The 534,208-nt window shown below is 37.6% G+C and overlaps 3 protein-coding genes and 1 long non-coding RNA gene across 4 annotated transcripts; 3 read left to right on the forward strand and 1 right to left on the reverse strand.

The window, feature by feature from the left end:
* The first annotated feature begins 212 nt into the window (after positions 1-212).
* Positions 213-58,693, forward strand: pappa2 (pappalysin 2). The gene is made up of 23 exons (XM_081374036.1): positions 213-1,999; positions 4,744-5,803; positions 15,021-15,169; positions 18,204-18,497; positions 19,199-19,391; positions 19,948-20,069; positions 23,909-24,091; positions 25,444-25,747; positions 29,771-29,899; positions 30,079-30,164; positions 32,101-32,294; positions 32,483-32,596; positions 34,522-34,657; positions 34,754-34,928; positions 35,678-35,840; positions 36,666-36,843; positions 39,632-39,845; positions 42,665-42,833; positions 42,936-43,068; positions 43,717-43,826; positions 45,623-45,694; positions 56,654-56,752; positions 58,082-58,693. The coding sequence occupies exons 1-23, from the start codon at positions 1,159-1,161 to the stop codon at positions 58,187-58,189; spliced, it is 5,226 nt and encodes a 1,741-aa protein (XP_081230162.1). The 5' UTR covers positions 213-1,158; the 3' UTR covers positions 58,190-58,693.
* A 1,118-nt stretch (positions 58,694-59,811) lies between these two features.
* Positions 59,812-285,423, reverse strand: astn1 (astrotactin 1; the record flags this gene model as incomplete). Its single annotated transcript, XM_081373616.1, has 23 exons — positions 59,812-60,049; positions 64,839-65,022; positions 65,119-65,219; positions 70,524-70,656; positions 92,940-93,091; positions 93,223-93,356; positions 94,380-94,648; positions 139,981-140,169; positions 141,918-142,022; positions 158,637-158,764; positions 169,465-169,659; positions 173,220-173,386; positions 180,884-181,034; positions 188,046-188,183; positions 194,717-194,791; positions 196,566-196,650; positions 204,962-205,129; positions 208,411-208,557; positions 210,763-210,912; positions 219,733-219,882; positions 222,161-222,554; positions 243,552-243,739; positions 285,132-285,423. The coding sequence occupies 23 exons, from the start codon at positions 285,421-285,423 to the stop codon at positions 59,812-59,814; spliced, it is 3,933 nt and encodes a 1,310-aa protein (XP_081229742.1).
* Positions 285,424-293,989: 8,566 nt separating this feature from the next.
* On the forward strand, positions 293,990-390,915 carry brinp2 (bone morphogenetic protein/retinoic acid inducible neural-specific 2). Its single transcript, XM_081373336.1, has 8 exons — positions 293,990-294,751; positions 331,421-331,741; positions 343,052-343,242; positions 344,833-345,014; positions 352,585-352,690; positions 356,952-357,188; positions 385,329-385,551; positions 387,344-390,915. The coding sequence occupies exons 2-8, from the start codon at positions 331,470-331,472 to the stop codon at positions 388,461-388,463; spliced, it is 2,331 nt and encodes a 776-aa protein (XP_081229462.1). The 5' UTR covers positions 293,990-294,751; positions 331,421-331,469; the 3' UTR covers positions 388,464-390,915.
* Positions 390,916-476,794: 85,879 nt separating this feature from the next.
* LOC308695752 lies at positions 476,795-478,400 on the forward strand. The gene is made up of 3 exons (XR_014030733.1): positions 476,795-476,900; positions 478,091-478,165; positions 478,266-478,400. It is a non-coding gene; the product is annotated as an uncharacterized lncRNA (long non-coding RNA).
* The last annotated feature ends 55,808 nt before the right edge of the window (positions 478,401-534,208 follow it).

Genomic DNA, 534,208 nt, shown 5'->3' on the forward strand with positions numbered 1-534,208 from the left:
CTTGCATTACTTTACAGAAGTAGGTGTAGCAGCTAGATGTCAATGGCTCTGGGGGAGAAAGTGAGAGTATACAGCATGCATGCGGGGCTGGGTTGGACCTGGGTGAAGTTTTCTCTCCTAATGGTTGGGTAAGGGGCTGGGTTTGTGATGTCAGGCTGCAGGAAACAGATAAAACGTTTAGCGCGTTAGTTTGATCTGATGTGGAGATGTGGAGAGCGCATGCAGCGGGACTCAGCCTAGGAATATAAACACACACGGAGCGCAAGAGGAGTCTGCGCACCATCTCAAGGTGATCCAAAGAGCCGTTTTCACTTGGAACAGCATGACAAAAAAACAAATCTCCATTCAGTACCTTCACATTATTGGATTTTGATCCATATTTGTGAGAAAAATAAATAAATTTTTTTAAGCTTACTTTTACAGCTCCCTGATATCTGAAACACTCCTCTGTTAGATAAACATCGACTTTTTTTGTTTTTATTTGAACATTTTGGCGGTTTATTCGGGGGAAGAAGTGTGACCGCGAGCATTTGGACGCGACCAATTGCGCACCGGTGAAAGGTGGCAACCTCACATAACCTTTTTTCCAGCGTGACATCTCTTCAAACAACCTTACACTGTACAGACAGCAAGCTATGTAAGTCTGCAATCAAACGCGATTTTAACGCTTTAATTCGACCACAATGAGGATACATTATTGCGCGCGTAAATGAACTACAAGTGAATGACAACTAGACCTTTGCGCTGTCAGAGCGCGCTACAGAGACAGGTTTGAGGAGATCCATTAGACACGAGATGTTATTTGTTTGGAGATAAGCACTAAAAAGGGAGGGAGAAAAGACTTAAAGTAGACAGTTTGGTGTCAGTTAGGGTACTCGTTATTAGCGACATCCAGTTGCAGACAGAGGAACAGACTATCTACCTTAATGCACTGACAATTTAGACTTCCCTTGTTATCATTTCTTTTCAAACAATAAAAAACTTTCATTAACACACCTATCTTAACTTAAACACAGTACATGCTATCGTTGATGAGAAAAAAAGGCAGCCAAAACAATTAAAGCGATTTAAATATTAGGCTATCTCCCTTCCCAAGTGCAATTCAAACCAATCAAACAGATGTCCATGCTTTGAAAGCTGCACTATCTCCTCAATAAAATGACGTTTTTTAGACTACTGGCTATTCTTCTCGCAGTATTTTACACATGGCTGCTGAACAGCGCTCAGTCAGATCATATCCAGAAGTATAAGCGGACACTTGCACAGAGAGCGGACCGAGCGCTGGCTGGAGAGCAGTGCGGTTCTATCAGCCGCAAGCGGCCGCCGCGCTCCACTGCGCAACAGTTCCCCCTAGTGGGCGTGATCGGAAAGTACGCTCGCCTGATAGACTTGCACTTATGGAAAACTCAAACGGCGAGGTCATGTTCAGGTGAGTGCAGCTCTAGTGACACAAATGCGGTTGAATTAACTAACTGGGATAGTAATGAGAAGGGAAAATATTATGATCTACAAGAAGAGACTTTCATATTGAAGAAAGAAGGCAAACAATCACGGGGGGCCACTGCGCCTGGATCTACTAAGTCACACAAACCCTTTAAATCCATATCAAAAGGACACCCTTTACAGGCAGAACTGGGTGGTGATCTGATAGACAGCTTGTCCTCACCAAGTAGGGTTGCACGGAGCCTTCCAGAGTTCAACAAAGAAGAAGATGCCCCAAATGATACACAGGACACCAAAATCCACCATATCGCCAACTCTAAAGATAGTGATGAGTACTCTGGGGAGCAAGAAGGGCTGCAGAGCGCTGCTGGGGAGCCGTGGAGGGCCGATGTACGAGATGTGCCTGCAAAGTGGATGACAGCTGTGTATTTCAGAGGTCAGGTGGAGCAACTAAAGGTGAACCCTGCATTTGGCATAGAACTTCCTCGTTCCAGCTTCACTTTAGAGCTGTGGGTCAAGCCGGAAGGGGGCCAGAATAATCCTGCCATCATCGCAGGTGGGTGTTCATTCATACATCATTCTCATATTCTTAAATCACTCTTTTCATGTTGGAAGCAGGGATACAGGTTTTTTTTTTTTTTTTTGGTCCTCAAAATTGTTTTTCTAGGAATTGGAATTGTCAGGCTATTACTTAAAGCAGTAGTTATTACTTGAAGGATACATAATTCACAATTAGCAACTGTCTAATCAGAATAAATTCTGCTGTAAGGCATACAGCCATGCAGACCAAATTGATTATGGGAAGTCAGATTCATTCCTCGAACTCCAATCATTTCATCAAGTGCACCAAATGGTGTGCGGTAGAATCTGTGTTGTGTCACAGCTTTGACACATTGTTGTTTCATTTAAGAGGCCTTTGTTTGAGGATATCAGCTGACAAGCAGATGAAAGGAGAATGGGGAAATGAGGTGCAAACGATGAGTAGTGCTGGGGCGGAGTGTAAGAGGGACAAGTGGCCACCACCTGCTCAGCGTGTCCTGTCTGCTGTATTTAATCACGTTTTGTGCATACTGTATGACACGTTGCATTTCCAAGATTTGATTCATATGCAGCATGGTCTGGACACCATACTCACATTGACAGCTACCTTCCATCCAGCTCAATAGTTTGGCATATTTAAAACATTTCATTTGCTGCAGAAAGTAGGTGGTTTTTCATATGCAAAGCTGATTGCCTGTTAATGCTTTGTAATTTAAGTATATCATTTATTTTTCTTTTATACTACGGGGCTGCTGAATGCTTGAATCTGATTGGTTGATGAACATAAGGCGTGCAATTATTTTCAGGAAAACGCACAGCTAAAGTTGTTCCAGGCAGGTCTTGACCGCATTACATGTCCATATCACTCCGCCAAATTATTTCGGTTATTTCAAAGGTCCTTACAGCCTACAACAGCAAAAGAACCAACACCCACAACGACACTGATAAATAAATGATAGTGAAATAATAGTGAACAATAGGATAAAAAAAAATTATTTCCATGTTTTTTGCCAAAAAATTACATTTTATTATGTACTGACAGCACATACTCTCTTTCTCCCGCTCTCTCGGACACACACTCGCACAGAAACGAATTGTCAGCTCTGATCTGTCGATTTTATCTGTAAAATAGTTTAGCAACTTAAAGCTACATGACATTTCTCACTAGCAAGGTTATAACTGCGCTGTTCTTGAAGCAGATAAACTTACAGTTTTGCTATTAGTTAAGACGCTGCTGCTGAACTCTGTTGAGAGACGCAGGTTTAGGTAATTCACACATACTTAATCTCTCTTAATTTCTTTAGAGGAACGTATTGTGCCTTCTCCTTGTTATAAGGCTTAGGGCAGCATTCCAGGTTTTCCTTAACTGTTATATGATGTATGGTTTTGACAGGCAACTGAGTTGACGTTCGATGCACATATTATGATTAAAAAAAAAAAAAAAAAAAAAAAGGTGTGGAACATCACAGAAGGTGCCGGATCCCTCAAAGGAGCTTTCATAATCAGGTAAATGGGCATTTTCGTATGGCTGCTGAGGAGGGTCAATGTGGAAATGATTATATCTGGAAGTGCTTCTGAGACTAGTTCCCAGTAAGAAGAACAAAGCGCAGAGTTCTGTGGTTGTAACCTGCACAAGGCTTTTCCTCTACCATGGATGCCAAAATACATGCTTTTAGGCAAAAAGGGGTGCAAAATATTATTCATCTGTTTCTAACACTGATGAGTCATCTATCAGACCTCAAAGAGAGCATTAGATATTCCATTTTAAAATTATCCGCCACTTGGATAAAATTAGTATTCCCCAATGACGTCAAATCTCACAAACCTCTTAAATAAATGAGGGTTTCTACCATCTTGCTATTGTTAAGATTGCATTATTTCACTTTGACATATTCGTCATCACTAAAATGATGTGAACATTCACTCTAGCTCCTTCTGAGGTCAATAGCTTTCTTTTAACAATCAGTGGACAAATCTATTGTTATAAAGCCAGTTTTAAAAAAAATCACTCACTCTGCCAAATGAGCGTTCAAAGGCTTTACTGGAAGTGGTCGTTTCAGCGCTAACTTTTCTTTCGCTAATAAGTGATACTATTCAAAAACATTCGCTTTTTCTCTGTCTCTCATAAACACTTATCATATTGAAGCCATCACTCATACAAGGTTACAAAAAAAAGTATTTCTTTAGCACACTTTGTCTCAAGCCAAACTCAGCACTCCGGGCCAGTCTGAGGTGGGAGACGGACACTATAAAAACAGGAAGATAAGAACCTGGGCTTTGAAAGTGTATAGTACGCCATCCAAGTGGATAGTACTCTGGAAAGGTTTGTCTTCAAATTCACGACTTCAGGGCTGGCTGATACACACAGAAATTAGCAGATGCTGTCATACGCGGGAGCTCCGCACACTCACACATCCAATGAATTAAATTTCAGTGTGGTCCACGTCCCTCAGGATATTTTGTTTAAAGCTGCCCATCTCTCGTTCCCCTGTTTGCAGGGAATAATACACCCGAGTGTGTGTGTGCTCGCATGTGCGTGTGTTGTTGGGAGGGTGAAGGGGTTCCCTGACCTCTCTCTGTCCTTCGACGGTAACATCTGTCTGCCAGATGTGACTGCTCCTTACGAAAGACAGCTGGGAATATCAGTGGATTTGTTGAATGGAAATGACTTAAACTCTTAAACTCTTCAGATAATTAAATGACAATTACTCTGTGCTTGATGAAGCTACATTTCTGTTCATTGACTTTTTTTCCTTCTAGGCGTGTTTGACAACTGCTCGTATCCCTTGAGCGAAAAAGGCTGGTCTGTCGGTATTCGAGCGGCAGATCCTACAGGAAGAAAAGATGGCAGGTTTTTCTTCTCCCTTCGCACGGATCGCGCTCTCAAATCCACCACCATTGTCGGACACCAGCGCTACCAGCCCAACAGCTGGACTCATGTGGTGGTCAGTTATGACGGCCACAAGATGGCGCTGTACGTAGACAACTCCAAGGTCAGCGAGAGCAGCGAACAGTCAGGTGACCTGTACAGCCCCTACATCAAGGCCTGTCGGTTGTTTCTGCTTGGCGGGGACCAGTCTGATCATAAGCACAGTTTCCGCGGGCATTTGGGAGGTGTCACGCTATGGGGTTATGCGCGTACTCACCAAGCACTTAAAGGTAACCAACCCCATGCAGAGAGACAATCTCCCCTCCTGTCCCAGTGGGCAGATTTCTCAGAGGTCGAGAATCAGTGGGCGCCCTACAAAGACCGTCACAACCCAGTCATCGTGGCTCTTCCCATCCCTGAAAGACAGCTTGTGTCTCCATTTCTGCCGCCTCGATGCGGCGTGACTGTGTGTGACAATGCCGACGTCGCCCTCAGTTATAACCAGCATTGGCAGCTGCATGCCGCGAAGCGCCTACGTTACCGCATCGTGAATATCTGTAAGGATGATGGCGCTGACCCAACAGTCTCTCTGCAGCAGATCCAGCTACAACACCAAGCCTTGGAAGACGCCTTCCGTCCTTATAATATCACTCTGGAACTCAGCATTCACAGCGTCTACAACTCTTCACTCCAACGGCGCTTCATCCTCAGCAACTGCCACATTGCAAATGTGGGGAACCGCCAATGTGATCCCGAGTGCGACCATCCCTTCACGGGCCACGATGGGGGTGACTGCTTGCGCATGGGGCCTTGCTACAACTGGAAGCGGAGAGATGGAGTCTGCAACCCAGAGTGCAACAGTATTTACTATGATTACGATGATGGTGATTGCTGTGACCCTGAGGTCACAAATGTCGCAAAGACCTGCTTTGATCCAGAGTCTCCTCAGAGGTAAGCTTGTGCTTCAGTATGGTTCCACTTTGGCAACTAACTTGAAACCAGGAATAATTTTAGTTGTATGTGCAAGAGGGTTCATGTTTTGGTCCTAATTCGAGGATTGCAAAATCTTTCTAGCATAAAACCCTCAGGATGATATTTAACTGACTGATACCCTATCATTACATCAACTATGTGCATTTATATATCCTCACTTTATATTCCTACCAAACTGCTTGAATTTAAGTGCAAGGCCTTAAAGGCCAAGACAAAATGTTTTTTTAGTTCAAGAAATTGAAAACAAATTATGTGCTTGTTAAATGTTCTCATAGCAGCATCAGGAAAAGGGAAACCAAAGTGTCTTATTGTGAAATAGTGTTCACTTTTTTCAAGATTGTCAGAGCATTTTGTATTACTCAACATGCAAAGCATACAAATCTGCCTTCTGGAATAGCTTTAAAAAGCATGCAAAACTTGGATGTAGAACTGAGCCAAAGTATACGCTTAATGTGGCTAAACAACAAAACCAGAGGTCTCGGCTCTATTCATTGTGAAAGGCAGGACAGTTTTGCTCCCGTACAGACTGTTTGATGGCTCGTCATAGAGTCTTTCATTTTTCTTGTGCTACAGATATAAAAGTAGATGTTCACAAAGTCGCACTATAGCGTAATCCTAAAAATGTGATTTATTAAGATCTTCTATCTATTCTATGCAAGCATAGAAAATAATTTTTTATACGTGTTTTAAACTTTTTAATACTTAAAATTAAGATTTTGAGCGCACCATTTAGAAGATTATTGGATATCATATATAATGTAAGATATATGGTAATAAATACATCATTTTAACTTCCTACCTTTAATAAGTGCAGACTGCACTTATTATATAAATGTTCACGTTTAATCATTTTCAGTCTGAATCTTGTTGCAGGATAAAGCTGCTATACATCAAAATTTCATATGCAGTCTGGGAAGTGTTGTTCTAGGTTCAGTGTGCATAGAGACCTAGTGTCTCAGCCTCCAGCTGTTGTCATTTTATGGTTGCTTGAGAACAAGCTTTCTTCAAGGTATGCCTTTCTGTTCCTGAAGGGTTCCTATAGAGATAAATAGGGTCCCAATGATACCATTGGATGGTGGTCTGAGATACACTCATTTGGTAGATTTGCCCTGGGACACTTTTAAAGAGGACATCAAGTTTATAGCCAAAATCCACGGGGAAAGAATTTTTTTTGGTTGGTGGATCATAAATCAGTTGAATGCCATCTCAACGCTGTTTCTACAAGGCTTAACTGGTTAGCATGATCTGTTAGATGGTGGTAGATGATGCAGCTACACACTCTGCAGACAAAAAAAGCATCTACTGTATCTTTCAGTCATTCAAAAGCAGTTGAGTAATCTGACTAAATAATATTATAATAAGTTATTATTATTATAATATTAAAGCTTGTTTGTGCCAGAGATTAAAAAATAAAAAAGGTAATTGCAACTTTTTATCAGAATTGCGTGATAAAAAAGTCGCAATTGCGAGTCATAAAGTCAGAATTGCTTGATACAAAGTCGTAATTGTGTGTTATAAAGTCAGAATTGTGAGATATAAAGTCGCAATTGCCAGTTATAAAGTCAGAATGATGTGATATAAAGTCGCAATTGTGTTATAAAGTCAGAATTGCATGATATAAAGTGGCAATTGCGTGTTATAAAGTCAGAATTGCATGATATAAAGTGGCAATTGCGTGTTATAAAGTCAGAATTGTGTGATATAAAATCACAATTGCGTGTTATAAAGTCAGAATTCTGTATAACTCAGAATTGCATGTTTATATCTTGCAATTCTGACTTTATAACACACAATTGGGAGATATAAAGTCAGAACTGCGAGAAATAAACTCACAATTGCGTGTTATAAAGTCAAAATTGTGAAATATAAACTAGCAATTCTGACTTTATAACACGCAATTGTAAGTTTATTTCTCGCAGTTCTGACTTTATATCTCCCAATTGCGTGTTATTACAGTTTTTCTCAGTCGCTTTGGTGCATTTCTCATAACACTATTTACATTTGCACAACAGTTAATGCAGTTCTCAAAACAATTAGTACAAACTGCAAAACCTAGTTGATAACCTGCAAAAGCGTGTCACTTGCTCAAAATGGATAGCTCATTCCTCAAAAGCAAGTATTCATGTCAATGAAAGTGTCAGTGTCATCAAAATGAAAAGTCCTGACACCATCGTTTATGAACAAGATAGTCAAATGGCTTTGTCATGTTTTCATTATGACAGTTTACTCTGTGAATGTTTTCCAATGATAAAAGTCAGATCTTGGTGACACTACCTGAAAATGCTCAATACAGCACTAAATACTATTTGCACAGCCATTTGAAAAAATACAGTAAAATTACACATTACTGTATGTATGAGGTAACTGAGTACAAGACACTGAATATGTATGTTTCACATTTTTACTGCATATGCTCTTTGCAATTCTAATTTGTTCACAGCATTGTGCAAAAGAAAAAATACACCATTATTTTCAACAAACATAAACTCCCTTTGGGTAGAGCTGTGCACAACTGTACACAATATTGCAGTTGGCCTATATACTGTATTGGAACTGAACATACAACATACATAGGACTGTAATCATTCATGCACATCCAGACGTTCCTCTCTGTCTGGTCACATAATTTCATCTACATCCCAGCGAATATCATCTCTTGCTCAATTGCAAATTGTTCAATTTAGGAGACTTTTTCAGGATTTTTTTTTTATTTTTATTTTTTTAAATGACAGATTTTGACAACTAGTTCAACATTTTTGTATGTAATGACTCAAGCAATGAAATGAGGACTATTAGTTTTATATGGAATGACTATTCAGCATTCACAAGTATAGTTAATTTTGACTGACATGACATAAGCAAATGATAATGTTATAAAACAGCAGAGAGTTGTATGAAAGCAATTGATGCATGTCCAAAAGCATTTGCAATTTGTTGGAAGGAATGAGAAACTGCTACTATGATGTGCACAAATGACTAAATGTTGTGGAGGTTGAACTAACTGTTGTGCAAATGTAAATAGTGATGTGAGAAATGCACCAAAGCGACTGAGAAAAACTGTAAGTCAGAATTGCAAGAAACTCGCAATTGCAAGATTTTATTTCTCACAACTGCGAGTTTATATCTCGCAATTCTGACTTTATAACACGCAATTGCGACTTTATATCACGCAATTCTGACTTTATATCTTGCAATTCTGAGAAATATTTAAACTCGGAATTGTGAGATAAAAAGTCACAATTATCTTTAAAAATGTTTTATTCTGTGGAGGAAACAAGTTTTCATATTCTAATAATAAGCAACATACCATTTAAAAGTTTGGAGTCAGTAAGGTTTTTTTTTTTTTTTTTTTTTTAAAGAAATTAATATCAACCATTACTCTAGTCTTGTCCTTGCTGAATAAATGTATTAATTCAGACTGGCCATTACAGAAATAAATAGAATTTCAAATTGTAATAATATTTCTCAATATTACTATTTTCGCTGTATTTTTGATTAAATAAATGGGCATAAGATTTATTTATTTTTTTAAATATACATAAAAAAAACCCAACGTACTAACCCCAAACTTTTGAACTGTATTGATTTATCGCTAATATTTCATTGTTGTAACCATTTCACAGTTTTGTTTTGAAAGGCTCTTACAAGTGTGAAATCCTTTCTCACAGATCAGGATAGTCTCTAGTGAAGGGCTTGGGACATTAACATGATGTAATTTTCCTTCGTTCCTGTGCCAGTCGAGCAACTGCCATTGAGATGAATAGGAATGCTAAAAGATTTCTTCAGGGAATTTAAGACCTCCTTAATACTATCTAAGCCAACATTGTGTAATGGTGGTGACCTGGAGTAGCATGCTGTCCTTGGCACTCCATATTCAAAAAGCAAAGGTTCATTCACTGGACTTATTTTCCTCTAAATATGATGTGTCAATAGGTAGAAATGCTGATAGCCAATGGGACCGTATTAGCCCTTAGATAGGTCTTTCCTTACTATGCTGGAAGCGCGTATCGTTAAGGCAGCGGTCCAGAGTTTGCAGAGAATTAATGCAGGGATGACATTTTGATGGCAATTGTATAGCGTGCTTTTTATGTCGAGGTCTGGGATTTTAATGCTTTGCTGTGTGAGTTATAGCCCAGGTATCTGCTGCTGGGCAGTAAAGCTCGAGTACCTGCCAATGGCTGTCACTACTCAATTTTGTTGTTGAAGCAGAGAAAAACAGCACAGGGGAACCACCAGGTGCTTTTTGGCAAGCTCCAGAAATGGACCGAGAAGAAAGCAAAGACATTTTAGTTCAGACATTTAAGCCAATAGAACTGAACTACCTGATATCTCTTCTCTTTAGTAATTATCTTTGATAGATGTTTAGCAATTTTAGTGATTTATGATGTATTTATTTCTTTAGTCATTCTGCTGCAAGATATGTGGAATGGTGGTTTTGAAACTACCTGTTTCAATAAATGTTTTTTTCTTTCTTTTTTTCTTCTTTTTCTCTGTGTTATTCAAACGGATTGTGTCCACCTTTAAGGTGAAGTGTGTAGTTTTTTTTTCTTCCTTAAAATACTTTATTATATCCAAGTTTTGTGCACAGTAAACCTACTCCTCTGAAGTGTTAACCTCCGGAAACACTCAGAAAGTGTGAACAGCTGCTTTTAAACCTTTGCTTTGTCTGACACGTTGGAGGACATGAAAAATGGAGGGCGGGGCAAGGCGAAGGGGGCAGTATTTTTATTATTTTTGCTTTTCCATTAGTTCTGCTAATAGCACAGAAATTAGGGGAGACTGGGGTTTGTTGGCACAAGTCTCTGGTGAAATGAACATTAACCCAAGATCTTACATAATTTTCAATGTCAAAATATTTCATATATCGTGTTAAAGTATATGTTTTATAAAAATATGTTTTGGAAACTTAAACAATATAAAATGATTATAAAAGTACAATTATGTATATAGTACCATTTATAAAAGTTTGGGGTCAGTGAGATTTAAAAGTAAATAAAAAAATAAAAAAATAAAAAATAATATATCTATCTATCTATATATATATATATATATATATATATATATATATATATATATATATATATATATATATATATATATATATATATATTCAGCAAGTATTTTAATTATATTCATTAATAGTGACAATAAAGACTTTTCTAATGTTACAAAAATATATACATTTTAAATAAAAGCCGTTCTTTAGGTTTCCTCAAAAATATTAAGCGGCACAACTTTTCAAAATTGATAATGATAAATTTATTTTTCTCCAAATCCGCATATTAGAATGATTTCTGAAGGATCACATGACACTGAAGACTGGAGTAATGAAGCTGAAAATACAGCTTTACCATCACAGGAATAAACTTCATTTTAAAATATGTCAAAATAGAAAACAATTACTTTATTGTAATTATATTTGACAATATTACTGATTTCTATTTTTGATCAAATAAATGAAGCCTTGGTAAGCACAAGAGACTTTTTTCAAAAACTTTTGAAAGGTATATCTTCAGAATTATTCTTTATTTAATATTAATACTTTAATATTTTAAAATGATATTTATATTAATATTTATGCATGTGATCTATGCCCACATTTGTTTATTATAGAAACTTTTTTATATACAATATAACATTCAATCATTTAAAAGTTTGTTTTGACTGGAAAAAAATGGACGTGATTGGTCTGATTAGAGGACTGTGCTGACATTTTCATTTTCTGTTGTTTTTGTCATATTATGTTTGTTCCCTGAATAAGCATTTTTGTGGCATCAGTTGGTTTTGTGGTTACTATTAGATTCGCCTGTGCGAAAGCTTAGGGAAAAACGGACAACATGTTTTCTTTGTTTTTTTTGTTGTTTTTTTTGGTAATTGATTCGATTCATCTGTATATAAATATGTTCTTCCTTAAACATACTGAAAGGCTGGACTCACAGCTTACAGTTACCAGTTAACCACTAATCTCCAGGCATGGAGGAAGCATTTGTTTATGTGAGGCTTGAGTCTGAGTGTTGTTTGAAAAAATAAAATAAAATAAAATACTGATTTTTGAAGCCAGTAGAAATAATATTTGCTTTAGCCTCTCACACTGTAAAATGTGATTTGTTGCTTAAAACTACAAAAGTGATGTTCTGACTTGATTTAAATTGTTTGGTAATTTATTAAACCAGTATTATTTGTTGATAAATTACACACTTAACTTGACTCATTGTGACTTTGGATAACTGCAGTGAATTCTGTGTGCATTTTGTTTCCTCTTCTACGCAATTCGTCATCTTTCATCGAGGAATGTCAATTTAACGCATCAAGTCAATGCATCTAGCTTACAAACTTTTGTACTTTTTTAATAGCATTTTTGTCTTAACATCTGATAAGACAGTGTAGGAAGTAAATAGGACGCAGGCCAGACTTAAATCTGTGTCCTTGTGAGTACACAGTTTATATTTGATATGAGTTGTTGTGCCATGTCTCTTATACATATACTTTATTATTTAACCTCTCATAATCCTTTACCAACTTCCTCCTACTGTTGCTTCTTACTTATGTTTCTAGTAGATTTGTTTTTCAAATCCAATCTTTAGGACTGAGTGACCTTACTGCCATACTGCAGTTCAATGATTTCAGATCTGTCATTGTAATGACTTAAGTGTGAGCTAGACGGCTAGAGACATAAGAGAGTCGTTGTCATTTTGGGAAGGGAGGACAGAGAATTGGAAATTCTGCCCATGCTCATGTCTATCCCCCCTCTCCTTTCTTTCTCACCTCTTTCTAGTCACGTGATGTGAATGTTTAACCTGAACCCAGACCATACTCTTCGGGTTTGGAAGTTCAAGTCCATTTACTAACAGTTTTTATATATAGCCTATCACATTATCATAGATTCTGCCATATAAACCATTAAATATTTAGAGCACCATTTTTTTGCCACAAGATGCCACTGTTTTCGACACTCTTGATGCTTCGAATCTTTTCCCGAAACAATCAGAGAAAGGTTCAAAGATTTGGAAAAATCATAATTTTTTCTGTCCCTACTCAATATTGTATGCCTTTTTGCAAATGTTTCAATCAAGTTTAGCTGTTTTAGAGATTGTTTACTCATTTTGAGCCTGGTTTTTAACATTAACTATCTGTAATGTCATTTTTCGTGTGTGGAAAAAGTGCCAATTAAACAAAACTAAAGTAGCCAATCAGATTTATTTTCACCCATTTGACGTTACAACGCACAAACACACACCTTTATTTATTCTCATTCTCTCTTGCTTTCTCAATATGTCATGAGTGTACACAGATAGATTAATAATCAATTAAAAAATAAATTAAATTACTTAGCGCCCTCTCATGGTACGCACAGTGCGTACAGCCGTGCAAGTGCCACTGATTTCCATGATGTTGAATATTTAGTCTAAGCATTCAAATGTAAGTCAGGAAGGTTTTAGAAAAACACTGAAATGCATATAAATTATAAATCACAGAATTTTAACTGCAAAAAAAATTGTTTTTCTTAATCTCAATCTTCTCCTAATCAGTATTTTTGTGCTTTAATGAATAAACAAGATAACATTTCTTGAGAAGATAAATTGCTAATAAAACCAATAACGTAATAATAAAACATAACACAACTTTTCAGAAAATGTATTTCAAATTACATTTATTTTTCTTACCCCTTTGGCAACTATTTTATTTCAGTATAAATATAACAAGTTTATGATTAAAAAAGAAAAACAAAATACTGATTAAGAACATGATTTTTTGCAAAGTGATTGTGACTAATAATAAATTAAAAAAGAGTAAATCACCTGTCATAATGTGCAACCTTCACTTTTGCTAAACGTGTTTTTTTCCAATATTCTGCATCTGATTGACTTTTCTATCAACAATGATTCACTGTACAAAAAATTATGGTCCAAAACATATTTGTAGCACTTATTTTCCAGATCACATTTGGAAAAGATTGTTCGCCTTTAAATCATGTGAAATATAAATAATTAAATCATTTGAATTATTTTGCTGAAATAGCCATATAGGAGAGATTTAGGCAACTGTAGCACTCAAAAAGAATGGCTCTGCCTTTGGTTGTTTAATAAAAAACGATGTCAGAAGTACGATGCTTTGTTTATTCTCGCATGGAACGGGTCCAAGAAACAGTAGGTGGTTCTGCTAATAGGCTCGACCCTTTGGAATGATCCAAAGGGCATTAAGAAACCGGACCTCTTCAAACCAACGGGCCAATGATATGAGGTGCTAAGGCTTAAGCAGCTATGAAAGCAAAAGAGAAAAATGACATGTGACATATTCCAAAGTAAAAATAAGTTAACATCACACATCAAAGCCCCTCTATGGCGATTCATCACAGCTGGGAGTAGAATGAAAAAGACGGTAGTCGTTTCATGCGGCATAACCAGTTCGAATAATTATAATCTCTAATCATTGTGACATAAAGTGATTTTTTAACGACTGTTGTTATTCAAACTGCTAATAAAAGTCAAGAGGCAAATTTAAAAACACGTACCGTGTATCACATCGTACCGCAGTAAATTTTATATTCGTTCTCTTTCAAATTCCAGTTGATTATTCTGATGGCATGTACCATAAGTAAAGGTGTCATTAAAATTTTTAAATTGTCAGTCCCTTTTAAATCTCGATTTGACAGTCTCAATCTTTCACAGAAAATGTGAATAACTTTGATATTTTAATAACTTTAAATAATAATCAATGTTTCAAAAATAATTTAATTCTGCGGTAAAGCAGATCTAAAAAAGACAGTGTCATTATTCGGCAGAAGTCAGTTCAAGACAATGTAGAGTTCGATAACTATGTATCAGTTATCAATTATAAAATTTGTTTTTGAGCAGCTCTGCAGAAAATGGTTGTGTCATCATCTTGCTCAAATGAGATCATGTTTGGTTCTCATCCAATAACGCCAGTGCAATCAAATCAATAATATTACTGAATATGAAGTGCCCCCATAAGCAAGCCAAAGTGCCCAAACTACATCAGGAGAGAGAAATGAAAAAAAAAAAAAAAACTTGGGAGAAGCCAGACTCGGTTGGGGTCCGGTTCTCCTTTGGCCAAGGTCTTTCATGTTGTTCATTTATGTTTATGACACTTCTCTTAAAAATAACTTATTTTCTATGCAAAGTGGTTTGACTGTGTGTCAATATCTCTGCTGCAGGGCTTATCTGAGCATAAAGGAACTGAAGGAGCTGCTTCATCTGAGCAGTTCAGACATGCTCAACGTGTTCTTTGCTAATAATTCAGCACGCGAGGAGCTTGCTGGAGTCGCCACCTGGCCATGGGCAAAAGAAGCCCTTACTCATCAAGGTAAGATGTCCACTCAAATGTAATGCAAGAGCTCATGAACATGACAAAATGAAGAGCCTAAGTCCAGTTTTATTAGAAATAAGGTTAAACAATTTTTTTTTTTAAAGCCCAAAACCCTAATGATGTGAACATGAAGATTTAATGATGAAAACATGACTTAACCATAAGCATAGACATGATTCAGCTAGACTAGAATGAACTAAAATGGACTACACCATTCTAGGTGTAGTCGATTGTACATCTAGACCAGGGGTTCTCATTCCTGCACAACCCTAATTCCAACACACCTGAACAAACTAATCAACGTCTTCAGGATTGCTAGAATGTTACAGGCCGGTGAGTTTTGACCAAGGTTGGAACCAACCTCTGCAGGAAAGAGTTGAGAATCCCTGATCTAGACTAGAATAAAAGACAAACTAATATTTCAAAATAAAAGACCAGGGACTTAACACAACAGATCTACCTCTTGGCCTCCATACCCAACTGGGTTCATTCTACCATGGACAATGTTAAGACCTCGGTTGTTTCCTATCGCTACATTCCCCAAAGCACATGTGGTTTTTTTGTACCTAATGCCATACATCTTGTTCATGACTTGCTTTTTTTCGATCGCCTTAAATCTTTTCTTTAAAGAAACACATTCTTGTCTCTTCCTCCTTGTTGTCTGTATTTGCTTTCACGAGATTAATGGGCCGTAATCTCAAGCATAAAACAAAACACTTGCAGCACGCATTGATTTCCCTGTAGATTGCCCCTTAATCATTAAGGCTGTCCACCGGGAGAGAAGAAAAGGAACTCGACAACAACCAAACAAAAACAACAGAAGGGTATTACCCTGTTGCCATCTCCATCCAACTGCCAGCTGATTTTATAGTACCCGTCGCTGTTGTGTTTTAGAGCTCATTAAAATGGTCTCGGTGAAGTCCAGCTCCTTTAAAAAGGAGATTTCTCTCAAGCAGGAAGGTTTCTTATGTAAGTCCCCCTCCCATTGGTTCAGGATCCATGATCAGACATTTTGGTTTTGGCTTTTTGGGTTATAGCTTTTGTTAATGAGATGATTTTGGCCTGTGTGTAGAATGTGAACTTTTAAACCGACATTAGCATGAGTAATTAGCACCAACCTGTTTTTATGAGCTTGAATTTGTCTACAGTCTGTTTCTAAAGTATAGATATGATAACACTTTACATTAGTGTTTAATTTGTAAACATTTAATTAATTTATTAGGTATCAAACAAATATTTTCACAGCATTTATTAATTCAGAGTAATGCTCCTTTGTTAATATATTATTGTTCATTTTTAATTATTTTTCATTCATAATTGATTAAGTGATTTTAATTCATAGAAGTTGTAGCCTAAATGTACAAATAAAAAGGTATAAGACCAAGATTAATAAATGCTGTAAAAACATTGTTTGTTGGTATGTGGCATATAAACTTATAGTAAAGTGTATGACAGGTGATTCGCATATTAATACAATTAATTTGATTTTATATTTTATTTATGTATTTTATATACAGTACCTTAAATATTTATTTTAATCCCCCAAATGTTATATTGGTATTCTATTATTATTTCATGATTATCTTGATTACTTGACTGGATACTTATTTGTCAAAAACTTGTGACCGTTAAATTGAATAATTGCACTATTATTTTCTTATTGTGGTAGTAGCCATGTAATAAACAGGATTGTCCCGACAGCCTGTTGTAATTACAAAATAAACCTCTTCAGGAAGGGGTCATTGGGGTCCTGATCACCCTGTCATGCTTTAAACAGAGCCACGGTTATTGTATCCCAATAACCATGGTAGGTCATGTTAAGAAGGAAAAATGAATTATGAAATGTTCATAAAAACGATTGACCAGAGTGTTGAGTAAAAATTTTTTAAAAAGTTAGTTTTGTTTTTTATTCATCTTGGATGAATAAAACAGATTCCAGAGGTGGTCTGAGACATGAAAGGTAGCATAAATTCATGAACGACTGACCACGCTGCTTTTAATCACTCAGAGATATGGCTCCATTCTTGCTATTCCCATAATCCACCTCTGCTTTTGATTTACTGTCTTTGGTGCAAGACAATTTTTGTCCACAAATGTTTCGGTGGACTTGCATGGAGGTTAAATGCGAGATTAGTTTCTCATAAATTAGGGGGCTCGGGTTTATGGTATGGGTTTGAGCAACAGCCTGCCCTGGTTTAATTCCACATAAATCATGAGCTTATTTGCGAGAGTACCTTGATGTCTATTGAGGAACAAGGTCAAACTACTGCTCTGAATGCTTTAAGTGAAATCAGACCATAGCATGAACTGCTGATCTTGTGGTATAACTGTAAACGATCTGTGTCTGTCAGACGTGTCTAGCCAAGCTCTGAACGTTTGGCTGAACTCCCATAAAACATGGATATTTCCTAAATAAAAAGGTCATTCTCTCTGATCTTGGATATTCGCTGTAAATGGTCTGTCTGTGGTGGAGCACAAATCTAGAAGAGAAAGCTTTTCTCAGGGCCACATAAACCAACCTCTGTTTTTAATTAGTAAACAAATTCCTTTTTTTTTTTTTTTTTTTTTGCTTTAAAACCTAATAAAATGTATAAAAGTGCTATATAACAAAAAATATGCAAATTATTCTCTCAATGTCATTTCATGTTTGCTCTTAAACAGCTGAACATCTGCATGGATTTTAAGCAGTTATAAATGTCACATTGTTTTAAGATATATATTACATTATTTGGATATAAAAACAGATGCCAATGTGGTACCATTCAGCAGGTGTTGGATCTTAAATACATTGTAATGTTCTGAAAGTGGTTAGAACATTCTACTGTTCTTTCTGGTAATCCTAGCTGCGGTGGTCCTGTTTACAGGTTAGATTACATAATGTTTTATGCAGAACAAGTCAGTTTGATATACTCACAGACTTCTGGCTTTGAGATTAAAGTTAAACTTTAGAATCTACACCTCAATGTTCTTTCAGGTTAAAGTTTATATTGTTTCATCAACTTCAGAGATGTCCATTTGTGTCATTTTTCAGGTGGAATGATTCTTAACCCCTCCTACTTTGGCACCAAAGGACACAACAACACCATGATCCATGAGATGGGTCATATTTTGGGACTGTACCATGTGTTTAAGGGTGTGAGTGAACGCGAGTCATGTGATGACCCCTGTCAAGAGACCACCGCATCCATGGAGACTGGAGATCTGTGTGCCGATACAGCGCCAACGCCAAAATCGAAAGCTTGTCACGACCCTGATCCAGTCAATGACACTTGTGGCCTTACCCAGTACAAAAACACACCGTACAACAACTACATGAGTTACACAGGTAGTCCCGATCAGTTTTCTGCTTCTGTTTGCCCAACAAGAAGAACCAGTTTCACTTTAAAAATATTGATGTTAGTGTTTTACTTAAGTTATACATGTTCGTAGTGTATATACACGTTCAAAAGTTTGGTATCAGTACGAAAAAATAAATAAAAAAGTTCAACAGGGCTGCATTTATTTGATCAAAAATACAGTCAAAAACGATAATATTGTGAAATATTATTCTAATTTAATTAAAAAAAAAATCTATTTAATTATAATTTGTAATGTAAATTATTCTGGTGATGGCAAAAGCTGAATTTTCAGCATCATTACTCCGGTCTTCAGTGTCACATTGTTCTTCTGATTTGCTGTTCAAGAAACATTTCTTACATTCATTATTCAGCACAACCATTTTCAACTGATGTAGTTTAGTGCTGATTAATGAAATGTTTTTTTTTTTTTTCATGATTTTTTGATTAATAGAAAGTTTGAAGACAAGTAGAAGTAGAAGTAAAAATCTTTTTAACACCATAAATGTCTTTCCTGTAATTTTTAAACAATTGAATGCATCTTTGCTGAATAAAAGGAGCAATTTCCCAAACATTTGAACAGTAGTGTATACATGAGGATCAAACATAATTTGATTTTTCTTAATTAATTATCAAATTAATGTGAATAAAACAATGGAAAAATTCAAATGTGAAAGTTTTTTTTTTACAGATGATGACTGTACAAACCATTTTACACCCAATCAAGTAGCTCGAATGCACTGCTATATTGATTTGGTCTACAAAGCCTGGGTCCAAGGCAGAAAGCCCACCCCTGTTCCTCTTGCACCAGTGGTTATTGGTCAAGAATCAGATTCTGTCTCAATTCATTGGCCGTATCCAATCAGTGGGCCACTTGTCCACAGGTAAAGTAAGGCGTGCACATATAGCAAATAACATGCATTCATGTTACATTATTTTTTGGATTCTCAAAGGTTTTTTGTTTACTAACAGCCAGCAATGCAGTTTAACCAGATGTTATATGCTGCAATTCCGCAGCTACTTCAACTTCAACTTTCATTCTATTAAGTGAAAACACATGGAAATAGATGGATATACACTTGCTTTTGTAATGTTTTGTATGTGATTGCATTGCTATCCCAAATGTGTTTTGGAGGCCTTTAAAACTTTTTTTTTTCATCATCAGATAGCTAAATAAAAGCACATAAAGTGATTCATGGCACTACAAAGCAGGGCAAAAATAATATTTTGCGCACCCCTTTTTATATATATATATATATATATATATATATATATATATATATATATATACAGTACATATATATATATATATATATACAGTATATATATATATATATATATATATATATATATATATATATATATATATATATATACAGTATATATCACTGACTTTATATTTCATCCACTGTTTAAAAGATATTCTCTGTGGCTGTGTAGGGAGGGTGACATAAACTGCCATCTCTGTGATGAGAACGGAGCGCTCCATCAGTACGCCCATGAGGCCACTTCTCCTCACGCCTGTGATTCCACTGGATACTGGACACCAGAGGAAGCAGTGGGTTAGTACTCTGTCATTCTTTATTATAATACTAGATACTTTAGTGCTTATGCAAAATACAGGCAAGCTGAATGATACAAACAGTAGAAAAAAAGTCCCATTGCTGTTGGACTGTATATCAGCACCCTTGAAATGCTGTTCAGGCGATCAAATTAGCAGACTGGAACTGCTGTATTATAGCATTATATCAGGATACTACAAAGTTCTTCCACAAGCATATGTCATGAATTGTAAGATGGTGAGCGCATGACTGAATGCTGTCTCTGACATAAATGCTGTTGGACGTGTGCTTGATCCTCAACACACCACTGAATATGTCACGAATGATCGTCAATGTTAAAAGCAATACCTGCACTTTGATTAATGAGGATAGAGAGAATTTAGCCCTGGCTTCTTTCTCTGAGCTTGTGCATTCACATTCAGGTGGATCGTTCAGTCTCATGCAGGCCAGGTGCGTGCGAGTCTGGAAAAATTTAGGGAATAAATCATTAAATCATAATTGCCAGGATAAAGAACACTCTTTTTGCCATCAATGAATAAAAAAAGACCCTTGGCACAGCATCAAGTTTTGGTAATATTGGGTGGCGTCCAGAAGCGGCCCGTCATAAAAAGCGATGTGTATCCTGTGCAGCTTTTCAACTTCATTCCTCACCTAACAGATGTTACTGATTATTCTAATCAGAAATCTCTTAGCATCTGGTCTGCCCACTCACTGACGTGTCACGGATAAGATTGTGCTTTGAAAAGTCCACCCAAAATGTGGAAATGCTCCCCTGGTATGTAGTCGTTTTCATAAAGCACAGTATCATGAGAGAGGTCAAACATAAAATCGTCCAGTTAGGTGGTAGTGGAGAGTGATTTTTGGCCCAGAGACTTGTTTTGAGAAACAGATTGATGAGAAATGAAGCCTTAAATCTGAAAATAAAAATATATATCTCTAAGAAAACAATATCTTTGTGATATTAATGATGAATGATATTTACTACCATTGGTTCAGGTCTGTAATAAATTACGGTAACCTATTGTTTTTGGTTTATTTTTAAAAAACATGATGAAGTGCATGATGACTACCTAATGTGAATTATTTTGTCGGTCAGTTAATCACGTCAGAAAGACTTTAAGAGCAATGTGACGCTGTTTGTGTGGTATGAAATAATGCTTATGGTAATACCACGGTCAATCATTTGATTAGCGCAGGCCAATTCAATACCAACAAATCATACTTGGATCTCAGATCTCACATCTTGTGATACTGGCCCCTGCTTACCTGTACTGTAGCCTCTGTATGTACCACAAGGCAGCTTTTTAAGAAATAAGGGTTGAGTCAGAGCGAACAGAGACCTGGTTAAGGTTGCTGAAAGAAGGAAGGATGACATGCTCACAGATCTTGCCGCATTGCTTCTCCCTGCGGTAGCATTACACCACATCTGATACAGTCATTAATTCTACTGTGTGTGGAGGCCCTCGCTCTGTTTATCTGACCAATTGAGTTTTATGGTTTGCCTCGGCCTGCTGCTGTTTACCCTGTACACATCCACACATGTGAGGCCACGCTGGGTGCAAAGGAGCGCTCTGTGACTCAAAGCTTCTGCCTGTCTATCTGTCTCTCTCTTGACCGGGAGAGCAGTTTAATCGATCATTGTAAAAACTTTTGGAGGCAGGGAGTTCACATGGCCTGATAGTAACATTTGTGCTCTTTCATACAAGCATATAACCTGACATGTGATGTAGTCAAGCATGCTTTTACCTTTCAGCCATTTTTTAAACCTTTGATTTTTACTAATTTTGACCTATTTTACTATGCTTTCTGGTGTGGACTTTCGGTTTTACCTAATAAAGTTTAACATTTATTAATTTATTTATAAAGAGCTGATTATACTACCATTCAAATGTTTAGGTTCAGTAAGTTTTTTATAAAAGAAATTATTCAGCAAGGGTGTCATTGAAGGGTGTCAATACATCGATAACGTTACAAAAGATTTCTATTTCAAATAAATGCTGTTCTTTTGAACATTGTATTCATCAAAGAATCCAGAAATATTATCATTGTTTCCAAAAAAATATTAATCAGCACAACTGTTTTCAACATTGATAATAATAAGAAATGTCTCTTGGACAACTAATCTGCATATTTAGAATCTTTTCTGAAGGATCATGTGACACTGAAGACTGGTGTAATGATGCTGAAAATTCAGCTTTTGCCATCACCAGAATAATTTACATTACAAATTATAATTAAATAGAATTTTTTTTTAAATTAAATTATAATAATATTTCACAATATTATTGTTTTTTGACTGTATTTTGATCAAATAAATGCAGCCCTGTTGAACTTTATTTATTTTTCGTGTAATGATGCTGAAAATTCAGCTTTGCCATCAGAGGAATAAATTGCATTATAAAATATGATAAAGCAGAAATTGTCATAATATTTCACAATTTTACTGTTTTGACTGTATTTTTGATCAAATATATGCAGCCTTGGTGAGCAACAGCTAGTTTGTGTGCTGCTGGGCATCCCTGTGTGTGTAATAAGCAGAGTGTACGCGCGTTGTGGACCCGCCTATAGTTGCACATTACTAACGCGCTCTTTAAATAACAAAAAAAAATATTGCAGTCTATTTCAGTTGCCTCAAAATAGCAACGCGCCAACATTGTGCCCGAACACACCTTGTTTTCAGACCAGCACGCCCATGGGCGCACAAATGCATTTGCTATTAAACAACGTGGTGCAGGACGTGAAAATGATAACTGTGTCAGGCTGAAACTAGCAAAAAACACTTTGCGCCGGGTGTATGATAGGGCTCTATATGCGTTAAACTTATTTTTTGCCTCTAACTCTCTAAAATTGTGAAATTTACTAGCCATTGGCTAATTAAAGACATTTTTTAGTCGCCTAGTGTGAAATATAGTTGCATATGCGAATGATTTACTTGCATTGTAGAAGGTTGGTGAGTGGACATTAACAAATCTTTGAAAAACATACAAAAATCTTACCGACCCCAAACTTTTGAATGATAGGGTAGGTTCCTGGATCACAGTTGTGGTGCGATGCTGCACATTCCCAGAAAACTGTGCCAGATTGCAGTAGTTTACTGCATTCACCATATCTGAACACTGACATACAGTATGAACCACGGTGGCATTGATCGTGTGTGCATTAAAAGTCGCTATCAGTGGGCACAGTAAAGTCCCCAAATGTGTTTTTGTGAGTGCTGCCCCAGGGCTCCTGGGATTACTTTCCCCTTTCTTGCTTCTGTTCTTCATGCCACCGAGGACATTAACTGTCTTGTCTGTCCCAATTAAGGAGCCAATCTGTCTCCTTTGCCAAGTTGCACCTGGGTCTTACGGTCGATTGAGGTCTGGGGAAATGTGCTTCACATCCATTGCCAAGACATGTGGTTTTTCCCAGACACTCTCTCTCTGTTTTCTCTTTCACTTGGTTTCTTCCTCTTTGCCTCCCATCCTGTCTTTTTGTGAAAATTGTCATAACAAGATGGAAGATTCAAGAGATTAAATGGTTGTTCATAATAAACACACAGAATTGCTAGGTTCCAAAACCTAGTGAACTGCCTATGGAGGCAGCATTTAAGTGTGCATGTAAGTGCACTGTGCAAAGCAGTTTTTTGCTGCTAACTATTTTACTATTTTGCTAAGTTTTTGAATGCATTGCTATGGAAATGCTGTTTTAGGGCTAATATGCCAGTTTTATTGCAATGAATTATCTCATCCTTCCAGGTATATGTCCCATTTGCCCAAAATATCCTTAACTTTTGATGGCAAATTAGAGCATTTTCTTTTTTGCTTTGGATGAGGTTTGCATATGTGTTTTTTTTGCAGGGGCCCCTGATGTGTACCAGCCATGTGAGCCCAGCATGCATGCCTGGAGTCCTGAAGTCAACCTGTATGAGCCCAACATGACCACGCCATGCCCCCAGACTGAGGGTTGCGTGTTGGAATTGCACTTCCTTCATCCGGTTGTCCCTGACAGCTTGACCGTCTGGATCACCTACACCTCAGCCAGTTAGTACTGTCTGAACATATAAAACACCTGACATTATGGACATATACAGTAGGGTATAACGGGGCTCAAGGCGCACCGGGGTAAAAGGGGCCTTTGATTTTTTTTTCCTCCAAACCACTAGATGGCACAAAAACTTGCCGCAGCACTTTCCAAAACGTCCACTTTTCAAGATGCACGTGGATTTTTGGCTGATTCTTGATGCATTCGCGGGCAAAAGCACAAAGTTGATTCTGTGCTACTTTAAATCTAATATTTGATGGTTTTTAGATTTAAGATATAATCATCTAAAATGACTGAATATATTTTGAGACCAAGGTCTTCTTAATGATTTTCAGTTTTCTTCAAGCTAACTGTAACAGCAACAGTTTTTCAATAACAGAAGAATATGTAAAAGTATGGTATTTTTGGGGTAAAAGATGCCCCTGCTGTTTGGGCTAAAGGCACAATTATTAACATGATAATAAAAAGCTAGCTGACTTTTCCATTTGTTGACATGCCATGGTTAGATTCAGATGGCAAATATCATATATTAAGTTGGGTGTATAAAAATGAATTATTTTTAAACAGAAAACAGTACAAACTTTGCTAAAGTGGTTATTTTGAACAAGTATTAACTTAGACATTATTAAAACCATATATTTTTAGCTAAAGTATTTATATTACTAATTTGTGCCTATTTTGCCCCATGCTTGTGAGCCTTTTATCGCGTGTGCTAAAAAGCCCACCTTGCCGCCTCATATATATATATATATTTCTGCAATCATACACTGGGAGCAGTGAAAAGCACAATTTTCTTAATGTGTGCCTTTAACCCCGTTGTACCCTATTGTTTGGGGTCAGTAAGATTTTTATTTTTTGGAAAGAAATCAATACTTTTATTCCGATCAATAACCAATTCTACTTCGAAGTGTCAGTTCTATGTTTACATTGGTACAAAACATTTTCTAAAAAATTGTTAAAATCTATTTCAAGTAAAATTTCTATTTCAAGTAAATGTTGTTCTTTTGAAATTTCTATTCATCATCCTAGATCCTATTTTTCCCTTCACAAAAATAGCAACACAACTGTTTTTAACATTTATAGTACTGAGAAATGTTTCTTGTGATTTCTGAAGGATCATGTGACAGTGAAGACTGGAGTAATGGCTACTGAAAATTCAGCTTTGCCATCACAGGAATAAATTGGGAATTTAAAATATATTAATAATTTCACTGTATTTTTGATCAAATGAATGTTGAGCACAGGAAACTTCTTTCAAAAATAGAAGAACAAAAAAATCTTACTGCCTCCAAACTTCTGACCAGCTGTGTATTAATGGTTTATTTGAATCCAATCCTCTGTTTTTCCACAGATCAAAAATCAATTGCTAATATTATGTTCATAATGGAGAACGACGATTCGGTCAACACAGGTCCCCAGCATGCTTTCTGTGATATCCCTTTGACACTCCATTTACACACTAGTAAGAAGGTCAAGGCCATTAAAATCTCCACCTTTGACAAGAAGCTTGAGATTGATGCTGTTTTGCTGACCTCGCGACCCCAAAATCCCCTGTGTTCTGGATGCCATCCCCTTCTCTACAGAGTGCTCAGAGAGCCACCAATCAGAGAGGACCGGAGTCCCGTCACCGTCAGACAGCCCACGTACACTGACAGGTAGGAACGTGTGACTGTGTGATTTATGATAGCACTTTATTTTGTTTGTACACACTATTATAAAGTAAAGACTATATTTTGAAATATTTATTTGAAATTGGTGAGCCATTAGTAATACTGTCAAGCTTTTTCAAATTATGTTTTTATTGTGTTTCTGGTTGATTTACAGTATTTCTGGGAGTATTATTTTTAAGTGTGGCTTAAGTATAAATGCTGATCATGTTGCATTTCTAAAACTGTCATCGAATTGTATCTTCAGTGTATCACTGTTTAAGTATTGTTCAACCATTTTCGAAGCGACTCAAAAAAATCATTAGCCATTTCATTAGCCAGTCAAGTATCAATGCATAGCCAATTTCTGTTCTGTTCCTGTCACAGTTTATTATGCTTGTTCCAATAGAAATTCATCAACTGGGAACTGGATTGTTGTTCAAGTACTTGCAATAGGTCAAAATGTCTAGAGATTAATCATGTGGATCAGAGAATGTAACATATCCAGAAAAGTTTCCTCCACAAGTCCTGTAAGCTCCGAAAGATGCAAACTCTACTGGGAATTGAGCTATGTGGATAGGGAAAGGAAAGAAAGACAGATTGTAACAGAGAGAGAGAGAGAGAGAGAGAGAGAGAGAGAGAGAGAGAGAGAGAGAGAGAGAGAGAGAGAGAGAGAGAGAGAGAGAGAGAGAGAGAGAGAGAGAGAGAGAGAGAGAGAGAGAGAGAGAGAGAGAGAGAGAGAGAGAGAGAGAGAGAGAGAGAGAGAGAGAGAGAGAGAGAGAGAGAGAGAGAGAGAGAGAGATAGATAGATATGGGTACAATGAGAATGGTACAATGAAACCCTAGAATATAAACCAAATGTGACCGCTTTACCCGTAGAAACAGTAAACACCCATGGCCAGGGCCGGTTCTAGACATTTGGAGGCCCTAGGCAAAATTCATGTTGGAGGCCCCCCACCCCCAATAAAAAACACTTGAAACAAATATGATTCCTAACCTTTTTATTTATACAACATTTAATTTTAAATTTAGTATATTTTTACTTACACAGTACACAAGTTTGGACAAATGACTATTTTTAATGTTTTTGAAAGAAGTCTCTTATGCTCATCAAGCCTGGATTTATTTGATCAAAAATACAGAAAAATAATATAGTGAAATATTATTACAATTTAAAATAATGGTTTTCTATTTTACTTTAAAATATATTTCTGTGATGCAAAGCTGAATTTAGTGTCACGTGATCCTTCAGAAAACTTTATAATATTCTGATTTATTATCAAATGTTAGAAATGGTGCTTAATATTTATTTTATAACATGTGATACTTTTTTTCAGGATTTTTTGATTATTAAAAAGTTGTTTTAAAAAAGTCTTCACTATCACTTTTATATATTTAACACATCCTTGCTGAATATTCCTGTTTTTCTGTATTTTTGATCCAATAAATGCAGGCTTGAAGAGCATAATAGGAAACTTCTTTCAGAAACATTAAAAATAGTAATGGGTCCAGACTTTTTACTGGTAGCCTACTACATCAAACTTTATCTAAGGTAATCTCTTTTTTGTTTAATGAAGATGTTATTGTTCTTCTTGTTATTTTGCTGTTTTATTCAGTTTATTCACAGTTCCAGAATAGCACTTCAGTAGATGAACATGAACGTGCTTTTATAAATGTTTTCATAGCTACGTTATGGGCAGGATGTTTCCCTCCCATTTAATCAATATTGACTGCAGATATTGTCATATTATTAATATCAGTAATATGATATTATGTATTGCATTGCTACCTTAAATATGCTATACACAAATCAAGTGGAAGAGAAAGATACGATCGCTACTGAGCAGAAAAAAAATTCTAAACTAATATTCGTATAGGCTAGGATGTCAGGGTATTATCTAATCATCAGCATCAGAATATAGAAGATAGACCCATAGATATGAGATCTTTTATTTGAAACATTTAAAAATGTTGCAGTGTGTTGGTTTTTTAACTTTGAATACAAACGTCTTGTCTTTTACTTTTGTAGCTTTTTTATTAGTCAGCTCCCAACGCGATGTTATTCATTGTACGCGCAAATTCAAAGCGTCGCGTCTGGGCACGTTAATGACGCTCGCGCTCTTTTAAACTCGTAGACTAACAAAGCGATGAATTATTTTTCCAGAAATGACGCTGATCTACAGTAGCCCACAAGTTTATATTTAAAATACATTGCAATCACTCCAAAATCGATGACCTGCATTACGAAAGATGGATGCGTTCGTTGACCGCCCCTGACCGCCGCTGACGTCCCCTCGGACTTAACTGGCTGGCGCCTCGCGTTAATGTGATATAATGTAACAGTCTATGGTTTAGATAAACATCGTCACTATTTTTAGTTATTTAATAAATTTTGAAATAAATTGTAGATAGGACATTTGAACATTTATTTATTTTTATTTATTTATTTTTTTTGTCCCTCTGTCTGGGCCCCATCCCGCCAATCGGGCCCTAGGCACGTGCCTAGTTTGCCTTTGCGTTAATCCGGCTCTGCCCATGGCTGTTTGTAGCTGCTCTAAAATTGTCTCCAATCTCTGGCTGAAGGGAGTAGTGCACTCAGTGTAGTTAGTGTGCAGTAAGTGAGAGACCTGAGAGATTCCTGTCATTTGGCATGGGAGACAAAAAGAGTGACAATGAGAAGAGGGGAAAATGGGAGTGGGATTAAATATGGTGTTGTGGGAAAGTGGGTTGGAAAGGGTCTGTCTGTCTGTCTGTCTGTCTGTCTGTCTGTCTGTCTATCTGAAACTTACAAAGAAAAGCTTTCATTTGAAATATTTTGAATTGTGAAAATAGATTTTTTTTGGAACATTGACATATGTTATTTTTTTAACATTTGATCTTATATATATATATATATATATATATATATATATATATATATATATATATATATATATATATATATATATATATATATATATATATATATATACGTATATATTACAGGTTTACACATTTTTAACACAAATATAAAAGTTAGTTCAAATAGTGGTTTATTATTTTATTTTCCATAAACTAAAAAAAAATAAATCAATATTTCTTACAATAACTTTGGTAACAGGGTTGAATCATAGAGGAATACTTTTGAACTTGTGTACAGACATTTGATGCGTTTAAGCTCAAGTGTGCTAAGTTCTCCTCTCCTTAGTCACAGAGATAAAGGTTTTAAGAGACTAATGGCTATTCTACTGTACAATTGACAAATAAAATGTTATATCTCACCAGCACCAGCACCTTGTGCTTTAGGTAACTGCCTCTCTCTATAACTGTCTGTGCTACGAAGAGAGAAATATGACTTTATCTTATCACTTCACATCCTTCATTGGATCTCCCTTTGCGACTTCAGAACAATAGCTTTAAGTAGTCTCTCTCCCCTTCCCTGTCCCTGGAAGTGATCCATAATTAATAAGGGCAATTTGTTGAGTAATAAGACCCACTGGAGAAAGTAGATAATGCTCAGTTAGCTAGGCATCCTCTTACCACCAGCCGGAAAATGACTGAAATCAAACAAGCCTTGGCAATCATGGCGAGACTCTTTTTATAGGGTCATTGAATCAGATCAGATCAATACCCTGAGGTACATCACAGTGGGACATGCAGTGATACCCTCAACATTAAAAGGTCGTTTCCATTTTTAACAAGGTTAGATTTGAGATCACCCTGAGGATAAATATAGCTTAGATCAAGTATTACTGCTGCATGTTTTAAAACCATACTGTGCGTTCGAGCAATAGCAATATAAACACACACATGTGCGTGCGCGCACACACACACACACACACACACACACACACACACACACACACACACACACACACACACACACACACACACACACACACACACACACACACACACACACACACACACACACACACACACACACACACACACATACTAATTCATTCAACTGTTTAATGTTCTCACCACTTGCTCATTACTTTACTAACTATGTATCTGTTTCTGTATGTGTTTGCATTTGTTTGCTTATAGTGATGTGCAGAGGGATGTTCAGTACCTGTACAGGATCCAGGTGGAGTCGGACGGTTTTTTCAGTGAACTTTCCCCAGGCTTGGTTTATACTCATGGAGAAAATTTCTGTGGTGATGGCACACTACAGGGGTCAGTATAAACTTACTGGGTCTGTCAGAGGCTTTGCATGTTATGTGCTTGAGTCATTTTTAAAGAATGTTTCATATTTTTGAGTATTTGTTTGAGTCTTTCATGTTTTGAAGCATGGCCAAAGAACTTCCACATATTTCATAACTGTAACCCTTGGCTTCAATATCTTTCCCCCACAGGACTGAGGATTGTGATGACGGGAATCTCTTAGATGGAGACGGCTGCTCAAAAAAATGCCATTTTGAACCAGGTTTCAAGTGTCATAGTGAGTCACTCTCGCAAAAGCAAATACTCTCACTGTCCACTGAGAACTCTGGCCCTCAGACTGTAAACACCACAACAGAAGCACCAGAAAAGTCCACACAGGATAATAAACCAATAATCATAACCAGCTCGCAAAACAAAACAAACCAAGCCAAAACAATATGTCTCCTGTAGATTCGGATTCTTCTGCTACTGTTTTTCTCTCTCAGACTGAATTAAGGAGAAAATGTGGAGGTCTTCAAATGAGTCTTTATTTTTGCACCTATTCCAAAAAATCGAAATGCCTCTACATTTGCAGTATTCCTTCTGAAAAGCATTATGAATGAAATGAAAAAGCAATGACAAATTCCTGAATCCATTCTTATAACACTAGACTAACTGTCATCTGATGCACAGAATCGTTATTCTTTTAACATTGCCAAAATCTTCATCTATAATCTGTACGTGTATAATCTGTAGATCAGAAACTGTATAAGCAAATTATATTTAGTTTATTGTTGGATATTATATCGAAAAATACAGAAATCCTTAATGATTTTGTTGATGTTGTTAAGGGACATCATATAATATTCAATATCCTGTATACAGTATGTGTATATGAATATGTGAATAAAAATCTAGGATCAATAAAAAAAAAAACACGTTTCCTCTCATGTTACTGAGGTGTGGATTATCGAGAAATCACTGTTGTTTTTAATTCAAGGCTGACCAAAAAAGAAAAAGTAGAAAAAAACACTGACCAAAAAAGAAAAAGTAGAAAAAAAAACACTTCCCCAATATGAATTATGAGTAATTTCCTTGACAGCAGAATCTGTGATGTCTGATCATTCGGTTTGTATCTTTACGCAATATATTTGGCAAGATATTCAAAGATTAATTCCAGACTTCAAAGTATCCAGTCCAAACTGGATTTTAGGTCATTTACTGCAACACAACTGGTGCTATTTCATATAATGAAGATGTTCTTAGTCAATATTTTCATAGTTTTTTGCCATCACACTATTGGGAACGTTCAAAAGTGGTGCAAGTTCATGTTGTAGGCTGCAACTGATCTTCACAACAATTATATCATCTAACTGTATGCCATTTTTTCATGATGTACTGGAGTGAGAGTGAGAAAATCCAGGAAGACTCAGGAAAAAACAAACAAATTGTTCACCAATTTAGTCAATGTTGTTTTCGTGACTGAAATTGCATTTTCTATGAGCGTGAAGCATGAGAAGTGTCTAATTCAAACATGACCATAGACGCAGCAGCGACTGACTCAATGTCTCAAACATCCCAATGTTTTCATAGTAGCTTGTAACCACATTTTCAGGGCATTCAGGAATGGCTTTTTTTGCGATATTTACTCTTATGCCACATTAAGAGCTCTCATATATTATCTCCACGAGCGTATTTGGGGAGCAAAGATCAAGAAAGCTTAGGAGTAAATCCTTTGGCATTGGCATGTGGGTTAGGTCAGCTGTTCAGCAATGGCGGCCAATCAAATGCTTGTGTTTTTAATTTGTTGTTAGAACCCTTTTGAGCCCCTTGCCTTTGATAAGCTGTTCCCACCAATGAGTCATCTTCCTCTTACCTTGCAGCATTCTCAGACAAGAGCTCATGCAAGACTCTGATGTCATTCACACGTGTCCCTCTCTAACAAATTCACTTTAATGACATGCTAATTCTCCTTTTGCCTCCACATGCACTTCTGTCATAACTCATTCATTTGTAATGACATCATCCACACATTTCAATGCGACGTCTTGATTGTTTATTTAATCGTCTGAGTGGAATCACGTTCCTTTTATTTTCAATTCGCACACAAGTGAAGCCTATTCTCACTGACTTGCTATGAAAACACAATTACAACTTGGCAATGGAATCATTACTTGTTACTTATGATGAGTTTGTGTTCACTCACTCTCTCTTACTTTTTCTGTCTCTTTCAGGTCAGCCGAGCTTGTGCTACGTGTTTGAAGGGGATGGAGTGTGCGAGGAGTTTGAAAGAGGTTCCAGCATCCAAGACTGTGGCTTTTTCACTCCCCAGGGGTTCACTGATCAGTGGGCGTCCACCGCCTCAGGCTCACATCAGGACCAGAGATGCCCTGCCTCTAGGGTCACCGGGGAGCCTGTTCTCACTCAGGTACACAAATATTGCCCTTCGAGCTAAGCCCTTTGTTTAGATGTCATTCGCCGTTTTGAACGATTTATCCATTGACCCTATTGAACAACTTCTCAAATTAACCACTTGTTACAAATTAACCTTATGACTGTTCTGAATGAAATCATATACTGTATATTTTACATTTCTTTTTTTGCTTTCCTTATCAGATGTGCAAGTCACAGTATTTTGACATAAATGAAGTAGTGGCTCATGATGCATGGAGCCCCTGTACTGCCCATCTGAACAGCTATTATACTCAGGATCAGTCTGTCTGGCTAAAGGTACACACACATGCTCAGTGTACGAATGCTAGAGTACAGACTTTTTACTGATTATTGTATCAAAATAATCAGGTCTATATCAGGCCTTTTTTATACCTTGTCCATAAATAATGCATATTTAGTGTTTCCAGTAAATGTTGAATAATGTTTTATAAAATAAAGGAAATCAAATGGTCTTTTAATTTGAGTAGTTTTATGTATGCTACCATTTAAAAGTTTGGGCTCAGTAAGAATAATGTTTTTTTTTTTTCTTCAAATAAATTAGTACTTTTACTCTGCAAGGATGCATTAACACTAGAACCGCCACAGGGTTAAATTTTGCCATGGCTGTTTTTTCAAATGTACATAGATTTTCAACAGAGGTGTAAAGTCCAGGGGTCAGAAAGTAAAAGTCCTACCATTCCACCCATGAACTCAGCCAGCTGATTTCACTAATTAGTTCTATCTCCTGGCTGAAAAACTGTGCTAATTAGCAAATCCATGTGATTGGAACAAAATACTGAGGAGGACTTTTACTTTCTGAACTTGGACATTACACCTCTGATTTTCAATAAAATATCCAAGTCTCCCAGTCATTGACTTTTACTGAAATTGTGTTATTTATAATCCCCTGCTATTTATAACCAGATTAAACGGGGAGTTTATACCTATAAGTGTCAGCAGGTCAAATTTACCTATAAAATGCCTTTACTTTTGCGTTGTCATTTTCACGCCACTTATGTTTTGACATTTTATGTTACTAGGCAACACCTTTCACCCTCTAAGATAGCGGTAATCAGTTTTAGTCACAATGGATAATTTTACACCACCCAAATATGTATTTATTTCCTTCTAATTCTTGTCATCATTGCAGGCTCGTTTAGCCTGTATTCAGTGATTAATATACCCTGCTTAAAATAACAGGACAAAAACATAGTTGATGACTAAAAATAATAATTTCACGACTCTAGAAATTACTTTTTGAAGACAGTGGCATAATACAGTGACATAATACGGTTTTTTTTAACCATATCAAAACAGGTGTAGTGTGCATGGGTAGATTTTACCTGCTGGCGGTTTTTGTGTTAAAATGATTATACAGTAAGTGACAGTAAAGACTTTTATAATGTTACAACAGATTTCTATTACAAATAAATGCTTTTCTTTCTATTTATCAAAGAATCCTAAAAAAATGTACAAGAGTATTGCACTGTTTATTATAAATGATTTATCCATGCACTTATACAGTATATATAACTTTTAATTCATGTGCCCTCGTAATCTTTAATCAAAATAACGTCCCCTCCTCCTTGCAGCAACATCTCTTCTCTTGACACGTGGGTGGGACGACCTGTCACTCACATGAGAAGGCAGCAATATCAAGCAACAACAATCAAATGATCCAATCAGTTCCCAATGCCCTGCCCTACATTTTATCCTGTTCACTCAGATATACATCACAATAGGGAAGAAAAGACAATCACAACTCTGTTTCATGCAGACTTTAAGCAGCACAACTGTTTTAAACATTTTTTGAGCACCAAAATCAGCATATTAGAATGATTTCTGAAGGACCATGTGACATTGAAATTCAGCTTTACCATCATAAGAATAAATTACAATTTAAAATATAGTAAAACAGAAAACAGTTTTAAATTGTAATAATATTTCACAATATAACTGTTTTTACTGTGTTTTGATCAAATAAATGCAGGCTTAGTAACCATAAGAGACTTCTTTCCAAAACATTAAAAAATCTTACCAACCCAAACTTTGAAATGGTAGTGCATGTTCAGAATTATTCTATATTTTATATGAATATTTTAATATTTCTATGTGCCATCCATGCCCACTCACACTGTTAATAAATGATGTTAGCCAAGGAGGCATATATCCACTGAATATATACAGTAAGCATTACTAAAACTGATACATTGTTTTTGCAGGTAGGATTTGAGCGACCGGGTGTAGCAGCCTCTGTTATTATCTACCTCGCCTATGATGGTAGTTGGCATGGGGAAAATTGCAGGAACACAGTGACCATTGAACTGTGTGACACCACCGGAAAAAAACACATGCTTGGTAACACATATAATATATCATTTGTTTGGGAAAGTTTAAAATCTTTGCATTTTAGTGTTTGTGTGACTTTTACATGTTGTCTGTGCTTGTCCACAGGTTCGTACGAGCTGTCATGTCAGCGTAACCCCCTAGTGGTGAATGTGACTCATAACCTGAGTGTGCCGTTCTACCAGACTTCAGCAGTGCAGCTGAACTTCTCCTCCTCTCAAGTGGCGGTGCTGGCGGTTGCATTGCGTACATCTTGTCACTTCAGCGCCTTTGCCCTGACTGGGTGCGCTGAGGGTGGGATCTCCCACGACTTACAAGCACAAATACATACTTGCACGTTTCCACGATATATACTGTTCAAATGTTTGGGTCGGCAAGGTTTTTTTTTATGTTTTTGAATGAAGTCTCTTATGCTTGGGATGCAGGTATAATATCAAAAATATTGTGAAATACTAATATAATTTTAGATAGCTGTTTTCTATTTTAATATTTAGTTTTACATGTTATTTATTCTTGTGATAGCAAAGCTAAATTTTCAGCAGCCATTACTCAAGTAGTCACAAGATCCTTCAGAAATCATTCTTTTTTTTTTTTTTTTTGTGCTCAAGTAGCATTTCTTATTATTGTCAATGTTGAAAACAGTTGTTCTGCTCCATATTTTTTGTTGAAACCAGGATACATTTTTTAAAAGATTATCTTATGAATAGAAAGTTAAAAAATAACAGCATTTATTTGAAATGGAAATCTTTTGTAACATTATAAATGTTTTTACTGTCACTTTTGATCAGTGTAATGCATCATTGCTTAATAAAAGTATTACTCTATTTAAAAATAAAAAAAAAAATCGTACTCGTCCCAAACGTTTGAATGATAGGGTACAAAGTAGAAGATATAATACATCACAGAGACATAAAGACAAATACATCATACACAAGTAAAAATAGAAAAATTCCTTCATGTTTGACAATGGAAATGATTTCTGTCTATGTCTGCCAATAATAATCAAGTTTAATATGTGTTTTTCTCACTCAGATGTGTGCGTAGGCTGTGCAGTACCGAGTCATGCAGCCCTCTGAGCGTTGAACACGCTTCAATCCGCTGTACTCCAGTATTAGACTCTAAACACTGCTCTGTTTCTTGTCATCGTGGCTATACCCTCACTGTTCTCCATGGCCAGGGCCTTCCTTCTTATCAAGTGTGTACAAGAATTGTTAACTGCCTATTTCTCTCTCTCTCTCTCTCTCTCTCAACAAATGAGGTCTCTTTGATGTCTAGTTTCTGCTAAACAGCAGTAAGATTAAATGAGAACAAATTGAGACGTTTTCTGCAGAGAAGAGATCTCAACAATCACTGTTGACATGCACAAGAATATTCTGATATTAGTTGGATTGGTCATTTTCCAGTTAGGTAAGCTTCAGGTAAACATGTTTACATGACCCAAAATTTTGATTAATGCAGCCAAATGCCAGCTGTCTTATTCAGATTTCTAGGAACATTGGCTTAATCGGGTGATGTAAACACCTTATTCAGAAAGTCCACCATAACTGGACGCTCATTTATATCTGTGCATGTCCAAACAAAGATAATTCGGGGTGATATTAGATATAGACAGTGTTTATTAAATAGCTTGACTTTTTTGGATTAAGAAACAGTTTGCAAACATTAAAAGGAAGGTCGTGGCCTACTTTTGTAAGTCTTGTGACCTACATTTTCCAAATCATCATGTTCCTGTTAAGGTGATTAAATTATTGTGGAGAGCAGGAATGCACGGCTTTCAGTTTATTCAGATTATATAGATTTCAAGAATATTTCCGTAGCTGTGGAGAACATAAACGTCTTAAAATCATGTTCACATTGTCATTGTCTCAAATTGTGCTCACATTGCAGAGATTCCAAAGTCTGTGAACTCAACATTTCTCATCAAATGATCTAAGATGCTGTGTCATGTTGTCTAATGAACCTGTCATAAACGACGACTTTACAAGTGGTTGTGTTTCTGTCTGTTTCGTCCTGTCTTCAGACGGAAGCGGAGCTGATATGTGTGCATGGAGTTTGGGACCGTGTAGTGGGCTGTCAGCCAGTAGACTGCGGCCCACCCCCTCAGTCACATGTCTACTTTGCCTCCTTCTCATGTCCCTGGGGCACCACATTCGGCAAGCAGTGCAGCTTTTCCTGTAACGCCCCGGCGATCCTGCAAGGTGAGGATGGGAACTAGGCTACAGTGTGAGACCTGAGGGTTTTTGGACCCACTTACATTCAGTGCATGTGTCTGTTTCTGAGAGACCTTGGGCTTCCTTTCTTTCTAAAATAATAATAAGTGTAAGTCAATAACAGTAGATTTGCGGTAGACATGAACCTTTCTTGTGTGCTTCTTGTACACTGGAAACAAATCCAACTATTAATTGTGCTTATGAGCATTCCTAAGGTCCTTTTAGGCCAGCAAGTCATATCCTATCCTGTCCTGTCCTGTCCTGTCCTGTCATGTCATGTCCTGTCCTGTCCTGTCCTGTCCTATCCTATCCTATCCTATCCTATCCTATCCTATCCTGCCCTGCCCAGCTAACCTAACAGAGTTGCCTGGAAAACTTACATTAAGCGTTGTTGCTGCTTACAGTGTTACTTTCATATTCCCAACATGCATTGCTGCATGTATAAATTACATGTTTACATGGCTCAATATGAAAGTGTTTTCCAGGCAACTCTGTTAAGCTAGTTAGGCATGATGTGATATATTATATGATATTAGTTAACAGTAGTTAACTACATTGGTTAACATGAACTAATAATGAACTGTACTTCTACAGCATTTATTAATCTTTTTGATGTTAATTTCAACATTTACTAATGCATTATTAAAATCAAAAGTTGTATTTGTTAACATTAGTTAATGCACTGTTAACTAACGAACAAACAATGAACAGCTGTATTTTTATTAACTAACGTTAACAATGATTAATAAATATAACAAATGTATAGCTCATTGTTAGTTCGTGTTAGTTAATACATACTATCATTGATTGCATCTCTTTTTTGGCATGATGTGGTATTCAGAGCTTTTTTTACATTATTGATGTGTTTGTTGATTGATGAAATCACAGCTATTATGGTTAATGAGTAAAATGGTATTTATGTATATAGTAAACAAAAATTAAACATCTTTATGCTGCATGATGTTCTCTCATTTAGAGGCAAATAGTGATTTAAAGCTGTGCATGATACAGATCATGAGAAGTCACAATGATAGTCAAAGAAGTGCATGTGTTAAGAAAACCCCAATCAGTCATGTTTCCTAGATTTGTTAACTTCTTTTTTTTTTAAAACACTAAAAAGCTGTAGTGAATAAAACTTATTTTTATTTTTTGTTGTTGTTTGTGTGTGCTTTTGATATATGCATACAGTATACTCATTTGTGTGTCAGTGTTGCTCATTCAGGAACTTTGCATTGGTCTGGCTGTGGTTCCAGCCCTCTTTCCTGGCCGTGTAAATAGGAAAGTAATCCTGAGCTGCAGGAGAACAGCACACAGGTGGAGATAGGAAACATGCAAGTAGGCGAGAATAAGGGTGCATTTCATCCCATACTACTGACCCCCAGAGAGCTCATTTCAGGCAGCGTAGAGCAGGGTGGCACCTGGCCCTCTCGCCCCTTCATGGGTAGCAGGAGCCCTGCTAGGGCAAGGTGGCTCAGGGGTCGAGGTCCTCACACTTTCACTATTTGTTTTAAATGCAGGCCTTTGATGAATCGGTCCAAATTATTTCTTTGGCAAGGAGTGGTGCAGTCTGTGGACAGTGGCTTCACTGGAAGGTCCAGAACATTGCATCACTGAGTAGCTATGCTTATTGGTCTTGATGGCAAGGTTCTTGTACTGTAGTGTGCTACAGTGATGGGCTGTATTTCTCCTTTGGGAGTCGTTTAAAATCTATTCATGACTTGACATTAATTGGAACACACAACAGTAATGCAGTGATTTATGCACTTAGTGAGAGCCTCCATTTTTTTTGGAGTAGCGCAAGCTGGAACTTTTCATGTTGGAAAAACGCAGTTTGCAGCCATTTTTGGTCTATTGCTAAATTTAATCATGGCTACAAAGTAGGTAGACACCTTAAAAGCTTTGCAATGGTATCATTATATTTTATTGACCAATAAAATTGCTTTAGAACTTTAACTTTAAAATATAATTAGATATGTTACTATAATAGTACAATAAGAGAGTCCTATATCACATGGGCCTTAGGTGCCAATGGGCCATGTGTACATAACGCATTTTTGTTTAAATTTAGTGCAATACTTCTCTTCTGAGTTAATAGAAACATAATGCTTTTTAAATATATGACTTTTCATGTAACTGGAAAACATTTAGACCTACACAAGGGTGTAATTCCAAGCCCATTGAAAGTCATTGTGAAGCTAAATTTTTTGTCCTATTTATTTATGCATTATGCATTATAATGCTTTTTATTTTTTTTTTATTTATTTTTTTCATAAAATCATTTTAATACACCTCTTCTATGATAAACATACTTTAATATATGTGTTAAAAAAGATTTTTTGTCTGTGTGCATGAAGTAAAAAATGTCAGGGTGGTACAACTGTCCTCATATAAAGAATAAAGTATTTTTTTTTAAAAAAACGTCAATAAAAGAATGATAAAAAAGCGAAAAAAAAATGATTTAGCATAATCTTTTACAAATATTTTAACAAAACTACTTCACTGCTTATCATTGTTTGTCCACTAAATGAAAGTCATAGGTGTGACCCACAAAATCTATGTGGTGCAACATAATGCAGAAACATACTAAAAAACAAACAAATAAATAAATAATTTTAATTAAAAAAAAATTATGATTAAGCTGTGTACTCCCAGAAATAATGGAACTGACTCTCTCCTAATTTTGAAGAGAGCTCGGCCAATTAGCTACTGATGGTCTTAGAGAAGACAGTGATTGTTCCATTTTAATGCAGTTTTCTCATCAGAATCTGTTTTTCAGGAGAAAGTGACACATTGGTTTGTCTTGAGGATGGACTGTGGTCATACCCAGAGGCTTACTGCAAGATTGAATGCCCGGATCCACCTTCCATACCCAATGCCACACTACTAGTTCCTCAGTGTCGTGGAGGCAGGCATGATGTGGGCACTGTGTGCCGCTACAAATGCAACCCGGGCTATTACATCACTGGCACTCTCAACAAAAAGCCAAGAAAGTGAGTTGCAACCTATACATTTTGATCTGATCTTTAGATCTTTCCTGTGTTGACAAATTTTGAAGGGAAAATATCTGTTTCCAGCGTCTAGGTTGCTCACATGGTTCTAATAAGATCAAAATCTCACTACATGTGTTTCCAAATATCTTTCAGCGATGGAGTCAGCAGTGTACTTTGATGAATGGTCTGATGGCGTGTTGTTTTGGTATTCCATCCAATCAAGCTATAGCATATAGCGTATTTTAGCACATCTGAGGGGACTAGCGTTTGCACCTGCCTCGTCTTTATGAGTTATTAAAATGGCTGGTAAAATACCTTTGTGTCTTTTAACTGCTTTTAATTGGACATTAATACCAGAAGCGATAGCCAACGTGTCTCATAAAGCCATTTAAATGATCCTGTTTATTAAGACCATTGGCGTGTTTGCTCTAAAAGGCATTTCATTATGAAGGTTCAGAAAATGGTTTATGACAGTCTAAAGAGAGGTGTTATGCTATTATCAAGGTAGTTTTAGCCTGTGCTTCCGTATGATCTTTCTCAATGAACACTACACCCCAATTTATTTCTTCAGGATTTATTGGCTATTTAGTCGTACCAGATGGTTTGTCACATGAGTTAGATGTGAATAAATCCTATGTGGCTGGAGGGGAATGTCATTCAAGAAACATAGTAATTGCTGAATTCGTGTTGTGCGAAAATTCACACCAGAAGCAGATCGAGATCCTACAATTTAACGGTTTTATTGGCTGTCTCAAAACACTAGTGAGTAACCTATCTATAAAGCATTTTGAGGCATCGAAGGTGTATTCACAAAATGAAAGCTTTTTGTAAACAACAAAAATATGATTCAGTATTAAGTACTGAAAACGATTACAGTTTTTCTCATTTGCTTTGGTGCATTTCTCGGATCACAACTAAAATTATCAAAACTACTTATTCAACCTCCTAATCACTTGTGCAGATCAATTTCTTTTGAACAAATTGCAAATGCTTTTGTACATTGTCTACTGATTCCTACATTATTAATTGCTTATGTCATGTTGATCAACATATATTATACTGGTTCTCTGATGAATAGTCTTACCCCTCAAAAAATCTAGGCATTAGTTTCTTGCATAACTCATTAAATGCAGAATGGTTGAACTAAACTGTCAAGCATATTTTTTTATACATTTCTAATAGACTTTCTTTTTTTTTTTTTGTAAATGTGTCCTGAATAGAAGTCTTGTGGAATTGTGGAAAAAATTGTAAGGGAAAAGTAAAGGACTAGATCAACCAATGATCATCCAGTTCTCTAAAATAGCTCAGAGGTGCATCTCATAAAGCTTCATTTGGCAAGCATATATAGAGTACAACACAGTGTTACAAATTCTGACAATGGAAGAACAACAAGGAAACAAACAGGGTCAACAGCCAGAAAGAAGAAGAGGAGTAAGGATGTGTGGTGGAAGGGTATGGAGGCAAAACAGTGGAAGAGGTAGAAGATGCCCAGATTGTAGACACGTTTATGATGAAATAAGGGTTTACTATTGTGGACCATGGTCTCAAACATGACCTGTAGCGGGTCGAAAGGTGCAGCCGAATGTTGGGAGAATCATTACTCGGAATCAAGCATTTGTAGAACAGGTATGTAATCAGACAATATTCACTATACTGTAACACTGTATACTTACTGTTACACTATATTACAGTAGTCCACTTGCATTTTACATTATACAGTAAATATACTTTATAGAGACATAATAATACAAACAAACAAAGAAAAAGACAAGACTATACACGCACACATACTGTGTATATGTACGTGTGTGTGTGTGTATAGTCTTGTCTCTTTCTTTAAATAGCAATGACATTATACTTTAATTTGTTAACAGACCAACAGTAAAAGTGCAACTGTGAATCCTGCCCAGTTTCTTGCAATTAATATCCCACATAGAGTAATGCGTAAATTTGTACTGTTTAAATGTATATATGTCATACAGATAAAATGCAGTCTTATCCGTTTTCAATCATTGTCATCAAAATCTTAGCTATAGTTTACATCTGAAAATACTGACAGAGTAAACTGCTTATATTGACTACATGACTATCTTGTGAAAAACGCCAAAAGGACTTGTCATTATGATGGCGCTGATATGTTCATTGACATAAATACTAACTTTTGAGAAATTAACTAAAGATTTTGAGCAAGTTACAGGCTTTTGCAGGTTATCCATTGTGTGGTGCTGTTTGTATGCATTGTTTTGAGAAATGCACTGACTGGTTTCTTAAGGATGATTCAAGAAATGTACCAAAGCGACTGAGAAAATTGTAATATGACAGGTCAGTTTATTTTAAAAGGCCTGATTTTAAACAAATATTTGTGCGTTACCTGCTTAGCGACATGCTAGCATCACATGTAGTTAAGATAGGATAGGATGCTCTTCATAAAGACAGGTGGCATGTAAATTATAATTTTTTTCATTATTCAACAATTGTTCTTTTATTGTGCAAGCATGCATTAAATTGATCGAAAGTGAAAATACAACATATTGCAACATTGATAACAAAAATAAATGTTTCTTGAGCATCAAATCAGCATTCTAGAATGATTTGTGAAAGACCATGTGACACTGAAGACTGGAATAATGGCTGCTGGAAATTCAGCTCTGCCATCACAGGAATAAAAAGAGACTTCTTTCAAAAAACCTTTAGAAATCTAGTAGTGTAAGCCTTGGAAACATAGCCAAAGTAATAATTTTGTACTGCCATTATGCTGTATAGGTGTGTGTGAGAGACTGTTTTACCCCTCCTTCATGCCAGTGACTTGCTTTTCTCAGGAAGTTTCTGAGGTTGGAGTGTTTGGAGGGTGGGATGTGGCAAGAGGGCAGCTGTACACCTGTCACATGCCCTTCTCTTCCACCGATGTTTGAGGGCATGTACACCTGCACCAACAATTTGGACTTTGATAGCATCTGCACCCTACAGTGTCCCGATCCAACAGAAAGGGTATTGTAGCACTTTGTAGGCCAACTCTATACTGTATGTATTCCTAAACTCTACAGTCATGAAACACTGTAGTAAAACACATGAAACATTTTGTCCCCGTAGTCCAGCATTCGATGCATCAAAGATGGCAGATGGACTGAGGACTTCACTATGTGTAAGAAGATAGAAGGATCATGCCAGGCTCCTGTTGACATTAACCTGGTGGAATACACCTGTGAGGAGGGCTTTGACGTGGGTAAGGATCTGGCAAGAAAATATGTTCACTCGCCAAGTTGGTTATCAGATCAAAGTTACCTTTTTAAACTATGGAAATGACTAGTCAGCAGATTTATAAGAAAATATTATTCCTGGCTGTGTAAATAGGAAAGAAATCCTGAGCTGCATGAGAACAGCACACAGGTGAAGATAGGAAACATGCAAGTAGGCTAGAAGAGTGCATTTCATCCCATACTACTGAAGCCCCCAGAGAGCTCATTTCAAGGAGCGTAGACCCTTCATGGGTAGCAGGAACATTTCTTAAATCTAAGATTATTTTTCTAAGAAATCAGATTTCTAAATAATCTGTTATTTGTCTGAACATATATTACAATATGCATCTTCTTTTGCTTTGTATATTGAAATATATGGCTTTTATTTGGTTATATTTGGTTTATTTGGTATATATTTAGGCCACTGCATTTATCCTTTCTAATACGCAGTCTAGACATACCCGAGCCGCTAGACCACAGACAGTTGCACGCAGTAGGATACATTTGAGTGCCAACCTGCCAAGCTGTTCAACTATGGATGACTAGTCTGGAGCTTGGCTATTCATGTGCTCACATGAATAAATTCAACAGATGCAAATGATGGTTAAAGCAAAGCTCGCTTTGTGTCATGACAGGTGCAGTCTGTAACCTAACATGCATTGTGGCCTTGAGTGACCCTGTGGTGTTAGGCAATGGCTCCAGTGCTGATACAGTAGAGCATTGGATGCTTCCCAGCAAGGTTCAGGTGAGGTGGATGGGCCAGTTTATTGTACTGTTCTTGTACTTAAACCAGATTCCAAGTTCAAGACTTAATGCAATCTTTATAAAGTCCAAACCATATTTACTAATTATAATTTATTAATTGAATTGAATTGAATCCAATTTAATTTAATTTCTGCACAATAACTATACACTAATACATGTTTGTATCAATCTATATTAGCTTAACATGAATTAGCAATTAAAGGGTTAGTTCACCCAAAAATGAAAATTCTGTCAGTAATTACTCACCCTCATGTTGTTCCAACCCCGTAAGACCTTCGTTCATCTTCAGAACACAAATGAAAAGACTCGAGGCCCAGAGAGAAGGAAATGAAAAGTGGAATAAAGTCGTTATTTTTGTTTGTTTTTGCGCACAAAAAGTATTCTTGTCGCTTTATAAACTTAAGATTGAGCCACTGGAGTCACTTGGACTATATTAACGATGTCTTTAATACATTTTCTGGGCCAGCAAGTTATAGTGTCTTAGAAGCCTATGGAGGAGTGAGACAGCGCTCAGATTTAATCAAAAATATCTTAAACTGTGTTCCGAAGATGAACGAAGGTCTTACGGGGTTAGAACAACATGAGGGTGAGTAATTACTGACAGAATTTTCATTTTTGGGTGAACTAACCCTTTAACAGTAGTATATTTATACATAAATAAAAATGAAATATTTGTAAATATTTTTAAATATAAATGTATTATGAAAATAAATATTTAAATATTTAACATGAAGTTAGATTGATAAAGGCTTTAAAAATGTTCATTGTTAGTTTGCATTATAATGCATTATTATAATAACGGATTGAACATTATTGTGAAGTGTTAGCCTATTGTTTGAAAGATCTTAGTCTTTATTGTGCTTTTGTAAGCTGATAGATAGATAGAGAGATGGAGAGATGACATGTATCAAATGTAAGAGGGGGACATTATTTGTCTCTAAAAGAGGTAAAAGAAAGAGGTAGAGGAGCTACAAGACTGAATACTTTGGACACAAAATTGGAATTGTGTTATTGGCACATCAGAGTGATAAGATGGATTAGGTTACCTCGTTTCTCGCTCCAAAACCAGGTTCAACTCACCTTACCGTTGAAATCTCTCTGCGAAAGTGTTGATTCTGTCTCTCACTGTCATATCAGCTTGTGTGAGTAATGATTACAGTGTGATGTTTTTATAAGAGACGCTTAAAATGCCACACGTCAAGCATGACGCCTCTGAAGGTGTCAGACTCTCATTGTTTATAAAGATACATCAGCACCCCTAAGAACAGCCTGCTTTCCAGGAATGTTGTCCAAAGTATTGCAGATTGGGTAAGAATGATGGAGGAAAGGTCACAGTAGGAGGGAGATGAATAAGAGATAAGCAAGTTTCTTTCCAGAAATTATGCTGCAGAAACAGGTCAGCTTTCCAATTCTGAGAAAATGTCAAATCAGTGAAATATGTGTTCAAATTGAAAGGACAGGAGGGAAAAAGTAACTCTTTTTGTATGTCATAGTTATTAGATAGTAATTTGCAATATTATTTTTAGGCACCATGGCTGATTTTGTCTTTTAAAATTGAGTTAGATATTATTAGATTTTTGGAAAAGTCAAAATAAAATAGAAATAAATAGAAACTCTCTTTTCAAATGTCCTGTACAAAAATACATGTAACAAGAACTCAATCAATAGTAATAAATCAGTACATTTTTGGTTCAACGCAGTTCAATTACAATGCAGTAAGTTAACTCTGTCCTTGCCCTTCCTTCTCTTACTCCTCTATTTCTCTTCCTTTTAAAGAGTATTGTCTGTACTGGCATGTTGAAGTGGTATCCGAATCCAGCACAGATCCACTGTATTCAGTCCTGTGAGGTGAGTGACAATTATATGACGTGAAGTCTTTCTGTCAGAGGTGTACAAGAACAGTATCACTCAAAAGAGTCAACAGAGTCTGTGAGCTAATGTGATTTTATGCAACATGTAAATTATTCTAGATGCTTTCTATTTTCTAAATGCTTCTGTCACCCTCATATCATAGGCTTTTTTTTCAGTAGAACACAAAAGGAGAGTTTTAACAGATGTTCACGAACAGCTTTTAACAGCTTTTCCATATAGCAACAGTTTATAGTGACCAAAAGCTTCAAAAAAGTTAAAAACAAAAAATACAAGCATCATCAAAGTAGTCTATATGACTTTAGCTCTATGTTTCAAGTCTTCTGTATTCATGCAGTTGTCGTCTAGACAATTATAGAAGTATAGAAGTTCAAATAGTTTTGAAATTAACAGTGGAATGTTTTGGAAAAACTACTTTTTTTTTTTTTAAGTAAAAGGGTGAAGAGGTGTTTAGTAAAGTATACCATTTAAATTAATGAAGTTTGTGACTTGGATACATTTTTAAAAATGTATTCAAACATATTTCTTTCCAAGTGTTTTTTTTAGGGGCCAGTAAGACTTTTTTTGGACAATAAAATGGAAGAACATATTAAATTGATCAAAAGTGACAGTAAAGATATAATGTTACACACAATTTTTACATACATTTTAAATACTTTTTTCTAATGAAATTTTTACAATTTTTAAAATTGACACCTTGCATGATTCATTGATACTCTCCTCCCATTAATATTGCGACTGAAAGGAAAACTCCTACAAATCCATATGCAATAAGGTCAGCCACAAAAGTAAGTGTGTCTACTCCTTTTCAGCGCACAATTTTCACTGCGTGTCTTTAGTAAATCCTGACAGTACATTTTTAACGGTAAAATAAGGTTCGTGCTGGTGCAAGCTGTTATTACATCTTGTCCTAAATGTGTCCTGTGGTATCTGGCACCAAGACATTAGGTGCAGATCCTTCAAGGATATATACAGTATATATCATATACAAATTATTGCTATATAATGACTATTATAGTAATATTATATGTGACCAATGATACTTGGTTAAAAAACAGATAAATGAGAAGAACCAATGACATCCAATGCCATATTTGATGTGCAAGCTACAACATTTTAGTGAAAACATCTTACATTTTGTCCTGCACACAAAACCATGCTGTATATTTTGTGTGGCAAAGAAAATTGAAATACCACTGATTCAAAATTACAGCATATGGGTTTGAAATAATATTAGGGTGAAAAACAATGATGAAAGAATTGTATTCTAATACTGATTTGTAGTGTACACCAGAAGTATGTTGGCATTTAATGGAAGACGTAGAAACAAACAGCAGAGTTCACATCTGTTCCCTGTCAGATCTAGAGAGGAAAGAGCACTCTGACAGATAACCACCAGCAGAGCATTGAGGTGGTCCAGGAGGAGCAGCGAGCACCATAATCAGTGATGAATGATGACGGTGTTGATTGTTTTAGTTTTAGTTTCCAATTATTGTGTCATGGAGGTCCAATGCACTGGGGGAACCTGTTTTGCTATTCACTATCTCTGTTGTCATAACCATATGTACGTCTATTAACAGGGCCGTTTGACCAAAAATGGAACTCGCAAATCAATTCCTGTGATCCATTGAAACATTTTTTTAAAGCATGTATAAATAAAGCATAATAGGTCAAGCTAGTAGTTTGCAATATGTCTCATGAGTGACTTTGGCTGAAGGAATTCAGAGCTAGAGAGCTATACTTGAGGTGGCTTGTGATGAACCTAGTCCAAAGGGTCAAGAAATAGAATAATTTTGTTTTCTATTTTTATTTTGTCTGTGTATTTCTTGGTTTACACATTCCCGAGTTTACATTTACATCAGCAATGAGGCATTTTGCTGTCAGAGATTTCCGACACCATCCACTCTAATGTGGAGACATCTTGAACATTTCCTGTGGCCAAGAGAAACATTTACCGCAATGGTTGATGGACTGCGTGCCACATCTTCCCACAGCATGCTGACAGATTCATTCCTACCGGTGCTCCTTTTATCGCAAAAATAAAACCGAATGAAAATCTCATTGCCACTGTAAAATGTGGTATATACATGATCATAAAACATATTATTCCGGTTTCTGTTCCTCCAGAGTCCTTCCCGCAATTCACAGAATCCTGTTTAAATTCACCCCAAGCACTAACTCATCAGACTTTGTCGACAATCTTAGTGCCAAAGCAAATGAATGATCTTATCGGTGTGTGTGCAGGTCAGTTGGACAGAGGGAATTTAAAGGATGTCATGGAACTGATGGATGCATTAAACCAGTTGTAAAATAATCACAAATGATATGTGACGAAAGTAACATACCAGGCTTCGCTAAAAGTCAACAGAAGTAACGCAGCAGAGTAATGTGAAGCCTGGAAGTGAAAAGAGTGTTGAAATTAACAGTCGTGCATTTTGAAAATAATGGATGACTGTTTACTGTAATTCTCTCTGGATTTTTAGCCCCATGTCTTGAAAGTGAAAGGGTGGGGCGGTGTTTAGAACAGTATGCCATTCAAATGTTAGTGATATACAGTACATATATATCATACATATATATATATATATATATATATATATATATATATATATATATATATATATGAGCAGTATCACTCGTCTGAACGGATTGTAAAATAGGCTCAATGATTATATGATTGTATGTAACATGTTTGAGGTCTAAATAACTATATTCCCGCCTAAAAAACTCCATTTAAAACTCCATTTCGTGACACAACATCAGTAGTATTTAAAAAAAAATATATGGTGGATTTGCTCAACCGACATAACAGTCACTTCAAGGGGAGTGACACAAATGGTGAAACGGTTCCAGTTCTGATAGTGTGTGAATATCGCAATGCTGGATAAGGCTCTCAGCCAATCAGATTCGAGAACCAGAAAGAACTGTTGTGTACTGATTCTATGGCTCTCAATCCTAGTAATGATCAAACTAAATGTTTCAATGTGAGTGAAAAGAAAATCTAAAATGATCCTGCAAATTACCATAAGTCCTGCATCTGAAATATAGCTTTCCAAGCAAACATTTGATTTACAAGTACAATCAGTCCATAAATATTTCTTTTTTTTTAATTATTTAATAATCAGAAGTAGTTTCGTGCATATAACAAATAAATGCCTAACAGTTTAAATTAGAAGGACCTGAAAGATGCAATGCATGAATGTTTAATGACTGTGAATGAGCTGCACTGGGTCTACAACGCCCAGCCTTGTTCAATCTCTTTCAGATCAATGTACTTGTGGATCACACAAACACACAATTCAGCACATAATGAAGGTCTTTCATCAGTCCATCTTAACAGCATATATATATATATGTAAGGGATAATGTAGAGCGAGGCGGTTGTTATAGCAAATACAATTCCGACAGGCTGATCAGGAACCTGACGCGAAGCGGAGGAGGAATCCTGCGTCCATAGCAACACTCTGTTTTTCATGGCAACGGTGTGTCATACTTAGCAGCGGTCTGTTATCAAGAAATAACAGACCGCATTCTACATTAGAATTCAGCCAAGCCATGTAAGTAAGGGATAATGTAGAGCGAGGCAGTTGTTATAGCGTATACAACCCCGACAGGCTGATTAGGACAATGACGCGAAGCGAAGCCTGAAGGGGTTGTATTCGCTATAACAACCGCCTCGCTCTACATTATCCCGCTTATTGCATGGCTACCTACCAAATAAATCAATAATTTGACACAAAATATTGATATAAAAAGGAGTTTATTGATTTAAAAACAATTGTATTGCTTCCACTAAAGAAAATAGTCCGTTCCGTCTCTACGGTTAGAATCCTGCGTCCATAGCAACGCTCTGTTTTTCATGGCAACGATGTACTTAGCAGCGGTCTGTTATCAAGAAATAACAGACCGCATTCTACATTAGAATTCAACCAAGCCATGTAATATATATATATATATATACACTCACCTAAAAGATTATTAGGAACACCATACTAATACTGTGTTTGACCCCCTTTCGCCTTCAGAACTGCCTTAATTCTACATGGCATTGATTCAACAAGGTGCTGAAAGCATTCTTTAGACATGTTGGCCCATATTGATAGGATAGCATCTTGCAGTGAATGGAGATTTGTGGGATGCACATCCAGGGCACGAAGCTCCCGTTCCACCACATCCCAAAGATGCTCTATTGGGTTGAGATCTGGTGACTGTGGGGGCCATTTTAGTACAGTGAACTCATTGTAATGTTCAAGAAACCAATTTGAAATGATTCAAGCTTTGTGACATGGTACATTATCCTGCTGGAAGTAGCCATCAGAGGATGAGAACATGGTGGTCATAAAGGGATGAACATGGTCAGAAACAATGCACAGGTAGGCTGTGGCATTTAAACGATGCCCAATTGGCACTAAGGGGCCTAAAGTGTGCCAAGAAAACATCCCCCACACCATTACACCACCACCACCAGCCTGCACAGTGGTAGCAAGACATGATGGATCCATGTTCTCATTCTGTTTACGCCAAATTCTGACTCTACCATCTGAATGTCTCAACAGAAATCGAGACTCATCAGACCAGGCAACATTTTTCCAGTCTTCAGCTGTCCAATTTTGGTGAGCTCGTGCAAATTGTAGCCTCTTTTTCCTATTTGTAGTGGAGATGAGTGGTACCCGGTGGGGTCTTCTGCTGTTGTAGCCCATCCGCCTCAAGGTTGTGCGTGTTGTGGCTTCACAAATGCTTTGCTGCATACCTCAGTTGTAACGAGTGGTTATTTCAGTCAAAGTTGCTCTTCTATCAGCTTGAATCAGTCGGCCCATTCTCCTCTGACCTCTAGCATCAACAATGCATTTTCGCCCACAGGACTGCCGCATACTGGATGTTTTTCCCTTTTCACACCATTCTTTGTAAACCCTAGAAATGGTTGTGCGTGAAAATCCCAGTAACTGGGCAGATTGTGAAATACTCAGACCGGCCCGTCTGGCACCAACAACCATGCCACGCTCAAAATTGCTTAAATCACCTTTCTTTCCCATTCTGACATTCAGTTTGGAGTTCAGGAGATTGTCTTGACCAGGACCACACCCCTAAATGCATTGAAGCAACTGCCATGTGATTGGTTGATTAGATAATTGCATTAATGAGAAATTGAACAGGTGTTCCTAATAATCCTTTAGGTGAGTGTATATTAGGGCTGTCAATCGATTAAAAAATTGAATCGCGATTAATCGCATGATTGTCATGAGTTAACTCGCGATTAATCGCAATTCATCGCACATTTTTTATTTGTTCTAAATGTACCTTAAATTAAAACTTTTCAAGTTTGTAATACTCTAATCAACATGGGCATGGATAAGTATGGATGCTTTATGCAAATGTATTTTTATTATTGAAACCATAGTCAACATAGAGCATGAAGAGGAGACATGTTTCAAAGGTCATAGATGTTTTTCAAAGAACTTGTTCATGTCTATTAGACACATGTAGAAAGAACAAAGAAATACTAGGTTCCCATTATTCTCTTTCTTTGCACTGAGCAATTTACTAACACAAACATGTTTAGATTTTTGCTAAATGCTAAATGTACAGTTATTTATTATTAGTTTGTCTCTCTCTGTGCCCATTTTAATGAAGCTAAATTCTGAATAAAACTGTTTTCATTGGTATATTTTACTGTTTCATTTGTCAAACAACGGAATGAATATGAAATAGTGACTGAAACGCGACCCATTAACCAGCTCTCCGTCTCCCTTCCAAGATGTTAATCTGCACAAAAATCCTGATAATCGAGCCGTTGTCTGATGAAATCAAATACACATAAGATAAAGACAATATTTGTGTTATGATTTCGGCTATACTTGCATGTAAAATTAGAGAAGCAACATAATATCTGTGTTTAACTGAATTAAAGCGCTGCTCCTCTGTCCAGCGCGAGACGCAGAGAGAGAGAGAGAGAGAGAGAGAGAGAGAGAGAGAGAGAGAGAGAGAGAGAGAGAGAGAGAGAGAGAGAGAGAGAGAGAGAGAGAGAGTAGAGCAGTAGCCTACCGGCGATTCTCAGAAACTAAATAAGGTTTGGGCGCTTTTTTGAAGGGAAAAAATCGCTAAAGGGGTCTGCAATGTCGCTAAATTGGCAACACTGTGTATCTCCATTTCTCCAACTAGGGGTTGGGCCACGGGTCAAACAGAAAATACGTGCTGCGTTAATCGCCCGTTAAAAAAATTAGAGTTAACGCGTTATTAACGCACTAACTTTGACAGCACTAATATATATATAATCTCATTTTATCATCAGCAGCATGTCAAAGTTTTTCTTTTTCCACGGACCTCACAGTTTATCATTTTTAATATAGTTTCAGAGTAAAGTTGACAGGTTTTATGATCTATTCATTCTACTTTGGAACACATCTAGATGTTTTATGATATTCAAATACCCCTCATATCTGCCAGACCCTCTCATCTCCTCTTGCCCTCATTTGTTACCAAGCAAAACAGTTGCTTTTATATTGGAGACTCAATATAAATTATACCACAGCACATGTTCCAGTTGCTCTGCACCACATCCAGAAGGTCTTTCTCATTTTAGGCTGATGATAAGTGAAGAGGTCGGCTCAGGTTATGCTTTAGTTTATGTGTCATGATTAATATTTTATTTTGAACCAACAAGGCCAATCATAGGTAGACATTTAGTCTGCTCTTGTAAGTCATGGTTCTGGAGAACATTTTTTTCCTTTTTTTCTGAGATGAATGAGAATGCTAACAGAAAGTTTTCTTTTCCCTGGTTTCACAGACATGGCTTAAGCCTAGTCTCAGACTAAAATGCATATTTGAGCTGTTTTAACTGAAAGCAACTTGCACTGACATATCTTAAAATATGTCAGTGCCATTGTTTTGTCTCAAGACGCACACCAATAATGTTTCTTTCTAAGGAACGTTTATAAAAGCTACTTGAATGTCCTAATTGAACTAATGCCTAATCCTGGCTTAATCTAAGTCTTGTCTGTTTGTGTGTAGTTGCTTGGTCTTGATTTGACCCTTGTATTTCGCATGAAACCAGCATTGGAGTCAGCATTTTCCCATTTTTGTGTGGCTCCACTTGAGAAACTTTACAGATGATGCCACAGGTTTATGAAGAACCAATGTTCACATTCCTTGCTGCAAATATGGTTAAAAGAATGGCCATCTGATTCCTCTCAGGGCATGCACTGGGTTTCTTCATCTTAATTTTTTAAGAAAATTTGACAACACACACACACACACACACACACACACACACACACACACACACACACACACACACACACACACACACACACACACACACACACACACACACACACACACACACACACACACACACACACACACACACACACACACACACACACACACACACACACACACACACACACACACACACACACACACACACACACACACACACACACACACACACACACACACACAAAACACTTCATTCACCCTTTCACTGTTGTGATGTGTTACCTAAAATTTGTTTTTCAGCATGCATTTAAAAACAAAAAGGAAAAGTTTACATTAGAAATGAAATGGAGGGGAACATAATTAGTAGTCTTTTGGGAACTCTGGAGAGAGCCAATCAAGGGGTGCATACTTCAGTAAAGTGAGATGCCAGCACTAACATGGGGCCTCAAAACATTGTTGTCCATGAAAACATGTTGTTGCCATGGAGTTTTTGTTTATTCTATCTTTCTCTAAGCATTAAATGTGGTCAGTCAGTCAGGCAACCTGTGGAGTGTGTCATCCTTTGCTCCCGTGGGATGTTTAGGGATTTCATGTAAGGTGAAAATACACCTTTATTGTTTGCTTCAGATAAGATTTTGTTTCGTTGTTCTCCGGTGTCTCAGAAACTGTTGCTAGGGGTTAATTGTGTTTTTTGAAAATACATCTTTTTAAGTGACTCATAGAGGTTTTCATTTTCAATAAATTTCTCTAATCTAAATCAAGCTTTGGATACTGCCCAAAAACATAGCAGGGTTGCCTCCAAAAAAAAAACCCTCTTTGAGAGGAGGCCAGGAAAAAGAATTTTAGGACAGATACCTCAAAGTAGACAGCTTGAACTTACACTGAGCAGTAGGCTATCTGAGATAAATATATATTCATCATCGGATTACAGTAGGGTCATGGTATCTTTACTGTTAAGTCTCGGAACATTGAGGAAAACACCTAACAAATTGCACCGCAGGTCCTTATGCCTAAAATAAAACTAGGTAACACTTTATTTTACAGTGTCCTTGTTACACATCTTACATGTAGTTAATGTAATAATAAATACCAAGTTCTGGCACGAAACTCTAGATGGCACAGGCTGATAGGTCCTTAACTCATTTGGTTGCAATCGCGTCGCCATCTGCATAGCGCAGCGGTTTGGTTGCTGTTGCATTAGCGGCCAGTGAGCTGCGGCTCAACGTTCAAATACCGCTAGTGTTGCTGTTAGCAGTCCGCAGCGCGCTTTCAGAAACCCTCCACCTTCCCCAGCTCCACCTGTATAGATCTGCTATACCGGGGTTATTTCATGTATGTGTCTTACATGCTTACAGCAGTGTCTGTGAATGTATTGGCAGGAGCAAGTCTCTGTACTCGGAGCGTAGCAGATCTATTACACCAAGACCAAAAACATTACCATTACCATGCCAATCTCTCCGAGAGATGTCATGATGCATAATTGCGTGTAACTAACCCTTAACCAAACCCTAATCCTAACCCTACAATAAGTGGATGTAGTTACTTATTATTACTCAGATACTTATGTGTAATTACACTGTATTAAGGACACCATAAAATAAAGGGTAACCCAAAACCATCAAACCAAAACAGAAAGAATGATTATTTTGGCTGTCAGTTTAAATGTAATAATTTCAGCAAGATTAGTTATGATGAAAAAAAGTCAACATGAGGCTTAAATGTGATTTATATTAGATTGTCTATTGTTGTGGTCAACGACAACGGCATGTCACGATTTGGACATTTCCTGACTATTGTTTTGTCTTGTGCCAGATATACACGAGGTCTAGGTCAGATGATTTTGTGTTGCGCTTCAGATGGTTGAGTACAGCGTTGTTTAACATTCACTGGCAGTTTTCCTCTTGCTGGCCGGGGCAGATGCATTCCACACATCCTTCCCATTTACTGTTACACGATTCTTTAGTTTAGGCATTAGGTCATGTTTCTTTTTCCAGCCAATAACAACTTGAAACTTATCTTACAACCTTGTGTTTAAATGAACGTGCTACATATTACACGTGCGTTATTAATGTTGTTTTAGATTCAGATATTTAACTTGTAATATGTAGCACGTTCATTTAAACACAAGGTTGTATGATAAGTTTCAAATTGTTATTGCCAATAAATGTGTAATGTGCTTAAGGTAATAAAATGGATGGAGAACAAGAATAAAGAACTAAATGAAGTGTACACAAGCTTGAAACTGAAGAATGAAAAATGCTATTGCTTATGACTTGGAGAATTGGACCACGGCAGGAAAAACATTTTGGATTGGGTGTAGGTTTAGCAGGGATAAATTCTACAGAGATCTCCTTGCCAGCTGCTCTTGCACAGGGATGTGGAATCAGGTAGAAGCCGGACTCTATGAAAGGACTCCACAAGCACAAGAGAGCCAAAAGTATATTTGGCAGACTGCTCTTTTTTTTTCCAGTTATTGGCATCAGATCCTTTAGGTTAGGTAAATTCCGTTAGGAAGGCCTTGTTACACATTTAAAAGTGTTTATGCATGTTAAATTTGATAATTGTAGTCCACTCCAGAAGGTTGGACTTCGCTCCCTTGGGCATTGCAAATCAGGTATCCATGCTCTCGCACAGGTGAAGTAATGACATTGAAGGAAGCACAAGGAAGTTAGGAGGTTTTGTCTGGAATAACAGATGCAGTTTTATTTTATTTGAAAGGAATAAATGAGAAATGCCACCTACCATAAAATATACAGAACTCCCTTTGGCATGATTCATGCATTTCATTCCTCTGAGATTCAAGGAACATCCGTGCAGCCTCATGTTCAGAGAAAACTGTTAATTGAACATTGTAAAATGAAGTAACTCATGCATGAACCTTTAAAGGGCACATTTACTAGTTCAGTCTGTTTAGGTTTTTTGGACACGTAAACGGTTTCGTAGGATGGAAGGCTATAGTTTGCCTGTTAGAATAAGCTTAATTCTATTTAAACTATGATTCATTCTTAAATTAATTGTGTATAATGTGAGCATGATTTTAGAATTTTTATAAATATTTTCTATTCTATTATTTTCATGTTATGACTGATAACTGACAAATGACCCATATCAATATTTGTTTTATAAATAAATCAAATAAAACAGAAAATCAATGATTTTAAATGCTACAAGTGAATTTAGGCATTAAAAAAATTATATTTGATTACATTTAACAGTGTTATTGGCAACACTTTACAATAAGGTCCCATTAGTTAACGTTAGTCAATGCATTTACTAATATTAAGTAAAAATGAGCAACACATTTGTTTTTCTTAATTTCTTAAATATTTCTTAATATTTCTTAATGTTATAAAAGATAAGTGTTCATTGTTAGTTAATACTGTAATATTAACAGATACAAAGTTTGATTTTAATAATATATTAGTAAATCTTTAAATTAACATTAACTAAGTATTATTCATTGTTGGTTCATGTGATTAACTAATATTAACAAGTGGAACCTTATTATAAAGTGTTACCCGAAATTATTAGTGTTTTTCTAAAATGAAGTGAGTGAGATGACGGCAAAGATCATTTAAATGAGCATGCACAATTAAATATCCAATATCGCGCGATACTGATAAATGAATCTTTAATATAGTAATCTCGACAAAAAAAATTCTTTGTAAATGTACATTAAATAAACACATTCCTTTTTTCGCTTTCTTTTCTGTTTTGCAGCCGTTCGGAGGAGATGGTTGGTGCGACACCATTAATAACCGAGCGTACTGCCAGTATGACGGAGGAGACTGCTGTCCATCCACTCTCTCATCTAGAAAGGTAAATCAAACCCTCTAAAGCTCATTTGAAGGGCTATTCCTCTCATCCTCATTCCATCCTATGCTGCTTAGTCATTTTCTCATTCCTCTCCCAGAGTGCCAATCTCGGTCTCATATCGTGCCGTCACATTGTCAACCCTTTCCATGAACGTCGCCCACATCATTAGGCACTCAGGTGGCGTGTTCTCCCATAGAGAGAATGAGCTCGGGGAAAGTGTCTGTCATAAATAAATGACTGGATAGAGCAGCTTTTATTAGCAGATGGCCAGGTGTCAGCGGTCACGGGCAACTGTAAAACAAGCAGGGTCTGAGAAAGTGAAATAAACCGTGAGGAACAGCATCCTGCCACTGTTGGTCCGACGGAGCTGCCATGCTTCTGTTTACGCAGGCCATGGAAAAGTCCGAGTACGTTGGTGGGGCAGTCTGGTTTAAGAGCGTCTAGGACGAGAGCCAGAAAGAAGGTTGGACAATAAAGAACAAATTCCTCTCATCCCTCCTTCTGTGGCTCTTTTCTAGCATCCAAATACCTGCCAAATGCACGGGAAACAAAATGATATACTCAGATACTCTTGCACTTTTTTGTGTGGGTGATCCAAAAGCAAATATTTGGGTATTTTTAAAATGCGTCTGTCATGATTATTTAGCATGAAACTAAAGCTAAACTTCAGCGATCCAAAGAAATGCATCACAAATGAGTGAATGGTCTCGATTGGACTACGAATGGACAACTGCATCCCATAAACATCAGGTGAAATCAACGCTTATCCTCTAGTTTCACGTTTACTTTTCCTGCAGTGGGCCGCTTAGCTGGGAATTTGGGTTTATTTTGTAACCTGTGGTGATGGCACGAATTCTGGACAAGAACCTCCTCCTGTTGATTCTTAACATGTGTTCTCCTCTCCTCTCCTCATCTGCTCACAGTCGGGGTTTCTCTCTCTCTCTTTTTTTGATCTCTGCAGCCCTGAACGTGACCATCCCGTCCTAATCAATCCTAGAAATCCTTCTAGTGTAAAAACCCCAATCCTTGATTTTCTAGTTATGAAAATAAACACCCGACCAGGCCATTCTCCAAGTTTTTGTACATATTTCTTCAATAAACAGTTTGGTCATTTTGAGTAATTTGGTCAACAGTTGATATCGATCAGACATCTGGAAAAAGGTAACGCTCATTGTTTTGATCCACTGCGATGTATTTTCGAGCCGAATTATCCGAACCACACTTTGATCTCTCGTTCAAAGACTGCGTGTGGCTCCCACATACCGTATAAGATGTTTGTGGCCGAATATTTTTTGGACGCTGTTTGTAAAAATGTGTCTGATTGATTGACAGGTCATTCAGTTCGGGGTGGACTGCGATCACGATGAGTGCACCTGCCGTGACCCCGAAGCCGAAGAGAACAAGGGCACAGCCAAGCGAAAGGAGCCAGGACCGCTGTGAATGATAGCAAGGCGGAGAGCGCGCAGACAGCTCTCAGACTGGCTTGAAAAGAAAATGTCAAATAACCTGAATGTTGTTTCTCGTGCCACATGAGAGAGAGGCTGATCAAAGGCAGTAATTCAAACCATAGCATTGCATAAAAACAATCCTCTTCAACACTAATCTATAAAATACTACCAAATATATTTTCAAAAACTCTAACATAGGTGTAGATGTAGATGTGACCAATATTTTAGCCCACAGTCTTTAAACTATCTTCACCTATATGTCATTAATACAGGTATATAAACAAGTGCTTATCTTCAGAACTCTGGATTTATTTTATACCCTCTACATTTACATGCAAAACCTGTGAAATGCATGTGTGCTTTGGGAAAAGACAGTTCATTTATAGCAATTGTAATGGAAATATATGATACTATTTTTGTATGCTCTTCAGTCTGTTAAAGTGTAGTGTCACTGTCATATCAATAAAGAATAAATACACAATATTAAAGACAAGTTCGGTGGGATTTAAAAAGTCTATTGTCCGTTATTGAGCGCAATATCATTTTTTTTTTAAATATAAGATATTTAATTTTAAGATTCAAATCATTTTTAACTATCAAATGGTGCAAAATGAAGACAGAAATACAATATGAAATCAAGAATATTAAGGTTGAAAATTAAATATATGAAAGATAAAAATAATAATAATATAAGGAAATGAAATGGTAAAGAAAATGTTGTTTTTTTACTTTCAGACTCTCTGTTGACATGTCAGACTTCTCCAATCATTTAGTCCTCTTAAATCCCACCCCTTTTCTTACAATCAACTGCAAGCTCACATTTAGATCTGGCTCCAACCAATCAATAGAACCAAGTCCCCGCCCTTTTTCCATCGATAATTCATTTTACTCGGATGTACGTCACAATATAGAAGAAAAGATCTGCCACTATACTTCCACTTTGACTTGAAAGAACTGTGTAACTCTCATTACTTTTGTTAAAATTTCAGTTGAAAAATGAAATTATCATTGATTTAATTTGGCCAATTTTATTTGGAATAGGAAATAAAACATAAACAAGACATGTTATTGTACACAACTTTTAAAATGATTATTTTCATAATACTGCTTATACTTTAAAAAACGTCTGTACAGTTGCTTGACTTCGCATACCTTAGTTTGAATACTACATTCAGCACATTAGTAATAGATTTAATATCTAATTAACATTTACATTTGCTATAGCTCTTTCCATATCTATATGCACTACAAAGACAGACGTTTTCATCACATGAAGAAGAGACAGTTTTAGTTCTTGTGAAAAAGTCTTACCTATACAAGCTGGTGTATGCACTATTTGATCAAATACACCACTAGTTCTAAATGACACTTTAATGCAACTTTCCTTTGCCTGTACACTGTACATTTGTATGTTCAAGGCCAAAGACACATCACTTGAATGCTTCTTGAAAAATCAGGATGGATTGCTCACGTTCCCACCAAATACTTTCCCCTTCATCATTAAATGGCCAATTAATGTTAAAACTGATGGAGCAGATTCTCTAGAGAGAAGCCCTAAAGGGGAGGCCAAGTTTAGGTACAACCCCTGACTAGTCCTCTAGTTGTCCAAATCGTTTAAAGTTCCTTGGGTTCTCCATAATCATTGTACATAACGGAGAGCATCTGATCTTCACATGCCTTACGCAAGTCTTGGCTGAGATTCACCCAGCTGAGCCCGAATGCTTTGGTATCTGTATAACGACAAGACAGATATTTAAGGGATGCTCTGCGCAAGCCAATTTTTGGTTCCTGGAGGAGACCCCGGCACCAACCACTGAGTTCATCCAGCTGAGACAGGATCAATCCAGCTTTCCTGCAGAAGCAAACACAAAGATGATATTGAATTAGTAATATATGTTCATTTAGATACAGATTTTCTGAATTATATGCATATGCAACACAAAATCAATCAACTATACTATATTATTATTATTATTAGGGACCAAACACCAAAGGTGTTGTACCTATTATTTCCGTTAGTTTTCTCATTATTCTTCTTTTTGGAGTCTCTAACTCAATCCCTCTAGCGCCACCAACTGTCCAAATATGCAATTACGTTTATGCCAATAAACATAACAAATGTCTTTTTTAAACCAATTCCTTGCCTCAAGATGATTCGAATGCACCCATGTGATTATATTTTTGAAGATGTTTAAGCCATTTTTGACTAAAATAATCTAAAATGTCTTTAATTAGATGGTCTGATGCTCCCAGCCATGCTTGCATAATTCATTGTGGCTTTTTTTGTGCATGGCCCCTTAGTCGCTGCTTGCAGCTATATTTATTATTACTGTTGTTATGATTATTATTACGAAAAAACAACAACACTTTAATTGAGCAACGATTCATTTAAATTGAACAAAAGTGACTATAAAGACATAATGTCACAAAATATTTTTATGTGAAATAAATGCTGTTATTTGAACTTTTTATTCATCAAAGAATACTGAAAAAAAGTTAAGCAGCACAACTGTTTTCAACACTGATAATAAGAAAAGTTTTTTTGAGCTACAAATCAACATATTAAAATTATTTCTGAAGTATCATGTGACACTGAAGACTGGGGTGATGACTTCTAAAAATTCAGCTTTGCCATCAAAGGAATATATTGCATTTTATATCAAATACAAAATAGTTTAGATACGTGTAATAATATTTCACAATTTTCAACAAAAGTTTTATGAAGTATTTTTTCTTTGAAATATATTATTATAATTTATTCATCTTTTGGACGATTAGTCAACAAATCCTCAGTAAAATAAAAACTCACTCACATACTTTTCATTTAGGCTCAAATCTAATTTGATTCCTTTATAGTAATATTTGTTTTATTTTTGTACCATCTAATTACAACAAGGTCTCAGTATGGACGCACACAGCACATTTCTTGTTCCGCAAGTGATGTGCAAGTTGGTATTTTCTGCTAACAGCTATTGTGATATTCATACCGCATAGTTTTTATAATATTGCTGTTACGCAATGCTCTTGACACTGGCTTGAAATTTTTCTTCCTTCAGTGGTTTAAACATTGAGCATTCCATTCCGTTTATCCATTCTGAGAATGCCCACCTCACAAGCTGCTCCGGAGCATGAGACTGAAAGATTGATGGGAGACTCCAATATAATAAATAGAAACTGCAGGAGATGGCCATATTCAGCTAAAACACAGGTCTTCTTGTCTGCACCCCTTAAATTACGCTCTTCAAAATCTGGACTGAAGAGATTGATCATAAATCAAGCCTGTGGTGTACTCTAATGGCAAAGACTTTAAAAATGAAAATTTTTCCCATCAAGAATCTTTTGAGGTAACAGGACCGATTAGGTGAACGGCAGTTAAGGTTAAGTACCTGTGAATTCTATTAGCGACAGTGACTTGAGAGGACGTTTATTGAGTATGTGTGAATGCGATGAAGCGCCAATGTCCTTCGCAAAAGACAAAAAGCTGAAATGTGATACCAAGAGTACGGAAAGAGCGCCTCATTCCTAAGTCATAGCTTCACTTCAAACCCCTGCCAAACCAGAAGCTCAACACTCTACTGTATAAATACCAAAAACCAAATCTGTGTGGACCAACCAGGCTTTTGGGGTAGCTAAGTGCATTTTTAAGTTTACGATTAAAATGTGGCTTAAATCGATTAAACTGATCGCACAGTGTTTCGATTGGTTGTTTTTGAAATTATTGAACTGAAGTATAAAATCATTATTTTCTTTGGCTTGCGCTTAATTCACAACGTATAATAATGGAATTTTAACGATGTCAGAAATCACTAGCATATTAAATGAAAAATATTCCCATCTGCAGTAGAGATGCTGTCATTTATATCATTCTTTTGAATGTATTTGTGTTTTTAATATCTTGCCACATTTCAGTGGTTGTAGGAATTTGGATGTTTATTTGCTTAAAACAAAACCCTGTGGTTTGTTATCCTTTAATTTTTCAAGAAAGTCCGTTTTGGTCTCCAAATAGCAACGGTTGTCACCATAAATTCCAGCATGTATGGAAGTGGAAAGTGGCCTCTAATTTCCAAGGTACGTTTTCAACCTCTTGGCCTCTGCCAGTGCCTCTCTCACTCTCGCTTTTCCGAAATCTCTTGCACTAGTCTGAGAGGAAACAATCAGCTGCATTCCACCGACACCCACAGTAACACACCAACCACATTTCATAACATCCATTTGAAATAGCCTCATGAGAGAGTGACACCGCTCCTTATAGTAACGGTATAGCATTAATCTCCTATGAAAACAAAGCAAGAACTTTGACCGAACACACTGAATTCCACCAATTATAGCGTGAGTCAGTCCAACCAATAGGCCCACCAATTAAGAGTGAGTCACAAGACAACCTTTATGATATCTCAAAAAGAAAGAAAACATAGGAAATTTATTTGTCTTTTTAATCCATTTTGTTCCAGGTCAGGACCTGAGTGGGACCAGTTTAGTGACAATTATCTTGTATTATGACTAGTTGAAGAAAATTGCATTTAAATGAGGAAACCCCAGTGAACTGCATTCCGTTTGTATCAAAGACTTAGAAACAAATTCTCTTTGTTTATACTATCCTATGCCTTAAAAAATGCCGTACGGGCGTAATGAGATTGGAAATGACGCATACGAGTTGTTTGGAAGGCAGATGCTGTGGAGATAATGGCCCATCTCCCCAGACCTCCACTTGAACGGCCTAAAAACTTGCGCAACATTTCATGAAACTGGGTCGATCACAGGAGCATGATCACACGCTCCCGTCACTGTGCGAATATATGGATGAATTCATATGACTGAATGTTGTTTTTGAGTTATCTTGATGCATTCGTCGTAGGAGACAGCTTTAGGGGCTCAATTAATACTAACTGATCTACTATCATTTAAACTCAAAGTTCTCAAATCTGAATGATGGCCAGTGACAGTATTATGGCATCACTTGACTCAATATGGGGGTCAACAGACCATTTGCCCTTTAGCAGTCACAGGGTCCTCCTTATGGAAAGGTTAATGATAAACAGTAACTTTATAAATAATGCAATGTATAAATGAAATTTAGTTAAACTTAGCTAACTCACTTCAAATAAATTTAAATAGAAATATAATGAAATTATTAAATACATCATAAAATGGTGCAATAAATAAACAAAATAATAAGTGCACATTAAAATGAAAAACAAACTGAAATATACAACTTGAAATAAAACGTAGCAGACAGCATGAAGAAAATCAATATATAATGAAATTGAATACATTATGAACTGTTGAAATAAATAAATAAAAATAAGCATAGTGAAAAGAGAATACAAAGAAGTAATAGCACATTAAATGTATGTACAATTAAAAGTGATGGTATTGTTATTTATTGATTCCATGATGGCATCGATTGAACATTTTTTGCAATATAAATGTTTCTTTGAAAAAAACAAAACAATCATTGCATCAGGATATTCAGCTACTTGTGAAAGTCTGTCAAAGGAGAAAGAGAGGTATAGTAAAGGGAAGAGCAAACTGGAACATGCTAAATCATGTATGACTGAGAAAATATCCAAGGCCTGAATTTGATTAAACTACCATGAATCCATGATCTTGGTTTGAAAGCAGCACTGGTTAAGTCCTCACAGCGGTTAACTCTCATCAGTCACACTGGGTGGGATAGAGTTTGATATAAGTGTGTTTTAGAGCAGTAACTCGGGAGCAAGAAAGGAAAACCTTGCAACATGGAGACGATTAAATACAACCTTTTAATTTGAACCGAGGCCTCAGGTACGGTCGTCCAAACGGCCTTAATTAAATTCACCTGCCTCTACTGTGCATCAGCGAGGAAGCGTTCAAGTTTTATATCGAACACATGGCTACGTTTAGAAAGCGTTTCAGTGCAATTCTAAAATCCAGACCTTATTTGTCTTTGGTTTGTTTTGGAGGGTGTATAAAGATTGCCACCCTGTTCTGTGGTCAGCGTGATGCCTTAGTGATCCCTTTAAATGTACTGTAATCAGTTTGATTGCAATTTAAACCTAATTAGCACAAATTCCCTAATCACGTCTGACGTTAGAATCCATAATAGAATAATCTGCGTTTACTATGTAATTTAAAAAGCGCATAAAAGCTTGTGAAACAAGATATTAGGTTTAATTGCAATCAATAAAAACGAACGTGTCCCCCTAACATACCCACATCCATTCCAAGGTAACATCCCATAATGCACTGTGCTGAGCTCAGTGAAAATATAAATCCAAGATTGCTTAAAAAGCGAAACAAATGTGGATTATAAATATATTTAATTCTATAAATAGCTTATAAAATAGTTCATAGAATTAAATCAAATATATAATCATTTAAATTCACGCACATAAATGAAAAATAAATAATACTAATTTATCATTTTATGTCTGTGTTTGTTTTTAACAGCATTGCGCTGTTAGCTTAGCAACATGCAAACATCAAGCACAATTGTATCCAGTGTGGAGTGCAATTTGGAATCAATTTGGGACACTCAACTATAGAGCATCCCAAACTGTCCTTATAAACTTCCATAATGGTTGCAATGCTGTCTAAAAAGTTAGCTGCCTATAAGAATTTAACTAGCTTTTGTAACAGAGCTTGAGAATCGTTTTACAAACCTGGGCCCCAGTTCATCTTCACAGCGCCAAGTGAACTCTCCAAAGCTCTCATAGCGCTGGTTGTAGTGGTAAAGTACTCGGTGGAGGGTTGGTGAGCCCAGGTCCATAAGCGTGTTGTAGGCCGTCTGCTGTTCCTTCCCACTGGTGTAGCCATTGAACAGGTTGTAAATCTTGTCTGCTATTTCTGAGGGGATATTCAACCAAATCAAATCACTTCTGATCTTCTGAATATTGCCCTAACCTAAGAAGTTCATTCTACAATATGCAAGCAGTTCTCTACCTTGAGCCTTGACGTCATCCACGGCAGGACAGGGAGTTTTCATCGTCACCTCACTCGGACTGGAACGCCGACCCGTGTTGTCCACCGCCCACAGCCGAAACCTGACATTGCACAAGAAGACATTTGTCACATTCTCAATTCTCAAGTTCCACTTTATTTTGATAGTCAACTTCAGACATTCTATTAACTATAAGTAACTTTGCAACTACATGTCAACTAACTCTCAGAGTATTAGTAGACCGTTAGCTTAGGGTTAGAATTAATAGAATAAGTTGAAAAGTTTTATCAACGTTACTGTAGTATGAAGAAAAGCTGGTCGAGAGCCTGGGACATTTTACACTACTGTTTTTATAATGCTTATATGCCGCAGTCAGCCTCTGCTGCTCCTTTCGTTTGACGTTTTTTCGTTTTTTTTTGACAATTAAAGTTACGATTAAAGTTGCATCCTCCTCCTTCTTCCCTAAACTTTGTTAGTTACATTTGATCACTTAATTTAACATTACTTTATTTAATCCTAATGAAAAAGCCACAAGTGCTGAATTACTACGTCACTTTATTTGACTAATTAAAATTGAGGGGTAATGCAGCGCTGTTTTACTTGGTAAAAAAAATCTTATTAAAAATAAGTGTTGATAGTTATGTTAACGACGTCACTGACAGGCGACGCAATGACACCGGCCGTGCCACTGGTTAAAATAGCTGATTTCTCTGGATTTAAACATTGTTGGAAACATTTGCGATAATGTAAGTACACAAGTCAACAAAATATATAAAACTGTTGGTAACACTTTATTTTACAGTGTCCTTGTTACATATGTTACATGAACTTACCATAGTAATAACAGTAAATTATGCATAATTACATGCAACTAACCCTCAACCAAATCCTAATCCTACCCTAACCCTATAGTAAGTACATGTAGTCGCTTAATATTACTCAGTACTTAAATATATAATTACACTGTAACAATGACACCTTAAAATATAGTGTAACCAAATTGGTCTAGTAGTTATTGGATATTTTAATACAAAAATCTTACATATTGTGCCCTAAAGCAGAAAGTCTAGTCGACGTGAAAGTGGACCAAAAAATAAAGTGTTACCGTTTTTTTTTTTTTTGAGCCTTTTACAATATGATTGGGACATATGTTGCAGGCCAGATTTTAACCACATTTTCCAAAATAAGCACCACAGCTCAACATGTTCAGAGCATGTTCATTAAACAAAAGGCGATGATTCCCAATAAAATATATCTATCTAACTACTACTACTACTACTACTACTAATAGCAATAATAATAATAATAATATAAGATGCATGTCTCAAACAATAACATTTATCAAAATAAACTCAGGGTTAAGGTTAAATGAATAAATAAGTGTATTTGGATTCATTAGATTTGGTTGGAAATAACACTTCCAAATAGATCTGGGATATTATGAACCATTACCTTTTTAGGAGTCCTTTGAAGTTCACAGTCAACAAATTGTTTCAGTGTGTGAATTATGTAATCATATAACAGCATATACCTCCATTAAAATCAAAATGCATGACTGCACCACTCCCATTACATAAGCATGAGTTTACGTCCGGCTCATGGCTTTGATTTGAGAATCCATTTAGTGCAGACAACTCAACTTGAACAATAGCAACCAGCTGTGGTGGTGTACCCACTCACTCCGAGAAGATCGCTGCAATGACTCTATCACTGATGATATGTGCTGCAGGCTGTGGGAGGCAGGTTGTAAAGATTACGTTGAACTACATCCCCATCTAGTGGAAGATATCATAAACAACTACCACCTGCAGTTTCACAGCAGTGAGATCCTCAAAGTGCCAGGAAGAGATTAAATTTATGAACATCGGCTCTCTGTAGTCTTTTCACATCAAGTAGAATACAATATGAAGCAGGAGTAGAAAAAAAACCCTCTATTAAAACCTTGATTATTAATATTAATAACTATATTTAAATTTCACACACCTGTTTTGGTGATAGTAGTGAAAATAAAGTCTAAGACCACTGATGTATATCAATGACTGGATTGCTCATTGCGTTCTAAATTGCCAGCAAGCGGTGAAGCCACCGGAAGTGTTCGAAGAGCGGCCATCTTACGATTCCCTACCAACAGAAGGCGTCATTGACTAACAGCCAAAACACTGACATTAAATCACCCGATTTGCAGCCTATCAGTCGCACGTGAATAGTTTTTAAGATGCGGGAAATATTAAGCATGAACAATGAACATATATCTGTCACAATCTGTGTGTTTAGTTTCGTTTTCATGGACTTATAGTTTGCATTCATCAGTTACCTGTTTCCTGTGTTTCCTTTGTTCCTAATTTTCCCGCCAGTCATCAGTTGTCATGGACACTCATCTAATCATCACATCTGTCCATTATGTTGTCATTATCACTGTGTATTTAAGTTCCTCTTTGTGCTCCTTTCAGTTGTCCGGTATTGTTTGTGTATTGCGTGCTACACCCTGTCTCGTTGCTTTTGGATTACCTGAGTCTACTTTGGTTTACTTTATTTAACTAAAATAACTTAGATTTGATCTTCTCTGCCTTTCATCATCTGCGGACTGACAACACTACGATATCTGGGATTATTATCAGAAATTGATTTGAATATATATTAACAATACATACAATCCCCTATTACTAAATTGCACTATATTACAATCAAAAGGGTTACCATGCATCATCTTGCAGCAATAGTAAAAATGCTTGTAAATAAAGCTTAATGTCTTTAAACCATATGCAGTCAGCGCCATTTCTCTGAATAAGTTGAGAAGTGTGTATATTATTTCCTGATGTCTTTTATTGGCCAACATCCACTTCAGACTGGAGATCTTGGAAACCATTAGTAAGCCACAGGTCAGCTCAAATTATATGGCTTTTTACTAGCATGTTTGTATATGAATTAAGTGTTATTTGTAGGGGTGTAACGATTCGTTTTAATAACGATTCGATTTGTATTGGATTCGTGGTTGTCGATACGATTCAAGGACGATATTGGTTCATTTAGAACGATACAATCCGAAACGATTCAGTGACTTGAAATCGATTCAGTGACTTTTTAGCCAAAAATTCTTGTAAGGGAATCAGGTATCAATTAATTATGGATATAAACAAACAAGTAAACACAGATCGATGTAGTTGGATAATAGGAATATAAATCGATACATCAATGTAGTTGATGAATCTTTACACCCCTAGTTATTTGTATATTGCTGAGCTAATTATTAATTTGACCAACATTTAAGTCATCTTTACTGCTTCTAAATACAAGCTGTTGTTACTAAAAACACTGTTGAGTCATTTACAGTTACTGTACAAATAAAAAACAGTACTATACTGTTCACAGCGAATAACTGTACATGATGGATTAAGCTGTATACACATGCCTAACAAAGCATAAATCTGTATTCAGATTTCAGAAGAATCACTGTGACATTTGCAATACAAATGCTGAGGTGTCTCGTCCGTCAGCTGATCTGATATTCGCTATTTTAATGAAGGTGAACGTAACTTTTAATAAGCAGGGGAAATTTCCGCCTTTTTAACAGATTAACATTTAAGTGTTTAGGACGTTTGCGTTGTAAGAATGTAAAGGGAGACTTCAGATATAAAAACGTTGACTCGTTAGGTAAAATTCTCTCTTTTTTCAACTAATATTTACATTTTATTTTAGCTTTATTTCAATGAATAGAAATGATTTTAGTTTTAGTTTTTAGTTAACGATAATAAACCTGCTAAGACCACGTTGAACATCTTGAAATTAGTTTTTAGTGGAAAAATACATCCAAATAAGAAATTAACTGTTAATTTTGCTGATATAATTTTTAATTAAAGAAATGATTAAAATTGAAAAATAAAAATGAAGCATATTCCCTAGCAGTCTCAGATTTTTGTACTGTGTTTTTCTTGAAACTTAAACCTCTGAGGTGAACCAGACAATAACACTGAACATGTCCATAGATAATATCAAGACAATCTGTGCTTCTTTGAACAATGGTCAAATATCGAAAACATTTGGAAAGAAGTATACTAAGAAGGACTCAATCCTCCCTCTGGGCTGGTGTAATATCTCCAGCATGCCCTGCATGTCCACTGTGTGTGTGTGTGTGTGTGTGTGTGTGTGTGTGTGTGTGTGTGCGCTAACTGTCAACATATGTGCAGGACGTGTAACACAGGAAATCAGGAGGAAAGGTAGCAGGGCGTTTAAATTCAAGCACCTACATGTTGGAATACCCACATGAAAATTGCACCAACACAGACCATCGCAAGTAATGCTCAAATGTGTTAAACTGCAAAGACAGATGTTTGCAGACTTCAGAGGTTATTTTAGAGTAGGAATATATAGCAATATTAAATGCTATATATTGCAGTTCCTGTTTTTTTACAATATATGGCTAATGTCAAGTGTTTACGAAAACCTTTTCATGTTTTTGCAGCACTGTTTAACACATCAATCTTTCTATTGCTGTTTCTGCTATTACCGCAAAATGCACCCCTTGACGCACTTTAAAACCATTCCAAAGTATGAAATGTTTCCCCATGCTGTATCTGAAGCATGTAAAACTCGCCCAAATTGAATAGGCCCACTGGGCGAGCAAACCATGTTCTTCCCTGTGGCACAAAATTGAACGTTCCTGAGAAAAGGATGTAATACATCACAAAACTATCCATGGGAGTCTAAACAGACAGGGGCCCACCACGCAATTACCACTTCCAAGAGAAGACGTCAGGCTGATGTCACCAGCTTTTATACAAAAGCGATGATTGGGCCAATTATACTTTCCAAAAAGACTCCTTACCTGCTACAGTGACTGCCAAGCTATTTAGTGAAAAGCACATGCTAAATCAACTACTGATATTGGACAATTGACATAGATAGGAAGTGCTCCAGACATATTTTACACAAATCGTTATCGGATTTTCACAGCCTTAGCTGGATATAATTGCTTAGACTCACGCAGATATTAAAACCCTCATCTGACTAAAGACATGCAACAACTTTTGTTTCTCACTAAGCGCTCAATGACGATGCCTCTTGCAAAAGCAAAGGAAACAGGTGTTCCATGCTGAAAAAACCTGGCGTTACACTTAGGTTAAGAAACTGGAGATGACCCCTTTGATTTATATTATTATGATGGTCCCACTTTATATCATGTGTCTTTAACTACTATGTAATAATATTTGAATTAATAATTTGATACAATGCACTTATTGCTTATGAAATATTATCTTGATAGCATTAAGAGAAAATCAAATAAATCGACACTTTTGTGTTGAGAACATTCTAGTGTTCATCTCTAATTAATTTCAAAGTGGAAATGCTGATATTTTAATACAAAGACTCAAATAAAGTCATGCGTCATTACATAGCAGCAGAAACTCACATGTATGTGGTGTCTGGCTCCAGGCAGCGTATGATCAGCGAGATAGATGAGAGAGGATCAGGGATGTCCCCGAGCATCACACATGGAGATTTGGCCCCGGACATGATGTCATCCACAAAACTTAACATAGTCTCTGCGAAGAGGAGAAAACTTTGTTTAGCACACACACACACACACACACACACACACACACACACACACACACACACACACACACACACACACACACACACACACACACACACACACACACACACACACACACACACACACACACACACACACACACACACACACACACACACACACACACACACACACACACACACACACACACACACACACACACACGTTTACAGGACCTAAAAACCCATTTTGATCTCCCATGATCACCAAACCATTTAAAACATTATGTATGTTTGTTTTGTGCAAGTGTTTCTAATGAAATATGATTAATATGTCATAAGGAGACAAGCATGCATGTGCAAGGAAAATAAACATCAGCCAAAACATCTTCTCAGAAAAGCCTCGGCACCATGAACACTGGATGCTGTTTTGCATTAGGATTTCCCTGAAAAGCCCTGCCTGACTCTGACCCAGTGCTATGAAAACAAGTGTTTCCCCAATTCCCCTTCTCGCTGGAACACGCTAGAACCTTCCAGAGACGGAGACCCTGTGGTTTGGACATTTCGAGCGGAGGAGATGTTAGTGGTTTGATTTCACACGAGACACGTGACTCAGATCGAGCTGCGAGTGTCAGCCATCTAAAAACCCAAATAAAGAGCCCATACAGAAGTCACCTGTGCTTTGCCTTTCTTATTACAAAGTGGACAGGAAGACTGTTTGCCCAGCTGGCCTGCATGCGTCACAGGACATAAGCACGGGGGCCTCGTGCGCCTTTAATAGCAAAGAGAAACCTCCCGTCCGTGGATGGGGAACCTTTTAAAACGGTGGTCACCCTGCCTGTCTTCCTGGAGGCCTCCTCTTTGAAAATACCAGGCTTCTGAGAACATGATGCCAGGATAAACGTGGAGGGTGTGTGTGTGATTATGTGCTTGCTGTCACCAGCAAGTATTTACAGTGCTTGTGGAGACGACGGTCAATGAACACATGCTCTGACGTTAATGAAAAGTGACATTGTGAGAGACTGCAGCACTTCGGGTCATATTTATCCAGTTCCAGTGACAAAAAGCTCTAACATCTCTGTTTTATGTCGAAAAAAGGTGAAATGTAAAAGGCAATAAAATGTTGATGTGTGTGGAAAATTTTGCAAGTGTGTTTTTATGAGATATTTAATTGTGTGCCATTTATGAATTGAGGAAGACGTGATGTTTTAAGATTATTTATGGAGAATTTTTCAACAGGAATACAGAATGGAAAAAAGTGATGTAGGAAGAGCCTAGCTGTTCACTGTTTTTTTAACCAGAAAATAATAAATTATTAAATGTTTTAAATTATATATATATATATATATATTTAATTGATCCAAAAATAAAATATTATGCTTATGATTTTAAACATATGATTTTAAATGTTCACCGACTCAATATGACCTTGGCAAAGACTGACCAGCACCCTGGCAAACCTGTTGGTGTAGTTCTCAGAAAGCAACACAGACGGGGGAAATTTAGGACTTGAAATTTATGATTTGACTTTTCTATGAAAGATTATAAAGAACATTTCTTTGGAAAGGAAGGTAAATCTGATACATTCAAAGATTTACATTATGGCCGCACTATATTATCAGTATAATTATAGAGCTGGTTTCTTAAGCTTAAAACATATTTGCTCATGCTCATTCCCTCCATTTTAAGTGTCATCATCATGCGTTGGCAATGGCATGCAAAATTAGTCCAGTTCCCTACAGCAACAGGTCAGCAGGAAAAAGGCTTCTAATAAAACGTCCACATAAAAAACATAGGCATCAGTATCAAGTGTGCACAGTGTTTCCATAAGGCACTTCAACAAATGTGTTCCCTGACACTTTAAATCTCTTTGACAAATGGTGATATGAAAATAAGAATAAACTGAAGCTTTGTCTGACAATAGTTACAAATACAGGTGGCTGGCAAATACGGCTACATTTATGCTCTTTCATCATGTTCCATCCTCTTACCTCAGTCTCATTTTTCAACGGGAAAGACCTGGGTTGACATGACCACACTACGATTTCTGGCTGCCCTCTGTTAAACGTTCATGGGTTTTGACCAAAAACCCTCTCTGATTCTCATTACTTTGTTAAAACATCAAGGCCCAGCCAGGTATAAGGATCGCAGCCTATCCAAGAGAAGTTGCATGACATTTCGGAGAAGAATCTCCCACAATGCTGAAGAACAATACACATAACTGAAAAACTGAAGAAAACAAAAACATTTAGACAATCTATCAATCGCCTGCCAAACCATCACGCTCTTTAACGTGACAAAACCCTGGGCTTCTGGTAGTACCTAGTCCACTAAAGGAGAGAGAGCGTTTTCACATTTGGCTCCTAAACTCTGGAATAGCCTTCTTGATAATGTTAGGGGCTCTCTCTCCCAGTTTAAATCTAGATTAAACATGCATCTCTTTAGCCTAGCATTCATATAATGCATCTCCTAACCTAATACAGTTATATCAGATCAAATGCACATTATTATTCTTGCTTAACAGCAGCTACGCTGATTATTTTCTATTTGCTTCTCTGTTTAATCTTGAGATGCTCGTCCTGAGGTAACTAGAGAGTATGTCAGCTCCAGTTTGGATCCAGCCTATTATGAAGACTTCAGCTGCCCAACACCTATGAAGAGACGGCGCCAACTCCTGCGAAGACTTCAGATGACGCAAACTCTGAATCAACATGCACCAATGCTACATTTTCTAAATGTCATAATCATTTGTTAACAAACAAGTATTCATTACTTCAATGAGCTCATTGTTTCTGCATTAAATCATTACATTGTTTAAATTAATCAAGTTTTCGCTAACTGTGATTTTGTATATGTACATTTCTGAAATGCATTCCCGAAATGCAAAACTTAGACAGTTACCTCTGATAACGTACTCGGTTACTTATGTAACCTCGGTTCTCTCTAGAAGAGGGAACGAGTACTGCGTAATAGCTTACGCTATGGGGAAAACACTCTTTTCCTCGAGATACTGAAGCCAAAAAATTATCCTTAATTTTTGTATTAATGTAAAACGCGTTGCGGCAGCACGCAGACATGGGCGAGACAGCTCGTGCACCCATTGGCTGCTCTGCGGCAACTGCAGCAGCCTATTGAGAGAGGCCCCTCGTGACGATTGATCCAATGAGGGCGCTTCGCGCCCACTACGTCACGTCCCGCCGAAACGGGTGGAGCCTTGGGCTTTAAAATATAGCCTCGGAAGGCTGGTTAGCTGGTTTTTCATCGCTGAAGCGAACCAGAATTTGATGCATGCACGGCAGGATACGCAGTACTCGTTCCCTCTTCTAGAGAGAACCGAGGTTACGTTAGTAACCGAGTACGTTCTCTTACGAGAGGTTCTCTCATACTGCGTAATAGCTTACGCTATGGGGAACACAATGCAAAACGCCGTGCGTGCTGAGATCCCACACTAAAGTCCCACGGGTAGGTGCCCGGGGCTCATACAGTGCATAATCATCAGAGACTCACAGAGAGTCCGGAAAAGAGAGGCTGATTAGCATCATTCCCTAAAATATAGTGCTCTATAGGGAGCAGGTTATATGAAGTGTTCCATACAGCCAGGGTGAACTCAGCCTGGGCTGATATAATATCAGGGGGACTTACACACTGCCCACAGAAAATATAGTCGCTCAGTGAACGACACTGTAACAGTTTCAGTATTCTGAGCCGGTAGTGATGGGCAGATAATACTGGTTTATTAGACCGAGAGCAGTTTGGCCTGCAAAGCGGGAACTTCTAGGTTGTAGAACCTTATAAATGTAGACGGGGAGGCCCAGCCTGCCGCCATACAGATATCTTGTAAAGCAATCCCACTAGACCAAGCCCATGACGAGGCCATGCCTCTCGTGGAGTGCGCTTTGACACCTAACGGGCATTGTAAGCCCTTTGATGCATAAGCCAGCGCTATAGCATCAACTATCCATCTGGATAGGCTCTGTTTCGATGCGGCCAGTCCCTTAGAACGTCCGCTGAACAAAACAAAGAGCTGCTCCGTCTGTCTAAAGACAGCTGAACGAGACACATAAGCTCTTAATGCCCTGACTGGGCAAAGGCAGCTTGTGTCTCCCTCCTCGTCAGAGACCGGTAGGGCTGACAGGGAAATGATCTGCGCCCTAAACGGGGTGTTGAGGGATTTAGGAACGTACCCGTGCCTCGGTTTGAGTATGACTCTAGAGTCGTTAGGCCCAAACTCCATACACGTCGCGCTCACTGAGAGCGCCTGCAAGTCCCCTATGCGCTTCACTGAAGCGAGAGCCAGACGAAACACTGTTTTGAAAGACAAATGTTTCAGGTCTATTGACTGAATAGGCTCGAATGGGGCGCCTTTCATGGCCTCTAGGACCGTGGAAAGGTCCCAAATGGGAACTGAGGGGGGTCTGGGAGGATTCATTCTCTTAACTCCTCGAAGAAAGCGAATGATCAAATCGTTTCTTCCCAGTGACTGACCCAGCGTTGGCTCAGCAAACGCTGCTATGGCCGCCACATAAACTTTGAGTGTGGATGGGGCTCTGCCCTTATCCAGTAGCTCTTGTAGGAAGGAAAGAACCTCCGACACTCCACAGTGTGAGGGTGATATGTCACTAGCTGCACACCAGTTAGAGAACACTGACCATTTTGAGGCATAGAGCCACCTTGTAAAAACGTCTGAGCGCGTTGATGACTGCCAGCATTTCCAGGCAGTTTATGTGCAAAAGCTTTTCCCGTTCTGACCACTGGCCAAAGAACGGTCTGCCCTCGAGCAGCGCTCCCCATCCCGAGGTTGAGGCGTCCGTGGACACTACCTTCACGCTCGAGGAAATCCCCAGGTTTACACCTGACCGGTACCAATCGGTCACCTTCCAAGGTTTCAGCGCTAAAACGCATTCGTGATCGACCTTGAGGCGAAAGAGATATAGAGATTAAAGAGATTTATTTTTATTTGTATCTGGGTCGCCGTAAAAACAGCGTTTGTGTGCAGGCAAGCGGGCTGCTTCACCGACTTGTTTACTGCAAAATACGCTGGAACAGTCGCAATTACTGGAACTGAGCGAGCGGGGATTTTCGGTGGGAGTCTACCGCAGCGGGACTCGAAGACCGTCGTTTTCCTAGGCTGGCTAGGAAGACTTTGAGGCCTCGGGCTTCAACTCAACCTTCGGCCGGGGCCCGCGTTGAGGGGGGCGGCGGCTGGTAGAGCGAGAGCGAGAACCCTGGCCCTGGGTTTGACGGCGCTGTGGAGCGGCTGCAGCGGGCTGGGGTTGCGGCTGAGAGCTGCGAGCAGACGGCTTTTTAGGGCGACCTGCTACGGAGCTGGAGCGCTTTGGCAGAAAATGCTTCATGGCCTGCGATGTTTTCTGCACTTCTGCGAATCTGTCTGCGAAGTCTTTGACAGACGATCCGAATAGGCCGGCGGGAGAGACGGGGGCGTCGAGGAACGCGGAGCGCTCCGAGTCCGACATCTCCGAGAGCGTGAGCCAGAGGTGTCTCTCAGCCACGGTGAGAGAGGCCATGCTCCGCCCTATGGCCTGTGCAGCGGATTTGGTGGCGCGAAGGGCAAGGTCCGTTGCGCTTCTCAAATCTGGCAGGCTGAAGGCTTCCGGGCCCTCCTCGTCCATTTTGTGGAGAAGGTTGGCCTGGAATATCTGCAAGATGGCCATGGAGTGAAGTGCAGAGACTGCCTGTCCGGCGGCGGTGTAAGTGCGACCGTGCAGGGATGACGTCATGCGGCAGGCTTTAGAAGGTGCGCCGTCTTAGCGCCGTCCAGCGGAGGGCGGGCAAAGATGGGCGGCTACAGCCTCCTCCACGGGGGGAAGAGAGTGGTACCCCTTGTCCTTAGCACCGTCAACCACAGAGAATGCTGCAGACACAGGGGCACGCACTCTGGCTGAAAAGGGGGCGCCCCAGGACTTAGCGACTTCCTCGTGAAGCTCAGGAAGGAAAGGCGCTGGTCTAGAGGTCGGAGAAACACGGTCCCCTTGAAGAAAACAGCCGTCGAGATGGTTGTGTGCAGGCTGCTGGGGTGTCGTCCAATCAAGGCCGAGGCTCTGAACGGCCTGCTCGAGCAGACGCATGAGCTCTGCCTCAATGCTGGCCCTTTTCCCCAATGGCCGGTGAGAGGAGGGAGCGAGATCCGCAGAGCTCGACCAGTCCTCACTACCCGACGCTAGGAGAGAGCAGCTGTCATCCTCCACAGACGCAGCTTCCTCGAAGTCTCCCGTGGCGGAAGCGGCGGCAGACGGCGGCCGCTGTCCGGCGGTGAGGGACTCGACGGAAGCAGGCGAAGCTGGCGGGCACACCGGCGAGCATTCGCGGGATGGAGGGGGTTCCGGGACCCGTTGGGCACGGCGCTTTTTACGGCGCGGCACTGCAGCGGGCGAAGGTGCAGCCTCGTTGAAGAATGCCATGCGAGTCCGCAGACTCACCATGGGCATTAGCTCGCAGTGAGGGCAGCCGCCATCAGCGAGCGCGAGAGCTGCGTGATCCTCACCCAGGCAGGAAACACAGATGACGTGGTGGTCCCCGTCGCTGAGTGGAGCTCGGCATGAGCCACAGGATGAACGAGGCATCTTGAAAAAGACTCTCGACTCTTTTAGGAAGATAGTGTGTGTCGCGGCGGCGAACACACACAGCAGTAAAAAGGATATATACGCCGGATAGCGTGAGCAGGAACGTCGACTGAAGGCGGCGAGATGTCGACCAGAAGCTTCAGGTAAGGGCTCGTCCCGCAGAAGTCTTTTTCAACGGCGCGGCTTCTTCCTCTCGGGATCCAGCGATGCGTGAGCTTCGCTGAAGAGATGAAAAATCAGCTAACCAGCCTTCCGAGGCTATATTTATAGCCCAAGGCTCCACCCGTTTCGGCGGGACGTGACGTAGTGGGCGCGAAGCGCCCTCATTGGATCAATCGTCATGAGGGGCCTCTCTCGATAGGCTGCTGCAGTTGCCGCAGAGCAGCCAATGGGCGCGCGAGTTGTCTCGCCCATGTCTGCGTGCTGCCGCAACGCGTTTTACATTAATACAAAAATTAAGGATAATTTTTTGGCTTCAGTATCTTGAGGAAAAGAGTGTTTTCCCCATAGCGTAAGCTATTACACAGTAAGAGAGAACCTCTCGTAAGAGAACAGATCACTCTAAATTGTAATGTGGACTCATGCATTTTCTGTAAAGCTGCTTTGAAAAGCGCTATACACATAATTGTGAATTGAATGGAAACAGGTCTGTCTATAGTTGTAAATCAAAACTTGAAAATGGCATGTGACTTCCTCAAATATTTGGCAGAAAGGAAACAGTTTGCAGTTCAGTTCAAACATGTGAAGGCACTTTAATTTGGTCTTATGCTGCCTGCTTCTCAGAAATATTACTTACAGTACATGTGGAGGGTGACCATCTATTTGGGAATAACCTGTCCTGGTATGACCTCATACAGGGACTGAACAACAAGTCATTTATTATCCCTCTGATTTATCCAGAATCAAAAAAAATAAATGGGAAGGTCAAATTTATGGAAAAACGCTCAACTAAAAAGCACTTATTGTTTTAAACAGATGTTGGTAGTGAAAGAAAAACAACAACAATATATTTTCTTAAAAGATCTGGCATCTTATATATAATAACCAGCCAACCAATGGGACAATCTTAGACCAAAAGATGATGTCTTACAGAGAGTAACATCTTCAGCAGTTCAAGGCAAGACCACTCTCAACATCTGAGCCAAAGATAACATTCCTCAAACGACTCCTACATACAGCCTGAGAAACATCAATACCTTGACGCAAGTATCAGATTTGTGCATTACTGAAACAAGATAAATCCACTGCAAAAAAAAGAGAACATAAACCTTGACTGAAATACACGTGTCTATGGTAAATATTGAGCCATCGTGTACAAAAATATTTATTTCTCCAATGAAATACTGAGGATTCCATTAAAAACATACAGAGGCAACAGCTGTGGAGTGGATTCATGTGAGCTGCTAGTGTTTTGAGCCTAAAGCTTTTCCACAATGTTTGCCATATGTTTCCCCTAAACTAATTTGTTGCTACTTAGACACATATACCTTACTGTTTCTGCCCTGCGGTCAACCAGGAAGCTGAAATGTGTATAACTTAAATAAAGAGAAAGACAGAGACAGACAGGTAGAAAGAAAGGAAGGAAAGAAAGACATGAGAAAAGATAAGGTTACTATTAGAGATTTAAGGAAAGAAAGAAGGAAGAAAAATAAGAAATAATGGATGCAAGGGAAAGAAAGAAAGAAAGAAAGAAAGAAAGAAAGAAAGAAAGAAAGAAAGAAAGAAAGAAAGAAAGAAAGAAAGAAAGAAAGAAAGAAAGAACTGGAAAAAGGGAGGAAGGAAAGAGGTGAGAAAAGCAAGCAAGAAAAGAAATAGGGAAGCGAGAAAAGGAAGGAAGGAAGGAAGGAAGGAAGACAGGAAAGAAAAAAAGGAAAGAAGGCAGAAAGGAAGACAGAAAGGAAACAAAAAAGGAAAGAAGAAGGCAGAAAAAAAGGAAGTTTCTGAGGTCCTAGGATGCATGGGGACTTTGTTTCCACCAACTCAGGTAACATTTAGAAAGAAAGAAAGAAAGAAAGAAAGAAAGAAAGAAAGAAAGAAAGAAAGAAAGAAAGAAAGAAAGAAAGAAAGAAAGAGAAAGAAAGAAATAACTGGAAAAAGGAGGAAGGAAAGAAGTGAGAAAAGGAAGCAAGAAAATAAATAGGGATGTGAGAAAAGGAAGGAAGCAATAAAAGGAAAGAAGGCGGCAAAAAGGAAGGAAGTTTCTGAGGCTCTTGGACGCATGGGGACTTTGTTTCTACCAACTTAGGTAAAATTTACAATTAAAAACTCCAAAATCAAAAAGAAAGAAAGAAAGAACTGGAAGAAGAGAGGAAGGAAATAAGTGAGAAAAGGCAGCAAGAAAAGAAATAGGGAAGCGGGAGAAGGAAGGAAAGAAGGAAGGAAGGAAGGCAGGCAGAAAAGGAAGTTTCTAAGGCCCTTGGACGCATGGGGACTTTATTTCTACCAACTCAGGTAAACTTTACAATGAAAAACTCAATGAAAAAAAGAATGCAAGAGAAAACAAATAATCTATTAGTCTTGTGGGAACAGCCTGAGCCTGACCACACATAACGAGGATCTTTTGTTTCTGTTAAACAGGTAAACATATTAATTAAACATCTCCAAATCCATCACAGGAGCAACTCCATATCCAAAGCGCTGGAAGTTTTACCAGTTCCATTAAACAGCAACGTTCTGGTATCAAACACATGTGGCAGCTCCGCAAAATACTCCACAAACAACATCTGGCCTTCGTTGTCTACTTTGATGAACAGAGAGCGAGTGATGGATAAGAACGGTTTGTAATGTATCAATTCTTGGCATTTCTTCCCCAAAAATGATTAACAGACTCGATTTCTCACGTGGAACATATTGTCTTTTTCAAACGAAAAGAGGAAATAAAAGGTTAATTGCAGCAGAGGAAAGGTGGGTGTTAGTGCTATGCAGAGTTGAAGTGGATGGGAGTGAAACAAAAACTCTTTAATCTGCATTCATTTTCGTGCAAATATCTTTTGATATAGACGTTACACTTGCCATCTACGTCATAGCGCTGCTAAGAGCTTAGCTGCCGCTCAACTTCGATTAAATTGAGAAACATGCTCTTTCCTACAATTTGATATAATCCTACACTTGACAGAAACCAACAGGTGATAACACTTAGACTCCATGTGCTGTGAAGGTAAGAAAATTGCCTGGAAGACAGATTTATATAATGAACGTGACTAAAGACCGACCACACCAAAGAAAGCCCAGAATGAGAAAATATAATGGAAAGCACTCACACAGAACACATTTGAAAAAAGAAGAATATAAGCAGTTCCAAAACCACAGCAAACATTCCTCCTAAAAGGATTATAAAACATAAAACAAACAAAAACTACAATTAATAAAACAGCAAACCTCTTAATAATAATATAATAATACGTTTATTTATATACCGCCTTTCCAGTGCTCAAGGACACTTTTGTATATGTAATAAGGAAATGATAACACCAATTAGGTAGACTTAAGTAATCATAAAACACAACACGATCAAAAACGTAACCAAAATTAAAGGGGAACCAAATGTAAGTTTGAGTCTGGTATTGAAAAACTAACTAACTAACTAACTACAAAACTGCATCTGACCAATTAGAGTCAAGTAGAAAGCATGGGGATAAGGTGAATATGTATTTGTTGTGATACATAGTGATGTATAGTTTGATATTAATGATAAACAAAGGCAGTATTGTCGGGTGGAGACATGCTCTGCAGAACGTTGATTGCTCCTGGTCAAATGGGCATTTGACATCTGGGCAGGAAATACATGAAGGAGGGCCTTTATAGCACAACTCAAGCAACCTTCATTTCTGTTATATCTGTAGATCAGCAACTGTACATCCTAACATCATCTGCCTGGACAGAAACCCTGAGGCCCTTGAGTTCCAATAACGGGTGGAGACAACATGTTTTTATGATGAGGAACTCCAAGTATTGCTGGACTTTAATACGATCCTGTTGTTGTTCACTGGATATTATGTCTAGCAATTTGCACAGGTGCAAATGATCACGCACACAGTGGGGTCCATAAATCTGAGTGTCCACAAATTGAAAGTGTGGGATTCTAAATGCAATTAAAACAAGAAATAAATACAGTAGTCAACATTTTAAGTGGATCAAAAAAGTTAATCAAAGTTGTCCTAAGACAAGAATGGGTTTTGTTCAAAATTCATGTATAACTTTGAGGAAAGGTTTTGATCTACTGTTGAATGTTTTAGGATGTTTGGGGTGGGTAAAATTTGTATTTATTATTATCAAAAAAATTTAAATAAAGAAACAAATGCTTTTATTCCACAAGGATGCATTAAATTGACAAAAAATTACAATAAAGACATTTATAATGTTACAAAAGATAAACGCTGTTCTTTTGACATTTCTAGTCGTTTCCCAGAAAGAAAGAAAAAAAGCAGCACAACTGTTTTCAACATCAATTTGATATTAATGTTCAATGTTTCAATACGGTATATATTTAAAATATTTTTGGTAAAGCATTTTCACTAGTGGATCCTGGTGCATATACCAAAAAACGAACACATAAATTCAAACTTCTATATAAAAATACATATAAAGGCACAGACACACATACATGTGCACAAACTTATATAAAAGCACCCACCCAAAAGAAAACAACTCATAACACAGAGTTAGATGCCTGTTCAAAAGTATGTGCACACACAGACACATGGATTTGTGTGAGTATGAGTGAATCAGTGTGAGCTGTGCCAGCTTCCGCAGTGCACCTGCTCGGGCTCCAGAACCTGACCCCTCTCACAGACACCAAGAGTGAGATCATCCTCCAGGAGCAGGGCTACGGAAACATTCCTCAGGAGTGAAACTGTGTCTTCCACCTATTCAAGGGAAAAACAACCCCCTTTATTTTTTTTTTGAAGCCCTTGTTTTGCCTGCTGCATGGAGGATAGGTCCCTCTATTTGACTTTGGGAAGTGTGGCACCCGGTTCTTTATGCCAACCGTCTGTTTATGGGTAGGATGTTATGTCCCTCTGACCCTTGAGTAAACCCGGCTATTATGTGATCAAAATCCTGACATCAGTCTGGTGAGGAAAGCTGTTTGTTTTCACATTGTTTCTGGTCAGGGTGATATGACTGAAGGCAGACTTCCCATTTACTTGGTTCCCACACCACGAGAGAAAAGCAAGAGCTGATGATGTCACGTTGTGTGCCTGATTCCTATTAAGGGCTCTATTAGCATGCAAAGCTGGCAGTCTCACTGTGTGTGTTATTTTATAGCAGACCGGTTTTGTAGTTTTTAGTTTTTAGACTCCTAACACAGTATGTCCAGTAAACACTTTAAAATCCACATAAAGTCCTTTTTTTTTTTTTTACAGGAATAGTTTGGCCAAAATGAAAATTGTCATTATTTGCTCATCCACAGACAAAAGTAAAATGAGACACAAGGTAAGATGAGCCACACCTCGTTTCTAGGCAGCCGTACACAAAATAAAGCACTCTACACCATTTTCAGGAAGAGACAATCATTTCATTATATACATAGTAAAGGAAAGCATATGTCAAATGTGGTTTGCTTAATTTATTGCCAGGAATGTGATTTTTCCCTTTCCAAGTGAATTCCCAGCATGTCCAATGATTTAGAGAAAACTGAAGTAGGAGCATTTTCAAACACATTTGAGTTTAGTTTTTACTCTAAAAATTACAAACTATGAATAGCATGGTGACTGCACTGTATTCCAAGTCTCCTGAAGTCAGATGAGAAACAGACAACAATTTAAGCTGTTGTTCACTGACAATCTTCAACAGTCAAGCACCGTATCGAGTTAAACTTAAGAACCAGATCAATAGAATAAATCATTCTTTTGAACCGAATCTTTTCACCCAATTGATCCATTTCACAAATTAAACTGTAATGGAAGATTATAAGTGAATAATGATGGATATTTGACAGTCATGATTTTGAACTGCCTTTGGAAATGATCTGTGTGAAGATTCTTCTAACTTATCCTTGTGTGTTCCACGGGGGAAAAATATATATAACAAAATACAAGTTTATAATAACATTTTCATTTCTGTTCACCCCCCAAAAATCTGTCATCATTAAATCATCTTCATTTAATTCCAAACCTGTATGAATTTATTTATTCTCACAACAGAAGACATTTTGAACAATTATGAAAACCAAACCTTTTTGGTTGGGATTATGTGCTTAATTTAATATTAAAAGAATTTAATGTGAGTTTGAATATCATTTTGCATGACCTTTATAGCCACACTGAAAGCAACAATGGATGATTCACCTCAAAATAAAAAATAAAAACACATTCAGGGCCCTATTTTAACGATCTAAGAGCATGGTCTAAAGTGCAGGGCGCAAGTTAATTTAGGGCGTGTAATTTTAGGGTTGTCCCTGTTCTCTTAATGAGTAATGGGTGTGTTTGAGATCCACGTGTGTTAAACCAATCAGAGTCTCAACTCCCATTCCCTTTAAATGCCAGTTGCGCTCGCGCCATGGCAGATTCGCTATTTACATGATGGAATTTGATAGTGGAAGACCGAAGCCGTCTCCAGAGCACAAAGGGAACTGCTCATGCGCGAGGTAAAAGTGCGCAAGCAGACCATCTACGGGACAAGCCGGATACCACCATATCTTTATGTACACAATAATAATCTTTTACATTGTAATCCTTTTATTTTAAATATTTGGCATGATTGTGTGCTACTCTACTTGCGTCCCTGTGTGTTTAATAAGCAGAGTGTACACACGTTGCGGACCCGCCCATAGGCGCACATTACTAACGGTCTTTAAATAACAACAAAAAAAAACAGTTTATTTCTGTTGCCTCAAAATAGCAACGTGCCAACAATGCGCCAGAACACACCTCGTTTTCAGACCAGCACGCCCATGGGCGCACAAATGGGTGCAAATGCATCTGCTATTTAAACAACTTGGCGCAGGACGTGAAAATGATAACTGCATCGGACTGAAACTAGCAAAAAACACTTGCATCACGCTTGCCGCTGCATTGCGCTGGGTGTAAGATAGGGCCCTCAAACTGTGAACTCAATGTGAACAAATAAAGTGCATTCTATGACAATGATTGTTTCAGTCACTCAGTATGTATATTTAATCGTCTTAAAATATTATGTATTATGTATTTTTCCAATTTGTTGCGCTTGCAGTGCGCTTGCAGAGAGACTCTACCCCCACAAGGTCTTCTGATTGGCTGTGATTGATTTTGTCTTTACTCATAGTCGTGTCGCATCTGGTGTAGACAGACAAATGGCTTGTCATTGTAATCTTATTGCATCGCATCTGGTTAGGCCGTTGTGTGAGACATCGCAAAAAATCTTCTTTTCAGAGTAACAGAAGACTCTGTACATTCACATATTTGGAACGACAGTAAATGAGTTCAGGTAATAATCAACCAATCAGCACACGAGGAAGCCGGTATAAATATAGCCTTCCCTCACCTATGTCCCATGACAGTTTTACAGCATCCCTCCACAACCCCATCACCTCACTCTTGGCTGGTTCTATCCCAGTCAAAAGTCCAAATTCCGAGCTCGGAGCCCTCTCCCGGACAGCACGCCAAATATGCATAAATTACAACATCTGATTTCATGTACGTGTGAACTCGTGAAACATGGGTTTGCAATGACTTACAAGTTACAGCCTCTTTTTTTTTAAGCAAATGAAGGACAACCATGTATGAGATGAGAAAATCCCTCATGTTACTTATGAGACCTTACAAATCAAAAGAGGTTTTATAATCAGTTTTCTGTCAGCCTGTGGAGTACATTCAGAACCTTCCAGGCTGAAAAGTTGCTGGTTCTGGCCAACTTTAATTCCAGGGCTCGTAAAGAACAAGACGTTACCTCTACGCATAAAGAGGAAAATGCAGAAACACTTATACATATCTGGATTGCAGCACGACCTCTACGATCATCTCCTCATCAATCTCATTTTCACTATAGCACATTTGGACTTCATTTAACATGGCGTTCTTTTCTGCTTTAATAGCCACAACGTGTCTGAAGTCCAACTTGGACAGGGCAACGACAAAGGTGGGGAAAGACAGTAAATGGGCATGTCTTTAAAGCGAATGAGGGGAACGAACGGAGATAGAGGAAGATATAACAGGTAAGCCAAATGTTGTCATGGTTATTTATTTTATTTTTGTTTTTGAGCTAATGATACAGGTGTAAGCCTGACATAATTTACAAACAGTACAAACAAGGATGTAGCAACTAAGGGGAAATTATCATCATATTTTTTTGGGGGACCTCTTTTGGGAAGATATCATATCTTTGAAGGGGACCTCTTCAATGTGACGTCACATTGGAACAAGCCCTGCCCACGACTGGCAACGGAATCTGCCCTATTAGCTTAGCACCTCCCCTGAATGAGCTGTACACAGTCCCCATGTTTATCTCCTCACCAGAGCATTTAACAGCAGCATTCAAATAAAACATTTATTCTCATTAAAGCTACTAAAATTATTCAATCAAGAGCAGTGAGTGATTTTATGTTTTTCTTTTGTTGTCTGATTCATATTAACAGCATATACAGCAGTAGGTACAGTATATTACGCTGTTTACACAGACAATATATTTATTTTCCTGCTGTTTACATTCACAGACATAACTGACTGTTTATGTAAACTTTGTATGTTTTTAAAGAACGAAAAACTGAAAAAAAATCATGTGAGCGTGACTGCAATAGAGACGATAATCAAAACTAAACAGATGTTTTAGTTTTGGCAGGAAGGGGAGCAGCAGCTCATTTGCATTTAAAGAAACGTCCGAAAACAGCATGTTTTTGCTTCAACAAAAAATGGGCATTTACAACATGGTATAATAAATTATCTGTGGGGTATTTTGAGCTGAAACTTCAAAGAGACATTCCAGGGACACCTGAGACTTATATTACATATTGTGAAAGGGGCCATAATATGTATCATTTCATTAAAATAAGTAATATTGTGTAATAATAATTCAATTTAAAATAACCGTTTTCTATTTTAATATTATTTTAAAATGTTATCCCTGTGGTGGTGGAATTTTCAGCAGTCATTACTCCAATCTACAGTCACATGATCTTTAAGAAATCATTCTAATATGATAATTTGGTGCTCAATAAACATTTCTTTCTATTATCAATGCTGAAAAGAGTTGACCTGTATAATATGTGGAAACTGTGATTTTATCAAATGATGAGTTCAAAAGAACAGCATTAGTTGGAAATATAAATATTTTGTAATACTGTAAATGTCTTTATTGTCACTTAAAAACTTAAAGTATAATAATAATAATAACCCTCCACATCCTCATGTTTACCATAAGACAAGTTGAATTATAATTGTTAGATACCCAAGTCCAAGTGCCATTATTGCATCAGATATAAAGTAGTTACTAGTTATCTACACTTATAATACAGTCTTGTACTAGCAGTAGTTGTCCCTCTGTGTTGACCAAGGATCACAATTCTTGTTAGGAAGGAAACTGGTAGCAAAGGGGAAGTGCCCTGGATTCAAATATTCTGGTGCATTTTTGCTTCATCCTGAAAGGCTTAAATCCTAATCATTACCAGAATCAACTCTTGCCATGGTTCTGCCCTTCCCTTGCTTCAAGGTGGTCTTTCTCATTGTTTTTAAAACACTTCACAGTTTAAGCTGTGAGCAGATCAATCAATCATTGAATATGTCTGACGCATACAAAACAGCATTTTCTGGGAGCCACATGTGTCTCACGTCCTTATGAAGAACAGCAAGTCCAGTATCAAGACCTGTTTTCAAGGCCTTCTAAAGAACCATTGATAATCTATGTGAAAAATCGATTTCAATTCTTGCCTAAAGTGGAATAAAATCTCTGGGGCTGGTATAGAGCACAGTAAGTACCAAAGTACGAAGACCAGTGGGACTCGAGGGGTGAAAAGCGCAACTTTTGAGTAGGACGCACAGGGCAGAGTGAGGTGGGCTTCTATTTGGCATGCCAGGCAAAGAGGAAAGGAGGCCTACTCAGCAATCCCTGGCAGAACAATAACATGGTCTTCATCTAGCACCATGATAAATATGGCTTAGAATGAACATACATTCACCCTGATTGGGGTGAGTGTTTTTGATGTTCATGGATAAATCCCATGTGATGTCCATTTTGCCAAGGATAGAGATGTGAGACACATATTGACTTAATATTCACCTCAAGGTGTTTCATTCTTTCAAAATTACACAAATACATCACTGTCTATAACCTAAAAAAGGGCGAAAGCACAACATGGTGGGTATTTCAGATCATGTTGCAGGGTTATTTCAGATTATTCAAGTCAAGTCAAGTCAAGTCAAGTCAAGTCAACTTTATTTATATAGCGCTTTTCACAATACAGATTGTATCAAAGCAGCTTCACAGTATTAAATAAAATAGTACATCAGTGTTTGTTTCTAGTAAAAAACGTCCACGTTTGGTAATGCTGATCAATAGTATTGTTGATTGATTAATTAAATTAAGTATCCCCAACTGAGCAAGCCAAAGGCAACAGCGGCAAGGAACCGAAAAACTCCATCAAGTGACCTAATGGAGAAAAAAAAACCTTGGGAGAACCCAGGCTTAGTCGGGGGCCAGTTCTTCTCTGGCGTTTATGAACTAGAGACCGGATTTAACTGTAAGATTAAAATATTATATAAATGCCTGGCTGAAGAGATGCGTCTTTAATCTAGTTTTAAACTGGGAGAGCAAGTCTGAGCAACGAACAGTATCAGGAAGGCTATTCCAGAGTTTTGGAGCTAAATGTGCAAATGCTCTCCCTCCTTTGGTTGATCTGGATATCCTAGGTATGACCAAAAGCCTCGAATTTAGTGATCTTAAAGAGCACGATGGATTATAGGGCGATAGAAGATCCGTTAAATAAACTGGAGCTAAGCCGTTTAGGGCTTTATAAGTCAGTAGCAATACCTTGTAATTAATACGGAACTTTATAGGTAACCAATGTAGTGATGATAAAATCGGTGTTATATGGTCAAATTTTCTTGATCTAGTAAGAACTCTAGCGGCGGAATTTTGGACTAACTGTAGTTTGTTTATTGAGGATGCAGGACAACCAGCTAATAAAGCATTACAGTAATCTAGTCTATTTCCAAGTGGCAGCATATATATTGAGAATAATAGAGGGCCCAACACAGATCCCTGCGGCACTCCATAGTTTACTGGAGTTATGATCGATTTTTCTCCATTTAAATAGACAAAATGGTATCGGTCAGATAGGTATGATCTGAACCAGCTTAATGCTTGTCCTTGAACACCAGTATAATTTTGTAGTCGATCTAAGAGTATTGTGTGATCTTTAGTATCGAACGCAGCACTAAGATCAAGTAAAACTAGTATTGAGATACAGCCTTGGTCAGAAGCTAAGAGTAAATCATTTGTGATTTTAACGAGCACAGTTTCAGTGCTATGGTGCGGCCTGAAACCAGACTGAAACTTTTCATAGATGTCATTTTCTTGTAAGAAAGAGCCTAGTTGGGCAGACACAACTTTTTCTAGTATTTTAGACATAAATGGAAGATTTGAAATGGGTCTATAATTTGCTAGATTATTATGATCTAATTGTGGTTTCTTAATGAGAGGTTTTATAACTGCCAGTTTAAATGTTCTTGGAACATGACCTAAAGATAAAGATGAGTTAATAATATTGAGGAGAGGCTCTTCCACTATAGGTAACACTTCTTTCAGTAGTTTAGTTGGTATGGGATCTAATAAACATGTTGTTGTTTTAGAGGAAGTGATAAGTTTATTTAATTATTTTTGTTCTATAGTTGTAAAGCACTGTAATTGTTCTTGCGGGGTGATAATCAAGGCTGGGTTATAAGGCGTGATTGAGGATTGAACGTTTACAATTGTGGTTCTGATGTTTTCTATTTTCTCAGTGAAAAAATTCATGAAATCATTACAACTAAACTGTAACGGAATATTTTGTTCAGGTGACGCTTGTTTATTTGTTAGTCTAGCCAAGGTGTTAAATAAAAACCTAGGATTGTTTTGGTTATTTTCTATTAGTTTGCGTAGGTGCTCAGCCCTGGCTACTTTTAGGGCCTTTTTATAACGTGACGTACTGTCTTTCCAAGCGATTCTAAAAACCTCTAAATTAGTTTGTTTCCATTTACGCTCTAAATTACGTGTTTCTCTCTTTAGAACACGCGTAGTATTGTTGTACCATGGTGCTTTAATTTTCTCTCTGACCTTTTTTAGTCTAATAGTTGCAACAATATCCAATTTTCCAGAGAGAATGGTGCTCATAGTGCTAGTTAATTCCTCTAGTTCATCTGTTTGTTCAGGTTCACTAAGCAGCTGAGACAGATCCGATAAGCAATTTGAAAAATTATCTATGGTGGATGGAAGGATTGTTCTGCCTAATCGATAACGCGGCGCAGCATGACATATTACAGGGATACGTAATATGCAAGTTACCATGTAAAGTGATGATGTAATCAGTTACATCATCACTTTGTGGAATGATATCTATATCGGTTGGATCGGTTCCATGTGATATAATTAAATCGAGTGTATGATTAAAACGATAAGTTGGTCCGGTAACGTTTTGCTTAACCCCAAAGGAGTTTAATAAATCTATAAACGCAGCCCCTAACGCGTCATTTTGATTATCTACGTGTATGTTAAAATCTCCAACAATTAATGCTTTATCGACATTGACCAATACTGTAGGTCTGAGAGAAAATCTGCAAATTCTTTTAGGAAATCAGCGTAAGGCCCTGGCGGTCTATATACGGTAGCTAAGGCTAAAGAAAATAGGGATGTTTTTCTAGCATCTAAGAGCGTAACATTTAGTACAAGTACTTCAAATGAAATAAACTTATAACCCGTTTTCTGAGTAACACTAAGAAAATCTCTATAGATTGTTGCAATACCGCCGCCACGACCAATCAGACGGGGCTCATGCTTATAGGAGTATCCAGATGGAGTAGACTCATTTAGACCGAAATAATCATTTGGTTTAAGCCAGGTTTCAGTAAGGCAAAGTACATCGATGCTATTATCTGTGACTATTTCATTTACAATAACTGCCTTAGGTGTGAGTGATCTAATGTTTAAAAGACCTAGCTTTAGAAATTGTTTTTGTTTACTAATAGCAACATTTTCTGTTTTAATAACAATTAGATTTTTCCTAGATCCTGCAGTAGATTTATTATTTGATCGCACTAAACGGGGAATAGACACAATTTCTATGCAATGTTCTACACTAGTATTTATATCAGTTAATTTGGTGCAGCAGAGACTATGATTTGGACTTTTGGTTACTAGTCAAAAGGTATTTAACATTTTGGAGATGTTATCTGACAGAAGATCCGATCCGAATCTGTTTGGGTGTAAGCCATCAGCACGGTATAGCCTAGGACGCTCCCAAAACAGATTCCAATTATTTACAAAGAGCAGTTTCTGCTCATTGCACCATGACGTTAAACATTCATTTATCGCGAATAATCTACTAAACTTGTCATGTCCTAGACGGTACGTGGGAAGCGGTCCTGACACAATGATCGTTATATCAGGCGATGTGCTGCGTACCGTATCGATCAGATTCCTGAAGTCTTTCTTCAAAACCTCCGTCTGGCGCAGGTTTTGTCGTTTACTCCCGCGTGCAAGACCACAATTCCGACGCGCACGTCACCGTTCAGAATTTCGGGTACGTGAGCAGCGATTTCAGAAACACGAGCACCAGGAAAGCAGTGACTGTGCACCTTACTTTTACCTAATGTAGCGTGGACGTGCCGAACGATGGAATCGCCGATGATCATAGCATCGCGTTCTGTTTCGCGAAGAGGGGAGAAGCGGTTTTGTGCGGTTTTGCGAAAACCGGGAGGGTCGGGTCTTGGTCTAGACCTGACTCGCGTCTTCCGCTGCAGAAATATCCAGGCTTCGTGGTGGCGTGTTGGAGCCGGAGTGAACGAGACCATGGCTGATCGCGACCTCGGCGCACGGGACCGATGCTGAGTAACGCATGGAGTAGACGAGGTCGGAATCAGCGGGTTAGTAACGTTAATCTCTGATTTGTGTGCATCGGCGCGCGATGTTTCAAGAGCTAACCGCCGGTCTATCAGCTCGGCTTGTCTCACTAAAAGGTCGTGGATCTGTTTCTCAACAGCTTCCAGCTCAGACTGCACCGCGTGCAGCTCAAATGTGTCCTCACCTGCACCAAAAGGTAGACTACTTACATCTGATATATTCGCCATTTTAACAGATGGACAGTAAGTTAGCAACGACGCTACCAGTGATGCTATCAATATTGATACTAATTTATGACTGAAGTCTTAGATATAATCCGTCTTTTTAGTGGTACGGGTGTAGGGTAGACGCACGATAGGCGAAAAATGTTTGTAAGTGAGTGTTGAGAAGACGCGTTCAGCCGTGATCCACGGACGTAACCTATAGGAGTTTCCAGCGTTGGATCACTAATAGGCTTGAGACGTGTCTGCTCAACAGTCCGCGTTGTAACTATGAGGTTTGAGCAGTAGTGCTTTTCAGTGAGGAAAAGTAGAAAATGTTTGTTGTAAGTAAGTTTAAAGAGTAAAATCAAGAATTATAAATCAAATTGATGGAGCTCCAAAGACAACAACGCGTTCAGACGACGCATGCGACGCATGCGCATTCGACAACAGGAAGCCAAGCCAATTATTCTTTATTTAAAGGTCAAATGGGATACTTTATACAGACCTCATAGTGGTTAAAGCAGAAAATATAGACAATATGTCACAATTATCAAGCCACAGTGAATGAAATCAACTGTATATAGTGAGAGGTGGGCAGTTTACATTGAATTCAGACTAAAATGCTCCATCTTGGTTTCATCTGACCACAAAAATCTGGTTCCATGACACAAATGGCAAACTCTCGATGTGCCTTCACTTGTTCATTTTAGTAATGGCGTCTTGCAAGCTTCCCTCCCTCATGATCCGGCTGACTAGTCCACTTTTATCTGCTTTCTGTTACTGAACTCTGAAGTTACTGTAAATCAAAGTGACCATTGGCTTCTCTCATGGTTTTGTCTTAAATGATCACCCTGTCTAGGGAGTTTCTTTGCCTTCTGATGTGGCTTCCATTCCCCGATAATAGGACCAACAGCGCCAACTGAAACATCCAGAGACTTGGGTAATTCTCTAAATTAATGGTATTTAATCTTAATTTTAACAGCCATCCCTCAGATTTTTTAACACTTAACTGTAGGGCTTTTCTCGATAAATTGTGGTGGTTATTTTAATCTACAGGTAAATTTTAAGGCAACTGTGTGAGAGGTTTTATTGTACAATCAAAGCCTACATAAGAGGAACTGAATATCTTTAGAAAATATGAATGCATTTTTATCCCATTAAATGTTTGTCACAATTTTGTGGTTCAGTCTTTCAAATTCAATTAAAATTAATTTATATTTCAAATATTCATGAGCAGTCAGTTGTCATTATCTCACATAAACCTTGGCAGAGTAATCAGGACCCCAGCATGAGGCAAAGGGATCTTGTATCACCCCGAAGGGGTTTAATTTGTGGTAATGACTGGCTGAATGTACATTATCCCGCTTATTACACAGCTACTTCCCAAATAAATGGGTATTGTTTCTCTTTTTGGGTCTTTTAGCCTTTATTGAGGCAGACAGGAATATGAGGATTTTATATATCCCAAATGTTTTGTATAAGCTTATATTATAATTGATTTACCTGTCTCAACTTTGGAGTGATCAGTCCGCTCTGTCACCTTCTCTTGACTGATGAGGTAATCAACAATTCTCACTCCGATTGGTGGCTCTGCATGATTCCATTCTATGATAATCAGTGAACTGCTGGGTTCATATGAATGGGATAGCTTGAGCCTGACAAGAGTACAAAATAAACATAGAACATTTATGACTTAAAGTTTGACCAGGATCTGAAATTTTACTTTGAAACCTCATTTTAGCCATTTATGCTAAGGATATTCAAACTGTAAATTCCAAGAACTCACATAGGTTGAGGCAGAGGAGCACAGGTCGGGAGTCCATCTGTGCCAAAGGCACTGGAATCACAGCGACACCAGTCATCAATAACATCACCTTTAGCAGAGCACCACAGTACACTCATCATGGCCTCCTGCAGAGCCTGCATGATAAGGCAAAGATGCAGAACATGTTAAAAGTTTGAATTTAATAACCTATTAATCTTCCTCCACTAGAGTGCAGCATCTACCTGGATGACGCATTAGCATTTAAACTGTATATTTTCCCTAACCTTAATCATAGAACAATTTCTGCATTTTTTACATTTTCAAAAAACATCACGTACACTTAGTATGATTTATAAGCTGTTTTCCTCATGGGAACAAAAAATGTCCTCAAAAGGACAAGGATGTTGTAATTCACCATCTTTGTAGGGACATTTTGTCCACATAATGTTTACCTGAACCACACACTCACAATATATGTATATGTATATATCTTTGCAGCCTAATCTTTAATCAAACTGCATTAACTTGCCATTCCTCTTAAACAACGTTGCCTTTCCCTTACAATGTATGAAGAGAAAGAAAATAAAATTAGATAAACTCTTAAATTATATTATAAAATACAATAAAATAGAAAACAATTACATTATAATAATATTTGACAATTACAAGCATTTTTGATTAAACAAATGCAGCCTTGGTGAGTATTAGAGACTTCTTTCAAAAAATCTTTAAAAAGTGAAATTTTCTTTATTATTATTATAACCTTTCCAAACAATGTATATGTGTTTTTATTTAAATGCTTTTAAAATAATTGTAAATATTTGAAAAAAAAAAACAACAAAAAAAAAACTATATAGGCTACACATATATGATCATTTATTTTACTATGATGAGATAATGTATTGCTGATAAATTGGACATGGATACATTTAATTGACATTTTTTTCTTTTCTTTTCTGAACACCTTGCTGTTTTTAATGAGCAGGACAGAATCATATCCTCATCACTATACTGGTGCAATTGGACTGCTGGCTTCACTAACACTGTCCAGCTGCAACCTTTGCTTTCCCCAGGAGGTCTCCCATCCTGGTACTGGCCAGGCTTTTCGCTGCTTAGCTTCAGTGGGTAACCTGGCAAGAGCTGCAGGGTGAGAGTACAGCATAATAACTTACAGATACCTGGTAGGTGTCATTGCCGTTGACCAGATCGTAGATTGGCGTGGCTTTCGTGATGTTGAGCAGCACAGGCTCTGCAGGACGTGCAGGCCCAGGGCTCATGTGGCAGAGGTGACAGGACAAAGGGCACTGGCCCTGACTGCTGCAGTCCATGCGCACCCCTGCCGCCATGCGCTTGGCACCCGAGTCCAGCAGGCTGGCAATGTATGCTGGGTAAGTGAGCGTGCGTGGTTCTTTGTCCCGCTCCTCCGACTCGTCTGACGGAGAGTTTCCTGAAAAAGACAATTCCACATGATTTTCATTTTAAAGTTAGAAAGTTAGAGTTAGAAAATAATATTACAAAACAACTAATGACATTTTTTTTATCATATTAATATAAACAAGACATGTTTATTAATAAACAATAATATACAAGTACAAAAATATGAAACATGTATTTAAATGTATAAAATCTAAATAATTCAATCATTTTAAAAAGGAATATGCAAAACAAGCTGAATGATTAAAATAAAAAAGCATATAAAATGTGTGCTCTATCAGCACTGTTTCAAGCACTAAATCATAATTTGAACTGTACATTTATTCCGTAAAGCCTTGCTTCTATTTTAAGCCCATCCCAAATTAAAATATAACATTACAATGCTATTATACATTTATGTAAGTGATCGAACTTAAATTAATTTAATTAAACATCTAGTTCAGTCATGAAACTCTAGAGGGTGCATGCTGAACAGGTACTTTACATGCAATATGCAAGCAATCCCATTACCGCATGACACAAGCTGATTGGCCTCTGCTGATCCTGCAGCTAATGAGAATGCTTGCTTAGCATTTAAATAGTTTGGTTCATTGTTTGATTTAAGCAAGTCTTAATTCCTCTCAATCCCTCCACCATCCCCAGATTCACCTGCCTAGATCTGCTACAGGATTTGTGTATGTCTTTTTATGTAGCAGCAGCAGCAGCATGTCTTACATGCTCACAGCAGTGTGTCTGTGCATCTATTAGCAGTAGCAAGCCCATACTTGCTCTGCAGCAGCAGCAGTGTAGCACATCTAGTCCACCAATACCAAATACATTAACATTGCCATATTAAATAACATGCTAAAAGTATTCAGAGAATGGTCATGACCAACAAACTAAACTGCATATCAATTTTTGCTTTATCACTCCCATTTCAGACACTGAATCATCATTTAAGCATAAAATGAAACTGTATATTTATTCTGTAAAGCTTTGCTACTACTGTATTTTAAGCCCATCCCAAAAGTATATGAACTCATAGTTGCTTACTCTGCAGACCTCCACACATACACAAAGCAATCTGCAAGCTCAACTGCCAATTAGGGAATACCCTTTCACTGCAGCACACTTTAATAAAAGACACACACTCTCAAGATTTTAAAGACGCACACACAAAACAAACCACACAGAGATTTTATGAGTCAACAGTGTGAGAAGAAAATGCACTGTGAGAACACGTTATTCCTTCAGCCTTTCACAATATCAGATGGGCCACGTTTAGCCCACCGTTTTGCATGAGGGACACACGAGGAAATGAAAATGCAGTCTCCCATAGTACACTTAATAATAAGGCAAAAACTGCAATCAGTCCACCCAAACATGGTTTTGCTTTCATTTCAGAAAGCTTCCAGTCAAAAATGTTACTTATTTACTTTTTTATTATTTCGGGGGAATCGGAGTTATTCTATATCCAAGAATAGTCTGGTCTGCAGGAGTAGTGCAAAAGGTCATATAGTTGACCTTTTCGGAGCAAACCAGCCCTCAAGCCCTCCTTCCCACTCTCAAGCTCTTTACAAAATATGGTACTTTCTTAATTACTCATATAATTCTAAATCATCTAAATTGTATCTTCCATTGTATTTCTTTGATGAAAAGCATTGTAGCTGTGCCAAGAAAACAGCTCTTGAAAAGAAAAGATCCTCAAAGTTAATGGATTAAAAGGCCTGGAAATTGCAAATTTTGGATGCCAATCAGAAAGCTCGAGCTCCTCTGAAAATACTAATGTGTTAAAAGTGTTTCATCAAATTCCACGCCAGCTGTAGATTAAGAAGGCATTACCAATATTACTTTTAGCCGGTGCTTTAATTAGACAGAGAGAGAGAATGAAAAAAAATCAAGAAGAAGTGAGGAAGAAGAAATAGAGAAGGCTGGAAAAAGAGAGCAACATAAACAGTGGGAGAGCAGCACACAGTGTGCCAATTTGCTTTGACATATTTTCTCTACAGCTCTGGGTTTTGACAGTTATGAAACCGGCATGATGTATTGCAGGCCAAATTAAAACAGGAGAGTGAAGGAAAACATCTCATTAGATAACTTTCATTTTAGGTGGGTGATTTGCATGAAAAAGCCCAGAAAATCTTGTCATCTGTAGTGTCTCTTTAAGCTCAGAGCTTTTCACGGTGCAGAAAAAGCCTTTGATATTCTCAGTGGTTTGAAGGATTGCCATTTATGACATGCAAATTGTCAGCTGTGACAAAGGTGAGCATTTGGAAATTCCTCGGTTTTTTCACCACTGAGTATAGAAATTCCCTAATATGAGACCTACACCTAACACTAGATGGTGCAAGAACTCTGTAGGAGGGGATGCCAACCGTACATGAAACCAGAAGGGAGGGGGTGACCTAACAAATTGCATTATGTCTGCACAGATCCGAAAACACAATCTACACGATAAAGTACGAAGATAATGAACATTGCCTCCTCTTCTCATGTTCTTTGACAAGTAGGAAAAAGGATGAAACATCAAAATCGAAAGTAAAAAATTGCTCTGCGTGTATCCTAAATCCAAGGACTCACCGGAGCTTTCATTCAATAATCAAGCAATTTAGTCAAGCCACAGTCAAGCAATTTAAATGTGCTGCAATGTGTCGTCTGGGCTCAGGATATATTTGAACACTTGAAAATCCTTGACAAGATAATCTTGCAGGAAAGATGCATGATGATTATCACACAGTCCTTATTCAAGCACCTACTCAGTTCAGATTGTGGTGTTAGTTTATGTCTGATAAAAGGGAGCAGAATGCTAGTCCACGATGGCATGTAAATACTCTTCCAGACAGTCCCTTTCCATCTCACTTCTCTCGCCTCTCCCGACCAGGCTTTCAATCTTCCTTGTGTTCGTTTTATTCCACCGGTTTAAGCATGCGGCCAGCTGCTGGTCTTAACTGGCATTCCCCTCTGTCTCTTAATAAAACCTGCCGGTGTGGTAAAGGTGAGAGTGACTGAGTTTATTTACCTGTGATTGGGCCTGCCTGCAGACACAAAGAGCAGTGACATCTTGTTTGTGAGGTGCGAAGGCTAAACTAATTCATGTGTTGGCACGGTGGAGCTAGTTACGCTCCCCGAGACCTCACTGTGCAATCTGACATGAACTGCTAGGCTGAGGGGCTTGAATCTGAAGCAATTTGCAACAGATCCTGACCTGCCTTACATACAACCGGCTGAGGGCTTTTTTTGTATTCTCAAACAAGAATGATAAGGCTTATATTTAAGCCATATTGCACAGTAATTGTCACAATGTACAACACAGGGCACTGTTTTGAGTCGGAAGGAGAGGCTGACAGGCAACAATTTTGGATGTTTTGGACAGAGAAAACTAGGTGAAATCAAAGCAGGTGGTGACCATACAAACATTGCTAATGGGAACTACCACAAATGCAATTTGTGCTGTGCACTACACTATATAAACAGTTTTTGTGCAGTGTTTTGTTTTAGTTATCTTTGGATAGTTTGTCCTGTCATATTTATTTTAGTCATAAAGGCCCCGTTTCACAGACAGGGCTTAGATTAAGCCGGGATTAGGCCTAAATTCAATTAGGATATTTAAGTAGCTTTTATAAATGTGCCTAGAAAAAAAATAAAATAATACTGTTGTGCATCTTGAGGCAAAACAATGACAGTGACATTTTAATTTATGTCAGTGCAAGTTGCTTTCAGTTAAAACAGCTCAAACATGAATTTTAGTCTGAGACTAGGCTCAAGCATTGTCTGTGAAACCGGGAGAAAGTATTTTTAGCCAGCATAAAATTTTAGTTGACCAAAAATTTGTTAGCATTTTAGGGGATGAGAAAGTGCAACATTTAAAAAACGTTAAAATTTGTCCTTAATGTGATAATATCCTTTCTAGACTTTTCTTCAAAAACAAAAGTGCATAGATAATATCTAGTTTTGCAGTTTTGTTTCGAATCATATTTTCATTAACAGTATATTTAATTTAAAATCTACAATAATAATAATTATTTCATTACAACTCTCTTAAGATTTTTCACATGGTAATGGATATGACATATTTAAAGGGACTATGTGTAGCTTTTTAGGTATTTTATTATCTAAAATCAATATTTTTATTAATAAATATGCCCTCAATGGTGTACAAATACCTGTGCCAATGATCAGACTAATTCTCGTAAACGAAGAATTTATTATCTTTATATACATGGGACGGGTAGGTCCACGGAGGCTTCCATGTAGTTCCGCCATCTTGAAAAACTATAATAGCAGAGAGGGACAAAAAGTACTAGGCCAACGCGTTTCCACAACGCGTTTTCGTTCAGAACCAGCGTCACGTGACTGAAGTCAGCAGAAGTGGAGGAGCAGAGCAGTGAGAGGCGCTTGTCACTGCCGCAGCAAGTTTAAAAGGATGCACTGCACGGTTATTTATACACCGTTCATTCATACATTATGCTGAGTCACACGATGAGTCCTCGTCGTCGAAAAAGTCTAAAATAGACCGTAAAAGGAAACGTGACCGGAGATTACAAAAACAAGGGTTAATGTCGGGATAGCTAATGCAGGAGAAAGCTTTCAAAAGAGACCCTGAAGTTGCCTGCTTTCTTCTCGACAGGCAAGTCAATGTTACGGTCTTAATTACAAGCTTTTTTTTCATTGCTTGGTTGTGTACTTTATTATATAGACAGTAGAACATATATAGTTAAAAGTTAAACAGGCTCTTTGATGAATAGCAGCTATTGAGTAAAGTAACGTTAGAGAAGGCTCTGATGATGATGATGATGATATCTAACAATGCACGTACTTCAAAAAATATAACGAGTAAAGAAGGCATTACTACTAATTACCATAGTTAATGTTTTTCACAGTCAGTAATTCATACTGTAACATTCTTCGTTTCAAGTTTCAGTTTGTTTTAAATAACAAACCTGTTCACCCGAAGAAAAACTCGAAGTGCTATTATAAGACATCCTGTCATAGCTTTTTGGTACATAACGCCTACCATAGATGCAACACGCATTTGAAAAAGTGAGGCGCTGGAGAGCATTATTCGTTTGAATGCAAAATACAATTTCACCACTAGATGGGAGAAATTCCTACACACAGTCCCTTTAATGTATTTAGTTTTAGCAGAATAGATCTGCTACGCTGCTGCTGCTGGATTGCTGCTGCTGTTATTGCTGTTGTTGTATATTATTGCTGGTGCTTCTGTAGATTATTGCTGCTGCTGCAGTGAAAGTACAGGAACTTGCTACTGCCAATACATGCGCCGAAACACTGCTGTGAGTATGTAAGACATACTGCTGCTGCACAAATAGAATATATCAATTACCCATAGCAGATCTATACAGGTGGAGCTGGGGAGGTGGAGGGTTTTAGACGAACTCTGAAAGTGCGCTGCAAACTGATATAGTGAATGGTAACCAGCAATATAAATGTTGAACAGGAAGCTCAACCAATAAGCTTGTGCCAAGCAGTTAACGCTGTAAATATCATAAGTCTGCGCCATCTCGAGTTTCATAACAGAACTTGGCATTAATAATAATAATAACAATAAATGCTGATTTTTTTATAAGCAAGTATTTTAGCAGGCATCTAATTTTAGTTGGCAAAATTATTTTATTCATTTCGACATGTATTAAAATCCAACAACATGTGAAAATTGTCCTTGACCACCTAATAATATTCTAAATGCATTATTAATATCTTGCGTTTATTTCTCTAATCACATTTTAGTCCACAGTGTTTTTCTTAAAATCGAATAAATAAATAAATAAAATAATAATAATATGCATCCGTCTTCAATAACACTGAAGTCGTAATATTAATAAACATTCATTACCAAACATTTTTGCCAGTAATTTCATTAAAGAGATTAACCCTTCTAGTTGTAGCTGCAGGTTTAAGTGAGCAGTCCGCTGCATCCCCTACAGCAACAGTGCCGTAATCAAATATTTGCAGTCTGCTGCAAGTATCCCTTGGAGTTAGAGGACGATCTCAGGAACAGGGATTCTGTGCCAGCCAGGTGCGGTTTCCCGGTGCCTTATCTGTCTACGCACGGCAAGCAGCTGGCATGCCTTTCACGAGCGGATTACACGCTAACAGTGCTGTTCGCTCGTACTATCATTTCCGCTTTCCGAGGAACATGCTGACCTTCAAACGCAGCTCAAAACTTTCACCCTTTTTAACTGATGGATGACTTAGAGTGTGTGAAAGACTTCTGAAAGACGCCAAAGAAACAAGATGAAATGTAAAATGACAGATGCATTAATCTGAGATTAGAGTATGGCGAGTTATTAGCCTGAGGAACAGTGGATTCTTATTTCATTTCTTTGTCCAATGCTGAACTATTTTGAGTCTTAATACAAAAAAGAAGAAGAACAAAAAAATGCTAGGAGTGCTGAAATATGCATTAAACCCCTTATCCTCACAGTGAGAGATGATTCAACCTATCTGTGGTAAAGAAAAGGTGAAAAAATATTTTGAATGTGGAAGAAAAACTAATTTCATAGAAAGATACAATTTTGCGGTTCAGATAAAAAACAGACCGGTTTCCTCTAAGCGTTTGTTACAGACACTGTTTGCAAGACTGGCCGTTTCCAGAGTTTTTGTTATACTTTTAAATATATTATAACTGATATATCTCTGTTTAAAGGGACACTTTCCTCTAAAATGAAAATTCTGTCACCATTTACTCAAGTCAATGGGGTCCAACAACATAAAAAAAAAAGGCATACAGGTTTCGGAACAAAATGATGGCGAGTCGATTTAAAAATAAAAATAAAATTAGGTTAGCTCTCTCTTTAAGAAGAGTTGAACATGCAAATAAACAGCAACACAATGTGGGAACTAATTGGTTTGCAGAATACTGATAAAGTCGGAGATATAAGTTGAAACGTCTACTAGCAACCAACAGCACAGACTATGGCGACCTCCAAAAATGAACAGGTCTTACTTTTAGCACGTTTCCTGTCAACTAGACTGATGAATTGCTAAATTTCCCAAATATTTTCCTCAATACGTGTAAAATTCCCTTGGTGCTTCTATCAAAAATGAAGCATGCCCTAACCCAGCACACATAGCGCAGCAGAGGCCAGCATTATTCAAGCGTGCCTGTGTTGCCAGTATGAGGTGATGGGTTCCACAGTGACCGGTTGAAAGATTAATTAAGAGGATAAGTCACTGGGGTCCGGTTTGTCCTGACCTCTAAAATGAGTAATCAGGGCCAGGAGATGACTGCTCCATCAGGTTCTTGTCTCAAGCCCTCATTCTGTCACACAAGCACATATACACACAGGTCACCCCGTGTTGACATGGCAACTGGCCTGCTCATTTTTAATCTTTTCTCTCCATTGTAATGGCTACATTCAGCTCTCTTGGCTTCACCTGTTTGAGGCAGAGGCCATCTGTGAATGCTGTAAAGGAATAAAAAAAAACTTTGTATCACTAAAAACCTATACAATTAGAACAAAATACATGGATAATAGAAATAACCTTATGCTTTGCAAAGCAAAGAGTTGGAAAAAAAGACCTTTTGCTGAACATTTTTGCTGAAGTACTGCAGTGATCTGACACAGATGACCCGAACTCATATATAATATACACAGGTTCTACAGTATGCTGGAAGTGTACACATACTTTAACAATGGCAAAGTCTTTTTAATGTGGAATATGTCAGTGATATAAAGTCAGCATGTCTTTTTACTTTCTTAATGCACATAATCCTGGTCATATTGTGAATAATTTAGTTGCATGTTATTCACAACACTATACCTTTCAGAATAAGTACGAAAGAAATTCAACAAGGTATAAGACTGACAGTAAAGACATTTACAATGTTAAAAATATTTATATTTGAAATAAATGCAGTTTATATATTCAAATATACAAAAATCTATATAAATATATTCAAATATACAAAACAGTTATGTTAAATTACTATAATATTTGAGCTTAGTAAAATGTAGTAAAAAGTAAAATGAGCTTCAAATGACCAAAAATAACACTTTAATTGCTGTCCAGCAAGTGCTTTGTTAAGCTGTGAAGGAGAACACTACAGCAACGCAGATTAATGTGTTTCAGCAGAAAGTGAGGGCGTGCTAAATGAAGTGGCACAGTAACTGTGAAGCTGGAATGATACATCCATCATGGAATCCACCAATGAATCCTGCATATGGTTTGGGTTCTACACCAGTGGTCTTTGAGTGGAAGAACAAGACAAATGGCTTGTATTATCAGGTTTTAATTGTCATTACTGAACAAAGATTAACCAAGTTGTTAAGTGTCCAGCCAGGTATAATTAAGAAATTAGTCACCAACCAAATAAGCAATGCTTATCAAATCCTATAATATTATTGAGCGTGCTACTCAAGCTTTGAAGTGTGATTTGACAGGACTAACCAGATCACAGCAGCATATATGCAAATTTGAACACAGAAATCATTTCTGTGAGTATACTGATTGAATCAAAGTAACAAAGCCAAGGACATGTGTTCAATTATTATGGTGCACAATTACTGATAAAATAGGGCTTTTCACACTGCATAGGTTAAGCAAAGTTTCACACTTGTACTTTTGTGGTGCTAACTACGAATTGCAGTGCTAAAGTTATACAGTGTGAAATAATGCAGTGCTAGAATGTAAAGCAACTTGTTTAGCAATGGACAACCAATCAGTGTGAGAGAGAGAGATGAATGGCAATAACAGTGTTAATCTTTATAAAACTACAGTGTCAAATCACGAAATCAGGGTATGCACTCACTGCAAGTCAGTTTGGATAACTTCGGCATTTACACTTTGGATGCTTTCATTATACATTATATAAATTATATATATATACATTTTTTTTTAACATAGTAGCATGTACTGTATGCAAGCAAGACTCTTAATGTGGAGATAATTTGAACATATTTTTATCATAACTCAGATGTTCCAAACTCTCCCTAAACAACCACTCATTTGCGCTGAGAATAAATGATGCTGGTGTACTTTAATTTTTCACCATCACCCACCATAAATCAGTCTCTCTGCAGCGTATGTACAGTAACTAATCAAGCTGAAAAATATCACTGACATGCAACATTTTTATTTGCTTTGTATCAGTTAGGGATGTTACAGTACTGTATTTCACTTTTTATTTCAGGGTTACAGTAGCTATTTTTTATTTTTTTTTACTAAAGTACATTGTTTAGAATAGATTGATGTGCATTTTATATGAATGCTTAATGAGAGAGTGTTAACAGGCTAGATTTTAAAAGCAGCCAAATCATAATTTACTTTTATATATTTGGTAGATGATTTTATGCAAAACATCCTTGTCACTGTTTTTTTTTGCGACCAATAATAGCAATATTAAACTATTTAAAAATATAACTTATAATAATAATAATATATAATAATGCAATATGTAATGTAATAATTTACTATTTAAAATCCCCGTAGCTAAAACAATAGCACATGGCACAAGCAACACCAAGGTCATGGGTTCGATTCCCAGGCAATGCATGAACTGAAAAAAATGTATAACCTGAATGCACTGCTTTGAGTTAATGAAAATGCGACAATTATGAGTACATAAAAACAAATACATATAACAAATACACAAGGACAACACAGTCAATAGCTGTCATCAGAGAGCTCAGCATCTGTTTAGGAGTAGCATGGTGATTTTGCCATTTAATTTGTAGTCCTACGGGAGGCAAACTGAAGGGGAAAAAAATACTGAAGCTTCCTGATGAGTCAGGCAACAGTGCCGGTTATGCTGCACAATTTTAAAAGCAAATCGATCAGCACGGGATAGCAGTCTGAACAGCTCAAACACAGACATCTTACTTGAACCTAAAATACTTATTCTGGATTCCTCCTGCGGTCTCCCGCAATGAGAGTTGGATCATGCCGGTTGCTGTCTGATTTCTATGATCAGTCTCTGCACTCATCTCCCACACATCAGATCACTGCCTATTGTGTGTCTGTCCTTCATGGGGATGCCATTACTTTCTGATGGCATGCATCATATTATGTCCTTTTAAGCATTCATGTACTGTATCTCCCAGGAATGAACTGATGAAATATATACCTGCAATGTAATGCAAGTCGCTTTGGATAAATGTGTAAATGTAAAAATGCTTGACCAACAGTTTCCTCCATACTGACTAGCCCATAAAAGTCTTTATGCATAGATATGCGAGTTGCCAAGATAATGGAGAATAGAACTGAGACTCTCAATAAAGTGTCCCAGCAGCAGTTAAGTTTCAAGATGTGTCATTACGTGGAGTTATAATGGAGGGTTCTGTTTAATGAGATATTTAATGTCTTCACTGACCTGCTGCATTCCCACTAAATTAAGTTTCAGTCTTGATCACACCTGCCTGATGATATTGAAAGAAATATGCAATTGCATGTGTCTTTGAAAAAAAAAAAAAAAAAAGTCAGGGTAAAATATCTAATTTACAGGCAGTACCTTGAATACCACTACGCATTTTACCATATTCAGAAAAGATTCAATACATGAATCAAAAATGACAGTTTGACAGTACAAAAAAGTATTTAGAACACAGTTTCCACAAAAATATGAAAGCAAAATGGTTTTCAACATTGATAACAATGCTTATATATACACAATATTATGGTTTTAGAGTATTTTTCATCAAATATATGCAGCCCTATAAGCATAAGAAACAAAAAACATAAACAAAAAAACGTTTGAAGGTAGTGGATGGATGGATGGATTATGATTTTCCCTGGTAAATCTTAGTTAATAAAGCTAGAAACTGGTGAAAATCACAGCCCTCCATATTTCTCCTGAACTAGAGTAGCTCTCAGCGTAACAGGTTTTCAACACATCTCGAGCTGGTGTGTGGTGCGCTGTTGTGCCGTGTTGTTGCTGCAGTCAAAGTGCCCTGAGTTGATGTGAGAGGAATGTGTTGGTGGTCATGCAGAAAAGCAGCCCAGAGGGTTCAGTCATGGGTCGGTGCACCCCTGAAACGTCCAGGTCTCTGGCCCTGTCCGATACCAGCCAGGTCTTGATGTCAGATAAAACACATTGTCTTTCTCTCGCTCTTTCCCTATTTACTGCAACAATGGCAGTGACCCCATCTTCAAATTGAAATCTCTCCCAAATTATGCATGCATGCGCTGAAACTCCCTTTAGTAACACAGTCCAACAGTTTCAGACCACAGTCATTTTTTTATGTAAATTTAGAAATAAACAGAAATGTAAAATTCCTGATTTTCAAGCAACAAAACATTTTGACATGAAATGAATAAAAGTTGCATCTTTTGAAACACTTAGCCATGCAAAAAAGCAATTACAATACAATGTTTGCTTTCTTGACTCCCCGATTCTGATATCAGCATCTCTAATCTTTCATTCCCTCTAACCTCAAAGTGAGGACCACTTGGCTGATGATCCATAACACCACACATCTCTTCTCATTTCTTTTAAATGATATACAATAAACTCCTAGCACTCCCACTGCCACTATAAAGAAGTTGAGTGTTTACAGATTACCAATTTATTCAATTCAAATGTCAATTCAATCAGAGAGGAGATTATTTGCCATGATGAGCCTGATAAGTGAGTGAGTGTGTCCTCAAAAGTGGGGCAAAGGAATGAGGAATCACAGCATGGAGGATGGCTGCAGGATATATGAGTGGCACGAAGGGGGAGCTTGTTACTGAGGAGACTCACACCGTCTGCACCGAAAGCAGACTAGTGTGTAAGTGTGCCAGTTTAGCAATCGTAACCCCCCCCCTTCCTCCGTTAAACACACACGAATGCACTAGCACACACACTGCCCTCAGCGTTTGCGAGCCAATTTCCTCCACCCGCTCCTCCCATGAGATGTAATTAACAAAGAAATTACAGTGAAACACACTGCCGACGGGTCTCTCTGTCTCCAGCAAGGCTAAAATGTGACAGAGAAAATGAGTGAAAGAGAAAACCAGGGACATCGCCAAAGTGTGTGACATTTCTCCCCTAAAATGAAGCGACAATTAGATTTGCATTAATTGTATTGTTAACGAAAGTCTGCAGCGTGCACAGGTAGTTCCTCATTCCCACCACAACACACACCCTCGGAAGTCCTCATTAGTCTTAATTAAAATGCATTTTTCATTTAGCAAAACCCATTTCACTAATGCATTTCAATGACAAATATAATTTTGAAAGATGACAGCCAGGGATACTGGCTTTGGCTTGTCTGTTGGACAAAACTAATATATGAAAACCACTGTGATATGCAGGCACATCATGCACGCGTTTTTTTTTTTTTTTTTTTTTTGAGGGGGCTGGCAGTCCTGGCTCCCTTTGTGTCCAAGGTACAAAGAGTATATAATATATAAATGTGATGGAAATAAAGAAATATAAAGACAATTATTGCACTTCCATTTAATTGTTGATTAAATGTTTTAAAATACAAAGCATATCAAAGTTACATTTTATTCTTGATAAAATATTTATTAGTCACTGTTCTCAAGTGTTATAATCTGGTAGAAACTAAATTGATATGTGTGTAATGTTGTGTAACACCAGTAAGACATTAAAATGAATTTATTTTAATAACAGATGTCATGGAGCTGTACATCAGTATGTCAAAATCAAAGTGATTACATCCCAAATGCATTTTAGCACTTAAGTCAGTCAAGCAGTCAAGTCAGTCAATCTTTTTTATGCTTCAGGCTTACACTGTGACTTTCTAGCTTGTTTCTCTTCTTTAAACCATGCAGTCAATTGTCACCTACACCAATGGTTTACGGAAATCTCAAATGACTGGTATTAAGGAATGGAGAGTGCCTCTTATTTTCTTTAAGTTGGCAACCACATACTTATACACACACACAGTTCATCCAGACAGCTCATGAGATGGTGGGGTGGATATCGCACATCCCTAGGTTTTCTTTTATCAGAGCACAGTTGAAATCCACATCTCTCCAGCATAAAGATGTGCTGCTGGCAGATGGGCGCTGGGGCTACGTGATAGAATGTGCGTTGAGGCAATAGAGTCTGACTGAACTCCTGAGGGAGGAAAAGCAGGGCAGAAATCTCTCTCTGCACACAATGAGATTTGGTTTCCAACCTAGGACGAACTAACCCTGCCCTCTGGCAAGAGGCTGTCCTTGACCGTGCCGGCACTGGACGGCGAGAGCATAAAAACCGCAAGCCTAGCCTGAGAGGAGTGAGTGATGTTTACTAAGCAGTTCTGCTTTCCTCAAACTCATCTCTCGATTTCAATGTGCTCATACTGGGTCTTTGCTGCCTATTGCTCATTCAATGTCAATTCATCTTCACTTCTGTTGCTGTTAATTTGGATTGACTTTTCAGTACAAAGAATCGGCGACATCAATTATGGCCGGGGTGAAATTTCTAATTAATATGCGGCGCCTAACAAACTGTAGGGTACAAAAATGTCAAATGACAAACAGTTAAAGCAGCCAGAGGGAAAATCTTTTAATGCCTCTGCTTAGCAGCTGATACCCACTGCACCAGCCACGAGTGCTTTCCGAGGAGATAAGCAATGGCATGGAATTAGTATAGCATGGTGGTTTAAAAAATGTTTTAATGCAAACATTTTAGATGCTGGTATATTCACCCCTGCAACCTATTTCAGGTGTGTTGGCATGGAAAACTGCTGAAGCTGATGAGAAGTTTACAGCCAGGAAATACAGTTGAGCCAAAGTTATAGTCAAAGTTCAGATTTTTTTTTTTTTATGGATGGTTTCCAAGCCTGTTCATGTGTTCAAGAAGAAAAATTGGAATGGCAAAGATGGAGTCTGGGCATTTAGTAAGGCCTTACAGTACTAATACTGTGATCAAACATTAAAGAACAGTTACACTCTCAGCTGGAGACTTTGTAGAACAATCTGTATAGCAAGAAAGCAAAACACCAGACAGATATAAGGAAGAAAAAAAATATGTGTGAACAACTGTTATTTGAAGTGTAAAAAGACCTGGAGCCTCGTGTATAAACAGAATGAATGAACAGTTTGAAAAGCTTGAAAGCTTGTTTGTAAATTGTTACGTATACATCAGATTTTTTTCATTATGTTCTATTTATATTGACCCAGAGTTACCAGTGATGTACATTAAAGTAATTGTTTAATATCTGGAGTCTTTGAGACTCCAAACATAAAGTAAGGGATGCAACTTTTAATGGAGGACACTTACACAAATATACACACTCTGCCAAATCTGGGCTACACATGCATGCGTTTAGAACAAAACCAACACAAAGTTTTACACACAAGGCCTCTGATCTTTATTATGAACCTCTTGCATCATGTTCTAACCATATATCAATGTTAAAAAATGCTTGTACATTACACACACACACGCACGCACGCACGCACGTACACACACACACACACACGTTGGTACTCCTATCATTGGCATAATGTTTGTTATAGCCTAATGACATTTTCTAGCCCCTAACACTACACTACACACACACATCCTATTAGAAGTATAAAAATATCAGTATACTTCCACACAAACATTCCTTTTCCTTTCGTTTCCCTTTTCACTTATTTCATCTCCAATCTGTTTCTTTATTGTCTTGGCTGATCTTCATCAAAGTAGCTAATGAGTTCCATTGGAACTCATTTGAAGTGGTGAGTATATTGCAGCAATAAAATATGTGTGTACACAGCAGGATATTATCCACCAATGGCTGTTCTCACTGGAGCAACACTACTGAGCTCTCAGGATGTCATCTTCATTAGCAGGCCTGGATTTCCCTGGCCTGGTCTGTCTCTATCTCTCTCTCACTCTCACTCTCCTTCTTTTCTTTTTTGTCCCTTTTATTTCAAAATGAATTTTCTGCCTTGACTCCTACACCTGCTTGAGAAAAATGAAAACACCCTTTTGTTTATTTTATTTATCTTATTTAATTCTTAGCAGAACACTTGATAATGTGTATCAATGACTCAGTTTAATAAATCTGAAATAAATTCAGCACGGTAATATGGAAATCTTCAGGAAACCACAACAAGGAAATAAAGAACTCACACATAGAACTCTCTCTCTCTCTCTCTCTCTCTCTCTCTCTCTCTCTCTCTCTCTCTCTCTCTCTCTCTCTCTCTCTCTCTCTCTCTCTCTCTCTCTCTCTCTCTCTCTCTCTCTCTCTCTCTCTCTCTCTCTCTCTCTCTCTCTCTCTCTCTCTCTCTCTCTCTCTCTCTCTCTCTCTCTCTCTCTCTCTCTCTCTCTCTCTCTCTCTCTCTCTCTCTCTCTCTCTCTCTCTCTCTCTCTCTCTCTCTCTCTCTCACACACACACACACACACACACATATATATATATAAATTATTTTTGTATCCTGTATCCCCTCCTACACACAGACATACTGTTCCAAAGGTTGGTCAGTAAGATTTTTGTTCTGAAATGAATACTACTATTTTAAGTAAAGACTGGCTCTATTACAGTAAACAATGAATCTATTTCAATGAAAAGCTGTTCTTTTGAACTTTCTAGTAATCAAAGTATCTTGAAACAATGTACCACAGTTTCCACAAAAATGTTTAGCAGTACAACTGTTTTTAACTGATAATAATAAGAAACGTTTCTTAAGCACCAAATCAAGGATTTCTGAAAGATCATGTGGTACTGAATACTGAAGTAATGACTTCTGTAAATTCAGCTTTCCCCAACTGTGAACGTGATTTCACCGAGCGCAACATGTTCTTGGATCAACATCCCTGTATCAACCAATCAGATTTGAGGGACGTTTACAGTTTATGTCAAGTTTAGGCTTACAGCCAGGGTTAGGTACTTCTACATCAGTGTTATTCACATATCAGTTCCTTCTGATTTTAGGGCTAAGTTATTGTAGTAAAGGTATTTTATTGTGGGAAGGAGGAGGCAGGAACCAGCGAACATTTAACAAACTTTAATAATAAAATAAATAAATACAAATAAAAAATTGGGCGGCAGCCCCTAGCGGACGACTGCCGCACACATATAATAGATAATAAATAACAAAACATAACATAAATAGTCCAGGCCTGGTCCTCTCTCGTCCTTCACTGTCGTCACTCCTCCTTTTATGCTTCCGTAGCTCCTCCATGAGAGATACGAGACCGGTGCAGCATGCAGGTGTCGCTCATCACCAATCACGCCACCGGCCTTGCGCTATTCTCTCACAGCTCTCTGCCTCGTCCTGCTTGCTACAGTTATGAGTAGGGTAGGTTTAGGGGTAGGGATAAGGTTAGGACTAAATTTTGGGACGGGAATGTTGTTCCAGGATCAATAAAATATGTCTTGGCAAAATCTTAGTGACCCTTTGCCAACACAAGAGGAAATTACATTTTGAAATATAGTTAAATAGAAATCTTTTTAATTTTAATTTGTAACAATATTTCATTTTTTTATTTAAATATTACAAAAACAACACTAACTAGTATACTCTGAATTGTTTTGAAAAAACAAAACACGAAACCATTCACTTGAGGAATAGATGATCGCAGTGAGTGTCTCATTTTAATACCATTGCAGTCCCTCCGTGCCCTTCTCTCATTCCCCAGCATTAGCGCTTTTCTATCGTTAAGCTAATCTGATGCCCTTGACAGAAGCAGCTGGGTGGTGTGTGCACCCCTGCAGTCTGGTATGGACCGGCACAGTTTGAGTTCGTTTGACAGCAAGAAATGGGCTACTGAGCGGTGGGACGCGTCGTTACATAGCACACTTCCCAATTCCTGCTCATTACCTCGCCATAATTTCCTCACACGCTGCCCATCCTACTGAATACTGTGTGTAATCCATGTAATATCCATTACAAAAGGAAACACTCTGGATGATGTGCTATAATATCATGATGACCTCATGTAGCCCTGGATCATGTGCAAAAAGCCTAAATTTCCAATTTCCTTTACTTGAAAAAAGGCAAGACAAGGAGGACTTCCAACTTGGAAAACTTGTGCGAAGTTGCTTTGGAAGCAAAATGCCAATGTATTGCATATCTTTGCATGACTTTTAATGGAACGCAACATAATTCATAGACAGGTACTACTGAAAAATCAGATTGACTTGTTTGTTTGATGCCCCTTGTGTGGAGGAATGGGAGAACAAAACCATAATTAGAGGAGATTGACAGTTTCCTTGAGGCAATTAGGCATAAATTGATGGGAATCCCAGGTGAAAATGAGAGATAGGAGTGGCAACATGTGTGCTTGTTGAAAAAATGATTATCTTGTGGAGAGCGTAAACAGGGAGAAGTGTCTTCCTTGCTTGTTTGCGAATCTGTTTGTCTCTGCGTTGCTGCTTGTAATGTGACCTTACAGGCAATTTTGCACTAATGGGCTTCTGTATATGATCCAGTAATTGTTAGGACTGACAATATGCATCCAATTACTGTTGTTATGCCATTAGGAAGTCATGCATTCATCTTGCCAACCTCGATTCATTACCCTGTAGCTCTGTAAGGACATTTATATACATCTAATCACCCTTTTCATTACCTTTAAATGCAGGTCTGTTTTTCATAATGACAGTCCTTTCCAAAGTCCTAATGACCCACATATCCTTTAAAAGACACGATTATAACTTAGATTAGGGTTTCAATGAAGCATCATTAGTTCCCTTATATGAATGAAGCACATTTCCTAAATGTATCATTTCAATGCATCATCAACTTTCTGCATGATCATTAAGCTGAAAACATGGGAAAAGAAAACACAACAAATGGGAAGGGAAATGGAAAAATTAGCACACTGAAAAAAACAAAAACATTTACGTATTTTTGTATTCCACCCCCCCCTGTATCTAATATCTAAACATCCTTCTCCTTTTGCTTTTCTTCATTTAATTGAAAAGCAAAAGCAGAATATAAAGGAGAATAAGGATACATAGAATAAGAATAAAATGACAATGGTGTAACAATATTAGCTCAAAGGGGAAATATTAATAATAATCCATAATTATGATTAATTATTAATATTTGGGTCAGTTAATTAGATAAACTTTGGGGTAAGCTAAATTAATATTACAATCAATTAATCAGTTCCAACGAACTCTTTGATTATTCATTATGCAATAATATGTATTATTACATATTATGCAAGCAGATAATCAGAAACCAAATACATAATTGTGTAAAAGTTGTATTAACTAACTCACAAACATAACTAAACTAAACAAACAAATCCATACAGTACATACATGCATAGGTAAAGTGGTGAGTGTTATGGAACCGGAAGCAGGTAATAGAACTATGAAAAGAACCATCAGCTTATAATTTTCAGAGCACCTCATTAAATTGATACTTGCATAGTTTGTGTGCGCGGACATTTCTTGAAGTGGTTGAAAATTGAGTTCGTTGATGAGTCCGTGAGTGTCAAAAGTCATGGTGCAAGTTGCCATCGTTTTCTTCTCTGCTTGATGAAGGAGATGATGATGAACTTGCATGGTGGTTTCGACGAGCACATGGCTGTTGTGAGTCGAAGCCTGCGACCCTGGCATGCTGAGGGTTCGCTGGACGGCACGGCATCCTGAAGTGCCGAGAAGGCCCGGAATTGATCGTTGTCCATTCAGTGATGGTAAAGTTGCAGTTTTCTGGATTGGAGACACGTGTTCTGGCCTGCTGGGCCCAGGGCCCTGGGCCCCAGTGGGGGGAGGGGTTCCCCCTAGTATCAGCAGAAGCAGTGTTGTAGTCGGATGAGACGAGCTAAGAAAAAGGGGGCGGTCACTGTGGACTGTCTCTAATAAAGCCTGAGAATGGCCACACCTCTCTGGGTTTGCTTGACCAATGAGAAGGGTGGACTTTCTGGCGGGGGTTTCCTCTGTGGAGAAGATTTATGACGCTATGTTCTAAGCATGCTCATTTGCAATGGCACGCTTGATTGGTTTCTGAAGGCGAAACTAAGAAAGATTCTTGTAATACTAATATGTTGCACAGCTATCGGAATATCATGTACACAATCATTTCGATCTTCAAAGTACCAATTTATAGAGACCAAACATGGTATAAGTGGGGTACATTGACCGTTGGTTCTATAATAAAATACATAGTATCAAAAGATCATAGTATCAACAGATAATAGTATTAAAAGACACAACACACGACAGTAAATCATTCACAAAATGTTCTGGAATGCATGTTAATTTCATGTTAGTCAGTTCATCAATAAATTAATGCAGGAGAGTCTGTTCTAGTATTGCAGCAGAGGCTCTGCCCACATTGCTAAAAGTCATAAAACTCCTTATCTGATCGTTGCCGGGGTGACTGAAATCTTCTTGCCCTGTTTTGGGGGGATGGGGTAACATATTCCCAGAGTGAGTTCAAAATATCAGTTGTTAAACTATAACAAATACTTGTGTCTGACTTGTCTCAGTCGTTACAATGGTTACAATTATATGTATTAAAATATGCTTAACTTTGGTGTAGGTATAAAAAATAATTCAATAAATGTCAAAGCAAACGCATTTATTAATTTTCTAAATTTATCATCCTCTAGACTAGAGGATCCAGGAGTCAATGGCTTGCACAATGGTGAAACTTTACAGAACACAGGTGAGATTTGAGTGTACAATGAGATTTGAGCGTACAATATCTTAGTTACCAGCCCAGATTTTCAATGACTACACTACCTCCACAACCTGACTACAGATGTGGAGCATTAAAAATTCAGAGGTGGATATTAATAATGAGATAAGCTTCTGATGAGATGCTGGAGTACGTTCTTCAACTGTATTGCACGCAGGTCATCTAATCAATGCATGAACAGTCCCTGGGGATGGGGAGGGGGGAGGAGGGAGAGGAGGGAGAGGAGGGAGAGGAGGGAGGGGAGGGGAGGGGAGGGGAGGGGAGGGGAGGGGGGGGAAGAAACATCTCAGGGCAAGGTCAGCATGTTCTTGCCCAGTGGAAAGCCTGGTATCCCAGCGTGGTAAAGCCTCATGAACACTGCCCCTGGAGGAGCTGCTAGATGTGTTAGCGCTGACCCTTCACTACTGTTCCCCAAAGGACTTGAATTACCATCCACAATACAGCATAAACAACCAACTGCTAAATATTCATTTATCTCTCTGCCTGTCTCCTCAGATACCAATCAATTTCTGAAATTGCTCAAGCTATGTATTTCCTCCATGACTATGTACTCTTTTACACCCCCCCTCTCTCTCTTTCTCTCTCTCTCTCTCCTTTGGTGCAGATCACACCAGGCTTAGTGTTTGGATTGCTATCCAGAGAACGATCCCTAATGGTTATCTGACTAAAGTGGAGAGCAAAGAAGGTAGAGGAATTCAGAGTAAGATCAATACTCTTGGATAGTGAGTTTTCTTATGTTAAAGGCCAACTCCTTCTCAGCCTCCTGAGGGTCAGATATGAGATGTTTACAAGGACAGAACATCATATGTATCTTCAAAGCAAGCATGAGGGGAAAAAATAATGCTTTGACTGAATCAAGTGTACCTTAACACAGTCAAACCCAGACTAAACTCAATGTAAACTCAATAATATGTACAAATCATATCGTACATTACAATTCTGTGATGCCTAAATTCACTTGTAGCATACAAAATCATTGATTTGAGTTTTTCCCTTCTATTTATTGTAAAATGGTATATAATTTTTAATATTGGCCATTATAATAAAATAGATTTTGAGCATTGCTAGTCATTATCTAATTATTTAAGTTACTACATAAATGAGTAAAAGCTACATCTTCTGAAACATTTGAGAGTTGAATTTCCAGCCCAAAAAACTATTAAGTGATATACACCATTACTGAGATATCAAATTTCGTTCATAGCACCCACAACAATTCAGATTTAATTTAAATGTAAGAGTTTGGAAAGAATCCGACTCCCTTTCACTGCTGTGGCGTTGACAATCTCAAATGGTTCTCTTTATCTGGTTTAAAAATCAGTCCCAATAACATCCAATCCTTGTATTGTCCAATAGAGAAATTAATCATAATTTTAAGCTATCTTGTGACTGACACAGTGTCAAACCAATGAAACATTTTCGTTTGACATGCACCTTTATAAGACAATGCAGGGCACTGCCTTAGTTCTCACAAACCCCACCGAGTAAAATCAGCAATTACAGAGAACAAGATGCACCTATAGCATACAAATAGCAAAACAAAGACGCAACAACTCTCTGAGGTATTAGCATAGAAAATAATTTCCCCAGCAGGTTCACATCTTCTGCAACAATGGAGTTCAAACAATCTTTTTCACCAGCTCTGATGTTTTCTTTTCGTCTTAACAAGACAGCACCGTTATCTTCTCTGCCAAACACTGACCTGGACACTCAATCCAACACTTTGCCTTTGTTTATGTTTTTTTTGGTGTTAAAATTCATTACATTCATTGAATCTTAAGTTAAATCAATGGGCAACATTTTGATACTGATTCAAAGTTATGCAGTTTCTTATTCTATTGATAGACTCTAAAACTATCAATCCAATTTACTGGTTGTTTTCCCCAGTGATCTTCTCTTAAAGAGTTATTTCTCCTAAGTGCTCTAGAGAACCAGAGAATGGGAAGATCTATCACTTTTAACTGTCAACTTTCAAACCAAGTCAAATCTACATAGTTTCAGCCTCCCTCAAGCGGATTGCCCACCAACTGATGCAAATTACTCATAATACTGGAAAGAACTTTCTGGCAAGCTCTGATTAGCTGACATTACACAACTTTCTATGATGACTTGGGTTTATTCTCGGTGTAAACTTCAAGATGTTTAATTACATGAAAACAACACTCTGTGATTTCTATATCTATAACGTTGATATTCTGGGAAATGAACCAAGACAATAGGTTTCACACTATAGACAATAGACAAATGTAATGGCAATACAGTCATTGTCTGGAATGTCAACATTGGTGTATGAAGTGCTATATGTCAGCAAAGTTTATTCTACAAGCAGCTACTTGAAGTATGAAGAGGTGTCAGGAAGCTGGAAATTCATCCTGCGGTGCTGAGCTCATGTAGCGCATCAGATAGAGTAGTATGTCTTTTATTTTCATGCTGCATACTGTGCAGTGTAGGGTATAGAATTGGAGGAGAATATATGAGTGGCTGTCACATGTAGTTCTTCGAGCATTTGATGACAGCAGTTCTCTCGCCAACGCCTTTTTATTGTCCTATTTCTACCAACTATGGCATGAGATGTGCGTGTCATTGAAATGGCAAACATGTCACATTCTGAATGAAAAAAAAAAAAAAAAAAACTCCCACAAGAATTCAAATCTGACAGAAACATTGCCAGAAATCTGTTATTTGGATTGGGTTCTAAAATGAATTTGTTTATTATTTTGCCTGTTTTTATTTATGAGAAATATATTCTGTGCGGTTCCATCATTATTATTTCATAATTCTGAAATTATGATCTTGAACGAATGATAACTAGTTAACTGTGATTGACTAACTAAATCCTATGGGGAAAAAAGACATAGATATTTATGAGGACCAACCAGTCTTTTTCTTGGGAAGATTTATCACAACATAAATGCAGGTGTGTGTGAAAAAAAAAAAAAAAAAAAAAAAAGAAGTAAACAAAATTACCCACAACTACACAAATCTTAGCCAGAATAGATGATGTATTTACAACCATAATTTTATATAGTAGTGGGTAGATTACAAATTGCAGTTTGTAACTGATTACAAATTACATGAAAACAATTGTAGTTAGTAATGTAATCTAGATGAATCATTTTTAGGTAATGTAATTGGACTACTTTTTAGGTTGCTTTTGACCTAACTCATTAATCACACTGATCTGAATAGGATAATCTTGTACCATATTGATATAAAAATATAAAGAGAAAGAAAATATATTCCATTCTTTGTTATCAACAACGTGCATTAGATATCACATTACGTCAGGGTTTTCCAGAATTAGTAGAAAGACAAAAGCCTTCCAAAGACAGTAGGTTAAAGAGTGATAATTAAAATAATAACTATAATGTGTATGTCAGAAGCCAATTAATTTTGCAGTTGCAATGTTGAGAAAACACTACTTAAAAGTGAAATGATTTCTGTAAATCCAGTGAGTCTCAGTTTTCAGTAGCTGGTCTGTGTGTGCAAATGGATATAAGCAGTAGGATAAATTCATGAATAATGAATAATTATGAATAATTTACTGCCATGTTGAGAATAACATGTAATCATGCAATCAATAGAAAAATAGCTGTGTTTAATTCACAATAAAACATGGCTATGCTATGACCGCTTCACCCAACGGTTCTGTGTATCACTACAACACCACACTAGAGTGCGGATCGGGCCAAATTTTTCTGTCCGAGCCCGGCCCACGTCCGACAGAGCAGTACTGAACCCGACCCGAGCCCGGCATAAAGATATTTATGTCCGAGACCGACAGTTAAAATCCCATTTTTTTCTCATACTAATAACACATGTACGTTTGTTTGTGTGGAAAGCCCGCTTTTATTAAGCAAGATATTAATAAAAATGATGTTATTTCAGCCAGCGCACATACCTGTATTTACATCCTGTTTTCGGTCAAAGTCCATAGTAATCGACTGTTGAGTTCAAGCGCATACTGCAGGTTTAGTTACCTATGATCACGCGCGTGAACTCGACAATCGATTACTATGGACTTCGACCGAAAACAGGAAGAAAATACAGGTATGTGCGCTGGCTGAAATAACATCATTTTTATTAATATCTTTCACATCTACTGCAGTCAGATTCACCCGTGATCACTCTGAAGGAATCACTCACATTAGCTGTGCACTTGTAATGACACATCAAGGATGTTAAGAGGCTAAAAGCTGGTTTAAAACTTGCCCCATTGAAGTCAACAGGGTGCAAATTTTAAAAAGAGGATAACATGGTGTAGGCAACACCGATTTTTGTCGTTGTTTTCTGTACTGACAGCACTTCAAATTTACAAAAAAATGAGCTCAATGTTAAAATTGACCGGAGTTCTCCTTTAACACAGGCGCGCATGCACATGTTTCGGTGTCATGGCTACATAAACAAATTTCCGCACACAGGAAGACAGATGTTATGGTAATATTTTACATGTATTTTAATCACAAAAACGAACGTTTGCATCAAGTGAAAGCATCAGGCACATTGGCTACCTACATTAAATTTAAAATGTTCAATGCCTTATCGCGCTGATGTGACCGAACCAGACCCGAACCATAACATAATCTCTAAATATCTGTCGGGTATCCATCCTCTACACCACACCCATAGCAACCACTCTAAGCAACGTAAACATATTTTCCCATGCACTGACACTGACAGGGTTAGTCAAAGGCAAGCATTTGTCAGTTGCGTCTTTTTCCCGTGTTCACAGTCCTTTCAAAATAAAAGGTTTCGCTACTGAGTGACTCACTCATAAAGACAGTGTTTGCTGCCATCTAAGGGCGTAATAATGTAACTTCAGGGACTATTTTTTCCAGCGGAAGGAGTACTTTTTAGTGATTTTACTTCATGAAAGTTGCATTGATTCTTATTTTTTGGCTTTAATATTTGTATTGTGTGGTAACCGTTTTATAAAAGCAATAAGGTACTCGAGGCTATTGCTGTACCGTGAATAAGTCACGGCTGAAAGTGTGCACCTTACATATAATCTAATTACAAGTACTTCTTTTTTGGAATCTGATTACGTAATCCAGATTACATGTATCAGTTACTACCCAGCACTGATGATCAGCGGTTCTGTAAAAGGAAAATGTATTTGGGGGTGAAACCATAGTGCTGGGTTGCTAAATCAGTGATACTCTCAGTTTGCCCTAGAGGAAAAACAGCATGATTTTCACATTTTGACACATCTGAGACGTGCTAACCGAATTCAGAGCCAAATCCCTTGACTGTTTGAGACATTACAGGCGGTCCGATGCTTACAGCAACACCTGCTGTTCTCTCTGCTTACACAGGGAAAACATAGCTATAGCTTGCAGTAAGTAAGCGTACAGCAAAATGACTACCTACTTTACTTAATCATCATCCCAAAGTACTCTGCGGAGTGTAATAATACTGAAGAAGACGTTATATATCTCATATCACGCCTGCCGGAGACTTTGACAGCATGTGTTTTCCATCCCACCCACAGGCTCTGCACTATTAAACTCACGAGGTGGATGAAAAGATTGAGCGGGCAAATATACATTATTTAACAGTCCCTTTCCAATAGTCCCTCCGCTATAATAATGCCAAAGTATATCCACGAGTGTCTTTACCTCAATGGATACCAGATCCCAGCTGAACCGACACCCACTCGTGTATACAGGGGAAAAAACACATTAATTATTAATGCTATGAAGAGTGACGCACACACAAATCCTCTGGGAGAAAAAAAAAAAACACCTATGGCTCAGGGCCGAAACTGAAGATTCCACAGCTCAGATGAGGCTGCAGTATGTTGTATTTGTAGTGCGGTAACCCATTCACAATATCAATAGGATGATTGAATGCGACAAGGCATAAAGAAGCAACAAAATCCTCACTGGACCCAATAGCAGAGAGATAAGGTCACATTGTGAGACAGCATGTTATCCCATGAAATTACATAATGAAAATAGTGATTCTCAAGCAGAATGCAATGCTGATATCCATTAGCTATTCTCAAATCGATATGCAAAAGAAGTCATTCACAGAAATGATGAATACCTTTAATACCTTTTTATAATCATTGCAAAACATCTTTTCCTTTTAGAATACCCTATTTACATGTTTTCTTCATCAGTTTCAGTTATTTTCATAGGCGGGAAGGATGTTTAAAAATGTAAGATACTTTCTTTTGGCCAAATTCTAAGGAGGCATGTACCAATAGGCAGCTTGGGAAGTTTGGGAAAAATATGTAACTGAAAAAGAAGAAAAAAGAGGAAGAAGAAGAAGAAAAAGAAGAAGAAGAAAAAGAAGAAGAAGAAGAGGAGGAGGAGGAAGAAGAAGAAGAAAATAACTACTCAAATCTGAATAAGGGTGACCTTTATGTACAATTATGCTTCAAAAGCAGATGATTAATAATGCCAAAACCATGTTTTTAAAGTCTAGACATATTAATACACACTACTTTTCAAAAGTTTGGGGTTGTTAAGATTTTTTAAGTCCCTCAGCTCACCAAGGCTGCATTTATTCGATCAAAAATACAGTAAAACAGTTATATTGCAAAATATTATTACAATTTAAAAATAACTTTTTTATTTCAGTGTCACTGAGTTTCAAAATGTAGTTTATTTCTGTAGTGGAAAAGCTGAATTTTCAGCTTTTTTTATAATAAAAATTTTACAATATCTTACTATTATTATTATTATTACTATCAATGCTGTTTCAAATAATAATAAAAAAATATATTTTGAAGCTATAAATTTTAAATGTTTTTCTTGTCACTGTTGATCAATTTAATGTGTCTGCTGAATAAAAGTAGGCCTCTTCATTGCTTTAAAAAAATCTAACTGTATTGTATACTTCAGGTGATTTTATATGCAACAACAGTTTGTGCTATCCATTGAATGTCTAGTTCTCTTGAGAATGCTTGCCAATTATGTATGACAACACTGGGTATGAAATGATCCTCAACACTTCTATTGAAGTTCAACAGTCTATTATGTTGTAAAACTGTAAAACTTCAATTCAAATAGCAATTTAGCTATATTTTAATTGCTGCCTTGCATAGATGAAATTGCTGTTTACAAAAACACACCCGACGACGATACTTCTAGGATCTTCTAGCACCCTGGAAAAGTACTGTTTTAGATTAGTGCTTCACAAAAATTGGACTAAAAATTTGCAATAAGCACCGTGTGAGTGGTTGAAACAGCACATATACTGTATCTAAAAGACAGAACTGTTTCAAAGGCAAGTCCATTCTGATGTTTTTCATCTCCAAAGTGCAATTGCTTTGACAAACAAAAGGCCAAATGTGATCTAAGGATGATCATATATGTATAAACCCACTACCAACTGATTTTTTCCCTGAAATAAACCTATAAATATGTAATTTCAATATAAACCAATTCAGTTTGAATGATTATTATAAAATGCTTAAAGGGATGGTTCGGAGTAAAATCAACCTAGGGTCCTTTGCACCATGACCTCGAGCCAAACAAACAAACAAACTTATACAGTAGTACAAATAGGTTCTGTACTCATAAAACGAGGCATTGGAAAGTTTGTAAGTACATCAGGAGTTTATTTAAATAACACTTGCCTGGTGGCTCAAGCTACTGCTAATCTGGACATCGAAGTCACTTCAGTGGTTTGAATAAAGCACATAAAAGTCCTGGCAGAAAGCGATGCATAAGAGTGTGTATGTGAAGTTTTAGCTCAAAAAACCCCACAGATATTTTTATTTAGCATGTTAAAGTTGTCACTTTTTGAGGGCAAGCAAAAACACACCATTTTTGTATCTGTCCCTTTAAATGCAAATGAGCTCCTGCTTCCAGCACAAGGGGCGGAACTTCAAGGGCTCTTGTCCTTTTATCTCACACAGACATGCACTGAAAATGTAAAAACTTTTAGCCTTTTATGTTCAAACCGAAGTCAGAAAGATGGAGAGACTTAAGAAGAAGTGACAACATGTAGACAACATTTCTGAATGGTTAGTTGGTGAATTTATGTAGCTTATGTGTTAAAATGGGTTATAAGTTTATAAGTTTGGTACCATTCTGGCCATTATTAGTGGGGTAATTTACGAGATACATCCTTGGATTCGTTAGCGCCTGCACTAAGCCATCCGGCTGATTTCTCTAAATAAGCTCTAACTTTAATAATGTTCAATCAAGGGAAAAAAGGCTTCTGGGGGGGTGTTTGGCTCGATGTCATGGTGCAAAGGACCCTAGGTTAATTTTACTCCGAACCATCTCTTTAACAGATTTAATCTATGAAAGTCTGCAAGGCAAAAGACAGCCCTCTGTTTAATCTACAATTATGTTGACTCTTAAGTGAAAAACTCCCCTTGAGTCACCAACTTACTTTCAGAAAAAGTTTATGACAAGACAACAAAATCACTGCAATAGGATTTTGACAAACTGATCAATCAGAGTAAATAGCTTCAGACTCACTGTAATGTTTATTTGTGCCCTTCAAAGGAAAGCCCAGCAGACTAACTTTCAGCAAGACACTTTTCAAAATATCGTTCAAAGAACAGAGCTTAAAATAGACAAAGACTGACTGATCATGATGTCAGAAACAATAACAAGTCACAACAAGACAACACTCTGAACAGCGCACAGAGGACAGGAACCATTATAGCATTAGTATTGCTGTGAATCTACAGGACTAGACTATTTTGATTTAAGCAATGTAGGAATGGCACAGAGAACATTTGAAATTCAAAACTGTAGATGTCAAATGTTTCCATCAGTTAATTATGTTGCCTTTTGAATATCAAATTATGCTGTAAATAAATAAAGAACACTGAAAGTAGTTCAATTGTTAATGTTAACTAACATAGTCAAAGACGCTAAAATTCCGATTTGTCATCAAAGGAATGAATTATATTTTAGTGTCCAGTTTCATGGCCCCCAGAATATTTTGTATGAATATTTGAACATGCAATATCAAAAGAAAGAACAAACCCTCTGCTTTTAAGCAAACAAAAAACTATTTTATTCTAGCCTCATGCTTTATAATTATTATTATTTTTTATCAACAATTAAAATGTGGGTAAGTTTAAAAGCAACATTTTGAGCAAAAAGCGTTTTTGTCAAAGACTAAAGGCCCGTTCACACCAAGGACGATAACTATAAAGATAACGATAAAGATATAATTCTAAAAATCGTTCTCCATATTAAAGAATAACAGAGTTCACACCACAACTATAACGATAAAGATATGAGGAACGATATCGTTGGGATCACTTTCAGAACGATTTTTTTCCAGCTGTCGAATGATAAAACACTGACAGCCAATCAGAATCCATTCTAATTTAAAGGTCTCGCGCATTTAAAATGGATCTGGATCATCCGGGCGCGCGCGTGCTTAGAATAAAAAGACCGTTATCGGTCGCTTGTGTGGACACATATATAGTTATCTTTATCGTTATCTTTATAGTTATCGTGCTTGGTGTGAACGGGCCTTAAGTCTGGATCAGATTCATTACCGTTTGGTAACATTAGGAAGTTTCTATTTATATGCTGTTTAATGTTGATATGTCAGCTATTTTACATATGCATCTGCTAGTGCTTGTTTCTGCTGCTTCTTCACGTGTCTTTTGGTCTGGAGATACTGTACTCTTTCAGAAGATACCTAATAGCGCCCCCTACCATATAACAGTGAAACACGAAAATGCAGAAAATTCCATCAATGGCAGGGAAACGTTGTCTCATAAATAATGGAAAATTCCGTCAATGGTGGGGAAAGAGTTCAAATAAAAAACAGCAGTGAACATAAGATACTTCTTTTTAAAACATTTAAGTCCCCAAGAAGTCAAAATTGAAGTTTTTTGGCTTTAAGTATAAATATGTTAGCCTTACTGTTACCTACATGTATAAACTAGTGTGCTCCAAAACAATTTTAAATTCACATTTAGAAGATATAAACATTCAAAACTTACAGTCTCTCACCTCCGCCAATATGGATCATTGATTTTGATGAGACATCACTCTGCACTTAAGCTTCTCATCAGATTTTTTATCCAATCAAATGCTCTCTAGAATCTAAAGTGTCCTGCCTCCAACATTATAAATAGACGCTAAAGCTACGGCTAAAATCGGTCACTTGTTCACACATTTGCTACTTTCTACATGGTGAATGGCACATAGTGCACAATAGAAGGGATAGGGAACGATTCAGAACGCGTAAATATGCTTTCCATCGGGGCGAATGAAGTCTAGTTTCACATCAGTGTCAAGTGAACTGCACACACAGTCTGCTCCGGTCCAGAGACACAATAGCAAAGAGTGGAACATATACACGAGTCAGCGCATACCAGAAAATGGATCAGACCCATCAAAATTCTGCATTGAATGCTATATTTTAAAGCGATATGAAGGAGATTAGGAGGAGAAACGGTTAGAGATTAGAAGGAAACTGCATCTTTAGTGAGCTCAACAGCTCTGGCCAATCTGTGATAAAAACTAAATGCTATTGGCTATTTTAAAAGATGGGAGGAGCTGTTCGATATGTCCTGCCCTGTCTTCCTGTTTCAGTGGAAATTACATCAACACATTGAATAATGCTGCGTGTTTCAAGGCACATCAGTGGGGCTTTAAAACATCTTATCAACATTGAAAAAGAGCAGCATAAACATTCAGCTAAGCATCTTCTTTTTTGTTCCACAAATGAAAGTCTTACAGTTTTGCAACAACCTAAGGGTGAGTAAATGATGACAGAAGTTGTATTTCGGGTTGAACTATCCCTTTAAGCACATGACAAATGCACATCACATCCTTCAAACATCAGATTTGCATGAGCGCAATTTACATTCTTGCATAACGCATAATTAGGTAATCAGCTGAGTCACGGTGTCATTCAAGATTCCAGTTTTTCGCAGCTGATGGCTATCTGTCAGAAATCAAAGATTGGCAGAAAAAGCAATGGGCGCGCTCTATCACTAGATCTAATGAAGTCAGTTGGCACCACCATGAGCTCTGAAATATGACACCCACTCTCGCCCGGGCATTAACACCAGCTGTGTGTTGGCTCGTACTGCAGCTGATCAATGCTGTGATGCACATCCCACACAAACAACAATGCTCAAACATGTATGCAAATGCAGGAGTTATTGGGATGGAGAAACATAGTCTGCAGGGAATGGTGGACTAGTGCAATTATTAAATTGTGGGAAAGAATGCTGTTTTTCAAACACACTGATTTCTACACGTGTCACCTCTTAATAAATGTGTTCTACTTACAATAATCTTGTGTATCTTCATCTCAGATTACCATTTGAGTGATAGTTTAAGCATATTTTGACACCACTAAGTCAACAGACCCTGAATATGAGGGTCATCATATAATAAAAAAATGGGACGTTGGGATTGGACAGACACCTGAAGCTCAATCCTTTCACTAACTGAGGCTGCAGTACCGACAGCGACCAGCAGAGGGCAATTTAGCTGCATCCAAGCACACAATGGAGGTTAGGGAGTGAAGAGCAAAATATATATATATAGGCTATATATATATATATTTACTGATCATTCATTTCTTCCACTTTTTTCTCCCCGCTTTTCTCTGCGGCTTTTCTTTTTTTCTCCGCAGCAACTACCACTCTCTGCCAGTTGCAGTCCTGTTTTTATTGCTCTGTATTAATTAGGACATCCATTAGGTGGCTTAAGTCATACACAAAGATATAAATCCCCTTGTTAATTTGGAAAGAAGAATCAGCGGCGCTCATTATGATTAAATTAGCAGAGATCTGCCGGGTGGCTGGACCTTTATGACATTGATTGTGATCATCAGCTCCAAACATCGGACGGCAGTTTCCCTTTAACCTCAATTATCATTCTGTACCTAATCTCCAATTTATTACTGTTTAAAAGGTCTTCCTTGAAATAATCAGCTATTTAATCATAAAAATGATGCTATATAATGTACAAAATATTTTTTATACAGTAGCCTATTTCAAATCTTTTGCACCGTGGAAACACCCTACATTACATTGTCATATTTCGAACAGCTTGTAGGTGTTTGAAAGCAACCGGACATTGATTAAACCACTACTGAACTTATATTGGGACATATTTCCTGGAATATGGGGCCACCAAGATGGGAAAGGCGTTTTCAGCTTGCACATTGTTCCGTGATATGGCCTTATATGACTATTGCCGTTATACTGTACAAACATGCAAACCAATTACTGGACCAAAGGACTCCCATGAGTTGGGTGGCAATACCATTATAGATCCCCCATCGTCGTGTAACCGTTGGTAATTGTGGCCATCTTTTGGTTTCCTCAACACATAAACCACTCCAGATGTTGGAAAGTGTGTGAAAGATGACCTATCAGACCATATTATGTTTTCCATTTTGGTCCAGGTTAGGTTCTGAGACACGTTATGAGATTTTGCAACTCGGCCTCAGAGTCAAGAGGTTTCTGAATGGCAGCACTGCCATAAATTCTAGATCACAATGTAGTTTTTGTTTAGACAAGGTCACAAAGTTTGCTGATTGAATTCTGAGAAATTCGTTGAGGCTACAGTGACATTTAGCAACTATGCTAGGTAGTGTCTTTTTTTTTTTTAACTCAGTAAGATTAATCTTGCAACCACAGTTTGCTTCCTGATGCACTTTGTACTTTCGGCATATGACGTAATTATTTTTGAGACTGTTCCTCTCAACACATTTAACTCTGTTGAACTCAAATAGGGCTGCTCGCCTCTTTAAATCTGCTGATTACCAATCAACCCAATATGACCCGCCTTTGCAGCTGCATTTGTGATTGTAAATTAGCTTCTTCAAGTTATTTTTGTCAGCCCATAATTGCAACATCAAAAAAAGTTTGACATACTGAGTCATAAGTCAAAATGATGACAAAAAAGTCACATTTATAACAGCAGAAGTTAAACATTATCGCATTAAAATTCAATTATGACATAAAAAGTCAAAATTATGAGAAAGTCAACATTATAACATTATTAGACAATTATGACAAAAATGTGACACATAATTATGCTTTTTAATCTAATGATTTTGACTGTCATCATTTTGACAAATTTTGACATAGTAGGCTATGCAAATTTTTACTTGTCTCATAATTATATTTTTTTATCTCAAATATGACTTTTATTTCCTAATTTTGACATTGTACAGTACCTGTATTATGTCACAATTTTTACGTTTTATGCCATTATAATGATTTACCAAAAAATATATATATATATATTTCTTATGTGACGGAAATAGGCTATGTGCTTTTACATAGTTGACCTGTGCTTGCAAAGAAAGTAAAACAATATTTTTTTCATCAATGTAAAAACACTGAAACACTAATTATTTGTACAAAAGATGTTCAAAAAAATTGGGTTCAGTTTACGAATGAACAAATTTATATTTTTATTCATCAAGGATACATTCAATTGATAAAAAGTGACAGTAACAACATTTATTTACGACACTGACATATATTTCACAACATTATTGTTTCACTGAATTTTTTATCAAATAAATACTGCTTTGGTGAGCATAATAGACGTCTATTGAAAACACTGAAAAATCTTAAGCAACTCTGACTGAAAGTAAATGTAGCAAGACAAAAGAAAAAAACAACAAAAAAAGTTGTTTTTCAAAGCCACGTCTTCCATCAATTAGCTGAGAAACGGTGGTTTAAATAAATGGTTTGTTTTGTGCAGCCTCTGGCTCTTTAATCTTACCTTTCAATACTGTCTTACATCACACATTTTAAGGCATCTTTTTGCCTACAGGAGCAAAGGAATGCCAATGGAAATCCATTTTCACAGTGCAACAGCTGAACCAAAGAACTATGGATCAGTGTCAGCCAATCACAGCACTGGATTGTGTTGATAAGACACACTTCAAAGCACTAGTGGCCTTGATAAAAAGCCTTGCACACCTTGCTCATCACTCTTCATTTAGCACAGCAAATCAACCATCCCAACATAAACACACACACACACACACACACACACACACACACACACACACACACACACACACACACACACACACACACACACACACACACACACACACACACACACACACACACACACACACACACACACACACGCTATTCATTTGCAAAGTCTCACATAGACTCGCAAAGCATAGACTCACATCCAGACTTTTTCTTGCTCATAAATTGCAGTTAATACACTATTTAGAAGCTATAAAAAGATGAGTTTATTCCTCCTTTGATCTGATATAGAACAACATTGCTGTGTAGGAGAATATTATAGCTCAAATAATTTGACATTTAATTAAAGCAGATACTGTAAAAGAATAAATAAACTTTCAAAACATTCATACAATTTATGTATGCAGACAAAATCAAGCAAAAACAACCTAAGACCTACAGACAATTAGTCTAAAGGAAATGCAAGGTAGTTCCCAACTGACATAGTTACAAAGTGAAGTAGTGAAGTGAAGAATAAAATAAAAACACACAGGCAAAAAAACAAAACAAAAAAACAGCACCACTCAACACTCAGCCCCACCTCATTCATTCATGATGGGGAGTCATCATAAAGTTCAGGGAATCTCTTTAAATCTCCATATTTCTTAAAAATGTGATTTGGAGTGAATCCTATTTAATCTGGTCATACAAAGAAACACAAAAATTTGTTCTGTGGGTCATCTTCATTTTAACTAAAGTCAGAGAGAGTGAGAGAGGAGAAACGGGGTGATCATAAATTAACCAACACATGCATTCAAATGCCAAGGAAAAATCTGTTCTTTGCTCATTCAGCGAGAGATCCAGAGAAATCGGTGGTTTTGCTCTTCATTTGAAGGACAGTCCAAGGTTGCGTTTGCACGACAATGATGTACTAAAAACTAATTTTTTACTGATGTAAAAAATAAGACAACGCTTTCAAAACAAAACTGTATTATGCATGCCAAGCCAATATTGTGAGGTCTGACTAAACACGTAATATGCATGCGTATGACGTCAACGTTTTCATTAATCCGAGTTTTTGTAGTTTACTGTACACAGGGACAATAATGGTATCGTTTTCAAAAACCTGCACTTTGAAACCCGTTTTCAGGCCCTCAAAACACTGTTGCCGCGTAATGAACGGCCAAAACGCATAAAAAGTTTTCAGTTTTTAGTTGAAAACGGTGTTGTTTGAATGGTCCCTAAATGATCTCAGGCTAAAGGTTAGGACCTCTAACTAACCAAACCTCGGTCCACTTCTCTCCACTCTTCAGGAGCACTAACAAGATCAACAGGGAAAAAGGGAATGTCAAAAGAAAAAAATGCATGGCTTGGAACAAATTTACAAAAGTATTCTTATGGGAATTTTAAACTCCTTATTCAGAACTACACTCTTCTCTTTTCTTATGGATAAAATGTAATACCGTCACTGATTCGCTGGCCTTTATGGATGAAAAAGGGATTTTTCATCAACTTTGCTTCTTAAAAAGGGCCAAAAAGTTGACAAATATCACACTAAACAGGCATGAGCAGAGACCAGATGTTCAGATTATTTTAGCTAGTTATGATCTCATGGCTGAAATGCTTCTCCCTTAGGTTGATTACGTCTTCGTGAGCACGGCAGATTTATATTTAGCTTTAGTTTAGCTCTGTGAGCTCTCATTCCCAGATAAGAGATTGATCGTTGACTGACACACAGAAAGAGGGCTTGCAATGTGTGTTTTGAAGCCTCAAGAGCTGAAGAACAGCAAAGTTTAGGACTTGAAAAAGCATGGCCTGCGTAAGCGCCAGGGGTAACGTGCCGGAAGCATGTACACTAACCTAATACACAGTGCATGGCTCTGATGGTTATTCTTTTAAAGAGAAATTTCTGTTCATCTGCCCTTATTCACGAAACACGAGCGGAACAAATTTCTATGTAAATCATTTTCATGAATCAGCTCTCATTAATCTATTCGTACCTAAATTGTCACATTCAATTTAATGGGACAATTTATACACAATTGGTTTTTATGCATGACGTACACAGAAATCCGTTCTGGTCTGGCTTCATGAAGGTCCAGCTCATCTAATATGGTGACCTCATTGTCGGAGCTCATTGATAACGTTACATTAACATTACATAACGTTAACGTTACGTTATATGTAAAAAATCTGAGACTGCTGTGAACCCCACAGGATGTTTAACTAGATTATAATATTTCAGAAGTCCAATTTGTAACCCCCAATGAAGATATTCAGTTAGTGAAGACATCTGCTTCCCTTTGATTTGAATTGTTTTACAGCAGAGCACCCAGAGCTCATTCATCAAGCTCCTGCACCACTGCAGGCATTGAGCTCCTGCCCTGCAGATGTGCAGCTCCAGGGAGCTCCTCTATGACAGTCAGGCCAAGAAAGCAGCTCTTCACTCTTTTCATCGTTTAATTAGCTCGCACTTTTTCTTTTTCTTCATACTCATATACAGTTGTGCCTATAAATGTGCATGTTTTTTAATAATTGCATTTAAATTATAATAAATGCAATTTTTTTTATAATAAAAAGAGCATTTTATTCAGTAGTCTTCCATTGAAGATATCTGACAAACTTTTTATGCATATGCCATAGTACTAATTACAACAAAAGATCTCACTCTCTCTCTCAGAGACTGATTTTTTAACATAATTAAACAATTCTATATGACATAATATAAATGCTTACCAAGGCTGCACTTATTTGATCAAACAATTATAATATTGTGAATCTTATTTCAAATTAAAATAATTGTTTAATATTTTAATGTTTTAAAATGTAATTTATTCCTGTGATGGCAAAGCTGAATTTCTAGCAGCCATCTTCAGTGTCACATGATCTTTCATAAATCATTCTAATGAAATTTATTATTATTAGGGGCCAAGCACTGAAAGTGCATAGGCACCTATTGAAATCGTTGGCGTTCTTCTTTTTCTTCTTCCGCTCTGGAAGTCTATGGTAGCCCACAGAACCGCTTGCGGGAAAGTCATGAAATTTGGCACACTGATAGAGGACAGTTTGAACTGTCACCATAGCAAATTTGGAATATCTTACTCAATCCCTCTAGCGCCACCAACTGTCCAAAGTGTCACTCATGTTTATGCTGATAATTTTTGAACCATAACGGCTAGACACAAAAATAGACACAGAGACAAAACAAATTGGCTAGACACAGAGGTGTTTCCTCTGATTCCTTAGCTCAAGCCAATTCGATTGCACCCTATGACATCATTTTCCGTCATGAAAAATCCGCCATTTTCAATTCTCCGGAAAAACTACTTTTCAAACTCCTCCTAGGCCGTTGCTCCGATTTTTACGAAAATTAAACCAGATCATCTTCAGACCATGCTGACAAAAAGTTATGGAATTCATGTTGATTCGTTAAACCGTTCTCGAATACCATGCAAACTTATTTTATTACAAACTTAAAACTTATTTCCAAGTCTGCGAAAGCTGCTTATTTCTCTAACTTAATTGAATCCAATCACTCTAACCCAAAGGTTCTGTTTTCTGTCATTCAGTCTGTTGTTAGTCCTTCTGCTAACACACTGTCTGCTTCAGATGCTCTATGTGAAGGCTTTCTAAGATTTTTTATTAACAAAATCACTAACCTACGACTTAGTGTCTGTCCTAATTTAACTGTCCCCCCAATCTTGACACCTGCTTCTGCTTTTTGGGAGGCTTTTGGAGGCCATGACTCTGGAACACCCTGTCCCTTGAGATTAGAACGGCCCCTACACTGTTTTCAAGTCTCAGTTAAGAACCTACCTGTTTTCTTTAGTATATTGATCTCTTCTCTAAGGTTGGTTCTACTATTTTACATTTGAGTTTGATACTGTTTAGCCACTCCTGTATTTCCATTCTATATTTGAGTCTGATGTGCTTTGCTACTCCTGTTTAACTACTTTATGTTTGAATCTGATACTGTTTTGTCACTCCGGTTTTAAGGTTTTGCTTAGCTTTGTTGCTCTTATTTGTGTTTTATGTGTTGTTATGCAGGTCTTACTATCTTTTAATCTGGTTGTTCTGTAAAGCACTTTGGTCAGCCTAGAGGCTGTTGTAAATGTGCTATACAAATAAAGTGAACTTGAACTTGAACATTTTACGTATTGCTTGCAAAAACAGACGCAAGGCTATATCTCCGCAACACTTTATTGTATTCAGACCAAACTTGGTACATGTCATCACAAGCATGACCTGAGGCTACATGCTGCGTTTCGGCACCTACAAAAAAATGGCTATTTTTGCCAAAAATCCTAAAAGTGGTCTCGTTAGATGCAGTTTGCCACAAGCCCCTCAAATATATCCACTATCCAACAGGATTTGTTGAGCTTCTAATGAGCTACAACCAAGTCCTCAAGGACTAAGACTAAACCACCCCTCTGTATGGCACCAAATGTCTCCAGATGTAACACAGATCACAGAAACTTCAAGACCATCCTTGTTGGAGATAAGTCCTGCCTCTGAAAGGCATGAAATAACTCTTGGGCCAGCATTACGCCAAGCAATTGATTTGCCTGGACCATCTCTGCCACTTCACCAGACTTCTCAGCAGCCATGGCAAGTAAGAAGTTCTGCCAGAAAATCACAAGACATCACAAGACATCACATATTTAAAAATATTTCAGGTACTTAAACTGGGATTGCTAGGTGGAGTGGACCTAAAGGACACGATCTGGCAGATTATGAGGTAAGCAATCAAAAATGACTTTGCCAAAGTGGTAAACTGGAGAGGTGTACATGGGAAAACACCTTTCCAAAGCTTGCAGCTTAAACACATTGTGATTGGTAAGTGCATTTTTATTGTGTCTAAGTCTATCTGGAACTTATTCCCTCATGTCATGAATGAATGTTAAAAGGTTTAATTCTTTGACTGGTGGTGTCTTGTAATACAAATGCTTTGTCTCTATTGTTCATTTTATTTAAAAGTATTTTTTAACTCTGTATTTGTATGCTCCTATTCTAGAGGCTGTAAGAAGAAATCCAGTGTGTGCACAGACAACTGAGCTGGAGGTCAAAAAAGTTATTAAAGGGTTAGTTCACCCAAAAATGAAAATTCTGTCAGTAATTACTCAAAATTAATAGTTGAATAAAGTCACACAATAAGTATTCTCGTCGCTTGATAAACTTAAGGTTGAGCCACTGTAGTCACTTGGACTATTTTAAACATTGTCTCTAATAACTTTCTGGGCTGGCAAGTTTCAATTACAATAGAAGCCTATGGAGGAGTGAGACAGCTCTCAGATTTAATCAAAAATATCTTCATTTGTGTTCCGAAGATGAACGAAAGTCTTACGGGTTTGGAACAACATGAGGGAGAGTAATTACTGACAGAATTTTCATTTTTGGGTGAACTAACCCTTTAAAAAGTGGTTTCATCTAGCTGGTGACCGCGGAGGTGGCAGAAAAAGGACACCTTTGCAAGCACATTTTAAGTTATTAGGGAATCTGTTTTACATTGTTGCAACTTATATTACCTTTATATACCTTTTTTGCACATCTGTAAATATAAATTGTATTTCATTTGTCTTTTATAACCAGCTTTTTGTTTGTTTCTGTATTTTACGATTTATGCATGACACATTTACACTTTTGCTTTTACACTTTTGCTGTATTGTTTGTATCAATTTAATTTATTGCTTGGTTTCTGTTGCTTTTTAGTACGGCGGCGAGAGGGCTCAACACGTTGCAACAGAAGAAAACTCATGCAAATAGAAAAAAACCCCAGCAAATTAAGAAAACATCTTCATCAGTTTGACAGCACATGTGCTGCAAATACGCAAAACACAACCAAATACAGAAACGCGCTGCAAATGGCAGACCAACAACGCAAATATCTACTCGACAACATGTTTTCTTAATTTGCTGGTGTTTTTTCCTGTTTCAATGCGTTGAGATCTCTCGGCCACCGTACTTTGGTTCGTTTCTGTATTTTATTATGCATAATTTTATTTTATTATTATTTTATTGCATTATTTTTTGTAACATTTTAATTTATTGCTCTGTCTTTTTATTATTCTTGTATTGTATTTGCTATCTGGGAAGTAATGCAATGTAAGTAAAGTATATTATACCGTATCTTTCTTGTACACATCTCCCACACCCTGAAATACACTCTCTGGCAGTGGGTAATAATCTCTTTCGTTTCCAAGTTTCCTGATTCCTTTTCTCCCCTCTCTCAATCATCACCCTCATGCTGTAGTGGCCGCTGCAGTAATAGGTAAGCTGTGCTTGGGTGTTACCCTCCCACCTCGCTATCATACAGGACATGTAATGGGAGAAAGATGAGAGTAAAAGAGAAAGAAAGAGAGAGAGAACACGTAGAGTTGCGGAGAGACAAAAAAGAGCATGCATTTCGTGTAGGAGATGGAGGAGGTGAGAACATGGCTGTCATAAAAACAATTCTTGTGTCTTTAGCTGCCCTGTTTTTTAGCACAGCTTGTCTGTAAAATCTATATTTCATCTCTTGAATTCAGAATATTATGATGTTGAGTTGGTCCTGCTATCAATAATATATTGATCATCAAGTCAAATGTTCTATGCTTAGTATTGCTGATGCTCAAAAAGCCATTTTGCAGGTATAACGCAGTAAATCTTACAAGAGCATTAGACGAGACTGCAATAAAGTTTAAATACCTAGTCGACATAAAAGTTTGGAGTGAATCAATCTGATCTGTAAACTATAAAGCTCTAATAGTTTCAAAACCAAAGATGCCTTAAAAACTTGCAAATGTGTTTCTAGATGAGTATTTTAATCTGCTGAGTGGTGCTGCAGTCCAGAGTGCATCTTCACTGATAAATTAACAAATAACCTCAGTCCATTCTACTCTTGCAGACACAGTATACAGGCGATGCTCATATCAGTCGAATGCACATTATGACCGCAGAGAGAAAGATATCTAATTCAAAAGAGAGGGAGTCATTATCTCAAACACTTACTGTTTATTAAAGATGACTTTCAAAACTGGATTGATGCTCTTTTTGATGGTATGATTTGAAAATTTCAATTTGCCTCTTCAAATAACCATACATACAAACACTCTTTAAAACACTCTCTCAAAAAATAGTAACAAATAATCATAAACAAATCAATTAATTTGGGATTTTCTGTTCTGAAAATAAAATACAATAAAACAAAAACTCATAGCGGTAACTCAAAGCCTTTCATAAATGTTTGACATTCCCAAATGAAATACCAATTAGTATGTTTCACATCATTTTTGCTGAGGCAGCATTCCAATATTTTAATTTCCTTCAGCCAATTTGTGAATATTCATAAGCTTTGTGGCAGACATTTCCCCCTAAACATTCAAAAATGATTAGGTGGCACACTTTAGTTGCGGAAGGTTTGTGCTATTTGGGGCAATATGGTTTACCAGAGTCTCCAGAGAGCTCATTATCCATATCCAAAGAGCAGGACCTTTAGCTGAGTCACAGGGGGTATTAAAACCCTGCCCTGTGTCTGTTCTTATTCTCACAGTAGTCCACAAGCAGCTGCCTAACACCCAGCGTATGGATTCACCTGCATTCTCAGAGTCAGTTGCATGGACTCGGAGGGTCATGATCGCAGATCTCCACTCATTTGTGGCACATGTGTAAATGTCATTGAATGATATAAAAAAAAAAATGTTTTTTAAATAAAAACTTAGGGCAGAAATGCTGGTTTCAGCTCTACATTTAACACCATGATAGCATGTCTATGTCAGAGGCTGACAAAATGAAGAATAATGGAGTTTTCAAGTAGGCAGGGAAACTGATTTAAAACCAGAGCTAACATTTTTGTGTATTGCAAGGTGATGTCCTTGGGAAGAAGGCAACGTGGTTGATTCGACCAAGGGAAACAAGTTACTAGGCCGAAACAGCAGCTATAGGAGGGCCATTATTTATCTGACTTTATCTAAGATACCAAAACTACCGATGTTAAGGTGGATGGCTTTGAATGTCTCTCTTTCAACAAAAATATAAGCATTTCAAATGTTCGTCAATTTACATTTGAAGGCTTTGTGCTACTTGTAAATTGACAAACAGTCTGAGGTGATGTAGAATTGGGCTGGTAACCAAAAGGCTGTAGTGTAGGTAGTACAAATAAATGCTGAAAAGTTTACGCACATCCAGCAACACTTAAACAGCATCACAAAACATAAATTACAGAAATAAATCTGTATGCTACTATGATATTACATTATTATTATTATTATTATTATTATTATTGTGCAAGATCTCAATCCAGTGTATCTTCATCAGACACTCATTAACATACAAATATTCGGTAACACTTTACAATAAAGGCTCATTTGTTAACATTATTAACGTATTAACTAACATGAACTAACAATGAGCAATACAATTGTTACAATTCATCTTTGTTAATGTTAGTTTTAAAAAATACAGTTGTTCATTGTCTATTCAAGTTAGTTCACAGTGCATTAACTAATGTTATAACAAATACAATCTTTGATTTTCATAATTTATTAGTAAATGTTGAAATTAACATTAACTAAGATTAATAAATGCTGTAGAAGTATGTTCATTCATAGTTCAAGTTAACTAAATTAGTTAACTAATGAAACATTATTGCTTTAACATTATAATACCAAATATTATTTTACCTTTAACCATAATTAAGATGCCATACAAAGTTGTAACATCCATCCATCGAAACAAACTCTGTCATCATTTGTAACATTACGGTAGAACTCAGAAGAATTAATTTTTAGAATAAACAACATTGGACACCATTGACTCACTGTACAAATATCCAAAAAAAAAAAAAAAAAAACACCTCTAAGACATTTTTCGAAATATCTTTTCATGTTCCAAATAAAACAAGAAAGTCATACAGGTTTGGAACAACATGAAGGTGAGTAAATGTTGAGAGACCTTTTATTTTTGGGTGAACTATCCCTTTAAAGGGAACATGTGCTCAATATGGTTTTCTGTCATTTTTGTATACTGTCTCTAAGTACATTTTGTCCACAAGGACTTTTTATCAAATAGATAACGTGGTGATATCTTTCATCTTAAACACTTTACCTGAGTTTGGATGACAGAATGAATTATATTTTAATGTTAAGTTATATTGAAAGCATTAAACGCACACATAATTACCAGATAGGATGGGATGGATGGCAGAAAGCGAGTAGATTTCTTCCAAAGATAAATCAGCTCTTAAAACAAGGTCATGCACATTAGCAGGGTGATTGAATATAATTAATTGAAGACATTATGAAGAAAAGAAATAGAGCTGTAGATGTGCCAGTGTTTAGGGTCAATTTTTTTTTTTTCAATTTAGAAAAGAATTGTGCACCCAAAAATTAATATTTGGTCATCATTTACTCCCTCTTATGTTGTTCTTGTACATGCAGTATGCAAAAACCTGTGTAAATATGGTGTTTTATGGTGTTTAAGGTGTTTTTGCATACAGCACATCAATCATCCAATTTATATTGTATCAGGATGTTAACCAACAAAAGCAAAAAAAAAAAAAGTAAAATAATAATAATAATAACCATTATCAATATAGACATGTATAGAATAGAGAGAAAAAAGTTTATGTACATTTTGCTGGCTTACAGTGTTGAAAAACATCCTAGTTTGTTGTGATGGATGGGGTGTAACATGTATGCGTCCTTTATTGCCAGTTGCATGTAAACATGAAGTGCAACCAATTACCACTTGCCCTTTTTTATGATAGCCTAATTAGTGGTTAATATATTTTATACAATGTTTGGATGTTGTTTGGATATGTGCCTCATGATTTATTGCAAAATAAATGGGAATATTATAACAGTATGTAGTTTTTTCCCCCTACTTATTTGTAGGAACGATCAAATCCCACAATGTGTGATCTCTGAACTATCACCATTGTGCCCTTGAGCAAGGCACTTAACCTCAGGTTGCTCCAGTGTAATAATAAGCGTACTATCCAAAGTTGCTTTGCATAAATTGTCAGCTAAATTATAAATTAGAGCAACATTAATGCATAACTTGTTCCCCCAGCTGAAAAGACAGACATACATTTCCATTCTTGTCCAGGCTGGTCTATGCTTGTTAGTGATGAGCTGGTGAAACTAGTCTGGTGAGCTAGTCTGGCTGGTTAAGGTACAGTTGTTAAGAAGTTTAGTAGTGATACCAGCCCACCAAAAATCACATTCAAAGCACAACTGAGAAGAAAATTGTATTGTAATTGTCCCTGCATATTATTAAGGCACCGAAGAAGGTAATGTTGTGACTGAAACATTTGCATTCCTCAGTAAAGCTGTTTTTTAATCTAACTTTTTCATTGTTTTTTTTTTTTCACCTTCATATTGTGTAGACCTTTGTGCAAAATTTTGCCTTGCCTATATGAAAGTTTTTTTAACATTTCCAGAGGTTTTTTTTGTCTTCAGGAATTAAAAAACAAACAAACAAACAAACAATTAATTAAATAAATAAAATTAGTGTATAGCGCAGCTCACATAATTTGGTATTGGAAGTATTTAATGAGAACTGTTTGAGTTTATATACAAATATCTTCTGAGTGACTTTTGACTTGACAAATTTGACCAACTATGTTAGTCGTTTTTTAGCAGGATCATTACTGTTACCACATGGCCATTAGTACCACAAAAAGCTTTTAGCAGAACAATGGAGTACTCACTGACACCTCAGATATAGATTTTCTAACTCCCAACAAAAGACACTTCCCCAATGACTGGGTGATTATCACACTGCAGAGCACCCACAACTTTCATTTTGTTGTCATTCACCTTGTTCTCATCCCCTTTACCTTGTGTTTTCATTAGAAGAGTACAGTTCGAGGCCTCTAGCATGCCTTGTAGGACGACCTTTCATGGTTTCCGAAGAAATGCCAGTGTATCACAATGCATTTTTTCATGTTCACACCAGTGCTTTTTCATGAATGCCCAAGGCCACGTTGTCAATATACTAGACATAAGCATAGAAACCTAAAACCTTCATGGCTGAGTCACTCTATAGACTGTCTAGCCCATCTCCAGAGGTGCTTAGTCTTTTAACATCACTCTTGTGTTTTCTCTCCAAATAAGTTCCATCCTAACCAACCTTGTACATATATATGGGCTCAGCTGAGTGGAGCTGAAGCATAAAAACTAGGTGAGCCAGCCCAGGGGCCTCCTGAGTACAGAGCAGCACTGGCCTGCATTCAGCTTTAGCCAGCCAGCCAGCCTTCTCACATCTGCCCTTGCCCCCTTTTATTGGCTGAACAGATGTGACCAACCTCCCATGGGCTGTGTTGAGTTTTACTTCCTCAGCTCCTGTCTACATCCTCTCCAAAATGGAGTTTATTCTGACAAAACCATAATTTGGGTGCACTGGTCCAAACGACTATCTGCATACAGTATTTAGACAATAGTCTTTTTTTAATGACTGTTCCAGTATTATAATTTGATTCATTTTTTAGCATAATTTATGGATAGGCCAAATATTTTTGCTCTGTTCATCACCACAATAAAAAAAAAAAAAAGGTTTATCTCATAAAATAAAAAGGTGCATCATAAAGCATAAAAACAATGGGTCTCATTCACTACCCATGGGTAACCATGAGTAAAACCAATGCGTCTTCATGCAGAAAACATGATTTATCTATAAGATAACACTTACATTTGTTCTACATTTACGATGACATTTAATAACTAACTCAAATGTTACATAAAGAACATGAACAATTCAATAATGCATATTGTAGGGTTACTTGTTATAAATAAATAACTTTACAATTAGTCTTACAATTAAAAATATAAAATTTTTTTTTTTTTTTGCACAGTATGAACCTTCATTATAAGGGAATGAGATGCAATATGAATAATATAATCTAAACCAGAAAATTAAATCTTTTAAATTAATATATTTGTTTAGCTTACCTTTGCTGATATCCTGATATTCCAACCACAGCTGACGTTGGACTTGCTTGTTGGGATACCATATGGTACAGGATTCCTCAAAGCCATACACTGCCTCCTGGATAAAATGGTTGCCAAACTCTTTTAAAATGGACACAAAGTCACTGCGCAGGGTAGCCCCATCCAGTGAATGAATTGCTGAACTGAAAGCTGAAGTAGAAAGGTAAAAGAAAGAGGCTTCAGAGAATCGCATTAAACTTTAAATTCAATTTCACATCTCAATTAAAAGCAGAAGCTGTATAATAGACCAAACAAGAGAAAATATTCCAAATTAATTAAACTGTGATGAAGATTTCAAAGCTTTACAAATAAATGTTGATTTTCAGTGCAGCTACAATTTGCTTGAAGTATTCAAAGCATTATTGCCAAATGGTGATTTTTATTACAGTTACACACACTACAGTGCAGTTAAAATGACAAAGCAAAGAATGTGGGAAGAGAAAGAGTGAAAACATGATCTGTCAGTGTGCTGAGTGAAATGCTATCTGGGGAAACAAAGGAAGGATAAACAACAAGGCCTGTAGAGGTATTGAGTGCTTTTGTGTAGGTTGATGTCTGACCTTTTAAAAACTTGTACTGCTTTTTTTCAACACAGAATATACATCATAAAATTAAATGTAAGCTTTTAGTCATAGAATTTTAATTTCCCTGCGGTACTTTAGAATATAAAGTACTTGTATGCACGCTCTTTTGCAAAAGTATTGAAGACCTCTGAAAATTTTGGTAGACAGCAGAACTCAGTGGTTTGAAAGTTAACAAAACATGTTATTAATTTAATAGAAATGTTTCATGTGGGTATTCGAAGAATGGTCCAATATTTCATCACAATGACTGAATGACAAATGATAATTTTGGGAAAATAAGGCATTTGCCATATTCAGCTTTCTCTCACAACCTTCATGCCCAGGTTTGTAAAATTATCTCAAGTGATAAGATGCAGAAGAGGCAGGGTAAAAATTGGTAAAAATCTGAATTTTAAATGCAAAAAACCCACTTCTCAGTCATACTGTATGAAAAATGAATCCTTTAATGGTAATGTGATGAGAAGAGAGGGGAACTGGTGCAAGCAATAAAAATAAAATTTTAAAGGCCAGTCAGACCATTCATTAATACAGAGTATTCTTTTAGAACTGCACTTGGGATCTGACATCTGCTCATTAAATATACAGGGTTCCTTAAACAAATGAAGCAAATGCCCTTGCAGTGAAAATATGAGGCCAAAATAAAACTAAAGTGCAAAAAACAAAAACTGTGTAACAATGCCAACTTTATCCATCTTTGAAGGTTTCTTTTTGTCTTCTTTGACGGCAAATTGTGTAATTTCTAGACCACTAGCGTCACAGAATTGGAAAAAATAAAGAATGTTCTCAAACTGGTTTCCTGAACATTCCACCAATCTGGCATTGATTGGTCAAAACTATAGTCCCACCCCCAAACTCACTCCATTGGTTGAGTCAATGTTGCTGTTTCAGAATGCTTAAACAGAGTAATGTTTTGATACCAACAGGTGACTTTCTTTTGGTTCTCTCTTAATATTAAGCTAGGATAGTAAAAAAAAAAAAACTAACTTCAGCTTTAAGTCCCCTGGTTTTAAACACACTCACCATCTGGGATCAACAAAGCACTGAGAACTGCCTTTTACACCAGCAGGCAGCCATATTTGTTGGTATTGAGTTTTGCTTCACTACCCACCCAGCACAACTGATCTGTCACAGTGAGGGCTCCATAGTGAGATCACTCCATTCTACCAGACCAAAAAAAGTTATGGCCAGCTAGCCTGAAACTTCTTCCTTACCAACACAATGTACTGTAAGCTTAGGCCAGTCAATATATATATATTTTTTGTATTAAATACTTGATCAATATAAATAAATGGAAGAAGAGTGAGGGTGTTTTACCTTGAGAGAGGGTCCACTGATTGAGCTTCACATGGTACATAATGGATCGTAGCTTCCAGTGTTGAACCAGTGGGTAACCTGTAACCTCACTGTAGTTTACCATTCCTAAAATATACAGAGGGCGAGAAACAATCATATTGAAAAAAAAAAAAATATATATATATATATATAGTATATGTGTATGTATACATGTATATATATAGGCATGTTAATACCCCCCCCCCCCCAATCCCATATTAACATGCCTAAGACTTTTGCACAGTACTGTATAAGACCCAATTTAAGACCCAAAGCAATTGACAAGTTCATGGATCTCAAACAGTAAGTTGGGGAGTGATATATAGAAGAGATTACCCCTTGTTCGTCAATATTTTGGCCTTGTTGTACTAAAGTTTTAAATGCATTTATCTGTGTTTTTGTGTACTTTTAGGAGTGCACAAGCATATAAATAGCCTCAAAGCTAACCCAAATGGACTAAAGTCCACAAAACTTCAATTATGATAAAATGTAAGTTTACAAAACTAAATTATATGAAGACAGCAGGATTTTGCTTGGGTTCTGCTTTGTGTTGTGTTGACAGATGATGTAGAATAAATGTATGACTGTGAATTCCTAAATACACTGCCAATCACAGTATGAAATGATTTTTAAAATAGTGTTTGCTAATTCTAACTTTGCACAATTAGATACTTTCTCTAAACAGTTTTTCTGTCAATTCAAAAATGAGTCTGGAAAATGAAAGCACTGACTTGGAACCAAAAAATAATGCAGGATTTCTGATACATTTCTACACATTGAGAATAAACCACACTTGTTAATATTGCTGGATTATCTTAAAGTATGAAAAAAAAAAATCATCGATGGTTATGTCAGAAGATAACAGTGATAATCCTTACCATAGAGGATAATCATAGTATTATTAATAGAAGACAAAGTAGCTCAGCAGATTTGTGTAAATGAAATACATTGTGGCATTTTTCATTTATCTTCCAAATCTTTTTTAACATATGAGGCATCACTTTTCTACCGGTAGTTACCCTGTGAGCTAGAATCCCAAATATCGCCATATGTTGAGCGGGCGGTGTAATCAATCATCTCGTCTCCTACAGCAACTGTCAGCCGTGCCTTGACATCTAGGGAATACACAGCCATGTTTCAATTTAACCCCACCTTAATATATAGCACATCTGGCTGATCGCACAAAATCAAAGCATATCTGCTCTGCAACATTCTGGCTAGGCATTAGAGCAAATTCCTTTCTAAACTTGATCTGCTGTATATTTAAAACCATAACCCTTCTGTTCTGTCTATAAAAATTAATTCCTCTTAACATTATGTATTTACTCCGCCGAATCATTATAGACCAGTGCTAACATAGCAATGATGGATTTGCAGAAATATTCATTATATTTGTAAGCTGTTGATAGGAAGATCACATTATAAAACAAGCACAGGTTCTGGGGACAAAAGCACTGCATCATCAGCTCAAAGCCTTTTGTCTTAATGAGCGGGACATTCTCAGATTCTTAATGAGAAAGTCAGACAATGAGTGCGTTTACATGTGCATTCTTATAGGCTACTCAATAACCTGACAAAGTGTAAGGTCATATAAACATCTGAAATGGTGTAAACCCAATTGGCACACATTTTCGCCTTTTCATGAGGCACACATGGTTTAAAACAAAATATATAAGTAATAAAAACATGTAGGTTAGCATGCTAATCTATTAGCAATATGCTAATATGTCATGGTAATCAGTTAGCTTTTTATCCGTATAGATGTCCAAAATATTGTGCTGGCTTATTAAAATTTTTATATTTTTATTCCATGCACATTTTATTACTTTTTAGTTTAATCAAGGATGCATCAAAAATGTATCAAAAGTAGAAAAAGTGACAGTAAAGACTTTTACATGTTAAAAAAAATATATATATTTCTAATAAATACTGTTCTATTAATATTTCTGTTCATCAAAGAATACTGAAAATCAGCATGTTAGAATGATTTCAGAAGAATTGTGTTAAATCATGTGTTATTTAAAATAATGGGGAGCATAACTATATATCATAACATAAATCTCTCTCTCTCTCTCTCTCTCTAACACGGATATATATTAGCATCCAACCTGGAAAAAAAAAAGTCTTAATTTGAGTTATCAATTATTTATAATAAGCTTCTTTTTCATAATTATTAGTGTATTGTACATGTAAACACATGAAATTGACTCACTTACACAGCTCAACAAAGAGCCCAATTCGTTTGGAGCATAACACCTCAAAATCCACATGCTCCCCTGCTCTCTGGGGCAGACGGCTTTCTGACACAGAGCACAAATGTGATGAATAAGCCTCTAAATGCGCTTCTCTTGCACTATCCTCACCTTGTGCAGTTTCCACTTAAAACTATCTAAAAGAGAAACCATGCGTGCCCCTGTAGAGTGTGGCAGTGTCAGTGCGGCGCACGTCAGAGTTTGGATAAATAATAACAAGCGTCAAATGCACAGCCCCTCATTTCTTTTTACTCTGCTAAAACCCTCGGCTTCAGAGGGCCATGTCTCATTTTTACCCCATGGGCGCCTTGCTCTCATTGTCTGACAGAATGATTAATATGACTGAACTTCACATAACAAACACAAGTTCAGAGGCTGTAGTCATCTTTGCCATTCTGCCGCGTGCCTTTGTGTGGTGGCATCATTAGCGAGGAATGATCAGGCATGTAGGCAGACAATTAAGGCCCACACTACCATTTGAATATGAATGTGAGCACAAAAAAAAACAAGCCTTAAATAAATACATACTAGTATACATTTGTTTACATTTGTTTCACACTCATATGCAAACTGTTAGACATATATCAAAGGGACAAGACAAGAGAAAATCTTAATATCAAATTGTTCGCTCTCTACACTAAACAGTGGGGCGACAGCCCATAACTCATGAAGGCGTGGGAGAATGTAGTGAATCAACCTACATTAAGTTACAGAAACAAGTCATTTTTACAGTAAGTAAGCTCAGATACAGTAACTTATTTTTTCCCTCCATTTTTTAGTGTTGGAAACACATACAGGACCAACAGCATATTTCTTCAACAGCATATATTCCCCATTTTTTAGTGTTGGCAACACATACAGGACCAACAACATATTGGCAGTCAGCTGTTTGCAATGAACAAATGCAATAAAATTTAAATAGCTAAACACAAACATTTTTCAAGTGGTTTCCCCAAATTCATCTGAAAATGCAACTTTTGATGACTTCTGCAGTCTCAAAATTATTCAACCCCCTGAATATAATCCCTCACAACAGATACAAATCTGCAAAACAGGTGTTGTTTCTGTGACTACAAAAGACCTGCAGTAAGACTTGGTGGCAACCGACAATGAGGTTTCAGCTTGCACAGTAAGGTGCGTACAAAACGCAGATGGTTTCAATGCCAGAACTCCATGAATACACAACTAATGACTCAAAACTGCAAGAAAAGTCAACTCCAATTTGCTCAAAATCATATAAATAAGCCACCGAAGTTTTGGGATTCTGTTCAGTGGAGCGATGAAACTTTTGGCCCTATGGATCAGCAGTATGCCAGGAGGAAGATGAATAAAGCATTTGCTGAAAAGAAAACTTTGTCTACAGTTAAGCATGGTGGTGACTCGGTGATGCTCTGTGGCTGCTTTGCATCCTCTGGCACTGGAAACCTGCAGTGTGTGGAAGGCTAAATGGATTCATTGAAGTATCAGGAAATCCTAGGAGAAAACATCATGCCGTCAAGAGGAGAATGATCCAAAGCATACCTCAAATTCCACATAGGCTTGATTGCAGAAGAAGTCCTGGAAGACTCTACAGTGGCCTTCACAGTCACCTGACCTGAACCCCATAGAAAATCTCTGGAGGGATTTGAAGAAGGTGGTTGCAGCACGTAAACCCAAGAATATGGTGTGTTCTACTGAAGATACTTGCCAAGAAGGGGTTGATTTATTTTGAGAATAAATCATTCAAGAATAAATCATTCAAGGTTGCATCTTTAGTTGAATTTTGGAAAACCACTTGAAACATTTGTTGTGTTGAAATATTTCAATTACTTTTGTTAATTTTGATTAAACTGTATATACAGTTGGTACTCACCCTACCACCGCCATTCCCGCGTTAAACTAAATAACATTTATAGAATAATTATGAACTTCAATTAAACAATATCGCAACATTTTGACAAATACATTATTTGATCTGTTTTTACATTTTAATTCAGGGCGATTTACATTTAATTAGAATGAGATTTTCACTCTTCCCTTGTCCTTTCCTCATTGGGAAGCGCATTCATACACATGATAGCTAAACATGTTTGAGTAGATCATCAATTTAACCTAAAAACCAGTTAATTGCTTAGGAAGGATAGATTGGTTGCTTGAATAGGAAGCTTGGATAGGAAGAAGTATTTTAACACTAAACTTACACGCTTGACCTTTAACACCTTCTTTGTGTAAAAAAAAAAAAGAATTACAAATCCCATTTTTCATTCAAGTCAGGCAACTCATTAAACCATGGATGTGAGAACTTCTTTTAGAACTTTCACTTTCTTTCAAATTATATCCAAGATAGACCAAGATATCACATTTTCAGCACCACAAGTACACATGTGAAATGAAGTTTGCAGGCTGTTATCGTGTGCTTTCAATGATGCTGTGTTAAATATGAGAAAACGCAAGTATTTTAAAATGTTTTTGGTTATTAAAGCTCCTTAGTGACATTTCAGACATATTTTGTCTTACTGACATTTACCGAACTTTAAATTAGCATACAGGGAGGAAGCACACATCTGAGTGCATCCTGTAATTGAGTCAAAAAGTCATGCAAACAAATTAACACTGCAAACAATTTGGCCAACAGGACACTATCCATCAAGAGGATCTATCTATTCCAAATATAGACACTCAAGGAGAAGCGGACACTTCTTAAAATATCAAGGTGACACACTTTCCCTCTCAGCCATACTGAGGGACGTCATATCAGAATCTCCAGACATCAGAACAGATAGCAGCCTCTGTGCTTTATTGGTCACTTGGCCATATGCTGCCATTTTAATTGAGAGGGGCTTTGGGAGAGGGACTATGTGCTCCAGAATGAATCTCTGCCACTCAGACTGATGTCAGTGATTAACAAGGGTTCGCCAAACCAGCAAGACCACAGGGAGAACGGATGTTTATCACCACCGCTGCTGTCCACACTCTTACCTAGACAGGAACCTATGCACATAAGTTCCTTCTTTCATTCAACTCATTGCCCTTGTACCTCCAGATCCCCGTAGATCCCAAACTTGGGGTGTTTGCATCGGCCACAGGCATCTGAAGGGCCACCCGTGAAGGATCCAGGGCCCATGCTGTGGCACCCACTGTATTAATTATCACATCTAATGTTGTCGGCTAATTAATTGACGTTTACAGCAGGAAATGGCTCCAGCAATTCTATGCAATTAATCAGTGTCAAAGAATAAATTAAACCCCAAATGTGATTACCATTGAGGACTACGCCCAAAATTGAATTTTAATGAGGCTTCTTTTTTCCTCACTCTGTGTATGCCACTTTGAGTTCTGTTCTCAACTGAAATTATGGATTCATTCCACACTGTTGTTGAAAACATTTTAGAGGTGGATATAGTAAAACCACATAAGCTGTATAGATGGTTCAAATAAATGTGTGTATACGTTTATACTGTATACACTTAATTCCATCCACAAAAAAATGCAAAAAAAGATGATTTATTAATTAGGAGAGGCAATTAGCACTAGACAGGTTTAAGTTTGTAAATTCTGTACAATGTTCACGCATAATTGGATCCAGTTTCAAAATTATAGAATACTTAAGTATTTATCATACTTATTTATACATAACATACTTATCAGTGACGTTTGTTAACTGCTCAACTCTGTTTGTAACACAAGCTGGTAAAATAAGAGGGACAAAAATGTCAAATTGCCTTAGCAACTGCGCATTATATTTTTTGTCTACAAATGTGGGCATGTAATGTAAAGAAAGTCAGATTGTGAAGAACGCTTTCTCAATTACAGAGAAGACATGTGAAACAGACAAAGCTGTTTCACCCTCTGATTCATTTTGAATTTGAACTGAACAATTAGAGAAGTGTATAATTTTCTTGGCGTTTGACAACTGCAGCGTTACGGTAGACAGAAATTCCACATTTGTATATTAATAAGTGACAGATGAAGCAGACTAAACAAACAACAAAACTCACACAACATGCTGTTGTTGAAATGCATAAACAATAAATAAACAAAGTGAAATAAATAACAAATACATAGTTATTTGTTAATAAACAAACAATTAAACAATTATATTGTTAATAAATAAATAATATGAAATTATATAGCAATTAAACATCCACAGCGAGACTCTGTGTGCTTTCTACTCGAAAGCAGAGAATTAAACATCAGTCAAAAAACTTCTGAAAAAAGTCTTACCCAAGATGAAAATAGTGTCAGACATGGAAACTTGCGTTTTTTTATTTTATATTTTTGAGATTTTAAAAGTTAATGCTTAACTAGAGATAAAGTTAAAGGTGAGCTTTTAACACCTTTTTATTCTTGAATGTAGTGTGCAATGGCTTTGCAATAATCAAAATGCAGTAATGTAATTTATTGTATGTCCTATTTCTGCAATAAACTGTGGAAACAAATGCAAAGACTGGCACAAAAATGCCAAATGGCACAAAATGGACGTACATGTGGCCTAAGCATCTCAATATTTTACTTTTTTAAGTATTACGGAATTAACAATGACTTTAAGAAAAGTATGTAAGAAATTAAGTACTGTATGTAAATAAGCCTCAGTGTTTACCTAGGAGGAATACCGGAAAAACAACTTTATAGATAAACAGAGCAAAAACACAATTCATGACGGTAGAAGATTGTAAGACTACTGAGCAGCTAAGCCAGTGGTTCTCAACCTTTTTTGGGCCAGCACCCCCAATCCATTATCCATTATCTAGCTTTACTACTAGATATATTTATGGAGATGAGAAATACAAACCAGCCCCGTACAGCTGTGATCAGCTGCCGCACACCTACATTTGAAATAACGAATTTGCTCGCGCATAAAATGCGATATGTGAACAGCCTGACTGGTTCGAGTCAGCACCGTTGCAGAGTAGGCTAGCACAGTACCTGCACAGTACCAAGACGCCTGCAATTTTGTTTATTTACTGCTAGAGCGCCAAAAGTTATGGACTGCAGCTTTCATATATATATATATATATATATATATAACTAAAAAGCATGTCACTAAAAGCCAAATAACAGATTAGATTTGACTGAAAAGTGGGAATATTATTATCATAGTTTACCAGAGAGCAAAAAAGTCATCTGAAGTAGAAATTAGCCAATATATCAGTGTATATCAGTGTTAACGAAATGCAACGGTTACAAATTTGACATCAAAATTGAATTATGTGGCTTATCTCAGCCAATCAGTGAGGAGCAGCCAAAAAATGCAACGGTTACAAATTTGACATTCAAAATTTAATTAACAGCAGCTGTACCGCGAACAGCCAGTCAACAAACAAGAAGCATTCTTATAAATTATTTTCAACAGAGAACATTAACAGGGAAATAGCAGAATTCGAACTTTCAAAATTGATTTGAAAATTAGTGTGAGCCCTTTGCTTGATGTTTTTCTGCTAATTTCTTTACTCCGGGTTGCAGAGACGTTAGTTTCAGCCGTAGTGCACCTAAGGCATGCAAGTCCAAGCGATTGCGGTACTTAGACTGCATATGGATGTGACAAGAATAAACACATATGAACAATTAAATTATTATTGTATTATTAATTATTTTTAACTATCTTGAAACTCCAAGCAGCGTTTCGCGCTCAGATGTGACGGCGGAATTAATGTATTACCAAAATGTGATTACAGAATATATTTAAATTAAATTGCATTTTTTAATGGCTTGTCAACTTTCCATTCCTCCGCTGCGTGTAGATTAAAAAGTTTGTCGAGACAAACTTTAAGTTGTCTTGAGAAAGCCGGACCAGATAGTTTGAAGAAGTTTGAAGAAGTGATTCTAGTCAGCGCTGGACTCTAGCCACCACCTGTCACGTGTCAGTGTTTGTTTGGACTTTCAGTTTGTGCTTTGATTGGCTCCAGTTCTCCTTTGTTCCTTTCCCGCCACTCCTTTGTGTCCATGGTTACTGTCATTATCAGTTCAGTTTTGTCACCTGTTTAGTCATCACCGTCATCTGTATCACATGTGTTCTGTTAATCAGTGTTTATCTGTGTTTGTATTTAAAGGCAGGGTAGGGAGGATTTTTTTTAAAAACTTTTTTTCAAATTTGTTTAAACTGTCTTTATATACCAATACATAATTAAAATGTAAGTGCTCTGAAAAAGAGAGCATAAAAATCGAGTGACTGTAGACCTTTTAATCTGCAATAAACACAGCTCATTATTTCCATTCGGGACGAAACAATTGATTGGTTTGGGCGACTGTCACTCACTCTTGCAACCATGGCTACCACCACCCCTGTTGCTAGATCTGCCCATATGTGCGCGCACCCGTTTGATTTGAGGAGTGCAAGAGAAGCGCGGAACCTACAAAGAGTAAAATTATGGCAGAGAAAGAGCATTCAAAATTCAAAACACCTGCATATGCAGTCAGCGAAGGCAAACAAGGCAAAAACTACTTCCTCGGACCCTGGTTGCCCGCACTCTTGAACGACCTCCTCTGCTTCGCCCTCGTCCTCGAACCGACGATGCAGTGCTTGTCTCCAGAGTGTAGTCCTCATTAGAGTCAACAATGTTTTCATCATGGAAACTCTTACATGCAAAACACCGTATATGTTATGAATCTTACACGAAATTCACCTTCATCACAGTGTAACTGATGGTAATGGAAAAACGTGTATCAATGCAACCTATTTTTAGCTTTGCCTTATAAATATAGCTCGTTACCTATAAATATAGCTCGTTACCGAATCAAACAAAGTATATTTTAAACTTTACCAGTATCTATATGCTAGCTTGATAGTGAGTACTAAAAGAAATCTTATTTGTTTATATTTATAGTGATAAAGTTAGGTATTTTATTACATGTGATTCTGACATGATGTCACTGCATGCACTGCGCTCCTTCCTCTCCACTCGTCTCAGGTAAATAAATGCGTCTTCCAGCTGAGCCTGAGCGTTTGGCGTTGCGCGTTCATGTGTTTTGGGGGCGTGGCTTTGGAAGGAGCTCAGAAGGGAGGGGGTGGAGTGAATGGAAATAATTAGCTGTGTTTACAACAGTCGTGAGAGGTCTACAGACACTCGATTTTTATACTCTCTTTTTCAGAGTACTTACATTTTAATTATGTATTGGTATATAAAGACAGTTTAAACAAATTTGGACATACCTACTCTGCCTTTAAGTTCCTGTTCAGTCAGTCCTTGTCCGATCTACGTCGTATTATGTGAACCCTCTGCCCATCTTCTATGTACCAGTTTGATTTATATTGTGAGTAAAAGTTTGCATTGGAACTTTTGACTCTTCTTCTTTGTCTTCTTCAGCCTGCACAACACCGTGACACCACCGCGAAACACATTTTTGAACACGTGAATGCTGATTCTAGTCAGTGCTTGAGTGCTGGTCTATGACTGGAAAATAATAGAGTTGTTGCAAAAGAAATGATACATAGCTTACATGTCGCATTAAACTGGCAGATTTTAGAATGTTGTAGGCAATTATTTTGCAAGTAATTACATGTTTAATCTTGTCTTGCCTGGATCTTCGGTGTAAACTCGTGAACTTTCAAAAATCCTGCTTCCAACGCCCCCCGTTGTTCTCTGAACGCCCCATGGGAGACGGTACCACCCCCGTTGAGAACCACTAAGCTAAGCTAATGTATAAAAAGATTGCTTTGCTGATGCCACACTGGTTTGGGGACTGACTGGAAATGATCCCCTGAAGGTGTGACCTCCTCATCCAATTCAAATTACTGACAGGTCTAATAAAGTATAGATAGCATGTGAAGTTTCCCAATGCGAAGAAAACCTCCTAAAGGAGCACCTGTCATAACAAGAATAAACATGAACCGTGTTCTGTATACTGAGGCTACATTAAACAAATACTCCAGCCTTGGAAGTCATTAGAGTTTTAAATTTATTTATTTTTACTGGGAGGTATTTTATTATGTAGTTTATTGAAACATTTACAGACTGTATTGCAATTAAGCAAATAAATCAACTCATGCTAAGCTGTTTAATGTAAGCATGCATCTCATTTACAGGAGATGTAAGTCTGAATCATTATTTATTAAATATGTGCTTTCAGCTCAAAATACAGATGTGGTTTGGTCTCAGACTCCTGCAGGGAGTTTTCTTTTTCTGACTGGTCTTTTATGAATCAGACAGACAAACAGACATATGGGCGGACGGACGGATGGAGAGATAGATTCAAATTCCAATTCCAACCTACAAACACACTAGAGATATACAAGAGATAACAGATTAAAAATAACAAGCACACAGAGTAATAAATCACAGAATATGCAAACAAAGTTTTAAAATTCACCGCAAGGTCACATATCAACTCACACACTCCTTCTGCTAGAGAGCAAAACTGTCCATGATAGAACTCAAGCAGAAATAACATACTGCCAAGCATTAAAAAGCACTGTAGATAGTCATCTGTTCCACTTCTTCCTGTGTAGTGACTAGAAAACCTCATGGACTGAAACTGCAAGGTGGTATTTGCACACTTGAGCGGTGATGAAAGAAGATCCAAACATGAAACAGGAAATCTCCAGCTCATCGATCCTGCCAGGCCATTCTTTGGGATTACAGGAACTCACACTGCAGAGCATCCACAAACGCCTAACTTGATTGGATCCATCCGATTAAATCTGGACCTTGTCACTTCTGTGCTGACTTCAAGAGCTGAATTCGGGAGATTGCCCAAGCACAGCTAATTCTTAAGAAGCGGTGAGAAATCCATGTGTCAGCCATTTCAGTCAACTCTCTGCAGCCTCCTTTGTGTTTGATGATCAATGGCATCTATTCATCCATTTCTCACCGCCCAGTACCTGCCCAGCAGGCTGTAGCACCTGTGGTGTTTTTGCATCATGTAATGTGTGTTTTAAAGTGAATTCTTTTAGCATTTTCATTTCGATTGCCATGAAACTGTGCCGGCGTGCGCGCACCTTTGAAAGAATCCCCAGGCGAATTGCATGTCACAAAGACAAGTGTTGCTTAACCCGGACACCCCCACCCTCAAAGAATCTCCATCTGTGGCCATGAATGCGAGTCACCATATGCATCAGGAGGCAGAGATGATTTCCCTCCTTTCTTTCTTTCTTTCAGCAGGAAATCTGCTTAGTGCCAATGTGCTTTCTACCTGCATTCCAATTAAATCAAGATGTATTTGCCTTTCAAAGCTTCTCGGCCTTCTTCCTTTCCCATTGGAATAATTGATGGAGTCCTCCGGTCCTATGATGAATGACTTCCAACCCAGAGATGAATAGAAAGATGAATGCATTGCCCTGAGAGGGTAGGGAGGAACGGCTCCAAGAGTGCTGACATAGTGACAAATACACTGACCGTCGCACCAACTTGCCCAAATCAGCAAGGGAGGGTGGCAGAGGCCTGACAACTTCAACAACTGCTCGGGTATGTGCCACTTGCCCATACCGTACCCAATTACCTGAGCTAGTGACTAATTTAACCTCAGGTGAGTTTCAGAACTGACGCCTCGAGACAGTCGAGGGAAAAACACAGCGATGATGTATTAAGGGCATGGGCGAGAAACAAAAGCTTTTCTTAAAACAGGAGTTTAAACATTTTTTACCCCACTTCTCAAATGCTGCCGCAAAGAATATTGCAACAGAGTTACAATGCGCAACAAGAAAGAAACATTTCATTTAAAACGTCACTAGCTATGTTTCCATCCAAATTGGAATATTGCATAAAACATTTGCAAAAAAAGCACCGTTTCCATCCCATGTGTTCAAGATAACAAAATTGTTACTCCCTAGGAAATTGGCACAAAATATCTGTATTAAAATGGAAGTTGCTGCATTTGGGAGAAGCCACTGTGGCTCTTTTTTCATACATCATAAATTACTTTCACCTCAGAGCACGCAGACGAAACGCAATAAACGCTGTCATGTTATCTTGCGCCATGTTATCTTGCGTTGCGTCGCAAATTCGCAATCATGTGACAGTTCTGGGAGGTAATAATACCCAACAGACTTTGGCTCAGGCATTTCAGAATGACCAAACCAACATTTGAGACGGTCTGCAATGAAATTGGTCCGCTGGTTAGTCCAGTTATCCAATCACATCCTTGCTGATGCAAGGTTTGTTGAGCATCCAGGGATTTATTCAGTAAATGTGTTTCCATCGTAGTTTATGTGCATGTCTTTGAATCGGATAAAAAAAATATCCACCTCAATTGACTACATACATTTTTTTATGCACATTTTAAAAATGATCTCATTAATAAACAAAAATCTGATGGAAACATAGCTACTGTTAGACTAGGTACAAAAAAAGAGATACATGAAGTCCTGTGATTTCATACATGTATTACTACTTTTGAATGATAGTGTGTATTAACCAATCAGAAACATTCGTTTGCAAATGTTTAAGACAACTGTTTTCATATCATTAGCACAGTAGAACTTAAAAGAATAGTTCACCCAAAGATTAAAAATCTGTCATTTTTTAACTTACCCTCATGTCATTTCAATCTGGTATGACTTTCCTTGAAACATTCTCCAAAATATCTTCTTTTGTGTTCCCCAGAATAAAGAGTCACACAGGTTTGAAACAACTTTATGCTACCATGCCTTGTTCTGTCCTTCTTTTCAATTCCTATTCACTATATATTTAAATTTACTAACAGTCTCAAGAAGTACAAAAACAATCACGAATGACAACAAAAAGAGTTTTACTTGACTTGAATGAATGGTGGTGATGGTGAGAGGACTCAAGATGTGCACTCCGAAGAGCTTTCTATGGTTGTAATTAAAAGTCTTAATGACACACACGTGTCTAATATGACTAATGAATCGTGTATTAGGCATAATTTGCAGTGCTTGCAATAGAGGATCTTGGAGAGCATCAGGTGCAGGGGTGATGAGTGTGAAAGGTTGGAGTGCTTCATACTGAACCACCTGCTTCATATGCCTCCCTTCCAGGCCTGCAGCACGTCACACGGTAATAGATAAATAACCTCAAGCATGACTGACAGAGGATGACTTTTCCAGATTACCCATTTTAATCTTCCAGCAAGAATCCAATATGACCTCTCATAAGTCTCACCTGATGCCATGACCATTAGGTCTGAAGACCAGCTATGTCAACCATTGTTTCTTTGAGCGAAAGCACCTGCACCCTCCAGTAGCTCAGGCAATATTACAGACCCACACCAAACCATTTCATACACTTATGACCTTTAGCCTGGATTAAAAATTGGAGTTGAATGGTGGTTGGGGAATCAAGTTGGCCATAATAAAATTGCTGTAAAATGTGATAAATGCCAGCCATTTCTTGTTTAATTTTAGCACAAGTCAAAACTAGATGTGCTACTCTAGGACTAGCAGTTTAAAGTGTTCATTTGCTCCAGTTAAAAATGTGTTTAAAAAATAATACATTTATTCACACTGCCTACTCTGCAAAAATGTAAAAAAAAAAAATAAAAAAAAATTTTTTTGTAATACATATTATTGATTATTGTCACGGTTTGGTTTGGTTTTGTTTCATGTTCTTGTTTCATGTCTGTCATGTGATCCCCTCTTATACTCATGTGATCCTGCCATGTGTTCCCAATGTGAATGTGTTGTGTTGTCATTGCATTATTGTCTTGATTGTTCACTGGTGTCACTTGTCTAGTCATTAGTCTTTTGTATTTAAGCCCTCATGTTTGCCATGTGTTTTGTCAAGTATTGTTTCACTGTAACCACTATTGGTAAGCTTCATGTCCATGTTACTGTTTTTGTTTTACATGCCATGCTATGCCATGCCTTTGTTTTATGTTTGATCTTGTTTTTGGATATGAAATAAATACTGCACTTCAAACAGGTTCTTCAAACTTGCCATCAGAGGGCTTACTTACAACTACTCACTATGTCACTTTTAAGAATGTCTATTCCCTGCTTTACTGTTTTTGAATTATCATTTGTAAGCTTTTCTCATCAAGTGCTGATACATGCAATTTGCATTTTTAATCAGCATATTATGTAATTCCATTTTTTTTTTTTTTTATTGATTGAAAAAGTAGAAAATCAGTCTAGATTTCAACCATGCATAAAGTATAGAATGCTTCAGATCTAATCAGGAACTTATGACAAGATATACAAGAAAAGATACATGCTGAAACTGGCAACAGCAGCCAGATGAAGAAAAAAATAAGCACATAAGATTTGTATTTTGTTTGGCCTTTCCTGCTGTTAATTTTACATCAGACCTTAAGGACTATAATCCTTCATTCTTTGGCAGTCTGATATGAGTGGCCAAAGCGAGAGAGAAAAAGTATGATGAAAGATGCAGCATTCTGAAGCCTCATTTGACATGACAGGATTTCACCTCTCCACCTTTTCTTTCTCATTAACAGGAGCATAAAAGTCCCCCCCCCCCCCCCGTATTTAGGATAAGGAGCTGCCACGCAGAATACGTGTACTGCACTGAGCTCCAGAAATGAGTCAGATTGGTCAGCTAATGAGTCCTGACAGAGGCAGCAGCATCCAGAAGCCCCTGAGAAAATGATTTTGCTAATACCCTCTCCATTTTTATGCATCTTCATCATCCACTTGATCTGGCAGAAGATAACGTGAAACCAGTCAACTGTTTGCAAGAACTTATAACACATGCACACAAACACAAACAAACATTGAAGATTAATGTGAAGTGTCTTCATCTGAAAGGAGAGGATCGATTTTTGAATAATTTTTCTTTCTTAATAAACAATTAATTAAGCATTAACATACGAGAGGCTGTGCTGTATTCGGAAGTGCATCAAAGCAAAGCCTGGACCCAAACTACAGTATTTGTTTTATTTAATGTGTTTTAACATTATAAATGCTGAATGGCTTTGTTGTGATCATACTAAGCAGGCAATCCAAGTGAAGAGTGTTACTATTATGGATTTATAAGGTCAAGGGCGAGATTAAGAGGCTTATTTAATCAAGACAAACATTTATAATCTGTAAGACTAATAGAATTGTTTCAAAGCTTTGTCAACACTTGGGGAAAGTCGCAAAAATTACAATTTGTTTATATAGTTAATATTGTCATATAAAATGAGATTAAAAACATTACTTTTGTCTTAAATAAAAAAGGATCAGTGGGAGTAACAACGTATTTTATCCAGTATTACTCATATTTATGTCTTTCTCACACTGAAGAAAAAAAATATTTTATCAAATTTTCATATACATATAAAATATTTCTAATTGTGCTCAAAGGTGCCCTCTTTTTTCATTCTTGTTAATCTTTTAATAACATTTCCAGCCAATGAACAATTAACCTAGCACACCTGCAAGTACTTAATAGGTGCGTAGGACAAAGGAAATAATCATAGCCCAATATAAACTAGAAAACAGAAAATCTGCACACTCCCAACTCGCAAAAGTGCTAAAAATGTATTCGGCAATGTTTCAGTCCCATGAACTATATCAGTCATTTATACTCAAACAAATACAAAATCAACAATAGAATAACCAATCCTTACATCACGACTTATTATGACATAACCAAACACAACCAATACCAAACATGGGCCCAATTTGGAAAACATCCCAAAATGCTTAGACGAGAAAAGAACACTTACATCTAAAATAAAATAAAAAATGCAACATATATTCTGCATTCTGTTAAAGGGTTAGTTCACCCAAAAATGAAAATTCTGTCAGTAATTACTCACCCTCATGTTGTTCCAACCCCGTAAGACTTTCGTTCACCTTCGGAACACAGTTTAAGATATTTTTGATGAAATCTGAGAGCTGGATCACTCCTCCTGCAGGCTTATGGACACGTTAACTTGCTGGCCCAGAAAATGTATTAAAGACATTGTTAATATAGTCCAAGTGACTCCAGTGGCTCAATCTTAAGTTTATAAAGCGACGAGAATACTTTTTGTACGCAAGTTAACATGTCCATAAGCCTGCAGGAGGAGTGATCCAGCTCTCAGATTTCATCAAAAATATCTTAAATTGTGTTCCGAAGGTGAACGAAAGTCTTACGGGGTTGGAACAACATGAGGGTGAGTAATTACTGACAGAATTTTCATTTTTGGGTGAACTAACCCTTTAAATAAATATGTAGATATATATTGATGTCTACAGTATATGGTATGACTCAGCACCCTGAGCCAATAGAACGCAACACCAAGCTTTTTAATGTCATTGACTGATGAGATAAAGCCTTTTAGCCAGTTGTTTCATGCGGTGACCTCGGTGAAGGACTTATAATATTTATAATAAGAAATTGCCACTCAGCTTATGTAATACTGCTAGGCAAGACACCATCAAACAACGCAATGCTCCTCAAATGAACAAGGTAACAGATTACACATTTCATCCTTTTGAACTACATTTGAAACCTCAAAACAATAATATAGGGCTGTCAATACATTAAGAAAATGACTTGATTAGGTAATCAAATTAATCACGAAACACTACAAGCTGATGTAGTCACTGAGGTGTTGAGTGATTGATCATAAATGTACAAGTTCTTACCAGTGAGGTACTCTGGATCAGGCACTGGATCAGACAGCTCCTCATGACACTGGGATTCAGTCGGCACAGACGCCACCACCATGCCATCCGGGAGCTGCTGCTCGATGCCACGGGCAAAGTTTTTTTGCCTAGATAGCAGAAGATAAAGGAGAAAATCCACTCGAAACACAGTTCATTGTTTAAAGGGTCATCTGTCAATTACATAAAGCATACATTTAAGTCCATTACATTTTTATTTATTTACAGTTTACACATATTTTACTAAATAATATAAAAATAACCTGCAAATTGCTAGGTGGTGGGAAATTTGATCAATAAAACGAAACCATTTGAATGATAATGCTAAGTGAAATTGAAAAAAAGAAAATCTTGTAAAATATGGATATTGTGCAATAAAATAAACAGTAAACAATAACATATGAGCTTGTCATGAACTATGCTCACAGAAAAAACAAAACAATAAAAAATACATTTTCCTATAGATTTTGCTGCAATGATGTGCCAGCTTCTGTATGTCAGACTAAATAAACATAAGTGACCCTGGACCACAAAACCAGTCACATGGGTCAATTTTTTTTTTTTTTTAAATCTGAAAGTTGAATAAATACGCTTTCAATTGATGTATGGTTTGTTAGGATAGGACAATATTTGGCCGAGATACAACTATTTGGAAATCTGAGGGTGCAAAAAAATCGAAACATTGAGAAAATCGCTGCATTCACTCACAAAAACAAATGTTTTATATATTTACGGTAGGAAATTTACAAAATATCTTCATGGAACATGATCTTTACTTAACATCCTAATGATTTTTGGCATAAAAGAAAAATCTATTATTTTGACCCATTCAATGTATTTTTGGCTATTGCCACAAATATACCCGTGCTACTTGTGACTGGTTTTATGATCCAGGGTCACATAAATGGAGGATGAAGGAGTAAATAAAGTCATAGGATAGGATACATTTAAAATGGTGTTAAAAGTTTTGTTATGTATATAATATGACATAAATATTGTGGTGAAAATTTGAAAGGAGATAGAGTAGCTGTAAGAGAACAAGAAAAAAGCAAACCGAAGAAAGCAGTGCACAAAGGAATGACTGTATATCTAAATGAGATCTGCTGAAGTGCTCTAGACTTGAGGAAAGTTTAAATTTAAACAAGAATATAGAGATAAAAAAGTGAGAAGATGTGTTAAAGTAGATATAGTTAAAGCAACGTGAGAAAATAAGTATGCATTGGAAAGAAGACCTGATGGGAAGGTTTAAACTGTTATAACAGCAAAAGATGCAAAAACTCACAAACTCTGCATTAATAGAAGGTCTGACTCAATATCGCTCCATGTATCTTAAGTTAGATCAAGGTTACATTATTCTGGGAATGAGTATATACATGTGAGGAAACGGAACAATGCGATATAAAAAATGTGTGTCATAGAAAAGTACAAATAAAAGGAGGAAAGAAGAATATAGAATAGACTATTTCCTTTTCAATGCAAAATAAGCACCCAGAAAGCACACTAGGGAAATATGCAGAATGCAACAAGATTCTAGAGCGCGGTTTACAAGAGCATCTCGTAAATGAGCAAGCATCCAGTAAATTGTACAAGGCAACATTATGCAATCGAAATCTCTTTTTGAGCATTACTGTCATATCCGATTTAAAAGTGGACTTGGATGAGAGAATTATATTATCTCTGAATACACAGAGCACTGTATAAACAATTGGACTTTAACAGGGAAAAAAGCCAGAGGCTTACAATATTATGCTTTATGTTAATACAGGAATGAAAAGTGGCTGAAAGTGGAACACTCTGTCATTTATGTTCGACAAACAGTCATATATGCCTACTGTGCAAAATACCCCCACTTCCTGGATGATTTAAAACGTCCTGCTTTTAATAAAGAAAATAGTCATTTCCTTGGCTTAATGATAACAATATCCTATAATATTTGTAACCCAGGACATGATCAGATTCCACAGATGTACTGTATATGCAACTGAAGGTTTTCTAGGCCAAATTAAATCTGGCATAAACCTCAAAAACTATTCACAAATACATCCTCTTGGGTGCACATTCTGCAGAAATTTCTCTGAATATCAGGGGATTTCCTCCCCACATCTAATAAAAATGTAAAAAAGTTGTTTCTCTTGTCAAACTTGAAACTCACGCTTCAATAGATACTCGCATATTGAAATATTAATAGCTCTGCGTTATTGCTTGTCAAAGTCACATCTGAAAGAAAAAAGGTTCAGTTCCCCACAGAGTCGTGCAGTTAATAGAAATGTGCAATAAACTTAGGGGCCAGTAATTTTAATGAAAATGATACATACGGTTCTTAAGTTTCTGAAATTAATACCGGGTAACATTTATGACTACAACCCCTGTGAATTTAAATGTCTGTAAATGTTGGTGCATAATAATAAAAATAATAAAATCAATATAAATTGTAAATGCTACTACCAAATGTAATAGCTTACCACAATTTTCTCTATATTTTAGATTACAAAATTACCTAAAATCATTACAGCAAATTACAAAAATGTTAACAGATACTTGCATGATGAATGCCTGTTACTTTCCCTATACTGCATACAGAAAAGTCTCCTGAGAAAACACTATGTAAATTCATTAATCTTATGGGTTGATATACAGGAGGGAGATTTCAGTAATATATCTAGCAGCACGCAATTATAGACAGAATATGCAAGTTTTATGAGATGCATGGGCATTGCAGGTGGGATTAGAATGGGAACAAGTGAATAATATAAATAATTCAAAATGACAATAGAACAATTCTGCATGTAAAAATAGGTGAACTGTTGCTGTCCAGCAACAGCTGATGGCAGATTATCATAATAGAGTATAATAATGACAGAATACAACGGAAAGTCTTGAAAAGCCATCTAAATACAAAATGGCAGACTCAGAAAGTTTTTGCAGCAAGTACATTTAGTTTTCTTTTGATTCAAGTAACTTAAAACTAAAGGGTCGGAAATGAAGTTATCCAATTCCAGGCAAGATAACAAGATATCAGCTGTCAATTATTCATGTTATTATAAGATTTCATGCATTATTAATCATAATATGCAAGGCTGAATCTATTCATCTAGAATTGCAGAATTGTGAGCTAGTAGTTTTAGCTTGTTTAAACTTGTACCTTGTAAACCACTAAACAGAACTGCAAAAATAATACCTGCTGTCAAAGAGGTTTTCACACCCCAAACACACCCCAAACCTGCCAATGGTCAGTCAAACAGATAGTCCCATGTAAAACACACACCACTGGTTGTTTTGAAAGCCCCACAAAGACACAAATTATATACATTTTTCTGGATAATAATATTTTTTATAAAATTATAAGTATAAAAAAAATACACATTTTACCTTTCGCATTTTTAATTAATAGTGCAAATATCACAGCGTAAACTGGAAATCAACATTCCTTTTCTATTTTCTAATTATAATGAAAAGTTGTAAGAGCATTTGAAAACACTAGACATCAAGCTTTTAAAAAAATTATCCGACTCCTCATGGCCTGAGTGTGATGTTTTAATTTAGTGCTGGGAGAAAGGTAGCACTTTGAGTTTCTTGCTGTGGATAGAAACACCCAGCTGAGAGATTTTAAGAGAGGTAGTCCTAATCATGATTCTGCAAACCCTTAATGAGAACAAAGGGCAGTAAAAAATTCATTAAAACCAGCTCAAATCACGCTGGGAAGGAACAGAAGTGAAACTGGTTAAGGCTGGAACCCAGAGGAGAGGGAAAGTAATTAGGAAAGGGCACATGTTTTTAGGTGGAAAGTCTCATGATGATTAGACAAAGATCGAAATGAAATCCTGGCAATGCACACAAGATATGGGAGTGGAAGTAGGCATAGGTACATTGTTTGTAATGCCCTATAAAAGTGTGTATAGTATTTAATTAAGATGTCAACAAAATGTTTGCATACTTTACTTAATTTCCTAGCACTCTGATCTACAAAAGCTATGGTACACAGATATGGCACTGCCATATATATATATATATATATAGAAATAAAATGGACTTACTGCTGCTCAACAAGCTAGAGTTTTGTCAGCAGTACCATAGGGACGTTCTGGATAAAGACAGTAGCACAGCCTCGAGCACAACATCCAGTGTGTAATCTGCACTCAGTGTACCGTATTTGAAGAATGCACTGTGTAAATGCCTATGTGTGTGTGCAAACTTCAACAATGTGCAGTAAAGGTTGGATTGTCAGTATTTGTATCCCTTTCTCTCTCTCTTTCTATGAAGATGTTTATATTCATAGAAAGATCTATCTATCTATCTATCTATCTATCTATCTATCTATCTATCTATCTATCTATCTATCTATCTATCTATCTATCTATCTATCTATCTATCTATCTATCTATCTATCTATCTATCTATCTATCTATCTATCTATCTATCTATCTATCTATCTATCTATCTATCCATCCATCTATCCATCCATCTATCTATCTAAAGTAACTACCAACCTACCTCTCAGACTGACTGTACGGCCTGTAAAACCTTCAAACTTCAAGCTTTTAAAATTATTTTACACTTTCAGCAAGCTAACATCAAAGTAACATCAAACATCAAACTTCACCTGCCATGTTTCTTTTGAATTTTTCTAAAAACACTGATTGTCCATGTTTAGAGCTTATAATTCTTCACAAATTCACCAAACTTCTGTTATTATTAGAGCAAGAGATACACTATACAGACATATTTGTGTGGCTGAAAATTATAATTGGGACATAAATAGCACTAATATAAAAAAAATTGAGGAAATGGCACAGGAACATGTCAATTACTGCTTGGGGAGGTGCCGATTCAACTTTTAACGTGCCAGATGCTACATCTCAAAAGACCACATATAATTAAAATGATGAGCACAGACATGCAGTTGGCTTGCAAATATCCAGTATCGAATCAAGATGAACTATAAGCTAAATTGAGCTAACAATTAACAAGCACAACAGGCTAGTATTTTGAGATGGAACTGAATGGAATGGAGAAATCTAATGTCATAATATCTATGCACGTTTAAAATGTATGAAAATATAAATATGCCTTAGCATGAATAATAATGCAAAAATTAAACATGGGTGAGAAAGATTCAAAGTACAAGTAAGAACACTGCTTAAGTTATTAAAAAATTGGTGTTGAGAAGGTGATAATGTCATAGGTCTCTAAAAAATCCCCACAAGATTTTGAAAGTCACTTGGCTAGAAACATCACTAGACAGCATTGAATTTGAATGTATGGACAAAGTTAAGAACAACATATTTTTCTAAATATATTTTGTGTTCCACATATGAAAGAAAGACTTTTCATGAGGGTAAACAAAGGATTTTCACATTTGGGGGGAAGGATCCTTTTAAACAGAGACCAAAACACTAGAATCTGAAAATCTGAATTTTTAATATGATCTTAAACACTTCAAACACTTTCATGTCCAGATTATCTTGGTTATGAAAAGCAACCTCAATAAATTTGTTTTAGAAGTTCCCTTGTGTCATGTCTGTCCTCTGTATTTCTTCATAAAAGTTACTTTACAGAGAAAGTAAAGATCCAACAGCACACCCTCGCTGCAATACAGGGCTTTCAAAATGGCATGTTCATCTGTCAGAGAACGCCACTGGCCTGAAAAGCATCAAACAGGAGCTAATAGATTCTCCATTGTCTTTTGGGCGAGTTGTCACAGGAAATGTGTTGCACCTCTCGTTCAGGATTAAACAGCATGAAAATGTAACCATGCCTTTCAGATATGAGTCAGATCATAAAAGCAGCTGCTGTGTGACAACCCAGACTTGTGGGTAGTAACTTTTGGTGAAGCGCCAAAGGAAACACACGGCAGGTGTAAGTTTAAAACAGAATAATAAACAACTTCAACCTCTCTGGATGGGTTTTATCTGGCAGTTGCTCGCTCTTTTCCCTGTTGCGTCATTTTGGAAAGAGATGAATCAGAGTTACCTCTGTAAGTATATGTTTAATTCCTCCTGAATGTACTGTATGTGCATATTGCATGCATGTGAGTTATATGAATCATTTGCCATTTTTCATCTAACTTCCTCTATCTGTCCAGCACATATATTGTGGGTGTATTGCACCTTTAACAGATTTGCATAATTTATTTAGCGAATGAAGCACTAAAACAGCACAAACAGTGCATACAAATTAATGGCATATTTTCAAACACAATTTATTCTTAGTGTATTTTTCCCTCAGAGTGAAATACAGTTTTAAAAAACATACATTCAACCACGAAAATCTCATTAATCAAATTGCTAGCATAAACAGCTAACAGAAATCTTTACTATTTTTCTTTTTTAACCTCATTTTAGATTAGATAATCTTACCTCGATTAACTGAAAGGCATATGCATGTCTCAGAACTCAATCAATCATAAAAGTGCTTTGTTTATCCACACTGTTCACTTTAAAGATTTCCATTCCTCACCTTAAAAGATCAAACAACATATCATTTCCAGGTGCTGCTTCTCCTGAGCACCAGATTTTTAGCTATTTCCTCAGGTCTGAAATTAATTGTCACAGCCTTGTGATACTCTATGAAGGATTAATGAACTTGCCGTAGCCTCCTTTTGTTCAACTGAATATCCAGTATCTTCAACTGGTCCAATTAATCCCCATTAAACCAAACTTGCTTATGGTCACTTTTAATTTACTCCTCGCCATTCCACATAATTAGAGCTCGCATTAGGCCCAATGCCTCTCAAAAGGTGAAGAGAACAGCACAGAGAGTACGTCCTAGAGCATGAGGCCCGGCTGTGCTTTTCAAAGGCTGTCTAAACCCAACATCTCTCCGGGTGCCTCCAAATGAGATCAGAGCTTTTGAGATTTAGCTTCTTGATAATATTAACTCTCCTCCCACTATTTCTTCATCACTCAGGCCTCCCTCCTTCTCTACTGTGCCAATCAAACCATCTGGAGTAAATGGATAAACTGCTGCAGGAAACTGTCTGTGTTTAATTTAAAGGCAGTTGACGGCTTTGCATTGTGACCTTTAGGTCGAGCTGACCACAGAGCACATCACAGGGTTCTTTCAATTAGAGGAACCTTCAAAGAGTCTTTGTGTGTAGCTAGACCGGGATTCTGCTGTGCTGTTTCACAGGATTTGTGCTTTTGTTAAATTAGCCTTGATGATTGGATAGTGTAACAGCAGTGTATTTAAGATCTACAGTATATTTCAGACAAACATACTGTATATAGCAGTCCCCAACGGTCTGCTAATTAGGGTCCCCAACATTATTTTAGTGTTGTATGCACATGTGTGTGTGTGTGTGTGTGTGTGTGTGTGTGTGTGTGTGTGTGTGTGTGTGTGTGTTCCACTGCATACTTGTTTGGAATGACATGAAGATGAGTAAATTATAGACATTTTTGGGTGAACTATTGCATTAACTTTACTACATTATGAATTGTCTGTTGGCTTACGAGGGATAAAATTCTAAATAAATAAACACAGGCTAATAAAATGTAGTACTTGGTGGAAATGTGTAACCTTAAGGAACAAAGTTAGCAGTTCCAACAATAACGAAAAACAGCAACAAAAACAAAGACATGTATTAGGTGAAAAAGAAACCTTAGACAAAACAAGAATCAGCTAGTGAAGGCCATCTCTTTGTGCTGGAACATATTTAAACAAATTGTAATTATAATCAGTGTTGGGGGTAATGCATTACAAGTAACATGAGTTACATAATCAGATTACTTTTTTCAAGTAACGAGTAAAGTAACACATTACTTTTAAATTTACAACAAAATATACATACAGTATTTTTTTCAAATAAGTAATATGTTACTTTGTATTCCCATTTATTGTGTGACAGCTCTCCTGTCCCCATGTTGAGAGAAATCTGGAGTAAGGTGAAGAGGCGTTGTGTGCGCTGTGTGAACATGATGGTTATTGTAGTTCTAGACTAAATTTGAGCATGCATTCATTCACTTCACTTGCACAAAAACATATTCAGTATTTAGTATTCAGATCAATTAAAAAGGTGAGGTGCAAACTATTAAGCAAACCTGCAATACTTAAAATGTTAATTAATAAATCATTTATGTATTTAATCTCACTTTATTTACCAATGTCTTTGCTGCTGAGCTTCGATGGTCTAATTCAACCATACTTATAAGCAAAAATGACTTTAGTTAAACATCATCAAATTTGTGTTTAATTTTGTTGTTTTAATTGTTGAAGGAAGTGTTGAAATTTATTCTCCTGCATTACTAAACAATAACAAAAAAAATGATGTAATGCATCTTCCAAGTGGATGTTGCACACTAGTGGTGGTTGAGGAGAGATTCCCTGATATGACTGTAAAGTGCTCTGTGTATACAGTAGTACACATGAAATCACTATATAAATGCCTCATTCATTCATACTTTCCATAAAAAGTAACTAATTAACGCAATATTGTGAAACATTACTTTTAAGAGTAACTTTCCCCAATTCTGATTACAATAATATAATATAATATAATATAATATAATATAATATAATATAATATAATATAATATAATATAATATAATATCGTAGCCATGCGATTTGGCTGTATATCAGCACGGCTGCGATTCGGCCGTAATCACAGTGTGCTGATATCCAGCCATATCGCACGGCTACGAGTGTGATATTGTGTTTATACAACAGTTCGATGGCACACACAAGTAAATAAATACGAAACAACAACAGAGTGTCTTTAAAAACACTCTTTCGTGCAGAACTACTTCCTTCCGCCATGGATTCAAATCTCAAGTTGACAGTTGAGTCTGAGCCTCAGTTACTAATTCTAAAACGTCACTTTAGAACTAGTAACAAAGGAACGTTGAGTCGCTTCGTTGAAGCTTGTTGGTATTAAGTAGAGTAGGCTACAGTATTATGGTATTATGAGAGAGAGATCGACGAAACGAGTGTGTATTACTTGCATCTGATATAGCATTCATTCTTCAGGTCGATGTCCATAATATAATATTAAAAAAATGAATGTGCGCTGAAGAAAGCAATATGTTCGTCTTTGTTCTGACTCACTCATAAAGACAGTCTTTGCCGCCATCTAACGGCGTAAATAATGTAACTTTCACTGAAGTCCATTTCACGATCCTTTATCAATACCAAATACAGCATATTATTTATATAAAATAATATTTATTGAACAACATTATTCAAATTAACAGCAATAGCTATCTTAAAAGACAATAGGAAATTAACATAAGTAAACAATTCAGTCAAATGTACTTGCAGCACTCTAGTATAGGATTTAAGAGAAATATAGCCTAAATAAAGTTATGAAGCTTAATTTTCCCCTTAACCAAAATCGATTTGCTCTGGAACAAGTAATAGATTAATAAGACCAAAGATTTCCCGTTTGATATACTCCAAATGAATTAAATATCATGTTTAACCACTATCTACATAAGTGCCAGCGGCAAATTCCCAAAGGACTGAACAAGATGAAGCTGCTCTCTGCGGGTACATGAGCGCTGAACCTGGAGCTTGGATCTGCGAAAGTGTCTGAACAGATATATTAGTCACATATTTGCGGTCTAAATAACTACATTCTCGCCTAAAAAACTCTTAAAACTACATTTCGTGACACAACAACAGTAGTATTTTTTTAAAAGTATGGTGGATTTGCTCGACCGCCATGACAGTCAGAGTGATACAAATGGTGAAATGGTTAGAGTGCTGGTACTGGGTGAATATCACACGGCTGGAAAAGGCTCTCAGCCAAACAGATTCGAGAACCAGAAAGAACCGTTGTAAGAAAGAACACCACAGACACAGTGTAATCACCATGGGAAAATCTCAGAGTAAAACTGGGAGTTGTGAAAAATATGATACACCGGTGAAGTTTATCTATGTATCATCTTTTTACTCTTTTAATTCATTTTATAACTGTTCCATATATCTTTTTTAATTTCTTTTATAACTGTTTTAATTTTCCTCGCTTTTATTTTGTGATTATTTTAATTCCTTTCTGTAAAGCACTTTGAATTGCCATAGTGTATGAAATGTGCTATATAAACTTGCCTTGCCTTGTATATAATATGATATGATATAATTGTCACCATTATGTTCAGTTATATTCAGTTCATAGAGTTTTACCTTGTCTGTGTTTCCCGCCACTGATCACATTAATCACAGCTGCTAATCGTTTAGTTAATCGCCACTGTGTATTTAAGTTCCTGCCTGTGTTCTGTCTAGTGTCCGGTATTGTTTGTGCGTTGCACGCTGTCTTGCCAGCTGGCTATGTTTCTGAGTTATTTATTAAACAACCTTGTTACCTTTCAATCATCTCCGTCTTCCTTGGATCTAATCGTGACAATAATATGTTGAGTATTAGAGACTTTTATCATATTGGTTTACACATCATTATTTGAAAACCATATGGCACTTTCTGTCAGAGATGTGCTGGGGCGGGTAATGCATGCAATGCTACGACTTGTAATTTCCTGACCACATCCTTCTCTCTTTTCCCTATCATATCCTGTCAATATAATTGGCAAAAGCTCCAAAATAAAATTTGAAGGTCATGTGTTATGTATCAGTTAACTTACCAAACCTAAAAAACACACCACTGAGCCTGTTAAGATCACTGTAACATACTGTACAGGCTCTAGTGGTATATAATTAATATTTCCGAAATGAAAATAGCAACCACTGATTTAATAAATCAAATATAAAGAGAAAATTCAACACAACATTTCATCAGCACAATCTTGCTATTAAAAAATGGGTGAATATAAGTCATCTGTCACCCTTGGCACTGGTAAAATCAAGCACATAATAAAAGTTCACCTGAAGGTGGCCTTAAGGATCTGTCCTGATGTAATCTCTTTGGTGTGGTTATTGTAGCCATAGAAGAGGTCCCCAAACACAGTCTGGTTGGCTGGGATGTCAGCTGTGTCCCCACAGTCCACTCCCTCAGTGCAGGCTTCTGACAGCGGCTGGCATGAGCGGCCGTCCGATCCTCTCTTATAATCTTCAATACATCTACAAACATATGGCAATGGGAAGACATGAGAGATAAAGGGACAGAAGAAAGAAGCGTTGACCTGCCAAAGTAAGATAATACTTGCCACTATTGGTCAAAAATGTATGAACCACCAATTCATTCTTTATTATTACACTTTTCTTCAATTTAGAATAATAGTAAAGTCATCAAAAACTAATATAATTTAGAATATGGAACCAACAACCAAACAAGTCAAATCAAAATGTTCTTTGATTTCAGCATTTGCTAATACCCAGTATTCATTGGCAATAAAGCAGGTTAAATCAATTTATTGTTGACTTGACTATGCACAATATTGGTTATGAATGATTTGCTGCAACCTGTATTTAGTTTGAAAGTAGAAATAAAAAAAAAATACAAATATTTTAGTTTTTAAATGGACAAATTATTAGACTAAAAAAAATTGCAATCGTTTATTTGATCCATGTTTTAAAATGTAGTAAAATGTGTGTTTGTGTGTGTCGAAAAATAGCTTATAAATCATCCTAAATTATGTTTTCATTTTATTTACATTTTTGTGTGTGTGTGTGTGTGTGTGTGTGTGTGTGTGTGTGTGTGTGTGTGTGTGTGTGTGTGTGCGTGCGTGCGTGTGTGTATCGCAACTGTAGTCAAATGAAAAGACTTAAAAATGGAAATGGAAATACTACAATCTGTATTATGTAAAGCAACAAGTGTATATTTTGTATGAATATGGATTCATGGATTAATAAAGTGTTATCAGTTTCTAGTTGCGTGTTTGTTTGTTACAGTAGTACAACATTCAAATCTACCCAGATGTACAAGTAATGATCTCACAGCGTAGCATCCGTCATGAATATAAGGTTGACAATTCTTTTTATTTACTGCAAAACAGTATCATCCTAATAGTGTGACAGCACACAGGAGTCGTTTATATTTATGGAACTTTGAAACTTAGCTGTCATGTCTGCACTGTATTACACAAGCAACAGAGAGAAAGAGGTGTCAGGGCTTAAACGCTCAGTCTCACTTCTCTTGGTAAAATACTACAGTTTTACAGGAAACTGTCATCAGCGTAGGTGAGACACATCCTCTCAGCTGCACATCCGAAACACAGACAACGATTTAAGTGGCTTCAGATTGCCTGTCGCATTATCAGGATCTCTAGAGAAAAAGAGAATTATGCGCATTTGTCACCTTTAGTCGGTGCAACGTGCCTATAACAGTCAGCGAATGATCTCAGAGAATTTGAATAAGTAAAAAAAAGAGAGGTTGTTTTAGCAGGGAAAAAGGTGTAAGAAGGATGCTATTTATTCTGACTGGGTCATATTCTCTGCGGCTGGCACATGAAAGTTGAAGGAATGGTTAGTGATGTGTTATGCATGTGATGTCATGTCAGAATAAAAGCACTTCCACCAAGACATGACAGGACAGAAAAACATTTGAGTTAAGTTCCTTTAAAAAGGCAGTAGCGTTTAAAAGTTTGGGGATTTAAAAAAAAAAAAGGATCAATAGTAGCAGTAAAGACTTTTACATTGTTAAAAAAAATCTTTCAATTTCAAATAAATGCTTTTCTTTTGAACTTTTTATTCAGAATCTGGAAAAAAAACATGCATGATGGTTTCCACAAAAATATTGAGCAGCACAACTTTTCAACATTGGTAATAATAAGAAATGTTTCTTGAACACCAAATCAGCACATTAGAATGATTTCTGAAGGATCATGTGACACTGAAGACTGGAGTAATGATGCTGATGAAAATTCAGCTTTGCATCACAGAAATAAATTACATTTTAAAATATATTAACATAGAAGGGAATGAGACGCTGTGTCTGTTTTGATGAGGCTATGGGAGCGCTCCTGCTAGAAAGATGATGACTGTATTTTTTTATTAAATAAATGCAGTCTTTGTGAGCCTAAAGCCCTATTCGCACGGGATTAGTATTACCCCTGGACCTCTGTAATTAAGAAATTACCCCCTGACGTCTGTGTTTTTGGTGGCTCATTCACACGGGCAAATAAATGTTCGTAATTCCCTCGAGTTTACGGACTTTACAGCGTGCGCCCACCCATTCACACTTCACTAGCTGAACGTGCTGAAACGAAGATCGCGCTGCAGTATTGCAATTCAAAAAAAGAACTTATTTAAAACCAATTTATTAGAGAAATATATTATATATAGTATAGAATATCATATTATTGTATAAACATATAATATATCTTCTTTTTCTTTTATTTTTTGTCCATATTTACAACAAGCCTGCCTGAAGAAGGTATTATAAATACCGAAACGTCGCGATAGGCTTGTTTTTCTATTCATTTTATTTGGTTTATTTCATTTTATATCATTTTTACTCTTTCACACTTTGATTTCTTGAGATACTTACAGGATGGACGTCTTTAGAGGCCGTGTGAGACAAAGAAATGCTTCACGATACAGACTACTAAGTTACACTACCACAAAAAGCGTCCAAACTTTCCAAAAGAGCTTCCATGTTGCGCCAAAATGCTTAATTTGACGTTTCCATGACAACGGTCCGAGTTGAGCTTCCGGATCACGTCTTTCTTTTTTGCAGCACTTCATAGTTTTTATTGGAGAAAAACTATAATCGGATTGGTAGAGCATATCGAGAGATTTTATTGTTAATATAGTTTTAATACAGACGTAAAATGGACTGTTAAACGGCCCATAATGGTTATTACGTTCTTTAGGAAACGATAAGCTCACAGAAAAACAGCCCAAATCACAGACATGGGGATTCGCACGGGACTGGTATTATCAGAGGACCCCTGTGTTGGCCGAAATACGGTAGGTAATTTTCGGGGGAATTTTTACAGACATTTTTACAGACATGGCAGATTCGCACGGGATAAAAATCACAGACGACCTCTGCGATTCTTACAAATTACCGGAGGTCCCTAGGTAATACTAATCCCGTGCGAATAGGGCTTAAGAGATTTCTTTTAAAAAATATTTTACAATTCTTACCAACCCCTTACTTAAGACACTGAGTTTATTTTGAGTCCTGCAGTCACACCTAATATAAACTGCAACTTCTTTTCCATTTTCTCAGTATGTGACAAAATATGTTTTTTAGCAAGCTACATAAAAAGAATATAGTGGCTATAAATTTAGCTTGTACACATTATTAACCACATTTTTTTGCAGGTGAATGTGTGATGGTATTAGCATGTTTCAGCAAGTTCAGGTTTGCCAGTTTTTAATTTAAAGCCATGTTCACGCTCAATTTAAATATACATAGAGACAGAAACGTGGGAACAGGTAAAAAGTGTGGCAATTCACACTCAGACACAAACAGCCGCCACGGATTTAGAAAGAATGTGTAAAATTAGTTACTGTAAGGTGCTGTGAACTGCATGAATAATTAACTGAACTAACCATACTAAAGGATATTATTCAAAAGAAAACAGCAGAAATTCAGTCATTAAAAATAGCAGGTGTAACTACCAGAACACTTCCTGCTGTTTTAAAAATGCATGACTGTGACCATGAACAAAATATTTGTTGAGAAAGCCCTTTTAGCATGTCCAGTATGTGTGTAAAGTGTGTAATCTCACCCGCAGAACATCTGGATGTTGTAGAGAGTAGGGTCCTCCTCCAGAGGTGCCAGCTGCTGAAGGCACAGCTGCTCGCAGCCCCCATTAAAGCCGTCAGAACAGTCAATACCAATGTGGTGGTCATAGCAACCGGTGCCATCTTTCATCGGGCTCAAACCAGGAGGACACTGAGAGAAAAAATAATAAAAAATGTCAAACATTCTCTGATGTGTCATAATATCCCTTTTATCTTTGGTATGTGGCAATTTTAGCATACATGGCTATACCACAGCCATAAATAATAATACATAAGCTGATAGCAGAGCTTATCTGATTATTGCTTATGCCTGTGTTACAATGTGCTGTACTATTATGTATTTGTGTTCACAAGTATAGGCCAGTTCACAATAAAAGCACTACAAACATTCCTGAATGTCTAGTTGACTTTCAGTTAATATACAGTAGAACTCCAAGTTTGCCATTACCAAAAGAAGAGAGAGACAATACAGGGTCGCTCAGCATGCAGCAAATATGCATATTATAAATATATGTATTAAACGTATGAGGTATATAGTGGCATAAACCTTTCTGTGGATAAAAAAGGAGAGTGAGAATGGAATTAAGACACATTGCAGGCTGGTCTAATTATTGATTTATATTTTAAATACTTTTTTTTTTTTTGTTAATTTTAACACAATAACACTCCCCAATACTGAAGTTATCCTTCCTTCCATGCATTTTCTTTCTCTGTCTTTTCCACAAGCTAGCGATGCCAAGTTTACACAATGTTTTATGTCAGTTTGTATAAGCTTTATAACCTCCTTCTTACGGTGGGTGCCCATACAGTAGATTCAAGATGCTTACATGAAATAACCTGCAAGTGCTGAGAAATGTTTTCTTGCAAAAGAACCACTACCTAGAAAGCCATATTTTGTAACGAGAAAGAAATACAACTGAAATACTTCATTATTTTGGTTACAGTGAAATTTCTACAAAAGATCAAGCTTCTCTACAATTAGTCACTCACTATTCAAAAATCATTCAAATGAGTTTGAAAGGGCATAATTTTCTGTCACAGTGGGTGTTGATTCACGACTAAGCAGCTGTTATAATAAAAATGCATTAAGAGAGCAAAATTGTATAGCTTTAACAAAATGAAACTAAAGACTCTTTGTCCTATCTGATAATCAAATTGGTTATTGATACAAGGCCCTTAAAGAAAAAAAAAACATAAATAACAAATCGGTCCATCTCACTGTTGTATAAACTTCACCACCTTGCTTCCTCAGTTTCTTCAGTGGCAGGATGAGTGTAAAACACACACTTTCTGACCACCACCTTTTCATTTGACCTCATTCATATTAGGGATCAAAGCCCAGATGTTGGCAATGCATCTTAGTAGCACATCTTGTCCCTGGATGCATCCGTATTGATTTTGTCAGTAAGCTACATCTGACAAGACCCCTGATTTATTACCAGCAATGTAGAGAGCGCAGGGCACTGAGTCTCTTAACTCATCTGTGGCAGATTCCTTAAATCACAAATTCCCAGTTTGATCAGCTAAACAGAAGACATTAGAGGAAAGGGCAGGGTTGTTTGACAGAAAGCAACATTTTCACATGATTTAACCACTCATTTGACATTATGACAGAGCTTTAAAGGTGCACTACTGAATGAAAATTTTGAATTATTGAGTTCATAAAAAAAAAAAAAAAAAAAAAAAAAATGTCATGATCCCAGTTCTGTGTCTTTTGTTTGCATGGACTTGTATGCTGAAATGTATTTTGTTCTCATTGTTTCCATGCTCCCTTCCTGTGTTTGGTTTCTGTTTCACCTTGTTGTCGTATTAGGGTTCTGTCATAAAGCACACCTGTAATTAATTATCTTTAATTTCCTTGAGTATGTAAGCTCTTATGTTTCAGTAGTGTTTTGCTAGTCGCTGATGGTGTTCGTGTGTTCTGTCGGGGGTGCTTGGACGTTCTTGTTTTCTCCGTGTTCTTTGGATTGCTGCTGTTATCCTCGTGTGGACTGTTTACCTTTTTCCCGGTCTGGATTATCGTTGATTTTGTCTTTTTTTATTAAAACTGTGCATGCACTTGAATTCAATCTCTGTCCTTATCCCTATGCACCAGTTACACTAAGCTAGACAGATGAGGACAAGAATGCATTATAAATAAAATGTGATTTTACCAAGTCGGAAATATTAATTTTATAAGTTAGGGATTTAGTTTAAATGCATATACATTTTTCAAAACCACCTATCCTGTACATAAATAAATACATAAATAGATTAAGTTTGTACTTTAAGAGGCAAGAAAATACAATATTTTGGGCAATACAAATATATTCAGATTGAAATATATAAAATAAAATTATATATGCTATATATATATTTGCTATATGGGCAATGCAAAGTAAATGTCCTTTGGTAATTCTGCACTGTATAGAAAAACCATGCCACAAGATTTTTGTACATGGTACATTTTCTTCAATAGTCTTTTTAGTGGGCTAAAACAGTGTTTCCCAAACTTTTTTTCTGGGGACCCACATTTTAAAGTCGATAAATCCTTGTGACCCAATAAACATTAGGCCCATATAGTTCATATATCACGATCATATATCATGCACGATCATATATCATGCATTTATGCATTAACAAAATATGTATGACCATATTATAAGGTCAGTTAAGCTTCCACTTAACTATTTAAAAGAGATACAGATATTTGACAAAGCACAATTTTTTTTTATTTACCTGTTGTTGACAATAAGTAAAATGCAGAGGTGAAATGAGAAAGGAAGAGTTGACAGGGCATCTCATTGTTTTCATATTCTCATCATTACAGTGTACACAATTTATACTTAACGTCATATACTGACGCTTTTGACATTTCGTCCACATGCAACGCACATGGCACCCTTTAGCGTCAATATGAGACGCAGATAGATATGGGCCAGAAGGCGCCTCCTAGCGGTCTAACCCTACCCCTACCCCAGACCTAAACCTACCCATAACCTGTGCGTCTCATATTGACGCTAAAGGGTGCCATGTGCGTTGCATGCGGACGAAATGTCAAAAGCGTCAGTATATGACGCCCTAGGATGAGAACGCGTTTATAGCACACTGAAAAATAGTGCTCGACTTGGCGACCCATACAAAATCTCCCGCGACCCACTTGTGGGTCGGGACCCCGCCTTTGGGAATGACTGGGCTAAAATATAAAATGCCTCAGTGCCAAGTGAGGTCAAATACATATTTCCAATCTTTTCTTTGTGACCAGATCTAAAAAGAATGGATGAGTCAAAGCATTAGTGGGAGGAAATGGGCCATTTATAATAATTATTTAAAATGCACTGCTCAGATTTGAAGAGAAAGAGTTACCAAGGAAAGCATGCATGAAAATGGCTAGAACATAGCATGTCCAATTCAACAAAAAAAAAAAAATCAGCAAATTTGCTCTGGAATGCCCTTGTGTCCATCTAACAGTGAATAATGCAATTCCTGAGTCATAGTTCAATATTACTGCAGTCTTCTATCTGAGCTCAAAGCATCCTTGATTGAAAAGCACTTTGTAGCGCAGAGGATATAGTGAGACAGTTAATGAAGTCATGAAGGTTTTAAATTCAAGATAAACTGAAAAAGCCCTGAACTACTGAGCCTTTTAATCTCATTTCCAAATGGGGATCTAGTCCCACAGCTTTCCAAAGCTTAAGGGAATTGCCCATGTGATTTTGTCATATAGGAACAAATCCCTTTCAGACTGTCGGATAAGCTATGCAAATCTAAAAACTGCCAAAAAAAAACAAAAAAAAAAAAACAGAAAGGAGGGAAAGAACAAAGGACACAGGACAATTATCCAATTTTCTTTTTCCATGAGAGAAAAGAAGAGTATCCCGCTAAAATTGTCATAACTACAGATAAAAACATTATAACATGAAACCATAGACATATAAATTATTGATTATATTTAGGCTAAGCAGGCATGCACTGCATCTGTAGATCTGAAAACTGTAATGAACAGTTGCTATAGAACACACACACACACACACACACACACACACACACACACACACACACACACACACACACACACACACACACACAGAATAGAATTCAACATTTACTGGACTGAATCGTGCCAATGTGGGAGAATGACAGGTGCTTTGTTTCTTGCCACATAAACTCATGCAGAAAACCAAAAGGTATCAGAATTACTGACATACTTTGCAAAATGTCCAAATTGTTAGAATGTGCAAAAACAAGTGTTTTTCTTGCACCCTGATAATTAAACAACAGGTTGTCATTATTTTTAACAGTTTTGCACTGCCTACTGACTGCTACAACAAAGCAATCATCAACTCAGTGTAATTACTGTATAAAGCTTAAATTAAATGTAAGAAAAAGAGAGCCAAAACTATAACAATTAATTTGACTAATAATAATACATTTAATCAATAACAAAGTTAACAAACTAATTAAAGAAAAAACAGAATACAATTTTGCCTTCCTGATAAGGTTTTTGCAAATAGAATATTTTTATTTTTATTTACAGTATGGCAATGGTCAACCTGAAAGTCACAGTCATATTACAAATCATGCTTTGGGACTATAGCTCGCTACATTAGCATGGCCAAGGATCCCTACTGGCTCAGACTGTCCATCTATAGCAGATAGTCACAGAGATGGATACAGTCCTCTTAAACCACCTTTTGATCCGGGGAAGGGGGGCAGTGGTGTTTCCTCCCTGCTGAGCATCTGGATCACTCCCACAGAGTTTGCACTCAGGAGACCTTTGCCAAGTATTGACTAGGAACTCAGAAGTGCTTAACAGCCAGAACATGATAGGAGACAGAACAGCTTTTGGGGAGATTGTGAGCGGGTTGTCGATGGAGAGATGGAATGCTTCGGTAAAAAGCAGAGTAAGACTACCGCCAAAGGATTTTCCTTTTTGTTTTATTCTTTTGAAAATGCATTTATATATATATATATATCCTATATATATGAATAAATATTTTTAATTCTTAAATAATTGTACAAAATATTTATATAATTAAAAAAATATATATTTCAATATTTTGGGCCAAAAAAAAAATATATACATTACCTATGGAATTCATTGCCATTCTGATTGTATACACTGGTAACACATAATTCATTCATATACAGACAGCTACTGTACCAGTATCTGTCAGCAATATCAAAAAGTCTCTTGAGCACGCTTGGCTGGCTTGCTCAGATCTAGAGAGGATCCAATTTGTTTTTCATGTGGACGGCTGGACGGACGACGGGCACCCCGATGTGTCCCACAAAAGCACTCAACACCTAGTGTGCTGGCGGGAAAAGGAACTAATTAATCACATCATCATTTAGCGATTATCAGTGTATTTCCAAACTAGTGCACTGTTCCTCTCCCCAGGAGTGCTATACATCAGCTAGACAGAGCAGATCGGAACGAGTCCGCTCACGCAGACTGCGATATTAAAACACAGAAGCAGCAGTGGCACTGCTGTCCTCAGACAAGGTGATAATTGATTAGGGGGGGAATGAGGCTCTCTGGGGGGCCCACAGCGAGCTCTTATGATTGGACAGATTGAAGCATCATTTTTATAGCTTCAGTCATCTGTTAATTACAAAACATCGAGCTATGGGCTCAACAGAAGGGAGTGTTCTTATTATGAGGAGCAGGATGAATTTAGAGTTGAAATTTCTGCGAAATATTGAGGAGGCCATAACATCTGTTTCATTAGCGTTAGGTTTAGGGCTGTCCATCCAGCCTTACTTGAAGGAAATTTCAGTGCTAGCAAGGTAGCAATAGAATATATGAAAATAGATGCAAGACATAAGAGATTAATCAATCACATTTCACATTTCAGTATGCAAATACATGTAAGAAAGAAGGCCCAGTAGAATTCAGTGTTACACCTCATCATATTCATCATAAATCCATCCTTACAATTTAGCCTACATCTCACGAGTACAACACAGAAGACACAGAAACTCATTAAATTACTGTTCAATATAATCTACAATTGTGATTCAAGTGTAATTTTATTTTTATAAATAGATTTACATAAATAAGAGCTCTACATGTTGAGCCCACTGAAAATATCATCAAACAATACAAACTGCTATGTATATTATTATATTATAATTTGACCTGCCCATCCTTATTTTTGCTGCTATGATTTCCCCCCATAGAATACAAAGAAGCATGGTGACCACATTCAAGTTTAGTTGCAATTTTGACTGATTTATTAAAATATTATGGTTATATGTGGTCAGGATTTGAACACTAAACATAAACTAGACTACACTAATTTAAAGAACTACCATGTTGTTAAAACAAAACCATTTTTAGTAGCTTTGAATGAAAGCATCTGCTAAATGATTAAATGTTTATGCAAAACAAAACAGAAAGATGCTTGACACCCATTGTCACTCAGGATTGAGAGGCTTCACTGAAAATCCAATCAATGCAAATATCTCTCAAATTAAACAACACGATGAACAGGAACAGATATCCAATGAGGCTCGCGTTGAACACGCACCTGAACAAATCCTGATTCGCATGTTTATAAACATGAGCAGGAGATCATGAAGGAAGTGAGTGTCAGAAAGATGGATGAGACACAGCACTTTTCATAAACCCTGGCTGAAACAATCCTCCCATCAGCAAGGCCAGCCAAACGCACTTATCATGGCGCGTGCCAGAATGAGAAATCAAGCACTTTAAGCATACCTCAGCCAGATGGTGAGTGAAATCAGAGACCCTGGCTCATTTCATGGCTGCTTAACAGCCACAAGTGAGGAAGAGAGTGAGTGTGATGTAAAAGAAAAAGAAATGGAAGAAACAAATACGATTTTCCATGGTAAGTGAAACAAACTCCTTCGGCAGACAAGAAAGGCCTAAATTATAAAAGTAAATGCTTTTTATAGAAATTGAGTACAAGAGGGTGTTCTTTCTTCACATTTGCAGAAACATTGTGAAGTTTATGATGGTACAGGCGTAGAAATGGCTCATTTTATCTCTGTTTTGAGGCTATGACAGTTTGTAAACAAGTAAACAGGGAAAGCATCAAACGAGAGATAAGAAGAGGGCTGGAAGTGACAGGAAAAGAGATGCATTTGTAATTCCAAAGGGTGACATACAGACAAGGGAACAACTCAAATAACACAGGCTACCAGTTTAACATTTTTTATTTTATATATATTATGATCACAACTTGTAATAACTGCTTAATGAGGTCATTGTTTCTGCCCTGACGTTAGCGAACTGCATGATTTGTATTATTTTTGAATTGTACATTTCTGACATATGGACATTACTTGGGCACAGTCACCTCCGATAACCAAGTACTCTAAATTGTAATGAAGACGCATGCATTTTCTGTAAAGGTGCTTTGAAGCGATATGTATTGTAAAAAGCGCTATGCAAATTTTTTTTTATAATTTAATTAGTTGTTTAATCATCATCGATAAAAAATTACAATTAAAATAATAATACGGGATAAGAGCTTCTTACCATTGGAGCATTTGTAATATGAGCATGAAAATAATATGGACTTTTTCAATCTATCAAAATTATGCATATATGTCTTTGAATTAATGAATTAATTCTCTGCAATAAATGTAACTAATTATTTAACATAACATAATTCGTTTCATTAGTTTCAAGACAACTCACCACGCAGCCAGTGGAGTCCAGCTTGCGATCAGAGATGCAACGGAAATTTCGGCTGCAGCCTCCGTTGTCTTTTGAACAGTCTCGCACAGGCCCAAAAGAGTCGAGCAGCACCTCCAGACTGTCGAAGGACGAAGAAATCATCAGCTCCTCCCTGATAGACAATGATGCAGAGAAAACTCAGTTAGTAATGGCAGGTTAATTATACAGCAAACTACCTCTAGCATCTTTAGCCATCATTAGGAAAATACATAATTACATTCTGATTGTTATTATGTTATATTTACTTTATAGAATACACAGAAAATTGCCTACACAGGTCAAGAACTGGATATTAAAGAGGCAAGTAATGTGAAGTAGAAAATAACTATTCTTTGTCTCTTATACGCTACCATAAATCCAGTTAAAGGGAAAAGTTGTACAGAGCAGCAAAAGTAAACACCACCACTGATGGCTAAACCTTGAACAAATGAACTCCATTGCTCTGACCTTGGTTTCAGCTATGTGGCTGGAAAATTGCATTGGGTGATGTTTTTCCTCCCTTTCCTAGAGCACTTGAAACATCCAAATATTTATCATTACTATGAAATATGAATGGGCAGTGGTCATGATGAAGGAGCAAACCAGTGACCTTTTATTGTCTAATATATTTTAAGAGTGTGAAATCACCAGGCTGTGGAGTGCTGTGATAAATGGATTCATAGTTCTGCCACTGTGATTTCAGTTTCAAGACAGAAATACTGCCTTTATGTTCCAAGTTGTTTTTTTACTATTTTTCTGTTATGAAGTGTCATGGAGACATGGTCTGTCAGTGTTTAAAAATGATGTAAATGACAATCAAATAAGTGCATGTATAAATACAAAACCAATTCTTTTAATTTTCATGACAGTTTTCCGAATGTAGTATTTAAGTGTCTATTGGTACTGCAGATAGTTTGCTTAATTCTTCAGAATCACAAAATAAAGCTGTACTAAAATGTATCATTATAATGTGACAGATTGAAATGACTTTGTTAAAAATAAAGATGGGAATAAATGTGTCCTGCTAAAAAAAGATCAACGAACATTTGATTCCTTATAATATGACTTACCATGTTTAAAAAAAAAAAAAATGAATAAAAAAATCATACCGTATTTGTCTATGATATATTGCAGCCGAAGAATAATTGAGATTTATTTTTTCATGTAACAGCATTAGCAGCACAGTTAACAATATTCACTGGGGATTCTCAGTGAATGCCCACCTTAATTAATAAAGAACATTGTGGTTCTCACCTCAGGTTCCCACTCCCACCAATCTTAGTTAAATACTAGGAGTACCAGGGAAAGCAGACCTTTTAAAGCCATGATATTATGGTTGTAAGGGGAAGATGTTATCGTAATAAGGCAGAATATATAATGACTCCCGTTCAACAGTAATGAGGGCACTTTGAACAAATTGAGACAAATCTACCTCTGTGAACAAAGCATCTCAATTGGCAGGGCTTAGAACAGAAAGTCTGTGGAAGCTCTAATTAGTAGCTTAACTCCAAATACAAAGCAAGTATTTTCAGACTAGACACTGGAAAACTGTAGCCTGCTCTTTTCAACAGCGGCAAGAAGTAATTAAAATGAACCTTCACTTAAGACTATGATAAAGAAGGCCATCCAAGTAATAGAAGATTCACTCTGAAACAAATGTGATACATAATACTTTTTTAATCAAAAGCTAAGACACTAATCAGTCATTATCTCTGTTATTGTTCTAAAGCTTTCATTGTTAGTGGAGACGTTAGCCACAACTATGCATATTATTATTATTATTATTATTAACAACAATAATACAAATAATAACATGAAACGGTTACACTATATTTTAAGGTGTCATTGTTACAGTGTAATTCTATATTTAAGTACTGAGTAATATTAAGCAACTACATGTACTTACTATAGGGTTAGGGTAGGATTAGGATTTGGTTGAGGGTTAGTTGCATGTAATTGCATAATTTACTGTTATTACTATGGTAAGTACATGTAACATATGTAACAAGAAGAATAAAGTGTTACCCATAAAAATGATAATAATAGTTGTTAGATATGTCACTCCGGTCTGTTTATTCTTGGTTGGGTGACAGAGCTCCGACAATTCTTTCTTTCTTGTCATTGTGAGTGTGCCGTTCCGATCACTCGGACCGTATGCTCTTCTGTCCACGTGAGTTGTTTTGTGTGCGGAGCATGGTGTGCGGATCCCGGCACTTCAGTCTAGTTTGCTTTTGGTTCTGTGTCAGGGTTTGGACATTCATTCTCTGTGCGCTCTGTCTTCTTGTGCGAGCATGTGGTTTGGAGATCGCTTAGGCTGTACGCTCTTCTGACCATGTGTGAAGTTGTGTTCTTTGTAGCATGCGGCTTGTGTTTTTCATTGGCTGCGGGCTTTCATGTTGTCATCCCAGCAAACAATAGCCGTCATTTCACCATTTAGGTTAACTATAGACTCGATATAGTCCGGCTATGAGTGACCCACTTCTAGACAAAATAACCATGAATTTGGTTACGTGTCGTTTTTGCCAAAATAACTTGCGAGATGTATGATATTCCATCATGTAAGCAAAGTAAATAGTGATTACAAGGTGTTCACTAATTTGACTTCTTTGTTATCTAATTGATGACTAGTCTATTTTTGGGCTATGGTTTAGACTAGACTAGTAAATTTTCACTGACGGCCCAATTTTGTCTTGGTTTAGCCTAGACGTCTGGGCTGTGTTTGGACACGTCTTGTGCAAACACGGTGCTTCTCATTAGCTGTTCTCATTAGCGGGGTTTTTTTTTTTTTGTTTTGTTTTTTAAGCACATGGCTTGTGGTTGTGTTCACTGGCTTGTCATGTTTGTTTCTTTGTGTCATGTGCTCTCCTGTCTATTGTCTCCACCCCACCCATCTTATTATCTGATTATTGGTTCAGTTGCCCCTCCTGTCTCCCTCTTTACCTGTCTTGTTTGATCCCTATTTATTCTCCTTGTGTTTGCAGTCCTGTGCCAAATTGTCGTCGAATGTACCTCTTGTGTCCTGCTTTGCCTGATCCTGTTTGCCTTGCCCAATCCTACCTTGTCCAGTTGCCAGTCATGTTTTCCACCATGGGGGAGTTTTTGTTTGTTTTTTGTTTTTATTTTTGAAATAAATAAAAGCCAATCTCAGCATCACTGAGTCCTCACCTCATCCTTTAACCCACACCTGACACTTAGAGTAACAAGGGGTCAGCATAACTGCTTTTGGATAACAGCTCAATAAACAAAAAGTTAATATTGAGTAACATTTTAGACAATATAGCCAGTTACTTTCTTTTTTCTCTTTTATCATAATTTTTCCCCAAAACTACACCATAGCAGGGCCCTTTGAATGAATCGGTTGAGTGAATAATTCAATGATTAATTTGTGCCAACAGTAAATGATTCAGTGTTATTTAAAAGATAATTTCAGAGAATGATTCAATGACACTCATTAAAACCCACCCATCACTTCTTTCATTCCTGAAAGAGTAATTGAGCGCATTTACTGTACATGCACATTCTTAACCCGAATAGGCTTAATATGCGGACAATGCATGTGGTCGCATAAACAAGTTAACCCATTTTCCTTTATCAGCGTTAAGGTCATAAACAGCTTAAGCATAAACAGATAGACAGCAAGATTTTTGCTTAGATTTCACCCATCATGTAAACACATTAACCTGTGTTCTGTGGGCTAACTGAAGTTGTGCATGTGTGATATGTGAAAGGAAAGCATCCTTACAGTGGATTTAACCGTAGGATACTTGCATTGCCGGGTTATTGGTTCGGATGTAAACAGGAACAGCGGGTTATTTGAATAAGCAGATTTTTGGGAATTATCAGTGTTTTGTTGCACATGTAAACATGCTCATTTGTATGAATCTTAACTCATTGTCTGGTATGACTATTGTAACCTCTAAAAAAGTCACTGAAAAATGACCTCCATTAGCCAGACTGATATTCTGTCATTTTAATTTTAATAAATACATTTTAATCTAGAGAGCACAATTCATCTGCAATGCTGCTGCGGACCCCCTATGATCACGGACTGAAGAATCCTGCTATAACATAAAGGCAATGAGGTGCCAAACATCTACAGTACTTGATAGACACCAATACAGAATCTACACTGTATTCTCTCTAAACTGATTGTTCTGTGCAGTTCCAAGATTGCTTTTCCTTGGATCAGATTATGCTGCTGGGAGAAGAAGCAGTGTACTGGTTCACTTGCACAACAGTAGCGAAATGTGTTTGCTGTGCTTGAAATGAACAAATATTTACCGTGTGATGTACGACGTCGACAGCAATGCTAATTTTCCAAATAAGCAGGCTCTGACTAGTGCTGGCAATTGCAGTCCACAGACATTCAAATTATAATAAAAAATATGTTATTATCCTAATATTTAGTTCTCTAAGCAATAATTACAGCTTTAACAGTGGTCAAAGATGATCAGTGCAAGTAATGATATAATTTCCCTCAGCCTTTCACAAGTAGACTATGCCAAGTCAAAAAATTCTAGACTAAATTCCATCCAATGAGCCAGCACAGTTGTTTTTTCTTCAATAGAGATAATGACACCCCTATGGGTTTATAAACAGTACTACAACCGATTCAAATAGTCTTTAAATAGGGATTTACTTAGAAATCGTAATTCATCATTTACTCACTAATGTCATCCCAAACCTGTAGGACTTCTTTGGAACAGAAATTGTAATATTTTGAAGAATGTTTCAAATGTCTTTGTACAAAACAGCATTGGACATCAATGATTTTAATGTGTGGGCAAAAAAAAAAAAAAAAATCTTCTTTGGTAATCTGCAGTACAGAAGAAAGTACAGGTTTGGAACAAGATGACTAAATTTTTTAGTGATCTATCCTTTTAAAGATCAGGCATATGTTATCTCTACGACGAATGTTCAGCATAACATGGTAAGTTTTACTTCAAAATATTCCAGTGCTCTCACTCGGAATTGAGGCAATACTCAATATGCCCGGGCCAAGGGACCGCATGGCCTGCCAAATTCTCTACAGTGGACCCCGTGAAGCTAGCCACTCTGCGGGAGATCAGTAGGACACACTTAGAGGACCTTTTTAAAAGGAATAAAAATTGAGATAGAGGGAAGAAACCATATCCACCATGTACTTATATGGTGTACTGTATGTACATGGTACATGTACGTATATAACTAAATAAAACCTTCATGAGAAAATATGAGTTGGAAAGACAATAACAGACAAATTAACAGCCATGGATACAAATTAATCTTGTGTGTACAGTATGTTAAGTGTGTGTGTGTGTGTGTGTGTGTGTGTGTGTGTGTGTGTGTGTGTGTGTGTGTGTGTGTGTGTGTGTGTGTGTGTGTGTGTGTGTGTGTGTGTGTGTGTGTGTGTGTGTGTGTGTGTGTGTGTTTTAAGGACAGTGAGTTAATTAGAGACAGAAATGACTAACTATATCTGACTTTAACAGTTAGGCCTCTTCTAATTAACATCAGACAGTGACATTTATATATTTTTTCTTTCTGAGGAGCACTCTTTATAGGTTATTTCCAACTTTATTTTTTTCTTATGAACAAAACCATATCTATAATTGAATTTTCAAAAGTAACTTTTCCATTTTACTGCCTTTAAGGCCCTGAACACTGAAATATTTAAAACCTACTTTAAGCACCAGCTACCATGATAATTTAGTGTGAGACTAATCACAAGATTAATCAATTTTGGGTAAAAAACAAATTAATCAAATCAGCATATGCCCTTTGGCAATGCATGCAAAGCCCCCTGCAAGGTCTGGATAATGTCAAGCTACATCAATTTTGAGGATTTAAAAAAAAAAAAAAAAGGAAAAACCTCATTTGGTTGGAAACTTTAATCAGCTGCAGTTCAATAAAGAGGCTCAGTGGAATCCATTATCAATAAACCATCCTTATATTTGACAAATCACAAGATGTACCATACTTCTCACAAGGCTAAATGAAATCAATAGGTGCTAAAATTCACTACAGAAATGAGGAATCTCAACAGGATATCTGAAGAAATATACAACTAAAAAGTAAGGATGTAGGTCTCGACTCGAAGTGTTTTAGAGCCTTATTTAACTTGCAAAGTCTCAAACTGTATCCACATAATGACTTTTGTAAACGACATTGAAAGCACAAAGGCTACTTAAAAGTCTGCAACCACAGGCACTGAACAGGCATGTTGCTGTAATTTACTGTAATTATCCAGTCAACCTAAAGACACCCAAGACATCATAGATCAGTAATTGTCCTTGTGGTTTTCTAAAGAGGTTTTTTTTGTTGTTGTAAAGTTTAGTTAAACTTTAACAAGAGTGAAACCAGTGTTTTCAAGCAAGTGCATGTAATGTCTGAGAAAAAAACCCATATTTAAATATCATTATCTTTGACAATTCATTGTGAAATATGGCATGAAGAAATGATATAAAAGAAAATACACATGGTTCAACTTTAATTTGGTGATATTTTTAGTCAATAGCATCCAAAGAGAAAGAAGTGACCCTTTGCTCAGCTCTGCCTACCTCGGTTACTGTTGCTCTCAGAAAAACTTCATTGAACATCCCATTATCATAGGAATCAACTAGAAATGTTCATGAACGGTGCAGTTTTCAAACTGCATAAAGTGGTAAAAATCTAAACAATATTGTGACAATACAGTTTTTTTGACAGTTAATCACACTAATGTTTCTACAACACATGCACTGTGTTAAATACAGAATTAACTCTTTAGTTACTTTCTGCTCTATTTTGACCTGAACCAATACATAAATCAATTGTAACAAATGTAGGTGTTCTTAATGATGTTATGCCTGTTCACTTGGAATTGAGGGGGTGACAGATCCACAGAATTAACTTCTCAAGATTTATTGAAAAATGTGTAAAATTTCCATAAAATTCACTTTCTAAACACCATGGACTTTCAAAGCCTTATATTAAAAAGTTAAAGCGCATGTATGATAAAATAGAGGAAGGCAACAGTTGGTAACAATTTCAGAGCTAATGATCAATTGTATAGCACATTAGGGAGGCTGCTCAAGTTTTTACATTTTATTTAGGAACTAATGCATTTTTATGTGACACTCTTCAGCTATTCTTCTTTGAAACTCAGATTGAAAATGTCATCTCCTACCTGACATCCACTGCGTCCTCCATGACAGTCATATCTGTCTTACACTTGGCAGAAGGGTTGATGGCCAGCTCAGCGGGAGGAATGACAAAGCTTTTGCTAAGTGGCAGCCACATGCCTTCTCCAAGAGTATATGTGAATCTGAAACACAAAAAGGCACAGTGAATATTTCGACCTGTACTTCTACATTGTGAGACAAGAAAATCAGCAAAAAAATCAGCATTTGGATGACATAGTTTTACAATTCTTTTTCTTTTCTTTTTTTATTTAAAGAAAAATAAAGAAAATGTGCTTTTCTCGTGGGGATCCCTGGAGATTAAATTGAAATTCTGGGAATCTAAAAATAGTGGTGTCCAGGGTAATAACGAACGACACATTTTCAGACTGAAAAAAAGAGACAGGTTATTGTTTATATTTAGTGAATGATTTCTGCCAAGAAAAAAAAAAAAAAAAAAAAAACATACATCCCCATAAGAGACTCCCACGTGTAAAGTATGTAAAGACATTTATTTACTTGGTTTATTGTATCCGCCTCTGCACAGTTGCGCAGGGGTTTAACAAATAATGTGTTCTTACTGGTCCATCTAAAGGTTTTTTTAGGTTGTATTCTTAAGTTGACCAAAAAAAAAAAAAAAAAAAAAAAAAATAGCTTCCTAATTCCCGCATATAACAGCATTTCCAGTTTGACCCTCACTCTAAACAGTAGCACATTTTAAAACTTGAGTCATTACTGGAATGGTTATCTGACCTCGAAACCCCCCTTTGTTTTACTGCTGAGAGACGTCCAGGCAGATAAGATCAAATCGTGGGCGGATATTCATAGAGGACTACAAAAAAAACAACAACAACTGAGCAATGTAAAATAATGCCCAGAACAGAAGGTCCAAAGAGTTTGTAGGAGTAATTGAAAACTGGCACATCTACAAGCTAGCTCTCTTTTACTTCACTTCAATTCACTTTGAAGTCCTGAGGTTTCAACTTAGTGTCATAACATTCAATCAATAAATGCAGTTCTGTCCAGAACTGACTTGCATACAATAGAAAAAGTGTCTAAGACACGAGTATGAACATGCTTTTATTCTCTCTGAAAACGTGCGTTCAAAATAGCCAGGATGTGCTTGAATGATTCATTGATTCATTCACTCGCTGATTCATTCCTTCATTCATTTGCTTTTCCCCTGTAAAATCTATCATTGATGAACCTAATGAACCCCATGCACCTCAGGAAGTCTGTACATATATGAGCTAAACAATCACCTCAGTAATTATATTTGCATAAGATGCATTATGCCAGCAAAATACTGTATGATTACAAAATTGGAAGCTCTTTTAGTTTTCCAGTATTATGCATGTGTAGATGTGATTTACAACTACACTGTAAGAATAAAATGGTATTTTATCAAGCATACAGGGCTTTTGAGTCACACATAGCCAAATAAGAATTGTGAATCATTTTGAATCCAGATAAAAACACTTGTTAGACTGACAATAATCACCCTAATGTTGTCCAAACTGCTAACCGTTTTATAATTAATTATGTTGCTGATTTGCTAAGGGTTTGCCAGCTCCCAGCACATATTGCGGCATGCATTAATTATGTGGTTACTCTTATAGGAATATTGTTTTACTCTGTGCTGGCTTTATTTATGCAGGTGCTGTTGTTGTTGTACATATACATACTATTTAGAAGATGTTTCTGAAAGAACTCTCTTTTTGAAGAGAGTTTCTGAAAGATGCTCACTAAGGATGCATGTATTTGATCAAAAATACAGAAACACAGTAATAAGGTGAAATACTGTAAAAATATAAAAAGACTGTTTACTATTTTAATACATTTTTTAAATGTAATGTATTACAGTGATAGCAAATCTGAATTTTCAGCATCCATTACTCTGTCACATGATTCTTCCTAAATCATTCTAATATGCTGAACCTTATTATTAACATTGTGCTGTTTACATTTTTGCTGTGCTACATTTAAGATACATTTTTCAAGAGTTCAAGAGAATAGCATTTCTTGTTTACATTTGTCTTTAAATATTTTATCAAATTTAAATGTCTTCATGGTTACTTGTGATCAATTTCTACCTTGCTGAAATCAGGTAAATATTTCTTTCAAAAAAGTATCAAACAAGAATAATACTAAGTAAACAGACCATGAATTAACTTCTAAAAAAAAAGAAAAGCAACTATAATCCTCAGATTACCCTCCTCTTGTGTACTATGAATGGAACTGTCCGACTGCTGCTGTTTAAAACGCAATAAATTGTTTTTCTTGATTACAGTTCAGTCTATTAAACTTGCATCTTTTCCTATGTTTGAATAAATAAACCACTGCCAGCAGGCTAATTTATTTATTTACCTAGGTTCAAATGCAGGTTCTTCAATTATAGCAATCTGCACTCTCACTGTGCATACAGAGCTGTACTAGCATCTGCAAACTGATGATAAAAGTAGTTGAAGGAATCTCATTATCTGTTTTCTCTAGTGAGACTGGGGATCTCCATATTCCCCTATAATTTATTAATACAGAAGCTGGGGAAAGCAAAATATAAACAATCAATTAATCAACTGACTTATTTCATTTACATTTAAAACATCACAGACATCAATGCACCAACAGAATATTCTTAGTTGAAATCATAACTTAAAGGGGACCAAGTATGGCCCTTTTTTTTTTTTTTTTTACAAAAAATGTATATAAGTCTCAGGTGTCCCCAGAATGTGTCAGAATATGCCCCTTTTTTAAATATTTTTTTTATTATATATAAGTCTTAGGTGTCCCCAGAATGTGCCTGTGAAGTTTGAGCTCAAAATACCCCCCAGATTATTTACTATACCATTGTGAAAATGGCCATTTTGAGTGTAAAGGCCTGTTCACACCGGGATGAATTTCCCGCGCGATATTCGCCGACGTTTAACGCCTCGTGACTAAACAAAGGGCGCCAATGTGAGTGTGCACACCGACGCAAAAAACGCCACGCGTAAAAGCGTCATTTTTTAAAAAACGCCTCAGGTTAGTTTTTTTGGTTTGACGCGCCACGCTTTTGCTCACGTGCCTGGATCTTCTGAAGTTAAAGTAAAACACAACTTGGGGGCGCTCAAACACAAAACGGTCTTGCCGAGCACAATACGTAACGGCGAAGAAGATATACGCAGAGTAGCGTCTAAACACCGGGAAGAAATAAGACGAGGAAGATGCAAGGCAAGATGAATGTAGAGCTGCTGGTCTCGTTGGTGTCGGAACATAAATAACTATATGACAAACGCGACAGCGACTACAAAAATCTTGATAAAAGAGAACTGTTATGAAGTGGTATTAAGCGCCATCTAATGTCAGGGAATGAATTTGCATGTTCACTCGGCTCATCGTCAGCGAAAATCGCTTGGGTGTGAACACAAAAAACGCGTTGAAAAACGCTGGCGAATAACCCGGTGTGTACGGCCCTTAAGGAAAAACATGCTTTTTTTTCGTGTATGTGTCTTTAAATGCAAATGACCTGCTGCTCCCCACCTCACTTTCCAGAAGAGGGTGGAGCCTTTACAGCTCATGCTTTGGATACTCTGTCAAAAACTAATTACTAACGTGATATTGCAGTTTCATCATCATGAATGTTTATTATCTGCATGCGTTTTGAAGCCATAACAGAAAGCAAAACAATCACATGTGTATATTAGATCTTTGTATTAAAGTGAAAGCAGTGTAATATACAGTGCCTTCTGCTATATATACTTTTAATATGAATCAAACAACAAAAGAAAAACAGAAAATCACTCACTGTTCTTGACTGAATAACTTACCTCTTACTTTATTACTTGAATGCTGCTGTTAAATGCTCTGGTAAGAAGATAAATATGGCGGACTGTATACAGCTCATTTAAGTCGGGGTCTATGCTAATAGGACAGAGTCTGTCAGTAGTCGTGGACGTCACATTGCATAGAAACAAAATCACCCCCTAAACCCTCAATCACTATTCCCTACATTAGTCCATTAATACAGTTCACTTGAAGGAGTGAATGAAAACGAGTTAGAGAATTCAGACAGCCGTTGAGTGTCTTAAAAGATTGAGCTTGGTCTGGTGATAGCCAGACTAAAGAGGACTGCCAATTGTGGGGGAAATGCAAAGACAAATACACATTTAATGTATTTAAATTCTGCACAACTGGAAAATGCAATTGCGCTTGAATTCTGACCACAATATGCTACAATACACAGCAAGCTTGTTTTGCAGTTGCACTCATCCGTCTGGATTTCTCCACATGAATCTATCTCATCACACCTGGGGTGGTGCGTGTGCCTCATCAACTGTAACCACAAACTCATTTCTGTCAATATATCATCCATCATCAGCTACTATTTACATTAAATCCAATTAAGCCTTGTTCATTTCATGTGCACAGCGTTTTCTCATGCCGTTAATGGAAAAAAGATCTGTTAAAGTAAAAGTTTCTTGTTGAATTTGAGACTGAAAACGGACCTATATTTTAGTGCAATCCATACTCATAGCTGTTTCGTAATTCCATGACATCCCAAAAAGGTATGTCCGCACACCACAGATTTGCTGAAAACTCACCCAAGTGTTTTGTAATATACAGATTCAGGAAACAAAGGACAAAACGTGAAGCTTGACACATTTGGATATTGTCGCCTGCTACTGAGAAGCGGCTAAAATTGAGTTTTGCAGAAAAGTGACTTGTAAATGGATTATTGAACAAAATCGTGAGAACGGGATAAAACTCCCGCCTCGCAGGTGGAAGTTAAAAGGGAAAAACACATCTATCAAAAAACGTCAGGGTACCTTTTAAACTATCTCAGCACTCTGGCTCAATGACATACAAAGACACAACCTCAGAACAAGACGGAAAAGAAATAACCATAAAATGCAGTTCTGTTAAAAGCAGCAGTATCCGACATTATCATGTGGGTACTGAAGTTTGCATTGGATGTTTACTGACACCGTAAAGCATGATTTGAGTGTGAAAGGCTCTTTCTAACTTTGAATGGTTTGCAGATTGGAAAGTAAATCAGATTACAGACTGATTTGAAGTGTTTACAAAACTCCAGATTAAAAAATACTGAGGTTTAGTTGCACCATAACAACACATCTTTTCTCCATCTCTCACTCTTGTACTGCCACTTTCAAAGTAGAGCAAATATCAGTCACATCATTTCGGAGTCTGATATTGAAAGCTAGATATATAAATGAATAAGTGAAGCATTCGAAATTGATTATGGCCTTTCCTATTCATTCATGGCACAAATCAATGATGTATGAGGAAAGGCTTTGTGAAATTGAAAATAAATCTTTCATTCAAGTCGTCTCACACATTCACGTCTGTGCAGGTTTGTTTGGAAATAAAACATTTAATTGTCCCAATGAAATTTATTTGTTTGGATCCCCAAAGCAAAGGGATATGAGATTTGACACTTTTGGGGGTATAACACAGATTCCAATTACAAGATGCCCTCCCGGTGTTGTTTTCAAATGTGAAAGAACACCGATTCATACAATTTATAAATAAATTGCTTGCAATTTGTGCAAACGAATTAGGGTTGAACAATCAAAGGACTTTGCAATGTCAAGGATGAAATCTATGAATAATTCAGCAAATGAAGGAGATTATGCATGGCAACTGAAGGTAACCATATGTCGCTACAATTGGATTAGCACTGTTAAATATTCCAAAACATACACCTCACAGACTGAAACATCTCAAGTGCATAAAGCAATGAACTTATTAGTCCTGAGTCTCCAGTAGCCAGAAGTAAACATTGTCAAAATCCATGCCTTTTTATATGGATAACATTTGTATTTGTAGGCAAATGCATTTGGTGGCACCGTATTAAAAGTAATTACGTCAATTTTCCATTTTCAAGTTTTTATTTGAACTGTGAAAGGAGCTCTTTGAAGCTGAATAAAGAAATGTCAGCTTAGCCAAAATGACAAAATAAGTATAGTGAATTTCACAAGTTACTCCGTCTCAACAGAAACCTATTACATACTTGTCAGCACCTTTTTTTTTCAAAGCTCATTTTCAGCAGACATATATAATGGAATGTACAGTACACATTTTGCTACATAAGGTAGCACCAAAAAGTATTTGGACATTTAAGATAAACTTAAGGATGTATGAATTGAACTGCATTACAACTGGCACCTGCAAATAATACTAGACCTTTTCTCAGAACTAACTTCATTTTTCTGAACTTTATTCTTTTTATTATTATTCAATTACTTTTAACCAACTGGTTATGTTTTATGTACACTCTTATGTACACAAGTTCTATATAGGGCCTAAAAGGTTTCTGTCAGGTGCTTCACATATATAGCCTTTTAGGGGTTCACATTATGGGATAGTTTTATGGATTTAGTTTTAATTAATTACGTTTGTTTTAATTTATTCACACATCCTGGCTTTATAAAAATTTTATGACTTAAGCAATTTGTAAACATACTTTATCACTTGAAAAAAAAAGGTGAAATAACCCGTTAAACAGTATGCAAAATATGTAAGACATTTCTCCTTATTTATGATTTTTTTGCCGTAAAGGCAACCTTTTAGCCGTAAAACCATAGAGACATCTTCCAAATATTTATTTAGATTTTTATTCATTTCGAACTGGGTCACAAACTTTATAGTACAAATAAAAAATTAACAAATTTTTTCTCACCTAAAAATGCGATCAGATGGCTGCTCTCCCATCACCAAGTCAAAGCCACGTTGGAAAATTGTGTATGGCCATGGGCTGCAAAACAGAAAGGGCAAAAACAAAATGAATAATTAATGCTTAAAATAAAAATAATAATAAAAAAACAACAACTATATGCCACACCATAGACTCTTCATTCATTGTTAAACAGTGCCATTCTTCACTAATCCGAATGACCTTTAAAACTGCAAGACTTTGTGATGAAAATATTCCTTTATGAACTCACATCAAACCAATTATGTTCCTGATATGAACATCACAGAATTGCTTCCAGCAGATACAATGCAAAAACTGCGACCAACAGCAGCCACTCAGTCAGTCCCGTATATACGTGAGCGTGACTTCGAGCGTGTATTTATCCAGTTCTCTATGTGAACTGATGGAGATTAATGCAGAGAGGCAGCTGTGGGGACATGGGCTGTCGCTGCAGTATAAGAGAAGAGACAAGGAGCTGATGCCTCTCTAAGTAAGCTGTTACTCACAGCAAAAGAGCACTCACAGCCTGGTTAGACCACTTCACACCACAGATCACTACTGCTGTTTAAACATCAACATTTTGCCCTGCAGCATTCATAATTCATAAGAGTTCCAAAAGCAGGAACGTTCGGAGAGCCCATTACCACAGGAAGGTGCAAAAATTAATTAAAAAAAATAAAAAATAAAATAATGCTGAACACTAAAGTCAGTTTCTTTATAACTTGTACATTTTTTTGTCTGTGTAAAGTAAAAAATGTGCAGAAAAACAGTTTCAGAAATATCTTGGCACTTTGAAACTTTTGAAAAGCATTTGGCATCGGACTTTCTTTTTCCTCCACTAAGTGTTAGAGTCAATTAAAAACTGTTCACACCTTCACAGCATCGCACAAAGGGAACAAGCACATCCAATGCTATTCCACTCCCCTAAGGCAATCTTACTGATTGTTCCAATTTGATTTCTAATTATCGGATCCATCTCGCCCCACTGTCATCACTCCCATCTTCCTCCCAATTAAAATGCCAAGGCTTTCCTCACCTCCAAGTCTTAATCAAACTGCTCCAGAGCGACAGCCTCAAACCCAGATGAGCATGTGAAACTCTCCTCAGGGAGGGTCTAATTAACTTTAAACATCTTAAATACAAGTCTTTCCGGGATTAGAAACTTGTGCTCCTAACATTTAAGTGCTTTCATTATTTCTGGACTGTTAAGAAGCAAAACACTCTCATATTTTATGCCATGCTCTCGCATTTGTGCATTATTCATCTATCTGTTGACTTGTGCTTGCTGACATTGTTACCTCAGATCAAAGATAGCATCAGTTCAGATGCAGTTAATCTTATATTCAGTCCTCTGCTAAAATATCTGAGGGCAACAACAGAAGTTTGGAAACTAAAAAGAAGTACAGCAGAATTTAAAAACAATTAGATTCACTTTGGTCATTTTAAAAGCAGTTCTTGGACGAGGCACGCAAGTGACGAATTACATCATTTCTTACACGTGTAACGCAATTTAAAACTGCACAATACATACATCTCATTGGTATACTGAAATGCAAATCACTGTCACACAAATCTAAAATGACCCAGAGCTTCACTGCACTAATCCCTTTTCCAATTCCAGAGGAAGAACATCATGCAAAAAAAAAAAAAAAAAAAAAGCTAATTAATTCAAGCCAATGTAATTTCCCTACAGTGCATAACACCTGGCTGGCTATCAGCACTGGAGACATTTTTACTACAGTTAAGAAGCACAACCAACTTCGAGGTGGCAGATACCTGATTGTAGTAGCGCTGTTGTATATCAGAGTCGACACAAGATGCTTATGGTACTCACCCCTGATTTGGGCCCCATTCGTTGCGAATACATAGATGCTTGTGAACAGGGTCCTTCATGTAGCCATCGAAACAGATACATTCTCCTGAAAGCAGACAATTAGTATATTTAAACCCTCATTATCAATAAGATAAAATAAAATAAAAGTATAATAAAATTATGCTGAGCCCTAATTGTTACAGTATGTGTCCTTGAGGGATGTCAGTTAGGATGGTACCAGCTTTCTGCCAAAATACTATTGTTAATACTGTACTGTAAAATAAAATCATCGTAAATTACAATGGGACTTCCTTAAAACACTGTAAAATAACTGGATGTGTTCATCTGAGCTGTTTTTAATGTGTTTTTAAATGTAAACATGCACTAGATTGCACTTTTTTTGTGTTAAGTGAAGAAATATATAAATTCTGATTAAAAGGTGCCTGGAGACGCTTTCTATTATGCTCTATCTAGCTTTTTAAATGCAAGAACACCTTTATTAACCTTTCCCATTTTCATTTTGTATGACAATGGTGTATTTTATTACATTAACGATTACTGTAGCAACCACAGTTTTTTTTTTTTTTTTGGGGGGGGGGGTCACTACAATGGTTACCATTGAACATTTTTGTGAGGGAGTTTTAATGAAGCACATCCATAGAAAGACATAACTGTTAACTAAATCTTCACATAAAGAGCATTGTATTTTGTCATTTCTTTCAACCATATCTAGTGCTTTAAATGTTCTAGAAATAACAGAAAATAATAAATAATAAATCATTTATCATATTAGTGTCCAGTACAGTACAGGTTGTGTGTGATAAACCTCTGAAATGAGTGAAGTTCCTTCTCTGGGTGTGTTTGTTTTTCTTTTTTTCCAATTTGTCTTCCAATTCAGTTTGATATTAAAGACATATGGAGCATAAGTTACCGTACACAAACTAACTAACTAAATAAGTCACATCAAGTTTACACACATTTGACAAATTTTGCAATGCATAAATATAATATTTACAACAATAACAAGTACTATATCATCTTCTCTTTAGATCATTAGTCAACAAATTGCTAGTAAATACTGCAAATAAATCGATTGTCAGACCCAGTAATGCAACTTTCATTTAACTGAGCTGAGTGGTTGCTAAAAAATGCTGACTCACAGATCATTTCGTGTTTCAAACCATTTCAAGGTCATTTAGATGGAGGAAGTCGTGTTTAATGATGGTAAACACAAGCAGTAAGTCATTTACTTTGTTTTAGTTCCTTTCCACCAGGTTAACCCATTCAGGCTAATGTGTGAAGCAGCTATGAACAGATTTTACCCCACTACGGAGTCACATGACTTTGCCTGTACTTTGGCATTACCCCCCTCGCATTCGCACCACGACCCGATCTGTAGTCTAATCGCCTCTCTGTGTGACTGTTATTAATTCATCCCCTTCAGGGTCAAGAGAAAATGACCTAATTGTCATGTTTACATCAATTGGTGATTCTCCAGACATGCAATGTTGTAAATGGGTGCTCTTAGTTTTGTGTGTGTTGAAGCATCTGCATGCACAGCAGATTCCATGTGTCAGCCCTCCTCAGTAGGGCTCATGGTTCAGACAGGTCTAATCACTCTGAGTTCAACTGATCAGTCTTGTCAGGGCAAACCGCAGGCATGTCGCTCATGATTTGGGTTCATGGGACTGATGAGACTGCACCCTGCGCAGGAACGCGCGCCCCGTGTGAGAAAAAACGTGTGAGGAGACTGATGCAAATACAGAGGGGGCACAGAGGAAGAATGGCATTTACAAACATGGAAACAAATGTGTTACGAGTGCGAAGACAATGTGTGGAAAAGGCTAAAGAAAACATTTGATATCTTCTGACTTTTTTTGCAAAGCAGTAGTCATCAATATGCTGACAATGCCAGTGATTATGTGCCCAGAGATTTGCTAATGGAATACAAGTGACCTTAAATTCTGCATTATGCAGACTAATATTGGATTTCCAACCCTGATGCTCTGACTAAGAAACAACTTTTTTTGAAGGGCAATTATATGTGGTATAAGATGCAAGTTGGAAAGAAAGCTAAACTATTTAAAAGCATTTCAAGGCAATCTTCAAAACTAAATCATACATTAATTGTGATATAGATCAATATAGTTTACTGCATTAGCAGTTTACGTCTCTCTTATTAAACATTTAAAGGCCATGTTGCAGGTTAACAACCACTGTCGATTAATGGGTACATAAATCACTCAAGATATGTATATCATTTTTAAAATGTCCCAAAAATGGCCTTAAAGACCAGTTTTTTACGTTTTTGGTATTAACGTTTTTTTTACGCAACTCGGTGATGACGTCACGTTGGGGAGAAGTGGAGGAAAGCTAGCCTCAGCCTAGTATTATGGTGCGTTCAAAGTCATCTCGTATAGATCGTATTTACGAGTTGAACGCAATTAAACGCCACCACAATGTCGTAAATACTTAATAATTAAATGCATGGTCCGAGGAGAATGAGTGGAGAGTTGGTGAAGTGTTCTGGTGAGTTGCTATCATTTAACAACGCAGCAATGAGCACTGGAGGTATAGTCTACGAGCAGCAGTGCACAATAACGACACTTTTTTTTCTTTTCATCTACAAATAGAATCAAATAGGCATCATGCTAGCTATATGGGTGTTTCTAAGCGTTTATCTCTTCCTCCGGTGAAAATGTTGTTGCAAACGTAGCCGCCGCGTGTCTGTCGCTGTGTTTAGCAGGTGCTTGTGTGCGTGGTGCCGTCCCATGGAAACTGCGTTGGAAAGCTTGTGCTGTAGGGAAGTGAGTGTGTTTTGGTCGCTGGTCGAGGAGCTCACCCCACACCAGATGTGACGTGCCTCACTCAGCATCAAGAGTTTTTACACCCAGCACAAACAGTAGTTCACTATTGTCAATCTACCTAACGTTATATATTTCTATATATTTATCTATCTAGCTGCTAGCTATCTATGCTATTGCTAACGTTATGCTATCTGGCTGTCTGCCTATCTCTCTATACTAGCCTATCTATATATTTATCTGTCTGTCTATCTATATCTATTTATTTATCTATAATCTGCGCTAACGTTATCTGAATACTCTCGTCTGCTACTCGTCTCTCTAGTCACTCTATCAATGCGGGCCGCGGGCTTTGGTAAATTCTCTCCCCAACGTGACGTAATGACATTGTGGGGGAAAGGAGAGTCGTTGCAAACCGCTCTACTTTTTCGTATTATATTCCGCTTTGTGATACCCAACGACATAAAATGCAATGGATAACAGTTTAAATGTTTATTACCAACAAGTAAATAGCACAAATTCGATGAAAAAAAAACCTGCAACACGGCCTTTAATATAAACTACTGTTCAAAAGTTTGGGGTCAGTATGATTTCAAATAAATGCTGTTCTTTTGAACTTTCTATTCATCAAATAATCCTAAGAAATTTTTAAGAGGCACAATATTGATAATGATAATACATGTTTCTTGAGCACCAACTCAGCCAATTAGAATGGTTTCTAAAGTATCATGTAACACTGAAGAACGGAGCAATGGCACATAATAAACTTTAAATTACTCTACTAAATGTATATTTGTCCGTTTGAAACAACCAAAAAAGAAAAGAAAAAAGCAAGAAAAAAGTACAGCTCAGCAAAAAAAGTAATTTCCCATTATGGGTCATAAACACTTAATTTGATATATTACTGATATATTATTGTATTATATATTATATAATACATATTATATATATATTACTGATATAATATATTACTGGCACAATTTGGCAGAGCCAAGAATAATGTCAAGCACTGCACTATGCTATTTGCATAGTTAACTGTTTTAGCTTTGCCAAAGTAATTTGTAAAACTGAAATTAACTGTGTACCATAGGGAATAATAGCATTTTTATCAATTCAAATGAGATGCAGGGAGCCTTTATGCCTCTGGGTGGTAAATGACAATTTTGCCAGGAAACATGTACCCAGTGGCTCTGTGATTGACTGATCATTATTGATATCCAGCAGGCACTCAGCCAGTGCTGTATGCATAAGAAATACATACCTTTTTAATTTATCTCTTCACAGAATATATGCAGAGGCAGTTTTTTTCTAGATATTTTTTCTGTTTTTTTTTTTTCTTTTCTTTTTTTTCAAATTGAATATTTGGGGTGACTATCTGTAGGGAATCTTTGCAAATGTAACTAATCAGGACCCCAGCAGGAAGTAAACAATACATTTCTCAAGCTTTTAAGCTTTTAAAATAAATTTATAATGTGTATGTGGAAGTATTTCCACGTTTGTTTATTTAGTCCTGCCATGTGACATATCTACATAAAACAAAAAAAAAAAACTTCAGCTTTGAAGCATAAAATAAGTTTTAATTAATTGTATTGACGAAGCATAAGGGAATCAAACTGTTAGAAACAATGTGTCAAAATTGCTTAATAATTTGAAAATGTACTGCAGAGTGCAACAAAAGTGTCCTGCAGTGTGACATGCTGTTTCCAGCTTAACTGTTTTCCGAATGTTTCTAGTTGTATTATAATTAATTATTGTGCGTGTCATTTTCAAAACCTCAAATGAATTAAGAGACTAGTGAAATTAAAAGTTGAAGCTACAAATGGTGAACCTAAAATAAATTGTCACCAGCATCTAAAACTACATTCACTAAAAAAACAAAAAAAACAATTTTAACCTAAAACTAGGCATATAATATATAACAGCATCTATATATTTTCAAAAATGAATATATAAAATAACTATATATTTTCAAAACTTAATATATACAATAACCATACATTTTCAAAATAAAATAATGGGCTTTTATATAATCATTATACTAAAAGCAAAAGATGTGATTGAGGTTTCCGGAAAATATATTGTTTGCATTAACTTGACAGCATATATTACAGTTTCTATTCACTATTAGAACAATGCATGTATAATCCTGAAGAGAAACAATTTCAATTCAATTTAAATGTAATTTTATAGCACTTGTTAACATAAAAAAAAAACAAAAAAAACCTTAATGTCCATGTTCAGCAACACTTATGCATTTCATCATGTTAAAAAGAAACCAAATCTAACAACTTGTGAAAAGGCAAACAAGGCGTAATGATTGCTCTATACAAAATACTGCTGATTTCTCCATTTATTTAGTTTATTTATATTTGTGTATGTGCATGTGTGTAAAAAATCACTACTATTGAATTCAGACAGAGTAGTCACTCTGACTGTGTAGAATTACCTATTAATGAAGTTTTTAAGTCCAGAGTAATTCCTTTCCGCGACCACAGAGAGAGTCTGTAGAGGATCTATCATTCAGTCAAATTAATGAAACGAAAGTGCAAGGATCAGGTAGCCTGAGACACAACATCACATGTTCTTGTTTAATAAATGTCCTCTGAAGCCTGCTGGGAATGAGGGAGGTGAACAGGGGCTCAGAAAGGCCTGTTATCAGTCCGATTCTCATCTCAGCTTTTACACATCCTCTGTGCCTCTGATTTACAGTCTTTTTTAAAGCGCACACAGCCCCAGTTATTGTCGCTCTCCATCCCCACTTTCATCAGTATCTCCCTCTCCTGTTTGATTGAGACAGTCTTACGGTTTACACACACTGAGCCTTTCATTAAGAATGCATCATACAAAAAAGCACAATGCAATTATTGAACCTTGGCAGTACCAAGGCCTCATCCTTTAGATTTCATTTGTGAGAAAACCAAGACAGGTTCCCAAAGGTCCAACTTTGATTCATTTATCTTTGGAAGATTCTCTTTTCAAAGCCCAATGGAGCTCCTCTTTTGAATTATGGATGCAAACGGGCGGAACTTGTCAACAAATGATAACAATGTTGGATGGATTCCAGCTGCAGATGATCGGAAAAATGCCTGTAAAGTGAATGTATTACCATTCATTTGGATGTACCTGGGTGCCTGTTAACAGTTTTGCCTGACAGGAAAAAATATAAAACTGAATTGATCAATCTAGGCTTACAAACTTGCAATCTTTGGTAGCAAAATGCAGATAAAGAGCGTCCAAATTTATTATGCAAACACAAAATCTTCTGCCCACTGCCTGAGATTATTCATCAACACTGTACTGTCAAGTTTTATAGTTATGTAGTGTGTACTGATTTTTATTTTTTTTCTTTAACAATAAAACAATTGAAATAAAGGAACTGGAATAAGATGCTAATCTAATGCCAAGAACCTCCAAATCTAAAGTCCTAAAGTATCCAAAAATATAAAAGCAGCTATTAAAAATAATAATAATAATTGTCTTTTTTTATGTCACCACTGTATTAAAACCAAAAGGCATGATTAAATGTCTGGAAAATTTTACTTTAACTTTAACTTTAATGTACACAAATTTGAGCGCATCTTGTTTTTGTACCTATTAGGATAATGTTGCTTGTATAAAGAGAAACATTTTTTTATTTTATTTTTTCAAATTTATTTGTATAGAACTGTTTACAAAAAATATTGTTCTATATAGCAAATAATACCTTATAAAACCCCAGTGGACAGGTAAAAGGATACACCAAAAATATAGACTATTCATGGATGATATTTTTGTTCTTACACTGTCTGTCTATGACTGTCAATAGAGTAAAATAATTACAATTAATCAAATTAATTAAATTCAAAATTTATAATACGCAATCTGTTAAAGTTGTTTTAAAAGTGTAAATAAATCTGTTTTAAATAACTCTGTTTTAAATACACTTGAAATTGAGAAAGTGAAAATAAGTGAAAGAAATTAAAATGGGTACCTGTTCTGTTTATTTGGCATATTATAAGTAAACTGAGATCTTAGATGGTCAAAGTGCTCACATTCAACAGCCCAATATTCCTGAATCTAATCAAGTATTGTCTAGAATAGTAATGCTTCTCTGGCTCAAAATATCCTAAAGGCATTCAATTTGATCTGTGCTTTGCCTAATTTATGGCCCAGCCATGAATTTAAAAAAGAAAAAGAAAAAAGAAAAAGAAATAATAATTCAAATCCAGGTCACTGAAGCTGTATAAGCCCAAGTCTTACATTACAAAGATTCATTGTCAAGCATTACTGTCCTCACAGCTCTCACTCAATTAAGCTTTCATTACTTAATACTGTTCACTCAAGAGAGACACCTTCAGAGAAATCTGCAAATGAAACGACAGATGAATCAGAGCTAAGCCTCTCTCCTGTCCCTCCTGCTCTTTAAAGGAAGCTGCGTTACAACTGCAGTTCATTGAGCACATTGATTTTACACAGCGGAGGGGATGGGCACTCGTTCACTAGGGCGGAGTGGTGGAGTGAGACATTATTTTATGATTAATTAGTTGAAAATGCAGACTAATCAAGGCAAGGCAAAAAAAAAAAATGCTTTTCACTTTTTCTGATTTTTTGTTTTTAGAGTTCCCAAAGTGCAGTTTGAAGGGACAGTTCAGCTAAAAAAAAATAAAAATTTCATATCGTTTTAAACCTGTATGACTTTCTTCTGTGAAAGACACAATAAGATATTTTAACATATATATATATATATATATATACATACATTTAAGATTTATTTTGGGCATTTTTCCCTTTATTCAGATATAAGAGTTGGAGAGAGGACAGTAAGTGAAGTGGAGGAAAATTGAGAAAGAACCACGTGCCGGGATTCAAACTTGGGTCATCCCATAGCACAATTGCGCTGTAGGTCTGAGAACTATCTATCTTCTAATGATTCTAGTCGATTCCCACATTTAACACATTTTGTTAACATGATGTTGTCAGAACAAAGAAGCCGGGAGTCAACTGTGAGACCAGAGCAGCACACGGACAGTTTACAAAGCGCATAGGCTTGCAACAGGAAAATAGCCTTAAATAATGTACAGTTACTGGCACGCGTCAAGCTTTTCTTGTGATCTTACCGCCTCTTATGTGTACAGGTACTTTTTACACACGAGAAGCGCATTTAACGTGGATGCACAAGCGGTTGCTGTTGAAGCCAACAGTACCTGCTTGCTAAAGCGAATCAACATATCCTCTATCTGAGGCTAAATCACTAAATATTAAGAATGCAACAGCGTGTATTATATTTTTTCTAACTCCAAATGTTTAAAAGTTTAAAATCAAATCTATGCATTTATCGTATTGAGAATCGTGACCCCAAGAATCGTAGGATTCCAAAAGAGTCCCACCCCTAGTATCTAATACAACACTGGACTCATCGACTTTCATTGTATGAACAAAATATATATATATATATATATATTTTTTTTTTAACAGAGACATTTAGCAAAAAAAAAATCTTCTTTTGTGGTCCACAAAAAAAGTTTAGAACAACATGAAGGTGAACTATCCCCCTCGGAATGTGTCTCCCTGTTGGTGACAGAGTTTCTAGATGAGCTGTGTGAAGTAAGGAATCGTGTCAGGGCAGTGTTGTACCTGAATCTGGGTCACATTGGTGCTCACAGGGATCCAAGAGACGGCGGCCACACAGATCATTGACCCAGAGGCCACTTGCATTCTGCTGGTAGTACAACAGCACCTGGGCTGGGTTCAGCCAATCAGAAGCATCCAGATGGCTGCCCTGAAGCAGAACAAATCTGGAGCCTGGAAGAGAAGAGTCAGACAGGATATCAGTCAAGAGTTACATCGAGTAAATTAGTGAACTCTATTAGTGAGCTTTGAAATGATGTACCAAAGTAAGATAAATGAGTTAGGAATCTGTCACTTAACCCTAACCTAACAGTCTACTATAGTCTACTAATACTCTAATGAGAGTTAGTCGACATGTAGTTGCGAAGTTACTTGTAGTTAGTAGAATGTCTAAAGTGGACCATCAAAATAAAGTTTAACCAGACTGTCATCTTTACTTCATCCTCATGTCATTCCAAACCTTAATGACTTTCTTTCTTCCTTGGAATACAAAAGAAGATATTTTGAAGAATGTTGGTAAGTAAACAGTTTTGCTTCACACTCACCCAAATTACATGGTCAAAAAATACAAGGGAAGTCAATGGGAACTAAAACTGTTTGGTTATCAGTTTCCTTTAAAATATCTTATTTTACGCTGAGCAGAAGAAATGAATGCATACAGTTTTGAAAACAACATGGATGTGAGTAAATGATAACAAAATGTACGTTTCTGAATGGACTATTCATTTAACCGCAAAGTTTCATTCAGATTACTTTACTGATTCGCTCAGGGACTCTTCCTGCCCAATGAGTCATTTACTCAACTACTCAACTGACTATTATCCGCTATAAGATTTGTGCGTCACATCAACAGTACTACGAGACTCAAGAAGAAGTGTATAAACAGCAGCATGTACATTTTCCCTCCACAAACTGTTCGGCATTAAACTATGTTTTGGACTTTTTGCAAAGCTTTTAAAGCAAAGCAAAATCCTTAAAGCTGAAATTCTATGCATTGTATGCATTGCTATGTTTCATGGATCATGCACAGCTGTGGATAAGATACAACAACAAAGATAAAACATTTGAACTGGAAGCATTATGTATTCTGCATCATCCCTCTGAATATTTGCCACATAGAAGTTTTATCAGATATGCTTTGACATAAAGTTTTACCCTGTAATGCTGTTAGACAGTTATAGACATTTCTTAAATCTGATTTTTCAAATTCAAAAGGCGAACTGTGAATCCTTCACGTCTCCTCTTTTCGGATTTCTTCCACTTAGACATCTATTTGAATGTTAATCTACCCTAAAGCACCAGACCCCATAGAAAAGAGCTATGCATGAAAGACGAAATGACAGATGAGCAAAGCCAGTCACAATCCATCATATCGCCCAAACTCTAGAAATGACGGCTGAAATGCCAAGGAGCTGAAAAAAAGAGCGAGAGGAAAGGGAGTAAGAGAGAGAGAGAGAAAGAGAGACTGGCCTGTGGTCTTGGACTGCAGGTGCAACATTGAAATTCAATAACAAGCTCATCCAACACAAACGTAACTTAGGTCCAAAGCGCAAACAGAAAACCCTAGGGGAAAGTGGCTAGTTGTTGTTTACAGTTGTGTGTGTCTCAGAGTGCAGTTCTGGGGAGTAACTAACTGCAAGTAGCGCTACTAACTTAACTACATTTTTCATAACAGGACAATAGCTCAGCTGTTTTCAAAATAATGTTGCTTTTTTTCCAGTCACAAGCAATTTTTTTCCAACAAGTAGCAATTCAGCGTGACAAAATGCTACATCTCAGTTTTCTGTCTCTCTCTCTCACACACACACGCACACGCGCACACGCACGCACGCACGCACACACACACACACACACACACACACACACACACACACACACACACACACACACACACACACACACACACACACACACACACACACACACACACACACACAGCCAAGCTGGCTAAGGAAACAATCAATCAATAGTCCTTCCTCTTACACAAACTCTCATTTCAATCAGTTTGCTTGAATTCAGTGATTCATGTACTGATTCATTCAGATGATTTCTGTGCAGTCCGCATTTTAACCAAACCGTCCAGGTTTTAGTCAACATGTCTTCATGTTCTATTAGGTTGTTTCTAGTTTTATTTGATGTATTTAATTTACTCTTTAAATAGATTCAGTGTCGTTGAGTAGTTAGCTGGGGGTTTTTTTATAGCAACTTGTAGTGTACTATCTTCTTTCTGAAGTTCGCTACTTGATTTTTAATAATGATGTAGCTTGGAGGTTAATTGTAAAGATGGTGGAGACATCTATGGAAAACATCTATAGACAGAAAAACCTTACAAATGTGAGTTAAAGGAGTCCTATTATGCTTTTTCACTTTTTCATTTTTAGTTAGTGTGTAATGTTGCTGTTTGAGCATGAAAAAGATCTGCAAGGTTACAAAGCTCAAAGTTCACTCCAAAGGGAGATGTTGTGTTTAACAGAATCCACTTTCCAATAACTGCAACGAATGACTCATTTGGATTACAATGTGTTTCCAGATCCTATGAAGTCACAATGTTACTCATTTAAATAATCTGGCCTGTGGAGCTGCATTAGAGAAGACAGTGAGGCAACTGAAATAGACTGCACCATTGACCAACAAACACCTGGTCTAAAGTCAATTGACTGAGACCCGCCCCCTTTAGTTACTGTTGCTATGTTCGACAAGCCATGCCGCTCTCACGCCACACCATGTTCTCACGCAGTGAAAAATACATAGCGGAGCAGAGAGGACACTGACAACGCGCTGACAGGCAGGACAGACCAGGTTAATTTTGATATGAAACAAAGTCTCAACTTTCAAATTTGGTAATTTTTTCAAGAAATTTAAACTATAAATACCGTTTTGTGGCTCTTTAACGTGTCATGACAGATCACTGTAGAGCCTCAGTTAAAGCTGCTCGTGAACCGATCATCTCTTCCTTCTAGTTAATTTATAGCATCAAATATTACATGAAAGAACATAAAAAGGGATGTTGTTTAACCGTGGAAAGATATGGTTCCAAATATGGTGGAATCTGGCTTGTGCCGTAGATGGCCTGCGCGCGCGCTTTAACCTCCAAATGAGAGAATGTGTGTCTGAAAACCTACTGTGTTACAATTAAAAATAAACGTTAGTGTTTCATTTGAGACCATACTACTCTTTAACAATTCATTCACTAGATGCCCGAGTACATAGTGTAAGTACAAGTGCACGGTGTACATCATTTGAAACACAACTAGAGACCATGCATTCGTGTATGATTGTGCTTTGATGCTTTCAGCACACATCTGTTAGGCTTTTCACAAGAGACAGGTGAAAGTCAGTATGACATTTGCTTTAATACAGTAGAAGTCGTGGGGGGGGGGTAGATGGGGGGGGGGGGGCTGAGGACCCCTGCTGCTCAGGGGCCGGACGGGAAGCGGAGCAAGTGATGAGATTACCGTCTGCAATGAGGTGCTCTGGTACGTGGAGTATGACTCTGACGTTGAGGCTACAGGAGAGGTGAGATGCACAGACCAGGCCGATCACACAGCTCACCACGCTGATCAAAGTCAGGGTGGTCTTGTTGATAGGGCTCCGTGGGGAACCTGAGGAGAAGAAAGAGAGAGAGAATGCAATAAAAGAGCGATGCTACAAGACTGGAAAGTTCACATTTTTATGTGCACCTCGGGAAGGCACAAGGGAGGCAGTTAAAAAACAGCCCACATCAGGGTTGGTGGTCCATGAAAGGAGCACTGGATCAAACCAGCCAGCCAAACTCTGCAAGCGGCGGCAGATCTGGCACGAATAAAGCGGTGGAGAGATAACAGTTTTCCTTTTGAAGCCTGCTGATTTTATGCTAAATACTGCAAATGGCAAAATATGAAAAAAAAAAAAACACCTAAAAAAAACAAGTTATTTTTGACCACTTTTTTTGTAATACAGCCAAACTGGTTTGGTGTAGTGCTGCCCTGTACATCTGCTACACGTAAAATCAAGGCACAAGACACTGATGGTATTATAACAACGCACAATATGACATAACACACCAAATCACAAATGTATGAGGACACAATACTGATGATCAGATATCGAAGACATTCATGTTGCTAATTGTATTGCTCATTAACACAATGTTTAAAAATCTCAGGATAAACATGAACAATAGCATGCAGCAGGTTGAAAACAGCAATGAAATACATATGAAATGAAATTAGATGATGATGATAAAGATCAAAATACAACTGACAGACATATTTACAATGATTATATGCAGTGTGTTTAAAACAGAGGAGTTACAAAGCAGTTACGAATCAATGTAACTGCTAAGCATTGCATTAATGATGCAGCATACCATATACAAAAGAAGGAATCCCTGTTTTGCCATATTAAAGCATAGATACTTAAGATATCATCATTTTAAGCGTGGATGTTATCTCAGAGATCCCGCATTTAAAAAAAAAAAAAAAAAAAAACGATTGACTCTGAAGAAATAAAGACACATGAGCAAAAGAAAACAAAAAGCATTGATTCAAACATTTGCACACATCTGCCAGCAATTTGTATAAACGGTTTCAAAACACTGAATTATGTGGGCAAATTTTGAAATCTAAAAACTGTTTCCTTATGTTATTGAGTATTCATCAGTTGATTTACGCTATGGAAATTGGTGCTTTCACATTTTGTCAGTTTGACATATAGCAGATGAAACACTGTGCTTGGTCCTTTGCTGAGCTAATCACATCCTTTAAGGACTAATTACAGGCAAAACTATTTAAAAATAATTCCTTTCAGATAAGAATATAATCTGGCTTTTTTTGTCCCCTGGCTTTTCCCTCCTCTCTGTAAGTATTATAAGCTTTAAAAATTTTACTGTGAAGAAGTCAGATAAATGGCAGCATATATATATACACCTTCACTTCACTCAAATTCGACAGCTTATATTAACACCAACATTTTTTTAATGTTAACATACACAAAAATGTCTATCAAAATCAACACGCTGCTCTTATCAACAATTCACGCATTGATCTAGGAGAGTAAAAAAATGTGACACAAGCCATGTCTATTATTAACTTAAGTCCAATTAAAGGTGTTGTTGCTGCCACATCAGACTAGTGTTTTTGACAAGTACAGGGTTTAAGCATTTGGTAATTAGAGGGAGAAAGTATTAAAGCCAAAGTGATCGTCTGTTAGTTGCCTTTCAAGTGGCAGCTCCTCAGGAGTTTAGAGAGTTTTGCATTCAGGTCTCTCCAGAACACAATGCAGCGCTCCTTGGGGGACAATACAGAGTTTTAGACAGACTCTAGCCATTAGCGTCTGACAGTACTGTCCAACTGTTTTGTCACACGCTCTCTTAGCACTTAACATGCACGCATTTACCGTGCTTAATGTTGAATGGTGGTCTACAGATGGAGCTGCTAAGCTTAAGATGCTTAGATACATGTAAGCTTGCATTTAGTCGTCATTCATTTTCAGAGGAGGTCCATGGAGTCCACAAAGAGGCTCAGAAGAAACTTAAAAATTGCTCAGGGACCCTCAGTCCAATTTGGAAGACCGTTAAAAAAATACAAAAAAGTGAAGCATTTATGCTTTCCAGTAAATTGTTTTAACACCGCATTCAACTGCAATGGCAAATCAATGGCAAATCTCACATGAAACGACATGCCACGGTCAATGAGGAAGTTTTAAGGCAAGCCGCTTCACAACTAATGATTTGCTCGGGTTCCGAACAAAGTGTGACACGAACACCAAATGGCCACAGTCAGGCGGTGCAGGTTTAAATCATGCGATGGTGTGGAAATCCTCCTTACCCCCGGAGCCCCACGCGGAGTTGACGTTACCGTTTCTCATACCTCGACTGCGACGGCGGCTGCGGTTTGGGTCGGTGTAGAAGGTCAACTGCGGCTCACTGTCTGCCTCCGTTCCAGAGTCCCCGTCCGGGTTCAGGAAAACTGAACCCGCTGTAGAATTCACACAAAAACCATCCATCATCTCATTCATCAAACCATATTTTAAAAAAAAAAAAAAAGTATGTAGGCCCACTGTCAAAGTGTCCAGACAAACCTTTCAGCTTTTTTTTTTTTTGTGTGTAAAATGACCATAAACAAATTAGACTCAAATTATGCTGGTCCCAGAAACAAACAACGTCAACATTAATTGTTGACTGACAATCCAATTAAATATTCAGATTATTTCAAAGTCAGTTTAGAAAGAAAATAATGATTTCACCAACATACAACAACATTTCCAAGCACAATATCATTCTGAGGGTTTGAGATTAAACAAATGTGACAGCATGACAATAGGATGATTTTTGTCTAATTGACAATACTTTTGTTTACTTATCTAGAATTATTGATTAATACAGAAAGTAATTATACAAAGCCACCCCCCCAAACAACAGATTCATTAGAAATATCAAACTCGAACACCATTAGATTTTTTTTTATGAGGGAAAATCATACAAATAATGCAGAAAAAACTGTGCAAAAGTTTTTGCTATTTAAGTCACATGTTAGATGTCAAAGTGTGAATGAAATGATGTAATAAATGACAATGATAAGCACAAATCTAAATACAATAGTGTGAAATATTTACATCATATGAATGTTTTGACATCAAGCAATTGCATTGTAAAAAGGTCTGTAAGCATTCAAATAAATTAAAAACACATTAGAAACTGCATAATTGCAAACATACATCACATACACACAGCGCACACCAATGTGACATACAGAGAATAAGCCGGAACCCATACAGAAGTCATCGTTCTGTGAGATGCGCTTCTCCTCTCGGAAGAGTATTGAGTAAATATAAGTAATGAACAGGAGGTAAGGAGTGTGACTGAGATAAGAGATGCACGCCTCCTTGGGCTCTTTTTTTTGCTGTGCACAAAAGGCACAATTTACCCGTCAGAGCTAGACAAACGCTTTCATTATGCAGCGCATGAGGAAGAGATGCATGAGCGCACTGACCCGTGGATTAGACTGCCTCGCAATGATGAGAAATAATGTTTGAGTAACTCTGTATCCACACAACAGTGTGGCTATCCGTTAAAAACATCTCTGCTGGCGCAGAGGAGGATCAAATAATTATAATTTATAGATGAGCCATCTGTACGAAATGAACTGAACATGCTTATTTTTGAAATATATTTTCATACCGCCATAAAACAACACATGAAACATTTAAAGCTGTCATGCAAACAACATTCAGGCGGGTCACAAGAACAGCAGCAGTTTTTTGGCCCTACAGTGAAATCAGGAGTATAGAAAGAGTTCTGAAAAGCAAGCATTTTATTTTAGCACATCACCGCAAATGAAACACACTGTAAAGAAGGATTAAAAAGTACAAAAACAATGTGAAAATACCAGATGTCCTCAATATGTCTTCTAAAAGCATGCACACTGTCAAAACGATTTTACAGTAAACATTTTAGAAAGAATTCACTGAGAATCACTAATTACTGTGTATTTGCAAGCGCTGTCTGCTCTGATTTAGCACCCTATTTAGTAAACACTCATTTAATCAAATTTTGATGGATAACAGCTGCCATGATCAATAAAAACAGAAAGCACAATAAAACCATTAATCTTAAATAAAATGATGCTTATTGCTAATCGCTTGCAGGTAAATAGAATAACTTGTGAATAGGTGACTTGTGAATAAATCACAATCCATAATGAGCCTATAGAAAGAAGGCACGTTTGCACTATTTTTACATTTCAATACCTGGTTAAACTGAATGCCAGATTAACACACTGCAGGCTTTGTGCTTAAATACCATGCAACAGTTAGTTAATTCGAGTACAACAGTAAAAATGGCCCAGATTGATTATATAAAGAATCTAACAAAAACCTGACAAATAAGACTTCAAACAGTAACACCATTTCGAAATGACACATGCTGGCAAGCCAATGCCTCTTTTTGTATTCGTAACAAATGAGAACAAAAGAAGCACCTTCAAAGGAATTAGCCGTAAACCGCACAGAGCAGGTGAGGACTGTGCGCTAGGCTCCACAATTAGGCAGGGGCCAAAAGTGCAAAGCTCCATGGAGGGGAATAAAAGATGAGCTTGTTTAAATATTCAACACGGAGCGCCAACAGCTTCTTGGCATGCAGTGCAGGTGCTCACACCTCCTACAACAAAAAAAGTTATTTTGTACCGCCATTCAATTTCAGGGTGCTAGAACTCAATCGTTTGCAAGGTCTTGGAATCACAGTGTCACCAGAATGGTCTCACAATGAGGAAAGGTGAAGTACAAACACCTACGCCGATAAGGTTGACCTAGAGATAGCTGAAAAACGTCAAATGCCGAGAGCAACAGTTCTAACTTGTGTAATGAAAAATGAGGGGTATAAATAGATGAGGTGAGAGAGGCAGGTGTGACTGAGAAAAAAAGAGAGAAGAACTTGAGAGGATCTGTGCACTCATGCACATTCTCCTCCGGCGACGTGAACGGAGTCTAAACATAGCCTTTAGCAGCTTTCGTGTTCGTGGATTGCTCGCTCGCTCGCTCGCTCTGAACAGTCATACAGAAGAATAAAGAGGAAACTTTGTCTGTAATCATGCAATAATAATAATAAAAAGTAAATAAATATTTAAAAAAAATAAATCCGTATGAATATGAAAAGCTATGGAAATGTGGATCTCCGTTCAGAAGTTCAGAAAGAGCTGTAAGAGCCACCTCCATTTATAAAGATTCCTTCATAATAATGTGTACACCTATGTCACTACTAGTTAAAGAGGACCTATTATGTTTTTTTGTTTTTTACAAATTCAACTTTCTTTAGTGTGTTATGTTGCTCTTTGAGCATGAAAAAGGTATCATAGTTACAAAGCACAAGTTTTTCTCTAAATCAGTAAGCACTGTTTCTGAACTCTCTGACCCCCCTTGATTGTAGTCTTGAGTTTTCTTCTGGTAAATCATAATAGTCCTCAGGGGTGGGCGAAATTACCAAAATCGTATATCATGATACGAGTTATTTCACAATAACAATGTCACAATATACTTATTTTTTTATTTAAATACGGTTTTTATGATAATTCATAATTCTTGTCACCATTTTCAATATCACAAAAACTAATACTAGCCTAAGTTAAAAAAAAAACTCACAAGCTTACTGAAGACAAGTAAACAATGCAAAAAAAAGAACAAAGAAACATTGACACAAATGAAATAGACCTACCAGAAAAACTTCAAGCTCTATAAATAAGAAATACTACATAAATTGTATAAAGTAATCAAAAGTAATGTATAAAAAACACTGCATATTCTTCACTGTTTAAATTAAATACACATTTATTCTTATTTAAGTTGCAACATCGGTTCAGTCAAGAGCAGTGAGAGGGGGGCGAAGTTGGTAGTAGTGTGTTGACACTTGTGGTGATGGGACAGGGCGTGACATTTCATAAACACACTCAAATGGGTTGACCAATCAGAGTATGGAGAGAGAATTGTCTTTTTTACATGCAAGAAAATAAATGATCTGAGAGAGAAAAAAAAGTTTGAGAGAAAAAGTTATTACACTGATAGCAAAAAAGCATTTTATGAGAGAAAAAAAAAATATTTGAGAGAAAAAGTTTTCATACCAATAGCAAAAAATAATAATATTTGAGACTAAAAAAAGTTTTGAGAGAAAGTATTTTCTCAGAACAAAAAAAATATAAATTTGAATTTTTTTTTAATTATTTCTGAGAAAAAAAATCTCTCTCAAAATACTTTGAAAAAAACTCTCATATATATATTTTTTGCTATCAGTGTGAAAACATTTTCTTAAAAAAAAAGGGGGTTTTCTCAAAACGCTTTTCTTTGCTCTCGATGCAATTTCTTGCTCTCGTGTCAGGATTCTGCTTTGACTGTGAGAATTGTGTCATGGGCGGGGCCACGTTCCTATTGGCCAGTCGGGTGAGCATCGTCTTGTCTTGGGAGTCGAACTGAATCATTATACCATTGTTCGGTTCACCGGCATAGATGCCGCCTCTGCCTTAGTAGTTGAGCACGGACACTCCAATGTTTGGGTAAGATGATTCACGGTGATCATACGCCTGGTTCAGATTACAAGAATTTTGTGTCTGTTACGATAGTCACGGTGTCAGATTACACGATTTTGACTCCTAAAAATCTTGTCATGTCGTGGATGGACAAGAAATATGTCAGACTACACGTTGCTTTCCGACCAGTCACCGCGAGCCGTCTCACGCACACACACGCACTCACTCAAATACACACAGACACTCACTGTGCTCGCTCGCTCACTCAATCGCGCGCGCGCGCGCACACACACACACACACACACACACGCACACACACACACTGTAGCTCGCTCACTCACTCGCGCACACACAATCGCTCACTCGCACACACACAATTGCTCTCGCACGCACACACACACACACACACACACACACACACACACAATCCGTTGCACTCACTCTGACTCACATAGTCACTCTTGGCGGAACCCGTCGCCCGGAACCGAGCAAGGACCGTTATGCCGGGGTTTCGCCTGGAAAGCTCTATAGAAATCTGGCACTTTGTTGAACGAAGTTAAACTGAGAGAGCGTGACGTTCACAGACACCAGAATGAACGAGCTTACAATAACGTTCATCAGGCAGTAATACAGTATGCTACTTTCAGTTCACGTTCACCCAAAATATGAACGAGTTCATGAACTATCGTTCAATGAACCGTTCAGGCACAACAATAGTGCTCAATAGCATCTGAGATACAGATGCTAAACAACACATGAATAAAAATCATTTTAGGTTATAGTTAAGTTATAGGTTCAAACAGGAAATGTATCATATTGACCTTAAAACAAAATAGTTTATTCTGAGTCCGAGTAAAACTGTGCAGGAGGTTGTATATGATGAACTAGGGCTGGGCCTGGGCGATATATCGGATGACATTGTTATGGGCATCTCGTCAGTAAAGCCGGTTCCTTGATTAGTAGTAAATCGCCATCTCCTGCTTTCAGATGAAGCGGCATTAACACAGAGTCGTAGTTCACTGACAAGCTGAGCAATATCGCATTAATTATCGCAGGCAATACGTCCGTGATCTAAGATCACCATGAATCATCTTACCCAAACATTGGAGTGTCCGTGCTCAACTACTAAGGCAGAGGCGGCATCTATGCCGGTGAACCGAACAATGGTATAATGATTCAGTTCGACTCCCAAGACAAGATGCTCACCCGACTGGCCAATAGGAACGTGGCCCCGCCCATGACACAATTCTCACAGTCAAAGCAGAATCCTGACAGAGCAAAGAAAAGCGTTTTGAGAAAAAACCCTTTTTTTTAAGAAAATGTTTTCACACTGATAGCAAAAAATATATATATGAGAGTTTTTTTTCAAAGTATTTTGAGAGATTTTTTTTCTCAGAAATAATTAAAAAAAATTCAAATTTATATTTTTTTTTGTTCTGAGAAAATACTTTCAAAACTTTTTTTAGTCTCAAATATTATTATTTTTTGCTATTGGTATGAAAACTTTTTCTCTCAAATATTTTTTTTTTCTCTCATAAAATGCTTTTTTGCTATCAGTGTAATAACTTTTTCTCTCAAACTTTTTTTTCTCTCTCAGATCATTTATTTTCTTGCATGTAAAAAAGACACAATTCTCTCTCCATATCAGAGCACATTGCTATTTTCAGAAGGAGGGGCTTCATAAAAACAGGAACTAAACCGAGCGTTACAGACAGACTGGGAAGAGAGGTGGTGCAACAATGAAAAATATGTGAAAAAAATATATATTTTTTGAACATTCAATCATGAAAACCTATTCTTCTACATCCCAAAACCAACATCAATACTTTTTAAAAGTGCATAATATGGCCTGTTTAGCAGAGATTAGCAGTTCACATTTAACCGTGACTATTAAACTATTACTTAAAGATACACTCAGTAATTTTCTGTGTTGACAGATATGTCATTGGTCTATCTATATATTTAGACCAGTGGATCATGTGACATTTAAAGCATATATAATAGCCATGATTAATTTATTCTGCGGGTGGTGAAAGTGTCCTATAAGAGGCGGGAAATTCTGAGATAACGTGAGTAAGAGATAAAGCGAGTAGAATTCGAGTTATCATGTGATCTCAGCATGACCACCCACTCTTATACTAGCAACTTTTATTAGGCTACTGATTTGATTGAAGTCTTCATCTGTGTAAAAAAAAAAAAAAAAAAATTCTATTCAATTCTGTAAAAAAAATTAATGAGGCAAGAATTCCTGAGTGCACCTTTACAATCATATGCAGTAAATGGAAAATCCAAGTGAGTATAAAAAAAAAATGCTGGTCTGAAGGTCAGAGAGAAACGTCTGCTAGACTGAGGTAATGAAGCATTAAAGCATGAGCAGAGAGTCAAATATTTGTTCTGCAAGGAAATCTAACACCAGATCACCAGCTGATTGGGTAAGTAAAATGTGCACTTCTCTTTAAAACACGCAGCACAAACAGACTGCCAATACTTAATTAAATCACTGTCTTTTGCTGTTTTATAAAGGCACAAAGCCATATCACAGTTTAAGTTTTAGTTCGTCGGAAAAATACAACATTAAAGACCTTTATGTTAGGCTATAAGTTTTATATTTTCTGTTCATTATGAAACAGTGGCAGCACAGGGTCAATAATGGAAAACACTGAATGAATGTTTAGCTGACATACAGTATGTGCTAAAGTTGAGTAATATTATAGCATCATAATTTCAACCAGACAGAAAGAGAGTCTGAGTGCCTGGCTTGCCGCTGTGCTGAATGAGTGACAGGAGGCGTGGCGTGGCTGTGTAACACTGCTTAGTGTGTGAACTCACTGTTGGAGAGAAGAGAGAGAAAACGCTGCTGGTATCGAGCCCCACAAGCCACCCCTCAAACCGCCCCCAGAACAGGATAGCAAAGAGAGTGGAAGACAAATATTTGTGTGTGGTTATGATAACAGACATAGACAGTGGTTGGAATGAGATCTGTGTGGAAGGAAGGGGATATTCAGTGGGGGTGTAAAGGCTCAGATTTTTCATGGTTCAGTCTGTATCACGCTTCTGTGGTCACGGTTTCTGCATTGTTCAATTAAAGCAAATAAAAATACATCTTTTTTTTTTATCAGAAACATCCTAAACGTACAGTATGGCATTTTTTGCCACTAGGGGTCGCTAACCTATTTACAATAACAAAGGCGTAGATTGATGACGCAACATTTGCTAAGAATTATGGATCTTGTCGTCAACGTCAAGCCGACCGATCTAATAATGTTTATGGATGACTGAATACATCAATGTTTTTATCATGACTGTGATATGAAGCAGTTTGGGATTGCTAAGAGACAGCTATCAGCTCCAAACTCTAGCACCCAGTCCCGCGGATATAAAAGGAATACGGACATTTCATTCTACCGAGCTACACGCAGAATTACTACTCACAGGTCAGTTTATTAGACAAATTAAACTTGTGAGGTAACGCAGCGCTGTTTCACTTGGTCTAACATTACACTAGCACACTTGAATGTGTTGAAATGTATGTGTTAGTCTGTCTGTATGAGACTAGCAGTAAACTAGATCAACATTAGAATAACATACAGATCATATTCTGACATTTTATCATTGTTAAACTATAAAATATTGATTAGTTTTATGTAAACGTGCTCACCTGTTTAATAAAGTAACTTACATGTAGGAGCGGTCGAAGTCTCGGACGTGGAGCTCTCGTTTATAGACTGTCTATGGGAGCTCTAGGCATCTCGAAAACACCGCGCTGATATTGATTCTCGTTTTAGTTCTCCTTTTTTTATCCAAAGTCTGCTTGCCATGGTCCATAATGTTTGAACGAAACAACAACAGCGTGCAAATAGACATTGCGAACTACAAAGTTGTCCGCGTCAGTCGCTTTGGTTACTATCAGACGGCTCTGGTCCATAGCTCTGGTTGCCATGGCAGCACGAGCGGAAACCAGGGACAACGCGGATATGACGCCATTGGCGGCGACAAAACGGAAATGAAGAAACGGGACGTTTCTCGAATTAAATTACAAATTTCTCCTGGTTTGAAAGTTGTTGGAAACAGTCGGGATAATGTAAGTACACAACTAAAAAAAATATATAACATAGATATAGTGATTTTTGCGATTTTTAAAGCAAAAAAGTTACATATTGTGCCTTAATTGAAAAAATAAATGAGCAAATAAATAAATGCAAAGAAAACGAAATGTCTAAACATACACTACTGTTCAAACATTTGGGCTCAGACTTATTTTTTGGTAAGAGATTAGTACTTTTATTCAGCAAGTAGACATTAAAGTAACAGTAAACAGTAAAGGATCATGTGATACTGAAGACTGGAGTCAAATCTGCTGAAAATTCACCTTTGCCACCACAGGAATAAATTATATTTAAAAAAAAAAGATTAAAAATCGAAAACAGTTAGTAAATTGTAATACTATCTCACAATATTCCTGTTCTTGTTTTTTTTTTTTTTTAAACAGCCTTGGATAGCATAAGAGACTTTCAAAAACATTTTAGAAGTTTTACATCCTCCATACTTTTGAAATGGAACTGTAATTGCATTGCACTAAACATTCCTGCAGTTATGTGTAGGGTAAGGGACTTGTAGGATACAGGCAAGCAGGCTATAATAAAATAAAAGCAAGCAAGCAGGCTAATCGGCTAGCAGTATGCTAAGTTAGTACTGAACTAACTAACAGTACAAAACACACACAGAACGATGAATGGTGAACAGTAAGATTACAGAAACCATTTCACCCCTTATACCCAGACTTACCATGCGTTTTGCTGGACAGACGCTTGCGCTGGTTGGTGGAGGTGTTGTGTGGGAGGAGTGTGTTTTGCTGGTGATTGCTGTTGACAGGACTGGTAGCTATGATGTTATCCTTGTACTTGCTCATTAGGGACAGTTTTGTACTATCACTCCCTGATGGAAAAAGGTTACAATTAGGGATAAAGAAAGAGAGACGAATGAGCAGCAAATAACAGTCCACCAAGGGCATGCAGAGACACTTTATGTAAACGCTTGTCATTCAGAAGGGCAAGTCTAAGTGGTCTATGTGACGTATTTTCAGGGTTATATTACAACGAAAGCAACTAAGAGCCTTTACAGCCCAGCGATTCTGGATATGACATTCCGTCATTCACCATTACGCAACATCGCCATCCCCTGTAGTTAGTCTGCCCCTTTATAATGAGTAAATTGCACAACAAAGACAACTGGCACTGCAGGGTTTCATTGTATTAGGCAAATTACTGTGACAGCATGAAATCGCTCCTCTCCTGCTTTTTAGGGGTATTTATAATGGGCTACTCTTCAAGGCAAACATCAACATCATTTCACATCTGATAAGGGGTGGCCACTCCAAATTCTGTGTGTCCAATGGACAAGGCCAATCTGGCACAGATTCGGGTCTGGTCATGTGACTCACATCTATCCTTGACTATTACAGAGCGTAAATGGGTTCCATGGGTGCCATGCACCTACGGCCAAATAAGCAGTTTTGCTTAGCAGGAATATACAGTGTTATCACTTTGATATTATTTGGGAAAAATAGCTTTAGCTAAATAAATAAATATGTCATGTTGATTTCCTCTCTGCAGCTGTTCTGATATAGGCTTTATCCAATTTCTGGAGCTTTGCACTTAACCCGGGGTTTCTCGCAACCACATACCGAAAAGGCGAGCTCTGCTGCTGACTCTTGAGCTATTGAGGTGAAATAAATATTTTCAGGGCCAGCAATGTGCGAATGATGTGCTTAGTACATGCAATTTAAATCTCACAGGTTCCTGGATGCAAAAATATATTTGGTATCATGTTGTTTATATATACATAAATCAAAAGACGTTCAAAGGAGTTTTTTTTTTTTTTTTTACAGCTATATCAAATGTAAAAAGAACTTCAACACGCTTTGATCATGTGTGTTCACTTATGCATTCAAGGCCTAGTTGCCCAGTTGTTTATGTAACTCTGAAATTAGGCACTGAATCAAAACACTGAATTGGGAGTGTGAATTAATTTACTGAATGATTAAAGTATGCTATTAAATCATTAAGGTTATTGTCTGAGGTTTTATTGGACATTTTATAGCACAAAATTTGCTGTGCATGTTAAAAGGTTAGGTCACTCAAATTTAATTTGTGGTTTAGTCCCCCTCATGCCATTCCAAAGCTGAATCCGTTTCCATACAGCACAAAGGGAGGCATTTTTGAAGTCTTTGCAGGTTACTCTTTTACATGCAACTACAATGAATGGGCACTGAAGCATTCAAGCTTTAAAAAGGATGAAAAAGCACCATAAAAATGATTACAAAAGTGGTTTATATGGCTTGTGTGATACATTTTGTATCGTCGTCTGAAGCCATAGCTGTGTGTGAGAAAAAGCTTGCAATGTAAGACATAATTCATGATGTAATTGAAAGTCGTGACATCCACCCTAGTTATCTTTGGCACATTCATGAAAGTTTATGACAGAAGCGCAGTTAGTGAACAAATCATTGTTTTGAGTCAGATCTTTTCAATTAATTGGTTGATTCAGTTCACTAAGTCAGTGTGAATGATTTGTTTATGATTGGTTTAATGAGCATAATAAGACTTGGATATTTCTATCGAATCAATTCAATGCTTCACACTCATTTCGCATAAAAGATGGTAATTTCATGTCGTCATATAGTGGTAATGGTTTCCAAAAAAACATTACGCAGCAAAACAGTTTCAAAATTGATATTACAAATAAATGTTTTTTGGGCACCAAATCAGCATAGAATGATTTCTGAAGGATCATGTGACACTGAAGACTGGAGTAATGATGCTGAAAGTTCAGCTTTGCCATCAAAGGAATCAATTACAATAAAAAAGTAATTTAAAATTGTAATGACATTTCACAATATGACTGCTTTTTAAAGCATCAAATAAATGCAGTCTTGGTGAGTAGAAGATACTTCTTTTTTTTTTTTTTAAATCCTACCGATTCCAAATTTGTGAACAGTAGTGTGTGTCATCTACAATAATGGTCATTCAACAGATCTGAACAAATCATACTACTTTAAACCCTTATTCATTGTAATTGCATTGAAAAGAGCAGCCAGCACACATTTATTCATTTGAAATGGTATAAAGTCATTTTTAGTGAACAATCCCTTTAACTTGCAGTTTAACATTGATCTTTATATTCATACAGTGCAGTGTGCGGAGGGTTCACACACCTGGAGTGAGGTCCATGCCAGCTTTGTCATTGCACCCTTGAAGTGAGTCAAGTGTACGTGTCATCTGACTGGTGAAGTCCTCTCCGCCATTCATGCACTCCCGCTGAAGGTGGTGTCGTAGGTCTGTGATGTCATACTCGTACCCGTCCAAGATCGGAGTCTCACGGATGCTGAGGGTGCCGCTCGAGTTGTGGCCCTGCCCGCGAGAATTTCTCAAACTTTCCCGGGCCTGTCCACCCATCAGCACCGAGGGGATGTAGTGAATCTCATTGGCTGCTTCAGCACTAGCGCTCTTCTGCGGCTGAGGTACCCGGCGACGTTTACACCAGCGTCTACGAGTGTACAGGATCAACACCAAACACAGGATGGACAACAGAAGAGCGATCATACCACCCTACAGGGACAAAGAAAATGGAAGAGAGAAAATGTATGTATAAAGAGTAAAAAGATACTGCAATTCTTAACATATTTTCAGATGTATTTCATAATGGAAACCAAAGAATTTTTTGAGATTGAAAAATAACTGTGTTTTCTCCCAAAGTACCTCATGCAAAATGATATAGCAGGATTTATAATGTGCATCAATCTGATTCAGGTCATCTGAATGATGACTGGCTCACACACCTGAGACAAAATATTATAAATCTGAAATTCAAACTTAAGGCCTAAATTATGAATTGCAGCACTTAGTTGCACAGTGGGAGAACCACTGTGCAACTAAGAAACATATTGTACAAAACAAAGCAGCATTATATTGAAGAATATCTATTTAAATTGAACTTAACTGAAAGGAAACAACTCATCTGTACTTAGCCTACCCACAATAAACTGAATTAAAAAATTATGAAATTTCACCCATTCTCCATCTAAAAATCTTAAAATACTCTCATGTAGATGTCAGAAATTAGTTGGACCATGCTGAGTATTAGCATTCCAGTTCAATTTGCTTTACCATACACTAAAAAGCTCTTATTCATATAGGTCACTTATGCTGAGCAAAAAATGTGTGTGTGCTTCAGAAAGAACTGAAACAGCAATAAATTGTTTGTTATTGATTACAAATTCTCAGCAGTTTCAAAAGGTATTACATCAATTTTCTGGTAATGCATGATATGTACAAGGCCAAGTACCGGGAGGGAAGGAATAGGAAAAAGGGAGGCCAGAAAAAAAAAATCATTATTTTTCATTAGTTTGTAGCTATACAATTTTTAGCTATATAAATATTTGTGCCATATTTGCACTAAGGATAGTGTAGTATTTAAAAAGCATGTAATAATCATTATGATTTTAAAGAGATATGCAACAGTGTAAGTGAATTTGTGTAGCTATGCCTGAAGAAAAACATGGAGTTGTTTTCTGTGCATTTTACAAAAATGGCCATGATTATGACTAATTATAGTGGGGAAAAAAATACACTGCAAGACAGTGTGATTATAATCTACACATGCCACTAAAGACTGCTGGATAAAAACCATACCAAGACGGCGGCCACATATAGCACCAGATCCAACAGATAATTAGTTTTGTGTAATTCAATTTCCTTTGGGTCCATCACTTTGAATTAGCCAAACAAGCAAAATGCAGAGAAACTTCACTGCAGAGAAAATTATGGAAGGCTGCATGTTACAGACGGTTTAAAATTAGACCAGATGGGATATCTCTTTATGAAGGGCAAACTATAAAGACCAAACGAAACATCACAATCTAGCAGCATGAGCAGACCTAATTGAATTAGCCAACGGATACAAGTGATGCTATCATGGGTTTTTCACATTCTTTAACAATTTTAAGCAGATGTCCTGTAAGCTCCCAAAATGGGTAATATTCTGCAGCAATTGATCCTGTCATTTTCCTGCAACAAAGTTTTTATTAGTAAAGTGCCAACTGAGATATTTGTTATTTCAAATTAACTCAGTGTAATACAGAAAGCAATTGAAATCATAATATACAGTATAATATACCTTTTGGTTTACAGCTGTTAGGCAACAAGGCATTTAACGAATCCTGAAAATGACTACAAAGATACTGCAAAGCAAGTACAAAAAGAGTTGCATACCAGTCATTTTTTTCCAATATTAGCAAGCATTTAAAACACTGAAGCCACCTATAACAACTGTTTAGCAGAATCTGTATTTGAAGGGGTCATATAATGCCATTTTTGTACAAGCTAATATGATTCTTTAGGGTCTAAATGAAAAGTTTGTAATATACTTTAATTAAAAATTCTCATTAGTATTGTAAGAAAACACTCATTTTACCTGGTCAAAAACAGCTCTGTTTTCAGCACGCCGTTTTAGTGCATGTGTCTTTAAATGATAATGAGCTTTGCTCACCCCGCCCCTCTGTTCTGTGCGTACACCGTTTGAAATAATAACACAATAACCATAACGCGTTTTCATTATAAACGTGGGATTATGAATTATATTGATAACGTTGTACATAGAAAACATGCCGTAATGTACCTGAGTGTAAAAATAGCTGCATTCAATGTGAAGCGTGCAGCAAGCGATTTGCAAAGATTAATATAAAGATTAATAAAATGTTACACTCACTTCAGTTCTTCTTGAGGTTCAGCAGGAACACGAATAGTTGCCGATCCTTTTTTCAGGAGCAGCTTCTTAGCAAATCCAGCTTTATACTGACCCTCGTTTATAAAGCAGTCTGGTGTGTGAAATGATTTGCGCAAACATGAAAGCATTGACGTTGATCGTGGGGAATATTCCCTTCGAAAACAAAATCAGCCACTGCGTCTTCAGCGGTTCGGATTTAGTAACATCAAAATGACTGCTGTGTTCCTTATTACACCCAAGAACAGGACGCCATTCTGCTCATAGACAGTGCTCCAGTGAGTATCAACAATGACGCGCGGACTATGATGATTGACAGCTCGCTCACGAGCGAGGGCGGGACTGTGTTGAAACGCTGCTGTCAATCACAAATCGTGGGGGGGCGTCCGACCGTGTGACGTCACTAGGTCGAACAGCTTGATTTTAGAGATTGGAAAACATATAAGGAGATTAAAAAAAAAAACCACTGGATGGATTTTTATAATTTTATGATGCTTGTGTACAGGCACTGCCAACACACATTTCAGTACAATCAACTTGTAAAAGTGCATGTACCATTATATGACCCCTTTAAGAGCAATCTTAAGCATACAATTTAAAATGTATCAATAAGCATTTTGTTAAAATCATAAATTTTAATGCAGGAATATATGTGACTGTGTGTATCAGTAAAATATTATGCCCTTCTTGTATATTTCACTAAATTGAGTAGGATTAGAATTTTGAAGAACAATCTCAACACAAGGCATAAAAGATTATTGAAGAACGCAACTGTGCAGAGGATGACGGTTATGCATTTCTTCTTGATAAATCACCTCCTGCTCCGCCTGTAAAATCAATGCAAAATGTGCATCTCATTGACTTTCATCCCTCTGAAAGTATGAGGATGATAAATAATTGTGATTGCTTAAGACAAAAGGTTTTTTTCTTGTTTGTGTCTGCATGAGCGTGATGTAAGACCGAGGGACTGGGCCAATATTAATGAGTGGGTCATTGTAGGACAGTTTTCCAGATGGGCCTTTATCTGATCTAGGTGGCTTTTTCAGAATAAATGAGAAAGGCAAGAGGAAATGCCCTTTCCGTTCAAGGGTGCATGTGGACATAAAACAAGGTATTTTCAAGCACTTAAACTCTAAGTGTAGCAAAGGAGAATCCACAGGGATAAAAAAGGATTTACTGAATTACCCATGTTTTATTGACTTATTTATTACACTTCCTCCATTAAATGCTATCTGGTGCCAATATCCTCCATCTGTGGAACAAGTATAGACAGTATTCAGTTGTGCCGTATTCAGAAAGAAAAAAAAAAAGGGGGGGGGTATACATGTGTATATCAGTTATTCTATCACTTTCAATTTATTATCAGCTTTCAATTACATTTTAAAGTTTTAGCAATTTTGTTTTTGTCTTTTTTTGTGTCTATATTCAGTAGTAAGTTTTTAGTTTAGTTAATTTGGGTTATTTTAGTACTTCAACGTTTATTTCAGCTAGGTACCAAGACAACATTTACGTTTAGTTTAAGTTTTTTTATGTGTATTTTGTTATTTCAGTTAATGTTTATTTTACTTCAATAATGTTTTAATGGTTTTAGGTTTAGTTAACGATAATAACCCTGACATATATACATATAGTCAATTTAAAGTGTTAATTTATACATAAATAGTAAATAAGTAAATAAATAAATAAAAACACACGTTAAATTGACCATGATAGGAGATCAAAATACTACTGACCTCTTTCTTCTGTGATACACTCCAGTGAAGACCACCGTGTGCTTAAGAAGTGCACTCATGAGAGGTAGTGCATTTAAGAGAATGCATATGCATTACTCAATATAGACTTTTCTTCTTAATGTCCATGTAAACTGCATTATAAATGCCCACCTCTCAGCAAAGAGCTTTGGACTACAGTGTAACCTGAAATAACTACTCCTGGAATGTCATCATCGTGACTACCTCACAGATTCATCTTTCACCGCTTTTAACATTGCTTGCCCCTCTTTCTAGCATTCATAGCCATTGGTTACATTCATGCTGCCCTGGTCCCTTGGGAAAGAGTTTAACGCAAAGATATATCACTTTCCTCTTATGGCTGCAAACAGGGCAGAAACTCAAACCGCCAGCAGGTCTGTTTTATAAATGGAGTTGAGCTTTCAGGATGTTTACACTTGCATCCTGGCCTTGCTTTGCAGGTGCCTATAGAGATGCATAGTTTAGATGGGATTGGAAAAAAGAACAGCATGTAAGCATGAGATGCTTTCGGAAAGGTCAGCGTTTTGGGACTTAGTGCAGCTGTTAAGTTCAGTTAGCAACTTCCTCCTTCAAAATACCCACTATCAATTCTGTCAAGGTAAATAAATCAGCTTCATACATGGAGGAAAGAAGCATGTGTTTTCTCTGACACACCTTCAAGCTCACAGAGTGTTTGTCAAGTAACTATTTTATTGGCTGTTAGCCAATGCGAAAAGAATTGATTTCTGCTTTATTGCTTTAGCTCCCCTTCATATCCAATACCGTATCCACCTTAATGCCACCCCGCCAGTTTCCTCTGAAACACTATCTTCTAATATTCCCAGAAGTGTGGGAAATTCAACATACATACTTCAGCTGGGGCACTTCAGCACTGTTTACCAAGAGCTACATCAGCACAAGGTGTGATGTTCCATTTTATGGGCAAAGGGGAGAAAGAAAGAAAGAAAGAAACAAAGAAAGACTTTAATCACATCATAAATTCTGGATTTATTAGCTCAGACCAACATAAAAGATTGTCTGAGATATCAATCCAAGGGCCAGATTATTGCCGCAACAACAAGGAAAGAAAACCACAATAATTAGTCTTTTCTTATGTTATTTTAAAAGTTAAATGTGAAAGATTTATATAGAGTTCTTCATGACAGACAGAGTAACTGATAATATTTAAGGCGACAAAATCAATGTAAGATTTCTTAATGAAATAACACAGGAAGCTGAGAATGTTTAAGGAATGATTTAGCTCAATCAATACTGTAATTACGTTAGGCTCATATATCTCTCAACCACCACTCAATATAGAGGACGTCTATGGCTTATGAACACTAAGAAAGTATGCATTCAGGGACATTTTCTTTGTTTTTACAAAGGCTTTAAAGTTAGACATCAACCTTCTTAATATTACAACCTATCTTAATAGTACAATATAAAAAGAAAAAAAAGAAAAATAATGTCTCCTTTCTAAATTGTTTATTTGTTAAATAATCATTATTCTTTTTTCTGTGCAACACCAATTGAATCTCTGAAACAATTAAATGACTCAATAAGTGCAATTCACCTTTATTCCTCAAGGTGGAAATGTCTGATACACAATGATAAAGTGGCGTTTCACTCATAATTACCACAGGCAGAAAACAAAAGAATACACAAGTATAATCAGCCAAACTTGAAATGGCTCAGTGATTTACTGCAGAGCAAGTATTGTACAAATCAAATATTAGTGTCACCGTCACATGATGGATCTGCTGAAAAAGCTGTAAGCGATCAAAAAATATTGATTTTAAAAAAGTTGAAAATGATTGCGAATATGAGCCAGATGCTGAATGTACTGGGAAATGAGCTGTGATGATGACAGTGATGATGGTAAAAAGCATCTGCTCAAATTGAACTCTTCCGAGTTCCAAAAGGTAAAAATATGCTTTATTTTATTCTTTTGCAATTGTTAATAAAATATCAGGAGAGTTTTATACTATTGCAGCAAGTAGAGATCCATCCATGCTAGATCCAGGTCGCTAAAGACCTGAATAAGTAATAATGATTGGTGAAACATTTATACAAGAAAAGGTTAAAGGGACAGATAATAAACAAAATATACACAAAACTATTTAAAAAAATTGTATTACCAGTTCAATTCTCTAACAATGGAACTCCATACACCACAACAAATGCATTGTTTATTTTGAGGAAATAATAACATACAATATATTCCATGTATATTTTCCCCATGTTGTATTTTTTTCATTTTTTTAATTCATTGTTGTGTTCATAAAACAAAAAAAACAAAAACAAAATGCATCTATTATTGTGCTAAATCCAGAAAACAATACCATCTGTGTCTGTTGCCAATTTGAGGATGGCTGTCAGGTGTTGTGATACAGATGCAATGAGGACTGTGTTACACGAGATGCCCGTCTTTCCACCCAGCGTGTGCAAATGACTGCAAGGGCACGGCGCAGCTGAGCCAGCCAACCGCAGAGAGATAAACCACTGGGGAACAAGCTTCAGGCTGGCAAATGGGAGAAACTGGGGTCAGGAGCAGCCTATGGATGTTCAGGCTTGCTGAGTAGAGCAAATTGCAGCTTGTAAAACGGCCATCTGAATGGAGGGGGAGGTGTGCCTAAAAAAAACCTTCCTCTTGAGAATACAGCCACCTCTAAGAACATATTAGTACAAAACGAGTGCGGAACAAGATAGAAAAATAGCTAGCTAAATATTAAAGGTCCCTTGAGTGGCAGTGGAATGTGTTATTTGATTGTAGGTGGGATTTGGTTGACTCAATTGTTCATCTATTACAGATGCCCAATGACAGCGGCAGGAAAGAGGGTGGTCGCTCTTTGACAGTCTGGGTAAGCAAGCCACTGCTGCTTTCAAAAGGTTACACATTACACCCTTAAGAGAAGAAAAATAAGCTGAGATGGAAAAAACACTTTCACTTTGCAACATGGCCTTTGTGATAGCAGCTGGAGATACGAGCCGAAGAATAGATTGTTAAAAAAAGAAGAAAAAGCCTCATCAGAGTCAAAATGACAGCACAGCTGGGCTTTCATCAAGACACATTTGACAAGTGCTTTTCCATTCACAAACCCTAAACTATCATGGTGAGACTGCGAATGCTGGCGCTGAAAAACCACCGTGCACCACTGAGCCAAGCAAAAGCCCCAGCTGGCCAGAGGACCGCCACAATAGACATGGACTGGTGACAGGTGTCTACACTGGCGGCCTGCTTTCTTTGGGACTGGCATCACTGCAAAGCACTCAAGGAAGTGATATGATTTTAGGGGGTACTAGGTTAAGGATCTTGCCCTCTAGCCGAGACGAGTCAGAGCCAAAAGGGGATGCAGCATAGGTACCATCTGTCACAGAGGCTGCCCGTCACACCACCAATAAAAAACTCCCACTTCTCTCCCACCTTTGCAATAACACAGTCTGAGCTCTGAGGAAAAGAGTAGCAATATGAGAAGAATAAAATGCTCAAATCAAATGGGTGGGACATAGGGGGGAAGTTTTTTTTTTTTTCTTTTGCATCCTTGGCAAATTTGAATACGTTCATATTGGTTTGTTTTTCATTGCAAGTTGAGGACTCAAGGTCATCCGATAATTTCACATTCAGCAAGCGTCAAGCCATGAAGGCTATAGCAAAGCAGCTATACGGCCTGTTTTGCTCAGATTTTGAAATAGAAATGATCAATCACTTTGAACAACCTGCCTTTGAACAATGCTCTGAGATTGAGAAGGCAACAACTTTTGGCGCAATTATTAGAAAATGGAAGAAGTTCAAGATGACGGCCAATCCCCCTCGGTCTGGGGCACCATATATATATATATATATATACGTATACAGTGCAATGCATAAGTGAATACACCCATGCTAAAGTTGACTAAAAAGAGGAATAAAAAATCATATTTTGGAAATTGAACTTAATGCCTTAATTTAAAAAATTAGGAAAAATCCAACCTTTAAGGACACCAATTTTCTTTGTGAATGAATAATGTATCGTAAATAAATAAATGTTCTTCCTTAAAATACATGGTGCATAAGTGAGTGAGTACACCCCTATGTTATGTTCCCATAGAGGCAGGCAGATTTTTATTTTTAAGTATTTATTTATTTATTTTTTTTAGGATACTATGCATCCTGATAAAGTTCCCTTGGCCTTTGGAATTAAAATAGCCGCACATCATCACATAGCCTTCACCATACCTAGAGATTGGCATGGTTTTATTTCAGTTAGCCTAATAGCTGGTTTGATTTGCATTGAGAGATGATCTTATGGAAAGTACTCCATGCCAATCTTTAGGTATGGTGAAGGCTATGTGATGATGTGGGGCTATTTTAATTCCAGAGGCCAAGGGAACTTTATCAGGATGCATAGTATCCTAAAAAATAAATAAAAAAATACTTAAAAAATAAAAATCTGCCTGCCTCTATGGGAATTTAACATAGGGGTGTACTCACTTATGCACCATGTATTTTAAGGAAGAACATTTATTTATTTACGATACATTATTCATTCACAAAGAAAATTGGTGTCCTTAAAGGTTGGATTTTTCCTAATTTTTTAAATTAAGGCATTAAGTTCAATTTCCAAAATATGATTTTTTATTCCTCTTTTTAGTCAACTTTAGCATGCGTGTATTCACTTATGCATTGCACTGTATATATATATATATATATATACATATATATATATACATATATATGTGGGCTTGACATTAACATCGCCAACCCGCTAAACGCGGCTGAATTTCCGCTGTGGCATGTGATGCAGTCACTCCTACTAGCCACTTTGGCGGGCTGAATTTTATATAGGCCTAATATACATTTTTTTAATTGTAGTCTTTTAAAAAGGCATCTGAAATAATAAACTAAGTGCAATCTAGTGTTATCAAAAATATTGATTTATTGATACATATCGATACTGACATATCTGAAACTCTTCCGCAGGATAGACAATACGAGATGCACATTCTCACTCTCTAATCTCTCTGACAGGTAGTTGACACACAAACCCGCATTCCCTCACTCCCTCATTTCGTTTGGTCTGGATGAATATTGTTGGCGTTTTCAGGGCTTGAATTTCAGCGTGGGACTGCGCGTATTGTGCACAATTTTACTCATTCCCACCCAAAGTGCGTAAACATAAAGCCAAGTATTTTGGCTATATAAAACAGAATAATGGGTCCGGGCGTCATGTCTTAAAGTAACAGCAGCCTAATATTCATACTTTGCAGTCACGTGACTACCATGGATACCTGGCGGGCAACAAACGGGTATTTTCAATGTAGAGTCCTGTACACTGTAAAAAAAAATCCTAATTTTACAGAGAATAACTCTGTATTTTTCTGTTATTTTAAATTATATTCAAAACTCTGTAAAATTACAAACAATATCTGTAAATTAATTAATTGACTGTTCATTTAAGAATTATATCATTAATTACAAATTACAGTGATTCTTATTTTTTTCACAGGACAATTACTGTATTATTTATACAATATTTTTTCTGTTTTTTTAAATTACATACAAAGTTGTGTAAAATTACAATCAAATTGTGTAATCCATACTAACAATTTAACATATTTCCTTGTCATTTTAAAGTAAATGTTATTAGTTTTACATTTAAGTGTATTTTTACATTTAAACTCTGTAATTCTGGATACAAATTTAATGCAAGCAAACTGCACAATTATTGTTAAACTGACCTTGCTGGTCAGACAGCAGGCCAACAGGGTTCATGGTGGAACATATGGTGCGTTTAGGTTTTATTATTATTATTTTTTTTTTAGGTTTTGAATTAATTTATGAAGCCACTGTATCATTACATATTATATTGTTATATTATAATGCTCATATTTTGTGCAGGCATTAGCTTACTTCATTGTAAATAGAAAAGCCTGACAATGTCACTGCTATAGTATAAGTATTGTGGTATTCCTCAATGTTTTTCACTGACACACCATCTTGAGACAAAACAATGGCACTGACATATTTTAAGATAAGTCAGTGCAAGTTGCTTTCAGGTAAAACAGCTGAAATGTGCATTTTAGTCTGGGACTACAGGCTTAAGCCTTGCTTGTGAAACCCAAGGTATATGTTGCAACTTGTTTAGAATTATGCCAATGTTAGCAAAGTGTTGTGTTGGACAGAGGATTAACCCTAAACCAACAGGTTGTGTAACAGTGCCACACAGGGTGAAAAGCAAGACATTATTAGGCATAATAAGGAAAGGTCAATCATTGTTTCTAAAGGAAAGGTCAATAATTTGTTAAAGTGCAAAAGGGTCATTATGGGTCACATGGATGTAATAATGTCACCCAGAGTATACCAATCCATTAGTTTTTCATATAGGTCTACATACAGAATTTTATATGAATACATAGGCAGTGTTTGCTCTGTTTAATATATAATCTGTTTGCTCTGTTAAAATGCTGTTTAGCAGAGCAGTGGTAAATATATGTTGTTATATAAGTTATTTTAAGTTTAATTTTTAATCATACACTGCAATGAAAACACCATTTAACCAATTGAATAAATATAACAGCCAGCCTACAAATACAGCTAAATAACATCAAATAGCATGTGTATATTTTTTCATATTCTTTCTTTTAAAACATGTCATCTTTTCCTGTAATTGCAATGTTACCACAGGCTGTCACTCCAAGTTGTTTTGAGCATGATTGGTTATTCAGACTGTCATCCAGGAATCTGGCCAATGACAACTATGCGCGCCTTTTACAGGTCAAGTTTGAATACGTCTGTTGGAGTGAGTGGGTCAGTGGGTGTGTGCTGCTGCCCGGGATCTTCAGTACTAGCATACGTCGGTTCTGTGGCAAATATTGTTTAAAACATGGATTATTTTACATCGGACTGCTACATTTTTATTTTGAGCGAGTTGCGGGATGTAAATGAAGAACAAACAAGGAATATGGACAACGCATTTTAACAACGTGTAACGGACATGCGCAAGGTAATGTTAAATAACTTTTTATTTTATAAAAACAATTCTGCTACATCAAAATATAGTGTGTTAAATTGAGAATCTAAACGCGATTAGAGCAATATCGATATTAGTACATGTTTCATTGTATTAGGCTAATGTTATGTGTTGCTAGCATGTGTAAATATTGTCAGCTAACGTTAACTTAGTTAAAAAAAAAAAAAAAAAAAAAAAAAACTCGCCATAGGAACTCTACAATGACTGAGAACATTGTCTCTTTATACAGGAGGAACTCGAACCACACTCTTTGACTCTTTGAGAATATGCAAACTAGGCTCTTGAATAGTTGTTGATCGCGGGATACGTTATAACGTTACAGGCCTAACGTTACCGATCAGTCATCAATCATACTATGTTTTGGAGTTGGTGAGTACAATTTTGCAAGCTTTCGCAAATGTCTCTGTTAGTAAAATGCTAATATACAAATAGCTAATATTGCTGGGTATGTGTGTGTTTCCCTCATGATCCAGAAATCATTTGGAATGATCCAGGCACATGATCTTCAGATGCGGTGAGTATTGTTATATTAAAATACACGTGAAATAGAGGCAGAACATGTAAACTCTGCTCAAAGGCACACTGGTTCAAACCCTCCAGACAATATTTGACCTATGTTCTTGAGTTCACAGGCCTAGCTGACCCAAAAATTAATGTCCTTTCAAAATGAAAGTATTTTCAAACCTGTATTACTTATGTGAAACACAAGAATGTTGGGAATAAAACAACATTGGAACCCATTGTATGGAGAAAACAAAACAAAACAATGAAGGCATTTCTCAAGATATCTTAATTAAGATTCTACAAAAGAAATTCATACATTTTTGGAACAACATGGAGTAAATAAAGAGAGAACTCTATTTTTTGGATGAGCTGCTCTTTTAATGTCCTTGTTCCTAGGGTCCTTTGCTAAATTAACCTTGGTTTTTATTATAGTAAAAGTTTAGAAACCATGTTTTTATGGTGGATTGATTACAATACTTTTTTATCATTACCATATGGTTAGTATAGCAAAACTCTGGTTAATGTTAGTAAGGGTTCTTCTCCAGATTAATATAACACTTAAGGAACACATTAAAAATGGTCCTATGTCACCCTGATCAATAGTCTGTTAACACACAGGTAATAATTAACACACTTTTAAAATTATTATAATTTTTTGTAAATATTTTTTAGATCAAGCATTGGAACAATGTTTACGGAGCAGAACAAGCACCAACTGAGAAACAAGCCCATCATTCAGTAGTAAGTATCCACTGCAGTATATAAAACAAAAAAGTTATCTCTTTTTTTTTCTCTCCCTTGTGCCATCCCAGATGTATATCTGACTTTCTTTCCACAGAGATTTTTTTGAAAAATGATCCATTTATTGTAAGCCAATATAATGCAAGTGCATGCTCCAGAAACTACGTGCAGCCTACAAACAGCCTGCTGTGTTGTTCACACAGGAAGTTTTCTGCACTTATCATGTGAGCTTTACAATGCTCTTGGATTATTGTCAGGATGTGTGTTTGGACTTTTTCGACCTTCAGCATTTTGTTGTCTATTCACTTGCATTATTCGACACACGAACACAAGAGATAGATAATTTTTCTAAAAGTCTAGTTTATTTATTCTAAAATTTGTGATCATCTGAAGAAAGAAAATCATATACTTTTCGGACGGCATAAGGGAGAGTAAATGAGGGGAGAATCCCCTTCCACAAATGCATTAGCAAAGGGTACATGTGATGGTAAATTAACTGAAGTAATAGTAATTTTATTTTATATTTATGGTAATGTGACCTAGGATGGCAAGTCCCAGTGATTCATTTTAAAACTAGATATGGTGGAAGAGTTCAGTTTAACAGAATAATTTGAGTTGTTTGTTTGGGTTTGCTATATTACACACATTTTCATCATACATTTCATATAAAGTTCCATAGGTAAAACTATTAATAGCTACGTTAAATGTAACTACCTGCAGGGTTCAAAGAAAAGACGTCAAGAACACACTCACTTTACACAACAACGATGTACTAAAAACAGAAAAGTTTTTTCTTTGTACAGATGACAACGTTATTAAAACGATTCCCGTTCGCACAGATCGGCGAAAACGTCTAAATCGCTGTTTTATCCATGCCACAAAGTAACTGGTGATGTCATTCTGTAAAGAAAGACCACGCCTGTGCACATTCGCATTCACACACACATGCCTATAGACTAGTGCTGGGCGGTTTGACCAAAAATCAACATCACGGTTTTTTTCTAAATTATACCGGTTTCACGGTTTTTACCGTTTTTTTTTTGTTTTTTTTTTCAAGCATGATGGGTGTTTACCACATTTTCTACTGAGTGAGAGAGGAAATAGTGCAGTAGATTTACTTATAATGCCCTATTTTATTGTCATGAGTGAATATTATAGAAAAAATCCACACTAATATTAATAATACAGGTTTGCAAGGCTGTTTACAAAGAGGTGCCAGCAGGACGCTCTTTAGGAGCGGCAGAAACAGTGGTTTCCCCGGTAACGGCTGTACACAAAGCAGCAACGCTCATAAACACTGCTTTATCAGGAAAGATAAAGAAAGATTCAATCGTAATAACAAAGAAACTTTTCTAAAGACCGTCAGTTCACTTCAGATACGTTAATACAGTATAAAAACATGCGCGCCGCGAGAAAAAAAGACACTCTCACCCCCACACGTCTCGTGCCCATTCTAGTCAATGCTTGTGTTTCAGATCGAAGCTTCCCAGAAGCGGCTCTCCGCGCCGCTTCGCTAAATATAGGCGCCTGGTCTATTTTGACGCACCGCGTGGAGGACGGAATAAAACCTTGTCGCAGCTGTAATGCGCCGCAGACGTGTGTTGTAAATGAGGGGCGAGACTGTGTCGCGCAGCGCCGCGTTCCGATTAAAGCGACATACACCGGTTTTGCGGTATATTAAAAATTCATATCGTAACAAAAATAAACACCGGTATTCGGTATGAACCGGTAAACCGCCCAGCACTACTATAAACGCATAATATGCATATGCATGCCTTTACCGTTTTCACAGATTCACATTTCAGTAGTTAAGACCAAGACGATTTTAGTTGGAGACTGAGTCGTGTAAACGGCCCCTTACTAAGCATACAGTATATTAAAAATCTCACTTGCTCACTTTTGATTTGAATTTGCCCACTGTCATGCAAATTTGAGCTCAAACCCTAATTAAACTGACCTGAACCAGCTAATCAAGATCCTCAGGATAACCAGAAACAGTTTGGAGCTACACTCTGCAGGACACTGGCCCTCCAGGAGTTTGGCACACATGAACTGAAGAGATAGTTCACACTTCACAGTCAGGCAAACAAGAACATTCTCCCAAATAATTTACTCACCCTCATGTTGTTCCAAACCTTTATGCATTTTTTGGTTGCCAACATTCTTCAAAAATATCTAATTTTAATGCTTGACAAAAGAGAGACATTTCAGGTTTGAAAAGACATGATGGTGAGAAAATGATGACAGAATTTTCATTTTTGGGTGAACTATCTCAAGTACTTAATAATCTCACAATGAGAATATACCTTTTTTTTAAAAACACATATCACATATTTAATTCCCTGGAGAATGAGAGAAAGACCCTCATTACCCATATCTCAGCAGTCTGAAAACACCTCCAGTTAAAACAAATATTGTTGGTTTTATTTTGTAATACAAATTGGCATTTTTAGGCGTTTACCTTGCAATGATACCTCTGGAAAAGAATGTCCATTGTTGTGAATCTACATGTTCCTTCTTTTGGTGATGCACATTTTTCAATCGGACATAAGTTTTAGATACCAGACAAATCAGAAGACAAACAGACAATTTAAATAAAAATGTATTAAGCTTGTTTAAAGGAAACAAAAATAATTGAAATCATTTTGAGAGAATCATAGTGTGTCCTTTTTTTCTTCTTCCCAGATGCACCAAGCTGATTACTGGCCATTTGCTGGATTGCTGTTTATTTGCTGTATCTGTCACTTCTGGTACACTTTTGTTGTATGTTTTGATTTAACTTATTAATAAACTTGTATAGTAAGGATTCTGAATGTAAAGACCGTATGATATTTAATATCAGAACTATGTGACCCCCAGGGGTCTGAATAATTCCATTGTATTTAGATTACAAGTTTACATTGTTTAAATACTATTAAATTATATGTAAACACAAGTGCTGCAAATTAAAGTTTGAGATGATTTTAATCAGGTTTATACAGTTTTTTTACAGACTTATTTTGTCTTCTAAAATAAAACTGTTTTCTTACATTCTTGAGCATATCTTGACAATTTATTGAATGTGTTTGATCGTTATAATTTAGGAAAGGTCTGTTAAATAACACTGTTTCTTAGTAGAACTTTTAGTGCCGTCACTTTATTAAAGGTGTTTGATTGTAATAATTTAGGAAATACCTGTAAAATAACAGTGTTTCTCAGTAGAACTTTTAGTGCCATAACTTTATTAAAGGTGTTTGGTCATTTATAATATTGGAAAAATCCATAAAATAAAAGTTTTACACTGTAAAAAAATAATCTTAAAATAACGGTAAAAAGTCTGGCAGCAAAGTTGCCAACCACTTACCGTAAAATTAAGGTAAAATATCTTAATTCAAACGAGGAAAAACTTGAAAATAACAGTATTTTTTTTCTAAAAATTTTAATGAAAAATTCTGTAAAATTATAGTTTTTGCACTTTATTGGAATTAAGATATTTTACTTAAATTTTACGGTAAGTGGTTGGCAACTTTGCTGCCAGACTTTTTACCTTTATTTTACGATTTTTTTTTTACAGTGTAGTTCCAGGTCTTTCTAGTAGCTATCAAGTCTGTTAGCGAGCTAGCTGCATAACTATGGACTAGGATTAACTCCAAGGTAGCTAAATTGTGTAAAGCAGACAAGGTTTTTTAAGATAATCGAGCAGTAATAATTCCTCCGTAAAAAATCTAGCTCTACTGTTGAGTCATCTCTGGTTCTCATTGAAAACCATAGATATCACAAACCTCAAAACAACCTATCACACACTTTTGTTGTTGTTAGCAAAAGACGACAGCTGTTACTGTGCGTTCACACCGCCACCGGCGAGAGCGTCAAAGTGCCCGGAAGTCATTCATTTACAATGAATTTTGCCACTCTCGTCGGCAGCGGTGTGAACGTACAGTTAGCCTAGCTTAGACTCATAACACAAACAGCTGACTCGCCGAACCAGCTGGTGGTGTTGATTGACGAAACTACAGGGTAACTTAAAGACACGATTAATTACATGATCATACACCCATTGTATTCAAACAAATGTTGAAATTACCTTTGATGGAGTGATGGAATAATCACTGCACAGACGTGTATACTGTGAAGGTTGCTTATCTCATCTGCGGTTAGTGCATCCAATCGCACAACAACTATCTGGCATGTCGTTTACACCTCAAAACACCAACTTTTGTATAGTAAAACTGGCGACGTCCTGGCAAGATCCTTGATTAGTTTACTGGGTTTCGTTGCTGGAGAACGACGTTCTTGCCCGCCAGCCAGTACTTGTGACGTCACGTGCAAAGTATGAATACCGGCTGCCAAATTATGAGATAATATTAAAAATATCTATATGGCAGTTTTCCACTATGGTATTAATGCCAAAATTGTGGCCAGTGAGAATGCAAAGTGGCTAGCAACTTTGTAAACCACTAGCCACAGTGGCTGGTTAGCAAAAACGTTTATGTCAAACCCTGTATATATATATATATATATATATATATATATATATATATATATATATATATATATATATATATATATATATATATATATATATATATTAGGGGTTGCACGACTACTGATTTCTGCTAGTCGATTTCTTATCAAAACAATACTCGAGTTACTCGACTACTCGTGGTTCATGCTACTGTAAATGAAAAGACATGAAATAGCTAGATCTTATCAATAAACATTTATTAATTCATAGCCAAATGCAACAATTACATAAGTAAACTCTCAAAACATTATAATTATGACATTTCATTTTTAAATTTTCATGTAACAGTCTATAGCCAAATAAATGGCCGTTCTTGCTTTTCATTTCAGACGTCTGCTTCTAGGGGCCGTCACATATCGCGTCTTTTCCGCGCTCAAGGTCGTCATTTCAAATGTAGGCGCGCGCTCATAATGAAAGCAACATGGTGCGCTAGTTTTTCCAAGCGGGTTTCTTCTTCTCATCTCCAGAAATATATCTAGTAGTAAAGCTAATGCAAGGGCTAGAAATCAATTAATCCTTTGCGGAATGATACTTCTTCGTCGTCATCATGGAGAGCGCAGTTTGTTTGCATAGCAACGACAGACGCCACGGGAGCGGGAGCGCGAGCGCTTGTAGGAGACAGCGGCACGGCCGCGCGCGCTTTCCACACGTTTTTAGACGCAATATGTGAACGGCCTCTTGCAGAGTTGGTCAATTACAATATTTTTGTCATCCTTGATGAAATACTTCCACACATCTGACGTGTGGTCTCTGTTGGTGACGTTCGCCATTTTTAATTCATTTGGTTAATGGACGCTCGAGTAGTCGATTGTTTCCGACAGCGTCGACTAGTGGTTGAAGTAGTCGATCTATCGACTACTCGACTAGTCTATGCAAGCCCTACTATATATATATATATATATATATATATATATATATATATATATATATATATATATATACATATATATATACAGTGGGGAGAACAAGTATTTGATACACTGCTGATTTTGCAGCTTTTCCTACAGTACTTGCAAAGCATGTAGAGGTCTGTAATTTTTATCATAGGTACACTTCAACTGTGAGAAACGGAATCTAAAACAAAAATCCAGAAAATCACATTGTATGATTTTTAAATAATTAATTTGCATTTTATTGCATGACATAAGTATTTGATCACCTACCAACCAGTAAGAATTCCGGCTCTCACAGACTGTTCACTGTTAGTTTTTCTTTAAGAAGACCTCCTGTTCTCCACTCATTACCTGTTTTAACTGCACCTGTTTGAACTCGTTACCTGTATAAAAGACACCTGTCCACACACTCACTCAAACCTCTCCACAATGGCCAGCTCTTTGGCTGTGTAAGGACATCAGGGATAAAATTGTAGACCTGCACAAGGCTGGGATGGGCTACAAGACAATAGGCAAGCAGCTTGGTGAGAAGGCAACAACTGTTGGCGCAATTATTAGAAAATGGAAGAAGTTCAAGATGACGGCCAATCTCCCTCGGTCTGGGGCATCATGCAAGATCTCACCTCGTGGGGCATCAATGATCATGAGGAAGGTGAGGGATCAGCACAGAACTACACGGCAGGACCTGGTCAATGACCTGAAGAGAGCTGGGACCACAGTCTCAAAGAAAACCATTAGTAACACACTACGCCGTCATGGATTAAAATCCTGCAGCGCACGCAAGGTCCCCCTGCTCAAGCCAGCGCATGTCCAGGCGCGTCTGAAGTTTGCCAATGACCATCTGGATGATCCAGAGGAGGAATGGGAGAAGGTCATGTGGTCTGATGAGACAAAAATAGAGCTTTTTGGTCTAAACTCCACTCGCTGTGTTTGGAGGAATAAGAAGGATGAGTACAACCCCAAAAACACCATCCCAACAGTGAAGCATGGAGGTGGAAACATCATTCTTTGGGGATGCTTTTCTGCAAAGGGGACAGGACAACTGCAAAGGTTTCTGTACCAAATATTAAGTTCTGCTTTTCTGATTTATCAAATACTTATGTCATGCAATAAAATGCAAATTAATTACTTCAAAATCATACAATGTGATTTTCTGGATTTTTGTTTTAGATTCCGTCACTCACAGTTGAAGAGTACCTATGATAAAAATTACAGACTTCTACATGCTTTGTAAGTGGGAAAACCTGCAAAATCGGCAGTGTATCAAATACTTGTTCTCCCCACTGTATATAGGGCTGCACGATATTGAAGAAAAATGCGATATGCGATAACTCATTAAAAATGCGATATTCGATATGCGATACTACAATGCTTAAAATGTGTAAAATAAACTTAGGCTAAATTCTCTTTAAAATATATTTAAAATTATATAACCAACATACGTGTACAACATTCTTTTTGTGACAAGAAAACATCCCTACAACTTCTGAAAGTGAACAGCAGTGTTTTACTGTAGCATAAGAATTGTTATTTTAACATCAGTGTAAACCACGGGGTTTAGGGTTTCAGATTATCCTACATTAGGGTTATTTAACAACAGAAACTGAATAATCAAATGTAAAAATAAAACACTGCTTAGTTTTCACTGTATGAATTAAATACATATATACTGATTCTTATTAAAGCTAAAAAAGTTATTCAGCGAGCAGTGAGTGATTTTCTCTGTCTTTTGTTCATGACCCCAGTTATTGCAAGCTGTTGCGATATGCATATCGCGATATATACATTTCAATTGCAAATATTTATTTACACAATCAAATTCTAATCAACAAATAATTAAAAGTATATGTTTTCATTAAAAAATCATTTAAAAAATCAGATGAGAAAAAAATACTCAACTCACTCATTAGAAGCAAACTGAAAAATCATGTTCTAGCAAAAATCTTTATGGGCCAACATCATTTCTCAATCAACCAGTGATCGCACAAATCTTGTTTGTACATCTGTAGTCTAAATAATTAAGTAATTAATGACCGGGTCCCAATCTTTCAGCTGTTTACACAGACATCAAACACACAATCTATTTGTACTTAAATACTGTGCTGTCCTTCATGAAGCAAGCAAAATTCTCTGAGAAGAGAAAATTGTTTGGATCCCGTTGCTCACCTCAATGAGGTTGAATCATCTGTTGACTTCCTGCATGTTGCCTTTAGAATAATAATAACTCTCTTTGTGAGGATATCAATTTCAGAGGCTGTGTTTGAGATAGGAGGCATGCAATATTCTTCAGCTTCTGAGGGATCATGCAGGGTTCGCTCAATAGAGGAGGTTTCCCGGAGCTCGGAGGAATCATATTCCAACAGGGATCTTTCAGTAATCAGTGGCTTTGCACAGAGAATCAACTAACCATCCAAAACAACTGCCATACTGCTCTAATGTGCAATTACAGGATTTAGAATTCAAGCAGCAAAGGATATCCAGCAAAGCCTGGAGCCCCCATATGTCCCTTTTGCTTTATATAGAAATAATGAGCCATTTGTGCATTTCCTATAAAAATATTTGCATACCAAACACTTGAATATCACAACAGCTCATTCATTCAACCTGTGTTCAGAACTCTCCATTCATCTGAGCTGCTAACTTTGCCCCCATTCAAATCCCACTGCTGTTCAGCATGACAATTTACAAATATGGATTTTCCACTAATTATACAGAGTATGTTTAAAAGCTTTTAAAATCCTTATGCCCTGAAGAGTCTTCGCTCCGATTGTTCTTAGGGTAACTACTTCTAGGGATGACAGTAGTATAACGATCCGAGAGAGGAGAACCGTAAAGCCAGGAGGCATAACCACTAATTGACTGAATCTGAACAAATGTTATCTTCCTTTCCATCTAACACACAATGCAAACTTTTCTGATCTAAGTAATGTGTTTTTCTCCTGGCTTAGTTCACACAAACCCAGCAGGACTCCAAGGAAAGATTGGAAGATTATAAATACACTGTAAACATTATATATATATACTGTACATACTTGTTTTGCACCTTGAAAGTTTGTTAATGGGTTTTTCTTCAACTACATATATTTTATGTCTTAAGAGTTGATTGATGAGCTTTTTTTGACCTTATAAAAATATGACGATCTGAACTGAAAAAAACTGAACAGAATGCTTTTATTGAGTGTCATTTCCAATTAAGCTGTAAGTTTCTTAAATTATGCAGAAGTGTGAATATATTGTTATTTAACCAAAAAAAACAAAAAAAAAACCACAATCCACAGGTTTGAAAGTCTCCATAGTTGAAGTAAAAACTTTACCTTTATCTGCATTTAGAATTTTTTTGGTACCATTTGAATGTTTTGCATAATTTAATAATTCAAATAATTCTAAGGGAATTTGTCAAAGAATTAGTGCAGAAAACATCAAGTACTGGGTTGCATACCATGACAGAGATGTGTAAGATGCGAAGCTCCTCCTCTGCGGAGTCACTAGCGGGGTAAGCGGTGGCCGCCGGGCCAGGCAGGTTCTGACTGCCGTCCTGGTGGTGGATGTGGAAGAGCAAAGTGCCATTTTCCAACCACTGCTGCCTCCAGCGCACCAGGGGGATGTCTTCAGAGTTCCCAGAGATCTCTGCCAATATAAACAAAATATGTTTTGTGTTGCATTGAGCAGTATGCGATGGTTTGCAGGATAAATCAAAAATGCTCCTGTCATGCAAATATACGCAGTATACTGTGATTATACATTATTAATATCACTCCAGATATTTTTAGGAATATAAAAGCAATCCCTACGGCATTTGAACTTCACTTTATAAATATATGTGATCAGTTTAAACAGCCTCAAGTCTGTCTATGCAGAGACATAGTATAGTACTAGAGCATTAATAGGAATAGTGCTACTAGACATCACATTAAAAGTCAATTTAGGTGGAGAAATGATAAATGGGCTTTCCTTCTGCTCACAGCACAAAGCAAACTGAGCATATGTTCTTGACATAGCATAAATTCTGTTTGATATGTAAGGCCAGAGGATTTCGATAAGCCTCTGAAAAGGGTAACGTCATTTTATGACAGTTTATTGAACTATTTGTGCGGGATGATAAACTGGATAGGTGTTTTTCATTTTTAATGGTTGCTTTAAAATTCTCTTTTTGATTGTCTGATTAAGCGTTTGTTCTTAAACATACTGATGTACTCCTGAAACAAATGAAAAACAAAGCTTTTGACCTGTGCTGCCTCTTTTGCATTAGTAATATTTTAGACAATGGGGAGGCAGTTATCTCCTTTCAAAATGGTGCTGCGGACTGCAAAACAGAGCAGAACCCCTGACCCACTTTATGAGTTGTATATGCACAGGCATAAGCCAGAATGACTCTGCACTTCATCACTAGACATCATACACAGTCCCAGGGGTCCGGTGTGGGAAGGTACCTTTATTAATTAAACAACATGCATGATACAACACAAACAAAGGCATGTTACAGGGATAAATTACTGCTGTTTGCTTGTTTCCAATAAGGGTGTTTCTTCATGAGCAATTTTGCCCCTGCAGACTTTTAGAAAATAAACTCTATTAAAACACACCTTTGAACTCTATAGTTTCTTTGTCTACTAACAATGTGTTTTTTTTTCGTGTGTGTTTTTTTTTTATGTATGTATATTATGTATATATGAATTATGTATTTGGTTTAATAGCATTCTGAGATGAACACAATTCCTTTCTTTTGCAAAGCCACCCCAAATATAAGCTAAGGATCCCAAATACATATACAAATAAATAATATTTTAACTTTTTGCATAATTTGACGACAGACAGACAGACAGACAGACAGACAGACAGACAGACACAGACAGACAGACAGACAGACAGACAGACAGACAGACAGATAGATAGATAGATAGATAGATAGATAGATAGATAGATAGATAGATAGATAGATAGATAGATAGATAGATAGATAGATAGATAGATAGATAGATAGATAGATAGATAATACAAACATTGAATGTATGGATCTTATATATACAGGCATAAAAGGCAGTTTGACAAGAAGCAAAAATAACTGAAAAGTTTTCCAAGTTCCAAAAGGTTTTCAAGACAGTGTGACCTTCATATAACAAAAAGAAAAAGCTGCAATCTTTTGAATGGAATTTAACCCCAGACATAAATGTGTCCAAATATTAAGAAACATGCATAAAATTGGCCTCATTTCTACATTCAGCAGAATACGCTTTTGATCTAAAATCAGTTTAATTTGACATTAAATTATAGTTTTTTTTTATTTTTGCTGAAAATATTTATTTTTGTCAAAATGTGCATGAATAATACAAAATCAAGAACCCAATAGTTAAAATTAACTGTGTTTAATTAGCTGTTAGAAATCTGATTTTGAATTGAATTAGTATCCAGACAGGTCACACATTCTCTAAAATAACTTGAATATTTTGTATTTCACACCCTGAGTTATATCAGAGTTTTATTTTCTTGAGGAGTCTGTCAGTTCAACCAACTCAACCTATTCAGTGACAAGACAAATTTGTAAAAAAAAAAAAAACACATAATAAGAAATATATAGGAGAAAAAACGTTAATGTAACGTTTTTTTGTAATGTAAATGAAGGCCGGCATCACATCTGCTATGAGCTCTAACATGAAAACAGGTGTTTGTAAGGGTCACTGCTCACAGGCTAAAAAATGCCCCACAGACCACGATAACAAATTACAAAACATACAGGTTTAGAATGACAGGGGGTGAGTAAATGATGGCAGACCTTTAATTTTTTGGGTGAACTATCCCTTTAAGATACGAATAATGAAGCCCAATTACCCATCTATCCTGGGCTGCCCTCTTTTCTCATTTTGTTGTTTGTTCTGCTTAGTTTTGTTTTGCATGCCTTTTAGTAAGGCCACCCAATAGTTAACAATTTTTGTCATGCCGTCCAGACCGTGTAAAATTTGGTGTAAAAAATGAGTGTGAACTATTGTTTTTTTTTATAGAAACCGTGGGATTTGAAGGCTGAATGTTGATAGTACCATTTTCTCTTTTAAATGCATATTGGGCAATCGTTACCCCGAAATGCCTGTTTAAATGCAGGAAAGCACAAACCAAAGGGAGAGATGGAAAAAGAGAGAGAGAGCACAAGAAAGAGCAGGCTGGGGTAAAAAGCTAGTACTATTCATCTCACATCCTGATGCAGTGTTAGAACCTGCCCTCCCCTCTCTTTCACTGTGTCTGTGCTTACAGAGAGCCACAGACTCAAACATACAATCTGGCCTTTGGCTAGATACAGCCATTTACAAAGGCTGCCTCTGAGGAAGAACCTTTCTAGAGTTGGCCAGGGTGTTTGGCATCATAAATGCTCATAATGCGAATCGAACAAAGGCTAACGTCTCAAAAAGCAGAGTGGCGGCCTGCCATTATGTGGGATTCACATTTTCATTTAAAGATTTACTCTCTCTCTGAACAATTTTAAAATGAACTTTAATTTGAATCATTAGTCTTATGCTCATTTATTATATGCTAGTAAGCAATTATTATAAGCAATTATCATTGTCTGAGACTAGGCTGTGCTTGTGCAAAAGAAAAACGGCATCTAATATGGTGCAATTATCACAACTCTTTGGTCAGAAACACATTCAATTATAGAATAAATCTTGGGGGATTTGGGAAACAGGTTACATGCATACTGTAGCTTGGCAATATACCAGATTCAGTTAATAATAGAAGTACATATTTACTGAGGATATTACTAGTAGTAGCAAGAAAAAAAAAAAAAAAGTGATTACTTGCCTATGGCTCCAAAACGTCCCCAATGAGAATTCAGAGGGAACAAATTGTTACAGAAATGTACAATATGGAAAGACTGACATTCAAATTGAAATTACAAGAGAGAGTTCTTTGGAAAGACACTGAGGAAAATGGACAATGCATATTTCAAAACAGAGAGAAGAGAGATAAATATGTGAAAGGGGAATGTGTATATGCATATATGTGAGCATATGTAAATATTACTTTACAGCGGCCTATTTCTTTCACTCAAGGAACTATTCAACATGGTGATTGTAAATTATTACAATTCTTAAAGGGGTCATATAATGGTACATGCACTTTTACAAGTTGATTGTACTGAAATGTGTGTTGGCAGTGCCTGTACACAACCATCATAAAATGATAAAAATCCATCCAGTGTTTTTTTTTTCAATCTTCTTATATGTTTTCCCCTATCTCAAATCAAGCCATTCGATTTTGTGACGTCACAAATTCGACGCCCCTCCCACGATTGTTGATTGACAGCAGCGTTTCAACACAGACCCGCCCTCGCTCGTGAGGAGCTGTCTGTCATCATAGTGCATTGTTGATATGCTGGAGCAGAATGGCATCTAAGTGATTGTGGTGTTCTGTTCTTGGGTGTAATAACGAACACAGCAGTCATTTTGATGTTCCTAAATCCGAACCGCTGAAGACGCAGTGGCTGAGTTTTGTTTTTGAAGGGAATATTCCCAAAGCATTGATGCAGGGATTCCCCACGATCAACGTCCATGCTTTCATGTTTGCGCAAATCATTTCACACCAGACAGCTTTACAAACAAGAAAAAAAGGATCGGTACCAACGTGTTCCTGCTGAACCTCCAGAAGAAGTGAGTGTAATGTTTTATTAACCTTTATAATCATATTTATATTAATCTTTGCAAATCGCTTGCTGCACGCTTCACATTGAATGCAGCTATTTTTACACTCAGGTACATTACGGCATGTTTTCTATGTACGACGTTATCAATATAATTTATAATCCCACGTTTATAATGAAAACGCGTTATGGTTATTGTGTTATTATTTCAAACGGTGTACGCACAGAACAGAGGGGCGGGGTGAGCAAAGCTCATTATCATTTAAAGACACATGCACTGAAACGGCGTGCTGAAAACAGAGCTGTTTTTGACCAGGTAAAATGAGTGTTTTCTTACAATACTAATGAGAATTTTTAATTTAAGTATATTACAAACTTTTAATTTAGACCCTAAAGAATCATATTAGCTTGTACAAAAATGACATTATATGACCCCTTTAAAATGTGAAATTTGTACAAACTGCTTCAGAAATGGATTTACCTGATTTATACTAAGTAAAAAAGAATAAATACAAAAAAATAAAATAAGATTTAAATAAAAAAATGTTTAAAAAAAAAAAATCCCAACACTTCAAAATTATAATCCATGCTTGTATAATCCATTGTTGGATTCGCAGATGTCTTCAGTTATCACAGCATTAGAGAAACAAGAATTGTGATGGGTGAACATGACATACACAGCAGATCAAAGTTTACCTTCACCAGCCAGTTCCAAGGTATGTTTCCTTTAATGGTGCCAATTTTCCCCCTGAATAAGAATTCAGGACTATGCAATCAGTCAAAGTCAGTTTTATTTTGTAAGCCTATCCAACACTTCGAAGCACAATGGCTAGCAAATGGTAATTTGTTAAGGATTCATAGCCATGTTTAATATTTCATGGTGGATAATTAGCCTAAGGACTGAGCACAACGGACAGAAAATATGTGCCTTCAAAACATTCCATGTTAAATCATTATTAACAGTTAAACGCAATTACTTATTTTCTATAATAATCAACAGCGAAATATATTAATTCTATCAGGGATAATTCTAGGATTTTACCTTTAGGGGTAAGGGTGGGTTGCACCAGATAAGATTCTGCAATTGATTGCTTTGGAGCTTGCTGACCAAACAATTATTTACATATTAAATAAACGATTCAAGAGAGATCACATAATCACAGTTTTTTTTTTTCTTCTTCTGTCCTTTACGTTGTTTCTTGTCAGATTGAATGATATGTTCCCTTTGACAACAGTACAATATAGTACAGTATATCATAAGTCACCAATCATGTCACATTCTGATGTCCTCATTGACACACAATTAATGTTTCACACATTTGCATTTTTCCTGGAATAGGGGGGAAAGAGGGAAAAGATTTATTTTTATTAACCCTCTGGGTCTCTCTCTCTCTCTCTCTCTCTCTCTCTCTCTCTCTCTCTCTCTCTCTCTCTCTCTCTCTCTCTCTCTCTCTCTCTCTCTCTCTCTCTCTCTCTCTCTCTCTCACACACACACACACACACACACACACACACACACACACACACACACACACACACACACACACACACACAAGATATTAAGACTTGTTTTAATTTCAGAGTAAATGTAGTTGTATTTTGTCTTTTTCTGCTGGCTGACTTGTTTTAAGCATAAGAACTAGGTTTAAACAATCAGTTTAATAGACTAAGCATGTAGGCTACTTTCCTTATTTTAAAAACTGATTAGAGTTTCAAATCGGAAATAAACAACTGTAGAGTCACTAGAATAACTGCTAGATTCATACTGTTAACATTTAGAAACGCTTTATAAGCATCACCAAACCTCCAATGTCACCAGTTTTTTGAGCCACTTGGAGTGCTAAATAATGCACACCACAGGGAGGAAAACACATACACACTGAATCTGCTGAGCATAAATTCCTTCACTTTGAATGTTGACACTAAACCTTGAGCCTGTTAATGCATTACAGTGAACATGGGAGCAAAGTGGTAATTGACTAGATATAGGACCATGCACATATACTGCGGTTAGGTCACATGTTGTGGCTTCACTTTTTTTTATCTACGAGTCTTTACAGCAGAAACTATCAGTTCTATGCTAATCAATTCAGTTATCAAACATGTATCTCTCTTTAATCATGTCATCTCTCTAATCTGTCATAATCTACTAAAAACACCCACAAAAATACTGTGTACTGTAGTTCAAGTTTTTAATGCTTTAGTGAAATATTTCTCTAGTATATTTACTGTTTTCAACTGTGAAAAAATCATCAAAAAAATAAGAATTATTACATTTAAAATTATGAATATGTAAAGAACAAATAAAAACAAACAATATCACCAATGTTGGAATGAACCTCATATCTCCATATTTTGCCTTTTTTTTTTTAAATCATTACTATCGGTCACCCTTTACATATGTTTGACAAAACGCATGTCCAAAATTCTCTGAAATTCAACGGTCAAAAACCTCATTGATAGGTTGGTCAAAACTTTATTTGAGCTTAATTTTTGTAAAATGTTAATAATATAATGAAAAATCCAAGCGTCTGACCATACTGTATATAAAGCCACAATATATAAACTTTGACAATGCTGTGTTTAATTATAAAAAATAAATAAAATAATAATAATACCATTTCCTGAAAAGTAGCATTTTTGGAGATATGAGGTTTCCACCTGACGGCGACAATATAAACATTTCTCTTAAAACTTATCACTAGTCTCGGCCTCGGTGGGATGCCGGTGGAGCGTCTGCTGCACATTCAGTCAAGTACGTGAAGGTTCTTTCCATTGATCATGTACACCAAGAGGCTAATCTGGAGACACCGACAAACTCAGAGTTCTGCCGAAGCAGCAAAGTTTTTCAGGATAATACATATAAAACTACCTGCATGACAAAGAGGCCTCTGCCTCCGCCGAACCAGCAGGAGGCAAACATAGCAAGTCCCTCTGCACAGACTCTCTATTTGCAACACAGCGGGTGGGTTTCAGAAGACATTTTCAGGGCAGTCAGGCTGAAGCGTGGGCATGCCAGTGTCGATCACAGATACTTAACTGAAAAGCATATGCATTAATGCTATCAATAACACCATGCTCATATTAGTGGTTAATTGCACGCATGTCCAGTTTTTAGGAATTAGCATGCTCATTTGATTTTCTGCAGTTCTACTCAGTCATGCCCACCTAAGACTACTTAAGATCTATTTGAAATTGAAATTCTGTACAAAGTACTGGCTACAAAAATGCAACATTGATTATTTTCAACGATATTGCCTAGAAAAGAAAAAAAATATGGTTCAACAATTAAAAAGAGTATGCGCGTGACGTCACCGTTGGACAGAGGGACTGCGGTTACGCCCACTAAGTGGCAAAAAAACTTTTGGTTTTCAGCGTGAATGCCGCAAAAAACACACAAAACACATCTAAAACGGAAAAGAGCTTTGCGATTGACTGTACAACTAGATCTGACAAGAAGTCTAAGGTATATTTTTTTAAAAAGTCCGAAAGCTACAGAAAAGAGAAGCAAATGGATCGCTGCAATTCATAGAAACAACTGGACTCCAGGCAGCAAAAGGTGGATTTGCAGTTATCATTTTGAGTCAATATGCTGAATTTAGAGGTAAAAATCATCTCCTATATATTGTATTGTTATATATTGTATTGACATCTCATCAATTAAATATTTACCATCGTATATTCTGCATAATTGGACGGTTTTAAATAAACACAGACAAAAAAACTATAGTATTTAAAAAAAAAATATATATATATAAGTTTTAAGGCTGGACAGTATGACGATATAACATTGATATAAGTGATCACATGGATTTAGACCTACTTATATTGTATTTATATAAAGCGTTCACAGGCAAATTTGCTTTATGTATTTCCCCGGCGTCAGGGAACACGATTCCTGGCTGCATGTCAATATCCATGGATCACTGGATTTTTGGTAAGTTGTAAGGAACACTATGTAGAGTCCAACCTTTAGTCTAAACTGATAATTGTTCGTTTTACTCACGTTTTCGCACTTTCCCCTATTAAATCCAGTCACGCAGCAGGCTCCTTTGCCACTCAGTCCGGCTGAGGGGGGCGGGTTCCGACGGGAAAGTGACATCAGTGCATATTACTATACAAATAATTTTTTTTTATTAAAAATATAAATAAATATAAAAATAAATTATAGTTATATAATAATAAATAATCATAGTATGTTTGCCATAGATATGTCCATTATTTATAAATTATTAATTCAAGTATTATATATTGATGCATGCATGCATGCATGCATCATATATAATAAAATAAAATTATAAGACATTTAGACCCTTGTCCTTGAAGCATAAACCCCTGCTATAGAAAGCATGTGTGTAATTGAATTTAAGATGCCTGACTCTTAGACCTTGTCGACGACTAGCCCCAGCCTCCCCTACACGATGCATTATATCGCCAAGGCTGGTCTATTATGGCCGTTTAGGTGAAGGTTACAGGGCTTGGTCTTAAGTTGCGTTCACCCAGAGCTCCCTCACTGGCAGACAGCCTCCCTTAAGCTACACCTGAGGCCAGTATGGAGTTAAAGCAGGTGCTGATGTGGTAGAAGACGAGAACAGAGGGTTCTGAAAAGGAATGCTCATTTAAAAAAATAAAATAAAAAAGGCCGGAGGGTCTTCGCATGATTCTATTTATAGTGTTGAATCAAGCCCACAGGGCTTAGGGAACTGGCGGGATGAAAGAAGCAAGGACCTGCTAATGGAAGAGCTAAGACCGGAACACAGACACGAAAATGTTTCTCTTTGCCATTCCACCTCTCATCACATGAGAGATGAAATGGCAATGTCTCTACAGAGAGAGAAATCTACAGTAATTTTGCACAAATGGTAATACGATTTGTTTTGAGAATAATTTGAGGCTAACAGTAAGCTGTGGAAGAAAATAGGCTTCTTGATGCTTTTCAAGGGGTAACGGAGCAACATTTTAAAAATGCAGACACAGCTTGAAGTGCTTTTCTTGTCTTCTAAGGTTATCACAGATCCCTACAGCAAATGACTGTGAATAAATTGTATGATTATTGAATAGCATATCCTCTAAAACAAAATCATGCATTTTATTCACTTCTGCCATTTCTGTGGTTTGACAGCAATACCACAGACAACTGCTCAAAGGTAAATTTCATAAAGGAGTATGACTGGTGCCATCTTTCTTTTTTAATACATTCTCGGCTTAAGTAGAAAATTTGAGTTCATTTTCCTAAATTGCTCCTTCAGGAAAAAAAGGGTAAATAATTGTATGCTCATTTGGCAGACACTAGCTAGCTAACTAGTTTCCATTACCCTTCAAATTGCGCAAAATGAAATTGTGAATTGAAAATACGGCCAATGGAAACAAGTCAATTTCGCAAAAACTCCCATGTATCGCAAAAAAAAAAAAAAAAAGTACGCTCACATGAGGTGGTTTTGGAACAGTGGAAACAGTTTTTGCGCATATCCAGGTCAGCTGATGTAGATGACGCAGTATGTTTGGACAGAATACGAGACAGAGTTCTTTATTAAATTCATAAAAGACAGAAGAATTACAGGAATACTGGATTCTAAACCTCAAAGAAATGCCACAATCAAGACCTTGAAGCAGAAATGAGTGAGAAACACCCAGAAACACCTCATACGTGCTGCTCAAGTATAGGCTAAAGGTCTTTCCTTGCCATTGATGATTGGATAACACACATGTCTCCCTTTATTAATAATAATGGCCAGTGCGGTGGCTGAGATACATAAACCTACCAACGTCCGTTGCTATGATTTTTGGAATGAATTATCGCGAGAGGAAAAAGTGAAGTTTTAGTCGCATAACATGGGTTAATGGAAACGCCGTCATTTTGCAATAGTTCTTTGTCGACATTTAGAGAGAGAGAAAAAAAAAATCGCAAGAGTTTTGCACAAATCTGCAATGGAAACACGCCTAGTGATAGAAAGTCACAGGGGGATGACATGTTTTGTTCTTTTTCCCTCTCTGGTTTTTGATCACTTTAGCATCAAATGAAAAACGGCGAGACAAAGCATAAGGGGGAGAAACATCCTCAAATTAATACAGACAATTTGTGAGTGACAGTCATCTTACATTCAACATAAGTAATATGTTTCAAAGGATGCAGGCATCTGACACGCATATGTATACAGTAGATAATAGCATGTCAGAGTTTGCTAAAGCACATGAAAAAAATCCTGAGACCTTCTGTTCTTTGGTTCAAAATGAAGATTCTCTGCAAATCCAAAAATACTCAACGTTCTGCCTTAAAAATTAGCAGATAATTAGAAATGAATGGGGAAATTACATGACATGCCAGACTGAAGAGCACTGCATGTCTTGTCACTTTGATATTAGCTCTAATCTTCCCTTCGCTTCCTTCACAGTCTGTTATTCCAACGTTTCTTTAATTCATTGTTTCTTTAAAGCTGCAGTCTGTAACTTTTTGGGTTAAAAATTATCAAAATTTTTTTAGGGAGCAAGTACATAACCAGCCAGTGTTCAAAACTATTTGCTTGCCTTAGTTCGATTCAAAACAGTAAGCTTGCAATAATGTTTTTAATTCCAGTGGTACTGGTGGATTTTAGCGTGAAATTCAAGCATGTCTTTGCGTCATTGCGTCACATCTGTACACATAAAGAAGGTGTCTCGGCTAGTAGGATATATTGCGTGTGAGGATGTTGGAGGTGGAGATTTATAGCCTTTTCTCACAGCATTTGATATAATTAAACTTATCAATTTGATGGCGGATCCAGAAAGGTTCAAATGACAATCACCAGTGACAACTGGAGATTCACCCGTTGTAAAATGCAAAAGACTTCAGACTTCGGAGTGGCTACAGAAAAAAAGAGACTGCAACCGGGCCCATGCGAAAACAAGGATAAATACCGGAAGGGCTCTTGAAAGGTGGCGTGAACTCTGTGTTTTGAAGGGGTTCAAAACGGATGCAGAGACATCTTTTTTCTGCTGGACAGGTAAGACAGAAGCGATCATTAGATTTAATCCGCGTGATTTACTGCAACACTTTTTTCCCCTTAGTTGGTCAGACCAAAAGTGGATGTTACTTACTTGTTCAGATGACATTTTCCAGTGAAAATTCTTATGTTGGTCATGCTTCCAAAAAGTAGAATTTGTGATTCCAAATGACAGTATCCACACCGTCGCGGTGACTGACAGCCGCACATTCTTAAAACATTGGATTCATCCGCGCTGTGCCGTGCCGAGCCGAGGCACAACCCACGTAAAGTTGATAATTCCGCGAATAACTGCAATTGCAGATTTTAAACAGAGATGGCGACAAAGAGGAAAAACTACGGACAACAGCTTTAAGTTTTGTTGTTGTTCCGAGCTGTACATTGTTGTTGAATTATTCTTACAAATGGGCATTATATGCTATTATACATTATATAGGAGTGCGATATGGCTCTATATCAGTACGAGAGCACGTCTTTGATTCGGTCGTAGGTAATCACAGCCATGCATGCTGATATAGAGACATATCGCATGGCTACGAGTGTGATTTTGCGTTTATACAACAGTTTGATGGCACAAGTGTGTAAATAAATAAGAAACAACAGGGTGTCTTAAAAAAAACCTATTGAGTGTGGAACTACTTCCTACTGCCGATTCAAAGTTGACAGTTTAACAAATGAGCCTGAGCTTCGGTACCTAATTCTAAAACATCACTAGCTACTAATGAAGGAACACTGAGTTGCTGAGTTGTTGGAAACGTTACTATTTTTAATGTTTTTGAAAGAAGTCTCTTATGCTCATCAAGCCTGCAGTTAAAAAAAAAAAAAAAAAAGTAATATGAAATATTATTACGATTTAAAATAATGGTTCTCTTTTTTAATATACTTTAAAATGTAATTTATTTTTGTGATGCAAAGCTGAATTTTCATCAGCAAGTACTCCAGTCTTTGGTGTCTTATGATCCTTCAGAAATCATTCTAATATGCTGATTTATGATCAATGTTGGAAACAGTTGTGCTGCTTAATATTTTTTTTTATAACCTGAGATACTTTTTTCAGGATTATTTGATGAATAAAAAGTTAAAAAGAACTGTATTTATTTAGAATAGAAATATTTTGTAATAATATACACTACCGTTCAAAAGTTTGGGAACAATAACTATTTTTTTTTTAAGAAATTAGTACTTTAATTCAACAAGGATGCGTTAAATTGATAAAAGGTGATGGTAACGATTTATATTGTTAGAATTTTTTTTATTTTGAATAAATGCTGTTTTTATGAATAAATGCTGTTAACGTTTTACTCATCAATGAATCCTGAAAAAAGTATTCCAAAAAAATATGTTAAACAGCACAACTGTTTCCATCATTGATAATAACTGAGTATCAAATCATCATATTAGAATGATTTCTGAAGGATCATAAGACACCAAAGACTGGAGTACTTGCTGATGAAAATTCAGCTTTGCATCACAAAAATAAATTACATTTTAAAATATATTAAAAAAGAGAACCATTATTTTAAATTGTAATAATATTTCATAATATTATTTATTTTTTTTATTTTTATTTTAACAGCAGGCTTGATGAGCATAAGAGACTTCTTTCAAAAACATTAAAAATAGTAATGTTGCCAAACTTTTGACTGGTACTGTATGTAAAAATATTGTTTAAAATACTACATGCCACTGGCAGTTGTGGCAAAAAGCTAATTTTATTTTTTTACAATATCGCAGATTAATTTGCTTATGCTAATTGTAATTGTCCTATAACTAACAATTGCCATGTGTTGACCAATCATATTCCACTGGTATTGTTACTGACAGCATACTGACTGGAACATATTAGCTTGACATTTAGAAACTAGTCCCCTTGACAAACAAGCACACACAGACAGGCAAACAGACAATAGTATGAACAGATATCCAACAGCAAATCTGTGTTTGCATGAGCCATATGTCAAACAGATGAGGAAAAAACAGAGCTCTATCCCTCTGTGCTCTTGCATAAGCCTACATGACAGTCATATGTAGGTTATTTTCATGGTATAATCCAAATGGAACACACAAATCCATTCCGGCTACTTCAAATTGAACAGAAAAACATACAGAGCATACAGCCCACAAACATAACATGTATCCCCTTACACTAAACTATAATAATGTTGTTTGACAGTTAAGCAACAAACCTCTGTTGTAAGCAGCTTTAACCAATAGAGTAAGTGATAGCTCAAACAAATGCCACTTTTTCCCCATTAATCAAATTTTTATGGAACAAAAAACATTAAGTTTTACTCTTTGTGATAAATAATCAAAGTGCCTGCTTTAGTTCCCAAGGTAATCAGAACCTGCATTTTCCCAACTCTAAACGACAACACAGTCTTACATATTGGAGGAACTTCATTAATCACGACTTGAAAACTTGATTAATCATACTTGATTATTCACAACTTCATAATTCAAAAGAACGCACATGAGCTCGCTCAAGTTCATATCCATCATCCTCAAACTCATTCACTGGATATTGTCTTTATAGTTTACAGTAAATGGATAGTATGCACAATAGAGGTGTGTTTGCCTCTGTACATACATAATCAAGATCAGAAATAAATCTAAAGAAATTGCTTTAGATTTAATACTGCACAGAACATTTTACTCAGGAAATATTTGGCCGGTGAAGAAACCAGCGCAAGAAAAATAATAAAACATGTCTTGGTGTTAATAAAGCACTTCACAGTCAATCGAACACTGTTTACAATTAGTCAAACTCTCCACAGAAATATCACTGACTAGTGATGCTTCAATTCAGCATCCACTAAATACTCTACAATCTGGCCTTCACGTTAATTTTTGTCTGGGGCGCTGGGTGGCCAAGCATTATTGCGATCCATTGTAACCCACATCTCAGCACAGTAGGAGAGTTTTTAGAGTTCAGAAGTACCACACTGCTAATTGCAGAAGAGCTCATGCAGGGGGCATTATAACATGAAATATTAGCCCACCTACTGTTGTTTACTGCAAACAATGGGTTCTCTCCAAAAAGTTAAAAGAAGTTCCTGATGAGCATAGTTAGTCATCAACTACCTCATTAACCAAGATTTCTATGGCACTTCGAAAAAGCGCTTCCAGAAAAGTTTTCCGGTTCATCCACCATCTGAATCTAGCTGACGGCTTGTTTAATTATAAGACTATGTATGCCTTCGGGGTCAGCTCCTCATCAGAAGTGCACATATAGAATGCAGCGCCATTACTGTCACAACCGCCTTCACACGTAATTGAATACAACTCAAAAGATTTTTACTGAAGTATTAGGCAGAAATGATTCCAACTGCTTTCTTGTGATACCACCACTTACTTAAAGTCAGCATGAAACAGAAGTTGCAATCATCTTTTGGTTGCTGTGCAAAAAAAAAAAAAAAATTTTTTAAGATTTTCTTGCCTAGTATTTTTGTCTTTTTTTTTTCATTAAAAATATCTGAAAAGTCCTAAATCTAGATACATTTACTTGAACATCAAAATGGCATAATACATTAAGTCTTGTTTTCTGAATTTCTTTTCCAAATTAAAGGTAAAATATGTAACAATTTTGCATTAAAATATCCCAAAATCTCAAGGCCAGTGTTATATATTTTGTTAAGTTGATTACAATATCCCAAATGTTTCCAACTATTTTTAAATCGTGAGAAAATTGCGATTTTAACCAAGGAAACGGGGCGTTAGAGCAGGGGAGATCTGGGAGTCGCCAGTCAATTGCGTCATATCCGCGTTACCCTCGGTTTCCGCTCGTACTGCGTTGAGTCCTGGACAAATGCGGAAGTTGTAGTTGTAGCGTCTATCAAGCAACAAACGTTAGCTTGTTTCGTGCAGTCGTTATCTTTACCGACTGCAGCTGGTTCTGTCGACAAAGCATGGTTAATTTTATATTTTCCAAATGTAGCATTCAGTAATAGTTATGTTTATGTAAGGAAAGTATTATTGCTTTAGATTTGTGTTTAACGTTAGTTTATTGACATTGTTTATCTGGTGTTTATGGCAATATAAATAAATATAGCATGAATATTTATTATACATAAATACATTATACATAAAGATTAATCAGTATGTGTGGGTACAACTACAATATACATGTGGGTGCAATGTACAAATTATGTGGGTATGTTCGAATGTACTTTTACAATTGTTTATAACACGTAAAACTGTGCCGCGTTATCACAACAATGAATTCGACATACCGTAACATCTATGATAAGCAATATAGTATTAAACCTTACTTTTCTTGCGGTTAATTCATTTTAATTAAATAAAAAAAAGAGTCAGGAAGGAAGAAGACAGGGATCGGCGTGACTAGGACTTTATTAAAATAAAACAAACAAAAGTCGCGCACAACGCTTCGCAATTCACCGTGGCAACCGCGACGGCACAAAACAGTTCAAAACTGAGAGCTCGGATCCACCGGTTTTCTTTCTCTGCGTCCAATTTTCTCTCCAGTCTCTCTCTCGTTCCAGCGCGGCTTATAAGTGCTCTCTCCACGCCAATAATACTGCAATAAGACACAGGTGTTCGTCATTTGCACTTGACCTACTTACGTCCCGCTCGTCTCGTTTCTCTCTCTCCCATTACAGACCGCGCTGAACCACGCCCCCCCTCGCCACAAAAAGCATGTCATCGCAACATTTATAAAAATAGAACTTTACCTCATCCATGAACATGATTTTTCGATTCCCGTCTGACTGATTTACATCCATGGTGGAATTTAAAACGACAGTTCCCATCATTCCACGCTCCACATCGTCATCAAGCTACGCCGTTGTTGTTGTTTGGAATGTAGCGCCCTCTAGCGGCAAAAAAATCTTGCATATTGTACCTTTAAGTAAGTTTATTCCTCAAACAAATTCCTGAATTAAGTTTCTTTTTCTTACCTCAATGACAGATATTTTTCCTTGTTTTAAGCATAAAATCAATTAAATTGAATACATTTTTCAGAAAACAATACTTAATATCTAAAGACATTTTTCTTCTCAAGTAAATGTACCTTGGTTTGAAGAATGTAGATATTTGTACTGGAAAACAAGACAAAAATACTGAGGAAGAAAAGCATTGTTTGCAGTATAAAGGGGAGAGGTTACTGAAATCCAAAAGTTTTATATTTCAAATAATGCTGTTATTTTGAACTTTCCATTCAAGAATCCTGATTTTTTTTTTTTTTTTATCACGGTTTCCATAAAAATATTACCATGATAATAATGAGAAATGTTTCTTGAGCACCAACTCAGCATATTATAATGATTTCTGAAGGACCATGTGACATTGAAGACTGGAGTAATGGCTGCTTAAGTTACATTTTAAAATGTCTTTAAATGTAAAGTTATTTTAAATTGTAATATTGTTTCACAACATTATTGTTTTTACAGTATTTTTGATCAAATAAATGCAGCCTTGCTAGACATAAAAGATTTATTTAAAAAGCATTAAAAATCTTACTGGCCCAAACTTTTGAACAGTAGTGTTGTCACATTTTGTGTCTGTTTTTTATCTGTTCATGTGAGTGTTTCTAGATTAGTTTTCATTTTATTCAGTTTCATGTTTACCCGCTCACTTGACCCACTTTCAGTATTTCTGAATGTTGTATTACTGTCACCTGTTTATTTAATTAGCTTGTTAATTATCTCATTGGCTCCTTTGTTTGCTCTTGTATTTAAGCCCTGTGTTTTTTTTTTCAGTTTACAATCGGTCCTCGACCATGTTGGTTGTTTTGTTCCAGAGTCTCGTCTTCAGTGCTTCGTTTAATAAAAGTAGCTGCTGCATCTAGATCCTGCCAACTTTCCTTTGTGCTGCAACCAGCGACTGTGACATACAGCGAAGTGTATCCTTGCAGCTGTTTTATGTTTTTAATACATTCTTGTGTAAAAATGTTTGAACATGTGTCAGTCATTTCAAGTAGTAAAATGGAAGATTAAGTCAAGTACACTGCAATGTGGGACAAATGTACAGAAAATGTGCCTGCTGTGCACAATACAAATTGTACTGCATACAGCAAAGAGGTGAGAAGTATGGTGGTGTGCTATTCCAAACTCTGTTCTCCCAACCACAAAGCAATGACAAGTCAATTCTTACTGCTTTACCTAGAGGGACTCCCTCTTCAAGAAACTGCAGTGGTGCTCCTAATATATGCAAATAATACGGAATGGCAGCACTGAGCCCTAAGTGCTACTGTAACCAACTCAATTAACCTAATATTTACTGGCCCTGTTCAGCAGAGGTGCCCACACACATCTTGTCTTCGACTTCTCAGGCAACTATTTTCAGCAAGAGCTAATGAAACAATTATGTAAGTGGGCAATTAAAAAACAAAGAACATTGGAACACTCTAACAGTGCAAAAGCTGACATGCACTTCGCACCACAGCCCCCCACGGAGAAGTGTGTTAAAAGACCATGAGACGCATTTAAAACATCAGCTTTTCCAGAACAAAGAAGATTAACATTTAATGCGAATGCATTATTATATATAAAATGCTACAAATTAATTACCCAGTGAGTGCAGCTATTTTTATAGGCAAAAAAAAAAACAAAGGAATCACATTAAAAGCAAACCATAGAGAGAAAGAGCTGCATATCTGTAGGGACCAAATCATTATAAATGGAGAGACATGCATGTGGTATTGAAAAGTGTGAAATGGAGTCCAATTCTCATGTCCAGTGTTTTGACTAGGGTTCAAAATATTATTATTTTTTGACAGATGAATTTAGTGAATTAGTGAATTGAGGTTTAATAAAAATATACATATACAGTATGTCATGATACATTGAGCAGACAACTTGGTCTCTTAGATTTATATACGCAGCATCGCTGTCATCTCTGTGACTGTCCCCTGCAGTTAACAATCAATCAATCTCCTGTGTACACACATATTGATATATGATATTATATGTCATATTTTAAAATATATATTTCAACAAAAATATTATGCTGCACAACTGTTTCTTGAGCACCAATCAACATATAAAAGGCCCATTCACACTACACAGAGGGACGGCAGACACTTTGTTGGGTTTTGTCGGATCAGTGTGTTCAGGGCCGTCCCAAGCATGAGGTGGGCCCAGTGCAAGGTAGCGGAAGCGGGCCTTGGGGTGTGGTCCCCTTGGTCCGTTGCGATCGTGATTTTTAATCTTAAAAACACTTAATACTAATGCAATAGGCTATGCATAGTCTGTTTTTGGTAATACTAAAGTATTCGGTGGAGATAATAGTAAATTACACTTGCTGTTTACAAGAACTTCCAGCGGTTAACGTGAATGATGTTAACAATATTGTGAGGCAGTTAGCTGTCACACCAAAGAGTAAGAAAGAGAAGGGCTTTAAATTATATATTTCGAGCTACATCGACAACTTTGAGGGTGAGTATTCTCTCATATCATGCCAAATCCGACTAGCGAATCGGTTTCTAAAATTGTTGTCTCCGTTTCTGAGAAAATACATTTTATGAAAGTTTTTCCGCTAGTACACTTCGCTATAGAACGCGTTATGCGGAAGTAAAGACAGGCTGGCTGAGATTCTACCGGAAATACGTCAGCAGCGTTAGTGCATAGAGCGTATTAATGACTAATAAAGGTTGATTTACAGGTTTAAAGCAATTAATTGGGGGGGGGACTTAGTCTGGAGCTCTGTATAGTGACAATAAATGAGGAACTCACTATTTATATATAGCCAATTAATAGATTACAAATGTAGAGACTACAATATATTAACTATGAATTAACTATAAACTAATAGTGTGCAAACGATTAGTAAGTACTTCATTGCTGTATACTTATAAAGAGTTACTATGTCCTGTGAACACCTTCTGAATAAAATATAATAAAACTGAATCCTTTTGTCATAACTATAATAATCAAACAAATTGAAAATGTGTCTCTACATGAGTAATTTTATGGGGAAAAGCCTTGTATGTGACACAGAGTCTCTTCCCTGTAGTTCAACACTTCTAAAAGACTATGCTTCTTTTATTTAATAATTTATAGTCCTGCAGAAAACAGCGTGCCCACTGTGCATGACCAATTAGTCCTGATGGTTGAAACTGTGTGGAAGTCAGAAACTATTTCATTGTTATAGCCTGAAATGTCTCTCCCTCAGTGAAGCAGTGGTAGTAATTAAAGTACAAGAGCAATACATTTATAATAGGGATGCACCGATACCGATACCAGTATCGGTATCGGCCCAATACTGAGCTCATGTACTTATACTCGTAAAAATGCTCCGATACCAACAACCGATACCAGGCAGCGTTTGTACACTTGTGTCCAGACAAAGAAACACTGACAACAGAGAGTAATGGCTAATGGCGAGCTGGTCGAGCGCATCCCTTTTTCACAGACGTCAGTGGAAAGTTTGTAGTTAAGTCGGATGTCAATGGCAAAGAAAGTAAAACGAGGCATGTAGCTTATTATTAACGTTAACTGACGAGAGAGAGAGAGAGAGAGCACTTCTGTTGAATGCTCTTGATTGCTGATTGTTCACTCAGCACGTGTTATTTGGATTAAAACTAAATTGTTTATTTAAGTAAAACATGAACTGTTACCTGATTTATGTATAACAAGTGGTTCCCTACATTATTACTTACAGGATGTTTGCAGGCCATGAAGCGTCACATACAAGAAGTCCCAACACACACATCCAAAGCGCGCCCCAAAAACCAACGTATCAAACGTTTGGGCGAATTCACACAACATTATGTAAAAATGTCTGTCTTGGCAAGTATCCTGGTAAACAGAGTCAGTTATATCTCAAGTGAACGAAGACAGAATATTCAAATTAGGTATGTGCGTTCGGTCTTAAAGGGGCAGCAGTCTAAATAAACCTGCTGTTGTGTTTTAATGTTCAAACATTGTTTAATGTTCAATCAAACAAAGGATAAAAAAATTACTGCTCTTGACTAAATAAAAAGATCCATCTATATTTAATTTACACAGTAATGAATATGCAGTGGGTTTTTTTTCCACATTTTATTGATTACTGTAGTTTTTGTTGTAGTATCAAAATTTGAATAAATAATTGATATTTCACTTGTGTAAAAACATTTGTAACACTGACCCAATCCTCAGCACTGAGCCCTTCTGGAGCAGCTCTAACTATGTACTGTTAAATGAAAGACAAAATATGATAGAGCAATATGAACAGTGAAGAAACAGAAGTTCATACAAAGCATTTTAGCAGGCTTTATTAAGCATGAAAATAACTTAGCCAACTAAGTTAACTTAGCCAAATAATATGATTTATATTCTTTTGGTTGCTCTACCAATACATTTAAAAATTACAAATGCAGTGAAAATACAGGTATCCGTTACGGTATCAGTATCAGCGAGTACCAAAAATGACAGTATCAGTATCGGACTCGTTCTGGAAAAAGTGGTATCAGTGCATCCCTGATTCATAATATCACTGCTTTCTTGTTGACTATGTAGGATGGGTGCCAATCAATCCTAATCTTTAGATATTTGCATTAACACAGTTTGTGTTTAAAGTTTAAACCAGGCATATACATACTGACTGCTGCTAATAATTTGAATAATTAAGTATTCATCAAATTAATAACAAATTAAAGTCTGATGCCATGAACTGCATACATTCTATGGGAAAATGTCTCTATTTCTGAAACCATAATTTCATGATCTCCCATTTTGATGAGGCAGCATGTGCTCCAGATTTAAGCAGTTAATTTTGTCTAATAGAGCTCCAGATGTGAAGATAAGATTATCTTCTTTCCTCTATTATTGATGTAGTTCTGTGCCCAAGGACTCCTGGCAGGCCTAATGGAGAATAGAGGAGATTTCTCTCAGAAAAATGGAATTAATGACTAGATGTACCGCATCGCGGTACAAAATATGACCGCCGCTCAGTCCTGCACTGGCTTTCCACAAAAATAAATGACGTGGAGTAATTTGGCTGTATTGCGTGTTTATGTATATACCTATAAAAAGTAATAGTATGTGCATGTCTGTCTGTGTGTGTGTGTGTGTGTGTGTGTGTGTGTGTGTGTGTGTGTGTGTGTGTGTGTGTGTGTGTGTGTGTGTGTGTGTGTGTGTGTGTGTGTGTGTGTTGTGTGTGTGTGTGTCTGTGTGTGTGTCTGTGCGTGTATGTATGTGTGCGCGTGTGTGTTTGTGTGTCTGTGCATGTGGATTTGTATGTGTGTGTATGGGTGTGTGTCTGTGCGTGTGGATGTCAGTGTGTGTGCATGCTTGCATTTGTTTGTATTCCTGCATGTGTGTGTGTGACAGTATCATCCTAAACCAGCAACCCTTCGCTCAACAGCACCATCTACAGGCCGATGAGTGTACAGTCACTAAATGTGCACATAAATGAATTTATTTTATACCACCCCCCCCCCCCCCATGGATGAAATTCTACAAAACTTAGCAGAGGATACCCCCAGAGGATGTCAAGTTAATCATACACATGAAATATGGTGCAGTTCTGAACATCTCCACTGAAGATAGGGGCGATAAAAGCAGAATAATATTGCATTTTCATTTTTTATGGGAGGGGCGCAAATCACAAATGACTGATTATGGGCTAGGTTGATGTGGGCCCTTAAGAGTGGGCCCTACATACCATAAAAATTTCTTCATCCTCGGTGCCACGGTTCAGGTAGTTATTTAGGAAAAACTGCATTTTTTTGGGTTTGGGGGGGCCCAGCGCGGGGGGGGGGAGTGGCCCCCGGGGACCAAACGAAATTTTTCCGTAGAAGTGTAGTGGGGCTACATGCCCACCAAATTTCATGTTCCCCGGTGCTTCGGTGTCCCTGGTATCGTTGACGAAAAATTTACGGGGGCCCCAGCGTGGGGGGGGGGAAGTGGCCCCCGGGGACCAAACGAAATTTTTCCGTAAAAGTCTAGTAGACCAACATACCATAAAAATTTCTTCATCCTCGTTGCCACGGTTCAGGTAGTTATTTAGGAAAAACTGCATTTTTTTGGGTTTGGGGGGGCCCAGCGCGGGGGGGGAGTGGCCCCGGGGACCAAACGAAATTTTTCCTTAGAAGTCTAGTGGGGCTACATGCCCACCAAATTTCATGGTCCCCGGTGCTTCGGTGTCCCTGGTATCGTTGACGAAAAATTTACGGGGGCCCCAGCGCGGGGGGGGGGAGTGGCCCCCGGGGACCAAACGAAATTTTTCCGTAAAAGTCTAGTAGACCAACATACCATTAAAATTTCTTCATCCTCGGTGCCACAGTTCAGGTAGTTATTTAGGAAAAACTGCATTTTTTGGGGTTTGGGGGGGCCCAGCGCAGGGGGGGAGTGGCCCCCGGGGACCAAACGAAATTTTTCCTTAGAAGTCTAGTGGGGCTACATGCCCACCAAATTTCATGTTCCCCGGTGCTTCGCTGTCCCTGGTATCGTTGACGAAAAATTTACGGGGGCCCCAGCGCGGGGGGGGGAAGTGGCCCCCGGGGACCAAACGAAATTTTTCTGTAAAAGTCTAGTAGACCAACATACCATAAAAATTTCTTCATCCTCGGTGCCACGGTTCAGGTAGTTATTTAGGAAAAACTGCATTTTTTTGGGTTTGGGGGGGCCCAGCGCGGGGGGGGAGTGGCCCCCGGGGACCAAACGAAATTTTTCCTTAGAAGTCTAGTGGGGCTACATGCCCACCAAATTTCATGTTCCCCGGTGCTTCGGTGTCCCTGGTATCGTTGACGAAAAATTCAGTAAGGTGACGGGAAAAAAAAAAAAAAACTTTGACAATCCCTATATGACCGCTTTCGCTCATAATTACATCTTAAAAATATCTGGAAAGAATCTGAACTATTTTATCACACATACACAGTTCAGAAATCTTCAAAATCAATAACATTGAGTTCTTTAAAAAAACACTACTACAACTACAACAAGGCTTCTGACAAGTGCAATGGATGATTTAGTAATAATGAATTTCAAAATCATGCCCATAGAACGAAGGCTACTTTTCTCAGTGAATCACACAATTACCTTGCTATAGCGGCCTGGTCCTCACTTTAGCATTGTATTCTGAAAATTCCATCTATAAAGTTTCCAGTAAGTGGTTAGTGGACCCAGTGGACATTTACGTTTACTTGTATAAGTGAAATGTAATGTAAGCCAAATACAAACAAACCTGCAATTCAGTTAAGTAATTTAGAGGAAGCATTTAGACTAAATGGTTAATTACTATTTCCTTATTTTTCAAAATAGAATCAGAATTGAAATGGATGCACATGCCACTGGAAAAAATAGAGGGCAATCTGCTAAGCTGGGAGAATGAATGTGACAATTTATGAAATTGCCTGATATTCATTTTTATTTACATTTTTAAAAGACATTCTCAAAAAAGTTTTAAAACACTTTGACAACATTAAAGTACATTCTTTTATAATTAAAGGTCTGTAATTGTAATCACATTCTAAACTGAGAAAAATAACAATTACCAAAAGTTCTCAGCACATAAAATTTTGGATAATAATAAATAAAATAAAAAAGTCTTTAAAATAGCATTTTATTTTTTATTATCCTCTATCCTCTGTATTTACTGTCCAATATGTTCCACAGCCTTTTGTCTCGACACTAATCATAGCTTGCTGGGGTTAGGCCTGTCGCGATAGTCGATAAGTCGATTAATCGCACGATAAAAAAAAACGAGCTCGATAATTTTTCCGGCCGCGATAATTCCATTTGCATGCTTGTTTGTTTTCCTCGTCTCTCTCTCTCTACCAAAGAGACTGGATGACCACTCTCGCTCGGTTCTTTAGCGTATAGGAGGAGTGAACCCTCTTGTTGTCAGTTGCATGGTCTTTGTGTGAGAAGGCGGCGCCGCGGCGCTCAGTCACATGGTCTTTGTATGGGAAAGCGCCGGCGGGAGTGTTTGCGGCTACTGCCGGGAGAGAGAGAAGACGCTAGTTGTGAGTTGCGACAGCGAGCCCGATCACATGAAAATGCGTATCTATACCACGAATGTTATTTCTCGTGCCATTTATACGCCAAAAATAGTTTTTGCGTGCATATGATACGCTCTTTATGGCGTGTAATACGCACGCACTCCTCACCCCTAATCCTAACCAAGTATTTTCAGTGCGTAGCATGCCTTCCCGACAGTACACAATCACTTGACAAAGTAACAGGAGGACAAAGTAACAGGAGTAACAGTGCAAAATTGTGCGATATGGCTTGTTGAGGCTTTTTTTTATTTGTTTACAAAGGTCCTAACTGTCAGTTTTGCCTGTTATGGAATGTATCACTATTTAATAATGTCTAAAGCCTAATGTTTAATATTTTTTGAAGTGCAATTTTGTTTCATTTTATTTATTAACAGACATTTATTTTGTTAACAGACACTAAGAGTCCATTGCTTTCATTGTTTTTGGTTGTTTTGTTCATTTTTTGGGATATTTAAAATGTTTTCCGTTTTCAATGTTTAATATTCTTTAGAAATAAAAGTTTATAGATCGTTGAAAAGGTGTACCTGCATTATTATGCCATTATAATTATATGAAATGAAAATGGTCTCAGAACGACAATATTATCGTTTATCGCGATAATTTCTTGGACAATTTATCGTCCAGCAAAATTTGTTATCGTGACAGGCCTAGCTGGGGTGAAAAAACATTTCACTGCCACCCTGTTGAGCATGTGAAAAATAAATCTTTACACTTTGAACAGCAACAATAGAGGCTGATTCATATTATTCATATTACAATTGTGGCCTCAATCAAAAAGGCTTTATGAAACTCAAATTGCAGCTATTTTTTAAGGTTTCTATACTGTAGCTTGTGATTTAAAAAAAAAAAAAAAAAAAAATGAAATTCCCCCAAAATATTATAAAGTACTAATTATTTGAATTATTTAATGTTTTAAAATATAATATAAAAGGACATAATGACAATAGCTCCTTTCTCTAAGTCAAACCCAGGCATCATTTGCTGGTCCCATAAAGCTCTCACAACCTTGCCAAACCCTTGCCACCTTTTCACACATTTTGCGTACATCAGACTCTCTGGAGCATTCCTAGAGAAGAATGAATCTTGGATGAAGGACATGGAGAGAATGCAAATGTTCTGTCTGTGTTTCCACTAAACTACAATTTCTCAGCTTCAGTTATGTAGACAGGTCGTCTGTCTTCCTCCTCAGGGGCTGCGTGATGACATCTGTCGCCACATATGGTGGCCAGAAAGAGTGTTTGTTTTTAAATCTAATGATAAGCACGACAGTGGGATCTATTATGTGGAGAAATGATAATGGTATTGCTGATCATATTTTCAGAAAATATTTTATCCTATTATAGTGCTTGTTGTGTGCTATGGTAGGAAAAATGCAAGAATGATGAAAAAAGGTTTCAAGTGCCAAAGATGGCAGCTAGAATAAAATTGTAGAAGGAAAATAATATATGTTTATGGAAAAGGGGAAGCGCTTTTATGTGATAGAGGCTATTTTCTCTAACGCAGAACAGCCATCTAAAATGATTGCTTTACAGTGATGATAAACACTGACTTTTGCAAGTCTTTTGGCACATTTCCTTTTGCACTAGCACTAGGGGCTGAGTGCTCTAATGGCCTCATCTACATAGATCTATAGCTGTATATTTAACCTCCTAACATACTGTGATCTCCTGCCAAGGTGTATTTCAAAGATATTGGGGTATGCTTGTATAGTATTTATGACACCTACTACCTGCATTTGGTTCAATAATGGCTATTCAGGGCTTATTTGATCAGCAAAGGGAAATTTGATCACCAAAACATGTAGATCCAATTGTTATTGGACATGCTGGCGTTCAGACACCTAAAATGGATGGAATAATCTCTAAACCTCTTGTTTTCTGAAAACATTAGCAAGCCTCTGGTCAAATTATTAACATCAAATTTAAGAGTCTATTTTATAAAAAGCACCACTAAACAGAATAGAAGTGTTATTGAGATTCGAGGTTTTATATTTTTTAGTATTGATGTCTGTGCATCATTAGGTGATGGAAGAAATAAATATAAATAAAAATATTGTTTTGCAAGATGAGTCAAGCCTTTCAAAGATAAATCTAAGCAGCTGCTTTACTATTGTGAAATATCCATCTACAAACAATTATGAATTTGAAATAAGATATTGGTAAATATTTATGCTGAAATAACGCTAATAATAGTATAGTTTTGACTAACTTAAAATCAGCCAATTAGCTTATTTTATATTCTAGCTTGTCATTGTTTTAACAAATGTTTTCATTTGGCACACTTCTCACTTGGCTAGATCAGAAATTTGAATATGAATATGAATATACAAGGTCCAAGATGCCAAGCAAATGGAACACTAATCACCATTATTGTGACTTCAAAACAATTGCAGTACTAAACAATACAATTTCTTACAGTAACATGGTTAAAGACAACTTTATAATGTGAATTCACAGTAAAATAAAATGTGCAGTTGATTAACAGTAATTCGTAAGAAAATTACTCTGCATGCATTCATTGTAAATTTCTGACTACAGTAATTTACTGTAAAATAATACTCTTTAATCCTGTAAATTATGTAATACTGTAAATATGTACATGTGTATATACTGTATAGACACACACATCTGATTACAGATGGTGTAGTTAGAAACTAGTTACTAGTTACATGAACCATGTCTACATTGTCCCACCCTCAAACACTGTAGTTGTAGCTGAGGCCTGGAACTAAGACATTTGTTAGTGTTGTTGACATGTTGAGAAGACGCTGTTTTCTGCACTGCCAAAGCAAATCCACTTTGCATGCTTACAAAGGACTCAAACTGATACAGTAAAACTGACGCCATCGTTACCTTCTTGTATCACTGGTGTATACAAGCGCTGAGGAAGCATCCACCTTGATTTGCATTTATTACTGCTCACAGTGGCAGGCCATAACTTCCATGATGCAGCTTAATAAAACACTTCCCCCAACACTTGTGTTGCTTTGGAGCATAGTTTTGAGCCCTCCATCTGGTACTCGGCCACATGGCAAAGCCACCATCAGCCAATAATAAACACCTTGAAAAAAATATGTGCAATTCTGCCTCTAGGGTCCATCCATCAACCAGATATGGAAGACAGAAAACAAAGTCAAGCGACTGGATGTGTACACTATAAGCAGCCTTTTCTTAAGAAAAGCCACCTGCAAAACTGGAAGGCTAATTTTGTTTTCTTTACACCTTTACAAAAAGTCTGAAACTGTTGCTCAATATTTGAGTTAAAAAAGTTGGCCTGGTTGGGTTTCAGCCAGGGCAAACCATAGACACTCATGTCATCTATTTTACTGTATCATTCAACTGGGACAAAAACTAGGTAAGTCAGATCTGGCCCACATTGAGCTCATTGCAAGTCTTGTGGCTATCATTTCTGTTCACGATCTGTGGTTATCCAGTTTGGAAGAAAAAGATTTACATTGAAAGCGAAAAGAATCATTTTGACATTTCATGTCAACTTTAATGACTGCTCTATAAAAGAAAATCATTAAAATAATGCTTACAGGCTTAGGAATCCTCAATAGCAACAGATCAATGCCTTCAAAAAAAGCTTTGTATCATAAAGTCAAGATGTAAATGCACGGTGCCTTCAGGCAATACACAGCCTGACTGTATGTGTTGTAAATCTGCATGATTAGGTCATGCCAAAAAGCTCTTAAGCCTTCAAATTCCCTTAAGCTTTGGAAAATGTTTAATGTTTCGTTAAAAAACCCAGATTGCTTTCAAAGCGTTACCCAATCACATTATGACACTGAACAAGAGGGAAGATATTTTTGCTTTCTTTATTTCTCTCATAAGTGTCTGAAGTTGAAAGCTAGCTGGCTGTAGCATCTAACAGTGTCCAAGCTGTCAGGAGCGAGGTATTTTAATTCTAAGGTTTAGGGGTTGAAAACGTATAGCTAGGTGTCAAGGCCACAGTCGATACGGTTCAAGCTTTCATCTGGCAATTAGCCGACTACTGGATTGACAGAGTCTCTATGCCTCACCTGGCTGTTCTTTCCCCTCAAGTTAACATGTCAGTCTCTCCTTCTTTGCTACTAACAGATGTTCACAGATGGCTAGTATGTGTGCTCTTCAATGTCAGACCCATTCGGTTAACCTCTGATCAGGGCGGGGTTAAAGACAGATTTATCAATGTTATTAAGACCTTCTGGTGTTGTTTACTTAGAGAAGGCAGAGACAGGCCTGTCAGCAGTTCCTTACTTTTTCAACTTAACACCATTTGTACATTTCAATGAATTTCTCAGAGATCAGAAACACATCTATTTTTTTATGTATAATTTGAACACTTTGAACTGAAGATCAACAGAAAGGGATAGCTCGCCAAAAAATGAAGAAATACTGACATCATTTAATCATCCTCCTCATGCTGTTCCAAGACCATATAAACTTGTTTTTTGTTTGTTTTGTTTTTTATCTGAAAAAATAAAATAAAAATTAAATTAATGTCAAACATTTTTGAGATTTGAAAAATGGCAAGATTTTTGTGTAAAAACGGATGGGGCCTAAGGAATGTCAAGATCCAAAAAGGTATACTGTAATAGACTTCTAAAGAATCTTCTAAAGCCATACAATAAGTTTGTATGAGGAACAGACTGAAATAGAGGTTATTCATTAAAAACAATGGCTTGAAAATCTTGCTTGAAATGCATTGTATGTAAAGGAGCAGTTTGGACATTTCGCTATAAATATCTCCTTTTGTGTCTGTGGAACAAAGAAAGTCATACAGGTTTTTGAAAGACATAAGGGTGAGTAAATGATACCAGACTTTTTCATTTGTCTGTGAACTATACCTTGAAAATAATAATGTGACAAAAAGAGGTGTAGGAAGCAGTAGTATTCATAATTAACCTTGATTTTGTGCTTTCTGAGCTGACAAATTACATAACTAAACTTTTATAACGGTGTCAAAAAGCTGCCAATTGTCAAGGGGGTTTAGCAAGTACTGTAGTATTTTCTTTCAGTGACAACCACTGAGCAAGTTTTCCATGAAACAACGCAAGGCAATGAAAGTAAGGCTTCTTTGTTTTATTGAAGTTCTCAGACTATATACCTCCCAAGGCGGTGCACTCATGTTGCATTATTGTCAAACCAGGCATTTGAAACTTTGTAAATTATAAAATCTTGACAGATCTGAAATAATCAAAGCATGATATCTGCACAACTATGCTCTGACATATTATCCTCTTTGTTGCAACCAGCTGTAAAAAAATATGCCTTCTAAATAAACGTGATCTAATTATAGACATTATTGCAAGGGCCTTGGGTGCCTAGCGAAACAATGCAGTTATACCACAGAGAGCAGCAAGTCAACAGTTCAGCCATGCAGATGGAAAGAAAGGAAGCTTTTATTAAATATTCTGCGCACAAACAACAGACCGAATTGAGCTGGGAGTGAGCCTATGCTTTAAAACAAAAGTATATCTCAGGAACTAAATGAAAAACAATGACCTGACCTTCAAGAGCACTTGCTCACCTCAAATGGTCCAACCCTCTTTCTGACAGACAGTGGCAGCAATTCTCCAAGGGCATGTTACCATCTCATTCTGACCTAGGGCCAAACTCTCGTCAACCATTTTGGGTTTCTATTTGCTCGCTGCAGACTAGTGAAGGCTGGAACAGAGAGAATGTTGGAAATGAAACCTAAAAACAATGACAATGGCATGTTTGCCGTTTGGTTTCAGGTAACAGAAAAACTATTTGTCGGCACACTTCTGGAATGGCCACATCCATTACAGATATGTGTATTAAACAATCATATTACAGCACGTGAAACGATAAGCTATGCTCCATTAAATAAACAAGTCTTTGAGCCTGCCCTACGTAATGTGGTTACGCTCGCATAGTTATCAAATTTATTCCACCCTATCATTTTAATGTGCTGCTTTAAGGCATCTGAGGTGAAGACAGACCGTGTGCTAAGCTGTCTGAATTCTCCTCTGAGTACCTGGCAGCATATTTATTGTCCAATACAGCTGTACCCTGGTAAAAGATTTCACCTTGCAATACAATATGAATATACTGCATATATGCACAAACATAAAAATTGTGGAGTTGTAATGCATACTGACGGTGCAATAATCAATCTGGGGGAAATTATTAATACTATAGAAGTGCATAAGAGTGTTTTTGGAAAAGCATTGCTAATTTGACAGTGGACAATGACATGGCATATCAAGAGACAACTATTCTGACAACATCATTTTAACACGATTTTTCTCAATCACATTGGCTCAATTCTCAAATTAGACTTTCTTTCAGATCACAAAATAATTAGTTTCTTGTTCACATCAGATTGAATTTCTTATTGATTCAAGCAAATTGCATGTGTTTGGCACATGCGTGCAAAGAATCACACTATAAAAAATTGCTGTAAAATTACAATGTACAATGTTTGCTTCTGAGAAAAACGGTCTCGCTGTAAAAAGCAGCACATGGGGGCAGGGCACCTTCAACACGACACGACCTCTCGTATGCAGAAAGCGGTCAACTGAATCTCTTTAAAACTCTTACCATCTGCGTCTACTAAAGAAGGAAACAGTTCAAGATAAGTTTATTTCTTTGTTGCTATTTTACTACGTTGCACCCAACTTGTAAAATCGCCTTTTCCCACTGTACTAACGTTACTTGGCGCAAATCGTGTTGCAGCCAGATAGACCGCTCTCAACGGGTGAGGCATTTCACTAGTCAGTGTTCGCCATCAGATTATAACTCTAGGTTTGGGAATAATTGATGACGGACTGCTGAATTATTTGAAAGATAATGCACATCCAAGGTTGTAATGCAGCCATGACTCGAAGTGCAATTCAACGGCTCGTCATCAGTTACTCATCCTCAATAACCACACCTCAAGACATTGTACAGATGTTGTATTTCAAGACATCTGTCAGGTTTTTGTCCTATTTCTTATTATCCGATATCATGGGTGTGTGGAAAACACACAATCACTTCCTTTTACACACAGCTAAACTGTCATGTCTTGGCCCCTGTTTCTGTTAAGCTGATATTTTGTTGTTTTCTCTACGGTAAAATCACCCAAAAATGAAAAATCTGTCATTAATTATTCACCCTCACAGCTCAAAAACTTTAATTACAGAAAAATGCAAGGTTGTGTTTGCAAACAGAGGAAGTGGTGCTCTCGTGAGCGCGCGTCAGAGACTGATACGGAATAAAGTCGCTATTTTGTTTTTTTAGCACACAAAAAGTATTCTCGTCGCTTCATAAAATTAAGGTTGAACCACTGTAGTCACATGGATTATTTTAACGATGTAAATATTATTTATATAAAAACTTCACATACACACTCTGGGGACAACAGAGACTTCTTTTACATATTGTAAAAAGGGGCATTATACCACCCCTTAAAGCAGCCATTACTCCAGTCTTCAGTCACATGATCCTCCAGAAATCATTCTAAACTGCTGATTTGCTGCTTAATATTTTTGTGGAGACTGTGATACTTTTGCTTAGGATCCCATGAATAGAACAGAACATTTATTTTAAAAAGAAATCTTTTAAAACGTTATAAATGTCTTTACTGTCACTTTAACAATTTTATGCAGTCTTGCTAAGAAAAAGTATTGATTTCTTAAAAAAAAAAAGAAGAAGAATTCAGTCATTAAAAACATATTTTACACAATTTAGCTTCCATAGTAAAATGTATCTGGTTTTAAGAATGTTTAGATATTTTAACTGGAGACCAGAATAGTAATACTGTTTAAATAAAGTTTTTTTTTCTTCTTTCCCATTTTACTCTCGACTGAACAGGTAGAACAAGGTGCTAGCCAAGGTCAAAAGTTCAATCCTCAGGGAACACATAGTGGCAAAATGTCCACCTTGAATGCACTGTAAGTCAATAGAAATAGAAATGCCAAAATGCATAAATCTATCCTGAAAAGAGCAAGGAGTGCTGAGATAATCAGTAGCCTCTATAATCTTTGGAATATATATTTCTAAAAACATTCTTCTTGGGGCTTAAATCAGAAATCCGTAAATGTAATGTTTCGTGTTGTTGTTGTTTTGCCTTATTTTTTTTGTCGATGGTGGTGTTTTTTATTTTATTTAAATTTTTTTATATATGTGGCGAAGCCAACACACCTCACCAGGAATCAACACAACACATCATTTGTGGCTGTATATCATGTGGCTGAATGACCTCACCATACCATTGTGTTGCTGAAATGCCCATTACCTGCACCATAAGCCCTTCTATTCAATCTCAGCTCCTGTCATGACCAGACAAGTGCGCCGTCTGTGTCATCTCATTAGCCTGGGCTCTCCACAAGTAGCAGTGCAGAGCAGTGTCAAAAAAAAAAGCCTGAAACCTACATAGAATGTTTCTTTGGTCTGCAATCCAAGTGGTTGAAGGGGAAAGAGATGGAAATGGAGGTAGAAAGGTGTGTAGCATGGAAATACAGGCTTGTATATGTTTTTAAGAGCACAGGATCACTGTGAGGAAAGTATTAAATGAGCACATTTGAGGGTGTTCTCTCAGAAAGTGATAGAGGAGACACCTTGTTCCTGGTTTGGCATTAAACAGGGTCACTCCCACAGATCTCAAAAGTTCTTACTACCGTAAGCTCTCACTGGCACACTTTTCAATTACAGATAAAGCTCATCTCATCATGTACAGCCGTTGAAATGTTCCATCAAAAATATGATGTACAGCTGTACTTCCCCAAGTGTCCTTACATGCTGCTCCATTTGAAGCTTCTAATCATAAAACCACTGCTGGTAGTGGCAGGTTAAAAGCAATCCACAAGAACCTAATTTAAAAACATCTGCTTTGTAAGGACAGACAGACAGATAGACAGATACATAGTTAGACAGACAGACAGACAGACAGACAGACAGATAGATAGATAGATAGATTATCATCAGGAGTCATACAAAATCTTAGCAGTCGGCATCCGAGTTTGGGGTTCACTTAACCTAATACACATCACAGATTCACTGTGGAAAAAAAACACAATGTCAAGAACAAAACCCTCTAATCTTTAGAATTTCAAGCTTCATTTATCATGAAGTCTCACTCTCTTATTTGAGGAAAATAAGAGAGACTGTTCATTAGTAAGCTTTTAGTCCAAGTTTATGCAAACGAGCTAACATAAGCAGCCCATTCTTCTTGATTATCTCCTTGAAAGTTTGCATAGTTTTTGACTTGAAAAGCATTCATGGATTCTTCAAAGTTGTGTGAATAAGGGGAGGATGTCAAGGTCGACAAGTGAAGATTGCGGCAAATTGAGAAGATGATGAACTGTGGCTCGTAAAAGCAAGGGAAAAAACACACTCAGCTCAAGTACCCAGTGAGTGGAGGTGGGAAGTGTCCATTAGAGATCCCTGTGTGGGTCACTCTCCTCTTCTTACACACTCGGTACATTTTACACTTCAAATCCAGCCCTGACATTAGAGATCAATACAAGCAGAACAGATAGTTGGCTCTGCTGTAAGATGTTTTATAGGGTTCTTCATTGTTCTAAAGTGCCACAAGTAGGCTAAAGCATGGACAATGAAGCTGGTAAGATGGTATGCAGTTCAGACTATGAATTAAGCCAGAAAAACAGATTAAAAAACGTGGGACTCTACTTCTAATGGTCATGATAAGTGACCATATCTTTATCATCCACTGTAAAATGTAACTGTAAAACAAATGCTAATTTATTGTCAAAAATATCTACACTCCCGTTATTTTTTTAAAGAAATTAAAAAAAAATTCATCAATGACGCATTAAACGCCAGAGGAGAACTGGCCCCCGACTGAGCCTGGGTTCTCCCAAGGTTTTTTTTTTCTCCATTGGGTCACCTAATGGAGTTTTTCGGTTCCTTGCCACTGTTGCCTTTGGCTTGCTCAGTTGGGGATACTTAATTTGATTAATCGATTCAACAGTGCTATTGATCTGCATTACCAAACGTGGATGTTTTACACCAGAAACAAACACTGATGTACTATTTTATTTAATACTGTGAAGCTGCTTTGATACAATCTGTATTGTGAAAAGCGCTATATAAATAAAGTTGACTTGACTTGACTTAAAGGGACACCAGGCAAGCCTGAGTGTTTTTTCTCTACGAAGCTCCCCCTGGTGTCTGGTAGTAAATGCTTGACACACTGTCTTAAAAACGAACTGTTGTCCCTCCCCCTCGCCACGAGCAACCCAGCTGAGCAGAGGAACCGGCTATTTCAAAACCAGTTATGTCTACCGAGGTAAGTAAAGTATTATTTTCTTTCCAACTGATGGCGAGTTTTTTTATTTTTTTTTCATTGTGTTGTCATGCATACTAGGCTAGTATTTTTACCGGGAACGAACGATATGAACGCTAGCCGGGTTTCGTTAGCCTGCCTCTGTGCTGGGGATGCTTGCCGTAAACTGATCCTGCTTCTCGCGATGTCTGAGACTTTGTGAGATTGAAGGACGCGGGTAGGATACACCGAACTTGCAAGCGGGATATTCTTCCTACAGGCAGTAGGGGCGGGCGAGAGAGTCTTCATTCACCCTGTAATGAGTCATTTAACCATATACCGACTTACGGAGATAATTAATTAACACGAAAACGTTGCCTGGTGTCCCTTTAAATTAATCAAAAGTGACAGTTTTTAAAAATACATTTATAATATTACAAAAGATTTATATTACAGATTTAAATATAAAAAAACAGCAAATATACTAAATTAGAAGACAATCATTTTAAATGATAATACTATTTCACAATATTACTGTTTTTACTGTATTTCTGATCAAATACTGTAAATGCAGCTTTGGCATAAGAGATTTCTTTCAAAAATATAAAAATAAAATCTTACTGACCCCCCCAAACAAACTTATTTGGCTCAAGTAAGTTCATCTGATGTAGTCTTCTCAAAAAAGGGGGCAACTAGACTTAACTCAGATATGTGATTAAAATATCCCTGTTGTAAGAACATAAAAGGAGGTTATTGTTTTGTTTTGTTTTTTGATAGAATTATAAATTTTTGGGGTGAAACATGCTTTTAATGATAGCTCAAAATTATTTAAAAAAAAAATCATAAAATAGCACAAGGTATATAGGGAAATTAGGACTTGACTCTGATTCAGTCATTGAACATAACTTATTCCCTCCAAGTAGTTAGTGCAGAAATCTGGGCTTCTGTATGCACATTTGTATGAAGAGAAATGGACTGAATTCTATAGTGTCCAAGTTCACCAGAGAAAAAATTATCACTCTAAATGTGACTTCACACAAAACACGACTTACCAACTACAACAAAACGACTTAAATAATTGATAATATCAACTATGATACATCCCTGTAAATCCCCATGCTTTTTGCATAAACAATTCACATAATGTTTTTTCCCCCACAAAATTGTATTATCAGTATCAAATAAGAAATGGAGGATTGTACACAGATCAAACAATCTCCTGACCCTGGCTAGACAGGGAATTCATTTGCTAGTCATTTCAGACACTCTTTCTTAAAACTGATATGGTTGGCTAACAGAACTTATGCTGGATCTGCTAGAGATTTTAGAAACACAAGGGCTTTGACATTGAGCTTCTTAACAAAGAGAGTCCATCAAGATTCACCTAGGCACCTCATTTTATTTTAAGTGAACAAAGGAGACTGACAATGAAAATCCCCTTGAAAAAGCTGTAGAAGAACTTTTTCATATAATAATGTCGAATGTGTCAGAGTTGTAGTGAAGTGCATGCATTCTCACTGACTGTGTCATGTTGCAGCGCTGCTGCCAGCCTCTATAGAATGCCTTAGAACTTAAAAGCCAAACCATAAAACAACATGTTAGAAAGTAGAATGTTTCTAGAATTATAACTACCAATGTGGGCAATTTAATTGACTATGTGCTCAATTTTATATGCAAACAAGCATGCATGCAACTATATTTGCATTGCTTGAGGGTTTCAATTCATTAGCTAGCCTCCAGCTATAACTGCACATAAGTGCTAAAATGCTGCATCTATTTACCTGCTAAAACTACTGAAGTGATAGTAAAACCTGTGTAGAATAATAATAATTGTAGCCCCAGGTGCTGAACAAGCCATTATGAACAATAAAAGTTAAATATAAGTAAATGTCACAGCCATAAACTGTAATTAAAATGCATCAACGTATAACAAAAGAGTCCAAAAAAGTCTGAAGACCAGTTAAACCTTTCATTATCTGTCATTAAATCGTTTTTTTTTTTTGTTTTTTTTTTGAGGATTCATGATGTCTTTTTTTCCCGTTTGCTCAAAGAACTACAGGTAGCAGCAACACGTGGCGTGTCATACATTATACCAGCAGCCTGTTAATGCAACTGCACTTTCCTTCAAAATAAAGTTTGCAGAAGCCAAGCTCACTCTGTTTGCTTGTCCTGTGCATGGCCCTGCTGACAACACGTGAGTGTGCATAAATATCTTCAATTCCTCTGCGAATACCTCAAGGTTTGCTTTGCGTTCACATATGCAGACACTCGAAACAGTGTCATCCTTGAGATGATTCAGGGAGTGACTGATCAAAATTCTTCACCGTATCTCCTGGATTTTATTCTTTAAAGGGATGTTGTTCAAACTCATCATGGACTATTTTCTCCTGAAAGCTGTGTGTTGTTCCACATAATCCGAGAATGTAGTTTCTGTTGTTGAGGGAAACTGAAGGGACTCAAAGGCTAAAGACATTGAAAATTAAACAGCAGTGTAAACGGTGAACTGTGACGGAAAGCAAAATCGGACATCATCCAGTTGCTTGTCTTAAAATGTTTCTACTTCAATGTCTGTATTTACATGCTCAATCGTCCTCCCTTTGTTAAATAAACAACAAGGTATTCAAAGTAATTAAATTTTTCCAATTGTTATGATTTAGTCATAACAAAGGCATTTCCTAAGACAACTATAATCGCACTGTGCAAACACCATGGAGCTGTTTGTTAGAAACACAAAATTAACATACATCGATTGTGACAGAGATGGGACTCGAAGCCAATGCTTGCGATTATAAACTAAAAGATCATTTACATTTGATTCTTTTCAGATGTAGTTGGGTAGAATTGCTGTTTCTCTCCTGAGGTGGAAGCGTAATGTCACCACTCTTCAAGGCATCCTTTAAGCACCAGCTCTTGTTGCTATGGAAACCATTCATTGCCACGCAATCTTCCTGTGCTGTCTCGCAGAACCTTCCTCACAAACACACAGTAAATCTCACCTCTAAATCCTGGATTTAACTGAGAGAGAGAGTCGAAACATGGATCATTTTATCTTATTGTATTTGCTTTACTTCAGTGCACCCCTATAGGAAAGGTCAGACAACATAATCAATTATAATCTCCTATTTTCTTATAAAGTATAATAATAATACGGCTCAAAAGTTAAGAGGCAATACATTAAAAAAAATGCTTTTATTCAGCAAGCATGCATCAATTTGGTCATCAAAAATTACAGCAAAAATGCTGTTCTTTTGAACTTTTTGAAGATTTCCACAAAAATATTAAGGAGCACAACTGTTTTCAACATTGATAATAACAAGAAAATGTTTGTTGAGCAGCAGAGCAGCAAATCAGAATGATAATTTCTGAAGGATCATGTGACACTGAAGACTGAGTAATGATGCAGAAAATTCAGCTTTGCATCACAGGAATAAATTACATTTTAAAAATATATTAAAATAAAAAAACATATTTTTAAAAAAATTGAACTTATATTTCACAATATTACTATTTTACTGTATTTTTTCACCACATAAATGCAGCCTAGGGGAGCTTTTTTAAAAACTTTAAATTCCAGCAGTGACATCATAACTCATGACATCACAAACTAACAAGATAAAAAAAAAAACCTGTGCTTCACAATTCCTGTGAAAAAAAAGTAGTGAACACAACATACTGTAGGCCATCGCAAAAAACAGTGATGACTAAAATAAGGATGAAGATGCTGCAATATGTTTACTAATCATGAATCAGCTTCAGGGCTCCATTCTTTTCAAATCAATGATATGCTATAGCCAACACTACAATGAAACAGAAGCTAGCTAAAGCAAATAAATAAATAAACATTTTTTCTAGATAGGCTTTCAAATTTCATCATTAGGTTTTAAAACACGTGGAGGCAATACGTGTTTTAAAACCTCCACGTGTTTTAAAACCTAATGATGAAATTTGAAAGCCTATCTAGGACATTTTTTGATTTATTTATTTGCTTTAGCTAGCTTCTGTTTCATTTTAGTGTTGTCAGCATTGTCTGCATTCGTCTGAATGAAAACCTTTTTAACAACGCCTCTTCTATGTGTGACTCTAAGCCAAAAATCAATTAAATGTGAAACCCAGTCTAAAACTAAAACTTTAATTCTAGACTTTTCCTTTAGGGAATCCCATTGCCATAGTCTGCCTCTGGAAGTTATTAAAAGCAAAAGAGGTCTTTGGTGTATCCTCGTTTAGAGAGCTAAGTAAATGAGTGTGTGCAAGAGCAAGCGAAAGTGTGTGTGTGCGTGTGTTTGTGAACGCATTTGTAGACCGTACCAATTACCCTAATGTATCCAATTAAAAATAGCTTGTTCAAAGACTAGTGGCGGCCCTGTAAAGACTGCATTTATAATCAGGAAACAAGACCACAGAGCGAAGGGAGGGACGTTCAAACACCTTAGGCAACATTTATAACACTGACTTGAAATTACTCCCCATGATCATTCCAATCAATCTTATGCAAACAAAGAGCCTTTGGAGGAGGTAGAGGCTGAAGGAACAGAGGAGACTATCTAGCAAGAGTGAGATTTATGAAGTAAGGCAAGGTGCAGTCTGTCTGAAAGAAATGAAAAAGTACTTAGTCCAATGTGAATTACTAAAGCAAAAAGAATGCCAGAAAGAATATATTATGGTTTGCAAACAGGTTTCCCATGTCACCTATTGGACAAAAACAAATAGTCACACCCCAATCTCATGCCAGATCAGAAACTAAAAATGGCTTACTTCACTGCATATTTCTTCTTCATTCCTATTTCTACTGTATGTATTCTGGGACCCTCATCCACAATGAATATTGAGTTTGGTAAGTTTATAGGCGAACAGATTAAGCTAAAAAAAAAAACTTGAGACTGGTTTCAAACATTAAATCCAATACATTCACAATAAAAAGTTATGATAAAGATTTTAAAAAAAAAAGTTTCCCAGTTTCCAAAAACCTAGAAAATTCTAATTTGGCCTATATAAAGACCAGCAGATTTCTGCAGAGGCGGCGCATGTTATTTTTGAGTGTTTTATGCACTCTAAAGCGCTGAGCTTATTTTAATTCTGTAGGCTAAGTATTAAAATCCTGACTACTGAGAACTTTGTGCTATGAAAAATGCAGTCGCATCTAAACATTGTTAACAAACTGAAATCTGGTTACCTCTGCATGCTGACACCATTTTTTAGACTCTAAGGATTTCTAGTTATAAATATGCAGGTCCTCATGCATTCAAATATCACTGTATGCAGATCAAACTGTGCTATTCCCAGGTGTAACCTTTCATAAGTTTGCAAGAGTATGTAAGCATAAATTACATCACCAATTATTATTTTTTATAAAGTACAATAAATATTGAAATTAGAATATGTGTCTATCATTTATGTATATTCTTTACATACACAAATAAATGCAATGGCGTAGCAATCACTAAAACTTAGGAGGCAATGTCAATGTCCCACATCTTTACCTTTAAAGTCACTATTGAGCAAAATATTATTTTTATCTTTTTAAAAAAAGATTTGCCATTTCCCCATGTTCTTCCTGTCTAATATTTTTTCCAGACATCCCTAAAGTGAGAAACAACATGACATATTTGACAATGCTATGGCAGTGGCATATAAACAGTCAACCCCAGCACAAATGTCAGAACTATTCTATGACAGCCACAGACATTTCACACTATATCTGATTGCCTAGAAATGACTTATACAACTGTCAGAGTGAGCGGCAGACGTGCATATAGTGTTCAGCACCATGGACAGCGGCCAGTGAAGCTGCTTGTGATAAATGATGAACACACAATACTTATATATATATATATATAAAGTGCAAATGGTAACACTTTAGGGTCCAATTCTCACTACTTATAAAACACATATTAATGGCTAAGTCTGCATTACCATATTCTAACTTAACAACTACCTTGCTAACTATTAACAAGCAGTAATTAGGAGTTTACTGAGGCAAAATTCATAGTTAATAGTGAGAATTGAACCCTAAACTAAAGTGTGACCATATAGATAGATAGATAGATAGATAGATAGATAGATAGATAGATAGATAGATAGATAGATAGATAGATAGATAGATAGATATGGTCACACTTTAGTTTATGTATGTATGGATGGACATTCATTTCTTTCTCCAAAAAAAAAACCTGACCAGACATGGTTGTAACACTTTCCAGTGTACTTCTGGACCCACAAAAACTTCACAAAATTGGGCTGTTTATATACCCCATTTGACACACACACAGAGACACAAACAAACAAACAAACAAAAACATTATGTATGTCTATTTAGTTGCTCTTTTAAATTAAAAAGCACATGTAAATGTTTAACTTTTAAATTCCTAATTAACATGTTTAAAAGCATGGGGATGGCATAATGTTAACAACATTATTTTGAACAAGTACATCTAATTACCACAAAAAATGTGTGCACAAAAACAATTCAAAATGTGCAATAATTAATTGTGGTAATCAAACTCAAAGTTCAATGTCCCTGCCAACTCGTGCAAATAACAACTGCACACTTTGACACGAAGGCACACGGTTTAGTGTTACAGAATGTTGCATATTTAAACTACTATTTCTTCTGGTTTACAGCAGACAATTATGGAATATCAAAGTTCTTCAATTTTGTTTATATTATATCAAAGGCACTGAGTTACAGATGTTGAAACAAAATGTGTTACAACACTCCCTGTTCTTCAATGTTGTTGTAAACCGCTTGACACATTTGTGTAAAATAAATTTGAGACAAACTTGGAAACAAACACAAACTATATATCTATCTATCTATGGAAATTAATAAAAGCATAATTTGTTTTTGCTGTTTGCTTGTTTTCTGTTTTTGTTTTTTTAGAGTTCACAACAGGTGAAGCTATATGGCACAAACTTCACACAAGTTTACACAAGAATGTTTTCTCACATGTAACCCAGTGACCACTTAGTCTCTATAGGATCACAGCTGTATTTCACGCATGTTCATAATTATAACAACTGTTTGCATGTCTCACCCTGCCAAACGAACATCATGCTTCCTATTGCGCAAATGACACATATCTGCAGGTTACCAAGTATTAGTCCGGACGAAAAACATAAATGGAACTGATATATTTGAGTTTCTGCACTAGGCCTGCATCTGATATTTCAATTTAAAACCACAATAGTTTATCACAATCAAGTTCAAGTATATATCTTCAATAAAAAGTTAAATTGATTATAAATAACAGCACTCACCCAATACAAAGTACGGGAGCTCGGTATTTTCCAAGTCGTCAACAACGACTATTTCGCCCGGAAAATCGTTCCTGACGGAGAATAACAGCTTGGGCTCGGAGGCCGACGGGCTGTGCATGATGCTCAGGTCGTTCTCTCGCAAAAACGGCAAAGCGGATACCGTAACGCTTTTCATTTTGCACTCCATGTCTTGAGACTGATCTTCTTCGCCGTTCAGACATTTCACCCCAGCGGAATTGAAGGTGACAGTCCAGAGAACGCCGATTAGCAGACCGGAGTGCGGTAGTAGCATCTTGCCGGAGACTGTGTAGCGGTTGTCAGGCTGCGGCAGTCGGTCAGCGGCACACTGGGAGCTGGAGGAGGAGGAGGACCGGGGAATGCGTTAGCAACACACTAATCGAGATGTTTGCGTGAAAATACACGATAGAGGCAGGGTTTAAGATTCAGATATTCTCCATCCAACGGCTAAATATTCTTGTTGTCATCATAACACGACTCGGCTTAGTGATGACAGCGAGAGAGGCGGAACACCGCAGCAACGGAGCCCGTTATTGGGCTTCTCCACCTCAAGCCATCAATAACGATTTTTCTTGTTGCAGTGGATAACCATTAGCAAGAGCTACATAGTCCTGTAACACTTTTAAAACTGACTATTGTTTGCCATTATTTCTACTTCATCCATTTAATTGCCCTCATATCCTCGAGTTTGTTGTTTTATCCAAGTCAAAATAGCCTACTTACGCTCTCTTTTTTCTCCTGTTTTTAAAATTTAACGCCATTCTATAGCCTATATAATTTACCATTGTTATGCTAGTTTATAGGAAACATGTGTTGCCTATTTGTTGCGTATTTTTATTATTTATACTCTGATTTACATGAGCCTACACATAACTGAAACATAAAACAGTAAAAATAAGTTTATAGATAAAGTCATGAATGAAAAGAAAAAATAAATATGCCTCGGCATAAACATCCCTATTGAGGAAAAAAAAATTCAAATCAGTCTAATCTAGTTTGCTGGTCTAGCGTTGGTTTGTTTTAAATAGGTTTTGTACACTTTTTTGGCAATCAGACCATGTTACTTACCACCCTAAACTGTTTAAAGCTGGGGCTTTTTTAGCAGGGCTATTGGATATCTTACCACAATGAAAATGTATATTAGATTAAGCAGGATATTACATGGATTTTTATTTTATTTATTTTTTTTTGGGGGGGGGGGGGTTAAAGTAGAAATATCTATACAGTGTCAACATCAGATACTTTTACAGTAAACTGTCAAACTATATTTAGAAATATATAAAACATCAGGACATTCATTGAAGAGCAATTTAAATAATAATTATATACTATTAACAAACTTTTTTTTTTTTTTTTTTTTGGTTGAAATGGATACGGTTATTCTTTCTGTATCGTAAACTGAAGATAAATGCAAAAAATGAGCATCAGTAGAGAATGTGAGAGTAAGTTTTATAGTTCACTGACCACTGAGGAAAGAAGAGCAGAACTGAAGCCAACAGCAGCTGCAAGCTCTGGAAGAAGGAAGAAAGGAAGAAAGAGAGGAAAAAAGAAGCAAGGCAGTCTGCCCAAAGAATGATCTCCCTGTGTAATCTTGAGCTTATACCAGCACTGAAGCAAGGCTTTAGCAAAGTGTGAAGCACTTTTGTGATGAAAGGGCACAGCACTCATTTCAGCTTTGACCTGCTCAATAATTGAACTTTGAGGGCGTTCGGGGGAGAGAGGGGTATCGACACACTTGTGGTCCCATTGCTGTGATATCCTGCTCTCTTTTAGGGTTCTTTCTGCAACACTCGCTAAGCTATTACTGCTTGTGGTTTACACATATATAAAGGCAACTGGAATAGAGAACTGTCAAAATGAGGATGTGTCTTTGTTGCCATCATTATTACATTCTAAAAAGGCAGATTATATGATTATTCGAGATGCTAATGATAATAACAGTTATTATTATATTATTATTATTATTATAATTATAAAAAAACATGTAAAAAGAGAATATCACAGCAATGGCACTCAATTTCAATTAAAATTAAATATAATATAATATAATATAATATAATATAATATATACACACATATATACATACATCATTTTATATATAATTATATATACATATTTATATAAATAATAATAAACAGTGATATACAATTACTATTATTATTATATTATTATTATATATCCCGTGGTAAATGATCTCTCTAAATTGATAAGTGATGCTAGATTAAAATTTTAGCTGAGAAATTGGAGCACCTATAAACATGTTTTGAGGAATCTAACTAGACATGACACAAATTATTGGCCCTTTACTGGCATTGGCGGCAATACTGGTAGGCAAATGTGTACACAGATGACTGGAATGCCTCCATTAGTAGAAGTACAGTCCCATCTTTAAATAAAAATAAATAAACAGACAAAAAGACAAAAAATTGTCTGGACTGTTACTCTGAATAGACATGGGTCTGTTATGGCAACTACATACGTTTTAGGTATCAACAAAACACAAAACATATAATGGCCTTCAAATGAGCATCAAATGCAATCCAATGAAAATTGAATCTGAGCAAGCCACTCTAAAATATTCCTAAACTGCTCAAGGAATTAGCAACCAAGACATATTTTTAAAAAGTGACACCTTTTCAAAATGCTAGTTGCTTGGTAGAGCACACTGAAAAGCAAATCTTGAACTGCATGTGCTGTGGTTTATAATAATGACAGAAAATATACTGTAAAAAATCATGCTCTGTGGTGAAAGGAATATACCACTGAGAATGTTCTTGGGACACTAGAGTTCAGGAACATGAAAAACACAATGTTTTACTAGAACAGGATACCATGAATTATGCCTTCAAAAGATAAGAACCTCTTTGTGACACGAGGAATCTATGTTATGCATTGGCATCTTCTGTGTTCTGCATTTTTTGCATTCGTGTTGGCCCTTGTGATAGCCATGGCAACTTCATGCAAGCCAGTTGTTAGATTTAGAAAACAATATTTCCACATGTTTTCTGTAAGGCTTAACAGCAGACTATATTTGGCATGACAAATTATCACTCAGGGATTTGCAACCTTAGGATATCCAGCATATTGTTCTTATGCTTAATAAAATGTCCTTGCATTTTAAAAACGGTGTGAAGCAGGGATTAGAAATAAGCTTCTTTTCTAAAAACAAATCATACTCTAAATCACAATGTACAACAACACACCATGTCCACATCTATGCAGATTCTTTTAAAATGTCAAATACAAGCTTCTTATAGGTTGTCGAGGCACGTACATGCTATCAAACATTCTCAAATTTCTTTAAAAAGTTCACAAAGGAAGAAACTAGAAAGGGTTTTTAGCCAAGCAATTAGAACTTCATAAACTTGTGCAAGCCATTTCTCAATTACGGCTGCAAAGTGTTTCCCACTGAGTTAAACAGCTCACAAAATGATCTTCAAACAGTATGACTGCACTTTAATAGAGGACAGACAATGGTTCTGAAAAATAGCACTCGATGAAAGATTATGTTCAAGTACTGCTGGAAAATTAAAGATCACGTATTTGGTTAGATTTAGCCATCTCTACATAATTCTCATATATGAATTAATACATACATACACATAAAAAGATAATATATTATGCTCAGTGGCTCTTATTCTTAAGCTAACAGCCATGCTTAAGCCTTTAAACTACTGTATGTTCCATGAAACATCTTCTTTATAATACATTCCTGCTAAGAGATGTTCTACTACAGACACCATACTCCGTAACGCGGGTAACTTTATACTGGTAGGTGTCTTTCCAGCCATGCGTAAGCAGTAATACAGGCCAGATGTTTGACAAAATGAGGGACTTTCCTCCCCTCATGTACAAGGTATTGCACCTAACCAATTAGCTGGAGAAAAACAAAAAGCGCTGCATAAGATTGTGCTGAGACAGCACACACAAGAAACTATGAAGTGGTCATAAAAAACTATTGGAAAAAAAAATTCAGGTCCAAGCACTCAGTAGGATGCAAAAGTTAAAAAGCCTTTATTATTTTTAAGGGCTAAAGCATTACTGCTTTTCCTACTGAGTGCTTGGACCTGAATTTTTTTTTTCCAATTCTTTTTTATGAACATTTAACCCTTCCACGAACAACAGAGGATACAGGGATACCAGCAGCGCTCCAGTTCCCCTTTGTCTTAACTATGAAGTGGTGTTGTAAAATTCAAGAGGTGAAGATTTGAAATTGCTGCTCTAGAAGTTTTAAGTTATTTACTGTGTAAATGAGTAAATGTAAAGCAAGAATGTTTGGGTGTTACATTTTATACAAGTATCTGTTCTTGTATTTTGAGTATCATTACACATACTTGTGACTGTTTGATGTTCTTCAAATTCAGACAAATAGTCTGTCGTCTGATTTATTTTGTCATATGAGCTTTGACAATTTCATCACAAACACTTGCACTACAATTCTTAATCTACAAGTCTTGAGTTTTGAAATCATTTTATTTCTATTGATTGATTGATTGATTGTTAAATATCCCCCTTCCACTCACCCATGTTTTTTTTTTATATTGCCAGTTTTTTCAGTCAGTTATATTGTGCATGCAGAAAACTGGAAAATAAATATATTAATAATTTGATATGTCCAAATTCACAGTCACAGAAGATCATGCGACTGGCATGAACTGCAACCTTTTTGACCTTTTTCAGAACAAATAAATTTGTATGCTAGCAAAAAAGATGTCATTCTGTAGTCTAATGTTATTTGATTCAAAATTATAATGAAAATATTATTACTAGACTCATACGCTTGTAAACAACAACAGTTTGTTCATGGGTTAACAAGAGATTTCGAATTAGATTTATTCCCTATAAGTCAAAGTAATAGCCCTGGCATATTCTGATCGCATTCATTCAGGTTGCAAATGCTAAAGATCAGTGTTATGACATTAGCACAATTAGATTACTCCATATTCCTCTCTCAAATGTTCAACAAATATCATTTATCTCCTATGAATCTGTGAAGTAACGCTCAGCCAAACAAGTCTTGATGCAAAAGAGACACAAAGAGACAGAAAAGACATCAGGAGGTCTCGTCCAGACTGACTGTGGACGTCCGCCAGGTTTCTCTCCAGAGATTGTGCCCTCTGAGTGTTTTTTATATGTCAACGTCACAAGACAAATAGCGACAGGGAGTATCTGCCCCCTCAGCCCCAAAGATGAATCACCCTTGTTGTCCAGTTTGCCAGTCTCCAAATGCAGTCTGGGCCATGATCTCACTGGCAAATGCTGCCATGGATTGACCTTCTACTCAAGGTAATGATTACCCCCTTGAGCATGCGGCAGCTGGCAAGGTAATGCATTGTTGGCACGTAAAAGTGATGCTGCAAGAAGCAGAAGGAGATCAGGAGACTCGTGTACCCTAGAGTTTGACCATCTGTGGCCTATTGGTCGTCATTAAGGTTTCTAATTTGGGACGACTGGGGAATAAACCAAAACAGGGCTGAAAATGTCATTACCTGACTCCTAGTGAGGTGTCCTCCCATATTTACATATTTATACACCTTAATTGTCTTTGCCTCACTGCAGTGACATTGAAGCGGTGAAAACTGGACCAATATCTATTCCAGGTATCACATTTGATGAAAAGCCAGAGCCATTGATGTGATATTATAACCCTGTGCACTGAGACGGACCATTGCGCTTCAAATAGAAAGGAGTTAAGGTGTAGAATATTATTGTGACTGTTGTTTTGAAGGCCTGGTCACGTTAACGCTCTCGTAAATAGAGCTTTGTTCAGACTGTCAGATGGTGGTGCCTGAAACTGCCACTCAAAGCTTTTTATTAGGGGTGTAACAATATATTGTGTCTCAATATGTCGCAATATAAATGCAACAATATGTATCGTGGATAGTGACAATATGTATCATGGGTAGTTCACCCAAAATCAAAATGACTGTGTGAGAAAATTATTCAAGTTTACAGAGTTTTAGTGTCAGTACTACATTAAACTACATTAATGAAAACTACCCCAATGAATGGGGGAATATTTGTGGGTCCTGATAATGCCAAATGTCTTATGTTACCAGTAAAAAGTGGCCTACATTATTTTAAATATATCTGGTCAGTGACAGAGTGCAAGCATATCTAAAGCATAGTCTAAGCATCGTCTAAAATAACTCTGTATTTTCAACTTCAGAATCATGAATATTTTTATTCTGGTGTCACTATTGTCCTGTGCATTGGGTTATCAGCACCAAGTCCAAGCCTATTCATTTACACCCCCAATGTAATACCAAATTCAGCATTTTAATCAACAGTACATTTTTTGTTAGCCTTTTACCATTTGTCTTGGAGTATCGCAAAAATATCAGTTCAGTATCATGATATGTATCGGATCGTGACATGGGGGTAACGTTTATTCCCTATAAATAAATATAGACTACCTTTCAAAAGTTTGTGATTGTCACAAACGGTTGCACAAACATGAGGAAAAGAATCTATTTGCAGCAGTGCCAATATATTTATTAAACAAAGCTCAAAATACTCAGAAACAGGAGCAGAACATCCGTAATATGACAACGAGAACTGACAAAGAACAGAAAGAAACACAAGGTTTACAGGAATAGTTTACCCAAAAATGAAAATTCTGTCATTTACTCACCCTCAAGTTGTTCCAAACCTGTATGAATTTCTTTATTCTGCTGAACACAAAAGAAAGTTGATGAGCCCCATTGACTTTCATAGTATTTTTTTATTCCATTCTATGGAAGTCAATGGGGCCCATCAACGGCAAAGTGTGTCACACTGCAATTCATTGGATCTATCTGGTTTTGCCTGTGCCCCTTTGACCGTGGTTTATGTTTAAATGTACTACAGTTTCCACAAAAATATTAAGCAGCACAACTGTTTTCAACATTGAGCAGAAAATCAGCATATTGGAATAATTTCTGAAAGATGATGTGACACAGAAGACTGGAGTAATGATGCTGAAAATTCAGCTTTGCCATCCTACAGCAATAAATAACTGTTCCTGTGGAATAAATCTAATCTATAAATGTTGATGTTGATGAGCACAGCCAAATATGCTGAAAGTGATCTATGATCAAGAGGAAAATTAAAGGCATTAACCCATCTTACCTTAGCTTACTTCAACACTTTTGTTTTACTTTGCTGTATTTTCTTCAGACTGATAACTTGTGCAGTTGCACAATAGTGACAAGGTTTATAAAGCAAACAGAAATGCAATGCTTCCGGCTCAGACAGAGACCTAGATTATTTTTATCAAGCCCAGGCAGGAGACAAATGATATGCAGAAAATGTTCCAGTTGGAAGCAGGGAAAAGCTCACTCAGTTGTGATGGATAAGAATAGTTGTCAACCATACATAATGTCAGCACTAGTTAAAATGATCTAGACTGGTAATTATGCAGTGTACGCCGCAAAGCATAACTGAGCCAAGCACCGAAATATCATTAATCTGACTGTAAAGGGGGAGAAAGGTTATAATGACCTTATGTTTCAAGTGAGACTTAATTTATCATAATTTAAAAGTATATGCCTAAATGTCTAAATGTGTCTAAAAATCTAAATGTGTATGTGACACAAAGTAAACTTAATTCTTATCAATGTGATTTTATATCTCACAATGTTACTTTATGTAACAATATGACCTTATGTCTCTCAGTGTTTTTTTTTTTTTTTTGATTGTTTGTATTGATGTGTCCTGTCAAACGTATCAGTTTCTACCTCACAACACCACAAATCTATGCTTTTTTAAGGAACAATATAATTTTTTTATTGTTTTACAACTAGTTTAAAAAAAAAAAAAAAAAAACCTTAGCAGTTACTGTGCCAGATAAATTATTATTTCTCAGAAAATATGAGAATCTTTTGTCAGAGATGGTCGTATTATTGGGAGAAACGAGGGTCCGTGGCTCTACCATTGGAAAAAGCGTAACGGCAAACTTGGATCATGTGTGCCTTGGCTTGATAAACCAATCACATTACAGCATTGACGCCATTGAATTTTGTTCAGAGTTGTGCGACAGTCAATTACTGTTAAGATACCATAAAAAATGAATGAGAAATCATACCTGTCACACAATTGTCTTTGACTTCTCTCATAAAACATTTTTTTTTCTGTAAAAATTCTAAAAATACATCAATCCAAATCGAATGTTCAAGAGCAAACATGTTGAAGATTAGCCGATGGGCTGTCTATTCATTGAATGATAAGCTATTTCCACACAAAAGCAGTTTATTCAGAGTAGTGAAGCCTCTACTCCACTGATATCCATTTAAAAAAAACAAATGTTTTGTCTCCTACACAGTGTACCGCAGCATTAGGCTTTTTTTCTCTGCTAAGATTGCAGGCCTCCCTTCAAGTGGCTTTGAATATGTCCTTCCTTTTTTTCCCAAATGCACTGACTTCAAACTGTTTCCACATCAGAATGAGATGTACGAGTTTTAGCATTTCCTTCAATATTCCCAAGATATCTGGCACTAACAGGGCACTAGGCTGACAAGAACTTACTTTTGGCTTTATTGTATGAAGAACAAGATACATCTCCCTTAAGAAACTGGAGACTTTGTCAGTATGAATTCAGTTTGCCAGGAGTCACAACAAATTTGTAGCAGACAAATTTGGCTAAAGCATTGGGAGAAAAGCATTTTCGCTTTCATTAGCCACCCTGTCCCTCCAGGGCTCACAGAGCCCGGTCTACCCTCCCTCCCCTCAAACACACTCTCTCTATCTCTCTATCTCTCTCCTTCCATGTCACATCGCTGCCTGCTGCCGGCTCAGCCAATCAGAGTGAAATGGGTGGAGCCTCTGGTCTCAGTTGGACAGAGCTTGTTGAAAAGAAAGAGATGCTTTCCTGAAAGACTTGGTGTTGGCTCTCCTCTGCGCGAAGCTCACCGTTTTGGGGCTTGGCAGTGAGTGATGACTACAGCACGAGCAGCTCAAGTCTAGCTTTAGCATTCTGGCACACACACACTGAAAAACACAGAAGAGAGAGAGAGAGAGAGAGAGAGAGAGAGAGAGAGAGAGAGAGAGAGAGAGAGAGAGAGAGAGAGAGAGAGACAGTGGATGTCACAAAATCAACCGTGGCAGGTGCAGTTTTTCGACTTGGAAGAAGCAGGATAATGCTAATGAGTTTAAAGAAGAGATCAGCTTCATATGGATGTATCTGTCTGATTGTAATGTGATGTAATCCTACTTGTTTTGGAAGATCACACATTGTTCAAGAAGATCTGAACTGCACCTATCCTGCTTGGACAAATATCGATTTGCTGGGACTTTGCTTTCTGAAAGAACTGATGTCAAAGTTTGTGCATTTTGTTTTTAATCTTTAATCAAGAAAAAGGAAAGAAAAACAACTAACGGCTATCAAACATTTTAATTGTACCCATAAAGAGCGCAATTAGGTAGCGCACTCAATACAATGCCTGGATTACCCTTTTGACTGCCTTGTGAACTCGTGTGAAATCACCGCGGAGGAGGTACGGCGGGGGGCAGAGCGGGTGGGAGCTGCATTCCTCCACTGGAATCCAACATCCTGACTGCCGATACAACCCGATCGGATACAAACGCTATAGGGAAAGGAGTGAAACCACCCTTCACGGTCTGGGTGAGTACTCTGTCACAGTTCACTGGACACTCAATCTATACTGGTTTTAACCACTTCACTGAGCTCATCTTGTTGTGTTGGAATCATCTCCTGACTTAAATGTTACAGTGTTTGTGGGGTCTTATATCTGTTGGGTATATCTGTGCACACTCCTACATCTGATTAAGGATAGCTGCAGTGTCAGTCAACTACGTCAGATTAACGTAAGCTGCAGGTAACTTAATTTTGGATCCCAAAAAAAGGATACGGTTGGTTGCGTTAATTTAGAATTAAACGGTGGTTCTATTTGACTAGGATTAACTTCATTTGGTTTTAATTATGGATTTCTAAATTCAGAGTATTTCGGAATGCATTAAATGTATAAGTGATAATGAGTTTATAATAAATATAGTCGTCTGTAGCAGCCTTCTACAGGGTATTTGCCTCCATCTCATTAAACTGGATTTGATTTCATCCCACAATGCATTCTCAAACTAAATCTAGAGCTCGCCCCAAGAGTTTCAAGCTCCTTGCACAACGACAATAACCCAGAGGGGCGCTCTCAAAACAAGCAAGAAGTCCTTAACTCCATTTCCAAACTTTCTCCTCACTCCGAAGCTTTTGAACATAATACAGAAAAAACACGAACAGCAGTGGAGAGCTAAAACAAAACAGCCCCACAGCTACAGTGACTCACGGGATGGCTTCCTCACAGTTTGGCTTGGACCTGTGCCTGGACACCACAAGAAACCCAGAGAAGGACTGCATTCCTTGATTTCTTAGACATGTGGTTCCTGTTTTTTTGGCTCTAGTCTGGGGGGTAAAAGACGGACTGCATTGTCTTACATTGTACATTAATCCTCTTTTCTCACTCTGACAGTGGCAGACCAGATGCACGCTGACTTTCCACTGTCGAAGGAGAATATTTAATGCCCCTTTCTTTCAAAATATAAAGCAGCTTGCTTTTTAATCTGTTGCAGAAATATTTAAGCTGTCCATGGATTCTCTGTATCTCTCTCTCTCTTCCTCTCAATCTTTCACTCTCCCTCGCTTTCTCACCGTCTTAACAGTAGGTTTCAATACAATTCATTTTGGAAAAGCCGATTCATGGTGTGATTTTGTCATGTCTACACAACAAACCCACCAGGCCATCTTTCTGTGGGAAGAATAGCATTTTAATCCACATTATTCAGCAGTGCCAGCAATCGTGACTTTGTATTTTGTGCTTACACCTACCCGATAGTCAACCATTGACTATTTCGTCATAGCAAGCAATCAGAACACAATGGGCCACCTTCATTTAACAGAAAATAAACTCTTTGGAGACAAACATATAGGCTGACAGCGCTTATGCAGCACTTTTGATTCTTAACTTTGCCTACAGAGGGAGCAGTTCTCTTAGCAAGCACCCTACAACCTCAGACGAACAGAATCGTATTCAGAACGGCCAAAACATTGCAAAGAGAAAAGATGAACACTCGATTATCAGTTTACAATATTGATTTGTTATTTGAGAGGTCTATCCATTCTATCTAACATCCAAAGATGATCAATTTCCACTGATACTGTCAAGGGAGTTTTAATTTATGAAAGGTGAGCAGAAGATGCTGAATATTTCTGCATCTGTGACGTGCAGGCCCAAGTTATTGGGATGCAAGTCCATGACGTTTCCCCAGTGAACATACTCTCCAGCTTACTAAGAAGCCCTCTGATGTTTTTGAAGTGTTAAAGTGGAAGAAGAACACAAAACTCCATTTCCAGTCCCGGAGGGGACGCTGATATGCGTGTGTGCATGTGGGCTGTCATTTTCTCTGTGAAGTTATAAAATAAATATCGATCTGCCCAAGCAATATTCACCATCTCAGAGGATAATGTAAAGTGGATTCAAAATATACTGTGTATGTTCACTGAAATGGAAAGATAAAAATATAACAGTAGTCTGAGGCTTTCTCACTAAGACACTTCACAAAGTGCAAGATGAAATCTATATTATAAAGAAAGGTACATTGTATATATACATATATATAAATATATATATATATATATATATATATATATATAAAATGAAATCTCATAGTTTAGCTGTAAAGCAACTTGATATTTTTCAGTATGTGCCAGCTTTATAATATACTCCTTGTGCTTTTAACAAATACATGTTTTGTAAATAAAACTAATTTTATCAAACTGCTGTATTAGAGAAAGCTAAAGGTCTTAGGTTGACTGCACACACGCACACACACACACACACACACACACACACACACACACACACACACACACACACACACACACACACACACACACACACACACAAAAGAGTAATGGGAAAATAGAGGACACTAAAGATTTATGTGAACTGTACTGCAGTTAGCAGATAATCTTTGGGAAATATTCTGGCTTTAAAAAATGTAAAATTCATACAAGTGCATAATGAAAATGAATTCTGATGTTTGGTTATCTTGCTCATCACTTCTGTTGCCATCAACTCAGAAAGCGTAATTTGCTTGGCTCATTAGCATGCATAATTACATGCAAAATTGGAAATAACCAAGAAACACCCTAATAACTTTTATAGCCTGAGCTCCTTTGAACCTACTTGTGTGTGTCGTGTAGTGATTGCGAATGTCATTCAAAGTTCAGAATGCAGAACTGTGTGGGGATGACATCGAGCTCATTTTCATGCAAAACTCAAATGAATCAATTGTAATGGGGGAAAAAAATTCATGATATAAAAATGATAATATCTATCATAATGCCTAAAAGCAAGATGAGCGGATATGAGAAAACCATAAAAATGCATGAATAATTAAATATAAAAATATGATATATTCATAAAAAGATGAGGCAGATAGACATATACATAGATAGTGTTGTCTATAACTTTTATACTCTGTTCACCATAACTAAAAGTTGGCTTCAGGCCTTCAGTAAAGTCTAATTAGTGTCCAGGATGAGTAAATGAAGTCTTTCATGTTGGTTATCATATGGTGTATTAAGTCACTCATTAGATAAGCTTCAGTAGTTTTCAAATCTAATTTCCAAGAGGATCCCAGGTCTACTCCTTTAATGGAAGGGACATTTAATTTAAATGAATTGGGTAATTCCCCTGCCCAGACCAAACTAAAGGCACTATGATAAAAGAGCATACAGAAAAAAGCTGGGCTGCTTTGATATATGGATATGGAATATGGAATATGGATTCTGATTCGCCTCCTTTAGATGAATAACTCACAGTAGTTATGGTAGAAATTTGAAATTCACAGTTGTGGTAGTAGTTTTTTTGTTTTTGTGGACAGATGTGGGCTGATTCTTATCTTGTCATTATTTCTATTTGTATTTCCTTTTTAAAGTCATTTTAGTTTATTTGTGCTATAAATTATTCTTATCATTATTATTTATAATACATTACAAACAAATACAACAAGTCATATAGTTGCAGCAACAACATTAATTGTGTGCACACAAAAAAAGGACTAATCTAAATTGTCATAATGGGTTTGCATTACCAAAAATGTGAACATTGCAGTTCTTATTAGATTTCATCCTGTTTGGATCTGTAGCGATTCACTACCTGTTAAGACATCCACAGCATATCCAGTTATGTGGTATGCACAGCCACATTCCCAAGTTAATAGTGAATTTCACCATGACATGAGGCATCAAAATGGGAATACTCCCCGCCAGCTGGTCAAGGGGCCAAGGGGAAAATGATTTTATTTGACAAAGATTTAAAGATCAAAGGCAATGACTAACCAGGAAGCACCAATCTCCTACTGCAAATGATCACAGAAGGAGTCTCGACCAATCAGCCCTAGCAGCAGGACCACTTCTCTAAGTTTTAATTGGTTGCTGTGTACCGGCCGGCCTTCACAGACATCAAGCTGGACGACATTACGTGTGGCGACAGGGTCAGCTATCGCGCTGCCTTTGCTGTTCTCCCTGCAAAGAAACTCTGTGGTAGAGAGTAATGTGAAAACTGTCATAACTATTCATAACCTAATTTTTCAACACGGAAGTAAGCCATTTCCTGTGAATGTGCAAGACTTCCGATTAATTAGTTGCTATAGGTAAATAACTAAGAATAACAAAGAGATGTAAACTGGTAAAACTTTTTGCGCTACACAACGGTGTTTATGATTACAATTAAATAATATGATAAACAACGATTTACAAAATCAAGCAGCATAACATTCAGTTTTTGTACAGGTAAAAAGTGTGCAGTTTTTGTACCACTTCGGCTGACACCAGAAGCCTTACAACTACATATTACATTAAATAAAGGGCTTGCCGGCTCGTGCATTAAAAATAAGGTGGATAAAAAAAGGCTGGACATCTTTTTGCTGTTGTGTGACTCAGCAAATTTGACCCATGTGAAGCATAAATTCACTTCAACAAAATAATAATAAAATAAAACAGAAAAAAAAACACATAAAACAAAAAAAATATTACTGATCATAATGCCTAAAAGGAAGATGAGAGGACCATTCTACATGGGACCATACAGAAATAAATAATTGCACACACACACGCGCACACACACACACACACACAAAAACAATCAACAAGATGAGTCTTAGCTACTGTGTTGCGTCTGGTATTTGAAACAGAATAATTATACTGCATTTGCTATAATTTGCTTTTCTTAAAACTAACTGGATATAAAACATGAAGGGTACTGCTGGAAATTGGCACTGCTTCCTGCTCTGATACAAACCAAGGAGGTTGTATCTAGTTTTATTTAATGCCAGGATAGATTATGGTCCGTTACGATAGTCACTGAGATTATGTGATTTGACTCTTAAATTATTGTTGTGTCATGGACAAGAAACATTTCAGACTACACGTTGCTTCTCAACCAATCATCGCTTTACGTCTTTAAAGACGTGCATGATGTCATCTAAAAGGTGGGACTCTAGCGACTGACTTACGGAAACAAGAGTGTAAACGAACAATGGTTGTACTAGCCAAATGCTAATTCCAGTGTTTGCCAGCATTTATCTTTTTTCACTCGTGGTGTCAAACATCATAAAGGCAGGAATTTTGTTGCTATAGCTCCACGAACCTTTCCTCCATTGCATAATTCCACCTAGCAGCACCAATATCATCGTCTCTCTGTCATTTCGTTATGTTTAAAAGCTGTGTTAGAAAGAGCTTCTGTGCTCATGACACGGCGTCGGTTGTCGTCCACTGTGACACACTATACGAGATAAAACAATCAATTATTGCGTCCATTGTCACTTCCGAATGACCACGGCACCACGTCAAACGGATCGCGCCAAAATCAGGCTGATATTATGTAATCTGAACCTGGCATAAGGTTACACTCTGACTTTGGCCAATCATTGTTTAGAATTAGTGGGTGGCACCTGGACAGGCACCTGCCTTCCTGTCCGATATGACCAATTCATTTGACGCCACAACATCAGCAGCACTGCAAACTCGCAACCATTCATTACAGCTGAGCGTGGAAACCAGAGAACCTGTCTGGCTTAACTCTGCGAGTGGAAGACGAGAGCAGAAGAGACAGAAGAACCATTGTGTTACACACCACAAGCCTGTCATTGTCTGTACCTCAATCCCCTGGTCTCTAGGAGGCAAGATGGATGGTTACGGTTATGGCCAACTCTCCTGGCATTTCATTCAGAGCCCCCTGACCTTTCCTTGCAGCAATGTGATGCACATAACCCATCGATCAACTCCTGACCAATGTCTCTCCGAGGACAAGTGCTGTACCAGTGTGCTATTTATGTTCAATCAAATCTGCAATATGGGGATCAATGTTAGATTCATGGCCAACCTTGGTTACGACAAATCCTCCAAGCTGTGTAAATATATGTGCTTTGAAATATAACGTTTAGTGGAGATTGATGCTTGAAGATTAGTAGACTTTGTAGAGATTGATCACCTCAGATAGACCATTTGTAATTCACACAGTGACTCATTAGTGACCGACATACAGTTCATTATTGGCTTTACTTTGAGTTGTTTACTGCGCCATTTCACAAATTCAAGAATCAAACAGAAGAACAGAAAAACTCGTTTAGCTTTGTCCTCTGCCCCCCTTTGAGTGTTTTTTTATCTCTTGTAGACTGAACACAGACTAGCTACCTTGTTGCTGATTGATTTCCCATTTTGTTTTGTGATTTTATATTTGAAAAGGGTAGACATGACAGCTACATTATAGTCCATTGTGTTCAATTTCTGTTAAATAACAAAGAGGAGAAGATGAAATGTCACGTTATGCATATTTGGTACAACACATTTTACTTTGCCTCATTTATATTCATAGTTGGCAAACATTGATGAATTACCTTTTAATTAATATGTGTATGAACATGATTGTAAAGGAGATATATATATATATCAAGTTTTATTTCACACCGGTATTAAGATCTTAATGCAACATTATTTAGTTACTTGAATATAAACCCTCCTGTGTTTTGCCCAAGTGATTTTTTAGCAAAAGCAAAATAAAATAAAATAAATAGCACATTGCACTTTTAGCATGACTAAAATGCAGCACCAGAAATTATCCATACATTTGGTCAATCTAATTTAGTCACACCTTTAAAAAAAAAAAAACACCTTGCAAAAGGCACCTTTAAAAATTCTGTCGTTATCTACTCGAAACTCTTTTCTTTTTAGCCTTTTTTTCGTGAAAGATTAGAGTATTTAAAAAAAAGTAAGAAAAAAAAAGAAGCTCTTTTGAATACCATGAATGTGCACATTGATCACTGACTGCCAACTGCAGTAGTGATTTGCTTGCTTTATACATATTATAAACAATATGTACGCACACACACTGGTCATTTAATAAATGCTGCAATTGTTGAACCCCTATCCTTTCTACATGCATATTTAATTTAATCTGACACTACACGCTGTGTCCTAAATCAATGAAGGTAATCCTTATTGACATCGAATTGAGTTTAGCACTGCTGTGCACCTCTACAATGACCTTTTGAAGGACTGAATGACTCTAAGATGTTTCTTGTCACTGAGTTGGGAAAAAATATGAGAGACAGCATACAGTATTTGTACTTTCCATGATAACCACTTTCCATTTTCCTCCTTTACTTCACGGCTGTCTCTGACCTCATTTATTCTTGGTGCAAATGTCTGAGTTCACTTTGTGCTTTTGAGATGGTCATCAAAATTTCCCTCTTAGTCTCAGCACTTATTATCTAACCAATGAGATTACTGTAGCAGCAGGCAGGTATGAAGATCTTTTACTGATTAATAGTCCTGACATCTGCCATCCATCTTTCTATTAAATTCTGTAACTGTTGTTGACACCTCTGCCTCCACTTGGCCACATTTGAAATCTGTATGAGGGCCCAACTATTAGAAGATCTGTATCTGAACACTATCCAGTTGCCTAGTTCCAGCTCTTCCATATAAGGGTTTTCAATGATAAGCGTTACATTCTTCTAAAAAAAGTATTTTGTCATAATAGAATCGTATACTGACTAAACACATACTTTTTAAAATACTCACAAAGGATGCATTGAAATGATCAAAAGTGACAGTAAAGACTTTTACATGGTTACAAAATGTATATTTCAAATAATCAAGCTTAATCAAGATTTCCACAAAAAAAATAGAGCAATTGTTTTTAACATTCTTGTTTCTTCAGAAATGTTTCTTGAGCCGCAAATCTGCATATTAGAATGATTTCTGAAGGATCATGTGTCACTGAAGACTGGAGTAATGATGCTGAAAACACAGTTTTACCATCAAAGGAATAAATATTGTTTTAAAATATATTCAAATGGAAAACAGTTATTTTAAATAATATTAATTAATATAAATATTATTGAATAATATTTCACAATATTACTGTTTTTACTCTATTTTTGATCAAATAAATGCAGCTGCGGTGAACATAAGAGACTTCTTTCAAAAACAAAGTGTTTGTGTGTTGGATTTATCCGTGTACATGTCTAGGACTGCCAATGATAACAAGAGACAGAGACGAGAGAAATAGACCTCACAGACAGAAGAAAAAAGTGTCTGAGCAATTTGATTTTTAACATACTCCTGTCTTTACCCATATCTCATGCAGACAGTCACAGAGAGTAGTGGCCTATGTGAGAATTGACTCATCTTACAGAAGCCTGCATTTTTCTTTTCTTTTTTTCATGTTTTATTTCATCTGTGGGGTTCAAAAGAATGTGTGCTGTCTTCATGTCTCCGCCATTCTGCCAGTGCAGCGTTCGGGCAAATGACTCACAGTACCTCTCCCACAATGCCTACAGGCGTAAATCAGCCTCAGTAGGATTAAGCTGAATGTGAGCAAGATTAAATGGCTCTTGCAACTGTCTTCCCATACATCTTATTGGAATTCACATGGCTCTCTGCATGGTCCAGACTCGACTCTGCTTTCACAGTCCAGTAGTTTTGCTAAAGGCTGCTGGCCGACTCTCTTATGGATGTGGTATATGGGGGATAGCTCAGAATAAAGATCTAAAGTACAGTATATAACAGAACCACACAAAAGTTTGGACACAATTGAGTTTTGCATGATATTACAAAGCCAAAGAGCTGTCTTTTACTTGCAAATTAGCTTTGTAGACAACTAAAGATGTGCCTTAAGATGAATGTCTTTACAAAACTAGCATTTATTAATTAAAACAATTACATTAAAAAAAACAATAACATTTTAAATGAACAAGTGGGCAGGAAGTTAGAAGCAGCTAAAATATAAACTAGCTTTAATTTGTTTAATGATTTTTTTTTTACTATTATTTTAAAATGTAGAAAAAGAGTTGTGAGTTTCATACAGAGATTTAGATTTAGATATTTTATATGTATTTATTTATTTATAAATCATTATCAACCTATAAATAATTTTAGTTTTTTATTCAATCTATACTGTACATACACTATTTACTGTTTGGAGATTTTTAATATTTTTGAAAGAAGTCTTCTTGCTCATTGCATTAATTTGATCAAAAACACTAAAAACAGTAATATTGTGAAATAGTATTAGAATAAAAAAAATATATATGTCCAATTGTAATATATTTTAAAGTACAATTTATTCCTGTTATGGTAAAGCTGAATTTTCAGCAGCTATACTCCAGTCTTCAGTCTCAATGTGATGATTTGCTGCTCAAAAAAACATTTCTTCTTATTATCAATATTGAAAACAGCTGTAAATAGTTATATGACAATTGTATGGTCAGAGGTTAAAGTGTGTTAAAGTAGATGCTGAACAAACCTTGAATACCATTTTCGTTTATAATGGATTTTCAAATATAATTTCAAATCTTAGTTCAATAAAATGCTGTAGCTCATAGTTTAAACAGAAATGCACAGTGGTATATATTGAGAATAAGCTTCTAAATACATTTTTTTTCCTTCAGGAAAAAGAAATCAGACTGTATCTATTCTCCCTACTTACAATAATAGTGCATTTATTCCAAAGACTGCTCTGGGGTGCGTTCTCCGATAACGTTGTCTCTTAGCGCGCTACGAAGACTCAAAAGGTACACCTTAACTACAGGTATACCTTTCCTACGTGTGTTCTCCGAACTATACCTTAGGATGTTGCTTTAAGGTAAACCTTCTTAAGTTCGACCTTAGCAGGCGCTGTCCATGGTGGAGGCGCTGAATAGGTTGATATCGATGCCTCGATGATCGATTGTGCGCTCTTTCCTTCACAGCGGTAGCCTATAGGTAAAGTATTGAGAAAACAATGTTCTTTATAAAGAAGCATTTTAGAAATAGTACAAACTGCATTTATCGGGGCTCATTGAAATATGTATATGCAGAAATAAATATGAGTATGTGTTTATAATTTAGCAAGTGTGCAGTCCCAAACCCTTACGGCCATAAGTGTGTTAATGTTCTCCACAACGTATGCTGATTATCCACCAGCCATGTAGTTGACATACACTAACTGGCTTCGCGGAGGGCGCCGCCTTTGATTTAAAGTACTCGCTGTCTCGCTGCCATAGCTATAAAGTTTGTGTAAACTCATCTTTCTTTATATAGACTCCTAAGCCTTTTCTGTCAAATGGTTCGCCAGCTGATGTGCCTTAGGATAGTAATTAAAAAAGCTAACAACCATTAGTGGAAACTTTATTAATGAAAACACTTCCATACACTGGGTGTAGGCTATAACAACTTAAGTATTTTATGTGTAAAATTTTAAAGTAAAGTAAAAATGTAATTTAAATCAGATTTTATATTAAATGTTCATATAAAATTTTCTATGTGTAATTAAACTGCGATGTAAAAAAGCTTTTTGCGTAGTGGTGGCCACTAGCGGTATGAACCGTCAGCAGCGATAAGGTATAGCTAAGAGCGCTCCAGACCAACCTTACGAACGTATGACTTACAGAAGGTATACTTAACTAAGAAGGTTTCGGAAACCACGTATTAACGATAAGGTACTTCTTAAGGTACAACTTAAGAACGACATAGCGTTAAGGTAGTTTCGGAGAACGCACCCCAGAACATTAAAAGATGTACTCAGTATCTGCATGCAGTGGAGTTGAATGACAACACAGTACGCAACTTTAAAGACAGTCTTTGGAAAGGTCATGGCATTATGTGAAATAAGCAAAGAGAAAGGTCAGAGATTTTCTTTCAGATCATACTGAGAATACTTATGACGAAGCTTTTTAGAGAGCATGACAGAGAGAAGCCAAAACAGTGATTGCTATGAACAAAGTATGCTAATGAGAGGAGAGTTCAAGTGGGTCAATGCAAATGTGCTCTCAGACATTTCGGCGCTGACGGGTTCAGTATACCACATGCATGTTGAGATAAAAAGTACCAGGAGGAATGTTAGAGAAAACTGTGATGTTGAGACAAAAGGTTATAGAACTGGGAAGATTGTATAACACTGAACCTACCGACTCTGACCAAAAAATATTCAATCTCTATAAACCCGCTCTCATCGCTGTAACCTATCTCTCTCATGCAAATGGACACTCCATCAGCTGTGTTTCCTATGAGATGCAGGTTCACGAGCGGCAAGCAGGGCAAGCCCTCTAGTACTCAATTCTGTCTGAAATGGAAATCATCTTGTGAAAAAAATATACCAGCTGCATCAAATACTGCAGAAATTGCTAAGCAGGTTGTTATCTTTATTTTCTCCACAGACACAGCATGGTAGCACAAACACTCCACTGAGATTTTTCGTTTACCTGATTTAAAGCAATACCTCCCATTACAACCAGCTGTATGGTGCATAAATATAGCCAGCTCGCTCTTCGTATGCTACGGTATAGCTGCCTTGTCCCATAAGCCCAATTGCCAATTGTGTATTAGCTGTCAGTAGGTTGAATACAGGCTGAGGTGGGGCGGAATGATGCAGAGGGCCAATATTGAGGTATGGACTTCTCTGTTGCTCCAGGGCACACTGTCAGCAGCATTATTCTTCCCCTTCCCCTTGTGCACTTTAGTCGATTCCCTCACCCTGACTGCTGAACATGCTCTTCCTCCACACATAATTAAAGACCCTAACTTCAATCCACCATTTACCAGGTATAAATAAGTCTCCTACAGCAATTTGCTAAACAAGGCTGTGTAGCTATTTGCATCCTTGTCCGATTGGCCATCGTTGCATTTCTGTGAATGATTTTAAACAGACTTAATTTCTAGATCAGGGGTGCAAACACATGTATGGTCAAAAAAGAGAGAGGTAATCGAAGCCCTCGTCCCGCGGCAAATATCCAGATACTACATTGCCACCATCCCCAACCCACCCCTATAGGCACATAGAGTCAAATGAAATTTTGAAAATCTATCTTGCACTTCTTCTTCTTGCTTTACTGCTACTTCCTGAAAACAATTTCACCTGATGATTTGAATAGCTCTTTTTGTAAAGAATTAATAATTCTAGGATGATTTGGGTAATTGTGTAGGGTAGGCCTAGTCAGTGCTTGAAGTGGGGGGAAAAAGGTGCCGGTACTCTCTTGCCTTACTCTCACCGCCTTCACCCAGGGCCGGATTAACAATTTCCTGTGCCCTGGACAACCAGACTCAAGACCCCCGTAGTTAGGGGGGTTCGGGGGCATGCTCCCCCGAGAAAATTTGGATTTCTCTGATCTACATATGTGCAATTTAGGACTTTTGAAGGCCAAAAAATTATAAGAAATAGGCTATCTTTAAAACCTTGTCATTAGATTATTTATCAATAGGCTACCTGCTCTCTCCTCATCTTTATATTTATTTTCTCTCAGTCTTCTTATCCTGGACTATTTCTTCCCCTCCTAAAGCTGAACTTAGTCTTTTCATTTTCGTCTGTGTCAATGACGAAAGTAAACATAGGCTCAACAGATATATATATACGTTTTATGAATCATTTTCTTAGACAAGTTAATTCACTCAAGGCTACCAGGAAAGCTGTAGCCTAAGTCAGTATTGCCATTAGGAACCTTCTGCAAGCTTTGGAATTTGAAAACGTCTGTTTTTAAATGTTAAAAGTAATTTTAAATAATACAAATTGTATATAATGTCATATTCTGTGTTAATTTTGACCATGAACCACACGCTGTCACTTTAATTCAGCCCGTGCAGCACAGCGAAAATAGACTCGGTGTGGAAACGATCGTTGGACTGCTGTATATGCACCGCTCCTGGAACGCATTGCCGGACCGCATCCGCGTGCAGTGCGAAAGTTCTAGTCTAACCTGTTAATATGGGTGCGGAAAAAAAATAAGCTCCGCATACGCATTGCAAACGGAGTATATGTGAAATGGGCGTGACACTGACGCTTTTTCTGTCAGTGGTAGAGTAGCGGCTACATGCGAGAAGTAGCGGTACGCAAGAAAACGTGCAGGTACGCTTTGGAGTAAAATGCAGAAGTGCCGGTACTGCGTACCGGTGAGTACCGCCCCACTTCGAGCACTGGGCCTAGTGCATCTGCATAGAAACTAATAAACAAAATACAAATATAAATACAATAAAACACAAATACACGAGAAATAAAGCAGTGCTTTATGTTTTTCAGGTAAATTAACTGTATTAAGTATTAATACAGTTTATCTTTTGACTAAACTTTGATTAACTTTGGTGACACAAACAGCTGCAAGTATATTGGGTGCTGTCCCTTTAAGACGAATGCGCGTATCTAATACCGGTAATGACAACGCGTCTGTTTTATTTTGACTGCGTTTACAGGGAAACTTGTTGAGACGGACACTGGCTTATTTTTTCGTGCACATGTCTGTTCAAACACAAATAGATAAGAAAGAAAAGGGAATTCGGTGTTCACGAACTTCACGTGCTGTCTGCGACTGGGGCTCTGTGCGCCGACAGACCATCTACACTTGGATGTTAAACATAATATATATAGCCTGATACAGCAAAGACAACGTCGGCAGTATTGACGGCAAAATAGGCTACAGAAGATTTCGTTCTGTAGGCCTATTGACGGGGCAATATTTGAAAATCGATAATTAGGTCTATTTTTTAAAATTACAATTATATATGCATTTGTCAAAACCGAGAGACTTTCAAGCATCAAAATGTAATTTATTAATATGTATTTGCGCCTTCTATTTTGTCTGAAAACTTCCAACACTCTTGCGTGTCGCGTGAAAAATAGGCGTCGGTTGCGGTTCTATTTCTAGCACGCGGTTTCGGCGCGGCTCGAGAAGTGTGTGTGTCACGCAGGCATTGTGCTCTAACACAAGCTCTAACCAGTTAACATGAGAGCCGACATAAAAACGGACACTCCACGCCACGCAGAGAGAAATGTGATGCAGTGGCAGATCCAGAGTGAGACAGAAACACTAGTGGTTCACGCTTGCGCACATACTGCTGGTTTGGCGCGCAGTGTTCTGATTCGCTTATTTCCTATTTACCTGTTGGTGGACGCAATCCAGAATTACTGTTGGTTAAATTATAATCAGACCCTCTCAACCCCCCCCCCCCCCCGTAAAAAAAAACTCTTCGGATCTGCACGATTCACACAAGTCACCCAAACTGACGTGAAAAAAGCGGGAGGCGCCGAAAAGCGCGCTGTTTGCACCCCTGCTAGATGTTGGGTCTAAATGCATTTCCTTTCCTTTCATTATTTAGCAAACTATCTGATACCATTACTGAGCTATGGTACGGACACACTAACTTGGATCATTAGAAAAAAGAGAGACACTCATGCAGGGGGTCTGGATTTCAGTGTTCAGTTGTGCTCATCCAGTCAGCATCTGCTAGCCTTGGCTTAGCTCACACTTTGGCATGCCGTCTGTCAGAACTATACAAGACCCCCATGGCACACTGGGCAGAGATGATGAAATGTGTGTCTGAGAGGCAGTCGGTCCACCAAGTGTGAACTGAAATGCAATAAAGAGGGTGTCAGTAGAGTTTCTGAGTGTTCTCTCCAAACAAACAAGATCAGGTTTATGCAAATAAATAAATAGCCTACATTTTACAATATTTGTAGATTCACCAGTTCTTTCAGTTTTTTTAACAACATAAAACAGCATGAAATAAACACATTTTTTTCCTGCTTGCTAAAAAATTCTAATATAGGGACATGGAATTTGCAGCTCAGGTGTAAAAAAAATGCATTCGAAACTAATGAACAGTTCAAGTTTTATCAGAATTATCACATATATACGGTCTGAGTCTGAATTCCCAAATCATTGAAATCATTGGCTCCACAAACCAGAATAACAGAGCTCACAATATATTAATACAACAAGACCATTACAGGCATAATGCATTATACAATAATGGTAGCAGTACTTCATACTGCAAGTCAGGAACTGTTTTAGTCAGTTAGGCTGTGTCAGCAGGGTTGAAACTGGTCCCTAATGGCTTGCCTATATTAAGGTAAATGCCCACCTCAACTATGTGCCAAAATCAACTACCATGGGCCCTTGGCACCACATCACTCTGGATTGTTCCAGATGGAAAGTCTTTCCAATGTTTTCTTCTTTTCACAACAGAATGTCTAGTTTGATTGTTTCCCTTAGCAACTTGACATTTCATCCATATTAGCTTTGTGAAGCATTCAGTCTTGAAATCCCAAAGAGAATAGAATTATATTTTCACAAATGCAGTGACAAGTAAACACCACAACACTGTTTTCTTTCTTATTTTTTCTGCTTTGAAATATGAATGGAATACATATACAATCAAATTTCATTACCCAGACGAAATATGTAACCTTAAAATGAAAGAGAACGCAAGTGAAGGAGATGAAAATGAGTTTATATACAAGTATGAATCTTACACGTAACCATCTAGGCTAATTCCCACCTTTAGTATGATCCACCTCCATTGCGCTCTGTCTTGCATAACCAAAATAAAGTCAAAAACTGTGGATTTAGCTGCTTCATGGTACAGATATGGCTAAATTTCCCTTTGCTCTTTTTTAAGTTTTAACTTTTAAAGCTGTTATCAAGGGTTTCCCATGGGGGCAGAGGGTAAAGTGGCTTATGATGTATGGAGGCATGAAAGCCAGCAGCCAATATGCAAAATGGGCTGGATGTCATTATCTTTTGAGGACTAGTGATGTGAGAACTGCCAGTACGAGCTGGGAAATGGTCCATCATTCAGCCGAGTGCTCTTCCACCCCCTCAAACATCATTGCATGCCGGTTTCCCCTTTGCATGCAGGGACCTCTTCGCTGTTTCTGCTAGCCGAGCAAACAGAGAGTATAGAAACAACGCTCTGATGGGTCTAGCGCCTGTCTGGAGAACTAAACATTGGGGAGGATGCATGGAAAATAACACCTACTGATTGGTGGGTGTAATTGAGTGTTAGCTGATCAACAAACTGGGGGAGAAAAAAACTAAAAGACAACACTCTAAACACAACTACAAAGATACATTTACATACACACTTATTACTCAAAATGTAAAATTCTGTTATTACTTTCACCCACATGTTGTTCCAATCCCATATGCTGTAATTTTTGCTCTGTGGAATACTAAAAGAGAATATTAACTCAGTTTTGTTCCTTACAACAACAGTGCTCACATCTGTCAAGCTCCGAAAATAACAAAAAATGTAGTTGTCCCATAAGACTCTTGTGATTCAGTAATAGAGATTTCAGACCGTTCATCACACAAACATGAATTCAGAAGACTTGGAGTATAACACACAAGTAGCATGCACTACTTTAATAGTACTGTCTTTTTGGAGCTTGACATGGTCACTAACTAATGCTGCATGGAAAACCACTGTAATTCATATTTTAAAGTGCCCCTATTATGCTTTGGATTTTGCCATCCATGTGGTGTAAAATAGCTGTTTGTGAATGTAAAAGATCTGCAAAGTTTGAAGTTCAAAGTGCATGATAAATAGAGGTATTGTCTCCCAAAAGAACGTACCGATTCAGAACTGACTGTAAACACGTCGTCAGTAGTTACATGACTTCTTGCATGAACCTACATAGGTTTGTAACAAATTTGCATAATGCCAGCCTAAGGGCTTCATTGGCTGCCCGTGAACGACATCTAATTTGACCCGCCCTCAAATGCTGTAGTTGTAGCTGGGGCCTGGAAGAGTTTGGTTCGTGTTGTCGACATGTCGAGAAGATACTGTTTTCTGCGCTGCAAAAACAAATCCACTGTCTAGTCACTTCCCAAGAATCAGGACTTGGGCTCAATTTGATATGGTAAAACCAACGCCATCGTTATTGTTTGTATCACTGTGTATACAAGCCTTAAGCCTTAAGGATGCCTCAGGAGCATTCAGATATGCCGGTAATGGATGTTTTATTTCCGACACACACACTGTGGCCATCTGACCATTTAAAACAGAATAGGCTCTTGGAAAGGAGGGGTTTAGAGACCAAATCATTTATTGAGCTTAGGGCTGGGCGCAGTGTGAGCTGCTGCAGTGCAAGTACATAGTACAATTTGTCCTAAACATGTTATACTAAGGGCTTCAAAATAACTGGTAAGATATAGTTAAAAAGTTTAAAGCAGCTTGCCCTGTCAGATGCTCAGACAGATACTGTTGCTGACTGACAGATAAATACTTGCGCTGTGTAATGCATTTGAGATTGGTGCTTTCTCATGCTTAACTTACATTTCACAGGTATATTAACCATCTGTAAATGTTAGAAAGTCAAACAAATGTCCATTTCACTGTCACGAGAGGACGAGCCTTCTGCAAGTGAATCTCCGCTAAAATTCAAGCTTCGTGAATGAGCGCCACAATAGAATAGCACAATAATTCTGGAACATAAATATACATATTGCTGAAATATTTGTTGTTGGAGACAATAAATGTGCCATATGTGGAATTTTAAACCTACAAGCATATTTTTATGAAAGTGACCCTTATAATGGGGTAATCAAATGCAGGCTAATATAATCAGTTTGTGCTTTTGTTTTTGTTTTTGTTTTTATTTTCATTTTTAGTTTAGCCTTTAAGCATTATTTTTGCTTTTAGATTGTAATGTTACAATGTTAAAATATAATGTGATTTTAACCACCTTTTTGCACATAATATGTCATATACATTACATTCACTATATTTGTTTCCATATCCTTCAATATCAACATTGTTTGTAGGATATCATTGGGCAGGATGTAAAATATATATTTTTTAAATAAATACAAATTTTCTTTATCCAAATAGAAAAACTTAGAAAGTACCGAGATATATTGTATATTGCCATTTAACCAAAAAATACAGAGATATGATTTTTTGGCCATATCGCCCAGCCCTAATTGAACTGTTTCAGACACAGTGAGAAATCAGGTGATGCTGCAATGTATATTGTGAGAAAAATAAAGTATTTTTGACCTTGGATGCATGTAAACCTATTGTAGGAAACTTTAAAATAGTGTAATAGGGTCACTTTAAGGAAAACAAAAGAACAGCATATGGGTTTTAAATGACATGAGGAAGAAGGCCATTTTGGGCTGATGAAAGCTTTTGGGGTTTTCAGACATAATGGAATGATCCTGGCATGAGGAGCTGTCTGTGGATCCTGTGGACTAAGCAGCACACTGGCTGCAGTCCCTCTGGAGCGATGCACTATAACAATGCACGTGTATTGATCCAACATCGTAATATTGCAGTTGAAAGGTTTCCAGAATTATCAGTTAGAAGGCAACCTGGACACATGCATGGATTCAGAAAAGGTGCAAACACCAAACAACCATACACACTGCATGCACAAACCCAACAACATGGGCTGTGCATAAAGCCTATTACTTTGATTGTACATATTCAATTGTTTAAAATATTAGCCTATTCTGGGTTCAATACAAGCTATAAGCTCAGTCAGCACAGCAGCACTTGTGGCATGATGCTGATTACCACAAAAAAAGTGAGGCACTTACAATGGAAGCAAATGGGGCCAAAGATACCCACTGTTTCAATAGTATAAACACAAAATATAAAACATTATGCTTGTTAACATGATTTAAGTTTGATCAAATCTCTTACTAACAATTTCTGTGTAAATGTATATCCTTTGTTGCCATAACAAAATATGCAACAATAAAATGATTAACATTATGCCACACATACTGTTGATTAACCTTATTGAACCTATAATATAATTTTAATGCTCACGATAACAACCAAAAGAGAGAAACCTGAAGCCCTAATTTGTTACCCATTACATACCATGCCTACATTTCCAAATTAATGGATTTCTGCTGATCTACAACGCATTCCCCTTTTCTGATCTACAGCCACCAATATCTGTCACGTATTGAAATCTGTGTTAGCAGCTAAAGTGCATTTCCATGATGCATGCTTCACAGCTCCTTCGGTCATTAATGTTCATTGACCCTGATGGAACGACCCACACGCAACAGTGCAACAGAAAAAAGCATTTAGCCATAAACCCTCTGAAAGCCAAAAGTGCTACGCCCTCCACTCATTACAGAGCGAGAAGCCAAATAACCACTTTATTCCACTGGTCACCGTAACGATTTTTCAATGCCAGCACAATTGTTGTTTTATGTTCCAGGATAGCTAGCCAAATGCATTCACATGGTCTACTAGAAAAAAAATACACAAATGTAGAATAAATCCGCCCTTCCAGCTTGGCAAATGTATTCACCCATGCTATAACAGCCTCATGCACTCTACAAATTAACTGACGATATGTGACGCAGTCACCGTTAACCCCAGCATGCCTGCGAGGGAGATGGAAGTACACCATGACCTAGCACTCATAAATATCAGCCACAAACTCCAGAGGAATTAGCTTTCTGATGCCAGTTTTTCCCTATGGGTGTATGGGTATTTCACTGGGAAGGATGAGTGGAGAGTGGATGTTGTGCTTACAGAGATCAAAACTGACCCGTTTAAACTATCTGATCCATCTAAGCTTGTCAATCATCTCCTCTGACTTTCATACTTTTGACTAACGCAGTGTGCCTACAGTGCACCCCATACTTGGTTGTGTGAGAAATGAGATCTGTGGTGATAGAGCTTATGATGACAGTGGCTTTAGGCTGCTTCCGATGGAAACGTACCGCAGAACTGACACAGAAAAGAGTTCAGGGCAACTTACTTAATACATAATACGGACGGTGTGAAACTGCCAAATTTCATATTCCCACAGCATTGCCAATGATGGTTTGCTCGATAGAAGTATTTCACCCTGCAGCTGCTGTGCCAACAAATGATCTCACAATTGCATTCGGTGATTTACTCCGAGCTGTATTTTGGCAAACTGACTCCTTGGTCTCAGACGGAACAGCTACAGTCCAGCCACTGACCTTCTGAAGCATATTGACACAGAAATGGGAAGCGTTGGCTAAAATCGCCAGCTACAGTCTGTGCGACTAAATGAAAAACACTTAACTACCACTTAACTAGATCAGAGATTTTTAAACTGGTATGTATCCAATAAATCTAACATTTATTGTTTTTTGTTTTTCAGCTTCTGAGTGAAATAAGGTCTATGGTAAACATAACTTGACGATACTTGGACGTTTTGCTCTACAATGTAAATTGCACACAATCACACCCCAGAAGTTCTTATCTAGATATTTATTAGAAACATATGTCTTTTAAAATAAAAATTCAAAGCTTCTGTTTTCGATATTGGTGTGTGGAATTTATGTTGTAGAGCAAAACGTCCAAGTATCGTCAAGTTATGTTTACCACAGGCCTTATTTCACTCATAAATGAAAAATAAAAAAACATTATAAAATTCCAAAGGAAAATCTCAATCTATGGCTGTTTTGCATTGCTTCTCCTGTAAAAAAACATTTAGCAAAAAATGTGTTTACAAGGTACTGAGTTGATGCAGTGACTGTCAAGGTTTGCCAAGTTAGTGACATTAAAACTTTTGTTTCAGACACTGTACATGCAATTCCTGAGTTATGCCTGCCAAAATGAGTTCCTATTATTTTTGAATGGATAGAATATCAGATAATCCACCAAAAATATGTACAAAAAAGAACTAATTGGTCACTATACATGTCAGTCAAATGTGTCTTTCTGTCAAAGTGGGGGATTGTTAGCTAGAATAAAATGCAATTTGGACTGACATTATGTCGATAAAAGTTTGCCTGTGTGACACTAACTGACTCTTAACTACACTAGTGTTATATTCCCTGATAAGCAGATGTAGTGCTGTGCAGCTGCTCCAACTACCTCAGGCCAGTGGAATAGACTCAAGCTAGGACAATAACATCAGGTCTTATTAAAGCTCCAAATGTAAACTCACAGTGGACATGATAAATGTCCTGAAGGACCATAAAATCTAAAAGGGTGACACAAACTTCAGAACACATACATCAAGAGATGACTTTGTAAATTGATCAGATGCTTTCACAGCAGAAAAGATGTTTCATTCATAAATCTTTAAATTAAATAAATTGAATAGCATATGGCATGAACTTGAATATCACAAAAAAAAGCGTGCACATCCAAAATCCAAATTAGGCTCAGATAACAAAACATGACCAAATGTATGACTAACGAACATATGTCCACACACTAAAATTGCAGCTCCAAAGAGTTTATTTACCAAACAGTGCAACGTTTTGACCAGTCAGGTCTATCAGGCACAATGCTGTATTGTGATCTCATGAGTTTTCCGTGGGTATTTTTACGTAAAGTGTGGTTCCACCGTACCACGTACAATATTGAAAGCACTAAAATGTAGCGTATATTATTTACGTATGAACACCTTACAGACATACCAATGTGTACGAACGAATCCTTTTTTAAATCTAATACCGAATTCATGGAATTAATCAGTTGATTCTGTTGTATTTATGATAAATTATATTATATTTTAAATCAAACTTAACTCAGCTGACTCCTTCATTTAATTTGAAATGATGACATTTCATTCTGTTCAGTGTGACTTTTTTTACTTTTTTGTGATTTGGTGCAAACTCATTTCAAAGAATTGCATAATGTTAAACAAGAATACACTTTAAAAACTTAAAATGAATAACATTACTGTAGTCGTTTAAACATTTATCATGTTGTATTTATTTTGATCCAAATACGCTCATTTCCTTTTCATTCACTCCTTTAAGTGAACAGTATTAGTGGACTAACGTAACGTAGGGAGTAGTGAATGAGAGTTTAGGGGGCAATTTCGGATTCAGCCATTGGCTCTCGCCTGCTTCGTCAACTATTGCTACATGCCGTGTTTTGGTTGACGTGCGTTTGAATCTGAACTAGTGGATCGGGATAATATTTTAAGCGATTAATAACTTAAATTCTGCTCTGTGCAACATATAATTATACACTGCCAAAGAGGACTGTGACTGCAACACATCGTCATTTGGACTACTTTTGGTACCGCTTTTGACATTTTTGCAATATTAATAATTCATTATTGTTATTGTGATTGTTTTTATAACTGTACATAGTTTTAAGAAATGGTTATGGGTAGATTTATAGGTAGGAGTGGGATTAGCGGCTCAAACTATACTTTTAATGCTATATTTATTGTTAAAATTGTCATTTCCCTACATATTAAAAAATAGTTTGTTTAGCTGTAAATATGTAATGTTTACATTTAAATGTTGTCAAATACATCCATATTGAACATTTCTAAATGTAAAAAAAATGTACGCTTTATACTGTAAATGTTACGTATTGATACCTACGTATTAACAATGAGGCCAGGGCGATAATACACAGTATTGTGTCTGATGATGATGATGACCGGACACAATAGTGTGTATTACCAGTATAATTTTATACTTGCCCATATGTTATCTTAATACATTATTAGATGCACAGGGAAAGTTTAGACAATAAGACCTGATAGCATTGAACAGGCAGGGGAGTATCGTCTGTTGTTCCCTCTATATGATTGATTCATCACTTGTTTCTCACTTTCATCTCTGAGCACTGTTGGAACTTTGCATTTCAGCTTTTCTAATGTCACTCTCCTTAGGATGAATTGTTGTTGTATTTCTCATTTGCAAGTCGCTTTGGATAAAAGTGTCTGCTAAATTAATGAATGCAAATATACATGATTGATGGTGCACAAGTTTCAATGCAAACGCTAGAATCAAACCCCACTGGCCTGAGCAAATGTATCACTGCCAAAAATCAGAACGGCACAGTGAATTTATATTTAATTTATGTTTCTAAAAAGTATTTACATAAATGCAATCACATTCCACTTTTCCAATACAGTCCTATGTAGGCAGTGTTGGGAAGAATCAGTAACAAAGTAGCATTTTTCAGTAGTGTGACAGCCAAGTGAGCTGAGGAAAGAACTGAGCACAATATCTAATGTTTTCGCTAACTAAAAGCTTGGAAATTCAGTTAATTCACACAGTCAATGTTCACACGTGTATTAAGGCGCAATTAAAAAATGTATCATATATAGGCTACAGCACATAAGATGTAACACTCACCAAGGCTACATTAGAAAATACAGTATACAGTAAAATTATTAAATATTACGATTTATTTTTCTATTTTCTATATTTTTAAATGTAATCGATTACTGTGATGGTAAACCTGAAATTTCAGCAGCCATTTACTACAATCTTCAGTGTCACATGATCCTTCAGAAATCATTCTCATATGCTGATTTGCTGCTCAAGAAACATTTATTATCATTATTATTATTATCAGTGTTGAATTTATTTGAAATAGATATCTCATAAATGTATTTATTGTTAGTTTTGATCAACCTAATACATTCTTACCGAATAAAAGTATTAATTTGTTTAAAACAATTAAAATAAAATGTTTGAACTGTAATGTATACTTAAAAATATATTACCCCATTCAAATTTAATGTAGCTATCTCACTTTTGTTTGTAGCTTAGTGTAGCTAACTGCTTTTTTGAAAGAGAAGCATAAACTATCTTGTAAATTTATTTTACAGCTAAAGCAACACTGAGTGTGGGGTTAGGATGAGACATAATTCAGATTCACTAACCTAATAAAACACTCCACGGATTGTTAAACAACATAATATATAAGGTATAATCTAATTAAGAGCCGACTGTATGGCGAGTTGATGTGTGTACAAGTAGCAGAGCTGAACAAACATAAGATACCAATATAAGACATTTTCACAATAACAAAAAAAATTAGAAAAAATTATGCAGCTTCAAGTTAAGATACACTATGTAACTTTTGGCCCTCTGCATGCTGCATGCATGCATTTTGCGGTAGAACATCATTTTGGTTGCCCTTCGGCTCACTGTGATTGTGCGGAACATGACCCTTAACAATAGATAATGCTTTACAATGAACTCTGTTAGAGAGCTACATACAGTACTGTGCAAAAGTCTTAGGCATGTTAAGGAGGGGGCAGAGGGAGGGGGGAGCAATCGAACTCGGGTTCGGAACAGGCAATCGAACCAAGTGTGAAAGCGCCCTGAGACAAACTAAATCCAGAAGAACTGCGGGCACGTCTCCAAGATGCTTGAAGAAACCTTCCTGCAAAGCTACAGTACTGTGAAAAGTACTGGCACTTGTGTTAAAATGCTGTAAAGTGAGAATGCTTTCAAAAATAAAATCACAAATTGAATTTATTTATGATTTAACTTCTATTAACTAATTCAAATCAATATATGGTGTAACGTCCCTTTGCGTTTAAAACGGCTTTTGTCCAGGTACACTTGCGCATAGTTTTTCAGGTAGCTTTGCAGGAAGGTTTCCTCAAGCATCTCGGAGACGTTCCCGCAGTTCTTCTGGATTTAGTCTGTCTCAGTTTTTTCTGTTTCTTCATGTAATCACAGACGGACTCGATGATGGTGAGATCAGATCACACCGACTGTTGTCAAACTCCTTGTGCATACAGAAATCTCACTGGATTATTACAATTAATGGCAAAAAGAATGTTTGGAAATGTTAACTGATAATTCCTACTGACACACTACAGCAAAAGATTTAAATAACTGACTTAAAACCTTTTTTGGGGGGGCGGTGGGATATTAACATGCCTAAGACTTTTGCACAGTACTGTACATTTGGCAATATCTGTTCAATAAAATTGAGTATTGAGTAAAAAAAAAAATCTTACAAGCTCTGTTGCATTCTCTTTTTGCCAGAAGACTCTCCTCTGTTCGGCTTTTTTTCTTTCAAACAGGTGATTTTCTGGAGGTTCGAGATTTAGCTGCTCCATGTCAACTTTCTCGCTCATTTCTCTATTTACGGATGTGATGAGATAGGGCTGGGCGATATGGAGCAAAAAATATATCTCGATATATTTTGCTATATCTCGATATACGATATATATCTCGATATCTTTACAGGAAAAATACCCCCCCCCAAAAAAAAACTACTGCAAAAACAAATATGCCAAATACCACAGTCTTTTTTTATTGAAGTGCAAATAGGTAGGCAGTTCATGTAGGAACAAAGTGCTTCTGCGACATTTAAAAAAATAATTAAATCCCTGTATACAAAAATAATAATTTAACTGTAAAATAAAGGAAGAAATAATACATATTGCACTATTTTTAATAAACCTGTATAGAAATATCATTACTAATTTTGGCAAATAAATTTTAAAAATGCCATATATCCCCCAAAAACTGCACAACTGTAGAGTAAAACATTTTAAAAAAAGTGATAAAAATGCGTCTAAAAACTGACATGATTGATACAAAATCACACTGTCTGGGGCCTCTGGAGAACTCAGAACAACTGCTAACATAAAGTTTAAGGTAAAAATAACTGCCATTAAATTAAAGTATCTTACTACTATGCAATTAGAAACTGTTCATTCATTACATCACTTTACCTCTGTCTTTACCTTTGTCTTTATCCACCTAATGCTAATTTATAATGTGTCATGTAAATTCGGCCATCCGTCAAAATCAGGAAACTTTCATCGTGTCTAGACCTGGCGCGAGCTGCCAGGCCCGTTTCTACAGGGGAGCATGTTAAGTGTGAGTGTGTTAAGCGCCCTCAAACAAAAGCAATGCAGCGAGAGGTGACGCTACACAACAAATTACCAACAACAACTGATCGCGCACGCGCTGTTTCTGACGCACTTCAAGCACTTGCTGGGCGGGGAAAGATTGATGTGCCTGACCGGACTCGGGGGACTTGGTTGAATGAGACAACACGCGAGGGGAGGGGGAACAAAAGCAAGGAGGCGGAGGTGGGCGGGGGCGAGCACAGCACAGAGAAGGCAAACAAGCAAAGTGGCGAAATCAGAATTAAATATAAACAATATATCGATATATACGATATGTCAAAATCCATATCGAGTTTAAAAAATATCTCGATATATCGTAAATATCGAGATATCGCCCACCCCTATGATGAGACTCACGGGCGAGTAACGTATGTATGCAATTTCCTGCGAAAGCCATCCTGTCAGGTTTAAAATATAAACACTTAGGCCTATAATAGTCTTAGCATAGTGAATCAGGGTAAGACAAAAAACATTTTGGAAGAAGGACTGATGATGTATTGACTCATTACTTAAATTTTGTTCATTTTGAACAAAAAGAAATTACATAGTGTGCCTTTAAATAAAAATCCTTAATAGTTTTACTACACTGTGGTTTATTTTGAGAATAGGCAGGCTTCTAAATACCACATCTATACATTCATGTTAGCAATCGTCCTGTATAGTCACTTTGTGCTTTTAGTCCTTGGTGATTCTGATTCAATCAGTGAAAGCCCAATAAACAGGGTCACGGGTCAAATTCTTTCCAGAACAATCTTTAGGGGAGGTTTTATCTGCTGCTGGAAGGTAATGGACCTCTTACTGCTTTGTGGTAGATTTATTGACTATCTGAGGACCCCGATGCCCCTGATCAGTCTCTGCACACTACATCTGTCTTCACTCATTATCACACATGCATATGGAGCTTTGCAATCACCCTGTGTCTGCCAGAGTCCATTACCCTAGAAGCCAAGTACTCTGGCTCAATCAAAAGCAAGATAACAGACAACTTACATCACACATGAACAATGACATAAGGGATATGCAGAACAAAAAGTGTTCACACACTTAAGCGTAGTGTAGCCTATATCGTTGTGTGTCTGAAGGTCAGACGGTGTATTTGTATTACTGTTTCACATCGATCCACTCTTTCCTCTTATCCTTTCCTCTCTCCACCTCCCCTTCCTATATCAAGAGTTCAAATGCTATGGAGACCACTCAAAGAAAAGCAGCATTCTACATAATGAAGCGCTGTTTTCAGCTATTCAAGTATATAATAGTACTCAAATCATAATGCTTGAACTGAGAGAGCCAGTACACTGATGTTTTGACTGTCTACTCTATCCAAAGACATAACTCCCTTTTAGCAGCGGTTATTTAAATGTGCAAAGCTTTCTAACACATTAGGTTAAATTGTGGTTGTGTTATCTGGGTGTGATAAACCAACCTGCATATTCCCATAACAGAAAAAAGAAGAATCATTTGGAGAGTGTTAAGATACTAATTACATTTGTTACAATTAATAAACAGCTACAATTATATGGTTGGCTGGACACAATTTAGTATTCCTCCATCACGGAGGCACCGCTGTGAATTTATGATTAGAGGATGTGGAAATAACTATTGCTTAAATTAAAAGGTTAGTTCACCCAAAAAAGAAAATTCTGACATTAATTACTCACCCTCGTGTCGTTTCAAACCCATAAGACTTTCATTCATCTTCGGAACACAAATAATTTTTTCTTTTTTGAAATCTGATAGCTTTCTACCTGATGTAACCCATAAAAATGTATTTTGTTGGTATAAATTATATGTATTTACTATTTAGGTTTATTTTAAATAATATTAAATAATATACAGTATTTGACTTCAATCAGATTTTGAATCTCAGATTTTTAATGTTAGCCTATCTCAGACTTTTGGATCCCATTGTATATTATAGAAAATTTGGAGCGTGTCATGTTTTTCATGTGTTTCCCCCTTTAATTGACACAGTTGCCATGGTTCCCTTCAAATTAGATGAGTTTTGCAGCCCAAACCATTGTGACATAAATTGCGTTCCTGCCTTTACCCTACAATAAGCCTGCTTTTCAATTAACAACAACAACAAAAATCTCCTCAAGGACGCTGTTTATTATTGCTATTTTTCAGGAAACGTCCAACATGGGTGCAAATATTAATAAGGCAGAGATGAAAGATTTAAATCATACGTTTTTGCGGTCACTCCTCAAAACACTTGAGGACCTGTGGCGTATCATGATTCATGCACTTGTGGTTGCCCATATGAGGTGACCATGGCAACAATGCTGGAATGTGTACAGAAGGATGTGTTGTCCGCTGTGTGTTCAGTTTTCCTAAAGCACATTCTCTCATTAGCACAGAGAATGTTTTATAGGTGTGTGGGAGGTCTGTTAGCACAGGGACCATGCTTTCCCCTCAATTACCAAATGAGTTTGCACAGGCTCTGGCAACAAACTCCTGAAACTCTGCGAGGACCCGGCACAAAGTGTGCCAGGATGTATTTAAGGATGAGACACAGAGCTAATAGTATCAGAGCAATATGCAGATGTGTTTTTATGGAGCGGTGTTAATCTAATAAGCAGCGGGGGTAATTATCTTGAGTGCAAGTATGTGTGTGTGCGCGTGAATGGTGTTTTTTAAAGTGTGATGTAGAAGCGATTACACCCAATGGAAGGTTGAAATGTGTTTATGGTGATACAACAGCTGGACAGTCACCCATTAAGAGATCGCCGATCCCCACGTGCACAAATCTCCACGCTTGCACAGTATGAGACAGTTGAGATGTGGAATCCGAGTCTAGTTTAGACAGACAAATTACTATTTTTAATGATCTAGCACAGGTATGCTGAATAAGGCACTGAGGAGTCTTAATTATCCATATGTTATTGTGCCTAATTCTGAAATAAATGCCAGTGATTGTGGCTGTTTGCTTTGACTCCTCATGTGAATGTTTTCCCTCTGTTGCCTTTGCAGAACATCTGCTAATTATTTTGCAGACAGTACAACTTATTAATTCGCCATCATGCCGTAACACCTGCTGTAAAAGAAACTTGCAGAATTTGAAAATCGCAGACATGCATGTAATATACATAGCCTACTTATTAGCGCATGAGTTTACTTTGCTAGACCATCACACATAAACTTAGGCCTGGTTTCACAGACAGGGCTTAGATTAAGCCAGGATTAGAACATGTCCTTTTTGAAGCTTTTAGAAATGTGCCCTAGAAAAAAAAAAGCATTACTGTTGTGCATCTTGAGACAAAACAAAGGCACTGACATATTTTAAGATATGCCAGAGCAAGTTGCTTTCAGTTAAAACAGCTCAAATATGCATTTTAGTCTGAGACTAGGCTTAAAGGATAACTGTCGCCAAAATGCAACCTAGGGTCTTTTTGCTAATCTACCCGAGGCAAACTTTCTTTTAAAAGCATAATTAGAATGGAAACGCCACTTTTAAGTTTTACCGTATTTTCGTTTTCGGTCAAATTGCCTTTTGAAGGGGAGTGCTTGGGGCACTTCTATGATAGCATCAAAAATCGCTATTTTTAAAACACTAAGAAGGCTTGAAACACAACATGAAACTTTGCTTGAAGTATTACACATCAACTCAAGAATTGAGAACATTGTTTGTGTACACAGAGTTTACTAACAAGAAAGATTTTGAACACATACTCACTGTAGCTGTGTCCGCCGGCATTTTGACAGTCAAAAATAGTCGATCTCCGAATAACAGGATTGGACAAGAGTAAAGATGTAAAGCTCCTAAAGCTTAGTTCCATATAAATTCACAGATAATTTGTTTTTTTTTTTAGTTCGTGAAAATCAATAGTGACCTTGTATTTGAAAAAGGATGCTCATATAAGAAGCAAGTCATTTTCGGATTCATTTCAAAATTCATTCACATTCGGAGATCGGCTATTTTTGACTGTCAAAATGCCGGCGGACACAGCTACAGTGAGTTGTTCAAAATCTTTCTTTTTAGTAAACTCTGTGTACACAAACAGTGTTCTCAATGCTCGAGTTCATGTGTAGAGCTGTCCCTGGTGATACTTAGCAAAGTTTCATGTTGTGTCGAGTCTCCTTAGTGTTTTAAAAATAGCGATTTTTGATGCTATCATAGAAGTGCCCCAAGCACTCCCCTTCAAAAGGCAATTTGACCGAAAACGAAAATACGGTCAAACTTAAAAGTGGCGTTTCCATTTTAATTATGCTTTTAAATGAAAGTTTGCCTCAGGTAGATTAACAAAAAGACCCTAGGTTGCATTTTGGCGACAGTTATCCTTTAAGCCTTGTCTGTGAAACCAGTGGATAGAGACATTTAAAACCCCTCTGCGACAAGGTATTGTTGAAATTGCTTTCACATTAATGCTCTTTCACACCTGCATAATTGTTTCGCTGATTAACTTGCCATGCTTGCATGTTTTAATTAAACACATTTTCAGGATTTATGCCCTTTCATTTATTTATCTCCCATCTTACAAAATGGTCACCTGGGGCATATTTTTTGGTGGAATTAAATGCGGTTTAATTATTTTCACAGGAAGAAGTTGTTCATAAACATTCACACGTGTAGGTTTGTTGAGCGTGGCCTTATGTTAAAAGTTTCTTGCATGTTATTTTGTTTGTTGCTTTTTGACACTCACATTCTGGCAGATCCAATGCAATAAACAAGACAGATGCAATAACCATGATGCAAGAATTGCAAGATAAAAATGTTCTCGTTTCAAAGGTTGGCTCTCTTCATGGGAAAAAAAACACCCTAAGGTCTCACTCTTTAGTTATTTCCCTTGAATGAGCAGGAAAAACATACGGCCTCTGTTCAAATGGCGAAACTTCTGTTCGGTTACCAGAGTAAAACTCCAAATATTAAATGAGCGAGTGAAATCAGACAACTGCTATGAGCACTGGTGCATGATAGGTAATTAGTGGTGAATGGTGATAATGGGTAATTAGCATTGATATTAGTATTCCTCATTTAAATACTACTCCAAAAGACCAAATGTTAGCAATTAGTCACGCACAAATCATATGGCTTTATGAGGAAAAGTGGGCTTGTATTTGTTTTGTATTTGGCAATGTCCTAGTGACCACAGAACACAACAACTTCCAACTACCCAGAACACTCTAGCAACCACTTAGCAACAGCCTAGCAACCATCCAAACATTGTGTTGGCAATTTTGTCATTGGAAAGCACCACTCAAAAATGTATTAAAATATCTGTTCAAAAGTTTTTTTTTTTTTTTTTTTGAGAAATAATAATGAATTAAATTGAAAAAAAGTGACTTTAAAGACATATATAATATTACAAATAATTTATATTTCAAATAAATGTTGCTATTTCACTTTCTATCATGAATTTTTTTTTTATATAAAATGTATCACACTTTCCACAAAAATATGAAAGGGTTAGCGTTACTTCACCCAATAATGAAAATTCTGTAGTTACTCACCCTGGTGTTGTTCCAATCCAACCCTGTAAGACTTTCATTCATCTTAGAAACACAAATGAAGATATTTTTAATAAAATTTTCTTCTTCTTCTTCTTCTTCTTCTTCTTCTTCGGTGTTTTTTACAGCAGTTGACGTCCATAATTGCATTACTGTCACTTTTTCAATGAAACCTGAGAGCTCAGTCCCTCCATTGACAGCCTACGCAAGTAAACTGTCACTTTCAAGCCCCAAAAACGTAAAATCATCATTAAAGTAATCCATGTGATTTGTCTTCAGTGGTTTAACCTCAATTTAATGAAGCAACGCGAGTGCTGCTTTGTTTGCGCAAAAACAAACATTTTACTTTACCACAAGCTGTCAGGAGAGCACCACGGCGCATGCGTGTTGTGTTGGCGCGAGAGCAGCCAGATCAACAAAACACGCATGCGCGCGACCACCAGATGTGGCACCTGCGTGTTATGGTTGACACGCGAGAGTAGATGTTGTTGCGTGAACGCGCATTGAAGATTAATATTTTGTAAATTATGTGGTATATTAATTTTTTTGCGCAAACAAAGCACTCACGTCGCTTCATAAAATTAAGGTTAAACCATTGAAGTCACATGGTTTACTTTAATGATGGCTGTCAATGGAGGGACAGAAACCTGCAGATTTCAGTAAAAAGATCTTCATTTGTGTTCGGAAGATTTGATTTGGAACGACATGATGATGAGGGTGAGTAATAATGACCGAATTTTTATTTATTGAATGAACTAATCCCCTTTCAAGAGGCACCACTGTCATATCATAAGTAAAAGAAGAAATTAATGGACCAAATCAGTTTATCAGAGGCAGAAAGGCTGTCATGAAAATTCAGCTTGCATGCCATCACAGGATTTTTTTTATATATAGATTCAAATAGAAATCAGTTATAATATTTCACATTTTTACAGTTTTTAACTGTATTTTTGATCAAATAAATGCAGCTTTGGTGAACATAAGAGAGACCATTTATAAAATCTTTCTTACCCCAAAGCTTTCAATTTGCAGCATAGTAGTATGTTTTCGCTTACATTTGGATTTCTGTTTGGGGGCCTCCAGGCACACATGGTGGTAGGAGTAAGGCAGGTGGTGGGGATTGCTGAGTTTAGAGAATGGTGAGTAGATGCACAGTAGTTCAATAGGACAGACGGCCTTATGGTTTTGGCAGTGCACCCGTTTCCTCTGCACACTCAGGCTCAGTAAAAGTTTGCAGCTGCACAACATTTCTAGCTTCACATTGAATAATGGATGAGAACACATACTGGAGAACCAACCTAAATCCTCAACAGGTCTTCCTTGTGCTCAGACACTGTAGAAACTTGACAATATTGGGTATTTGAGAGCTCTGGCTGCCATGTTGAGAGCTATTACATCTACTTTACATCAAGAACAATTTGGTGCAGCTATGTGAATGATTTCATCTGGACCTATTGTAAGTAAAGAGTAGAACAGCAACAGAATTCCAGCGATCTACTGGCATTCTGAAAACTGTCTGTTGAGGCACTTTTGGATAAATGCCTTTGATGGCTCAAAGGGCGATGCAGCACCTCTGGGAACTAAGTGAAATTGAGTGGATCTCAACATGAATCATGTTCCAACGGTCATTGAAATGGAGGTGTTATAGAAGATACACACTATTTTTTGGGGAGGAATTATGTGATGCAGCATGTATGATGTGGTGTTTTTGTTTGTTTTTGTTTTTCTATGAGAAATTAAATTGGCCATATTTCACAAGACAACATTGAAACTTTTTTTATTAGCTAAACTACGGTGGCCAAGAGAGCTCAATGCGATGCAACTGAAGAAAACACATGCAAATAGAAAAATACCCACAAATTAAGAAAACATCTTCATCAGTTTTACAACACAAGTATGCTCCAAATACTCACAACACAATACAGAAACGTGCTGAAAAAGTTCACAACACAACCAAATACAAATATTTACAACGTGTTTCTGTATTTAGTTGCGTTGTGAACTTTTGCAGTGCGTTTCTGTATTTGGTTGTGTTGTGGGTATTTGGAGCACACAATTTGCAGGTGTTTTTCTATTTGCATGTGTTTTCTTCAGTTGCAGCGTGTTGAGCTCTCACGGCCACCGTACTAAATAGTTAAATCAGTTTAAATTCATTATAATTCTACCTTACTTACAAAACCCTGGTATAGTTGTTACAAGCTCAGTGATGGAAACAATAAGGTTGCTAGTTCAATCCGTGCAAAGTGCGAGCTATAGGCTATCGCCATTGAGTCCTTAAACGGATAGACACAAAAATACTGTCATTTACTCACCCTCATGTCATGTCATTCAGAACCTGTTTGACTTTCTTCATTTTGCAGAACACAAAAGAAGATATTTTTAAGAATGCTAGTAACCACAGAAGAAAGTCGTACATATTTGGGACGACTTGAGGATGAGTAAATTTTTAGGTGAACCATAAAGAACTACTACTACTACTGGATAAAATTGAAACTTTAAACATATTTTGACACAGTTATTCTCCCACATATAACTGTTGTATACAAGGAAAGAGCCTCAACTGAGCTTCCGAGATGCTCCATAAAGTGCAGTACATTAAAACAGAAGCTGCAGGTGCGTTATTCTTCGAAAATAATGAAGTGTGATGAACAAGCAGAGCAGGTTACCAAAATACTAGCAGGTGCACAGCATGAGTCATAGGCTCTTTTATAAACATTGTTAAGAACATTGAAAAATTCTGAGCTAATATGACAGCAATTATAATATTCAAGAACAGCTATGCCAAATTTCTTAGAGCTTTGTTGTGTTGTTTCTATGCAGATATCTAATACACAAATAATATGCTCATACCATACAGCTGGAATCTCCACCTGCCAAACAGTAATAATAGGTCCCAACAAGATAGTATTAATGTAGTGATGTGCAAAACTACATGTTTTCAAAATAAACTTGACTAAAAGGAATGTTGGCTAATCTGTCATGTTCTGTATAATTAAGCTTCATCTAACCCTGACCAAGCATTTTTAGGGGGCATTGACATAATACAGATTATTGTGTTCTAGCTAAATGTGGTTGTCTAGAACAGAATACAGGCGTCTCAAGACATTTTGTACTATTTTGACATATAAAGACAACATTTCTGAGGGAGTTTGCAATGTGAAAACTTACTAACAGCTAAATTAAAGCAGCATGTTTGGATAGATGGATGGATGGATGGATGGATGGATGGATGGATGGATGGATGGATGGATGGATGGATGGATGGATGGATGGATGGATGGAGATGTGCAACAAAATTACAGCCTCCTTGAGAAATTCTCTATTCTCAGGGCTTGTTTATCCCTCATAATAACAAAGAGCTGCTGTATCAGCATGTCCTCGAGATAGTTTCTAAAACCACTACATAATCATTATTTGATCAATTAGATCTTAAGCCTCTCTGTTTGGATCATGAGTTGTTAAAGCCTTCAGGTGAACCTCAGGCTCTGCAATGCTGATTTCAGAACTAGTGTGCTCTGCAGAACACTCTTGTATGCAAGTGTTGTGGACATATGTTGTGTTCTCGGTGTCCCTATTACCCCATGCTAAATTCTAGATACTCTCTGCTGGCGCCTGGCTTCTCTCCTGAGCGGGAAGGGTAAATATAAAGGCACCTAAATTATGCATGATGCGCATGAAAATGTCAGGCCTAAATTCAGTATTTCTTCCATTGTCTCCCTGGCATTTCAATGTTTTATGCATTTTATAATTAGGCAGAGGCTCCAGAGGGAATGGAGAGCAATAAGACTGTGTGCATTGCTATAGCTGTCTGGGGGGTCACTACTCAGACCCTGGGTTTATTTAAAAGGCAAATTTCAAAATGAAGTCAGTCAAGGTATTTTAGAATGAAAGGTTGACCATGCCAGTGTCCATCTGTTGTTGCTCCTTCAAATGTGGCAAACGGCATGTAATTGGTGCAATACTGCTAGATGAAATTTGTGATGGTAGTAGCATTATAATAAAGCGAGTCAGTAGCCCCTTTCACACATACAGTCTTTACTGGTAAATTATCAGTAAATTACCAGTAAGAGATTATGTGTGAACACAACAGGACCTTTTCAAAAATACAGCTAAATTGGTTCCGGCAATATTTAATTTACCTACAATATTTGTGCAAAAAGAGTAATTGTCAAGCATGTTTTTTTTTGGAAGTTACAATCAAAAATGAGCAAAGCTTTCTGTGAATGATAAAGGCCATATTTTGACCATATTTTAGATAAAGGTGTTACTCTAAATGTGACAAATAGCATGGCATTTACCTCTCTCAGGGAGCAAGCATTGATGAATGCGTTCTGTGTACAAATGCCATTCATCAGGTATTGAGCACTGTTAATTTAATGTATTATATTTTGGCTCTTATATTTGCCTATCTGGGTTGGCATTTGCCATTTAAAAAAAAAATGTGTACAGTTAAGTGTGCATATACATAGTGACAATTAAATTTGATTTTATTCTTGCTCTCTTTTAATACACTTTACATTCAAAGGGCTGTCAATTTAATGTTAATTTAATGTAATTGATTATTTAAAAAAAATAACAATAACAAGGACCCAATAACTCCGGCCATTTGCGAAATTTGATTGATTAATTGACTGAATCATACCATTACTAATTTTAATATTTTTTAATAGATTGACAACCCTAATATTTAGTAGTTTTATATTGATACTAATATTAATATTACAATAATTTTTTTTTTTTTTTTTTTTTTTTTACTGTCTGTTACTTGTATTTTCCCTTACAGAAATGGCACCAGAGCTGGTCACTTTATTACAGAACTATGAAGAAGAAAATTAAATCAGAAAAAAAGGCAATAGGATTAAGCGCAAGAAAGAAAAAACAAACAAAAATGATGAACGATATTAAAAAGAAAAAAGGAAATGCAATAACACGGAATTTGATGTACAGTATCAAGATGAGGCAATGAGAGGATTGTAGAGTTAAAAAAACAAAGGAGATGAGAGGAGTAGAAGAAATATATTTTGCTGAAGGAATAGGGATAATTACATTTTGTATATTAGAACCACACGACCGAGTGAGGAAAGATGTTCTTGTAGGAAGCGATGGGGGGAAAAAAAACATGGGGAAATCATCTCTGGGTGACCTGATGGCCATTCCTAGTTCAATGAATTGTGCCGAAGAAGGCTTTGCTGGGTAAATGGAACTTATTACTGTACATACCATGAGGTCGTAGATACTGTGTATATGGTTATTGCCTGTATCGAGGCCTGTTTTATGTTTTATAGTATCTGTTCGTCTCTAATTGCCTTTTACAAAAACTACCAATAGTCCCTTGCTGCAGTTAGAAGTGCATGCAAGGTAGTTCATATATCATTAGGAACCCAAACCTGCATTTAGTCCTTCAGAAAAAAATTTTTTATCATGGATTTGAAGAAGGATTAAAGGAATGTCAGGGAATGGAATTAACCCCTATATGGAACTAATCGTTTGATATAGTCTATGCAGTGGTGCATGAAGGCATTGCCTCTTTCAAAGCCGATGTCTATCTGCGCTTTACATAATCTATGCAAACTCATTAATATAAGCATCCCTTGTAGCCCTTGGTCAAATGTCAAACATTATTTTCAGACTTGCATTTTTCCCAATACTGCTGCATAGAAAATCTGTGAGACAAGACAATGAAGATTTTTGTCTCATATACAGTCAGAGATTATTAGAAAATAAACCCTAGTAGGTTGATCAGTAAAGTAAATTCCTATATCTGAATATCTGACTGCTGAATGCTGCGATTGACCAATCAGAATCGAGTTCACTAGACCGTTGTGTTAACTATAATTAACATACTTGCTTTAGGATCCCACACAAAAGAAAATTATGTATACTGTATATGCTGATCCTCAAAGTGTTACCTTCGTCTTCTCTTCCTGTCTGTTCAGGTCAAAGGGATTGGCAGAAGAATGCTGGCGCCAGGTGCCCAGGGGCAGGATGGCGTTGTGTTGGCTGAGAGCTGCAGTTGTTAGATGGTTCCTCTTGATGCTCCTGTGGCACTGGGCACCTCTGGGCCCACTGAGCTGGTTTCTGGCTCTGGCTGAGCGTCTGGACCAGAAGACCTCACCGTTCTCTTCCATCTCCGGCCGGAGCAGCGGCCAGCTGGACTGGCTCCTTTCTGATAAAGGGCCCTTCCATCGCTGTCCAGAATACACTGAGTTCAAAGAACGCTTCCAGCAAGGCTTCTCCACACGCTATAAAATCTACAGGTTTGTGCTGTGATGATAATATTATTAGTTAAAAATACTGCATATTCAAAATTGACTTGTGAGCAAAATCGGGTCCCATGACAGATTCAGAGAAACCTGCGTGAAAATAAATGAAGACTTCAGATGCAAAAGCCTCTAAGTGCCATCTGAAATTTTCTTCTAGAATGATCATTTTTATCAAGCTTGTATGTTTATGTTCAGTTAATTCACTTTAATGGCAATGAAAATGACCTATTAATTGTCATTAAAGTGAAATTACTGAACTTCAACATACAAGCTTGAAAAAAATGCAAATTTTAGAAGAAAATTTCAGATGGCACTTAGAGGCTTTTGCGTCTGAAGTCTTCAAATATAAAATCAACTCAAATTCAATCCAAAAATTTCTCAGCTCCACTATGTTTTTGAAATGTCTCTTATGCTGACCAAGGCTGCATTTATCAGTAATATTATGAAATATTATTACAATTGAAATAAATATATTTATTCTATATTTTAAAATGTGATTTATTCATGTGATGGTAATGTTGAATTCTTCAGTGTCACATGATCCTTCAGAAATCATTCTGATATTCTGATTTGGTGCACAGAAACATTTATTATAATTATTGTTATTATCACAGATGAAAACAGTTGTGAAACAGTTGGAAACCGTGATACATATTTTACAGGATCTTTGACAAATTTGATGAATATAAGTTCAAACAAACATAACTTATTTGAAATAGAAATAATTTGTAACAATGTAAGAGTCTTTAATATCACTTTTGAACAATTTAACCCACCCCTGCTTAATAAAAGTGTTAACAACCCCAAACCTTTGAATGATAAAGCTAATATTACCCCATAAGTGGAAATACAAATGGGATGTTTTGCTGGCAAAATAAAAGCCACTTTATTGAGAAAGTGTTTGTGTGTAAATTGCAGTGCATCAAATCATAAATTTCCTAAATTATTCGAAATGAATGAATCAAACCTACTGACAAGTCCTGGCAATTTCTGACGTGGTTTTCCATGCGTTATTCTTTTATTACATCTCTGCAAGTGGGGAGAGAAAAATAATGTATAATGGTGAAATCACTCATAGTAATGTTAGAGAAACAAAAAAAATCTTGAAGGCTGATTATGGTAAACCATGTTAAATGGAGTTGACTACACTAGGTAGGCGAAAACGTTATAAAACTACCTTTGAGAAATTATTATTAATAATAAATATAAATGATTGTTAATGAAAGGTGTTTGAATTTTGGATTTCTGCACAATAGTGTGGGGACAGATTGTGTGAAGACAAACTGACCTTTCGTCTTCCAGTCTTGTTATGGATCAAATAAAGCACAGTGAGAAGACCTGACAACATCATATCTGGAGAAAATGAAAAAATAAATAAATAAAAAACTGACATCTCAGTTGTGATGATGCATCGATCTATTGCAGATATCATTAAGTGGACAGGTTCAGTCACATTATAGAAAAGGCCATAGCGCATGTAGAGAAGACTTCATTTTCTCTAATGCTGTCTGCAGTTACTAAAACCAACACAACAGAATGACATAATGTTTACATAGTTGACAGTGTCTATTTACATCTGCACTGACCCATAAACGATGATGCTCTAGTTAGTAAAAGACCCCCTTCCTAAAATATAAATGAAGCTATATATTTACTTAAATTTATACTGTGAAAAATAAAGATTGTAACAAAGGCAAACATTTAACATCAACCTCAAAGGGCTGTATTCTTGCAGAAGTTTGAATTGGTGCATTTTGTAGTAAACAAACGTGGATACTTTGTATAAAAGTTTATCCACTCTAGCTCAAAAATTCAGTGAGTTACAGATGAAGTAAAAAGTGTCACAACCATACCCAGTCTCCCCTATTCAAATAGAAAATGGTTATTTTAAATTCTAATAATATTTTACAATATTACTCTTTTACTGTATTTTTAATCAAATAAATGCAGCCTTGGTAAGCATAAGCATAAGAGATTTCTTTCAAAAACATTTTTTTACCCCAAACTGTTAAATTATGTCTGTCAATAAATGATTTGTCTTTATTAATACATTATTACACAATTTTCCGTGGTTTGAAAACACCTGGACTACACTACAGTAACTACACTGTAGTAAATGTTCCCTGGGAATCAAACCTGTGACCTTGCCAACACAGTGGTGATTATTCAGCTGTTGACCAGTTTTAATTACATGCACACCGCCTGCCGCTAACATCATTCATTCAGTACAGTGTATATCGATCGCTACACATGCATTCCAGTCTATGTCAAAGGCACTTGCACAATGGGAAGGAAAGGTGTGTTTTGGTGCTTTACTGTGGCTGACCTCAGCTCCGCCAGGGGAGTTTGGCCTTTTTGCCTGCTTCCTTTGCCCCCCGCCGGCACATGGCCAACTCTGTCCAACTCTCTCCGCTCGTCGAATTCAGAACCCAGCATGCCTACAGCAGCTGGGCAGAGAAAGGCCCACGGAACTGTGATGGACTCAGTGAGGGGGAGACGAGCCTCTGCCAGCCCTGTTTGAAAGGCTGTCCTGCAAGCCAAAGAGTCTGTGTGGGTGTTTGGGTGTAGGCGAGTCTTCTGTATGTGCCTCACAGTTCAGATGCATTGTGTAAACAGCATCACTGAACTCACACTAAGAAGATGTGACTTCAGCTGGTCACTGCATTGGCCCTTTGATATGATAACAGATCAGGATTTCCAAGAAGAGTGTTGCACATCACAAGAGGAGAACACCAGCAGGCACTGTACCTTTTACTGCTTCCTTGGGCACAGCTCCCCTCTGGGGGTTAACAATGCACCAAAGGATCCTCGGCAGAGTGAATTCTATGGTCTTTAGTCATACTGCCAGCTCCGATGGGGATTTTTTTTCTGTTGTGAATGGAAAGAGATGTGCGCTTGCAATAGTTTTCTTTGTTCCAAAGTTTTAGCAGTAGTTACATTCAGAAGTTATTGAATATGAAAACCTCTTTGAGCTCTATGAAAAGAAATTCATAATACTGGTCTACATTTACAAGTCGTCTGCTTCAGAGATAAAAAGTGCTATTTATTATGTATTTTGATGTACTGAATGCAAATATGATTTGCAAGTGATTGGCTACTTTTTCCAAGATATTTAAGTTTTTACATTGTCTATATGTATATTTTATATTATATGTATATTGTGTAGATAGTAGGCTACGTGTCACCTGTCCTGTTTATGTAACACTTTAAAAATCTGCAAAAGGGTCATATAAATCAAATGGAAATGAAACAAAAGGCAAAAAAACTATAATGTACATAGTTTAGTCCTATTCACTGTCTACTCTGCGCTTCTTTGCTCGTCTCTTGTATTCATTAAATGGAGCATCTCTTGTTACTGTCCAGCAGTCTGCGAAGTAGGGCTGTCACCTTATATTCGATATTCGAATATGCATTCGAACTTGACTTGAAATATCTGTAATCGAACTATAAATAAACTATTCAGTGCCATGTGTAGCACATTTTTTACAGTCTATGATTAGACCGTTTGTTTTTTATTTTATAGTTTTTTTTTACTGAAAACAACTGAAAAACTGTTAACTGAAACATTAACCTAAAGACAACTGAGAAAGCCTGAACACAAACAAAATGCCCCCAAAAAGAAAAAAAATCTCCATATTTTCAGTGCTGATGCGGTGGTGACGCGTTCATGTAACATGTAAGGGTGGCGCTGCCAATAAAGCACCTAAAAGCTGTCACAAAGAACAGGCAAAAGTAATGACTATGAATATGTCAAATATAGCAAGGAGACATTTTAATTGTTTATTAATAAACAAGTGTTTTCTATGTCAGTGTCGGCTACAAAGATGAAGTTGACGATGCTGACTTGCGATCTTCGCAGTAGTGAACGCGCCAGAGAGAAATGCACATTTCATACAGATTACATAAGCAGAGAACAGTCTGTTTTCTTTCGTTTTGAATTGTTCTGTTTAAAGTCCCCATGAAATCAAAATTGACCCTATTTACTTTGTTAGCGCATATTACTAGTCTTGTGGTGAACAATTAATCCGTGCAAGAAAATATAAAAAAAAAAAAAAATTTTACCATGGTAATCTTTAATCAAAATCTGAAAATGCCCCTCCCCTCTGCATTGGAGGACCTTCTCTGATGACGTAGGTTTGAGGAATTGGTTTGGGCAACGCTTAACCACTCCCCTCAAACCGTTAGTCTGTTATGAGCAGAGATGGAGAGGAGGAGCGCTAGAGTAAAACCCTGCCCTCTGTTCAATATTCCGTTTCACTGGGAAATACGTCACAGCACTGGAGAAAAGTCGTTTGCAACTTCCGGTTCACGGGGACTTTAAAAGTAGACATTTCAAGCTTTCTATATATGTCTCAGGTCTGTGAGGCAAGTAGGCTACCTTATACGCTGAGTTTCGGTTCATTTATGAGGCGAGCTCAAGTTCACGTGCCGGCGCCTTCGTGTCGTGATTATCTATTGTCTGCTATATTTACTTATTTATTAAATCCAGGCAATTGGTTGATGAAACATTGATTAAAATTAATATACAATTAATACAAAACGAAATTAAATTTAAAGACAGGCTTTGTGCTTTCTGTTTGAGGTCTCTGTGAAAGTTTTAAAGCAGTCTTTTATTGCTGCTTTCAGAGCGCTCACGTCCGTAACGGAGAACTGTCCCATCCGTAACATTGTTGTTTTTTTTTTTGTGAAATAAATTTCTAAATAAATGCGACTTATAGTCCAGTGCGACTTATATATGTTTTTTTCCTCTTCATGACGCATTTTTTGACTGATGCGACATATACTCCGGAGCGACTTATAGTCTGTAGATATTCGAATATATTCTAATATATTGCTTGATATTTGATACACGTTCTAATTTGATGTTTCTCAAAAGTGACAGGCCTACTGCGAGGATTGATGGGCTCAATTTGCTCCATTTGAAGTTACCTGCACTGTCCACATAAGTATGAGGCATCTCTGCTCACTGTGGCCAAACAGAAATATGTCCCGTTTCACAATTAAACACCGACATATAAGACAGCACAGCACCGTATGACTGGGTGTTCCTGGAGGGCCACACACAACCCTGCAGAGTTAAACATACCTGATCCAGCTCATCAAGTCCTTCAGGTTTATTTGAAAACTACAGGCATGTGTGTTGTAGCAGGGTTGGAACTGAACTCTGCAGGGCTGTGGCCCTTCAGGAATTGAGTTTTGCACCCTTGCTGTATGATTTCTAGAGCTGATATAGGGCAATATGTTGTGATGTAAGCTTTGTTGTGATTGCATCATCCATGACTTAGGAATAACATGATGACATTCATATCATATGATGCAATACCAACTTCAGATTGCATCATTCATTGTTTTGCCTAAAAAGCAAGTACTGTCCATAGTCAGAGATTTATTCATAGATCCTGTCAAAGATGTATTTTAGTCATTTCTGGTTAAAATTGAGATCCCTTCCCTTTATTACTCACTTGTCATCTGCCAATCCCAAGTCAAGCTTTGTGTACTGACCCAATAGCATATCATGAAAACAAGGGCCAATCAACAATTTTAAGGATGATTTTTGTTCTCAGTGACCCAGAGTTAGTAAAGTTTGACCACATTTATTTCAAAAGCATTTTGCCTGTAGACCAGTGTAATCAAAACAGAGACATCTGCTTTAAAAGGTGTAACTTGCATTTGAATTTGCTTGATGTCTCATCCCAAACAATGGATTTCCAAAAAATAGATTGTGATATTTTGTGTTATGTATCACAATAACAGACAATAACAGAACAAAATATCAAATGGTGTTTGCAGTAATTTTCTTCTTATGTTGCACTGGCTGATATGGTAGATGTTTTGAATTTAGCACCACAGAAATTTGTTGATGTCAAAATACTTTACTGCTTACTTTCATTAGTATGTTTAATTTATGTTAATATTTGACAGTTATGTTCAATTCATTAACATTATTTCATGCATTATGTATCATGAAGTAACAATGAATGAAGGCACAGCAATTAATCTATGTTCACATTGATTTCTACATATACAAATGCTTTTTTGTATAAATGTAAATAAGTTGAATGAATTAACATGACTTGATAGGTTATGAATATAATGACTGACTAATGGGCAATATAATATTTATAAATTAACATTAATCCAGATTAATACATTTTCAAGTTCATCATTAGCCAGGTTAAAACCAGACTATTTCAGTAGTAACTGAGTTATGGTCGGGCAAAGCTTCATTAATAACTCATTTTCAAAGGGGCGTCACCAACGGACGTCGCTCAAATGCCTCTGGGCGCAATTGGATAGACCTAAAACCAATCAGAGCGATCGTCATCGTGTAAAGCCATATGCTGTGTCCCAATTCGCCTAAGTTACACTACGCCATAAAAGCATGCACTCTTTTTTTTGTGAAGAAAAGGTATTTACTTTTGAATGTGTTGCAAAAAAGTAGGCAAGCTTTGGGACATACTACTTCGTCATCTTTATCGGACGGATCTGTAGCATGCATCCTGTCACGTAAACTGCCCTGTCAATCATCTTGTCACAGTTAAAATCCTCTATTAAATCTAATTTAATTTCCTACCGTTTCGGAGAGAAATGTAGTAGCACGTTCATCTGCCAGTGGGTCTTTCATGGAGACTGTCCTCATGTGTTTGCAATTTGAATATAATAATGCATTTAAAAGTTGGTGCGCTTCACCAACAGACATCGCTCAAATGCCTCTGGGCGCAATTGGATAGACCTAAAACCAATCAGAGCGATCGTCATCGTGTAAAGCCCTCCTCAACATTTCTGATTGGTGCCTCGATTTGGACGGATTAGAAATCGGCTTGAATGGGCTCTTTGCCAGACTACTTGCAGAGCAAATCTAAATTTGCCGGAAGTTTGTCTGGGTTTTCCCAGGCTAGGTCATCATACCCAATACACTAACGAATGTTAACAAATTGAACGTTATTTAATATTATATTATATAATTTATTTCACAAGCAATTTAGTTGTTTATAATTATATTATAATTATAATTATATAATTAATTATAATTATAATTTATTTATAATTTTTCAGCACCATTCATTTATGCGTAAAACTTGACTAATTCAATAAAAGATTTGGACAAGGAATACTACAAGTACTACTACAAGTAACATTGATGATTATAGGACCATGACGCACGACCCTTCCCATGTGGAGCCTTGAGATGATGTGTTAGCTCCCATTCGTGCTATTATCTGTAGACCATCACACCAATGGTGCTGCACAAGGTGACGGCAATGACGACCAGCAGGGAGCTGCTCCGTTGGGATTTAGTAACCTGGTAGCAGCTGGTTTCTAAAGGCAACAAGTATCTGCAAAAGAAATCAAACACAAAGACATGTGTAAACCATAAGCAATTGAGATGAAATGTGATGTTTTCATAGAAAACACACAAGCTGAATCATGTGGGTGACGCTGGTCAACAAAGTAGAATTAATAAGCCAAATGGATGGCAATCTTGGAGATGCTTGCATGGAATTATAATGTGAAAAAGGCGATACATGGGCTTGAAAAGAATTGCTTTTGTGTTCTGTTGACTTGATGCAATTTACCACTTCAATCACTCACCAAAGAATAATTCAGAAGCATTTGATAAACATTGTCTGAGCTTCCACAGATTGAGCCAAATTTCACTCTCTATATTGATGCTTGCCGTGCAAAGTTTTTGCTGAGCAGTTTAATTTTGTTTTTGCATTGTGTAGTTCTGTTTTTTGCTAAAAGCATGATTTTGTCATTTCTTATTTGCTTAACTTTGACAACTAATCCTTCTTTAAAAATCTATAGTTAAAGCTGCTTTCACAATACAATGCAGCGCCTGGTGGGAGGGGTTCCTAAGCTTATTTTCTAGATGATGCCCTTAAAAAAGCAGCATGTGCCAATGTTTTAGTTCACTAAACAGAAGCCTTTGAAGTTTTGCATTAAACGAAGGGCTTAAAGAGAAAAATAAAAGGAGAGCAAAGACAGAATGGGACGTTTAGACAGATTGTGACATTTTAAGCTTTTGGCTGAATAGGTGAACAAACTGTTTAGAGTGATTCAATTGCCATCTGTTGAAAACGTGGCACTGTTTAATTTTAGGTTTTTCAAAACACATAATTGGGACAAGCTTTGGACATACTTGTGTAAAGCCTGTTTCTGATTTGTTTTACTTCAGTGATTTACCACACTGGACCTACTGTGCTTTAACACTATTCTAAAATAGACAGTATATTAGTTGCCACAAGTCTTTGAGCTATAATTATAATTATCTTCAAATTGGTTCCACATTCTACAGAACACTGAAAAAATGAAAATGTGCTGTTGTTAGCTTACGGAGCTATTTCCTGACCTAACCCTTAAAATTGTTTTCACTTGTATAATGTAGTTGTGTATTATTAAATAATATTTTGGATTTAAATCAAACTGGATAGTTAGATGTTACCACATGAAGCATATTTTAGGTTACCTGACAAAACATTTTAACAGTGTAGGGGGAAAAACAAAGACTGTAAATCTGCAAAGCAATTTTGGAGGACATGCACAAGAGTGAAACATTGGACATTTTTGTAAAGGGTTCAGTAAAAGTCTCAGTGTCTGCTTGAGAGAAGGGAGGCAATATATCATACTTACAGTACTTTAGTTGACAAGAAGTTCCTATTTTATTTTAGATGAACAAAAGTCCAAGATGCACTGGGAGCAAATATTTCTCAGAAGCACTGAGAGCCTGATAGTCTGTCACTCCAGTCTAATTCATGTCAGTTCTGATCTGATTTCATACTGAGGCAAAGTGTGAAGGTCATTAGAGGGAACATGATGTTCATGGAATGGAATGTCCTGCCACTGCAGATAAAGTAGTACACTCTTAAAGGTTCTTGGAGGAACCCAAAATGATTATTTTATGGCTTTGCTGCAAACAACAACAACAACAACAACAACAAAAAAAAAAACTAGAAATACAAAACCTAGATTTACTCACCCATATTGTTCTAAATAGTAGGATTTTCATTTATGGAGGACAAAAGACTAATCTTTAGGTGAATATCCTGCCAAATCTTTTCATGTAATTAAAAAAATAAATGAGGACTGAAATCTCCAATTTTTCAAAGGCACCGTAAAACTATCATAAAAGTCATCCATATGGCTCTTTATTCCAAGTCGTCTTCAGTCATTAGATAGCTTTGTGTATGAAACAGACTGAAAGTTAAGTCATTATTCACTGAAAATCTTGACATTCTCTTTCTCTTTCATGAACGAATCGGGTCTTTGAAATATTCTTAATTAATCTCATTTGAACATATTCATAAAAACCTTTACAACTGTCATCACACAGCAATATGAATAACCTTTAATATGTCATCATGATATCTGTAAGTATATTTAAATAAGGCCTTGCTCATTATTTTCTCAGCTGGAGTTACAGGAATTTGTATTTTGTATTATTGAATATGTATTATTAGAGGACCTAAAGGCACCAAACTAGAAAAAATCTAATTAAAGCATTTAGCACTGAGATTCCTGGTGAGTAATCAAGATTCAAGCTAATTTCAATGTACTGTAAAATCAGAGCCTCTGCTTCTTGACTTGGAAAAAACAAAACCTCAGTGCACAACACAGTACTTTATCCCATTAACAGCATTGCTCAATTTACTACAAAAAGATTTTTAAAAAATGGCTGTTAAACAGCACTGACTACTTGACAAGTAATATATATTTTGTCCTAGAAAATGGTTCTCTTGGAGGAAATGTTTAACTGTCTCAAATTAGTGCAGAAGTGTTGTGAGGCAACTATTATTGTGCTGAGCACAAACACGGCTGCAAAATGCACAGCCAGCACGGGTTCACAGGGGAAATGAAAGAGAGTCTAATTGCTATTCAGTCTTCCCCTCCTTCATTCACCAAACTCTGCATAGCACTAACCACCATCTATGAGGAATTCTAAAGTAGTAACAATGACTTTGCTATTCAGTCCATCGTTGAGCAGAGGACAGAGCATTCATTATATGCATCCGATAAAGGCGTGTGTCTGTTTTAATGAGTGAAAGTTTGAGAGGTGAAGACCTATTTTCATAAAGCGCACCTGCCGTCCTCTGCTTGATTGGCAGGCTCATACAAACGGGCCAGAAGACCCAGTTTTAATCCACCAGAGCGAGGTGTTGCAGATCAGCAGTTCTCTCTTTCGGGTGTATGTGTGTGTGCTGTACAGATGGAGCCTTAAAGTTAAAATCGCATTAAACAGCAATTGCGATAGTCTTTTCCTCCCTTTTGTGACATATATTCGAGTGATTTGGCTTCTTGAAAAGAACAAATGTAAGGTGGGATTTTTTCCATTGGTTGTTGGATCATTGTGGTTTGTTATTGCTGTGATCTCATGAGTGACAGGTTGTCCCGCCCTCACGCCAGTAAACACGTCATCAGAGAGGAGATGTCTTTTCAAGTGGGAGGGGAGGTTATCTTGATTAAAGATAATGAGGGCACATGAATGAAAAAAAAAGTATGTGCATGGATAAATCATTTATAATAAATACTGCATGAAAAATAAAAATTGTCCATTTTGATTTCATGGTGACTTTAAAGCTTAAGGCAGAAACCAGTCTGACAGATACAATAAAAACAATGAATGCGAGAAGTTAAATTACAGCAAGCCCTTGAAATGATACCCAGGTGCAGTGGCCCCCTAGTATGGGAGTATTAAAAAGCTGAGCGTTTTGGGTGATAGTGTCCCACTCCCCAGCAGAGTTCCAGGTGCTATCAGCTGGTGCTAAAGGCCTTTAATTAAGACCATCTATCATCATTAGCTAATGGTCAGACAGCCACTGCTTTCGTTAATTAACTCTTAGAGATTTTCACGAACCGTATTAAGCCCAAAAGACGATTCCTTTGGGTAGCATCTTCACGGAAGTGCAAGCTTTGTTCTGTGTACATAACTCTAGAAAAACAGTGACCGGGGGTTGTTATTGGTTTTATAAAATGCACAGATCTCTCTGTAGATACAGAGAGTGTTTTGAAAGATGTATGTGCAGGCATGATGCCAGAGTTACAAAGGCTGTCAGTTGCATCATGTAAGCTCTATTGTGTTTATGGGCCTGAATCATGTTTGTCCCGCATTACGATGAGGTGCATCAATATTCAGCACCATGCAATATTTATGCATGCTTTATTTTCTGCTCATATCAGCATTTTCTCTTGCTCTCGCACCTTGTGCGCACACACAGACATGCGGTTTCCATGCGGACGAAAAAATGGGTTACAAAATTCACTACATGCATTAAAGCACTTAACTTTGTTTGTTTTGTCTTGCAGGGAGTTTAGTCACTGGAAAGTCAACAGCTTGGTGACAGAGAAGAGAGACTTTTTCAAAGCCCCGCTGCCTTTGGCACCCGAGTTTTTACGCAACCTCAGGCTACTGGGGAGAAGGCCGAGCCTTCAGCAAATCCATGAAAATCTGATCAAGAAATATGGCACTCATTTCTTGGTATCAGCCACATTGGGAGGTAAGCCAATATTGTAGATGAGATATATGTTAAAGGTGAATTTTCAAAATGCTTTTAAAGTTATTTTAACTTGGGATTTTGGTAACATATTCTGTCTGTCCAACTTATATATGGGTAGTTTTAGTCACCATCAAAATTACAGTTTATATATGAACATAAAAAAGAAAGTGTTTAGTCTTTTTCCTTTTTAATCATATTTTGTCTTAACTAGTTCAATGGTTGAAAATGGTCACGTGGTGTGACAAATGAATTTTTATGCAATGGATAATTTAGTAGTACTGATTTTCTTTAAGTACAAATATTTCATGTAGTCTCTCAATTAATATGGGCAGGAAGGTATTAAGCAGCAATTATATATATATATATATATATATATATATATATATATATATATAAAAAAGGATATATTGAGGTGTTTCGAAAGTCATGATAGAATATTAAGAATTCAGTGTGTTATAGGCCTCCGGGAATGTTTCCGGCATTTAAAAAAAATTACAATAATAAAATAAAAAATAATAAATAAAGGCATATGTTTACTATTCATACAGATTAGAGATGCGCGGATGGGCTATTATTTCATCCGCAACCGCATCACAAAACTCATCATCCGTCCGCCATCCATCCGCACCAACGTTTTTGACCAATTTTCAAAACCGCACCCGCCCGCCATCCGCTGATTGCTGTATATATAATATTTTTCATTTGATTGGTTCAACCGCCCGCCACCCGCCCGAATTTAATTAAAATATTATTTTTCGTCACGTCATCCGCCCGATCCGCGGTTTATCTGTAACCGCCAACCGCGCATCTCTAATACAGATTCTGACATCCTTGGCATACGTTTAGCCATTATCAGACATTTATTTTCTCTTCTCCCTCTTGCACCCAAATAATAAGTAGGGCAGATTGTCCCAGTGGTGGGTTCAAACCTTTCAGTGTGTCTCTTGCAAAATGTTGCACGTTACTGACACTAATTATGATGTCACTTATTGGTGTACTGTATGTATGCAGTGAAGCTGCAGAACTTCAGCGACAGGGGAGACAAATGAATTGGTAAAGCTAGAGTGAACGCTGGTAATTAACGACTCAAAGCAAAGGAAATGGGGGGACTGTGCTATTGCGTGCATACTAATCAGACTGAAACTAAAAACTACACTCAAGCTCAACACATATAGGTACAGGAGATGCTCCTCCGCACTGAAATGATTATTTATCTGAATTTCAGGCTGAGCCACAGATCAAAAATAGCATTTATATTTAAAAAAATTAAAATTGATCTTCAGAAGAAATGTACGATTATAACAACCTCCCTTTGGCATAAAAAAAAAAACATTTCGTGTGTGCCCTTTTCCTTCCTTCAAAATCAGTATTCCTTCTCTGCCTTAACTTCTGTGATTCATATTTAACGAAGCCTTGAAAAACTCATCCACAGTTCATGTTAAACGACTGTACGAAAGACATATGATAGTACACTCTGACAGTCAGACTCAGAGCAGAACTCACCGTTGATTTGCTGAACATTGTCTTTGGAAAGTGAAAACTTTATATATTTGGTTTCATGGTTTGGTTTTTGCATGCATCTTTCCTAAGGGGAGGAATCACTCACGATCTTCTTGGATAAACAGAAGCTGAGCAAAAAGTCAGAGGGCAACGGAAACAGCTCTGTGGTCTCCCTAGAAGTCTTGCACCAGTTGGCGGCGTCATACTTCACAGACAGAGAGAGCACCCTACGAAGACTCCACCACCTGCAGATCGCTACATCTGCCATCAAGGTAACAGACGACTCAGCTTCTTCCTTTCTAAACCAAAACAGACTCATTGGAAAATGAGTCTGGTGCCGTGCCGGTGGCGACATTTCTGCTAAATTAGATGTTGCTTCTTGACGAAACATCCATTGGATGGCACTAAAAGCATGCACAATTTTCTCAGAAACAGATGAAAGTGAATCTGGCAACATTTTATGTTGGCTGTTGTACGTTTCGTGACAGTTCGAAAATTGAATGTCCAGTGAGTGGTGCTAAAAGGTTAATGCTGCAGTTGCATTAAACCCTGTAGTTGTAGTGCAGGGCAGTACCAGGTGAGATACTGAGCAAGTTTACTATGCCAAAAAAGCCATACATATAGACCTTAGTCAGGTTAGACCCCATATTGAATTTAACATGGATGGAATCATGTGTGGTGTGAACGATAGACTTACAGTCATTGTATAACACGGTATAAGGGCCAAAAATCATTTCATTCTCACAACTCACAACTTTAAAAACTGATTTATAGAGTTTTTGTCTGCTGAAAGGTGTTTTTTTTTGCCTGCACCGTGTGATGCATTGGGCGCGAAGCAATTGCCAGCAGGCTCAATCGGTCTTAACCGTTTTGGCTTTGTCCCATGATAGGTCGACTGTGCGTAAGTCTTCGATGAAGGTACGGTGCCATGTTTGTCTCTGGTGTCCTTGCCATCTTGGCCATCATGGCCATCTTTGTTAATCGTTCCGAGAATAGGCGAAGAATATAGCCAGTGAAACAAAAACAACGCTTGGTGACGACATCAGCCAAGGATAACAGTTCTTCAGTAGATTTCCTCGTTGCAGACACGGTCGCAGTATGAGATTCAGAGTATTTGCCAAAGACATCCTTGTTGGAAGACGTTTAGGGATGCTTGCTGACGATTTCCAGGTCTCACTCGCGTAGATGGCCGTGGGAATGACAATCGAATATTTGGAGTCTATGGAGTTGATTATGTGCTGCAAACATCAAGATGTATTGAAAGTGTTTTGAGGTCATAACATAGTATTGTGCAAGGAAACACAAGAATATAAATCTTTATTAATTAATAATCTCCCCTATAATTATAATTTGTGTGAAAATTAATGAAAAATGTTTTACTGCCACTAGTGGTCATTTCAGCTGGAATCTGCAATGAATTGTATATACTGTATAGGTAGTACGTTTTTGGATGTTTGCACAAAAATATAGCCAAAGGGCCATTTTTCAATGAGCCAATGTCGGTTTGTTCTAGCTGAAATTTCAGAGTGATAATTAACTTAATTTAAATCTTTGAATGTAAAAGTTTTCCAGTTCTCTGTAGTTTCTCTATGCATGCTGATTATTGTTTATCAGTGTTTGAGATGTATGTTTGTTGCCATGGTAAATCTTTAGCAATTAAGGTTCTTACATTTGCAGCAATGCCATTTCCATGATGTGTCAAGTGGCCCTTGGTCTTACTCGCAGCTGCTGAGTGGGTGTAGAAATGCTGGTGACTGTAACATCATGATTTCTTCAGAGGGAGCTCTGCATGACATTATGATGCTGAACTGAGACAAAATCATTGAATTTCAATCAAGATATGCACCTGCTTGTATGTTATAGTTTTATATAAGAAATATATCTGTCAGGGATGGAGATGCTTTCTCAAAGCATATTTCTCACTTGGTGGAAGATCATAATACGTTTTTTTTATTTATATAGTGCCTTTTTTAAATACTCAAGACTGCTTTAGAGGGTAAGCAGGAAAAAATGATGACAAAATGAGCTTTTGTTAATATGTTTATGAGCTTTTGCTTAGTATTCAATACTAATTACATAAACATATTTTCACCGCAATCGATCCAAAGCACACTCGCCAACGTCGCAAAAGCTGACCATGCAATATTCCTGGATGCCATGACCGTCTTTTGTTAGTCACACTAATGCTGGCTAGTCTAAATGAAGTATGCCATTTTCAAGCTCTGTCAAACACTTTCAAAGGCAAACTTTCTACACAGTGCATTCAATCCTGTGAAGAAAAGTTTTAGCCTAAAAAAAAAATGTGTGAAATGGAAGCAAGATGAAATGGGAACAGGAACGATGGCTCTGTGGGAAGATAATGAGTTTCTCTTTGGGCTTCGCCATGCTTTTCATTAGCTTGAGCTTTCCCTACACAACATCTGCGGAGAAGTTCAATTTAACACGTACAATTTCATTTCAATATGACCACGGACCTACACACACATCTGCATTTATTTGCAGCAAATGTGCACTAGATGTGAAGCTCTGTGGATCGGGATTGCAAAATACATCACGTTATTCAAATTAGCATAGATGTACCATTTTGTAAACATATTATAAAATATCCTGCTTGTGCACGAGAAAAGTGTCCATGGCAACAGTAAATGACACTTTGTGACAGACTGACCTCATCGAATCATATCGGTGAACTTGTTTTGGTGTACACCCCTGAAATGTTTTCAGAGAGCCTTCTTGCATTGCTTTAGGGTGCAGTCTGTCCTGCCAGGTGTTTTTGTCAGGGGAGAGCTAATGAGACATTACGGGGCTATAGGGCCCTCCTTTGACTGCTTTCTTCCTGCACCCTGTGTGCAAATCAGCCTGATGAATTGGGCACCACAGCAGAAGTGGGTTATCGTGAGCTCATCAATAATGCCATAAAGCATGATCAATTACACCATCCGCTCACAAACGAAGTGTAAAAGCACACCAGGAAGCGGCTTCTGGGGGACATCACTTTGCCTTGGTGTAATCAGAGACCACTTAAGACCAAAAATAGCCTGAGATCCTAAGGCAGGTTTAGCGGTGATCAGATTTTGCAGGAACAAACAGTCCTGAGATTAGCTGGTCTTCACAGATCAACAAGATTCTGTTGGCTCAACGGTAAAATTTACACTGCTTTGGAGAATCAATATCAGCGCATATACGTCTGATTTCATAAAGTTTTCCGTTCAGTCCAGATCTACAACTAGACTCTCGCCCCTTTCTGTAATATAACCATTTGTCATAATGACATACTATTAACAGTCACCTCTGTGTAGGACACGGATCTCAGAGTTACCGCCAAAGCTATGGCCGAGTACATGAGAAGCATATAATTGTAAAGACCATGTTAAAAGACTAGGTACATGTCATTAAAGGTGACAGTTCTTTAAACACGCAAGGACGTCTCACTTGTCCAAAGGGTACTGGAGTGAAAATGAAAGGCACTACAACATTACACAGAATCAATGCAAAACGTACAATCACATGGTTCTGTTAACCTTTCTTTCCGTCAATGTGGACTGAACACCATTCTAAAATACTCTGACAGTGTTTCCTGCACTATTCAGCAATGCCACAACAATGAACACCAAATCTACAGCTCAAAACACACATCGAGACCAGTGTTATCCGAATGTGAATGCATTAAAAACACAGTGCAACCAGTCTAATCTGATTCCAGAACAAATGACTCTTACGGTCCAATTATTTTTAGCGAATCAAAAAGATACAACATGAGCAATGCACAATGATTACCAAACAAATGATTCTTAGTAGCCAGTTATTTTTAGTGACTCAAAAACATATACAGCGGGACCAGTTTACCACAGTTACCAAACTGTTACCAAACTGTCAGGTCAGGTTCTTATGAGCAGTTTCTTTAAAGTGAATCAAAAACATGCAACATGAGCAGTTTCCAATGAGTACTATACAAATGACTCTTCTGAGACAGTTCTTCTTAATGAATCAACAACATATGGCCAGTTTACTATGATTACCTAAAAAGTAACTCTTATGTGTCTGGTTTCACAGACAGGGCTTAGATTAAGCCAGAAGTAGGCCTTACTGTAGTTAAATTATGACATTTAAGTACAGTAGCTTTTATAAACATGCCTTAGAAATGAAATAAAAAACATTACTGGTGTGCACATTGAGATTTTAAGATATGTCAGGGCAAGTTGCTTTCAGTTAAGACAGCACAAACATACATTCTATTCTGGGACTAAGTTTAAGCCTTGTCTGTGAATCCAGACACACAGCATGAGCAGTTTACTGTGATCACCAAATATTTGGACTTTTATGAGCCATTTCTTTGTGAATCCAAAACATAATATAAAGATAGCAATTATTAGATTTCATACTATGGTACATAAATATGATGATAATTCGGTTCAGTGGTATATGTAATGGTTACATAACCAAAATGGCATTCACCAACACAGTTTTTTTTTTTTTTGTCTGAGTGCAGAATGTAAATGAGCACTAGTATTTAAAGGAGGGAGCTCAGAACTCTGCACCATTTATGTCAAGAGCCGCCTCTAGATAGTTGGCACTGGTCAAGCGACCTGACAGTGGCGTATAATCAAAATAAGCTGTCAAATTCAATGAAGCTCAGAATCTGCACTTAAAATCCTGTCACATGTCATGAACTCCTAAACTGCTTTCAGAGCGCATCTGCAGTCTTTAGCCAACTTTGCCTTCCACAGCGGAGGCAGAGTCATTTTTGACAAATGAGTCAACTTGATATGCATTCCTCCAGCATTTCAATTGACAAAGAATAGGCTGCACTATGTGGTCTGTGGGAGTTTTCAGGGGCTGTGGATGATGTGAGATGTTAGATAAATGGAGAGGAGAGTACTGTACCCCAGGTATTCATTTCCTTTGTTATGCCCTTAAGAAAAGCATGCAGAGGAAGCTGTGGAAAAACAGCTCCGGTAAATAGAAGATCAACAACAAAACAAGACACTCTCTGAGGAGGCAGGGTGGAAAATGTGGGATTTCAGTGTTATCCGGTTGTTTTGTCAGGTATGATATCATTCCTTAAATAGATAGCAATATTAAGTGCTGCTGATAAAACTTATACACATTTGTGGAGTAAAAACAGCAGGGTGACAAGTATAGCATGGAATAGCTGGCTGTATCTTGTTTTATTCATCCTCTTTGTTCATGCACAGTAGAGACCTACTTTATAGTGCAACATAATGAATGTGTATATATAATCTTTTAATTTAATTAATTAAAATGTAATCATTTACACAATATTGCTGTTTTTACTGTATTTTGGATTAAAATAAATGCAGCCTTAGTGAGCATAAGAAACTTTCTTGGGATATGTAAAAAATTCAAAATCAATTACAGCCGTAATATATAATTCTCTCGCTATGTACGTTAGGCTCAGTATATAAGACCTTGAATATGAAAAAATAATGAAAAAAATAAATGATTGGAATGATTTCCGCATTAAGAATGCCGGTTTTGTGAAGACAGTTACACGGATTAGTGTCTGGTTTTATGCGTGAGGTATACAGCCTGGAGTCCTATTGGGATCAGAGCAATTGAGCTGCAGTAAGCAATCATAAATGACAAGTGATCTAATGAGATACTGCAGTGGGACGGTGTGCGGAGGAGGACATGTGTACGACACTTCAGAATAGAGACAGTATTTCATAAATTAATGATAGAGTGTGCATCTGTATGCGCACATACCGTATTATGATAAATGTTTATGCTTTCACACTAAAACTGTCAACATCGTCATACAGACTTAACTTAATATCCATGGTTCTAGTGTTAGATTACAGTCTCTAAAGATTTTTTTTTAAGATTAATTTGTTCAAATCCATGTGTTAATAAATAGTGACACTAAGAAGGAGAGTTAATGTGAAAAAATGTGCCATCATTAATCAATGACATTAACAGTGTAGGGTGAGTTGCTTCAAAACCATGTCAGATCAAAAATAATTATTCATCATAACATCCTCTGAAGAATAATAATATATATATAATTGCACAACTGAAATATCCAAACTAATGATTTTGAGGACATGGTCCCAAATCCATTGCATTTTTCTGTTGGATTAGTGTTGGATTAGCTACAGAATTGAATTTTGAGACAAAGACCTGACAATGATGTGTAAAATCACAAATTTTGTGAGGCGGCACCATGCTTCCAAAAGTGGTGGAGCGAAATCTAATAGAAGAAAGCTGTTTGTGCTGGTGAAATATTTGCAAGATATTTCAGAGCATTAAACAAAAAATTTGTGAATGCAGGAAAAATATAATTTAATTGTCACAGGCTTTTAATATTAATTAGCAATAAAGCACATAGTTATGGAATCATACACTTTGCTTCTCTCATCTACACAAACGCAGCAGTTGCCATTTTTGCAAACCATACATAATTACAAGGAAAAATATTCCACACGAGGGAAATCATTGTGGTGTCCATGAAGATGTGAAAAAATAGGCATAAATCTAGCTTACACATTTACCCAAATTATTATATGCCTGTTTAACCGAAGCTAATTTGGGTGGGTTTCTCCCATCCCCATACAATGACACTTCTCTTGTCTTTTACGGCCCTGACGAGAACGTCGGTCTCCTCGGCTGTGAACAAACCGTTATAATAGCAATCCGTCATGGAACAAGCATAGCTTTTAAAGGGAATGTGAGATGACGCTCTGATTGGTTTATTTCACGTTACGCCCAAACCACATCTATGAGTAATACTTCAGACCAACCCATTTTAGATTTGCGTCGGGCACAAGAGTCATTTATCCCGCCGGTATAATAGCAACAGCGCCCGAGATCCGCCCACAAAGTTACTTGCGTTTCGCGTTTGATACTTGCATTTCAGATCATTAAAATAGGGCCCCTAGTCATAGTCTATAGTGTCTGTAGTACACATAAAAAATTATAAAGATCTCTTTCGGTATTAAATAGCTTAGGTTATGATATAATATCCTTAAAAAACATTTTCATGAGCGTCAATGTTTCACACTTCATTTTGGGAACAATTTAGTTAGCTTTGCTAAAATTTGTGAAGAGCATCAAATTGTAATTTAACAGGGGGGGGGCAAAACCATTGCTGGCAAAACCAGCAATGCAAGTTTGAGAGGTGGCGCCCCGACAAATCTCGCAAGAATCATGACTTGCTTTACGGCACAGCGTCACATACATCAACAACATATGAAGCAGCCTCAATGGAAGACACTAGTACGCATGTCAGACATGAATCATGGCAGAGTCAACAAAGAAAATGAAGAAAGCGCGGTCGGAAGAGTGCAGAGACAGCTCTGCGTGAGTGGTATTTACGACACTAACATTAAATACAAGTACTCCACAGCTACTCTAGGGGCCGCTGTTTGAGAAAAACGGAAACTGCATAGTGTGCCTTTAAAATAAAATAAAAATCCTGGTGCATCGCCACAGTATAAAAAGTCCCAGTTGAGAAGGCAGGTCAGACACCTTATTTTAGAATCATAAAAGTCTTCTTATATTTAATACTAGGGTCCGTTAACAGAAATATGCCACTGAACATGACTCACCGTTCTCTAGATTTGAAATTAATAATGCATTGGGACCTAACACTATAGAGTCAATTTGCTATTTCTATGGCGCTCTGCAAAGTGAGCATTTTTGGAGAGCTGTGTTGAAATGGGCTTTAGTGACATTTAGATATTGACTCTGGCTTATTGCACAGGCATGTTGATTTGTTTTAGACAACTGCATATGCTCAGCACTCTACGGCTTCTGAAGAGAAACAAACAGGTGCAAGATTTCATCGATAATAAGGCATTAAAATATCTCCTTGTTTCCTAGGTAACGGAGACCAGAACTGGGCCTCTTGGATGCAGTAACTACGACAGCCTGGATTCCGTCAGTTCTGTCTTAGTGCACAGCCCCGAAAATAAAATCCATCTAAAAGGTAAGACAGCTGTTGTGTTATATTTGACTGTTTTTGAGACCACTAAATATTCCTTAACTCCAGTGCAATCAAGCAAATTACTGCAGACACATACAGTATTAGTGAATTAATTTCATGATTAATGGTCTGGATCTTAATTAAGAATATACTGAATAAATAAAATAGTAGTTGGGCAAATACATAAATAAACAAACAAACAATAAATAAACAGTACTTTAGAGGTAGATCTGATTACTGGAAAATGACATGTCAAAAGACAAAGAAGAAATTAGATTTTGCTTTGTTTTTTGAGCTATTTTAGTGAAATAATTGATACTAATTAATTTGAACTAATTCACTTTTTACAGAGACAACTGTGTTACATTTTGAATTCACACTAGTCCAATTTTTTATTTTTTTGTACAATTTGTTTCATACAACCCTGCCCTTAAACGATACGCAAAAATAAAGCAAACTCTAAATGGTGCATTTACACACCAGTCAAACATTCTGTGGGCAGTTCTTGGTCCGAATAAGTTGTAATGAGGACCAAGTCAAAAATCTGGCAAGGGCGGACCCCGTTAAAGGAACACATGACTTGCTAATACTCATACTGTCCCCATGCTTTCTAAAAGCAAGTAAAGGGTTATCAGAAGACAGGCATTTATAATTGTATTAATTCAACTCACACTCTCGTGACAGCAGTGTCACCTCAAGTCAGAGGTGGTCGGAGGAGCAGAAAAAAAGAAAAAGAGAAAAGTAACAGGACGGAAAAGAGCAAAAAGGAAGGTTTTAAGCCTCTAGCCGTTGCTAATTATACACGTGGCCTGCGTCAATTTCCACTGCCTTCTTGACATTGACATTTAAATTGTCAAAGTACTTAATACTGCCATCTCCTGAAGCAAGTTCCCTGCTGCCCATATTCGTGTAACTACTTTAATGAGCTAGCCATAGGGTTCGGCACCAAAGCTTATCTTTTGCTGAGTTAAGACTTGGGAAAGAAAATGTAGGGTGCAGTTGTAGCTAGAAGAGTTTTGAATATATTTGAGCATGTCACTTTCTGCATTCTTTCATTCACTTTTTGGGGCTTCCCAGGATATTTTCAATCAAAGCGCCGTGTCCTTTCAGAGAGAAGAATTTAGACCCCTTCAAATTAGGACATCAAGCCGTCAATTCCATAGAGGACTGAAATAATCCACAGGGAAAATTCACGTTCCTCTCGTTCTCTTTAAAAAGGCTGAGACTCTGGAGGAGGGGGCACAAGAGCAGCTATTTAGCTGTCTCCGGTATGAAAGCTATCCAAGTCAGTCTCTTTTGTGAGGCTCCCCACACTGTTGGCTCTCTACCCAGCAGAAGCCAAAGCTTAAGACGAAGACTGCATCTAATTATGTCTCTTGTTTTTCCACAATCCGACGGATAAATACTGAGGAACACATCATAAATATTCACACTGGGAAGGGAATTTAAAAAGGCTGAATATGAAGGCAAAATGCATTGATTCTTTCTTTAAGGATGTCAGACCTGGTAAAGCTGTGAAGAGCGTTTTCTCACATAATATAATTAGCAGGTGTTCAGCACCAACAGCTGGGCAGTGAAATCTGAATCTTTCTCATACGTGGTGGAAGAGCTGGTGGATTAATGTATTCAGCACTGAATGCTTTCATAAGTAATTCATAGGTGAGTATTGATGAGAAGGCCTTTGGAGATCAAATCTATCAAAATGAACAGAGGGGTTCTGCTCTCCAAAATGTCTGCATAGATTTCTCTACATGTTATTATCAATCAAAATGAACTAACTGGGCTCTTATTCTTATGGCCTCTTATTTTTATTCTTATTTTTTATTTTTTTTGGAAAGAAATTAATACCTTTGTTCAGCAAAGATGCATGAAATTGTTTGAAAGTGACAGTAAAGATTTCAATTGTAAAAAAATATATATATACTGTATATATATATACTTTTGATATGAAAAAAGTCTCAGCTTTCAAATTCTGTCCATTTTATCACAAAATTCAAACAATGAATGCAGTTTAGGCGCTCTTTAATGTGGCATAAAAATTGCTTTTATGAATAGAAAGTTCAATAGAACAGCATTTATTAAAAAAAATAATAATAAAAAGGAAAATGTGAACAAAAATAGAGCCTATTAAATGGCTTATTATCATTAAAATATGAAAATTAAGATGACGGGCAAAAATAGATTATGAAGGAATTTTTACGACGGACAATGCGGAAGTCTAACGCGACCTGAGATAAATATATATCATTATTTTAGAAAGGGGGAAAAAGGCAGAATGCAAAATACAGATTCATGACTGGTAAAAAACAAAAACAAAAAGCTATATTTCCTCACCTGCAATTGGCAACTGTGGCAAACAATTAATTTTGGACCCTGTTTACAATTGTACCATCTTGTTACCGCTTGTTCCCAAATCGCTCAAGAAAATCAATAATTAGTTTCCCAGGCAAATGTCAATTCTTCCATTGCCTGCTATCAAAATATCTAATCGGGAGGGAGAATTCCGCAATAGCCGCATTGATTCCCTGTCTGCAGCGTGCCTGCAGTTCATGACAGAGGTTTACGGCCGAATGACCTTGCCACAGAGATTGTTGGTCTTTATTCATCCCATTACCCCATTACTGCGCTGACATAGCAGACCTCTCCGTCCCAAATAGGACTCCCATCACTGATGCTGTTAGAGCAGTCAGGCTGCCAGTCTCTCTGACCCACTTTACATGCTCTCTGTTTCCCAACTCAGCCTTCACTGTATTGCTGAGCAAAATCAAGGCTGTGAAACAAGTCTACAACATGTCTACATTGCAGTGATATTTTGACTGGGGAGGCAGAAGTTTTGAAAATATCATTTAAAATAAATAGACAGAAGAAAAAAAAAACAGTGTATCACGCCCATTATCACGCCCACCTATCATGTTCACAACCAGTCTAGACATCTGGTTCACCACTTCAAGTCAGGTTTTAATTACAAATCCACTTGAAATTACACTGCAGCTTGACCTTTGAAAAGATGATCTGTGAGTGATATTAGCTAACACTCAGATCGCTTAAATTAAAGATGCACCTCTGTGGACCTGTGATCTGTTGACTAATGGTCCAAAAATGAGGCTACTATTAATAAAAGACAAACAACAGTTTAATATAAATATATATATAAAAAGGAAGAAGTCACACAATCCTCAGTGATACTATAACGTCTCACAGCTCTCCCCAACAACAGTACCAAAAAGAAATAAACAATACACAAAAAGAGCTTTACATAAAGACTAAACTGTACAGTTCACAGAAACGTAAAGACAGAAAATCTCACAAAATACACTCACTGTTAAAGGTTCATGGCTGAAACTGTTTCAAATAAGCACATAATAAAGAAACAAATACATACACTTTAGAGACAGGCTAGGATGCAACAAACGAATAGTAAATGAACAGTAATTAAAAAGTTAGCAAACTGCTGCCTGCTAATGTCACATCCCTGCAGCTACTGTCAACAAACAGAAAGGGGAGGAGCCGGAAGGGACGCATCACAGGCTACAGCCAACCAGGTCTTAAATTGGAGGCACTTTTCACAAGTGTGACCACTTACTTACACCACCACTTACTTCATTCATTCATTCATTATATATATATATATATATATTATATATATATATATATATATATATATATATATATATATATATATATATATATATATATATAATAGTTGCTTGTTAATGGTGTAAGGTCAAGTGAAAAATATCAACTAGAACTGGAAAATGTACACATTTACCATGTAAGAAGGGCACTTTTTCTCTTCATTTCAGAGGTCCACCTCATGCCTCTGCGTTATTGTATTGTTCTAAATGGAGACTTAAAAAAGAAAACATATTACTTTGAGAGTTAAGTAGGTTGAGAGAGAGATGGGGTGAGGAGAGAGGAGAGGATAGCCAGAGGACAGATGATGGGTGGGTTCAAAGTGGTGTCATATGACTCAGGGATTGATTTGTGTGTGTGTGCGTGTGTGCGTGCGTGCGTGCGTGCGTGCGTGTGTGTGTGTGTGTCCATACGGGAATGCCAGACCTAGCGTTGATTTAAGATGTTGGCCAAATGTATAAGACTATAACAAATCCAAACACCATTCTGAACTTGTTCACCAACCTAGCATCAGAAAAACGGTGTTGTGTAACTTTCAAAATCTTTTATCTGGTCTTGGAATCAAATTTCAGTTTAGTTCTGAGTCTAACATGACAGTAAACCGATATTTCTCACTGTTCCCCATTCACAGGTCTGCAGGATGTGCTTCCTGAGTTTCTGCGGAATCGTTTTGTGGAGGCGGCGCTCAGTTACGTGGCGTGTAATTCAGAGGGCGAGCTACTGTGCCGCAACAATGACTGCTGGTGCCGCTGCTCCGCAAAGTTCCCGGATTGTAACTGCCCCTTTGCAGACATCAAAGCTATGGAGGAGAGTCTGCGAAAGAGCAAAGAGTCCTGGGTCAACCTCAACAATGACTTCATGGAGTCAGGTAGGTTAATCTGATGGCCATGGAAGTGTTAAAATCTCTTGTATAATCTCTGGGGTTACAACACCTTTCCACACTCACTTTGTGTCTTCACTGGATTAAATCAGAGAGTGGAACTTCTCAGATTTAAAATGGCAGGTAAATCTCATTGGTATATCTCAATCTTGACAGATGAGTGATATACTGTCATATTCCCTCAGCAACTCTTTCTCACAAGGTTTCTGAGTTCACCGCAGTGTAAACAGATGCACTTTGCATGTATATACTATGAAAAGAACATCAGAACGGAAAAGTCTACTGCTGCCCCACAGCTCCAGCAAAGCATCTTTTAATTACACTTACATTGATAATGCATGGGGTAATACAGTATGGGCAGTGGCGTAATGGTTAAGGATCTGTGCTTCAAACACAAGGGCTGGAGGTACAATCCCAGGTGTCCAAGGAAATGGGAGAGTTAATGAGAAAACAATCCTGCTCTGTTACCATTGTGTCCATAGGCAAAGCACTTAGCTGCACCTGGGGGATTGTCTTTGCAGTTAGTGTACTGTATGCCGCTTTGGATGAAAAGCATCTGCTAAATGTTAACAAAAACCCCTACAGACTGAATATATTAAAAAGTCAGTGTTATTAAATTCAGTATCAGACAAGCAATCGATGGGTACAATTAAAGAACAACAACTGCTGCTCCAAAAAGTATTTTGACACTTAAAAATGTACATTGAACTTTTCAAAAGTTTAGGGTCAGTAATATATATATAAATTAATAGTCAGCAAGGATATATTAAATTGATCAAAAGTGACAGTAAATAAGTGCTGTTCTTTTTAACCTTTTTTATTCATCAAAGAATCCTGATGAAATGTAACACGCCTTTCACAGTAAGCCTATATTAAGCAGCACAACCATTTTTAACATTGATAATAAGAAATGTTTCTTGAGCAGCAAATCAGCATATTTGAAAGATTTCTGAAGGATCAGGTGACACTGAAGAATGGAGTAATGGCTGCTGAGTATTCTTTGCAACATTGTTCCTTACGTCAAAAAACTACCTTGTAACAAATCACGTCAACGTGCGGCCGGGCTTAAGCAAATCATTAACTATGCTGTGAAGCAGTGGAGTCTCAAGAGAAACCAGGTTATCCCAGTATTTTTTTCTGTTGATATGAAAAATTGGGTACATTTAGCAATATAGCGGGTGAATTATGTAAATGAAGTGTATTACGATGCTATGATGAACTATATGCTTTTCTCCACTGATGTTCTAAGTTGTTCAAAGTGTTTCTACGGATACTGATTTTTAAAAGTTGGTGAACGGGAACATGGTTTGTGTAACATTAGCAACACATTATTAGCTGTTTGATTACGTAGTCGAGCAAAAGGCTAATCATATTAATTAACTGTCAGTGGAGTGGAGGCGGGGCTAATTTGCATATTCATATGTCCATGTATACTATATAATGCAAGGGTGTAGAGTTGCATTCAAGCTATTTTAAGGCATGAAGAATTATTTTTATTTTATTTTTTTAAATGTCATTTTAGTGATCAAAGATGAGTTTGAATGGATAAAATTATTGACTACAGAGAGACTTTAAAATAACTGTGTGGTGTATTTTACTTGAAAGACTCGTGGGTGTTATTGGTCCATTTGTTTCTGAAAACCCTGAAAAAGCCTGCAAGGGCCTACAAGTCAATAATGAACTGGACTACTTTGATAAATGGGACCCATGTTTGGGTTTAATTCAGACTTCTTTAAAGTTCACTGACTTTGATACATTTGCACCTTGGAATAGAAACCTAAACCGACAAGAGGGAGGGTTTGTCTGTTTTATTGCTCTGGTTGCGAGAAGGCCAGACTGATAAAATCTTCGGTTTGAATAATGCTGGTATAGTGTGTGTGTGAGAGAGAGGGAGAGCAAACCCAAAGTAAAGCGAGCCAAAGAGAGAGAAGCATAGAAAGATGGCACCTCAGGTTTTTCTCCTAGCTGAGTGTTTCCACATTCAAAGAATGATTCAATCAGAGAGATAAACCCTAGCTGGCTCTAAAAGCTTCTCTTGCTCAGTGATGGAGCATTAATGAAAGCAGCTCAAATCCCTTTAACTGTGGCGCTGCACTCATAAGAACGCATATCTCCTTTCAGCAGGTGAAGTGCTAGGCTTGGGGAAAGGGCTCTTTGGCCATAGCATAGCTACAGCGTAAGGGTTTTATTTATCCAGCCTTACAGAAACCTGTCCCTATTGTCAGGAGGCCAAATAGGAGAGAGAGAACATTCGTTCAGATTTAGAATGGGAAACTGATTTGTCATGCAGGATTCTGATAAACAATATTAAAAAATATTGGGGGGTGGAAACTGCACCCAAACAAAAGCAAATGACAGTTTAACTTAAGTCATGCACCATGAAATCAAGTTTGCATAGTGGCTCCAAAAAAAGTATTGTATGAATTGTATGTACATGTAGGAATTGCAGTACAAACATATTGTATGAATTGTATGTACATGTAGGAATTGCAGTACAAACATATATCAATATCAATATCAAACATCAAACCAAGTGGAAAAACAAATCGAAGAACAAAAGAAAAAAAAAGTTGGTCTTATAGCCCTCTACACTTCATCTTAAAAAGGACAGATATACACAATCCCACCCACACACCAATACTCTCTGTTTGTATTGGTGTATGGGTGGGATTGTGTATATTTGTCCTTTTTGGACTGGGCATGTGAAATTATCTTCCTTCACAGTCTGAACCTCAGTGCACTTTGTTCAACTTTGTTCGAAAGCACCAGCATTGACAGCCGATATCTCTTATTGGATGGCTTTCTAAACCACAAAATCATTGTAGCACCCCCATGCTTGGCCCGAGGTCTGTTTGTTTACATTCATATACATCTACTGCAAACTGTAGACCTACTATCATTAATATTAATAAAACTACGTATCAAAGTATATAAGACTTCCGCTTCGATATTACATCACTGTTGAAAGATAAAAAACATTCCAGCAACAGCTGTATATTAATTTGTGTCAGGCGTAAGTTATACATCAAAACATGCTAAATCAAAACAGGACTTAATAAATGTAATAAAGAAGCACATACCTGTTTAATCATGCAAGCTTCAGTTAATCTGTCACATCAAGTATTCCAGTAGAGCTTGAAATACAGATGCATATTTTGATAAACATTGAAGGATTGTCGTGTTTATGTCACATACATTGGATAAATAATCATAATGGTTGCTCTATTACATTAAATTTAGCTGACCTGATGAGCATTTAGAGTGGAAACCACTGATCTATAAATATGGTATGATGCACGCGTTACATTCATATGCACAGTTAGAGGCTGCTTTTAACCTGTTAACCGTTGCCAGTGCGCCCGCGGACTGAAGCGTTTTTTTTTTTTTTATTTAGTTCAAATTTACTATCAGATTTAATGTTATACCTTGACAAACTTCAATTTTATTTTCATGAAGATGTTTCATAAAAATACATTTCTAATAACTTTACAAAACTTTAAAGCTATTTATAACAATTTTTTTCATTATGACAATAATTAATTCTACATTTACAATAAACTGCCAGGTGTCAGCTTTCAAATGAGATCATACTTGTGCTTTTAGTACAAAGGGTTCATGAACTGTATCTGTTTCAGTTTGGGTATGTCGTTTCTGGGGATTTTTCAAAAGTGGGGTTGCAGCTTAACAGGTTAAAGGGTTCACCCAAAGATGAAAATGATTTTATCATTTACTCACCCTCAATACAAACCTGTATGAATTTCTTTCTTCTGCTGAACACAAAAGATATTTTGAAGAATGTTCGAAAAACCAAACAGTGGATGGGCTAGATTGACTTCCAAATTATATATTTTTTTCTTACTATGGAAAATTAACATAATGGAACATAATGGAATAATTAACACCATGTACTGTAACAATGGGTCAATGGGATCAATCAACTATTTAGTTACCCATATTCTTCAAAATATCTTCTTTTGTGTTCAGCATGAAACAAGTTTCGGTAGTTTTTCTTCCCTGTTGTGATGTTTATTTCTGAGTGAAACAGCTTTTGAACAAGAAATTTCTCATTTTCTTTATGATTTAAATTGATTCTGACTCTTAAAGTGTCTACTTTCAAAAAAGACCAGTATTATGTAAATAGTAGGCTAATAAGCATTCACAAAAGCATTTTAGTTGGAGCAAATAATTAAAAGTTCCATGTTTACAACAGTAAATTTAGTATTTAAAAGTCAAGGGGTCTGGCAGTATAAAACTACTGTGTCCCTCATCCCTCAATTCATAGCTTGATTAGCTGAACTGTTCCATTATGTTAATAAAAAAATGGCTTGAAAATACATGGTGTTATTTGATACATGGTACCAGCAACAATCAACCTGGCAACATGTTTATCCTCACCAGAGTCTGCCAATGGAAATTTTCACTGGGGTTTTGTCCATTTATGGGCTCAATTAGTTGCTAAAGCTCCCAGAGCCTGTACTTAGATAAGGCGCTTTTGCAGTTTGAATGTGACAGATAGCAATAAACAACAAATGAAGGTCTTTTTTCAGTGAATTGATTTTTTTGGTTCAATAAATGGCACCCATTTACCAACCGGAGGTTCTATAAAGAGGTTTACACTCAGCGCACATATTCTGATTTATCCTTCTGTCTCACAAAGATTTCCCTCTCGACATTTAAAAAAGGCTTCCTACATTTCTTAATGGACAACTTTGGCAAATAGAATTCCTTGCTTTAGAGAGCTAAAATATGATTCAAACTGTTTGATTACTGTATGTATTACATGTCAAATGTAGCACACAGTAGCCCGCTTAATAAAAACATTTCCCATTTGGCATTTGATTAACTTAATGCAGGTTGTAAATGGCTTCACCATGCTTCTCATTACCTCATAAACTGAGTAAATCAGAGGTAGATTAGCTTGGCACGGGTAGTGGATGCTGTTTTTAAGATTAAAGAACACCGTATCCTGAGTTCTCCAGCATGTGCAAGATTTTACGAGTCCATTCACTTCGGGTTAAATCAGCTAGCAGAACGAATGGATTCGCCCAGCAACAGCGCTGGTGAGTCTAAGAAGGGATTATACAAAACTGTCCTACTGTCATAAACATGATACTTCTCCCCACCAAATCCCACAAGTGCTTCGCTTTCGCTAAAGAAGCCAATAAACAACTCAGCGTAGGTCGACCTATCGCATATTCACAAATGCCGAAAATGCCAGTTTCTTATTTAATATTTGCATGTTGCTTGGGGGAATAATTGCTGTGGATTTAGAAAATGAATTATGGATAGCATCTCCTTCCCTTATGTTTTGCAATTAACTAAGTACGTTTAACAGTTCAGATTCTAATGGGATGTTTAAGATGTCAAGCCATTTTTTTCAATATAGCAATATATTATGCATATATAGCTACTAACCATTTTGGAAAAATAATATTTATTATTTATCTTCTGTTTACTATGCGCATCTCATTTTCTGATGCTCGTTTTGCAGGCAATGGTTTTGATTTCTCTTTGTTTAGGTAAAAAAAATATGAGTCTTTTTAATGTATGATGACATAATGACATAACACACCTGTCTTGTAATATTCCTACTGCTCAGAATTCTTCAATCCCTGTGATGATACATTCACCATGGATTCTTTCCACTGCTCAGGGCTCCACAATGTAGTGTATCACCATTTGTCTCTCTCTCTCTCTCTCTCTCTCTCTCTCTCTCTCTCTCTCTCTCTCTCTCTCTCTCTCTCTCTCTCTCTCTCTCTCTCTCTCTCTCTCTCTCTCTCTCTCTCTCTCTCTCTCACACACACACACTTTACCTTGTCCTCCCACAGACACAGAACACTCAACCAGTGGCATTAGGGAACAGTCATTCTTGTGCATTTCAGAAAAGTCTAGAAACTTTTGCAAAGGGTTTCTAGAAACTTCAGGAAGTTGCTGTCATGAAGTTGTTGTTGGGCAAGGGAAGAGGATGGACAGAGCAGAGCACAGGCAGGCAGAAGATTTCTAGAGAAATGCATTGTTTGAAGCTCCTGTCAGGAGCTCTACTGACCTTGTGTCTCACTGTGGTTCCCACTGGACCCAGACTGACAGATAGGTCCCGGCTTAGGGACATCAGCTTCAGCAAGGTCCCCTGTTGGACGTTGTAGATGTTTCCAAAGGCCTTCGTGAATATACAGTCAGTTTCTGTTTGTGTAGGACAGCTCCATAACACATCGACAACATCTAGACACCCACTCACACACTTACTTACACAGCATAAGCACACTCATACACACACATTTGACAGCCTGATGCCATAGGAGAACCTTTTGTAGTTGCTTAAAGAACTGTTTTCTCACTTTTTCTACTGTATATTCTGGTACTATAAAATAACCAATTGGAGCTTCACTTTCCCTCTGTTTTCCCTAAGACTCCATGAAATGACCTGATGAGTACAGTATTGATTGCTTGATTGATTGTATTATATATAGCTCGGGTTAAACCTACTAGCCAAATTATATAACTCTGTGCTCAGGGTTTTGAGTATATATCTCTGTGTTTTACATTTTACAAATATATAACTCTACATGATGTACACAGCATTATATATTACATTTTATTTTACATTTTTAATGTACATGTAAAAGTTTAAATTAAATATACAGTAAGTAGCAACAGATGTGTTTTACTGTATTGTGATGTACATCCGAGTAAAAGGGACTTTTTAATGTAAGATGGGGACTTTGTTTTATCAATCGGTTGTTGATTGGATGGAAAAAAGGCTCAGGGTTTAAATTATGGGACTAAATGATTGGAGACATCAGGAATACGTTACTAGAGAAAAGTCAGCAATTTTGCCGATCGTTTTTGAATTCTATCATTTAGGTTGAAAAATTACAAAAAATATTACGAACATCTGTTTCTATGGGCCGCAACAGTCAAATCCGGTCTGTAAACACTCGAAAGCAAGTTGACTGTGCTTCTGCAAACGTAGTTATACTGTATGAATATCTATCTGTTATAGATTTAAGCAGATGATTTTCATAGGATTTAGTTTATCATTAATGGTAGATAAGACAAAGGCATCAGCTAAAATGATATTAGATATTATGTAGATATTACATATAAAAGGTTATCCCATTTCATCAGGAATTTAAATCTCGTCAATTTTACTACCAGAGGCTACGCAATACTTGGAGAAAACTCATACATTTTTTATGAGTGACAACAGGATCTGTTATGTTGACCATTCCAAGTGTGGTCAACATAACAAATGTGTCAAAGTGTCTGGGGTGGTCAAATGTTGCATCTACGTATACAGTACATATTTATGATTACAACAGGGTGAGAAAGAATATGTAACAATGAGAGAAACAATCTAATTCATAGAAATTATACAGTCAAGATTTAAGACCCTTGAGTTTATGAAAAAAATAATCCATTACAATAATGAAATTAACTTGGAAGCTGCACTTTACAATTTAAATATTACAGTAAACAAACCTACTTACATTTAGACAGACATAAAGACTACTATGAAGAAGCTTTATCACATAGTGACACTCCCACTGACTGCTGCGAAACCTTGTTCTGCATAACTGCATATATTTTCTGCCTTGATAAGCAGCTGTCATTAAATCTGGCAGGTGGCCCAGACAAAATGAGGATAGATTTGTGCGGTGCGGCGTGTGCAAAATGAGTTTTCGACTCTGAGAAAAAATACTGTCATTGTCATCAGCAACGGTATTAGAAGTGTCACTTTCTGACTGCCTGCCACTTAGGCCTGTAGGTAGCCCGAGCACTTCCCGGCTCTCCTTCTGCTGACAAATGTGAGAGACAATGGCAGTTCATCTTGTACGCGGCCTGATCTATGTGCTCATGTAAAGGGAAAAGGATCAAATCCACATGGGGTAATTCGAGTAGGGTGAGAAGGGCTTTAATTCAGGTCACATTTCTTGCTGAGATCACCCACTGAGCACCTCTAAATAATGTCATTTGGAGGGACCACACACACACAGCTAAAAAGACATTACTATTCTGTAGCACTATTCACCACAACAGTCCATGGTACTGATACAAAGATTTTGACTAGGAGCACTGCTGTCGTAGATTGAATTAACCAGAAATAAATGGAGAAAAGATTAATCCAACATTCTGCTTTAAACATCTGCTCTTATAGGATCTATAAGCTTTATGTTCTTCAATATTTTAATATAGACAATGATTTTCTTGATGATTCTATGTTGGTTGGATATTATATTACTACTCAGAAAAGTAACAAAATAACAGGTAACATTTTAGAATGCTATTATGTCATTAATAAATAACTACAGGAACAAATGAGTAACGCACTATTAACATTCTAGTAACTACTGTTAACTAACAAGAAACTCTGATTAGCGAATTAGTAAGTAGGTGCTCAGTCGAATGAGGTAATTCACTACTAGCTAACCAGTAGCTAAAAAAAAATTTCATATCTCCCAGAGGACTACTAAGAACTACTATATATATATATATATATATATATATATATATATATATATATAGGTTCATAATAGGTGAATAATGCATAATATATAATTAATTCTAAAGTGAAGATCATAATAGCCCACTAGTAATGATTTAAGTATTACCAAATCCTTCCCGAAGGAATTACTATTATTTGGATCAGTATTCTGAAGTGAAAAACATGATAACTCCCTAATATTGACTGAAGTCATTGTAAACTTTTGAGGTTTTTACTAATTATTTTGAACAGTACTCTAAATTGACAATCATGGTAACACTAGCAATGAGTCATTACTAATAACTCAAGTCTTTACCAAATCTGTCAGAAGCCATTACTATCCAAAACCTCAAAAGCTTACCCTGGAAATCCAGAGTTCTCGCGAGAGCACAAGTTGAATTTGCTCAGCGAGTTACTCTGGCGTTGAGTAATGCTGCTCATTAAATATGCCCTTGTACCCGAGCTGCACCAATCACATTGGGTTATCTGATATAGGTGGGCCAGAAGCGAGCTAAACAGATGATGACAGCGCTGTGACGTCGAAGTCATTAGTAAACATTGCAAGATGGCTATGGATGAACATCAGTTGTTTGAAACGGCTTTGGCCGCTACAATGAACGAGTTAGACTTGGCTTTTTATCGAAAAGAGGAACAGAAGACGGCGCTCGAATCGTTCCTTTGCAAGAAGGACGTGTTTGCTGTTTTGCCAACCGGATACAACAAGAGTCTAATCTACCAGTTAGCTCCGCTGGTAGCTAAGCATATGGGGCTTGTTGTGATTGGCCGTAGTGTTATCCAATTGTGTGCAGTGAGATTTTCAAATGCATGCTTGGTGCCGCCCCTGGAGCTGGCCGATTTTCATTAGTCGATGCCAGACCATAAATCTTTCAGATTTAGGTCTAGATTTCCAGGCTATCAAAAGCTTAAATTGACCTCAATAATTACTAGAGAGTAATCATGTTTTTCACTTTAGAATACTGATCCAAATAATTAGATGTTCCTTTAGAAGGATGCAGTAACACTTGAGTCGTTACTATACGGTGACCCAGTAGTGCACAACACAACGAAATTTAAAAAGCAAACATAAGTTCACAATATCAAAATTAAGCCACAACACAACGAAATGAATCCACAACTCCGTTGTCCTAACTTTACCGCGCTCCGAGAGCCCTCTAGTGGTCGAGAGCATTTCCGTTGTGTTGTGGCTTATTTCCGTTGTGTTGTATGTTTTCTGTTGTGTTGTGGCTCATTTCCGTTGTGCTGTGGCTTAATTTCGTTGTGTTGTGAACTTATGTTTGCTTTTTAAATTTCGCTGTGTTGTGCACTACTGGGCCACCGTATTACTATCCAAAACCTTACAAAAAACTCAAAAGCATACAATGATGTTTTTCACTTTAGAATACTGATCAAAATCATTAGTAATTCCTTCTGAAGGGTTTGGTAATAACATGAGTCATTACTAGTGGGTTACAATGACCTTCACTTTAGAAATATTACCCATTATACATTATTCATGTTAATTATGAACCTGTAGTTCTTAGCAGTCCTCTAGGACAGTGTTTCCCAAACTTTTTTTCTGGGGACCCACATTTTAAAGTCGATAAATCCTTGTGACCCAATAAACATTAGGGCCATATAGTTCATTTATCACAAAGAGAATTTATGCATTAACAAAATATGTATGACCATTTTTAAGGTCAGTTAAGCTTCCACTTAACTATTTAAAAGAGATACAGATATTTGACAGCACAATTTTGTTTTATTTACCTGTTGTTGACAATAAGTAAAATGCAGAGGTGAAATGAGAAAGGAAGAGTTGACAGGGCATCTCATTGTTTTCATATTCTCATCATTACAGTGTACACAATTTATACTTAATGAGACAAAGTCCCAGGGCGTCATATACTGACACTTTTGACATTTCGTCCACATGCAACGCACATGGCACCCTTTAGCGTCAATATGAGACGCAGATAGATATGGGCCAGAAAGCGCCTCCTAGCGGTCTAACCCTACCCCTACCCCAGACCTAAACCTACCCATAACCTGTGCGTCTCATATTGACGCTAAAGGGTGCCATGTGCGTTGCATGTGGACGAAATGTCAAAAGCGTCAGTATATGACGCCCTAGGATGAGAACGCGTTTATAGCACACTGAGAATAGTGCTCAACTTGGCGACCCATACAAAATTTCCCGCGACCCACTTGTGGGTCGGGACCCCGCCTTTGGGAATGACTGCTCTTGGAGGTATAAGAAGAATAGTAGTTACCAATTAGCTAATAGTGAACTACCACATTTGAATATTATTATTCAATAATATACGTAATAATAAGTTAATCAGAGTTTTTTTTTTTGTTAGTTAATAGATGTTACTAGAGTGTTCAAAATGCATTACTCATTTGTTTCTGTGTATTTATTAATTAATGGCAGAACAGTATTCTAAAGTGTTGCCAAATAACAAAATAAAAGTAACAAAAAAAAATTCTCCTCAAAAATTGAGGTCAGATTTCAAGATGTGCCAATAATATTAGACTTGCCACAGTATACAGTGTTATCAGGTAAACTATACTCAGTACAAACAACAAATATTATACAGGGTGGGCCATTTATATGGATACACCGTAATAACATGGGAATGGTTGGTGATATTAAAGTCCTGTTTGTAGCACATTAGTATATGTGAGGGGGCAAACTCCTCAAGATGGGTGGTGACCATGGTGGCCATTTAGAAGTCGGCCATCTTGGATACAACTTTTGTTTTTTCAATAGGAAGAGGGCCATGTGACACATCAAACTTATTGGTAATGTCACAAGAAAAACAATGGTGTGCTTGGTTTTAACGTAACTTTATTCGTTCATAAGTTATTTACAAGTTTCTGACCACTTATAAAATGCGTTCAATGTGCTGCCCATTGTGTTGGATTGTCAATGCAACCCTGTTCTCCCACTCTTCACACACTGATAGCAACACCGCAGGAGAAATGCCAGCACAGGCATCCAGTATCCGTAGTTTCAGGTGCTGCACATCTCGTATCTTCACACCATAGACAATTGCCTTCAGATGACCCCAAAGATAAAAGTCTAAGGGGGTCAGATCGGGAGACCTTGGGGGCCATTCAGTGTGTGAAGAGTGGGAGAACAGGGTTGCATTGACAATCCAACACAATGGGCAGCACATTGAACACATTTTATAAGTGGTCAGAAACTTGTAAATAACTCATGAACGAATAAAGTTACGTTGAAACCAAGCACACCATTGTTTTTTCTTGTGACATTACCAATAAGTTTGATGTGTCACATGGCCCTCTTCCTATTGAAAAAAACAAAAGTTGTATCCAAGATGGCCGACTTCTAAATGGCCACCATGGTCACCACCCATCTTGAGGAGTTTGCCCCCTCACATACTAATGTGCTACAAACAGGACTTTAATATCACCATCCATTCCCATGTTATTACGGTGTATCCATATAAATGGCCCACCCTGTATATCGGGGAAAAGGGGGAATCAATTCTTATATCAATAGCCTAGCAAGTAGAATATCATAAAATTTTGTATTTTGTAAATAAATTAAAAATAAAAGTCTAATAACTACAAATAATCATTTTTGCAATGATTGAATGTATAATCGCTTTTATGAAGAGTTTTGCAAGGATGATAAATTACCTAAATGAACACATTGAAAGCCAGATATTCTATACCGACTTGTAAAATATTTACTTACAAATAAAGCATCACGTTTTAGAACGGCATGTCATGCACGAGATTCTGCGACCAGCGCAGTGGTCAAACACGTCCGTCTAGCAGTGCTGTTAATATTCTCGTTTATTATTTTGAAAGCAAGAATTAATCCACCATATTGTGCGTTGCACTTTCTTCCATTCATAGTAATATGAGTGAACCGTCTTACTATATATACAACCTTTGATACTGTGCAACAAAAATAGACGATATGCTACATAGAACATCTAACATCCAACCAGTATTTCCACAATAGTCGGTTTGAGCAAGGATCCCTCACTGGTGTAAAAATGATGACATTGTGCCAACTCTAAATGTTATCATAATAGTACATACTGCACCTGTGATACCTCCACATATTAAATCTCAGTCCCATTTTCATTTTTCAACAGGATGTGCAGCTGTTTTTGTCACATTTCAATGTTGAACAGTGAACAATAGCTGTGTTGTAAGAATCAGCCATGTCTAGATTAATTGCTCTAATTGCCATGAAAGTTGGTTGAGGCAGTCATCGGAGAGGCACAATCGATATCTGCATTCATCACTAGAGAATAGGCCTTGATGCATGTTATATAAATTCATCAAAATCAAAAGGCACTCCAGCACTAATGGGAAAAGATTGAGTGGTTAATGGTGGGTGAGAGGTATAAGCTTTTCTTGCATGTCAGAGATACTCAGTCAACAGCTACTTATCATGTCCTCACTTCTTTGTTTTGCCTTTCTTGTTTTGGATTGGAAGCTTCAAAATCAATGTTTGCAGATATTTACAGTCCATTTAAGTCATTACTCTGGCATTGGTCAATGTAATGTTAATGTTTGTACAATTGTTAGAAAATTAACTTTTGCATTAAGGGTGGAGTAACAAGGGGCCAAAGTCTTCCTGATTTTCAATTGTCGTCTTATTTGACAACCATTTAAATTTAGCTGTGTTTGCTAGGGATGCATAGTGCCATATATCAGTCTGTTGTTGGTTATTGGCAGATATTAGAGATTTTCTTTTAAATAGTATTGGTCATTAATGTGAATCACATGCATCCATTAGTGTGACTCACTGTATGTATTCTTCAGCAGAGCTTTTGGTCCTCTAGGCAATACCTGTGAACCCAATAAAATTGTAATTGAATGGGTCAGATATTGGCCTTTCCAATATCCAACAATTGGGACGGCTGCCAAACCAGTAGATACAGGGTGATCATGAGTCACTCTGAAATATAATAAATCTGGTCAGGCGGAAAGTAAATAGTGATTGCCTGCTATTTCCAAAACACTTATGATGAGATCTTGGTCTTTGTGTAAAGCATGCAATCTGTGAACAGCCAAGTAGGTTTTCACTGAAAAGGAAATTGTCACAAACTCCCACACAGAGGATATTTTTCTACATTTTTAAAGGTTGCAAAATATAAATGTCAACCCTGGAAAATAAAGGTATTAGAATATGCGAAAATCGCAGCATGACAGTTTGGTGTCACCTTGGCGCAATGATATGTGGAACAGCGAGATTAGGGTAGAGTTTAACTGCTCACTGCATGTCAGAATGTCTTTAATGTGACTAAACTAAGAGCTCCACACATGACCTAAAACACGCAGAATGCGGCAAAAGAATGTAATTTAAGCATAACAGGGTCTACAAAGAGCATGCAGGGAGGAATTGTGCCCACTAAACAGGCCTGCAATTCACACAAGAGTTTAAAGAAAAAGGAAAAGAGTAAATTCACAAAGACTAAAAAAGCAAGCAAGAAAGAAAAGAAAAGAATGAAAAAGACAGGCCAACAAACACCATTTAAGTTGCTGAAGGCTACAAATGCTTCCTTGAGGAAGAAAGCCTGAAACGTATCCTCACTTCCTCCCTGCTGTGATTGCTAAGATTTATGTTTTTCCACAAGTTCTTTACTGGCATTGAGATATTACATGTAATTGGTGGTACATCAACATAGAAGAGAGCACAGGAGGTATTCCCCATGCTCTGTACAGCTCTGTCGCAAGGCTCGATATTGCGACCATTTTGGTCGCATATGCTCCTGAAATGTAATCTGTGATTGAATTTAAAAATATATTTGGGAGCATTTGTGCAAGTGCAAATAATGGTTGTGGTGCGACCCTGTTTTAATTTCTCTACAAAACGTTCGCAAATTACTGCACAGTGTGTAACTTATGTGTGTGCATCATTCTATCCAACGTTAGGCTACATAACCAATTAAACTTCATCCTTATGTTCTTAACTTTAAAGCAGATTTTAGATTGGTTAAAGGGATGGTTCGGAGTAAAATCAACCTAGGGTCCTTTGCACCATGACATCGAGCTGTTAACCCGGACGTTGACGTCACTTCGGTGAGTTGAGAAAAGCATGTAAAAGTCCTGACAGAAAGTGATGGATAAGGATGTAGTGTAACGACGAATTATTATTTTTTCCGAAGTGTTGACAACTTAGTGTTAACTAATAATTGTTATAAACTGGTACTACTAACAAAATATTAGTGCATTCCTGGAACTGGGGGTGTTTGGCTCGATGTCATGGTGCAAAGGACCCTAGGTTGATTTTACTCCGAACCATCCCTTTAATATTAGCTGTCAATCACTCCCACTCCCTTTCACTGCGCTCCTCCGTTGTCACGTGACAGGGAGCTGATTACCGCGCAAAATTTAAAAGGCTGATTTGACGCTTAATTGACTGACAGGACAGCTGTTTCGGTGGTTGCCTGGCAACATAAAAACCGCAGCGCACTGCTCGTTCTGTGTGATCGGGGCAGTGCTGTGCGCCTCACGTTTTCGAACCTGAAAAACGTGTTTGGTGTGATCGGCTTCCGCTGACAGATTTCTTTTGTAAGCCGTCACCTAATCAGTGTTTATATCCAAACGATAATCTTTAATTCTAGTTCCAATTCAAGTTCTTCTGAGATAATAAAAATACTTGTAACACAGAAATAACAATAGTTGAATATACTCTCTGGGTCCTTCATTTTTGGTGGGTGCTCCTAAATTTTTGCTGGTGCTCCTAACTTTTTGAAGTGTCATGGTGCAAAGGACCCTAGGTTGATTTTACTCCGAACCATCCCTTTAATATTAGCTGTCAATCACTCCCACTACCTTTCACTGCGCTCCGTGTGACAGAGCAACGGCAAGAGTTAAATATAGTGGAGACTGGGCTAGTTGCTGCACAGAGAAGATGTTATAAGGGCTATATCTCAGTAGCAAAGTTTTTAGTCAAAAGTCTGTTATATGGTTTTGTATTTTAGTTTCAAACACCTAGTTCAAGTTCTCAAATCAGGATTGTTTTAGTAAATTCTGTCCTCCAAAAAAAATGAAATATGATCATACATCATCATCATACATATTTTTGCTGTAAAGGTAATAACAATAATATTGTAAATAAATAAATACAATTATTGTTACTATTTTTATAAATTCATTTTAATTTAGATTATTATAAATTTTAACTTGTATTATTATTATTATTATTTAATTCTGTCCAAACAAAAATGATATCATACTTTTGCTGTAGTTAATATCAGTAAATCAATTAATTATATTATATTAAAATAAATTATAAATAAATAAATAAATAAATGCATGAATACATTTGTCATATTGAATAATAACTTAATTTATATTAATGTATATTATATTAATTTATTACACACATTTTTCCTTTTCTTTTGGCTTCTTTTTTCTTTTGATCTCAATTGTTTCAGTAAGTAGAAGAAACAGTCTGACAGCATTTATTCATCTGCAATAGCAGTGCAACAAAGCAGAGCAAATAAGTTGACATCAAATGCTCGACTCATCGGAACCTCAGGGGGCCTTAAAAATACACATGCAATAAAATAATTCCCTTTTTTTCAGAGAATATTTCTCAGAGATATAAACACGATTTAATGACCCTGATAGGATTCTGTTTTTTTTTTGTTTTTTTTGTGCTTCAGTTCATTGTTTTGCTTATGTAAAGGAAGCAACATTTAACCACACACCTGTTCAATTCATAGAGCCATCTGGACTTGTTTGCATTGTTCCTAGTGTGCATGTACAATCAAAACTGCGGATCATGTATGAAAAATTACACATGCTGACAGTATGTAAATACATAATATGCATATTAGGCTCATAAGCAGCATGCACACAGTTTTGTTTTCCAGTCCTAAATCCTGTGGCAGATCTCCACTTCATTTCTCTGCAATTATTTGTCAAACAGTGAAATCAAGGATTTTCTTGTGTAAAGATACCAGCCGACTGAGCAGATCCATCAGAGTTCTGTTCCTGGATAGCATCAGGGGTCATTGAACTGCTTCCTTTCAAGCGTGTGATGTCACCCCTGCTGTCAGAGCACTAATGTGGGCAGGAGACTGAGCTCCAGTGCCATGCAGACTTCAATTCAGCCCTGAGCCTCAAAAAAGATAAAGGGGGGCAGTCTGACAGAAACATATGATAGAACTGAAATGTTTCTTTAGCTATAGGTAATGAAAAAAGTTGTAAGCAGCTAAAGCCTTAATCTCGAGGTATCCTTAAAGTAGAGAAAATAACATATAGTAGCATTTCCATTTCCATCCGAAGGCCAGTAGACGACTGGTGATATTTCATAAAGTTAAATTATATATTTGTGTCACGTTATCTTATTCAATTCCTTAGGTGATAAGTTATTTGAAAATAGCTGCTCTTTCCACTTTAATTCATCTCTCTGCGTGAGTGAAACTTCAAACAGTTACTTCAAATAAGTTACAGACCACCTAATGCTTTTGTTTTTTGTTTTTTTTTAATCTTACTGACCTTGCATGGAAGCTGAGAATAATATTTTATAATGAAATTCAGAGGCGTATTGAGAGGGGATAGGGAGTTTATAACTCTCTATATGAGTGATGGAATACTGAGTGAGATCTGCTTTTCTCATACAGATGAGCGGAGACACACTCTCTCTCTCTCTCTCTCTCTCTCTCTCTCTCTCTCTCTCTCTCTCTCTCTCTCTCTTTTCTCTCTATTTTTTTGAGCATGACTAATTGACCATAATCTCTTCTCCAACAAAACCACAAACGATGAACGAAGGAACGAAATTGGGCAAGAATACAAATTGTCATAATTTATTTATTTTATTTTTGCATCTTTATTTATTTATTTTCATCAAATTGTCAGTGAAAGGAGGATCTTAAAATCTTTTTATTGTCAATCTCACGATAGTCTAATTAAATTTTGACCGTCCTTGGAACATGAATATTTAAAAACCTGTTTAAAACCCTGATTTGTGTGACTGCAATTTTATATCAATAAACCTTAATTCAACATCAAAATACACTAGACAAAATGTAAGATGATAAAATATATATATAAGTTGTATTGCGATATATAGATTCATACATTTTATCGTCAGTTTTATTTTATTAAGCTTCTCCTTTCACTGACAATTATTTTAAATAAATAAATAATGTTTTTTAATGTGTTTGAGGCCCAATATTATCATATCTGTACACTGTTTGTGTTTTTGTTAAAGCTGAGCTGAATAACATATACAACCCTACATCAGTAGGGGTTTGCTAATTTGGTGCCAAATGTTGGCTTGTTGTTATTAAAAACTTATATTTAAACTTATTATTAAAGAGGAATATTTGGTGGATATTTTTTTTTTCTTACAATTACTTGGGTAGCTGGGTTCACTGCTGGTCGAGATTTATGATTGCAGACAACACTATACAGTTTGTGTAAAAATTGAGAAAATGGAATGAGATTATTTACCTGTCTTCCTGCCGTGCTGTAGGAGAGCTCCAAATAATATTATTTCTTATTAATAAATTGGTAGTGCAGCCAGAGCCCCACTGAGCCTCAATAATTTGCAACTAAACAGAATCATGCAAACTTATCCTCCAGCCTAGGAAAAAAAACTGCCACTTAACTTTAGTTTCCGAACTCACAAGCATTTATATTTCAAGGAAGTCACACATTGTAATTTCTCCCTCTCTTTAATGATGCGAGCAGTGGCTTGTATGACAGAACAGTCCATCCGGTTTTGATGCATATGCTGCAGCCACGCACCGATGCCTGTTTTAGGTTTTGAGGGTTTCATTCATCCTGCTGCCCCATTTAAGTTCAGACCAGGCCTCAGTGCACCTCAAACTCATAATGACACGATGGCCTGATATGCTACTTGGTAATGGACTATTAAGAAAAACAAGCAGCACTATCATTTCTGCTAACTTAGAAGTATGGGGTGATTAAAATGATCATTTTACTTAAACCAAGAATACCCAGGCTGCAATATGGTTATGTACGCTTTTAGAAATCTGTGTCACATTTCATTGCATGGCAGATAAATCTTTCAAAATCAACTATAAAAAGACATGCTTATATGTTTAACGGAATTGAGTACTCTTCTGTGGAACCCACAGTAAACATGTTTTTTCTTCTTTCAATCTTTTCCTTTTTTCTCTCTTGTGAGTGTACTTTTACGACTGTGGATATAATTATAAATTTACGTTACGTCGCGCCACAATGCTGGCTGCCTGTATTTCACAGCATACGAGCGAGCATTTCAAGTGTTTTATGCTCCTCTCCAGACTTTGATTGGCAAGAATTACTGTCTTAGTTAGGATTGATCTCCTTTATGAGATTTTGGAGGCTGAGACCTCAACAACACAGCCTGGCCTTGCTGAAAGCACACACCAGAGTACCATAAGCAGCGATCGCAGTGCACAGCACCAAGACAAAGAGGCTAAAGGCTCTATATTTATGGCTCAGGTTTGAGAGAGAGAGAGAGAGAGAGAGAGAGAGAGAGAGAGAGAGAGAGAGAGAGAGAGAGAGAGAGAGAGAGAGAGAGAGAGAGAGAGAGAGAGAGAGAGAGAGAGAGAGAGAGAGAGGAGTATATTTCAGTGACTGCTTTGGAGCTCTGATGACAGCAGGAGTGGAGGAAACAGTATTTTATCAGAGAAAAGCTCAAGCGACGGTTCATTCTTATTCTAAAAGCTATACAGACTCTTTCAACAGGTTGCCATCTATGAATTATGATAGCATTCCTCGCTTTGCATTTTTTGTTTAGCATGTAAAGAAAGATGTTCCATTGCTCAATATTTTTCTTTGTTGGACGGGAAAAAAAATCCTTGGGTTTTTTTATTTTGAACATACCCGGCAATGGCAAATATATATAAGTGTTGTTGTGTTTTCACAGTTTTAGTCATAGTTTTCATCTTTCAAAGTAAATGTCACATTCATACGTTTTAGTCAGGCTAAATTACATCTAATTTTAGTACAGGCTTACAACATTTTGGTGCAAAATTAAACTATAACAACATTTGAAACCTGCCTTTGTGAAAACCTGAACTCTGACATTGCATTATAAAGATGTACTGATTTAAAAATAAGTAAATATAAAATAAATAATAATAAAAGTAATTTATTTATTATTATAATTACAGAACAATGAACATACAAGCCACATCATACATGAGAAGGGTTACAGTTTAATGTAAAAAGCTATAGCCTATTAATGACTGGTGACTGGAGTACTCACATATACATCACTGGCATTTATCAACAGACTGATATCAGTGAATTAGAACAATTTTGACAAACGGACAGCACTACAAATGGTCGACTCTCAGGTCAGTACCAAGAGTAATGTTGAGACACAGCCATTGTCCAAGTTTTACATGCGCTGCTATGTTCGTCTTCACAACTGGACATACACATTCTGACTAACACGTAGGCCTAACTTGTGGTGCGTTCCATTTGTCCAAATGCACCAACCTTGACTTTAAAATGCAATATGGCTGCTCAGCGCAGTGAAACAGTAGTAAAATATTGTTTATTAGCACTTCTGTTTGTCTGTACACACAGTACTATCCAACCTCTATTTGTGGACATGATACTTATGCATTATCTATGCAAAATACCACTTTTTTATGTGTTTGTATTCTGAAAGAGCAAGCACAACAAAGGTTTGCCTGGGCGCGTCCATCTTAGTTTTGCTACCTGTGTACTGGAACGGAGCTCATAATTCCTTCTTCCGAGGTAAACGTTACATTAGTTCAAGTTCACTTCACCTCATTTTGAGCAGATGCAAGTTGTTTTAATTAGCGTGATTCCCTTTTGTACCATCTTTGTTATTGTGGAAAAAGTAAATAAGTTTGTTAGGGCTGGGTATTTCGATTCACAAGCTTGCAATTCGATTCAATTACATTCGATTCGATTCAATATTGATTATTTTTGATATCAGGTACAATAAATTGAAAATTTTCTCAAGGCAAACAAGTCTCTTAACTATTGTAAACTATGGGAGTCAGTTGTAGCCTATAGGCTTCATTAGCCTACTATAATATTTGAAGGTAAAAATTAACTGATTTGTATACAAACACTTAAAATACACTTTTATTTATTTTTATAATAATAAAGTTATATGAAATTATATAAAAATTTAAATGGTGGCTGTCATAAAAAACTGTCCAGATTTATTCAAACATGCATTAAATATTGAAGAACATTAAAAATTATAATGAATATGTAATATGGTGCATATATTTAACAAAAAAATGCATTATTTATTATGCATATATTTAATTTTTCTAGCTGACTAACGAGTTTATGGTCACTGGATATGTTTTTTCTGAGGTAAATGTGACGTAACATGACATTGTTTACTAACGTCTTTCCACGGTTGAAACACTGATTGAGCGATTCCATGTGACATGATACGGACTTCAATAAGTTGTACTCTATCTTTTAACACACTTTCAGGTGCTCATTCATGTTTATTTCGCACTGTAACTGGTATTATTAAGGTGGAAGAGAAGATCATGTTGCTTCTCTTGAGCTGATCTCACGCCTCAGCGCCAAAACGGTAATTATGTTTTTGAATTTCGTAAAAAAATGGACATAATTTGAAATCTGAGACTTTGTTTCATATCAATAATAACAAAGCACAAAGATTATTGCGATTTATTGGATGGGATGTGCGCAACAATGTTCCATTCATTCGTCAACTGAAAACAGGATGACTAATCGATTCTTGGGATTTAAGAATCGATATTGTTTCATAAAAATGAGAATCAATTAAAATATATTGTTAACAAAGATATTGTCAGTGATTTTGCATTTCAGCAGGGTGTGGTTTGTGCGTGTAACTGGTTTGGGTAAAAAAAATGCAGTAATTTCACTGATGAGATTAACATTGTATATACAGTACACAAAACCAACTGTTGTTTGTCAGTAAAGGATGATTCAAAGGCTTGGGCTGATGCCTAGAAATGTAACAACACATACATATGTGGTTGTCATTGGAATGTGTTAAATCGGTGAGTCCATGAAAATCTGTCATTGTCTGATTGCCAGGCTTATTTTACTACCTCGGTTCCTTCCACAGACTTGAAACGGTGTCTTGTTCATGTCACAAATATCTTCTTCTGCAATTACAGGGAAAACTCAATTCTGCATTAATGTTCAGGGAAAAAATGTGCCCGGTTGACTGATTAACAGAGCAAATGTCCTTCATTTCGTTCTAACACTGCGAGAAATGTCTAATCAGGACCCTGTCACTAGTCAGTATCTCCGGACCAGCCGTAATTCAGCCATCCCGCTGTTACCTGTGCTTTGATCAATCTGTGAATTATGCCCTGTCCTCTGGGAGCCACCACATTTTTACCGGCTTTAAAATCAGATTCCACTTGGAGATATAAAAGACGTATAGAGGCCAGGCGGCACCGTTTGTTCTGTAGGGTGTCCGGGAAAGATAACAAGAACGCTTCCTCCCATGAAGAGCGAAAAGCGCTCATTTGAATATATTATACAGGTGTCCTGCTTTCTCATTGAGAAAGAAAAAAAATCCAAGCAATAATAAGCTGAAGGGCAGAAGGTACATCCTTGATCTGTCTTCTCTGTCCTGACTTAACGGTTTCATTTATTTTTAAACAGTTTTTTTCAAACGACTGTAAACTAATTCCATACAACTTGTATTTTTCTTTGCACAAAATGCAACTTCTGTGGAGTTTGGAGCTGATTATTATGTTTCTCTCTATTTAGATGCAAAACAGTTCATTACAGCTATAATGAATTTGCAAGCCCTATTTGCACTTTCATACAAAAAATATACGAGGCCGTTTTAGGTAATTTCAACAATATCACCCGCATCTGCTTTCAGCCTGATATCAGAAGTTTTAAGTTCCTCGGTGCGTCTACTTGAGAATAGTTTGCACCGCACTGATGGTTTGCTTATAATTACAAAACTAAATCAGGCCATACCTGCAGGGACGCTTGGCTTGGTTAGACAGCTGTCTAACGCTCAAAAAAAGGCAGATCACTGGAGCTTTATGCACAAACTGAACACATTTAGCTGAAGTCTAAGAGGCACTTTGAAGGCATATCTAAAATAAAGGAGAGCGCAAATAGTTGCACTGGGTTTGTGTACTACAACTAGAGGTAAAGAGTTTTCATTTCAAATAAATCGTGGCTGTCTAAGAAAAACTTTGTTGGAGATCTGATAGTTTCGTTGTCTTTGAGCCAAATTAGATTTTCCCTGTGAAATTACTGTGGGGAGACCATGGCTAGTTCTCGTACTTTTTTTACTCCAGTGAATATTTCTCTGTGTGGGTTTATTTTTGATAGTCAATTTCTATGTAGGCTCATACCTTAAAATAATTTCCACTGTTGACTTTACCTTTTGCTTTAAAATACAGTTCATTTCACCTTTTGCCAAATGGGGCAAGTTGTCACAATGAAACATGGCATTTAAACAGCCGATTAAAGCACAATTTAAACTGTTAAACAATTATGAAACACAAAACAATGCAAATGTAAAAGGTGACAAAATAATTGGACTTGTTACTGAAAACCTTAGTTCCTGAGATATAATCCTTGTCAACTTCCCCGGGTTCCTCTATTTATTCATTTTTTTTTTGTTGTATTATTAATTTATCGGTTCAGTTATTAAATGTGACCCTGGACCACAAAACCAGTCTTATGTGTAATTTTTTTTAAATTGAGATTTATACATAATCTGAAAGCTGAATGCATAATCTTTCCATTGATGTATGGTTTGTTAGGATAGGACAATATTTGGCCGAGATACAACTATTTGAAAATCTGGAATCTGAGGGTACAGAAAAATCGAAACATTGAGAAAATCTCTTTTAATTTGTCCATTTCTATTGGCGATAGTGCTGCATCCATTCACAAAAATAAATGTTTTATATATTTAAAGTGGGAAATTTACAAAATATCTTCATGGAACATGATCTTTACTTAATATCCTAATGATTTTTGGCATAAAAGAAAAATCTATAATTTTGACCCATACAATGTTTTGTTGGCTATTGCCACAAATATACCCGTGCAACATAAGACTGGTTTTGTGATCCAGGGTCACAAATCGTTTGATTGTTTGTTATAACAACTCTGGCATATTCTTTCTTATCTTGACATTATGGCCATTCTCAGTGATGATAATTTGTGATAGTTTTGTAGTTGACAGTCTATAGTTACATCAGCAGACAGTATTGATTCCTATTCCTCCAGCTGTCTTTGTAGTTTTTAAAGTCCATACCATGTGGAGATGCAACACAGGATGCAATATAAGAAATAACTGTAAGGTAAAGTGTAAATGTCAAGTTTTCTCCTCCGTGATTGAAGGAAAGGGTTGTTGTTGATACAGGATAAACTCACCATGTACACACAACTACCTTTTCTATTAAAGGGACCTAATTCTGTACAAACAGACAACAGTGTCTTTAAGTGAAAATCTAAATTTTCAATGTAGTCCATTTTTTTGAACCATTATATAATGAGCATGAATGCGGTTTAGTTCTTGAATGTGCATAGCCAGCAGTAAGTTCCCATCTCTCCTTGTTCATAGAAATTCGAGGTACTAATGTACAAAATGAGAATGTGTTTTGAGGAAAATAACCTCATCATTCCAGCTGACATTTTTAGGAAGGGCTAAATAGTCCATAAATTTGAACATATAGTCATAAATGCCAGAATATGGCAGAAAAGGGAAGAAAAGTTCAAATTGTAAATGTGCCACTGTGAATAATGAGATCTCCAGCAGAATATGGGCAAGAAGGAGATAAAGAGATGGGGAAAAGATGAGAGAGAGAGAGAGAGAGAGAGAGAGAGAGAGATTCGTGGAAGGCAAAAGAAGGAAGGTAGAGTGAGAAAGAGAGGGAGGGAGTGAGAAAATCTAATAAAAGCACTGCTACATATGGCTACATTTTATGCCGTTATGTGGGAAAGGGATGATCAGGTATAGAACGAACCACTATGGTTTTATTGGGTTGCATTATAGCATACCACAACCCTGATCTCAGCCCCTGTAGGCTTATGTTTGGAATATACATGTACATATTAAATGGTTGCTTTTTTATCATGTAATGAAAGCAAGTGTGCTGCAGATCAGATTCATGAAGCGATAAAGCATCTGTGCAGATGTAAGAATCATCTAAATACAATAATTGTAAAATGAAATGCTATTGAGCTCATTCAGTCAAGGAACGCAAAGCCTTCTTTCTAACTAAATGACCAAACTGAATAATTTGTTTTTAATAAGAATATTGCTATCACTTATCAGATAATGGCGCAACATACAATAACTAAAAAAGCTAAATACTGTAATACATTTTTTAAAATGAATAAATCCCTTTTTTTTAAGGGTACCTATTATTAGGCCTGTCGCGATAGTCGATAAGTCGATTAATCGCACGATAAAAAAAATGAGCTCGATAATTTTTCCGGCCGCGATAATTCCATTTGCATGCTTGTTTGTTTTCCTCGTCTCTCTCTCTCTACCAAAGAGACTGGATGACCACTCTCGCTCGGTTCTTTAGCGTATAGGAGGAGTGAACCCTCTTGTTGTCAGTTGCATGGTCTTTGTGTGGGAAGGCGGCGCTTGTCAGTCACATGGTCTTTGTATGGGAAAGCGCCGGCGGCCGCGGGACTGTTTGCGGCTACTGCCGGGAGAGAGAGAAGACGCTAGTTGTGAGTTGCAACAGCGAGCCCAATCACATGAAAATGCATATCTATACCACAAATGTTATTTCTCGTGCCATTTATATGCCAAAAATAGTTTTTGCGTGCATATGATACACTCTTTATGGCGTGTAATACGCACGCACTCCTCACCCCTAATCCTAACCAAGTATTTTCAGTGCGTAGCATGCACGCAATAAAGTGCGTCTCTGTCTTCCCGACAGTACACAATCACTTGACAAAGTAACAGGAGTAACAGTGCAAAATTTGGGTGATATGGCTTGTTGAGGCTTTTTTTATTTGTTTACAAAGGTCCTAACTGTCAGTTTTGCCTGTTATGGAATGTATCACTATTTAATAATGTCTAAAGCCTAATATTTAATATTTTTTGAAGTGCAATTTTGTTTCATTTTTTTTTTATTAACAGACATTTATTTTGTTAACAGACACTAAGAGTCCATTGCTTTCATTGTTTTTGGTTGTTTTGTTCATTTTTTTGGATATTTAAAATGTTTTCCGTTTTCAATGTTTAATATTCTTTAGAAATAAAAGTTTATAGATCGTTGAAAAGGTGTACCTGCATTATTATGCCATTATAATTATATTAAATGAAAATGGTCTCAGTACGACAATATTATCGTTTATCGCGATAATTTCTTGGACAATTTATCGTCCAGCAAAATTTGTTATCGTGACAGGCCTACCTATTATGCAAAATTCACGTTTACATGGTGTAACGTAAATGCGTGCCGGCAGTATGTGTACACAACCACCCTATAGTCGTAAAATTCCACCCACTCCATTTTAATCCCCATAAATCATAAGCAGTGTCTCAGAATAAGCCGTTTGTTTATATGCAATGTGATGTCAACGAGTACCAACGGGTTTGAAGTTCCAAATTGCAGTTTCAGTGTAGCTTCAAAGGGCTCTACACAATCCCAGCCGAGGAATAAGGGTCTTATCAGTCATTTACTTTTTAACTACAAATGCTCATCTTGCACTGGGATGTGCGTCCAGGACTTCACGCATTACGTACTCACGTTGGAAAGGTCACGCATGACGTGGCTGAAGAATCGACCCAGTGTTTACAAAGAGAAAAACTCCATCTCATTTTCCATTTTCTTCAAAATCATTCGACATCGTTGTTTTACCTTTTTTTGTAAAGGTCGTTTGACTTAGTCTTTGCACATTCGCTTTATAAACACTGGGTTGATACTTCCGCCTACGTCATGCGTGACCTTTTCAACGTGACTACGTAATGCGTGAAGTCGTGGGTGAGTATATTATCAGGAAAACTAGAAGAAATTGTTGCGCTCTAAATTGACAAAAAATCATTTTTCTTTAGGTGCGTAGAGCCGCAGGAATATGGAAAACGAGCAAGAAGGTGGCTGGCTGTACACCAGATTCAGTAGAGACTACAGAAGTCTAATGCATCGTCTTTGTTTGTTGTTTTTTTGCATCATGTAAAAAGTGCAAATCGAAAGTGAATTAAAAACGAATGAACAGGTGCACTGAAGATAGCAATGTGATGAAACGTTTGCTCCTGTTCATTTGAGTAAATTATCAGGAAATTTTAATTCTGAAGTGAACTAATCCTTTCAAGCATTCAAGAAAAAAATCTATTCTTATAAAAGCTACTAAAATTATTCAATCAAGCAGTGAGCAGTGAGTGATTTTGTTTTTCTTTTGTTGTTTGATTCATATACAGTACCTACTGCTATATATGCTGTTAATATTACACTGCTTTCACTGTAATACACAGATCTAATGTACACGTGATTTTGACATAACCTTGTGTGCATTTGACAGTTTAAGCGTAATAAGATGTGACAGAGAACTTCGTTTAAAGGGATAGTTCGCCAAAAAAAAAAAAAATTGTCCTTACTCACCCTCAAGTTGTTCCAAACCAGTATGAGTTTATTTCTTCTGTTGAACACAAAAGAAGATTTTAAAGAATAAAGAAGACAGTATTTTAAGGAATGTTGGTAACCAGACAGTTGACGACACCCATTGACTTCCAAAGTAGGAAAAAAATACTATGGAAGTCAATGGGTGCCGTCAACTGTCTAGTTAACTGTCACTCATTTATCATTATTAGTTTTATATAACCAACATCACATTAGCAAACAACATGATTATGCACTGCCAGACCACCCTGTTAATTGTAATGCAATTATGTTGTGACACTGGTCATTGTAGGCTTTTCTTCTGCTGTCAGAGTCAAACAGACACACATGCATAGACAAAATGATAGGGAAGAGAAGAAGAAAAACGGAGCTTAAACTGAGCTTAACTGACAGTCTAAGCCAATGCTAATGTTATCTCTGTGATTTAGTCTTGTGTGTGGGAGCCTATGGGCTCAGCGCTCGCGGGATCATTGCACATTGTAATGCCCTGTGACACCAATGGAGCTCTTTCTGCATGGCCTTACAATGAAAAAGGGAGGGGGATAGGGGTTCGTTTCCTCAGACCTGCGCAAATGTCTTAATTTCTCTCCATTTTTGAAGGATGCTCATGTCTTAAGTGGCCCAAATGCATTTCTAGATTTTAATAATTCTGCTAATATTTCACCGTTTACAGCTTGTACAATGGAAGTTTTCAATGGAAGGTGTTGGTAAATTCTGTTTTTCAACTAAACTGTCTGTGTTGAAGACAGATTAGCTTGTCCTTATTTCAAGTAGTGATCAATCAGCAGTGCACTATGATTGTCAAAAGTTTTAATAAAACCTCACTTTGTATTGCTGCTATATAGTTTGGTGTTATGTTGTGAGTCAAGTGATTAACGTTTTTGTCTCTGCTATTTTTTCCCTAACAACACCCACAATGAGTCGCTCGATAACTCATGCATTCATATCATGAGCCATTTCATGTCCTCTTATTGAAGCTCATAATAGCGCAATATAGTTTATTCACCTTCTCCAAGGTTTCACAGTAATAATAACCATAATAACATTTCTCGCTCTCCTTCTGTTTTTCAGATGAGTTCAAGGCCTTTCTCAAGAAATTGCCAACAGATCATTTTTTAAACACCTCTGCCGTCTTAAAGTTCTGGACGTCAGATCTGGTCCTGCAGAGACGTTATGGTCTGCTGGAGGCGAGCACTAAAGTGGTGCTGGGAAAAGCCATCAAGATAGTGCGCAAACTCTTCGCTCTCAGCAAGCGCTGTCCTACACAGCCAAAGATCAGCCTGCCTAGAGAAAGGTACAAGGCCATATGATCTTTTGTTATTGTTGTTGTTTTTGCAAATCATGTAAGGTAGCATGTGCAATGTGGATTTTAGAAAGCATTAATTAAACAGATAGCTGAAACAACATGAGGGTGAGCAAATAATGTTGTTGTTTTTATTTAATAAGTTTTTTTTTAGCTTACTTTAGCATTCAAACATTTGTCTTTGTGTTTCTGTGTCTACAGTATAAGACAGTTGGCTGTTTCACTCTTAGTATATACAACATTGTGTGGTTTATTTAGACTATGGCTTAGAGGCATTGAAGCTGCACTATTGTGTGGTTCAGATGTTGTTCTTACAGGACAATTATTTTTGATTATGCAAAGAAAAAGTTGCTGGATATTTGAATTTGTGGGAAAAACAAAGAGAGATGAGAAATAAGGCTGGATAATATTAAAGTGAGTGAACGTTGTGCCTCGTGGTGCCTGCATAGAGTGAATATTTCTGAAGAGTGGTCAGCGTGCACACACTATAATCAAGAGCTCCACGCGAGGGACAGGTTGTAGTTAGCATCCTTCAACTTGAAGACTTTCACTCCATAGACGGCTTCCACCTGCATCTGCACTGCACAAGGAAAAACACACTAGAATTAACCCAAACTGAGAGTGGAATCATTTTTGTTGCTTCGTTAGTTTCATAAACAAAAGTTTTATTACCCTAGAATGCGATTTTTGGAGGTTTTTCAATTTAAAAAAAATGGCTTGATATTCCATGTGTTTCTTATAAATCTTGAATGTGAGCCTCTGTAATGTCATTTACATATTTGTTGGTCATACGTTTAGCAAAAAAAAACTTTTAAAACGACAAAAGACAATCCTTGTATTCGTATTTTTTTTTTTAGCTTGAAGTCTAGGGTTAATTTAATGACAAACAGTCAGCTATGTAAGTTTGATGTTCCCCATTGCTATGTCTGGCCAAGTCTGAGATGGTCACAATTAGTAATTTCAGAAATGCAGTTCTATTTGTTTTATGAGATTTTCAGTTTGTTTGAATGGTAAAAAAAAAAAAAAAAAATCTTTTAACATACAATTAATTTCTGAGAGATTTCTCACCAAAATAGAAGATTCAACCAGTTCTTAATTATTGAACCAAGATGCAATTCTCTGAGTCAACATGAATAAATGAGCACTTCTTAGTGGTTTATTTACCGCCTGAATTGCATCTTGACATCAAATGCTCTCATGAAAAAGAAGAACATGTTACATTAGTGGATTTATAAAATCATTAATAAACTCGAGAGTCCAGGACAAAAGGAAGGCCAGATTAAATGAAATCCCACAGGGAGGCAGCCGACGGAAAGGGCATGTGATGTGAGAAATTATTTATCTATGCATGGCATTAAGTATGCGTCAACAGTTGTGAAGTGAGTTGGAAGATAATGGAGAGCATTTATTTAAGTGAATTGTCTCTCACTAAATTGGATAAAAAAGAATGAAAAGAATGTGCCATCTCCTCACACACATCCCCAAAGGCTTTTAGGACTCACTTCCTCTACTAGTTAAGAACAATTTGCATTTGTCAAAGAACAGGCCATCAGCACTCAATTAATATTCGTATCAATCAGCAAGAGGAAATGAATGCCTCATTTACCACAAAGAAAATAAGGCTGATGTCAAGTTCTGACTGAACAATTTTAACATGTTAGCTGAACAATTTTTCATGGCAACGAAGCCCAGAAATCTTTCGATTTTATCTTCATTTAGTAAATCCTAGCCTGTCATTTTCAGGAACTAATCTTGTCTGTAATTATTACCTTCTCTCTTGCAGACCTCTGGGTTTTTGGCTCAACAAAGCCCAGTCTCTGTTGTATTGTAGCGAGCATGGTGTGCACGGCACCTTCTCTGAGGAACTGCAGGGCTGCATCTGTGCCACAGAGCAACGCGCCGTCTGCCAGGGCTCCGTGCCATGTAGGGTGGGTGAGGGGACCCTCTGCTTGTCCTGCGCCCCGGACAACATCACCCGCTGTGGCACATGCCTCCCAGGCAGCATCCTCCATATGGGCTTCTGTCGCCCCAACATCGCCAACTCTTTGGACCACTACATCAACTTTGACTTTGACATGCCAGACACAGAGATGCGTTACCTTCTCCAAAGGCTCGATAGCCGCATGGAGGTCCATGCCATCTACATAAGCAACGACGTGCGCCTGGGCAGCTGGTTCAACCCGGCGTGGAGGAAGCGCATGCTGCTCACTCTCAAGAGCAACAAGAACAAGTCCAACCTCATCCACATGCTGATGGGGATCTCTTTCCAGATCTGTTCCACCAAGAACAGCACTCTGGAACCCGTGCCTGCTATCTATGTAAACCCCTTCGGGGGCAGCCACTCCGAGAGCTGGTTTATGCCCGTCAACCAGCAGGACTTCCCAGACTGGGAAAGAACTAAATTGGATGCCTCACTCCAGTGCTATAACTGGACCCTCGCTCTTGGCAGCAAGTGGAAGTCGTTCTTCGAAACGGTGCACATTTACCTGCGCAGTCGCATCATCACTGATGATCCTGCCGTCAATGAGACGCTTTTTTACGAGCCGCTGGACCTGGATGACCACTCGGCCAACCTGGGCTACATGAAAATCAACAGTCTGAAGGTCTTTGGCTACAGCATGCACTTTGATCCAGAGGGGATCAAGGACCTGATCCTGCAGTTGGACTACCCGTACACGCAGGGATCCCAGGATGCGGCCTTCCTAATGCTTCTGGAGATGAGGGACCGCATCAACCGGCTCTCTCCACCGGGAGCCCAGCAGCTGGACCTCTTCTCCTGCCTGCTGAGGCACAGGCTCAAGCTTTCGTCCAGCGAGGTGGTGCGAATACGGGAAGCACTCCAGAGTTTTAACACCAAGCTCCCCAACTCCACAGAGCCAGAACTCAGCCAGCTGTGCAGTTAGTTCAAATGAGCCTCTGTTGTTCATTTGTGCCTGCCAGTGAGAATGTATTTGTAAATGTGATGAGAGAGAAAGGAAAAATAAATTTATTGTCAGTCTACATGTAAATAATTGTGGATGAGATTGTCTTTGAACCCTCTTCCTTTGGGCAGCAATTGTAAGAAGCAGAATTTTTGATTGTAACCGAGATAGGAGCATACCATGCGGAAGCCGTACGTTGCCAGAATATTCCCTTGCTGGGAAAACCTTGTTGGATCTAGCCTACAGTCAAACCCACATAGTGTCTTTGAATAAGGGTTCCTTTTGAGACTATGAGGGTTTTTCCTAAGTGGACTGCCTATGAACCTTGAAAAAGAACATTTTAAGTCAGAATATATACCTACGGTTTCTTAGCACGTACAGTATGTGCAGGTGCTGTAGTTATTCTTGGTGATGTCATTGTTCGAGATGGAGAATCAACAATAAGAAGTCTATTCTGATGTAAAGTATCGGAGCACAGTGGTCCAACAGTTATAACAATCAGCAAAGATTCAAATTCTTGCTTTTCTATTCTATCTGGAGTTACAAATCCTGTATTGTGAGATCTGTATATCTGTATTTAATGTGGGACTGAATTGCCAGAATGTTGGATATAAATTTCTTTGTATTCAGAGATATGGCTAAACCAAAAGGTAAACATGAAAGCAAACTGAATGGCTAAATTTCATTACAGGTTTTTTAATGTTTATTGAAATCTCTTTTGAGAAGGCAACCTTAAAGTTATGGTATACGCTTACAATATTGTTTTGAAAAGGTTTGTTGGCCGCTTTGTAAATACTGCTCATCTCATTCAAAACGTGAAAAGCTTCACATTGCTTCTTGGATATATACTGATAAACACCCGCATTTGTACTTTTTGAAAGTGCAAAGACCAAAAAAAAAAAAAAAACACACACACATACACACACTTCACCACAAAACAATTGCCTTATGAAGTGAAGTCTCTGTTCTGATATCAAAGCACACTTGGCTGTATGTCTCTCGCTTTATGAAAAAAGCAGGAAACACTTTTTTTCTTTTTTCCTCTGTAAATGTCCATTTTTAATTGAAGTATTATATGAGGAGTGCATTACGTGTCATCTATGTGCAAATACAGAGTTACATTTACGTCACCTGATTCAATAGCTTTGTTTGTTTTACTACATTTTCCTGCTTTTCTATTAGACATATTAGTCACATAGACATGATGTGACGAGGCGTAACTGTAATACATGAATTCATTTTAGTATCTCTACATCTAGAGGCAATTATTTCCACTCAGCTTTGAATAACTGTACATGTACTGCTTAAGTGTTCTTGATTAAGTTGCTTGGGTTGTAGCATTTGTCAACACAAACAGCCACAGAATTACAGCCTTTGACAACACAGAGCATTTATTACTGCTTTTTATATAAAATTGGAATGTGTGGAAATGTCTGTGAAAATTGCATATATGCATCAACATAAAAAAGATCAGTTTTCTGTCAAGATAAGATGGATCGCTCAATATATGAGGAGCAACTTTTACAGTGCGAGGTAAAAAAAAACAGAATAAAAAAGTGCAATTTATGCTGTTGTCATGGAGAGCTATAGGACCTTCACATAGTCTTTCACGATATATATATGTGACTCAACTGCAAAGGGGGAAAACATTCTCACTAAATTCAGAAGATGGAAATCACAGGGAGTCTGTAAATATGAGTTGTTTATCTTAATGTCTAAGACAGGAATCGGTTTTCACCCTTCAACAAATTGTCAAGACAGTGAAGGCCGTCTAATCAATCACAACAGCCCAATGTAAACTGGCATAGCCTCCCTTTTGAGAAGGCATAAACTATCTGAATATTTCTGTATTTCATGATTTATTATGACTAAACTGCCTGAATTTACAATGTTTTTTTGTTTTGTTTTGTTTTTTGAGACACTTTATAATAATTTTCATGAATTAAGTCATAAATAAAATATTTACATACTTTACACTACTGTTCAAAAGTGTGGGGTTGGTAAGATTTTTTTTTATGTTTTTAAAAGTCTCCTTTGCTCACCAAGGCTGCATTTATTTGGTCAAAAATACAGAAAAAAAAACAGTAATACTGTGAAATATTATTACAATTTAAAATAAATAACTCTTTTCTGTTTTTTGTTTTTGTTTTTTAATGTAATTTATTTCTGTGATGGCAAGGCTGAATTTTCAGCATCATTACTCCAGTCTTCAGTGTCAGATGATCCTTCAGAAATAATTTGGATATGCTGATTTGATGCTGAAAAAAAATTCTTATTATTATCAATGTTGAAAAAGTTGTGCTGCTTAATTTTTGTGGAAACCGTGATACCTTTTTTTTTCAGGATTCAACAGCATTTATTTGAAATGTAACATTGTAAATATCTTTACTGTCACTATCAAATTAATGTGTACTTGCTTAATAAAGGTATTCATTTATTTAAAAAAAAACTGTTATTGACCCCAAACTTCTGAAGTGTAGTGTATATATAAAGTTATAAATATTACATTAATTTGTACAATAATCAGTATTAACTAGTTATCTTTGAAGCATATGATGTACTGCTTAAAAATTGATGATATAAAAAGTTATTAAATAGTGTCACCTTTTTATCTCATGGATATGTGAGATATAAATCTTGGGTTAATATCTCACTGTTTTGTATTTGGAGTTTAGAGATTGAAGTTTTTTTTTTTTTTTATCCTACAATCTAATATATTTCTGATTAAAATAGCTCCAGCCGTCATGGTTTCATTCTTGTTTATGTGCACAGCTGACTGAGAAAGCTATTAGATTTTTCTGTGCAAAGGCATGAGATGAAAATCATTTACCATGGCTCTAACCATCTACTGAATGTATGTTTTGTAATACACTCATTTCAAAGTGAACGTACCTATATATCTAATCCAGCCATCTTTTGGATTCCAGTTTTTACTATTTGTTTTCCATTAGCAAATTTGATAACATGCACATTTACCATCAACACAGGTCTCAGATTCTTTACTGTAACAGTTACAAGCAGCCTTTTTTTTTTTTTTTTTTTTGCTCCTCAGATACGATTCTGCTTTACTAGAAACATGTAAAATGTGACCTACTTTCAGGCTTTCTCTGCACGCCGAAATAAAATGGGAGGTTTTTCAGACAAACATTTGAAAACCAATCCTCATTAGCATTCTTTGAAGAAAAAAATCAACACAGTAATGCTGCAGGAAAGAGGCAAAAAACAATTATTTGTTGTGAAATCATTGCATTAATTAATTTCAGCCTGTAGTTATTTACTTAGCATGCTCTGAAAGAAAATGGCATGTTGTCAAGCGAATACAACTCCTGGAGTTTGAGGTATCCGTTGGCGTCGTACTAGTCGCTGAGTCAACTTAAAACACATCTGAATGCTATTTCAGGACATTTCAGCTCTGTTCTTGATTCTGTTTGCAGTCAATTTACCCCATCCCATCTTTAAACTACACTTCTGTGCTGCAGGTAGTCAGACAGCTTTACCACGCTGTAAACATCAAATGACTGAAATTGTATCTCGGCCATTTCTGCCTGTACATCCAGCAATTCATGAATAATGTACAAATAAGATTTAATCTCAGAGGGGTCAGTCCAGAATCCTGCCTTTAGCCTCCATGCATTGCCATAGTGGGATGTTTTTTTGTTTTGTTTTTTTGAGAGAGAGAGAGAGAGGTATCAATGTCCAGAACCAAAGTGCTGAATGTAAATAGTTTGACTGCATCCATTTCTATGAGAGACAATATAGCTCAGTTATGAGCGTGAGATGCCAGCATGAAATATTGCAGAGAGGATTCTGTATGTGGCGAATGATTCTCTACAGAGTCAGATATGGGCGGTGTGGCCGTGAAATTAAACATAATCTTTATACTCTTAAAGCTCCAATATGTAGGGATTTTGTAATAAAATTTCCAAAAATAACTTGCACAGTGTGATATATTTCCTCCAGTTATGTACTTACAATATCTCAAAAGTCTCCAAAGATTTTTTATTTCAGAGAAATTCCGATTTTAAATAACTGGCCGTCCCGGAAAAGAAATGTCGCGCCTCAGTGACGCAATGTCCGCTCTCTCTATCCTTCTTTCCGGTGTGGACCATGTGATAGGATATTCCACCACACCGGATTTTTTTTTTTTTTTTTTTTTTTACAACTTTATTGAGGTTTTTTTCTTATCACAATAAACAATAAAGACATCTGACAAAGAATAAAAAAAGGAATAAAATAAAAAATATGACCCACATCACCGGAATATCGCATGGTAAAATGCGGAAGTGGTGGTTAAAGCGTTATAGCCATAGACTGTATGGTTATAGCTGTTATGGATCACGAACTCTTTGGCGAGTATTGAAGTGCCAACAAAACGAAAGCGTCCATATTCGGATACACGCGGAGTCACGGACTGTGTGACAAACGGAGGAATAAAACCCGGATAAATATCGGCAGGCGTTTTCGAGATGGAGAGAGCTGCGCGTCTGGACTTGTCAGAGACTCTCTCGCGAGTGTATTGAGACAGGTAAGACATGCAACTGTCAATAATAGCACTTATAAACAAAGTTATATTGCTCTTTGTACTTTGGTAAGGCTTTTTATCACGTGTGGTGACCGAGATTATGGCAGTACAATTACAATCGGAGATGATGTTAAAAAAAATATTTAGTCATTACTTGCAAATGTTCGTTCAAATTTACTTTTAGATATTGGTTTGAACACGTTAAACAACACGGCATTAACCATAAAAAACGTAAAACTGTACAACATTAACCAAACAAATCATTTGACAAATAGCTGTATGTTGTAACGGGATAGCCTAATATAGCATAACATTTCACGTCCCTTGCAGTTCATTAATTATGATGACATAAAATAATACGATAAGACATACAGGTAATACAAAAACGAATAAATTACCTCATCCGTGATCATGATTCATTAATTCCATTTAGATACATCGCTAGATGGTGAAAACGCATTATAAACCACATCTCCCATCGTCACCTCCTTCATAGCGTCATCAAGCTTCGCCTTTGTTATTGTTGGAAACTGCGCCCTCTTGTGGTCAAATACCAAAGTCACATACTGGAGCTTTAATATCATTTCTCTCTCTCTCTCACTCTCTCAATGTTTTAACAAGATGTAAATGTTCTTATATGAATTATAAAAAGAAGAAGCAATCTTTTCCCCGCATGGAGTCTCTAAATAAATGCTTAACTGGGTAAGTGCCATATCCTTTCTGCCATGAAGAGCTTACTCTTTGAACTGTTATACAGCAACAGACGACCATTAAAAGATTGAATTTAGCCTGTGCACTGTTTTCCATGGCACCAATCATTTACTTTTATAGAGATGTTTGCTACATCAATTTAAAGGCCATATTTTAATACGGTTCTAGAACCGCAGTTTTATTTTAAGTAAAAGTCTGTGGTTTAGAGGGAATTGAATTCAGAATGCCTTTAAAACTGTAATTCCTGAGTTTGATTTCCAATGGAATGTAGCTCTATTATGCAACGTATAGGCCCTCTGGAAAAACATGCCTTTTATTACATTTTTGCAAAACTCCAAAAAAAACGTACCTATATAAATGACTACTGTTAGCAGTAAAACACCGACAACTTTTATTCCTTTTCAGACAAATAATGATTACAGGGGCATTATAATCGATTGCTAGACTTATTTTCGCACAGTTCCTTTCACAATAGTTCTGTAGCTTATGTTATGACCTCACAACACTTTAACCATAGCACATGATTTGTAAACTAATTCATGTTGGCATCACATAACTAGCTCCATGATGCACCTTTTCTGGTGTAAGAAACTTGCTTGTTAGCTTGCCTGGTACTACATTGCACTTGCAGTGAAACACAAAAGAGATCAAAGACTTATAGAAGCTAGCTAAAATGGCGTGGTTACTTCAGCAAATGCATTTTTATCTCAATTTTGCTTTTGTTAATGCTATCGGTTCAGTTTAGGGTAAGGATCAGGGTATGCCAGGCGTGTCCAATCCTGCTCCTGGAGGGCCACTGTCCTGTAGAGTTCAGCTCCAACCCCAATTAAACATACCTGAACCAGCTAATTAAGGTATCCGTAATATTATAGTAGGTATGTCAAGTCAAGTCACCTTCATTTATATAGTGCTTTTAACAATATAGATTTTTTCAAAGCAGCTTTACAGTGATAATAGGAAATGAAAGTAACAGAGATTGTTTTGGCTTTACAGCAGCTCTAGAATAAAGTTATTGTCCAGCTAAAGTTAGTTTTGATTGATTCATAGAGTAGGCAAAGATCCATTGCAAAGATCATTAGTTGTTAACTTAGGGGCCGCTAACACAACACTGTTCTAACAGAAAACCCTTAAAGTCCCCATGAAATCAAAATTGACCCTATTTACTTTGTTAGCGCATATTACTAGTCTTGTGGTGAACAATTAATCCGTGCAAGAAAATATTTAAAAAACATTTTTTTTACCATGGTAATCTTTAATCAAAATCTGAAAATGCCCCTCCCCTCTGCATTGGAGGACCTTCTCTGATGACGTAGGTTTGAGGAATTGGTTTGGGCAACGCTTAACCACTCCCCTAAAAACCGTTAGTCTGCTATGAGCAGAGATGGAGAGGAGGAGCGCTAGAGTAAAACCCTGCCCTCTGTTCAATATTCCTTTTCACTGGGAAATACGTCATAACACTGGAGAAAAGTCGTTTGCAACTTCCGGTTCACGGGGACTTTAACGTGCTCCGTCCCGCTCATTCGCACAACAACAGCGCCTGGTGGTTCGAGAACGCAAACCCTGAAATAGGTTCCAAGGTGCAAGCCTTGAATAGAATTGAAAAAAGGTTATCTCTGCGCAAACTTCAAAAACGCAAACCTGTGAAAACGCTGACAGCGTGCACATGCATATTACGTGTTTAGTCTATAGGTATGCGCATTTGAATATATATGTGCACAGGCGTGTAGTCTTTCTTTACAAATTGACCAGAACAAATTTATTGTCTGGCCTTAAAATTTTATAATACAGAATTATTTATCGCTTCCGCGTAGCCATATGAACTGGAACTTATAGTAGGTGAAAAACAGTATGTGACAAAAGAAGTATGTCCGAATTTACTGTAGTCATAAAAGAGTAGGCTAAAAGTACCCATATTTCTTCCGGCGAGATTCTGAAGTGTGCATACAATGGACATTTTACCATCCCATGAGGCCACGGGAGAGGATTTATGAATGTCAGTGAATGCACATAACGCCTCGGTTACGACTGTAACCTCGGTTCCCTGAAGAGGGAACGAGCGTTGCGTCGAGAAATGACGCTATGGGGAACGCTTTGCGTGATGACGTCTTGAAGCACATGTAAAATCAGTCCAATGGTGTGGCGGAACGTCAGAGGCGGGTGACGTCACGTACCAGGAAGCTATAAAAGCCGGCCCGAAACAGAAAACGAAAGCTTCGTAAAAGTCTGAAGTCGAGCTGACAGGCATGAAGGAGATATGGCAAGGCGACGCAACGCTCGTTCCCTCTTCAGGGAACCGAGGTTATAGTCGTAACCGAGGCGTTCCCTTTCAAGGGAACTCCCGTTGCGTCGAGAAATGACGCTATGGGGAACGTCTATACCAACGCCTCCATAGCTACGAATGTCTGTCCTGTGTGAAATCTAGAGAGCAGCACTAGGAAGACAAAACATGAGACCCTGGAGCAGAGTCTAGATCCAGAGAGTAAAACCTGACGAAAGTGTGCGGTGAGGACCAGCCTGCCGCATCACAGACGTCCTGTAAAGAAACTCCTGAAATAAGGGCCTTAGAGGCCGCCATACTCCTCGTCGAGTGCGACCGGACAGCCAAAGGAGAAGGCTGCCCAGCCGCCTCATAAGCAAGTGAGATAGCCTCGACCACCCACTTGCTCATCCTTTGCTTAGACACTGGACCTCCTTTGTTAGGGGACCCAAAGCACACAAATAATTGATCACTTTTACGCCACAGGGCAGCTCTGTGGACATATGCGTCTAATGCCCGCACAGGGCAAAGCAAATTATTAGCCTCCTGGTCAGCATTTTGAAAGGGAGGAGGACAGAAGGCCTGCAGAACAACAGGTCTGACCACATTAGTGGGGACCTTGGGGATATAACCCGGTCTTGGATGAAGAAACGCTTTAACCATACCCGGAGCAAACTCTAAGCATGACGGAGCAACTGACAATGCTTGAAGATCCCCTATTCTCTTGAGAGAAGAAATAGCAAGGAGAAAAAGAGCTTTCAGAGTTAAAAACTTCTCAGGAACCTCCTCAATGGGCTCAAAGGGGGCCAGGGACAAGCCTTGTAATGCAATGGACAGGTCCCATGGCGGAACCCTAGAGCGAACTGCAGGCCTCAGCCTCCAAGTGCCACGAAGGAAACGAGATATCAAAGGGTCTTTCCCCACAGACATTCCACCCAAAGGAATGTGGTAAGCACCTATGGCCGCCACATAAACCTTTAAAGTGGACGGGGTCAGACCTGCCGTGAACCGGTCTTGCAGGAACTCCAGCACTGTACCAATTGGGCAGTTAACTGGGTCCAACCGACGGTCACTACACCAAGAAGTGAAGACTCTCCACTTCAGGGCATAAAGTTTCCTCGTGGAGGGAGCTCTGGACTGTAGAATGGTCTCAACAACCTCAGTTGAGAGACCTGACTCTATGAGCTGGGCCCCCTCAGAGGCCAAGCCCACAGGTTCCACAGTTCTGGGCGGGGGTGATATATTGAGCCCCCTGCCTGGGACAGAAGGTCTCTCCTGACGGGTAACTCCAGAGGATGCCCGTCGAGGAGGGATACCAGATCGGGAAACCATACTCTGCCCGGCCAGCGCGGGGCTATAAGAAGCAGGCAAACCCGGTCCCTGCGAACTCTCTCCAGAACTCCCGGGAGCAGAGCCACTGGGGGAAAGGCGTACAGACGTAGCCTCGGCCACGTCTGAACCATAGCATCCAGTCCCAGAGGAGCTGGATGCGTGAGGGAGAACCATAGTGGACAGTGAGAAGTCTCTCGAGACGCAAACAAATCTACTTGTGCTTGGCCGAACTCCCTCCATATCAGCTCCACCACCTCGGGGTGGAGCCTCCATTCCCCGGGCCTCGGCCCCTGCCTCGACAGAGTGTCTGCTCCTAAATTCTGGACCCCGGGGATGTAAGCTGCCCTGAGTGACAGTAACTTCCCCTGGGACCACAAGAGGATATGGCGTGCCAAGTTGGATAACGGGCGCGAGCGCAAACCCCCTTGGTGGTTGATATAGGCGACTACCGACGTGTTGTCCGTATGTACTAGCACATGGTGTCCCCTGAGATCTGTGATAAAGCTCCTCAGAGCTCGGAAGACAGCTAACATCTCTAGGCGATTGATATGCCAGGAACGATGATGGTCTTCCCACAGACCTTGAGCTGAGCGACCCTCCAGGATCGCTCCCCAACCCGTGAGGGAAGCATCCGTCGTTAGCAGTTTGCGACGACAAGGAGCTCCCAACACTGGGCCCTGGGACAGGAACCAAGGTTTCTTCCACATAACCAGGGCACGTAAGCATCGCCGCGTGACCCTGATTGTGCGAAATGGGTTGCCCCTCGGGGAAAACCCCCTGGTCCTGAGCCACCACTGCAGGGGCCTCATGTGTAGCAGTCCAAAAGGTATCACGTTGGACGCTGCTGCCATGAGACCCAACAGTCTCTGGAACTGTTTGACAGTGAGTAGCTGGCCTAGCTTTACACTTTTCACAGCTGCAAGGATGGACTCTATACGTGGCGGTGACAGGCGCGCCTGCATCGACACTGAATCCCAAACTACGCCTAAAAAAGTGGTCCTCTGGAGTGGAGAAAGCACACTCTTCTTGGCGTTCAGCCGTAACCCCAACTCTTTCATGTGGGCGAGAACAACATCTCGATGTTGAACCGCCAACTGATGCGACTGAGCTAAAATCAACCAATCGTCGATGTAGTTCATGATGCGAATACCTTGGAGGCGCAGCGGCGCCAGAGCTGCATCCATGCATTTGGTGAAAGTGCGGGGTGATAAAGCTAGGCCGAATGGAAGAACACGATATTGGTATGCTTTGCCCCCGAAAGCAAACCTCAGGAACTTCCAATGACACGGACGGATGGAAATATGGAAATATGCGTCCTTGAGGTCTATCGTGACAAACCAGTCCTCGGACCTGATCTGTGGCACGATCTGTCTCAATGTTAACATTTTGAACTTGAGCTGCATGACTGACTCGTTCAGAACTCGAAGATCTAAAATGGGACGCAATCCCCCGTCCTTTTTCGGAACTATGAAATACCGGCTGTAAAATCCGGTTTCCCTGTTGGAGGGAGGTACATATTCTATGGCCCCTTTCTCTAACAGAGTGTTTACTTCCTGTTCCATAACCAGAACCTGCTCGGGGCCCACCACTGTGGGCAGGACCCCCATAAACCGAGGTGGGCGTTTTTTGAATTGTATCTGATACCCTTTTTCCACGGTCTGCAGGACCCAACGAGAAACATTCGACAGTAGCTTCCACGCTGTCAAAGATTCTACTAGAGGTACCAGCCTCTCGAGACTGGTTTCTGGATTTCGTTGTTGTTGAGTAGTCAATTCGTCGCCCTGTAACGGCGCACCGGCAGGGAACGACCGAACAGACTGCTCTAACACCCTCCTCGGAGGGGGCGGGCATCCCGAGGCCACTACGTTTCCGGGTGGTCCTTGAGATATATGCTCGCCGGAGACCGCTGCGCCCTGTAACACCGGAGGCGGCAGGGTTGGCAGAACGGTCCCCTGAGGGTACCGAAGAGAGACGGGCACCGTAAAAAGAGGTGTTAACCGCTCTGCTTCGGGGGGGACTACCCTCATTTGTCCTGAGCCCTCGGACGTCAGGACTTTTTCCCAGCAGCCTTCTTGGCGGTAATGACGGTCCGCAGATCCGTCCTACCCCTCGAAGACTGCTGGGTTTGAGCGCGCCCTCCGTGTCCCCGTGATTTTTGTGGGGGAGCACGGGAGGACACGCTCTGTTTTTGAGTGGCACGATGTTCAGCGCTCTTTTTAGAGGAGTGAGGCTGCTCCCGCTCAGCAGCCTCAAAGAATGAAAGACGGGGGAGAAGTTTTTGAAGCGCAACTGCCTGTTTAGAAGCTTCTTGAGATTTAGCAACCGCACTGTTAACAGCATCGCCAAACAAACCAACAGTGGAGACCGGAGCATCTAAGAGAACATGCTTTTCTTTATCCTTTATGTCACTCAGATTGAGCCACAGATGCCTCTCAGTGGCCACCAGGGCTGCCATAGACCGCCCGATTGATTTAGCGGTCTCCTTGGTGGCCCTGAGAGACAGGTCTGTGGCTCTGCGTAGTTCAGCCACCGTATCTGGACCAATTCCCCCGCCCTCCTCTAAATCACCCAGCAATTCAGCCTGATAGGCCTGCATAATGGACATCGTATGCAGACACGCTGCTGCTTGACCAGCGGCTGCATATGATTTATGAACCAGTGAAGATGTCATTTTCACTGGTTTAGAAGGAAGTGTAGGAGTCTTTAGGGAAGATGCCGTTGCTGGAGAGAGATAGCTCGCAAGCGTCTCTTCCACCTTCGGCATCTCCCCATAACCATGCTCTTTATATTTGTGAATAGAAGAGTAGTGGGATGTGTTTGGTGTAAAAACTCTATATGAAACTGGTTTCCCCCACGATCTCGACACCTCGGTGTGGAGATCGGGGAAAAACGGAAGACTCCTGCGCTGGGGCTGCGCACGAGATGGCAGGAAGCGTTCGTCGAGCTTACTTTTCGAACGAACGTCCTGCCTATCCTCTGGCCACTCAATTGAAAGTCTGTCAACAGCTCTAGTAATAACATCAAGCAATTCTTCAAACGCATGAGACTGAGGTGGCGAATCCTCAGACTCAGCATCAATACTCACAACATCCAACTCCTCAGAGCTGGATAGTTGCAGTACTGGTGCCTCCATCGGGGGGGAAGAAACCGCAGCGCGTGCTTCCACACCCTGATGAGAGGCACTGGATCTGTCAGTAAGAGGCTGAGATAAGGCAGAGCCCGTCTCAACATCCACTGACAGATCCATTTGCGAACCCCAGGTCTGAGATCGCCGCCGAGCCTCAGCCGCGGCGGGACCCGAGCCCTGGGGAACGTGGTCGGGATTGAACCGAGCCAAACGGGATCGGAGCGTCCGCAATGGAAGCGCACAGCAATGCACACAGTCACCACCCTCGAGTGCTGACTGGGCATGCTCCTCTCCCAAACAAACAACACAAAGAGTGTGTGTGTCACCTCCCGTTAAATAACGCGGGCAGGGATGGACACACACTCTAAACTGCTGCTTGCTCGCCATACTGAATAATATATATATATATAGACAGACAACACCAAATAAACGGACAGATTCAACACAGAGCGCAACTGAAGACTCAGAAAGCTTTCGTTTTCTGTTTCGGGCCGGCTTTTATAGCTTCCTGGTACGTGACGTCACCCGCCTCTGACGTTCCGCCACACCATTGGACTGATTTTACATGTGCTTCAAGACGTCATCACGCAAAGCGTTCCCCATAGCGTCATTTCTCGACGCAACGGGAGTTCCCTTGAAAGGGAACTGACGCTGGTAGGTCACATGATAATGACAACATGGTGAATGTAGTATGTCCAGATTGCATTCATACTACACACATTCATACTATAGAACATACTGTTTTAGCGGTCGTGAAGTAATTACTTAAATAATTACAAAATAAGTATGTTTACAGTTAACAACAAGACATTGTCAACAGAGCGAAGAATTGACGAGTCACCATGGAAACAGATGCTAGTTTCTTCTTCTTTTGTTTAATGGCTTTCTACATACTTAGTGCATATCGCCACCTGTTTGGTGGTTGTGCAGTCATTTTTCAATCTTTTCGTTTAATAATCTTTAATCACTGTGAATAAGAACTATATTGTGTGTTTGATGATAATTTAAATAAAAAGACCAAAAAATAACAGACTGTGCTTACAAAGATATCATGGCTGTATAAGTTTATTTTTCATGTTAGTCATTTTCCTTCCACGTTGCTTGAAAGGTAAGATATGTATGTTAGAAAACGTCCTGTTGCAAAAAAAGAAGAAGCAGAAAGCAGATCAACGATGTGTGAGATGAGAATTATATCTATATACATAGGCCTGTCGCGATAGTCGATAAGTCGATTAATCGCACGATAAAAAAAAACGAGCTCGATAATTTTTCCGGCCGCGATAATTCCATTTGCATGCTTGTTTGTTTTCCTCGTCTCTCTCTCTCTACCAAAGAGACTGGATGACCACTCTCGCTCGGTTCTTTAGCGTATAGGAGGAGTGAACCCTCTTGTTGTCAGTTGCATGGTCTTTGTGTGGGGAGGCGGCGCCGCGGCGCTCAGTCACATGGTCTTTGTATGGGAAAGCGCCGGCGGGAGTGTTTGCGGCTACTGCCGGGAGAGAGAGAAGACGCTAGTTGTGAGTTGCGACAGCGAGCCCGATCACATGAAAATGCGTATCTATACCACGAATGTTATTTCTCGTGCCATTTATACGCCAAAAATAGTTTTTGCGTGCATATGATACGCTCTTTATGGCGTGTAATACGCACGCACTCCTCACCCCTAATCCTAACCAAGTATTTTCAGTGCGTAGCATGCCTTCCCGACAGTACACAATCACTTGACAAAGTAACAGGAGGACAAAGTAACAGGAGTAACAGTGCAAAATTGTGCGATATGGCTTGTTGAGGCTTTTTTTTATTTGTTTACAAAGGTCCTAACTGTCAGTTTTGCCTGTTATGGAATGTATCACTATTTAATAATGTCTAAAGCCTAATGTTTAATATTTTTTGAAGTGCAATTTTGTTTCATTTTATTTATTAACAGACATTTATTTTGTTAACAGACACTAAGAGTCCATTGCTTTCATTGTTTTTGGTTGTTTTGTTCATTTTTTGGGATATTTAAAATGTTTTCCGTTTTCAATGTTTAATATTCTTTAGAAATAAAAGTTTATAGATCGTTGAAAAGGTGTACCTGCATTATTATGCCATTATAATTATATGAAATGAAAATGGTCTCAGAACGACAATATTATCGTTTATCGCGATAATTTCTTGGACAATTTATCGTCCAGCAAAATTTGTTATCGTGACAGGCCTATATATACAGTATATATATATATATATATATATACATAGTGGTTTTTAGAGTGGTGCAGGTATCATGTCACTTTGTAGGCCAATCGGCAGTTAGCATCACGCTGATTCCCTTGACAAAAATCGAATAGAATTTCTCCATAGGCTTTTGAATTATCGCAAAAAAACAAGCTCTGTGATCAACAAAAGTTTATGATACTCACACATTTTGTCCATCAAGATCATTTTCACAGGTAAGCATGACTTTTATGAATTTTGAAGCCTAAATGCAGCTGCCAGAAGTAAAAAGCTAAAGGTACGCTATAAACGAACTATACCACGGTAGCTCGACTTCAACGTCACCATCACTAAGTTTCCACCAACTGTTTCACTTTTTATCTAAAAACATTTTCCTAGAAAGTTTGGGTTACAATAGTTTGTAAGAGCACAATTATAAGCATAACGAGGCTGTAAAAGCGGACTGAGTTTACTTTTCCGGTGTGATGACGTTTAATATCCTAGACAGCCACTATAGTCTCATTAGCCACGTGTTAGCAATTGCCTTTTTCAAGACACGTAACAGCTTAAAAAATCAGGAGTGGGATAATACTGATGTTTTTTATGTCGTAGAATAAAATGCAAAGTGTCTTGAGCTTGTGTTCACCACAGACCTTATTTCAGCCATTTAACCAAAATCACATTCAAAAATAGTGCTAAAATGCTAACTCGTTCCCGCATTTTGGCCTACAAAGTGATGTTATACCTGCACCATAGGTCAAGTATGCGCTGAACACAATCTGAAGTAAACTAACCCTGGAACAGAACAGGGTATTTTCAGAGAGTAAGTTGATATGGCTACTTACATACCCTGAATGTCACCACCGTTTTTGGAACCGCAGGTTGAGGTTATCCGCTTACTTATCCTTAAACATGTCACATAACCCCAGATAGAGCATAGATTTACTTTAAGTGCCACTCACTCGACATTTCATTTTCAAACTACAGCCATATGAACAACAAAACGATTTTAGAAAGCATTGCCAAATTCACATTCATCCGCTTTGGAAAAAAAATGAACATGCCTTTGAGTCCGTCGCTCACAGTCCATTTCACTTTTGAAAGTTTCATGAAACGTGCACAAAGCAGCATAATATCATTTTGAAGACATGTCACCACAGTAATGTTTATCAATGAGCTTGGGTTGATATTACAGTAGAAAAAACAGCAAGCAGAATTGCTATTCAAAATTGAATGAAAAAAAGTAATTAACATAAATTTCAATAATGTATGGGTTAATAAGATTAATCATTTAAAGATTAATAAATGCTGTATAAGTGCAGTTCATTGTTAGTTCATGCTAACTAATGTAATCAACTAATGTAAACTAATAAACCTTATTGTAAAGTGTTACCAAAAAAACAGAAGTTCCCAATGCTAATCCTCAATGATTATTCTCTTATTCTCTCAATTGAAAACTGAATGTAGGGGGACAAAGCTGCTGTGGCTCTATGTTTATAAGAGAGGCCATTTTGAACTCAGTCACTTGCTACTGACTCTGTATGTCCCTGCTGGAACAGAAATCCTGTGAGGAAGCAGGAAGATAAGCAGGTCAGGGAGTTCAAAATATAATCTGTCTTCAACACACCATACCGCAGAGCAAATAAATTCTGCCTGATTCTCCACCAGTGTATGTTTGAGGATTCAAAGGCAGATAAAGAGACACCACAAACCGGTTTAGCACAACAGAGAACAGGAAGAAAGTTAACAAGACAGGTTTCCATGGGCACTGAGGGTGGATACGCCAGCCTAGTTTATTTGTTCCCTCTAAAACGGGGCTTTTAAAGAAACGAAAAGGTCGACACTGGTAGAGGAACAGGAGGAATTGGCCCGCCAGCTTCCTCAGCTTCAGCAGAGATGTGTGAATCGATAAGATGGTTGGGGGTTGACAGAATGACAGCCACCGGGAGTCCTGAAGGACATCCTGTGAGGGAGAGGAAAAGAGGAAGGGTAGAAGAGAATCTGACAGGACACTTTAATGAATAGTAATTATTTTCAAAGGAAACTGTCCTGTGGGTTGTAATCTTGAAATCCGTTTCCCACTTGAGGAATAAAGATGTGATTTGTTACTCAGGCCGACGGGAGGTTTGAAGAAGAAACAGAATCCTGACACAGAGGGTAAAAGTTCAGAGCAATGAGTCGTTTTGAAGAAAATCTCTTTTATTGTGACTGAACCGGTTTCGAATAGATTTTTTTTTTTTTTTTATCTGTGTTTGTTTGCATACGATTCACCACCAAACAGTAAAGAAACAGTTTACCCCAAAAAATGAAAATGCTGTCATCATTTACTTACCTTCATGTTGTTCCAAACCTGTATCGTGCACATGATCGGCTAAGGACAAAAAAGAAACTAAAGCTAAATATGACTATACATTATGACTATACATTATTATTATTATTATTTAAATTAAACAATCAAATAAATATAATAGTATTGCATTAATAATAATATACTGTAAAATAAAAGCTACAATAATAGAAAAAAACTAAAATAATCATTTTTATTTTACCAAAGGTAAAATAGCAATACTAATATTGATGGCTGTCTTAATGTTAAGCAGAAAACCACAAGGAGACCTTAAAGTCTTTTGTTGACAACAGATTTATAAGCAATTCTCCTTTTATTTGTTATTTTTTGTTCCACTGAATAAAGAATGTCATACAGGTTTGGAACGACAGGAAGTTGAGTAAATGAAGACATAATTCTAACTCTCACTTTAATGAGATAAGCTGTCCTGGTATTATAATTAAGGTTTCCTACTTGTCTTTTTCTCCTCTTACGTTGATGAAAAGCTTCTACGTACGAACAAAAGTTATGCAAGATCTACTTGGAGACAACGGTTTAATGTAATCCTAAGGCCAGCCGAAAGTACAAGAACTAAGGATCCCCTCCCCAAAAATAATGAAATAAAGGGACTTTTTTGCACCAGTCTTTCTTGATCTTCTTCTTTTGCGCTCCAGGCAATGTGCAGCTGACAAAGAGAGTGAGTAAGTCTTTAATGACACTGGCTCATTGAAGCTGTGCAGAAAAGCAGCGAAAGAAGCATTGGGGGAAACTCTCATGTGTGTCTGGCCTTGAAATATGTTGTCTTTCACGCATCCAATACAATGTTTAATGATTGAATGAAAAGAGAATAATTGGATTTGCTGGTGTACTGGATGTCATATTATTAATTTTATGGCTTTGGAATTCATAGAATGTACTACTGTATATCAAAAACGCAAATGCTAAATGTTTTACTATGTCGCCTACTATAACTGTACAATAGTTTGGTTGTTTTAGTATTGCGCACAACCAACAGAAAGCAATACCAACCAAGTTTATGTTGGCCCTTAAAACATAAATCTCAGAGTGAACTGAAGTAAACTTTGTTGCACTCTGTATATCTCTGCATTTGCATACCCTAAATATACAGTACCATTTCTCACAACTTGGGGAAGCTTTCAATTGTATTATACCTTAAATATACCATCTCTACCAACATGGGGAAGTTTTCAATTGTAATTGTCAATGAATTGGCCTAAACAGAATAGTAATGTACACTACTTGAGTTAAAAAGTAACTCATATTTTAGTATACAATTAATGATTTAACAAATAAGAACAAAGTCAGCACACTGTTGCTCCCAAAGCATATATTTATATATATATATATATATATATATATATATATATATATATATGACTTAAATGTGACGCATAATCCCTAAAACAGGTTTCATACAGATGTACAATTATCTATCTGTTATCGGCATTTCAGGGAGTTCAGAAACAGTTTTGAGAATTACTCCCTTTAAAGTGACTTTGTGCTTGGTAATTTTGCTGAACTTTTTTCATGCTCAAACAGCAATATTTTACACACTAAAAAGTAGTATAAGTATATAATAGGTCCTCATTATTCATTGAGTTCATCATCAATCATTATTGTTATTAATATAAGTGCACCAATAACCAAAAAAGTAACATGTTACTTTACTAATCTCTGTACAAAACACTAGGGGCCCTATTTTAACGATCTAAGCACATGGTCTAAAGCGCAGGGTGCAAGTGCACTTAGGGCGAGTCTGAATCCACTTTTGCTAGTTTAACGTCGGGAAAAATGGTCGGCGCGCGAATAGGGTTGTCCCTATTCTCTTAATGAGTAATTGGTGTGTTTTGGTCGTAACGAGAAATAAACCAGAGTCTCATCTCCCATTCCCTTTAAAAGCCAGTTGCGCTCGCGCTATGGCGGATTGCTATTTACATGACGGAATTTGCAAGCGGAAAGACTGAACGCTTCTCCAGAGATCAAACGGAACTGCTCGTGTGCGAGGTTAAAGCGAGCAAGCAGACCATCTACGGGACAAGCCGGTTTCCACCATATCTTTATGTACCCAATAGTAATGTTTTACATTTTAATCCTTTTAATTTTAATATTTGGCTAGTTTGTGTGCTGCTGCGCGTCCCTGTGTGTGTAATAAGCAGAGTGTACGCGTGTTGTGCACCCGCCTATAGGCACATATTACTAATGCACCCTTTAAATAAAAAAAAAAAAAAAATACTGCGCAATTGACTTTAGACCAGGTATTTGTTGGTCAATGGCGCAGTCTGTTTCAGTTGCCTCAAATAGCAACACGCCAACAATGCGCCCGAACACACCTCTTTTTCACACCTGCACGCCCATGGGTGAACAGATAGGTGCAAATGCATTTACTATTTAAACAACGTGGCGCAGGACGTGAAAATGATAACTGCGTCGGGTTGAAACTAGCAAAAAGCACTTGCGTCGCGCCATATACATGTATATATTCTGGTCACACTTTAGTTTAGGATCCTATTCTCAATGTTAACTAACCACATACAACTTTTGCCTCAATAAGCTCCTAATTACTACTTATTAATAGTTAGTAAGGTAGTTGTTAAGTTTAGGTATTGGGTAGGGTTAAGGGATGTAGAATATGGTCATGCAGAAAAAGGCAATAATATGTGCTTTATAAGTACTAATAAACAGCCAATGTCCTAGTAATATGCATGCTAATAAGCAACTAGTTAATAGTGAGAATTGGACCCTAAACTAATGTGTTACAAAAAGGACTAATAAACAGTAATGTAATGAGAATATTGTGTATGGATTGGCAGTAGTGCAACATCAGTTATTGTCCTGCAACAGAAAATTGCACCTCTTACCTTAGCTTTCTAATTTTGCATTCGGAGCAAACAAAGTAAGGTCTCACCCTATCTATCAAGTGGCCAGCTTATATAATGCCATATGGTGACAGGAAGCATATGATGAGGCAACATCCAGAAGCAGTGAAATAAAGGACATAAGCAGCAGTGTGTGAAAACAAATTCTGCTTTTGTTAGTGAGCTTCATGCATGCCTGGAGAGACAGCATGTGCAAGAAGTGAGAAGTGAGAAGCGCTCACGTCAATGGCAGGGTGGTTTGTGTGTCTGTCCCAGAATGAAGCGTCCCTGAAGATGTCCAAAGACTGTCTCTCCCTCCAGAGTTGACATGAGAGAGTTCCTCTAATCCAGACTGTCAGGAGGAGAACCAAGGACACCCAAAATGAGCAGTAGGCAACCAATCCATATCACTACTGTCAAAATTCCTGGGGAGGAAGACAAACAGAAACGAGTGGATCATGTCAAGCAGAATGCAAATCCAGATGATGAGGCAGTCTGCTGGGAGATGAAAATAGCATGGGCCATGGGAGATAACCAGTGATCCTAGTGGAACAATGTAGGAGATGGCACTACTGGGTTCCTGAAGAATCTAAATGTATATATCGGTCGGCACGATTTTTTCAAATGTTTTTAAAAATCTCTTACGCTCAGCAAGGCTACAATTATTAAATAAAAAATTCTGCAAAAAAATTCAGTGAAATTTCATTGCTATTTATAACTCTTTTACAGTTTAGTATGTTTTAAAAAGTTATTTATTGTTGTGATGGCGCAGCTGAATTTTTGATAAATCAGCAATTACTCATAATTAGTCATTACTCCAGTCTTCAGTGTCACATGATCCTTCAGAAGTCATTCTAATATTCTGATTTGGAGCTCAAGAAACATTTCTTATTATTATTGTCTGAAAGCAGTTGTTGTTAATATTTTGTGGAAACTTTAATCAGGATTCTTTGATGAATAGAAAGTCCAAAAGAACAGCATTTATTTGAAATATAAATGATAAAGTGATTACATTCAAAAGGTTCTGAGCACATGAACGCTATTTCTTACCATGCCATATCATGCTGTCGTGAATTCTTTAATGTTCTTATCATATGATAGTCTATGATGAAAATTTTTTACGAAATCTTGCATTTGAAAGAATATTTTCAACACATTTAACATTTAGTTTATTTTCTTAAAAAACTAAATGCATTATGAGTGAATGCATTAGATCTGAAAGAAAAAAAATAATTATGGAAAAAAAACTTTTAATTATTGTGATCATCATTGTGATCAAAGTTTGACATTTCTGTCATAAAATCTAAAATATATAATTTGAATGTTTTTGAGTCATCAAAAGACAATATTTGATGTCCTAAATGTAATGAATGAATGAATGAATGGATGGATTAATGGATAAAATATTTATTGGTCACTAACTACTATCATTCAGATTAAGCCTTTATATCAGAATGGATGGCACTTGGCTAAGATGACAATTAAATAGCAATAGTCAAAATGTTATTTTTCAAGACTAAAAGTCTTTGCACAGTGAGAGTCACAGCACAGTCAGTCTCCTAGCAGCGAGAGAGCCGTCAGTTCAAGCGAGCTGTTGGTACACTAGAGAAATTCACAGTACTGTGGAATGCATATCACATAATTGTGATTTCTCGTAGCACTTCGCACTGCTCTGGAGATAACTGTCATTACCATCAGCATCTCTCACCTATAAAATATAACCTTCACACAGTTTTGACAAGTTGGTAGTTTTCTCAAGGCATGTGTCTAGTTTCCACAATAATCTACAATGCAGCACTGCCACCATAAAAACAACTTCAGCCCGCTCTGATCAGATCACAGCACAAGAACTTCTACACAGAGTGACAGAGTTTCCCCCACAAGATCAACAGTATTCACTCTGTTAGATTTCTCCAATAAAGCAGTGCAAAAAACAAACAAACAAGTCACTCGTATCAAAACTTCAAGTTCTTAGGATTTTCCTCCGAGCTTAAGAAATGGATCAAAGACTTGTTTGTGTTATTATTATTATTTTTTTTCCTAAAGCTTATGTTTCACTTTATGATGCGGTCCATTTTAGGCCTTATAAAACTCTTTAAAAAAATCTTACAATAAATAAGAAATAAGAAAAGATAATTGAGGTATAAAATACACTGCTGTCAAAAAAGTGACAATTATTTAGATAGATCATTTACTGTTTGGAAAACAAACCAAACCCTTCTATTGGTAGACTAATAGGCTTTTCTAAACTCGGCAACCTGGCAAGTGCACAAAGTATGAAACATCAGAAACTTTGTTTTGTTTAATCCCTCTCTTTTTTCAGATGTTCCAACAAAACTTTGAAAGTGGTCTCCATTATAAGGACAATTTTACAGGACAGTTTTCAACAAATAACTAGATTTTAATTTGGATAATGGTACATTGTGCCCCTAAATGTGAAAAAAAAAAAAAAAAATATATATATATATATATATATATATATATATATTCAAGTCAAGTCAAGTCAAGTTTATTTATATAGCGCTTTTCACAACATAGGTTGTATCAAAGCAGCTTCACAGTAATAAATTAAAACAATACATCAATGTTTGTTTCTAGTGGAACGTCCACGCTTGGTAATGCTGATCAATAGTATCATTGATTGATTAATTCAATTAAATATCCCCAAATATCCCCAACTGAGCAAGCCAAAGGCAACAGTGGCAAGGAACCGAAAAACTCCATCAGGTGAACTAATGGAGAAAAAAAAACCTTGGGAGAACCCAGGCTCAGTAGGGGGGCAGTTCTCCTCTGGCGTTTATGAACTAGAGGTCAGATTTACCTGTCAGATTAAAAGAATTATATGAATGCCTGGCTGAAGAGATGCGTCTTTAATCTAGTTTTAAACTGGGAGAGCGAGTCTGAGAAACGAACAGTATCCGGAAGACTATTCCAGAGTTTTGGAGCTAAATGTGTAAATGCTCTCCCTCCTTTGGTGGATCTGGATGTATGACCAAAAGCCTCGAATTTAGTGATCTTAGAGAGCACGTTGGATTATAGGGCGATAGAAGATCCGTTAAATAGACTGGAGCTAAGCCGTTTAGGGCTTTATAATTCAGTAGCAATACCTTGTAATTAATACGGAACTTTATAGGTAACCAATGTAATGATGATAAAATTGGTGTTATATGATCATATTTTCTTGATCTAGAACTCTTGCGGCGGCATATATTGTCTTTCAGCAGACTTAGAAAAACATTGTAGTACATTTTATCAGTTTATCACACAGTTCATGAGTTCTCAATTATTTTTTGTTTAGGTGTCAACTTTCCTTAGAAGAAAAAAATAGATATAAATGATATAAAAACAATATAATAGATTAAAAAAACAAGAGTATAAAGGCATGAATAGCATAATTCAGATATTTGAAGAATTTGGATAAATGCTCAAATTGCACTTTGGACTGCAGACTTTGGCATGTTGTTAAATCTGAGCACAGATCTAAAACTAGAAGAAACATTTTATGTGATAGATCTTTTTCTCAGGAAGAAAAAAGTCAGAATTTGCTCTCCTTTTAATCTGACTGCGGCCTAGGAGAAACAACAGATTTTTAAAGATATATCGCTTGTGATTTTACTTTCCTATGGGTAAAGTTGTCAAATTCATGGCTTTCGAAATCATTTTAATTATCATCGTCCCAATTCAATTCAATCAATTCACATTTATTTGCATAGCGCTTTTCACAATACATATCGTTAAAAAGCAGCTTTACAGAAAAATGTTTACATTACGATTTAGATTAAGTTTTTATCAGAGGTGACTGTATCCAAGTAGTTCTAAGATAATACAAATAATAGTGAACATCATGTATTAATTTAGCTAGAAATGATGATCTCATTAAAGCAGTTATTACAAGATGTGATAATAATGATTACAATATATAGAAAATTTGGCAGCTTTGTATGTTGATTCAGAGTTAGCATCATTTGAAGTCCTTGCAGGAGTTGGCGATGGGCATCCCGAGGAAGAAGCAGAAAAGCAAATGGAAAATAATTAGGGTAGCTGCTGTTCATAACATTTCAAGAGAAAGATAATCATGTGTATTTAATCTGATATAACTGGAGTACATGGCAATGCGATGCATTATGTGAATAATCTAGATTTAAACTGTCTCTGAGCCCTGAACTTTATCAAGAAGGCTACTTTGAAATGCTACATAAACCATTATTTTAGCCGATTTTTTTCCCCCTGATGGTCAGGACTCTCATAACCAGTGCAGTGACCAGTGAGCAATTGTTTGAGGCATTTATTTTTGTGTCAACATTCAAACAAATAACCTCCAGCAGAAGAAGGCTAGACTTCCTCAAAACAGTTGGCAAATGCAAGAATCAAGTTGTTGCCAGAGCGATGCTGCCTTAAAGGGGTGCTGATCTGTGGCTCTGATCAGAATTATGTATTTTTAAAGCTTCTTGAAGTTTGCTTTATGACATTTGGCTTATGTGGGTGTGAGCTTCCAGAATTGAAAATCCCAAAACGGTACTCACAGAACACAAGGAGCAGCTGAAAAATGACGCAGTGAGTGTCTTTGAGTGCATAAACACTGGCTGAACTGCAGAAAGCCACTGAGTAATGTTCAATATTTTTTCACTCGACACCAAGATTCAGTTCCTGGCATTTGTTCTAGTAGGTGTTTGATTAAAGTGGATGGTGTTGTTGCCGCCCTGTTGTTTTGTGTTTTCCATACTCTTCTCCTTGGTTAAAATTCAACACAATGCCTCCATATGAGCAACAAATAAAAGACCTTTACTCTCCCAAACTTTTCGGATAACTCGTTCTTGCTGTGGCATTTGAGCAAGGGAAAATAATTAAATGTGCCCCACTGAACTAAGTAAATTAATATGCCTGAAGTCACAAGTATTTAGTGGGATTATTAATTAATGTACACCTGCTAAGTGGGCTGGAGTCACGGTAGCAAAGCCTTCGGCAGGTAAATGATCAATTATTTAATGACTCACTTGTAATTTTTGTTTTATAGTAGACCTCCGATCCTGAAAAAATAAAAAAATAAAAAAACAGCACTGTGCCCAAGAAATCAAATGCCATCAGACTGGACTCCTGAATAGCAATTAGATTCGTCACATATGTAAGCACTGAAAGGGCACAGCTGCACCAACACTGTGCACTGAATTTATGAACTTTTCAGATTGAAATGAGAAAGCAATACCAATGTTTGTAGTGTGACCTGAAATACATGCAAAGAAATACTGTTTTAGAATATGAATTTTGATATATTTTGAGATATATTTCATTTAAACCTTAAAATGCCTAAATATATTACAAACTATAGAAAATAACTTATATCAAAATAATCAAAATATCAAAATAAGATTCAATAAAATTTCAGCAACCATTAATCCTGTTATATATACATATGTATATATATATTCATACAATATGGGTGGAGGGTGGTGATTGTTTGTTTTTTATTTTCACAAGATAAGTTACAACCAAAAATTGTAGTTGCAAGATTAACTGGCTAAAACCTTACAAACGTGCAAACAAACAAAATTGTATCTAGAATAAGTTATTTCTAATTTGGGAATGGAATTGATTCCTATGCAGGGCTAGGTTGCACTGGTATAAATGGTCATGAATTAACATGAGAGCAGGTTCCAGCCTCTGTGAGTTCTGTCTTTTTTATTGCTTCACCCCATCATTTCAGCTTTCTTTCTATTTAGCCTCTATATCAGTTTAAGACACAGCAGTAAACGAGAGAGAGATGCCATGGAATTTTTGGCACATGTGTGACAGTGTGAAATCTGAAATCCCTGGAGATCAGATTAAAGATGGAAGGGAAGTAAAGCTCTAGCTCACTGCGACAGCTCCGTGCCAATGTGGGAGGTCAGAAAGGTGGATATCTGAGAACAGAGTGATGTACTAGATTTGTGAAGAGAGAGCTGCAGTACTGCTGCCAAACCAACTCTAGGCTGTCACATTATTTAAGGGGCAAAAACAAACAACACTAGGTGAAGTCTTTAAAAAAAATCATTCATATTTTAGCAGTATCTACAGACATGGGAAAAAAACATTTATTGTGCCCAAAATCATTGTCTCTGTTAGAGCTTTCTTTGTAATCAAACCCTAGTTTATTAAACAAAATGTACATCTTAGTTTAGAAAGCATATAAGAAAGACAATATAATTAATGATTTATGCAGCATGTATAAAAAAAAATTTACCCTGAGTATTGAAACCTTATATATATATATATATATATACATATGTATATATATGTATATATATGTATATATATATATATATATATATATATATATATATATATATATATACACATATGTATATATATACATATTTTTAATAATGTATTTAAAAAAAAAAATATATATATATATATATATATATATATATATATTTAAATACATTATTAAAAATATGTATATATATTGAAATATTGAGATTATGAAAAGAGGAACATGAAATGGCAAAATTATTCTTTCACGGTATTAAATTGACAGTGTTTGCTAATTAGTGTTCGAATCAGGGGATGTAAAGCAGGCTGTTAATAATACATTATTAAAAATTCCCTTTGAATTAACCTTTCAAGTTGCTCTCTTTGACACAAATAGCTTAAATTAACTCAAATGGAAAGGTCATGACTGCAGAGCTAGTAAGACGATAAAGCCTTTTAGGGTCTATACAAATGAAGAATGTAATTATGTGGGAGCTGTAAGCTATTACAATTCAAGTACAGTTAGTTCTACCAACCTCTTCCCACACAGTCTCACCCCTCACACAAAAAAGTGACACAGGCCTGATCCCTTCCTCACTGAAACCCACACAATGGTAAAATAAAAAATAAAAAACACACCATTAGATGCATGGGAAAAATAACTGGCACCTTTCTGAGTAGATGTTCGAGACTCTGAAAGACTGCAGCACAACTCAAAATGGCATGAGAACATGTAATGCACACCTTGTCTAGTTTTCTGTTTCTTTTGGATGCACTTTCACCATTACATGTTGTGACACTTGAGGTCAAACAACTTGCACAAAAAGTGCTATTGCGGCTTTGCCATCGTTTTCATGCGTGTGTGTGTGTGTGTGTGTGTGTGTGTGTGTGTGTGTGTGTGTGTGTGTGTGTGTGTGTGTGTGTGGATCAAATGTCATATATCATGTAAATAATATAGATAACAGTAGAAGACAAAACCCATAATACACAAACACAATATAACTGCTGAAACTTGAAATGGTCAGAGAGTGTGAGATATTGATTAAATAAAATAGTTTGATACAAAATTAAAGTATTACAAGTTAGTCAATTTTACAACAAAATTGTAATATTGAGTAATTTACATTTTAGACAAAGTATTGTCAGTTACTTGGTATATTGCTTGCTTGGCCAACGAAAATAGTTCCAAACACAACAGAATTAAGCATCTTCAATGAATCACTCAAAATGATGGCCACTTGTTTGGTTCCTGAATGAATCATTTGAATGAAGGATTCAACGACTCAATCATACAGACAGTGGTTGTGTCCGAAATCGCATTCTTCCCCACTATATGTATAGTAGGCTAAAAACAGTAAGTGACAAGTATGTCTGAATTAATTCAAAGTACTCATAAAAGAGTAGACAAAAAGTACCTGGATAACCTACTTCCGGCTCTTCTGAAGTGCAAATATCACTGCGTCTGAAATCACATACTCTCTTGAGTTGGCACTTATTTTGAATAAGTACTTTGCGACCACTAAAAGAGTATGTTAGTATGAATGTGGATGCTTCTCAAATTGATTCTTCCTTGTTTCCTCGCTCCTACGTCCTCCAGCCTGTGACCCGGAAACCAATTGAACTCAACCATATTGACGAACATCTCAATTCTATAATTGCACCGCGAGGAGTCGAGGAATGAGGAGCGAGGAAGCTTCCTGAGGAGTCGTGAGCAAGGACAGACAGGTGTATCCTTTTCTCGCGTCCCAAGGGGGTGGAGCTAAGACGCAAGGAAAGGAAGCGAGGGAAGGAAAAGAGGATGCACAAATAAGAAATGAGAAGTACCCTGTGTGTAATATGAATGTAATCCGGACTACATTCGCCATATTGTCATTATCATGTGACCCACCCGCATTGGTTGTGTCGCGTCACTGTCATTCACTAATCCTTTTCCGTGGCCTCATGAGATAGTAAAGTGTCCATCGTATGTGCACTTCAGGATCTTGCCGGAAGAAGTATGCCATCATGGGTACTTTTTTGCCTACTCTTTAATGAGTACTGTGAAGTCGGACATAGTTGTTACATACTGTTTTTTGTACTGTTCTTCTCACACCCCCCTAGAGCCTGTGAGCGGAAAAAACACCATTGCAACTTTGGGCTGGCGGGACTCAGCATGAGGAAGTATCACGTGATATCAGGTCTCGCGATGTAACGAATTGCTTTACAGCACTGCACACATACACTATTTAAACATTTATATGCTAGCCTTCTGTGTATCATACATGCCTCAGTGGACAGGGCTCTGTGCGTTCGCCAGCTTCTTTGAAAACAACTGCACATGATCAGAGGGAGAAGATGGGAGGGGGGAGAGTTGCCAACGAATTTTGACGACAGTGTTGTCAAATATCTTTTCCGAAGCTGTAGGGGGATCTCTATAGAAAAACCCGCGAGCAAAAAGCGAGAAAACAGTGAAGAAATTGCCAAAACTGCAAACTCCAAAAACTGTATTAAATGATAGACATAATAAATACATAGACGCCCTATTGACCGGTTTGGAACGTTGCTGCGATACGTCAACGCGTCTGCCATTTTGCGCTATAATCAAATGCAAGTAAACGGGTGAGCTGCGTTTTTTCTGGATAATAACAACAATAAAATTACATTTATCAACCGATTTCAGTGGTTTGTATGTGGTGTACAAAAAGTTCCATCTCTAGTTATTTAAAATCTCGATAGTTAGATACTTTGACTGCCTGTTGCTATGGTTACTCACAGCTGATGTAGCCAACGCATTTATTTATTAATTTCGAATGGTAAACAGTCAGTTTCACCAGAACTCCTTTACTAGCTCTATCACTTTTTAATGGACACCCTGCAGCCAATCAGAATCGAGTATTCACCCAGACCATGGTATAATACTAATTATATCATGACCAAATGCAACCAGAAACAAATGTTTTGGTATGGTAAAATGGTAATTCCCTGAGACCGGTTTTCAATTGTGTGGCGATTTGTACAGCCCCATTCCCACACGAAGCAGGCATGTTTCTCAATTCCCGCTATGAGAGGTATGGGAAAGTTACCCTCCGCAATATGGCGGCGCCTTTGACGTACGATCCAGCGGCCAATAGGGCGCCATTGACTGACGTCTATGTATTTATTATGTCTATGCTTTAAATGACAAAGTGAAATAACACAACTAATGATGGAAGGTCACATGACTGACAACATGGCGATGTTAGTACAACATAGAACATACTTTTTTAGCAGTAGAAAAGTAATTACTTGTTCAAAATTGGTAACTACTCAAGAGAGTATATGATTTTAGGCGAATCCAGAGACTTAAATGAGTAAATGACTTACTCATAAAGATAGTCACTTGTCGCCATCTATTGGTGTTACTTGGTGCAGAAAAAATCATCAACTTTTGTATAATTAAGGCTTTAAGTAATATAAAGCATATTGTCAAACTTGTGTGCTTTTACAAAAAGAAAAACTCTGCAATGCACGACAAACAGTGGTAAGACAGTTGTGAACACAGTACATACAGTAAAAAATAAACATATTGATCTAAATCCCAGTCTATGCTGTGCATCAGGGTTTCCATCAATAAACATTTCCAGTGTAATGCCTTGCACCGGTGAACACCCTGAACCCAGGGGCACACGCTGACAGGAAGTTACTAAGGGGAAGATGCTCTCTGCCTGGTAAGGACTGAAAAAGGTTATTGGAGTTGCAGGGCCCCCAGGGTAATTATCATTGGCCCAAGAGATGGTTTGCAGTGCAGCGTGTGAGGACATGTACCTTAATTGGATCATACTGCAATCTCCCAAAGCTTTACAGAGACCTGGTTGTCGAGGTAACAGAGCTCAGGAGAATGTAAAAAAGGGAGGATAACACATCTACTAGCCAATCTTTTCTATGTCTATGATTTTCATAGTTGAGAAACTGGTTACTCAGGGTTTTTTTTTTTTTTTAAGCAGTAAAACTCATAAATGATGAGAGCTTGACCGTCTCAAGTCAGAAAGTAGAGTAATTTATTCGAGATCTTTTGCTGCTTTAAAAAAAAAAAAAAATTATTCCAAATATCGACATGGCATCAGCATATTGTGTGCAGTCAGCTATGTGAAATAATAAGTACTGCCATGGATTTCTTGAGTTTTAAAATGTTGATTCTTGTAAACTTGGAAAACATAACAAGCCGACAACAACAAGGGCAGCCTGAGAATTACATAAGAAATGTGTGACAGTTAATCTATAAACACTTGGCTTTTGAGGACGCCTAACAAGCAAAAGAAATAATGCATATATGATTGACAAGTACACAATCTGTTTAGCTTAGAGATTAGCTAAAAAATTGCATAAAAAAGATCAGCAGAACGGCAGCACAGATCATGAATTCTACTTCTTTAGTGTTATGAAATCAACATTATAAATTACATTACCCATACATATTTCAGATGCACAATACTTTGCTATAAAGTGTTTTCTTGGTAAGAAATTCCAAGGGTAAGCTTCAGTACAATGAACTTTTCCATAAGTTATTCTACATTGCTGAGGTTGCATGAAGGATTTTTCAGTGCTCTGTCTGAATACAAAAGAGCATTGGTCAGAAAAACTGATATGGGAAGGTAAGCAGTGCTCGTGCGCTAACTGCTTGCGCTGTGCATTCTGAGGGGTAAAATTGTCAAAGACGTGGAGATCAATAAAGTAATCTCGCTCATTGTTACAGCTCTGGCACACGATAACATAGTTATAATTCTTGGAGGAAATTGACAAGTCCCATGTGGAGAAATGATGGCAGTTAAAAGGATGAAAAGGGCAGAAGTGTGAGGAGGCCGATACCTAGCCACCATTTCCTCCCTCCCCTGCCTCCTGTAGTAAGCATTCTTCTCTTTGATGTAAGCCTATTACTGGGATCACAACACTAGGCTCTGTAAGTTCTATTATTTGGACTCCACTTATGTGTATTAAGGTCCAGCACTGCATCTCATGACTCTCGCGTATGGCAACCCATACCAATCCAATTGAATCGTTTTAATATCTTTTTCTAAAGAACCCTCTATACACTTCTCAAGCCCACAGACTCGACTTAAAAACTCCGGAAATGCATTATTTTTTGCATCAAGATGAGAGCCAGTATGTGAATTAATTATTTTCAAGAGGCTCAGCTTTAAAAAAGTATTTTTTTATGATATATTTTTTAAATGAGGTTTTATTTAACAAAGTTCGGGAGGAGCAGGTTCAGATAATTAACCAAATCATGCACAGCTGGAGATTAATCAGTAATCAACTCAATGACAGAGTATAAATTCACAGCAGACCTATCTCTGTTCATTGAAAGTTTGTCAGCATCCCTCCTCCACCCCATCTCCTCACTTCCAGTTCCATCTACACTTCCAGTTCCATCTACACTTCCAGTTCCATCTACACTTACCAACTGGGGGGAGTACTTTGGGTTCGGGCCTAACTCCGAGCTCGGAGCCCTCCCCCCGGACAGCACGCCAAATACGCATAAACTTATTATATTAATTATATGTAGATGTGAACTCGTGAAGTGTAAATCTATAATACTGTGAAATAATGACAGTAAGCTTTGTTAATGTATTGGATACAGACAGCAAAATCAAGGAGCTGTTGCTATGGTTACATCCTCACATGTATATTTAGCATACTCTGACTAACTTGTAATCTTTTAGGTAAAAAAAAAACGTTTAAAAACTTGAAATGTATAAAGGAAAACACTTTTAACCCTTAAATGCATGAATGTTTTGCCAATCATTATTACATATTCCATCTATATCTAACACGGATGGATCTCTACCTGTTGCGATAATATGAAACTCTCCTGATATTAAAGTAACATTTATAGAAGAATAAAATAAAGCATATTTTGTTACCTTTTGGAGCTTGGGTTTGAGCAGATGTTTTATACCCATCACTGTCTTCGTCAGAGCTCCTTTCCCAGTACATTCAGCATCTAGCTCATATTCGCAATCTCAAACACATTCTCAAAACTATAATTTTCCACATCTTAAAAATCTATATTTTGATCGCTGACAGCTTCTTCACCAGATCCACCATCAAGTGACATTAATATTTGATGCTGAACATCATGCGATACTTGCTCCACTAAGCCATTTCAGATTTTGCTGATGATACGTCCTATTCTTTTGTTTTCTGCCTGCAGTAACTATGAGTGAAACCTCACTTCATCATTGTGTATCAGACAGACACAATAAAAGTGAATTGCACTTATTTAGTCATCAAAGATTCAATTATTGTTGTGTAAAAAACAGGTAGTGAATGATGTCCCAGGTCACTAAAGATTAAGTGTTAAAACATCATAAAAGTGCAGTCCCAATGAGTAAAAAGGTCCATTGTCTATTGTCAATAGTGTAGTAACGCAAGAAGCTCACACACAAGTCAACACTACCATTTTTTTGTCCTCCCTCAAATGTCATGATCTCATAGATCCCTTTTGAAATCCAAGACGCATGAAGAACCCAATGCAATATCTGCGTGGTGAAATGTTTTACGCACAAAATTCCTAATTGCACAGATTCTTATCGAAATGACAGCATTTCATCTGCAAACTTTTGCAGTTAATGTGACCGCACATATAGTGCAATATTTTGCCACAAATTTACTTGATGCATTACTTTGCTGTGATGCATTACATCACAGTAAAATAAAACGAATTGCCAAATAGTGGCAAGAAAACACATCTTCCTATTGAGACAGACACATAAATACAAACATACATCACATCACAAACAGTTTGGTCCGATTCACAAGTAATTGAGCCAGTTCTTTTAATGAATCATTCCAACCACTCACAAACTCAAGAATGCCCGTTTGAATTAGTCTGAGAAATTGTTTACAGAATGAATTGGTTATGGCTGGTAATAAATCAAGATGTGACTCACTTACTGAACAGCAAAGTTATCATTGTTTCCAGTAATGTGTTGGGTCACCATTAGATGTCCACTGTAAAATCTTGGTCCTGAAGCTAAACCACTTATCTTAGTGCAGAATGAATCATTTGCATTAAACAGGTCTAATGAGAAAAAAAGAAAGAGACATTATTTTTATGTTTAAGAATCAATTAAATATTACAAGAGCAAACGCTTTATGGGAAATCACTCCAATAAGAAACTTTTCGACTACAAATACTCTTTTCTTTGGGGCTGACTAGAAGTTGATGTGTTTCAATAAATTGCCCTACAGCATGCTAAACCACATCTTCATGCCTTCAATGGCAGTTAGCACTAACTTTAAGTGGGTTATTATTTCAGCTGTATACAGAGAGGTACTAACAGAATTCATACCTCATGAATAATACAATACAGGTTTTTCCTCTTATTGAGAAATTGGAAAGAACAAAATGAATACAGCATGACTGATATGGCTGAGTGTCGAAACTGAGAACGAGGGGCCCCTGCAGCAGAAGAAGAGAAAACCAGCCAGCCACAGAACATGTCAATCTGTGAATTATTGATTAACCTGGGGAGTTATGACAAGGCAGCAAACAGAAGTTTTCAGCAACTGAGGCATCGGATGACATCCCGTTACCTGCCGCCCCCACCCATCCACGCACAACACAACAGCCCAAACAAAATTCCACTCATGCAGCTGCGCTACTCGCTTGAATTACCAGCTCTTCAGCACCTACACCACATTAGCATTTGAATGAGTACATCAGAAATGGCAACAGAACAGAGCATTCACTGACACAGGACAAAGGAACTCATTCATAATAAACACATTTCCAGATGGAGTCATGCCAGCTGACCTGTTTTGTACTTCTTTTGATCTTTTGGTCACTAAACAGAGGAAAGATGTGTCTCTCAAGAAAACTCAGCAGTTATTGGTATATTCTATTCTTCAGAGCACATTTTAAAATAAAGTGTCTACAATGGTCCTGTACAGCATCATATGGCAGTGCAAATTATATAATGACTTTCAGAAGGGGTATTTTGAAGGAATATCCACTTTGAAAGTTAGTTTTTAAGTTAGTCAGCATAAAATATAAAAAAGAAATAAAAAATATTAATAATTCAAAAACAATATTAATTTTCTAAATGCATGTTATTGATCTTATTGAAAATGATTAATCCGTGCATGTATCACTTTTTTTTTTTTAATTACCTTGTAATTTTAAATCAAAATGTCATAACTCGATCTTCAGATGCCAAACTTCTCTAATTAATTAGTCAGCTTAAACCCTGCCTTGGGAGAAACCAGGCTCAGTCGGGGGACCAGTCCAACATGGTGTGGTTTAATTCCAGGCTGCATGACCTAATTTATGCAGCCTAACTAACCTGGAAATCCAGACCTAAATCTGAAAGATTTATGGTCTGGCATCGACTAGTGAAAATCGGCCAGCTCGAGGGGTGGCACCAAGCATGCATTTGAAAATCTCACTGCACGCAATTGGATAACACTACGACCAATCACAACAATAAAGCCCATACGCTTTGCTACCAGCGGAGCTAACTGGGATATTAGACTATTAGAAAACAGCAAAAACGTCCTTCTTGCAAAGGAACGATTCGAGCGGCGTCTTCTGTTCCTGTTTTAAATAAAAAGCCAAGTCTAACTCGTTCATTGTAGCGGCAACTGAACAATTCAAACAACTGGTGTTCATCCATAGCCATCTTGCAATGTTTACTAATGGATTCGACGTCACAGCGCTGTCGTCATATCGCCTCTGGCCCACCTATAACCCGATGTGATTGGTGCAGCTCAGATCGAGCGGCATATTTAATGAGCATCATTACTTGACACCAGAGTAACTCGCTGAGCAAATTCAACGTGTGCTCTCGCGAGAACTCTGGATTTCCAGGGTACAGCCTAACAATCCTTTAACAGATTTGAATGATAGAAATGTGATAGTGTGTCCCAGCCAGCAGCCATATCACCCTGTAGCCCAAGACTGGTTGCCCACTGAGGCTAAGCAGTGTTGAGCCTGGTTAGTACCTGGATGGGAGACCTCCTGGGAAAACTAGGTTGCTGTTGGAAGAGGTGTTAGTGAGGCCACCAGGGGTGCTCACCCTGTGGTCTGTGTGGGTCCTAACGCCCCAGTATAGTGATGGGGACACTATACTGTCAAAGAGCACAGTCCTTAGGCTGAGACGTTAAACCGAGGTCCTGACTCTCTGTGGTCATTAAAAATCCCAGGATGCCTTTGGAAAAAGAGTAGGGGTTTAACCCTGGCATCCTGGCCAAATTTGCCCATTGGCCTCTGTCCATCATGGCCTCCTCCCTATATACAGAATATATATATTAATTGGCTTCATCACTCTGTCTCCTCTCCACCAATAAGCTGGTGAGTGGTGGGCGTTCTGGCGCAATATGGCTGCCGTCGCATCATCCAGGTGGATGCTGCATATTGGTGGTGGTTGAGGAGATTTCCCCCTTCCATATGTAAAGCGTTTTGAGTACCCAGAAAAGCACTATATAAATGTAACGAATTATTATTATTACGTGTATACTAGGTTAAATAAATGGGTCTTTAACCTAGATCTGTGTCTGCCGTATTACCAACAGGTCAGAATTGAGACCACAATAAACGTGAAGGACTATAGTGCAATAGGAGCTCGCAGGACAAGAAGTCTTGAACATTCTTCAAAACCTTTCCTTTTGTGTTCCACAGAAGAAAGAAATGCATTGGCTTGAAACAACATGAGGGTGAATAAATGACAGAATTTTCATTTTGGCTGAACTATCGCTTACCAGTGAATCTCAAAGTGCTCTCTGGATTTTTTTTAATAATCAAGAGATGAGTCGACATACTGTTTAATAAGAACTCTGCAGAAGTCAGCATTTGTCTCATTACACAGTCACACAAGTCTGAATCAATATTGAGGAAGAAGAAAAGTGAGCATGCATAGTGATCTGGTGGGAATAATGGAGGAATTTTCTATCACTTAGCGCATTCAAAAGCACCCCAAGTCTTCAATTTCCCTCCACTGATTCCTAAAGACGTGACTAAGCAAGACAGATATGCCTGGGGGTTTGAGTATATTACATTAACACATCACACCAGAATTATTCCTGATGCACTCAATTCCTCTCTATTCACCATAAAAAATGTATCATGGAAGGTCATGGAAATCACTCTCCTCTCTTTCAGGCTCATTTTTGTCAAAAGAGTGTGGCAGCACCCAAGGTGCACCACAGTACTATGTTGGCCCTCTGTCAGCCTGCAGTGATTTCAGCTCAGTGACAGAATCATAAATGGGACAGAAATCTGCCTGAGTACACTAATCAATTATACTGCTCTATCAACAGAGAGAGAGAGACCAGTAGGATTTCACATGTGCTCCACAAGAGTTTAGAGTTAAAAAATGTGACCGATTAATACATTCATAAACACAAACTTTAGGAGCTATATATATTTAAGGTGACTTCTGTGAGGTGACTGTGTCCAAGTAATGTCCATATTTCAGAAATGTACAGTTCTAAGACAATAATACAATACAAATACAAATCATGTAGTTAGCTAACATCATGTATTAATTTAAGTAAGAAACAATGAGCTCATTAAAGTTATTATTACAAGTTATAGGCTACATAATATTTACAGTATATAGAACATTTAGCATTGGTGCATGTTGATTCAGCTTTTGCATCATCTGAAGTTCTCGCAGGAGTTGGAGTCACCTTTTCACAGGTGTTGGGTCATCTGAAGTCTTCGTAAGAGGCTGGAGCCAAACTGGCGTAATCTCTAGTTACATCGGGATCGGTATCCCGAGATATAACAGAAAAGCAAATGGAAAATAATTAGCAATTACAGTAATCAAATGGTCATGAATGCATTTACTGTTTTTAAATTAAATTTTCGAAAGACATGTTGCTGTCTAATATAATACCTAGGTCTTTAACTGTAATCCTCTGCAGTTGACGGTACATCCTTCTAGATGCAACTTGTGTTTTAAGAGATTCTGTGTAAAGGTTTTTTTGTCCAATAAGTAATACCTCAGTCTTTTCCAAATTTAATAGAAGAAAATTACTGGTCATCCAATGTTTTTTCACAGTTAAATTGGATAATTTAGAGATTTCATCTGGTCGTGATGAAATATATAACTGAGAATCATCAGCATAACAGTTTTGAAACCAATGTTTTGTTTTGTTTTTATTTTACCAATTAGCAGCATATATATTGAAAATAACAAAGGGCCTAAAACAGATCCTTGTGGTACTACATCATTTACTGACATTTCTGTAAAAGTACCAGTTTGGCTATTACAGCTCATTCACAACAATCACATCTACAGCTAAAATGTAGTCATTGGGCAAGTTTTACAAACATTTACATTTATTCATTTATCAGCTTTTATTTAAAGTGTCTTTCAAATAAAATAAAATCAACAGCAAAAAGACACGGGGTGGGGGGGGGGGGCATAATCACATGCTAAATTTATGCTAAATTATAGCATAATCACACCATTTCTTTTTTTTCACAATTTAAAAAGAATAAAGTCTGCTCACGATCTACAGTATCTCCTACAATCTCTCATTCACTGCTCCCTAAAAGCAGATGGGGAAACACGACCATGCAAGATTACAGACAAGAATCAGTTAATTTGATTAAGATGTCCCAGCTTAGTACATTTTGATTTTTAATGGAGTGACATTGATGGTATCGATTAGCCTTCTTGTCAAGTACTTGAGAGTCTGGTGGTACACTGACAGTAGAGGTGTATAAGCATTGCAGAAGAGGCTTGAACCCAGCTGCTTAACATGTAAAGTATAGAACTATCATTGCATGGAAAGTGTTTTTTTTGATTTTTTATGATTCTCTTAACTTGCTTTTTGAATGGTAGAACCCATGGGTATATACAAATCTTTGACATCAGAGAACACTTTCAGTGTTTGTCATGAAACATTGGTGCAACCTCTTTGTGAAAAACATGCACACGTCTCTTTCATCAAGCTAAATTTTAAACTTTGTATATTTGCACTAAGTAAACTGCGTGTGAATATACTACTGTTCAAAAGTTTGGGGTTGCTAAGATTATTATTTTTTTTATGTTTTTGAAAGAAGTCCCTTATGCTCACCAGGGCTGCATTTATTTGATCAAAAATACAGTAAAAATTGTAATATTTTGAAATACTATTGCAATTTAAATAACTGTTCTCTATTTGAATACATTTTAAAATGTAATTTATTCCTGTGATGGCAAAGCTAAATTTTAATCAGCCATTGCTCCCGTCTTGTGTCACATGATTCTTCAGAAATCATTTTAAAATGCTGCTTTGCTGCTCAGATACAATGATATCAGTGTTGAAAACAGATGTACTGCTTACAATTTCTGTTGAAACAGTGATAAAATTTTGAACAATTCTTTGATAAATAGAAAGTTCAGAAGAAGAGCATTTATTTCAAATATAAATCTTTTGTAACAATATAAACATCTTTACAGTCACTTTTGAAATAAAAGTATTCATTTCTTGAATGCTAGTGTATGAACATATTACCAAATATCACATTTCTTTGCATTATGAATATTGTTCTAACAGAGTTAATATGGATTCAGAACTGAATACAATTACATCAAATTCACACAGCTACAATTTCAGCTGCAAGATGATTGAAATATTGAAAAATCTGAGTAGAAATGAATGTGGTCATTCAATTGAAATTCAGTCAGAATGATAAAAGCAGTCGGAACGTGTATAAGACGTGTTCTGATTAGCTTTCTAATTAGTTGTATAATTGACCATAACATATTAAAATTGAACATCAGCAAAATAATTGGATTTTCACTTCAACAATTACTGTTCCATGTTTAGAGCAGAGACTCCTTTTTCTGGAATTTAATTTAATAGGACTGAATTAAAACCAGAACACATTTCATCCAAAGCTTTTGTTACCCTGTAATACAGATTTATTAATGGTACTGCCTGTACAGTGATAAATCTCGTTATTCATCAATTTCACTGAAAGTGACCATAAACATTTGCGTTCATTGATGATCAAAGACCTCTTTTTCTAAAATGTACTGTATGTGTACAAGGCAAATACTAGATGAGGCCAATTTGATTTGATATATCTAATAATCATACCATGGATGCACAAGCCCTGGAATCTATTTCCATTATACCGTTCAATCCATTGATTTAGAGCATTTCAGTGCGATTATAATTAAGATTGTATCCTACATTTCCAGAATGATTAATTTCATTGCATGTCTCTGCAGTGCTTCACATCTTCAGACTTGATCCCCCTTATTATCCCAAAATACTATGGGCTTTGTCAGGCCTTTTCAAGAACATAAGCCCTTTTTGTGTCTGGTCAAAGTAAAAGTCTGTTTAAATCAAATTGCCTTGCAGTTCTCTCTCTCTCTTTCTCATCCATACATCAAATGGATGTGGCAAGCTTGGCAACCCCTGCTTTGAGGTGTTAATAGTAAGCAGCATCTGCCGGGAAGGAGAGAAATGAGCATTCGCAGATGATGTGGAGAAAGAAAACACCCAAGGTCATGCCAAAACACCCTGTCTGATTTAAACAGCATCGACAAGCAAACAGTGAACATGATATTGTATGTTGAGTCTCTATGCATATGGTTCTCCTTCTGGGGAGGAATATGACATGTGACAAAATACTTCAAGGAACTGATTAAACATAAACGGCATTGCATGTTCACTCTTTTTCTTTCTTTTTTTTTACAGCGGATGCCATTGAAAACACGGTGAGTCTATTCAACACCTGTCGTGGCGCTGCTCTGAATAATGTCTATAGGCGACGAGCAATCTGCCGCAAATGAAACTGAAAGTTCAGCGACACAGACACCTAACACACAATCATCTTCATTAAAAGTAGAGAGACTAAATTATCTTACCAGTGCTGAAGCCGCTCTCACTCCTAATGCAGTCTTTGACCTTGAAATAAGCTGATGATAAATAAAATTGTTGCTCTCATTGATGTGCCTCCATTAAATTTGCAAATAGCGCAGGAATATGTAGCCAAGCGTAAATGGAACTGTTTTAACAAATCAGATAGAATAGAGAAAACTTATGTGTAAGCAGGCCCTTAAGTTATGTCGATTGAAATAAATTTGGTGTTACACTGTGGTATTTGCCACTGCTAACTAAAAGTACCAATGTGACTAATTTAAAGGTATAGTTCACCTATAAATAAAAATGATTATTATGACCGCCGCTAGCGTAGCTAGCGAAAGCGGTCATATAGGGATTGTCAAAGTTTTTTTTTTTTTTTTTTCGTCACCTACTGAATTTTCTGTCAACGATACCAGGGACACCGAAGCACCGGGGAACATGAAATTTGGTGGACATGTAGCCCCACTAGACTTTTACGGAAAAATTTCGTTTGGTCCCCGGGGGCCACTCCCCCCCCGAGCTGGGGCCCCCCAAACCCCAAAAATGCAGTTTTTCCTACATAACTACCTGAACCGTGGCACCGAGGATGAAGAAATTTTTATGGTATGTTGGTCTTAAGGGCCCACATCAACCTAGCCCATAATCGATTGTCAAAGTTTTTTTTTTTTTTTTTCCGTCATCTACTGAATTTTTCGTCAACGATACCAGGGACACCGAAACACCGGGGAACATGAAATTTTGTGGGCATGTAGCCCCACTAGACTTTTACGGAAAAATTTTGTTTGGTCCCCGGGGGCCACTCCCCCCCCGAGCTGGGCCCCCCCAAACCCCAAAAATGCAGTTTTTCCTACATAACTACCTGAACCGTGGCACCGAGGATGAAGAAATTTTTATGGTATGTTGGTCTTAAGGGCCCACATCAACCTAGCCCATAATCACTCATTTGTGATTTACGCCCCTCCCATAAAAAATGAAAATGCAATATTATTCTACTTTAATCGCCCCTATCTTCAGTTGAGATGTTCAGAACTGCACCATATTTCATGTGTATGATTAACTTGACATCCTCTGGGGGTATGCTAAGTTTCGTAGAATTTCATCCATGGGGGGGTATAAAATAAATTCATTTATGTGCACATTTAGTGACTGTACACTCATCGGCCTGTAGATGGTGGTGTTGAGCGAAGGGTTGCTGGTTTAGGATGATACTGTCACACACACTGACATCCACACGCACAGACACACACCCATACACACACATACAAATCCACATGCACAGACACACAAACGTCTCGGTTACGGATGTAACCCTCGTTCCCTGAGTGGGAACGGAGACGTTACGTCGGATGACGACGATTGGGGTTTCGCTTAGAAGCCTATCACCTTCGAGTATATAAAACGAGCCAATGGCAATGAAATGCCATGGGTCTGCGGAATTTGCATAGCGTAACTCCGCCCGCCGCAAGGGGTATATAAGGAAGTGCGCTGGCAACATGCAGATATGTCTTCGCTGAGGAGTCGAGACTGGACCCAGGCGTTTTTCAGCGGTACAGCGGAAGTGGCAGGAAGACGTAACGTCTCCGTTCCCACTCAGGGAACGAGGGTTACATCCGTAACCGAGACGTTCCCTTTCGTGGTCACTCCGAGTTACGTCGGATGACGACGATTGGGGTTCCAGTCTAATCACGCCACCTCGGCTGTCTTCCAGTGCCCTGCGTAAGTCTGAGCTCCCTGTTGTGAGACTAGCACGAACGAAGGAGTCCTACTTAACACAGGGATACCAAGGTACACTGGGAAGCATATCTCAGAGAGAAATATGCAATCATGCCCAGCCATTGATGGGGGGGACTTAGAATACACATATGACCCAGAGGGATGCATATGGAGAATCACTGGGGTGTCCAGCCGCAGGTGGAATTTTAAACCCCAGGGTTGGCAAGGTGGCTTGCCAAGGGAAAGACACACGCTCACAAGGAGACTTACAGTGGAATACACATGTGGGGGTCGCCCAGAGGGGGAACCATGCACATGGAGGCACCTAGTCAAGCGCAAAAGCTGCGTTATGGCAAAATGGCATAAGTCAGGCGTTGACGTCACCAGTGCTGGAGGAAACTCAGAGCTTATCAGACTCACCTGAGAGAAATATCGCACGTATCCCGTCCGTGGAGAGGAATGGCGAGCAAGCGAAGACACCTGAGCAGAATCTAGCACCGGCTGGTTGAAGCGAGTACATGAGAAGAAACTGGCTCTACGCGGAGATTATAGAATCTCGCGAATGTGTTGGGTGTCGCCCAGCCTGCAGCTCTACAAATGTCTGATAGCGAGGCGCCATGCGCTAGAGCCCAAGAGGAAGCCACACTACGTGTGGAGTGGGCTTTCACACCAAGGGGGCACGGACGACCTTGCTGCTGGTATGCCAAAGCAATGGTATCCACTATCCAGTGAGATAACCTTTGTTTTGAGAGAGCCTTTCCCTTCAGCTTCCCACCATGACAGACAAAGAGCTGGTCTGAGGTCCTGAAACACCGCGTTCTGTCTACGTAAGCACGGAGGGCGCGTACTGGACAGAGCAGTGCCAAGGCTGGGTCTGCCTCCTCCAAGGGCAGCGCTTGCAGGTTCACTACCTGGTCTCGAAAGGGTGTGGTAGGAACCTTGGGCACATATCCAAGCCAGGGTCTCAGGATCACGTGAGAGTCAGCCGGCCCAAATTCCAGGCACGCTTCGTCAACCGAAAATGCCTGCAGGTCCCCTACCCTCTTGATGGAGGCCAATGCAACCAGGAGCGCTGTCTTCATTGACAGGAACTTAAGCTCCACTGATTGCAAAGGCTCAAATGGAGCACTCTGCAGGGCAGTTAGAACCACTGAGAGGTCCCAAGAGGGAACGAGGGGAGGACGAGGAGGATTTAGTCTCCTCGCTCCCCTCAGGAACCTGACGATCAGGTCGTGCTTTCCCAGAGACTTACCATCAACTGCTTCGTGATGTGCGGCAATGGCGGCAACATACACTTTCAGGGTGGAGGGAGACAGCCTTCGCTCCAACCCTTCTTGCAGGAAGGAAAGCACGACACTGATCGGGCATTTCGTGGGTTCTTGATGTTTAGAAGAACACCAGTTGACGAAGAGGTTCCACTTCAACGCATAGGCATGTCTCGTGGACGATGCTCTAGCGGAAGTGATGGTAGCCACCACCGCAGGTGGTAGGGTACTCAAACCTGCCTCGTCCCGTCCAGGAGCCACACGTGGAGGTTCCAAAGATCGGGACGAGGGTGCCATAAGGTGCCCCGTCCCTGAGAAAGGAGGTCCTTCCTCAGAGGAATTGGCCAGGGAGGTGCTGTCGCGAGGAGTACTAGTTCGGAGAACCAGGTCCGGTTGGGCCAATACGGGGCAACCAGAATGACCTGCTCCTCGTCCTCCCTGATCTTGCGCAAGGTCTGCGCAAGAAGGCTCACTGGGGGAAACGCATACTTGCGTAGGCCCCGCGGCCAGCTGTGCGCCAGTGCATCCGTGCCGAGCGTGCCCTCGGTCAGGGAATAAAACAGGTCGCAATGGGACGAGTCGTGGGAGGCAAACAGGTCTACCTGTGCGTCGCCGAACTGATCCCAAATCAGCTGAACCGTCCGGGGATGGAGTCGCCATTCTCCAGCGAGAGGCTGAACTCGAGACAGCTCGTCGGCCGCCTGGTTCAGGTGTCCCGGGATATAAATGGCTCGAAGCGACCTCAGATGCTTCTGACTCCATATGAGGAGGTGGCGAGCGAGTTGCGACATACGGCGGGAGCGTAGACCACCTTGATGGTTGATGTACGCTACTGTTGCGGTATTGTCTGATCGGACTAGTACGTGCTGACCCCTGAGCAGCGCATGGAAGCGGTGCAGGGCGAGACGTACAGCCAGCAACTCGAGGCAATTGACATGCCAAAGGCGCTGGGGTCCTGTCCAGGAGCCCGCGGCAGCATGACCATTGTACATGGCGCCCCAGCCCGTGTTGGAGGCATCTGTTGATACAACAACATGCCGGGAAACTCGTTCTAAGGGCACTCCGGCCCGTAGAAAACTGAGGTTCGCCCACGGGGTGAAGGTCTGACGACAGGCTGGAGTCACTGGGACTTGGAGCGTGCCGTGTTGCCATGCCCACCTCGGGACTCGATCGCGAAGCCAAAGCTGAAGCGGTCTCATATGAAGCAATCCCAGCGGCGTTACTGCGGCTGCGGTTGCCATATGCCCCAGGAGCCTCTGAAAAAGTTTCAGTGGAACCGCACTCTTGCCCTCGAACTGACGAAGACAAGTCAGCAGTGACTGCGCGCGCTCGCTCGTAAGCTGCGCGCACATGGCGACCGAGTCGATCTCCATACCGAGAAAAGAGATCCTCTGCACGGGGATCCTCTCCCAGTTGACCCGAAGGCCCAGACGAGCTAGATGCCGGAGCACTAGGTCCCTGTGTTCGCAAACCTGGTCTCGAGAGTGAGCTAGGATCAGCCAGTCGTCGAGATAGTTCAGGATGCGAACCCCGTGTTCCCGGAGGGGAACAAGGGCTGCCTCGACGACCTTCGTAAAGACGCGAGGAGACAGGGCTAGCCCGAAAGGGAGAACCGCGTACTGGTATGCCTGCCCCTCGAAAGCAAACCGTAGAAACGGTCTGTGTCGAGGTAAAATGGAGACATGGAAGTAGGTGTCCTTCAGGTCGATCGCTGCAAACCAATCCTGCGGCCGCACACACTGGAGGATGTGTTTGGCCGTTAGCATCTTGAACGGCAGCCTGTGAAGGGAGCGGTTCAAGACGCGCAGGTCGAGGATTGGCCGTAACCCACCGGACTTCTTGGGTACAATGAAGTAAGGGCTGTAGAAGCCGGACTTCATTTCGGCTGGAGGGACAATCTCGATCGCACCCTTCGCCAGCAGGGTGGCGACCTCCGCTCTCATGACAGGGGCATTGTCACCGACCATAGTGAAGCGGACTCCCCTGAAGCGGGGAGATCGCGCGAACTGAATCACGTAGCCGAGCCTGATGGTTCTCGCGACCCAGCGGGACAGTCTGGGAAGCTCTAGCCAGGCCTCCAGAAAGTGCACCAGGGGGGTCATACGAACCACAGACGTACCGTCGGTGGGGCAGCGAGGCGGAATGACCGGCACCGGCGAGGGTGGCATAGCGGCCCTGTGCGGGGGCACGGTCATTAACCGCGTCCTGCCAGAGGAGGCCAGGGGAGGGCGCGCGTCCCACGGGGGCGTGCTCTGGCAGGGGTCTGGCGACAGAGGGGGATGAGAGGAGCGTGGCCCGTGGGCGGCGCGTGCTGTCATCCCGCACCTCTGGGACAGAGGAGGGCGGCAGTGGCGGGACCCGAGGGTGGCGCGCACTGTGGCCCTCGGGCTCTGTGGGCTCAGGATTGGGGAATTCGATTCTGTCTTTAACCACATTAGGGTGCTGCCCGTCGTGGGACGAGCAGCGGGGAGTGGAGAACAAAAGATTCTCCCCCGGCCCTCCACCGGGGGAAGGAGTGGCCCTGCTACCACCTCCTGGACAGAAAGTCAAGTCAAGTCAAGTCAAGTCAAGTTTATTTATATAGCGCTTTTCACAACACAGGTTGTATCAAAGCAGCTTCACAGTAATAAATTAGAACAATACATCAATGTTTGTTTCTAGTGGAACGTCTACGTTCGGTAATGCTGATCAATAGTATCGTTGATTGATTAATTCAATTAAATATCCCCAAATATCCCCAACTGAGCAAGCCAAAGGCAACAGTGGCAAGGAACCGAAAAACTCCATCAGGTGACCTAATGGAGAAAAAAAAAACCTTGGGAGAACCCGGGCTCAGTCGGGGGCCAGTTCTCCTCTGGCGTTTATGAACTAGAGGTCGGATTTAACTGTAGGATTAAAAGTATTATATGAATGCCTGGCTGAAGAGATGCGTCTTTAATCTAGTTTTAAACTGGGAGAGTGAGTCTGAGCAACGAACAGTATCCGGAAGACTATTCCAGAGTTTTGGTGCTAAATGTGAAAATGCTCTCCCTCCTTTGGTGGATCTGGATATCCTAGGTATGACCAAAAGCCTCGAATTTAGTGATCTTAAAGAGCGCGATGGATTATAGGGCGATAGAAGATCGGTTAAATAGACTGGAGCTAAGCCGTTTAGGGCTTTATAAGTCAGTAGCAATACCTTGTAATTAATACGGGACTTTATAGGTAACCAATGTAGGGATGATAAAATCGGTGTTATATGATCATATTTTCTTGATCTAGTTAGAACTCTAGCGGCGGCATTTTGGACTAACTGTAGCTTGTTTATTAAGGATGCAGGACAACCGGCTAATAACGCATTACAGTAATCTAGTCTCGAGGTCATGAATGCATGAACTAACTTTTCTGCGTCAGAAACTGATAGCATATTACGTAGCTTAGCAATGTTTCTAAGGTGGAAAAAGGCTGTTCTTGTAACATATGAAATATGATTTTCAAAAGACAGGTTGCAGTCTAATATAACACCCAGGTCTTTTACTGTAGAGGATGAAGTAACAGGACATCCTACTATGTTAAAGTTGTATTGTGAGAGGTTTTGTGGGTGGTTTTTTGAACCGATAAGTAGTACCTCTGTCTTGTCTGGATTTAATAAAAGAAAATTATGCGTCATCCAATCTTTTATATCTTTAACACACTCTGTCAATTTGGATAATTTAGCGTTTTCATCTGGCCGTGATGAAATATAGATTTGAGTGTCATCAGCATAACAATGGAAACTAATTCCATGTTTCCTTATAATATTTCCAAGTGGCAGCATATATATTGAGAATAATAGAGGGCCTAACACAGATCCCTGCGGCACTCCATAGTTTACTGGAGTTATGATAGATTTTTCTCCATTTAAATAAACAAAATGGTAGCGGTCAGATAAATACGATCTAAACCAGCTTAATGCTTGTCCTTGAACACCAGTATAATTTTGTAGTCGATCTAAGAGTATTGTATGATCTATAGTATCGAACGCAGCACTAAGATCAAGTAAAACTAGTATTGAGATACAGCCTTGGTCAGAAGCTAAAAGTAAATCATTTGTGATTTTAACGAGCGCAGTTTCAGTGCTATGATGCGGCCTGAATCCAGACTGAAACTTTTCATAGGTGTCATTTTCTTGTAAGAAAGAGCCCAGTTGAGCGGACACAACTTTTTCTAGTATTTTAGACATAAAAGGTAGATTTGAAATGGGTCTATAATTTACTAGATTATTCGGATCTAATTGTGGTTTCTTAATGAGAGGTTTTATAACTGCCAATTTAAATGTTCTTGGAACATGACCTAAAGATAAAGACGAGTTAATAATATTGAGGAGAGGCTCTTCCACTACAGGTAACACTTCTTTCAATAGTTTAGTTGGTATGGGATCTAATAAACATGTTGTTGTTTTAGAGGAAATGATAAATTTATTTAACTCTTTTTGTTCTATAGTTGAAAAGCACTGTAATTGTTCTTGCGGCGTGATAATTGAGGCTGAATTATAAGGCGCGATTGAGGATTGAACGTTTACAATTGTGGTTCTGATGTTTTCTATTTTCTCAGTGAAGAACTTCATGAAATCATTACTACTAAACTGTAATGGAATACTTTGTTCAGGAGACATCTGTTTATTTGTTAGTCTCGCCACGGTGTTAAATAAGAACTTAGGATTGTTATGGTTGTTTTCTATTAGTTTGCGTAGATGCTCAGCCCTGGCCGCTTTTAGGGCCTTTTTATAACGTGACATACTGTCTTTCCATGCGATTCTAAAGACCTCTAAGTTGGTTTGTTTCCATTTACGCTCTAAATTACGGGTTTCTCTCTTTAGAACACGCGTAGTACTGTTGTACCATGGTGCTTTACTTTTCTCTCTGACCTTTTTTAATCTAATGGGCGCAACAATATCCAATGATCCAGAGAGAATGGTGCTCATAGTGCTAGTTAATTCCTCAAGTTCATCTGTTTGTTTGGGTTCACTGAGCAGCTGAGACAGATCCGATAAGCTGTTTGAAAAATTATCTATGGTGGATGGAAGGATTGTTCTGCCTAATCGATAACGCGGCGCAGCATGATATATTACAGGAGTACGTAATATGCAAGTTACCATGTAATGGTCAGTGACATCGTCACTTTGTGGAATGATATCTATATCGGTTGGATCGGTTCCATGTGATATAATTAAATAGAGTGTATGATTAAATCGATGAGTCGGTCCGGTAATGTTTTGCTTGACCCCAAAGGAGTTTAATAAATCAGTAAACGCAGCCCCTAACGCATCATTTTGATTATCTACATGGATATTAAAGTCTCCAACAATTAATGCTTTATCGAAGTTAACTAATAGGTCTGAGAGAAAATCTGCAAACTCTTTTAGGAAATCAGCGTAAGGCCCAGGCGGTCTATATACGGTAGCCAAGGCTAGAGATAATAGGGATGTTTTTCTATCATCTAAGAGCGTAACATTTAGTACAAGTACTTCAAATGAAATAAACTTATAACCCGTTTTCTGAGTAACATTGAGAAAATCTCTATAGATTGTTGCAACACCGCCGCCACGACCAATCAGACGGGGCTCATGCTTATAGAAGTATCCAGGAGGAGTAGACTCATTTAAACCGAAATAATCATTTGGTTTAAGCCAGGTTTCAGTAAGGCAAAGTACATCGAAGCTATTATCTGTGACTAATTCATTTACAATAACTGCCTTAGGTGTGAGTGATCTAATGTTTAAAAGACCTAGCTTTAAAAATTGTTTTTGATTACCAATAGCAACATTTTCTGGTTTAATAACAATTAGATTTTTTCTAGATCCTGCAGTAGATTTATGATTTGATCTCACTAAACGAGGAATAGACACAGTTTCTATGCAATGTTCTACACTATTTATATCAGTTAAATTGGTGCAGCAGAGACTATGATTTGGACTTTTGTTTACTAGTCAAAAGGTAAAGGAAAGCCAATCCTGAGCTGCCCGTCTCAGGAGCGCCGCTTAGCCTGGCGTTTAGCGGGCTGCGGGGCTGGAGAGGGCTGTGGCGCCTTCCTACGGCTTCCTCCACGACGCGGCCCAGATGAAGGCTGCTGCTGGGGCCGTGCGGGAGGGGCGGGAGCCGCGGGAGGGCGCCCTCGGCGGCGAGCAGGCTGAGGATTCTGTGCCGACGGCTGAGCAGCGGAGCGTCGGGGCAGAATGTGCTTAATCGCCTCAGTCTGCTTCTGGGCAGTCGAGAACTGTTGGGCAAAGTCCTCGACTGCACCGCCGAAAAGGCCGGCCTGGGATATGGGAGCGTCAAGCAGACGAGTCCGCTCGGGCTCACGCATATCGGCCAGGTTCAGCCAGAGATGTCGCTCCTGGACCACAGCTGTGGACATCACCAAACCCAGGGAACGCGCGGTCACCTTCGTCGCCCGGAGAGCGAGGTCGGTGGCGGCACGCAGCTCATCAAAGAGCCCTGGGTCTGTCCTACCCTCGTGCATATCACGGAGCATCTTGGCCTGGTAGACCTGTAAGATGGCCATGGCATGCAAAGAGGCAGCTGCCTGTCCCGCCGCTCTGTAGGATTTCGCCACCATGGAAGATGAGAATCTACAGGCTTTGGATGGGTGCTTAGGATCACCACGTGATGAAGCGCTTGCCGGACACAGCTGCATCGCGACAGAACGCTCAACCGCGAGAATCCCAGTGTACCCACAAGCATCAGCTCTATCGAGGGGAGGAAAGGCGGAGAAAGCCGACGAACGATCGCGTGAGAGCATGGGAGCCTTCCAGGACCGCGTGACTTCCTCATGCACTTCCGGGAAGAATGGTATTGGGGTTGGGCGGCGACGGGTGTCAGCGGCCACTCCCAAAAACCAATCATCCAGCCGCGAGCGCACCGGATCTGGTGGCGGGGACCACTCTAATCCAATGGCCGCGGCTGCCCGGGAAAGCATGGCAGTCAGCTCGGGATCAGACTCGGGCAATGCTGGCACGCCCGAGGGCGGCAACACAGCCGAATCCTCACTTCCCGAGGACTCACGCCCACCTTGTGATGCAGCGATCGACATCGTATCCTCTTCTGGAGCGCCAAACGAAACGCGCGGGGCCTCCGTAGAGGGACCAGCGGTCTCGGTTTGGACACTCGCGGGTACCGATGCTGAAGAGGGGTGTGTGGACCGTGGACGTGTCGGCGGTATGTCCCACACAGTCACCCTCAGGTCACCCTGGCCACCAGCCGAAGTACAGCCTCCTGGGGAGACCGTAGATCGGGGTGTGGATGAGGGGACTCTCGCTCTGACGAGCTCATTGAGTCTCGACCGCAGCATGGAGATGGTCATGTTCCCGCAATGGGAACATGAGTCATCCACAAACGCTGCTTTAGCGTGATCAACGCCCAAACACGCTAAGCAGAGATTGTGCCCATCAGAAAAGAATATGTCGCGACCGCAACCAGAAGTGCACGGGCGAGGCATCTTTAAAAAGACGTGCCGCGTGCAATGCTCTTTTTGTGAGAGGAAAAACTCCGCGAATGTTGAAGCGAACAGGGAGAAACACACTATCTGTCAGATCACTGAGCAGATCAGCAGGGTAGTGAGCACTCGCTGAAATCGCCGTCACACCAACACCGGAGAGTTCGCTCGTCTCGAAGGGAATGAGAAGAATAACTCAGAATATTTGGCTTGCAGGAGTGGAGAAGTTCTCGGCTCCGAAGCGAAAACATATCTGCATGTTGCCAGCGCACTTCCTTATATACCCCCTGCGGCGGGCGGAGTTACGCTATGCAAATTCCGCAGACCCATGGCATTTCATTGCCATTGGCTCGTTTTATATACTCGAAGGTGATAGGCTTCTAAGCGAAACCCCAATCGTCGTCATCCGACGTAACTCGGAGTGACCACGAAAGGGAACACAAACACACACGCGCACACACATGTACGCACACACACATACACGCACAGACACACACACAGACACACATACACAAACACACACACAGACATGCACATACTACTACTTTTTTTAGGTATATACATAAACACGCAATACAGCCAAATTACTCCACGTCATTTATTTTTGTGGAAAGCCAGTGCAGGCCTGAGAAGCGGTCATATTTTGTACCGCCCTGCGGTACATCTAGTTAATATTCAGGTAAAAGATATCGCTTTAATAGCTTGTGTCGCAATGATGCTTATCTCTGCTAGTCCCCCGTGACTGGTAGTCAAGTACACTGCTAATAAAAACTAATAATTCATGCTCAAAAAGAGTATGCTTTTCTGATAATATGCACAGCTGCATTATTAGGAACAATGGGTGTTTTCTTCTTCATCGACAAAGACATATTAGCATGATTTTACCCTAGAGGGAAAACTGCCAAACGAATGTAAACATAAACTTGCAGAATTCTTGTTAAGTATTAGGTCTATTTATGATATTAGTTGCATATTTAGACTGATTTACAAATAATAGCAAAAAATAGTTTACAACAGTAATAATTCTGTTGTAGCTTTTACTTTTGTTGGCAGAAGCAAAAACAGCCAACGTACCTGAGAATAATGTGTCAAAAGGTAAGTTACTAAATTTAAATTTAAAATTTATTCAACTGTTGTATAAAAATACTTTGATTAAAGATTATGAAACTAAAGAGTTTTAGAATTTAGAACTGTTTAGAGAAAATGATCCACCATTACAGTGCAGTGCACCGCACATTTTTCTATTTTTCACCTTGACATATTTATTAGATTTATTAATAATACATTATTTTATTTCAAACCAAACAAGTCTGTGAGCATAACTCCAGACATATCTGCATAAATGCCTTTCTTTAATAACACTAACATTTTAGGATCGCAATGTGATTTAACCTCATTGCCCCGAGGATCAAGGTTCCTGTTGGTTGCATGACAAAATTTTCTCCAAAAACAGTATTTAAAAAACATCAAGACTTCTCACCGCTGGCTATTTACCCCTTTTTTCATAATGCGGGAAAGATCATGAAATCTACTTTTGCCACACAGCCTATTTCATTCATTGCATCAGGCTCTCATCTGCTTGGAGATGTTCATGGTCATTTTGGAGCTAAATGAAAGAGTATTCGAAAAAGACAAACACTTAGCCATTAAGTTAATCAGTTTGAGGAGATGTGGCATGAGGCTGTGCTAGTTCTCCATCCATTTTCTCTGGTGTCCACTCAGAACATATGCTCATGCTCAGCACATCGAACAAACACTGTGTGTCAATAAGGGGGTAAGAGACCCCCTCAAGCAATGAATTAAACTGTAAATTACTCCAGCCGAGGAAGCGGACGATTCTGTTACACTTAATGTGCACTGTCAGATGTACTTAAATACTGCTCAGCGTTGATGACCTCTCTCTCTCTCACACACACACACACACACACACACACACACACCACTTTGAATGATTTTTGCCACAAATTTTACTTGGATTGATGAAAAACAGCTTTGGAGCTATATGCTTTTAGACTGTATTTTATTTAGCTCCCCTAAAAATGCGCAATGAAGCTGTCAGCCCGTTTAAAAATCTGTAATTTTGTGATTTCTCACCATGTTTGTTTAAAGTAGCAGCTGCAGTGAGTGTTATCATTATTATCGAACTAACTAAATAAAAAAATACACTCACCTAAAGGATTATTAGGAACACCATACGAATACTGTGTTTGACCCCCTTTCGCCTTCAGAACTGCCTTAATTCTACGTGGCATTGATTCAACAAGGTGCTGAAAGCATTCTTTAGAAATGTTGGCCCATATTGATAGGATAGCATCTTGCAGTTGATGGAGATTTGTGGGATACACATCCAGGGCACGAAGCTCCCGTTCCACCACATCCCAAAGATGCTCTATTTGGTTGAGATCTGGTGACTGTGGGGGCCATTTTAGGACAGTGAACTCATTGTCATGTTCAAGAAACCAATTTGAAATGATCCAAGCTTTGTGACATGGTGCATTATCCTGCTGGAAGTAGCCATCAGAGGATGGGTACATGGTGGTCATAAAGGGATGGACATGGTCAGAAACAATGCTCAGGTAGGCCGTGGCATTTAAACGATGCCCAATTGGCACTAAGGGGCCTAAAGTCTGCCACGAAAACATCCCCCACACCATTACACCACCACCACCAGCCTGCACAGTGGTAACAAGGCATGATGGATCCATGTTCTCATTCTGTTTACGCCAAATTCTGACTCTACCATCTGAATGTCTCAACAGAAATCGAGACTCATAAGACTAGGCAACATTTTTCCAGTCTTCAACTGTCCAATTTTTGTGAGCTCGTGCAAATTGTAGCCTCTTTTTCCTATTTGTAGTGGAGATGAGTGGTACCCGGTGGGGTCTTCTGCTGTTGTAGCCCATCCGCCTCAAGGTTGTGCGTGTTGTGGCTTCACAAATGCTTTGCTGCATACCTCGGTTGTAACAAGTGGTTATTTCAGTCAAAGTTGCTCTTCTATCAGCTTGAATCAGTCAGCCCATTCTCCTCTGACCTCTAGCATCAACAAGGCATTTTCGCCCACAGGACTGCCGCATACTGGATGTTTTTCCCTTTTCACACCATTCTTTGTAAACCCTAGAAATGGTTGTGCGTGAAAATCCCAGTAACTGAGCAGATTGTGAAATACTCAGACCGGCCCGTCTGGCACCAACAACCATGCCATGCTCAAAATTGCTTAAATCACCTTTCTTTCCCATTCTGGCATTCAGTTTGGAGTTCAGGAGATTGTCTTGACCAGGACCACACCCCTAAATGCATTGAAGCAACTGCCATGTGATTGGTTGATTAGATAATTGCATTAATGAGAAATTGAACAGGTGTTCCTAATAATTCTTTAGGTGAGTGTATGTAGCAGCCATTCCTCCAGTCTTTAGTGTCACATGATGCTCCATAAATCATTATATATGCTGAGTTGGTGCTCAAGAAACATTATTATTAGCTATAACAGCAGTTATTTGAGATATAAACTTTCAATGTAACAATGTAAGTCTTTACTTTTAATGTACGATCTACGATCAATGTAGTGCATCCTTGCCAAATAAAAGTATTAATTTCGTAAAAAAATAAAATGTTACTGACCCAGAACCTTTGAATAGTATATACAGTATATATATATAAAAAAAATGAAAATAAGAAAACATCTGAAACAAAAAAATTAAAATAAAAGCTAAACCTAAATGAAATGAAAAAACAAGATAAACAGGAATAAAGAAAAAAAGTGAAAGCTTATCGGAATGCCCTCTATTCTAGTAAAATCATAAAATAAATTGCCACCACATACAGTTTTGATTGGTTTATTTTAAAAATGATCATTCAGTCAAAAATCTCTTATTTCTCTGAGCCACAGCAGCTCTTATTTAACCCCTTTATGACTTATCATCACTTCAGCTACAGTGACGTATATGATGAACATGTTGTCACTTTTCACACTTAAAAACTGGTTCTAATTGGGTTTAGAAAGAGGATAGAGTGATAACTACAGACAGGTCATAGGGCAGACGGCACAGAGCAAAACCCTGGGGAGAGCACAGCTTGTCGGGGGCAGGTGGCTGTTTGCAGACAGATGGAACATATGAAGATGCTGCGTTTCCACAGGATGCACAAAGCATGTAAACAAACACCAGATCCAAGAAAACTCCTATAGTCCCATATCATCTCTTTTTCTGCTGCAGATGAATTTAGCTGATACTTTTTGTGGCTGGTGCAGTATTTGTCATTATTTGAGATGTATGTATCAATTACAGGATTTGTGGGTGTTGTATTTGGCAAGAGAGAGAACAGAGAGACTGCCTGACATGGACCATAGAACTCGGCTTCCTCATTTCTCTCTTTTACTCTTTCTGTTTGTCATTTCCTCTTGCTTGGAGGCAGCCAATTTCAGAAGCTGAAGTCAGCCATGCAATACAGTAAATATCAGAATCGCAGTGTATACGGATTCAAGCATAATTTCCTATCTGAAATCCATTAGCCACTCTCTCTGGTTAAATTAATCTTTCCCTCAAGCATAAAAAAAAAAAAAAAAAAAAAACAGAGAGCTCGGGCTGCAAAGTCTCATTCAACAGGACCGGCTGATAAAGAAAGTCAGGCTGATTTGGAGAATATAGACTGTTTTTGCTAGCGGATATTTTTGTGGAACGTTGCACATGAGAATTTCATTAGAGATTCCTGTCTGAGGGGATGGATGGAATTCCAGGGCCACATATCCACACGGTAATAACCGGACTCAGGAAACATTAGTCTTGAATCAGTCGGCTCTGATTCTCTGTGCACAGGAATGCATGGGTTGGTTGACGGAGTGTAACGTGACAGAGCAACGAATGATAGACTGTCAAAGTCAAAGCAATGGAGCAAAGTGTGGATTGATTAGACCAGCTGAGGAAAACAAGAGCTGACGGACAGGTTTGTTGAGCATTGTTCAGACGACCTACAAACATGCCAAATTCAACTTGTCATAACCAAGAGAAGGAATTCTATTGAACTTATATAGGCGGATCTTTTGTGGCGTCATTGTTTATGTTTGCCGCGTTGCATCATGGGAATCGTGTGGCAGAAAACACCGCTAGATACATGTAAATTGATTGTTTTGCACGTTTGGAGGAGGATTTAGAGAAGAGGATGGTTCACTCTTGCTGTGTGGTCGATTGTACGGCTCGTTGGGGGCCTGATAAAAAGTTTTTTCGAATTCCCTCCGAAAAGGATCGTGAAAAACGAAAGAAATGGTTGTGTGCAATTAGGCGATTGAACCTGGACGCTCCGAAGCCTGGATTCCTAACGTTACTGATCGAGTTTGTGAGGCTCATTTTGTTCATGGAAGGCCTAAGTCTTAGTGACTATGTATTTATAGAAGATTGAATAAAATAAAAAATAATAAAACTAAATCAAATCAACCGAGTCATATGTTTTCGCGTTCTGATTCAGGTGTCCCAAACCGCGATCCACAGCACCCAGACTACCGTATTTTCCGCAGTATAAGCAGAGGCGCACCTTCAATGAATGGCCATTTTTATAACTGTTTTCATATATAGGGCGCACCGGATTATAAGGCGCATAGAATAGAAGATACTGCTGTCAAACGTTTGACTGGGTTTGCGTTATGCAGTGGTCACCAACCTTTTCAAGCCTATAAGATCACATCCAAGTCCAAATGTAAACCAAGATCTTCCACTTGCAAAAAAATATGAAAAAACAAGTGGCTGAGCTGTAAAACCTTGTTTATACTCGACGCGTCCGCATGAGCGCGAAGGTAATAAAAAAACTAGTAATATCCGCCTGCTCGGGCAGATTCGGCTTTACAGCGCGCGCGCCTCCGCATCCGCAGATGCACGACTTTGAGCCGAATCTGCCCGAGCAGACGGATATTAGTACATCTCATCATCACCCAGTTTGCGCGTCTAAATCAGTTGTATGGTCTGGTGTTCAGTCTAAAACAAAACAGTTGCGTCAAGTATAAATGCCTCGTCTGTTTGGGGAGTTGCACGCACAGTCAGCGGAGATCTCATATGGGCTTTGAATAACTTCGATTTTGTCACCAATACAAATTTTGAGCTTCTCTCCAAACCTCCTCCGGTCTTCAGATGTTAAAGTGCTTATATATTGTGGATTTTGCCCGCTAACTCTCTTGAAAGTGCTCGTCGCGTCTTTACAGCCCGCAATATTGTTTGATTTGTTGCCACACAACCACTCGCGCATGCGTACAAAGATGTCAACAAAGATCCTCCTATAGGGACAGTTTACCCAAAAATGTAAATTCTGTCATTATTTTCTCCCCCTCATGCCATTTCGTGACTTTCTTTTTGTTTGTTTTCATGCAATGAAAGTCAATAGGGGTCCAATGTGGTTTTGAATTTCAAATATTCATATTTCATATACTCTAGTGCTCCAGACATTAAGCAGCACAGTGTATGCACACATATTTCATCATGCCTTCTTCAAATGAAATATATATATATGTGCAAATAAGGACACTGATACAGAAGTACGTCTGATCATGAACACAATAAATTATTCTGATACACTGAAGACAAAGATTGAAAATTCAAAGAATGGACAAAAAGTAACTATTAGTTTATTCTTTCTGTATTAAACTGAAGTGTGTCATTTGTTTAGAGATTTTAGTGCTCATAAATGTAATGAAAATATTATTAGAACTTTTAAAAGTTTTTACGCGTTTCTCCCTCATTCTTGGGAGTTTGTTGTTGTCATATAGGATTATATTTTTTAGAATACATCAAGGTCCCCTCAACTTGTATTGGTTGTTTTCTCTCCTCTTCTCCACTTTTCCACAGCTTTACATGCTCATTTCTTGAGACTTTTGTAACTTGATGGATGGATGGATGGATGGATGGATGGATGGATGGATGGATGGATGGATGCCAACTTGACAATTTACAATAAGGATTCCTGAAATGCATTACTTATTTCATTTCATAGTTACTCAATGCATATCGGGAAATCACAGGAAATGTAGAGACTCAACCTCTTAGAACGTTAATTAAATACCCCTGTAGTAAAGTAAACGTCAGCTCCGAATTAAGAGATAAATATCACTGGCTGCATTGGCACCCTTTAAAGAGTGTAGTCACGAACATAAATAAAGTTTAATTGATATTATAACTTGAATGAGAAGCTACAGACACATAATGATACAGCATAGGGAGCAGAAAAGTGCATAACTAAAGGTCGCCGTGACAATAGCAGTGATTAAACTCATCTGCATTACCAGATGGCTTACTGAAATAGCCTTTATAATTGCTCACATGATGATATAATTACAATTTCATTGAAATTATAACTTCCATATTCTATTACCAGATCCAAGAACCGGATCATATTTGTGTTTAATTGTAGCATAGAGTCATTGAGGATGCAGTTGGATGCATCGGGTGTCTTATTCAGATATTAAATACCTTTCAATTTAGTGTGCTATTGTATTGCCAAATCAGTTGCATTTCCAACGAAAGTGGTCTAAAAAAACAATAACAACTGTGTATCAGTCAGTTTATTAATCAATTAATCAATCATATATGCTGTAAAAAAAACAATCAATATTAGTTTGTGAACACATTAACTAATGTTAATATATACAACCTTATTAAATTAAATGTTACCTAGTAATTATATATATACAGTATATATATATATAAACTAGGATTAAATAAGGATTGAAAATAAGAATAAACCACCTTGAATCGCACACAGAAAATTGTAGGGTAGGAAAAAGTTGTTAGAAATTAATAAATTTGAAAAATGTATATATTTCACCTTTCTTGAAATGTGACTAATTTTCAAGAGAAGACATAAACAAACATGCCAGATACATCATAGAATTGTAGGTGACAAGTGTTACTGACATCAAATCCTCATAATTGATTCCACCTAATGAATAATTCCCGCTATGAGTAATCAGCACTGATCGCAGAGCTCACTGCACGAACACATGCAGCCCATTACTGCATTAAATAGGATGTGTGGGCTGGAAACTCAGTTTAATTTAACCTGCCCACTTCACAGAGATTTGATGAGGAAGGATTGAAGTTTGATTTTGTCACACAAGGAAGGTGTCAAAAGGGCTATATCTTAGTATATTGTCAATTACACAAATACATGTTTTCTCTAGCAATGTTTTAATGTTGGTTTCAAACACCTTGTTAAAATCCTATATATTTTTTCGTGAATTTTATAATCCAAACTAAAACATGAATTTCAACTAATCCTATAAAGTGTGATGAAATGTCCAACTATGGGGTCAGTGTATGTTCAATGAACTGTATCTTTTTTTTCCAGGCCAGTTAGGGTGGAAAAGTAGCTTTGTAAAACATTTAATGCTTATTTTGTTGCTAAGGCCTTGATGTATGTGCCTATACAGATAAATAAATATTCGAATGAGAGTATAACGATGGTTAAGATGCCTGCATACATATATACAGGATGCATTAAATTGATCTAATTGATCATATGCTAAATAAATGCTCTACTCTGTTCATTCTATTCATCAAAGAATCCTGAAATAAATATAGCTGTCAGCAAGGGGTAGAAAAAAAGGCAGAAAATAAAAGAGCTGGATCTATCAGCAAGCAGCAAAATAAACTCAAAATTAAATTAAATGGAAACAAAGACACAGGAAACAGAACAAAACCTATACATTGACTAAATCTGACAAAAGCCACCCCCCACATCTGAATTTCGAGTGCCGCATTCACACGGGATAAGCGAAGCCTGTGATTTTACTCAAATTTACTGACTTATCTCCTGGATTTGATGTCAATAGGCTATTGCTTGAAAATGTCATGTCGTTATTATAGATCTAGCTGTATGACATATCATAAACAGAAGAATGTTCCTTACCACATGCTGCTATACATGTCATCCATCTCCATCTAATCATTCTTTTTGTTTTTGCTCTTCTGCTGGTTTTCAGCTTTCTCTTTCTGCAAATTGTATAGTTGTATCGTATCATGGTGTATAGCGATATGACCCAGCACCCAAAATACTATCAAAACACTCCAACGCAGCCTCCATTCTTCGCGAAAGATGGATAAAAAAAGCACACAGGAAACAAAAACCTTGAAAAAATCATTTAGCGATGCACACAGGACTAATATTATCACAGGACCTCGGTGTTCGGCGAAATATGGTAGGTCATTTGCGGGGGAATTTTTACATTACAAATAACAGACATGGCCGATTCGCACGGGATTAAGATCACAGACAACCTCCGCAATTATTACAAATTACTAGAGGTCACCACCAGGTAATACTAATCCAGTGCCAATAGGGCTAAAGACACAAACAGGGCTATAAATCCACAGGGACACACCAGGGACTAAGCAAGATAATTAGCGAGACACAGGTGAGACACATGAGGGCAAATCAAAAACCATGGCAACAGGGGGGTATTCCAAAAAGAAAGTTATGTGACATACCCAGGTATGTTTAAGAGTAAGTAAGCAGATCACCTCAACTTTCAGTTCCAAAAACGGAAGTAACATTCAGGGTAAGTAGCCATTTCAACTTACTATCTGAACATAACCTGCTTTTTCTTAGAGTCCGTTTCCATTGTGACTCGTCGATTCGTCGCTCTGTTGAGAATGTCTTGTGTGTTAACTAGTGATGGCCGGTTCGTGAACGAATCGTTCTTTTGAACCGGTTCTTTTTAGTGAACTGGTCGAACCAGTACACTAAATCGGACTGAATCGTTCGAAACAGTTCGCGTCTTGCGTCAGCGCTGATCCACAAGTTAAGTTACTCACTTTCGGACATGCCTGAGTCCTGACAGTCCCTTCGACTCAAAATAAACCAATATCCCGAAATAGGCATATATGTTACTCTAGTAAATCCAACAGTTCACTGAACTGAGACATGTTGTGCTGAGAGAAGTGAGGAGCACGAGCAGTTGATACTGAGCATGCGCGCACTACCGAACGTACAGGTATACAGCGGTTCTCGGATCACCAGTACAGAACTGAGAACTGTTTCTTTCGGACACGTTCGATACGGAGAACCGATGAGCTGATGAGCTGAGCATGCGTGCAATTTTTTCAGAGGGACGAAATGCATGTTTCTTAAGTATTTTATTGAACATCAATAAGTGTAACAAAATAAAACATGTTAGAAACATGTTTATCACATAGGCTACTACCTTTTCACTGTATTATTTTAAAGATTGGAAACAATGAATGGATTATAAAACTAAACATTTATTATTATACTAAAACATTATTTTCAGGAACAGATCATTTAATTTCTAAGTAAGTTGATATACATTTTTGACGTAAACTCTTTCCAAGGTTTTAAAGGGTGCAAATTAAATGTTTATAATGTGTTAATCAAAACATAACGTATTAAACATAGCCTACTGGAGTCAGACATGCATCGAGTTTTTAGTTTTGTCGACTGAATTAGCCTAGTAAGGTTTCAGTAGTTTTCAGCTCACACACAGGCATATGCTACGGTTCTCGAGTCAAGAACTGGTTGTTGCAGCAGTTCTCGGATCACCAGTACAGAACCGAGAACTGTTTCTTTCGGACACGTTCGATACGGAGAACCGATGAGCTGGAGAGACTGCGCATGCGTGATCGCACCGTCTCTGAACCGAACTTTCTTTTGGCCAACTGATGCTGTGTTTATATACTGCGTGCTGTGCTGTTACATGAGCACGGGTGAACCAAGGACTTGAATGAGGGGCCGAATGTAAGTTTAAGCGGCGAAATGTAAGTTTATTTAATTACAAATAAAATAAAAATGATGAAGACCAGTTTATTCACTTTAAGACATGTAAAACATCCGCGTTTGCGCATTGCCTTGGGCCTACTGGGTTCATTTTCAAAACGTAAATGTAAGAAACCTATCCAAGATGATTATGACGATGAGTACTATTATTTAACTGAAGTTATGATTACAAATGCCTTTATTTGAATGTATATTTATACGCCGGGATGATAGAATTGACGTCATTACGTGATGACGTAAAAGAACTGGTGAACCGGTTTTTTGAACCGGTTCATTGAAACGAACTGTCCGAAAGAACCGGTTCGCGGAAAAGAACCGGACTTCCCATCACTAGTGTTAACCGTGAACATACTCTGGGTTGGCTGAACTCCCAGACGCGTTTTTTGGACAGCATGCCTCGAGTAAGCAAGGTTTGGGTTAATCAACCGGGAGTTTAGCAACACAACTGATTTCAACATTGATGATAATATTAAGAACAATTTCTTAAAGGGATAGTTCACCCAAAAATGAAAATTAGCCCATGATTTACTCACCCTGAAGCCATCCTAGGTGTATATGACATTCTTCTGTCAGACGAATACAATCGGAGTTATATTAAAAAATGTCCTGGCTCTTCAAAGCTTCATAATGGCAGTGAATGCCTGTATGTCTTTGGAAGTCCATAAAAGCGCATCTATTCATTATCAAAAGTGCTCCACGCGTCTCCGGGGGTTAATAGAGGCCTTCTGAAGTGTAGCGATGCGTTTGTGTAAGAAAAATATCCATATTTAAAACTTTATCAACTACTAGCTTCCGGCAGACGCCCGTACGCATCGATTTACGCAAAAGGAGTAACCCTTGAACTTGACGCAAAACGTAATGACGGTATCCCTTTAAGCACCAAATCAGCATATCCAAATTATTTCTGAAGGACCATGTGACACGAAAGGCCGGAGTAATGATGCTGAAAATACACAGGAATAAATTACATTTCAAAATATATTAAATTTGAACATTAATTTTCATTTGTAATAATATTGTAATAATGTTCCCCAATATTACTGTTTTTACTGTATGTTTGATCAAATAAATGCTTTGGTAAGCACAGGCTTCTTTCAAAAACCAAAAACAAATCTTAAAGGCACACTATGCAGCTTTCCGTTTTTGTCAAACAGCGACCCCTAGAGTCGCTGTGGAGTACTTGTATTTAACGTTACTGTCGTAAATAGCACTCGCGCAGAGCCGTCTCTGCACTCACGGCCTGATCCCTTCCGCCCTCTATACTGGTACCTGTTCAATAGGATGGAAGCTGTAATGAGTGGAAATAAGGTGTGGCCCCTTTAAGAGCTGCGCGCGCCCTCGTCGGCAGTCTGTATTGTATCAGGTGCACCTCGAACACCCGTGTGCGGGTTATTTCAGTTTGATGCTCATTCTTATCCTACTTTTGTTTATCAAGTAAAGATGTGGATGGTAGAACGGGTGACAGACAGTTACACGAGTTCGACTGGGGAATAAAGTGCAAGTTGTGAGATGCCAATCGCCTCCGTGAGTCTGTCTGGCTCTCGGTAATAACTTCATCTGTGAGCTATCCCTATTTCTCCTCCTGACAGAACGCGTTACAAAGCGTCGGACATCGAACAGGCACAGATAACCTCTGAAGATGTCTACTAGTCCATCAACAAGAACGATTTTTACTCGAGTCTGACTCCTTGCTCGGTCAGTCTGCCGTTTCCTTTCTTTCGTCCTCCGACAAAGCTTTCCTAGCTTTGTGTGCAGTGCCGTAAAGCAATTTGTTACATCGCGAGACCTGATATCACGTGATACTTCCTGACGCGACCCGCCGGCCCAAAGTTGCAAGGGTGGTTTTTCCGCTCACAGGCGCTCGGGGGATGCGCGACGACCACCATTCAACCCGAAACAAGTCATATAACTATTCCAATGACTCCGAAGCTGTTCGGTTAAGGTAAAAAAGTTACTTAGTGCACCTTTAACAATATACAATTATTTATTAACTCGCAGAAAGTGTGACAACTAGCCCATCACGTCTATATCTTGCTGTGCTAGCAAAAACTATTGTGCTTTCCCCAAGACAGGAGGAACTAATAAACATTGGCTTTTATGGTGTGATTTCAACTCTGTGAGACTTCAGTGCCTCATTCTCCGCAGGACGCCTCCCAGCATACCCTAATCACCAGCCAGGACCCCTGTAAGCACTGGGATCCAGTCAGCAATTCAGAGATGCAGATCCAAGGCTAAAGAAAGTGAGGAATTAGTCTGTGTTGTGGATTGTCTCCCAGGAGCACAACATGTGAAAGAAATTCAATCTATATTGTATCAATGTGGTTTGCTAATATGAGACTACATGCCTAAATATGCATAAATATTTCCTATAGTCATTTGAAGTGTTTTCACAATATTATTAGTAAAAAAAGTATTATTATTTTGCTGTGATTTTGTTCGCATATTTGCAACAAACAGCGCAGGTCAACTGACAGGTCAACAAGCAGTCAAAAACTTTAAAAAACTATTTTTTACTTGAATTCATTTATAGGCGAGTGTTCGTTTTGAACCCTACACACGCACACACATCAGCACAAACAATAGCAATATCACAACTGTAAAAACACTTGAGATGGATAGAAAAATCACACTTGACCCATAGTGTAGGCGGAGGACGACATCTTATTAACGGATGATCCGTTATTAAGCATTCAGTCCACTAAGTTGCAAATAAGACTTGAGTTTGTAGAGCTCTTAAAGCCTGGGGTCAATAAACGGGCTCTAATAAAGGACGAACGTTCTCCCCAGAATATGCATATCAGTCAGCATGTATATTTCAAGGAGGAGTGCACATCCCCAAATTGGCCCAAAAAAAAGAGGGAAGACTTTAATCAAGGTCCTAAACTCTGAATAGTGTGAATCAAGATCTAAGCGCGAAATCCCATTTGCACCATAACCCCAGAGTGTGTCAAACATCTTCTTCTCCAAAAGCTCTGAAAACAAGTAATACGGTCTGTGATTGAGTCATTCATCCCTTTCAAAAAGAAATATTCAACCCCCTAAATAAAAAAAGAGCTCTGTTTCAACACAGTAGTAAAGAAAGATGGAGAAACGCAATGCCTTTGGGCAATTTCAATTAATCTCTTGATTTAAGGAAAAGGCTGGAGGGAAGGAATAAAACTCTTTAGAGTTTTTCAGCCTGGCCTCTTATCAAAGTGCAGTTTCAATATTCCTGCAAAAAAAAAAAAGAGAAAGATATTAAATATGGACAGCTACACAGTCTCTTCTTAATAGTAGTTACATTATGATCTTCATTTAAATACTGTCCAGGTTTGATTCTTCTGATTTCCTCAAGCAGTATGAATGAACAATGTGTTTCTTATTATTTTAATTTTAGGAGAAAGGCTTAGTAAAAAGTTTTTGAATGTTCATAATTTTTTTGTGGCACACCAGTGTTTCCCTGCACAACAGACACAGCACAAAACGTGATATTTGATTTGTAAAAAAAATAACTTTTATAAACTGGTTCTTGTTATTCAAAAAGTTTCATATAAACATGCCTGGAGCGTTGTTTAGCATTTTCTTGCAGGCAAAATCCTGTCACAAAAAGCTTCTTGGTTTGAAAGTGACTTCGATGGACCTTAATTACCTGCAAAATTTCACTAAAGTGACTGCGCCTTTAGCGGTTCAAATCAGACTCACTCAGTCAGCAAAGCAGTTAAAGCTTGCCACCTACTGGTATTTGCGTTACAAATCAGTGTGTTTTAATTCAAATAAAATAATAACACAAACCAGTTTGCAATAGAGTGGTGCAGGTATGACATCACTTATAGGCCAATCGGCAGTTAGCATCACGCTGATTCCCTCAACAAAAACCCAATAGGATTTTCCCATAGGCTTTTGGATTATTGCTAAAAACAAGCTCTGTGATCAACAAAAGTTTATGATACTTGCACGTTTTGTCCATCATGATAATTATAACAGCAGAACACAGCTTTTATGAATTTTGAAGCCTAAATGCAGCTGCCAGAAGTAAAAAGCTAAAGCTAGGCTATAAACGAACTACATCACGGTCCCATGAATTCAACGTCACCATCACTAAGCTTCCGACAACTCTTTCAGTTTTTATCTAAAAACATTTTCCCGTTCTGGGTTCCAACGTTCTGTTGGAGTTATAATAGTTTGTAAGAGCACTAACCATAACAAGGCTGTAAATACCGACTTTGTAAATCCGTTTACCTTTTCGGTGTGATGACGTTTAATCTCCTCGACTGCCTCTGTTGTCTCATTACCACTGTCTCATGGCAAGTTGCCTCTGTAGCCAACTGCCTTAACAGCTTAAAAAAAAAACACGAGTGGAGTAATATTGATGTATTTTATGTCGTAGAATGAAACGTGAGAGTTTCTTGAGCTTGTTTTCACCGCAGACCTGATTTCAGCCATTTAACATAAACCCCATTCAAAAAGAATAACTGGAAGCGAATGACATTGGAAGCCTCGCACATTTAAGATGGCAGGATGTCAAATCACTTATTTGTGGGGTGCTCTTGCACCAGCTGAGCAACTGTCATTGAGATGAATGGGAATCAGGAATCAGTCTGGGCTGTCCGCCTCTCTGGGGGATTTATAGAGGCTTTGGGGCACTTGACCACAAGCCCATCTTAACTGCATTCTGACTCAGCTCATTCTTTTTCTTCCAGTGTGCAGCTCAGTTGATAGGTTCCAGTCCATGCGATCATGATCCTTAAATGGATATGGAAAAGATGAAAAAGTGTACGTCAAATGCTCACTCCCCCACCTCCTCAGGCAAGGTCTTCTTTTATTCAATGAGGAACTTGGATGCACAAATCGCAGATGGGCTTTTCTTTATAACAGAACTGCACCTCAGATAGTGTATTATTATTTTAGGTTTAGAAAAAGAATAAAATTAAAAGAACAAAGATACATTAGGATCAAAATAATATGATCTTTCCATCAACAAAAAAAATACTGTTTGAAACAAACTGTCACATCATCATATTGGAAAAAAAGTACTGGCTTTCAAGTTATTTAGAAGTGTTCTTCTGATGAGAGGGAGTAGCATATGGTGGCATGTTTATCCATATGTTGTATTTCAGATCCGCTATTGGTTTTGAGAGCACGTTGTGCTCCCAGTCGGTGGTGATATCATGTGTCCTTTGATCCTGCTACCAACCTCACCTGGATCCTACTGTACTAGTAGTCTGGTGTGTCATCAAAGCTGTTCACCTCTAGTGATCAACATTTCATCAAAGCAAAACTCTTCCAAGACCTGCCACAACCAGGTGATACTCAATAAAGTTTATGTGACACTTATGAGGGACATTTATTGTAAAATTCCAGACTTAAAATGTCTGTCATTTCCAACTAATCAAGCTAATGGACTTTAAGACCTTCATAAGGACTTATGAAATCTTCAAATTAGATTTTTGCCCATGTGAACATCAGTCATATTAAGATTTTATAAGTTCTTGAAATAAGATCTTAATTTTATACAAAAAGGGGTGATTTAAGAGTTTATCAGTAATAATAATTTGCATAGGAAACAAGGAAAGAAACTCTCCACCTATCTGCCATTGTTTAGACAAAAAATAGCCCCACCCCAAGCTTGTGACACTGATGTTGCTATGCTGGGCTGATCAGCCCTGCGTCTCAATGTCCATACTATCCATCCTAAACATGTGAGATTAGAATAAGTGTGTCCCAAAGCATAGTATGTTAAAAAGAGTATGCTGGAAGTACCCGGATGCTCTACTATTTCCGGTGGATTTTTGAAGTGTGGATCCATGCCCACTATAACGGCTCAAACCCATTGCGTTTTTGAGGAGGAACTACAAACACAAGTAAAAAGTGTTAAAAAAAAAACCTAAAATGTGCAGCCGTTCCGATAAAGGTTTGAGTGACTAATCAAAGTTTAACCTGATAAAAAAATATTTGTTAAATGTTATCCGTGTCATATTCCATCTGCAATAACAATAGCCGCGTTTCCACTGTCGGGCCAGGGCCGGGCCAGGGCTTTAAACGGGCCGTGCCAGGCTAATGGCCTCGGGCCAATAGCACCGGGCATGCGTTTCCACTGTCGGGCCAGAAGCTCCACAGCGCTTCACTAAAACACGCCCGTAACACGCCTCTCTGGGACAACGTCACACTAACCCATCATTTCACCAACAAATGGAAGTTTTATCAGAAAACTAATCAGAAATCACTGGAAACAGCGTTGAAAACAAACACGATAAAAGCGGCCATTTGCTAGCTTTTTTTTGTTTGTTTGTTTAGCAGCTACTTGAATATTTAAAACCCAAGCATCGATGTTTTACCACAGGTTTACAATAAAAAGTGATACATTGATCATAATGAATTAATTTATGTAAAAATTGCACATTAGTCACTCAGAAATAAATTACCGTTAGGTCTATTTCACAAAAGAAAGAGGACACACTTACTTTTTCAGTCGCGTCTGTTTCTTTAGCCTATCTGGTAACTTAGTTACAGGACATATTTACATCACATTTAGAAAAAATGATAATTTCTACAAATATACGCCATACGACCTGAGGAGCTTTAGCACTCTCTCGACTCCCATACAGATATTTTCAGTCAGAGAAACAGAGGAAGCTCCCGAAAAAAAAAGTTACTTTATTTTTTGATAGTCCGGTTTAAAGAGACGAGACGTAGGCTATGACAGATAAAATAAAAACATGACTGTGATAGCCTTTAATATTGGTCTGATTTCTTCAAGCGTTCGCTGTTGTTTTTTTTACTATGCGTATCTTCAAGCGTTTACTATGTTTACTATGGTAACGGCTAGCGCCCATTGTCTTTTGCATCACAAACAGAAGGCATTCAAACATGAACGCGATTTAAATTATTTTATTTTTAAGTCTTTAATGCTGACAGAATCATCCGGCGCTGCCGTCTCCCAACGGTAAACTCCTCCTCTGTTGGTAACCACTCCTCTAGCCCGAGCTGGCCCGCTTTGGCCCAAGGTATTCGACGGGCCAGAAATCCTGGCCGTTGGCCCCGAGTAAGCCCCGATCAAGCCCCGGAAGTGACAGTGGAAACGCGACTGGCCCTGGCACGCACTAGCACGGCCCGGCCCTGGCCCGACAGTGGAAACGCGGCTAATGTGGACTTTTATAAAGATCCGTTCGGCCATTAACTTTTAAATGCAACATTATGCATTAAAGGGGTCATAGACTGGATTATTTTATTATTTTATAATGTTTCCTGGGGTGCCCTTATAATGTTAGTATGAACTTTAACATAAAAAATTGTCATAATTTATAAATAAAAGGCATTTTTCCAAGCCTGATTTTAGCCTCTGATTTGAACGCTCTGTTTTAAGGGGCGTGTCTGCTGTGAGACTCACTGCTGTGATTGGCTGACATGTTTGCATATGAAATGGCTAGTATTATGTGGGGAACACTCTAAAACTTTTACTACGTTTTATAACAGCTATCGAGATTGAGGAATCATAATGATTTAAGTATTGATCATAATGATCTATTCCCATCACATGATTGGTCTTGGGTGTCCCCAGAATGTATTTGTGAAGTTTCAGCACAAAATACCCCACAGTTAATTTATTATAACCATTTGAAAATGTCATTTTTGGGGCCTGTTTTAAAAAGAGCTGTTTTGGTGTGTACCACCTTAAATGTAAATGAGCTGCATATCCCCGCCCTGTTGGACCCAGATGATGAAGAGAGTCCGGCACAGAATAAACACGAAAGAGAATGGACAAAACGTCTCGGAATGGTTATTTGATACATTTATGTACTTACAAAGTTTTAATCGCGTCCCCTTTGCAATTATGGATGTGCAACACACACACACACACACACGAATTGTGATAACGTTCGCGCAATTTTTTGAAACTACACACACACAAATACTGTGATAACGTTTGCTAAGTACAACTGATTTTTTTTTTTCTTAAGTACAAACAAAATTATATTTATGCCAGGGGTGCTATTGCGTCATGTTGACATTACTTGTCGTTAGGGCTGTCACTTTATGTTCGAAAATCGATTGTACAATCGATCGGACCAACCAACGCAAGTTTCGAAAACGAAAATAGGGAATCGATTTTAACGGCCTTCTCTCGGAGCGCGACCAGCTCGTCACGATCCGCCCGCAGCGAACGCGCGTCACACAGCAACTGCAGGCTCTGACAAACACGCATAACAGTAAATTATACTTCTGCATAATGTGTCTTTTTTTACAACAAAACTGTGAATTCTGCCGGTATGCAGACAGCATACTCATGCATACAGATACAGATACGGGCTACGGTCTACAATTTCCTACATAGGGCGACATTTGTTTGACATTTCTAAACACAGCCATGTTGAAGCCTGCAGTAATGTTTTCATTGCTGTTATGGCAGTCCACTCTGCTTATTGTTTTTCGAGAATGTTGCACTCCTTTTTGTCATTGTGCACGAAGCTTCCCGCCAATAAATCATCAGGAAAATTTGCTGACTTATGCGCGTCTCAAGCGCGGCGCGCCCTCTAATGCCTGTTAGTTGTCCGTGGATTTCCCCATATTTGGCGTTTAAAATGGAAACGTCTTTTTTAGACATGGAAAATCGATTTTACAATCGATTCAATGAACACTTATGTCTCAAAAATCGAACAGGATTTTTTCACAAACGTGACAGCCCTACTTGTCGTACAGGTGCTTGTGGCAAATGTGAGAAGATGGCTACAGAACCAGAAAACATATGCTGCAGGGAGATAGACGTTTATATAGGCTACTGTCTATGGAGATAGAGCAGACCTTAATTTATTTACATTTGTAATTGCTGCAAAAAATGATACGTGACATAAAACTGTCTGACGTTGTTTGTTGAGACATCCTATGACGACGACAATAAATAGCTTTAGACGCATTTGTTGTTGAACTGGCTGACATCGATTGAAATGACTATTTGCTCAAAAATCATAAAATACACTTACTTCTGGAGGTGACGTTGGATCGCGAACAGTAGGCAACGATCCACACGTGAGGATTAACTTTAACCCTCGTTCACTAAACAGTCAGTCAGAAAATGATTCGCGCAAACAAACATATTTAGGAAGTTTAAGTGGCGCCTTTTCTTCATAAATAAAATCCATCCGCTGCGTTTTCAGTGGCTCTGATGTCAGTGAAGACTACTATGTCCATTCTTACATCCCACAACTGAACACCTAACGTTACTCTTCTTAGGAGACATTACCGGCTGTCGTTGAAAATGGAGGATGGTGTACAGATCACCGAGGATCACTATGCCAAAACCAGATTGTCAATCAAACCACGTCGGTAGGGCTTAGCGCAATTCTACGTCACAGTGAGAGCAATCTTAGAACAGGGCGTTCTGAGACAGTGCTTATGATTTATTGAGATAGTAAAAAAACTACTGAGTGGATTTTATCATTCTAGGGTGGTTTAGCTCACACAATGCCAACACACATTTATGTTCAAACACCATGTAAAAGTGAATTTTGCATAATAGGTGCCCTTTAAATAAGATTATTTTCATCCTACTAAGAGAAACGATGAGAAGTTGATTGTTTAGTCACTGGCTTGATTTACTGATGCATAAACATTATTGAACGATATTTTGAGAGATAATCTGTCTGAACTTGAATAATTATATCAGAAATCACTGATCACAGATCAGGCATTAGAATAAACATGACTACTTACATGTTTGTTAGCCTGACTACGTCAGACTTCGTACTTGCGCTCAATTTCAGTTCGCTTCTGTACTCAGTCTGAGATAGCGACCTATTTCCCAGTTTTCCTCCGGCCTCAAAACAGCCGGCCAGTCAACGAACAGAGGGCGGGCTGAGAGCCGTGACGTAGACGCTAATTGTACCGTGGATGCGTAGATTTACTTCACATAATCTGCAAAAGTCGTTCACAGCCATGTTCACTCCAGTATTTCGCTCGATGGTTTTGTTTTCGCATCATACATGTGTTTACAGTGGAAGTTCGATGCGGCTGAGCATGCGCATAACACACGTGCTAACCAAACGTTATGTGATTGGCTTACGGGTAACCAATGATTTTAAACTTCAGACAAGCGAGAAAGAAAACGCTTTTCAATTATGCCCTTCCAGACTCTGTCTACGAAGCAAAGCGAAGTAGCAGAGTTTGGTATTACCAGGCTACATGTTTGTGGCGTTGCTGGCAGATTCATATTGTAAAAGTCTGTTTGCAAAGACTGCGCCGAAATTTACCAAATAATCCACAGTGAAATACACCGAATACAAACAAATAATGCACTGCTGAGACATTCACATTGTTGGGGAAAAAACACACTATCCTAGCATTAGGATAATTTGGAAGGTAATGGTATTATTGATCCTGTATCGATCTTTTCTCATTCTCATGTCACTGTTCACTAACGCTCCAATGGGTGGGGCCAAAGCTGAAGTGTGACGTCACATTTCTCCACTTTTAAGATCCTGTCGTTTGCTGGCCTTGGTTTCAATAAAACAGTTTTTGGAATAACAAGAAAGTTTTGTGTTTTGAAACTTACAGGGTATTTTTATAGTATAACGAACTCTTAACAGTCAAAGGATCAGGGAACATTTGAATTCTCGTTCTATGACCCCTTTAATATGAGGAGAATCTCCGCTCCGCACGTTTTCTCAACGTGCTACTGCATTTCTCTACAATACGGTAGGAAGCTAAATTAAATGAAATGTCGAGGATTTTAACTGTGACAGGATGATTGACAGGTCAGTTTACTGTGACAGGATGTGACAGAGAACAATCGTTTAAGACGCAATTGTATGACGTGATAGTATGTATCAAAGCTAGTCTACTTTTTGCTACACACTCAAAAGGATCTACTTTTTCTTCACAAAAAGAGTACATACTGTTAGGGCGTAGTATTTAGGCGAACTGAGACGCAGCACAGGACTCTAAAACAAACAGCCATGTTTAGATAGTCTAACGTTGCTGGAGAAAGTATTCTTAAAGTATTCAAAATCACGTTTTTAATGTTGTTTAAATGTCTATGTGGTGTTTTTATTATGCATTGAAGACAAATCACATGCAAATTCATAAGTGAACACCATTGCTGAAAATTTTCTCCTTAAACTGCAGTGAACCAAAGCCAGTATCAAAAACACGGTTTGAAATGATTCTAATGATTCTAGTGTTTCTAATGTCACAATCTACCTGGTAACCAATCACGTCAACGTGCAGGATTTTGCATATCATGATAACTATGCTCTGAAGCTGGGGAGTCTCAAGAGAAGCCAGGTTGTCCTGGTAAATATTTCTGTTAAAATCTGGTATATTTAGCAATAAAGGCTATGCAGGTGAATTATGTAAATTACATTACGATGCTACGAACTATATGCCTTTCTCCACTGACGTTCTTGTTCAAAGTATTTCTAAGGAGTAAGGATACTGATTTTTAAAAGGCAGCTGTCTGACTCTGACAGGCTATTTACACCTGGCCACTATCTACTCCTGGCCATGCGTTTTCTCAGATTGGATAGCTATCCGATTTATCAAAACGATTCCATTTACACCGGTCCGTGTATCTTTTGGTCATTTGATTTCCTGTTTGGAATGGAATAACGAGAATTGAAAACCAGCTTGTTTATTTGTTTTTTTTAGTTTAGTTTAAAAAATGAGATTTTGGCTCGATTTTTCATTTTTCGTTAGTGGTTTACAAATCGGTTATGGGTTCAATATATCATTTGCACACGTGGGCGGCGCTGAAACGACCCTTTCATCTGATTGGTCAAACTGCTCCGCCGTCGAGCTTTTCTTTCTGTCAGGCAGAATAAGAGTCAGTAAGAGTGCGGCACGGACAAATGCACTTTAATAAAATAATGTCTGAAACCACCACTCACTGTTAACTACGCACAATATTTGAAGCAGAAATATGTTGCTGGTCACGTAATTCGTGCTGCTGAGACTCGCAAGCAGATTATTGACAGATTATTTTAGCATGATGTATTTCCCATTGATAAATACAGTGCACATAGTTCCGTCTCTTTGGATAAAAGGGAAGTGGAAATAAAAATAAATAATAGGCTGAACTGTACCATGATAATATGTCCGTAACATTAGATGTCTGTAGATGACCTACCCATTACTTTAGAGTTAGGGGATAACACAGTTTGTACAGTATAAAAATCATTATGTCTAGTTCCCATTAAACATGAAAACTCAACAACCCAATGGGAATATATCCTTGTTGCAGAGGTGGGCAGTAACAAAGTACATTTACTTGAGTAGCCTACTGTACTTAAGTACACTTTTTGAGTATCTGTACTTTACTAGAGTATTGAATTGAATTATTATTTTTTCTGGAAACTTTTTACTTTAACTTCACTACATTTGAAAGACAAATATCATACTTTTTACTCCACTACAATTCTGTCATGGTCCTTGAGTAGAAAGTAGTAATGTTAGTCATGGGGATGATTTTGGTTGCAGGGGTTGCATTTTGGTTGGAGATGAAAGTCGGATTGACGTCAGAAACCGACTGATGTTGGCTTCAGTCGATGAATAGTAAAGACAGATAGATAGATAGATAGATAGATAGATAGATAGATAGATAGATAGATAGATAGATAGATAGATAGATAGATAGATAGATAGATAGATAGATAGATAGATAGATAGATAGATAGATAGATAGATAGATAGATAGATAGATAGATAGATAGATAGATAGATAGAAGTTTAAATGTCTTAGGCCTATATAAATTTAGGAAATTTAGAGAGTGGATACACAGATATGGCCTATTTATGAATTAAATTCATGCATTTATTTGTCATTTAAACTGATGCAAACAGGGAAAGAGAGTAGAAAAGACTTATTATCCTGTCGCCCCCTCTAGTGGACAGCATTAAATACGGCCTTCATTGCTCAGATAACGGAAGTCAATGGATTTTTTGGTAAAGTAAGTCTGACCAGTTAGAAAAGATATAAGCGAGTCAGACCAGTTTGAAGGTCTGAGCTGAGTTTGGTGAAGAATTAAAGTTATAGGCGAGTCAATTTGTCATAATAATAATAAATAATAATAATAATAATAATAATGTTTAAATATATGCTGACTCTCTTAAGCCAAAATAAAGAAAACTCAGAGAAACATCGACCAATTCAGTATGTAATAAAATTGTATTAGTTTTATAATAAAACGAATAACATTTTAAAGGTATGCCGTGCTCTTCAACCGACATGATTTTAATTAATCCCAAACCTGGTAATTTTGTCAGTATTAATTAATTCACTGATTCTAGCCTCTCTCTTTTCTGTCTCTTTCTTTTCATGTGAATTGAGTAGGCTACACTTATATTCATAAATATAAACTTTATTTCTATTCAATTTTCAAAATTATTTATAGCCTACTTATGTCACACACGCCTACCTGCCTTTTGATGTTAAATAAAAGACGAGAGTGGTAAATGTTACGGACATATTATCATGGTACAGTTCAGCCTATTGATTTTTATTTCCACTTCCCTTTTATCCAAAGAGACGGAACTATGTGCACTGTATTTATCAATGGGAAATACATCATACTAAAATAATCTGTCATATACTTTGGCTCACATTAATGGGGTTGCTTGCAAGTCTCAGCAGCACGAATTACGTGACCATTTCTGTTTAAAATATTGTGCGTAGTTAACAGTGAGTGGTGGTTTCAGACATTATTTTATTAAAGTGCATTTGTCCGTGCCGCACTCATACTGACTCTTATTCTGCCTGACGGAGAGAAAAGCTCGTAGCCTACTGAAGGCGGAGCGTTTTGACCAATCAGATGAAAGGGGCGTTTCAGCGGCGCCCACGTATGCAAATGAAATATCGAACCCATAAACCGATTTGTAAACCACAAACAAAAAATTATAAATCAAGCAAAACTCTCATTTTTTAAACTAAACCAAAAAACGAATAAACGAGCTGGTTTTCATTTCTCATTATTCCATACCAAACAGGAAATGAAACGATCAAAAAGTACACGGACCGCTCAGCTGTAGCGATGTATGTTGCAGTAGCGTCGTCATATCTGGCTATAACATGACATATAGCTATAACACGCTCTTACACATTTATTTTTTAGCATTATTGTGAGAAGTAAAATTTGCAAATGTGGTTTCAACAACCAGATGCATTTACACTTGTCCAGTTTCGTCAGGAATGCGGCCCAGTCTGCAGACCACCTCCTGAAGTGGTTTGAGCGATCGGTTTCAAATCCGTCTCGAAGGCGTTTCGGAGGGCAAATGCCCCTGGTCAAAAAGACACCTGGTCTTTTCACAATCCGATCACAGAAAACGCATGAAGTGGCCAGGTGTAAACAGCCCCTGAGATAGCAAACGTGAACATGGTTTGTGTAACATTAGCAAAACGTTAGTAGCTGTTTGATAACGTAGTCAAGCAAAAGGCTAATCAAAAGAATTACCATTATGTGTCTGACTTTGTAGAGAGTGATGTATAAAACACATTACCATTCTGATATATCGACTTGCATACGACCCTGTATGAGTGAGAGGAGGTGGGGCTCATTTGCCTATTTATGAATCTGCATATATAGAGTTTATAAGGTTGTAGAGTTACATTCAGGCTATTTTAAAGGGGGGGTGAAATGCTATTTCATGCATACTGAGTTTTTTACACTGTTAAAGAGTTGGATTCCCATGCTAAACATGGACAAAGTTTCAAAAATTAAATTGTACGTTTGAAGGAGTATTTCTGTGCCAAAAATTGTCCTTCCGGTTTGTCACAAGTTTCGGAAAGTTTTTTTCGAGTATGGGTCTGCGTGACGTCAGTTGGGGCGGAATTTCCTTATATGGGTCCTAAGGGCACTTCTCCCGGAAGGTCGCGGGCGCGCGCGCACATCCGTAGACCAGAGCGAGAGAGCGAAAGCATTACACCATCAAAGCGCTATGCTCGGCTTTATGGAAGTCAATGTCACCAAAGAAGTGTGTTTTTGGTTGCCAGGGCAAGACAACCCTGCACAGATTCCCAAAGAACCCAGCGTTAAGGGACCAGTGGATGGAGATAGTTTTTTTGAAGCATCAAGGGAGTTGTGTAAGACTGTTTGTTCCCTGCATTTCGACGATGATTGTTTTATAAACAAAGCCCAGATCGACGGATTTGCAGATCGTCTAATGCTTAAGGATCGAACAGTCACACAATGATAAAGGTTCGCGGTCGTGGTTGGAACCGGGCGGTGAGTAAAACTGCTTCAAATGTCTCTGTGTGTTGTTAGCTCGGCGCGTTAGCACAGCTTTAGCTTCGCCCACACGGCCCGCCCCCAGCCGCTCGTTTTTTTCCGGAAAGACTCGGTACAGCGGCAGCCTTACTTTCTTTTATAAATATAATAAAACTAAAGACTTTTTGGAGATATGAAGGATGCAATACTACTCTATAGGTACTCAAGATTAACAGGAGATTGAGTGAAAATGAGCATTTCACCCCCCCTTTAAGGCATGAATAAAAAAATTACACAGGAAAAAAAAACATTTAAATATGCGATTTTGGTGAAAAAATATAAGTTTTAAGGGATACAATTATTGACTGCAGGGGGACTTTTAAAACAATACACTTTTTTACATTTAATTGGCTTATGAGTCTAATACAGCAATTTATTTATTACCCTGAGGTATTTTCAAGATCTAAGTAAACTGTTTAAGTCTATCACACACTATGATGTCATTTGAATGGCAATTTGATACAATGACTTAAGTACATGTGGGTTTCAATGCCATCTTCTTTGGGTGGAGACTTTTAGCTTGCCCTATTAAATGGTCTCCAAGGTTTAGCTCAAAACAATGTTATGTTGTAAATGTTTCTGTGTGAGGAGGAATGCGAATTGAAACTCATTAAAAGTTAAATATACAAACACGCCTCCTCTTTTATCTCCACCAAAGTAGCCTACTCCCTAGTGGGATTAACGGTGGATAGTAAAATATCATAAATAGCCTATATTGAGTGAGTTTTATGAGTTTAAAATATATTTTCAAATAATACAATTTGTTATTTAAACTGAAATTCCCCAGATACAACAGTAAATGTCCTATAGTCAGACTCTATCAGACATTCGAGAAAGACCAACAAAATTGACCTTGAAAGAGCAGATTCTGAGAGATTCTGTCCACATATCACTTCATATCCATCTGAAATATTGATTAATAATGCAGAATTATGAAAGTGAAGCTGCTGCAATAATTCTACCGAGTAGGGTTGCCAACTGTCCCGAATTAGCCGGGACGTCCCGTTTTTTGGGCCTAATTTATTTGTCCCGTACGGGACCTCCCTTGTCCCGATTAAATAGACTGCTACGCTGATTTAACCACTGATTGATACAACAGCAACACGACACTTGATAATGATCATGACACTGCATCATCCACAGCCCACACTCACGCGCATCAGATCATACGAATAACAAACTCTAAATTGAGAATTCATTATTATTTATTGGGGACAAATCATTGTTTGATTTGCGAACAAAATCCTCTGCTGTCTGGTCGCTCCCGGTTCGATCCGGAGATTCCGGACTCGCGCTAATGGCAAATCCCTTTCACACTGTCCGTCCAGGTTTTGATTTCGGCAAATCAGTTCTATTTTTTTACAGTCTTTGATTCAAACAATGTGACAATGAGTCCAGCAACCAGCCACGCAAGAAAACATGAAATCTTCCTGAGGGAATAATATGCTGATGTGATTTTCTGCCCAAGAAGCATTTCTGATTATTATTAATGTTTTTTTTTTTAAGTCAGGATTCTTTGATGAATAGAGGGTTCAAAGTAGATTTATCCGATATAAAATAGCTTTTGTAACATTATAAATGTCTTACTGTCACTTTTCATTACTTTAATGCTTCTTTGCTGAATAAAAGTATGCTATTACTTTCTTTAATTTCTTTAAAATATAGTGTAGGCTATAGCCTAATGTTACAAAAGCTTTCTATTTTAGATAAATGCTATTATTTTGAATGGTTTGTGTATAATGTGACTTTTTTGTGTGACCTTAAAATTCGTTTTAGAATTAACATTAAATTGTACATAGCTTAAATAGGTTAAGCAAAACAAATTTGTTTATGTCTGAGAAAATTTTAAACACATACGAACCTGAAATGACATATACTATGTGATACAGTACAAATACCTATTTTGAGTGTCCCTTATACATAGTTCCTACATGACGTTACAACATACGGGCATTTGCAGACCCGGCGCCATTTCTGTGGGCATGTTGTGGGCAGAACATTAGAAGAAGAAGCTGAAACGAGTTAATTTCGTGATAAAAAGTGACAATGGTCATCTCCTGCTGGGTCAATGGATGTTCAAATCGTGCTGGAGGTTCAATTAAATTAGGATTTTACAGTATTAGACTTTATGAATATGAGAAAACGTACTTGGTTACTTACGTAACCTCGGTTCCCTTAGAGATAAGGGAACGAGTACTGCGTTGAAAACGCTGTGGGAAAACTCCTTTTCTCGAGAATATTGAAGCCTTTATTTTAAAACGCATTGCTGCAGCACATGCGAGAGCTAGAAGCTCGCGTGAGCGTGCTGATTGGCTTGTGCAAAGCAACTGCACGAACCAATGGCGGATCAGCAGAGGAGCGCGGACCAATCGGGGCGCTTGGCACTCTGCCAGAGTCAAGCGCGCGAAACCGCACGTGACAGAAGAGTATAAATACACAGAGAATCCGCCATTTGACAGGTTTAAATCGACTGAAGCGAAAAGACACCTGCCATAAAAGACAATAGCACGGCAAGGCAACGCAGTACTCGTTCCCTTATCTCTAAGGGAACCGAGGTTACGTAAGTAACCAAGTACGTTCCCTTACGAGAACGTTCTCTCGTACTGCGTTGAAAACGCTGTGGGAACACTATTTAAAACGCCGTGCTTGTCGTCTTTGGCCAATCTGACTCACCGAGAGCTCCAGGAAGTACAGAATAGCCTAGGATAAAGAGACCGAATCTTCGGGCTCTTAGATATCCAAAAAGATAAAGCTGGGCCAAGGGCCAGTCTTAAGAATCCCACAACTCAAGATGACAACCAGTGTCTGAGTCAAAAACTAGTCTGGGTCCACAGAGCCAGCGTTAGATAGAGACTACTCATGCCTATAAGGCAGGTACCATAGAGGTTTAAGATGCGGACGGAACGGACCAGCCGGCCGCCGCATAACATCCTACATAGGCATTTTCGTAACTAGTCTGGATCCATAGAGCCAGGGCCTAGATAGAGAGAATTCGTACCTGCGGAGCAGGGACTTTTGGGTTGTAACATTTCACAGATGTGGACGAAACAGACTAGCCGGTCATCGCACAAATGTGCCAGAGGGAATGTCAAAACTAGCCTGGGTCCGCAGAGCCAGAGCTTAGATAGAGAGAACTCGTGCCTGCAGAGCAGGAACTTCCAGGTTGTAAATCTCACAAATGTGGACAGGACGGACCATCCGGCCGCCGCACAAATGTCCTCGATAGGAACACCACTCGACCAGGCCCACGAGGAGGCGACGCCTCTCGTGGAGTGAGCTCTAACACCTATGGGACATGTAAGGCCCAGTGAGGTGTAGGCCAGAGCAATGGCATCCACTATCCATCTGGACAGCGTGAGCTTCGTGACGGGAAGACCTTTGGTTCGGCCCCCGAAACAAACAAAAAGCTGTTCAGACTGTCTGAAAGAGGCTGAACGCTCTAAATAAATTCTCAAAGCTCTGACAGGGCAGAGTGTGAGAGCATCACTGAACTCTTCTGAAGTGGGAAGAGCTGACAGAGAAATAACCTGGGCTCTGAACGGAGTTGAGAGCACCTTAGGAATATATCCATGTCTTGGCCTAAGGATGACCTTAGAGTCATTGGGGCCGAATTCCAGACAGGAAGCGCTAGTAGAGAGCGCCTGTAAGTCACTTACTCTCTTGACTGACGCCAGTGCCAACAGCAGGGCGGTTTTCAGGGAGAGAGGTTTTAGGTCGGCTGACTGAAGTGGTTCAAAGGGAGGTCCCTTAAGAGCCCGCAGAACCAAAGAAAGGTCCCATGCTGGGACAGATGGCGGCCGAGGCGGGTTAAGCCTTCTGGCGCCCTTAAGGAAGCGAACTATAAGGTCGCATTTTCCTAAGGAGGCTCCGGCTTCCAGTACATGCTGTGCAGCAATGGCTGCTACGTATACCTTGAGAGTGGAGGGGGAGCGACCCGCATCCAGCATCTCCTGGAGAAAGGATAGCACTCTCGGAACTTCACAAGTGTGTGGGTCGAGGTTTCGAGCTAAACACCAGCTGGAAAACACTGACCATTTATGGTGGTAGAGGCGTCTGGTAGACGGAGCTCTAGCCTCCCTGATCGTGTTCAGGACGCCCTCTGGGAGGTCCTGGGGTACCCGTTGAGTGGCCAAGCGTGTAGGGCCCACAAATCGGGACGGGGATGCCATATAGTCCTGCTGGCCTGAGCCAGGAGGTCGCGCCTCACTGGGATTGGCCAAGGGGCTGTCACAGACAGCCGTATCAGCTCCAGGAACCAAGACTGGGTTCGCCATAGAGGAGCTATCAGGAGCACTGCGCATTTCGTGTCTCTGATCCGTTCGATGACCTGAGGGAGCATCGAGACCGGAGGGAAAGCATAGAGGGGAAGGCTGGGCCAGTCGTGGGCCAACGCATCCCTGCTCTTTGAAAAGAAGATTGGGCAGTGACGATTGTCTTTTGAGGCGAAGAGATCTACTTCTGCCTTCCCGAAGACCTCCCAAAGTAGGAGAACCGTCTGAGGGTGGAGAGACCATTCCTCTGGGGGAACCCTGCCCCGAGAGAGCATGTCTGCTCCTGTGTTCATCGTGCCCGGCACGTGAGCTGCCCTGAGCGAGCGCAGATTGGTGTGAGCCCATAACAGTAGCTGTGTGGCTATGGCAAGCAGGTTGCGGGACCTGAGGCCGCCCTGGCGATTTATGTAAGATACCACTGACATGTTGTCCGTCCGGACCAATATGTGGTGTCCAGCCAGGTATGGGAGGAAGGTTTTCAGGGCCAGAAAAACTGCCCTCATTTCGAGGCAGTTGATGTGTAGGCGTTTCTCCGAGCTCGACCAGATGCCGGAGGCAGGCCTGCCCTCGTACAGAGCTCCCCAACCTAAGTTGGAAGCGTCTGTTGAAATCACCCTCCTCTTGGAGACCACCCCCATACTCACGCCCTGCTGAAACCAGCTGGCGTTCGTCCAAGGGGCCAGGGCTTGAACACAGCGCTGATCCACCTTGATAATCAATCGGCCTGAGTGCCAGGCGTGGGGTGGCACCCGAGGTGCTAGCCATAGCTGAAGAGGACGCATGCGCAGTAGGCCTAGTTGGAGTACTGATGATGCTGAGGCCATAAGGCCAAGGATCCTCTGAAACGTTCTGAGGGGTGCATGAGAGCCCTCCGTGAACGATGCGGCGAGCCGCTGAATCGATAGAGCACGGGCCGGGGAGGGCCATGCTCTCATAAGAACGGAGTCGAATACTGTCCCCAGGAACATGATACGTTGGCTGGGTGACAGAATACTCTTTGAAAAGTTCACCCTGAGCCCTAGACATTCTAGATGGCTGAGGAGCCAGGCTTTGTGAGTATGTGACTCCGCCTCTGACTGAGTCAGAATGAGCCAGTCGTCGAGGTAGTTTAGAATGCGCATTCCCCGCTGTCTCAGGGGGGAGAGAGCTGCATCCATGCACTTCGTGAATGTACGAGGTGCCAGAGCCAGTCCAAACGGTAGAACCGTGTACTGGTATGTCTGCCCCTCGAAGGCGAATCTCAAGAATGGCCTGTGGTGGGGATTCACTTGAATGTGAAAGTAAGCGTCTTTCAGATCTACTGAGAAAAACCAGTCGCCTGGGCGAATTTGCGCCAGTATATGTCTGGTCGTGAGCATCCTGAACGGCCGTGACATGAGAGCCTTGTTCAGATGTCTGAGATCTAAAATGGGCCTCAGGCCGCCGTCTTTCTTGGGAACGAGAAAGTAACGGCTGTAAAAGCCTGACTCGCTTAGAGAAGGGGGAACCCTCTCGATAGCCCCTTTTGCTAGCAGACTTAGTACTTCGGTGCGGAGGACATGACACAGTGTGCTGCTGACCGAGGTTTGAACCACAGCGCGAAAGCGCGGGGGTCTGCGTGCAAACTGAAGCGAGTAGCCGTGCTTTATGATGTTTATCACCCATTCTGAAACTCCTGGGATAGCCTGCCAGGCTAGAGCCCGAAGAGCCAGAGGCATCATCATATCTGGAACGCCCAGAGACGGGGGCTCGAACTGATATGAAGTCAGGGGAGAAAATTTGCTCGTTTTGTGCTCTGTGTGGGTCGCTGTTAAAACAGCGTTTGGGTGCAGGGGTGCGTAACACGTGACGGGCCCATTGTCTGCATACACAGCTGCTCCAGCCGCCTGAACTGAAGAGGGGGCTGTGAGAAGCACTCGAGCGATCTTCGGGGCTGGTCCGGCCGCGGCGGGACATAGACCCCTTTTTCTGCCGGTTAGGACGGCTTCTTGGGCTCATGGTCGAGCGTCAGCTTCGGTCGAGGGCCCTGGCGCCTGGGAAACGGGAATCGTTTTGCAGGCTTCAGGCGTCGAGTGGTGTCAGCCGCGGGGCGGGGCTGGAGAACCTGAGACGCGGGCTTTTCCGGTCGCGGCGTGCTCTTGGGGCGCCGTTGGACCGAGCTAGAGCGCTTGGGCAGGAAGTGCCTCATAGCACTTGAAGCTTTCTGAGCCTCCGTGAAGCGATCAGCGAAGCCATTTACAGAAGGGCCGATAAGACCGGATGGAGAGACTGGAGAGTCGAGGAAGGCAGTTTTGTCAGCGTCCCTGATCTCCGTTAAAGTAAGCCACAGGTGGCGCTCTAAGACAACCAGGCTAGACATATTGCGGCCCTTTGTGGCCCTCAGCGCCAAATCTGTAGCACTCCTGAGGTCTTTGAAGGTGTCTGGGTCCGGGCCAGACTCGTCCATAGTGCGGAGGAGCTTAGCTTGAAACACCTGCAGGGTCGCCATAGCGTGGAGTGCAGAAGCGGCTTGACCGGCGGCAGCATAAGCGAAGCCGCTGACAGATGGGACGAAGAGACCAGATGCTGTGACCGGAGAATCGAGGAAGGCGGTTGTGTCTGCGTCCCTGATTTCGGTCAATGTCAGCCATAGGTGGCGCTCTAAAACTACTAGGCTGCCATGTTGCGGCCCAGTGCTTGAGCGGTGGTCTTAGTGGCCCGTAGCGCTAGATCTGTCGCACTTCTGAGGTCCTTAAAAGTGTCTTGGTCAGGGCCTGACTCATCCATGTAGCGGAGGAGCTTCGCCTGAAACACTTGGAGGGTCGCCATGGCGTGGAGAGCAGAGGCGGCTTGACCGGCGGCAGCATAAGCGCGGCTGGCAATGGCCGAAGTAGTTCTGCACGGCTTAGATGGGTGCACAGTCTTAGACCTCCAACTTCCTGCAGTGGGAGGGCATAAGTGTGCAGCGACCGCTTCCTCCAGTGGGAGGAGACACACATAACCTTTTTCTTCAGCGCCGTCAACAGTGGAGGGCGTTGAAGAAGCAGATGAGCGCGTTCGCGCTGAAAAGGGAGCGCGCCAGCTTTTAGTGAGCTCTTCGTGGACCTCAGGCAGAAATGGAGCGGCGCGCTGACGAGGGGCCTGTTGGCGCCCCGGCAGGTACCACTCGTCGAGGCGGCTTCTGGCAGGCTCAGCTGGAGAAAAACCAGTAGAGTCCCAGCTCGTTGACAGCGCGAGACATGACGCGGAAGAGTTCGGCGTCGATGTTCGCTCGAGTGTCAGAAGGGTCTAACTGAGACGGGGGGGAGGGGTCCGCGGAGCCCGACCAATCCTCGTTCTCAGATGCCGCCACGGAACTGCGTCATGCATTAACATCAGCAGATCCGTCAAAAGAGACGAATCCCGCCGCTTCAGACAAGGGGCGTTGGTCGCTCTGAGAGAACAGAACTGAGAAGAGCGTGGGGGAAGCACGTGGAGAAAAGCCCAGCGTGCATCCGCTAACTCACCGCGTTCAGGACGCCTCATGATCACGCCGCTTCTTCCTACGGGGCTCGCGGGGCGCCGAAGACGGAAGATGGGCGGGATAACTCACCGACGAAGCGAGAGCGAGTCTCGAGCGGAGAGAAGAAACAGGCATCCCGTCGCAGAGAAGGCAGCCGCCTATAGTGAGCGCTGACTCGGCGTGCTCAGGGCCGAGACAGGCAGCACACAGAGTGTGTGTCTGTAAACACAAGCAGGGGAAACCCGCAGTATTCACAGATAGAGAGCGGCATTTGAATCAACACCGCGCGCTGTGAAAACAGCGAATTTGCTCTTTTAGGATAGAGAGAAAGAGAAAAAGGATACTCGTCGGATGCCACAGGGAAACGCTCAGCTGGCAGATGCCGGGATGCGAAGCTGTTCCGCTGGACGGCTGTTCAACGACGAGCGGCTTCTATCCGGAGAGGATCAGCGACGAGGTGAGTCGAAAGCTGAAGGAGATAAAATCTGTCAAATGGCGGATTCTCTGTGTATTTATACTCTTCTGTCACGTGCGGTTTCGCGCGCTTGACTCTGGCAGAGTGCCAAGCGCCCCGATTGGTCCGCGCTCCTCTGCTGATCCGCCATTGGTTCGTGCAGTTGCTTTGCACAAGCCAATCAGCACGCTCACGCGAGCTTCTAGCTCTCGCATGTGCTGCAGCAATGCGTTTTAAAATAAAGGCTTCAATATTCTCGAGAAAAGGAGTTGTCCCACAGCGTTTTCAACGCAGTACGAGAGAACGTTCTCGTAAGGGAACTAAGCTTTTGTCAGAACAACGACGGAGGTTATGGCTGGCGAGGATAAACAGGAAAGAAACTCCCTTAAAACACGCAAGAATTTGCTCAGAGTGCACAATGCTGTGTTTTATTGCGAGTGTACACAAATATAAGTTAACACTTTGCAGTTTGAATGATGTCCTGTATGAACAAAATGACAAGGTATTAAAAACATACAAAAACAACATTGTTTCCACTATTCGATCGCGCCCGCGCCTCTCTCTCTCACTCACACACACACACACACACACACACACACACACAGACATACAGCGTTAGCGCATACTCAATCCACACCATTTATGACTGAAATTTTCGCATTGTACCTCTCTCTGTCTTGTGTTAATAGGGTCTCTTTATAATCTCTTTATAGTCTCTGTCACTTTGTCTCTTCATGATTTTCGTAACATTATAAACAGAAAGAAATATTCGAAATTTGCTTGTAAAACTTTGTAAACACAGCAGCTCAGGCCCTCAAAGATGGTGTCTCCTGGGAGGTCACGTGACATTAATTGGCCTGCCGCCTGTGGGAACTATGTATTTTCCTGTAAAGAACCACGATTGTCCCGCATTTTTCTTTTCTGAAGTTGGCAACTAGCCTGGTTAAAACCAGACCATTCTCAGTAGTAACTGAGTTAGAGCAAATCTAAATTTGCTGGAAGTTGTCTGGGTTTTCCCAGGCTAACGTTGCATGATTACAAATGTGACATTGATCTTATACAACGGACAGTTTAATAAACTAGTTACTTATTAAGTGACTTACATTTTAGACATCAAATCGCCGGTTTAGCTCTATTCCGCCAACGAAAATAGTTCCAAACAAAGTCCACAGCACTGTTTTGCGTCTCTGACCAACACACAACAGTGTAATAGCCTATCTTTACTGAATGAATCGGTTTTTTGAACGAATCAGCTGAATCAATGATTCAATGACTCACTCATTAAGACAGTAGCCTAAAATGCTTAGTTCCTGAATAAATCAGCCATTTGAATGAATCGGTTGAATCTCAATGACTCACTCATTAAGTGTGACTTGCTGCCACCTCCTGGCGGGTTTAATTTCACATTTAAAGTATCTTTTCATTTTTTTTAAATAATTTCAAATAACAGTATATAATGTTTTATATTTTCAACATTTCAAAACATTATTTATATGCACCTTTAACTACTCTTCACTGATTAACTTTAATAAAGGTTGATTTAGTTATACATTAGATTACAATTTATGTACCTGAAAATCTCAAGTTTAAACCCACATGAACCTGAAAAGCACTGTTTATATCATTTATATGTTTGTTCTGTTGTATTTATTTGTGCTATTGCTCGTAATTTGATTAAGTGTTCCTATTTTATTACTTACTGTTTAAATTAGTTAATCCAGTAGGCCTAGCTTTTGGTGTCATAACCTTATTTATTATGGTTACAGCCTATTTCAAAAATAACTAAAACAATACTAAGCTTATTTTATAGGTCAATTTTAATTTATTTTACTATTTTTTTGTTGTGGGGTCAGTGAAAATTTTGGCAGGGCAAGTAAAAATTTTAACCACTTGCCCAGTAGGGCCAGTAGAATAAATCCTTAGTGTTGCATGAGCCCTGAGATATGGCTGCGTTTTCACTTGGCATTAAATATGACCTGTAGGCCTATCCGGATGCACATTGAAATGACAAGTGTAAATGTGCTTCTGATTGGAATGTCATCCTGCTCTAGAGAGGACATATTGTGATCTGTAAACGCAATCCAGCTATGTTATGATCAACTATATGGAAGTATTTCTTCATTTAAACAACTTAATTTGATCTAAAATTGAAGATTGCATCGGAAAGAAAAGTAAGTGAGTGAAAGCATGGGACATTGTTTAATTTGTATCATCTTTACTCTTAATCTGGTGTCCTATAGCCCTTGTTTAGTTCTAATTACTGCTCTTTAATGTGATCTGTGTTATTTTATTTCTTTGTTCTTTGTTTTATTAATTTTTAATATGCTTGCACGCTCCTTTCAATCATGAAATGCGTCAAAATAATGATCTTAATCTTTTCATCATACAAGATTAATGTTGGGAATTTGTGATCGACTGCTGAATAAATCACAAACATTCTGTGCTGTGTGCACTGCCATAGAGGATAGTGTTGTAGGCCTACGCTACGCGCCTTTCAAACGCTTCTGCCTTTCAGACCTAATTTAAATATTGTGCGGTAAACAGAAATCCTATCGGTTATCCAGATAGGCTACATAGTCCACATAATGTGAACAAATGTAAACGCGCCATGTCCTGATTGGCTAATGATCCGATCTGCTTAAGCTGTTTGCAATGTGGAAACACGTTTTAAATTTACCACTTTATTAATTGCACAAGGGGCAATTATAGGGCGTCAAAACAATACAAACTTATTTCAGACATAAACATAACACATAGCCAAATTAAAACACATAAAACAATCACATATTACAATATGCTTAAAATTCAATCACTCATTAAGACCTCTAACTAATTAAAAGCACATTAAGAGTCCTTTAAAAAATTCAGATTACAAAGACGAATGGCCTCATGGCACAAAAGAAAACTTAGTGGTTGGTCGTACACTACCTGAAAGCATTCTCAAAGTTCAAAATGATTATTATTATTTTTTTTTTTAAGAAAATGGTTAAATTGTATCATACAGTACTTTTCTATAATAGTTTCATTGTTATGGTTATACAAATTTGTATAATTTTTATTGATAGTCTGCTTTTGCTGAGTTTGCTGGTTTAAAAGACATACAAGGTGGTAAAAATGAGAACTCACATTTAATAATAGAGAACAGTTTTCAACCGCGAACTCACATTTAATAATGGAGAACACAGTTTTCCACCGAGACCTTTTGCACAAATTGTGAAATGAAAAGGGTTTTTTTTCCTTCTTTTTGGTAATGCTATTTGGTGTTCTGTGTTTGGTGGAACAGTGCAATCATTTCAGTGACTGTTAAGAAGTAATTCAGGGTCATTGTGAACAAAATGTGAAGGACATTCAATATCACAGGATAACCAGCTCTGAATATGGCTGTCACAGTGTCAGGCTCCATGCTGATGAAGTAACCAAAGCAATATGAACTTGAAACCTGTGTAAATGCAATATGTGTAGGTCTGGGAAGAGCAAGAGGCTGACCGTGACATGAGTGTCACATTCTTTACGAGTTCATAATGCTTAAGAAATATGTTTCACAAAAGCATTTTGCACAATTTTAAACACACATTGCTGGGTTAACCCAGAGGAATCATCCCCATTCAAACATGGTCAAATTTATGGGATTGGACGGACGGATGGATGGATGGATGGATGTAAGGAGAGAGAGATTAGTGGGAAATCTCTTCAAAAGGGGAAAACAAAGTACTTTTTGCATAAAATTGCAGCACAGTCCAGACCGCTTACAGAGCTGAAGGGAGGAAGGTTAATTGACTCTGAGAATAGCCACTGTGAGCTTGTGTATAGGCAGGCTCGGATCCAGGCTCCATCTGGACTCAGCCAGCTTTAGCAGTGCTGCCTGTTACCAGCCTTCATTTGCTACTTAAATAGGCCCTACACTGTTAGCAATTGATGTAATTTTTACAATAAAATTTACAACAACATATTGTATTCATGTTTTTATTGTAAATACAAATGCATGACGGGAAATTTATGGACAGTCCTGTAATTTTGTTGTAACTACACTGTAGAAGCATTATTTTACAGCCACCGCATAGCATTGTGGGATTGCTGCGATTTGAATTTTGAAATTGCGCGGTACCGCGGCGGCCAACGGCACCAGAATCAAACACTTTTGGAAGAAGCAGCTTTTGGAAGGAACACATCTCAGGTATGAAACGTTAACATGAAATCTATTTTTATAAGTCTATGGATATATTAATACCGGTCATATGAGTGGTGATTGTTTCGTTTGGTATATTTCAGTGACATTAGCTTCTGTGACGTTCGCCCCGACTCGACTCGCTCACTCCCGGTAAAACAACACCATGAACTGACCGCGGTGAAGTGGCGTCTTCTTACTCAACCCATACGGAAAAAAGTTACCACATGCAGCTACAAGGTACGAGATATTCACAATTTTTCGCTTGGTATATTTCAGTAACATTAGCTAGAGTAATGTTAGATATAACGTTAGCTCAACTCGCCCCGCTCACTCCCGGGTAACGACGTTATAAACCTGAACTGACCGCGGTGAAGCGGCGTCTTCTTTAAGTTACTCAATCCATAAAGAAAATGGTAACGTTACCACATGCAGATACACGGCACTATTTTCAATGGAAAAACAAACATGGTGAGTAGAATCGAGTAGAGCTGAGCTTGTAACGTAGCCTAACGTTAATGGAAAACCACCACAATGACGATAGCTCAAATAATGTTAGCCCAGACTGTTAAAAATAAGCATTAACGTTAGCCCGATCAGTTAGCTCAGGTTATTATTGCATTGATTACACATGCTACTGGACAGGCTGTCGTAACATTATTAGGACTTCTGCTTTGCTGTCTTGTAATCGGGGGTCTTGAAGCCGTGGTTTGCACACTAGCATAAACGAAGTTTGTAGATTTTACGGTCACTGAATAAACACAAGCAAATTTTACTTGAAATATGGGCTTTAATTAAACGACAATGCTGGTATCTTTAATTATGCGAGTCAGCTATAACTGTGAGATAAGCTGAATATAGCATCTGGTATGCTCATATGTTATAACATTACTTTGTGCTTGGCAAACCAGGTTGGAAGAGCAGTCATGTAACTCCAGTAGCACCTCAATGCAGTACACAAGATCCGGGGGGAGGAGTTGGATCTTGTATAAGGGGTGGAGATTGGTAGGTTTAGGGGTGGGTTTAGGGATCAGGGGGTGGAGATTGGTAGGTTTAGGTATGTAAGGTGGGAGGAGTTGGATCTGGATCCGACTCCTCCCCGTGGATTTCATGTTCTGCATTGAGGACCATCTCTGTAACTGTCTGTATCTAAAATAAACTGCGCGTGCGCAACTAAATCCAACCAGCATCGTCATAAAATATTTTTTTTTCCGGAGCCTGGGTTCTGTTGAAAAGCTTTCAATGCTCTCTTTGTCTTCAGAAAAGGCAGCAAATTATCAGTAGTATTAAAATTAAGTTAACCATTTTGTTTGTCTCAAATTACATGTGGCTGCCTGGCAGACTATATGGACTAAAATAATAATCGATTTTTAATTTGGTATTTGTGTAATTGGTAATACATTTGGTAATGTTTGTTTTTTATTCCCTAGCCTAGCCCTCTGCCACAGCTGCTGATATCCAGAGAGAGAGAGACCTATCCAGCACACCTTGCTTAATTGTGCAAGGTATATTCTTCCCTTATTTTATAGAGTAGTTCACTTTTAAATGAAAATTACCCCATGATTTACTCACCTTTTATTATCATATTGTGTTAATGCATTTCAGGAGAGACAATAATCGCAACAAGTGTTCATAGAAGGAACAGTTGTGATGGGGCCCAAAACAGTCTTTTGAATGGAGTGGCTGAAACCTTCGCTGCTTACTGTGTTCAACATGCAGTATCCTAAAGACGCCTCAGGGACTTTATATAAAGGTATGTTTAAACTGTTTACACACTAATAAAGAAAATGAGGTAATACTTTACAGTATGGATACATTAATTATCATGAATTCATGTATAAATTCATGCATTAATATCTCATGAATCATCAGGAAATAGCAGAAGTTCAACGTTTTTCATGCATGACTTCATGAGTGAACAACACTAAGTTAACTGAAAATTAACTAAGATAAGTACATCATCATGAATTATGATTTATTACGCATGATCGTGATGCTTTTCTTTGTTCACAGTTATGTGACCATTAGCACATTGTTCATCAGAGTTTCTAAGGACCAGTCACCACTTTAGTTGAGGGGCCACACACATGAAGTCATTGATAGATGATGCTTAGTTAATGATGACTACTGTATTTGAATGTCAACAGAATTTGTGTGCTCTGAGCTGTGATTGGTCTATTTTGGGGTCTGTCCAACTACCTGCAGGCTTTGAAGAAGACATGAACTGTTGACATTCAAATACAGTAGTCATCATTAACTAAGCATTATCTATCAATGACTTCATGTGTGTGGCCCCTCAACTAAAGTGGTGACTGGTCCTTAGAAACACTGATAAACAGTGGCATAACTGTGAACAAAGAAAACATCATGATCATGCGTAATAACTCATAATTCATGATGATTTACCCATCTTAGTTAATGTTTTAATTAAGGTGTTGTTCACTCATGAAGTCATGAATGAAAAACGTTGAACTCGTGTTAGTTCCTGATGATATGAGATATGAATGCATAATTCATGCATGAATTTATACATGAATTCATGATAATTCATGTCCCCTTACTGTAAAGTGAATCCATCATTCTCATATGTAACGTCCCATGAATTATTACCTTATTACCAGTATTGTTAGGTTCTATGATATATTCTATGTAGGCATGTGCCGGTATCAACTTTTCATGCTGCGATTAATTGATTGAGCTTTTACCACGGTATACGGTATTATCACGATATTTTAATTGCTCAAGAGAAATGGATGGATTACAATAGTGATTGTCAAAACATTTGGTAACTAAATAGAATTTTACACAATTTTCACGCTTTCAATTCTTGGGATTTGATTTCAATCTTGATTCAGTATTGACTTTTTGGATAAATATTAGGTAGGCTACAGTAGATAGACGTTAATTTTTCTCAAGAAAAAATATATCTCACATAATGCTGTAAACATACAGAGAGCCCTGTCAGCTGGTATTATTAAAGGTTAAAAATTAACTAATTAAATATAATTTGGTTTTCATTATAATAACAATTATGACACAAGTAAAAATATAATACAAATGTAATGTGCACATATTTAGCAAAATACTCCTCTCTATAGCTATTTTTTTTTCTAGTCAACTAACGTGTTGGTCATTAAATGGCTTTCCTGAGGTAAATGTAACCTTCTGTGACATAATTGTTCACCTGCAGTTTTATTGACCTCTTTCCGTGGTTGAAAAACACTGAATGATCGATATTATGTATGAGGCATATATACCTTTCGGTAAGTTGTAGCCTACTGCATCTTTAAATAAAAAGTAACAGATGATCGGTTTACTTGAACTGAGGCCTACAGTGATCTGTCAAGTCACATTTACAAGCACCAAAACAGTATTTGTTGTCTGAATTCCGTAATAAAATGGACAGAACATGAGAGCTGAGAATTGTTTTCATACCATAATAACCTGCTCTGTCTAGTCTGTCGGTCTCCGTGTCCTCTTTGCTACGCGATTTTTCTCTGCGTGAGAAACTGCATGTGGCGCGAGAGCGTTTGAAAAGTGTAAATTGCGTGAGTCTCACGCTGAATGCGTAGAGTTGACAGCTCTGCTTTTAGAAGGGGGATAGATCGTCGGCAGCGTGCCTCCTTCCGCCATGCTTCTTCTCCATGTGAGGATTGTTTACATTAGAGTGCGCACTGAGCCGCATGCACACAGCGCTTCTACATGTGGGGATTGTTTACATCAGAGTGCGCACGTGTTTCGCGCAGCATATACGCAGTGTTTGTTTAAGCGGTTGATGGAAAATAAGCTAATACGCGTTCTATAAATATAAATTCTGATCTATTATTTTTCACGGTATTTTGAAGTGCCCACGATAACAATATCGTGCATATTCATTACCGCGATTTATCGCATTACCGAATACCGGCACATGCCTAATTCTATGCAATGATGTCAATAGATAGGTTTCCATCCAATCAAAACATAACTTTTAAACGCATTCATAAAAATTTTGCAAAAAAAAAAACTCTAATTGGAGAGCATTTCAATCAACTCTGTTATGCGAATTATAAATGGTCACGCACCTAGGAGTCGTGAACAGCTGTGGGATCAAAACGTAAGGTTGACAGGGCAACTTGAAACACCTGATATAATTGCAAAAAATGCAAATTTGTCAATCCACATAGAAGTTTTTGTTCACATTAGAATATTTTATGTGAATTTTAACCGTTTCCAGTCAGGATTTCTTTTTCAAATGGTTAAAATGTGCATTAAAAAGTTGGATGGAGACCCAGCTATTGCTGTTAAGTGTCTGTTCTATAGTAGAGTTGGTTTTCCCCTGCAGGACATAATTTGTATAAACAGAAGAGACTGACGGACAACAGTTTAACATTACAACTTTCATTAATTCATTAAATTAAATTGTATGGTTAAAGTTGTTAATGTTAAATAAATACATCAAAGTCATTTTATTTTATGAGCAAGTAGGTTACTTATGTTTTTTTATACAGTATTTGTCATTATTTAACAGATATGAAAACTTTAACTTTTTTCCTCTCTCTCGGTTTTCAGAGCTTTTTGTGGAATCCACTCCCAGACGGGCAGTAAAGCCGAGAGGAGACACAGGCTCAACGCACCTGTTTGCACCCTCCTAAGAAAACTGGACTTTGAGTTGATGGGATAGTAACATGAACGACTTCCCCTATGCAGTTCAAGTCTGGCTGGACACCTTTGTTCCATATCATCGTGTTCCCCCTGATGATAGGCTGCCTGGACGTCTGGAAGTGAGCTTTTTATTAAAGGGATACTCCACTTTTTTTGGAAATAGGCTCATTTTACAACTCCACCAAAGTTAAACAGTTGAGTTTTACCGTTTTCGAATTCATTCAGCCGATCTCCGGGTCTTTAGAAGAATGTCAGTAACCAGACAGTTTTTGGTCCCATTGACTTCCATAGTAGGAAAAAATATATACTATGGAAGTCAATGGGACCAAAAACTCTGACATTCTTCTAAAGACCCGGAGATCGGCTGAATGGATTCGAAAACGGTAAAACTCAACTGTTTAACTCTGGTGGAGTTGTAAAATGAGCCTATTTCCAAAAAAAGTGAAGTATCCCTTTAAAAGTAAAATTTTGTTTATGTGTGATAAAGTGGATACTTTTGTAATATGTATTTTTGCAGTTTGTTAATAAAAAAAAAAGAAAATATACCATTTTTGTGTTTTTAATTGGCCAATACGGAAAATGACAGCTTTTTACTTGTAATGTTTTACAGTATATTGATTTGTCCTGTGAAATTACAGGAAATTCCTGGCTACTGAGTTGCCGTAAATATAACATTTTGCTGTAATATTTACAGTGAAATTACAGGAAATTCCTGGCAAATACCAGTAAATTTACATGGTTATTGTAATTAATTACAGTAGGGATGTTGTATTAAGTATTACAATAACAGTCCTGTATACTGTTTACAGTAAATTTACGGCAACTATTAGCCAGGAATTTCCTGTAAAATTACAAGAAATGTCTAACAGTGTAGATGATGCTTCAGTATAAAAGTGGCTAAGTTGGAGTGTAATGTTGAAGTATCAGCTGTGCTATCAAACAGAAACAAATAAAACTCAAATAGTATCCCACATCAAACGGAAATCAGGCACTTATGTATATTACCATTTCCTTGCGTCTTTTGCACCCATGAGAAAGAGAACATCTTGATCTGAACATATTTAGCACGAGGAACAGAATGCAGAGCAGAGCTTTCTGGCTGCATGTTTACTTTAGTTACAAGTTCAAGTGAGCATCAAGGGTATTCAATCTAATCCAATCCTATTGAAAGACATTCAATCCCTTGTGGAGAATGTGATGACAACTTCATCTGAATATAATCATGTCACAGCATCCATCATATAACAGGATCACAAAAGAACCAACAATGCAAGAAGCTCTTCTGATGTGTGAAGTAATTCTAGCTTCTATTAAGACGTTTTCACAGTCAAAAAGCCCTAGTGTATCGGCTCTTTAAAAAAACATTCAAAGGGATTTCATGGTGTCAAATGGACTGCAATCATACAAACAGGTCTGAATTCCAAAGCTAAGAAAAAAAAAAGAAAAAAAAGAAATGCAGGTATAATCAAGGTGCCAGTGAAAAGCAGATTGAGTTATTGGTATTCCACATGCTTTACATTCCTTTAGCGATGCCAACAGAGGATGAAAGAAGCTACAGTATACAGAGGACGCCATGGACACATATGCTAATTATTAGTGAAATTTGGTATCTTACACTATGATCTGCCCCCTGAAAGAGAGTTTGGCTCTAATATGCTTAAGTTCAGAGAAATCAAATCATTAAAAATGAAATCAGAGAACTCTAAAGAAAATTTTCTAAGCGTGTTGGTTTGGTTACTGTGTTTTGCCTTTGCACAGCAGTGTAAGTTTTTTTTGTTAACTGAGAAAATAGGCCATTAATTAAATGGAAATTCAAAACTAATTCCTATTAGAAAGTAAAAACAACTCAGGACATTATATATTAGTTTTGTCCAATTAAATTTTTCAAATGAAAAATCTTATGGGTATTTCATCAATCTCAATCCCATAATGCAGTACAATCATGGCTATTTATCTTTTTATTACAGGAATATTTTATGTTGTAGGTTTTCTGAGGACATCACACCCACATCAACAAAAGCCCTTAAATTCTGAGATTGTCTACCAATGGCACTGTTTATTTTCTGATTCATTTGCATCTCTTTTATATTTCGCCTTTAACCGTTAAAGCTTTTTAGAGCTTGTCTGTGTTGGATTGTCCTTGAATAACTTGTGATGATGTCAGTTATTTTCTAAGGATCTAAAAAGAGTAGGTTGTTATTAATTATAAAGGGTTTTGCTTTTCTAGCCTCAGCACATTTAACACAGAAAATTAGTATATTATCATTTATGCAAACATTTACTGCGTGCTTGTATGTTTGGGTTTCCAGAGACCCCAATCATTTATGTATAAAAATAATAATAGTAATTTTGAATTGACTGACATAATCAAAACCCAGTAGACAGATAACATTAAATCATCATTTCAGAGTTTTTTAAAGCAGCCTTAGGGTCTCGCAGACCCCAAACAGAACATGAGGCTTAACAGCAGTTCATTTCATTCATATGCATTGCAGTGAAAGTCGGTATGATGATCATATGAAAATTTCATAAATTCAGAAAAGACCCCTGCAGTAAAATCCAACACAAGTGAGCTCAGGACTTTCACAAAACTTTTTGCTGAATCTAAGCACTAAATATTATCAGTACGAGTTACTTCTGAATATACTGATGGCACTCTTTGTGTTTGGAGATTTTTTTCGAGAGTGAAGCAGTAATGAACTGGAGTTATGACGTGAGAATATTTCCCTCAACATTCTGAAGTGCCTCTCACACACCGACTTAATGTGCTGCAAGTCTTTCTCCACATCATAAGTATGCTTTCACCACAGACAGTAGGTTTCATCATCTACTCTGTCTTGTTTTTTCTTTCATGAAAGCGCTATGTTCATCAAATCTGAATGATGCTAACATGGTTTGAAGAGCCCAAACATCACTGTATAAGGCCTAATTACCACAAAAATAAACTAAATTAAAAAAGTGGTGACTATAGAGGAGTTGAGCTCTCTCCCTCTTGACATTTTGTTTTGCTATGAAAAACACCTCACATGACAATATAAAGAGGCAAGGCTAATCTTATTAAAACTAAAAAGTGTTGAATAGCTAGATTATCAAAATGTAAATTCACGGAAGTCTTCAGCTCGGACTAGATATGCCAGGAATAGATTTGTGCTTATAAAATGTATAAACAGACATTTTAACCATTATACTGTATTATCTGTTTTTGACAGCTGAGAGCTGGGAAAGAAACTGTCAGTGTATTTTAATATCACTTTGCGAGAAGAAGGGTTTGGATATAATTCAAGGATTCCATTCATATTAATGATTTTGTTTTCTTCAACAATTCCATAAACAGTTATTTTAGTATTATTCAGAAATAAATATTTGGGGAGGAAAGGTGTGTTTACACAGACTTTTCACAGAGGCAACATAAATCCAGTCTTAACTATATTAAACAACAGAATAGAATAAATAACATGTTAAAATGTTTCATTCACTTTATTTTTAGATATATAAAATACTACTGATAACATGTAATATGTGTCTTTAACAACACATTGTCATATGAACAACCAGTCAGTAACTACACAATTTCAGTCTCACAGGTGCTGTAAAAACTTTAGAATTATTTATTCAAACGAACACTGGTCTTATATATGAATTTAATTCACTAAAAAGAACCGGCTCATACGAGTCATTAATTCTACACTGCTCGTACTGTCTGCTTTGCGTTGTTGGATTTAGTAGCAGTGTTGCAGTGCCACATTAGAATGAAAGTGTGTTTTTTAACACACTGTCATGGCAATTCGTAACACATTGTAAAAAAAAAATCTTATGATCAAAAAATTATGACAACATATGTTTTTACATTGCTTTAACTCAAAGTTAAGCAATTTTCCACTTTTTTTTATAAGATTCAACTTGCTGCATTCCTTAACTATTTTGGGTTACAAATTATCCAAAATAAATTTGAGCAAGTACATAACCAGCCAGTGTTCAAAACTATCTGCTTGCCTTAGCTCGATTCAAAATGGTAAGCTTGTAATAATGTTTTTATTCCAGTGGTACTGGTGGATTTCCGCGGGAAATTCAAGCATGTCTTTGCGTCATTACGTCACATCTGTACACATAAAGAAGGTGTCTCAGCTAGGATATATTGCATGTGAGGATGTTGGAGGTGGAGATTTATAGCCTTTTCTAACAGCACTTGATATAATTAAACTCATCAATTTGATGGCGGATCCAGAAAGGTTCAAATGACAATCACCAGTGACAACTGGAGATTCACCCGTTGTAAAATGCAAAAGACTTCGTTCGGACTTGAGAGTAGCTACAGAAAAAGAGACTGCAACCGGGCCTGTGCGAAACCAAGGATAATATCGGAAGGTATGGAGTTAATATTGTGCCATAATTAAACAAACAAATCCAACATTTTGCAAACAAACTCGATCTGCTTTGCAAACTCGACTCGCAAACAAACAGAAAGCAATGTTCAAGTACAAATGTCAATTTGAGTGAAAATGCAGTGGAGTAACACATATGCATTGTGTTTTGCAAATAGAAATGAGCCTAGAACATATTTCACAAATAAATACAAACCATCCTACAAATTGCATATAACCTTGGAAAAAATACCAAATCTAGTGCATGCATACAAATGCATATCTGTCTGTTATGATTGTGAGACACTTGGCTTTTTATGAGATCTCTTGGCTCAATTTTCTCACAAATGTGTCCAGGCAGATTTTCTCACAAATGCAGTTGAGCAACTTCCTCTTCCAAAACAGTAGATGGCGCTAAGATAGGGGATTAATTTAGCGCTAGTCTCCTGGGAGAAGCACTGATTTGACACACTGATTAGCCTGATTTACTGCAATGCTTTTTTTCCCTTTGTTGGTCAGAACAAAAGGGGATGTTACTGACTTGTTCAGATGACATTTTCAGGTGAAAATTAAGGGTCATACTTCGAAAAAGTAGAATCTGTGATTCTGAATGACAGTATCCACACCGGCGCAGTGACTGACAGCCGCACATTCTCCTCAAAACATTGGATTCATCCGCGCTGTGCTGTGCAGAGGCACAACCCACATAAAGTTGATAATTCCTTGAATAACTGCAATTGCAGATTTTGAACAGAGATGGCGACAAAGAGGAAAAACTATGGCCTGCAGCTTTAAGTCAGTTTAATGTAATTTAAGTTGAAAAAGCTTAATCATCCAAGTTGACTGTTCTTAAAAAATTAAGGCAGCAACTTTGTTTTTACAGTGTTTTGGTGAATTGGTAGCCAATCTAACTTGCATGTACGTATTTGTAATATCTGCTTATGCCCCACTGACTATAGGTTTAGCGCTGAGGTTTAGCTTACTTTTTTAATAAAAATCGTATGTTTCCATACAAATGCATTGTACGGATTCATACAGAATTGCCATTTTATAAAAAAGTTTTCATATGAGATCTGGTTACTTTTTTATACTTTATAAAAACAACAGTCTGCTAATTTGCCAAATTCACACAATATGTGACCCTGGATCACAAAACCAGTCACAAGTACCACGGTTATATTTGTGGCAATAGCCAACAATACATTGTATTGGTCAAAATTATCGATTTTTCTTTTATGCCAAAAATCATTAGGATATTAGGTAAAGATCATGTTCCATGAAGATATTTTGTACATTTCCTACCGTAAATATCTAAAACATTTATTTTTGTGAGTGAATGCAGCACAATCGCGAACATAAGTGGACAACTTTAAAGGCGATTTTCTCAATGTTTCATTTTTTTTGCACCCTCAGATTCCAGATTTTCAAATAGTTGTATCTTGGCCAAATATTTTCATATCCTAAAAAATCTTATTTATTCAGCTTTCAGATGTATAAATCTCAATTTAATAAAAATTACCCATGTGACCATGTTTGTGGTCCAGGGTCACATATAGCCTACCTTTTTACATTTTCAGGTTTCTAAGAAGCGAAAGTCATCATAGTTAAATAAAAATAGCGGTGAATGGAAGACTACAGCAAATATGACAGTATAAAAAAAGTGTTCATTAATATCAGAGGGTACTTAAGGTTTTAGGCTATATTGATACAACTTTCTTGCTTGTTTACATGCAGGCTGTATTTATTTATTTCGGAATAATGAGACATGTCAGGTTACAAGCTTGAGCTGTTTGTACAGTATCCTTCGGGAACATCAGGTTGTATTGAGATGTCGAGCTAACGCACACATTTGACAGCCTCATTCCTGCATGCAAATTTAGTACAGGGCACCCTGAGACCTGTGATCTTGTTGTTCGTGTAATAGTGGTGGTGATTTCAGGAAAAGCAATCATTACTACAAAAGGTGCTCCAGCTTGCATAGTGAAGAGCATCTTGTGTTCCTGTATCATTATTATTGAAAGGTTTTCATTGACTTTTCAGGTGTCATGGTTTCAAGAGTTGCTGTCTTGTATGTCCTTCACAGAATGCAAATTGTTTCTGACAGACACAATCTCATACTACTATAGATCGCCAGCAAGACAAGGCCAAACGCTAGTGCACAGCATGGCCACTTACACAGATTCAAGAAAACCCAATGCCGGAAAATAGATTTGAAAACAGCTTGGTCCCTCTTTCTATGGCAGATGGTTTCTCTTTTAAGTGTCGTAATCACATTAGACCGCTTGTGGACTGCATCATCTGTCATACTGCATGTAAACAACACACTCTCATAATGAAACAACTATTTTTTTCTTTTTTTTTTTTTCTTTTTTTTTTTTTGCTGTAAACTGCACCACCAAAACATCATTCTGGTGCTGTAATGTGCTTCAGAGGATTTCATAACTTTATCAAAGACCAAACTTTTACATGATTTAATAAATTTCCTAATATTAAATTAATATTTTTATAATTATTAATCATTTATCATTATTGTCTGTTTACTGTGAAACACAAAATTATTATTATTATTTTTTTTTAGAATATACAAGTATCCTTATTACTATATAAAAGTAATAATGTGAATAAAACGAGATGTATATCATTGTATTGGTTTTATCAATTCAATTAATGTATAATAATTTATTCTTTTATTTTTATTATAATATTACTTTTTAATTTTATATTAGACTATTTTGTAATATAAAATATTTGTATATTATTCTTTTTGAAATATACAATATAACGTTCAACACAAAATACAAATATACAATACTACATTTATACAATGAATATAGTAAATCTTTTCCAAATCATTTTGGTGGTAAAATTCGCTATAGAGTGGTGTTTGTTTTATGAGATGGCCCTGCTGAAAAAAAAAATTACATGGAAAAAATGAAACATGCACATGAAATGGCATATTTTAAGAAGGAAAGAAATTAACTACACCTGAGAAGAATCCTATGTTTCTGTACATTACTTTTCTCAATTGCATAATATATGTGTGGCTAAGCATGCTGGATGGATCCTCTAATTTACGTGGAAACAAATCAAGTCTCATTAAAGTACGTCACAGAAAGCAGATGCTACTTAAGGAAGAAAAACAAAATGTAAGCTGGTGATTACACCAAGATGAAAGATTATGCTCTTTTAAATAATTTCTTATATATCGTTTTAACAACCCCACATTCTCCCATCATATCACAGCGCCTGTAATTATAACTCATAAATGAGACATGGGGATGTTTGTACTCTACACAAGATCACCAGTGATGCATCTGCTTTGCTTGTGCAATCTTGAGTTCTCTCTCAGTCAGGAATCTTTGAGCTCAGACTCCAGGAAAAGATAAGTCACTATCAATGCATGCATGGCTGACTCCTCCTTTTAAGGGAAGAAAACATCAGTCTACTATGGAGAATAAAATACTTCCAGACTAAGATAGTGAGAATGATGTGTGATCCTGACAGACGTTGCATAGTGAGCTCTGATCCTGCTGTTTGATTCTGTAGGGCACTGCTTTCCATGTATGAGAAACAGTTACAAAAATACAGTATTTATCTTTCCTTTTCAAGTCTCAAGTATATATGCATGACTGAACAGCACTGAAAGAAATGTTAGTAGTGAGGCAAGAACAAAAGATATGACAGCTATTTTTGTCAATCCAAATGCCTCAGCAGGAAACTGTATATACAGTAATCTCTCTCATATTCTAACAGGACCATTAAAGGAGAACTCCGGTCAATTTTAACATTGAGCTCATTTTTTTGTACATTTGGAGTGCTGTCAATACAGAGAACAACGACAAAAATCGGTGTTGCCTACACCGAGTTATTCTATTTTTAAAATTTGCACCCTGTTGACTTCAATGGGGCAAGTACTAAACCTGCGTTTAGCCTCTTAACATCCTTGATGTGTCATTACAAGTGCACAGAAAATGTGAGTGAACACGAGTGAATTTGACTGCAGTAGATGTGAAAGAAATGTATAAAAATTATGTTATTTAAGCCTGCTTAAATACCTGTTTACATCCTGTTTTTCGGGTGAAGTCCAAAGTAGTCGATTGCCGAGTTCACGCGCATAGGTTTAGTTACCTATGATCACGCGCGTGAACTCGGCAATCGACTACTTTGGACTTCACCCGAAAAACAGGATGTAAACACAGGTATTTGCGCTGGCTTAAATAACATAATTTTTATACATTTCTTTCACATCTACTGCAGTCAAATTCACTCATGTTCACTCGGAAGGAATCACTCACATTTTCTGTGCACTTGTAATGACACATCAAGGATGTTAAGAGGCTAAAAGCAGGTTTAGTACTTGCCCCATTGAAGTCAACAGGGTGCAAATTTTAAAAATAGAATAACTCGGTGTAGGCAACACCGATTTTTGTCGTTGTTCTCTGTATTGACAGCACTCCAAATGTACAAAAAAATGAGCTCAATGTTAAAATTGACCGGAGTTCTCCTTTAAGGTCTGAGTGCATGCATTAAAACAACTAGAGGTGGCAATGTGAGCTGGGCTAAATGGCCAGTCTCAATAAAACTTTCTAATATTATGAACAAGGACTTGTCAAGACTGCATGCTAGTTTTGTGACAGGATATATAATAACCAGATCTCCTACAAGGAATGATAATTCTCATTAACAAAGACATGGCCAACATTATTAGTGTTCATAGGTAATCATACTGAAAGTATGGTTCTACAACACATGTTTGGAAATACCGAAAATACAAATCGATATACTGACAGAACTTAAAACTTTTTAACTTTAGCAATGTACAAATTGAGAATATAGAATTCATGTAATTAATAGGCTGATTTATTTGACAGATCAATTTTTAATAAATAAGATTTAATTTATGTACAACACCATTACATTTACAGGTAATGAATATATTTAATTTGACATGATTTTACAAGAGTTTAATTCACTTCTGTGGGATTTTCTAAAGAATTTTTGCACATCATACATCAACATTAACAATGTTTCACAATTCACATTCACATATTTTACACCTTGTTGGTGTTTAATGATAATTTAATTCAGCCATAAAATGTGCAAATTACTTTTATTAGTGCCATCTGGATTTCATTTGTCTTTTCTAAATAAATTTGCCATTTAAAAAGGCTTTTCTTAGTCAAAGTTTCAAGATAAATGAGAGTCCTGTCCTATAATATATACAGTATATACTACAGTTAAAAAAGATATGGTTAAGATTTTTTAAATTAACTTGACTGCATTCATAAACTGATCAAAAGTGACAGTAAATGTTTAAACTGTTACAAAAAATCTATTTCAAATAAATGTTTATTTCTATTTTTCTATGTATTCATCAAAGAATCTTGAAAAAAAAGAGTATCATTACAGTTCACTTATATACATATATTATGTGAACTATAAATCCCTCACTGAGAAATGGCTAACTTTAATGTTTTATTTTCACCCGTTAATTTTCTTGCCTCTATGTAAAGAATCATTAAAATTATAGTGCATACTTCTGAAAATCTGGTAAACCCTTTTATAGAAATATTTCTTTAAATTACACAAGAATATTCATCTTTAAAGGGTACTGCAGGAATGACCCATAGGCATAGGCTACTGATTAAATTACATCTAGCAGCTTGGATTGATTTAGGCAACAATTTTCCAATGAAGTTTTGCTAAAGAATCCATCCAGTGGATCTTCAGGATTGTAGTGGCTCGTTATAGCAGCCACGGCTTGCCAGCGAGACTGGCTCAGGCATAAAGGAAGCCGTGTGGAAAGGGTCCATCAGTGGTCTCCTGTCTCTGTAGGTTGGCTTTCCTGCTGAAGAGACAGCACAGCATGAGGCATCACAGGCCTGGGAAGGATCGATGGAGCAACGTGAGAAAAGCTTTAAAGAAAAGTTTCTTCAGGCGCCTGTAACGTCGAGCCAGCTGCTTGATCTTCGACCCAGTGGAAACTGCAGTGCTGGATACTGCTACGTCTCCATATGGCCATGAGGGTGTACGTATGTTGCATCAGGGAGAACACGAATATATTGTTTGTTTGCTATTGTTCAGACAGCTGACTGTTGGTACAGTACATTTTTCAGTATTTATCACGTATAGGCGTGTGTGTCGTATACTTTTGCAATTCTGAACCTATTTATAATGCTCATCAGTTGCTGATGTACATTGAGAAATGAATAAGTTTTTTTTATTAAATGTTTTTTTAAATATTGCTTTTAAAAAATATTTATTATTATTATTATTAAATTAATTTTGCCATGTATAGTACTATGCTAGGCATGTTAGTATTTCCACCTTAAAAAAAAGCTTTTAAATTAGTTATTTATATATTTTGCTGGGGTGTGTCAGGAAATATCAGTTTACATTCCAAACATTCATTTTGCCATTAATTGTAATAATCCGTTGAGATTTTTGTGTGCACGAGGAGTCTGACAACAGCCGGGCTGCTCCACACAGAGTTCTGATCTCACCATCATCGAGTCTGTCTGGGGATTACATAAAGAAACAGAAAAAACTGAGACTAACCAGAATAATCCAGAATAATGCAGCAACGTCGCCAAGATGCTTGAAGAAACCGACCTACAAGGCTACCTGAAAAACAATGTGCAGGTCTACCTGGACAAAAGCAGTTTAAAACCAAAGGGTGGTCACAACAAATATTGATTTGATTTAATAGTTAATAGAAGTTAATTACAGTTTTTCTCGATTGCTTAAACACATTTCTTGAAACTATGCCTCGTATTCTCAAAACTATAAACACAAATCCATAACGTCTCACCCAGTTCCCCAAACATCCTATTTTCAGGTCAAAATGAAGCTCTACACTCAAAACCATTCACTCTTGCTGAAAAACCAAACTTTGCCCTCAAACAGGACACACAAGCCCTCAAAATCACACACACTACAACATAGTCTAAGACACTGGTGCAATAAATTCAAAACAACATTTCCAAAACTGGTAAGTTATGTCGCTTGTGTTTCCCCCCTCACAAACCTTTTCACAGGATGAACACAAAAGACACACCCATTGGATACATCGGCACATTTTTATTCATACACAGAAAACACACACACACAAAAACATTATTTTTTTTCCTGTTTTACTCTTTTTTTTTTTTTTACTCTTTTTTTTTACTCTCTCCTCTAATTATTTTTTTATATTTACTTACAGTAAGATGTGTGTGACCAACATATGACAGTAAAAGAGCACACACAAACCTTATTCTAATATGGAATTCGAATTGTATTGGAATGGTAAAGAGTGTTGGGACGAAACAGGAGGGCCTCCACTCAAGGATACAATATGATGAATACGTCTAAGAATGTTCCACATATGGTTGAAATACCATCATTTGCCTAGAAAGATAACATTCTGGGAGTCAAGACTATAAAGGAGAAAGGATGCCCTCCCTTCACTGTCACACTCTGCAGCCACACTGTCTGACTGTACGACTGCTGGCCTTTTCTTGCAAGAAGATAAACCTCATAGACTATTGGAAATGTTTGTCTCTTATTCAGTGATAGAATTTTGTTTGCCACCACACCTCCCTGAAGGTTCTCGAGGTGACGGTAAAGTGACTCAATTTGGCCTTACTCGTATCCCAGCCTCCCTCATAGTGATACCATTGACAAAGACATGGGCAACTAGAGTGGCTTGAATTTCATCTGAGACTGCTTATCTTCTTGTCCTTGCCCTTCCTCCTCCTCATTCTTATCCCTCTTCCTTCATGTCTTTCTGGATCCATTGTTCCAAAACGCAATAAACTGATTTGGGCCCTTTTATCTATCTATTGAAGGTTCTGATTGATGTGTGTTCAATTTTGACTCTTAGTGTTTCGACCTGGGTAACTGTGTGCTAACTGAGCTGAAGCTGTGCTGACTTGAGTGAACAATTTTGAATGCTAGTGCTTTCTAAATGACAACATGGTCTAAGCAATGAGAAATGAAGGGATTTGTGTGTAGAGTTTTGCAGTGACAGTTCAACAAATCTGACTCATGTGTCAAAACAGGGAATAGTGTTTATAGTTTAGTGAAATGGGTGTGCTTTTTGATAAATGGCGTTATGGTTTTGAAATTTTAGTTCAAAAGCCTGGTTATAGTGTTTAAGCAATCGAGAAAAACTGTAATAAATAAAATCTATTAAAGACATTATTTTTTAAAGCATCCTTTACAGCATTTCTACACAAGTGCCTAAAACTTTTCACAGTACTGTAGCTTTGCAGGTCGGTTTCTTCAAGCTTCTTGGAAACATTGCAGCAGTTCTTGATTTAGCCTGTCTCAGTTTTTTCTGTTTCTTTATGTAATCCCAGATGGACTCGATTTCCGTATGGAGCAGACCGGCTGTTGTCAGACTCCTTGTGCGCACAAAAATCTCACTGAATTATTACAATTAATGGCAAAAGGAATGTTTGGAAATGTAAACTGATATTTTCAACAGACACACTACAGCAAACAATTTAAATAACTGGCTTAAAACCATTTTTGGGGGATGAAAATACTAACGTGCTTAAGACTTTTGCACAGTACTGTATATTAGCAACTGATGAGCATTATACATTTTGTTCATAACTATGCATGAAATTTAACAAACTGTTATGAAGTACTACCAATTAAAGATGATCTATTATGCTTTTTAATATTTTCAACTGTCTTTAGTGTGTAATGTTGCTGTTTGAGCATGAAAAAGGCCTGCAAAGTCACAAAGCACAAAGTCACTCTGAAGGGGGTTATTCTCTTTATCAGGCTAAACACTGTTACTGAACTCTCGGAAACACCTTGATTGTAGTTTTTTTCTGGGAACGTCACAATATTCCTCATTTAAATGATTCCCACACAAGGCATTTGAAAAAAAGGGGGATGAGGCCTGGTTGAGTTGTGTAAGTAGAGTGTTGACACTAGTGGTGATGGTAAGGGGCGTGACATTTCTGAAACAAACTGGAAGTGGTTGACCAATCACAACACACTGGTCCAGCCGACCAATCAGAGCACATTGCACTTTTCGGAAGGATGGGCTTCACAAGCCTTGTTCTGACTGTCCGATTGGAATCCGATCAATTTTAGCAAATGTGAACAGCAAAAAAAAATTTTTTTAAATCACATGATATATGATTTTTACACATCCGTTTCAAGCTACATTCATATGTGGTTTGAAATGGTATTTAAATAGCATTTCTAGACATTTGTTTTAGTCTGACCACTCTGATTAGATTCTGTATAGCTTTTTCCCTATATGTTACTTTCTCATGTAAAATGTAAGCACGGAATAAAGCAGCGCATTCCAAGTTTCTGCCGCTGCCTCATAAAACGTAAACGATCCAGCGCAACGGCAACATGTTGTTATGTTGCAAGACAACATCAACCATTTTAAGTCTTTCGTGTAAATCTTTCAAAATCCTCTAAAATGGCCTCTTCCCTTTGCTTCAGTACTTCTGTTCTCTGGTCGCTTTTTTATCAGTGTCTCCACACTCTCACTGGCCTGGGGCGTGATGGCGTTTGACTTGAACGGCCGGGCTGATGGTACACCAGAACCCTCTCCCCTCCGGATGACCAGCCCTCTGTCCTGGCTGAGCGCTGCAGAGCTCACAAATGTCACTCGTACACTGAGCCTGCCAACTATTTCATTAGCAAACGTGACCTGGCTTCCATCACATGACAAACAACCCTGCAGGTCAGCGACCCCTTGCTAAAGATCTCCCCACCTGCTCTGCTGTAAACAGACCTGCTGTGTGCCTGAGTAATGATTATGAATCAAGCTGTTGTTTACATCTACAGCATCTTTTTACTGTCTTTTTTGTTCTCTGTGAGCAACTGATGTGAAATGACTTAAAACTTACAGGGATAGATAGTTAGAAAAAAATGGATAATATGGGAAGAAAATACTAAGTCAATGAGGCCCATCAACTGTGTGGTTACCAACATTCTTTAAAATATCTTCTTTTGTTGAGGGTGAGTAAATGATGACAGAACTTTCATTTTTGGGAGTTATCCCTTTAAAGTCTTAATATAGTGTCCAAAATTAAAGACTCATTCGTTTGACGAGTGCTTTTTTCTTTATGTTAATGTATTTCCTATTGAAACAGGAATTTTGGCTGGGACATATTGAATAAAAAAGAAATAGCAATAGGCTTTGGTTACATCACAGAAATTATTTATGACTGAAACTGAAACAAAACCAAAACCAAAGTAATCTTGTTAAAACAGATTTCATAAAATTTGTTATTGAAAAAAGTATCGTTCAGGAACCGGTATCAAAATCAAGGTACCGGTATGATATCGGTATGATTTGTATATGTGTGACAGATTTAAATCAATAGCAAAACCCTTTCTACACACAATTTTTCTGTACTTTGCTCTAATTACAAACATCTGCTGAAATCGCTGTGAATTTATGACTGTTTTGCCTTCACATCCATTATAAACAGTTACCGTGAGGAGAGTTCATTCATTTTAATTAGCAAAGTTTACATGCAGCATGATTTATAATTCTGAGTTTAACATCACCATCAACTGCTTTCTTGACTGTTTGCTGTTTCAAATTACCAGAACTGGCTGGCAGTTCAGAGCAGTTGTGTGTGCCTATGAGTAATACCACAGATACAAACAGTGGTACAGCGGAAGCATTTTTCTTCTGCGCTCTCCGCATTATGAGGCCTCTTCACCAATTCAAGAGTCTAATCTAATTTCCCTCAGACTTGTAGAGCGTGAACAACCCGCTGTGAAGCTTGGCATCTGAAGACGGTCTGGGACAAAGGCTCTGAGAATAAACATGAACGAGCGTGTCTGCATGTCTTGTCATCAGTGGCCATTGATCTATGTGTTCCTGGTATGAAAGCGGCTGAAAGTTTCCTAGAAAAGTTTCCTTCTAGTGGAGATCAATGCACCGGAGGAGTCTGGCGGCCTCTAGAGGTAAAGCAGTTTACTACAAACTTGAGCAGATATTTACCCCACCTATCAGACATTTATAAAAAAAAGGGTCAAAACCACATTTTGATTCCATATCTCTATCTATTTACCTCGCGATTCGCTTCCAAATTGGATTCTATACAGATTCTGTAATGTGGTGAGACTACATGAATATAACAGCGAGATGAAAGAATACTCTGATCAATTTCTTCAGATACGACAAGCTATTTTCCCTGTGTTTTACCATGATAGATCTGTGTACAAGCACACCTGAGACACTGATGGTTGACATTCCATTCCACAGAATCCAATGTTCCTTTTTGCTGTCAAAGAAATGCTATGAGAAATGCTCATATCACATATATTTGATATTTACTCTTCCGAACATGCAACTCACCCCTGAACTTTTTGTGTCTGGCCTCCACAGACTGAGATTTAAAACAGATCTCTTTTGCACCCATCGCCATAGTAACAAATTCTACCAATTACAGCTCAAACACTCTGCCGCTTAGAGAGGGTTTACACTTAGATATCCTCTAATAAGGTCAAATGTGGAGAATATGAATATTTGCTCTCATATTGCTCATATTTCTCTATGGCAGAGACCCCGTTTAGTAAAAGTGACAAGGTGGTGATCAGGGACGGAGTCAGTTTTGTAATAGATGGAGTGTAGCTGGAAAAAAGATTCTTCAGGGCCCAGTATGTTACATCACTGCTAATGGCTTCTGCCCTGATGGCAAGCGAAATTAAGAGTACATTAATTAGGTGCATTCATTAAATGAACTAGTAGGCAACTCCGGAGTCTACTTGCAGAAGTACAATTTGGCCAGTCAGTAATTCAGATGTTGTTACTTTATAATGTCTAAATCATGTCTTTAATCATTGTTGGGTTTTTTTCTGAAGTCTGAACACACAAATGACTTTATTATAAAATCAAAATCAGATTTGTGTGAAAACAAACAGCAGGTACTTGAGTCCCAAAAGAATGAATTTTAATGACTCATTAAATGCCTTAGCTTGAGTGTTTGTGTAAGAACGATGACTCCTGGCTCAAAAACACAGAGCAATCAAAGTATACTGAAACCAAAAACAAGAAAATAAAGCTGAAAAACATGATGGATCAAACAATGGCTCAGTAAGAAAAGTAAATCTTCTCCCAATTAAATATTTATATATTTAATAACAAAGGAACATACAAGCTATTAAATATATAAAAGTACTTTGTTTTTAACTTATCTTACATGAGGCCATTATGCAAAACAATACAGAGCTGCAAATCTTTCTACATCTCTAGGGGCCGACAACACCAGCCAAGTTTCCCAAGTTCAGTACTAACTCCCAAAGTATTATGAAGGATTTTGAATTGTAAGCAGAGAGTACATGGTGAGGGCTTTCCTGGATAGCAGGGAAGGAGTTGAGTACTATATAAAAATGCAGGGTTTTGGAACTAAAGATAAATCCTAGAACTCTGTGATTAGGAAGATAGCATGAAATAAAGATGAGGAAGCTGTGGGACTTTTCACTGCATTAATGATGGGGATTTTTTACTGCTCTTTCTCTAGGTTACACCAGTAGGCGACAACAAGCAAAAGTTTTAATGATAAAATGATCAATAATTGATTTAACGGATTTGTTCAAAACACTTATTAATTCAGGAACGAAACAAGCGAGTATCTTTACGGTCAAGTCAATGAATCATTCACTCAATCGATTTGTTCAAAAAAATTTTAGTAGGCTAATTTTGTTGTTTTATCTTTGGTTTCATTTTAAAGGTACAATATGTAACTTTTTTGCTTTAAAAATAGCAAAAATCACTATATCTATTATATATATATTATTATTATTATAGTTATATATATATATATTTTTAGTTGTGTACATTATCCCAAATGTTTCCAACATTCAAACCAGGAGAAATTTGTAATTTAATTCGAAGACACGTACCATTTCTTTATTTCCGTTTTCTCGCCGTCAATGGCGTCATATCCGCGTTATCCCTGGTTTCCGCTCGTACTGCCATAGCAACCAGAGCCCTCTGATAGTAACCAAGGCGACAGACGTGGACAACTGTGTAGTTCGTAATGTCTATCTGCACACTGTGGTTGTTTCGTTCAAACATTATGGACCATGGCAAGCAGACTTTGGATAAAAAAGGAGAATTAAAACGAGAATCAATATCAGCGCGGTGTTTTTGAGATGCCTACAGCTCCCATAGACAGTATATAAACGAGAGCTCCACGTCCGAGACTTCGACCGCTCCTACATGTACTTTATTAAACAGGTGAGCACATTTACATAAAACTAATCAATGTTATATAGTTCAACAATGATAAAATGTTAGAATATGATGTTTATGTTATTCTAATGTTGATCTAGCTTACTGCTAGTCTCATACAGACAAACTAACACATTAATTTCAACACATTCAAATGCAGTTTAGTGTGATAGTGTAATGTTAGACGTTTCAACGTCAGACGTCATCAAACTACGCCTTTGTTATTGTAAGAGGTTAGCGACCCCTAGCGGCGAAAAAAAATTACATAGTGTACGTTTAAATGTGTCTATACAGTTTTTATTCATTTTTATTTCAGCTTTAGATTTAGTTTTTTTAGTAGGCCTACATGAAGTTGTTGTCATAAATCGAAGAAGAAACAAAGAAAAAATGTTTCTGAGAAATATTTTGCTTGAAAAGGGTACTTCTGTTTTGTTTCTTTAAAATACATGGCATTTGGTTTGGTATTTTGTTACACAATAATATATTCACATATTTTTAAGTGTGGCTTAAGTGTCAAATATTTTTGGGACCACTGTATTTGAAAGAGGGCTGCACAATTAATCGAATTTCTAATCGCGATTACGACTACGGATGCCACGAGTTACGTAATCGTTCAAAGCCGCGATTACAAAAGAAAATCCACTATGTGTGCGTGTGTTTAAAGCATGTTATGTTATGAGTGGCGAATCACGACTACTTCAGAAAACCCAGCACAATAGGAACTACCAGGCAGTGACGTAAGTGTACGCTGAAATAAAAAGTCTTTCACCTCAGAAAAACGGACTTTCCTGTCATGTCATTATACTGTGCTCGTAGCGCGCACTCTTCAATTGCATGCGCAAATGCAGCGGCGCGCGCTGTGTATCGCTTCAATGTATTTAAAGTGCAAAAGAAACTACGAGCATGCAACGTCGTTGTAAATTAGTAAGTCACGAAATAAAACTAAAATGCCAATAAATCACGTTACTGGTATGTGTGTGTTAGCTGAGAAGGATTTGCATGCAGGTATGATTTTCATTCTATTCACCAGGAGAAGTTTCCATGTTTCATTAACAGTTCTAGTATTGTGTAGCCTATTCATCATGGTAACTGTCGTTTCCATATTAACCCCAAAATGCCACTTTATTTTCATATTTTTATATTTTTAAATGACTGTGTTGGCTCATACCAACATTGTATTAACACAAAGTTTGGGACTGCTATTTAATAGCTTTAGCATAGGCCCAATGTTTATTTATTAGTAGTCTTTACTATTAGTCATATTCTTACAATTTATTTGTATGTTAAGTAAAGGGTGACAGTACTTGTGTGTAATTGTTTTGTGTGTAAACATGTATTATGCATATATATATATATATATATATATATATATATATATATATATATATATATATATATATATATATATATATTCAATGTAAATTGTGATAATCGTGATTAATAATCGCAATTACAATTTCAAGTGAATAATCGGCAATTATGATTTTTGTCATAATCGTGCAGCCCTAATTTGAAATATACATATACAGTAGTAAATGTGGATAGATAGATTAATAGTAGCACTTAATTTGTGAGGTTAGAAAGGTCGAAAGAAGGAACATGGATGGCATCTGTTTTGTTAAATGATTTGTCCTCCCAATCATGCTCATCTCAAGCGGTGAGCTCAGGAATATTCATGGCAGTAACTGACTCAGGGAGGCAATGAAGGGCCCTTCTGTCTTTCATTACATGCACAACAATGAATTCATTGGAATTATTGTGGAAGCATGACCTTCACTTTCACCCCTGTGTTCATTACTGGCAGAGGCATGGCCCATGCTCAGATTATTTCACACTGTAAAAGAGAGCAAGCCAGAGTGGAGCGCACAGACCCCTCAAGAGGTGGCGAGCTGCAGAAAATGAATATGACATGCAAAGGCAATTTCCTTTTGGCCAGATGGGTGACTTGGTATTCCTGATGAATGTTAGGAGATCAAGAAGTCCTATTAGCGCACTCTGATAACAACCCGGTGCATGAGAGGGAGGGGTTGACATTCTGCCGAAGTTCCTTTTACAAAGGAAAGCATTGCAAAAGAATATACATTTGCTCTAAATGTTTGTTTATCTGTTCCCTTATAGAAAGGTACAGCCAGCATTTTTGCATTTTAGTCTGAGCAAAGACTGACTTGAGAGTCAATATTGATGTAATCCGGCATTGGTTGGTTGCTTGAGTTGGGCTTCTTAGAGCCAAGGTGATATCTATCAAATGCCAAGAAGAATATAAACTGTATGGTGGGGGAATGAGAATCAGAATGAAGAACAGAGGAAACAGAGGACCTTTCATGGACAGACTCTCAGACGGAAGCTATTCCCCATCTCTTTAGAAAGTGTAATGAAGGGAGACTGAATCAAAGAGGTCCAATATTATGCCTGACCAAATGGATTGCCTTTGCAGTGAGAAAACTGGGGATGAAGATAAGGCGTGCTTGGAAATACTATGTTTTCTCTTTTTTGGCCCTGACAGGACTGCAGCTCAGGTTTTGGCCCCAGGCCCCTCAGTGAAGTCATAATCATTGTCTGTCAACCTAATCATTGTTGAAGCTTAATTTAACATTGTTCTTCACTTACTGCTTGTATGTTTTCCATGGGATGTGCTACATCTTAAGTGGAAAAAATAAGACCAAGTGCACACAACAAGACAGAAAGTTGTTCAAATTTATGCGACTAATAGCGTGGCGCATCTGCGTTATGCACACACTGTAGGCTATGATCTATTTTGTTGTTGTTGCAGACTTAAGGCCCTTTCACACCGGATGCGTAACGAAAAAGCGAAACGAAAAAGCGAATAGTTCGTGTGCGAATAGTTCGCATCAAAACCATTCACATCAGCCGCGACGCGAATTTGCGACGTCTGTGACGTTCAGAGAGCTTCAACATTCCAAAACTTTCGCGCGAATCGCGCCGACAGCTGAGAAAACATGGACACTTCATCATCATCATCATCATCATCATCCAGTCATAGTCATAGCATCCAGTGAAGACGAGCTTTTCATTTTATTTAAAAGACAGAAAAGAAGGTTTTGGGTGCACCCAATCTTACAGAACAGAAAGTCTTAAGGGGAGTATGCTTATGTGCAGGTTTTTTTTGCGTCTTCAACAGTGCGTTTTGTAATGTAACTACACATTACATGTAACACACGAAGTAAGTTAAAAATCATTCGACTAGAAATATCACACAAAGAATGTATAGTATAGCCTACTAAAAGCAGCCCTAAATAGTCTCACTGCATTTTGTTACGTGTTCAAGGTAAACACGGTCTCTGTCTCTATCTTTGACGATAATAGTGTTAGCTTTCTATCCCAAATGTAGTTTGGCCTGCTAGCCTACACAGCACAGGACTATCACACAACACACTCACAGTCGTGATTACCGGTTGGTTGGCAATGCTACGCCACACATTGTCTTTCAAATCGTTGTCCTTGTAGTATGTGAATTGGCTGAAGCCTATTCTGTCGCCGCAAAAGTAAAAAAAAAATCGACATCGAAGCGAAAAAAATAAAAGTCGTTTTTTCGCCTCAGCACATTCGCGTTCGGTGTGGAAGCGCTCATTACACAAACAGCTGATCAAAAAATAAACCCATCGCGCGAATTATTCGTGCGTCAAAATCGCGTCCAGTGTGAAAGGGCCTTTAAAGCGACAGTTCACCCAATTTCCCATTTGTCACATGTTTTCCTTTGTTCAGTTTTCCCGCCACTCCTTTGTTACCATGGTCACCATTATGGGTTAATTTGGTTCAGCTGTGTTTGATTAATCATCCTCATTTGTGTTTGCAATAATAGTTGGTCCCTCACATCCATTCTCTGTCCGATCACTGTTATGTTAAGTGTGTGTATCAACCTGTTTGTCTATCTCCTAGATTGTAATTAAAACTTTGTATTTGAAAATATCGTCTTCGTCTGCCTTCCCGCACCCCACCACCGTGACAGGAGTAAATTGGCCTTGAAAAAATGGCAGATGTGGTTTCCAGAACTTTTAGCTACATTTTAGGTTTTATGGATTGAACTTAAATTTACAGTAAAAACCTGTTTTGTAGATTAACAATGCACTGACAACCACCAAAAACCACAAGTCATAATGAGAAAACCACATGATGAAACTTATTACAGCTTTTCTACAAGATGAGGTAAAAATATAGAGAAGGTGCACAGTGTCATGCAAACAAATACAAAACACCATCACGGTAACACACTAAAATAATGCATTTAACATTCATTTAACCCTAATGTATACTGAATTTTCATTTGAACTGTCCTTTTTAAAACATGAAAGGTCAGCAAGCTTTTTGTGTGCTATTAAAACAGGAACATTTGTTTTAGGGTGGGTTTGGTCACCTGTGGACCTACTAATAAACTAGCATCCATAATGACATTAATTGGAAATGTATTTTACTCTAAAGGCTGATAGCAGCAATATTTACTTCTCTTATGTAGACAGATATTGATTATCACAGGGGAGAGGCTGTACCACTAAATAACTTCTTACTAAGAAGACGAGGCTGATGAAGTTGTCCTGGATTATCCTGGCTCGCCCCTGTCGTCTGGTGAAGACAAAGTGCACAGACATACTGGCAAGTGATAAATGTTTGCAAAAGTCTAAAGGAGTGTGATCGTCTGCATTACCAGGCAGCAATCTGTGAATGCCTTCCGAGCAAACAGTGGCAGTGCTAGACTGAAATACTGTTCAGATTTGTTTTGCACACATAATCAATGCTCTTAAGCAATTGACTGATACATGGGTCTTTTAATGCAAGAGGTGCCTTTGTAAGTTTGATTGGAAGTACATTTTATATATTTTAACACTTCTATAATAATATGGATTAAAGGGATTTAAAAGAGTAGATATGTCCTTGACTTCAAAAGGATGATGTCATTATGATGATAAGTAATTACTCAATGACCTGGAGATGCAAATTTTTAATTACAATGTAAATATATACACAAAGATAATGAATACTAAATGCTTGCTTTTATTTCCATATATGTTTTTTTTTATTAAAATCTGCATATGCTACAAGTAGGAGTCAGTAACAGACTGTGTATTAATACTTCACAATGTTACTCTTTTTACTGTATTTTTGATCAGATAATTGCAGCCTTAAGATACATCTTTGAAACACATACAAAAATTTCATATATTTTCATATAAATTCATATAAAAAAATTATACAATTTCTATATTAAAAAAAATGTCTATATAATAAAATAAAAAAAATCTTAGCATATAAAAATGTATGTATAAATGGGCAAAATCTCATTGGCACAAGCTTTTATATAATAAACACAAGTGGCACTTGTTTAGAAAGACCCTGTTCTAATGATTTAAGTCATGTGATCTGATGTCAAATATTCCTGATGCTCTGCTTGGAACCATATATGCAATCACATCTCTTAATTCCTCTGAAGTATTACAGCAAACCGGGTTCAGAACTGATACATGTAATTGATTTAGTTCTGCTAACAGTCTCTGTGTGAGAAACATACACTTCCCTTGCTGGAGGTGGTAATGAAGGTGCTAACGGCAAACTTTTATAACATGACATGTGTGCAAAACCACAGAGGAGAACACATTGTCATGAGTATTTTTAGGTGTTTTTCCACTTCCTAGTGCTAATTGCAATTTTTGCAACTCTTTGTGCAGTAAAATTTCCCTCAAGACCCACAGAGTTAACACTTTAAAGATACAGTAAATGGCAATCAATTAAAACTCCAGAACAATAAGGCAGTCATTACAGAACCGTTTCAAAAAGGAGTCATTAAATTAAATCTGGTAAATATCACTTGATGTACACTCAAGCTCAAATCTCTGAATTAGTCATATCCTAATGGCATTGTGGTGAAGTGCTCTGAGGCAAAAAGAGATTTTAAAGACATGTAAATCAGAATTATGAGATAACCGTGTTTTCCTCTTTTTCTGTGAAAAGTAATGAGAGTCACAGTCAACAATGTCACATCAAGTGGTGATTCGCTGATAAATCTGCCGTATTACCCTGAAGTGTCGAAGCGACACCAATCACATTATCTCCCTCATATTACATTCATGACATACAAAAGCAGTGAACCCAGGGGCAGTCATTAACCATTATACGGCCATTCATCATCCTGATTTTGCATTGACCAAACGAATTACAAATGTTCTCTCTGTGTGCATGCAAAGCGTTAACCTTCTCCTTGGCTCCTTCCTCATCCTCAACGGCCTCAGTAAAATGGCAACTTCACAAGCCGTAATGATGTCACTGAAGTATCACTTGTCATTTCTAAGTGATGAGTCCCTACACAGTTCAAAGAAGATTGATGATTTTGCCACTACTGCAGTAATGCAAAAGGTCACACCAAAAATGTCTGCACCAAGTGTGTCGCTTGTCCTGAAAAGTGCAGCCAAAACATTTTGATCACCCCCTGGTGGCTGGCTGCAGTATAGGTCATAAACCCCAACCCTCTCCATGTAATCGAATGAGGCGCTAGCCAAAAAAAACAATTACACTTTAAATATTTTTTTTCCCCCCAAAGATGGTTTCTGTCATTTTAGGGCAGTTCTTATGCTGGCGTATGTTCAATTGTTCATTTTTCCAATAAGTCTGGTTTTAGTTAATCATTTGACACTATAAAAATAGCGTGTCATGTCATAATTGAGAGCTGTGCTTGTGATTGAGTCAGTGGGAGTGGGAGTATGGACTGGACCTTGATACCGCGGCTCCACCTCAGGATCACTACAGACTCGGGCTCCGAATTACGTAATTTGCAATAACCGTTTCTGGGATATTTCGGCAAAGATTGTCTTATTATTGGCAGATACGAAGGTCCATGGCTCTACCATTGGAAAAAGCATAATGGCAAACTTGGATTACGTGTGCCTTGACAACCAATCATATTACAGCCTTGACGTCATTGAATTTTGTTCAGAGTTGTGCGACAGTCAATCACTGTTTGCGGACACCATGTAATGAATGAGAAATCATACCAATTGTCCATGACTTCTATTATAAAACAGCACTTTTTTTTTAAATCAATTCAAAACAAATGTTAAAGAGCCAACATGTTGAAGATTAGCCGATGGGCTGTCGATTCATTAAAGGTGCAGTGTGTAATTTTTAGCGGCATCTAATGGTGAGGTTTGCAAATTGCAAACAGCCAGTCACTCACTGCCTATCCCCCTCCCTGCAAACTCGAAGGAGAAGCTACGGTGGCCGACGTAGGATCGGAAGATGTCTGAGTCTGAGTCAGCAGAGAGTATCAAGTCAAGCAATGAGGTTTCTTTATAGCCTTTATTTCATAGCCGTGTTTTATCGTGAATAAAGCACAGCTATTGGCCAATCAGAATCGAGGATTGGAACTAACCGTTTTATAATAAATTATATTTACTTAATTATTCAGTAAAACCACATGTTATTGCGATTGTTATTTTTACTTGTTCACCATTGTGTTAGTCTTTTATTCACTGACTTTACCTTAGCTTGTTTCCATGTTAGTTAGTATAAGATAAGAGCTATGGATAAGAGCATCAAAGCAGCTAGGAAAGGGGAAGTAGCTAACGTTACGATGTCCAAGGCGTCGTTCAGACAACATGTTTTTCTCCACGTTTGCAGAGTCAGGGACAACCTGAGTATTCTGCTGCGTCTTTTTCTGCTGCTTCTCATTCAAGTTAGTGACGAAACGCGCTCTGTAGCGCTGTTTGTTCTCTGTCGGCTACGGTAGAAACATGACGTCCAATATGTCGACCTTCATAGAAGAGGGGTGCCCACGGTTATGTAGATATAAAGGACTTATTCTAAGGTAATAAAAACATAACGGTTCATTAAGTAAGGTCTTTATACACCACTGAAAATAGTTATGGATCTTATATTGCATTTCTGTCAATAGATCCTCAGAAATATTACACATTGCACCTTTAAATTATAAGCTATTTCCTCTCAAAAGCGGTTCATTCTGCTCCATTGACATCCATTAAAAAAAACCTGCCTCTTGTCTCCTTCCCGTAGCATTAGCAGGCATTTCGCTTTTTTCGTCTAAAGGTGCAGGTTTGCCTTCAAGTGGCTTTGATTTTGGCTTCCTTTTTCTACAGTGGAAGGAAGTGGAGACAAGTTGTCCATCTTTTGACCCTATATATATTATGCCAAGCTCTAAACTATTTTATTGGGTAGAAATTGGGACTGGGAGAGCCTTCAAATATTGTTGTGGACACTGGGGGAGGGTGGGGGCCTTGAAGTAAAAAAGGTTATATCCACTGACACAGAGCAAGAATGCTAGTGCATTAGAAATCCAAGATGAAATGCACAAAAGAATAAGTTTCAAAAGGCTAAACTGACATAGAGTGATATTCTGTCTCAGAGATATCAAATACTTACATGAGATAGTTAGATTTCCCTAACTTACATTTTAAACCATCTCAAACCAAGTCAATGGAAGCAAGTATTTGCATTTTGTTAAAACAAAATCAATTCATTCAGTTAGAACTGGATCTAAAAAGGCACTTAAAGCATAGAATAAGCTGCAATGGCTCTTTCTTGACTTAAGTAAGAACTGTCTCTTCACCCTTTGCAGGGGTTTAAAGCTTTAACTTTAATTCATGTTGGCCGACTGCGACTCAGCTATGTTTCATAATGGTTAAAGCACATATCTTCCAGTCATTGGTCCATCTGTCCTTGCTTCATTACCTCTATTCCATCTCAAATATCTCCATTTTGACAAGGCAGCAGATCAAATATAGCCAGGGTTTGGAGAGTTAGAAACCTTACCATTCAAATCAAAAGTTAGACACCAAATGCAATTCAAGGCAGCCACAGATGGTTGTCACGTTAACCATCTGGCTAACAGTTACCTTCATGATTTTTATAATATCATATGTATATGTTGCATAATGTAAACTAGTTCAACAATAAATTAAAAGGTAGCTTGTTAACCTCGTGTAAGTAATGTTGCTGTTAGGGTTAATATACAATGGGGTCAACTTTTGATTTTTTAGTTACATTTTTTGTTAATTCAATTTACTCATCACGAATTACCTTATCAGCATAATAGTTTTGGACCCCACTGGAGTCTATATGGTTCTGGTGTATTTAATAAAGAGTGGTTTAACCAAGGTTAACTACTTTACAATTAATATAACATAGTTTGTTATAATGTAACTTTTATTTTTGGCCCACAGACCTCAATCAAGTTTGATTTTTGACCCTTTGTTGTAAAAAGTTTGGGGACCTCTGCAGGCAAACTAAACCAACCTTTAACATTTTAACACAAACAATGCTATTATAATGATCACATTGTTAAACAGTAAAGATAATAGTTTAATTTCTTAACATGCCATTTATGTAGTAAACTACACTGTAAAAAGTTTAACTATTATTTACTCAATTTTATTGGTGAAACATTTTTACACTCAAAAAAATTGAGTAAATTTTAAAGCTGTGAAATCAATTAAATATACTGTATGAATTGAGTAAATGCAAGTAAAAAAATTAAGTAAATCTGAGTAACTGCATCTGGTACATTAACAAATAAAATTGAGTAGAAATAATTTAACATTTAAACATTAAAAAAACAATATTTATGAGTAATATTAACTGTTTTTATTAATGAGTAATATTAACTTTTTTATTTTCTCTAAACCTTTGTAAAATAGTACTCCAGACAACCACCAGTATAACTTACATTACATTGGCCTTTATTTTCAATGAGTACAGCAATACAGCACATTTTAGACTGTTTTTTCATGTATACAATATTGCCTGCATTTAAACTTATTTAACAAGTAAAAATGAAATATTTAAACATTCAGGTAGCCTAATTCAAGTGTAATCAACCACTCTGTTATCCAATATCCACCGAATCTGCGCTGGTCCTCATGCCGGAGACAGACTCGCCTCTGCGGGTGAACTTTGAACTTCATACCGCCGTCCTGCGTTTCACTCACAGTCACTGTCTGGGGCACAGCCGAAATATACTGCGAGCGACTGACATAACCTGCCAATAAACAAAAAGTGATAGTTCTGAGGACATTTTATCATCCAAATGATAATAATTATATTCATTATCATTATGAAAGTCGTGTGTTTATGCAAAGCGTTTCAATCACGCAAGACAAACGCGGCTCTCGTCTCGTTTAGGTGTCGAATTACGCCTCTGTATGTTGTTTTGCATTAAATATGATTTAAAGCACAGTAATGATTTTATAGATAAAATAAAACATACACCAACCTGAATTTCACAGTGAAAATGCACCAAATCTGCGACGCTGAGAAGAGAAGAGAGCTGTTGTTCTGGAGACTGGAGAGTTCAAACAGCCACGCTCACTCCAACCGTCGAGTTTTCGTCACGTCAGAGGGTGGGGGAGGGGGGGGGGGGCATTGTTTTATTTGAGTAAACTTACTCAATTTTAAGAGCGTGTTAAATATATTAATAATATTGATTTGAATTAAGTAATTTTTTTGTTTCTTGAAACAGATCAGTTTAATTAAACATTCTCAAATATTTTGATTGAAATTTCACATATATATTAAGTATATTATAAAGAAATAATTGGTTAGTCAAATACTAAATTATTTTATTGAAAAAAACTTAAATATATCTGTAAATTTTAGATAAAATTAACTGTTGGATTTTTACTCAATTATTTTGGTATGTTTAACTCAAACAATCAAGTAAACAATATACAGAGATTTTATTAAGTTAATAAAGTTAAAAATTTCTGTAATATTTACTAAGCCACAGAATTATTTTTTACAGTGTACAAAGACCGCAGGTATCCTTGATTCCAACTAACCACGAATATGCGAGTAACTGCAAGTGTCACGGGAACCATTTCTATCAGCTTCAAATAAATTCAATCAGTAGACAATAAATGAGAAGGCACATAGTCAATCAATGGAGGGAATCTCATCAGATATGAAAAGCAATTAAATGTGCCTGGGTCGTTTCAAGTGAGTAAATGTTCCTGAATTTAATGCATCTTCTTTATCATCATGGATACCCCTAATAATAACTGTACAATATAACAAAAGCTTCAGCTTAATTTCTCTCCTCAATACAATTTAGCTTTGTCATCCTTTCCCAAACACACATTGTGTCATTTATGTTTACTCAATGGCATTCATTTTAAAACTTAATCTGCGTGAAGTCTATCCAAAAGTACTGTTCATATTATGAAGTTTATCTTCTGTCTTTGTTGTTGGTCCCAATGTTCCTTGGCATTTCAGTTTAAAATGAGTAGTGTGAGCTCAGAGGAATTTCATGTCTCTAAAACGGTTTTATCCTTCTAGAGAAATGTGTTAACAGCATTTGCAAAAAAAGCAATAAACTTCCTCTACAATGATATTGTATCCACAAAGCATATAAAGACGGATTACACCGGGATAAAGTTTTCAAGATTGCTGTTATATTTTCCTTCAAATCAGTACATAAAACAGAAATTGAGCACTCAAATCAACCAACAAGTACCACGGTTGCCTGATTTGAATGCAGTAAGGAAATAAAAGCGATCAGATGCACATTACTTGATGTAGAATGAGAAAGCGCATCAAACAGAGTGGATAAGTTAAAGCAATGTTTATCGAGGGTTTTATGAGGTTAAAAAACAATTACACCCTTAGTAATCCTGATGATAACCTGCATTGCCAGACATAAATATATTGTGATTTAATTTTAACCTAAAGGGGTCATCACACATAGCACTTCCATAACAATCCTGTGTCAGAGCATGTGTTCTTTCCATCACAATATGCAAAAGCAGCATGTCAAATGATGTCAGAATACTCAACATTCATGATACAGTAATCTGCAATAATTAAATATCACAATTTTTCCAGTTTCTACAGACTTAATCTTACAGAACTGATGCGTCACTGCAGTGCTCTTACGTAAATGTGTTAATTTTTACTAATTATATTTAAAGAAATGTGAAATTTTTGTGTTTCATGTCTGTTTGGGTGTGTTTTGCATGTTTAGTTTCCTGTGTTTCAGTATCGGTTTTTCATTATGTTATACACCTGTGAATTGTTTTCGTTGATCGGTTTATTTGTCCTGTTTAAGCACTGTTTCTCAGTTCTCGTTCTCAGTTCTTCTCAGTTTTATGTTCGTGTTTCTAGTTTCTGAGTTAATTGTAAATAAAACTTAAACTGCTGCAATTATCCATTCATTCATCTTTATTTTCCAAACCGGTGTGACAGTCGTTTCATTTTCCTGCTCTGTGCACATAAATTAACTGTATTTTTTGTTCTACAGGAAAAGGAAAATACATAATTTTGAGGTGTTTTCTGAGCGTTAAAGATTATGAACAAAATCTATGGTCAATCTTTAATCTTTGAAATTCATCAATCACTCACAGAATCTGAATTTAAGTTATGCAACATGGTAAATGGTAGTGGAATTGACACATCCATCAATGCTTGCTGGAAAATGTATTAATCAAAAGTACAGCTGCAGCTTTCAGTTATTAGTATATTTGTCATACAGAAAGACTAATATTAATTCAAAACTTCATGGGTAATTCATGAACTTTGTTTTGGTGTGACAAAAAAAATGTCATAGGTGAACTATTTTGAGTGCATTGTGACAAAATTAGCTATAATGAGAAGGATTTTGGACCAATGAGATTTCACAGTGGGTGCTGAGAGATATGGTCAAAATAATCACAATATATATTTTTTATTATTACAGGAAAAGGAAAACGCATAATCTGAGGCGTTTTTAATGAGCATTAAAAAGAATATAAACAAGGCCTATAGTCAATCTGCATTACTTTATTCTCTGAAATGACAAAAATTCAGATAGTATTGTCTGCTCATTATTTAGCTCAGCACGAAAATCAGCATTGCTGGAGGCTATTTTCATGAAGCTCAGTCATGGTGAAGAAAACTTTTTAGCATTTCTTGACTGTAGTGCTGTAAAGCTGTCTGTGTGATTTAACACTTTCTTATCAGCCTAAGTTTTATTGATTGTATCATTATTTTCCACGGGTATTGAGGTAATTCTACCAACAGGCTTGAGCATGTATGATTATAAGGCAGGAATTGATTGTAGACGTTACATTTAAAAATATATAGTGATACTACACTTTGCAGCATGGTTTCTCTTTACAATGGCTGTTGATGTGAACATAAGCATGAAAAATTGATTTTCCCTTAACCAAATTTGTTTCAAAAGATATATTTTCACTGAAAAAGTATTTTCCCTTAAAATTATTTAAACAACACAAGCTTTAAAAATCATTATTACACAGTGCACTAAAATAGATATTTTTTTCTGGCTGGTCAATATTGAATATTGAATAATTATGCCAAACTCTATAGTTTCGTGTCTCCTGTTGTATGAAAAGTGATTCATCTCACATCAGTGATTCCTGCACCCATTTTCATCAGGCGTGCTCCATTGCTGCTGAATCCTCATCTCCACGGCAAAATAAATAATATTTTACCTTAGCTGGGAATGATTAGTGAAATCCAATTCATGAACAAATGACTCTTTTGAATTGCCATTGCAGCCAAGGTTTTAGCCAAATGTGCATGTAAGTTAAAGTTTTTTTATCGCAAGACAAAGCTTTTTGATTCCTCTGTAAAGAAATTATTGGTATTAACTCTGATTCAATGTCATGTAGATTTTGCTTGCTCTGCATGGTTTTCTGAGTTGACTGCGAAATTTAAAAATAAATTCCAAGTGCTGCAAAACAATGTTATTCGGTACCTATTAAAAGTACCCTCCCGTACTCATATAGGTAGGGAGGAGTTTACAAGAGCTGGTCTACTACCTGTACATCTAAGAGTAGAACAACTTAAGTTAAATCATATGTTTAACATTGTTAATGGTCATGCCCCCAAATATTTATGCTCTAACATAAACATGGTCCATACGCAGCATGGCTATAATACTAGGGCCAGCATCCGCTCTTGCATAGTTCCTAGAGCTACAAATGCAATTAAAAATTCTTTCTTTTATACTGGTATCATGGCATGGAATATTTTGCCTACTGCTACAAAACTCCTATCATCAAGAGGGATTTTTAAAACACAGGTCAAAAAACATTTATGGGATAGGGTAAATTAGTTATTAATAGTTTGGAGAGTCTTTATAGTGTTTTAGTTTGTTTTACGTGATGTTTTTTTACCCTCCTCTTCATATTGTATGGGTTTGTTTTTGTTTTTCTTTATTGTTGTCCATTATGTTTCTGTTTATTGTTTTACAGTGTGTAACACCAAGGACCATGCTGGAAATAGGTATTTTTACTTTAGCATGTTATCCTTTTGGATTACTGTTTCTTTCTTTTTGTACCGGTTTGATCCAGAAATAAAATCAATCAATCAATCAACTCTTTTGAAGTGGTTCTGTTAGTGAATCAGTTCTTCCACTGATTCATTAACGAAAGACTCTTATGAGCCGGTTCTTTTGATAATTAGTTAAAACAAATTGGCAGAATCGAAATGAAGCAAGTTTTGCATTAGTATCATACTGGGTTGTTAAGACCAGCTGACTTTGGCCAATATTTAGCATCTGTATATTATCCAGTTCATTATATTAACTGATAAATAAATAAACAAACGTTATCCTTTTTATACAGTACTAGTGCATGGAAAACTGTCAACATACATGAAATGTCCACAAAATTATATTCAGTCATCACATTTCAAGTTTCAAGTTTAATTTATTTATAAAGCACATCTAAAACAACCTTGGTTGACCAAAGTGCTGAACAAGAAATATCTAGGTCCATCCCCAAAATTAAAATAAACATTCACAAGACATTAAAAGCACAGTACAAATAGGTTTTCAAAAGACTTCTAAACTCAGACACTGTGGACGCTGTTTTGATAGATGACGCGGCAATTTGTTCCATAACCTGGGGCCAGCTACAGCAAAGGCTCTGTCACCCCTGCATTTCAGTCTGGATCTGGATACTCGTAGTAGGTGATTGGTCTGGAGCAATCTGACTGGTTTTTGTTCCGTAACCAACTCAGTAAGGGATTGAGGAGCGAGATTGTTTAATGCTTTATACCCAAACAGCTACATTTTAAATTCAGTACGATACTGAATAGGTAGCCAGTGCAGTGAATGTAGAATAGGCGTGATGTGGTCCTTTTTGCAAATGCCTGTGAGCAAACGGGCAGCTGCATTTTAGACCAGTTGAAATCGACGAATAGATGAGACAGGCAGCCCTTGATACAGCGAATTGCAGTAATCAAGCCGAGATGAAATAAAAGCATAAATTACAATCTCAAAACTCTTCCTGCTTAGGAATGGCTTAACTTTCGCTAATCTGGGAGGTGGTGGCGCTAGTCTCCCAGATTAGCGAAGTCTCGGAGGTGGTAAAAGCTGGAACTGACAACTGTATTGATTTGTTTGTTCAATTTTAGGCCACTATCCAGTGTAAAACCCAGATTCTTTGCAACAAAAGAACAACATGGAGTGAGAGAACCCAAGTCAACATTGCTCAGATCAGTTTTCTCGGTAGGCCCAAACAGGACAATTTGAGTTTTGTCATCGTTCAAATGGAGAAAGTTCTTGGTTCGCCATGTTTTCAAGTCTTGAAGACAGTCTGTCAATTGATTAATGGCAGACCTGTCATTGCGCATAAATGGTATGTAAAGCTGCGTATCATTGGCAAAGCAATGATACGACACACCGAATCTCCTAAATATAGAACCAATGGGTAGGATGTACAGTGAAAACAGTGACGGTGCTAAAGTTGAACCCTGAGGGACACCACATTTAATATGTGCTACAGAAGATGAATGCTTCCCTATATTTACAGAGAATCTTCTGTTGGACACATGCTGACATCAGTTGTCCTCCATCCAGTAAACATGCTGTTTATACAAGATTTTATTTCAAGAAAGGATTAGATGTTTGCTCATCATGATATTTGCTCATCTGCATAATTCACACATTCCTTATACACACTGAAATTGAGAAATTGAGCACAGATTAGTTCAGTCAGCCTATTAGTGAAACCTCAATACTAGTCAATCTGATGAATGTGTCTGTAATCCATAACACAGATAATAATGAAAGTGCTATGGCATATTTGCAAGGGTCTAGCTAGGAACCCAGAGTCTAATGTCCAGCATTTCAATAGCAGGACCTCTATTTAAATTCAGAGAAATGGAACCAAATGCAACCAGCAGGATTATTAATGATGTCAGTTTACCCCTGGTGCAGCAGTGCACAATAAATGATATCCCTCGTTTCTAATTTATTCTGCCTTGGCTCCACAGCGGCCCGCTGTTTAACACAACATGGATGGATATCCCCTGGCTTTCTTACAGCCCTGTAATAAAGGTCATTTTTACCTGCTGTATGTGGATTGAATTTGACTTGCCATTTTCCGCTCGCAACTCTTTGTGGCGGTGTGCTTCTGGGGGAACTAAGTGAAAATCAATAGCACCGGCTAAATAAGGTTTAAATCAAGCCGTAATATCTATAATAATTCACCACACCAGTCCAAATTATCCAGCAGAGATTGTAACGGTGAAATATGCTGAGAGTCCGTTTAAAATGGTCTCCTAGTCAGCAAGTGATTGCTATAAAATGGCATGGGAAGACGTTTGAACTGAATGTTCAAACACCACGTAAGATGAGAGCAGAGTCCTCTTGAGTGAATACAGTCTCAAAGTCAGGGTACCGTTTGCTTCAGAGCTGGAAATTGCATCCTAGCAGCTCTCTGGTATAGAACATTCAGAACCCTAGCACCCAGAATGAGAATTGAAGTAAATTATGCAACATTTGATGGTAGTGGAATAGACGTATCTCCAAAATAATGATGGCTGGAAAATGTATTACAGTCAAAAGTAAAGCTGCAAGTCTCTTAAGCAACTTTTTTTTTAGATATCTGTCTAAATCTTAACAAGTATTTTATGAGCACTCATTTCAGTGTAACAAAAACAGGTCATAAGTGAAATCACATTACAAGTGCAATATGCTGTGCGGTCTGACATAAAATAGAACAAATAAGAAGATTTTTTATGGTTAATGAGCAAGATTATGAACCAATGAGATTTTTTTAGTTGGCGAGGGATGGGTGATATGGCCAAAAATAAAATTTATACATAATCAAATATAAATATACATTTTTCAAATAAGGTGCTGCACAACTTGTATACAGTAAAAATTCAAATATGGATGAAAAATATCTTGGTTAAATGATATTCCTTAAAATAATAACAAAAGTTTAGGCCAGGGTACCACAGTCCTTTACTATAGATTTCTATAGATCAGTGGAAAGTACCCAGAAACTAACAACTGACAAAGGCTGCATTTACATTACATAGTTGAAGTGACCCAATTCCGATTTTTTTCTCCCATGTGGCACAGATTGGATATGACCCACAAACGTGTAAGCAGGAAAAAAGCATTCCGATATTCTCAGATCAGTTTCAGGCCTCATTTATAACATGAATCAAATATGTGCATCTGCATCTGTCATACAAGCGGACAGATCGGCTATTGTTCTGTCCATGTGATTCGAATCGTATATAATTGAAAAAGCGATGGTGGCGACTATTTTCAATGGTGCAATGAAGGACAAACGCTCTCAACCCACTTAAGACAACAATGTTTTGCTGACCTTTAAAGATGGTATGCAAAAGCTTATATTAATAAATCTGTGTCCATTGCAAATCATGTAATTTTTTACCTCTTTTTCAGCCTAAGATTTTCCGAGTTGATATGTCTACCTTGGGTTGTTTCGCCAAGTGTATAGTGTAAATGCAGATATTGGATATGGGTCACTTTTAAAAGAAGATGTATGCTGGTCATCAAAAAAATGTTTAAATCGGACAGTCAACAAATCGGAATTTGGCATCAAGACCTGCAGTGTAAATGCACCTAAAATGTCCTTGTTGCATCTGATTAGCACACGGTGTAAATGACCAGCTGCAGTTCCACCAATGTTGAAACCAACACAGTGTGTGTTCATTCTTCTAAAATCTTTCACAGCCATTTTACACTTTACTATAAACCTATAGAATGCAATCTTCTTTAAATGAGCTGTACTCTGACTCTCCATATACCCCACAGAGCCAATTAAAATGCTCAAACACTGATGGAAAGAGAAATGACGAGAAAAGAAAGAGAGTTGGCACACCTCGGGTTGCATCGTCTACGAAAATACTACGTGACCAATTTTCACAAACAGACTACATCTTTTTGCTCCATCAAACAAGAGTCTGCTCTCAATATGAGAGAACAGCCATGATGGATGCCTGCATCTCATGTTGAGACGGAGGGGAAAAAAAGAAAAGAACATCAAAAAAAACTTCTAAAAACATCAACAATAACAAAAGCCTTCACGGCTAACCAATTTCCGCCCCCTCCCGGGAGTCAAGGCCCATTGAGATTTCTAAATACTTCTCTCCAATCTGATCCCTATAAGCAGTCGATGAAAGGCTTCTAGCCCCCCTCGCTCATACCTGCCTGTCTTAGGTTGGACTGAGGGGAAGTGAAGTTGATGGGAGGGAAAGGAAGCTCTGAAATAAATGCCTAATGAGTTTAAAACTCACTTTGTACCATTTTTTCTACTTTTAAAAGCCTCTCTAACAGATGTCAGCAGGGACCGTTGTTGCTCTGCAACGGACTCCTGTGTAAATGTAACAGCTTACATAAAGGAATGTGGCTCAACTAAGCAGAATAAACATTTGCGATTATAAAAGATAATGATAATGAGTTTGTTATAAGCTCTCCAATAAACCGCCTTGCTGAAAAACTGTCAAGAGAAGAGAGGGACATTGTTTGTAAGATGTTAGATGTCATTGAAAGCATTTTCAGTGGGGAGGCTTGATTAAGCTTATCACTACACATCTAAATATTGAAACAGTTGTCAAGGAATGCGTTTGAATGGCTTAATGCTTGAGTGATAGTAAAAGAACGCAAATAAGGTTTAATTGGCTACATAACAAATGCACAATTACAGCTATTGTATTTGGACAAATATCAAAATTAATCTGCTTTCATAATTTTGATGTGTTCTTTATGTACTTAGAAAATGGTTACACTATTACACTATATATTACAGGGTGTTTTTTTGTTTTGTTTTTTAGTCTAAAATTGCCAAACCTCTAATGAATGCTTTCTTTAAGCCGCAGATAATTTAAAATGAGTAACCTCACCTTTACAGCATCCAATTAACACAGTAATGTCAGGGAATTATTTACAGCATTGATATACTTTTAATGTAAGCAGAATTCACCTATTAGAAATCCCTAAATGAGAGATTTGTCCATGCAGCCAGATAATTATCTTCGCCATGAGAATATATAGGACCTTTGGACCTCATTACTCTCTCTGCTCTTACCGTTTGCCCTTTTACTCTCTGGACTTTATTCCTCTATCAGTCTCCCTTTAGTACACAACAATAAATTCACCTTTTATTCTCATGGAATGGCAGAATATGGGAAAACAAAACTAAACATTACATTTAGAGCCACACTGAAAATACATCTTATTGTCATCCTGTATCTGCCTTTCACTTCTCTCGTGGCCAGAAAGGGCCTAATGCTTGTAAAAATATATATATTTTAATTATGAAACTCACTTTCTTCAAACAAAATTGATACAGAAAAATACAAATAATGCTAATTTAAAAATCTAAATTATATTGTGCCCATTGTCTAAGACTCGTCTGGGAAAACAGGATTTCAATGTATATGCAAATGCCTGTATCATTTCATTCGTGTTCTCCTTTGTTTTAGTTTTTTTTAGCCTTAAGCTCAGTAGGCTATATGACTTTTACTCTTATCTGACACCTGTCCTGGATTTGTCACTTATGCAGATTGTTTTGGTGAGAAATCAATGTGTTGTTTACAACAGAAAACCAGTGATCTTTAGCTGCCAATGACCGCTAACAGGATGTGGATGTGTGGTGCTTTAGATGGTGTAGGGAAGGCTTTGTTGGAGTCATTGAAAGCTCCCAAGATACCCATCAGTGGACCACGTGGCCTTGAAATGTGTCTGACAGTGCCCAAGCTCTCTATTAACAGTCCAAGCACCTGTCATCACAAACAAGAAAAGCTCTCCTCTGCATTGTTATCCACAGTACTGTTGTTGAGTCTGTGCACACTGAGAAAAAAAAAAAAAAAAACCTCTTAAATCAGTATTTTTGTACCGTTTTCTAGTGATAGAATATAAATATAGTTAGAAAAGACACTTTTGAGATGCAAAAATTGTGTAAAAGATGATACTTGTTTAAAGAAAATATATTTCTTAAACTTAAATATACACTACCGTTCAAAGTTTGGAGTCAATAAGATTTTGTTGCATTTTTTTTTTTTTAAATAACACTCTTATGATCACCAAGGCTGTATTTTTTTGTTCAAAATACAAAAAAACAGTAATATTGTGAAATATTGTATTATAACTGTTTTCTATTTTAATATATTTTAAAATATAATCTGTTCCTGTGATGGTAAAGCTGAATTTTCAGTATCATTACTCCAGTCTTCAGTGTCACATGATCCTACAGAAATCATTTTAATATGCTAATTTGGTGCTGAATAAATATTTCTTATTATTATCATATTATTATCATGTTGATGTGCTGCCTAAAATGTGAGGAAACTGTGATACATTTTTCTTTTATGAACAGCATTCCTTTGAAATGAAAACCTTTTGTGAAATTATAAATGTCTTCAGTGTCACTTTTGATCAATTTAATGTGTCCTTGCTGAAGTATTAATGTCTTTCAAAATCTTACTGATGGTTATTGTTATTTATTTTTATTTTTTTTGCTCTTCTTTGAAGCCTAAACCTGAATTAATTTTGTTAGACTTATAGCCTGCCATTTTATTTTAGTACAATTAACCAATTATATTAATAATTATTTTATTAGCATTTCCTGCACCTTCAATTCTTCAAGCTAACATCAAATCATGTTGGGAAATATACTACAACTCGTGACAAAAATTCATTTCAAGTGACCTTACCAGATAACACCAACAGACTGCATGCTTAATGGCAAAAGCTGTCTCACTGTCTCAACTACTGCGCAATGTGTCAGTGATTTATTAGCTTAATTAGCACTTCGGACATCGTCACTGGGAGTTGTGGTGGTTCTGCTTTATGATGCAAGCCTATGCATTATGGAAAGCCCAGCAGATTCTCCCCCAAGAACTTAAAGCTTAAGGTAAAGGCCACTAAGGAACCTGCAGTGAATAGCTGAAACAGTACAACCAAAAAAAGTACTATGTGTGGACTGTGGACAAAAAGCTGAAAACCTATCACGCCTGTGTCTGGTTAGTCTTAGACCGTACGACCAATTGAAAGTCATTAAAAATGGCGTCAATCCTGCGTCCATTACCATCTGATACCATTACTTCACCAAGGCACCATCACAGTATACTTCAGTCCTTTCATTGCTGACAATGTAGAATAAAAATTACATTATTCGTTGAACCACTTAGAATCCCTCTTTCAATGGCTGTCACCAGGTCAATACTGCCCTCTATAGATAATGCATCGCTCCCCTGAGACCTCCATCTCTGATTCATCTGGTAAACGTGAACACTTGAATACTGTGTTCCACAGGTCAAGGTTCACTGTCTGAACCGTCTGAACTGTCTTAAAACAGAGAGTTTATCAGGCTGGGCTCAGGACTATTAATGAGGAATGGAAAATCAGGTGGTCTCTTTATCTGTGATAGAGGTCAACCCTACCAGAGAAAATGGCAGGAGGATTAGATATGGGGATTAGGTTGTCTAGTAATTAGTGACTGTGGGCAGCGTGTGATATATATATATATATATATATATATATATATATATATATATATATATATATATATATATATATATATATATATATATATATATATATATATATATATATATATATATATATATATATATATATAGTGCAGATTTTTCTATAGTAATTCGAGACGGCAATTTAAAGGAATAATTATGCTACTTACATAGAAAAAAAAGCCATTTTGCATGTGATGCTTTTCTGTTTAAAGTGATAAAGAAAAAAAGAATCCAAAAAATATATGAATGGCATTTACTGGATACTATATTTTGAATAGCAGTGAATATTAACATTTTAAACTGTAAATTAAAGGTACAATAAGTAGAATTTTGTATCAAAATATCCAAAAACCACTTGCACAGTGTTACACATTTCTTTCAATTGTGTACTTACATTATCCTAAATGTTTCCAAGAATTTGTAAATTCAGAGAAATTCACAGTTTTAAATAGTGACCGTCCCTTGTCACTTGTCGCCTGTCAATGACGTAATAGCCACATTATCCCTGGTTTCCGCTTGTACTGCCGCAGTAACCATGGCAACATATATGGACAACTGCGTAATGTTTAGCAGGCACGCTGTTGTTGTTTCGTTCAAACATTATGGATCATGGCAAGCAGACTTTAGGACAAAAGGAGAACTAAAACGAGGATCAATATCGGCGTGGCGTTTTCGAGATGCTGAGAGCTTCGCGGCAAACTTCGACTTGACAGAGCTTCATGACTTGACAGAGATGCGGCTCTTGCATGCACTTTACTAGACAGGTGAGCAAATTTACATAAAACAAATCAATGTTATAGCTCAACATGATGAAATGTTAGGATATGATCAGCATGTTATTCTAATGTTGATCTAGCTTACTGCTATGTCGCATATAGCCAACAAACTTACACATAGAATAACATTATAACTTTCAACACACTCAAATGCCATTTAGTGTGATAGTGTAATGTTAGACCAAGTGAAACAGGGCTGTGTTACCTCACAAGTTTAATTCGTCAAATAAACTGACCTGTGTGAGTATTAATTCAGCACTTGCGTCCAGTTTGGTAGAATGAAATGTCCTCATTCCTTTATATTCGCGGGACTCGCGTGTGGCGCTGATATCCGTCTCTCACTAGCAATCTCGACCTGCTTCATACCACAGTTATGTTAAAACACATGAATGTTACACCATTAAAGAAGTGATGAAGCAGAACATGTAAATTAGAAACAGACAGAATATGACAAACACACATTCACAACTTAGCTTGCTGTTGAACAGTTTTCATTAACGGCAACCAGAATGGCGAGGAAGATGACACAACATCAAGGTTAACCCAGATAAGGTGTGATGGCTTCAGCAGTGTTTTAATATTGTCTGCCACGCTGTTCCCACCACCAGATTTATAGTGTGTATAGAAATCCAGCATGTCCCCGGGGTCATCGCTCTTACCGTTTGTATTCCATTGTAAATCTCAATGAGTTAATGCATCTTCCACAGACAAATCAGACCAATATGAAAAATGTCCACTTATAATGGAGAAATAGAAGAGGATGCCTTTGGCAGATGAAATCTCATTGAACGGATGTCTGGGGCGTTTAAGTCTCTGAATGAATCTGTCATCCATCATCCGCAGACGGAGAGTGTTGCATGTGGTGGTAAAGGACTCTAGTAATAATTCTAGTTAATCACTGTCAGTGAATGGAAGAAATATTAACTATTCATTACCCCTCTTCACACCTCAGAAATTAAGTATTGATGTATCTTAAAACAAAAACATCGCTGCAGGACATGATCTTGATGGTGGCAGAAAAAGTGAAGATTTTCAATGATTCTAGATGCACATCTTTTGGCCTCGTCACGGCATGCGCTGCGCCCACAGAAATACAGCGGCTGATGAAAACTCATTGGATGTATTATTTATGCAACTTTTCACAGAAGCACAAGAGCCGTCGAGATTGAAAATGCATGTTGTCAGCTGCTGACTTCCCAGTTGAAATCAATAGAGAGAAGCACTAACCTGCCACCAGCCCTGATGACTGATTGAATTCAGAGAGGCTGTGAGGCTTAACGCACTTCAGAAAGGAAACTGCAGTCTATTGGAGGCATGCAGCGGAATAATATTCCAATTCTGGGGTGGATGGTTTTCCTTCCCAGAGTGCACTGCTCTTACCCTTCACTGCTCAGGGGCCGCTATCGATGAATAGTCATCGTGATTCTGAAGCGGGGCCCACTTCAGTGCAGGCACCTTTCGCAATCTCCATCTCGTCCCTGGAGCGCTTTACTTGTTTATTCTGTTCATGAGCGAGCAATCACGCAAAAGGCTAATTAAATTACCTAAAACTGCTTTGTGGTTACCTTTATGAAGTCCATCTTATTTATAATGCATTTTTGAGAGCATATATGCAAACACGGAATTATGAAGTGTGGAAAAAAACACTTTTTTTCAAAACGACATGGACTTTGATCTGGACTGCCCTTCGCAGATTGATCTTCAAGGCACTACATATGGTAATTTGGTAACACACAAGGTTTCATTTGTTAACATTAGTTAACTACATTAGTTAACAAGAACTATCAATGAACAATACTTCCACAGCATATATTAATCTTAAATTAATGTCAATCTCAACATTTACCATAACATTTTTAAAATCAAAAGTTGTACCTGTAAACATTGGTTAATGCATTGTGAACTAACATGAATATTATTATTTTTTATTAACTAACATTAACAAAGGTTAATAAATGCTGTAAAAGTATATTTCTCATAGTTAGTTCATGTTAACTAATACATTAACTATTGTTAACTAATGAGACCTTATTGTAAAGTGTTACCCATAAAGTGTTAATTTGTAATAACAAATGTAGGTCACTAATGAACAAATTATTCTGAAGCATTTATTATTATTCTAATGTTTACTAATATATGTTTAAAATCAAATGTTTTATCGATTAATATTTAACAGACCTGAGCATGAACTAACAATGAACAGTGGTATTTTTATTAAATAATGTTAACAGATTTATAATTACTGTAACAAATGTATTGCGTAGTAATGTTAGTTAATGGATTAACTATAATGTTAACTAATAGGTGCTTATTGTAAAGTGTTACCAGAAATTCTCCTCGACAAAGCAACATGATGTGAAAATCTTTAGAAACAATTTAATTTTAAATGTGTTTCAAAAGACTTCACATGAGAGCTTTAACAAAACATCTGAATCAAATGTTAGAGCAAAAGACAGGTTTGAATAATAAAAAAAAAGACAGCTGCCTTCTTATGAAAGGTGCTATTTACACAGTGTAAATAGAGGAAGATACTGTTAGCACTAGGAATGAACAGCAAGAAATAGCATTTTGTTTATACTACATGCACACAAAGGGTAAATAGACATAATATGCTATTTGTACTAAAGGTATAAAGTTTGTAGTTTGTACTAAAGAAATGTCAGACAGAGTTAGTTAGATTTGCCAATGCCAACAAAGTTGGCTGTTTGCACTCATTAAAAAAAAAAAAAAAAATGGCACCAACTTAATGCATATCGTGTAAAAAGGCTTAAAAAGTTTCAAACAAGCTTTCGACAACAAATTAACATTAATCTGATGCTACATGACTTTCAGAACAAAGTCACCCTTTGTGATTTAGTCACCTGGTCAGACTCTTGGCACAAATTACAGCAGTTTTCCTCTAAGAATAATTGTGCATGCAAAACCATACCGTCCAGAGCTTAGTCCCTAATCAAATATCCAGTAGATGTCTATGATAAGCTTGTGCTACCTTAGTCTGGAAACACTTTCATATCTAATGCTGGATAACCCAACTATGACCTGAATTTTCTGCAGGAGCATTTGTCATGTGCTGCACTATAAGACATGGATGTTGATGTGGTATGAAGTGTTATGACAGTGTCAATTTCGCAAAAACTCCCATTTATCGCAAACAAGTTTTTACACTCGCATGAGGTGGTTTTTCATTAGGTGTTTTTTCAGGCAATTCGAAAAAGGAATATTTCGCAAAACTGCAATGGAAACAGTTTTTGCACATTTACAGTCACCTGACTTTGAAGGCGCGGTGTGAATGGACACAATACGAGACAGAATTCTTTATTAAATTCAACTGGATTCTAAACCTCATAGAGGTGCCACAATCAAAACCTCGGAGCAGAAATGAGTAAGAAACACCCAGAAACACCTCATATGTGCCGCTCACAGTAAGGGTCTTTCCTTGACATTAATGCTTGGATTAACACGTCTACGTCTCCTTCCATTAATAATAATAATGTCTAGTGCGTGGCTGTGATATATATAAATCTACCAACGTCCGTTGCCATGATTTCTGGAATGACTTATCGTAAGAGGGAAAAAATGACGTTTTAGTTGCATAACATTGGTTAATGGAAACGCCTTCATTTCACAATAATTTTTTATCGATATTTAGAAAAAAAAATTGCAAAAGTTTTGCGCAAATCTGTAATGGAAACACACCTATAGACAATGTTAAAACTGAAATGTATAATTTCTGTGAAACTAAATTTTGCAAAACCAAAACAGGTTTTCAGAACCCTCCGCTCATCTTACATTGGTCCGAAAATCGAATAGTTCTGCCTAGGGCTTTAACGATTCTTCGATTAAAGTCGAGTACTTGATTTAAAGAAATCTTCAATTTTCCCATGTTGAGTAACCGGCAAAATACCAGAAGTGGCGTGTTCCACTCTAAGGCTACGCGGTATATTTAAACCCATTTAAAATTATAATAGAGCTTAGTGTTATTGTGAAATCACAAAGGCTGCGATTCAGTTCCCCCCCCCCCCACAGAAGCACGACGATTGCATGTTAAAAGTACCTCAGTCCCCACTCAACCTCAGTGTCTGCATGTGCTGTTTGTTTAGGTTTCCAATAACGTGCATTTGGGAACACGGAAAGTCAGACGCGGTTTGTGTTTCATAGTTGCACTGTTATCATTTATAGCCTATGCGTGGAGCGTCTCGGGTTTCTCAAACTCCATCTCTGCATGCTGTGTTCATCTGGGAACACAAGCGTGCGCCATTTCACAAGACTTGTAACGTAACTCATTCGTAAATCTAAGCCAACACAGGAGAATACATAAATGCTTCTAAATATGTGAATTGTTGTTCATCGCTTTTTCAAAATCAAAGTTTAAACCCTCTCTCTGAGTTTGCATGTTTTGATGTGCACATGTTCTTGTTCAAGAAATGACTGCGGTTGTTGCATTTCTATCGTACAGAAGTGACCAAATATTAAAGATTAAGTGGATATTTTAATTAAATGTTGCTTGACCAATATTATATTATTTTATATCATTTATTTTACATGGTGTATTTTAACAATGTATAAACCCGTGTGATTACTTTGATACTTTATTTGAACCAATTATTATAGCTTGTTATTATATATTTGTATTTTAAGTAATTTTAAAGGCTGTTGTTCACTTGGATCTATTTTTATTACTACAATTTTTTAATCTGATTAATCGATGGAAAATTCGGTAGAATACACGATTACTAAAATAGTCGATAGCTGCAGCCCTAGTTCTGCCACAACATTGCTTAAAAATATGTTGCTGTGTCTGGTCACTGATTTTTCCTGGTCATGTTCCTGGATCAACATATTTTGATGATCCTGGAACAAAATTCTTGTCTGAAAATTTAGTCCTAACTGTATCCCTACACCTACCCATGAGTTATCCCTAAAATCAGAGATGTTGAAAGATGTTGATCCAGGAACATGATGTACTTGGTGAAATCATGTACACCTGCTGTGTCTGGAAGGAGACAGCACCACAGTATTTCAACAGTTTGGGGTAAAATAAAGTAGAAGAGAAAGCATTTTAATATCACAAAAAATATACACTTCAATTTTAAGGACACCATCAAAACTTGAGCTTGTATAATGGCTTGAAAATAACAACAGCAGCAGTTCCTCACCTAAGCGAAAACATCTATAGTTACAGCTCCATCTCATAACAAAGTTTGACTTTGCTTTAAGATGAATGCCTTTGGATGCTGGCTCGATCCAAAAAAGAATGTGCTCTTTCTAAAATTAAGGCGAGACATTACAGGCAAAAACGATGTTTTTTCATCCATCTGTCAATTTTGAGATTTGGGGTTTTTGGCTTTTCAAAAATTGTTTTTGTGGACAGAAAACATCCAAAATACACTTTTAACTGTATCTTTTAGAGCACTTCATCTATTTGCGTCAGTAGATTTCAACTACAGTATACAGTGGGGAGAACAAGTATTTGATACACTGCCGATTTTGCAGGTTTTCCCACTTACAAAGCATGTAGAAGTCTGTAATTTTTATCATAGGTTCTCTTCAACTGTGAGTGACGGAATCTAAAACAAAAAATCCAGAAAATCATATTGTATGATTTTTAAATAATTAATTTGCATTTTATTGCATGACATAAGTATTTGATACATCAGAAAAGTAGAACTTAATATTTGGTACAGAAACCTTTGTTTGCGATTACAGAGATCATACGTTTCCTGTAGTTCTTGACCAGGTGGCACACACTGCAGCAGGGATTTTGGCCCACTCCTCCATACAGACCTTCTCAAGATCCTCCAGGTTTCGGGGCTGTCGCTGGCCAATACGGACTTTCAGGTCCCTCCAAAGATTTTCTATTGGGTTCAGGTCTGGAGACTGGCTAGGCCACTCCAGGACCTTGAGATGCTTCTTACAGAGCCACTCCTTAGTGTTCCTGGCTGTGTGTTTCGGGTCGTTGTCATGCTGGAAGACCCAGCCACGACCCATCTTCAATGCTCTTACTGAGGGAAGGAGATTGTTGGCCAAGATTTCGCGATACATGGCCCCATCCATCCTCCCCTCAATACGGTGCAGTCGTCCTGTCCCCTTTGCAGAAAAGCATCCCCAAAGAATGATGTTTCACCTCCATGCCTCACGGTTGGGATGGTGTTCTTGGGGTTGTACTCATCCTTCTTCTTCCTCCAAACACAAAGTGGAGTTTAGTCCAAAAAGCTCTATTTTTGTCTCATCAGACCATATGACCTTCTCCCATTCCTCCTCTGGATCATCCAGATGGTCATTGGCAAACTTAAGACGGGCCTGGACATGCGCTGGCTTGAGCAGGGGGACCTTGCGTGCGCTGCAGGATTTTTATCCATGACGGCGTAGTGTGTTACTAATGGTTTTCTTTGAGACTGAGACTTGAGTGTGTGGACAGGTGTCTTTTACACAGGTAACGAGTTCAAAAAGGTGCAGTTAATACAGGTAATGAGTGGAGAACAGGAGGGCTTCTTAAAGAAAAACTAATAGGTCTGTGAGAGCCAGAATTCTTACTGGTTGGTAGGTGATCAAATACTTATGTCATGCAATAAAATGCAAATTAATTATTTAAAAATCATACAATGTGATTTTCTGGATTTTTGTTTTAGATTCCATCTCTCACATTTGAAGTGTACATAAAAATTCTAAATGCTTTGTAACATGCACTTACATACACCAAACTTTACAGTTTTATTCCTATCTATATTCTGAAGGTTTTTACTGAGGGGTTTGTTCATATATAAATTTCCTGATTTTATACAACATTTTATTCCTAAAAAAATGGCGAAAATGTATTTATTTTTGACTGTTGACAGTATTTTCTAATTTGTGATAAATAGAGATATCCAAAATTCCCTCTGTAAAACCCTTTGACTAATATATAAAAAAATTAAACCAGAATTCTGAACCTGGTATTCAGATTTTTGTTCTAGAAATGTATGCAAATTAGTGCATATTTAATTATATAACCCCTAATTTACATATTTAAACATAACATTTCAGAAAAATTGTAAAACAAAAAATGCAACAAAAATTATTGTTGTAATCAATCAACTGGTGAAGAATGGTGATATTTATTAGTTATCTTTTTACCCTATTCATCTGGGGTGTCTCACCTTAAACGTAGCATGACTAGACCACCAGCTGTGAATGGAGTAAGTGATTCCAGCAAGCTTGTTCTCTGATGCTTGGGAACTATTGCAGGTCGGTGGGGACACTGCAATCCCTAAAACTTTTAACAAAGACCTAAAATGTCTTTTGTCACCAGGTCTTGCACTGAAATGAATGACACATGACCGGAGGACTATTAAATGTTCAGCACTCTCATTTTTCATGGTTCAGTATATGGCCTTTATTCAGTTTCATATTTCACTTGTTTTCTGAGAATTTAGTTTCTTTCTATCCAAGTTATATTCGTCCCATAATAGCAGACATACTAAATTCCGACAACCTTTAGCATTTCATTATTATACAGTTGAACTTATAAATGACCTGTTTAGCAGTTTTTTTAAAACAAGAATGAGAATAAAATGTGATTTATTCAATAATTTATTTTATATTATTATTTAATTTGATTATTAATTTTATTTAATAATTTATTAATATGAATAATTTATAGGGGTGAGAATATTTTGGAATCTCATGATTTGATTAAAATTGATTCGGGTCATGATTCGATTCTCAAGTTAAAATAAGTTTTTTTTTTAACCGCATTTCTAGACCTTTCACTTTTTTTCGTTCCACTGACCTGCGTCTTGCAGTTTTAACAGCAAAAACACGTTCTGTGTGAACCGGCCCTAAAAGTGTTCTTCCTTGCTAGTTTCAGAGCACTAGACATTTGGGACTGAAACTGAGAAAAACGGTAAACGGCTGTAGGTGTTATCAGTTTAAATTTACAAGCAAAATTTCACATATAGCAGGAGGGAATAAATTTAACATGCACTTGAAATGGATGTTGCCCATGAGGTTAGGCTTTCAGAGCTCTATCTCATTTTTTGTTGTGCATTACAAATGGAAAGTGGCTGGTTCCTAGTATGGCTAGAGAACAAGCACTCTCCAGCTAGAGTACTTGTTTACAAGCATTCAAGGTCTTGTGACCTTCACAATGCACATCAATCAAACAAAAATCATCAAAAAAGAAAAACCTCCATTGGTCTCTTTTTGACATATTCAAACTGTACCGCAACTGTGCAGCTTCTGTAAGCAAACATTGCTTACTTTATTGATCCTCATTCTATTTTAGCAACACAGCTCCCATTGATCAACATTCATGCTTCCTTACCAAACCAGTCAGCATGCCTCCAAATTAGACATTTTGGATGCGTTTATCTTTGTGCTCAGAATAATTCAGCATGCATGTACTGAGCAGCAACTCCCATAGCGTACCACAACACACAAGCTGCTTCAATATTGACCAAAAAAAATGACATCAGGACGCCTGACAGACAATCTATTATTCAAGTCAATGCAATTTGATGGATTTAAGGACAGAGGACAAATACTCAATCTCTTTTGCTAGAAAGAAATGCAGCTGACATCACTGACTTCATGTCAACACCGCTACACTTGTTACAGTGTCAAGTATCATTTGGGAAACACAATTATATGACTACTGACATTCATGCCTTTTCCCTATGGGGTATATTTGAATTAGGGATGTCCCGATACCACTTTTTCACTTCCGATACCGATACTGATGCCGCAGCTTTGGCTATTTGCCGATACCGATATCAATCCGATATTTTTATTTTATTCTTGAACTAATACTAAGGCTAAACACTCTGCAGTTTTAATGATGTCCTGTATGAACAAAATGACGGAGTATGTTTTTATGTTTCCACTGTTCGATCGCGCCCATGCCTCTGACACATACACACACACACACACATTCCAGCATTGCAATCTTGACATCGCAGCCTGATCATTATGCTGCGTTCACACCAAACGCAAATAGAGCGTCAAATTCACGTCTAGTTCGACGCTTGAACATTATGAATCCATTCGCACGTCCAAAGCAAATAGGACGCGCGTATAAAGCGAGCGTTTGAAGCAAAATAGACGCGCGTTCAGAGCTAAGGCGGGGCTACAGATTAGGTGTCCCTAAAGAACCCGTATATGTCTATGCGCGTATCTAACAGTAGTTCCGCATTACATTAATAAATGTGCACGCAAGTTTTATTTATTTTTATACCGTGTATTCTCCGTGTAAATCCATGCACCGAACCGTGACGCACGTACCGTTTCGGTTTAATAGGAATACATGTACCGTTCCACCCCTAATAGGTATTGGATCATATTTTTTTCTCCCCTCCGATATCCGATCTAGCGTTATGGGCCTGTATCGGCACGATACCGATGACGTGGATCAGATCGGGACATCCCTAATTTGAATATTTGCATCCTAACCAACCAATTGTATGGTTCATCTTCTAAGAACTACCTCAAAACACCAGTGTACTAAAGCTAATTTGGTTGTGTGAGACTTTACAGACTACAAGGCTACAGTTAGCTTTCGGAGACATCATTAAAGCGATCAAACTTTTTATTTTTCCTTTTGCCTTTTTGAACCTTCCCTTGAACCCTGAACCTTCCCTGTTATCTTTTATAACACTGTAGCATGAGGCATACTACCGTAAAACTTCAAATAATAGCCCAGGCTTTTATTTTCCCAAATCGCCGAACTGCACCGGCTTGTATTTGAGACAGGCATCTATATGAGACAGGCCTTTAATTTAGTGTTGAGATGTTGTTCATTGAGTGTAGGCCTAGAGATAACGATCCAAATAGCATAGGCTGATAGACGGAAAGCATGACAATAGGAGGTTACCAAATCTGTGTTTGTGTTTAACAAATCAGTTAATGTAAGAATTAGCCCACTATATTTCTGTATAGGGGGTCGCACACCAGACGAGAAGCGCAGCGCCACATCTTTAAAATTCGAACACATTATTCTCTATGAGTGTACATTGTCTCAAATCGTCTTTAATGTATATAGCCTACTGACTTCACCCTGTGCTGCAATATACATTCAGTTTTACACTCATTTACAGAAACCAGCTGCTTGAATGAAAACTGCTGATGTTATCGGATTTTCAGGTGATGTTCTCAATTCATTCAGTTAACGGACGCTCTGAGGTAAAGTGAATTCAGACTGCAGTGCAGACTAAGCAACGATTGTATTTAATTGTACAGTACAATCATAAAATAGTACAGACATGATCTTAATTCCATAATATCCTTAAACATAACTATATTGCTAGCCATAAACTGACAAAGTGAGCGTCCGGTGTGATACCTCGAGTTGTCATAGACGCGACGCGGCGCTGCGCTTCTCGTACGGTGTGCGACCCCCTTTAGATTAGTGGCAGCATAAAAAAAAGCTATGGGCTGAACTAGGGCTGGGCGATAAAACGATAACGATAATTATCGCGATATAATTTTTCTCGATAAAACGATATCAAGAGGTCGATAAATGTTCGATAATGTTTATGCCGCCTTCACACTGGCAGAAAGCGGAACGAAACTCATTTGAACCGCGCGCCACATGGACCATTTATCCGCTCGGCTCAAAGTCCAAACGGCAGTGCGAGCGCGAGCTCACTAGAGCAGATGCGTTTACTCTGATCGGTCTCGGTCACGAAATCCAGTGAGAAGCGCTTGAATTCAGCGAGGAACACAAAAGTCAGCTTTAATCAGCCTAATGGTGCACAGGCTATTAAGCAATCATGACTTATTTGTTTATTTATTTGTTTATCTATTTATTTAACATGTATGTGTGCATTAAAAGTACCATTTCGGCAACCAGAAGGTTTCTGAGCCAAATGAAGATAAAGATGTGTTCTGGTGACTGGCGTGTTTATTGAACCAATCAGATAAGAGTAAACCTAGAGTCAGCGAGAAGCTCATCTGATTGGCTAAATGATGAAGGTGGTCCGGCCCTCCTCTTCGCGCTTGCAAAACTCAATGAGTGAGAGAATCGTGCCAAAACTGGAAGCGCACGTAAAAGAAAGACGTAACTGTACAAATCGGGTTATTTCGGTAACTTTGTTGCCCTATGCACACATTTAGACATTTGCAACAGTTTATTTTTTACACAAAGTTTGATTTTATGCAGTGAATCTGTTTTGCAGTTCCTAACTCTGTTGTTTTCGGTCGCAAATTGCTGTTCACGGGCCTGCAATACTTTTGGCCGTATTTGAGCGTAAAAACCGTGCCAAAAGTGTAAGCGCGGAAAAATGGAAGTCAGAGGAATACAGATCATATTTATTTTGCGTTAGCATGAAGCTGCAGCTTCACAATACATGAATTACACTTACGAATAACAGTTAAATGCTGCAAATATTTTTTTCTTACACTTGAAATGCGATTTACACCTTTACAAATCTTCTCTTGCGCATGCAAACTTAATTTACGCTTGCAATCTTATGTACACTTTCACAAATCTTACCCTGCACATGCAATACTTTATGGCATCATTTTATCTTCATACATATCATGCTGTTTAATTAAACGGTGTAAAATGTTGTTTTACAGACTCATGAGCGTTTTAGATAGGCCTATGGAAACATTTGTTTCGACATTCGGGCATTCATGAGGTAAAACAATAACTGATGATAAGTGAAGAAGACCGTTGAATTATAATGCATGTGTGCACGTTTACAGCAATTTATTCGTAATATTTTACAGCAAATTAGTCTGTCGTCAGTATTTACTCTCTTAAATTTAAAGAACAGTTTGTTAGAATTCAAAGGTGTAACGTTAGACCTTATCCACTTCAACAAAACACAAAATCACCGCAAACGCTAAACGTTGCTTGATTAAACCACAGAAACACATATTCGTCACCCAACCTTAGTTAGTACTTTATCTGTTAACATTTATTTGATATAAAATCTAAATATATTTTTGACTGACCATATATATTAATGATGACTATTAATCAAATTAGGTACGTACTACTACGTACCTAGTTTTCCCGCTGGGACAGGCGTCTTCCACGTGCAGTGTGATGTGTTGAGGATCTTTGAAAGCACATGCGCAGTCGTTATGGGAAGTCGACTCCAAAAGAGTCGATTTCCTGAATCTGACTAACGTTAGCCCCATATTCGGAGTAGACTCGAGTACGATATTTTTGTTTTTCACAAAACAAATGGTATATTAACGTATTATTATGACCGCCGCTAGCGTAGCTAGCGAAAGCGGTCATATAGGGATTGTCAAAGTTTTTTTTTTTTTTTTTTTTTCGTCACCTTACTGAATTTTTCGTCAACGATACCAGGGACACCGAAACACCGGGGAACATGAAATTTGGTGAGCATGTAGCCCCACTAGACTTCTAAGGAAAAATTTCGTTTGGTCCCCGGGGGCCACTCCCCCCCCGCGCTGGGCCCCCCCAAACCCCAAAAAATGCAGTTTTTCCTAAATAACTACCTGAACCGTGGCACCGAGGATGAAGAAATTTTTATGGTATGTTGGTCTACTAGACTTTTACGGAAAAATTTCATTTGGTCCCCGGGGGCCACTTCCCCCCCCGCGCTGGGGCCCCTGTAAATTTTTCGTCAACGATACCAGGGACACCGAAGCACCGGGGAACATGAAATTTGGTGGGCATGTAGCCCCACTAGACTTCTAAGGAAAAATTTCGTTTGGTCCCAGGGGGCCACTCCCCCCCCGCGCTGGGCCCCCCCAAACCCCAAAAAATGCAGTTTTTCCTAAATAACTACCTGAACCGTGGCACCGAGGATGAAGAAATTTTTATGGTATGTTGGTCTACTAGACTTT

This window comes from Scardinius erythrophthalmus (assembly GCF_964197995.2).
Source record: "Scardinius erythrophthalmus genome assembly, chromosome: 9".
NCBI classification, from domain to species: domain Eukaryota; kingdom Metazoa; phylum Chordata; class Actinopteri; order Cypriniformes; family Leuciscidae; genus Scardinius; species Scardinius erythrophthalmus.

Coding starts and splice junctions, on each gene's coding strand:
- pappa2 (XM_081374036.1), top strand. CDS start 1,159: ATGACGTTTTTTAGACTACTGGCTATTCTTCTCGCAGTATTTTACACA. Junction 2,000..4,743: donor TAATCCTGCCATCATCGCAG/GTGGGTGTTCAT, acceptor TTTTCCTTCTAG/GCGTGTTTGACAACTGCTCG. Junction 25,748..29,770: donor CAGCCCACGTACACTGACAG/GTAGGAACGTGT, acceptor GTTTGCTTATAG/TGATGTGCAGAGGGATGTTC.
- brinp2 (XM_081373336.1), top strand. CDS start 331,470: ATGGCGTTGTGTTGGCTGAGAGCTGCAGTTGTTAGATGGTTCCTCTTG. Junction 352,691..356,951: donor AAATAAAATCCATCTAAAAG/GTAAGACAGCTG, acceptor CCCCATTCACAG/GTCTGCAGGATGTGCTTCCT. Junction 385,552..387,343: donor ATCAGCCTGCCTAGAGAAAG/GTACAAGGCCAT, acceptor TCTCTCTTGCAG/ACCTCTGGGTTTTTGGCTCA.